Source organism: Neofelis nebulosa, chromosome 7 (assembly GCF_028018385.1).
Source record: "Neofelis nebulosa isolate mNeoNeb1 chromosome 7, mNeoNeb1.pri, whole genome shotgun sequence".
Lineage (NCBI taxonomy): Eukaryota > Metazoa > Chordata > Mammalia > Carnivora > Felidae > Neofelis > Neofelis nebulosa.
In genome coordinates, this window is record NC_080788.1 from 55,802,828 (window position 1) to 56,207,977 (window position 405,150).

The following is a 405,150-nucleotide window of genomic DNA, read 5'->3' on the forward strand; positions in this document are numbered from 1 at the left end:
TCATGATCTCACAGTTGGTGGGACTGAACCCTGCATCGGGCTCTGCACTGACAGCATGGGGCCTGCTTAGGATTCTCTCTCTCTGCCCCTTCCCCTGCTCATATTCCATCTCTCTCTCTCTCTCTCTCTCTCTCTCTCTCTCTTTCTTTCTCTCTCTCTCTCAAATATTTTCAAAAAATAAAATTCTGATGAAAAAGATTTTCAATTCATACTTCAATATTTAGCCTGTTAACATAATGAATAATTCAATATCTTTTAAAATTTACTTTTCTGAAGGAAACTATTATGGAATGTGCTTCACCAAAATAAGATGGCAGGTGAAGAAAGTGGAAGACAAAGGATCCAGAGAAGGAGTCTCCAATGCAATATAGTAGAGAAGGAAGGAAATGCCCAGGATGATTATGAAGGCAAGTGCCAATGGTACAGCGAACCCAGAGTGCACCCAATCTAAAATAATGGGAATGGATGGAAATACCCAGGAGAGGGAATTATTCAAGAAAAATTAAACTTGTAGAATACCTGATGAGTTTGAACTTGAGAGAATATTTTTAGTCCTGTTGAATTGTGGATGAAGTAGTGAGAAGTATATAAAAAATTGAGAAAAAAAGATTAAAAAAATTTTTTTTAGTATTTATTTTTGACAGAGAGACAGAGCATGAGTGGGGGAGGGGCAGAGAGAGAGGGAGACACAGAATCCGAAGCAGGCTCCAGGCTCCGAGCCCGACGCTGGGCTGGAGCTCACAAACCACGAGATCATGACCTGAGCCGAAGTCAGATGCTCAACCGACTGAGCCACCCAGGCGCCCCGAGAAAAATTTTTAAAAAGCATTATTTCCTCTAGAGAAGACAAAATGTAGCATGTGGAAAGAAATGTTATCATTGTATACTAGATGCTCATCCCTAAATAATATTAATTTTGTTATAATGTAAACACTGTATACCAATTTAAGAATGAAAAGCTATATTGAGATTATCAGAAAAGAAAATGTGTGTGCATACACACACACATATATATGTGTGTATATATACACACACATACACACATACATACATAAAGGCAGGTTATATAGGAGCTAAATCTTTTTACTTATTTTTAAGTTTATTTATTTTGAAAGAGAGCAAGAGTAGGGGATGGGCAGAGAGAGGAGAGAGAGAATCCCAAGCAAGCTCTGTGTTGTCAGCATGGAGTCCGACACAGGGCTCAAACCCACAAACCATGAGATCATGACCTGAGCCAAAACCAAAAGTCAGATGGGTAACTGAGCCACCCAGGTGCCCCAATATAGGAGCTAAATCTTTACTTTCGGGGCGCCTACGTGGCTCAGTCGGTTAAGCGTCCGACTTCAGTTCAGGTCATGATCTCGCGGTCCGTGGGTTTGAGCCCTGCCTCGGGCTCTGTGCTGACAGCTTGGAGCCTGGAGCCTGTTTCCAATTCTGTGTCTCCCTGTCTCTCTCTGCCCCTCCCCCGCTCATGCTCTGTCTCTCTCTCTCTCTCTCTCTCTCTCAAAAATAAATAAATGTTATAAAAAAATTTTTAAAAAATCTTTACTTTCTATAGTTGGAAATAAATAGATGAAACATAAAATTTTAAATATTAAGAAAAATTAGTATGAACACATTAATTAGAAATTTGGAGTTACATAGTGGCAGACACAGCTAAAGTAATTGAAAGTTGTCCCTGGAGGACAGGAATTGGGAATAGGAAAAGATGGGGCAGAATTGTGCTGTTTTTCATTATGTGCATTTTTATGTATGTTTTTAAAACTCTTTTTTTTTTTTAATCTTTTAATGTTAATTTTTGAAAGAGAGATACAGAGACAGAGCACAAGTGGGGGAGGGGCAGAGAGAGAAAGAGAGACACAGAATCTGAAGCAGGCCTGACACGGGGCTCATACTCTCGAACTGTGAGATCATGACCTGAGCTGAAGTCAGATGCTTAACTGACTGAGCCACCTAGGCACCCCAGTTTTTAAAACTCTTAATGGGAGATGTATATATATTCTTCTACTCTAAGCTGGGGTACTTCAAGGTTGCAAGGAGCTCTAAGTGGGGCTTATGAAGTCTAATTACAGTATCCTGAAACTCCACATAATTGCCTTTCATGGTTATGTAACCGCTTTTAGTAATCTCTGTCTCCTAGATCTAATATCTGGATTCTAGGTAGAATTTTTTACATTAGCACCAGACCCATCCTATGACACAGACTCTAAGATAATGACTAGTTAGAAGTATGGTTGAATTATTTCTGTGAAAAAATGACTCATTTGCAGGCATGAGAGTTTGTGAAAGGCTGGGTGGGGCTGTACACAATAGGACTTCTCAGGGACTAGCACAGTTTCCCATCATGGAGAAGTTAAACAGAAGCTAGATTAAGGCTTTAGGGGAATGGTGTGGAGTCTTATATTAGGCATAGGGTTGGAATAAATGAAGTCCCTCCATTTTGAGATTGTCTGACAGAGTTTCATTCTTATTTAGAATGGCTACTAGTTAGTATTTAGAGCAAAGATTAGACCCCAGGAAGTGTTAATTATCTCTTTACTTTTTTTTCCTATCAGCATGATTCACACTCAGTGTTTTCCTATTTTTTGTCTTTGTGTATTTTAAAAGAATATATATTATCCATTTTGGAGGTCCACATTCCATATGTGGTCATTTGATTAAACTTGACAAATGTGTGCTTAAATTTTCTGTGTTCTTAACAATTTCTTGTTCACTCAATCTGTCAATTAAGAGGTATGTGAAATCTCTCACTAAAACAGTGAGTTTATCAATTTCTCCTTGTAATCATCTCAATTTTTTAAGTATATTTTGAAGCTGTCTTATTTTTATAGACATTTAGAATTCTTATTCCTTCCTGGTATATTAAAGCTTTTTAAAACTACCTAGTGGCCTTTATTATCTTTAATAATGTTTCCCCCTTCCATTTGAAATTAATATAGCTATTTCAGATTTTTTTCATTAGTATTTGTCTGGTATATCTCTTTCATCCTTCTACTTTCAACCTTTCTTTTTTTTTAATGTTTATTTTTATTTTTGAGAGAGTGTGAGTGGGGGAGGGGCAGATAGAGAGGGAGACAGAGGATCTGAAGCAGATTCTGTGCAGACAGCACAGAGCCTGATGTGGGGCTCAAACTCATGACCTGAGCCAAATTTGGACACTCAACTGACTGAGCCACCCAGGTGCCCCTACTTATGACCTTTCAGTTTTATGCTTTTGGTGTACAGAATTATAAGTCACTTAAATGGTAATCTCACAAGTTATGTTATTATTGTTTATGGAGTTATTTTTGAAATTTATCCATATTCTTATTATTTTTCTCACTAGTATTTCTTTTTGTATTTCAAAACTTCCTTTTCAGATTGTTTTCTTTGCAATTTACTCACTTCTGATTGCCTTTAGTGAAGATATGGTGGAAGTTATTCTTCAGTTTCTTTGAAAATTTCTTCCTTTTATTTTTTATTTCAATATTAAAAGAGAAATTCTATGAATTTAGAAATTGATTAATTTCATTCAATGTTTTGAGACAATATTCCAATGTCTTACTGTTATTGTTGAGAAATCATCTTTTGGTCTAATTGATGTTCTTTTGAAAGTAATCTGTTCTTTTTCCATTCTAGCTGCTCTTTTTTTGGGAGGAGTAATTTTAAAACCACTTTTAAAATTTAATGTTCTACAGTGTCACTACAGTGCATCTAGGTGATTTGTTTGTATTTATTCTGCTTGAGATTCTTTGGAGGTTCCTGAATATGACAATTCATGAGTTTAATAGATTCTGGAAAAGTCTTGGATAAAATCTCTACAAAATATTGCCTCTCCTATTATCTCCTTCTGGAGCTCTGGTTAGGTGTTGTTCAAACTTCTCAAACCATGATCTACGAATCTTGATTTCTTTTTCATATTTTCTATTTCTGTATCCCTTGAGTTGCATTCTAATTAATTCCCTCAGCCCTAGTATTCACTTCACAAAATCTCTTTTCAGCTGTGTTTAATCTGCTGTTTAACCTATCATTGAATTTCTAATTTAAGTTTCTAAATATTTTGTATATTTTTCAAAAAAAATTATTTCTAGGTGTTTTTGATAAACCAATTCCTTGCAATATTTTTGATAGCCTTTGTTTTTCTTTCAGCATATTAAACAAAGTGTTTTTTTATATTAGTTTTTGATTTTTCTATATTAGTTTTGATTTTTTTTTTTTTTTTGGCATCTAATAGGAATTCAACCACAAACCATGCTTTTTGCTTAGAGATTTCAGGAGACAATTTTTATTTTCTATTACCTGAAGCAAGAATGAAATAGTCATGCTCCTTTACGATTTCCCTCTGTGGGGCTTTTGTATTTTCGTTTTCTATTTTGCCCACTAAGAGTGTTACCTTCCAGTAGGCTCACTTTATGTGGGAGAGTCTGATCGGACTCACCTTGCATGGGCCCGGTGCTTTCTCTTCTATGCTCGTTTTCCTGTAGGCTATCACAGATTGGCAGATGTTTTTCTAAATGTTTATTTATTTTTGAGAGAGCATGAGAGAGAAAGCAAGTGGGAAAGAGGCAGAGAGAGAGGAGGACAGAGGATCTGAAGTGGGCTCTGTGCTGACAGCAATGAGCCGATGTGGGCTCCAACTCACAAACTGTGAGATACCGGTCTGGAACAAAGTCAGACGCCCAACCAACTGAGCCATCCAGGAGCCTCTGACAGATGTTTTTCATGCAAACTTTGGTTTCAGTGCTGGCTTACCCTTTCAATTCATCCTTTCTTGTGATTTGGGGCCTTTAAGAATCTTTCTAACTTTGTTGCCATGTCAACTATTCATTTAATGAATTGTGGGTTAAAAATAATAAATAGGGGCAACTGGGTGGCTCAGTTGGTTGAGTGGCCAACTTCAGCTCAGGTCATGATCTCAAGGCTCCTGAGTTCAAGCTTCCCATCTGGCTCACTGCTGACATTGCAGAGCTCGCTTAGGATCCTCTGTCCCCTGCCTCTCTGCCCCTTCCCTACTTGTGCTCTCTCTCAAAAATAAATAAATATTTAAAAATAAATAATCTTTGATTCAATACTTTAAAGTACATTGTACTAAGAAAATTTAGGGCTATATAGTTGTGCATATTGAAGGAAATAGAAACACCTAGTTTCCTTTCACTCTTGATTGCTTTTTTGACTTTTTTCTCCCTCCCTTTCTTCTTTGTTGCCTTTTCTTAGTTTCTAAAATTGCTTTTTCATTATTCTATTTTTTTTGTCATTCTATTTTGCTTTTCACTTGTCCTTGATATTTTCTTATACCCTTTTTGTCTGTTATTATGTTTCTTTTCTTTCTTTGCTATCTTTCTTGCCCCTCCTTTCCTTTCTCTTTCTGTCATTCATGTAATTTTTTAACAAAGGCAAAAAAAATTATTCTTGGCCTACAAATAATATTTTAATCTCCTTTCAGAAAATTAGCTTAGCCATCACTAATTAGAACAATGAGGTTCTAAGTCATTGGAATGAAATCATATTTATAGTGCCTTTCACATAGTAAGCACTCAATAAATGTTTTTGCTTTTGAATGAAACTTCATTAAAGGCTCTAACTCTACTATGGTGAACACATTGTGAGATCAAAATGTTGCCAAGTAGACTGTACCTGTGACTCAGTGAAGCCTAACCCAGACCGACAGAGAAATTGATGGAATGTTAATTGATAGCAGCTGGATGACTGGCATGAGTGCAGCCACAGGAAAGGGCCAAGGATCTCTCAGGGAGTATAAAATTTACATTTACTAAAGACCCCAGAGGCTTTTTAATGAGAATGACCTCTGGTTAAAATTAGAGTGAAGGGGAAATAAAGATAGTAATTTGGGGACTTTGGGTCTTAGCATATTTTCCACTTAATAGCCAGTGACTTAGAAAATGAAACTCACGGAATTCTCATAATAGTAATGACTTGGCCTTAATGATTTCAAAAGCCCCATTAGGTGGGTTCACGACTTGTTGGTTAGCAACACTGGAAAATATACTAGGTGGAGAAAACAGGGATAAGTCCTCAAATTTAAACACTCTTATCAGTGTCTTGGCTGGTAGAAAACAGGCTGTATTGATCAGGCCTTGTAGAGTAGACCTACTCTACAGGGTTTGTTTACTCCTTGGAATTGAGCTTGAGGTAGATAAGATCAGAGTTTCGGATCACTAGCTGGGTGTACATCTATAAAGATCTCCCACTATGTGAAAATTCCTGAGTTGATATCTGAATAAAGTGACAGGGCCAAACCTTACTACAGCTTCTAAGATATGTTTTAGTGGAAACCCCAGATGATCTCCTTTCCTCAAGAGAAATTGGTAATCATCCTGTCTACTAAATGAGGCATTGGTTTGTTAATATAAAGTTGGTTGATGCACCTATACTGAAATATACTAGTTTGACTTTGGGAATGTTTGAAATGTTAAATATGGTTAGTGCCTAAATCTATAGTGATGGGTTCTTTTATTTTGTCCTCCCTGACACATACCTTTATTTCCTAGAGCATTTTAAAGCAAATTCCTGACATTATAGTACTTCATCTGTAAATGCTTTAGAATTCTGGCTACTGCTGAAAAGGGTCAATATTTTACGCAGCTCGTCCAATAAAGGAAGCCACAAGACATGAACCTACTCCATGATAATGCCTCCTCACCTACTGATGGTAACATGTGCATAGTAATTTCTTTGTGTTTGTGTGTGAGTTGACACCAGAGGGCCTCAGGAAGAAAAAGGAGGGAAAATCATATATTCAGCTTACATTGGAGTGTAACTCTGAGGGAGATGAGATTTACAGCAGTGATACCCTTTTTGCACTGTTTTCCTAAATCCGTCTGTGTGGGAAAATTTCTTCTGGAAATCACTGATGCCTACAGATTATTATCTCGGGTGGAGTAGGGCTGAGGGAGGAGATACTGTATATAGAAGGTGAAATTTTCTGTAAACAGGTGGATATCAGATGGTTCTGAAGTGGGAAGGGCCATGTGAGAATTTGGCATGGAGCTGGCAAGAAACCACACAAAAGAAGAGTGGGACTTTTCTAAAAGGTTCAAGAAATATCAAACAGGAGACTGGATCTCTTACAATTACCTGAGATGGAGGTTTGAATTATTTTACTTGCACTTTTCTTTTTTTTATCTTAGGTGCTTATCCACATGCATATGTATTGCAAATATTTTCCTCATTTGTTGTGTACCTTTTTAATATTTATGGTGGCTCTTGCTTTTTGTTCTTTTCTGGCTTCTACCTTTGGGGCATGATTACTATTTATATTTTTTCCAGATAAAATTTTTAATCATTTGGTTAAGTTTTTAAAATGACATTGGAATTCTCTGGCATTTATGATTAATTTAGCTAAAATTGACATTTTTACAGAATTGAGACATACTATATCTGTCCTTTTAATTTTTATGTTTTTCAGAACTGTTTTTGCTTTTGTTTTCTTTATATAGGTCGTGCATATTTAACTTCTAGGTACTTTATTTTTTGTTCCATGCTTTAATTTCCAGTGAACTAATATTGGAATATAAGGGACTTGTTGATTTTTGTGTATTAATTAGTTAAAGGATAATTTCCTATTAGTTTTAGCAGTCTTCCAGTTGTTTCCCTTGGTCTTCCAGAAAGGCAATCATCAGCAGTAAATAATAACAATTTTGCCATTTCCCTTTCCAAATATACATATATATGTATACATATATACATATATGTATATATGCATACATATGTATATATGTACATATGTATACATGTATACATATGTATATATGTACATATATGTATATATGTATACATATATATGTATATATATATATATATTTGGAATGGGAAATGGCAAAATTGTTATTATTTACATAACGTTATTATACATTAATATATAACATGAATATATATATAATAACATTCATATTATACATATATATGTATATATGTATATATATATTTAGAAAAGGAAATGGCAAAACTGTTATTATTTACTGCTGATGGTAACGTATATATACTGTTTTGTTAGCTTCTCTGATTGTGCTGGTTAGTACTTCTAGAGTGATTTTATATCATAATGGTGACAGGATCCATTCTCGCCTTCTATCTACTTGAAAAGAGAATGTTCTTGTTTCAGTGTTTCTCAAAGACCCTTCTGATGTACTTAAAAAAAAGAAAAAAAAAGAGTTCAGTAGTAAAATGTGTTCTGCAAACACATTAGTATATTAAAGGCTCTGAAATATCTGTAGTAAATAGACTTGGTTAAATTTGTTTAATATATGCTTACCATTTCCTAAAAGTATTTAGTAATGAACCATAAACATCTCGTCTCCCCCCTTTTTTGGTAACACAATAACTATAATCTTATCCAACTAGTGCTTTACGTGTTTAAGCATGCTATTGGGTGTTGGCTTGAAATAATTTTTAAGAAGCCTACTTTACATAAATCCTTTGATTTATATTTTACTAGTAATTGAATAATAAATCTTATCAAATACATTTTAGTATTTAATTCAGATGATTGAAATGCATTTTTCCTTTGATCAATGCAATAAATCATATTACTAGATATAAATCTATAGATATTAATGCATACTAAACTATCTAAAATAAACCATTCCATGACCATGGAGTTTCATACTTTGGTGTTCTGTATTTTATTTGCTAATATTTTATTTAATAATTTTTGAGTCTGTCATCACAAATGATATGGATTTCTAGTTTTCTTTGACATGACTAGTAATCAACCTTATGCCAATTTAATAAAATGAATTAAAGTCTTTCCTACTTTCTCTGCACTACAGGCCATAATCGTAGCATAGAAACTCTCTGTTCCTCAAGTATTTGAAAGAACTGCAGGTAGGACACATTGGGTCTGATGCATATTTTGGAAGTAGTTCATTGACAACCTTTTCATTGTCTTTAATGGTATATCCAGATTTTCTCTTTAGTTTTTGTGGTAGGTTGATGGCATCAATTGGCCCAGTTAATGACCCTCTCATATCCATGTTCTTCGCAGTGTGGTTTTGCAGCTCTTCCCATCAAGATGTGGATTCATTTTTTCTGCATCTTGAGTCTGGGCTGCCTTTCTGACTTGCTTTGGCCAATAGAATCTAATAGAAATGACACTGTGTCATTTCTAATCCTGGGCCTTATGTGGACATGTGTAACTCTGCTGGTGATTTTTAGTACCTTCTATGTGAATAAGCCTAAGCTAGCCTGCTTATGAGAGAACATACAGAGGAAACTGCAGTGTCCCATCCAAGATCATCCTAGACAAGCCTGTAGCCAGTCATCTTTTTAAAAAAATTTTTTTAATGTTTATTTTTGAGAGAGAGAGAGAGAGAGAGAGAGCGTGAGCAGGAGAGGGGCACAGAGGGGAGACAGAGAATCTGAAGCAGACTCCAGGCTCTGAGCTGTCAACACAGATCCCGACATGGGGCTCAAACCCATGCAACATGAGATCATGACCTGAGCCGAAGTCAGACACTTAACTGACTGAGCCACCCAGGCACCCCTGTTTTTTTCTGGATTTTGGGATTAAATGCTTCCTTCATTTTTGTTATTCTTTATTTTATGCTATTAAGACTATGAATTTTCCTCTCAGTTTAGCATTGGCAGAATATGTTTTCAGATGTAATTTTGTCCTTGTCAGATCTTATTATATCTAAATTGTTAATTATTACCACTTTTATTTCTTGTTTTACCATAAAATTAAATAGAAAATGAATATTTTATTTTTTAAGTGCCTTTGACTCTTTCTACATATCCTTTAGTTATAAACTTCCAATTTTATGGTACTATGATCAGGGGATATGATCTTTATAATTCTGAGAACTTTGATTTGTGTGTGTGTGTGCGTGTGTGTGTGTATGACCTGAGATAATATTACTTTCTGAAAATAAACACCTTAATTTTTAACTAAAATAAATCCCTTGATTTTGCTTATGGATTAATAAAATGTGAGACTTTATAGGTTGAGTGTTCAACCGTACTTCAGATAGTTAATATTATATAGGAAAATTACAAAACCAGAAAGAGATAATGGGAAATGAGCATAAGAAATGTTGGGGAATTGCCATATAAGCAGAAAGAGAAAAGAAATCCTGGGTAGCTTTAGTCTTGGTTGATAGTATAGTCTTAACTGTTTTCGTTTAGTTAAAGAAGAAAGTGAGAGCAGGCTTTTTGTTTTGTTTTGTTTTGTTTTCTGAGTGGGCTTTTATGCAGAGACCAAAGACTTAAGATTGTGTAAATGAAGACACCCTGAATGTTGTCCCATCCCCCACTCCCACTTCCATTCATTCCTAGTCCATGCACATATAAGGAATATTCTTTTTGTCACTTGGGGAAAGACAGCAATTTTGCCACTAGGTACCAATAGGTATTACAGTCATGGAATCTACCTTCATGTGGGTTCTGTCACCTGGGGAGAAAACTGTGGGGTTCCCCAACTGGGTGGCTAACTGAGAAGTCATGGTTTATAATGAGAACAGCCAGGCACTAATGATCCAGGATGTGTAGGTACAAGTAACCTACCAACCATTTCTAATGGTATTACCAACAATAAACAAGACATCTATGCTTGACTTCAAACTGCTACATTATATTCAAGTTGTGTTCTTGATTTATGCCATGGTCTCAGTTGATATTTTGGCTGCTATTCACATCTTTTTCAGCAACAGCCTGGATATGAATTTGATCCAAAAATCAAAAGGAATTTCAGGTTTCACGATTAAAAATACAATTGCTTCCTTATTTCTGTCTCTGACATTAAAAAAATACATATTTTATCTAGTTTTGTTAGGTTTTTAAATTGAAGATTAGGAGAAGAGACGGGAACTAATTATGGTTTGTTAGTAAGCATGGGAATTAGTTATGGTTTGTCTGATGACTTAAAGAAGGAAAAGTACTTTGGGAGAAATAAGTATTGTGTAACAGTAAATCCTGACTAGACTCTGAAATAGATAAACAGAAATTAAATTATTCAGATTTCTTTTGAGGAGGAAGAAAAGCGTTTTTGAACATTCATGGAGGAAACCACCAGGGGGCCTGGTGGTATACAGGCTTGGTAAATTGGAGTTTGCGGTTAATAAGCCTGCATCCTTCATTCAACCATGTGTTAGGATGCCAAGATCCCTTAACAACTGCAGATGTTAGGGTGTTTTGGTTTTTTTTTATTGTTTTCTTGCTACGTATCTGTGAAAATGAACAACAACAACAAAAGCCAACAAATTTTAACGAATTCCTTTATCTGAGGTAGCAAATCTGAAGTCCAAAGGGCTGGATCTAGGCCTTTGCTTCATAATGATTACATATATGACAGCAACTCTGCAAACAAACCTATTTTACTTGCAGGTTCAACTTTAACAGCATTTTTGCACAAATAATTACAAACTATGTAACAGTGAGTATAAGTGGTTCCCCCACTTTCTATAGGCCTCTGCTTTTAACTACTCATACCACTCCAGAAGACTACCCTCATGTTCCTTTGTCTAGAAGCACAGGACATCCTTGGTACCCCCACGGACTGGCTTATAGCCAGTGATAGACAATATGAGGATTTGAAAGCCCAGATGACTTGCCTTTGCTTGGGTCATCCTCTGTGGTGTGACTTACCCCCTGAACACTTCCATGGGACCTGGCCTAAGACCCTTTCTTAGCTTTTTCCCTTTCCTAGTCCCACTTCCCCTGCCACCTTAATGGTTTCTCCTGGAAGAACTTCCTTAAGTCACTGGCACGTGAATCCTTATCTCTTGGGCCTGCTTCTGGGAAACCTGACCCAAGACACAGCTTAAGTACTTTAAGAAAAAAGAAATTTAGGGGCACCTGGGTGGCTCAGTCGGTTGAGCTTCCGACTTCAGCTCAGGTCATAGTCTCGCAGTTTGTGAGTTCGAGCCCCGTGTCAGGCTCTGTGCTGACAACTCAGAGCCTGGAGCCTGCTTCGGATTCTGTATTTCTCTCTCTCCCCCTCCCCTGCTCATGTTCTGCCTCTCTCTGTCTCTCAAAAATAAATAAATGTTAAAAAAAAAATTAAGGGGCGCCTGGGTGGCGCAGTCGGTTGGGCGTCCAACTTCAGCCAGGTCACGATCTCGCGGTCCGTGAGTTCGAGCCCCGCGTCAGGCTCTGGGCTGATGGCTCGGAGCCTGGAGCCTGTTTCGGAATCTGTGTCTCCCTCTCTCTGCCCCTCCCCCGTTCATGCTCTGTCTCTCTCTGTCCCAAAAATAAATAAAAAATGTTGAAAAAAAAAAAAATTAAAAAAAAAAAAAAATTAAAAAAAAGAAAAAGATTTAATACAGGGAACTAGGCATTCTAAAAATCATTGAAAGGGTGTAGGAATCAGAGGCCACCATTAAGTTTAAAAATATACTGCCATAGTCACAATCTAAGGAAAACTTCTGTCACCACAGGCACAACCACCTCTCAGCAGCCAAAGATAGTGACTAGACAGTAGAACACTGTATCTGGCTACTGTCATGAAGACACCCTGTGTTCAAGACCTTGCATCCAGCTGCAACCATCTGAAACCTATAGCAAGGTAGGTGTGATTCAATTCCAATGTCCTAATCATGATATTGCAACTAACTTGCAGAGCCTATTTCAAATATAGAACCTAGCTGCAAGGGAGTCAGGAAAATTTATTTTTTTATTTCCGAGTTTTTGCAGTACAGGAAGTCACCCTAGAAGGGGTTGGAAATGGAAGCTGGTTGCCAATTGATCATATTCACAACACTAGAGGTTAGAGGAAATGAATTGGTAGGCATTCATTTCAGAGACCTTGTGTATTACATTTTCTTGCCTGGAACATGTGTCTTCTCTGAATCCCTACTCTACCCAGAGCTTGCTAATTGATACTTATTTTTAGTTTTCACTTTAGATCAGTGTTTTCAAACTGTTGATTATCACTAATGAAAGGATCATAAAATCAATTGAGTATGTATTTACCAGCAAGGGGGAAAAGTATAGAATTAAGTGAAATAGAGTAGAATAGGAAAATGTGTTGTTTCATGAAATGTCTGTTTTGGTTTTGCGTACGTGTGTGTGTGTGTGTGTGTGTGTGTGTGTGTGTGTGTTGCTTGCACTGTAAATTTTATTTCTTGGTGTGGGTCATGGTCAAAAGGCTTGAAAAATAATTCCTAAATATAACTCCCTCATTTCCCTGGCATTTTGAGTCTGGGTGTGGTAATTATCCTGTATATTGCAGAGAACTCTGTAATATAATTCACTTATTACAGTTCTTGTTACCCACACATACACACACACACATGCACATTCAATATCTGTACTCCTCATTAGACTTCAGCTCCCAGAGGAGGGGTCAGATACTGTGTTTCCCTTGCTTTCTGTTACCTTGGCATGAGGTTGGTCACATGGTAGTTTTTTACACATCTGTTGAATGAATAAAGAGAAAGGGATTATTATGGACTCTTGTATCACTTAGCTACTCCTAGGTTTAATAGAAGACTCAAGACTCAGAGAAAATTTGAAGAAGTGCATAAGCTAAAATAAGATGAACAGGAGAATTGACGCAAAGTAAAAGATATTCTACCCCAAATCAAACAGTAATATAGAACAAGAGCATCAGGGAACCCACAGAAGAGAAACTCTGGCCAGATCAACATAGAGATTTCTCCTCTAGCCTCACTGCAAAGGCTTGTCACCAGCTCCTTAGTGCAGGGGAATAGGAGACATACAGGAAACATATTCCTAAAGGGTATAAATAGTTTATTGAATAGAGATCTCATCCGAGTGTCGGTTCGTTTATTCTCAATGGGTCTTTATGTACTCCTCAGCAAATCTTGAATTAATGAACCCCTTAATGGTATTATATGTAGATCTCTGTGCTGGGTGTACCTACCTAACCATAGAGTGAAGAATCTTGTGAGTAAAGCCAATAAACAGTCCCTTACCCCTTAGAGAATTCTGCTGGAGGACGTGTATGTGCAACTGCTGTGTTACTTAATGAAATGTATGGTTGATGAGTTGAGTAGTAGTATAATAATGTATTTAAAATAATAAATGAATACAACCAGTATGTATAAAATGCGTATTATGTGCCTGGGAATGTGCTCAGAACATTATGTCATGCAACTTCTACAACTCTGGGAGGTTTTAGACATATTTTATAGATCAGAAAACTCAGACTCAGCGACAGCAACTAACTTGCTCAAGATGGGAGAGCAAGTGCATGGCAGTGAGGACTCAAACCCAGATCTGTCTCCCCGCTGAGCCTATGTTCTCAACCACTCTGGCAAAGCAAGTGGTGACTAATTGTCTAATCCTTTTTTGAGCCCTTAATTATTGCTTTCTGCTTCTTTGTGGCCTGAGATTTATTTTAATTTTTCCTGTGGTTGATGGCCCATGGCATAAGATTCCACATTCATATACTATAATTGCAAAAACCTTCTGTGGATGGCCAAGAAAAACTTCCTCTTCAGATTGCAATCACTTGGAAATATTTGCCTTTACTCTCTAAGCTTGCATTTACAGTTGGAATGCATAAGCATTTCTAGTTATTCTGCTTGTCCATTTAAAAAAAATTGTTAGGTACTTACTATGTGTCAGGCAGAGTTCTACATTGGGGATACTGATAGACATTATCTCACTGGAGGAGATAGACAACTTAAATTTGAGGTATATAATATCAAAAGTGGTAATAAGTACCAGTAAGAGCACGCGGAAGGTAGAGAGTGACAAATGTGTATGCAATGTATTTTTTCTAGGATTCTCAGGGTAGGTTTTTATGATAAGATGACATTTGAGCAAGGATATGTAAAAAATGAGGGAGAGAGTCCTATGGATATGTGGGGTAGCACTTTCTAGGCAGAGGGTCAGCAAGTAGAAAGGCCCTGGGGTAGAAGTGACTTGCCCTGTTTGAGAAATAGCAAGTATGACTTGGGTGTGACAGCAATGGCATGCATGAGGGGGAAATTGTAGAGATAAGAGTAAGATAATATAGAGTCTATTGGGCTCTGCTAAGGACTTTAGCTTTACTTAATAAGAAACATTATAGAGCATTGATCAGTGGAATAATATGACTCAATTACTCTTCAGAAGGATCGCTCCAGCAGCTGGATGAAGTCTTTGATAAAGGGAGGCAACAATGGAGGCTGGAAGTCAGACAAAAAGAGGCAGTACCTGAGGTATGAATTGGATTCACACAGCAATGGTGAGGCTGGAGAAAAGAGGTGGAAACCTTGATACAGTTTGAAGATAAACTTCTAGGATATAGCGTCCAGGTGAATGGAGAGGGCTGGAGATACTTCAAAGGAGTTGTCAGCATAGAGATGGGACTGAATGAGATATCTGAAGAGGGAATGTAGTTAGAGGGAAGAAGAGGTCCTAGGGTTGAACTCTGGGACACCACAGTGTTTAGAGGTTGGGAAGAGGAGGAAGAGCCACCCAAAACAATGGAGAAGAAGTGAACAGTGATGGAAAAGGAAGACCAAGAAGTGTGGCGTCCTGGCCAAAGCCAAGTGAAGGAAGTGTTTCATGAAGGAGTGTAGCATCAACCACATCAAATGCTGTTGAGAGAATGAGTAGCATGGGTCAGATGATTGAGGATTAACCATTGGATTCAACAACATTGCAATTGTTGACAATTTGGCAAGAGTTATTTAGGGGAGTGATGGCAATTAAATGAATGAGAAAAGGGGGTGTGGAGATAGCAGGTAGAACTAACTCTTTCTGGGAGTTTTTCAGAGAAGTGGCCTGGAGAAGGATATTGATAAAGAAATTTTTTATTTTATTGAGACAGAGTGCGTGCATGTGCTTGCGAGTGCATGAGTGGGGAGGGGCACAGAGAGAGAGAGAGAGAGAGAGAGAGAGAGAGAGAGAGAGGAGAGAGAGAGAATCTTTTTTTTTTTTTTTTTTATTTATTTTTTTTTAAATGTTTCTTTTTTTTTTTTTTTTTTTTTAATTTTTTTTTTCAACGTTTATTATTTTATTTTTTTTTGGGACAGAGAGAGACAGAGCATGAACGGGGGAGGGACAGAGAGAGAGGGAGACACAGAATTGGAAACAGGCTCCAGGCTCTGAGCCATCAGCCCAGAGCCTGACGCGGGGCTCGAACTCACGGACCGTGAGATCGTGACCTGGCTGAAGTCGGACGCCCAACCGACTGCGCCACCCAGGCGCCCCGAGAGAGAGAATCTTAAGCAGACTGTATGCCCAGTGCAGAGCCCAAGGTTAGGCTTGATCTCATGACTATGAGATCATGACTTAAGCCAAAATCAAGAGTCAGGTGCTTAACTGACTGAGCTACCTAAGTGCCCCTATTTGGTTTTTAAATATGGAAGAAATGACAGTATGGTTGTTCATGTAAATAATCCAGTAGAGAAGGAAATTAGCCTCGAATAACAGTGTGATTATCCACCTTTGAAATGGGAGGCAAGGCAATGCATAGGGACACAGATGCAGGATAGTGGAGGGGTGCATGTAGATTTACCCATCTGATTGCTTTTATTTTCTGAGTAAAATAATAACCAAGGTTAGCAATTAAGAGTTAGGAGGAGAGCAGAGTATTAGAAGTTTGAGTAAAGAGGAGAAAGGGTGAAACTGAATTGAACAGGAAAATGTAGGAGTTCCAGGCAGTATGGGGGCTCATTTGAGTTTTGTGGCTATGAATTCAAATGGAAACAAGTCAATATGTAGTGGGATTTTCTCCAGCCATCCTCAGCTGCTTGGGTGCAGGCCTGGGGGAGTATATGGAGAGTTGGATTTGCTAGGGTTGTGGGTTAGCCAGGCAAGCACAAGAAATTTTTTCCAGGCAGAAAACTTACAGAGGAACAGAAGGGGAAGGGAGTTGGGTGAATGAAAGGGGAATAGTTACAATGATTATTCAAGGTGTCTAAGCTGGGTAAAAGAGGAAACAAGAGTCAGCAAGATTTATGGACAGTGAAAAGGCGACAAGGTTGGATGTCCTGGTGGGGTCAAAGAACTAACAGTGTTGAGGTGCTAAAGAGAGATATCCGGATATATGGGTATGTGATGGTCACAGGGTGGAATGCTGGACACTGAGTTTATAAAGATAGTCAGGTATTGGCAATGACACATACTTGTGTACATTGCAACTTGGTGGTTCTTGAAAAATGGCTCTGTAATGTACAGAGGGAAATAGGCATTCCTTGGTTGCAGATAACCTACTATTGGTTATTAAAAACTGTTTTTTTAGGGTCACCTGGGTGGTGGCTCAGTGGTTAAGTGTCTGACTCTTGATTTTTGCTCAGGTCATGATCTCATGGTTCGTGACATAGAGCCCCACATCGGTCTCTGCACTGACAGTGCGGAGTCTGCTTGAGATTCTCCCTCTCCTTCTCTCTCTACTCCTCCCTATCTCTTTCAAAAATAAACAAAAAAACTGTTATTTTATGAAATATTGTTAAAATGTTAAAAGAACATGAACTTAATATTATTGTATTATTGAATCATTTTTCCAAAAGAAAAGTATTTGTGTTTTCTTTAGATTTTTTTAAAAGTTTATTTACCTATTTTGAGAGACAGAGGAAGCATGAGTGGGGGAGGGGCAGAGACAAAGGGAGAGAGACAGAATCCCAAGCAGGCTTTGCGCTGTCAATGTAGAGCCTGACGTGGGGCTTAAACTAAAAAATGTGAGATCATGGCCTGAGCCAAAATCAAGAGTCAACATTCAACCAACTAAGCCACCAGTCACCCCTCAGAAAGAATTTTTCTTAAAATAATTAAGAAAATATGAAGACTTACTTCGGGCCTAGGAATTCCACATCTAGAAGTTAATTAGAGATGTATGCTAAGATGTATTTTCACATTGTTCATCACAAAGTTAGATATAATAGCAAAATTGGGGGGGGGGAGTTTATGGGAGCATTTATTGATTAATTGTGGAATATTTATACGGTGGAATACTACACAGACATTGAAATATGACATGGAAAAATATTTTTTGGCATGGAAATATATTCATCACACATTGCTAAGAAAAGTGGTAGATATATTATGATATGTTTTGGTAAATAGCATAGGTGTGTTTGAATGAAGAACGACTGCACAGAAATATAGCAATAGTTAACTTTGGTTGGTGACATTGTAGATGATCTTTTTTCCTCTTTGTGGAAGAGCTTTTCTCTGGTTTTCAAGGTGCTTTAATTGAGCATGCACTGCTCTTGAAAGAAGAAGATAAGACAAAGAATAATTGCTATATTAAAAATTCTACCTTTTGTAGTAACCTATACCTTTTAACAAATATTTCCTGTTTATAACTTGGTTCTTCCCTTAAACATGAGCAGAACAATTCATCCCAAGTTATTCTTAGTTTGATTAGGGCTCCTAGGCTGATAGGTAGCTGAACTTGAAATGCTTAGAATAGTTATCCAACTTCTGTTTCATCTGAGGGATTTTTAATGGCCATAAATTTTTTTTTCACTCTTTCACTGTATCTATTTCCATTTGTCACTTCACATGTAGCCTGAAAAAATAATAAAGCAGTACCAATTTCAAGTAAATTCTGAAGACACATCTAAAGAAAGAAATTCTCTTGCTCCTTTTGTAGTCATAAAAAGCTGTTTTTCTTCTTAAAAAAATCATTTCCCCTATCAACAGACATTTAGCTGATCAGTGGTTCCCGACTGATTTCTCAAATGTGACTACAACTGGCATCCCTTGCCAGCAGTGACTGCAGGTTTCCAGATCACTTCCAAATTGGGTGGGCTGTCCTATTGTCTTTTCTGGAAACAAGCATTTAAAAAGCATGTTTAATCAAAACCAACCATAGTTTTATTTTTCATTAAAGAAAATCTAACAATTTCTTAACATTCTCATTGGGTTGTCATAAGGATTCAGTGTTTTTTGTTAATGGCCTGGTTTGTTTCTGATTTTTCTGTTGCTTAATCTTTGGGGGCATAGAGCCAAGTGCATGTTTTCAACATTCAACTATTTTCTCTACACCCCAGGAAATGTGAAATGTGTGTCACATTCACTGAAAGATTATGCCTCCACAATGGGGTCTTCTTCATTTAAACATCTATTTTTGTTTATCAGTGTTAAAATTCTATTTTCTTGCACAATCTGAAGTGACCAAGTAGTTCTTCTGAGTCCCTTATTCTATTCTTATTCTAATACTGGATTTTTCCAAACTGAACTTTCTCTTACCAATGCATACTTCTAGATTTAAATATGATATACAAACTTTACTATCTTTGTGGCTTGGCTTGATATTTTTTTTCTGTATTATAAGCAAAATTGAAATAGATATGCATATGTCAGAATTTTCTTCATATCAATGGCTCATTGGACAAAGAATAAAACTAAATTTATAGAACATTTACTGGAAAGGCATCTACAATAAGACACTAAATTTTTTATAAAGATGATGTCAGATTAATACTTTGTTTGATTTGGCAATCTAACTTTGACTCTGTGTGTGTGTATGGCTACCTGTGTGTTTCTGTGTGTGTGTGTGTGTGTGTGTGTGTGTGTGTGTGTGTGTATGTGTGAGATCTCTACCACCAGCTGTACGTGCTTCATTTTTTTTTTAACTATAAAAAGGATTACTAAATCAACACCCATTTCATTTCTCTGAATTCCCTTTCAATACTTACCCAGATGGATTAATTTTAGCAGAGCTATAATCATACACATACACCTTTTCGGTTGAATGTACACTATGTCATCACTAAATGAAAACAAACTGTGGAAAACACAATTCGGAATGAATGGAAAGTTTGAATTGCAGGATATTTATGGAACTTGTTTCAGAGGCATTGAATCAAGGCTGCTTAGTGATGCTTCCCAGAGGTTTTGCTTTACTGAACAACCAAGATGGTTATTTATAATCAATTTCTCAAGGACTTATTAACTGGTCTCAAAGTAAGGAAAGGTGATTAAAAAGGCTGTATGTCTTCACTTGGAATCTGCTGGATCTCTGAAGTATTTATTAAAATGCAGCTTCTATTTCCAGTTTTAGCTCTGACATGTAAAGAGCTTGGAAGTTGTCACTCCTGCCTTTACAACAAGAAAAAGCTGAACAAACTGAAAATCAGCCTTATTTCTTGGACCCATCAGAGAATTGAGGTTGCAAAACAAATCACCGCCCTGAAATCTGGAGAGACCAGCAAATCTAGAATCCTAGCCGAGATCTGCTCGCTTGGAAAAGAACTCCCGGAATCATAGTATGAACACTTAAGTGGTTATTTTGATGAATTAGCTGGAAGCTGATTTTGTATTAACTTGAGAGTGAAAACCTCCTTGGGGCTATCGTCTTGGAAGTGTGTGTGTGGGGTGTCTGCATTTCATGGGTTTACCTCCAAGAACCTTACCACAATCTCATGGTGAAGACCAAAGAAATATCCCTGCATAGCTCTGGCAGGGAAAAGGGAAAAGCAACTACTGTGAAATATGACTAAGCATTCTCCATCACAAAAGCCTGTTCTCTGTGGGGGAAACAATACCACTCTTAGCCCACCTAGAGGAAGGGTATTTCTTTGACTATAGCTCCCTCCTCCCTTCCTGTCTCACCTATGTGGGATAGGGGGAGATAGGAAGCAAACACTGGTGAAGGTTGTAGCGCAGGGATGCAGGCCCACTAAAAGACAGATTTAATCACTTGGCCGCCACACAGATGGGGCTCCAGTACCTCCAGCTGGATTACAGCGGAAAGAACTGCAAGATTCAGACTCCCAGTGGGAGTTCTCAGGGAAACCCAAGGGCAACTGGGGAGATATAAACAAGGCAGTAGAGGAATTTGAAGTCATTGGCACCTTTGGCTACAGTAACATTAAACACAGCCCAGCTCTTAGCCAGATAAATATAAAAACCTCACACTAAAGGCTTATTTACCTCAATTCCTATTAACCAATATAGTATACTGTCATCGAAAAATTACAATGCATGGGAAAAGGTAAGAAAAATCACTATCCGAAGAGACAAAGTGGGCGCCAGAACTAGACTCAGATATGACACAGATTTGAAATGATCAGATAGGGTATTTTAAATAACTATGATTAATATGTTAATGACTCCAATGGTAAAAGTAGAAACCAGGCAAGAACAGATGGATAATGTAAGCAGAGAGAAGAAAACTCTAAGAAAGAATCAAAAAGAAATGTTGGAAGTGAAAAATACTGTATCAGAAAAGAAGAATGCCTTTCAGGGGCTTATCAGTACACTAGACACAGCTAAGGAGAGTCAGTGAAAGGAGATAGCAATAGAAATTTCTCAAACTGAAATGCAGAGAGAAAAAAGAATGAAAAAAAAAAAAATCCCCCAAACCAACAAGAATAGAATATCCAAAACCCATGGGACAATTTTGAAACGTATAACATACATGCAACTGGAATATCAGAAAAAAAGCAGAAGGAATATTTGAATTACTAATGGCCAAGAATTTCCCAAAAACTAATTACACCAAACCACAGAATCAGTAACCCAGAGAACAACGGGCAGAATAAGTAACAAATGACCATACTTCTGCATATTATATTCGCACTGCAGACAGAGAAGATTTTGAAAGAAGCCAGAGAAAAAGAACTGCTTCCTATAGAGGGACAAAGATAAGAATTATAACAGACTTCTCGTCAGAAACCATGCAAGAGTGAAGTACTTAAACTGATGACAGAAAATCTATATCCAGTGAAATTACCCTTCAAAAGTGAAAGAGATATCAAGCTTTCTCAGGAAAACAAAAGTGAGGGAATTCTTTGCCAATGGGCCTGTCCTGCAAGAAATATTAAAGGAAATTCTTTAGGGAGAAGGACATTGATAGTGTCAGCCACTGAGATAAATAAAGGCATATTAAAATTAGTTATTTTTCTTATTCGTAATCGATCCAAAATATAGCTGTTGGTTTTAATTAATGACAGTAACAGTGTACTGGGTGATTATATCACATGACAAATGAAATGCAGGACAGTGGTGTCATAAGGTACAGGTGGGAGGCAGTGGGCAGTGGGTGAAAAGGTACCTGTGCTACATGTGACGGGGAATAGTGTTATTTAAAGGTGAATTTAGATTAATTATAAATGTGCACTGCAAACTCTACGTCAAACATAAAAATTGTTTATAAAGGAGGTATAACTGATAAGAAAAGAGATAAGATGGAATTATAAAATCTTCGATTGATACCAGAGAAGGCAGAAAAAAAGGGGGGGAAAAGGAAAAAGAACAAATACAATGAATAGAAAACAGCTACAAATGGTAAATACATTTGCATCGTGTATCTTTGGCTAAAGTAGAATGTCTTGGACTTGTGCATGCCATGACCTGTTGGAGGATGTTTTCACGACTGCTCAGCTCACAGCCCCAACAGGTCAGGCGTGAGGGCACCCACTGCATTTGTGGGACACTGAATGACAGAGTCCTCAGTTTGGCTTCCTTCGCCTATTCCTGGGCCTCTTTCTCCTTTGCTGCCTCCTTCGTGAAAATAACTTGAATGGAACCCATGGAATGTTAGGCCAGAGGAAAACCCAGGACCAGTTTTAGGGAAGAGTTTTTTCTGCCAGAGGGAGCCTGGGCTGATTATTCTTCTCATTTCTCTGCCCCATGGAGCACTCAGGAAAGATCTCTCACACAATTTGTGGATAAGCAAATGCAGGTACCGATGACAATAAACCCTTGGGAGAAATAATCATATAATTTATATTCCAGAATTCCATGACACCATCAAATGATGAGAATAACAAGAAAGTTCTGGCTCCAATTTCGCCCACTGGAATAGTCTCATTTCCAGGTAGATTTATCAAATATTAGTTTTGTAAATAAGGCAAATACCATAAAACTTAAAGACTTGATATTGATCTAATAAGTAGTCATTGGATATAGTCAACTGACATAATTGTTAAAGTTTGGGATTCTATAGAGTAAGAAAAGAGCCCTCACCAGTCTATGGCCTTTAGAAATGTTGCTATGCTTTTTCCTATCATGCATATCCTTCCCATCATGCCTTTCTACCTCATCTTCCTCTGTTCAAATTCTATTTTAATCTTTATTTTTACTGTAAAATTAACATGCTCATTTTGTCACATTAAAAAACGTGCAAGTGATTCACCCTCATGTTTGCCACCAAATTAGGTCCTTTCTGCAGCCCCTACATAGAATTAGCACTTACCTTGATCACAATAAATATGCTTTCTAGCACTGAAAGACAGTTGCCTAGGGTTACAACATTCCTGAGTGACAAATGATCCAGTTTTCATCATTCAGTTTCTCCTAGGGATTCCAAGAGTATCTATTAGGCAAAAAATAGGATCTGCCTTGACTTTCCATACTTCACAAATACTGGTCAGTTTATTTGCCTCAGAGGTTCATCAGATGTTTATCATTGTAAATTATCGTTATAAATTACTGCAGCTTCAAGTTCCCAAGAGGACATTTAAAATATTTTCCATATTTTAGTGTATTGAGATGCTTTCATACAATTAGACTAACATATCCTGAATTGATGTCCCATGGATGTTAATAGCTTGCAACAAAAGTTTCTTGCTGAAATATTTTTGAGAAATTGTGTTAAAGTTACTTTAAAAGATTTTAATTTTTTAATTTTTTTTAATGTTTATTTATTTTTGAGAGAGAGAGAGAGAGAGACAGAGTATGAGCAGGCAAAGGGTAGAGAGAGGAGGAGACACAGAATCTTAAGCAGAGTCCAGGCTCCAAGCCCTCAGCACAGAGCCCGACTTGGAGCAGGAACTCACAAACCGTGAGATCATGACGTGAGCCAAAGTTGTATGCTTAACCGACTGAGCCACCTAGGTGTCCCTACTTTATTTATTTATTTTTGCTCACATATTTATTTATTCATTTGATTTATAAATATTATTTATATTTTATATTAAGACTTTATAAATAGGGGCGCCTGGGTGGCGCAGTCGGTTAAGCGTCCGACTTCAGCCAGGTCACGATCTCGCGGTCCGTGAGTTCGAGCCCCGCGTCAGGCTCTGGGCTGATGGCTCGGAGCCTGGAGCCTGTTTCCGATTCTGTGTCTCCCTCTCTCTCTCTGCCCCTCCCCCGTTCATGCTCTGTCTCTCTCTGTCCCAAAAATAAATAAAAAACGTTGAAAAAAAAATTAAAAAAAAAAAAAAAGACTTTATAAATATATTTAAATTTTTTACTAAATATAATTTATTGTCAAATTGGTTTCCATACAACACCTAGAGCTCATCCCAACAGGTGCCTTCCTCAATGCCCATCACCCACTTTCCCCTCTCCCCCACCCCCCATCAACCCTCAGTTTGTTCTCAGTATTTAAGAGTCTCTTATGGTTTGCCTCTCTCCCTCTCTGTAACTTTTTCCCCCTTTCCCTCCCCCATGGTCTTCTGTTAAGTTTCTCAGGATCCACAAATGAGTGAAAGCATATGGTATCTATCTTTCTCTGTCTGACTTATTTCACTTAGCATAATACCCTCCAGTTCCATCCATGTTGCTGCAGATGGCCAGATTTCATTCTTTCTCATTGCCAAGTAGTATTCCATTGTATATATAAACCACATCTTCTTTCTCCATTCATTACCAACAACCAATCCGACTCCAATTCATCATCAACAAGTTGATGGACATTTAGGCTCCTTCTGTAATTTGGCTATGTAATTTTGTTGAAAGTGCTGCTATAAACATTGGGGGTACCTTTGCCCCTATTCATCAGCACTCTTGTATCCCTTGGGTAAATTCCTAGTAGTGCTATTGCTGGGTCGTAGGGTAGTTCTATTTTTAAATTTTTGATGAACCTCCACACTGTTTTCCAGAGTGGCTGCACCAGTTTGCATTCCCACCAACAGTGCAAGAGGGGTCCTGTTTCTTCACATCCTTGCCAGCATCTATAGTTTCCTGATTTGTTTATTTTAGCAACTCTGACTGGCGTGAGGTGGTTTCTCAGTGTGGTTTTGATTTGTATTTCCCTGATGAGGAGTGATGTTGAGCACCTTTTCATGTGTCTGTTGTAGGTGTCCCTACTTTAAAATGTTTTTAGTACACTAAATCACATTGCTAGAAAGGGGTTTATTGTTAAATATTTGAACAGTGTTCTTTAGAACACTTCTAGAAATCCCTGCATGGTGAATTTAGCAGTTAACAGACAATTTTATTATTTTGAGTAGACATTTTCAAGAGAAACCATGAGAAGTTTGAACACACACACGAAACATACCTTAGCAACCTTTTTCACGTTGATTTGTTTTTGTGCATGAGCCAATCATGTGTAGGCTTGATGATAAGGTGATGTTTATGATGCAACCAATATTCTGGCTTATTAGAAGAGATGAAGAGATTCTTAGGACAGAGTACTTAAATAGGAAGCCAGGGGTGGGGGTGGGGGATTCTTGATAAAGGACTTTGAAACATGTTAAGGAGTTGGTTAAAGAAAGAGAAGAAGAAAAGAGATGACATCCTTGAAGCTATACAAAAGATCAGAGACACTGGATCTATAGAGAGGACATCCAGAAATGAAGCAGTAGCATTCCCTTCTTGCTCCAAAATACTAAGGAGGCTTCCCAGGTGTTGGCAGTTATGCCATTTTATGCCAGCCTGGGGAGGAAGAGACACATCTGTGCTTGTTGGTGCAGACTTCTTGCTGAGAAGAATGGAGGAAGCCCAGAGATAGCTCACACATGGTAAATAGGGAAGAAAGCATTTCTCCTGGAGTATATTTCCCAAACAAGATGGCCAATGCTAGCCCAAGTTGCTGCGATGTACTTCTGCAGGTTCACGTGGAATGAATTACGTTGCCTCAGGAGACATGGACTGTTTATCTAGTGGTTGCATTCCTGAGAAGGAAGCTAAAGGGCATGTAACAAAAAATAATGAGCTTTGGAGTAAAAAATCTGGATCCCGATCCTAAACTGTCGCTCACAAGCAGTGTGATTTGGGACAAGTTAGGCTTCCCTAATCTTAGTTTCTTTTTTCATTTCTAAAACAAGAATGATGTCTGCTTCATTAATATGCCCAGAATAAATTTTGCACATAGAAGCAGAAGCATTTTTTAACATTCCAAATATATTGGTTTGGCGTTGATTGAAATGAAAACTATAGATACACAAGTTATTTCAAATAAGAGACTTTAGAGACCAAGAAGAAATACGTTTTTTTTTAAAATCAAAACAACATTCTGGAAGAGGGAAAACTATGGGGAAAGTTAAAATATCAGTGGTTTCTGGGGGTTAGAGAGGAAAGAGAGGTAAATAGGAGGAGCACAGAGGATTTTTAGGCCAGTGAAAATACTCTGTATGATACCATAATGATGGCTCTATGCCCTTGCATGTTTGTTCAAAAGATGTACAACACCATGAGTGAACTGTAATGTAAACTATAGACTTCTGATGATAGTGTCCAATGTAGGTTCCTTAATTGTAAAAAACATACCACTTGGGGATGGGGGGAATGTTGATGATGGGGAAGGCCACTATGTAGGAAATCTCTGTACCGACCTGTTGATTTTGCCATGAACCTAAAACTGTTCTAAAAAATAGTCTTAATTTAGGGGGGCCTGGGTGGCTCAGTTAGTTGAGTGTCCAACACTTGGTTTTGGCTCAGGCCATGACCTCATGAATCATGAGCTCCAGCCCTGCATCAGGCTCCATACTGACAGCACCGAGCCTGCTTGGGATTCTCTCTCTCCCCCCCTCTCTCTGCTCTTCCCCTGCTTGTTCTCTCTGTCTCTCCCTCAAAATAAATAAATAAACTTAAAAAACAAATAAAAATAATCTTAATTTAAAGAATCAAAGCACTAGGCTAGTCATTAAAGTTTGTTTAGATGGAGAAAATGAACAAATATTTATATACCAGTTACTTTGAAATTCATCTTAAATCTGTATCTTGTCATCATAACATTGAGTTTCCATTTAAATGTTTGCAAAAATAGTATTGTTTTAATAATTTAAAGACTATTAAGTTGTGACTATGGATGCTTGCTCTAGGAAACTACAGCTGTTAAAATGTATAAGTGGAAAACTGTTCCCTTAAAATGTTAGCCATTTCTTAAGAGGTTGATTTCCCCCACCAACCTAGTGAAAATTAATCCCCTAACTATTCTTTGAGTGGTTTATTTTATGAACTAATCACTATAAAAGGATTGTACGACCCTCAAAATTATAAACAGATCTGAAGGGATTTTTTTCTTGAAAAAATATCTTACATATAACAAAAAAGTGGCTAAAATGCATTAACTTTAAAATACAATGCAGAAACTGAATTTTCCTCAACACATATAAATATTTGTCCTAATCAGCAAGGTCTGCAACCTGTTCCCTATTCCTTGAAAGCTCATATTCCACATAGCCCACAGTCTGGCCAAACCTCAAAAATTCTAAATTAAATATTTTAAGTTAGAGAAGGACAACCCCATCTTTCCTCATTAGGACCTTGCTTCCAAGGGGCTAACCCACCTGGAGGCATGTTTGCTCATTTAAGAGCCATTCTAACTTAGCTGGGAGATGAAGGACAAGGGAGATATGCACATCTTGGCAATGACAGCTGTCCTACACTTTCATAAAGTTTTCATTATCTCTGGGTTGGCTGCTGACTGTTTTGATAGCAGCCTTCTATATCAGCTGGCGGGTATGTGAGCAAGAGAGAAAGAGAATGATAAAGAAAATTGGCCAAAATATTAACAATTAGTAAATATAATGTATATAGGTGTTCTTTGTACTACTCTTACAATTTTTTTTAACATGTAAAATGATTTCAAAATAAAAAGTTAAAAATAAAAAAGAGGCATGCCGTGAGTTCCGTGTAAGAATCTCCCCAAACATCTCAAGCTGATTGGGAGGTTGGTTTGTACACAGAAAACCTCTAAACGATGGTGGTGCCTAACTTCCTTTTGTCAGCTCTGACTCAGGTAATATATCATGTTCTATGTGGATGAAAAATTAGTAACCTAAAAGGAAAGATGATTTGTCTGAGAAGACATACTACATCCCTGGTTTTCAAAAAAGTTAGGGACATAATCTAGACTTCCTGACCCTGACTCTATGAACGTATAATACTTGACTAGAAAAGTCTGAGAAAGCCAAATGGGCTTTTGCCATCCAAATTCAAACCCAAGTACAGGTGTCTTACAAGAAAGAGAAAAGTGTGTGTGTGTGCTGGGGTGGAGGGTGGGAACGGGGTGGCCTCGATGGTTTTTCCATACCAAGGCTCATAGTCCCAGTGCTTTCCCCCAGCCTCCTTCATCCCTCCCATATGCCTCTTTTAGGAATGGTTCCTGGCCCTGGAGGATTCCATGCCAACCTGGCTCAGGTCCTTATACTCTGAATAGTTATGAAACTTCATTTAGGAGCAAGAGTAAGCCAAGGCCCAGAAAGGAACATATGTTGCAGCAGCTCTGATGCTGGAGCCTGGGTGCAACACAGGGAGTGAGCCAGTAGCCCAGCAGCAGGTGGCCTCGTGGGCCATATGGGTGTTCTCCATATGCACACCCTTCTCAGCACCCTGCCAGGGGAGCTTTAGGCAGGACGACCTCCTTTCTTTGGACAAGTTCATCGATTGGCAATCAAACTTGGGCTCAACTTTGACCAAAGCTTTAAAATATAGTGTATTAATGGAAAATTGGGGGTATAATAAGACCAATATATCAGGAAGTAATTGCTGTAGAAAAGATCATTTATCACTCACAGTTCCCAGGAGGAGGAAGCAAGCCATGCCACGGGGTGGGGTGGGGGTGAAGATACATGCGGAAGCATCATGGTCATTTAAGAATCAGAGGAAAAGGGAGGAACTGTTGTTGGCAAGAATCTTTATTGTAATTTCTGCAGGGCTGGATTTATAATTTGTATCACAAGCATTGTCACACACTCCATCTAACTGGACGATTTATGTTATACTCCCATTGCATCCACTGGTTTCTTGAGGCACCAAAATATTAAAAATAATGTAAAAGACTCTAATAGAAATAGAGGTAGCAGCAAACCCAGAGGCAAAGGCAACTGTGATATAAAAAGTAGGATGGTTTCAACTGTTCAGAATTGGCATAATGGCTATGCCAGTTGACTATGAAGAGAACTCTGAGCTTTCTGTGAAGTTCCAGGCAGGTAGAGTTCAGACTTAAAATGGCAGACTTGATACATTTGTGGTCCCTAGAGAATAAAGCTAGATGTGAATGAGAGTTTGAACTAAATGAACTCTATACCCTATCCAGCTCTAGTACCATAAAATAACATATGGAACAGTTCAAGGAGAAAAGACAGTAGGCCAGCAGGATCCCCAGTCCAACCAAGTCTTGGTTCCTATCTTCTGAACCCTAGACCACAAAGAGCTAGGCACAACTTCTGGTCACAGTAGAGCCAGAATATTTGCTGTCTCTCTGCAGAGACAAATTTCTCGTGATGTCCCCACTCAACATGTCTTAAATAGGGTGTTCAAAGGCCCCCAGGACAGGGCTAGCTGGGAAACTGCGTGAGGAATGGGGCACACTACGAAGGCAGAGAAGCAATAGAGGAATACTGTAATAGAAAAGAGGATCCACGATGAAGAAGATGGTTATGTTGGTGTCCCTATACACTATGGTTTTCTGTCATTATTTTACTGCTTATAATTCTGTGCCATTTTAGAATGAAGAGAAAGCTGAATGGGATGGTGAGTACCAGTCTAAGTGTTTGCAGGCATGACCTCTTACTTCTGACTTTGTGAATCCTTGCCTTGGATCCTTGCCATTTTGCCTTCCTAGGCTGCCTCCTAATGCTTCCCAGTTCCTCATATTTCCTTAATAATATCTGACTCATAACTGGCTCTCTAGAGAGTTTGAAAAGGCTTTTATATTGAGTGCCTGCATTGGTCACCTCTGTGAAATCAGTTGGGGGCTTTGCTCTATTGGATCATTTGTTTTTATGCTGGGCCACCTAAGAGGGCATTGGCTATAGTGATATCTAAATTTTCCTTTTCCCCTGTGATGTCTGGTTCCAACCTCCTTGTGGCAGTATTTCAGGGTATATCTCCCTTAAATGTGTTTTGACCACCCAACTGCCAGCTAGAACCAGGACTTAGATATCCTGGGTGGTAAGATTTAATGAGTGACTTTTATTAATTCCTAAGTAATAAAATTTAAAAATAAGTCTTCAGATGCATTTAAAAATGTGTCATGTATTATTTTAGGCATGTGAGCTATGAAATAATGGCAATAATGATGTGTTTAAGCCCATTAAATCATGTAGCTGGCTGAAAGTGTTCCATAAAATAGAGTGGGAGTAATAACTGTAGGTCAAATTGAATTTTGAAAGATGACCACACAGGGACCAGGCAGGCTCAAGAACATGAATATACTCTGAGGCAGAAAGCATTTTAATGGAATTTCCTGAGTTTCACAGAGAACACATGTAGTTTATAAGACAAAGATAGTATGAAGGTGTAGATATTCAGTAACTGATTCAGAGATCAAATCGGATGGCCTGCTGGGATAGTCCTTCCGTAAATCGATCCGTGTTTGACAGGTCCTATGTGTAAAGGAGTCTGGCAGGCATGGAGGAACTCAAGGTTGATTTGTTCTAAGGTGCTTTTATGCATCCCATTCAGTGCTCTCATGAACCTTAATGAGGCAGGCAGAGCAAATAGTTGTCTCCCCACCTTACAGATGAAGCAGTTGAACCTGTGGTACCTCTCAAATTCTAATGCACATGTGAAGCAGCTGGAGCTTCTGCTAAAATGTAGATTCTGCTACGGTAAGTCTAGAGTGGAGGCTGAAGTTTTGCATTTCTATCAAATTTTCAGATGTAACTGATGCTGCTATGTGTGGTGAGATCTTATAGGACATGAATGATTCCAAGTGGTCTGGCCGAGAAAAATGAGTTCAAGACATAAATAAACAGGCATCACATGTTTGCTGAACTATTATCCTGATGCTATTGGCTAATTGTTGAAAAAGTATGCAGTGCAGATCTCCATAATAGAACTTACCATAGTGAATTGTATTTTACTGCACCCTGAGCTGCTTCCTCGAGTAGGTTCCTTGAGGAGAAGTAATAGTGGTGGTAGAAGTGGTGGTGGTGGTAAGGGGTAAGGTGGTAGTAAGTAATGACAAAGATGATGATCCTAAAAGTTAATAGCTACAATTTATTGAGCACTTTCCTTGTATCAGGCATTGCACTAAGTCCTTCACATTACTGTCCTTAATCTTTTTTTTTAAATTTTTAATGTTTATTTATTTTTGAGACAGAGACAGAGCATGAGTGGGGGAAGGGCAGAGAGAGAGGGAGACACAGAATCCAAAGCAGGCTCCAGGTTCCGAGCTGTCAGCACAGAGCCCGACACGGGGCTCGAACTCACCAACTGAGAGACCATGACCCGAGCCAAAGTCAGACGTCCAACCAACTGAGCCACCACCCAGGCGCCCCTGTCCTTAATCTTTACCACAATCTTTCCCATGGGAAGTACTGTCATATCCCTAACCTACAAAAGAGGTATTTAAGAGAGAGAAGGTAATAGCTTAGAGCTGGTTTTCTTTCTTTCTTCTTTTTTCTTTTTGTTGTTGTTTTTGTTTTTGTTTTTTTAAATATATGAAATTTATTGGCAAATTGGTTTCCATACAACACCCAGTGCTCATCCCAACAGGTGCCCTCCTTAGAGCTGGTTTTCAAATCCAGGTCTGTCTTAAGATAGGGGCCATATCTTCTTCGTATCATTGTCTTTTGACAGCTGGGGGTGAGGGGTGATTTGTTTCTTTGTAAAATGGATATTTTGGGTCAAGAATAAGTCTGGACTTCCTCCTAAGTGCCACAGTGGCCGAATGGGCTGCCCTGATGGAGTGAGTGCTCTGATTCTAGGGATTTCTTAAAATGAGTGAGCAACTGGACTAACTTAGTAGTTTTCAAACTGTGTTTTACAGAGTTGCTTCAGAAGTGACCTGACTAGGGTGAAATATAGGCCTAAAGGTCAGGCTCTGGACGCTCCTCTGCTTTTACCAGAGAAGCACTGGTTTATCTGATTTATAGGTTCAGGTTCTGTGTGAGGTTGTGTTTGGATAAATGTTTCTAATGCTATAAACATGCCCAAAGTCTTTAGACCAGATGACCTCTAATCTTGTCCAAAATTAACATTGTTTAATTTGGTCGAGATCTCAGGCCAGTGAGTGGCCAAGTTTGGATAGAGTCTGGGTCAACGGGCTCTTTCTTCTACCCCATGCTATCCTGATGCCTAGAGCTAGTACCCTCTTCAGACAATTCACTGACAAAGTTACTTCTCAGAGGCCCAGTAGTTTAGGGAAAAGAACTGAAAGTTGGATGACCTTGGTACAAAACCTGACTTCTCCACTAATTAGCTCTAGAGGCTTGAGCAATCATTTATTTATCCATCAGATATTTATTCTATCTCACTATGGACCAGGTAGTGTTTGGTGCATTGGGAATACAATAGTGAACATGGCAGACAGAGTCCCTGCTCTCATCAAACTCACATTTAAAGTAGTGATACAGAGAATAAAAAGTAGATTGATAAACAAGGTAATTTCTACTCATAAGGATCACTACACATGTGGAAAAATAAAACAGGTAAGGTCAGAGAGTGGAAGTGAGAACCTTACCTTGGGCTCTAGTAGGGGCTCTTGATGAATAGCTCTTTACTTTTTCACCTTACAAAGGAGGAAAAATTCTCTAAAAAACAGAAACATCACCTGAAACAAAACAAGGAGATCCACATTTCTTTCTAGTTGGATCCATCCTTTGGTGTTAGGTGACCTGTACTCAGTGGGAAGGAGCAGACGTACTTCTTTCTTCTGAGACCCCATCTTCAGAAGACTTGCCTGGGACATGTAGGCACTCAGCACATGCTTGAGTAGGAATGAGAAAGGCCCACATGTGACACCAAGATGTTCCAGGTCTCCCCCCGCCACTGCCCCCACCACCCCTTGGTTTTTACAATATGCCCAAGCAGTGAGCAAATGTCATCAGAAGCAAACACTGGTTTCCAGGCGTTTTTGCTGTTTCTTCCTCCTGTCTTGTTTTGGCAGGCAGTTTGCTTTATTCAAAAGAACACTCCACCAGGAGACCTGAGCTCTGGTTAAAGATTTGTCACTAATTGGTCAGGTGACCTTGGGGAGTCCTAGAGTTTTAGAGCACAAAAAGATCTTAGGGAAATTTTTCATTTTACAGAGAAGGAAATGAGATTCCAAGACCTTAATGCAATTCAATTCAACCTTAATTCAAGGTCATTTGGTGTCTATGGACAGGTCTAGAACCTCAGGTCTCATGATTTCCAGTACACTGTTATTTCTGTCACAAAATGTTCTCACCCTACTGGGCCTCCAGTACTTCATCTGTAATATGAAGGGACTGACATGGCTCAGGGGCCTATTCAGTACACAGATGTGCTTTGTCCGGCTGGCATGGAGCCGTAAAGTCCTTCCACATGAGTCCGTGGTGTGGGTCGTCAAGTCTCTGGTTTGGCACAGACCCTGTCACTCCCATTCACCATGCTCTGTCATCTGCTCAGCCCCTGGGATCCTGGACTAGAGGATTTCTTGGATCTCTTCAACCTTGAACACATCTGATATCAAGCCTTCTCCCTTCACACTTTTAGATAGAAGACAGAATTTCTGATGGGAAAGGAGAATCTTTTGGACCAACTTTGTCCCTTTCTGGCAGAAATACCACCCATCAAATCAGAGAGGAATGAGAAATTACAAAAGTTTAGTCATCCCAACCCAGAGAGGCCAAAATCTGACTAAAGGCAGCCTCAGCTTATTATAAATTTAACTCGTAGAAAACCACCTGGCAAGATCAAGAGGTGAACCCCTTTGGGCTTAGGAATAAAAGACCCCTTATAGCTAAAACTCCACCCTTTCAGGGAGACCCCTGCATCACACATGCAGAAAGTATGTGAGGCTGGAACACAGTGTTTTCTGGGATGGCGGTGTCCCAGTGGATCCGGTCTGAAGCTTAGTGCTGGGAGGAGCAATGTTGGCTACAGATATTGGCCTCGAATGAAACAATGACTATGCATGCTTCAGGGAATTTTACTAAGTATGAGATCACCCTGGCTGTACTGGGCTTTCTTCACACAGCCTGTTATCTCTAATTGGGGAGTTAGAAAAGGCAAGGACTTTAAATATCCCAGGGAACCTATCCCCTGCCCCACAGAGTGAAGCTCTTTCTCTAGCCCTGCTATCTATCCCCCGTCAACAGAACACCGGCCTCAGATCCAGGGAGGGTCTTACCTCCTGTCATTCTGCAGTAGAATGCACACTGCTGCATGGTTTGTTCTGTCAAAGGACCTGTGTGGCCCAAGTGACAAAACGTCAATTCCATTATACCTCATCTTTCTGATCTCTTCATTCTCCCATTTGCTCATTTATTCAACAAATAATTATTGAATATTTCCCTACTATGTACCAGATAAATAGTGCTTGAGACCTTCTTAGTTAACTGATATTTTCTTCAATGGCATTTTAAGGGATGCTAAGGGTCTAAGACATGTTTTCTTCATTCACTTTTCTCCTTACACCCACAATGATTGTGGGGAGCAAAAATATGATTTCTCAGATTCTACAGCTCTTTTCTTTCTTCTAATCCTATAGCCATTAGAGAGCCTCAAGGCTTAATTATCGTAGCCTGAACTCTCACTATAGACTTCTGAATGATAAAAATAGGCTTTTAAAACTCCTGGCTTATATCTAGCTTAAACACACTTCTTGGGGTGCCTGGGTGGCTCAGTCAATTGAGCGTCCAACTCTTGTTTTCAGCTCAAGTCATGATCCCAGGGTCATGGGATTGAGCCCTGTGTCAGGCTCTACAATGAGTATAGAGCCTATTTGGGATTCTCTCTCTCCCTTTGTATCTCTTCCCTGCTCTCTTCCTCTCTCTCTAAAATAATTTTTTTTGAAAAAAATTATCTTTATTATAAGGAAAATACATGGCAAAACAGAGATGGAAGGTGGTGGGAGTGGAAGATCTAGAAAAAATCACCAAACAAGCTGGCCAAACGTAGCTTCCTGCTGTGGAAGAGAGTGATTTGGCCCTTATCTTTCCCACATTTCCTGATTCAAAGAAATCTGCTGTTAGCAGGGCTGGGCCCAAGGAGCTCCATTTTCCTATCTGTTCTCTTCCTGGGAGTTTGGGAAAGGTTGTATAGTTCTCGGGCTTTCAAGATAAAGAAGACTATAAGGAGAAGGAAAAGATGTTACAGCCCTTTGTCATCCCCAGCCCCATCCTTCAGGATTTTTGATGCCAAAGAGACAAACCCCATGGGATTGGGATAACTTAGGCAACAATACTCCAAGCAGTGAGGCCGTGTTGATGAGGAAGTGAACAGCATCATACTTGGCATAGAAGCTGGCCAGGAGGTAGAGTACAATAGGAGAGATGCTGAGGAATTTGTGGGAAGAGATAAATTGGATCCCGTAGTCCATCTGTTCCCAGTGTGTCAGCAGCTGAGCCTTTCCTTGGTCAGGGGTCTCAAAGGGTGTCTCTTTCATTGTATGTAAGAAGACATACATAGCCAGGTTATGGATGACGTTGGTCAGGGTCCAGACAACAGGGGTGCTGAAGAAGAAGATGCTGAGTAGAACCACATGCAACAGTCCTGCCAAGATGATGTAGGCCAGCCAGATGCGCTGGCTATTCATCACTTGAGTGTTGGGGTTTACTTCGCTGTGTGCCACCCATACATTCATCCTGCTGGCTTCAGAAGCCTGTCAGGCTCAAGGTGTGGCACTCACTTCCGCCTCTCTAAAATACTTTAAAAAATTTAAAAACATTTCTTGGATTTCCATGTGAAAACTCAAGATGTTTAAAAATGAACTGTCTCTGTACAGCTGGCTATCCATCCTGGTTTTAGTATCTCTGTCATCAACACCAGTCCCCACCCCATCCCCGCCCCCCTGACCTCATTTTCTCGGTTTAAAAACCTTGTCTTCACTCACTTCTGATACCTCTGATACTCAGCTTCTCTACTGACTTCTTTCATCTTGTTCCCTGTGTCTGTTCCTGTCTCTCTGTTGTCACTGCCTTCTCCCCAGCTCATTTTTGGGTGGGTACATCAACCCCTGGCCCAATCTCTCCTGCACATACACACCAGACAAATGTTCCTTAAACAGTGCTTTCATCTTACCACTTCCTACTCCTATGACATCTAAATCCTTTGCCAGGTTTCTGAGGCTCTTCATGGTCTGACTCCCCGCTACTGATCCAACAGCCTTTTCCATTTTCCTCTACATGCTCTCAGGTGGGTCTCTTAATGTTCCTCAAATGCACAAAGCTTATTTATATTTGAACACACTTTTATTCTCAGCCAAGGCAGGCTTCTTTTCTTTCTTCCCTTAGCCTAAATAGATCACACACCTATTATTTGGAATAACTCAAGTGTCATTTCCTCCATGGACCCTTCATTGGCCAACTAAGCACCTCCTTCCTGTGGGCTTCCACAGGTCTATAGTTTACCCATAGTGTTTAGCAATCATTTACATTAGTCATTCATGGTTTGTCCATTGTGTCTCATATTAATCTCATCTCTCCAAGAAATCAGAGCTCGTTGGTGAGGAGCTATAGACTATACTATAACATATATACTCTATTGTACTATGTTATACCACACTACACTATACTATAGAATTTTGTGCCTAAGCTTCCAAGCCTAAGCTTTTTGGTTGATTGTATTTAGGTAGACTCTATCCACATTTCCCCATGAAATAGGATGCTATTGCACTTCACTGTCCCCTTACAACTCTTTGTGTCAAATAACAGTTGATTCTTATTAAGAAAAAATAACTAGCCATGCTTATCCCATCTTTGAGAATCCTTATCTATGCACACCTATCCATTATACATTTTCGGGCACAGAGTTTATTCTGGTGTTCTTGGCCACATCTTTTGTATTAAATTAAATCCCTCACTTTTTTTTTTTAATCGCCTACTCACCTGATGTCAGAGGAGAAAAATAGTTTTAAAAGATATTAGAGAGATTAATTAACCTTCAAGATAGGTGTCTTTTTCTGCCAAAGAGCTAATCATTTACGTAGAAAAGTCAGTTTCTGCCTTTCAACATGAAAAATAATTTGCCTAGAAGAAACAGGAATATGGTTGTTTATCCTCTGGCAATATATTTAACCTTGAACTCAATGAGCTACAGATCTGTTCTTTTCACAATATAAATTGACTGTCAAGGATTTGTGTACCAAATGATTATGTGCTGCATATTTCTCTCTTAATTCATGCACACCATGTATTGTATAACATTACCTCATATGCCGTAACCATCATGTGTCACATGCAAGATACATAAAATACATCATGAATGTCCCACTAGATATCAAAGTCATCCAAGTCTAATTAACTTATTTTACAGACTCTTTCCTGTTCTTGTCCCAGAACATACAAACATCAGAAATCAGAATCCAGTCTAAATGTTTGGATACCTTATTGTAGTAAATCATAATATCTTATTTTTCTATTCTTTTGTTATCTGTACATTTAGTCTGGATTTCTTTCAAGTGCACTTCTTGTTTTTTAATGTCACTTTAAAGCCATTTAAAAAATGATACACACAGGAACTCCTTCTCATATCAAATAGGTTCATGAACTGTGAATTATTGCCTGTGACTCATTTACCATTTTAATCCTCTTTGGTTTTTCAAGAGTCAAAAGATTTTGTCTTGCTTCATGGCAGAGCAAAAGTTATACTCCTTTTTATTCAGAAGAATCCATAGATGATAGGAAAATCTGTAGAAGAACATAAAGAAGATTTTCTTCACAAGCTTCATGGACATATTGAGGTTTCTAGCCATTTGGGATCTGCACTACCTCAAAGGAAGATAATACCCAGAACATGGTGGGCACAGAAGGCAAGTTGATGATATGGCCTGGACTCTGTTGCCTTTTCAGTGCAGGTTATTGTATCCACAGAGCTCAGACAAAAGAGAATAGGAGCTCCAGCCCATGACTCTGTGCGTGTACATTATTCATCAAGGGCACAAGCTTTATAAACACATTCCCCCACCCCACATCCATTCCCCTCTTCTTCTGACATGTGCTTTATGAATCCTCTACTTTTCCCATATGTATCAGGATCTGGAGTAACATAGGGAGAGCATGGGCTGGGCAATTTGGGGAGATCCCGTGTCAAGAACAGTTATGCGCCCCTTATCTTGAAAGAAATAGGAATTTATCCTCTCAAGGAAACTTGTCACATTCAAACAAAAAGAAGTAAAAGTAAGAAGTAACCCTGGGGCGTCTGGATGGTTTAGTCGATTAAGCCTCCAAATCTTGATTTTGGTTCGGGTTATGATCTCATGGTTCATGAGTTTGAGCCCCGCATTGGGCTCCATGCTGACAGTGTGGAGCCTGCTTGGGATTCTCCTCCTCTCCCTCTCTCTGTGTACTTCCCCTGCTCATTCTGTGTCTCGGTCTCTTTCTCAAACTAAATAAATAAACCTTAAAAAAAGGAGTAAGAAGTAATCCTTACGCCTTAGAGGCCTTCAGCCATTAATATTTTAAAAAGCAAGACCTTGTGCTAATTGAAATAGAACCCTCAGGTTATGGGTTAAAACTTGTGGGTTCAAGCAGTCTGAGGTTCTGAAGTTCACTCGGATACCTATTGCCATCAAGGGATCGGTGACTGTGTATCAGGGCTCCCCAACCATCTTGCCTGGAGCAGCTGTGGCTGTTTCCATATTCACCCTGGTCAGGCGGGCTGGTCGGATCCCTAATCTCAGGGTGGAGGAAGCCAGGAGCCTTCCCAGAAGACCACAAAAGACAGGAAAACGCTAAGAAATCTTGCCAACTTGGATTGTAATTTCAGCACTTTTATGACAAATTCTTGTAATGTTTACTCATTTTCCCATTTTTTTTCCCAGAAAAGGGTATATCTCTGCCTCCCAGGGTTTGCTACATTTTTGTAGCAGCTGTCATTGAACAATGCTTACTTTTCTCCTAGTTTTCATCATGAAGTTAGAATTCATTGAAGTGGGACATATGAAGTATTTTTTTTTCCTGTGGTTTTGCGACCATATTGAAGCAACAGCAATAAAGGAAATGGGTGGGGAATTGCTATTAACTCTATTGGACTTGAGTGTTCCCAAACTGAACACATTATCTTTCTAGAAAGGTACTCTCAACTGCCTAAATACTAAATTCCTTTGTTTTTCTCTCCCCAACTTTATCTACTCTCTTTTTAACTAATCTGAAATGTGAATTATTTTTCCTGCTAAATGACATAGAATAACCATGGAACAGTGCTTTGCAAATAATAAGTAGTCAATAAATGTTCCAGAGTGAAAGCAATTCAATTGTGGTTTTAAACTGTCATGCCTGGAAGAGATAAATTCCAACAAATCATTCTTTTCCTACCCTTTAAAATAATGTTTACTTCTTGTCTCTTTTTTTTTATATGTTTATTTTTGAGAGAGAGAGAGAGAGAAAGAAAGAGAGAGAGAGAGAGAGAGAGAGAGAGAGAGAGAGAGAGAGAGAGAGAGAGATCACTAGCGGGGGAGGGCAGAGAGAGAGGGAGACACAGAACCTGAAGCAGGCTCCAGACTCTGAGCTGTCAGCACAGAGCCTGACACAAGGCTCCAACTCACGAACCGTGATATCACGACCTGAGCCAAAGCCAGACACTCAACAGACTGAGCCACCCAGTCTCCCCTACTTCTTCTTTCTAATGCATATTAGTAGTAACCTATATATAGTATATAATTATATAGTATGAGCAAATAAAAAATCACTCAAAATTCTCTTATTGCAATGATAATATTTTGATATGTATTTTCTTTTGGCATATATAATTACATATTTATATTTATACACGCTCATATATTTAACTTTTTATTACATAGTCAATGTTTTCCCAAATTATTAAGGGTGTGATTTTCTTTTCTTTTTTTTCTTTCTTTTTTTTTTTTAATATATGAAATTTATTGTCAAATTGGTTTCCATACAAGGGTTTCCATTGTGATTTTCAATAGAAATGCCATATAATGTATTCATATGACTATCACAAAATGTTTATTGCTTTTTTGTTAGTCAACAAGATTATTTAAAAAAAATTTTTTTTTAACGTTTATTTATTTTTGAGATGAGAGAGACAGAGCATGAACGGGGGAGGGTCAGAGAGAGGGAGACACAGAATCCGAAACAGGCTCCAGGCTCTGAGCTGTCAGCACAGAGCCCGACGCGGGGCTCAAACCCACAGACCGTGAGACCACGACCCGAGCCGAAGTCGGCCGCCTAAATGACTGAGCCACCCAGGCGCCCCAACAAGATTATTTTTAATACAATAAAGCCTTGAATTGCGAGTAACTTGTGTTGTGAGCATTCTACAAATGAGCAAACATTTCTAATAAATTTTAACTTGATAAATGAGTGGTATCTTGCAATATGAGTAGTAGGTGATAGCAAAAGTCACAAAAGCACAACTAAACGAATGATTCTTCTCTCTCACTTCCTCACTGTGGGATTGTGGGTGACCGTCTCCTATGCTCAGATGCTCAGTCTCAGGCCACTGTGTTTGGCAAAAATCAGTGATTTTTAAGAACATTGGAAGGCGCTCACAACTGGAACTAGTGTATTTTTTGTCACTCCAAAACACCTATGGACAGTCCTTTGTCTTCCATACCAGAGTAAGCTTAGGAATGCTTTGCTTCTTTCTAGGTCAGCCTGCCTGCACATATAGGCCCTTTCCTCTGCTGCCTTGTTGCCAGTTACATTTAATTCAGTATATGACAAGAGTTTATTAATACTGTACTATAGTCAACATCTGTATGAGTATACCCAATGGCCCCTGTGCAGAAAAACATTGCATTGAGCCAGTAGATAGCAGTGATTCCCTTAGTGATAGTGAAGGCCATCCTACACAATAACCCTCCTCTCTCTTGTCTCCCTCACACCAGCCATGAAGGTTTCCAAAGGTAAGTGCAGGTTAATTTGTTTATTTTTCTTCATATTTTGTATTTTCTTTATTATTTTGTATTGTATTACAGTATTGTAACCATTTTTATATGAATATTCTTGGGTTGTGGAATGAATCATCTGAGTTTCCATTATTTCTTATGGGGAGATTCACTTTGATATGCAAGTGCTTTGGATTACAAGCATGTTTCAGAATGAATTGTGCCCGCAAACCGAGGTTTTACTGTATTTCAATATTATAAATATTGAAATGAAGATGCTGTGACCATTCAGATATAAAGATCTATTTTTAGTTCTGAGGGTCTCCTTAGGGTTGATTTCTGGCATTGAAATCACTAGGTAAACATGTTTTGGCATGTTAAGACATTTTTATTGTGGATAGTTTAAAGCATAAGGAAAAGGGCCAGAGTTTTTATGTGAAACCCATGCACCCATCACTCAGCTTCCACGATGTTCAGTTTAGGGGCAGTCTTGCTTCTCCACCACTACCCACACTCCTCTCCCCCTCCTGGGGTTATCGTGGAGCAGATACCAGGCATCTGGCCATTTTGCCCTGGAACTCCTCCTTAACTTTTCCCCTGGCCCTGCACAGCCAACCAGCAGCACATCCCACTGGTTTTATCTCCAAAATATACCTTGTGCCCACTCCCCTCCATCTCTGTTGGCATCATTCTAGTTCAGGCCACCACTCTCTCACCCGGACCACTCCAATAGACTCCTAATTGGTTTCCCTGCTTCTAGTCTTGCCCACTTATCTTAAGGTAAAGATCTAATACTTCCAATAACTATTTTAAGACTAATTCCTATAACAACTCATAATAAATTCATCTTGTAGAATTCTTTGAATTTTTCTGTTGAGCATATTCTTTTTTAAAAAGGATTTCAGAGAGTGTTCAACCTGTTTCAAAGAGATCATTCTAGGTGCAACACCAACAAGTAGTCTCTTGACAGAGGAAGTAGGGGTGGGAGGGAGAGTTGTAGGCACAGATATAGATATATTCAGGAATATATAGATGTAATTATAATTACATATATATAGATTATGAAAACAGATACATATTGAAATCAATCACTAAGTGATATCTAAAGTTAGTATATCTATAGGTCTTCTAAAAATATATATGTGTGTGTGTGCATATATGTGGGTATATATATGTATATATGTATATATATAACTACATAGAGATCTAGATTATGGAACCAAATAGAGATATTGCCAAAATCAGCCATTAAATGAAATCTAAAACTGGTATATCTGGACATCTTCTAAAAATCGTATATATTATATATATATATATATATTTATATATATACACATATATACATATATACGTGTATATGTGATGTATATATACACATATATATAAATTATATATATAAATTTATAAATAAATCATTTATATACATATATGAATTTAGATGGTTGAGGGATAGTTCTGCCTAGAGAGAGGAGGTTAAATTAAATGACCCACTGAAGTTTCTTCTAGCTATTAAATTCTGTGAGTCTATGAAATTTCTTGATGTAATATACATTTCCAGGTGAAAATTGAAAAGGAAGAAGCTTATTGCTTTTGAAGACATGATAAAGATGAGCTATCAGGTTAAAGTCAAGAAGGCTTTGATTAAGTAAATGATGGTGATGCTTACCTACTTACTAAATACAATATGTCCATTTATATCTTGTCTGTCCTGTAGTTATTAAGGCCACCGTTGTCATGGAAAGTCTAGGGGGACTGGGCTGTGGTCATCTATAATGGTCTGTGGAAATTTGTGCTGACTCCTTAAGTTAGAAGACTCAGTTTCTAGCACTTCAACATTTAGAGCTCAGACTATGTCAGACAGCTCTTACTGATGTCTCTAGCTCATTTCAGTGGCAACCAACTCCATGAAGAGTCCCTCCAGCTTCATGCACCTGCAGTGCTTCTCCCTCAAGGCAGTCCCATGGCTGCTTCATGCGTCTCTCACCTCCTGCACATACCTTCTTCTCAGGGAAGCCCACCCTAAGCCTGTGCTTGGAGAAATGAAAGAGTTTTTGCTTTGTGGGGGAAAGCTTAGTAGTTAAATGCTCCTTTCTTTCTTTTCCTAGATACTCAGAGTGCTCTGTGTCCACTTGGTAACACACCATGTTCTGACTCTCCCTCTTTCCCTGTGCTGGGCCCCAACTGGTCTTGTGGTAGGCAGCCTCTAAATGGCCCCTGGTGTCCTGCCTGATAGTATTCACACCCTTGGGTAATACTTTCTCTTCGATTGTAGCCTGAACCTAGTGACTATTCTAAAAACAATATAACAATGGGTATAGAATGTCACTTCTGAGATTAGGTTATAAAAAGACTCTAACCTCCATCTTGTTTGCTCTCTTTTGCTCTTTCTCTCTCCCTCTCAGAACCCTGGTTCTGGAGAAAGCAACCCGCCATGTTGTGAGCCTGGTGAAGAGGCTCATATGGCAAAGAACAGTTGTCACTAACCACTAGCCAGTGAGGATGTGAAGAGTGCAAACACCCTCCTGAGTGAACTGGGGGACAGATGGTCCCCCAGTCCACCCTGAGGTACCTTTCTTGCACCTTTTACCACCACTGCTCCAGCAGATGCCTTGTAGCAATCTTACAAGGGCCCCTGAATGAGAGGCCCTGGGGTAAGCTGCTCCTGAGTTCTGATTCATAGAAACTGTGTGATAATATATGTGTTGCTTTAAACGGTGAACTTTTGGGGTGTATTGGAGCATTTGTAACACAGCAGTAGATAACAAACACATCATATACCCTACATCACCCCTCTCTTTCACTTTTCCCTGGGATCACACTTCCAGTAAAGTGCTCACAAACAGGATTTTGTCTCATACGGCTTTCTGGGGAAACTTGGCTAAGATATATTTTCTTTATGTTGTCTGGTAATTATTTGTCCATTTGCTCATTCTCTCTGTGACATGTGATCTCCTTTTATTTATTTGTTTAGCCTAGAATAAGGCAAGGTAAATCCTTTTGATTTGCTCCCTCCTCTCTTTTTCAGCTCAGGACATTTTTCCTCAGTGGTGTTTTGGGCTGTTATTTCTGTACCAGGTTTTCTCATGTCTCTCTCATGTCTCTCTCTCTCTTTAAAAACATTTTCCCTTTGCATTCTGAAGTAGGTTCTCATGTTGATTTTCACATTTCTGATTCAGTTTTCAACTAAGTTATTCTCATTACCAACTCCAAATGATAATGACTTCTCAAATTGATAAAGATAACTTTTATGAAAAACCTTTAGATATTTTAATTAAGTTTTATATTTCCCTTTGTTTGATAAATCTGTTTTTGGGATATAGAAGATTATGGTAATAGCCTGGAACCCTGGGGAACTCAAGAGAGGGATAAATCAGTGCCGAACCAGTGGCACGGTAATGACTTGAGGACGATGTAGAAAGAGTGAAGCGGGGAGAGTATTACCTTGTTTTAACAACAAGCCCAACTGTATTATAATCAGCCTACATGTTTCCCATGAGAAGTTCCAGCCAGACGATACCATGCTCTCATGTGTTCCCCTGAGGCTGTGCATTACCTTTCTCTGATTTTATCTTCTTTAAAGCTACACTGGATACTTGTTTCTATTAGGTTCCATCTACATCAGAATATTTAGGGTGGGACCACTCTACTATGATTTATTCCAGGAACAGCCTTGGCAGTAAGCAAGCAGTGTCTTTATTTCACAGCTGGGAAAAACTGGTTCATAGAGAAATTAAATAATTTATCCAAGATCAGAAATCTGGGGGAATGGCAGAGAACTTTATAACATTCTCTTCTTTGCAGAAATTCTTCATTTTAACAATTACAGTGTTTTGAAATCAGATAATTATGAAAAATTTTTTAAATTAAAAAATATTTGAGAGAGGGGAAGAGTGTGCATGTGAGCAGGGGAGGGTCAGAGGGAGAGGGAGAGAGAGAATCCTAAGCAGGCTCCATGCTCAGCATGAAGCCCCACATGGGGCTCATTCTCATGACCGTGTGATCATGACCTGAGCCAAAGTCAAGAGTCAGATGCCTACCCGACTGAGCCACCCAGGCATCCCTGTTTTTTAATTTAAATTGGGTCTTACTGGGGCGCCTGGGTGGCTCAGTCGGTTAAGCATCTGACTTCGGCTCAGGTCATGATCTCGCTGTCTGTGAGTTCGAGCCTCATGTTGGGCTCTGTGCTGACAGCTCAGAGCCTGGAGCCTGCTTCGGTTTCTGTGTCTCCCTCTCTCTCTGAACCTCCCCCATTCATGCTTTGTCTCTCTCTGTCTCAAAAATAAATAAACGTTAAAAAAAATTTTTAAAAAATTGGGTCTTACTTTTAGTGAAATTCTCAAAATTTATCTTCAGCACCTACACTCTTCTATTTCGTGGTCTTTTCTTCTTCCCTCTTTTTTCCCCTCTCTGCTTATCTGTAATGTTTCAACCAAGGATCCCTTATCAAAACCTGGCCTTAGCAAAGGAGCTGAATCTATACCCTCACACAAGAAAGGTATTTATTAATGTTTAAGATATTACTTCTTTCTAAGAATTACAAATAAATGAGCCTTGTGGAATTTGGAGGACCCGAAAAGTTAGAATGGAGGGTTGAAGGAACTGAGGCGACAAGTGGGAAAGAAGTGTGGGAAGATGTCTGTTCTTGGCTCTTATAGCTCACCATGTGAGTTCTACTTACTTCTGTTGTTGGTCACTTGCAGTGACTAGCTGGATGCGTCAGGCAGAGTACATCAGGATTACATATTAAGAAAAAAAAGACTTTATTTTTGACAGCAGTTTTAGGTTTACAGCAAAACTGAATGGGAAGTCCAGAGAGTTTCCAAGCACCCTCCTAACCCCCGCCCTTCCTCACTTCCTCCCCTCCTATCAATATCCTGTATCAAAGTGGGATGTTTGTTATAACTGATGAACCTCCATTGACATGTCATGATCCTCCAAAGTCCATGGTTTACATGAGGGTTCACTCTTGGTGATGTACATTCTGTGGGATTGGACGAATGCATAATGACATGTATCCATCATTATACCATCACAAAGAATAGTTTCACTGCCTTAAAACTCCTCTATGCTCCACCTAGTCATCTCTCCTTCCTCTCTAAATCCTGGAAGACAGTGATCTTTTTACTGTCTGCATAGTTTTGCCTTTTCCAGAATGCCATAGTTGGAGCCATACAGAATATAGCCTTTTCAGATCGACCTCCTTTCACTTGGTAATAAAATTTAAGATTCCTCCATGTCTTTTGATGGCTTGATAGCTTATTTCTTTTTAGTGATAAATAATATTCCATTGTCTCGTACCACAGTTTATCCATTCCCCTACTGAGGGACATTTGGCCGCTTCCAAGTTTTGGCCATTATGAATAAAGCCACTGTAAACATCCATGTGCAGGTCTTTGTGTGGAGTAAGTTTCCAAGTGGTGCACGATTGCTGGGCTATAAGGTAAGAGTATGTTTAATTTTGTAGAAAACTGAAAAAATGTCTTTCAAAGTAGCTGTATCATTTCACATCCCCACCAGCAGTGAACAAGTATTCTGGTTGCTCCACATCCTTATTAGCATTTGGTGTTGTCAGTGGTTTGGCCATTATGATAGGTGGGTAGTGGTATCTTGTTGTTTTTACTTGCAATTCCCTAATGACATGATGTTCAGCACCTTTTCATATGCTTATTTGCCATCTGTATGTCTTCTTTAGTGAGATGTCTGTTTAGGACTCATCCATTTTTTTTTTTAATTTTTTTATGTTTGTTTATTTTTGACATAGAGACAGAGCATGAGTGTGGGAGGAGCAGAGACAGAGGGAGACACAGAATCCGAAGCAGGCTCCAGGCTCTGAGCTGTCAGCCCGGAACTCATGGACCCTGAGATCATGACCTGAGCTGAAGTCGGACGCTCAACCGACTGAGCCACCCGGGTGCCCCTCATGTCCATTTTTTAATCTAGTTGTATGTTTTCCTACTGTGGAACTTCCGGAGTCCTTTGTGTATTTTGGATTACAATCTTTTATCAGACAGGTCATTTGCAAATATTTTCTTCCTGTTTTGTCTTCTCATTCTTTTGAGGCTCACACTTCTTTTTTTTGTAATTTTTTAAATTTCTTAAATTTATTTTTGAGGGACAGAGAGACACAGAGCACCAGCAGGGGAGGGGCAGAGGGAGAGGGAGACAGAATCTGAAGCAGGCTCCAGGCTCTGAGCTGTCAGCACAGAGCCCGACGCGGGGCTCGAACCCATGAACCGCGAGATCATGACCTGAGCTGAAGTCAGCTGCCTAACTGACTGAGCCACCCAGGTGCCCCACACTTCTTTCACTTCTCGAAAATTTGCATTACCCCATTTCACTTTTATAGAAGTCCTACATTAGTACCTTTTTTTCACTAACTGAAAGAAATCTTAGGATTTTTGCTTTTATGAAAAAAGGCAAAAAGTAAAAATGGTGTTCAGCGTTCGCTTTGCTGTGAGCCATTATAGAGGCAGCACACACCCCCAGCAGGGACATAGGCACCACCCAGCTCCTTCCTCGGGAACTACACTCAGCATCTCAGCGTCAACATGCCATAGCTCTGAAATGTGTATGTGGGCATCTGTGCTTTATCTCAATTTATTTTGTGCATCTGTTAGCAAGATGTGTCCTGAAATATCAGAAAAGCCCAAGAAGTTATTTTTTGGGTCTGGGAATGCTCAAAATTTTTCTATGTAAGTTAATGGTAATTGTTTCTCTGCTTTCCACTATTTCAGCTTTGAAGAAATTTTCATAGGAATGCTCTACTTTCGGATAAGGAGCGTAACCTATATTTTAAAAATAGTTTCTTTTTCATGTTCACTTATTTCTTTGTTTCTGAGAAGCAGCCTACAGAGCTGAGGTGATGAGGAAAGAACATTATGCTCTGGTATCCATGGAGTAGGGAGGGCCAAAAAGGACAGATAATTCCTTGTCTGTTTTTAGCTGCTGGACTGCAGACATCTCATCACTAGAAGCTATACAGAGATTAAGGAATGGAGTATGTGCCGTCTGGAACTGAGTTTGCCCCTAGAAATTTCTGCTATAGTCTTTGGAGCTTTAGGACCTTGTTGTCTTGGAAGTTAAACAGATCCCAAAACTGTTTCAACGTATCATATAGCTGCAGGATCAGCCTAGTGTCGCAGTGCTCCTTATCTATGAAACCAATTAGGTCCTCCAGTGCATAGTGGAGTATCATTGTAATTTGCATTTCCTTGATAACTAATGATGTTGAACATCTTTTCATGTGCTATTTACATAATCTTCTTTTGTGAAATTTTAATATTGTGTTCATTTTTATGGGTTATTTTCTTATTGAGTTATAGAAGTTCACTATATTTTGATATAAGTACAATGTCAGATATCTATTACAACCAGTTCTCCCTTTGCCTTTGCATTTTCTTTTTTTTATAATTTTTAAATGTTTACTTATTATTTTTGAGAGAGAGAGAGAGAGCGAGCAGGGGAGGGTCAGAGAGAGAGGGAGACACAGAATCTGAAGCAGGCTCCAGGCTTTGAGCTGTCCACATTGAGCCTATCGTGGAGCTCAAACCGTGAGATCATAACCTGAGTCGAAGTTGGACGCTTTAACCTACTGAGCCACCCAGGCATTCCTGCCTTTGCATTTTTTTTAACAATGTCTTTGATGTTTTTAGTTTAGATGAAGTTCAACTTATCATGTTTCTTCTTTTGATGAGTATTTTTGTTTTCCCTGTCTAAAAAAATCTTTGCCTACCCAAAGATCACAAAAATATTTCCCTATATTTTTATTTAAAACTTTTTAATTTTTAAAATTTTTTTTTAACATTTATTCACTTTTGAGATACAGAGACAGAGCGCAAACGGGGGAGGGCTAGAGAGAGAGGGAGACACAGAATCCAAAGGAGCTCCAGGCTCTGAGCTGTCAGCACAGAGCCTGACGCAGGGCTTGAACTCACAAACCGTGAGATCATGACCTCAGCTGAAGTTGGCCGCTCAACTGACTGAGCCACCCAAGCGCCCCTAAAACTTTTTAATTTTAATTATTTATTTTTAAGTAGACTTTCTGCCCAATGTGGATTTCAGTGTGGAGCTTGAGCTGCTTGAGCCACCCAGGAACCCCTTAAATTTTTATTTTTTACATATGTTCCTTTTAAGATTTTTATATAGGGTTAGATAAAGGTCAAGAGTTACTTTTGTCCATAGGGTTATCGGTTTTACAGTATCATTTATTTAGAAGACTGTCCTTTCTGTATTGACTTACCTTGGCACTTGTATCAAAAATCAGCAGCTCATATACATGTGGGTCTACTTCTGGACTCTCTTATTTATTTCATTGATCCATGGGCTATCCTGTCACCAGTACCACACTGTCTTGATAACTTAATTATAGTGTAAATGCTCTAACTTTGAGCTGCTTCAAAATTATTTGGGGGGGAACTTCTTGTTCATCCAAATGTATAGCTCCATTCCTCCCAGCTCCTTCTTAAAACCAAAATTTTGTGTATGTAACACAACTATGAGCTGAGAAAGTGTCTGAAAGGTGAAAAAAAGAGGACGAGCTGCCTAGGGACCTCAGGATTTAAGGAAGAATAAGGTGATGAGTTTCTGGGTTTCCCTATAGCCTCTCCTATATCATGAACCATGAGTTGCAGAAATCTCCAACCCAGACTGCCAGCAGGTACAGACATTCTCCCCCTGGCAAATAAATAACAAATAACTCTGTTCTCCCTTGTCAAAGATTGGGAAAAGGATAGCCTAACAACAAAACATTTTAGTTAAGGCCGGCCCCACTCCATCTAAACAGCAATGGAAAAACCACAGCCCCCTCTCCTATCCCACAAAAACAGACTGTGTGTCTTTGTCCCCCCACTGTGTGTCAGCAGGTTCTGAGTGGGAAGCTGATCTTCCATTTCCTGCAGAAGCACATGGTGCTGTCATTTCTATCCCAGGGTAGTGTCTGCAGAGTCCAGTGGTCAGTCGAGCCTCCATACCTATCCCCCCCCCAACCCTCAAGAAGTAAAGAAGTGTTGACTTCTTACCAATGTGGAGTCTTTCAGTAAATAAAATGATATCTTCCCACTTATTTAGGTCTTTTATTTATTTTATCAATGGTTTATAATTTTAGTGTAAGAACTTATACATGTTAAATTTATTCCTATGCATTTCATATTTTTATAGTATTTTAAATGATTTATTTAATAAAAATGTCTTTATTTGGCCTTGGAAGATACTTTTGCTGGATATAGAATTTGGGGCTGACAATTTTTGTTTGTTTGTTTCAACACTCTAAAGATATTATTCCAGATTTTTCTTGCCTTCATTGTTTCTGATAAGAAGTCAATATTTACTTGTGCCATTGTTCCCTGGTACATGATGTGTCATTTCTGTATCTCCTTTCAAGATTGTCTCTTCATCTTTGCTTTGAAGCAGTATCAGCATAGTTTTCTTCATATTTATCCTTCTTAGGGTTTCCTGAACACCTTCAATCTGTAAATATAACTTTCTCCAAACTAGAAAAATTTTTGGTCACTTATTCAAAAATTTTTCTTGTTTCTTCTCTCTCTCTCTCTCTCCTCTCCTTGTATAACTTCAAATATATGCATCTTAGACCTTGATAAAGTAAGTCCTTGAGGCTCTGTTAATTTTTTTCCAGTCTTTTTTCCTGTGCTCCTTATATTGGATAAATTTCTATTGATTAGTGTTCAAGTTTCTTGATTCTTTTCTCTATCTTCTCCATTCTGTTAAACTCATCAAGTATATTTTTAATTTCAGACATCAAATTTAGAATTTTTTTCATTCTTTTTTTTTTTTTTTTGGTTTCTATTTCTCTGCCTTTTCATTATGGTCATATTTTCCTTTACTTCATTGATCAGAATTATAATACCTGCTTTAAAAATTCTTGTCTACTCATTCCAACATCTGGAACATCTCAGGGTTTGTCTCTATTGATTGTCTTTTCACCTGAAAATTTCTTGCCTTTTTCTGTTTCTTTGCATGTTGAATATTCTGGATTGTATCCTGGACATTGTGAATTTTAAGTTGTGATGACTTTCAATTTTGTTATGTTTCTCCAGAGAGAGTTGTGGTTTTGTTTGGTTTAATAGGCAATTAACTTTGCTGGGCTCAAGCTATGAACTCTGTCTCTTGGGCAGTAGTTCAAATTGTAGTTCATTTCTTATATCCTTAACTGGGTTAGTTGCAGTCTGTCCACCTATGCAAATTTAAGGGTTAGGCAGATATTTTGGATAAGTATAGACATACAATTTGTAGCTCCACCTCTCTGGTGTTCTCCTTTTTGGGATTCTACTCTCATGCTTAGCAACTGAATTGCCCCAAACTTTATACTCTGTTTCTTTAGTCTCAACAGATTGTGACTTTTTTGTAAAGGTTTAGTCACCCTGCACAATGCTGGTTGTAGGCTGTCTTCAGACTTAAAGTTGTAGGAAATAGGATACACACCCTGTGCCATTTCCTTCCTTTAGGTGTCATCTCCCCTCCAGAACCTACTTTTGTTCACATTCCCAGTCTTTTAGATAATTTTGTTATTATTATTTGTTTTTATGTTTTCCCCCCAGAGTTTACTATTACAGTAGAAGGGTCTAGTAGGAGGTTGTCCAGCCAAACTAAAGGTATTGTTTAAAAAAAGTTTTTGATCCATTTAACAATACATTTTGCTTGCAAATGGAATATAATGGATTCTTTGTATAATGACCTTGTGTCCTATGTCGTTGCTGAATTTAGTTTACAGTTGTAGTCCCTTTTTTTGTAGATTATTTGTGTATTTTACATACATGATCATTTTGTCTGTGGCAGTTTAAATTTTCCCTCTCCAGTGTATGTCCTTTATTTATTTTTCTTACCTAATAACATTGGTTCCAACTCCCAGCAGTTGAATACAAGTGGTGAGATCAGCTCCCCTCCCCTTTGTTCCTTATCTAAAGGAGACAGCATCTGGTCTTTCACCGTTAAAGGTGATGTTAAGTGTATTTTTTTCATGGATCCCTTTATCAGGACATTTCTTATATTCCTAGTTTGCTGAAAGCTTTTGTTTTAAATTGGTGTTTATTTTGTCAACTGCCTTCTCTGTATCTCTTGAGACAAGCATATGTGTGTTTTAATCTATTAATATGGAGAGTTATATTGATTTAAAAAATTTTTTAATGTTTATTTTTGAGAGACAGAGATAGAGCATGAGTGGGGGAGGAGCAGACAGAGAGAGGGAGACACAGAATCCTAAGCAGGCTCCAGGCTCTGAGCTGTCAACACAGAGCCCGACGTGGGGCTAGAACTCATGAATAGCAAGATCATGACCTGAGCCGAAGTTGGACGCTTAACTGACTGAGCCACTCAGGTGCCCCTATCTCGATTTTTGAATGTCAAACCAACTTTACATTCTTGGGATAAAATCCACTAGTTCATAATACATTTTCCCTTCTATGTATTTCTTGGTTCAATTTGCTAAAGTTTTGTTGAAGATTATTGCCCCATAATTCTTTTTTTTAAATATGAAATTTATTGTCAGATTGGTTTCTATATAACACCCAGTGCTCATCGCAATAGGTGCCCTCCTCACTGCCCATCACCCACTTTCCCCTCCCTCCCACCCCCCCTCAACCCTCAGTTTATTCTCAGTTTTTAAGAGTCTCTTATGGTTTGGCTCTTTCCCTCTCTAATTTTTTTTCCCCCTTCCCCTCCCCATGGTCTTCTGTTAAGTTTCTCAGGATCCACATAAGAGTGAAAACATATGGTATATGTCTTTCTCTGTATGACTTATTTCACTTAGTATAACACTCTCCACTTCCATCCACGTTGCTGCAAATGGACAGATTTCATTCTTTCTCATTGCCAAATAGTATTCCATTGTATATATAAGCCACATCTTCTTTATCCATTCATCAGTTGATGGACATTTAGGCTCTTTCCATAATTTGGCTATTGTTGAAAGTTATTGCCCCATAATTCTAAAGGATATTGACCTGTCCTCTCTTTTCTTTGTAATGTCTTTGGTTCTGGTGTCAGGACAATGATGAACTCATAAAATGAATTGGGAGGTGTTTGCTCCTCTTCTTTTTTCTGAATGAGTTTTTGTGGGATTATTGTTATTTCTTTCATAAATGTTTGATAAAATATACCAGTGAAGCTATTTGTGCTTGGTGTTTTCCTTGTGGGAATATTTAAAATTATGAGTATAATTTCTTGAATCGCTATAAAGTCTCTTCAGCTTTTCTATTATTTGCATGTGAGTTTGGGAATTGATGCTTTTCAAGAAAATTTTCCATTTCATGTAAGTTGCCAAATTCATTGGCACACATTTATTCATGACTACCTTTTAATGTCTGTAGGATTTTTAATAGCATCCCCTCTTTTATTCCTGATAGTGGTAATTTGTGTCTTCTTTTGTTTTATCATGAGGAGTGCTGGATTTATATTATCCATAACAGGCTTTTAGGAATGTTGAAAATATTGGTCTACACCCTGGGAAGGAGGTGTCACCTTGGGCTCCATACTTCCCTGTGGCCAAGGTGATGTTCAGTTAGGGATATGGTTGTGCACTGTTAGCAATTAACATTCCCAGCAACTGGAAGATAGGTGTATCAGCTCAGAAGAAGAGATCTTGGCATAGAATAGCATTATCTACTTTGGAAGAGAAAACACATTGCTTTTTAAGTTTAACTTTTAAATTGTTTTACGTAATCTCTATACCCAATGTAGGGCTCAAACTTATGATCAATCCTGATATCAAGTGTAGTTGCATGCTTTGCTGACAGAGCTAGCCAGGCACCCAGAGAGAACACATTTTAATGTTTATTTATTTTTGAGAGAGACAGAGACAGAATGTGAGTGGGTTAGGGGCAGAGAGATAGGGAAGACATAGAATCCGAAGCAGGCTCCAGGCTCTGAGCTGTCAGCATAGAGCCCAATGCAGGGCTTGAACTCATGATGAGATCATGACCTGAGCTGAAGTTGATGCTTAACCAACTGAGCCACCTAGGCACCCCGATACCACATCTTCTTTATCCATTCATCAATTGATGGACATTTGGCTTCTTTCCATGATTTGGCTGTTGTTGATAATGCTACTATAAATATTGGAGACAGGTTTTAAACAAAGAATTGTCCTCTCTTAAAAGAATAAAAAACATTTTGCAAAGCTTTTTTAAATTAATGTCATTTGAGTATCCACATGCAGTTATAGAATTTATCATTCACAAATCATCCAGAAGTGAATGCGATACATGAATGTAGTTTCTTAATCATTCCCCAAGTTCTGACCCCAAATGGAGATTTGCAGGTCTTTTTTTGCCTGGTATTTGCCAGGAGCAGAGTCTGTTTCCCTTTAGTTACTCAAAATTCCTACCCTTCTTGTCATCAGAATCTGTTTCCCAAAATGTATCTGAAACTCAAAGGACAAATGCTGGTTAATAATAGGGTTAGCCCTTCCAGGTTGATTTGTATGTTTATTAGGAATCAAAACTCTAAACTCTAAACTATAGGAAATGCAATTTTAATTAGCTGGTAAGTATAATTTCTTATAGATGCTCACCAGTGTTAACCTCCAGTCTCCAAAACAACCATCTATATCTCCTTTGCCTACTGGCTACTCCAGCCCAGCTGAGCTGCCTTTAACACTGCCACATACAACCAGTAATAAACATCAAACTCACCATCTTCTCCCTTTCACATTCCCAGATTCTCTCCTCTTCCAGTCCTCATTTCTGTTCATCCCCATCCAACCAGTTTCAAGTCTCACTGTTGTCTTCATCTTCACCTGTCTGTTGTTTTTCATATCCAATCATTTACCCGGCCATGATGGTTCTACCATGAAATCACACAGTAATTTTTCTATTCTGTTTCATGTGTGCTGCCACATCCCTGGAACTCATCCTCGCTACTGAGACCCACAGGCTGCATTAGCTTCCTGACCTCTTTTCTTAAAAGATTTCTGTTCCTCAGTCCCTTCAGCATGGTGACAAAAAATTCATTTTCTAAATCATGTCATTCCCCTGTTTTATGTTCCCTCTCTGTCTCTCTCTCTCCCTTTGTGTGTGTGTGTGTGTGTGTGTGTGTGTGTGTGTTTGTGTGAGACAGAGAGTGTGAGAGTGAGTGAATAGGGGGAGGGGCAGACGGAGGGAGGGAGAGAGAGAGAGAGAGAGAGAGAGAGAGAGAGAGAATTCTTAAGCAGGCTCCCTGCCCAACATGGAGCCAGATGTGGAGCTTGATCTCAGGACATTGAGATCGTGACCTGGGCCAAATGAAATCAAGAGTCAGAAGCTTGACTGACTAAGCCATCCAGGTCCCCCTTATGCTCTATATTCTTTAATGAGGTATATTTCCTGAAGTCCTCAATCTTCTGGTCTCACTTCCTAATCTAGTCTTTCACTCTTTTCCCCCTTTATAGGCCACCTGTTTTTGTCCATTTTCTAAACAGGTTGTATACTTCCCTGTCTTTGGTCCTCCCTGTACAAGAGTTCCTTTTCCCATAGGAGAGAAGAGCTCTACTATTTATCTGTAAAATACTGTCCCAAGTTTTCTACCCTTGGTTTATCTCTTCTTTTCTCCATGGCCTCTCTGGCATAGATCTCTCAATTCCTCCTCTGAATATCTAGAACTCCAATTCTCTACCTACTTAGTACATAAGTATATACTGCTGTATATTGTTAGTTCCATTTTCTTAGTGTACCGAGTTAAAAATATAATATTAGACATAACTATGACCCCGTGTCACCTTTCAGCTGAAGGAGGATCCCAGGCTGGTCCTTTCCTTTTGTGGAACACATGGGAGAAACTGAGAGAAAGGAGAAATAACTCTACCCAACAAAGGGCTTGTGGACAGGGAGATAGGCTGAAGAATTCCAGGAGGAAGAATCCTAGTACTTTAAAAAAATTATTTACTGGGTGCCTGGGTGGCTCAGTCGGTTGAGCGTCCGACTTCAACCCAGGTCATGATCTCGCGGTCCGTGGGTTCGAGCCCCGCATCGGGCTCTGTGCTGACAGCTCGGAGCCCGGAGCCTGTTTCAGATTCTGTGTCTCCCTCTCTCTCTGACCCTCCCCTGTTCATGCTCTGTCTCTCTCTGTCTCAAAAAATAAATAAACATTAAAAAAAAAATTAAAAAATAAAAAAAATGTATTTACTTGTTAAATTCAAGTATAATTAACATATGGTGTTATATTAGTTTCAGGTGTACAATCTAGAGTTAGCACTTCCCTACATCACCCGGTGCTCATCACGGTAAGTATACTCTCATCCCCTCCACCTGTTTCACCCATCCTCGCACCTACCTCCCCTCTGGTTTGTTCTTTACATTTACGAGTCTGGGTGGGTTTTTTTGTTGTTGTTGTTTTTCTTCTTCTTTTTTTCTTTGTTTTTGTTTCTTAAATTCCACATATAAATGAAACCATATGGTATTTGTCTTTCTCTGACTGACTTATTTCATTCAGCATTACACCCTCTAGGTACATGTATGTTGTTGCAAAAGCCAAGATTTCATTCTTTGTTTTTATAGCTGAGTAATATTCTATTGTGTGTGTGCATATATATAATACATAAATATATATGCACACACACAAACATACACCCCCCCCCCCATCTTTATCCATTCATCTATCAATGAAAATAGATACTGGGCTGCTTCCATCATTTGGTTATTTAAAATAATGCTGCAATAAACATAGAGGTGCATGTGTCTTTTTGAGTTAATGTTTTTGTTTTCTTTGGGTAAATACCCAGTAGTGGAATTATTGGATTATATGGTAATTTTATTTTAAATTTTTTGAGGAACCTCCGTACTGTTTTCTACAGTGGCTAATTAGGCTAGCACTTTGATCTTGGACATCCCAGCCTCCAGAACTGTGAGAAAGAAATGCCTATTACCCAAGCCACCCAGTCTATGGTATTTTGTTATGGCAGCCTGAACAGATACAGTGTGACACTGTTGAGATTGGCTTTCAGGTTCAGAGAAGAAGGGCTAACTCTTATGTGCCCCTCCACACACATTCTTATCTAGTCTGTAAATTCTTTTGGGACAATATCTTTTACTTCTCATTATCCCATGCAATACCAAGCAGTATTGTGAATGTAAGAAATCCACCTGCTAACCTGTCTTTGGTATTTCTGGACTTTTGTGCCTCTCTTCACCCAATTCTAATAGACCTGTCATAGTCTTTGGTGGGTATTCCAATGAGGTGGATGTGTCCTAGTGACTATGTAAGAAGATCCATTAGGGTTTTGGAAGAAGATAAAATGGGAAAAATACGTAATATCATGATATATAGGAAATATATATTTTGTCATTCAGGTGACCAAAATATATTTCTCATATATATTTGAGTTTTGTCCACAGTTCCTGGCTCACAACTCCCAAAACTCTTGGAATTTCCTGAGTGATAAGAGCAATGGGAGCACCTTTTGTTATATATGTTGGGCCTCTTTTCCTCAGTTCCTGAAAAGCTTCAGAGCCAAAAAGGTGAAATGGCTGTCTTGTTATTCATAACAAGTCCCTTTCCACCACCATTGGGTTTATGTTAATGAAGTGACTTTGGGAAATCACCTAAGGATGGGGGGCTGGTTGCCAGCAGAACCAACCATGAACAGAGGGGCAGAACTTTCAGTCCCAACCCCTGATTCTTGGGGAGAAGAGATGGGCTGGAAGTTGAATCAAGCACCAATGTCCAGTGAATTAGTCAATCATGCCTATGTAATGAAGCTTCCATAAAAACACAAAAACGAGAGGATTTGGAGAGCTTCCCAATCGGTGAACTTGTTGACATTTAGGGAGGGTGGTGCACTCAGAAATGGCATGGAAGCTCTTCCTCCTGTCCCAGGCATCTCTTCCATCTGGCTGTTCCCAAGTTACCTGCTTTATAATAAACCTGTGATCTGGTATGTAAAGTGTTTCTCTGAGTTGTAAGCTACTTTAGCAGATGAATTAAACCCAAGGAGGGTCATGGGAACATCTGATTTATAGCCATTCAGTCAGAAGTACCGGTGACAACCTGGACTTAGGATTGGCATCTGAAGGTGAGGGGGCAGTCTTGTATGAGTGAGTCCTTAACCTACAACCCAAGAAGGGGGTTGTTGGAACTTACAGTCTGTAGCCGGTTAGTCAGAAACACAGATAACAACATGAGTATGTGATTGGCATCTCAAGTGGAGGGCAGTCTCGTGAGACTGAGTCCTTAACGTGTAGAATCTGATGCTATCTCTGGTAGATAATGTCAGAACTGGGTTGCATTGTAGGATACCTAGCTGGTGTCCAAGAACTGCTCCTTGGTATTGTAAGGGAAGCCCCACCCACATACCTTGGAAATTGTGCACAGAATCCCTTTACATATATATGCATGCATACAAAATAATCCTATACATTTTTAATTTTTTGTATGTTTTAGAAAGTACATACAAAGTAGAATTTGCATACAGTATAAATGGTTAGTAATTATAACATTAGTATTGTAAATTTCCTTTGAGAGGATCAAATTCAGGATTTCTATACCTGGATATACTTCAGTGAGCTGGTCGCTTTAGAAATACAGATACCTAGGCCACATCTCAGACCTACTGAATCAGCATGGTATGAGTATCAGGGACAGGAATCTGAAGTTTGACAAGCTCCTTAGTTCAACTTGAAGCAACCCATCCATAGTTCTGCTCTTCATCGAAATATAACCCCCTCATTTTCTTGAAGAGGAAATTGAGGCTCCTGGAAGGCAAGTGAGTTGCCAAGGACACAGCAGATTAGTAGCATAGACCAGACCAGGACCCACGTCTGTCTTTTAATCCATGCTTGTTCTTTCCCTATTTCTGTGGTTGACTTTCAAGCTACAGGCATTGTTTTCTAGAGTTTCCCAGACTCTCCCTTCTCCCATTCTATCACTCTAGACACTTCCCAGGGGTTGGTTATCTGTGGAAAGTTATCTAGTATGATGTCATTAATATTGTTGCTAGCAGAAAATCACATAGAAATACAGCAAGTTCCTGCTGCAGCATGTTATGTTGCACAAATAGCTTGATTTCCAAATGGAACAGAAGGCAAATTTTCGGCTTACTAAGTCATACCTATTGTGATTGAAAAATATGAAAGCATTTGAGCTTTTGTAGATACAAGAAACACAAATGAAGGGTGTCTGACAAACCTATTGTCAACCTAGGTGAGTGGATGCATGGTGATCTTGGCAACGGAAGCAGAGAATTTAGGGGTAGGAACAGGTTTAGGAAGTTTGCTGATGCATCAGTTATATATTTTTGTGGAATAAATTACCTCAAAACTTAGTGGCTGCAAACACCACACATTTATTATCTCAGTTTCTGTGGCTCACTGTGAGTACTGCCTAGCTGTGTGTCTTGGGATGCATGTCTCTCACAGCTGCAATCAAGTTGTTGGCTGGGGTTGTAGTCTCTGTTGAAGACTTCCAAGGTCTTCATGGTTGTTAGTAGAAGTGGCTTCATCTGGAGCTGTTGTCCTGAGGGCTTTAGGTCTTCCCTTGCTGTCAGCGTCTCTCAGTTCCTTGCCACAGGGTCTCTCCATAGGGCAGCTCAGAACATAACAGCTGGCTTCCAGCAACATGAGCAAGCAGAAGAGCAAGAAAGGGCAAGAAAGATGGAATCCTGAGTCTTTCTGTAACTTAATATCAGAAGTGACATCTCATCAACTCTGCCACCCTGTAGCTGCTAGAAGTGAGTCACTAGGTCTAGCCCATACTCAAGGGAAGGAGATTACCCCAGGGCGTGAGTACCAAGAGGTGGAGATCTTTGGGGGTGATCTTGGAGGCTGCTGCCCAGCCTGTGGGAGGATGAGGTGGAGACACCCAGCAGGAACTTGGACTGCTAAATTTGAACCTCTAGGGAAGTATCTGGGCTGGAGATACAGATCTGGGAATTAGTAGCATTTTATGAGCAGGAGGTGAAATCATGGGAATAGATAAAGTCATCCAGGAAGAACATTTTTTTCAAGGTATCTACCATTTACTAGTATCCATGAATTACTAACTTCTTAGAGAAAATTCAAGTTGCAAGTAGGAACAAAAACATGTAGAAAAAGGTAAATGTCACCAAGGAAAGCTACTTGCCATTCCTAACTTGATTAAAACTTTGAGATTGGCCATGGAAACTTGGGTTAGGCCATGTGGCATTTCCTGGTATGATTAGAATATTGTTAAGATCCTGAGGAAAGCTCGTTGTCCATTGAACTTCCTTAAGATAGGTGACTAATTGAAACCTGGAACTCTCCTGATGAAGAGAAACAAAGCCTTGTGTGTTTGTCCTCTATCAATTTTAAACTACAGATCTGATGGATCTCAGTGTTTCCAACAAGTTTGGGTGATGAATACTGTAAATATTCATATAATATGATTAATCATGGTCATTTAAAGGCCTCCTCCCACAGGCCCATGGGGCCCCTCCCCTTCATAAGCACCCGGCCCAGGGTGTGTCACAGAAGCCTTGGAGAGCTAGAGGTGTGTCACAGTGAAGGATGGGGAAACACCTCACAGGGCTCCTTTGGCCCATGATCTTTCCTCCCTCTGTGCCTTTGCCTCATGCTCATCGGTTCTGCTGGAATGTTCTCCCAGTCTGTTTTATGCAGCCAAATCCTACCCTCCCTTAAAGGCTCTGCTCAAATCCCATCCCTTCCATTAAGTCTTCCTGACTGGACAAGCCCACCCCACCCCACCGCACCTCTCACCTCTCTGGACTTCTGTCTTGGTGTCGTTCATTTTGCAGGCTAATCCCCAGCCATTTTCTGTGCTTGCTTTTGTCTTATTCCTCAGGGGTTGGCAAACTACGGCCCATGGGGCTAATCTGATCCCACTGCCTGTTTTTATGCAGCCTGTAGGCTAAGAATGGTTATTGCATTTTTAGATTGTTGAAAAACTCAAAAGAAGAGTAGTATTTTGTTTCATGTGAATATTACATGAAATTTAAATTCAGTGTCTATAAATATTAACTTTTGTCAGTAAATTTTGTGGAAATTTACTTTCTTTTGCCTCTCTGTCCCACAGAGCCTAAAATGTTTAGTGTCTATCACTTAATGGAAAGTTTGCTGACTTCTGCTATAGGCACTTGATGTCTCCCTCCTGAGGGAGGGTGTAACTTTTCCTGGAGGACACAGTGCTGATACTTTATCGTGGCCTTTGCAGGGTCTACCGTAGTGTGGAGCCCAGAGCTGGTGTTTGGTTAATGCTGTTGGATGTAGCTGAGATAAGGCATTTTTAATTTGTGATGGATACAATGTTATGTCCTTTCTTGCTGTCCAGGCCTTTTCTCTCTTCCCCTCTGTGTTGGGCTGGTATCTGTTATGTCTGGTAGAAAAAAATGACAGGGAATACCAGGGTGGGTCACAGAACTCATGGCAAACACAAATGAAATGAAGTCTGGGAACCAGAGCTTTTGTTTTGGGTGGGGAGGAACTGTTTGCTTTGGGGGATTGAGGTAATGAAAGTTATTTCACTAACATAATTTAACAGTTGCACATGCTTTCTGCCAGAAGTACAACTCGGCAAGCCTCACCCAGGAACCCTGTCTGCAAAATGTGAAGATTAAACACCACAGTGTTGAACAAATTCTCCTCCCTGTTTGGCAGAACAAAAAACAAAAAACTACATATACACCTTGGTTAGACTGTGTGAAATGCACCATATGAACACAGACTAGAGAGGGAAGCAAAAAAAAAAAAAATTGTGTTAGTAGGTGGGATCATAGGAAGATACTTCCAAAGAATACACTTTTCTTTAAGTAGTTAAAATATTGCTACAATAAATAAAACCTCTGAAAATAATTAAAATGAAAAAAATTGTATTCCTTCTCTAGCATACACACATTTTAAGCTTTTTTTTTTTCTTTTTCACTCTCCGCCCCCCTCACAAAGCCAGAATTTTATGTTGAAGCAGTACAGCTTAGGACCCTGAGTATAAATATAGACACAAATATGTACAAATTTTCCTTAAGAGGAATATCTTTGTCATTTTAAACTGCTCTTCCTTAAACCTCACATTCTCTAAAACTGTAAAATGGGAATAACATTACTAACTTCACACTGAACACAGTGCTTGCATACTCCAGGCTTAGTAAATGGTAGTTGTCACCATAAGGGTCTCCAATGCCCTAGACCTTGTGATTCCTACAGGCAGATATGGCATCTTCTTCACAGTTGAATAGTCAGCTTCTGATAGTGGCTGGCACATTGTGCCTGACTTTCAACTGAAATTGGTTAGATGAATAAATGAGCTAAACAATAATAATAATAAAAAGAAATGGGACATACATACAGGTAGTCTGCCAACAAGCAGGCAACTTAACCCTACCTTCATTTCTTTTTCAAAGCCAAGACCCATTCATCCATATTACCTTGCAAGATGGAACAACTAAAGCACAGTCAATGGGACGTGGCAGGGCTCCATCAATAGCTGGAGAGCCTTAAGGCTTTCCTCCATACACAGAGTGATAAGGAAGAATAGGGTGAGGTTTTTAAGTGGCCATCGTATCGCCATCTTGAAAGGAAGTTAATGTATGTATCTGTTCATTTCACAAATATGCAATGAGCACCCGCTATGTACAAGGAATTGTTCCGTGGGACGGGATGTGAGGAGGAGCTAGAAACCAAAGCAGAGAGGCAGGGAGGTTGAGGGAAGAGGCAGGGCAGCTGTTATGATCTTTCCATTTCCTGGGGAGATCTTAGTGACTGCAGCATGGAGTAAACGGTGCTCTCAAATAGGATGCCGTGTAGATTCAGACCACAGTGAAGCGCAGGGAATGAAATGTCAGCTTCCCAGAAGACATGGTATTAGTATGGGTAATACCATGTGTTATGGATACCGGGAGTGGCTCCCATTTACATCAACCCCAGATCTTGACTGAGGTTTCTGTGGGAGGTGGATGAGGCAGCAGTGATGACTTGAAAAGTACCCTTGACTTATTGTCAGAGGCATGGTTCTGAGTCTAGCCCTGCCTCTAAGACTAGTTTTTGGAATGTAAGCCAGTTTCTTAACGTTTCTGAATATGAGCTTATTCATCTATTAACAATGGAGACAGAAGTATTTTCCCTCATAAGTTTGTATTAGTTACCTATTCCTGTATAATAGACCACCCTAAAAATTAAGAGGCTTAAAACTACAATGATGCATTTATTCTGTGAGTTCACTGGGAAATTCTTCTGTTGATCTACTGGGCTCACATTTGTAGCTGCATTTAGCTGGCAGCTTGGTGAGGGTGTTAACTTAGCCAAGACATAGTTTTTCATTCCCTACTCCTTTAAGGTGTGGCCATCTCAGGCCAACGTTTGCACCAACATCTCAAGGCAAAAGAGGGAGCTGCAAGGTCTCTTAAGGTTTAGCCTTGGAAGTCATACAATGTCACTCCTACCATATTTCTATTGGTTAAGGGAAGCCACAGACCAGCTCAGGTTCAAAGGGTTGGGAAATAGTCTTTACTTCTTGATGAAAGATGATAGGAAATATTTTGCAATCTACCATAAAATTGTGGTCAGGATCAAATGAGATTATGTATGAGATTAGGTATTGTTTTCTGATATAAGTAGGTATTATTTCTGCTACTATCATATATGCATTATATTTTTGTAACTTCAAAATTCTACAACACTCAGTATAACACTCAACACTCCAGAGCTAGTTTTTTTTAAAAATTTTAAAAATGTTTATTTTTAAGAGAGAGAGAGTCAGAATATGAGTGGGGAAGGGACAGAGAGAGACACACACAGAATCCGAAGCAGGCTCCAGGCTCTGAGCTGTCAGCACAGAGCCCGACGTGAGGCTCGAACTCATGAACCATGAAATCATGACCTGAGCAGAAGTCAGACGCTTAACTGACTGAGCCACCCCAGTGCCCAAAGATAGTTTTTGATGATATAACTGGTTGTATTATGAAAGATCTATGTGCCACCATCAATGGAAGGAATTAGGGCCACATGAGAGTCTTTAGTTAACTCATTTCATGAAGTAATGATTTAGTTTTCATTAAAAGACCTAGAATTTGATTTTAGAGTATTCTTATTCTCTTAGAAATGGTTTATCTCAGTTTACTCAGAACATCCTTGAAAGCTCTTGAGATTGTGCAGGGACATCTGGACAGTGTGTGTGTGTGTGTGTGTGTGTGTGTGTGTGTGTGTCTGACAAGTATCAGTGCCCCCAGTTTTTGGTAATAGTGTTTTGGTCATGGCATGCATCTTGTTAGGACAATGCATCAAGATGTTCATCATCCCCTGGCCAGGGTTGTGGGCAGGTTCCTTAAACTAGTTAGGCCAATTGGGACCTGGCCTTGAATTTGAACCCTAGGAGGGATGGCAGAAGGATCAAAATGGTTGGAATTTATTCACCCAAACAGTATTACTTTGAATAGGTTCTCCATTTGTTTCTGCTGCATCTACCCAGATCTGCATTGGTTCCCATTTTATTCCAGAGTCAGGTTCAATGAGCCATATCACAATCTGATAATACTTTAAGCAATTTCTTTTTGTTTAAATTGTCCAGAGTTAGTTTTCTTATAGACAGAGACTGCTGACACAGATATTTATTCAGTAGATATAAAGTAATGGGAGTGGTCTGGAAGCAAAAATGCCAGAAGATTCTAACTGATCAAACAAAGCCAACAAAGTAGTTATCTTTTCTAAGTTTTCAGGACAGAAAATACAATAATTATGACAATTGAAGAAAAAAAATTATAGTTCACCAAAACAATATATAAATATTCTAGTTGTCAATGCCTAACATAGTGCTTGACATACGGGTACATACTATAATTATATATTATAATTAATACATTATAAAATGAATGATTAAGTTGGGTGCAATGAAGTTTGAACAAGAGAATCATGAGCAAAAATTCCTCATGAATTTGAGGAATTTGAGCAGGTTCACTTACGATGGGTAGAATTCTTTGAAATGAGGAGGAGGAAGAAGGGAATTCTAGCCTGTTGACTTATTTTACAACCAGTGTTAGAAACTGTGATAAGTTTAATGAGAGGTGGCTCCTGAATCAGCAGGCATTGAGAAAAATCTTATTGCAAAGACATGATTTTCTGTATTTCATACTGAATTTTATTACTGGTAACATGCTGCTCTAATATATGCTGATTGCCTAGATAATGGGACTATCTCTTACCTATTTAAAAGTGCATTTCTCTTTCAATGATCAGGATTTTTTTTTCTCTTAATCTCTATGGTTAAGCCATGAGACCTAGTCCCAAAAAGGGGAGTTTGTGGGGCACAGAGCTCCCAACCAATATAAAAAGGAAGTAGAAAGTCCTTGCTCTACTGAAGGAGGAGTCCAAAAAAAAAAAAAAAATAGGAGGACAAAAAGGGCAAAGGCAAGGGCGCTTGGATGGCTCAGTAGGTTGAGTGTCCGAGTTCGGCTCAGGTCATGATCTCAGTTTGTGGGTTCAAGCCCCATGTCGGGCTCAGTGCTGACAGCTCTGCTTCAGATTCTGTGTCTCCCTCTCTCTCTGCCCCTCCTCTACTCTTCTTTCTCTTTCAAAAATAAACATCTCTCTCTCTCTCTCAATCAATAAACATTAAATTTTTTTTTTTAAAGAAGGGCAAAGGCAAGAAGCAAGCTTTAATGTAAACCTCTCCCTCAGAGGTGAAACTCTGGAAGGCATTTTGGGGTTGAGTTAGGAGTACATAATAGAAATGTTCAGAAATGTTGGAAAGGAGCCTGCAGGGCACCAGGGTTTTCTCTTTGTTTTGTGGGCAAAAGCCTTAGAAAAGCCTGTGTTCAGTTGCTGCTGTACAGCATGTCACTAAGCGGGAGATTGTAAGAGAGATTACAGTGTCTCACATGTTGCTGGAGTGCAGGGAAAGCAGGCAGAGTTTCCAGATTCTCCAGAGGGTGCAAAACAGTTCAGAGCATTGTGGGCCCTTCCTGGATCTCCAACAGCCCTGCTTCTCTGAGCCATGGTTCCTCTGCACAGATGCTTTTCCCAGTCTGAAAAACTCCCCTACCTTTCCCTACCTAGGGAGCTTTTAAAAAATGCCCACGTTAAGTCTCCATTCTCGGCTATTTAGGCAGAACCTCCTGGGGCTGGGTCATGGTGTCAGATTTATTTTAAGGTCTCAGGTCATTCTACTGTATAGCCAGGGTTGAGAGCTACTACCGTAAGTCGAGTTATATGTTTCAACTTAACCTCATTTCCTCAGGAAAGCTTTCCCTGTTCAGTCTCAACCTAGGTGAAGTACCTCTGTTATATATCCTCCAAGCAAGCATCCAGTATTTCATCCTTATTGCATTTAACAATTGGGTCATTATTTTTTCAAGCTAAGTTTCCCTGTAGACTCTGCTTTGTGAGGGAAAACGAAACAAAACAAAACAAACATTCTGCCTTGCTCACCAAGAAGCCAGGTTCAATCATGCACCAATTGGTACATAGCTGGTGCTCAGTAAATACATCTTGGATGAATGATCTCCTCTACTCAATCAAGGATGTGTGACCAAGCCTCCAACTCATTAATCTAAGAGAAGTTTTACAGGTGAGACTTTAAAGTAGACCACATACTTCTAGGACTATGACTTCAGATGGACTCATATTTTTGACAGTTTCACTGTTTTCATCTTTAAGTACACTTGCCATCACCATTATAATTCTGCGTGGTCAACATTATTATTTCCATCTTACAATCGGAAAGTAAATAACTTGCCCAGGTCCTTGTACCCTATTATCTAGGCACAAACAGTTGCGAATAAGCAAAGCCCCCTTCAACAAGGTTCCTGTTTGTGCTGAGTTCTTTTTCTTCTGGCTTGACAGCTGTGGCTGCTACACGGGGATTTTCTGGGGTCTCTAGTTCCAGCCGCCAGGGCCCACGGTGCGATTTCCTGCCTTCCGAAGCCTTTATAATGTACAGGCAACACTGGGCCTTATCTATATAAGGATGCTGTAAATACTGTATTCTCCAAAGTCACTGTGCCTTGCTCGTCCTGGAAAGGCAGCCGTGTGTGTGTGTGTGTGTGTGTGTGTGTGTGTGTGTGTGTGTGTGTTTGGGGAGGTGAGCTAGGATTGTCTAGGAGAAGCCCAATCTTAGCTATGGGCTGGGCAGGAGGACCATTCCTTTACCACCCCCATCCCAAATCTCAGCTTGCAACATTCACAGGCCTCGGAATCAGAGGACTCGCACTCAGACACTTGGAGCATCTTGGATTCATCCTGCGTGCCTTGAAGTGAGCCTCAGAAGAGCTGCCTCGAGTGGGCTCTCGACGTCCAGGGGGCATGTGCCAGCGGCGGCGAAACCTTCCACGCCCGCACACCAGCCCCTGCAGCTCCCTGTGCCGCGGCCCCGCGACGCGCCCTGCCCCAGCCTCCCGGACTCGGGTCTCCGCTGCGCGCCCGGCCAGAGAGGAGCAGTGAGGCGGCGCCGGGGAGGCGCGGGCAGTCAGGACGCGTCTCCTCTCGCGCCGGGGTCGCCGGGGCCTCCGGTGCCGCCGTCTCCAACGCGCGTTCTTGGTGCAGGTGGCACAGCTTTCCGCGCCGGCCGGGCTTCCCAGATCACGGGAGAGGCTAATCTCGGGTCTAGACCTCCCAGCGGCAGAGAGGGCTAAACCGCTACTCCACTTCTTGCCATCCCCCCAGCTCCTCACCCCAAAACGAAAAATCCCAGGCCGGGCAGAACCTGATCACCTCTGTCTCCTCCCAGCTGCGCTAATCCTGCGAGCGAGCGAGGCCCCCGCGCCGAGGCGGTGGCTGGCAAAGGGGAGTGGAAAGGGAGGATGGATGGGGCCGAGGGGTGGGGTGGCGATGAGGGGGATGTAGGAGGGGGTGTCATTTTCTTTTTCTTTCTTTTTTTTAAAAAAGTATTTCTCTCGCGAGAAACCGCTGCGCAGACGATACTTGAAGAGGTGGGGAAAGGAGGGGGCCGCGGGAGCCGCGGCAGAGACTGTGGGTGCCACAGGCGGACAGGCGGCCACAGCTGGGACAGCTGCGGGCGGAGCGGGGCAGCGGCTGCCGCGGGCAGGACCGAGGAACAGCCGCCGCCGCCTCAGGAGCCGGAGCCGCCGCTTCTCCAGTGGGTGCAGCCAGGGTCCCGACAGGGGTCGGGCGGCCACCGGGGGCTGGAGCTGCAGCCACGGAGGCTTTTGCGTTTGCGCCGCGCCGAGGGCAGGGACAGGGACTGGGTGAGGGGCTGTCCCGGAACGTCCACAGCTGGCGCCGGCCCTCCCCTGCCTGACAGCTTCCTGGCCCGGGGCTCCCGGTGCCGGGCTCCGCGTCAGATGCTCGGGGGGCGGTGGCAGCGCCCGGAGCCGGCCGGGGACGGCGCGGCGGGTTTCCAGCCCCGCGGCTTGGCGGAGAGGGCAGTCAGGGAAGTTGGGGCGTTCAAGCGCGCATCGCGCGCCTTTCGTGCCATTAAAAAAAAATAAACCCAGCGAGCCGGCTCCGGGGTTTCGAACCGCTCGGGACATGGGTGCTTTGAGGCGCGCTTTTCAGGCGGCGTCCGGGAGGCCGAGAGGCTGGCTGGAGCCGCGGCCGGCGGGGGCCTGGGCTTGTCGGCCAGCTGTGGACCAAACGGTCTTCACTTACCCAAAGTAACTGCGCCACGCTCAGGCGGCGCGCGGGCTGGGCTCGGGAATGGGGACCCCAAGGCTTCAGCATCCCGATGCCCTGAACGTCTCCCCCGCCTCGGCGATTTGTCTGTTGCAGCTGGCAGGGGCCGCCTGAAGTGGGAGCAGCGCCTGGAGAAGGCGGGAGGAGCCCGGCCCGGGGGACGGGCGGCGGGAGAGCGGGACCCCGGCGGCGCGGCGCGCTTTAGGGCGCAGCGGCGGCCGCGGATCGAGCCCGGGGCGCGGCGAGAGGCTGCGGGAGCCGGCGGCCGCGCGGCATCATGCGGCGAGGAGGGCTGCTGGAGGTCGTCCTGGGATTTACCGTGCTCTTAGCGTCCTACACGAGCCATGGGGCCGACGCCAATTTGGAGGCTGGGAACGTGAAGGAAACCAGAGCCAGCCGGGCCAAGAGAAGAGGCGGCGGAGGACACGACGCGCTTAAAGGGTAATGGAACGGGCCAGCTCCTTTGGCGTGGGTCTCCCCTCCCTCTTCTCCCGAGTATCACGATCCAGAGGGAACGGACAGGGCCGATTCTTGACACCGGAAAGATCCTTGAGAAGATCTCCTGGGGCTACCTTAGAAGTGCAGGGGGTGTCCGGCCCTCGCCCAGTTCGAGGCTAAACCGCTTTGCTGCAACGCTTTAAAGATTGCTGCCCCAGAGGAGATGTCATGGTGAAAAGGAATCTTGGGCCATTGTCGAGGCCGATTTTTGGAGGCGAGAAGGGTTTTTTGAGGAAGAAGGGGAGGAGCTGCCACTGAGAGGCGAGGAGAAGCCCATTCCTTTCCCTTCAGGCCAATTCCGGTTGTGTTCAGGGCAGAGTGCTTGCCTCGTGGGCACCTTTGCAGATGCTCTTTTGGTGAGGGGGTAAGGAGGGGAAGGGATTCTAATGACAGGCAGAGAAGACACAGTCAATGGTTGGCTCTCCACCGAGTTATGCTTATGAAAATTACGGACTGAATTTTCTGGTTGATACTGCCTTTGTGATGTCTGCACTGGAAGCAGAGCAGGGCAACTTTTTGAGAACTTGGGTTCTTTTGGGTTCTCACGGGCTCTTCATTTCATTGGGGGCAGTCATGCTTATGTGGATGGCCTTAAACGGGTGTTTTTAACCGGTGATGTATGTGTGATGTACATGGAATTGAGCATTTCCCAGGCTTCCTAAAGTCCCTATTACAGGAAATGTTTCAGCAGGAAGTATTTACACTAGGCAGGTTGATGGTATAAGGACTGTCAGTTCCCTGAATTGAAGAAGGGTGGGAATATGTTTCCCTTAAAATTGTTCAGATTGAACGAAAAATCTGTCCTTGTGAGATTGTTTAAATTCAAGCCCCCGTAGAAGTAGTAGGATAAACTGTAAATTTTATCTCCTTGGAGGAGTCTGTGAAATCACCCCAGACAGTATGCACATACAGAGGTTCTTTTGATTCTCATTGTTGCTTCTTTTTGAGTAACTCTGTAGCTTGATTATATGATCCCGAGTCATCAGGTGATGGTGTCCAATCTGATATGCGGCTGAACGTTTCCTTTATTCCTTTTTGTTATGGGATATTTTAATGAGATATATGTAATAAAATTTGTGTTTGTATGGCCTAGGTGGAGGAAGAAAAAAATGCAGTAAACTGAATGGACCAGTTTTTGAGTCTTGGTCTAGACCAGGGACAAGGTGATTGCCAGGGCCAAGCACTTCGGCTGCGGTAAAATATGCACGATTTTCTGGCCCCGGGAAATAGTTATGATTAATTTAGTTCCATCTTGGCCTTTGTGGAAAATAAATCCAGGATTCCAACAGTGCAGGAAAGGAAATTTGCTTATCATGTTAAGCCTGATTCTGATTAGACAGCAGACATGCATTGCTGTGCAAGGCCCATGGCAAGTTCAACACATGGACTAAAACTCTGATTTTCATACGTTCTCAAAAGGACCTGATTTAGTCTAGTATTTTTCCTTAAAAAAAAAAATCTCTGCTATATATATTATCATAATAGCTCAGCTCAATGGCATTGCTCCTATAGGAAGAAAGGAAGTGGGGTTTAAATTTGTGGATGAAAGTCTGCAGGGAGACATCAGGCCCAGCCAGACATTTGTCTCATCTCTGTGCTAACACCAACCAGCCTGTTTCCTTGGGAGGCACAAACCCAATGTGAAAACAGAAACTGAGCTTTACTTTGTTGCTTAACAGAATGTCCATAGATTTGCTCATACCACCACTTATTTCTCTTGGGTTTTCCTTTTTTTTTTTTTTTTTTTTTTACGATTACAGGGCAACACCTCTATGTGTTCTTCATAGTATTTGGTTACTAACATAGATGTTACTCTATTGCAAGCTATTCATAGAGCCTTCCTAAAAACGTGTTATTAATAGAACAGTGATTATGAGTGTGCCTCATTCTCATGTTATCTATAAGACTTTACATAAAGATTTGAAAAATAATTATAGTTAACATTTGCTGTGTAATATATCATATACTAATATAAAGGTTTTTATTTTTAGGCTTCTCATGTTATCTATAAGGTTTTATAGGTATATGTAGATATATAGATATAGATATATGGGGAGGTAAAAAAGTAATAATTTAAAAGGATATACAGTTAAAAGTCTTTCCTTCTTACCTCTCAGACACCATTTTTGTAAAACTATTATAGGCATATGTATGCATATTGAGATATATATTTGTATACACGTACATACATATACGTATATGTATACTGTGTATCCTATTTAATACATGCAATATACTGTACATACTGTTCTGAACCTTGCTCACTTCTATATATCTTTAGTGCCTCCATCTGTTAATTCATATGGATCTACCTTGTGCATTCTCTTGGTGCAAAGAATACCATACATGGCTGGAACAGTTCCCTAATGATGGCTCTCTGGATTATATTATTCTTTTTTTTGCTATTTCCAAATTCTCCTACATGCCTATATGTGTACATGTGTAAATTTATATGTGGTATAAGTTAATAAAAGTAGAACTTCTGGAGAAAAGGTTTTCCCGTAGATTTTAAATAAGTACCAATTCTGCTTTTAAATTTGAATAGCATTTAAAAGGTATTTTCTCTGCTTATGGCTCTTAGTCTCCCATGAATAAGTCTTTTAACCATGCCCTGCTGTATAAATCATCAGGAAAAGCATTTGTGGGTAACGTTTTTCCAGTTATTGCTTAAAATTTCTATTTTTTGCTAGTTAAAATATTGCCAGCTTCAAAACTAACCTCTTTGACTGCAGTAAAACCTGTTGACCATTTTGATGGAAATGCACAATTTCTGAAGTGAAAGTGATTTGTAACCCCAAGTCTGCCTGATGCCCAGTTGGTGGCAGCAACTTTCAGCACCTCACTAATATTTCCTCTGGTTAAAATGTGCTTTAAACTCACCACTGTGCACTCATCTCGTCTCTTCCACCAGTACCTCCTTGTCTTTCTTGGATGTGACAGGTGACTACGGAATTTGCCTTGGTCATCTTCTTGGGATATGTATCCCTTTCCTGTTCGCACCCCACCTCACAGACTGGGGATGTGCCTAACTTTTCCCCCTCAGAGACTGTAGTTCTAGCTTGTCTTCTTCTCTTCCATCCTCTTGCAGGTGTTTTGTGTGTGTGTGTGTGTGTATGTGTGTTTTCCCCTTCCCACTGGGCAACAGAAGTTGTTCCACAGTGGAAATTTAAGCATCCTCAAGTTTCTTCCCAGCTTTCGCTGTGTTTTCTTAGACGAAATTGCCAATTTCTGTTTTTACAGGAAATCCTTTTTTTATGGAATGAGTGTGGTCCCCATTCACTCTGCAAAAATCACATTTTTCTCTATTTTGAAAGGAGAATTTTGGAAGCTTCAAAAATGTTTTCAAACAATACATGTATAGTAGTTTTCCTTTGACTGGGGCACTGCTTAACATGTGTGAAGCGACTTTATGAGAAACAATAAAATCCTAGATTTATTGTTCGAATTTCAGTTCACAAGAATGTTTCTCAGCTGAATTCTTAACTTCTGTGATTAGGCCAAATGTGTGGGAGACTATTTGATTTAAAAAAACACACAGCTCTACTTGAATAGCAGTAGTTAGGAACCATTTATCCTAATAAATAAATATTTATGTTATATATAATGCATATATATTGTATATAATATATTATCATATTTATAGATTTATATTATAATATATCATATTATAATATATATTATTATGTTATGTGTTATATATAATAAATATTATTAATATTACCTTTTGCTTTAGCTCTGAAATAGGGAAATATTGCAGTTTCCTGTCAAAGGGGAAAAAAGTCTTTAGAGTGAAACCCATTTTTCCCAAATCTGATAAGACAGATTGAGAATTTCTATCCTTGTTGCCTGGTTTATAAGTGTATGACACTGGATGTATTTCACATAATTTGTCCTCTATTGCGTACTTTTTTTGTCTTTGTTTGTTTATTTTTTCCAGAGGTCTTGTTACCAGAAAAATCCACACGGGACAGTTGGTACACAGGGTAGATTATGTGCTGGCAAACTCCAAGGGATTAATTACACTGAAGTCTGTTATGCAAATAAAGAACTTTAACAGGGGACACAAAGTTCTGTAGACTTTATAAAGTCCATTTACTTTACAAAGAGGACTTTAAGACTTCATCTGAAGTCAGGTAGGCTAATAATATGGGGAAAAGACTCCTGCAGTGGTATGGTTTGTCTTTGTATTTATTGAAAAGGTTAAGCTAAAATATTGCAATACCTTTTAAAAAAAGATATTTTTAAATAGAAGTTTTTAGCAACTCCACATTTTAAATTAGAAGGTGGACACAAAATACTGATTTACGTTATGACTCATTTTGTAGCATTTAAGACATAGAGGTTGTTTACAAAAACGCGTAAGTTGTTGGTATTGCATGTTAACTAAAACATATATCAGCCTACCGTGAGATGAGGTCGAGGCTGATGGAAAAGGAAGTGCAGACATCCCTCCAAGCTTATTAGGAATTCTAAAGATCATTGAAATATTCCTTTGTTGTCTTGTGTGGCTGATGATTAAAAAGATTATATTATTAGGCCAATGATGCTTATCAAGCAAAATACTGAACAGATTATTAGGGTATTTACCCAGACTTTGTTTGCTTTTCCCTTCAATAAAACAAACAACCAATTTGTGAAGTTTAACCTTTGTTTTGATATGAATATAAGATTTCAAATATTTTTTGGAAATAGAAGGAAACTATATTAACAATTTCTTTGCATCTAGAAACCAATCCCACAAATGGGCCCTACTGATGCAACTTAGAATTTTTTTCCATGAAATTTTTTTTTTAATTTTTTTTTTTAACGTTTATTTATTTTTGAGACAGAGAGAGACAGAGCATGAACGGGGGAGGGGCAGAGAGAGAGGGAGACACAGAATCGGAAGCAGGCTCCAGGCTCTGAGCCATCAGCCCAGAGCCCGACGCGGGGCTCGAACTCACGGACTGTGAGATCGTGACCTGAGTTGAAGTCGGATGCTTAACCGACTGAGCCACCCAGGCGCCCCGAAATTTTTTTTTAAGAAGGCTGAAATCAGGCCGGAGTTATATGGCAGCCGTTGTTAAGCTTCATTTTCCCATCAGATTATAAAATCATCAAAGGCAGGACTCCTATCATAAGATTTTAACACTAACTGATCATTAGATGGGATTTCAAAGAGTTCATTAATTCAGGAAGCCTTGATTGAAGGCCAGCCTGAATTTAGCTCTGTGGAATGCAGAGACATCCAGCCTGTAGCCTGCAGGAGCTTCATATTTGGTAGGAAAATTCAAATCCATTATGGGAAGGACCAGGAGTCAGTGGGAAGGTAGCAGAGGGCATGGGGTGTAGGATTAAGTAAAAACAAATAACAGCAGGACGGCTGGGTAGCTCAGTTGGTTAACCATCCAACTCTTGATTTTGGCTCAGGTCATGATCTTATGATCCATAAGATGGAGCCTCGCATCAGGCTCTGTGCTGACAGTGCGGAGCCTGCTTGGGATTCTGTCTCTCCCTCTTTCTGCCACTGCCCCCCACAAAATAAATAAATAAAAAACACCTTAAAAAACCCCAGAAATGACAACAACAATTATAGCACTAGTAGGTGACTTTTAGATGACATTTATGTCCCGGGCGCTACTCTCAGTGTTTTCCATCTGATAACTCATTTGATGCTCACAGCATTTCTGTTGGATGGGTCCTTTTATTAGCTTTTATGGCTGTGAGAGCCGAGGCACAAAGGTTAAATTTTAAGGACAAATTCTTAATATTAAGTTTTCTTTCTCCATTAATTTTAGTTATGGTTTTGGTTTTTTATTCCACTGATCAAAAATGTAGGACTAAGACTTTGGTAAAATTCCACTTAAAATTCCTAATATTCTTTGTGCTAGTTCACACATCCCAAGTATAGTTAATAATACACTAAAATTTGTCAAACAAGAAACTTTCCCTAACATTTCTACAAAGACACTAATAAAATACAGAAGGAATCATAGAATGTCAGAGTTGGTGAGGTCTTTGGATGCACATATATTTTAGTATTATATTAATTTATATTAATATATTATATTATATTATATTATATTATATTATATTATATTATACCTTGAACTTTTACTAAGGGTGGTAGGTAACCATCACAGGTATTGTCCTGCATTGCCCATGGTTCTGAATGGGACACGTTCCTCATGATGTCATTCAGAATCTTTTGTTCTCATGTCCTATGTGAAAAATTTGTCAGAATAGAGTTGGAAGAGATGTTTCTCTTTTCAGTGGAAACTGTAATGCGTGTTAAGTTTTTAACCAACATGATAAATTATTTAATTTTTTATGTTTCGTTTTTTACCATGGTTGCCTTTAAGCTCAAAGCCATTAATATAATGAAATTTTTACATGAGATTGCAGTAATAATGGTAAATATTAGCAAGCTCTGGTATATCACTGAGGTTTGCACTTTACATACATTAATTCATTTAATGTATAACTTCTTTATGAGAAAGATTATACCTGTTTGCCCATTTAATAGATGAGGAGACTGAGGGATACAGAGTTTCAGTAATTCCTCTGGGGACATAAACTAGTAAGAGACAGAGTTGGGAAATCTGGCCTCACAGTCAGTGCTCTTAACCAGTGTATTTTACTGCTTCTCAATTATAATAAATCTTATACCTGGTAAGTTTATTTCTTTCTCCCATACTCTTGATACTTTCCTTTCCCCAGAATCTTCCCTATCATTGCTGTGGGAAAGACTCAACATCTAATGAAGGCAAATGCAGTCATATGCCAAGGGAAGCATCACTGTGGGAATAGGATTCATCAGAAAAGACTTCACGGTGAAAGTTGGTAGGGGTTGGCAAACAGTGACCCAAGCCCTGTTTGTGTAAATGAGATTTTATTGAAACAAAGCCGTGCCCATTTGTTTATATATCATCGACGTCTGCTTTCCTGCTGCAGCTGCAGAGTGGAGTAGTTACGACAATGTGTGGCTGGCAAAACTAAATTATTTGCGACTTGGTCCTTTACAGAAAAAATTTGCCGACCTCTCGTCTATGTGATAAATAAGTGACTATCTACTAGGACTGAGAACTTCTGGAAGGCAGAGTTCTTGTTTGTTTTATTTATCACTAGGGATACTGAGGAGCTGGGTATGTGGTTAGTGTTCAATAGACAATTTTTGACTGACCAGTTTTGATTGACTGGTAAGGTAAATTACATACATTAGAGCTTGGAGGAAATAGAGGAGAGAAATAAGGAAAAAAGTTGAGTGAAAAAGCTATGAAGGGAATGTGTGAAGGGACTGAGGGACATCGAGTATAGTTGGGCAGGGATTGCATTGCACACCTTCGAGGGGAACACTTCATAGTGTAGCCTAGGAACGTAGCGCCCCCTGGATTTGTGCAGTATGCAACTGCCTGTGCTTGTCCGTAGATGGTGACACCGTCAGGAGTGGGAGAGGGACTAAAGGGCACAAAACGTTACTATCTGATTGCTGTGAAAGGTGAGGATGGTGAACTAGTATGGGATTCTAAGATGGGAGCGTGATTAGATCTTTGCCGCTCTGGTGGATGTGTGAAAGGTGTGTGGCTTAGAGGTAGGGAGGCCAGAGTCAGGGGGACTGGGAGGCTAATAGAGGGGTCAGGGTGGGAGTGATTGATGGCCTGAGCAGTGGAGGTGGGGGAAGAGAAGGCTCATGTGACGTTCTAGAAGTAGAATGAGCAGTACTTGGCCACTTGGTTGGTCAGGAGGAGAGGCAAAGGGGAGGACACACCTAGGGTGCCCCCACCTCCATGCGCCTTAAAACTTACTATACATAAAAACGATATAGCACCATTAATAAAAAACTAAAGAGAAACAAAGCATCCCTAGTTCCTCTACTATAAGGAAACAAGCTAGTTTCATTTGTGAGTGTTTTGATTTTCTTATTGCTATGTAACAAGTTACCCCAAACTTAGTGGCTTAAAACAACAACAATTTTATTATTTCTTATGATTCTGCAGGCCAGGAATTTGGACAGGGCACAGTGGGGAATCTTGTTTCTGCTTCCCACAGTGTCTGATGGGGCTGGAGTGAGCGAGATGACTTCTTCACGTGTATTTCTGGTTCTGTAGACTGGAGCCTGCAGTACTGTTTACTTTGGTGTGGTTAATCTAAGGACAGAGGAGGGGAATAAAGGAAGCAAAGAGCCACTTGTCAGGCTCTGCTGGGTGCTTTCCAAGTTTTAAAGCTCTCCTCTGAGGCCTCCTGCCTGGGCCTGTCCCTGGGGATGGAGCCACTGAGTGTGTTTTTTCAAATGGAGAAACTGAGCGCCAGGTGAAGTTATCAGGCCTTGCTCAGGGTTAAGTGTCTATTGCGCCTGGATGTTGAACAATAACCTTTTGACCTCTGGTCACATGCTTTAGCCCCACGAGTTGACTACGGAGCTGACTTCAATGACTGAGGGCTAGCTGGAGGGGCTCAGATGTGTTATCTGTGTTGGCTAGGTTCCTCGGTTCTCTTCCGTATGGTCTCAGATTGTCTCCTTCTCCACGTGGCCTCTCCACATAGACTCTCCAGCAGCACAGCCACACTTTTCACAGTGTACCTCAGGATTCCAAGAGCACAAAAATGGAAGCTACCAGACTTTCTTCAAACTTCGCCTGGACTGGCATGACCTGGAAATCCATGCAAGTCACAGGCCTCATCCAGACTCAAGGGCATGGACTAATAAGCCCTACCTCTTGATGTGTGCACCAGCATGTGTCTGCAGAGGGGGGAGGAATGTGGGGAGACATCTTTGGAGACTAGCTACCACAGTAGGGATTAGGTTTTTGAGAAGGTGATCGGATGTTTTAACTCTAACTTGATCAAGTCCCATTGACTTACTTCTTCATTGGAGATACTGCATTGTATTTTGCTGCTGTAACTTCGAATGAAAAATGCTACATGAACAACGTATCTTCATGATCTGTTAGATTAATGTTAAGGACATTGTTCTTAGCTTGCCCACACTTCTGCATTTAAAGAACTCATGCAACCCAGGAATAAGATTACAGTTCCTCTTCAACTGGCAAATTTTGTTTTTTCAAATATGAGAATTAACAGACTCCTAAAGTTCCCCCCCCCTTTTCCTTTAGCTTTTAAGACAGGGACAAATTTAATGCGTGATCACTTTAATTTATTAACTTAGGTATTTTGTGTATTTTGCCTTCCTTCTGTATGAGAGTTTGCTTTCAGCTTCTGTTAGTAGCTTCCTTTTCTTATATCTGTTGGTGTAATTTGCCTCAGAAACATTTTTGGGGGAATCAGGGATTATAACTGACCAATAAAAATAGATATGCGATTGCCAATAGTTGGTATTATAGCGAACTGAACTCTGTTATTTCTGTCGTAAATGGAGTAGTCACACCGTTAATAAAATAAAATTAACATGAGGAGTACTGTCAAATTTGGATTGTAGCTCTGCTGCTCTATTATATTGAATCCTAGTTTTTATTTCTTGAGACTTTACCACTTTCTCAAGTGGTTTTTTTTTTGTTGTTGTTGTTGAAATTATCGCTGAGTCTATTTATTCAGCCCTTCCGAGCGGAAGGGAGAGAGGAAAATTCCCTATCTCCACCATTCCCAGCCGAAGATGTATTCCAGACGGCAAGCAGGCTCCGAGTTAGGAGAGCTGCTCCCTGAGACAAGTGATTTGGTTCAGTGTTTTGTTGAAGGGTTGTGAATTCCTAGACCATCAGTCATACTTACATTCAAATATAAGTATCCAAACACATCTAAGTCCAAATATAGTACAACCATTTTATGATGTTAGTGTTGGGAGACAGGATTTATGTGGGCCCTATGGACACATTATGTCTGCTGTTAAGTTCGTGGTTTTGAACTGAAGTATAGGAATATCTCTGTTAATCAAGGGAATGTATTCCAGAGACAGGGTTTGTTTTCTTTTGTTTTTCTGTTTCTTCTCCTTTGCCTCCTTCCTCTTTTTTCTTCTTTATCATCAACAGTTTCTCCTTCTTTTCTTCATCCTCCTCCTCCTTCTTCCTTTCTTCCTCCTCCATCATCATCATCATCATCATCATCATCATCACCATCTCATCTCATCTTCCTTTTCTTCTCTTTGCAGGTAACTTCAGAAGCTGAGCTATAAATAAAATAGAGATGATAGAGATATTAAATAAGGGTTAAAACATTAAGAAAAATAAATTCCAAGTAAAATTTAAAATTTTTACTTGGCAGTCTTGGGATGTTTGAAAAGAAAAAGCAGAGATAACAATTTTGTTAGGAGAGGGAAGGAGAAGGATTAAAGGAGGTGGGAGGTGACAATTGGGAGAAAATTCTAGGGTGGAGAGTGCTATCAGCCAGGGATCTGGGCTGGACAGAGCAGGTGCTGCATTCTTACAGGTATGAATGACAGCCCCCTCATTCCAGGTGACCTGTGGCCTTAACTAGCCTCCTCAGGGGACTGAGGGCTTCTGGAGGAGCTAGACCATAAAAAGAAAGACACTTGGATGTCAGAAAAGATCCCTGCAAAAACATTTAGAGGGATTCAGTGGAAAAGCAGGTTAATCCATCTTGTATGATGAACTTCTGTGTATGGTGCCATGTAAAGTTTGGTGCATCCCCCTTTTCCTATGGATAATGGCTTATTGTTCACCATTTCTCCTACCCAATGGTACTAATTTATAAGATTGTATAATCAGAGTCTAACAGGTTGGTGCCTTTTATGGGTAACTTTTAAAGACTGTTCTTATTTGAAAGGTTTTTTTTTTTGGCATAGTTAATTATGACTCAGATCTTCCTTTATAGTCAGACCATCTCTCTTTACAAAAATACTATAACTTAGTGTCATAGTGGGACCAAGTCTAGAAACTTACAGATGCTGAAACCAAAGCCCAGAGAAAGTTCATTAAAAAGTGCTCAAGGTACTTATTTTCTTCCCTACTTCATAGGTGTGGAAGCTGAGCCACACAGTGGCAAGAGACAATTTAAGTAGAAGTATACTGTTGGGTACAAGATTGTACCTCCTCTTTGTCTTCATATCTTAGAAAGGGTGATTGGTGTCTTGGAGTCCTCACCTGTGCTTCAAATAAGCACACTTCCTGCACTATGTAGGCAAGGACATTTGCCTTGTTCTTGTTTATTTGGCCTTAGGCAGTGCCATCAGCCTCTCAGTGGTCAACCCTGATGGGAAGGTGGGCACTAGAAATTTAGCTCTTCAGTGCTACCTTGCAAGTCAACAGAAGCCTCCATACTAGGCGTGGTTGAGTAGGATGGGGCTTTCCATTGGGGTAGTGGCCAGTGAGAGCAGCCAGGTAGGGGGTGGGAGAATAAGAAGGGGGAGGCTTCTCTGGGAATCTGAAGAGCAGCGGCACCTCCTACCACCAGCACCCCACTCACACTTGTAACTGGCAATTAGAATGTCAAATGTCCTGGGACAGGCCATAGCAACTTTAGGTCTGTAAGCTCTGACTCTTATCTTCTAACTTGCCTGACTCAGTTGTCTAAACTGCTCATTTATACTTTAGATTATATTAAGAAACATGCCAATGAAGAAACACAAATCTTAAATTCTTGTTCTTTCTTCCCTATCATCTATCCCAATAATTTTAGAACATCTGCCTAAGCCAAGTGACAACTATTTTTGAGCGTTAACTGCATTTGGACGAGACCTAATGTTTAACTCTCAGAATGAACACCCCATCTCAAGTCTGTTGATATTATAGTCTTTCCAATGGTTCTAGGCAGAACTACATCTGGAGTATCTTTCTCTCCTCTTACTGATGGGGTTAATGTCTAAGGTGATGTGGGCAAGTGCTTTACAAGGAGGGACTTGATATGCAACGTTCAAGTCGACAAATAGTTTTTAATCTATCATGGACTGCTGCTGCTTCACACCCCAGAGTTTAGGCCACTGACCTCAAGTTTGCAAATTTTATATCCCATTACCACCCTGTGAGCTCTATACTCCCTAGGGCCACATCGTTCATGTTTTAGCTGGAATCTGAGAAAGTGTCTGAACATTTCCTGAAGAGTTGGCTAGGAGTGATTTGGCAGCTCAGTCATGAAAACCCGGAGCTAGTGGCTGGGGTATACGTTATAATTACCTCACACTGTTTCCTATTTGAGCCTGGTTGTGGGTAGCTGGGTACAGTGGGATTGCTTGTGAGACTATATTTTAAAGGAGCGCGGAGTCATTTTCAATGAACGCTAATAGCCATTGGCCATGTTTTTAGGGAGGAGTGGAAGTGTGGACATAGACATGCCTGGAGGCAAATCCTGGCTCCACCACCTACTAGGAAGGAACCCCAGACAAGTGGCTTGATCTATTTGACTCTCAATTTCTTCACTTGTAAAATGAGATTATAATGCTCACCTTTCTGGGTTGTTCTAACATTCAGGGAGATGATACCCTTCAAGTTCCTAGTATAGTGTTTTATGTGTTTTGCTATGGTGATGAGGATGATTATAATGCTGTTATGGAGGGGTTGGAGTCATACAAAGAGGCTGGATTTTTATGGCCAAAGCCAAAAGTTAAACAACCATTGGTATCTGGAGACCACAGTTTCAACTTTCTCATTTTGGAACCGATTACTTCAGAAGGAAAGGGGGCAAACTTGAACTTCAAACATTTTGAAAATATCATTTTAATGGAAATTCACTTTGCCTCTGGAGGTCTGGTTATACCTAAAGACAGTGTGCTGATAAAGTTTTGATTTTTAAATTTCCCTTACCCCCAAATTGTGTTACCGTTATTGGGAAATAAACTTAACTGAGTGTGATCTCTTATTCATACGGCCCCCTCAACTCCTCCAGAGAAGTTTGTATTTTTTTATTGGTAGCTCTGGTGAACAGGCCTTGTCTCCTTCCTGCTGGTCATTTCTTTTGGCACCGCTCCTGTCACGTGCCCATCACTGTGGCCAAAGAAATGGGGCACTCGGGGGCCAGGCCTGAGTCATGTGGAATGGGTTCAAAGAAGTAAAGGGGTACTAGGTGGTAAACACAGTATCTGCACCCAAACTGAGAAAGCTCCCTTTCCATACACCCAGAACTCCCTCAACTCACTCTGTCATTACTGTTCCCTCTGGGTGCTTTGTGGGCAGACCATCTTACGTGATTTGGGGCCAGGCTGACTCAGATTGGCCACCTCTGAGAGGAGCCATGGCCTTTGCTGTCCAAGTGAGCATTCCCTTCCCTTGGCTTCAGGCCCTGCAGCAACATAATGCTCATTCAGTACAAAGGATTCTTATTTGTTGTTGTTTTTCTTCTGAGTGCAATTTCTCTTGAGAAACTGAAAATCTTGTTTTTCATTTTCTTTTAATGATTTACACTTTGATTCTAATGAGAGTCGACCTTTAAGAGATATTAAACTACTAAGCATCTGGGAACGTGTAATAAAAACATCCATTATTTTAATTTAGGCAATGCTTTGGTAGAGTTCCTATACTCTGCACCCTAACATACCAACCTCTGGTTAACTGATTGGCAATAAAGCCTAGGAAGTTGTGGTTGCTTCGTTTTCATTCACAGGCTGTAGAAATAAGAGCGCTTTCAATAAGGAATAGTTTAACATTTTTTTTTTTTATTTTTGGGACAGAGAGAGACAGAGCATGAACGGGGGAGGGGCAGAGAGAGAGGGAGACACAGAATCAGAAACAGGCTCCAGGCTCCGAGCCATCAGCCCAGAGCCTGACGCGGGGCTCGAACTCACGGACCGCGAGATCGTGACCTGGCTGAAGTCGGACGCCTAACCGACTGCGCCACCCAGGCGCCCCAACAATAAGGAATAGTTTAAACAGATAACAGTTATTTTTCTGTTTGTCATTAAAAATGCTCAAATTACCTAATATCTCTCATCTCTTTGGGGTAAATCACCCCGTCACCAATGCAATCAAAGTTTATAAGAAAACAAAAATATAAAAACAAACAAACAACCAGGTATCTTCTCTGCTTTACTAACTTCCCAGGAAAAAAATAAACCCCAAATAACAAAATAAATTTTTCTTTTTAACCTTTTGAAAACCTTTCAGGAATCTTACAAGAATATGCAAGCCATTTTTCTTTTTTCTTTTCTTTTCTTTTCTTTTCTTTTCTTTTCTTTTCTTTTCTTTTCTTTTCTTTTCTTTTCTTTCTTTCTTCCTTCCTTCCTTCCTTCCTTCCTTCCTTCCTTCCTTCCTTCCTTCCTTCCTTCCTTCCTTCCTTTCTTTCTTTCTTTCTTTCTTTCTTTCTTTCTTTCTTTTTGTCAGCAGTTCTGACTTCATATAGAAATTTTTGAACATCTGACAGAATTCTAGACAACAGTGTCTAATTAATTTGCCCTTGGATGGATTCGCTCTGCTTGTTTGCATTTGGGCCCTTTCTTGGAAATAGGTTGTTAAACACACATTCTCACATATTGAGGAGTCAGAAAACATACCAGGGTTCCTTGCTAAATGATTTCCTCCTTCTCTTTCATATTTCACATGACTATAAGAATTCTTCCACTTGTGAACAGAGCGCCAAAATTCAGTCCGTTTATGGATGGACCTGATACAAATCAATCCCTTTTCCTTCAAACTCATCTTTTGTTAACTGATGGGTTTATGTTGGTCATAAGGAAAGACAAGGGATCCTTATGAAAATGGATCATGTCAAAAAGTAGTTGTAATGCCTAAGGAAACCCATCCCCTGGGCTAACATGCTTAGTTGTTTGCAAGAGTGTGGTTAAGTCCTTTGTCCTTAGATTCCTCGTCTAATGAACATTAACCTTATTTGGTAGCTGCATACTTGAGATTTAGAGAAAAACTTTGGTTAGTTCTTGCCACTTGTGTAAGATGGTAAAGAGGCTGGGGTTGTACTGTTATTATTTCTAATGTTTTATTTTTTAAGTTTATTTATTTATTTTAAGAGAGACAAAGACAGCGTGAATGGGGAAGCAGCAGAGAGAAAGGGAGAGAGAGAATCCCAAGCAGGCTCTACGCTGGTAGTGCAGAGCCTGGTGCAGGGCTTGAACTCATGAAACTGTGAGATCACAACCTGAGCCGATTCCAAGAGTTGGACAATTAACCTGAGCCACCCAGGCACGCTGGACTGTTGTTATTTCTAAATGGGGATCCCCATCCCACTCAAGAATGTTGAGTTGGATAACAGATAACAGTGGGTCTTTAAGGGGCACCTGACTGTCTCAGTTAGTAGAGCACACGACTCTCGATCTTGGGGTCGTGAGTTTGAGCCCCATGTTGGGTGTAGAGATTACTTAAAAAAGTAAAACTTAAAAAAAAAAAAAAGGAGGTCTTCAAGTGAATGAAAAAGGAAGAACGTGTATTGCCCTGGTGGCATGTAGAGAGGAAGGCTATCAGAATGAACTAGATCACATGCTGCTTCAAAGTTGTTTTTTTTACTTTTTAAGGTGGAGAATTTCAAATATATACAAAACTAGAGAGAATAATGCAATGAAACTCCAGGTTTAGCCCTTATCAGTTAATGGTCAATCTTCTTTTATCCACTTCTTTCCCCTGCCAGAGATTATTTTGAAGTAAACCCATGAAAAACCATTTAATTTGTTGTGACCATTTCAATATGTACCTCTAAAATATACGACTCTTTAAGAAGCATAAATATAGTACCACTATTACATTTAAAATTAGTGGGGCACCTGGGTGGCTTAGTCGGTTGAGTGTCTGACTTCAGCTCAGGTCGTGATCTCGTGGTTCATGGGTTCGAGCCTGTGGTCAGGCTCTGTGCTGACAGCTCAGAGCCCGGAGCCTGCTTCAGATTCTGTGTCTCCCTTGCCCTCTGCCCCTCCCCCGCTCATGCTCTGTCTCTCTCTCTCTCTCTCTCAAAAATAAACATGAAAAAAGTTAAAAAAAATAAAATTAGCATTAACTTTAAAATACCCTCAGCTATCCAGTGAGCATCACTTTCTTCTTAAAGGTTGTTGCTGTGTTGAAGCTTTGCTTTGGTATTTGGCACCCATTCTGCTTAATTATAGCTTGCAACAGGAACCCTATCACACCTTCCCCAGAGCTAAAAAGTGTTGAGAGGACAGTGCTGTTATCACTCAAGCTGAGAGGGAAATCTTCTGGTTTGGATTTCAGGGGAGAGATGTGTTGGCGGTTGAAAGGTGAGTTGCCACGTTCTCCATGTAATGGGCAGCGTGTCGACAGCCTCTGGATTAAGTTCTAGAGACCTGAAACTGGAGAGTTTTTTAGAACATCATCTGGGTCACTCTGGCCTTTGTGTAGCTCATTGTCTTCCTAAGCCAGGTCAGACAGTTGCCTGCATGATCTGCTGGTTTTGCTTGAATTTACTTTTCAAAAGACAAGTCACACCCATATTCAATTACATGCATAAAACACATTCCAATGGCAGCTATGAGTAGGTTTTGAATTATCCACATTTAGAATCTCTACATTGCCTCCGACCCACCCACTCCCCCAAATACTGAACATATTACGAGCTGACTCATATCTTCACTAGAGGGTATGGGATATGATACTCACTACACAGAAGTATCAGCCTATAGGAGTGAGTGTTTCTCAACTGTGTTCCTTTTACCATTGCTTTCCTTTTCCAATACATTTTGTAAGATCTGTCTTAAAATGTTTGTTTTTGCAGACCTAAGAAAAGAAAACAAAAATACAAAAAATTATGCATAATTTCGTTTATATAAAGGCACACATTCTTGTTAGGGTATTTATGGAAACATCATTCTAATCTCTAATCTAAAAATCTCTAGTACTAATGTTGGAATGTCTTATTAATAAATTCTTTTTGTTTTTAATTAGTGATTTATGACATGTTTCCATTGTGTGGCCATTGTACAATTACTTCACTTCTCTGAATTTCAGTTTCCTCATCTGAAAATGAACACAGCAATATATTTTCTTGATAGGATTCAGGAGAAGAGTCACATGATCACTTTGTAAATTATAAAGGTCTCTGAAAATTGCTAATTATTACTTTTATTCTACCGTGTGTCTTCACATGGACTAGATAAATTCCCGAGTTAGCCAAACTTCCTCAAATTTAAATTAGACTATTCTTCTTAAAATTTTTCCAGGTATCTAAATGTTTAGAATTAAATGTTTATAACTTTGCCTCAGTTACAAAGTTAAAAAAGTCATCAAATTTTTTATGCCTAATACTGTGAATTGTTAATTTCAATGAAATAATATTTATAACTACATGGTTTTAGCTAACTTCTGACTGTTTAGAAACTTAAATTCTACCAATGATTTATTTTCTATTTTTTTGTTCCTTGGCAAAAACATTGTTTCTGTTCTGATGAAAGGGATTGGTAGATAAATGTTTTAGAAGACCCATTGGGGGGCGCCTGGGTGGCGCAGTTGGTTAAGCGTCCGACTTCAGCCAGGTCACGATCTCGCGGTCCGTGAGTTCGAGCCCCGCGTCAGGCTCTGGGCTGATGGCTCGGAGCCTGGAGCCTGTTTCCGATTCTGTGTCTCCCTCTCTCTCTGCCCCTCCCCCGTTCATGCTCTGTCTCTCTCTGTCCCAAAAATAAATTAAAAAAAAAAAAAAGAAGACCCATTGGCTCTTGACTCCTAGTAAATAAAGTTTGAGGGGCGCCTGGGTGGCGCAGTCGGTTGGGCGTCCGACTTCAGCCAGGTCACGATCTCGCGGTCCGTGAGTTCGAGCCCCGCGTCGGGCTCTGGGCTGACGGCTCGGAGCCTGGAGCCTGTTTCTGATTCTGTGTCTCCCTCTCTCTCTGCCCCTCCCCCGTTCATGCTCTGTCTCTCTCTGTCCCAAAAATAAATAAAAAACGTTGAAAAAAAAATTAAAAAAAAAAAAAAAAAAAAAGTTTGAGGCACAAGGCCTCTGAAACTTTGGTAGCTGTAAAGTGTTTCTAAGTGGTGCACCTGAAATACGGAAGAATTTTACTTTCCATACCCATGAATTCCATTTATGGGTATCTTATGTATTCAGTTTTCATTGTAAGGTTTTAAAATTTAAAAAAGTAGATGAAATGAAATTGATTTCTTAGTAGTAATTATCTTTTTCATTATTTTAATTTGTTATTTAATTTCTTATAAACATTTGTCTTTTCAATAAATTAAGTGTTCACTACTCTGACAGAATTCTCTCTCACTTTTTGTCTTAGTCAGAGGCACATTTGAAACCCTAACCCTTTGTTTACCATTTAAGACTCAGGTGTTGTCCTAGGTGCTGGGTTGTAAAGATAAATCTGAATTTTCTATCTTAAGAGAACTCCCATTGCAGAAGAGAGGGCAATTATTGGATTCCAAGAGATCTGAAATGCTTGAGTAACTAGAGGATGAGATTGAGGTACCCAGATAGACTTCAAAACTGACCTCCCTTGCTTCATCTGGAAGCCAGTCTTTCTGGAAGCGGCTCACTGAACTTTTGGTCTGTGAACCAGTCCAGGATACTGTTCTCATGTTATAATTGCTGGTGCGGTGGAACCTTCTGCTCTCTAAAGAAAGGTACAGTAAGGATTAGAATAGCCAATTACTCTCAGTTTTTTTGTTTGTTTGAGTATAGTTGACACACAATATTACACTAGTTTCTGATATCTACTCCTCGTTTTTTAAGTCCCTGCTTTATTGACCTATGGCTATCTCCTGTTGGCTCTGACAGTCTCGTGCAGGCGTGGGAGATGGCACTGGGCCTGGGGCTGGGCAAGTTCCGATTCCAGCTGCCGCCTCAAGACTATGGAGTGGCCTGAGATGAAGGTGTTCAGTTCTTACAGCTCACTGGGCAGCTTACTGTAGCTGCAGGGACCACGGGTTTGAGTAGCCAAGTTTCCTTCTGGTTGCCTGCCGTGGAATGTGTTTTCCCATAGAAACAACATTTTAAATTGTGGTCAGGTTCCTAGACCAGCCTACAATAGCCTATTTAGCTGATAGAGACTGCTATTTGACTAGCCCAGGGACCAAACCACCACCTATTAACATTGTTTCTATTGGAAAAGCCGTTCTGAGTTTTAAATACCAATAGAGAAATGACATTTTGGAGCTCTACCTGTTTGTCCAATTGGTCCTCGGAACCAGAGTATCAAATCACTGTGCACTACCAGGTCCTGAAGGACCCCATTCTTTCTCCTAAGCCTGACCTCACTGGCTGGTTTTCCCATCTTTCATGGGGCTGCCAGCGCATTCGGAAGATATTATTATCTCCTTGGACAGAGCTCTTGGTCTGAGAATTTCTGGGAAGTGGTAGGAATCATGGTTTCTTCTGTTGGTGGTAAAGAGGAGAGAAGGGAACTGAAAGGATCAGTGAACTCCCCAGACACCACCCGGGTCTGCCTTTCACTGCGCAGTTCTGGTCCACTCTCTTAGTTTACTTGTGTTTCAGTCATTTCTATAATTTCATCTACCCTTTGGAAAAGTACAACATGGCTTTAGCTTGACTAAATGGAGTAACAGTCAAAAAAGGAGAAGTCACAATAATCCTTAAACTCATAGGTAAGGTCAAGGGGTTGCAGAGTTCTGGGAAGCAGATTTCTCGAAGCACCATGTATGTTCATGGTGTCGTTGGTCAGACCCTCTCAGGTGCCGGCAAGATGTAAATTTGAAACATGCACATTTTTCTATTTTGAGGCAATCCATCCTCATCATTTATGGAATCAAATAGTAAAATTCCAACTTCATAAACAGATACACCTTTCCCTATGTGTAGATGGGAACACCTTTTATATAACCAGCCAGGGGTTCAGTGATGCCAGCTGGCCAGACATAGGCTCCCCCTCCCTTAGAGAACTGTAGTGCAGAACTTCAGTGCAGACCATGACAGGAAGTTAGTCCGGTCATGGCCTTTAGAAGCTTGGGGCCCACTTGGATGATTCAGTAGTTTGTGCAGACTTCTGTGTTCTCAGTGTTGTTTAATCCAGAGGACCAGAAGCAGAAAGTAGGATTAGCACCTACTGTACATAGCCGTGCTTCTGGTCTTCATGGTTCAATGTCTAGTTTCCTGTTATGGTGTACCTTGTGGCTTTAAATTCTTCTTCTTCTTCTTTTTTTTTCCTTCAAAGAAAAGTGTGCTCATGCGTGCCCGCGCACATGCGCGCGCGCACACGTTCTAGTCACCTCTAAAAGATTCCAACAGGGTTTAAATTGACTGTCAGTCTAAAATGACCTCTGGATTTTGGGAACTGTTCTTTGCAGCGTTCTGTTTCTTCAGCTTTCTTAGGCTGTGTATGAGAGAGAGAGAGAGAGTCCCTGATATGGTAACCTAAATTCTTGTACTTTTAAGTTCTTGGACTATTGCTTTTCATCAACACAAAATCCCCGCAAAAACATAGTTTAGGGTGCCGAGCAAATGAAACTGTTGATGTGACAACCTCTCTGCTGCCTGTGCTGTGAGTTACCCCACTGGGTGGTGGGGAAAGTGATCCCGCAAGCAGCACCTCCAGACACACCCTTTTCAAGGCTGCACCATGAATTTTGTGACGGTTGTTTTTAGGAATTGGCCACAAATGGCTGGCTCCATCTTTGGTCTTGATCAGTTGCAACAACCTGCCACAGTGAAATGTGCACCAATTTGTGAGCTGAAAACCTTTGTTTCATTGCTTTGGGATTTTTGTTTCTCTTCTGCTAAATAAATAAATAGAATCAAATGTTCATATATGAGTGTTTTCTCTACACTTATTTTTTTGAAGGAAATACTTTGGTCCCTGAATTAAAAACATTGATAACTTCACTGATCACAATAAATTAATGATTAGTATATCAGCAAAATAACCAAGGTATGAAACCATTATACATTACTGTTTAGCTAACCTTAGCCGTTCAAAATATGTATGAGATATTTTTCTTTTAAAAAAATTTTTTTAATGTTTATTTATTCTTGAGAGAGAGAGAGAGAGAGAGAGAGTTGGGGAGGGGCAGAGAGAGAGGGAGACACAGAATTTGAAGCAGGTTCCAGGTTCCGAGCTGTCAGCACAGAGCCCGACGCGGGGCTCGAACTCAGGAAGCGCCAGACCATCACCTGAGCCGAAGTCGAACACTTAACCAACTGAGCTATCCAGGCATCCCGAAATATTTTTCTTTTAAATAGATTAATTTATAAGAAATAGTTTTCACTATTAGACAGTTTCCATGTTAGTGGCATTTGCAGCTGGCCTATTTATGACACCAAAGACATAGTATTAATCTTTGTTAATTGTACTTTATACGTACTAAGGTATTCCGTCAATGTTATCTTGTGTGCTTCTAAATAGACTCCAGGATATTCTAGGCATTACAGACATTGTTTCTCTGCTTGAAGACCTATTAGTTTTGGAACAGAGTGGGTAGGGACAAGTTTCAGGGGAGAGAATCTAAACATATAATTATTTAAAATATATATTACAGGGGCGCCTGAGTGGCTCAGTCGGTTAAGCGTCCAACTTCAGCTCAGGTCACGATCTCGAGGTCCGTGAGTTCGAGCCCCGCGTCTGAGCCATCAGCCCAGAGCCTGGAGCCTGCTTCTAATTCTGCATCTCCCTCTCTCTCTGCCCCTCCCCCGTTCATGCTCTGTCTCTCTCTGTCTCAAAAATAAATAAACATTAAAAAAAATAAAAAAGTATATACTACAAATACACACATATGGCTCAATACGTTGTGTGTCATACATGTTGCTCTTTGTTTTACCTGTTAAAGAAATTAGCCAAGTAGTCAAGTTAGCGTACTTTTTAAATTTGTTGATTGCTATCAAATGTTTGGAATTAATACATTATTGAGAAAATAAATGTAGTGTTCAAAGAGCCAGAAATAAAATGTAATTATAATATAGCATATGTAGGTTTTGGAGAGGTATGTCTGGTATTGTGTTGGTAGGTTGAAGGGTGGTTGGGATTAATTGGGGAGGAGGATTACCACTGTGGGGGAAGTGAAACTATACATTAAAAAGGAAACATGGGCAGGGGCACCTGAGTGGCTCAGTTGGTTAAGTGTCCTACTTCAGCTCAGGTTGTGATCTCACAGTCTGTGAGTTCAAGCCCCACGTCAGGCTCTGTGCTGACAGCTCAGAGCCTGGAGCCTGCTTCAGATTCTGTGTCTCCCTCTCTCTCTACCTCTTCCCTGCTCATGCTCTGTCTCTCTCTGTCTCAAAAATAAATAAAAACATTTAAAAAATTAAAAAAAAAAAAAAAGGAAACATGGGGGAGGGGCGTCTGAGTGGCTCAATTGGTTAAGTGTCCAACTTTGGCTCAGGTCATGATCTCACAGTTTGTGAGTTTGAGCCCCACGTCAGGCTCCGTGCTGTCAGCTCAGAGCCTGGAGCTCAGAGCCTGGAGCCTGCTTCAGATTCTGTCTCCCTCTCTCTGCCCCTCCCCTACTCGCACTCTGTTTCTGTCTCTCAAAAATGAGTAAACATTAAAGAAAATTTTTAAAAGAGGAAACATGAAAGAGCAAGTATAAAGATGGAAGAAGGGTCTGGATTTAGCATGTATGTCATGGAGGAGAGGCGTGTGCACCAGTGAGGGCTGAGACGATAAAGGGAAGGAGTGGGACAAGAGGGTGGGGCTGAGAGTGGGCAGGTTAGCCTACCTGGCAGAGATCTGAAGCTGATAGTGAAATGTTCCACATCTTAGGGAGGGTGAAGTCTGTGTCTGGAATGTAAGAGAACAGAACTAACCGTCGTGAACACAAAAAGATATTTAGCTATATTGTCCTAATGAAATAGAGAGGAAGGAGGAAGCCAGGAAAAAAGGTGATAATCAGTCTGACAGTGAAACACCAACATGTAAACCAGAGAGTTATTTGCTAATGGAGTTAGAGAATTGAAGAGGAATTTCAGCAGTGGGCTGAAATAAAACTAGTGATTCCTCTTTACAAGTGGGAGACATCAAGTTATAGCTCAGAGAGCTTTCTTCCGAGCCTACCCTGTGTGATGGGGCCAAGTACCCTCTTTACTCCTTTCTGGACTCCCCAGTCTCACCTTGATGTTTGTGTCTTACCTGTTGTGGTGACACTCTTTGCATGCTTGCTTGTCTTCTTCCCAGAGCAAATACTATGTCTTAGTCACTGTGAAAAACTGGGACAGTTTATTTATAATTGCATGGTTACAGTCTTATTATCTTACGTTTTAGCAAACTTTTCACCATAGAACAGTTTGAGATTTACAAACAAACCAGAAAGATAACACTACATGATGTAGGTTGGAGAGGTTGGCAGGCTTATGCCTTCAAAGCAGAAAACCAGAATTGTCTGAGTCCCAGCCAGTGTTGACCCAGACAATCCAGAAATGAGTCCCTGGATCTGAAGAGCCCCCTGAAAGCTTGAGGAGGCCATGGAAGCCATTTTTATTACCAGGATTCCAAGTTTCATTACTTGAGATGTTGTGACTGGCAGATGGGCTGGAATAGTCACATGTGATATTCAAATCACTGCTAGTAGATGTGACCTCTGCCTTTAGCAAAAAGGGCCAGGATAAAGGCACCCAAATAATCGAGGAGAGCTTGCAAAGTTTGTTGGAGTAGTAGTGGATCCCCTTATTAGATAGTGCTCATGGTTTTTCTTTTGTATTTTCTTCTTGATAAAAAAATCTGTCAAAAAACTAATAAAGTCATGATGTGTGGGTCACAATATGTGTAGCTAATTTGTATATTAGAGGTTTTTTTCATGATCTATCACATTTTTGACAGTGAAAATTATTATTTTTAAAAACTGGGACAGTGGGATATTAGGATATTACCTTGAGCCATGTTACATGGACAGTAGGGGGGGGGCATGCCTTTGGGTCCCCTGCACACTTATGCTTGAGAGGAGTAAATCATCATATTTTTCTCCCACAATTCAAAAAAGTAGGTCACTCATGCATGGAGTAGTGTCAGCCTCATTAACCTTCTTGCCCAAGGATTTAAATACATCACATGTATATGAAATAAAAGCCCACTGAACTTTTTTTTTTTTTCCCAGTCTTGTCTGAAAGGGAGTTTGAACTTGGGATAGGAAGCAGAAAGGCTATCTTGCCTGTAAGAGAGGCCAGATTTACAGAAGTGGATTCTGGCTAAGGAATGTGGACACACTGCAGACATCTTGTACACAGGCCAGTTCCTGCAGTGATGTGGTCAGACACGGTAAAGCCCAGCTGTTTGCTCCATTGAGAGGGGCTTTTGCTAGCCCACACAATCTCCAAGTGCCTTGTCTTAACTGGATCTGAGTATTCGGCCTGCTGAGGCTCACCCGCCCCTGGAGAGATTGGAGGTGGGTTGTTGTAAGCATTGTATTCAAAGCAACTGGTAAGAGAAGCTACAGATAAAGACCTAACAATTAAAACAATGTAATAGACAGTGGAAAGTGGACTGTAAATATATTTTTCCTTTTCCCCCTGAACTTTTAGAATACAGGTAAAAACAATTTATGCTTAAATTGGTAGTTTGTTGATGGACCTTTGGTGGGGTTTGTCACTCATTCCCTCATGAAGGCTATTGGGTGAAATACCATCTTGCCCCCAAAGGCATCTCTGCCGTAACATAACAGTTAAGAGAGTGAACTGGCAGCAGGCTTCCTGAGTTCACATCCCCATTCTTTACTTCCAAGCTGTGGGACCCTGGCTGGTTTGTTTAACCTTCCTAAGTCATAGTGTCTTTAATGTTAAAGGCAATAACTTACCTCAAAGGGTTGCCTTGAGGATGAAATAAAGCAGTATGTTTTTAGCACATAGCATAAATTTCTTTTCTCTCTGAATTTTACTTTGAATTTGCCGAATGCTACTGCCACTTGCACTAAGCTTTAACTCTTGACTTTTTTTGGGCAGCAGGTTGGTGGGTGTGGTTGGGGAAATGAAAAGGAAAAGAAAAGTTTGAATGCTAAACTTTCATTTACACAAAAAAGTAACTCGATTAGAGATTTATCTTCTTTGTTAATGCTTTCTGTGTGAAACTTTAGAATAAAATCTTTGATATGGAAGTAATCCAATGTGTCTACTTTAGACTTTACATATCTTAGTGCTTTCCAACTTAAATAAGACATTCATTTATTTCTAGAATTAGAGCTGTTTTTCCTGTGTGTGAGTAGAATAAATACCACCCAGCTTGTTCGAAAGAGTGCTGTTAGTTTGGAGTTCCCAAGGCCAAAATTAGCAGAGGAGAATTCTTACATCTTTCTAATACTTTGCACTAAGCCATTGTAACCTAGCAATATTTAATGTGTTAATGTGTTAAAGATTCAGTCATTGATTGAGGATATTGGTTGCAACAACTTAAACTGAATAATGCAATACTATAAGAGATAAAATTATCAAAATTAAAAAATTATTAAAATAAAAAAAATGTCAGAGCATGTGAACAAAACCACAGTTAGACAATATGTAGAATTTTAAGTAACACAGTGAAATGAAAACGTGATCACTAATGTAACGGAACTGTGAATGAATGAAACAGTTCATGCAATGAAACAAAGTACCCCATTTAGGAGAGAAGATGTTTATACTTTTAAGGTAATTGCTTTAAATAAAAGAGGATGATCAAAGTGTAGCAGCACATGTTTAAAAAAAAATGAACAGTTATTGGGGTGCTGGGTGGCTCATTTGGCTAAGCGTCCGACTCAGTCTTGATCTCGCAGGGTTTTGAGTTTGAGCCCCCTATGGGGTTCTGCGCTGAGAGTGCAGAGCCTGCTTGGGATTCTGTCTCTCTCTGTCCCTCTCCTGCTCAAGCACTCTCACTCTCTCTCTCTCAAAAATAAATAAATAAATGTTTTTTAAAAAATGAGCTGTTATGAATGGGCATTAGGTGTGGATGCAAAAGAATTATCTTCATTTCCCCAGATCCTCATCTCTTGGGGCAACCAATTTTAACCATGTTTGGTTTTAGTTCTTCTCATGTTTCTCTTTATGACACCATGCACTGTGCTTGTACCTCTATTTCTAGATTTAAACAGTATCCATTGGTTCCATGCCATGAAAGATGGGGACGTAGCTCACTTAGATATCTATACCTTTTCTCTCTCTTTTCCTTCCTACTTTTAAAAAAATCATGGTATGACTTTCAGTTATTGGTTATTTTAAAACATTATATAATATACTTAAACCTCTGTCTCTTGGATCAACTACTTTATTTCTCTCCATACCTTTCTTCCTAACTTGATAGCTATACCATTACCTTTACAGGTGCAGGTTTAAAACATTTACATTTTGTTTTGAAATCATTGTAAATTGTAACATCTTCCACGTTTTGTCTGTAGGTTGATTGTAAACATTGAAAAAACAAAGAGGAATGTTTAGATTAGTATGATTTTCAAACACCTTGGAAAATCTTTTTAATATCTTGCTTTGTAGGACTGAAATTACTGATTCTGGACTCTTTTTTCTTAGCCTTTTCACCATGTTATATGTGTTATTACTCCATAAATACACTCATTCTTGTCAGACAATATGTCTTGATTTTTGTTTGAAAACATAGTTACTCCAACCACAGGACACCTATAAAGGCTCAGGGGTCCTCTGAAGCTATTCCAGGATTTGGTTTGGCGTTGGACTGGACCCAGTGGAGTTGTTGTAATGAGCTGTTAGTGGGGAAGGTTTGAGGTGGTTGACTCTGGCTTGAATTATCATTTCTAGTCTAGAGAAATTTGTGGAGTTTGGAAGGTTTGGTTACTCTAACCCTCACCCTAACCCCCTATCCTAACTTCTCATCTTACTCCCCTTTCCAAGATTCTGAGTTGCCCCAGGAAGTTCTGGGTACTCTGAATTGAAGTTTGGGGCACTACTTTGTCACAGAAGGGATACAGGATTGAGAGCCAGTGGCTTAGAATTTGTAATAAACTCTCTCTTAATCTCTTATAGTGCCTTTTGTTGAGTAGTTAATTTAGGTCAGAAAATGATTCTATCATGATAATAATGCTGTATTGCGTTCATGTCCATTATTTCATCTGATACACACACACACACACACACACACACACACACACACACACACGATGTGGCCAAGGCAGACATTTCATTATGCCAATGTGCAGAGACATCAACTAAAGCTCAGAGAGGCTCTAGCATCGGGTGCATAGTAAGGCTTTTTCCATCATTTTATGTCTAGTTTTGGAGGAATAGGGTCCTTTCCCGGGTTCCTCCATCTTTCTTCCTATCTCTCTTTTTGGCCTCAGCATCAGTCAGTCTGAAGTGTGCATTTTGCCCTGCAGTGTTCCGGGTCCCCTGGGGCTGTGAGAGAGGCACAGGATAGAGCAAAGGCTTCACCTTTGTTCCCAATTCTGCTTGTGCTTGAAGCAATGAGTTCAGAGGAGATGAAGGGGGGGTCTGTGCTGTTACACATGGTCTGCATATAGATGGAGAGTTTGTGAATACACCCCAACAAGAAGTACTTTTATTTATTTATTTATTTATTTATTTATTTATTTATTTATTTTAAGTTTATTTATTTGCTTTGAGAGAGAGGGAGAGAGAGAGTGCATGCAGGGAAGGGGGCAGAGGGAGAAGGAGAGAGATAGTATCCTAAGCAGGCTCCACGTTGTCAGCACATAGCCTGACATGGGAGTTGAACCCACAAACCATGACGTCATGGCCTGAGCTGAAATCCAACAGTCAGACCCCTAAACCGACTGAGCCACCCAGGCGCCCCCAGAAGTACATTTTAGTTACACAGTTGGTTTTAAAGGTTTACTCTTATGGGGCTACAGGATTTATACTAGCAAGCCTTGGAATAGCTACTGTTTGTGAAATTGATTACAAAACGTTTGACCTTATTCATCAGCCCCTGAACTTTAGGAAGTAGCATTAATGTTTAGGCCCTCAGATATGGCATAGTGAAATGAATGGTTTCTTTCCTGTCTCTGTGTGTTCAGTCCTCTTAGTTTCTAGTGTAGAGTTAACTAGATCCTTACAACAGTTGCTCCCTTAAGTTGTTAAATATGTATCATCTGGATTCTGAATGGAAGCTTTGCTCCAAGAAACCTGATGGAGCAGAAATGTCTGTAAACAAGAAACCCAAAGTTACGTTGACTTTGTTTTCCTGTAACTTCTGGTAATCAACTGTGTTTCCAAACTTTGGCTAAAGAAATATTTACATTTTTTTGCTTTTATTTTTTCTGACTAATGTCAGCGTTTGCGTTCCTGTAATTCTGGTGAAAGGAAGAATATGGCCACTTTTTAGGAGTGAGCTGGGACACAGAAAAAATATACACAGCTTCAATGAGTAGAAATTTGAAACTTTATATGCAGATTTCATGATGACCTTTCTTAACTAGATTGGTAGGAATTTTATTATTTAAATTAGACTCATATAACTCCATACATTTTTATATCTGTGCGTTGTGATAGAATGCACTACATTTTGCATCTCGTTTTTATTTTTCTGATGTACGCATAGGTGATATTAAGGGATATCCTTATTGGTATCATTATGTTAGAGTCCCAAACTACTAAGCCAGTGTTGGGTCTCATGAATTTACTTTTTTTTTTTTTTTGTCTCAAAAATTCATCCTGTTCTTGTAACTCAGAGACATTTTTTTCCCCCTTGTATGTGGTCACATATTGTTTTTTAAAAAGCGTGGAGTTCTTCTAATTGGATCTTTGTTTGTTTGTTTGTTTGTTTGTTTGTTTTAGACCTAATGTCTGTGGATCACGTTATAATGCTTACTGCTGCCCTGGATGGAAAACCTTACCTGGTGGAAATCAGTGTATTGTCCGTAAGTAAATAGTCTGTCATTCTTCATGTTCTTCTTTTGTTGTTTTGGTTGCATGGTGATTCTTAGTACTTGTTCCTTTGTAACTGCATACCATTAATATGTTTATAGCAGAGCCTTCCAGCTCTAAGATTTTCCTACTTCCTCTGAATCCAGATTGGGAAATACACTAAGTTGGTCAAACCGCTGTTGTACTTTAATTCAGTGACTTCCTTTGGAATATTTCTGACATACAGGGAATAGAGCCACAGGGATAATTTGATCAAGGGTACATGTTGCCTGGCTTCATAGACTTTGTAATCACTTGGATGGGATTTTGAAAAAAGGATACATTGCTGCTTTCCTTATTATAATTTCTAACTTTGTTGGCCACCCACAAGCCTACTCAAACCTTGTACATTGAATTTGGGTGGTTGAGGCCAAAGATAGACCTAACTTTCAGAGAGGAAAGGAAGTGGCTAGAGCATCAGATGAAGATGAGTAGAAAGACTAGGGAAGAGCTCACATGGTGCCAGAGATTCCCCCATTGATTCTGCTGCCACAGCAAACGTCCAGATTCTCATCACATACCAGAAATGTTGAGTGACAAACCACATGCCAGAAAAGATGCTATTTAAAGGAGATGTAAGTCAAATTGGTTATGGCATCTGTCCTTTATGAGCTTTTACTGACATCATACCTATGGAGGAATTTTCAGTTTTCAGAAAATTCTATCAGACGGTGGGAAAAGTTAGAGTTGAAAGGACATTAAGGAATCACTAGATCCACTTTCTGTGTTGGCCTAGAGTGGTCTGTGCAGAAGAACAATATTTCAACCAGTATTCTCTTGGTGACCTGAAAAGTTCACCTCTATCCCAGTTCTTGATTTTGACCAGAAGCATCTTATTCATTTGGCATATTGTGCTTTATTTAAGGATCAAAACTGAATCACTAAGAGAAATATATAATGGTATTTGACATTTTCTAAATCAACTTGACAGTGTGTTTCCCTTGTGTTCTTTTTTTAAATTTTTATTTATTTATTTATTTATTTATTTATTTATTTATTTATTTTGTGAGAGCGTGTGTGCATGCAGGAGCATGTACCAGTGGGGGAGAGGCAGAGAGAGAGGAGAGAGAGAGAGAGAGAGAGAGAGAGAGAGAGAGAGAGAGAGAGAGAGAGATTCCCAAGAAGGCTCCACATTCAGCATGGAGCTGGACTCGGGGCTTGATCTCACAAACTGTGAGATCATGACCTGAGCTAAAATCAAGAGTTGGATGCTTAACTGACTGAGCCACCCAGGCACCCCTTCCTTGTGTTCTGTAGAATCTATAACAAATGCTGTCTTCAATAGCATTTATTTGAATACACAAGTATTCAAATAAATGTTTATAGGATCATTTGACAGCTTATTTCTTAATAGTTTTCAGTCTCCATCCTAAGCTTTTTTGGTGTTTGAATGCATTTTCTATCAAGTATATTATTTTTAGCCTTTCACATCTCATTTGCCTCTTGCAAGGTTATACAGGAATTTGAGGAAGAGATAATGTCTATGAACATAAAAAGTAGTGGCCAAATCTTAGTCTGCTAATAAATATAAATCATTTGCCATTTAGACTTTCCTTCTGGCCATCAGCAGAGCATCTGGTGCCAGCATATTAGTCCCTCAGTATCATGAAAGTGTAAATATTTTTCTAAAAGATGAACAGCTTCTTGACTGCAGAATCAGTGCTATTGTAGTGGATTCCCAACTTCTTCTCTCAGATTGTTGATGTACATCTTCAATGTAAAATCAAAGCTACTCAATGGGCAGGATCCAGTGTAGAGAATTAGTCTTAGCAGGGCATAGTATTTTTATAGAAATTATTAAGCAATAAGCATTTAAAATTAAATAGGCTCCCAAGACTACCTCTGCAACTCTTCTATCATTAAATTGTAAAGCTAATATAAAAACAAAATGCTTGTAGGCATATAAATATGTTTAAATGCAGGACTTTTGTTTGTTCTGTTTTCCCTAAATAAGATATTGGGGACTTTTGATAGATTGGGTGCTGTGTAGAATAAGAGAGAGATTGAGAACCACTGGTATAAATAAGGGAGTTGCAGCATTTTACATCCAGAGCTTGTTTAGTTCAACAGGTTTGTTTTGTAAGTGAATAAACCTGTGGCCTAAGGTCATGAATCGTGAAGGCAAAGTTAACGAGGAACCTGAGAGCCCAGGTTTCCTCATTTGAGGGTTGGGTTCCTATAAAGCACCATGCTCTCAAGCCATGTACTTACAGACCTCTGGTTTTATTGACAGCCATTTGCCGGCATTCCTGTGGGGATGGATTTTGTTCTAGGCCAAATATGTGCACTTGCCCATCTGGTCAGATATCTCCTTCCTGTGGCTCCAGATCCAGTGAGTATAACATGTTATTATATATAATATTATTTTGTGTGGTTATGCCCTATTTTCTCCTAAATTTGCTTTTGGCTTTTCTCTTGCCTGCAATACATTTTTTTCACTAGAACATCTGCCTTCTCTGTTCTGCCCAAAATACTTGGAATGGCTTTCCTCAGTCTGGCCTCCCATTTCCTTCTTCACTCTTTATAAGGAAATTACCTATGGGACTTAGTTACTATGAATACTGTAAAGATTATGTTCTCCTGTGTAGGTATCACCTTATTTATCTTTGTGTCTCCAGTGTAAACACCATAAAAGATGCTCAGTGGATTGGTTGTTCAATGAACATTTTTGGCTCAAGAAAACTAGGCATTTTTCCTAGTGGTACTGAAATATGACTCTGATTAAACACTTTTGTAAAAACTGAAGACCCCTACTTTTGCAAAAAGAAGATGTAAGAAGTCATTATGGAAGTTTTGGGGGCGATTTTTCCTTAAGCACAAATGTATTTTCTCTTTCAGAATTTTATCACTTCATTCTGTGATGCCAAATAATACCCACAGTTCATTTTTCAGAGCCTTTCCTTGCTAGTTCTATTGTTTTCATTAGACTTTTGGGGTGTTTTTTTTTTTGGTTTATTTTTTTAAGTTTATTTATTTATTTTAAGAGAGAGCACTCACTCAAACTCACGAACCGTGAGATCATGAATGACCTGAGCAGAAGTCAAGAGTCAGACGCTTAACCAACTGAGCCACCCCGTGCTCCTTTTTGGTTTTTTATTCTTTAAATGTGGGGTCCTCAGCAATGAATTAACTAGAGGAAATGTAGGGATTGGGAAGGAGGTGAGTCATTATTGGTTATTAAAAAGGTTTAAATTTATGCCTTTATAAACAGCCCCTCAACACCTTGACCATCATCAAAGCAAAAAACTTGGGTTTCTTTCCCATTGCCTATTTTTCCTTAGAAAATTCATCCCCCTTACAGTGTGTTCTGTTTTTGACAAGGTTTTCAGGAAAAAGTATTGTGGAATAAGAGCATTCTCTTTTGTTTATTGCAAGTAGAGACTTTAGTGTGGTCAAGGTTCATTACCTATTAAGACTCCTAATTTTAGCCCTGGCTCTCATGAGCCAATTAACAGGGTAGGGCAGGTAGTCCTAATAGACATTCTTGGTGCCCACTCACATATCTTTGCATTTATGGATGAGCACAGGTAACTCTACCTTATAGCTCTGTAAAATTTTCTGGCAGGGAGCATACCAGGTCCACATGCAGGGCATGCTGGAAGTGCCAGAGGGTTAGTGGCCTTAGAAGCAATTGTTAGCCAGTGACAGACGGAGAGTGTTGGATAAGTGCCCCAGATTCCTTGCCTCTCAATTTGCAGAACTATGAAGTGTGTTCTCCACTGTCTCTTAGAGTTCCCTAGTGGATTAAGCCCCACCTGCCCACAGTGGTAATAGGCTCCATCATGTATTTATTAGCTTCCTTCTTTTCATTGTCTCACTTCCCTACTTCCCTACCAGTGTTTCCTGATGTTACTTATAAAACAGACTACGTGCATTTAAATTATTGTTTTAGAATTTGCTTCTGGTGGAGCATAAACAAAGACAGCCTACTACTAAAGATAGCCAGTTGCAGATTGGGATAGAAACTTCCCATGGGCTGGGAGTTATTTGCTTATTGCATTGAGAACAGCATATTCTTATTTGATCTCAGGTTAGTTTTGAATGTGCATCTTCCAAGCAATAGCAAATTCATTCTACAAATCAAGGGCGCCTGAGCTGAAGGAAATACAGAGAGGTAGACAAGTCAACTGGTGGCATTTACAGGAACATGTTGGACATCCTGATCTCTATCAGGCTGCCACAGAGAATTGCCTAAGGAATGAGGAAGGAGCCTAGATATCAAGTTGGGAACAGACCCAGTTGCTCAGATAGGCCGTGGAACCAACCACCAACAGTGTACCTCTCTGGCAGAGAGAAAATATAGCTGGATGACAAAACTAGGTATCCAGTTGGAAAGGTCTTCAGCATGATCGTGTGAGCTGCTAATAATTTCTCTGTCAAATAAAAATCATGAGATACAGAGATAGGATGTTGACAAGTTGGTAGTAGTCGATTTCAAGCTAGCCTCAAGATAGGAGAAGTATAGTGATAGGTCCTGTGGGCCAGATTTAGGTGAGAGACTGGAGTCCAAGACTTGTGGGTAGTACTCTTTGAAGAAGTTTAGGTCCACCTATGGTACCTGCACATTGCACAAAATCCCTGAGTAGATTGCGGATCAGAGTGGTATGAGGAGGACAGTCTGGTTTCATCAAGATATTTGGAGCTTTAAATCATTGGCTTGGACTCTACCTATGCTAATATTGTCTAAATATCTTGCAAAATTAAACATGGCAGAATGTTTTAAATGAAGGGTAGCTGAGATACTCAGAATTCATTTCTGATCTTTTGAAGTGATATTCTAGGGAATATCTGTGCTATCCTATAGAACTTCTTGGCCGCAGTGTGTTTGACAATAAATGTGGAGAAATCACTTTACTAACTTTCCTACTAGTAGAAGGATAACTCGACAGAGAGAAATGTTTGTATTCCCAAAAGGGCAAACTTAGACCATTTATTTCACCAATATTTCCTGTGAGAAATTTTATACTTGTTATGTGATATGGGTCAAGGAGGCTGGGAAAGTTGTGGGGCACTGAGGCTTTAATTTTCTCATTTGAAAATGAAAGGAGTGTTGTTCTTTCAGGTTGTTTTCTACTTGAGTGTGCTGGGACTCTGAGAATAGGAAATGATCTCTTAGTGGCCTGAAGGAGAGACTGCATTTCCAGAAGGTCCAAACTGCCAGCCAGAAATTCCTTTGGGCACTAGGAAGACAGGGCTTCCCTTAATCTATTGGAACTTTTGCCACTGGCCATAGGGCACCAGGGAAAAAGAGAAGATTGGCCAGCCAGAGTCCGAAAAAATGGGTTTTCTGGACTTCAATTCCAGTTCTATTGGTACTGTTCTTGACTCCATCAGTTTCTGAGGCTGACGATGGACCCTGAGCTATCCTAATTCTCATAATTAGGTCATGGTGGACTGAGCATGAATTTATTCAAGCTCTTCTTTTTCTTTTTAATGCTTACTTATTTTTAGGAGAGTGAGAGAGCGAGAGCACAAGGGGAAGAGGGGCAGAGAGAGAGAGAGAGAGAGAGAGAGAAAGACAGACAATCCTAAGCAGGCTCCACGTTCAGTGTGGGAGCCCCACGTGGGGTTCGATCTCATGAGATCATGAGATCATGACCTGAGCCAAAATCAAGGGTCAGACGCTTAACTGACTGAGCCACCCAGGCGTCCCTCAAGCTCTTCTTTAAATGTATATAATATAGGGACACCTGGCTGGCTCAGTTTGTAGCGCATGTGTCTCTTGATCTCAAGTTTGTGAGTTTGAGCCCTACATGGGGTGTAGAGATTATTTAAAAAAATAAAAAAAACTTGAAAATAGGAATAATATAAAATAGATTATTATCTTCTTCAATAATGTATCTTATTCTAAAAGTTGTTACCTGAATTTTATATTTAAGAATTTGGAGATCACTTTTATACTCCTCCTGTTTTATTATGCTTTTAAAAAGGATTTTAAAAACTAAACTCCTTTTTTGAGGTATAGATTCATATTCAGTTATAAGAAATAATATGGAGATATCCTGGGTACCTTTCATCCAGTCTTCCCAATGTTAACATCCTGTGAAACTATAATATAATATCATGGCCAGGATACTGTCATTGATACAGTGAAGACACGGAAGAGATCTATTAGTGCAAGGATGCCTCATGTTGCCCTTTTCTAGTCCAGTATGGAGCCCAGTGCGGGGCTTGAACTCCCAACCGTGAAATCAAGATCTGAGCTGAGATCAAGAGTCGGGTGCCTAACTGACCGAGCCACCCAAGCTCCCCGAGATACTTTTCTAATGGGGAGTGAAGTTGAAGTCTAGGTTCCTTCGATACCTATAGATGTCCAGTTGCTGCAGTGCCATCTGTTTTTGAAAAGACTCTCCTTCACCCGTTTAATTACTTTTGCACCTTTGTCAAAAATCATATTTGCGTAGGTCTATATCTGGGTCTTTGTTTTATTCTATTTATCCATATATCTATCCCTTCTCCAATACCATACAGTCTTGATTACTGCAGCTATGTGAAAAGTCTTGAAAATGGAGTAGACTAATTCCTTTCACTTTATTTTCCTTTTTCAAAATCATTTTAGCTATTCTAATTCCTTTGCCTTTCCATATAAATTTTAGGTTAATCTTGTCTATACCTACAAAAAAAAATCTTTCTAGGATTTTGATAAAAATTATAGTAAGCCTATAAGTCAGTTTGGAGAGTATTGATATCTTTCTTATGTGGAACCCCTTATACCTTGAAAATTTTTTTATCATTTTCAATTTACTTCAATTTAGGGCTGCTTGTGTTCCCAACAGAAATCCAAGCTCTAAGGGTAGAAGAAAGCCAGGGAAACAATTCTAGAGCAGTGTGTTAGCAAGTTTGAGCAGATATGAGCCAACCACGTGCTGAAAAGTGTGAGGACACTCAGGATAGGAAGGTAGTGCTATAGCTAATCTAGAAGTGACCCTTGGAAAGGTTTTTCAGGGAAGTGAGGAATTTATACGAACAGGGAGGAGAGGAGTGTGTGAAACCCGCTCAGACTTTAGAAATAATTGAGTCCTTTGCTTTCTAGTCCGTCTTTCTAGTAGTCTTTATCACTGCTATTATTTAACCTTTCTCTGAACTTTTCCCAGCTCTGCTAGGGTTGCTTTGTTTTGTTCTGTTTTGTTTTGTTTTGTTTTCGCTCTTGTTTTAGATACCTTGGTGAAGTTGCTCTTCTGAGTGGTATGTCTTTAGGTACCACAGGACATTTATGCACTTAAGGAAAAATGTCAATACTGATATCTCTCTGAATGAAAATTATTTTTGTCCTGCCTTGATTCTGGCTGCCCCTGTGGACCTGTCTCAGGTGGAAAGTCCAGGAGTTAGTCTTGCTCTCTAATTTGTCTGCCTGTGCTTTTCCTAGTACCTAAATTAAAGTCACATACCTGCCATATAGATGCTTATTTGCAGATTGCTCTCCGTGTTCTTTCTGCCTCTGTACCTGCCAAGACAATGGCAGGCCTGTAGCTTCATTCCCAACTAATGCTTCCCAAAGAAAATGGTCACCTCAGTCCTGCATCTGTCATTCCCATAGCATGCTCAAATTGTTCTCTTCTGGTCATGAGCTGATTTGTAGTGGGCTATCACCTAAAAGGAGTTTCTTCAATTCTTCTTGATGCCTGGCAGGTAGAAGACATTCAGCAAGTATTTATTGAGTGACCAAAATGATTGAATCTGGAAAAAACATAAAATTTATTTAGGATACTATATAGCTGCAGGTAAATGTCAACATTTTCTGTTAGCTCTAGGATGTTGAGCCTTAACTGAAACTCTTTGAGGCAGTCTGCTCATTTTCTCTTTTTTAAAAGAGTCTATTTACTTATTTTTAGAGAGAGCACGCACCTGAGAGTGAGCACAAGTGGCGAGAGAGAGGGAGAGAGAGAATCCCAAGCCGGTTCCACACTGTCAGCACAGAGCCCGATGTGAGGCTCAGTTTCAGGAACCATGAGACTGTGACCTGACCCAAAACCAAGAGTCAGACCCTTAATCACCTGAGCTACCCAGGTGCCCCTTGTCTGCTCATTTTCAATGGGAAGTCCTCATTGCGTCTTACGGCTCTGAGGGTTAACTGCATATGGCAGCTTGGACACTGACACTTGAACTCCGTAGTATTTTCAGTTTCTGGTAAAATCTTCACACAGATTGAGTGTAGGAATATATTCTGACTTGAGGTATTTAAAGCATGTAATATTTGAAAACATCCTTATGGATTTATGTGGAACCCTGGCTTTTTCTAGAGATATAAAACTTGGTCTCATAATTGCCAGACATATGGGATGCTTGTTCAAACCAGTATAAACTTAGAATATGCATCAGTGGCAATAAAAAATAAAATTAATTCGTGTATATATACTCCCTAAATTGTTCCTGCTGTAGGGAAGCTGAGTATCTAGATCCTTTATTTCCCCACAGAAATCCTGAATGATTGCTCTCACTTTTAAAGAAATATGCTTTTCCCCTGAAGATCTAAGACTCACAAAGAATCTGAAATTCCTTTGGTAAACATGTTTGTGGCAAAGCAGATGGTGAAGATCCAATTATCTTTTCATAAGCTTGTTCCCCCTGCCCAAAGATTCATAGTTCCTTGGTTTATTGGGACCACTGGACTAACTATGCCTTACTATTTCACAAGTCTGGCCAAGGGGTTTTATTTTTTAAAGGAGACATAATATTTTATGTTGGAAAAGGTTTACCTGAAAGACAGTAGAAAAAATATAAAAGCCTATCGGAGATTTTTATTACATTGCATTTTACTGTAAACTTATCGTTTTTCCTCAAAGAATTCATTCTATTTTTCAATTTGAATAATGTAAAGTCACTATTTGAACTACTTTAGCTTTTTATCTCAAAGTAGCTAAATGGCTTTGTTGCTCATGTGGGAATGGAAATTAGCTCTTGGCATGAACCACTTTAATTGAAATCAGTTTGTGGGTTGAGTTCCTATGCTGCTTGACAAATGACATCATTTCCTGTGCTTTTCCCAATCCTCACTGTTTTTCTAAGATAGGATGAAACTAAGTTTAACTTCAATTTTTAAAGCAACTATACACCTTTTCCTGACCTACTTAGAATGTTATCCAAATTTTCACCAAATCTTTCCTTCTGTATATTTGTAGATACTTCTTTAATTCAAAAGCATTTTGCCTGAGACATTTTAATAGAATCATAGAAGCCTAAAATAACTGTTTTAATCAGTTTCCTGGGTTGCTTGACTTCTATAACAATGCCCCAACACAGGAGTTATTTCTGATTTTATACATGGGGAAATGAAGATAAAGTATTTTTAATAGCAACCTACCTTAGGGCTGTACAATAGCTTGGAACATAATGGACAACTTCTCAGTCTTAGTTTTTAGGAATAGCTTTTAATGTCATTAACAGGTGGTATGAGTTACGTAAATGAAAATTACCTTAGTAAAGTTTTATATCACACCTACGAGTAAGCAAGATACTACTCTAGGCATATAAATGGTATAATTAATAACCATGGTGTTTCCCACTCTAAAGAAGCTTTTAGACAAATGGGTTGGGGATAGGAGAAAACAATTTTTAAATAGATTAGGTTATATAATATACATTTCAGAAGAGAAGCATAAAGTACTCTGGAGTCAGAGAAAAAGGGCTCATATCAAGTGGGAGAAGGAGGAGAGAACAGAAAATCAGAAAAGATCAAAGAAAAGAAGATACATTTACAGTGGGTCTTAGACATAGGTAGGGTTTCAGTATTTGGTAAGAGCTGTGTGAGTTGTATGTTGAGGATTAAGGATTGGGGCAAAGAGACAACGAGACAGGTTAAGGAGGATATTCCACCAAGAGACTAGAACAATGCGTTTGACATTTTGTATGGCATATAGAATGCACTGAGAAATATTTGAGTGAATTAATGAATGATAAGTGGATCAGGGTCTGAGTCATAGGACATGCTAAGAGTATTCAGAGAAGCCCTAGAAGGCTCATGGCTATGCTGAAGAGGACCTTGAATGCTGAGAGACTGAGGAAGTTCTTAGCACACTAGACATAGGGAACCTTTGATGGTGCTTCAGTTAAGTGTGTGACATGTTCTTGAGAAGGTGTATCACTTTCAACTTGACTTCATTAACTCTTTGGTCCTCTGTGAGGGCACGGTAAGTATTCAGTTCTGACATCTTTTTCCCCATTGTCATGCTGAGATTTGTGCAGCTACTTACGAAAATGGCCCTTTCCCCTGAAGTCCATAGCCACTCTTGGATACAGCAATGAGAATCCTAACAAGGGCTACCAAGGAAGCTGGCTGCTGGGAGGCATCTTCTCTCTACTCATAGCAGATTTGGCCCCTATACTCCAGGAAAACTGAGCATAAGAGCAAGGCTGAGCATCTGGTTTCTGCTCTTTGATGGAAGGATGGGTTCTCTTCTCCCTACGTAAAATTATGGAGCTTTTTTCTGTGGGAATTTTCTCCTACAGCTTGGAGGGCAAGGTGGAGTAAGCTGAAGTTCCAGTCCCCAATCCTGGCCTCCTTGTATAGGGATGTGTCAACAAGGATTAATGACACATTCAATCAAGCCTTTAGTCTTCTCCAAGTAGAGTGGATACTGTTTGCAGAGGACTAACTGGAGTCAGCCTAAACACTAGAGAGAGGAGAGCACTCGCCACACTGTCATTTTCCCTCACACGTGTCTTTCGCTTCAGTTTCTTCTAGTGTTTCTTCTCACATCCAAGGCTGCTACCCATGGTCCTTCTGCCCTGAACCCTGAAGTCCTACTTCTGTAGGTGATAATGTGAGGAAGAGTGGATTTCAGACATTGTGGGTCTTATTTAGTTTAAAGTTACAGTTTAAACAAGCAGTTCTTTCTGAGCCAAGGCCAGCCTCCATTATCAGGAAGCCTTGTTATTAAATGCTGTTGTATGTAGTTTTTTCTTCAAAACTTCTTTTAACAAGATTCCTTCAAATTTGTCATTCAGACAATTTTCCTGGCCACCTACATGGAACTCTAAATCTTTGAACAGGAAAATTATTGCCTTTGTAATCACTGCAATCTTGTCTCCTACAGTTACTCAAGGCACTATTTTCTTGTTGATAGAAATTACAGAAATGACACCGAGTGGGAAGTCCTGCTAAATTAGGGGAGTCATTTAGCATTATTAAAGTAAATATCAAAGAAACAATTGCATTGTAACTGATTTTATACACACACAAAATAGCACGCTTAATGTTGTCAATTAGGTTATTTCTGCACAAATATGTGAATCTTGATAAACCATTTTATTTTCTCCCCAAATGACTACAATTCAATTCCTGTGAAGTGTTGCAATATATGTACTTAAACTGCAAAAAGTAAATCATTCTTTTTTTTTTCCTTTTCAAGTCCAACACTGTAATATTCGCTGTATGAATGGAGGTAGCTGTAGCGATGATCACTGTCTGTGCCAGAAAGGATACATAGGGACTCACTGCGGACAACGTAAGTAAACCTTATAAGTATTCTAGATGCTAAACTATGTATATGTGCTGCCGAAGCGAGCCCTAGATGCTAAACTATGTAGACAAATGTGTAGACAGATATGTAGATAAAAAGACTACAGGGATAAGTGCTAATGGATTTGGATTACCTGGGATGTGGCACTTTTATAGATGTCCAGTGAGTCTTAGATATGATCAGATCACTTACCTAGTGCACTTTGCACCAAAATTCTGATTGGAATTTTGGGAATGCCGGTTTGACTTCATTTCTTCTCATTTACCTTCAGCATCCCATTTACCTCATCCCTTTAATGTAGAATCAGCACCCAAGGTGCAGAATTCTTGTTTGTTCCAGATGTATATCTTCTGTTTGATCACTGAACATTTCCACCTCGATTTTCAAGAAGCATCTTAAAAGTATTTCAAAAATCAACCTCGTCTTTCTCCCCAGAACATGTCCTTTCTCTTGATTAATGGTATCTGCATCTCTAGTTTCCCAGTGTAGATTCTGCTACTATAATACTTAGCACATGATGTTCAGCTTGTTGGTTCGTTCATGAACACTGTTGTGTGTGTCTACAGTCAATCAGTCCTTGTACTTTGTGGAAGATAAAAATTACTTTTAAGAAAGCTTATGTTTTTATTACACTGAGATGAATATACATACCCTGCAGAGAATTTGGAAAAGCTTAAAAACACAAAATAATAAAATTCTCTGTAATGTCATCATTCCAGATATTACGTTTTAGTCTTTTAGTGCATATTTAGTACATGAGATCTACTGTATGCATAATTTTCAGACTACTTTTTCACTTAGTATTTTATTAGAAGTATGTTCCATGTTATTAAACATTTAAAAATGTTTTAATGGTTGCAAAATACCCCATTATATAGACATTTACTATTTATTTAATGAATATTTAATGATGAGCATTTATTCATATTGTTTCCAGTTTTGCCATTGTATACATACTTGCTGTGACGAATAATGTTATTATAAATAAAGCAACATTGTGACTATCTATGCACCACAGTGTGGTAAGAATAATGATTGAGTTTTGTGTAGTCCGCAACAGTAGCATGGAGAGAGGAAACACAGGATGACTTCCCCAGTGTGGGGAAACCCTCGTGATGAGTCTCGAGGGATAAGGTAGAGTTCTCTTGTCAGATAATGGAAGATGGGCCTTCTATGCAGCTGGCACAGCATGGGCCAAAGCCTGAGAATGTGACATAGTGTGAGATGTCAGACACAGCACGTGTTTTGGTCTTGCTAGAGCTTAAGTGCTGATGGAGGTGATGGGAAGGGAGATAAAATGAAAGTCATGAGCCAGGGTTTGAGTGCTTTTACACATACCATATCTTCATCCAAAATAGAACCAGGGGAGAAGAGTGAGATAGCAACAACCAAGAACATTCATCTGTTGGATTATTTGCTCTGTGTTTACCATGTGCTAGGCAAATTTTCAAACTCTTCGCATGTATTAACTCATTGGATAAAGCAGCGGCCTCCTGAATTAGAGGCCTCTGTTACCTCTAAAAGATGAGGAAACTGGGGCACAAGGACACCAGTAACTTGTTTAAAGTTATATGAGGAGGAAGTGGCAGAGTTGGGACTTGAACCCAAGCAGTCTGACTTCATGGCCCATGCATTTAATGCTATGAAATGCTGGCCTCATATATATCACATAAATGGTTTACAATGAGAAAGGTCACTGTGGCCACAGTGTAGAGATTAACTGCCGGGGAAAGAAACCAGAAGCGGGAAGATTAGTACCAAGGCTGTGGCTAGAGAGATGGCGTGATGGGGTGCTGTCGAAGGCAGTTTTGGAAAGGGAATCACGGAGACCTGCTGAGTCTTCCTGCTCCCTTTGGACTAAACTGCCTCATGAGCATCAAAGTCTAGCACAAAACAGGCTCTCAGGGAACACGTGCAGAATTAGAAAACCTTTCCTAGACCTCACTTACCTAATCTGTAAAGTGAGATGGTTGGCTGAGGCCACCCCCAAATTTCTTTTCTGCTTAAAATCTTTTCTTTCTGCCCTGATTGTAAATTAAGAGCCAAATATAATTTTATGATGGGAAATGAACTCTTGCCGTAATTTTGGCCATAAGGGGTTGTGTCAGTTCATGTCCTCTGATCTCAAGTGGATGCCAGGACAGAATTGGATAGACAAGGGAGTTATTGTGGAAAAGGGCTGTAAAGAATAAAGAGGGGGAGAAAGCTAGAGTAGGAGGAGAAGGCCTTCAGACCATGATGCAGGTATGACCCTTGTGCAAGGGGAGTGGGATTGTGTAGAAAGTGCCTCAGACTATAATGCAGCTCCAGGAAGCCTGGGCCAGGCTGATGGGAGTCCAAAGCAAAGATTGCCCGTCAGGAGAGTTCCACGATGGGCAGAAATGCCCTGTCTTTGGTACCCCACTGAGTTTGGTCATTGGGTGATAGCAGCCAGGATATATGTGTCCCTTATGTGAACATGAAGCAGATCTGAAGGTGGGGCAGCTGGAGGCGGTCAGCTAGTGAAGCAACGTACAGTAGGATTTCTTGGAGGGAGATCTGAGTGGCTCAACTTGATGACTTCCACAAGGATATAGACATATCGTGCAGGAAATATACGAAGTAGGAATTAATTCGAAAGGAGGTAGTTAGGGAAGCCTCATGGAGGAATGAGATTTGAGCTGGGCTTTGAGGAGTGGGTGGTACTGGCCAATTTGGCTCAGAAGAGCCTACCACCTGTGGATAAAGATGCCTAGAAAGAGGCCATGTGTGGAAGAGTTGCAAGATACTGTACAGAGAAACGTTGTTCAGGGCACGAGCTTTCAGTTCTTACTTTAATGCCTTTTCTGGCAAGTAAAATGTCCCTCCCTCCAGCGTCACTGGACTTATCTCATCAATGGATTCTGTTATAACAGTCAGTTGGGTCTTCATTATGGTGCATAAGTATGGTCAGAATTAACGTTTTGTTGAGCGCAGTTAATTGTGTGATTTAACATGCTGCATTTCTGTAATGGTGACAGAGGCCAATGTTTTCCCTCATGGGTACCCTTTGGAAATTAAGCACAAAATCATAAGCAAAAGAGCTTGCTACAATGCAGTTCTCATCCAGAAACATCTCTTGTAAACCACCATTTTAGAGGCAGAACCGAAAGCATTGCTCAGATACTTCCCAGAACGAAACTGTCAGCATTAACACAGGTACAAACCCACCTATTCCTGGCAGTTTAGCCTGAGATAACTGAGAAACACATACAGAGTTGGAACCGTAGAGTAACTGTTTAAAATGAATCCCGGGATGATTATTTAGTTTTTGTTTTTTGTCTTTTTTTGTTTTTATTATTGTCCTTTCAGGGGATGTTATTACTTGACTAGCACCTACTTTCAGGTAATGCTCTCGGCTTCTCTCTCCTTATCTTACAGCTGTCTGTGAAAGTGGCTGTCTCAATGGAGGCAGGTGTGTGGCCCCAAATCGATGTGCCTGCACTTACGGCTTTACTGGACCCCAGTGTGAAAGAGGTATTTTTTTTTTCCAACAAATTTGTATAAATCTGTTCTGGTAGCTAACACTGTTATTGACTTCAAGCACACATTGGCTTTATACAGCTGCTTCATGAATTTTGCTGAGCTCTAAGGGGGTTTCTGAACTGTCACTGGGAAGGTCCCTATGATGACAAGGCAGTGGCTCTAATTCTATGCATGTCATTCAATAATCTTGTCAGTGGCCTGCAGGACTCACTAGTGAGCATATGCATAAGTACCAGTTGGCGTCAAGGTAAAAAGGGGAGAATTTTCCATATGAATTAGCATTGAGCTCGTTGTTATCCTAGTAAATTAGAGAAGCGACTCCACATAAAACATCTGTATGGAAAGGAAAAAATTTAGAATGAAGAAAAATACTCTTAAAGATCTGTTAGAACCTACTGGGGACTGTAGTGGCACATAGCGTAGCATCCAAAATTCACTAGAAACATCTATTGCCGAGGAACTGGGCTTTCACATACCATGGTATATCCATACTCAGTACAGCCCACTGATGTGTGTGTAGCAGTCCTCACTTTTCACAGGGAAACACCAAGGCTCAGGGAGGTCAAGGATGTGCCTACGTTCACACACGTAATGATATGCTTTAATCTGAATGTGGGTTTTCTGTTTAAGTGTTATGCTTACTGCTGCTCCTAATTAAAAGAAGTGTTCTACTTGATTTGCCTGCCTATAAATGCAAATTTAATATCGAGATATATTTAGATGTGTAATATTCTTGATTTTTTTCCCCCAGCCCCCTGAACTTTGGCTTTGATTGTCTTACCTCTACATTCATAGCCATTTTCTCATCGTTCCTAGTTTTGTGGTGAAGGTTTGGGAGGTTTATTTCATACAACGTTGCAAAAAATATTCATGAAAATACTCATTTAAAATACTAATGAACTTTTTAAACAGCAATCATCACTTTTATCCAAAGTTGTATAAAGATTTTTTTTATTCTGTGTTGGAAAGTAAAGATTCAGTAGCAGATGTTGAATATATAGTGTATAAGAACAAAGAGCAGAGATTGGTATGTGAGAAATTATTTTCTGTTTCTATTTTTGCAAGTTCACCTAAATTCAGTTATTTGCTGATAAAGCAACAATACCTATTTTAGCAAGTAACTCTAGGTCAATTACTATTATTACTGGATAAATTATATTGTATCTTAGTTCAGTACCACGACATGATATTGATGAGTAATGCACAGTGAACTCTTGGCCTTTACATTGCATTTGGCATAATTTGGAGTCCCCTTTTAAAACCGTTTCTCTTCACAACTTGAAGTATTTTTATTGACTTGGAGATATTCAGTATTCAGAATAACAAAGATACCCCTTTCAATTAGGTAGTATCATTCCATGGCCTTATGGAAGATGATGTGGAGTTTAAATTGTTGAGGTTAAAATTGTTAGTGTGTAACATGGAAACTGTTGTGTGAAAATAATTCCTCAGATGATAGTACTACATTTAATTTGTTTTAGAAAAATCACAAATAGGAGGAAGTTAAAGGACATTTTACCTCTAAGAGCGTGATTAATAATTTGCTGCAAAAAATACTGATACCCAGAGTGCAGGCATTGATGATAAAACAGTCTAAAATAAACGGGGCATGATATTTAACCATTCCACAGTTATTTCTTCAAAGACTTCACCTTTTTTAAAATTTTTTAATTTTATTTTTGTTATTTTTTAAAAATATAATTTATTTTCAAGTTGGCTAACATACAGTGTATACAGTGTGCTCTTGGTTTTGGGGGTAGGTTCCCGTGATTCATAGCTTACATACAACACCCAGTGCTCATCCCAACAAGTGCCCTCCTCAATGCCCATCACCCATTTTCCCTTCTCCCCTGCCCCCCCACCCCACCCCATCAACCCTCAGTTTATTCTCTGTATTTAACAGTCTCTTATGGTTTGCCTCCCTCCCTCTCTGTAACTTTTTTTTTCTCCCTTCCCTTCTCCCATGGTCTTCTGTTAAGTTTCTCGAGTTCCATATATGAGTGAAAACATGATATCTATCTTTCTCTGACTGACTTACTTCACTGAACATAATACTCTCCAGTGCCATCCATGTTGCTGCAAATGGCAGGATTTCATTCTTTGTCATTGCCAAGTAGTATTCCATTGTATATATAAAACACATCTTCTTTATCCATTCATCAGTTGATGAACATTTAGGCTCTTTCCATAATTGGGCTATTATTGAAAGCGCTGCTATAAACATTGGGGTACATGTGCCCCTATGAATCAGCACTCCTCTATCCTCTGGATAAATTCACAGTAGTGCTATTGCTGGGTCACATGATAGTTCTATTTTCAATTTTTTGAGGAACCTCTACACTGTTCTCCAGAGTGGCTGCACCAGTTTGCATTCCCACCAACAGTGCAAGAGGGTTCCCCTTTCTTTGCATCCTCCTCAACACCTGCTGTTTGTTGTATTAGCCATTCTGGCAGGTGTGAGATGGTATCTCAATGTGGCTTTGATTTGTATTTCCCTGATGATGAGTGATGTGGAGCATCTTTTCATGTGTCTGTTGGCCATCTAGATGTCTTCTTTGGAAAACTGCAAAGACTTCACATTTTACCAACATTAAGAAATGAAGTGAATGTGTTGAGTTACTACTCTAACCAAAACTGCCATATTACTCAGGGATTTCTCCAAGTCTGGAGTTTCTTTAACTGTTCCTTTCGCGATAAGGCTATCTTGAAATTTGTACTAAGATGTAAATATATTTTGGTCCCATCGAGTCTTCACAGTGGTGATTATCTACATAAAACTAATCCTTAAATGGCAGATTTTCAGGCATGTGCAGTAGTGGAGGTTACAGAGGAAACAGACTCTCTTTAATTGTTACCCTTTGCCTTTTGTACCCATGAATACAGTCCTGACCTTCAATGGGAGAAGGGAAACATGAGTGTAATTTCCCTGAGCACGTGGGAGAGGGGAATCTTTTTGATTCCGGAATTATATTTCTACTTGTAGAGTCTTCCCTGTTTCTGCTCTTATGGAAGACATCTGCTTACCTCTTTAAAGAACTAGGGGCAATATATCCTTTTATCCTCAAATGTATGGTCGTGATTTCAACAATGATTAACAAAAATGTAGGACTGAGTTAGGACAAAACCATCCTGAAGCATGGGGAAGTGTTCAGTGTGACTTCCGATGCTGGGTTAGTATACTGATTAAGTTGTTTATTACCTAGGCTGACTTATTAAGTTGTTCAATTACCTTGGCTAGTTGCATTATGCTTTAATTGGGGTATGGATTTTTATTTTTAAAAATAACTTCCAGGAAGTCTTTACTAATCTCCTTTCTCCTTTCCAGGAGGCTAAGCCAAGTGGTCCTTCTGTACTCTCCCTTAGCACACTCTCCACGCCTGTTTTGATAGCACACATTATATGGAAACAGTGGGTTTCCATGTCTCTCTCCCCAAGTAGGGTATAAACTCTTCAGCAGCAGCTATGGTTTCATCAACTTTTTAATTCGCATACCAAGCTCAATGCCTAATGCAGAGTACATGGCCATTAAATGTTGAACTAGACTTATTTTAAAGCACCAGGAAATCTGGAGATATGAACATATCAGATATGAACAAATGTCTCCTAGAAGTACAATTGATGTTTACCTACTTGTGGATGGTCCTGGATATTTTGCACTGGTATCATTTTAACCAGAGTTTACAGTGTTGAGGACTAACTGAATTTGGCCCCGCCTTTCAGAAGTATGATCTTTCAGGGACACAAGACTGTCATTTTTCAGTTGGCAAGGATGCAGAAAAGAAGGTATATTTTGACTAAAACCAGGTGGAAATAAGCCAAATAAACAACTCCCTCTCATGATATACTGCACACGGAAAGGACCATCTCAAATGTCAGTTACAAGTACTTCTCAGAATAAGTAGCTTTGTCCCTGGCAGATATTGGAACTTCTATACATCTGTAACTACCTCAGAGAGCCAATACAAGTATAGAATACCCTTTGGGGTAGGATCTGGACACTGGCAGGATCTGGACCACTTTGAGCCAAAAAGTGAATCTTAATAATCCATGAATGTAGTGTTTGGATTTGTGATGGTGTCTCTATCACAAGCAGTGGATCCATGCTTGAATTGCAAATCATAATATTCATTTAACAAATGCCATCATAATATGAAGCAAATTTGTCTCACTTGTAGCTTTTAGCCAGTAAAATAGTGCTTCTTTTTTTCAATTTCTTAGCTAGTTAGTTTCATCACACAAGTGGCAATGATCCTGTTGCCTGTTTCTCTGTACTAAGAGAAGGGAAAGTAAAGACCTGTGACTTGTTTGGCCTGCAATGTATACTTCTTAAAAACTGAATGTGAATACCTGTGGTTACATTTTCCAGTTTGCCACAGTCTTTACCACTTCCTATTGTAATGCCTCGTGCTCACTTCATTCATTCAGTTTGCTTTTTAGCTCCTGGGGGCACTTAAGTTTGCCACCTCCTACTACATTCTACATCAAACATTGCATCTCTTGGTGTTTTCTTTTGTACCAAAAGTTTCTTTTATTGTTCTTTCTTTTACTTTTTTTCCCCTATAAATTTACACTTAGGGTTTTCTGGATAACCTCCGGCCCCATTCCCCTTCCTTTTTGCCTTCTGTCTTAGTAAACTTGGGCATTGAGCAACTTAGTCAACTTTATCTTCTTGCCTACCCTCAGTGGTACAGTATGTTAGCATTTCGTAGATGATTGAAATGAGATTGGTACCTATTTTGGCAGTGACAAAACAAGCTAGTTGTGTGTTGCCACAGTTACTGCCAACAAGACTATGTGGAATCACATTTTCTTTTGCCATCTTGCACTAGAATGCTGACTACTTAAAATCTTGTTAAATGCTTTTATATTAAACACAGTGAATCATGTGAGTGGATAAGACTTCTCTAGGTAATGATAATGAGAGAAGAACGATAGGGACAGAGCTGAATTTGTAGATGGGGACGTGGTAATGATGAATAGGCTTAGGGAAGAAGAGAACAAAAGTAGGTACTGAGAAAACCTGAGGTACTGAGGAGAAGGAAGAGAACCAGGAGAACCCTGAGCCAAAGAAACTAAAATCAAGTTCAAGAAATAGCTTGACAATTGTTAGACTCTTCAAAGGGTCAAGAAATAATGAGAGTCACAAAGAAGCCCTCTGATGTAGCAATGGGTGATGTGTAGTGATGTAGAATGTGCCAGGCAGTGTGCTGAACACTGTAAGTGGGCAATTTGCAACAACCTTATTAGGAAAGTCCTATAATGACCCACTTTACAGACGAGTGAACAGAGGCAGAGAGAGGTCAAAGAGTTTGTTCAAGATCAGACAGCTTATAAGGGGTACAATCAAAAAAATGAAACTAGGTAGCCTTTGCACACAACCACTGGGCTATATTTGGGTTTCACTGGAAGAGGTAAATAGTAACCATAGAGAATTTACTGAGGAATTGTAAGAAGAAATCCAGAACTAGGAGTTTTAGTGTAGAAGTAATAGATTTATAAAAAAAAAAAAAAGCACTTTAAGAAATTTGGCTAGGTAAGTAGTTTCCCTCCCTGGTAGAGTTGAGCTAAGTTGCTTTTTTTTTTTTTTAATTTTTTTTTAATTTTTATTTATTTATTTATTTATTTATTTTTTAATATATGAAATTTACTGTCAAATTGGTTTCCATACAACACCCAGTGCTCATCCCAAAAGGTGCCCTCCTCAATACCCATCACCCACCCTGCCCTCCCTCCCACCCCCCATCAACCCTCAGTTTGTTCTCAGTTTTTAACAGTCTCTTATGCTTTGGCTCTCTCCCACTCTAACCTCTTTTTTTTTTTTTTTTTTTTTTTTTTCCCTTCCCCTCCCCCATGGGTTTCTGTTACGTTTCTCAGGATCCACATAAGAGTGAAACCATATGGTATCTGTCTTTCTCTGTATGGCTTATTTCACTTAGCATCACACTCTCCAGTTCCATCCACGTTGCTACAAAAGGCCATATTTCATTCTTTCTCATTGCCACGTAGTATTCCATTGTGTATATAAACCACAATTTCTTTATCCATTCATCAGTTGATGGACATTTAGGCTAAGTTGCTTTTAAATAATTTTAAGAGCCAAGGGAAAGGAGTGTTGAGTATTGCTTGCATGTTTCTACTGTAGGGACTTAGGATATTTCTGTTTGCTTGATTTTGATATTTTAAACATAACAACCCACTCTTAGAAGGTGATTCTTGTGTGTTTGTAGTATATGTAAATTGACTTCAAAGAACTGAACCAACATTCTGAAATGTAGACATACGAAATGAGTATTGTTTACTGTAGTTACCATGGAAGGTATATAGTTTTCCTATGATATTACAATTCTTCAAACCATATTTGGAAACTCTCTTTTGAATTATCTTTAATTTTTTTAAATGTTTGTTTCTTTCTGAGAGAGAGAGAGGGAGAGAGAGGGAGAGAGAGGGAGAGAGAGGGAGAGAGAGGGAGAGAGAGGGAGAGAGAGAACGTACAAGTAGGGGGGTGCAGAGAGAAGGGGAGACACAGAATCTGAAGTAGGCTCCAGGCTCTGAGATGTCAACATAGTGCCCAACGCTGGGCTTGAACCCATCGACTGGGAGATCCTGACCTGAGCCAAAGTTGAATGCTTAACCAACCGACCCACTCAGGTGCCCTTGGAATTATCTTTAAAGAGTCAGAAATACATTCAAATGAGTGTGTGAACATTTTGCCCCCCTTTCTGGGAGGCATTTGAATTTTTAGAAACAGCCTAAAATAGGGTCAATTCTAGTGACTATAGTGGGTAGTCAAACCCTTTAGTTGATTGGGGTTAAAAATTGACTTAGGTTAAAAAGCAGTGAAAAGAATTGTCTTGGATGACTCTTAAGGCACATGGAATTGGATTAATGTTTTAATGTTAAACTTTATGTGAGCCAGTGTAAGATACATACACCTTAATGTTAAACTTTGGAAGCCTAAATGCAAATAACAAGACATTTTCTATCATTACTCAATCTGGAGATCTTCATCGTGTGCTATCTGAGTGTAGGCATGGATATGGATTCCTCTCCATCCCGAATCGTTTGTTCAGTGTTAAAATTCCTACTCAAGTCTAAACTCTAAAGACAATATATGGATTTTTACCAACTCAAGAAAGTCTGCTGGATATTTTGCTGGCTATTAATAGATAAATTATAGGGGAAAGCATTATTGAATTGATAGCTTTAAGAAGAAAGAACAATGGGGGGAAATGAGGAGTAGAATAACAATGAAAATGTGGCAATAATTCACAGTCCATCAGAGAAGCATGACAATGGAAGGTAAACTAATCTTTGTTCATCTTACTTGCATCTTTAGGGAATTCCAGTGTTAATGGAGCTGGAAAAGATGCTTAGTTTTTGTTTGTTTGGGTTTTTTTGTTGTTGTTTTGTTTGTTTTTGCACAGTAATGGAAAAATAGAACAGAGGACAGGTTTGTTGATTGTAATTCTGCTTCATTCTCTGTGCAGTTGGTATTTAAAAAACTCTGTTCCTCATAACATATCATCAGATTCTCTGATGATACAAAAATGATGGTTTTTCACAGAGCTCTTTTTAAATGATTTCATTGAACAATTTTCAAAAAAAAAAAAAATAAAAAGAAAAGAAAAACAAGTATCCTGAAAGCAGTTGAGCCTTTATTTCGTAAATCCAGGGAAACAGTGTCTGCGGTGTGAGTAATGAATGGAAAGGACTAACATATAATGACCCAAATACGTAATAACCAGGTAGTGTATGATGGATACATACACCTTATAAAAAGAAAATAGAAGCATGACCTACTCTCAAACGACTGTCTAGAACGCTTCACAGAATTAAGAGGTGATTTTCTTGGGCTTTTTCTCCTGGAGATTTTCGGGAAAGTACTGATGAAATCTAGATCCTGTTTTTCTTTGAAGCCCCTGTTCTGTCTCTCTGAAGGTGTGGGTAACACTGCACTTCTGATACTAATTGTACATTTTGGGTGGCTATTACTAAAGTCCCCATAATAAATGCCATAAGCTAACTCCATTTCTCAAAGTTTCTTGGAAGGCAGAACCCTGTGAACTACAGTTTTCTTTTGTCTAAAAAGTAACATGCAATAGACTGCTTTCACTGAATATTGAGGCACTTGTGAGCCTTGCTTTTGGTATTTAGTCTAAATGGAAAGCAAATACCAGTGTGTAGATAGCAGAGGCAGAATGCCGTAAATATTACTATGCATCTAAAGTGGTATTGCAATATTTGGCAGTTGGTGGATCATTGGATAAACTTGATTTTCCTAGAACATTTCCAGGAAATACATCTGTTGACATAGACATTGGGTTTTTGTGGTTGAGTGACTGTATGCACATAAGGAACATATGCTATCACGCCTCTGGACACTCGGCAGGCCCATGTGAACTAGCAGGACTGGTGAGATGCCATCATAAAGCAGTTTAATTTTTGTCTCTTACTACCCTTCCCAGCCTGCTCCGTGGGCTAATGGAGCACTCCACACCAGCTTTCTCTTGCAGTAGTCCACAACTACCTGGTGAAAACACTTGTGCATTTTTGCCACAGTACATCTTCAGAGTGCAAACCAACTTCAACACAGTAGCCGCCTCTCCATTGAACCACGTCCAAGCATCTGGCCAGCCAGTTTCCAGGCATTAGACGGTTCCCAGTCTATAGTGTTCTTCAAACTGCAGTGGATACATCTCATGTAGTCTGAGTAATCTCTTTGAAGCCCCTCTTATGATTTATCATAATGTGGTCCTCCCCAGTTTCCTAGAGAGCTCATGAGAGTTCAGCTCTCTCTCAAGGACCCCCTTCCCATCTCTTACTACCTCAGACGTTTATATGTTCCTATTAGGCATGAGGGTTTAAGAGCCCTATGACCAGATTGTCACTACCTCCTTTGCAAATTCTGCATCATACTGTCACACTTGACTTAGAACATAGCATCTTGTTGTCTTGGTGCTTCAACTGAACTGTCCCTTTTAACATCCTCTACTATTATCAAAACAAATAATTTGATGCAGCTATTAAATTTGTTATAAAATTTGGTATCATGGGGGCGCCTGGGTGGCTCAGTCGGTTGAGCGACCGACTTAGGCTCAGGTCATGATCTTGCAGTTTGTGAGTTCAAGCCCCGCGTCGGGCTCTGTGCTGACAGCTTAGAGCCTGGAGCCTGCCTCAGATTCTGTGTCACCCTCTCTCTGCCCTTTCCCCACTCATGCTCTGTTTCTCTCTGTCTCTCAAAAACGAATAAATGTTAAAATTTTTTTTTTAATTTGGTATGATGGTTTCATCTTCAAAGACAATTTGTTTTCAAATTTATTTTTTCTTTCTCTAAGCTCTTACAAACTTTTTAAAAAGATTAAACTAGTTTTTATAAGTTAGTGGCCACACTTTGGATCACTTTGGGTCACTTTTCAGCCTTGGGTACTCAAAACACTATTGTACCACTGACCAACAGAAATATAATGTAACCTATAATTTTAACTTTTCTAGTAGCCATGTGAAAAAGTCAAAAGAAACAGGTAAAAATAATTTTAATAATATATTTAACCCAGTATAGTCCAAAGTTTTATTTTAATATATACTCGGTATTAAAAATTGAGATATTTTGCATTCTTTTTTCCATACTAAGACTTTGAATTCTAATGCATATTATGCCGTATCTCAGTTTAGGCCAGCTAAGAGTCACATGTGGCTACTGGCTGCCATATTAGACAGCACAGCTTTAGAGCTTTGCTTCTAGTATTATATATCAACACCTCACCTAAGGTCTCTGTTAGGTCTCCAGTTTTCCTTCTTCCTGCTGCTGCTTCTTCAACTTAAAAAATTTTTTTAAGTTTATTTATTTTGAGAGTGAGAGAGAGAGCACAAAAGCAGGGAAGGGGCAGAAAGGAGAGACAGAAGCCCAAGCCCAAGCTGATGCGCAGAGCCAGATTCGGGGCTTGAACTCACGAACTGTGAGATCATGACCTGAGCCAAGATCAAGAATCAGATGCTTAACCAACTGTGCTACCCAGGTGCCGCTTCTTCAACTTTTAAGAAAGCAACATGTTAGAAAACCAGAGCCTGTATTGGTATTTAAAAATAAACCAATGTAAAAAAACCAAACAAACAAAATTTGAGGTTTAGGATAGAGTCTAATTTCTCAGGAATTTCTAAGTTGAATTTTGTTTAAATATAAGTGATCAGCAAAATCTTTTGTAGTCATGTCAATTAGATATAACAACTATAGCAAAGGTTTCATAAAGGCTCAGCCCTGAGCTAGGCACTATGATGGAATCAGAAGGAAATTTCTGGTTCTTGTCATCAGGGACTGAAAATCATTTTTTGAAAAGTTAGAAATGCATATGTGAAATACTAAAATAACTATACAGAGTGAAGATTTAGCTAGGCAGAGTAGACGTGGGAAAGTACCACAGACAAAGGGAAGAGACAGTACAAAGATGCAGAGGCTGGAATTGCCAGGGGAAAATGGAGGACAAAGTTGCCCTTAGGAAGTCCTTGCTGTGCTCTCTTTCTCAGTGTTGGAGGCCTCCTATGAGAAAAGAGGAGCCAGCATGATGTCAACTTGCCTAACTCCAAAGAAGTGAAGGCCTATTTCAGATCTCTCTGTGGTGCCCTTCTGTTCTACTGAACTATAGCTTCTGTACCGTTTCTGTCTGAGGCAGAGTATTGGGATTTCAAAAAATTCTTTGCATATATAAATTAGTGGGTGGACTAGTCTATTTCTGAAGCTGTTTTAGCTTAATCCTGTGGATAGCAGCCTGGAGACCCTTACCAATTTTATGTGCTCAATTGAGAGTCCTTGAGAACACTTGGTGTTTACGTTCCTAGTAGTTACGACCTCTAGAGAGTCTGTGCTGGTTTTGGTTTATGAATATATATTGGAAAAAAATGGGACTTCGTGGTCAAGATGATGTGCCAAAGTACTCTTTGTAGAACATTAGTCCCTTGGGGATTCCATGAAATGAGGTTTCCATGGTCAATAGCATTTTGGAAACTCTATACTATGTCCTCTTTTTGGAGAGGCAGTGGGTGTATTAGCATATTAGCTCTTGGGAGTCCTTCAAGAAGGTAATTGTTTTTTACTCAGCACTGCTGAATCCATGAATTTTAGAATCCCCATCCTTCCCCGCTTTTCTCCATTAACACCTTTAACATCTTCATCCTGAAGATCTGGAGTCTGATTTTTTTAACAGTTATTTTGAAAGTCACTTGACATCTCTGTGACAATCCCTTCATGTTCTACATAGATATTTTAAATCCACATATGATCCTTATCTGAAGGTGAATATTTGTCTACTACATGTCTAGAGGTTCTTGGAGACAGATGATGGCTATCATGTAGTAACTCACCTTTTGTGTTCCTATGAGGATTCATTTGGCCATAAATTGAAACACCCATTCCCAGGGGCTTGGCTTTCAAATATTCTAAAGTATCACCTAGGCAAGGTGGACTATCCCATTAAGTAGTGGTAAATAAGAGTTCTGAAATATTTGATATGATTGGCATGCATGCCATCTAGTTTTTATCAGCACTTGAGGGTTCTACTTACCAGCACTGGGACTCTCAGATATTCTTGGAACTAGAGTTTCTTTTTCTAGATTGGCTAAATTCTTTTCTCTCAAGGTCAACCTTAAAGCTTATTCCTCCAGTCCTTTCTTGGCCATAGGGAGCTCCACCTCCCAGCTCCATCAATTTCCTTGTACCTTCACTCCCATCACTCCTCCTGGCTGCCCAGGCCTCCTCTATGTTCTATTTGATGATCAATGCATGTATTAAATGTTTGGTCTTTGTCATTCATTTTAAGCTACATTAGCCATTTTAGTATTTTATTCCTCTGATGAATTCTTATTTTTCTTGTACTTCATTACATTTTTAAATGGGTGACCCAGTCCATGTCTAAGGGGATGTGTGTGTGTGTGTGTGTATGTGTATTATGTGTATCTTTGTGTGTGTGTGTGTGTGTGTGTATAATGATGGTTGTTAATGATTATTAAGAAGTAAGGAATGAGCATGTTCATCTTGTCAAAAACTTTTTTCGATTTACATTTACTGATTCTTGTTTTGAAATACTTATGTTAGCAATAAAAATATCTAGAATCCTATTTCATGGCTTTTAGGAAGCCTTATAAATAAGTTATAATATTTTAAGTTTACTTAAAAATATTTTCTTCTCTAAATGAAGCATAAGTGACATTGATTTAAAAATAAGAATATACACACACAGACACACACACACACACACAGGTATGAATATGGATGTGAACATATAGACACACACATATTTTTTAACTAGTATTTTTTTAAAAATTAAATTTGACCTATCAGAGCCCATGATCTGGGAATTAACAAATTTGCTAATCTAGTTCTAGTTTTGGTGATTTGTATATAGTCTTCCAGCCAGGCTATGATGCTTCCCATAGACCAAAGAACAAAAGCTAGGTCTCATTGAGTACCAAACGCAGTGCTGTGAGGAGAGTGGGTGTTTATTAATTCTCTGTTGATTTACTTAATTTAGCTGTGGGATCTTGAAGTTGATGAGAGATAGCATTTAAATATTAAATGTTTGTCTAATATAGCATTTTTAAACAAGGTAATCTGAACAATAGCACCTACAAATGCATCTGTATTTCATGTGGAAATATGAGTACAGATATTGATGGTTGAAATGTGTGGGAAGTAAATTCTGTGGCACACATAAAAGGAAATGTTCTCCAACTTTCCTACCATATTCCCTCAGCAGCAATCCCTTTTCTCTGAACTGCTTCAGAAGAGCTTTATAAGTAAACAATAGATCGGGATATTTATTTCCTCAGGAAATAAAGAATTTTCTAATGGTGCAAATCATAAAACAGACCCATTTCTATCTCTGTCCCTGGAGAGCCCTCACCCTCCTCCTCAGAGGAGACATTGTTGACCTTTACTGTTGCAGGACACTCAACCAGGTGAAAGAAGAGACTTAGAGGTTTGGGGGCAAATTTTATCCAACCTGAAAATGGTTTTATAAATATGCATTAGCTCTTAATGCATATTTCCTAAAGTCTTAATGGAAAAGTCTTATATTCTGTTAGGGATTCTAGTGATTTATTCTTTAAATGAAAACCCATGAACTTTGAAAGACAAGAAGGCAAAGCCATGGCCCTCCAGAAATAAATTTTGATTCGTTCTTTGCATAATGATATGTACGCTTCATTTGCAAAGTGGGGAATATTTTGGAACTTTCTTCTTGTACCATAGGAAAAAAAAGGCAGAGGCATACATACATTTTAATGATATAAAATTGGCTTTGTATAACAGTGTATAATAGAAGTTTGAATTGCCATCTTTGAGGAAAAGAACACTTAAACATCATAGAAAATTCGTTGATTTAAAAAAAATAGCATAATTTGGAGTTGGATAGAGGTATTTCTTTTCAGACCTTATTTAGACTTCATTTCTTTCTACAGTGTTTTTCCACACTGCCAAGCAGAACAAGCTATCACAAACCCAAACAAAAGGCAATGACTCTGAGAAGTCATTACAGCCCTTTACTGAGCCAAGGTGAAGTGTGCATAGGGGTTGCATGTTCTCATGCCTCTTCAATTGTTATTCTTTATTTTTTATGAATGAGAGGAAGTGACAGGAAAATTATTTTCAAAACTAAATTTTATTCTGGGAAATCCTCATTCCAACTTGTCAATATCACATGACAATAATATCATCATTTTAATTTAAGATGCCTAATTAGGAGACTCTGTGTTTTTTCAATTGCCTGACCATTCCTAGAAAACTGGTTAAGAGCTCAGACTCTGAAAAAAAAAATCCTGTTCTTTATATTTATAGGTCTGATTCTGCTTTTCGTTTGTTTATTCATTTGTTTTGTTCCAAAGTGGAACCATATGGCATCTGTCTTTCTCTGTCTGACTTATTTCACTTAGCATAAAACCCTCTAGGTCCATCCATGTTGTCTCAAATGTGAAGATCTAATCCCTTTTTATGACTAATATTCCATTGTATGTACATACCCCATCTTCTTTATCCACTCATCTACTGATGGACCCTTGTGATGCTTCCATATCTTGGCTATTGTAAATAATGGTTCAATAACATAGGGGTGCATATAACTTTTTGAATTCGTGTTTTCATTTTCTTTATGTAAATATCCAGTAGTGGAATTTTTGGATCCTATGGTATTTCTTTTTTTTTTTTTTTAATTTTTTTTAGTTTATTTATTTTTTGTGAGAGAGAGCAAGCAAGAGAGAGAGAGAGAGAGAGAGAGAGAGAGAGAGAGAGAGAGAATCCCAAGCAGTCTCCCTACTGTCAGTACAGAGCCTGATACAGGGATGGAACTCACAAACTGAGATCATGACCCGAGCCGAAATCAAGATTCAGTTGCTTAACCGACTGAGCCACCCAGGTGCCCCTGGATCATATGGTATTTCTGTTTTTAAATTTTTGAGGAGCCTGTACACTGTTTCCCCCTGTGGCTGTACCAATTTGCATTCCCACCTGCAGGATGGTTCTTTTTCTCCGCATCTTCACCAACACCTGTTGTTTCTTGTGGTTTGATGTTAGCCATTCTGACAGGTGTGAGGTGATATCTCATTGTGGTTTCGATTTGCATTTCCCTGATGATGAATGACACTGAGCATCTTTTCATGTGTCTGTTGGCCATCTGGATGTCTTCTTTGGAAAAATATCTATTCAGGTCATCTTTCCAGTTTTTTTTAATGTTTATTTTTTTTATTTTGAAAGAGAGAGCAAGAACAAGCAGGGGAGGAGCAGAGAGAGAGAAGGGAGAGAGAATTCCAAGTGGGCTCCATGCTCTGTGTGGAGCTCGACATGGGACTCAGTCTCACAACTGTGAGATCATGACCTGAGTCAAGAGTCAGGTGCTTAACTGACAGAGCCACCCAGGTGCCCTGGTCATCTGTCCAGTTTTTATATTTTTTGGGGGGGTTGGATATTGAGTTGTGTAAGTTCTTTATATATTTTGGAACCAACGCTTTATTGGATATGTCATTTGCAAGTATCTCCTCCTATCCAGTAGGTTGCCTTTTTGTTTTGTTGGTGGTTTCTTTCATTGTGCAGAAGCCTTTTGTTTTGATGTGGTCTCAGTACTTTATTTTTGCTTTGTTTTCCTTTTCTGAGAAGACATCTCTAGAAAAATGTTGATTTGGCCAATGTTGGGGTATTTTTAAATCACACATCTCAAACCTCACTTATTAGAGTTTAGTATTGTTAAATGTGTCCATAGAAAAGTATGATATTAAGCTGTAAAGAAAGTGTTCAGGAAGAGACGTGAGTTTACCTATTGTACATCAGTTATTTCCCAGGCACTGTGCTAATCACTGGAGGTGTGTAATAGTACATGAAGCATACTTACCTCTGTCTTCTAGAGTTACCTACTCATGGGGAAAGCAGAGATTGTAAAAGTTTAAATGCAGAAACACCAAAGTAACAATGTGGAGAAAGGTCATGAAGAAAAATAGAGGGTAGGAGGGCAGAGAACAATGATGCATGTGGGCCGACTCTCTGAAGGATGAGAAGTTATCAGCCATGTGAAGAGTGAGCAAAAGCTTTCTAGGTGGGAGGAAGAACATGTGTCAAGGTCCTAAGATGAAAAGCACCTGTGTATTTGTGGAAATAAAAGAAGGCTTTACTGGACAGAGTTCAGACAGTGAAGAAGAGTGCAGGAAGATGACATGGGAACAGTGGTCAAGCGAAGACATGGGCTGCTGTGCTGTGTCATCCACACTTGGGAATAAGAACACTATAGATTTTTCTCTGGCATGTTAGCAACCTGATGGCTCAGGTTGTCTCTGAGAATCTGCCATAAAGAGCCCCCCAATACTGACTCAGTGAAGGTGGGAGAGTTCTTTTTTGAAAGGTTTCCAATGCTCTTTAAAACCAGAGGTATCTTGAGTTTTATGTTACTTGTATTGTTTCTCCTCTCACCTTGTGCTTCTGTTTAGGACTCTGACCCCTGGTTTTCCCCTAGGAAAGTGATTAAACTGGAACTTAAGATGCTTTTAAAATATATCAAACAAGTACGCCATGAAAATGGTTTGTTGAGGTATCAGGCATGTTGAGATAATTCATGCTTTTGAGTAGACTTCTCCCTGGGGAACGCCTTTGGATGTCATAATAGCAATTCTGGTATCAATAAATCACTTACAGTTTGGACAAGCCATGGCCACCACCTCAGTCATTAGACATATTTGTAATGGTTTATGTGAACAATAACAACAACTACCTAGCAACATACTGTTTGGTCATATCGTTTTTATGATACCACATGTGGTTTTGCCACATGCCAAACTCTTGCTTTGTCTAAAATATATATTGCAAATTAAACAGCAATTATTGTTGGAGGCCCACTGTGTATAATACATGAAATCATGATGCATGGTGTATGCCTTTACATAAAAATGACACATTGGTGTTTTTCACTAGTTTTTTAGTACTTTGCTGCCCCATGAGAGAAGGGACTGTGTCTGTCTTGTTTACTGTTTTATCTCTAGTGTTGGGCGCCTAGTAGCTCAGTAAGTATTTGCTGACTGAATGAACGAATAAATGAAGAGTTTTTAGGCACACTTTATTTTTTTCAAGTTTATTTGTTTTGAGAGAGAGAGAGAGAGAGAGAGAGAGAGAGAGCATGAGTCAGGGAGGGGCAGAGAGAGAAGGAGAGAGAGAATCCCAAGCAGACTCCACACTCAGCACATAGCCCAATGCAGGACTCCATCTCATGACTGCAAGATCATGCCCTGAGCCAAAAGCAAGAGTCAGAAACTTAACTGACTGAGCTACCCATGCACCCCAGGCATACTTCATTTCTTCTAACAAAAAAGAAATGAGTGATCTATGTTCAGTGGATAGTTTTCCACTTGACCTTTTAAAACCATGAACAGTGTCATATATAGCTAAATGAATTCTCTGAAGTGTTGATACTTTGGAAAAGCCAAACTTATGTGATCCCTTTCACATATGCAGTTCTTATATGCACAGCCTCACTTGGTCCTTGGTACAGTCTTGTGAGAATACTCATGTTTTATAATCAAGGAAATAGAAAGACCGTCTGTGTCTCACCTAAGGCAGGTATCTAAGAAAGAGATCTCTGTGTTCTACCTTGGCCCAGACTATAGTGCATCCATATGTTCCCACAAATATTTGCCTGGATTTGGAACTACAATCATCTGTAGGATTATTTAATTCATCTATTATTAATTATCTTTATTTTAGCTCTATCTTTCTTTTCTTTTGATCCCATTTACCTCTTTGATTCTCAGTTGGCCTGCTGACACTTGACTATTTCCATTCTCTCTGTCTCTCAGTCTTTAGATCAAGTTTTGAAATACTAAATTTTATGTGACTAGACAAATCTTTGGGAGTGAATTTGTTGGGGAGAGCTTGTCTTTAATTGTAAGTGGATGTTGTATGATGAAATCGTTTTTGCCTAGGCCAAAGACAAATATAGTGATGGATGTGGGAGCTTAGCTGCAATTGAGCTATGAATAGAATAGGAAGAGAACATGGTCCCAGTGGAGCCTGAGAACACACAGATGTAGAGAATCTGGATGTATGAATGAATTGCTCTGCTCTGCTGTAATCTATGTAAAGTGTGAAATTAGACAAGGTGTAATGGAGTATGTGTTCAGGGAAGGGCTGAGAATTGGTTTTCTTTTATGATCAGTTTGTTTTCTTAATGCACACGTCAGGGGATTTACAGCTTTGTTCTTATTAAAATAACTGGGGATTTAGAGTAGAATAGTCTCCTCTATAGCATGAGCTTCACAAGAACAGATATTTTTGCCTGTTTTGTGCCTGGAATAATGACGGACACATAGTAGATGCTCAGTAAATATTTGTTGAGCAGAAGAATGGACTTTTTAACAACAGGACTGAGTTCAAAGTGGACTGAATGATTTGCAAGTGTGTTGTCGTAATACTGTCTGAGCTAAGTTAACTCAGTGAAAGCTCAGGTTGACTCAGGGTTGGTGTTTGATTCTCGTCTGCCCCACTGTACCAGTACATGAAGTTCTTTTCACTATTTCCAGGGGGTAGCTTCCTACCTCTCTGACTCACTATATTTGATTTTGAAATTAAAATTAGCTTTAATTTAAGTTTATAGGAAAGAATAGTAACTTTAGCTAATCTGTGGCTGAAAATGGGACAAGAATGAAAAGAATTAAAATGGATTGCTTTGGATAGTCTAAAGTGACATGGATTAATATGCTATCAGTTTTCTTCCCCTGAGAAACATTCGGTCACAAGGCGATCTGGCTTTCAGAAGAAATTCAAATTTGGGTGTGTGGCTTTTGGCATAGTCTAACATCACTGGAATGGTCTAAGTAGATTTTGTTTCTTTTTTCCCATGCCTTGCCATAGTTGCTCAAAAAGACCCAATCCAATGTCTTGACTGTAAGGTTATCTGTCAGCCATAGGCTGAGCATTATCTTGCCAAGTCTCATTGAAAAGCCAGTTAACGGAGTGCATTTGAGCAGTGTAGAATACCATGGGAAGCCTCTCAGAAAACTTGAAAAGCTAATGTTAGGGGGGGATATAATGTGGAATTTCCTTGGAGAAGCTAAAAGAGCTAAAGATTGATTTATTGATTGATAGTTTGATCTCCAAAGAGCAAGGGTTGTATTTCATGTTTAAATGAAACATGTGCTAGGAAGCTACAGACTTTTAACAGATGCATTTCAGTTGACCCAAGAAATATAAATGTCATGTTGTTAGAGTTTCAAGAACTAATGGTCCAAAGACTCTGTGTTTTTTTTTTTTTTTTTTTTTTTTTTAGCCATGGTGCATTCATAGTGGCTGTATGTTCTTCTTTGATAATGTCACAATGTGGGTAGGTATGAGGGTCTGTTGGCCAAAAGCAACAGGAAAAAATGGAGAGGAAGGAAAAGAAAATTAAAATAAGATGTTCGACTGAGAAATAACAAGAATGGCGGATACCTCAGGCTTTCTTTTCTAACTTCAGTAACTGCAAAAAAGAAATGTCAAAATCTATCTCTTCAATTTCAAAACTAATATTTTGTAGCTATCCACTGATTCCTCTTTCTTCTTCAAACTCTATAAAATATTAAACATGTTTCAGGAACTTCTCCTTCACTACATAAATATAAAATGTTAACATGCGATTATGCTATCAAAACAAGTATTCTCATCCAATATATTTTAAAGAAATTACAGGCAAAGCAATTACTGCCTTGAGAAACAAGGAAGAACTTATTCCTTTATCCATCACAAATTTATCCTTAGATTCTTATTATTTGGGCTCTTTTCTCCTGTTATCTTTTAATTCAGCCCATCTTAGAATAACATTCCTCTTAATATAGAACTGACTTTAGAATAAATAAGTTATTTAATGAACTCCTTTTTAAACTTCAAGAAGTAAATACAAATGATAATTCTTAGTCCTAATGGTTGTTAAGAGATACATGCACCTGGCCACCCTTAGGGCAATTTGGATGAACTGGATCTAAATGTGCATGGGTTTGATTAAGTATGGAAGAGGTGTTCATTGGTCAGGAGCATTTCCTAGGACATGGAGCCTGAAAGGGCCTGATTTATAATTTAATTTTTCTTTCCCTAACAGTTTGTGAAGGGATAGGACAGGAAGTGCTCTTTTCTTACATGGTTCTCTGGATCCATGTGGACTGAGAAAAGACATAGTTAAAAAACTCCACATTTAAGCCAGAAGATTGCTGAAGTAGTCTCCTCATTGTTCTTAGCATCTTGAGCTGTTCCAAACATCCACAGGTTTCAGAAAGCTAGCTCTAGGCAAGTTGAGACTTCATAGAAAAGAAAAAATTAAAAACAAAACAAAACAACACTGATTCTCTTTCTTCTCTGCTTGTTTGAGAGGGTGGTAGAAATATATGTTCAACTGTATGTAGTTGAAACTGCAATATAAAAAGAAAAAAAAGGCCATTGTTTTATTTTTAATTTTCCTTTCTCCAAATTTTTATTTATATTCCAGTTCACTAACATACAGTGTAATAAACATACAGTTTCAGGTGTATAATTTAGTAATTCATCACTTACATGCAACACCCAGTGCTCATCACAAGTGCCCTCCTTAATGCCCATCACTCATTTAGTCCATGCCCCCTCACACATCCCCTCCAGTAACCCATAGTTTGTTCTCTATGGTTAAGAATCGGTTTCTTGGTTAGCCTCTCTTTTTGTTTTGTTTCTTAAATTCCACATGAGTTAAACATGTGGTATTTGTCTTTCTCTGACTGACTTATTTCACCTAGCATAATACTTTCTAGCTCCATCCACATCATTGCAAATGGAAAGATTTCATTCTTTTTTATGGCTGAGTAATACTCCATTGTATATATATACCACTTCTTTATCCATTCATCAGTCAATGGACACTTGGACTGTTTCCATAATTTGGCTATTGTAAATAATGCTGGAATAAACATTGAGGTGCATGTGTCCCTTTGAGTCAGTATTTTTGTATCCTTTGGGTAAATACCTAGTAGTGCAATTACTGGATTGTAGAGTAGTTTTATTTTTAACTTTTTGAGGAACCTCCATACTGTTCTCCAGAGTGGCTGCACCAGTTTGCATTCTCACCAATAGTGCAAGATGGTTCCCCTTTCTCCACATCCTTGCCAACATCTGTTGTTCCCTGTGTTGTTGATTTTAGTCATTTTGACATGAGTGAGGTGGTAATTCATTGTAGTTTTGATTTGTATTTTCCTGATGATATGTGATGTTGAGCATCTTTTCATGCGTCTGTTAGCCATCTGTATATAAAGAAAGATCATTGTTCTTAAAATTAAGCAACAAAGCTAGCAGAATCATGTAACTTGTTTGCTTCAGACATGGAATTAGCCATACATTCAATGAATATGGTATTTCTAAGAATTTATTTTTGCTAGGAACTTATCTATTACAAGCAGGTAAAGAATAACTTCCCATTCTCTGCTATGATTGTTACATTCAGGCACTTATCATGACACCCAAAAAGGTTTTCCAGTGCTCTGAGTGAAATCTCTGGTCCTCACATTGCATTTGTCTTGCCTGCCCTCACTTCGAGCTGTGCTCACCACTCTGGTACATAGTCACTGTAGGTGTTTACAAACCTTAACAAGCTGGAGATTCATTTTTGAAACTGACATTTTTCACTCAATAATAAATCACAGGGGGCGCCTGGGTGGCTCAGTCGGTTAAGCGTCCGACTTCAGCTCAGGTCACAATCTCACAGTCCGCGAGTTCGAGCCTGGCGTCGGGCTCTGGGCTGATGGCTCAGAGCCTGGAGCCTGCTTCCGATTCTGTGTCTCCCTCTCTCTCTGCCCCTCCCCCGTTCATGCTCTGTCTCTCTCTGTCTCAAAGATAAATAAACGTTAAAAAATTTTTTTAAAAAAATAATAAATCACAGGATGCACTTTGGAGAATACAGGTCTAGGAATGGAACATTAACAAAGGATACATCAAACCACAGACACTTTTAGTTGGTCCAATTCACAGTGTTTCCACACAGCCTGAAAAAATAATATTATTACCAGCAAAAGCATTGTTTTGTCCATAATGTTTAGTCATTATTTCTGTGAACATACTTTTTGAACACACATGTGGAGGCAGGTACTCTATGCTTCTTACCTTGGAGATTTGAATTTTCTTCCTTATTTTTCTCTTTTAACAAATGATCTTAACATGAATTTGAACCATTTGCCAACCTTAAAAGGTTTGGTTTTTTAAAATATTTTTTTCTCAAATACTTGAATCAGTAAAGTCCCTCTTGATTTTCTGCTCCATCCCTGGCCAAAAATATGTATTCTAATCTTCAAATTCTTCTTATAAACACTGTGGTCTAAGATTGTTTGTTGGTATAAAAAGCAAGAATATTTTAGTAACAACTACAAAATAACAGCTTAATTTTTTAAAGTTGAATTGTGAAGCTGCCTAAATCAGTCATTTTGGTGCCAAATGAAGATTTCTTTTACAACAAAATATATGTCATAAATATACTAGTCTTAATGACGTATGCCATCTCAGCCCTTATGGGAAGGAGTTGCAAATAGGATGGTCATGCTGTATTAGCCAGCTCACTTCCTAACTTACACTCATTAATTCATGCATTATGGAGAGTCACCAACACATGGAATATTAAAGTAAAAATGACACTGTTGAATAATCAAAACTGTTGGCTATAGAATCTCCAGGGAAGGAGTCACAGTGAGCATTCTTTGGACCACTTAATTCAAGAAAGAACAGGCTTTGTTTATTTAAGAGGCTAGTTCATCTGTTTCCTGGTTGCATTCTAATTGTGAAAATGCCAGAGTGTATTACAATGGATAAAATGGGGGAAAAAATAAAGTATAATTTAAGTGGGCCAGGAAAGAGTGGTGGTAGATGTTTGAATGTTCCCTTGGAATTAATCAGTTGTTCATAAACCTAAAAGATTTTTTTATCTGAAGAACTGAGTTTCTGACTCAAGTTACACAGGAGAAAATACTAGTTGGCTTGAGAATGGAAAAACCTTGGTTCACATAAATTTGTACACAGATTCCTTTATCATGGGAGAATTGTAATTAGGGATTCAGAATCTTGAGAACATGATTGTGACCTAGTTATTCCTGCACTGCAAGTGCTCATAGGAGGTACTGGCTAGACCTGAAAATAATGAATTAAGAGATTCCAGCTGGGATATGATGAAAGCATTTTTGGGAATCTCTGTATCTTGGCTGGACCACATGGGTTATAACTTGGAGAGGCCTAAACTAGTAGTAGTATATGACAGATTTATAGCCCAATTGATGTTGGGCATCAGAAAAAAAGGCTGAGGTTAAAAAAAAAAACGACTTGAAAATTATGAGCTTTAAAAGAATTGACATTGGAAGGGAGGCTGAAGAAGGAAAGCATGCATTCCTTATGAGAAGGAAAATAAAAATAATAAAAGTTGAGGGTGAGGCATTGTATGAGAAGCATGGTGGTGTGTTTTTCATAGTGAACCCCTCTTCTAGGACCCCTTGTCCACCTTTGCTTAATAGTTCTCCATGCTCCCTCTTCTACCTAACACGTTATATAGCTATTTGTGATCTAGCCCTTCCACTATGTTATTGAGATTCATGAGGACGGGGAGTACTTTTCTGCATGACTCCCCCAGCTACTTTGTTTTCCTCAGCTACCAGAGTGGTGTCTGACACGTAGTAGGCTTTCAATAGAAATATATTGAATGGATGAGAGAACAAATGGTATTACTTTAAGCCAAAAATGTATTTTAGTCTGTCTTTCCTTCATTCCTTCCTCCTTCCTTCCTTCTAGCAAGTACTTGTTCCATGTGCTAGTGCACAAAGACTGAGGAAACAAGATTTCTGCACTCCTGGAACTTACAGTCTGTTGGAACAAATCCAGTCATGCAAACGATGGTGTAAATGAGTAAACGAGGGAGTCCAGGACAGGGTAATAGTGTTATGATAGACGTATGCACAAAGTGTGATGGACGTATAGGGGAGAAAAACGCCTGTCAACTGAGAGGTCAAGGGAGATTTTTGGGAGGGGTGGAAAATTAAGGATTTATAGACCTAGAATGATTTGTATGAGTTGACAGGGAGGAAAAAAAAAAAGGCTTGGCCTAGAAGAATAAAACGGGAAAACTGGAGGTAGCTCATTGTGAATGGAGAGATGATACTGGAGCAAATGGAGTGTGGAGGTAAGCAAAATGGGTAGTAATTTAAAAATTATTATCTTTACAAGATGTTTTGGTGTTTTCAGTGAGTCAGATATACTGAGGCTTCATAATACTTCAGACAAATAGGTGAGATCATTCACTCTGATCATCTTAACCTTTTCTGCCTCCCAGCTGTCTATTTATCCTTTCCCAACTTGCTATCCTAGGCTAAGAATTAAGCAGAGCTCTAAAGCAGGGTCAGTATTTCTCTGCCGGCACATTATTTGGAGTCTGAAGACTTTGTTTTAGCGTAATAACTGTTTGCAAGGCTGTAAAGTCCGTGTTAGGACAGTGGCCCTTTCAGGCTAATTTCGTTATCTGTGATTGTGGGCAGGAGTTATTCTGAGAGAATACTCTTGCCTTCCATGTTATTTATACATGTTATTTCTAATTTCTAATCTGCAAGTGTTCTCTTCTGGAACCTGTTGTTATGATTAGCTCTAGGAATGCCTACCTGTTGAGTAAAGTGGGAGTTCTGTGTTAATTTGATCTAATGTAACCTCTAAATTTTAGTAGTTTTAGGCTTAGTATCTTTATATATGATAGGTTTGTCATCCATATTTGTTCATTTAAAATGATACTTAAAATTAAATGGACAAAGCAACAGTGAGTTTTATAAAATTAGATGCTATTTTGTGTCTTACTTGAGTTTCCAAATGGGAGGCTCCTAATTGTTCTGATCTGATGTTACGTGGAAACCATTGCACACTCTTGACCTTTCCCATGTTCTTAATCATGTAAGCATTTCTTGGAGTATTTTCTAGCTCATTACATTTATAGTTTTCTTATTTTATAATAAGAAGAATGGGAGATATTTAGGCTATAGATGTATCTGTAGAGTGAGCCTGCACAAAGTAGATGCTTTGTGCATATTTGCTGAATGGGTGAATAAGAGATAATTTTAAAACATACATCTGATTATTAGCAGCTGTCACTGTCTTTAGGAGAAAGTCCAGACTCCTTTGCAAGAGCAACCAGGCCTTTTACAATCTGGAAATGGTAGACCTTCTGGCTTTATCTCATGCTGTCACAACTAAAGATTCATGTTATACACTTGCATTCACAGCTCTGTGTCTTGACTCATTCTGTCCTTTCTCTCTGACAAATTCTTTACTGATCCACCAGATATGAAACTTTCCCCTAGCCCTACTGCAGAAGAATGACTTCTTCAATATTTCCAAAACATTTCATATGTACTTCACTTTATGTGCTTTTCTCTCCTCTGGGTGGTACACTCAAGACAGAGACTCTATCTTATTTACCCTTGGGTCTAAGAGTCTAATACTGTGTTTCTGACCATAGAAAGGACTCAGTAATTTGTTTTGAATAACTAACTGGAGTGATTGGGTCAGGGCCAGGGCTTGAAGTTCACCTAGGTGTTTTAAATTTAAAAACATTTTTTTTTTAATGTTTATTTTTGAGAGAGAGAGACAGAAAGAGTGTGAGCAGGGGAGGGGCAGAGAGGGAAGGACACACAGAATTGGAAGCAGATTCCAGGCTCTGAAATGTCAGCACAGAGCTGGATGATGGGGCTCGAACTCACAAACCATGAGATCATGACCTGAGCTGAAGTTGGATGCTTAATCAACTGAGCCATCCAGGTGCCCCAGAAGTTCACTTAGTTCTATAGCCCATCTTACACACTATGAAGACAGAGCCCTGAATTTGAGACAAGGCAGACAGGATTAGCAGGCTGAAGAGGCCTAACCCACTGCTGTGCCATCTGTAGGGAGGAGTGACCATTGCCAGCTTCTAGAAAGCTATGGATTCTGGCCTGTCTGCTCAGCTGGCCCTCTTCAGGGAAGAGTCCTTGAATGGTGCTGTCCTTGATGCCTTGCCGGCCAAGACTTTCCCAAGAGATCTGGATCAGTCAGTTCACAGGATTTCTTTAGTTGTTTGCCAGGCATCTGGCTAAAGGAAGTATGACAGACTTCAAGGGACTGATGAGAATTCGAGATCTCCTTGTTGAGCCTCAAGTTGTAATTGAGAGCCATATCTTAGGAGCGTAATAGAGATTAGGTTCCTTAGAACTATGATTTTACATTTGCTGAAGCTTATTTCATAGTTAACTGTCCATCCACTGAGCCTTGTAACAGCTTTCTGTGTTATAGTAATAGATGTTGTGATTTTTATTTTTATTACATACTATCCCACAGTGTTTAATTAATAATTCATTGGATTTGATTACCACATAATAAGTAATAGTGATGTTTAGTACAGAAATGTGATTGTCATTCACTGTGCCATATGAGATAAATGTGCTTCCTCACATGAGCCTCAGATGTGCAGTTCCAACATATAATTTGAATTGTTTTGTGTATTCTGGGCCATGACTCAGACTATATAGATATAAATATAAATATAAATGCAAAACTACAAACTTTCAAAAATCATTGGAGACAGTCCCAAAACATAGGTCCCAAAGGAGATTCCATTCTTAGTTGAAATGCTTTGTTAACTTCTTGTTTTCGGGTAGTATTCAAACTCCTTACCTTGGCACACAAGACCTCTTATGATCTGGTCCTTCCCTACTTCCCCAGCTCTCTCCCCACCGCTTCTGCCAGCAGGTACCTGCCATCTGTCTGTGGAAGCATGCCCACTTCCTCCCTTTGTCCTGTCGTTTCACACTTACAGGGTTTTCCAAGTCAGGTTTTGTCTACTTTCAGTGACCTTTGTCTATTGTTTAAAAATTTTTGAAATGTAGAAAAGTATAGAGAATAATGCAACAGCCATGTGTAAACTTTCCACTTGGGATTAACAAATGGTAGCATCTTATGTATTTTGCCTCTATGGGAAACAAACAAACCATAACATTTCTGATAGGGCTGATGTCTCCTCTTTTTTTTTTTTTTTCTTCCTAGTTCCTTTGCCATTCCTCTCTCCAGTGGCTTCTGTCATTATGAATTTGTCATGTGTTTTTTCATCTCTACACTTCACTGTACAGAAGAGCTCATGGCCATTTGTGAATGTGTAGATTTTGCTGTATACTTTCTCTTCCAGATTTTTTAGGGGATGTTAATTAAGACAATCCCAGTGCTACCCACTGAGAGCTCTGTGATATAGTAATAGACATTGTGCTTTTTGTTTTTATTACACACTATGCCACAGTGTTTAATTAATAATTCATTGGATTCTGTTAGCACATAATGAGCAATAGTGATGGAGCTTCTGGTGGTTTGGAGATTCTTTGTTTTGTTTGTTCTTTAAAATTTATTTATTTAAATTCGTTTGCTAACAAATAGTGTAGTATTGGTTTCAGTAGTAGAAAGTGATGCATCACTTACATAACCCCCAGTGCTCATACCTACAAGTGTCCTCCTTAATGCTAACAAACAAATTCATTTGTTGCTATATTTATTTTTAGAGTTTTCTAAAAATTACTGGCCTGGAGATTTTTGTGAAAGTCTTATAAATTTTAAATTTGATTTGTCACTTTATTGGAAGGTTGGTTGACCTTTCCCCTTACAGTCTTCTTGCCCCCATACCGCAAATATAGATACTAATTATACATAATACATAATTTCTTTTTACAGAAATCATATTACCTTTTCATTAACTTGGTAGCTGTAGCAGTGAGAATCTTTCATTTACAATGTTCAGAATTTTTCTCGGAGACCTTTAAAATTTTAACTCTTTACTTAAAAAATATCCCGGTATCAAAGTAATAAGTGTTCATAATAGACAATGTGAAAAGTATTTTTTATACATGTTCATAATAGACAATGTGAAAAGTATTTTTTTAAGTCAGAAAAGTGCAAAGCTGTTGGAAAAATATACTCATAAGCCTCTGGGAATTACTATTAGCATTTAATATGCTTATTTAAGAAAATTTGGAAAGTGAAGGGAAGTAGGGGCAAAAACTACATACCATACTAATAGAATCACAGTTGATATTTGCTTGATGTTATTTCCTTCTAATTTTATTCATCTGTAGATTGTAATTTACTTCACAATCAGGACATAAATGCAGTTCATATTGTATGTTAATCTATACATAGCCATTTAAAAATATATAACCCTGTGTTCCCATTTTTTTGGACATGTGGGCTCTACCTTTAATTTTTATTTCTTCTGTTGTATCACTGTGTGTAATATTTTGTGCATAAAGATTTTTCTGTATTTAGAATAAAGCAGAATTATTAGAGTATGGCTATGAGAATATTAAAGTTCTCGAAACATATTGCTAGTATGGTCACACGTGCTTCTGAGTATCTAGGTCTTGGCTTCATATTCTTAACACTATTTCTTTCTAACATAATCAAGAAGAAACTACATTTTTGTTCATCCCTATCAATACCCATCAGCTCTCTATAGAATTCAGTTTTTAAATTTTTATCTTATTTACTTTAAATATTTTTTTCAGGGGCACCTGGGAGGCTCAGTCGGTTGAGCATCTGACCTCGGCTTAGGTCATGATCTCATGGTTCATGAGTATGAGCCCCACGTCAGCCTCTGTGCTGACAGCTCAGAGCCTGGAGCCTGCTTCAGATTCTGTGTCTCTCTCTCTCTCTGTCCCTCCCCCACTCACACTGTGTGTGTGTGTGTCTCAAAAATAAACATTAAAAATTTTAAAAAATCTTTTTTTTAGATATTTGTATTGTTTACTAGCATACAGATAGGTTACATGTAAATCTTTTCCTTATGGTTTCATCTATGGGGGTTAAAGAGCCCCTCCACTTTAAAATATTTGATAAATATTTCGATTTATATTCTTTCAGTGTTTTTATGGTTTTATTTTTACATATATTTGATACTTCAATTTGGACTTGCTGTAGGCTTAAAACAGATGCTACTGAAGTACCATTGTTCTGCCATGCCTAGCTTAAACCAGTGATAAATGCAGTGGTAGATAAATAAATTCCAGGATTCATCTGACATCTTTTTGTATCCAATCGATTCTTATTAGGAGTGTTCTTAAAATCAGATTGATGGGTGTTACTAAAATGTTGGCCAACCTTGGACTTCCCCAACTTGTGCTGCCCCTCTGTGGCTCCATGGGGATCTGGCAGTTGTCTCTGATGGATACGTTGCTCTTATTTTCTGATTGTCCTCCAGCTTGTTCATGCTGGGTTTTTTGGCCTTTCTTTTGGGCTTGTGACTCTGCCTTTCAGCATTACTCAACAAACCCATTTTCCTTAGGTCCTGGAAGGTCTAAAACACAGGGTCATTCATCCGTCGGCAGGATCCTTTCCAATCACCTTTCCTTCAGGATCTGCTTGCCCATCTCCTGCAGACTGGCCAGCAAATGCAGGTCGCCTGGGCCGGCTGGCACACTCTTCCTTCTTACTAGCTGAAAGGCTTTCTTTTCTAGTTCCACTGCTTCAGAATAAACAAATATTCTGTTTATAGCAACAACATTGTGTGTGTGTTTTTAAAAGGAATGAGTATGGAGTAAGTGATTCAATAACTGATCAAAAGTGGACTTTAAAGTAAACTAGCCTTTGTGAGTAAGACAGCTTTTGCAACCTCCCAGGGTAAATGTGGTGAGCTCCTTATCACTCAGTGTTCAACAGAGATGGGAAAACATTTAAGAAATTGTATATAGCAGAGTCAAGCAGTTTATGAGGATAAACTCAAAAACCTTCTCACCCTAGGGTTCTAAAGTTATATGAGCAGGGGTACCAGGGTGGCTCAGTCAGTTGAGCATCCAACTTCAGCTCAGGTCATGATCTCACAGTCTGTGAGTTCGAGCCCTGCATTGGGCTCTGTGTTGACAGCTCAGAGCCTGGAACCTGCTTCAGATCCTGTCTCCCTCTCTCTGCCCCTCCCCTGCTGGTGCTTTCTCTCTCTCTCTCTCTCTCTCTCTCTCTCTCTCTCTCTCTCTCTTTCTCTTTCTCTCTGTCTCTCTCAGAAATAAACAAACATTAAAAAGAAATTTGAAAAATTTTTTAGGTTATATGAGCATCTCATGTTCCACCTTTGTTTCTCTCAAAGTTTTTCCACCATTTGTAGTAGCAAAAGCACAAAACAAAAAGCCAAATTCTAGGGTCAGTTTAGAAAAAATGTATTTTCAGAAATACAGGAAAAATATTTAAAAATGGGTTCTCTGCCCCAGGTGGTTAAAGATACAAAGCTTACTCATCTAGTAGGTAAACCAAAGCACACATACACAAAAGGAGTAGCAAGCCTGTATGGCTCAGATAGAACTGGAACATCTAACTGCAGATTTGTAAGGTTTAGTATATGGATGTATCAGTTCATATGTGCGTCTTTTAGGTAAATATAAGAATTGATGAGCCAGTTGGGTTTTTAAAGCAGCTTTATGGAAACATATTTTATATACCATTCACCCATTTTTAAGTGTATGATTCAGTACTTTTTAGTAAGTTTAGAGCTATGCAGCCATTGCCACAATTTGCATTTTAGGACATTTAGAACATTTCCATCACCCCCAATAAGATCTTTTGTGCTTATTTTCAGACAGTCCCTTTCCTGTACCCCAACCCCACCCCAGTAACCACTAATCTATTTTATGTCTGTATAGATTGACCTTTTCTGGACCCTACATAAAAATGGAATCTTATGTATGTAAGACATATATAGTCTGTTTTATCTGGCTTTTATTTTGCATAATATTGTAGTATGTGTAGTATGTATTAGTAGTTTGTTCCTTTATTGCTGAAAAATGTTCCACTGTATGAATATACTACATTTTGTTCATGTAGCTACCAGTTGATGGACATTTGGATTGTTTCCAGTTTGGGCTATGATAATAACTCTGCTGTGAATATTCATGTACAAGTCTTTGTGTCACTGTATGTATTCATTCCTCTTGGGTAGATACCTAGGTATGGAATTGCTGGATTGTACGCTAAGTTTATGTTTAACTTTTTAAGGAACTTAAAAGTTCCTTGCCAAATTGTTTTCCAAGTTGGTTGTACCATTCTACACTGTCCTCAGCAATGTATGAGGGTTCTAGTTTCTCCATATCCTTACCACCACTTTTTATTGTTTTTTTGCATTATAGCCATTCTAGTGGGTGTGAAATGGTGGTGCCTCATTACAGTTTCAATTGATAATTTCCTCATGACTAATGATATTACGCACCTTTTCATGTGCTTATTCATGTATCTTCTCTGATGAAATACCTATTCACATATTTTGCCAATTTTAAAGTTGGGTTATTTTTCTTCTTGTTATTGAGTTATTGAGTTCATTATGTTTTTTGATGAAATCTCTTCATCAGAGATGGTAAATATTTTCTCTGTGACTTGTCTTTACTTTCTTGACAGTGTGTCTTGAAGTATGACAGTTTTTTTTTATTTTGATGATGTCAATTAATCCATCTTTTTCTTTAATGAATTATGCTTTTGGAATTGTAGTTAAAATCTCCTTGATTAACCCAAGAATTTAAAGGGTTTCTTTTATATTTTCTTCTAGCAGCTGCATTGTGTTATAATAAAGTTTTGATCCATTTCAATTAATTTTTGTGAATGGTGTTAAGTAAGGGTCAATTTTGTGGGGGAGTCATGAGGATAGCTAATTTTCTTAGTATCATTTGTTGAAAAACCATCCTTGTTGACTTCCCTTAGCACTTTTTTTTTCTTTTTTATTTATTTATTTATTTTTTTTACAACACCCAGTGCTCATCCCAAAAGGTGCCCTCCTCAATACCCATCACCCACCCTGCCCTCCCTCCCACCCCCCATCAACCCTCAGTTTGTTCTCAGTTTTTAACTCCTTAGCACTTTTGTTGAAAATCAATTGACTCTAATGGGAAGGGTTTGTTTCTGGACTTGCTGTTCTGTTCAATTTGTCTATATCTCTATCTTTACTCTAGTACCATAGTCTATTGATTATTGTAGCTGTATAATATGTTCCATTCATATGTGTCTGTATAATCCATTCATTACTGTAGCTTTGTAGTAAGTTTTTTAGTCCTCCAAGTTTATTCTTTTTCCAAATTATTTTGTCTATTCTGGGTCCTTTGTATTTCCCTATAAATTTTAGCTGCACCTTGTCAATTCCTGCAAAAAGTCCCCCTGGGATAGTGTTTGCATTGAACCTACAGATCAATTTGTGGAGAAATGCCATTTTAATGATGGTAAGTTTTCCATTCCATGAACATGGAATGTCTTCCCACTCTTCAATATCTTTTAGAAATCTTTTGTATTTTTCAGTGTGAAAATTTTGCACTTATGTTCTTAAATTTATTACTATAAATTTTATTGTTTTTGATACAATTTTGAATAGAATTGTTTTTTTTAAGTATTTTTAGATTGTTAATTGTTGGTATATGGAAATATGATTGCTCTTTATAGCTGATTTTGTATTCTGTGACCTTGTTGAACTTGTTTGTTATAGTAATTTTTTTGTAGATCCCTTAGGATTTCCTACATACAAGATTATGTTGTTGATGAATAGAGATAATTTTACTTCTTCCTTTTAAAACTGTATGCTTTTACTTTCTTTTCTTTGCATTACTGGCTAGAACCTCCAACACAGTGTTCAAGAGAAGGACAAAAGCAGACATCCTTGCCTTGTTTCTGATCTTATGAAGAATATTTATTATTTCACTGTTATTTATGATGATAGCTATAGGTTGAAGGAGTTCACTCATATTTATATTATATTTATATTTCATTAAGAGTGTCATCATGAATGGACATAGGACTTTGTCATTTGCTTTTCCTGCACTTATGGAGATGATCACGGTTTTTATCCTTCACTTTATTGTTATGGTATTTATATTAATTGATTTTCAGATGTTATTTTTAATTTTTTTAATGTTTATTTATTTGAGGGGGGGGAGAGAGAGAGAGAGAGAGAGAGAGAGAGAGCAGGGGAGGGGTAGAGAGAAAGAGGAAGACACAGAATCTGAAGGAGGCTCTAGGCTCCGAGCTGTCAGCATAGAGCCTGATGTGGGGCATGAACCCACGAACTGTGAGATCATGACCAGAGCTGAAGTTGGATGCTTAACATGCTGAGCCATCCAGGCGCCCCTGACTTTCAGATGTTTTAAGTCAAACTTGCATTCCTGGGTAAATCCTTCTTGGTCATAGTGGATAATCTTTTTTTATATATAGGTGGATTCAGGTTGTTAGTATTGTGTTGAGGGATTTTGTGTCTCTGTTCATAAGGGATATCGGTCTGTAGTGTTCTTTCCTTGTGATGTCTTTTTTTGGCTTTGGTTATCAGGGCAATACTGGCTCATAGAATAAGTTGAGAAGTGAGCCAAGGGATGTTTATTTTTTAAACTAGTTACAGTCGGGAGGAGGAGAGGATGCTGTAGCAGTGTTTCTTTATGGTAGAATTCCATTTAAATATTATTTTAAATCTGTTATGAACAAATACTTTTATAATATGTAATAAAATATATCACTAGAAAAATTATACAAAAACATATATATACAAGTTTTATTTATAAAATATATTTAGCTTATATGAAACAAGTGTGTCAAATTGATATAACAGTTTCTACAGGCTTATTACTTTTTCAAAATTGCAATATAATGGACATATAACATTATATTGGTTGCAGGTGTACAACATAATGACTTGATATCTGTGTATATTGCAAAAGGATCACCACGAAAAGCCTAGTAAACATCCCTCACCACATATAGTTACAGTGTTTTGTACTTACGATGAGAATTTAAGATTTATTCTCTCAGTAACTTTCAGAGGCTTATTATTACTCTTAGTTTCTGTACTTACTTCATCACAGACTGGATACAAACAGTTCTCCCAAGTCTGTCAGCCACCTTTGAGTAGTACTTGTGCAGGCTTCTCCTTCTCAAACTTTCACATGCATAGATAGACATCACCTGTGGATTCTGTACAAATGCAGATGCTGATTCAATAGGTCTGGGGCAGGGCCTGAGGCTCTGCATTTCCCTGAGCTCCTAGGTAATGCTGATACTGTTGGTCCCCAGACCACACTTTGAATCCTAAAACTATGAAGTATAATGCAGATAGTACGATAGATGTGATTTTTTTTTTTTTTATAACCCTGTAATAGATTGCTTTGGGACATATTTTGGTTTTTCAAAGACAGTTGGATTGTTGTTCGGCGGTCATAGTACTCTAGATTACCAGTTGTTTTTCTTGGCCTCTAACCTTCCAGTGCTCCTCTATAAATTGAGGGGGTTGAACTAGAAGATCTTGGAAGTACCTTCAAGATCTCACAGTCTGTGATTTTAAGCATGCATGTCAAGGGAGAATTATGGCTGCATTTAATTTTCTTTTTATATAAATCTAATACAATAGAAACCCTAAATCTTATGTTATTACCACGGTTCTTAACATGATGTTAAAAACTGATGATAAACATGCTTTCCTAAATTTTGGATGATACAGAAAGATTAGTAACAACATTCAAAGATTTTTCCATGTTGAAGCCTTCAAAAAGTGGGTGGGGGTCTTGTTTAACCATATAGTTGGAAATCCAATTAAAAAAATAATTGACTTGCCTAAACTGTGGAGAGACAAGTAAAATACGTGTTTATATTATGAAATTCAAGTTGACACAAAATAGCTGAAAGGCTTCAATTTCAGCCAAGTTGAAATGATCTCATTTTCCTTTATATTTCATTCTATTTACTAAGATACTTGAAACATTTTCCCCTGTTGCTTAAAAGCAAATGAAAAGGGTGGTAAATCAGTGGTAGAAATGTGTTGTCAAAACCTCCAGGGCCTGTATCCTACGTCTTCAGCACATATTGGTGTGATTCTGCTATTCTTACTACAGATGATTACAGCAAACTCTGCAATGAAGGGTGGAGACACTTGGTCAGCCTCCAAAGAAAGTGACTAATAATTGACCTAATGTACAGAGCACATGAATAACATATTCTTTGGGTAAAAAAAAAATACGGTTTATGGGGTGTACGAGAGTTCACATCCCTCTTTCAGTTCTTCCAAAAGATTTAAGATACTAAGCTGCTTTATTACAGTTTTAATTCCTCGGTCTCAAATGCACATTATGCATAAATGCCACTCTGCAATTTAAGAACACCCTCCTGCCCCCAGATTTTCTTAAAGTAGTTATTTAGAATTTTGAAGAGAAATATTGTCAATTTTGTTACATGTAACTTTGCAGGGGCTTCACATTGTAAAAGGATTTTATTTTAGTTTTATATCCCGTTGAGCAATTGTTTCCCTTGGTGAGATTTGAAGTCTCCAAAATATATAGGAGTTTTGTTTGCTGAGGAGATGAGAGCAAAGTTAGAATTTTCCTTTTCTTTTTTCATCACGTTGAACATCACTTGAAAAATACACTTACTGTATTTCTGTTATGTTTGGCTTGGCTGCAAGATATTTTATTTGGTGGATTTCCTTTTATTCATTTAGTAATAATGGGGTCAGCTCAGCAGACCTTTTTATTTTTAATTAACCAACCCCTGATTGTGTTATGTGCTAAGACACATCCATTAATGTTAGGAAGGACACAGATCAAAACATTTAACAGTACTTCTCCCTGGGGGGTGAGATTATAGTTGAATTTCATTTTCTGCATTCCAAGTTTTTGAATATCTCATGAAAGCCATTTTTCTTCATTAAGAGACCACAAATATAAAATTGAACAAAATGTAGGGATTTCCAGATTTATGTCTTTAGCAAGAGAACTTGTTGGGTATGTGTTTAACATACACTATATACCTACTAGATGCCAGGCACTTGGTGATTCTGGGGCGATAAGGCCAGTGAGACCAGCTGTTATGCTGGAGGACTTCAGGCATAATGTCATCATCTCTCCAAAGTATGCTCGGGGTGGGGGGACCAATAAGTGGCACCACCAATAAATTATTACCACCTGTAAAGTGCTAATAATTCCATACCTCTCCCCTGGGGCTTTAAAGAGGATTAACTGAGATTGTGTATGTCAGGTGCTTGGTCTCGTAGCTGGTGCATAGGAGGCTTTGGTTATGATTATTGTGCTTTGAACATGCACAGTGCTGGGGAACTCATTATCTCTGGAGGCAGCCCAGCCTATGCTTGGACGTGTTGGGGAAAGAGTGAGACCCTACACCCCAATGAAATCAGTCTCTGAAGCTGCTGTTCCACATGGCATCCCTTTAAATATCATAACTAGCATTTTAGGTTATTACATTAGTTTAAGCCAAGCTGTGGTGGTGATTTTCCTGAGAGGGCGTCTCCATTCGTATCAAGGGGGATAGTGAGAAACTGGAGTTTATTTTGTAGTTATGCAAGTATAGAGTTCTTTTGTAGACATGTGAGGACCACCTGGGGCTTTGGCCTTTTACTTAACTAAACTAACTTTTTGTTATTAGTAGAAAATAAGCATTTGAGAAGACAAAGATAGAACTAGAAAAAAAAAATAGGTGCTGGACATCTAAAACAGTTCAGACGAAGACACCAGAAACTTCAACTCAGTTCCCTCCAAAAATATCTTTTCTCTGACCTCACAACAAAACACACATAAAATCTCATTGGCTTTGTATCACAGAAATGTTTCTCTGTCCCTGCAGATGATTCCAGTAAGTTTGCTTTATTGATCTGGTTGCGAGGGGTGCTGCCCAACAAATAATCTTATACAATAAAAAGCCTCTGGGGACCATTTAATAGTCAGGGTGGTGTTAGTATCTGCATGATGAAGAGGATTATGGGTGAGCGAAGTTCAGCTAATCACAGGATTATTCTTCTATAGTTAAGCAGCCACAGTGTCACTCTTGAGCTTTCTGTATGCCTGCCTCCCATACCAAGCATTACAGTCTTCCCCTAAAATTTCCAGACCACCCACTGTAACAATATAGTATATAAAAGGATCCAGATGCTCGGAAAGAGAACGGGTGAAGTGTAGAGCACGCGTGATACCTTCTAGATTTTGAGCACTGTTTTTTTACATAACTGGCTCACTAAAGATATCAAACTTCATCTCCAAGTCTCCTTTCCAGAGCATTTAAAAATATATATCAGTATTGAATTTATCACAAAAATTATGCATTTTAAGATTGTACTTGATTCAGGAGTCGCTGTGTGTTTCCAACTTTGTACCTCTCTTTCAGTATTTCCTAGAGAACAGTGGAGATACAATTTGTAGGGTGTGCACACACACTGAGTTCTAAAGACAGATACAATATGGAGAGTACCATGTAAGGGAGCTATAACCATGAGGAAAATGTACTAGATACCTGTAGAGTGTGCACTTGCAAAATGAGAGAAGAAAACTGGCTGAGTACAGATAACTTACTATAATTTAAAGGCCTAATTGCTTGGAAGTTCTGCAGATGCTTTGTTCTGTATTCATTTTTGGGAAATGAATATACATTTGGAGCTTAGGCAGCTTTGCAGTGGTTCAGTGGTGGTCTGTGGCCTTGCAAACCTGGTTTGTTCAAAAACAGGTTTAATAGATGTGGCTCACCCTGGCCCCCAAACACTCTGTTCAGGACCGATGACTTATACGAAGGAAACTTCTTCATATGAAACTCACGAATTAATTTATTTCAACCCTTTTATTTTCTCCCACCATTCTGTCTAATGTTTCCCCAGTCCCTCTTTATCACATTACCGTATTAAAAAAAAATACTTAACTGGAATTTTAGCTCTTCCCCTAGAAAGGTAGCTTCAGGAAAGCAGGAACTGGCTGCTTATTTTCTGCTGTATCTTTAGAACCTAAAAAAGTGCCTGGCATATAGTAAGTAGGTTCTCAGCAAGGATTGATGACAAAACTTGGTCTGTCCAGGAACTTTTGGTTCACTTGTTCATTCTTTTATTCCTCAAGCATTTATTGAGGACCTCGTGTATCCCAACGACTGTAGTGGTAGTTAACTGGGTAAACCTTGCTCTAAAGGAATTTATGAATAGATTTAAAAAATACATTTCTAATGCAGTAAACCTCTTCATTAAAGAAGGCATAAACTAATGAGATAATGGATTTAAAATATTTCATTAAGAATTCTAGAGTCTTCATGGGGTGCCTGGGTGGCTCAGTTAGTTAAGCATCCGATTTTGGCTGAGGTCATGATCTCGTGGTTTGTGAGTTCGAGCCCCGCGTCGGGCTCTGTGCTGACAGCTCAGAGCCTGGAGCCTGTTTCAGATTCTGTGTCTCTCCCTCTCTCCGCCCCCACCCCTGCTCCTATTCTATCTCTCTCTCTCTCTCTCTCTCTCTCTCTCTCTCTCTCTCAAAAATAAATAAAACATTAAAAAAACTTAAGAAAAAGAATTTTAGAGTCTTCAAAATCCTTATGAAAACAATAAATATAATTTCCCCTTCTAATTTAAATGCTGTAGCCAGATTATGAGCACAGGGCTTGTATGGGCTGCTCTTCACCTGATTTAGACTAGGGGCCCCCACTTGCAGGGAAGATACTTTCCCCAAACCATGGGCAGAGCTTTTCTATCTTTTTGCAAGCTGGCATGTCAGTGTTTGAGTGGTGAGCCACCAGTGGGGCCATCACTAAGTGCCATCTCTAAAAATAGCAGAACTTTATCCTTGAAAATGAAAATGCTTTGGTTTTAAAAATATGTTTCTGTTTCTAATGAACCCAAGGCTTGGATTTGTTTAAAGGCATGCACATTTCCCTTTGCTGATGGCAAAAAACAAAACATTCATGCCCAAGCATGAAGGTCTGTTCCATTTAGAGTCTTCTCACATTGACCCAATTCCCCATTTGTAATATACAACCTGGCCCCCATTTGATGAAATGTGGTATCTGTGGAGAATGTGTTCCGAGACCCCCAGCAGATGCCAGAAACCACAGAGAGTACCAAACCCTATATATACTGTTTTTTCCTATATAGACATACCTATGATAAAGTTTAATTTATAACTTAGAAACAATAAGAGAATAACAATAATAATTAAGAATAAAATAGAGAAATTATAACGATATACTGTAATAAGTTACATGAATGTGGTCTTTCTCTTTTTCAAAATGCCTTGCTGTCCTCACTCTCTTCTTTTGATGATGTGGGATGATAAAATGCTTACATGATGGGATGAAGTGAGATGAGAGATGTGGGCTTTATGATGTAGTGTTAGGTTACTTTTGGCTGAGGAAAATCTGCTTCTGGACCACGCTGACCTTAGGTAAGAGAAACTATGGAAAGTGAAACCACAGATAAGGGGAACTACTGTACATAAAGTTTCTCTGAAATAGATGCATCCCACTAATCCATGGTCTCTTTGTGTCTAACTGTCCATCAAAGTTGCCTAAGATGTCACAGTACCGCAGCGTGGACCACTAGAGAGAAACCCTATGACCATCTGGCTCAGTCTCTACCTTTTGTAGGGAATGTTATGAAGGTCCAGTGAACTGAAGTTACTAACCAGGGGAGCTAATAGATGGGAGTCTAGATGTGTATCCATTCTCCTAATTTCCAGTGTAGTGTTTCTCAGATGTGGTCTGCTGATCACTCACATCAGAATTGCAAGGGTTGCTTAGTAAAAATGTGATTCCTGCTCCCCAAAGGAATCAATATTGTTGGGGCCTTAGTCCAGGAATTTGCATTTTAATAAGTTCATCAGCTATTCTTATATGCACTAAAATTTGGGCTTAATTAAACCAAGCAAACTGCTTGCCCAGGATGACCTGCCTTCATATTTTCCCCTGCTCAGTAGGTTGACTATATCAACCATTTAAATATTAGTTCTGGGGTGTTACGGTGGTTCAGTTAGTTAAGCATTTGACTTCAGTTCAGGTCATGATCTCACAGTTCATGGGTTCGAGCCCTGCGTCAGGCTCTGTGCTGACAGCTCATAGCCTGGAGCCTGCTTCGGATTCTGTGTCTCCCTGTCTCTCTCTGAGCTTCCCCAGCTCACGCTCTGTCCCCCTCTGCCTCTCAAAAATGAATAAACATTAAAAATTAAAAATAAACAAATATTCTGATAACCTAAGGACATTATTCTAGTTTGTGAGGTGAAGCCCCTAACGTAGAGGGAGATTATTTTTCCATTAGCGCAACAGTAAGAATATTTTCATTGGAAGGTTATTGATTCAGTGGCTTAATTGGAAATTCTCAGTGAAGTCTAAAAAGATAAATGCGATGCTTTAAAATTTTTAATTGAATCTAATGAAGTTTGAGTTGTCATTTAATATATTCATATTTGCTTGTGTTTTCATAAAAAACACTTTTTGAATAAATGTTGAGGGCACCAATAAAGTGATTACCTATTTAGTGGGAGGGATTGGGCAGAGGGTGAGTGAAAGGGAAGGAGACGAGAATACTTTCTGTGCTTCTTGAGTTTTGATTTCTGTGAATGTATTGCCTATTCTGAATTTTTAAATTACATAAATCTTTAGAGCATTGACATTTCCTGTGGGACCATAGCAGGTGATTGCTCTGATTCTGCCCAGTCTACATGAACACATGCTCAGGAATCTAGATCTCCCTGTAGCAGGAGGTAATGAACATTGTAAAGGTCAAGGCCAGGAAGGGAAGGACTGCAGATTCAGCTAATTTTAAGGAAATCACTAATTGGCTTGAAAATATAAGTCACTGGAGCGCCTGGGTGGCTTGGTCAGTTAAGCGTCCGACTTTGGCTCAGATCATGATCTCACAGTCCGTGAGTTCGAGCCTCGCGTCGGGCTCTGTGCTGACAGCTCAGAGCCTGGAGCCTGTTTCAGATTCTGTGTCTCCCTCTCTCTCTGCCCCTCCCCGTTCATGCTCTGCCTCTCTCTGTCTCAAAAATAAATAAACGTTAAAAAAAAATTAAAAAAAAAAAAGAAAATATAAGTCACTGAGATTGTTCACCCATACCCATGATCTCAAAACCTCTCCCCCACAGACCATTCATCACTGGGAATTCGGATGACCTTGGGAAAATCACTGACCCCTCTTAGACTTAGTTTTCTAGTCTGTAATGATAGTGATGAAAGTCATTGCTTTTCAATTTACCAGCTGTTTCTGAATGCATTCTTTTATTTAGCCTTCTCAACAACCCTGTGGGGTGGGTGGTATGGTGCCATCTCTGTTGTTTAGTGAGGAAATTATGGCCCAGAGAGGTTAGTTGGTTTAGGAAGGGTAACATAAGGGTGGGGTGTTTAACTTTCATTACCGGAATCTTTTCACTGTAACATGAAGTGGCATGGATTGGACAATTTCTAAGGCCTCTTCTAGCATTATAGTCCTTGAGTATATTAGCTATTCAGGACTCAGTCAACTTTATTGAAGTCCTTCAGAGAAATAAAAAAAAAAAAAAAAACACTGAAGCCATGGGTTCTCAATTTTAGGAGCTCCCATTTGTAATTAGAGTATCAGAACATGCTCATATGAAGAAGACCAAGGAATACTTACAAATCTAGTACATACTAATCATAAATTATAAATATACTTGAATTTCTCATATCATGTACATACACTGTGAATCTAACTACCAAGAGCATGGGAAAATCCAGTTCCCAGGGAATAACATCCAAGTCTCTCATTTCCTCCATTAATAATGATAATAATAATAATAATAACAACAACAACAACAACAACAACTGCTCTTTGATCACCTAATGGGGTAAAAATTTGCTATATGTTATCTCAATTAATCCTTACCACAATATTATTATCCAGCTGCCATAGATACGGAAATCAAGACTTAGAGGTCAAGTGATTTGAGCAGCCATCTTGTAGATGGCATAGTCAGGTCACTAACCAGGATCCTTTATTGGTTTTAGGTATGTGAGCTTCACCTTATGACTGTTTAATCTTAATGTTTGCAAATGAATGTAGGATGGTTTCAGATAAGGACATATGGTAGAGGAAACTTGACTGACCCCTGCCAACACCAAGGGCAAGCGTGGTTTCATGCAATAGCAATTTTAAGTCACGTTTCATGTGTCCATTAGTAGAGAAGAGTCCATGAATTCTGCACTCTAAACCCTTTTTGTACGAGCTCATTTCTTGTGTGCAGCATCTTTTACCTCATTTTGCCTCCTACATATATGAAGTAGGAATAACAAACTTACCCTTACAGATGATAGATGACTGAGAGCAAATGATGAACGTAGTAAACCATTTGATAGGATTTGTCTCTATAAAAGAAGGGTTTTGTGGATATGTTACTTTCAGTCTTTCTCTTGAGTATATTTTCTAAATTATTTTTCTGCTATTAGATATGAACACTTTCCTCTGTCATTCTTACCTTCCTATATGCCATCATCTCTTTCAATCTCCTCTCCTTTGCCAGAGTGAATCCATTCTGTACTTGAATGCTGTGGAAATCTCTTGGCAATTCAAAGTCTTAGCATTTATCCAGTCATTCTGGGAAGCAAGGAGAGTTTACATTGTTTCCTTAGTTCACACAGACGCAGGCAAGGTTCATAGCTTGCCTGGGTTGGCAGACAGTTTTTGAAGATTGTAAAAATTGTGCTTTGCTCTGGACCCTGGCTGCTCACAGAGGTCTGCCTGCCTGTCCTTGGTCTGTGTCCTCGGCAGGCCTTTCACTCAGTCAGACTCCTCTAATGAGAGAGTTCTTGGATTTCAGTCTGGGGGAACCCAGCCTCCACCCACCAGACTTCCTGGAGAGCTCTCTGCCGATGCTGAAAGTGCCTGGGGCCTTGAGGATTGCATCAAGCTCCCTGTTGAAGGGGTCTCAAAATTCCTTAGACATAATTTATTTGTGGCTACAATTTGTTATGAAAGGAACCAGGCTGTTCCAGCCAATAAATTGTCAAAGGAGCACATACCTAAGATAGAGAAAATGGCTTGCAGTACAGAATCCTTATTCCCTTTTCTAGTGCTCTGCAGTCAGTATTTCCAATAACTTTAAATAAAGTGTATTTCTGAGCAGACCCTTGGTTTCTGCTCTTTGCATTTACCAAAACCCTTTGGGTATTTGTTGAGTGGGGGTGGGCCTTTTTATTCACCTGTTTCCTAGTCCGAACTTCAGATAATCAGCGCTTATTTCCAGTGTGAATTCAACGAGCTCTGAAACGACTTTCTTTATGGAAAATCAGACAAGTGGATGTGTATATGCAGTACTGCGTAGCTGGTGGTGTAAGCTTTCACCAGAAAGTCAGAGCCATATAGCACCTGTAGCTACTCCCATATTACATTCAAGATCGTCCTGGCTTTATAAAAATTAGCTATCAGAAAACAGACCCAGCTCACAGGCTTTGCTTCTTTGAAAATGGACTTTATGTCCATGCCTATTTAATCTTCTCTCTGAATATGATCCCTCTACTATTCGTATATCTCTGATTTTGCATCAGTGTATACCGTAGCCAGATATTTTATATGTTTGTTTGTTTTTTGCCTTTTTGTAAAATTTCCTTAGCTACTTCTATGGTATAGAATTAAGTATATAATTTCCAAAGCTAGTTGTCCGTGTGCCAAAATAGCCTTTATTTTAGTAAAACAACTTTATGTTTTGCTTGACTGCGCTATAAAATGACTTAGATAATTTATGTTTCTCTTTACCACACATTAGAGAAAACCTGCTTAGAAAGGGTTTTATATCCTGGCTTGGAGCAGATATAATAGTTAAAACCCTCCCCCTTCTGGAATTATTAAGATATTAAAAAATTAAACCTCACGATAATAATGTTGAAATGATGTTCAAAATGATACTCAAGTATTTATAATTCTTTTTATCCTGGACAACATTATTTAGATAAACTAGATATTCTAGTTTGGAGGAGATATTCTAGAATGGGAAGTAGTTGAAGATGCATAGAAATATATGAAATGTGTTGTAGGATCAAAGCTTCAGCAGTTTGGATAGAGCCAAGAGAATTCCAATAGGGAGGTGAGAAATGGGGTTGGATGCTAGCTTAGCCTGACCAAGAGAGCTTGAGGTGCTAATCATTATTTGTGTTCAGCCTGTTTAAATTTTTCTTTTATAAGAAAAAATATTTTGGGACACCTGGGTGACTCAGCTGATTAAGCATCTGCCTTTGTCTCAGGTCATGATCTCACGGTTTGTGAGTTCAAATCCTGCATCGGGCTCTCTGCTGTCAGTGTGGGGCCCACTTCAGATCCTCTGTACCCCTCTCTCTCTCTCTCTCTTCTCCTTTCCTGCTCTCTCGCTCTTTCTCTCTCTCTCAAAAATAAACTTTAGAAAAAAAAAAGAAGACATATTTGAATGAAGTGATAAAGCTACTCTAAGTTGTAACACAGCCACTAAAAGGGAAGCCTAGTCATTCAGATCTCAAAGCCTTAAAATTGACAAATTCATGTCCAGGTGGTGGCTTAGTTATATTTTAGGCACAGTGTTCAAGGTAAGTGTTACGTTTTCTTTTCAAATGAGAACCTTGCAAATGCAAACATATCAAATGATGGTCAATGTTATAAGGACACTCCACAAGATAGCTAAATATGCTCAGAGCAGCCCCGGTGGAAGGAAGATGCTATAGAGGAAAACCCAGCTGTCTGATACCTTTCCTTAAACCTTCACCTGATTCTTTTCTCTTCCCTTTCCCAATGTAGACCCATCTTGCCTAGCCTTCTCAATGAATACTTGGCTTGAACTTCGTTCACTCAACTTTGTCGCTGACACACCCGTTGTACTGACGGAATCCTGGCTTGAATGGAGCTTGCTCAGCTGTGCGTTAGACAAACCCTTCTGGCTGACCTGGTTTAAACCTGGCTTTCTTGACGCCATCTCTGGCATGTTCCAAGGTGAAAAAGGACTCTGCTGCCCTTTCCATTGCTCCCCTGGAGGGGAAACCAATTGCTACTTGGCACCAGAGTTTATCAGGCCCACATCCAGAGTAGTAACATGATGTAGGGAGAATAGTACCGGGCTAGAAGGAAGGAAACCTGAGTTCTAGTGCTGGCTCTGCTTTGCAGTAGTTGTGTGACCTTGAGCAAATCATTTCCCTGGCCTAGCTCAGTTTTTTTGGTTTTCTTTTCATCTGGAAAGAAAAGTTAGGACCTTTCTGATCCTAAAAAATCAGGGAGGCACGTAATGTTAACAAATTTTTGAATGAATGGAGATTTTGGTTCCACGTGCCAATGAATCTACCTTCCACACTGACACTTTGCCCAAAATATCGGTCCTCTCTATTGTAGTTCAGTAGTATGCACTCAATCCGCCTCTTAGTCTTGGGCTTGGGGCCTCAAACCCTTCCTTCCTAAGATGAAAACTATGAGCTTGGGATACTTCCAGCTATTTTACGTGTAACAGTTTACCTAAACCTTAACAACCATGTAAGGGGCTATTGTTATCTGCACTTGACACGTGCAGGAATTGAGGCTCTCTGAGGTTCCATGACGGCACAGTGCCTGAGCTCACTACCATTACCTGCCATTGACATAAGAAGTACCTGGCATTTTGTGCAAGGGATCTCAGGGAACCCCTCTTGTTAAAGTCTCAAAGAAAATTATTTCTAACTGCATTTCAGATGCTTAGAATTTATGCTTTGCCAAGCACTTTTCCACTTAATTTTAAATCCAAGGGCATTTCAAGGGGAATTTAACCCATATGTTTCTGTTTCCCTTGTACTTAACTCATCAAAGAGGATTGTTTTGTAAACCTTAGCCTCTTCTTATGAGCACTTTTGAGCTCATATTTGGCTGGCATTGGCTGGATTTTGAATCTGCCATGGCTGCAGCTTGATGTTAAATCCTTCTTTCCAACCACTATTTCATGGTGGTTTCATCCTGTGAATGGATAGAAATTGAAGGTGAATTATAAAGACTCTTCCAAAACTGCACCAAGATTCCACTGATATAAAAAGAGATCCACTAACCTTTGAAGTTTGTTGTACTCACCTAAAACCTTACCCCATGAAGCTGTTGAACTTTGCATGAATATGTTCTATGAAGTTAAAAAATTAAATTCATAGATGCTGCATTTTCTCCTGAAATGATGTAGAGCAAAACTGTCTTTGAGAGATAAGGTAGTTGAGATGTTTAGTGTATGACTGCCTTGGAAAAGCCTTTTAGCTTAGAATCTCCTATTTGGGAAATATTTGAGTTACACAGTTAGTAGAAAGTTTCTTTCAGAGACCACCACTAGAAATGTAGAAGGCAAAACCCTGTTTATTATCTTAGCATGTAGATTAGTTGGGTACATTCAGTTCTGATATCCTGCTGAGTTGGAGAATTAATTAACTTCACATGAGCTCATCTAAGGAATGTGTATAATTGTTGGTAGTTGTGCATGACCCAAAGGGAAGCAAGAAAAAATTTTGTACCTGGTTAGAAGTTCAGTTCAACCAACATATATATTGAGTATGTTGTGTCCCTGGCATTTGGGGCTAGAGAATGAGAGGTCAGAGGCAAACAAGAGACTGTCCCTCCTGGGGAATTTACTGTTCAGTAGGCTATGACGTGTACCACAGGCCAGATGGTGCAAGTGCCAAATAGGCAATGTAAAGGTAATGCAGCACAGGAGATGATGATGTTCATTTTGACTGATGAAGTTGGGCAGGCTCCCTCCAATATGAAGTGTTTAAGTTTGGGCTTGAAGGATGAGGCTTTTGAAGGGGGAAAGGCATTCTGGGATGAGATAACCAGACATGTTCTTGGATAATATAGACGATGCCAAATAGTTTTCCCAGATCTCTGCCCTGTGTGTAGATGTGGGGTGAGTCTGTGGAGGTGGATCAGAGCTCTAGAAGCTCAAGCTGGGCTAATGGGGATTGTGCACGGTCCTCAGTAATGAGCAGCTGGGATTAGCATGACAGCCTTTAACTGGGCACAGATTTGCAGTGCTGGAAGCCTTTAGTCTTAGATCAAGGGGAGAACATGGGAAAGTAGGAAGGAAGGAAACAAGACAGTGGAGAAACCGTGTGAAATTTACATAAAAAGTAACACAAATACCATATACACTGAAATTAACATAGCACATTAAATATGTCCTATGTTTGAATAGTGCACAAATGAGAGTCAATTCTTTCAGAGGGAGAAGAAACCAACCAAATGATGCATGCTATGTGAAAAGATCTCTTCTATTCACAGTATCATTATTTAATCCAAGATTAAAGATTTTACATACTTTAGCTCATATCTTTCTTACAAACATCCTGACTGTTATTATCCCTATGTATAATTAAGAAAGCTTAAGATCAGAGAGTAAATAATTTGCCCATGGCCACATAGGTATAGACTTCCATCCCCGTTTGCAGATAGTTACAAAGGTAATAAAAGAATACACACTGCTTACTTACCATAAGCACTAGAACAATGTCAATACCTATTTAGACTTTCCCATCCCGGCTCCTGGAGGTAACTGCCTCTTTTAACACATATATTTTTCAACTGACACCAAAATTGCTTCTGTTTTTTCATGATTTAGGATGGATATATTTATGAAAACAAAATCATATTTCATGCAAACACTCCAACACTGCCCTGAGGGTTTACATATAGCTCCAGATTTAGGAGTAGAAGTAAGATCACTCATGCTGATACAAATAGTGCTTGAATCTTCAGGGTTGTGATTTAATCCTGATGTACAGGAAGACAACAAAAATGATACCTAAAAGGAGGTGTGAGTGCAAGGGCCTGACCCAAGATTTGAGAAGTCTGAGCTCTAATTCTGTCTGCTGTTAATTTGCTTTGTGACATTGAGAAGATTACGTCACCTCTCTGAGTTTTAGTTTACCCTTGTATAAATTGTATGATGTATTTGAGGAAGGCAAAATAGTAAGAGGAAAGTACAGATTTTAGAATCAGAAACACCAAAATCAGAATTTTCATTCTGCTTCTTAGCCTGTATAAGGCCTTGGGCAAGTTTTTTAACTTTACTTTGAGCCTCAGTTTCCTCTTCTGTAAAATGGAAGGAAAAGCCTTCCTCAGAACTGTGAGAATTAGATGAGGCAGCGTGTGAAAGTAGCCAGCCAGCAACAATGTTCTATAAATGTGTGCTTTCTTTCCTCCTTCAATAAGTTTCTTTCCAATTCTAAAATGAGAGAGTCCAAAGCTCATCTTATACATAAACGTTTGAAGCACAAGCAGCTCATAATTATGGAATTTCCTGTATTGAAGGGCTAAGTACTTCTTTCAAATCAGACTTGTCATCAGAAGACTTTCCAAGGTCTGGATGAATCTTTTCAAATTAACAACAACATCTGGGATTTAAAACAAACAAACAAAAACCCAACTCCTCTCACACTCACAAGAATTAGGGGCAGGGGATGGAAAGAGAAGTGTGATAAAATTTCGTTTACCACCCTTTTCCGTCCCCTTCTTTGATCCAGAACAGATTAGAAGACTAAGACTTTGTTTTTCTTGGTTGTATAGACCATCTGTGCCTGCATAGGGTATCAGCACTGCTACCCTATTTAAAGATTGAATAATTCCTCACATTGATGCAAACGCAGTGATTACCTTTCAGTGCCCTTCCAGCCTCTCCCTGCCCACAGGCCTCCTCAGCATTTACATTGGTCTTTGCTTTCTTTTCAGTACATTCTTATTGACACATACTTTGAAATTGCCACTGTTTGGCCATAGCTCCAGGATTCCATCAGTTCCAGATGTCCACTGTATTTGTTTGTATTTTTTATGATTGTTATGGTAACAAACCAAATACATATAACAATTGGGAACCTGGGAGGAAGGGGATACTGTTCTTTATTTTCAGTTAAAGGCAGTATATGGAGCCTATCACATTAAACAAGAGCTCAACTGGTTAGAATAGAATAGGGAAACAAAGGTATTGGTGACCTTATTTTGAAAAAATGGAATGTATTTCACAAATGAGATCTGGCAGTAGCTCCTGGGATGGTGTTGATGCATATGACTATTTCTATGTTAGTTGATTTAAAAATGTGTATGCATTAAGAGCAGAGTGTTAAGGCAGGTTAGCAGAGGCTGGTCATGGCCCAACATTTAGATACCTTATCTAATTGCCAGGAAGAAAAATTAAGTTGATTTTTTAGAGTATAAGTTCATGAAGGAAAAATATCTGGAATTCTCCTTTGAATTTGGGTGGAATTTATTTACGTACTTGATCTGCTTTGCTCAGTCTTTTTGCTCTCAATTTTTAAAATACATGCTACGTAAAAATGACAAAATCCGTGTACTTGGTGTCTTGGTTAGTAGTCAGTTTGGATCAAATGATAGAAGACCCTACCACAGTGGCTTAAGCAAGTAAGTACGGGTTAATTTTTCTTATGCTACAAATGAATTTGGAGGTATCAAAAATGTCATCAAGGACCACTGGCTCTTCTTTCTTTCTACCTGACCATCCTTAGTGCATAGGCTTTTGTTCTCATGATTACAGGTAGGATCATGGACTTTCCAGGCATCACATATCTTTCTAGAAGGACAAAAGGATAAAGGACAACGTGGTAATCCAGATGACTGTGTCTCATTTTATCAGAGAGTGAAAAACTTTACTTGACTCGCCATCTTGTAGGCCTCCACCTGCACCTTATTGACAGACCTGGGCACATGTCTACTACTAACTGGAAGGGGGCTAGGGAGAAAGCGACTCGGGAGGGGGGTGGGTCAGCTGTCCACCTGTGCCTTTCAGCTTGCTCAGAGCAAGAATCCAGGCTTGACTTGATCTTCATGTCAGCCTTTTCTTTGGACCTATTCTGCAAATACCACCTATTATTCACAAGAGGAGGCCAATCAAGAGAGTAGAGCTGATTCAGAACAAATCTATCAGCCCTGCTGAAAGTACATGTCCTGTGGTCTATGGATCAGTGGCATCATCTGTTTTTAAGAATCTCGGAATACCTCAGTAATCTGGAACCGTGCTGTTTGTGGGAGGAAGGGGAAAGTGGAAGAACTAGGAATTCTGGTAGGTATTTTATATACATGCTTTCATTTACTACTTATACTCCCTGACTGAGAATGCAACCCCAGGAGGCAGAAGAAACTGACTCAAAGGGTAATGGCTCTCTGCCACACTGATCATCATAGTTTTAGGATTCAAGTCAAATGAGAGAGATTCAGGGAATCACAAGTAGTTAATTATGGCTTGGACAAAGGGAATGAATAGTGTGTAAGATTATGGGTTTAGACTAACTTAGGAGATGTGTAGTTTTTCATATTCATTCATTCATAAATACTTGAGTACTTATTATGGACCCACAGATTATTCTAGGCCCCGGGGATACAGTCTTAATGAGATAAATTATTTACCCTTAAGGCTCGCAGTCTGGTGAAGAGCAATCATATAAATCAGTGATTATAGTGGAGGTTAATTAGTGCCACAGAGGAAGGAAGAAGAGAGTGCTCAGGGAAGACTTTCAGAGGAAGGGCATTCCAAGCAGAGGGAACATGAGTTGAGGAACTATAGTCCATGCAGTGTCGCTCGACGGGGACCTCTCCAAGGGGAGTGGTGAGAGATGAAGCTGGTAGGGACCATTGCACGGAGTGCCTTAGGTTCTAATTCCCATTAAGTTCACTGCTGTGCGGTTAGAGGAAAAGGGGATCTACAGTAAAGCCGAGACAGTTGGGTTATGGAGGAGGAGCAAATTAAGAGGCTGTCAGGTGATAAATTTGAGAGGGTTTACAGGGATGAACGAGTGGGTGTGTGAAGGCTTCTGTAACACCCCCTCCCAAGTTTGTGGACTGGGTGGTCTGGGCTCTGGTGATGCCCTTTACTAAAGTAACAACAGTGGGAGGGCCAAGTTTCTGGTGGGAAAACGAGCTTCTATCAGACACATGTTTCCACTCACACTGCTTTTCTTAAGTGATGAAAATGACCTTCTCTCCCTAACCTGGCAGCTCTGTCCTGGCTCAGACCAGCTGAGAGACCACCAGGGCATCCGAATGGTTCGTGGCTTGGCCACTTAAAGTCCATCAGACAGGTGGAGTGTCTGTATCAGGCTGCACAGCAAATTAGTTGCTAAGCTGAGACTGAAAACCAGGCCTCTTGACTTTTCCGGCCTACTGCCTTTCATTTCTATGCTTACGGTGTATTCTGCTTAAATAGACGAGGTAAGAGCATCAATAAATACCTGCTGCCATTTGAGGAAAATCAGCTGGAACTTTGTGTGTTACTAAGAATTAGCTACTGACTTCTATCTGGCTGTGATAACTTTTCTGTAAGTTTATTTGTTCCTATGGGGGCCCCTCTTGAGTTACAATTGAAGTAAGAGGGTAGTTGCTAAAGTGGTGGTTGTTTGGTCTTGTGTTACTAACTGGGAAGGGTTTTATATTTTCACTTTTCTTTGAGAATGAAAAGTTCACTTTTCTTTGAGAATGAAAAAGTTAATCTGGACAAGTCACCTAAAATAGTGCCACACTCTTATTAGTTACTTATTAAATGGTACAGAGGTTTATGAATTTTTTGAGGCACAAATATTTTTAAGGATCGGATGAAAACTGTGGACAGTAAAATGTCCTCCAAAAAGGTAAAAATGCACACTGTGTATGGGTCAAATCCAGCTGGTTGCAAGTAACGAAACTAGCTAACGCAGAAAGGGAGGCTTGTTCCTGGGATGTCCCAGGAACTCGAGGACAACAGTGCACCAGGGCTTTATCGAGAGTTGGACCCAGGCTCTCTCAGCCTCTCCCTGAAGCCATGTGGTCTTGTTCTTGCTCCTGTCCGCAGACATTGTCCTTCCTCCATGCAGATAACCTGCTATGTGCTTCTTCAGGTACTTGCTGGCCTAGAACTCTGGAGGTAACATCACCTGAGGTTCCTGCCACCTGCAAAGATGAAAACCAGTACTTCCCAATCCGTGTTCGAAATTTCTTGAAGAGAACATGTGATTGCCCCACTTGGATCAGGCACTTAGAGACTAGGGCCCCTTTGCTGTGTCCAGCTTTGTCAGGCTGGTACGTATGGTTTATGTGCAACTTCTGGGCACTTTTGGACCTCCCGGGTCCCAGGTAACTGTGATCGTTAAGTTAAGAATTATGGACTAGAGAAATTTGAATGCTGATAATCCTGCAGCACTACCTTTTAGCCATAAAACTACTGCCAAAAACAGAACATACATTTGAGTAAATGATGTTTGCATGAGCATAAGACTTAAGAACACTTGTTCCATGCAGGAACTGAGATTTTTGAATATCATTAGTTAAATCCCAGGATGGTGAAAATGATGTAGATTGAATTATGACACTCTCCAAGATCATTGATATTATATTCCTAACTTTTACCCTTAAAGGTTTGGAAATTCAATTTTAATTATTGTTAACATGCTTTGTAAATATCCAAGGGAATACAATATAGACCTGTTCATATATACAGAGAGCCAAAATCTGGCTCAAGTTGTTTTTTCTTCCACAGTTGGAGAAAATTGTGGTGTTTGGCTTGCCTCTTGGGGCATGTTAAACCACTTTTAATGCTGTCTCTTATTATTTTCTAACCATATGCACTTTCCACACATATCTAACCAGCTGCCTCAGATGAAACCCAATGTCTGGCCAAGCTGATGTAAATCTTTAGTAAGTGGTAAGAGAGAACAGAGTAACACAGTGCCCCTTCAGTGTTCAGACAGTATGCGATTTAATAGTTATAGACCTCATAGTTTCAGGAGCAACTTGAGATTCTTTTTCCAGTTCTATAGAATGGAAATTTCTGAGCCCTCCTCCCACTGGCTGCATGAGGTACAATTTAGCTAAAACTAGATTGACCTATTTGCCTGTATGGCATAGTATTAATGCTTACCTCTTTAGATCATTTACCTGAGATGTCTGGGACATAACTATTACTTCGAAAGAAAATGATGTATATTGTGTAATTGCTATTCTATGCTTTAAAACAGTTGTCCCCTATAAAACGTACAAGTGTCCCAGAACATCAAAACCCTTATGTTACCAGTTAAGCTGCCAAGAGGCCAGAAGCTGCCATAATTGTCTAGTTAGTAACATGTTCTCAGTCCTTATAGTAGATCTTAAAAATGGATGACCATGAAATAACAGCAAAAATGCAGTTCTGAGGTTATAATGCTTTTAGTCTTTGGTTTCTCAGAAAATCAGTCTTCTGCCATATTTTGATATCTGAGCAGGCACAGGTTTTTGTCACGAATCTTCTGTTGATTAATGACACCTACATGACCGAGTTTTGGAACCATGGCCTCTCCCATTCCCCCCAGCTTCCATGCCTGTCTTCTGCACAGTTCACTCACGTGTTCTGAGGAATGCTTGTACTTTCTTCCAACTTGTCTTTCTTCAGTTGAGTTCAGTGCCAGACCCGAGCTGGAAACAGTCTCAGGAATTTTTCATTCATCAGAGGTTTTCTTCCAAAGAAAAATTCTGAGAAAAGGAGGGTCACCTTGAAAACTACTTGATAATATATTAGCATGGTTCAGTGCTGTGTGTGTGTGTGTGTGTGTGTGTGAGAGAGAGAGAGAGAGAGAGAGAGAGAGAGACAGAGAGAGAAAGAGACGGAAAAAGAGAGACAGGGGTGGAGGGGATGAACAACATATACCCATAAGCTAATGACTAGTAAAAGGCAATTCTAGAAATGACGCTTCTTAACCAATGTATCTAAACTATTGCACTGTCATCTATCTGTCTTGATATTACAGAAAGCCCATATTTATATGAGGCATTTCTCAGTTGTGGTTAAATAGCTGAATGCTTGTCCTTTGCTTTACGTTTTTCACCAGATCTCTAAGAACTGATAATATCAGTAGAGTGTGGTATGTATCAATTTCCTGTAGAATGAACTTAGGGCTGGCAGCGAGGATGCTAGTGGTCTTGGATTCCCTTGCCCTGTCATTTCATAGAAGCAACAGTGAAGTTCCTCTGGAGGAAATCCCACCCACACGCCAGGATTCCGTCACATATTGTTGGTCTGAGCCATGTGTACTTAATACTCGGGTTTCTGTGAGAACTGGCCAAACGTGTTGAAGTAAGAATTTCAACCATATAGATTAAATATAAATATGTGAATGTGATCCAACTACATGCTTGCTCGCAAAGAGAAAGGGAACAACAAGAAATTTAGTGAAAAAGCTAAAATGCACAGACCAAGATGTCATTTCATTATACATAGGTTTTATGGCATCGAGATGTACAGATAATATTGTTTTATGCAGGACCAGCCTCATCAGTTCAAATCACCTGATACTCAGTACTTGTGAAATTGGAAGAACTTACATGCTGATTATTGGTAGTTAGAGCCTGGTCTTCCTTCTGTTTGCCCATGTCCGTGAGTGGCTGGCCATGTATCCAACTACCTGAGCCGGAAACCCACAAGTCCTCCTTGTCTTTTCAGTTTCCCTCACCCTTCACATGCAAACCATCTTTAAGTGCTGTTGGTTCTCACCTCCCAGAGACATCTGCCCGCTGCTCGCTGCTCCCCACTTCTGCACTACCACCTTTGTCTAGCCACCACCATCTTTCCCTGGATCCTTCAGGAACCTCTCCATTTTCACTCTTGAACCCTCTACGCAGCACACTTAAAAAAATAACATGTTGTGTTTCCAGTGGCTTCCTGTTGAGCTTAAAGCCAAATCCAAACTCCTTACTGTGGCCTGGAATGTGCTGTGTAATTCAGTCCCTGCCCAATGTTCCAGGCTCATGGCGTGTCCCATTCCCCTTGCTCTCTGAGCCCTGGTCTCAGTGGTCTTCTCTCATTACTAGAGAAACCAGGCCCTCTCCCAACTCAGACCCACTGTTCTTGCTGTGTCTTAAACCTCTGAAGCACTTACTCTCCCTTTGCACAGCTGACTTGCTTTCCTCCTTTCGGCCTCAGTATAAATATCACCTTCTCCAAGAAGTCTTCCCTGATAACGTTTCCCACGGTAGCTATCCCCCAATTATTCTCTATTATGGCAGCGTCCTTATTTCATTTGTAGACTAAATCACAGACTCAAATCTAAAATGATTTTAAATGTATTCACGTATCTGCTGACTACTTTTCCTGCCAGCTTGTAAATTCTATGTAGTCAGGGACCTATCTCATGCTGCTCTCTGATACAGCACAGTAGCTCCGTAAATATTTGTTGAATGAAGAAATCCTTGATTACATTTTATAACTGTGAAGTTTACTCATTGAACTTGATCATTGAAGTCAGAATGTCTGATTTTATTTTATGCAGTGGTATTTTTTTATTGTGGTAAAATATACATGACACAAAATTTCTTCATTTTAGCCATTTTTAGAGGTGTATCTCAGTGGCATTAAGTGCATTCACACTGTATGCAACCATCACCACTATCCATCTCCAGAACTTTTTCACCTTCTTGAAAAGAAATTCTGTACCCAATAAACAATAACTCCCCTCTCCTCCCTTCCTCCAGGCCCTGGCAACTACCGTTCTACTGTCTGTCTCTATGAATTTGGCTAGGTATCTCATAGTAGTAGAACTTGCAGTAGAGTAATACCAATCAGTTTATTTTTCTTGCCCCTTTACAAACATAGGCCTTTACACTCTCTATGTGTAAGTCTCTTTACAATAATAATTCTATTAGCATCCTTCAGAAATTTAATTCCATTCATATAGAATTTGTATTTGGAAATTAAGCAATATCACAAGACACTTTTAAGATACATGAGTTGATCTAAGAATATGTTGACCCTGGAAAGTTTTATATTTAATATCACTGATCACAGAGCCCTATACTCTTGTGTTGTTAATCTTGCATTTGGATTGCAGGGATGTTTTATACTTGGTGGCTTTGAAGAAAATATAAAAGAACAGATAAATCAAATTGTTATATAATACTATTGTTTTTGTCTTGCTGTTCCATAGCTGATGCTCTGTGGGGAAGCTGCAGTTTGGTTTCACATGGCACTCATGCAAGCCATTTGAAAACTGCATGAATCAGAGCCAGCTGCTTCTTTAAAGTGCAGTTTGCAGACCATGAAAAATGAAGACACTATGATTTTATTATCTTGATTGTAAATTTGTCACCCAACCCAGAATTTGACTTCTCTCCACCCCACCACCCCATTTTTTTTTCTAGTAAAGGTAGTTTGGAGATAACTTTGGGGCAAAGTGAAAATGAATAATGACTTGTACGATGTACAGGTGTAATGTATATATGTATATGACAAAGAATGTCAGGTAAATGATGATTCAGATAGGAGGCATTCTCTTCCCTGAACAAGATTGCAGTCCATCATAGGACAGAATAAAATGTGTTAACAATATTGAATTGCTGCTGCACGTAATTGGGTTCCACGGAACTATGGGCTGGATTTGGTGAACTGCTTAGTGTGCATGTTAGAATTAAATGGTATATATCACCTTGTTTCTGCAGTTTTGAATGCTATTTACATTAAAATTTATATTGGTAATACTTTTCTGAATTAAAGAAGTTAAAAGTCAGCAGAATGTTAACAGAAATAGTTTTGTGCTTATTCCTATATCCTATTTCTAGAAAAAAAATTTTTAGAAATTAGTTTTAGAGAAGGTGTACAGATACAGTTACTAAAAGATAAACATTTTGCATAACATAGCTTAGTAAATTTTGCCAAAAGCTCATATTCTTTAAGTAATGCTGTAGAGACCATATTCATACTCTTGCATGTAGTATTTTATAAAAATGTATGGATTGGAAAGTATATTTGAAATTTACTGTATAATTAAAAAAAAAAAGCATAGCTTGGATGAAATGGAAGAGACAATAATGTACTATTTTCACTAGAAAGTAGCCCAAGAAGGAATTCTCACCCCTTCAGAATTTTTATTATTAAAAATTTCAAACTTACATTAATGTTGAAATAGTAATATAAAGTATTATACATTAAATATTAAATTTAGATTAAATATTAACATTCTCTCACTTATATACATATAATACTCTCTATGTGCTTATTTGTATATGTGTATATATAAATATATGTGTATATTATATATGTATATTATATATTAAATATTATGTATATATTATATATGTAATATAATTATATAGTATATATTTTATATATATATATTTATATATATATATATAAGTATATATATATATACACACACTCTGTTTTGCTGTATCATTTGAAAATTAAGTTGCATACATCACAACACTTCATCTCTGAACAAGGACATTCTCATAGATAACCACAGTACCATGACCACACCTAAGAGAACAACAATTCCCCAATATTATGTAATATTCAGCCCATATAAAATTTCCCCAGTTGTCTCTTTTTGAAACAGAATCCAAGTAAGGTTGGGTTATTAGGTCTTTTTAATCTAAATAATCTCTCTACCATACTTTTTTTTTTACTCAGATGGGTCATTTGTTTTTGGAAAAGTTCAGAATAGTTGCCTTTGAAAATCACACATTCTGGATTTTCTGACTGTTTCCTTGTGGTTTCATTTGTCTTGTTCTTTACACCTATGTGTCCTCTCAGCTACAAGTTAGATCTGTAGGATTCATTTGATTAAACTTTGACTGTTTTTGGCACAAACTTCATAAATGATGTTTAGTAGTTTGTATTTAGTCAAGTCGGGAGTCATGGAAGTATTTCAAGGTGATGTGTGATAGTGTAATTCTGGAGGAAATTAAAAGTTAACTTTTGCTGTTACTGATTCTAAGTTTGATTACTGTGTTTGGAACCTGGATGGAGAATCCTTCTGGCATTTCACTCACGTATAGCACTGGACTGGGAAGTTGGAAATGGGAGTTCATGGTAGTGGAGTGATGTTATGTGTATAAATGTGCTTTCTAACACTGGGAGGGGAGAGCCTAGAAATGTGAATTCCATTGACTGTTAGGGCAGCAGAGTAGTGGGTGATTAGCCTTCTGAAATTTTGATTTGCTGTTTGGTTTAGTGAGCTTGTGGTTAGTAAAATTAATAAAGAACATAGTAAAGTGCCTCATAATCCGTCAACACTATTGAAAGGAATACTATGGAATTGGGTTATGTTGAGTAGTGGTGATTCCAGTTCATGGGCTTTCTCACATTTCTAAGGTTAGACCTTCAGGTAGGCAGTCAGCTAACTTGAAGATACCTCCAATTAATAATGGTACATAAGCACTTCTCAATAATGGTAAGAGAGAGAGACAGACAGACAGACAGACAGACAGGAAGACAATTTAGAGCCCAAGAAGACAAAGTCGCTTTGGGGAGCTTTTGCAAAACACAGAAGGACACCCTGGCCCCAAGCCGCATCTACTGCATTGGATTCCATGGGGGTGGGAGGCGAGGGGCTGTGGGAGGACAGAGGTCCAGACATTAGTATTTTGCGGAACTTCCCAGGTGATCTGCTTATGTCCCAAAGTTAAGAATAATTGGAGTAAGAAGAAATGGCAGCAATTATGAGACTAATTATCATCATGGAACTTCTTTGCTTTAATTTTCTTTGGACTGAAAGTTCCCTGAACTCCTTCTTGAGGAGGTTGTATTGAAATTCCACACATTAGGAGTCTGATGTGTCTCAGGCCAACCTACCTGGAAGGTAGAAGCATGCTATGACCCTGTCATGGATAAATTGATATCTCATTCTTTTGTTTGTAATTTTTATGGAAAGAAGGATTTAAAATAATTGGAGCCTACTGCCCAAAATTATATCCTTGTGCCTTCCCTGCAGTTTGTGGTTTAGTGACTGGGCAGTAGTGACAAGAATTCAGTGCACCACAATATTCTTTCTTTGTGAATGATGCATTTGCCTCAGGGTGAAGTCTTATTACAAATGAAAGTGAAGTATCACCACAGGTCACAGCATTCTGAGCTGCAGAGCTGGGCAGGGGCCTAGGATCCGAGGCTGCAGATACACATTGGTTAGATCCTAAGTCATGATAAATCTATGGGGATTGAAAACAGTCCTGAAGCCTCACCACTCAGAATGGGAACATGTACATGCAGAATTTCCCAGGAACTAGCCACACTAGAGTAAGCCCATTAAAAACAATTAAAACTGCATTTTAATTTGGTAAAGTCTTGGTCTGTTGCCCTGGTTCATAGAGGTCTTCTAAGGAAGTGATTGTAAATCAATTTGCAAACAGAGAGTATTTTTAATAGTATATTTTAGTTGCATTAGGAATAATGATTTACATTGAGGGAATGAGTCAGACATTACTCAAGCATTGAATTAAGCACATTCCCTGTCTAGTGCTGGGACTATCTGAAAAAAAGAGTATGTAAATTTAGCCTAGTATCACGTAAGTGCTATGGGAATAATTGTAAATAATTGGATTATTAGTAAGGAATTGGGAGTGTGGGCAGATTTTTTTTTTTCTGTGGTTGAAGTATTGGACAGAAAAACAGCATAACTTTGGCAATCTAAGTGAAGCACAGGACAAAAAGCACACACTGCCAAATCAGAATGACATTTGAAAACCACGTTAATAGAGCATTTACCTTCCAAGAGATTTTTAGATCCAATTCTATTTCATCCAAATTATGCGTCTCCCTCTGCACTCAGCAATTTTTATTGAAAATGTGGACCTACAAATACATTTATGTCCACTTACTAATATGCACTGTCCAATGATCTGGTTCTTTGTCCATAGTGATAAGTATTTAGTGTAGAAATGTGTTAAGTCTATAGATTCTGTTATACATACTCAAACTCTTGGCCAAATATCTAGTATATTTAATAAAGATGGGTCCCCTACGGGCTCTAGAGATGCCTAATGAAAATTGTCAGAATTAACAAGTGCCTATTCCATTCCATGTGTTTCATATTGAGATGAGGGTAAGAACTTGACTCTAGAAAAGTATTAAGGATTATTTTCTTTTTATGAAGGTTTTCCAATGAGGAATTCATGTCTGAAGTCATGAGCCAGTGTCAGACAGGACTGAATCAGATTTTCTTTGTATTTTGTAGTATGCCTCAATTTTGCTGGTGTCCCTCTCAAAACATGTGTTTGCATCTACCCTGATTCTTTGCAATCCTCTATATAAGGTCTTTCCATGAGGTATCTTGGCAAAGTGAAAAGCAAAACCAAATCCAAGCAGTGTCGAAGAGAGGATTGTAAATTCAAATTTCTGTTCCATTATGTTTTTTAAAAGATTGAAAATGACATGCCTGCATGAATCTGTTTGATTCAAACATTTGCACTTACCTCAGTAAATGAAGAGGAGAAAAAGAAACAAACTTAAAATCCTTTCCTTGTTACCTAACATAGAAGGTTTTATCTATTTTTTAAATAAGAGATTATGTTGCTGTGATCTTGCTGGTCTCAGAAGCAATATATGTATACGTAGCCATAAAAATAATGATGGCTATTGCCTGAGACTAAACATTTCTCATCCTAAAGCAGTTCATCAGTAATGAACGCTGTTGTATGTAATAATGAAAAATTGGAAGCAATTTAAATGACACGTAATAAGAAAATTATTTAATAAATTATGTTATAACTTGATGGAAAATTATTAGCAATTAAAATAATACTTTGGAATAGTATTTACATGGGAAAGTGCTTTTGGCAATGTTAAGTGAAAAAACCAGGATTAAAAATCGTGTATTTAATACAGTGCTATTTTGTGATCAAGAATAAAACACATGTGAACTTAGGTAATAACCTAATATGTATACCATATATGTAGCAAGGGTTTCTTTAGGTACAATTACATGAGATTTTTATTTTCTTATTTATGTTTCTACCTTTTCCTAATTGTCTGAAATATTATTTATTTAGAATCACAAAAATATATAATAAAGTGTTAAAATAGAAAAGAAATGCCATATATTAGAGAAGTATTTATTAAATACCTATAGGTAACATTTGGAAGAATTGAATGAAACAATGAACGACTACAGCCTTTGAGTTTGCCCATGAGTTTACTGCATTTAAGAGCACTTTTGCTCCAAACTGTTATGGTACCGTCATGGTGCTGTCATTTTTTCTTTATAGACAGACTGAAATGAGGGCAGAGATTTTATTCAATAGCTCAAGCATTTAAGTTTTGTATTCTTGTTTCAATTCAACATCTATGGAAGAAGATAGTGGATTTTGAACAGACCTGGCATATTATAAGAAATATTAAAATATACCTAGAACTTGACTATCTAAAACTAAAAAATAACCAGGGGAGTAAAAAATGCATAAAAAAATTAAAAGACAATAAACTGAGCAAGTGTCAGGAGATAGGGCTGGAAAGATAGATGGGGCTAGAGCATTAGAGATTTGAGGGGAACAAAGGTATAAGGTTAGTCTTTTGGAATGGTAACACTGGTGGTGTTTATGTGCAATCTACACAATTTTTGGGCCCATTTGCATATCTGGTACTAGTGTTCATTAATATTTTCCTTTAAGTTGAGTTAAACTTTTTATTAATCCTCATCATAGCAAACATATTTGTGAAATCAGAGTCTGTTATGTGTATACTCTTTAATAATACAAATTAGAATTAATACATAACGGGGTGCCTGGGTGGCTCAGTTGGTTAAGTGTCTGACTTTGGCTCAAGTCATAATCTCACGGTTCATGAGTATGAACCCCACGTCGGGCTGTGTTCTGACACCTCGGAACCTGGAGCCTGCTTCAGATTTTGTGTCTCCCTCTCTCTGATTCTGTGTTTCCCCCTCTCTCTGCCCCTCCTCTGCTCATGCTCTATCTCTCTCCTTCTCAAAAATAAATAAACATTAAAAAATTTAAAAACAATACATGCCTATTAAAACATGACAATCTAAAGTCATCTTGCATTCCATCAGTGATACACATAGCATATTTTTGCAAGCACTTGCACGGAGAGAGGGAGATGTGAAGATGGGGACTCGACGTTTTGGCCATCTTGTCCATCTCTCAAGTAATACCATAATTTGGGCCTAGTCCTCTTGCTGAACTAGACTGGGTGACGTTTTGTTTTAGGAACTCCTTAGAAGGCTCCTCTTTCCATGTGGATGTTAGGGAGGTGCCATTGACCACAGGTGGCTCATTTTAGCAAGAGAGAAGGGAGAGTGAGGAAGAACATTTAGTGATAAGGAGGAGCTGGAGTCATTACTGCAGCAAAGAAAGCAGGAGAGAGAGAATACGGAGAACAGTGGCATGCCTGCAGGTAAGATTCAGTTATTGTCGAAATGTGGTTATGGTCCACCCTGTTCACTCTTGCTGGTACTGTAAAGGAAGAGTTGCTGTTTGGTAAACTGCATATCTATGTCTCATGAGCTACTTAGAGAAGAAAGAAGCAAAGAAAAGTGAAAACCCAACCCAGCAGTTTCATTAGCACACACAGTGATTTTCATAAAACTGTAGAATTCAGTGGTGAAACTAACTTACTGGGGTTATTCAGTTATTTATTATTTATTTACTCCATCCCTGGACTCATGGGAAACTGTGCATTTCTGAAAATGACATGGGGAAACATGCGATGTTGGGTGGTGGATAGAAGCCTATGGTCTCGCCACAACCCAGCCTCCCTTATCTACCAAGGTCATTGTAGAACAGAAAGGGATATTATGGTCTCGATTTCTATCATGGCTAGGCTGGGGACAGCCTGGCTTTGGTCCTCTTTGCTCACTACATGTTAATCTTTCTTGTTTGTTGGCTGCTGAATCCAGATTGACTTTCTCCGTTTAGCAAACAAAACAACAAAACAAAACAAAAATGAAGGCAGATTTTGCATCTGGTGAGAGTAATTGGAAGTTCTCCTATGGCCTTAGCTTATCTCTGTTTACTTTAAGATGGACTTTTGCCTAAGGGTTACAGTGATTTCAGAGCAGTGTCCTTCCTCTTTATACTAAATGCCTAATGTCCTTGCATGGGTAAATTTTTAAAAATGCCTACTTGTTTGTTTGCTTGCACATTTTTTTTTGTATTTGAAAAAAGATGGACCCAATCCAAAAGAACCGGGTAACCATTTCTTTTGTTCAAAGAACTCTCAGGAAGAAAATGCCATGACTTGCCTCATTGCAAGTTTTGAAATTTTTTCTTTTTCCAGCCTAAATAATAAGACTCTAAGCTCCGTGAGGGCAGGGATGTGGTCTATTTTAATCACCAAAACATCTACATCAAGCACAGGGACTGATTCATAGTGGGCACTGGTACATTTTCTTGAGTAAATGTGTAATAATATGCTATATTTTTATAGGACATCACAACTGTAAAGTGTTTTCCATTTGCTCATTTGATTCTTACAACAGTGTCTTCACAGTGGATAGGAACTGGTGTTTTTATCCCTATGTTGTAGGTGAGGAAGATGGAGGTGAGCAGAATGATCTGCCCAAGGCTTCGCACAGAGTCAGTGATGTGTGGTTCTATCCCTGAAGACTGTTTCCCAGTTTGGAGTCCAGCAAGATGGGGCACAGCTGTTTCTCTGCGTGATGGTTCCTGCTTTCCTGGACCTTCATGGAATTCTCCTTCTTTATTTTCAGATTACAGGACGGGCCCGTGTTTTACCGTGGTCAGCAACCAGATGTGCCAGGGACAGCTCAGCGGGATTGTCTGCACAAAAACACTCTGCTGTGCCACTGTCGGCCGAGCCTGGGGCCACCCCTGTGAGATGTGCCCCGCCCAGCCCCACCCCTGTCGTCGAGGCTTCATTCCAAATATCCGTACGGGAGCCTGTCAAGGTAAACCCCTGGCTGATGGAGCTCTTAATGGATTCATCTTATTTGCTCTGGAGAGCCATTCTCCAGTGAAGTTGGAGAGAATGGAAAAGCGGTGTCAGAGACATAACTTCACGATTTCGCTGACGGCATGATATCCAACTTAGGCATTAGGAGCGTGGATCAAGAGAGAGCAGCTGGTCTCCTTGGAGTTTTCCTTGCCAGCAGCTCCCCCTCCGAACCCAGAGGTGTTTCTGTGGGGTGGTGTGATACTGGTTGCAGTAATGCTGTGCGTTAGAGCAATGCTATGTATAAACACAAAGCAAAATTTGTGAACAAGGTACTTTGTTTTTCTTATTTTTTTCCCTCCATTTGATATTGTTGGAGTTCCTCTCTCTCCTGGGTTGTCCTTAGTTGACCTCAAGAAAATTGTTCCTCTCTCCATTTTACATGCTACATTATGCTTTTTTTTTTTTTTTACAAGTCAGAAATAAATTAAGATTTGTTTCACAGTTTTAAATATCCCCAGATGTCGCCTGCTTGCTTCTTCTCCTGTCTCCCATAGAAGCCCTTACTCTGTTTTTGGCTTTTACTCCTATTCTTCCAGCTGTACAAATTCTTTTATTGTCTGGATGTCTGGCAGGAAACAGGAGGAAGTGAACGGAGGCAGTTCAGCACTAAACTGATGGGATTGAAAACTCCCAGGCTGTATCTGCTTCCTTTAGACATCTTCAGTGCTTTTTTTTTTTTTTTTTTTTTTAACAAGTTGCAATATTTTCAGAAAATTCAGGGTATGGTTTTCTGAGGCAAATAGATACCAGTTTGGTTTGGTTCTGTGTGTTAATTCTAAGGCTGATATGCAGTAAAACAGAATTTGAGATGAATCACACAGTTCTGTGGGTCTCCATTAAATTCTGCTTCCACAAATTCCGCTTGTGATAAACACTGTTGGTCTTGGCTCCTGACTTCTGGGTACAACATACAGCTCCTTTATGTGCCCTTCAACTTGTCCCTCTGAATGTCAGGAGCAGCAAGAAGTCACTTTGGAACAAAGGAATTACAAAGGGGTCTATTGTGTGATTTTATAAAGTAAAGAGTTAGTTTAGTTCCCCCTTTCTTGGGAACCTTAGTTATTTTTCTTACCCTTAGAAGTGAATTTTGAAGAAATTCTTGGTTTTGGTGTTTGGAAGCCAGCTAATACCCGTGAACTCATTGACATAGACCAGAAAGCCAGATTTGGTGTGCCCAACTATCCATCCATGAGTCATTGTCAGAGGTTGAGGCACTGAGACAGTTGGGGAACAGAGAATGATGAGGGAGAGAGAAGAGTGGCTACTCTGTGACTTTGCTGTGCATTTCCTACAATCTAGACCTGTCCACCATTTTCTTTCTGCCCCTTCCTGACTCTGCTATTCAAGAGTCAGGAAAAAGAAAGATTTTTATCAGAAATTTTGTGAAACCCATGAAATCAAAATGGCAGTTATATTGACACTTTGAGAATGAAACTCTTCATGTTTGGGTGTGGGATTTTTTGGAGCAAGTCTGCTATAGGCTTGGGGCTCTGTTATCCTTTCCAGTGTTTTTAGACTTTGGGCCAGATGTGACAGGCTGTGGGCAAATGGGTTCATAAAGGAGCTTATTCTGTCTTCAGTCGTGGAAGGCATGGCCAGCAGAGAAGTGCCCTCCTGTGTATTTCCTCTTGGCCAAAAATTATGACCAACAGGACTATCAAGTTTTGCTTATATGTACAATCAATTTCAAATAACATTTCAATAACATATTCAGCATATCAAGAGAATGGAAACTTCTGGTCTCAGATAAAATTGAGATCAGCTATAAAACATAATCTAATTATACTGCACATATAGTGATTCATTTGTGGGCCAGGACATTCCATTTAAAACAGTGACAGTTTGATAGCAAAATAAATTGTTGCTCCTTTAGTACCCTTTCCCTCATGCCAACTTTTCTGAAGAACATGGGGTAGTAGAGACTTTAAAACTGGTGATCACTCTCTTGTTTCATACAATGAAGGGTAAAACAAGAGAGTACCCTAGGCTTCCAGATTTCTAAAAGAATATGCAAAGTGAGAGAAAGAAAAGTTAGACTGCCACTCTGGGGGTCCTTTATTAAACAAGACTTTTGTGTGTATTTATACACATATATACATACATATGTAATGAAGAGATGGAGAGAATGTACATATATTTTTTACAGTCTTTCCAACTCAACACAATGAGCCTGGAATGATTACTTTTGTTCCTAGAAAGTTCATATGTGGGGCTACATGTGGGACCATAGTTATTGGGTGCCAGGGATATAGCAGTGAACAAAACAGAGGAAGAACCTGCTGTCTGGAACTTGAATTAAAGACAATGGGTTTATAAAACAAAACAAAGCAAACAAGCATTTATTCGGTCAGCTGGTGATTCATCCTAAGGAAAAAAGTAAGCAAAGTAGGAAGGGTGGTGAGTGACAGGGGGCTGGCTGTTGCTGTTTGGCCAGTGAAGGATGTACTGCTATAGTGAACAGAGACCTACCCGATAGATGGGATGGTGTGAACCTTTATGGAAGAAGAATGATCCAGGCAAAGGGGCCACTATTAAAAACCCCGAGGCAAGTGCATCCTTGGTATATTTAAAGAATGGCAAGGAAGCCAGTTTAGAAGGAGAGTGACAGAGAGGGAGAGGAGGTCAGAAGATGAGAGCAGAGAGTAGAGGGGGCAGGTAGAATCTTTTCAGATAGGTGCTTGAGTTTTGAGCTGGGAGGACACACTGACTTACTTTAAAAAGTTTCCCTCTGGTGGCTTCTCTGCCAGCAAAGTAAGACTGCGTATTCATCTCGGGTCTCTCTCACTTCTTAGTCTAATTTCCTGGGTTGTTTAATTTTTACTGCACAAGACAATTCTACAGAATGGAAGGTGAACATTTTTCCATTTCATCTGCATAAAAGCATTCACTGTCTCATATAGTCTCTGTGATCTTACGTAAATTCTGCTTTAACTGAATCATTCAATATAAGTCTTAGAGACAGTTTTATTATAGAAATGTGTTGCTTTTTGATTCTAAGAATTTCTTGAATAACTCTAGTTATTATTGTCAGCCTTTTAATCATTGCATCCTGTAACTTGCAGCCTTCATAATAAAACCCACAAAAATCAGTATAAATATTGCCTTCTACACAAGAGAAGATGGAAGGTGGGAAAATTAACATTTGTGACCTCTTACCAACCGTTACTAACCAACTTATGTTACTCAAAAATTTATTTTACATAAAACAATTGTGAGAAATAGTTTCTCTCATTGTATTCCAAATATTGCAATGGACAAATAACTCGTTGACATAAATAGAGTAATATAGACATAAAAACTGTCACATTTTCTGCAGTAACTTTTATATGAATGTCTCCCTCTCTCCCTTTCTCTCTCTCTGTTTCCTAAAATCTGACAGATGTGGATGAATGCCAGGCCATCCCTGGGCTCTGTCAAGGAGGAAATTGCATTAATACTGTTGGGTCTTTTGAGTGCAAATGCCCTGCTGGACACAAATTTAATGAAGCATCACAAAAATGTGAAGGTAAGAAATACTATGCTTTGCAGTGAAGGGGTGGAGGGGCAGGCAAAACGCAAATCAACGACAAGTTTTATTGTAAATTGTTCCAAAATCCTTCTGTCTTTGTCATTCCTGTGAATGTGTAAATATAATATTCTTACCAGGAATAATATGCCTTTGTGCTAGTGAACCAGAAAAACCCTGCAGCTTTTTCCACTTTTATAGACCCAAAATAAGAGATCCATCTGAATCAAATTAAATATTAAAACATGAAATATTTTTGAACCAATATTTGGGTTAAAATGTTCAAGACACATGTTTTTGCATAGTTCTAGAGACATGAATTTAAATTTAATCATTACGTATCATGCAGAAGGACATATCTTCTGATTTTTTTTTTTTTTTTTTTTTAGTTAAAATGTATGTTTGTTAGTTTTTGGAGAGATTAACTCTTCTATTTATGCTCCGAGTACAAGGTTAGTATTTTCTTTTGTGCCTATCAAATGGAAGCTTTTTTAATGGTAATCAAACAAAAATAACTGGAGGTAAATTTATACATTTGCATTTAGTTTCTAGATTGAGCTCCTAGAATCATAGGGGGACTATGTTCATATGTACCGCTACTGCTGCTTGCCAAAAAGAGGCCTGGCATCCAAGGCCATAAGAAATGCTTTTTCCATGAGAGGGAAACATCTAGGAAATAAGTAGGCGGCATCCAACTCTCTTTTCTTTGATGAGTGCATGCACCTTGCATGTATAATGGCTGACAGTAATAGAGCAAGGTACATCTCTTATCAAATTCAGCAGACAAAACTTCTTCCTTCATTTTTAGCTGTACCTTGTGTGATATAAAGTTGCATTTAGATGCATGGACTCTTGTTAAAAGCAGCTGCTGTTGTGTCTATACTCCTAAACCCCAGCAATGAGGAATAATTCATTCTAAGTCATGGACTTAGTTCATTAATCTTCTTTGTGGATAGCCACAGTATATCATATGTGGGAAAGACAGCTTCAGATTTGAAGAGCAGTTCATAAATGACACATGAGAAGTTTAATATCTACTTGCCCTGAAACTGAGTAATCTGAAATCTGGCACTGATGGAATTATCTTTATGGGTTAGAGTTTTTTTGTTTTTTTTTGTTTTTTTTTTTTTTTAGCGTTCATTCATTTTTGAGAGACACAGAGACACAGAGCGTTAGTGGGGGAGGGAGCAGAGAGAGCAGGACACACAGAATCAGAAGCAGGCTCCAGGCTCTGAGCTGTCAGCACAGATGTGGGGCTCGAACTCATGAACCGTGAGATCATGACCTGAGCCGTAGTCAGACACCCAACCGAGTGAGCCACCCAGGTGCCCCTAGAGTTGTTTTTAAGTTATTAATCACATAGAATTTATAATAATATGTTCTTGAACATGCTATGAACAGTTGAGGTAGCTGTGAAAAATACATTCTTCCTAAGGAATTAGGACTTTGTAAAAACACAGTAAGTTTCAAAGAACGATAAAGTTGACTCTTCCAGGCCAACGTATTTTAGAAGTTCTGTTGTAGATTTAAGTTAGAACCAGAGGATGTTGCTACTGAATGAGGCAAAGAACTTAAGTACCTGTACCCTTTCATGTTATAAATTAAAGAACTGGGTATGGTAAGTGCCCTGTTTGAAGTCATTTAGATGGCACTAGCATTTATTTCTTTTGATTCACACTGTGGTACTTGTGATGTCATATTATATTGCCTTCTTTCCAGGATGTAAGCCATAACCTCCAATATTAATATTTATCTTTCCTAATATTTTGAAAATTTTTAAATATTATAGTATATATTTTCAAGTATTATATACATATATCTTTATGCCACTAATAAGCTGTCAGGTTTATAATAGCATGCAAAATCCACCTCAGCAATGGGTTGTGTCTTATATTTTCAGGTTTTCTCGGCTTGATATAGTCAGCTTAGATACAGTCAGCTTCAAGATTTAGGGCACTATGATCCATATGACTTGTCCAGTCTTCTGGACAAGTTTTGCTTTTTGGAATTAGATAGCTTCCATCTTGGAGTAGAATTGTTTTCCTGTGTCCCTTGCCTTTCACTCACCTGTCAGTTAACAACTGTCAGGATTGATCACCTTGTGTGGTCGTGAACGAGACAGAAGATGTACAGATTTAATACTCAGACTGAAAGAAAAATCATTCAAAATCCTTTTGTTAATACTAAGAAACCTATTATGGTGCTGTATCCAATGGACAAAAAAATTCAGTCTGAAAATTACTTAATCCTTTTTCACAAATATTTTTTTTTTCCGGCTGCATATTGAAATCAGTAGCAAGATAAAAACAGCATACTTTTGGCTAGACCTTTTTTTTTTCCTTAGCCATCTACAGTTACATTAAATTCAGATGATGGGTTTTTTTTCCCTTCTCTTTTATTTTTTTTTATGCAAAATTGATACTGGAAGAGAATGTCCTGTTTGTATTATGTGTACTCTGGCCTGGAAGCTGGTTCGGGCATTATTGCCCTGTCTTACTTGGGTAGGAGAGTAATCAGAAAGTCCTCTGAGAACACTTGGTGAACTGGGTCTCCTTCAACTCCCTTGCTTTTCTCCAGCTTTATGCCTGTCTATGGGAATGGCACAACTCTGGGCATAGGATGATTGATAGGATGGTCAATAGAAGCAATTCCAGAAAAACTGGCCCACACAGTGAAGGGATGAAGAGAACATCTGTGTGCCCTGGGAAGATGGTCAGGCCACAGTGGGATTCTGTGCCCTTGTGAAAATCGTTCTGGCACTTTTCCCATTACTTGGAGTGGCTTTTAAAATGCATCTTCCTCTTGACTTGGAAAGGAAGGAACTGGGTACCTGGAAGCCCACAGTAATTTATTTAAAAAACCAATTCAATAAAAAATTGGCTTTAGCAAATTTACAAGCTGCTAACCTTTACTCCCTCAGGGATGGGGAGAGCAGTTTTTTTTTTTTTTTCAGTGAGATCTGCCTTTTGCAGAATTCTCCCTTCTTAAAATATCCCTTTTCCCCTGAAACTATACCAAATTTTATATCATTACATGCAACTTAGATTCCTTTGAAACGTAAATGATCAAGCAGAAGTGATCAAGTAGCAATTATTAAATTTTCATAAATTTAAGAAGGAATATTGAGATTTATAGCTGTGATTTGGGGGGGGGGGGGAAAGGGAAACAGAGTTCACACCCACCTTCATTGTTGATTTTTCCAATGACTCTCGAGGGTGCACATTGAAAGAACACACGAGCCTTTTCTTTTTGGAAACCGAGTCCATATTTGCATAGGTTACTGTGGGAGGAAATTAAGAAATAAAAAGTGTAATTAAAGGATTAAGTTTTATTTCTGGAAGAAGTCCCTTGGATTCCTAATTAACCACTAATATTTTGGGACTTAGATTACCGCCAGCCCAGCCTTTAGCAATTATACCAGCGCTGCATGATGCAAAGGACTTTTTAAAAATGTAGCCCCTACATCTGTGTCCTCCCTAATACATGGCCAAAAACCTTAAGACTTCCCCTTTCTGAAATAGTGACATATTCATCTGATGGCTACTTGCTATGAGGGGCTCTTATCCTCTCAGGCACCAAGGACAATTCCTGGGGCTTCTTGACCCACTGACTTACTACTCCTGGAGCTACTTGACTTACAGTTGGGGCCCCATGCTCTGCAGCTCATTGTAAACCCTTGACTCCCACTGTTCAGGGTCACCAGCTCCCTACATGTTGCTGAACACAATTTCTGTGGTGCAGGCATAAGAGCCTTAGGAATAAGGTAGACCTGGCCCTACACCTGGTAAGGTCACCCCACCTGTGTGATCTTGGACAAATCAGTTACCAGCTCTGAGTTACTGCAGCTTTCAAATGAGGAGGTTGAACGGGGTCCCTTCCATTTCTGTAATCCAGACTCAGTTGTCACATTTCTCTTTATTTCCCAGTTGTGATCAGATAGCAGGTGCTGTATGCGGGCATATATGGTATGACTATAAAAGAGTAGGGCTGATAATATTTTCAACATGACTTGAAGAATCAGCTTATTTACTTTTTAGCCAGATTTTTTACACTGGATTTTCCTGTGTCCAGGCAGCAAATCTGGACAGAAAGGGCCTACCACTGTGTCCCTTCTTGGACACACAGCAAGAGGCCAGTGAGACCATAAGCATGGCTACTTCCCAGCAGCTTTGCCTCTCCTTTCTGCCCTAAGGAGCCAGGGAGAAGTGTCCAGAGCACAGAAGCATCTCTTCCCAGTCAAGCCTCACTTCCCACCAGGCCCCCACAAACTGATTTACTTTTATGGCTGATATTTAATACAGACTGGCTCACAGAAATGCTAAGAAATCCACTGATCTCCAACTCTCTTATGTGGGATCCCTGAATTCTATTAAAGGGAGGTAAATACAGCATGCTAAGAGCCTGGAAAAAATAATAGATTAGTATGAGTTTCGAAGTATAAGTGATTTCGATTCAGATACTTTATTCCGGCCTTTTACTATTGAGGGGACTTCACCACAGCCTGGCCACAAAATCAGAACTCCTGCCCCTATCACCATGAAGCAACAGGACTGAGAAGCAAGGAGACTCAGGAAAGTAGAAGGGCCTTAGACACATGAAGAAAAATGGGTATGTCACCGAGGAGAGGATACTAAAGGGAATTCAAAACCATTTAAGCTCCTTCAAATGGAATAATTTGGCCTAGTCCAGTTTTATCTTTATCTGGGTGAAAATTAGGGAGGTGTATACTATGATGTATTTCCTGACTTACTGACCTCTGGGGCCATGCGCCTAAGTGGGATCCCTGCCCCTCTCCCTCTTGCCCAGCCCCTGGCAATGGGAGACTTGGGTTTAACATCACTTTATAAATGAACCTCTTTGTTCTTATTTTGAGTGTTACTCATGCTGGTTTTCTGAAGGCCTCAGGAAAATGCAAGAGCTATCCCTGGGATAGCTATCTCTATCCCAGAATTATAGAGATCAGGTCCTATGCCCATATCTATACTGTGAGGAATAGATGAGTTGATACACATAAAGCATTTAATCAATGCCTCACACTCAATACCTGTCAACTCTCATTATTATTATTGTTGTCGTTGCTATTATCTTCAGTAAAGGGGCCAAAGCTAACCTAGCCAGCATGTGAAAGATGTCTGCTCCGTCCTGCCAGTTCATTCTGTTTTTTGAATAACTTTTTCTGATGTGTTTTGTCACTTAAATAACCCCTTCGGCTATTGGTGTATGTTAAGTGGCCTTAAAAAGGATGGTCACGGTCATTTATACTAACAGGTAGAAAAATATTTCTTTTAATAGACACTTGTTGTTCACATGATCTTCAATAGGAGTTTAATGACTCAGACATTTATCTTTAGGGACATTTTGAGGAAGGTATGTTTTCTTCTTGATACCTCTGTGTTACAGGGATACATCCTCTTCTATTCTTAAATAGGGTTATTGAATCCTCTAGGCTGAGCTTGTTTGTTTGTTTGTTTTTTTAAGTAGGAGTGTGGCTGGTAAATACAGGAGGATTGATGGCAAAGAACTGTCTTAAAATGTGCTTTCTGATGTTATGCTAGTTCTAGAACCTTAGGCTCCATCCTTGGTGGTTTCTCAGCCTAACTTTCACTGACTCCAGTAAAATTTCTGCCGGAATAGAAATACACATCTTTACCATTATACAACTTCACAATGACAATGCTGTTTGTGTTAGCATTGACTCTAATATAAGCAGGGAAATATTGTTTGGTTTAGCCTCTAGCCTAGCGTAGAAGAATGGGGATTTTGGTTTTAAAAAGGTTAAACTGCATGTAAACAGTGTCTCTGCTGCCTTTTTGACCAACAGGGTGAACTTGAGTCAGAAGACACTTGAATCTGGTCCACTTAGAACTCTATTTTGTTTTACAAGTGAAGAGCAGTACTTAAACTAGAGAAGAAATACTTTTTTTTTTTTTTTTTTTTTTTTTTTAAATTTAGGGCTTTCTGAGTGCCCACAGTGTAGTCTGGCCATTGCAATACTCCCAGGGCACTTGGGTCAAACCGCACCTCTCCCTAGGTGAGTGCAGAAAGCCCACTCCTCTTGGAGTCAAGGTCATGCGCTCTGAGTTTACTTTTAGCCTAACAGGAAGTTCTCAATTCCTTTTTTTCCCCTCACTGGTGCCACATCTGTTGACAACTGTCAGTGTCTGAATCTGGTTCTTGAAAAGCTCCCCTTGAAGGAAATGGCTGTATTTGTCCTAAAGAACTTTTACTGCTTCCTTGGAAGAGACCATTGGCCTTGGGCCCTGAGAGCTAACTCTAACCATGGCCTCTGCTGACCCCACAGGGTATTCAGTGGTTTTCAGAGCTTTCCCCACTGGTGCAGATGACCAGACCACCATCTTCCTGTTCTCCATGATCAGTCACTGGGTTTGGGCTCATGGGAAGCATGGAGTCCGGGCTGAGATGGCTCTCCACAGCTCAGGCAGGCCTGGAAGGAGCTGAAAACTGAAGGCTGTCTGCTGATAGCACCCCCCAGTACTGGGACAAGTCCTTCCGTGAGAGAGATCTGGGTGAAGCATCCCAGTGCCCCCCACCATTCACTTACCAAACCCGCAGAAAACCATCATCATGGCAGTTTGGGTGCCCCTGAAAACACCAAGATGTCGCTGAGTCTTGGTCAGCGCTCAGACCACATGGTCTCTGTAGGATTTCAGTATCTGCTTTGTGGAAAATCCAATTGTAAAAAAATGCAGGAACTGATGCAGAATACAGAGTAATAAGTATAAAGGGAGATTAACTCAGTGCAAAACATGGAGAGAAGAGGAAAAACAAAATTTTAAACTAAGTGACATTTGGAATCTTAGCATGCTATAGTTAGTTGGTAAAACAGTACATACTTTTAGATTTTACAGGGCAAGTCTCTTTTATTTTGCGCTAATGTCTTGGGTAAGACTGTGTTGAAAGAAGAAGCACCCACTTCTGGGTCAATAGTCAATGAATTGACTATTTCATGTGCTGCTTTTATTCTGTAAAGATTGCTGTTTCTGGGGACATTGTTTGACTGGTGTTACATCTGAACCTCCCTTGGTGATGAACAGTTGTATACTGCGTTCTGTGAATAGTAACCCCTTCTTTACGTTTCAGATATTGATGAATGCACCACCATTCCTGGGATCTGCGATGGGGGCGAATGTACAAACACGGTCAGCAGTTACTTTTGCAAATGTCCTCCTGGTTTTTACACCTCTCCCGATGGTACCAGATGCATAGGTAGGTTTAATTATAAACAGCATAAACAGTGATTTCTACACACCAGTTCCCTAATGAACATCTTTCTAAACACGTTTGTTAAAGGGAACTAATAATTTCTCACTGTATGTAAAATGTACATTTACATTTCATTAAACAGTGGAGCACCGTCTTAAAGAAAAGAGACATCTTGTCCTCTTGTATTAGGATGTTTGCCTCCCAGAAAGAGAGATGATCCAGGAGCCCATACAGATGTCCTCGGTCTATAAATTAACTTTGCAGTTATGTTAACTGTCAAACCTTCAGTCGTTTCCTGGGACCTGTGTTAATTTAGGTCTGAAATTTTGTAATAATCTCTTAATTGGTCTCCCTGCTTCCTGGCTTCTCTACAATCTATCTTGTCAGATTTATCTTCCTAAAATAGTGCTTTGATTAAATAATTCTTTTGCTCACAAACCTCTGGTAGTTTTCCATTAGGATTTGGAAATTAGTGGTTTTCAGTCTGTGCCCCTTGGATCCTTCAGGTATAGAAAAGGTCTCCAGAGCTGCTAGGGTGGGAGAGGGGAACAGTGAGAAGGGGGAGACTAAGGGGACAGGACCCCTCCCCCCCAGTCAGTGCCCCCCACATGCACACACTCTGCTTTTATCTAGTGGGGTGTTAGGCTTCTACATAAAATATCAATTAAAATAAGGGATTTTGTTATTAAAAATAGGTTTGATAACTGTCAGATTTAATGATTATTAAGACTTACCTCAAAGTCTAGTCTGCTAGAGAAAAGTTCAAGTTCCAGGTGTGTAGCCTAATACTTAAAGACACTTTCTGACCTCTCTCAGCCTTGCTGACTTATCAGCACAGTCCCTGCTTCTCACCCTCAAACAGGTCATTTGTTTTGATTCCTTCATGCCTTTAATCATACATGTTGTACCACTTAGCTCAAGCCCCCTTTCCTGCTTCTGCTCAGGCTCTCTGTCTTTGAAGATGTCCCAGATCAGCTTACCTGAAAGCGGTTTCTCCCTTACCTGAGGAAATACTTCTCATAAATGGTCTTCTAGGGACATTTTATGTCTGTATGTTTTTATCTCCCTAGTTAAGTTGTAAGCTCTCCTTAAAGCCTACATAACTGCTATCCTCACATATCCCTGGTGGTTCTTGGCACAATTCCTTGCATGTTGTAGGCACTCAGTAAGTATTTGTTGAATATCAAAATGAGTACTTCCTTATTATTAGGGCACAGCTAGGAAGCCTATGGCAATGGCCTTGGAGAAAAACAAATTCTATCTTTTGATGTTTGTCTCTGGCCCATATTTTCTGAGACACTCAGCTTCGCATCCTCACCACAAGCCATGAATTTCAGACCCAAACAGAGTTGCACTTGAAATTCTGAATTCCTTTTTACTTAATCATGTAATAAAAGCTGAGGGCGGTCTCTTTAGTTGACATTTGAATAAGTACAACCAGTGAGGGAAGCATATCTGGGCTTTTCCTTAGAAACAACGGTGGTGCCCACATTGCCTGATTTTCCAGGATCTCTCCACGTATACTGGAACTGCAGGGAAGGGACAGCGGCTGCAATCCACAGAGCTCCTTCTTCTCCCCAAACTGGCCCAACTAGCACTTGACATCTGAGGGATATGCTTAGCAGAGAGGTAGATCAGAAGTTCTTTCTGGGCCAGAAAATGGGTAGATGTGTTTTTTAACCTTCAAAGAGAGCCCCAAATTATACTAAAATGATTAAAACACATTTACATATCAGATGGTTTACATTTTTAAAATACTTTTACCAAATATACCCATACCATTTACAAAGAAAGTGGGGTATGGGGAGGAGACTAAGATTCATGGGTGACCTCCTAGGTGTGAGCTATTATGGAAATTATCTGACTTAATGTTCACAACCATACTGAACATGAGAAGAAGCTGAGGTTTACAGAGTCCACATAAGTAATTTGGTTCGATTGCTTAAGCAGCTAAGAAGTGAAGTTGCTGAGATCCCAACTTGGGCCCCAGCCCACGGTCCCTAACCCAGTCATTGCTCCCTCCGGAGTGAACACCAGACACAGTAAACTCTAGGCAAGCAAGCTTTCTCCTTCTTTGGTACTTTGTTTGTTGCCATAGTTAGGAACTTGTTACATAAAATGCTCCAAGTGACCTTTCGGCCTTCCCTAATGCTGGTATTTCCTGCCATGGTAAATCACAGAGACACCCTCAACCGCCGCCCCCTCCCCCGCCAAATATCCCTAGTGAAAAGAAAATACATACAGTCTCCAACTTATAAACAAATCCAAGGTTTGCTTTTAGGTTGGCTATTTGGAATTAGTAAATCTAACCAATAGAAAACCCCACACGTGGCTAGTGGTATATCACATCTTCCTTATACTTCTCTTCTAAGCATGAGATTCCACCTGTTACCTTTGGCCCCCACATTCTCAGGCTCTCAAACCTCCCTGTCTCAGCACTCCCTTTGTCCTGCAAGCTTTTGCAGTATTATTTTATTCTTTTGTTCTGTGATCTTGCTTTGGTGCTTTATAATAACTTGTGTAGGGCGGTCTTTTCATCTTAGTGTGTTCTGTCTCATCAATTCCCAGGAATCCTGATGACATCCTGTACCTAGTTTGGGCCTCACAGCTCCTAGCTCCTGGTTGGACACAACGATGTTAGTGATTGGTTATGAGAGGCCTATTGATAGGCTAGGATGACCCGCAAATACCTATTTAATCCATAATATATTTGTTTTGATAGAATGTGACTTCTGCATTCTGAAAGAAAAGGCCAAGTGGTTCAGAAGGAGAAAAAGGAAGAAAGCTTCCTACCCCTTTTTGCCAGATGTCTTGGCCAGAGCAAATTCAAAATAGAAGAAGGCATCTATGCCTCCTCCTGCCCTCCATTTGTCTCCTCCAAATCCTAACATTCTTCCCCCTCAGCTTCCATAGGTCTTCAGATCATCCCAAAGCCACTCCTTAGCCTCTAGGTAGAATGATCCCACATTATACAATGGTTTCTTTCCTGCTTCCTGATGACATGGAAAACTTCAGGCTGGTGTGCCCAGGGGACAGTTCCTCCAAATGCCTCCTGATTTTCACATATTTTCCCTTCCTTTACTTGTCAGCCTATAGGTTTTATTCCGAATTATAAATATTGTAAATATGTGTATTTTTAACCAAAGCCCTCCTTGCAGAACAAGAAATCAGCCAAATGCTTATTGTATGTGCAGGTGCTGTTTGTAAATCAGAGATTGCCAACAACCCAGATATGGCTGGTAATTTTTTTTAGCTGCAACAGTCACCATTTTGATCAAGTCTCTAACCTACTGATATAACATCTAAGTCAGCCAGCGGGGCAGTAAAATAGTATCATAGTTAATGTGCAAACTAATAGACATTAGCCCATTAAGAGTTTGCAATTGGCAACTGTAGGTCCCAGTTTTGCCCCGAAAGATAGCCCACACTGAAAATTATATATACAAATTGTGGTCAAGTATTTATACTGGGTTTTGACCACCAAATTCATTTGAAACTGGGATATAAGCCAGTTTTGAACATTTCTTCCTATTCTTAACAGCATTTGGTTTCCATGCCCCAAAAATTTACTAATCCCTGAGTATATAAATTATCAGTGGCTTTAAAGCAATGAAAAGTAGAAACTAGGAAGTTTTATTGCTCCTTCTTCATAGGGAAGGTGCCACCTGTAGCTTCACAGAGCTTATCTTGTCTGCCCTCCTCTCTCCGGCCATTTACCCTGGATCAGGCTGCAATGAAACTCACTCTGCCTCTCTGTTGAGACTATTAGTCTGACTGCAGGTGTAGGAACTGGGGCCACAATACCTGCTAGTGGTTTTTTTTTTTTTTTTTAAACGTTTATTTTTGAGAGAGAGAGAGAAAGAGGGAGAGAGACAGAGTGTGAGTCTGGGAGGGGCAGAGAGGCAGAGAGAGGGGGAGACACAGAATCTGAAGCAGCCCAGACTCTGAGCTGTCAGCACAGAACCCAACACAGGGCTCAAACTCAAGAACGGCCAGATCGTGACCTGAGCCAAAGACTGATGCCTAACCCACTGAGCCACCCTGGTGCCTCCCTGCTAAGTATTAAGTATTTTTCAGAAATAATCTGTATTCTTTCAAGCTGACCCCTAATTTTATTTGATGGTTTGTCTAGGGTTTTTTTTTTGTAGCCTTCTTCCTATGACGTTAATAATTTATATGTGTCTAAGTTAGCCTTCTTTTTTATTTTATTTTTAATTGATTTCTTGTAACCTTCAAGGTTTGATGGCTTTGTATTCTTAAGAATGATGTAGATGAAGACATTTATAGGTATGACCTTCTCTGATCAAACCTGAAGGTTAATATTTAGACCTACAGGAAACATAGTGGTGAAGTTTTAACTATAAAAAATTCTTCATTTTATAAAAGCATTTACCATTTAATTTCTTCAGATAGCAAGCATATTTAAAATAGTATGTACTTTTTACAACTTTATTGTGTATGGATATCACTGTGCAGTGATTCACTTTTGTTAAAGGGAGGTTCATCCTCAAGGTGTTAGGTGGATCAAGATTTTCTATACTTAGCTAGCTGCCTCTATTTCACGGTGCTTCCTCACCATGAAGCACTTAGCTTTCTAATATGTCACAGGCTCCTTTTTGGTAGCCTAGACTTGTACTTCAGTGTGTCAATGTTGTCATGACAGTCAGACATGATGTAACCCAATAAAAGTGGTATAGAGAAATATGTCTTCCCGTGCTGCTTTGAGAAGATACCTTTCTGCCAAAAAAAAAAAAAAAAAAAAATCTTTCAAGAACCATTACATCTTATGGGACTAACAACTTGGAATCATGTACATTTTGAACTTGTAAATAACCAGTGCCTTATAAAACCTGTTAGGGCCCCAAGACAAAAGGAAATCTTTATTAACAAGCATTGGATCTGACGGCAAAGTGGCTCACTTCTTTAAAAAAAAAATCTTGCAAGTCTGACTCACGGTTTCAGTCTGAAAAATAAGAAAGATCTTTTAGAAATATAGACTATAGTGCAGACTTCATGTTGTTTTAAAATAGATTTATATCAATATTTACCTAAAGTGGCTCAAATTAAGTAGTTTGAAACCAAGGACAACACAGTCTCCCTTCAGTATAGAGACATGTCTTTATAACTAATTAACTGTCACTGCCAGTGATTTTCTTAGTCTCTCTTTTCCTATGGCACATATGGTTGTAATCATTCATTCCCACCTTGGGGATGGAATGTGGGACATTGGCCAAGTGCACCAGCTCGCAGGGGCGAAAGGTGTGAGACGAAGAGAGTTCTGACTGAGTATTGTTCCCAAGCAGGGCTCACCACTTCCCTCCCAGGAGGCGGGAGTGTCAGCGCATCCTGCCTGCCAGAGCCCAAGTGTGAAGCGTAGAGGTGTTGGAGGAGGAGAGGGGTGTTCCGAGTTCCATCCCAGTGATGTGCGCGTGGCTATGCTTCTTTGTTCTCGCAGATGTACGCCCTGGATACTGCTATACGGCTCTGGCAAATGGGCGCTGTTCTAACCAACTGCCGCAGTCCATAACCAAAATGCAGTGCTGCTGTGATGTTGGCCGATGCTGGTCTCCAGGGGTCACTGTCGCCCCTGAGATGTGTCCCATCAGAGCAACAGGTAAGAGCCCTTCCAGTTATCTGCGGAGTATCCCCAGTTCTACCCCCACAAGCCCAGTGACAATGTGCATGATGCAGATCTAGTGGAAATCCAGGTAAGTGAAAAAGATTCCAGAAAATAAAAGAGACGATTCTCAGGGAAATTTCCCCAGACAATGACTTGGGGGGAAAAATCGAGATCCGTACAAATAATAATGTTTTCTGGTACTGCTTCTTCCTTAGCTTGCCTGTTACCGCTAAGTAGCAACCTTTTCAGAAGTACTTGTCCTCTCTTATTCTGTATTTCTTTTGGCTCTCAAATAGTCCTTAAAGCTCACTTGAATAAAACTCACTTCTTTCAGAGTCTTTCGGTGAGTTACTCTGGATACACGTTTCCTCCTTCCCTAACGTTTGACACTTTCCTCTTGCTTGTTGCCAATTCTTGTTGACTTTTTTTTCTCTTTGTAATACCTCTTTCATCTGTCATATTCCTTCCATTTCCACATAAAGCTCATTTTCTCTCATCTGGACTATTGCAGTGGCCTCCTAACTTGTCTCTATGAAATCCACAGCTGCCGTATACATTTCCCAAAGCATAACTCATCTGAAGTTTGGTTAAAAAAATTATGGCTGGGGAAAATGTAGGAAAAGATGTCCAGAAAATTTTTCCCAGGATGAATTCAGGCAGTATCTAGTGGTCCAAATCACTCCATTTTTTAAAAATAAAATTTTACTACTTGGCAGAGAGCATCTCGTGTCCTCAAATCTGACCCCAGTTCATCTTTTAATTCTTATTCTTTATGGTAGCTTTACTTTCTAGTTAAATTATACAATCAAGCTTTCCCTGAAGCCAGTCTGAAGATTTCTAAACTCAAATACTCTTTTTTTCCTAAAACTTCTCCTCAGTTGAGGTTCTTACTCCCTACTTCCTATCTCTACTACTTTGCCTGTTAAATGCCGTCTTGTTTGTTAAGGATCCTAACATGATTCCCAATATGACCTAATTCTTCAATGTCCCAAGATAACAACAGCTGGAAATGCTGCCTTCTGTCTCTGTGTTCCAAGTTTTTACTGTTGCTATGGCACAAATCCCATCTACTCTGCTTTGTGCCAATTTGTATTCATGTATTGCCTTTTTACTAGTTGATAAATCTCATTAGGAGGTCTCATTCATTATCATAGTCCCATATTCTTTATGCTTTCATAACACTTCCACAATTTTTAGCAAAATCTTCCTCATAGGAGGCTTCCACATAGAGTGAACAATTTATTAAGTGACCTCTTTCCCACCAGATTTAAGTAAGAACCGGGGTTATAGCTCCTTCCCAATCTGATTCCTGAATGTTGTGTTTGAATCAGAGTGTTTTAGCAGAGCAAATCAAGGTGGGGAGGATAAACACAGAGTTAACGGATTACTGTAGAATGTTACACACAGAATGTAAATTTCCCATTATCATGGATTCTACACCTGCTCACAGACGTACTCTAAAACTTCTCTTTATTGCTGAGAATTATATGTGTGGATTAAAGAAGCAATAAGAATCTTTCAATACATTTTAATGTATAACAAAAGTCGTATATTTTGTCTGATTTTCATACTGTCTTTGGACTAAAAATATAGCCCATTGTTCTTAGTGCACTAGGGGGAACATTTAGTAAGTTACTGTTTAGAAGAAGTACATGTTGTCCTACTAAGACACATGTCTTGGGTACCAGGAAAATCACTTTTTAAATATATATATGTTAATTTAGGAATCAGCAGTACTGGTGAAGATTCCTTTCTGTGCTGAGGCCTTGAAAAGAGGAGAGAGGGAAGGGCAGGTAGAGGTGCTTAAAAACCTACTTTGGGATACATGAGCAGAAGGTTCTGTTCCCCTGTGTGGCTTTGCAGGGAACTGCTCTCTCATATGTACCACTGAAATACCCCAAATCTAAGATAGGCCCAGGGAAAAGCAGACTGACAGAGAAAAGCTGATTTGCAAATGAGTGTTTTGTTTGCTCAAACATTCTGGTAGCAATGCTATAGAGCTCTAGGCTCTTAACTTAAGGAGAGTGATGATGTGTATATATATATATATATATATATATATATATATATATATATATATATACATACACATGTAGGATTATTTTAGACTGGTCAGCTTTTCACCTTGTTAAAAAAAAATCAGTAGCATCTCCAGGTTACATGGAGATAGGAAAGATGGATATCAGTTGAACAAAACGAGCTGCAGTTCGCTGATCCTGAATGTCAAAGGGGCTCATGGGAAAGTTAGGAAGTTGGACCCACTCGGAGGTTAAGGTGAGTTTTCCTACTCAGGTTAAGATGAATTTCATGGCATGCTTAAAGTCATATACTCACCTAATTAGCAGAGATCCTGATAAGCTATTCAACTTCTTTTATACAAATCCTAAAAGACTAAAGAAAAAGGCTGAATTGAAGCTTGGAAGAAAAATGAGTCCCTTAATATAATTACTATCCAGTTAAATCCAACACATTAACAAGAGTTAATGAATTCCTCTTCTGTGAATTTGCAGGGCTAGATTCAGAGTGGGAATTAGTTATGAGTTAGTTATTATTCTTGACTTCAAAGACTGGGCACAGTCTTAGTGGTAGAAATGTGGGGGGAAGCTGGTAGCTAGGAAATGATACGTGGCGCATCCATAGATCTATGAGAGGGATCACTGTGGTTTGTTAGGAGGGATTGTAGCCTCCTGGTTCAGGGAAGCATAAGCAGTATATAAATCCTTTCCAGATGCAGTCAAGTGCTACAGAATCTGTGGGTTAGTATTACAGATAAACAATAATTAAATGCAGTAATAGAATTCTCTAAAAACGTAAACTTAACCTGAGTTGGAAATATCATATGGGATTGAAGATATTTTAGTAAAGGACCAATAAAGAACAACAGAGTACATGGTAGCTAGGTATATTTAGCCACTTGTAAATTGGCAGATTTTCCCATGAGGTTGAAACAGGAATGTAATTCCATAAGACCTATTACAGTGCCTTAGAATAAGTCAGATTTAGTCCATAAGGAAAAGACTGATATTAACCTAATTTCTGTTACTGGATAAAACTAGTATAGAAAGTATCAATGGGAGTATCCTTGTGTGGCAATGATAATAAAACTGTTAACATTCTGGCAAAAGAGAGAGAAGAAAGAAATTAAAAAATCACGTGGTTAATTTACATATAAAGGCGAACTATAACAAAATATGGCTATTTGTAGGAAACATGAAAATGTGCTAGTAGTTAAGTAAATACATCCCTGGAAACCTGACTACTGTTTTAAAACACCTTTTGGGAAGCTCAGAAAAAACAAAGGGTCACAAATCTAAAGAGGATTTATTCTGATAAAGACCTGGCATTGTGAGAAAGAGGAATCAGTGTATATGTGAAGTCAGAGGAAAATAGTTGATTGACTCAGGTATACTAGTTCAGGGAATCATTATGCAGCATTAACACTGGACACACACACACCCCGCCCCCCTCCCCCCGCCCAGTATCCCTTCTGCCCTGTGGGGTGCTGCTTCTTCAACACTTTGTTGTCTTTTACAAATAGATATTCCTCAGGCCTCTCTGCACACACTTCTCTTCAGTTTCCACATCCATCCCTGGGGCTTTAAATACTACCTATCTACCGATAATTGCAAAACTTCTATCTAGCCCCTACTTCTTCTCTAGGCTTCAAACTCTCTTATACAGCTGCTGTGGGACAAATCTACTTGGATGTCTGACATCTCAAAATTCGTATGTTCAAATGGAACTTGGCCTCTATCCACCAGACCTGTTTCCATTGCAGTTTTCCCCACTTAGGTAAATGTCACCAACATCTACCCGTTTGCTAAACCAGAAGACTATGTCATTCTTGATTTCCTGTTCCCTCCGCTCTAACATTTACTCCTTCATGAAGTACTACCCACTTATTGCTAAAATATGCTTCAAATCTGTTCACTTCTGCCCAGTTCCATCACTGCCTCCCATGTCCAGCCATTGTTTTCTTGCCCTTAGTCTTCTGTAACAGCCTTGCCTCCCTTTAGCACATTCTCCGTGTATCAGCAAGATCAATCTTCTGAAAATGTTCAGTTGATTACATCCCACATTAGTCTGAAGAGTTCCAGTGCCTTCCCATTTCACATAAAATAAAATCCAGGCTTTTTAGCATGCTTTTTAGAGCTCTGTGGGGTCCATAAATGGGATGGAATGGAGAAGGTGGCATTTGATTCTTCCTTGAAGTGAACCGTGACATGGGTAAAGACTCCTTAAATTTTGGGAGAGGCATGTGGTACACACCCTGGGGGGTTTGCTTTTAGTTTTGAATTACTGTTCCTAATAGTGACTATAGCTATTAAGATGGGAATGAAGCCAGTTGGCTTTTTCCCTTTTCTCCAATTGATCTATGTGGTTTCGTGATTGATTTTATTTAAAGCTGCTTTGATACTGGGTGTTGTACGGAAACCAATTTGACAATAAACTTCATATATTGAAAAAAAAAAAAAGCTGCTTTGAAACATAAAGGTGTCTTCTGCGGGCCTATGAGATACACTGCAGCTCAGCTTTTGTGTTCTGTTGTGTCATGCTTTTCCAGAGGATTTCAACAAGCTGTGCTCCATCCCTTTGGTAATTCCTGAGAGACCAGGATATCCTTCCCCACCCCTTGGCCCCATTCCTCCAGTTCACCCTGTTCCTCCTGGCTATCCTCCTGGACCTCCAGTACCAGTCCCTCGACCACCAGTGGAATATCCATACCCATCTCGGGAACCACCAAGTAAGGAGTCAAAAGTCATCTGGTTATTTTTCTTACATTAACCAAGTTAACTTTTTTGTTGTTTTTAATGCTGATTTGGTCATTAAATTAGCAGGTCAATTCTTAGATTAACTGTTTGGTTTACAGAGTGTTGTATGTAAGTTTCTTAATATGCCTATTTCATAGAGAAAAATAGCTTTCATCATCCTGATTAATGTCCTTTTGTTATTGATGTTTTGAGTCAACTGTAGGACAGTTAGTTAGCTAGTTACGGGAGAGATTTAAATCTGATTCACAGGGTGAAGTCATAGAGGAGGTATATACAATGAGTTTTATATAGTGCAAAGCAGCTTTGCAAGTAATTTCCAAGAACTGTTTGCCTTTGTCGTTTACCCAAACTGGAGGCCTGAGAGCGAGGCAGAAAAGAGGTAGAGGTAGGGAGAAGTAGGCTACTGTGAGGCTGCAGGACCTGGCTACAGGTGATCTCTGTAAGCGGGCATAGAAATATGGTTTATTTGCCCCAGATGATCTTTGCCCTTCCTTTATGTTTTAGCATCTTGCTCATCGTTAGTGGGTTAGGTGCTGATTAAAGATGTCCTAGTTAAAAATGATTTCAATAGGGTTTCATGTTATTCCTTTAGGGGTGCTGCCAGTCAATGTCACTGATTACTGCCAGTTGTTTCGCTATCTCTGTCAAAATGGACGCTGCATTCCAACTCCTGGGAGCTACCGGTGTGAGTGCAACAAAGGATTCCAGCTGGACCTCCGTGGGGAGTGCATTGGTATGTGATACATATGGTTAGGTCTGCTCCGAGAGGCTATCACAATTCTGTCCCATGACTATATGGGTTTCCTGTGGCAGCTGTAACAAATCAGCTCCAAGTCAGTGGCTTAAAATGTAGTTCTGTATGTTAGGAGACCAACAGAGGACTAAAATAACTGGGCTAAAATCAAGATGTCGGCAAGGCTGTGTTCCTTTTGGAAAGAATCCATTTCTTGGCCTTTTCCGGCTTCTAGAGGCCATCTGTATTCCTTAGATGATGGTCCCCTCCTCTATAAAGCCAGTGATACAGCATCTTCACATCTTGAATTCTCTTCTAATTCCCTCTTCTGCTTTTAAGGACCTTTGTGATTACACAGGGACCGCCTGTACAACCCAGGAGGCTCCCCCATCTCGAGATCTGCTGATTAGCAACCTTGATTCCCCTTTGCCATGTAGCATATTCAGAGGTCTGGAGATTAGGACATGAACATACTTGGGGAGGGGGTACTATTCCGCCAACTATAGGGACTTTTAACCTTCGTAATAAAATATGTTGAAATCATTGCTGGTAGCTTCATATTAAGCCATCTCATCAAAAGTCTGACCATTAAAATAAAGCATTAAAACTGTCCCCAGATTATAAAATTTTGCACATTTTACTAACTCAAATGGATATAACTCACCGATTGTCTCTAAAACCGAAAAGTCATTAAAACTAAGAAACTTTGAGTTGTTGACAAGTCATTTAAGCCAGCACAAAGGAGGAAATGTAACAAAAGAATAATTCATTTGTTAGATTGGAAAAGAACACCCATCTAATTTTTAAAAATAAGTCCCTTTCTTAGTTCTGTTATAAAGTCTAATTCTATCATTATGAATCAGGCAGAAATAAGGAGTTCTTAGTTTCTCATACTGTGTAGTTTCCTGGTGACATTAATGCCCCTTCTAGCAACACACTAGGAGAGAGTCATTCAGTCCATAGAAGTCATCCAGAACTGGGTGGAAGAGGGGACACGTAGCTCCCCGTGGTGGGGGGGGAGGGGACACACCTGCAGCAAGAAACTTGTGACTCTGGGTGAGTGGGTGGGTTATCTTCCAAAAACCTTAGTTTCCTCATCTTTACAAATAGGGGGATATAAACCAGTTCACTGTTAAATATACTGATAGTTCTCAACAACTGTAAAACCAGTGGGAGCCTCTCTGGGTTGGGAGGTGGACTCTGGTCGGTGAGAATAACTCTTTAAATGATGTGTTTCATGTCTTGTTCTAATGTTCTCAGTGGAATTCAACAAGTGATGCTTAGATAAGGTGAGACCCCCTTTTGACTGAAAAATAGAGCTTCAGGAGATACTCAGAATTCTGCCTAGAAGCCATTTCTGAAATGTTAGTCTGTTTAATTCCCTTAGGCCAAACTCAAGGAAGAGAAAATGTTTATTAGCTTGGAGTGTTGAATTGCTACGTGTTTGGCATTTTCCTCTGAAAAATGACACAGGAAAATAATACACTTTAACTGCTCAACCGGTTTTCAAGTGGCTTGTGACATGATACATTGTAGTAGAAAGAAAAAAGATCCTTTTCATTATGCTATTTATTTCTGAAAAGGAAAGTGTTTTAACATGTAAAGGAAACCAATAAAATGGTCTTAAAGTTGCGAGTTATTGCTCTCTAATTTCTTACTGAAATATACTGTATTTTGCAGATGTTGATGAATGTGAGAAAAACCCTTGTGCTGGTGGAGAGTGTATTAATAACCAGGGCTCATATACCTGTCAGTGCCGGCCTGGCTATCAGAGCACACTCACCCGGACAGAGTGCCGAGGTATGGTCCTAGCTGGGAACATGCGAAGTTAAAGGGACATATATGCTAAATAAAAGGTTTGCTTCGAAGGAGTTTAACAGAGTTTGAATAACCCTGGCCAGGAGAGGCTAATAGGCTTGTTGCCTTTTGCACTCAACTCCAGATATTGTCACTCAGAAGGATAGTGTCATAAAATCTGGCGGAGATCCAAACCATTTTAAAAGATGCATCTGTTCCTATGGGCATATCTTATTTTCACTACTTTTTTGCCTCATCACTATTGCCTCTTAATTTTTAATCTGAGAGCTAGGGAATGGGGTTGTCCTTTGCTGACACAGAAACTGAGGAAAGTTTCAGGTGAAATTGTATGTAACTGATTTCTTAATGGAATGATCTAAAGTATAAGGAAGGAGTCTGTGACTTCTTGCTTCTTATTCATGTGGTCAGCAGCAGCATTGCCTGGAAGCTGATTGGAAATACAGAATCTCAGGTCTGACCTCAGACCTACTAAGTCAGAATCAGTATTTTTAACAAGATCCCCCAGTGATCCATAAGCACTTTAAAGTTTGGGAAGCACTACTATAAGTGTTTGTTCACAAAATTTTCCCTTCAGGTTTGTTAATTTATTATGTCATCCTATATGCCTTTTACTAGATGACTGATAGACTGTTTCTGCAACAGAGACAAGTAAGATGTTCTTTCAATCCTCAGGAAACTCAAATATCTATGTCTCTATAAATTTGGCACTCAATGAGGTATTTCACTGGTCACTAAAGCCAGATAAAAGGAAGAGAATTCTGTGTTAAAATTAAATACAAGGAAAGGTCAGAAGGTTTGTATCACTTAAAAAAAAATGCCAGCCATTAGTAAGAGTTAGTTTTGTCTTCTTTTTTTTTTTTTTTTAAGTAAAATCTCTTCACCTGAGTTGAAGTCATACAGTTTTTATTTTTATCGGTGACTGGTTTCAGGATCTTTGATTGTGATTCAGGCTTAGAGATTTCTTGCCATTGGTATATTTTAATACACTACCTGTAAATGGCAGTTTAGAGCAGAAGAAACCAGAGCACAGCATGTCTACCTGCTAGTATTTCTATTAATGGCCTACTTAATGAATATAGATAAGGATAGTTTGAATATTTAACAGAATATTTAATATGCTAAATAATTAGCATGTACAGTGTACTAGGCATTTTGCAATATAGAGAATAAACTGAAACCAATATCTAGAAGACTGCACTATGAAATAAGCAAAGAGAAAAGATTATTGAGAGCACTCAGCTGGGGCAAAAGCCAGCTGGAGTAGATGAGTGGTGTTATCGCTCTGAGACTTAATTTACTAGAGACTGAGGATTACCTAAAAGCCTCAAACACTGTCTTCCTCAAGAGCCTAGTGCTAAGCTTATCTCAAACATAAGAAGTTGATGACATACTCACATTTTGGGGTAGATGCAAGTTGCCACAAAACAGAAAGACTGTGTACTTAGCTGAGGAGAAGTACATGACAGACTGAAGAGAAGGGGGTGGAAGAGACGGAACTACGGTAGAGAACTTTTAATGGCAAGCTTTCAGTTGATCTTGTGAGGCAGTGGGGAGCCCAGTGGTGTTCTGATAATAGTGAGGAGAGAAAATGCCGAACTCTGTATGCTGTTTATTTTATCCTTGGGCTTCAAAAGATTATAGAACCCTAAAAAAATTCTGCTCAAGAGTATGTGGCTTTTACTATTTTTTGGAGTGCGGAGCAAGTCAGATTTTTGCAAGGATTAAGAAATAAATGAGAGAGAAAAAGAGCGTAGGCTGTTGGCACAAAGATCAGACAGAAGAAAAGCCCAGACTGCCTCAGCTAGTCCAATGACTCGTGTGGAAACCACGGCTGGATCTGCCCAGAAAGAAAGTGCGTCTGAGGGTCAACCACAAGACAGCGTGCAGACGCAGGGTAGACAGAGTAAGCAATATGCCATGAATGCACATTCTTGTCGTCCAGAGGATGTTTAGGGTGCTTATGTGCAGGCACACGTGACCTCAACTCTGCACAGATAGTTCGGCCCCAGTCCTCTATTACACAGTTCCCTGGTATCTGTCTTCTGGGGAATAAGCCTGGCAAAGATTATATGCTCTGGAGACAAGGCAGTGTGTATTCATCCTCCTTGGTGTTCCTCCAGGTATCTAGCCTAGAAACTGAGGGGAACAGATAATCCAGTGTACCGTGTTGTCCAATTTGAGTTAATCATTAATCTTTAAGTGAGCGATCAGATATAGGTTATTCGAGTGACTGTCCTTTTTAACACTTGCATATCAAGCTCCGTTGTTTACTTTGGTGTAATATGAAACACAACACAAAGAAGGAGAGGTGCCCTCATATTTTATTTGCTATAAATGCTTATAAGGTTATAAAAGAAACTAAGAATATATAAATAAGAAAACTATACTTGGACCAGGACTGCCATAAGAAAGGTAAACATTTCAGTCATGTGATTGCTGGTTTTCAGATGGAATGACTTTTTTTTTAATAGGACTTTTGTTTTATTGTTCTGATGTAGCTATGAGATCTGCCTTTTTGAGCATGTGTTGAAAGATGCCAGCCAAAGTTTAATATAAATGATGATATATACTGGCTCATTGAAGTAGCTAGGAAAATGGTGAAGACAAATTTTGTATATACGACTGAGATTTAAGGGGCCTAATTAGAACTTAGAGTTAGATCAAATGCTATTATGTTGGCAGTCTTTCTGTCACGTCTTGCAAACTCTAATTAATCATTTTAATATTGGATATCAAGTTTGGAGATGGGTTTGGAATGGAGGGAGGGAGAAATAAAATAATTTTGAGTCCGCCAAGTGAAGCTGTTTCTTCTGTTTTAACTTTAATCTTAGATATCGATGAATGTTTGCAGAATGGCCGTATCTGTAATAACGGACGTTGCATCAACACAGATGGCAGTTTCCATTGTGTGTGTAATGCGGGCTTTCACGTTACACGTGATGGGAAGAACTGTGAAGGTAATACCAGTATGACAGTAAGAGCGGTGTAATAATATGAATCCCCGTTTTCCATTGCAGTTCCAATCAGAAGTCTCTAACAAGACCAAGCCAAACATTGAGTGAAAGGTCAAAGCAGCAAATATATTTCACAGATCGTTATGGGGGAGACAAGCATAATTTTCAACAATATTCGTACTTTTAATTACATTTCTGTGAGTCAAATAACATTTCAAATATATAAGGAGAGCTTGTCCTTGAGAGATCAATCCCTAGTGATAATAAAACTTCTATAGCATAAATCGTTACTTCCTAACTTTATACAATCAGAATTTGTACATGGGCTTTTTTAATAGGACACAACTAACCTCATATATTTCTTTTTTCTAATTGAAGTATAGTTCATATAGGACATATATTTTTTGTCATTTATAGTCTTTGTGTTTGAAAAGTGTCTGTCTAGTAATAAAATACTATTAAGAACCTGAAAATGTAAAATTTGTTTGAAACATTGACTACTGAAAACCAGCTATATTGCCTCTTGAATTAATCACCTCATTTGAATTGGGCTGTTTCAAACATTTTGTCTTTTTCCCCTGCCACTTTTTTTTGAATTGAAAATATGAACATTATTGATGAGTTTCCACTACTTAGACCTTTAGCAAAAAATGAAGAATGCTTCTTATCGTCTTTCCCAACATCTTTGGGAAAGATCCCAAGAATCTATTCATACATTAAAAGAATTTCAAAATTGTTCTTAGAAACATTTTTGGCAGAATATTATCTCAGTGATTCAACTCAAAGACTTAATGCCAGAATTCTCGGTTGGGATAGAATCCTGTTTAAAAAAAAAGAAAAAAAATCATAAATTACATTGGCCTGACTAAAGCCTGTAAGTGAAAACACACCATGTCTAGAAGAGCAAGTACCTCCCCCCAAGACAGCTGTAGTATTAAATAAAATAACATTTTGATTAATTTAGAGAAATAACCTTATGATCAACAAATCCTAAAGGTTAACTAACATAGCTATACTCCATAGTCGAGTCTTGTATTTTAAAAATATATTTTTTTCCTTCCTCTATTTAAAACTGCTTCAGACTTTAAGCTGTCTTCTGGTTTCTGCTTTATAAGAAATCAGGAGGTGAACAAAATACATTTCAAGTTCCATCATTCTTAGTTTTGCTTTTTGTTTTTATTTTTCAATATATTAGAATTAGTATCTCTGAAGTAAATATAGCCATAAGATTGTTAATACACTTTTCAGTTTGTAAACTGATATTTTTTTTAAAAAGTCCTGGTAGCTTCCATTGAGTCAAATTCATATATATATGTATATGTATATATATGTGTGTGTATATATATACACACATATATATACATATACATATATGTACATATATATATACACACATACATTCATGAAGTTTTATATATGTTATTATATATGAATTTCAAATCTATGTACATGTATATGTGTGTACATTCAGTATATATATAGTATGTCAGAAAATAAATTTAGCCCTATAATTTTCATGAATATGTCAAAAATTGAGAACTTAAGAATACGTATTTTACATGGCCCTTCTTGTACGCCATAAAGAAAATTAGCCTTAGACTACAATAACAAAAAACAAAAGAAATGTGAAGGAAAAGAATTCTATTGACTCAGGTTGGCTTCTGTAAGCTTACTCTTCTGGTCATAAGAAAATGCATCCTCTGTATTTTGTCAGATATGGACGAATGCAGCATAAGGAACATGTGCCTTAATGGAATGTGTATCAATGAAGATGGCAGTTTTAAATGTATTTGCAAACCTGGGTTTCAGCTGGCATCAGATGGGCGTTATTGCAAAGGTTTGTGCTGTAAATCATATCCTTCTCCTGCTTTTTTTCCTTTCTATATTGCTTAGAGGTACCACTTTTCCTTCTTGATTCTTCCCATTTAAAGTATTCCTAACTCTGGCTTGAGAAACCTAAGTGGACATCCTTCTTAAGTCCCGCCATCCAGAGAGCTATAGTTTATGCTTAAGATGGCTGTTCTTATTTCAGAAAGGGTATTTGAGATCTTCCAAAGGAACCTGAAAGGCTACACTGCAAATGAATGAGAAGCTGAATTAACAGTAGGTCCACCAACAAATATGAGCAACCTTGTAAATAAGCTGAGTTATTCTTCTAACTTGGAGTTGGGAAATAAATGGTAATTAGGTTTTTCGATGGCTGTCATTTGCCACCTCTTACACAACTTCACCTGAACACAATAATGTATACTCTTATTGCATTGATCTCTTCTCCATAGTTTCTTTCAGATTATCTTAAGAAACAAAGTTTTTGATGGACGACTTATTTAGGTGTTATCAAGTCACATCCGCATAAAGGGAAATAGGATTAAGCAGAAGAAATAAACTAAAACCAAGAGCCATTGTTTAGCTCTGTAGCTCTTGAAATAATCTCATTGCTCTAGGTATGGAAACAAAAATGAAGATTTTTTAAAGTATTTTTTTTAACGTTTATTCATTTTTGAGAGACAGAGACAGAGCGTGAGTGGGGGAAGGTCAGAGAGAGAGGGAGACACAGAATCCGAAGCAGACTCTAGGCTCTGAGCTGTCAGCACAGAGTCCAATGTGGGGCTCAAACTCACAAACTGCAAGATCATGACTTGAGCTGAAGTCGGATGCTCAACGAACTGAGCCACTCAGGTGCCCCACAAAAATGAAGATTTTTATTTGTACTATTGAAAATTCAGGTTCTAAGAAGAGTCATCAAAATAAATTTGTGCTTAGTGTCTCTTGCCTTACATGGTCAGGGATGAGTGATCATTGCACTTGGGTCCAAGATCCGCATTGAAACCATACTTCTCAAGGAACCTCATATCCAAACATCCAGAAAATCTGTGAACATGCTGCACTCAAAGCCTTCAGCTCATAGTTTCAGGTGGAGAAGTGCTGAGTGTCAAGCTATTCAAGATTGAGAAAGCAGATAAAGTCCTATGATGCCTCTTCTCCAGATCCCTCTGGTAGACAGACAGCTTTGGTAAAGGTGTTATGGAAGAAAGCCTTGTATTAAGTCGTTGGCAAGATGTGCATTTTCCCTAGGCTTAAAAGAGCTTCTATCCCTTGGTTGTTTACCTACATTCTCCATGACCTTCACCTCAGTGGTTCTTAATATTGTGCAAATCTGTCTTCATAGCAAGAGAAAACATCTGAATTTTTAAAATTTGAAATGGGAAATAGGTTTCTGTACTTTTGAGCCTTGTGCTGTGAGGAACATATAGTTTGGAAGACAAGACCAACACATAGAAATATTCTACAATGTAAAACAGAATACAACAAAGTGCCAAATTGTGCAGATTAAGTGCTGTACAAGTGAAAAAGAAAGGGGAAGGGAATGGTTGCTGGAATATTTGGAATTAGGCTTCCAAACAAAATAACAGAAGGACATGTGAAAGCCCCTTTGTGTGAAGACCTTTTACAAGAACACATACTCCTTTTGCTAATCCACAGAGCACACTAAAATGTATTTTCAGTGCCTATAGGCTGCCAGTGACCCCGGCCACAACTTCTCAGTATGAGGTATGGCCAATAGATAATGCTGATGTAATTATTTCAGAAGACACTATGACTTCATAGATGAAACTAGGTTTTGCAAATGTTTGCAACCAGTAAAGTATTTGGAATATTCAAACTAGAAATAGAAACTAGAATAAAGAAAAAAGAAAAATTTCTTGTATGGTGAATTTCTTCTTTTCTGTAGCTTTTCTCTTGACATCGTTGGATAAGATTTTCTCTTAGAGCTGAGTATTTAGTTCTGAGGCCACAAAGATATGACTATCCAAATCTAGAATAAACAATGCTAATTTAATCTCTACAGTTAACTAATCTGATGAACAGCATGTCCTCCCCGATCACTCTCTGAAAGTTTGGGCCACAGACCCTCTCGGTCCGTGTAACATCTGTTGTCCTCATTAAAAAGCCTTTGTGTCACTTTGCAGGCTATAGCTGTCACCGTTTTACTGTAGATCTCAGCTTGAACAAAAAGGTGACCTGAATAACTGAACCAATTCAACTTCATGTATTTAAATATAACTGCTGTTTTAAAATACAATCTGTACACGGAATCTTGGACCATCTGAATATATCTTGTGCCAAATAACACAAGCTAAGTAAAATGTAGAGGTGTTTCAGTCTCAGTTTGCCTTTTTAAGGTCAGAAAAAGGAAATAGCTACATACACTAGCTGTATATTATAAAAGGAGTTGTTATAAAATGACTTGCTTCTACGTGTTACATGTTTTCCAAAACACAATTTTGGTACCACTTCTCCTTCCCCATATTAAAGGGGAAAAATCTTTGCTATTATTAGTATGTGCCCAATAAAGTATTTTACCATACCTCCCTAAATATATACATATGATACTATAAAATATATGTAATACTTAGAAAGATTTTTCTCTGCTGAGCTCCAATGGCTTAGTGCTATTGTTGGCCAGAAATGGCCACCAAAATCTTCTATATTCCTTTTCTGTTTCTTTTCTATAGTGTTCCATCAGGGTTTTAGTTCTGTATCTCTTAATGCCATGCTAGTCATCTCAGAGTGCTAAGATGTGAGTGATACTGGAATGGACGCCAGTCTGAGTGTTGGATGCTAAACAGAGAAGCTTCCCGCCCAGGTCAAAGTTGCAGTCCATTATCAAGCCAGATTTCTGACAGTCCTAGAAGAACTGCCATGTGAAACGTTCCACCAGGACCTTTGTCTTTTAGCTTCACTTTCCTCCTTTCTTCAATTCTGTTTTTGCCTTTGTGATTCTTATTTTGGATTTAAAAAAATCTCAGGAGAGTATTGTTGAAATGGCTTTTCCTGTGGTTAAAAAAAAAAAGCTCACATAGTCGGTGTCAATTTTTGTTACTGTTCTTTCAAAGGGCAATGAAATGCATCTCACTGAGCTTTTATTGTTGGTGCTGCATGTAATTTTCTATCTTCCCCATTTTCAAGTGTTGTAAAAGAATTGTAGACATGTTGTGGTTTCATGTAAATGTCACTCCATTTTTAATAAGTGCTTTTCCCCACCACAGACATTAATGAGTGTGAAACACCTGGCATCTGCATGAATGGACGCTGCGTCAATACTGATGGCTCCTACAGATGTGAATGCTTTCCTGGACTGGCCGTGGGTCTGGATGGTCGTGTGTGTGTTGGTAAGATAATGCCATGACTAGATGGATGGTAGAGATCCACCCTCCGTGGATCAATAAATCCCACCAATGACAAATGCACTCTACTGTAACAGATATGACATAATTAATACTTGTGGGGGAACAAACCAACAATATCAGTTCTCTTCTTGCATAAGCTGGATATTAATTTAGGAGATAGAAAGATGAACTGACATAAATGAAAACCAGGGGAATCCCCACCTCTCCTTCCCCCTTTTCTTTTCTAATCATGTAGATGTCCTCAATTTTCTCCAACCTTCCATTGTTGACAGTGGTCTTTGAAATTGGCCTATATATGCTCATTATCTCATAGTGAACATTTTCAGGTAGAGAATTAAATGTCCAAAGGGAAGTATAGAATACAAAGGAGGATATGGATAATCAGGAAATTTATGTAATATTTTTGTGCGGCTTTATAAAAAGTTTGAAATTTATTGAGAAATGGATATGAATTTTACCCAAATTATTTTTAAGAATGGCAGTCAGTAAACCCTTTGAATTGGGAGAGAATTGGGCATAGCTGGAACCTCCCTCCCTGTTGGTAAAGATGACACTACTTAGTAAGCCAATGTCCAGAGATTTGTATAATGAACCTTCTATAGATTAAAGTTCCTCCGTTTTGAAAGTACATTTAATTCAAATATTCAATAATTGCATGTTTATTTTGAGGTAGACCATACTTCTAATAAAGATCTTATTTATCATAAGGGGAGTCACTGGTCACCCATCATTAACTTAACCTGTATTAAGCTCCTTCTCTGTGCAGGTCTAGGGAAGACAGAAATGAATGAGATATAATCTCAGCACTTAAGAGTCTCACTGTTGGGTACGCCATGATAGTCCCTAGAAAACTGAAAGAGTCTGACAACTGGTTTCCAGTGCTTGGAAGCTGAATGCAGTTTGTGTGGGTTTGTCTCTTTCTGTTGAGACCTAAGAACAGAGGCATTTTCTGTGCGTTAGAACAGGGACAATGGCTAAATAAAGCCAGCTTCAACTTTGACCTGGGGGGTTATTGGAAGCGATAGTGTGATGACAGATGCCTCTTCCTGTTTAGACACACACATGCGGAGCACATGCTACGGTGGATACAAGAGAGGCCAGTGTGTCAAACCCTTGTTTGGTGCCGTTACTAAATCTGAATGCTGCTGTGCCAGCACCGAGTATGCATTTGGGGAACCTTGCCAACCGTGTCCTGCGCAGAATTCAGGTATGTGGTGTCATGGAGATGCCCCCATCCTCCCAGCCTTCTGCCACCATCTGCAATCTTTGCATTTATGGCAAACACGGAGAGAGATTATGTTATGCTCTCCAGATACATCACATACCTTCCTGGGGTCTTGACAGGGCTACTCAGGGTCTGATCACACATTATTCACCCAATCCTAATGGTCATTGGGAACAGGCAGCACGTTTGGAATCCCGATCCCAACCCCTCCACCTTAATAATACTCACGCTCTTTGGAATTCATGCAGCTTGCCTTGTTTTCTTTTTTTTTTTTTTTTTTTTTTTTTTTTTTTTTTTATTTTTTAATATATGAAATTTACTGTCAAATTGGTTTCCATACAACACCCAGTGCTCATCCCAAAAGGTGCCCTCCTCAATACCCATCACCCACCCTGCCCTCCCTCCCACCCCCCATCAACCCTCAGTTTGTTCTCAGTTTTTAACAGTCTCTTATGCTTTGGCTCTCTCCCACTCTAACCTCTTTTTTTTTTTTTTTTTCCCCTTCCCCTCCCCCATGGGTTTCTGTTACGTTTCTCAGGATCCACATAAGAGTGAAACCATATGGTATCTGTCTTTCTCTGTATGGCTTATTTCACTTAGCATCACACTCTCCAGTTCCATCCACGTTGCTACAAAAGGCCATATTTCATTCTTTCTCATTGCCACGTAGTATTCCATTGTGTATATAAACCACAATTTCTTTATCCATTCATCAGTTGATGGACATTTAGGCTCTTTCCATAATTTGGCGATTGTTGAGAGTGCTGCTATAAACATTGGGGTACAAGTGCCCCTATGCATCAGTACTTCTGTATCCCTTGGATAAATTCCTAGCAGTGCTATTGCTGGGTCATAGGGTAGGTCTATTTTTAATTTTTTGAGGAACCTCCACACTGCTTTCCAGAGCGGCTGCACCAATTTGCATTCCCACCAACAGTGCAAGAGGGTGCCCGTCTCTCCACATCCTCTCCAGCATCTATAGTCTCCTGATTTCTTCATTTTGGCCACTCTGACTGGCGTGAGGTGGTATCTGAGTGTGGTTTTGATTTGTATTTCCCTGATGAGGAGCGACGTTGAACATCTTTTCATGTGCCTGTTGGCCATCCGGATGTCTTCTTTAGAGAAGTGTCTATTCATGTTTTCTGCCCATTTCTTCACTGGGTTATTTGTTTTTCGGGTGTGGAGTTTGATGAGCTCTTTATAGATTTTGGATACTAGCCCTTTGTCCGATGTGACATTTGCAAATATCTTTTCCCATTCCATTGGTTGCCTTTTAGTTTTGTTGGTTGTTTCCTTTGCTGTGCAGAAGCTTTTTATCTTCATAAGGTCCCAGTAATTCACTTTTGCTTTTAATTCCCTTGCCTTTGGGGATGTGCCGAGTAAGAGATTGCTACGGCTGAGGTCAGAGAGGTCTTTTCCTGCTTTCTCCTCTAAGGTTTTGATGGTTTCCTGTCTCACATTCAGGTCCTTTATCCATTTTGAGTTTATTTTTGTGAATGGTGTGAGAAAGTGGTCTAGTTTCAACCTTCTGCATGTTGCTGTCCAGTTCTCCCAGCACCATTTGTTAAAGAGACTGTCTTTTTTCCATTGGATGTTCTTTCCTGCTTTGTCAAAAATGAGTTGGCCATACGTTTGTGGGTCTAGTTCTGGGGTTTCTATTCGATTCCATTGGTCTATGTGTCTGTTTTTATGCCAATACCATGCTGTCTTGATGATGACAGCTTTGTAGTAGAGGCTAAAGTCTGGGATTGTGATGCCTCCTGCTTTGGTCTTCTTCTTCAAAATTACTTTGGCTATTCGGGGCCTTTTGTGGTTCCATATGAATTTTAGGATTGCTTGTTCTAGTTTCGAGAAGAATGCTGGTGCAATTTTGATTGGGATTGCATTGAATGTGTAGATAGCTTTGGGTAGTATTGACATTTTGACAATATTTATTCTTCCAATCCATGAGCAGGGAATGTCTTTCCATTTCTTTATATCTTCTTCAATTACCTGCATAAGCTTTCTATAGTTTTCAGCATACAGATCTTTTACATCTTTGGTTAGATTTATTCCTAGGTATTTTATGCTTCTTGGTGCAATTGTGAATGGGATCAGTTTCTTTATTTGTCTTTCTGTTGCTTCATTGTTAGTGTATAAGAATGCAACTGATTTCTGTACATTGATTTTGTATCCGGCAACTTTGCTGAATTCATGTATCAGTTCTAGCAGACTTTTGGTGGAGTCTATCGGATTTTCCATGTATAATATCATGTCATCTGCAAAAAGCGAAAGCTTGACTTCATCTTTGCCAATTTGGATGCCTTTGATTTCCTTTTGTTGTCTGATTGCTGATGCTAGAACTTCCAGCACTATATTAAACAACAGCGGTGAGAGTGGGCATCCCTGTCGTGTTCCTGATCTCAGGGAAAAAGCTCTCAGTTTTTCCCCATTGAGGATGATGTTAGCTGTGGGCTTTTCATAAATGGCTTTTATGATCTTTAAGTATGTTCCTTCTATCCCGACTTTCTCAAGGGTTTTTATTAAGAAAGGGTGCTGGATTTTGTCAAAGGCCTTTTCTGCATCGATTGACAGGATCATATGGTTCTTGTCTTTTTTTTTGTTAATGTGATGTATCACGTTGATCGATTTGCGAATGTTGAACCAGCCCTGCATCCCAGGAATGAATCCCACTTGATCATGGTGAATAATTCTTTTTATATGCTGTTGAATTCGATTTGCTAGTATCTTATTGAGAATTTTTGCATCCATATTCATCAGGGATATTGGCCTGTAGTTCTCTTTTTTTACTGGGTCTCTGTCTGGTTTAGGAATCAAAGTAATACTGGCTTCATAGAATGAGTCTGGAAGTTTTCCTTCCCTTTCTATTTCTTGGAATAGCTTGAGAAGGATAGGTATTATCTCTGCTTTAAATGTCTGGTAGAACTCCCCTGGGAAGCCATCTGGTCCTGGACTCTTATTTGTTGGGAGATTTTTGATAACCGATTCAATTTCTTTGCTGGTTATGGGTCTGTTCAAGCTTTCTATTTCCTCCTGATTGAGTTTTGGAAGAGTGTGGGTGTTTAGGAATTTGTCCATTTCTTCCAGGTTGTCCAATTTGTTGGCATATAATTTTTCATAGTATTCCCTGATAATTGTTTGTATCTCTGAGGGATTGGTTGTAATAATTCCATTTTCATTCATGATTTTATCTATTTGGGTCATCTCCCTTTTCTTTTTGAGAAGCCTGGCTAGAGGTTTGTCAATTTTGTTTATTTTTTCAAAAAACCAACTCTTGGTTTCGTTGATCTGCTCTACAGTTTTTTTAGATTCTATATTGTTTATTTCTGCTCTGATCTTTATGATTTCTCTTCTTCTGCTGGGTTTAGGCTGCCTTTGCTGTTCTGCCTCTATTTCCTTTAGGTGTGCTGTTAGATTTTGTATTTGGGATTTTTCTTGTTTCTTGAGATAGGCCTGGATTGCAATGTATTTTCCTCTCAGGACTGCCTTCGCTGCGTCCCAAAGCGTTTGGATTGTTGTATTTTCATTTTCGTTTGTTTCCATATATTTTTTAATTTCTTCTCTAATTGCCTGGTTGACCCACTCATTCGTTAGTAGGGTGTTCTTTAACCTCCATGCTTTTAGAGGTTTTCCAGACTTTTTCCTGTGGTTGATTTCAAGCTTCATAGCATTGTGGTCTGAAAGTATGCATGGTATAATTTCAATTCTTGTAAACTTATGAAGGGCTGTTTTGTGACCCAGTATATGATCTATCTTGGAGAATGTTCCATGTGCACTCGAGAAGAAAGTATATTCTGTTGCTTTGGGATGCAGAGTTCTAAATATATCTGTCAAGTCCATCTGATCCAATGTATCATTCAGGGCCCTTGTTTCTTTATTGACTGTGTGTCTAGATGATCTATCCATTTCTGTAAGTGGTGTGTTAAAGTCCCCTGCAATGACCACATTCTTATCAATAAGGTTGCTTATGTTTATGAGTAACTGTTTTATATATCTGGGGGCTCCGGTATTTGGCGCATAGACATTTATAATTGTTAGCTCTTCCTGATGGATAGACCCTGTAATTATTATATAATGCCCTTCTTCATCTCTTGTTACAGCCTTTAATTTAAAGTCTAGTTTGTCTGATATAAGTATGGCTACTCCAGCTTTCTTTTGGCTTCCAGTAGCATGATAAATAGTTCTCCATCCCCTCACTCTCAATCTAAAGGTGTCCTCAGATCTAAAATGAGTCTCTTGTAGACAGCAAATAGATGGGTCTTGTTTTTTTATCCATTCTGATACCCTATGTCTTTTGGTTGGCGCATTTAATCCATTTACATTCAGTGTTATTATAGAAAGATATGGGTTTAGAGTCATTGTGATGTCTGTATGTTTTATGCTTGTAGTGATGTCTCTGGTAGTTTGTCTCACAGGATCCCCCTTAGGATCTCTTGTAGGGCTGGTTTCGTGGTGACAAATTCCTTCAGTTTTTGTTTGTTTGGGAAGACCTTTATCTCTCCTTCTATTCTAAATGACAGACTTGCTGGATAAAGGATTCTCGGCTGCATATTTTTTCTGTTTAGCACACTGAAGATATCGTGCCAAGCCTTTCTGGCCTGCCAAGTTTCAAAGGAGAGATCAGTCACGAGTCTTATAGGTCTCCCTTTATATGTGAGGGCATGTTTATCCCTTGCTGCTTTCAGAATTTTCTCTTTATCCTTGTATTTTGCCAGTTTCACTATGATATGTCGTGCAGAAGATCGATTCAAGTTACGTCTGAAGGGAGTTCTCTGTGCCTCTTGGATTTCAATGCCTTTTTCTTTCCCCAGTTCAGGGAAGTTCTCAGCTATAATTTCTTCAAGTACCCCTTCAGCACCTTTCCCTCTCTCTTCCTCCTCTGGAATACCAATTATGCTTATATTATTTCTTTTTAGTGTATCACTTAGTTCTCTAATTTTCCCCTCATACTCCTGGATTTTTTTATCTCTTTCTTTCAGCTTCCTCTTTCTCCATAACTTTATCTTCTAGTTCACCTATTCTCTCCTCTGCCTCTTCAATCCGAGCCGTCGTGGTTTCCATTTTGTTTTGCATTTCGTTTAAAGCGTTTTTCAGCTCCTCGTGACTGTTCCTTAGTCCCTTGATCTCTGTGGCAAGAGATTCTCTGCTGTCCTGTATACTGTTTTCAAGCCCAGCGATTAATTTTATGACTATTATTCTAAATTCACTTTCTGTTATATTATTTAAATCCTTTTTGATCAGTTCATTAGCTGTTGTTATTTCCTGGAGATTCTTCTGAGGGGAATTCTTCCGTTTGGTCATTTTGGACAGTCCCTGGAGTGGTGAGGACCCGCAGGGCACTTCCCCCGTGCTGTGGTGTATAACTGGAGTTGGTGGGCGGGGCCGCAGTCCGACCTGATGTCTGCCCCCAGCCCACCGCTGGGGCCACAGTCAGACTGGTGTGTGCCTTCTCTTCCCCTCTCCTAGGGGCGGGATTCACTGTGGGGTGGTGTGGCCCGTCTGGTCTACTTGCACACTGCCAGGCTTGTGGTGCTGGGGAGCTGGCGTATTAGCTGGGGTGGGTAGGCAAGGTGCACGGGGGCGGGAGGGGCAGGCTTAGCTCGCTTCTCCTTAGGTGATCCACTTCAGGAGGGGCCCTGTGGCAGCGGGAGGGAGTCAGATCCGCTGCCGGAGGTTTGGCTCCGCAGAAGCACAGAGTTGGGTGTTTGCGCGGAGCGAGCAAGTTCCCTGGCAGGAACTGGTTCTCTTTGGGATTTTGGCTGGGGGATGGGTGGGGGAGATGGCGCTGGCGAGCGCCTTTGTTCCCCGCCAAGCTGAGCTCTGCCGTCCGGGGGCTCAGCAGCTCTCCCTCCCTTTGTCCTCCAGCCTTCCCGCTTTCTGAGCAGAGCTGTTAACTTCTGACCTCCCAGACGCTAAGTCGCGCTTGCTGTCGGAACACAGTCCGTCCGGCCCCTCCGCTTTTGCCAGCCCGACTCGGGGGCTCTGCCTGGCCGGCGAGCCGCCCCTCCGCCCCAGCTCCCTCCCGCCAGTCCGTGGAGCGCGCACCGCCTCGCCGCCCTTCCTACCCTCTTCCGTGGGCCTCTTGTCTGCGCTTGGCTCCGGAGACTCCGTTCTGCTAATCCTCTGGCGGTTTTCTGGGTTCTTTAGGCAGGTGTAGGTGGAATCTAAGTGATCAGCAGGACGCGCGGTGAGCCCAGCGTCCTCCTACGCCGCCATCTTCCGGAACCACCCGCTTGCCTTGTTTTCTAAAGTAGTTTCATAATGTTTGCATTTTGCAGGAACTATTATAAAAGCAGAATTTTACAGAGTGTAAAAGTAAATAATTTTCAGATTATCTGAATATTTCCAACTTTTTTCCAAAAGGCCATGTGTGAATTTTGTTCAAATCCCTCATGTTGATTTAGGTGTGCCTTTCCTAAATGATTTTATTCAACCCTAGGGAAAAAAGTATTTTTCTCAATTTGAAGTGACACGGCATAATGAAAAGAAAACTGGTTGGTGACTCAGAATTCTCCCCATCCACAGGCAGACAAATTGCTTAACTGGGGGGTTTAGTTCTTTGTAGATTTTTATTTATTTAGGAATTTTTCTCACCTACTTTCAAAAGGATTTAAGATAGCTTGCAATAGTATGCAGAATTGTAAAATAGAATAATATCGAAATGGATTCTTAGTTTCTTCATCTACAAAATGAATTATTTTAGGTAATCCAGAAGATCCTTTCCGGTTGTAAATTATTTTTATTTATAAGGCAAAAATAGTTTATTGAAACTAAAGCAATAAACTGTCAACATTTGGACACAATTTTAAGGTAGCTTGACATTTACTTTTAATGTCCTAAAATAAAGGTAGATCTAATACTGAAAACAAATAGCTTTGATTGGTTGGTTTACATCTAAGATCCAGTTAGTTCATTTCTGACCTATACATAGTCAATTAAAGATTAACTCACAATATTTAAACATCTGCCATTTTGAAAGTGATATTTGAAATTAGGGATATAGTCAATTAAAGATTAACTCACAATATTTAAACATCTGCCATTTTGAAAGTGATATTTGAAATTAGGGAGTTAGAAGAAATTAAAATATGAGAAGTTAGAGAATGTTAACTGGAAAACTTTAAAAGAAATGGGTAAGGACAGTTAAGAAATAAAGCTTTATTCTGGCCGATTACATCACAGATTACCATTTTATATGTGATTAGCAATTAGTTCAGTTCATGCCTACAATAATAATACTTCAATTATATAGCATAAAATATAATTCTTTTTTTTTATTTATTTTTTATTTATTTTTTATTTATTTTTTATTTTTTATTTTTTAATATATGAAATTTACTGTCAAATTGGTTTCCATACAACACCCAGTGCTCATCCCAAAAGGTGCCCTCCTCAGCATAAAATATAATTCTATCTAACAAACATCCCTGTAACTTTATAGTTGTATATCATTAATACTACCCTGCTTGCTGTATGTTACTTTAACTTTTCGAAGTACTTTTCTTACATACTTGGAATTTACAAGATAGACGAGTGTCATGAAAACTGGTGCACAGGGGTATAGGTGATTTGTTCCTGTCTTCAATATGTGGAAGAACCAAACTTAGAATCTAGGACCCTTGGTGCATACAGTTCTTTGTTTTTACATTTTCCTCTGGACTTAGTACATCTCCAAAGAATTCTTATGATACCCAGGAAAATGAAGTAATCTTATAAAAAGATGACTAAAAGAGACCAGATTTCTTTAAGAAGTAAAGCTTAAGATGAGTTAAACTTGAAGCCCAGCGCCGCTAGCTTCTGTTTTCTATTTCAACACACTTGCACAGAAGAGGTCCACATGTGGAAGTGGTTTCGTTCAGTTTGGTTTCTCCACGTCTTTGGTAGATGAAAATGCCAAATCATGAAGGACCTAAATGGACAGTATCCCTCATTTCAAGAGAGAGGGGAGATTTTAAAAGGTACTGAAAATATTCAGAAGATTCCTTCTTTAGTCAATTTAATGAGAAACTCCAACCTCATCACATCTAACGTCCATCTTTGTGCTCTGGAAGAAAGCCAAGTAAGGCTCTATATTAAGATATTTCTCACTGACTGCTGAATATTTACTCCTCACAGGGATCAGTCAGTTAAACCCAGAGAAGTGGAAGTTTGGGAATTTTCTCATATGTCCCCATACCAGTGCCTCCATAGCACAACACTGAGTTAGCTCTGCAACACCTATCATTTATGAAATGCATGAGCCATGCCAGGAGCTGTGTTCAACACCTTACATGTTCTCCTAGTAAATGCATAGAACTGCCATGTGGCTTTGGTATCCTTATCTCCAATTTGTAGAAGAGGAAACTTATAGAAGAGGAAACTAAGAGGGAAAGGGCTTGCTTCCAAGACCCCCAACAGCAAGCATTGTCATCAGCATTCAAACCTACGTAGACCTGAATTCACTGACTGCAGAGGACAGTGCAAGTACCAGATTCTCCCCAAATGGAAAAGAACAATGAAAAGAATTTGCTTCTATTTAGGCCAAGCATCAGCTAATTTAGCACTAACTGTAAAACTGCTTTTTGTAAAACTGACATGATATTGTTTTTCCTACTTTGTTACTTACAGTTATTTCAAAAGCGTTTTAATTAATTGCTGACATGAGAAGATAATGACAATGCATTTCTTTTTGCTTTCAGTCCCAGGCTTGCAAACACACAACGGCAGCCACTTTCCCAGTTGTTCCTTTTTTGGTCCCATTTAGCATGATTTAAAAATTAAGGGATTTCACCACTTTTCTCAAGTTTACATTTGTAGGAAGGCAGAGGCTCTGAAGGATTCAACCTTCATTTTTAAAATCTGTGTAGTTCATTTGCATCCACTGTCATCAGGAATAGAATTTTCTAGCATGCGGAAGTATAAGAGCTATTTGCATCAGCAGCGAGGTGCTGTAGGCCTGTGTAAAAAGGCCCCTCCCTAATATCCAGTTCTTGTGCCACTTCAGCCCACAAATGATTTGCATTTGGCCTGGAGACTCTGTGTTGCTAGAAACTGTGGGCAGCTAAGGGGACACTTCAGTTTGTTTTCCTTGGATAAAGTACGATTCCAGTTAGGTCTCCATTTTCATCGTTCACTCTCATGCTCCTCTGAATATTATTGGAATTATATGTAAAACATTGCATCAGTTTTAAGTAGAAATCTGATTCCATCACAAATTTGGGTACATATTCTGTATTCTTCAATTTCTTAGTAAGATCTCAGTTTTAACATTATGCAGTACTTTGCCTATAGATTTATCATACAGTATCCTGATGAATATTTACTTTAAAAATACACTTAAATACAAGTGTAGAGGCTTTGTTTTTCTTGTGAGTGCAGACTAGAGAATTTGAAGAGAGAAATGAGAAAATGTTAAGAACTTGATTGTATTAAAAAAAAAAAGTTTGTACTAAGAAACAAAATTATTCCCAAGATGGTGGGAGAAAGTTTTATTAACAGTTAAGAAACCACACTTTAACAGGCACATTTCACTATAAGTGTGAAGTGTTCCCTGGTGGACAAAATCAAATTATAGGAAAAACACCTTTTCCGAAAGCGCTTTGCACAAGGCCTTGCTGTAACTTGCCTATATCCTTAAAACTTGTTTTCCATAGTGATGAGGAGCCTTTAAAATGGGAGCATGGTGTACCAGTGACTCCCTTGGGAGATGCCTCCTTTTCCGGTACCACTTTATTTCAGTTCTACTCACTTAGCAGGAAATGATGTGTGCAAAGCCAAGTGCAGATTGACCTGTTCTGCAAACAAGGGAATCATTTACTATCTGTTAATTTATTGCAGCGGAATATCAGGCACTCTGCAGCAGTGGGCCAGGAATGACATCAGCAGGCAGTGGTAAGGACTTGTTTGAAATTTGCTACCATAAGCATGTGCAGAAGCAGCACTGGGCTTTCCTGTGGGTTTCCAGTTGGTCCCTTTACACCAGACTGGGGAGGTCTGGCCCCCTCTCTGGCCATCACTGTACCTGGGACTCCTGGAAGCCCCCAGTGGCAGAGTAATTATGGCACAGTGGGTCCTGGGATTGTTGGGTTTGGGTGTTGGGCTCAGTACTGAAGACTGGGTGCTCTCTTAGGGTGGTTGATGAGGACTGCAGTTGAGATACAATGACTGTGGTCGCTCATTCATGAGAAGAGGCAGTCTGGTCCTCCTCTGGCTCTTGCATTATCAAGCACAGTTCAGGGTTATGGGCTCAATTTAATCGTTGGCCATTCACATTTTGAACTGTCAAGTGTTCAGTCATTATAAGATGTCAGTAGGGAGCCGTCTTACATTTTGTAGCAAGCAGCGATAGCAATTAACTAAGTTGGAAGAGTATGAAATATTTCATTTAAGTGTGGGAGATAGAACCAGAAAAATATAGATACCGTAAAAGAATTGAAGTTAAAAGGGAGAGTTGGCACAAAGCGCAAAAACAGGTGACAAGAAAGATGAAGGGATTATTTTATTGATATAAAACTAAATGATTTGATTCAGGAAAGTTCTGAAAAAAAGTAGACCGAATTGATTGTCAGTTTATCCTCTTGGTTAATTTCATCATTATGTGTGGATAAAGGTGGGGAGGAGATATTTGGGGGAAAGAGAGTAGTAAAGAAATTTATAATAAATAGTTGGGAATAAAAAAGTTGTGATAGAAACCTGGAGAAAGAAAAAATGTCAACCCTAGCTTATAGAAGAGTTAGGACCAAGATTTGAGACTAGATATTCACTGTCATTGTGCATCACCCTTGATTATAGAGCTCTTCTTAGTCTGTGAGCACACAGAAGATGGAGGACCCAGCCTTATCTGAACAGGGCAGCAGAGGCTTTTCCAGAACAGGTGGCATTTGAATGGGCTTTGCACCAATGAATAGTCCTGGCTCCAGACATTCCTGACACAGAGCAAAAGGGCATTGTATGTTCATGGAAGAAGTAAATAAACAGAGCTCATATTTTAATTTAATCTTGAAGATATTTTTGAACCTACAAAAGCTTGAACCATGAGAATGACACAGTCATCTCATTTTTAAGCTAAGTCTGGTGGCATCGTAGAAGGTACATTGAAGAGGGATGGGCTGGCAGCAGGGAGACCAATTGTAGGGACTTGGGCTGTGTGGCGGATCCACTTTTCCATCTTGATGTTTGAACCAGCAGAAGTCCAGGGGCTCTCCCTTAGCCTGATTAAGGATTGGTAATCTTGTAGTTCCAGCTCAAATGCCAAGTTCCTCACAAGGACTGGTGGAAGGAAGATTTTATTCAGAATATCTTGTAGTGGCAAGAAGTGATCAAGCTTTCTCATCAAAGTGAAACTTGATTTTCACCAGGTCCTAAGGTTTTTACATTTATTGTAATGTTATTTTTTTGACAGTTCTTTGACCTTTGCTTTAGAATGTTATTGATATTGAACTCTTTTTGGTGGTGCAGATATAAATGAATGTGCATTAGATCCAGATATCTGCCCAAATGGAATTTGTGAAAATCTCCGTGGGACCTACAAATGCATATGCAATTCAGGATATGAAGTGGATTCAACTGGGAAAAATTGTGTTGGTAAGAAGATTCACCTGTTTTCTAAGACATTTCATGCATCATGCGTTCCTTTTTTTGTTGCTTGCAGGGAACTGCTTTTGAGTAGCTTTAGGACTGAGCAAATGGGTGATCTTCACTTTGGGTGTCAGCATGACACATACATGTCTCGATTAACTGAAATTTACATAGCTGAATCCTGATAATTTATAAGTAGTCATGTGTCATGTTCACTCCAAAAAAGAGAAGCTCCTTAGATGTAGAAAATACAGATTGTGAGCCGTTCTCTTGTGTCTACAAAGGCATCCCTATTTTTACCAAGAGAAACAACTCTTCTCCCAACCACTTATTAGATTCAATCAAAGAAAATCCAGCTTATTTTCAGTAATAACTGTTCTCTGTTATGTTTAGCAAACACCACTTTTGATGCTTTAACAAATTTTAATGAAGGTACCAGCCAGTAACTAAGAAAACAAAACAAAACAAACAAAAAGAACACCTTTGGTTGGGAAGAAAATGGTCAACATGGGCACCATTATTTTTTCAACTTTCTTCAGTTGCCTAGACTAGTATTTTCTAAAATGTACTGTCCATTCTGTAGTGTAGTGACATAATACTGCAGGTTTCCTGAAGTTGAGCTTCTAACACCAGAGTATTTATTCTCATGGGAATATGCCAGAGTGTACTGAAACCAAAATGTAAGATGGTGCATCCTTTTTATCTGAAAGCAAAACACATTTTACATAAAAAAAAAATACTTCCGTGGAGTAGGATGAAAAGTAATAGGCTTTAATAAGGATAAAAGGGGGGCCTCAATTATATTTTTACTCTCTAAAAGCCATTTGGGTCTTCGGTGTTAGAACTTACTGTCTTCTGCCCTGGTGGTATTTTAGTGGTAGAGTTTGAAAAGTACTGCTCTAAGGTGGTCAGTTAATGGAACATGCAATAATTTCGAGATGCTGCAGATTGAAATAAACAAAAATGACTTTCTTTTCATTCTTTCAACACATGATCAATCAAGTATTAACTACTTGCCAGGTACTGAACTCAGCTGTCTCCCAGACAACCATTAGTTGACCCAAGAAAAGAAAGTTCCTCCTCCTATTTGTCCCTGGGTAACAAGCAATTTTACTTGCCATGGTTCCTTACTTTACCACTGCACATCCTCTTGGTGTTGAGGAGCTTGCTGAAATACTTGGACCCCTACCAAGAAACTTGTTGCCTTTGATTAGACAAACAGTGCCTGAACTTTAAGAGGAATAAATTACATTATATAGAACTGTATTCCCCTGGGCTGAGAAAAATGGCCATGTCAATTAAGTAGTTTTTTAACAGCTTACTATGCTATGTTGAACTATTAAAAATGACCACCTCTGAAATATCCGTAAGTTGTCCCCTGACCTCTTGCCATTGTACACATTCTTTTCAAAGCTCCTCCAACCTAACTGTGTATTTCTGTCTCCTTTCAGGAATCTCTTTACCCCAGTTTGTTTTGATACTGTGAGATCATGGCTCTATCTGTGAGACTAGGGCTCTGTGTACAAAGAAAAGAGAGGGACTCTAGAGATAGAACAGAGAGGAAGGCTAACTCTAAATGTCCCAAAACAAGCCCTCAACCATTTTGCCCCCTCTGGCTCTCTGCAGGTCACCTATTCCCCACACACTCTAGCCTTCTCTTCTTCTTCCCTGTACTTCTATTCAGCATAAATAATGTTTATTTTTGTAAACATTTTGTAACTTCTTAAAGGATGCAACATGGCAAGAGTAGTTTCTGTCATGCAATGTACAGTGTGCAGGTTGAAGCAGAATATCGCATCTAGGGGCGCCTGGGTGGCGCAGTCGGTTAAGCGTCCGACTTCAGCCAGGTCACGATCTCGCGGTCTGTGAGTTCGAGCCCCGCGTCAGGCTCTGGGCTGATGGCTCGGAGCCTGGAGCCTGTTTCTGATTCTGTGTCTCCCTCTCTCTCTGCCCCTCCCCCGTTCATGCTCTGTCTCTCTCTGTCCCAAAAATAAATAAAAAATGTTAAAAAAAAAAAAAAAAAAAAAAAAAAGAATATCGCATCTAATAGATGTCTTTGTTGTTAGGCCTGCCTGTAATGTCATAATGGGCAAAGTAGAGGTAGCAATTATTTTCGAAGAAGGAGAAATCTTACTTGAGTATTTTTCACTTGCTGTCCTTCTTCACTCATGGCTTGCACACTCATAAAAAGAAGTAACAGTAAATAAAAGCTTCTTCTCTGCCCCCCTTTAAATCACCTTTCATCTTAGTTTCAGGCTAAACTAGTACATAAAAAAATGAGGATAGGAGGTCTTCAGGGGAGCTGTATAGTTATCACAAAACCCTCTTCTTTCAACTACGGATTTCTTTTTCTTTCCCTAACTTTTATTGCTGTCCCCAAATTAGCCCTTCCCTCTTTGTGGTCTACAATGACTTTTGAGAAGTGAATTCTTCCTCTCTCACACACTTAATTTTAGGGCTTATTTTCTGGGGTACAGTTGTCATTTGAGTACACATGGTGTTTTCAAACTAGATTTACAATTTAATTTTTCTGTAAAAGCCTCTCTTCATCAGAAGACAGAAATCATTATTTATTTGAGCAGGCCCAGAAAGACACAGAGATGTTTTAGCTTCATCCAAAAAATCACCCCATTGGAAGCAAAAGGGAGAGTTTGGGAGGCCGTAGGGATTCTTCGTCAACAAGTTAAATATATACTCCAAAGTTGAACTGATTATCGTCAGGTCAGAAGTATGTTCATATTTCAGATTATGTTTAGAGATATAAAGTTAAGAATCAAAAATCCACCACAGCCGTCCCCTCCAGGGACTGGCTGGTTTTTATCTTAATCATAAAATCCTCGATATAAGGTTCCAGATTCTTCTGGCATCATCAAAGTTTAAGAATTGCAATACTAACTCTTTGGGGAAGTGTTAGCATTCCCTATATCATTTTGATAGACTTCTCACCATGTTGTTTGCTCATACAATAATATAACTTTATACTTAATTTTTCTATAATTTAAGTACTTTATAAATATATTGCTAATTTACTTATATTTACCACTGTGAACCTATGATGATTTCTAGTACTGAATTGGTGTATCCTTTATGTTAGGGCTACTAGATTGTCAAATGATTATATAAGCAGAATTTGTTGATGTGTAAAAAAAAAATTCCTTGTGAACATATAGCCTATTCTATGTCTGTGTGATATAGTTTAGGCCAACTAAACTATATATAACTATAAACTATATATAACAAACATTTGAAGTTCCACACTTCCTAAATTACCTGAGTAACACATATCAAAAGTTAGATTTTACATGAGACAGACCTATTATTCACCTGAAAGTAAGGAATTTTTCTGAGCTCTCTGAATCTCAAGTCTAAACTCCTCATGAGAATTATAAACTCTATAGATTGATTCACACTCTATAAACACAATCGGAGACCATTTCAGTTGTTCTAAAGAAGAAACAACCATCCTAGAACTAACACATATCAAAGTTGGACCATACTTTCTAAATGTTTATTTAGTCCCTTAAATCAATAGGATTAGTCCTTTTAATTCTGGCACAACGAAACAGTTGTATAAAGATTAATGATTTCCAGCAAATCCAAGTTTCTTCCTGTTAAAGAAAGTAAATTGAACAGTATCTGGTGACTTTAGACTTTGTAGATCCCTACTATAAATAATCAGATGAAACCCCTATTTTCCTCAAATTAGGTAAGTTAGGCAAAAACCTGTGGTAGAGGAGTTTTCCCTCCTTGCTTAAATTAATCATTTCATATGACCTTAAAAATTTAACCTATAAAAAGCAGAGAAATTGCATGCAAAGAATGAGCTCCCTCTAAAAGTTCATGTTCATTGGTTTTGCAGATATTAATGAATGTGTGTTGAACAGTCTGCTTTGTGACAATGGACAGTGTAGAAACACTCCTGGAAGTTTTGTCTGTACCTGCCCCAAGGGATTTATCTACAAACCTGACCTAAAAACCTGTGAAGGTAAACTATGTTTTTATTCTTGTATTAGGTACTTTATTGTCTTTTGGTATGCCACTGGAAAACCATGAAAATCAGTTAGAGTCATATTTATTTATTTATTTATTTATTTATTCATTCATTCATTCATTCATTCAAGCAAGCAAGAAGGGTAGAGGGGCAGAAGGAGAGAGAGAATCCCAAGCAGGTTCCATGCTGAGCCCAACATGGGGCTCAATCCCACAATCCTGGGATTATGACCTGAGGTAAAATCAAGAGTTGGATGCTCAACCAACTAAGCCACCCAGGTGTCCCAGAGTCACCTTTATTTTAGACAATTATATCATTGTAATTGAGATTCTTTGGTCCCAAATGACAGTTGCATATACTTTGTAAGCTACTATGGTACTTACCTGCATTTGGCATTTTATTTGCCATCATTTAAGACATGAAGAAAATATTACATAGCTAGTAATTCAGAGATCACACTTAAAATTTGCTCCAGATTTCCAGAATAAAAACATTCAGCCATGTGCCAGATTCTGTGCTATAGAGATATGCTCAATTACTATTCTTTTTTTTTAATTTCTTTAATGTTTATTTATTATTGAGAGACAGAGAGACACAGAGCATGAGCAGGGGAGGGGTAGAGAGAGGGGGAGACACAGAATCCAAAGCAGTCTCCAGGTTCTGAGCTGTCAGCACAGAGCCTGATGCGCGGCTCAAACCCACAAACTATGAGATCATGACCTGAGCCGAAGTCGGTTGCCTAACCAACTGAGCCACCCAGGCGCCCCTCAGTTATTATTCTTGATTTTCCATCTAGTCTAGAAAAAAAATCTATCTAGGCCAGCTTTACTATCTAATAAAGAATATGTAGTAGCAATTGAGGCCACAGTTTAAATATTCCTTCATGCCCAAGACTAGTTTTTAGCAGTAATGTAGACCTCTTTTTGTTTTAGACATTGATGAATGTGAATCAAGTCCTTGCATTAATGGCGTCTGCAAGAACAGCCCGGGCTCTTTTATTTGTGAATGTTCTTCTGAAAGTACTTTGGATCCAACAAAAACCATCTGCATAGGTATTTATTCTGCTGTATCAGTACTGTATTTAGTGTCTACTTTTGATGCAAAAGACCTTATTGCATAAGAGTTTAAGTACGGATAAACAAAGTTTAGATTATCATTATCCCTTGTTTCATGATGCCCTTCTTGCTGTAATTCCAATGCACATATTTGAATGTTTGATAAAGATTTTATTAAGTATCTAATAAAATCTTCTCCAACCTCCTTACAGAAACTATCAAGGGCACTTGCTGGCAGACTGTCATTGATGGGCGGTGTGAGATCAACATCAATGGAGCCACTTTAAAGTCCCAGTGCTGTTCTTCCCTCGGTGCTGCCTGGGGGAGCCCGTGTACCCTATGCCAACTCGGTAAGAGAGAGACAGGCACTGGCTATGGGGCCCGTCCCACTGGTCTCTTCACTTAGAAAGAGGAAACCCAGTACTTTTTTCATTTAGGTTCACCTGGGAATTTTAGATTTAATTCCACTGACCTCAATGAAACATAGTGCTGAATAGGAAACTAAGAGAAGTGTCAAGGACAGTAATTTCATGTGATTTGGTTATTATTGTCTATCACACACTGTAATGTGGTTTCCTGATGTTGCCTTCCTAGATCAGCAGTTTCTATGGGCTCTCTTAGAACCTCATACTTAGGGCTTTTTGCAGGCATAGATTATCTTCCAAAAACAGACCGACATAAAGGAACCACTATTCATGACCTAACTTCTAAATCTGTTGCAAAGCTGAGGTTTGAGAGCCTTGCTGATGATTTTATTGATTTGGTGTCTGGGTATATAAATGTGTGAATTTATATGTGTGAATGCTGCAGGCTAGGAGATCTTCAAATTTTAGACTTGGTCTTCCATATTCATGTTACAATAATCATATACTGTGATTCCTATTTTAGAGTTGTTAGCAAGAGAGAAATCTAGCCAATTTCCTTCTTAGTGATCACCTTAGCATGATCTTTAGGGGAACTTTGGGTCTTCAGAATCAGAGGAACTGAGCTTAATTCAAAGAGACGTCTCATTCTCCTTCTTCATCTATACAGTCTCAGAAACACCTTGTTATCTTAGACTTATTTATAGCAACGAAATCTAATTCACGTCCAGGTACTCCTTCATGTTTCTTACACTATGTCATACAAAGTCTGGATATTGTTATCTCAAATTTGTTTTTTGGTTTTTATTTATTTGTTTGTTTTTTGCAGATCCTATATGTGGTAAAGGCTATTCAAGAATTAAAGGAACACAGTGTGAAGGTATTTATGATTATTTATAAACCATAAATTTCTGTGTGCAAGAAGAATGCTTATGTTAACTTGGACTGGATAAAGTTGTCATGAAACTTTACAGTAAGAAATATGCAGCAGAGAGAAAAATTAATGAGAGTTGCGGAACATAACACATGTTAATTTCACAAGCATATATATGCTGTCGCCAGTGTTGGATCACTATGGCCACAGGGCAGGGTGACTGAAAATGTTTTAGGCTGACCTAAAAGAGTGACTTTTAGAGTGACTGCACTTTCAAAACACTATCAGGAAGACAAAAGTGGAAGTTTTCAATGAGACTATAAAATTTGCATTTTTTCTTGGTTTGTCCTGGGTTTTGTTTGTTTGTTTGTTTGTTTGTTTGTTTGTTTAACGGTCATGAATGATATAGGAGGACATACTCTGTTGCCTCGTTTTTGAAAGTTTATGTGGATCCTCTCCAGTCTGCTGTGATTCTTTCTCACGGAGTCCCAGATAGATGCAGGTCAGGGTGACTAACACAACCTGACATGACACAGCAGCTGAAAAATTTTAAAAACAGCAATTAGTCCCATATGTGGAATGAAATGAAGTTTTTTCCTTGCTCACATAAAGAGGAACACTACAACCCCCACCCAAGGTCTTGCTTTCCAAATGATGACTGAATCCTTTGGCCTTTCTCTGGTCCAGACTCACGGTTAATAACTTATCTGACCTCAGCAGCACATTTTGATGTACAAGTGGCCAGAACAAAAAACCCAAAAAGGTAAATTTCCCCTCCCCACTTACATGTCTCACAAGGAAAGATTTCAAATAGATTTTTTACCATCACTCACTTGGAAAGTTATTTCTTCTAAATAGACACAGTGTGTGTGTGTGTGTGTGTGTGTGTGTGTGTGTGTGTGTGTTAACTAATGTTCCCCTTTTTTGGCATTGGCAAGTATATTTCTTTGAATTAACTTGATGGTGAATATTTTTCCAAGTTAAGTGCAGAGAACATACTGAGTTCCATTAAGCACTGGGAGGGACTGGTACATTTGAGAGAGACTGGGTGAATGATGAATGAATGAACATGAGCATCTTTTGACTCTCCCTAACTCAAGCTGGGACAGAACAGTCTGAGACCATTGCTGAGTTAGAACTATATGCCTTCTGGGGACATCTCAACAGATGACACTTAAAAAGACACTTTTGACTGACCCCACATATTTCTCAGTGGGATTTTTCTCAATGCTCACCTTCACGCAATCTCTTCTTTGTTCATTTGAAAGACCAGGTTTCTGTCTCTACTTATTTCCAGACATCTGATCTCATAAAGCTAATTATGTGACTCCTGGGAGTCTTACCTGAGATGTCTATAGTACCCAGAGCTGTCACCAAGAACTCACACCAACTCCCAGCCTCTGTAACTCAAAAATTACTGGGTTGCCCAGTGGCTCAGTTGGTTGAGCATCCGACTCTTGGTTTTGACTCAGGCCATGATCTCACAGTTCGTGAGTTCCTGAGTTCGAGCCCCACATCAGGCTCTGCGCTGACAGTGTGGAGCCTGCTTGGGATTCTCTCTCCCTCCCTCTCTCTGACCCTCCTCTATTCACACTGTCTCTGTCTCTCTCAAAATAAATAAATAAAACTTAAAAAAAAAATTACTCGCTAGGACCAATGGAGAAACTCTTATAACTTTGGTAATAGGTGGACTCAGGATGGTTGCTATTCAAAGATCCCAGAAATTCTACATCAACTATTTGGAGGCAAACTAATTTTGTGAATTTGTTTGGTTCAAAATGGCCTTTTCTGTTGTGAGAAGAATTATGACCCCTTGTATGAAATAAAACAGAATGATGTTGTATAGATATTTTAACTTCATGCTTTTTTTTTTCTTCATAGATATAAATGAGTGTGAAGTATTCCCAGGAGTATGCAAAAATGGCTTATGTGTTAACTCTAAGGGATCGTTTAAATGTCAGTGTCCCAGTGGGATGACTTTGGATGCCACAGGGAGGATCTGCCTAGGTAAATCCTGAGCTCATTACTTTTCTTATGACCATCTCCTAAAGATTATTAAAGAGTCAGTTAACAAGACAAAGTTGAATATTTGGTTTCAAGTACAGATACACACACGCCCAATTCAACATTTCCACTAGGATTTATGGTGGTTTCCTTGACAAATAGGCTTCCTCACTCAAGCTCTTTGTTTATCCTTTATACAAAGAGTAGAGAACATGTTAGTGAAGAGAAACTTTAGTTCTATATTGATGTAACTATTCCTTAAATATTACCATCGTGGTTATCATTCCAAAGCTCTTAAATCTGCCCCCATATGCCATGGACTATAGGATACAAGGTGAACAGAGGCAAGAACATTTTTGCTTGATTGAAAACTGTAGCCCATGGCCGCTAGGCATGTGCTGCCATTGGCAAGATGGACAGGTCCTTGCAGGAAACTCTTATGGGTATGAGTGAAGAGTGCCACAGTCCTGAATAGTGAAGGAGCCCAGGGGTACTGTCACTTCTAATCATGGTGGGATTCTCCATGCCAACTGCTCAAGTCCAACTGGCAATGATATGGAAGATGGGACCCTGAGTTCTTAGAAAGCTGCCCTATGGACTTTTAATGACAGCACGTTTGAGATCCCACAATCGTGTGTGGCATCTGGCAGAGTTATTCTGATGCTACTTCTGTGGCTTCTGACTGCCAGGAATATGTCTCTTGGGTCACTCGTTTCTGAGTCCATGACTCTGAAAATGATGCTCAGATACATTGTATATCTGAAACCATATTCCTCTGAGATCATCCTTAACCACTATAGGTGGTTAAAAGAGTGATATGAGGGTAAGGGATTCAGATTGTTTATGAGTTAGAACTAACTAACCTTTAAATATAGAACTGTATGGTTTATAGCATAAGCAATATGGGAGGGAAAAGATGGAATCCCAAGGCTTGAGTCTTGTTGCAACCATGGATGTCAATTACTCTCCTCTGGAGTCAGCTTTTGTTTAGGAGGAATGAGCATTTAATGAAAACCTTCTTCTAGGTTCTTCAGTCAAAAGATGCTTCAGTGTTTAATGTAGAAATCATTTTAAAAGATAGGAGCTATCCATCTGATTAGAGGCAACCTGAATGTAGAGTTGCCCCAAAGACTTCAGAAGCTTTCTGACATTAAAGGAAGTTCAAGCACTTAGGTGAATGGTTAAAGACCACACTGTGAAGGAGAAAGAGAGGGAAGATAATGCCTTAGGTTTTAATTACACTTTACAGTTTCCAGACACACAATCTCATCTGAGCCTCACAGTACCGCCCCCCCCCAAGGATGGGTGCAACATCATTTTACAGATATGGAAAGTCAGGGACAGGGTTCATAATTTGTCTCAGACAAGCAGCTTCTTAGTTGCAAGACTAAACTCCAGGTCTTCTGACATCCACCATGTCACTTCTCCTACTCTCCCTTACGATTCCGTGAATTTGGGGTTGGGGCTAGAGGTACCCACATGTGCCCCAAAGAATGTACACATAAGACCATGTAAAGGTGAAAGAAATACTTGAGAAGAGGAATGGATGGCTTTTCTTTGTATTTTTCCTCTTTAATCCCAAGTAAGGCAGTCTTCATTTTGAAATTTAACATTGCACCTCTCTAAAAATGAGGTATGCTGGAGCTGGCTTAGGTGTTCTCCAGTGATAAAGAGTGCAGCTTCCTTGTAGCCAGAGAGCAGACGTCAAGGCATTATGGAGCGCATGCATTGGTAGTAAGCATGTCTGTACAGGGAGCAGACATCTCCCAAAAGAGCATTGTGGGATTTCCCAGAATACATTTCCTCATGTAGAATTATCAGAAGGTGCCTAAACTTGAAAGGAATGTTTCCAGAAATAGGAGGTCCAAATAAATATGAGCTACCAAAGAAAAGGGAGTCTTTATTAGGTGGGAATACCCATCAGAAAGCCTGAGCTCCTTTTGGAAAAAAAAAAAAAAATCATTCCGGCCAATAAGTACATCACAGATTATGGTGTTTGTTGTACTTCGCCTGTCACAACTGGTCGGCAGCTGGGGCCAGTGAAAACAGAGTAGCTCTCGTCAGCCTCCCTGTGTTCCATCTGGCAGATATCCGCGTGGAAACCTGCTTCCTGAGGTATGAGGATGAGGAGTGCACTCTGCCCATTGCCGGCCGCCACCGCATGGACGCCTGCTGCTGCTCGGTCGGGGCGGCCTGGGGTACCGAGGAATGCGAGGAGTGTCCTGTGAGGAACACGCCTGAGTACGAGGAGCTCTGTCCCAGGGGGCCTGGATTCGCCACCAAAGAAATTACAAATGGAAAACCTTTCTTCAAAGGTACAATGGTTTCAGTGCTTGATTGCTCTTCTTTTTAGACGGACTGGAGGTTCTGCTACCAGGAGAACTACAGTGAACATCACCCATGTGGCCATCCCTCGATGATCTGAGCGTACATCGTTCACCTGCTGGGTTAACAGCAGATGTTCACTCTGCGACGGCTTCTCCTTCCCCACCTCCAGGACTGCCCGAGGTCACTTGCCTCTCCCATTAGCTATTTATTAAGTGTTAACGTAGATTATAGTACTATCCTAAACCAAATAGAAACAAAAAGGCAATCTTCTTGGGGAATTTTAATTCCATCTGCTAATGCTAAATGATTTTCCCTTTTATCTCCTGATTTCATCTGGGTCACTTCAGTTCACCTGAGTATAGATATTGGGGGTGAGTGGCATGAGAGGCCAATGGCAGGTCCTCTTGGTCCAAAATACAGTGAAAGACATTCCTGTGCCAAACACATTCCAGTGCCTTATGATATCTCAAACACTATTTCGGTTTATTGTACTATAACCTAAAATTCATGTAAAAAAAAACGAGAAATTACAGATTTAATCTAATTCCAAAATTGATTTAACTTTTTACGCACAATGATGCATAACTTGTTTACTTTAGCACACGGAAGAAATCATGACTGGTTTCTCAGAATTCCAGTTTTTCAGAGAGTCTCAGCTTATATTCCTGGTATAGATTTTTATCTTGGTTGCCCAGTATGTCTGGGCCTAGTTATTACACTTCATGACTAAATCAACTTATAAAACTGGGAAATGAGTATATGAATATTGCTTAATTATTCTTATATAAAACGTGTAAACTTTTTTTGTACCGAGTGTTCAGTCCAAGAAACCATGGGGATTAAAATTCTGTCTATAGAGACAGTTTCTAGATGGCCTCTTAAATGTCTCCTAAGTAAATTCAAAGGAATTTGAATGATTTGCTTCCAAAGACTGTGGCAATCCATTGCCACAGAAGGACTTATCCTGGAGATTTAATTTGTCTTTCATGACATTTTGTAGAAATGAACTTGTATACTTTGAACTTTAGGTCTTGCTTCAGAAAGACTCCTAAAAGGAGGGGCACCTGGGTGGCTCAGTTTGTTAGGCATCTGACTTTGTCTCAGGTTATGATCTCACCATTTGTGAGCTTGAGCCCTGCATCAGGCTCTGTGCTGACAGCTCAGAGCCTGGAGCCTGCTTCAGATTCTGCATCTCCCGCTTTCTCTGCCCCTCCCCCACTTGCACTCTGTCTCTCTCTGTCTCTGTCTCTGTCTCTCTCTCAAAAATAAATAAGCATTAAAAAAAAAAAAAACCTCCTGAAAGGAGATCACAGGGTACCTATGCAGTCTCCTAGTGTACAAGAAACTCTTTTAATTATATTAATAACACCTTAATATTGAGAAAATATTTTTAAATTTTATACATATTTCAGAAAATATTTTAAATAGTATACAGTATTTACAAATAGTTTAAATTATAAATGGCATCTTTTTTGCCATTCTTATATTTTAGGTGTATCCAAAGAAGCATCAAAAAGAATAGATGAATATCTCATTCCACTATACTCTCAATTGGTTGCTGTGAAGCAATATATGCCAGTCATCTTCTATGTGCTTTTAAGTATGGATGCTAGTGGTTTAGAATATTTAGTCATTCATTCAGCAAATACTTAAGTGTTTGGTATGTATCAGGCAGTGTGCTGGGCTCTAAAAGTCCAAATAAACACCCCCTCTACTTCCCTAATAATGCTTTCTAAAATGTAGAAGTTTAAAAGACTAGAAGCATTTACAAAATCATAGTTCTCATGGATCATCACACATTCTTTAAATTGCATATTGCCAAGGGGCACCTGTGTGGTTCAGCCTGTTGAGCGTCCGACTTTGGCTCAGGTCATGATCTCACAGTTCATGAGTTCAAGCCCCACGTTGGGCTCTGTGCTGTCAGTGCAGAGCCTGCTTTAGATCCTCTGTTCCCTCCGCACCCCCAATACCCCCCCCACACTCTCTGCCCCTCCCCTGCTCGTGCTCGCTGGCACTCTCTCTCTCTCTCCCAAAAATAAATAAACATTAAAAATACAATACAATACAATACAATACAATACAATACAATACAATACAATGCATATTGCCAAGACTTTAAATCAGGACCCTCCTGGGTTTTAAATAAGGGCATTGAGGGGCGCCTGGGTGGCTCAGTCGGTTAATCATCCGACTTTGGCTCAGGTCACCATCTTGAAGTTCATGGGTTTGAGCCCCACGTGGGGCTCTGTGCTGACAGCTCAGAGCCTGGAGCCTGCTTCAGATCCTGTTTCCCTCTCTCTCTGCCTCTCCCCTGCTTGTGCTTTCCCTCTCTCTCTCTCTGTCTCTCTGTCTCTCTCTCTTTCTCAGAAATAAATAAACATTAAAAAATAAAATAGGGGCATAGAAAACTCCTTATAGGATGCTCAGGAACTTTCTGCACATTTTATTTCTCTTGAAGATATCAACGAGTGCAAGATGATTCCCAGCCTCTGCACCCACGGCAAGTGCAGAAACACCATTGGCAGCTTTAAGTGCAGGTGTGACAGTGGCTTTGCTCTTGACTCTGAAGAAAGGAACTGCACAGGTCAGTGACGGGCTCCCCTTCCTGGGACACCCTTTAGAACTCTTCACCTTTAACATATTGCCACAAGAATGAAAGCTGTCCTGATACTCACGTGCTGCCACTTACTGCTTTCATTCAGACATCGACGAATGCCGAATATCCCCTGACCTCTGTGGCCGAGGCCAATGTGTGAACACCCCAGGGGACTTTGAATGCAAGTGTGACGAGGGCTATGAAAGTGGATTCATGATGATGAAGAACTGCATGGGTAAGTGTGTGACCATCTGATCCTCACAGGAAGAGAGGGATTCCCTGAAGCTTTGATAACTCAGAGCCTCCCTCCCAGGATTCCCCAGCTCCCCCAGTGGACTGGTTTCCTGACCAGTGAGTCCAGAATCAGTCTGGGGCAGAGGGAGACTGACATGCAGAAAGCATGAGGCAATTCATGCTGTGAGTTGGCAGGTGGCCTAGGATACCAGTTATGGGTCTAAGAAGTGAGTTTAACACCTGGAAGAGACACCCCATGGAAGAGAGAACAATTCAAACATTAGCTGTCACATTATGGGGCTTCTGTCCAACATCTAGATAAAGAGATTGATTACGCTGGCTGTATTAGATCGGGTTCCCTAGAGAGAGGCCTGAGATGGGGATTTTTGTGAGGTAGTACTCCCAGAAAGAAGCTATAAGGAAGTAAGGGAAGCAAATTAGGGCAGGGAAAGAGGTCTCTTAGCCCTAACCTGATCCTACAGGGGCCTCTGGAATATGAATGGCACCAAAGAGTTGTCCCGCTGTTAGACAAGGAGGCCACATTGTACAGTCCCGTGCCAACCACTGGGAAGCCCCCAACACGGGGGTGGGGTATAATTCTCGCCTCTCAGACATTTCTGGGTGAGAGGGACAGTGGTTCTCCAAGAAGGGAGTCTGTGAGCCATGGGCAGCCAGGACTCTAACCAACTGGGTGCACTGAGGAGGGCACTGGCCTGGGGTCCTGGACTAGGACACCACCACCATCATCAACATGGGCCATCGCCATTTTGCAGATATCGATGAGTGTCAGAGAGATCCTCTCCTGTGCCGAGGAGGTGTTTGCCTAAACACAGAGGGAAGCTTCCGCTGCGAATGTCCTCCTGGTCATCAGCTGTCCCCCAACATCTCAGCATGTATAGGTAAGGAAGAAGACTTTCAGACCACTTATTTGTCCTCAGCTGTTCAACCCACGCTTCTGCCACAGTCAGAAGCTTCGGGTCTGGATGTTAACTATTTTTATTTTCTAAACAGACATCAACGAGTGTGAACTGAGTGCGAACCTCTGCCCCAATGGCCGTTGTGTGAACCTCATAGGGAAGTATCAGTGTGCCTGCAACCCTGGCTATAATCCAACTCCTGACAGGCTGTTCTGTGTCGGTAAGTTCTCTCTTTCATTTTATGTTTTAGTCTCTTCCTAAAACACCCAAACAATGTTCTCTGAGTTTTGTTTTCATCACTAGTTACTTTTACTTTATCTTCCTTATTTTCCTGCAAGTAAAAATTCTTTTCATGGTGGCTCACGATCTTTGGATCTCACCTCCCTTGTCTGTTTAAAGAACCATTTAAATGAAGGATGTTGTATGTTTTAGCTCTAACAAGTATAATTTGAGCCGTGCTGCTTTGAACGGTAGCACATACTTTGTTTATGCACGTGCGTACCCAGGCAAATCAGCAAGTGATTACTAACCACCTGCCATAAACAAAGCCTGGGTTCTGTGACAAAGACAAAAAACATAGGGTACGGTGTCTGCCCTTAGGTGGTTTAGATCAGTTAAGATATTTCAAAGAATAATTATTGGAAAGAAGACTGTGTTCTGTTCATATCTTATGTTGAGATGGAGGCCAGGTCTGGCACTTCTTAAAGACGGGGTTTTGTGGGACAAGCATTTTGCTTTGTGGACGGCCCTCTGTGGGTTTAGTGGGAAGAGTGGCATAGAAAGCCCTCTGGGTTTATTGTGCCCAAAGTCAAAGTGAAACTTTTTAAAAGCTGCCAGTTTTTGCCTGGTTTGGGGTGTACATCATGTGGAACTGCCAAGTCTCACATGGTTTCCACCCAAAGCCATAAATCAGCCCAAATTTTTCTGAAACATGGCCCAGGACAACTGAGAATTCCAACTCAGGTTCTTGAAAAGGATTGGAACCTCAGCCGATCTAACTGATGTCAAGTTTATAATTGAATATGTGACCCAGAGAATTTCATCCACGTGCCCATTATCATATCTGGGATTGTTCTTTTGTCCCTAGCATTTATCCTACACTGCATGTGGCACACCATGTACTGTGTAACTGATTGTTCGTTTAACTCCCGGCTGCAACATAAGCATGATGAAGGTAGGGATAGGATGTGTCTCATTCACTATTAGATTCTTATCTCTAGCACATGGTAGGTTTGTCCTTTATATGTGTTGAAGGAATTGAATGACCCAATGACTTCCAGTTGCCCTAGGATGTTTTTGTCTTGTTTTGTTTTTCTTTGGAAACTTTAATCCCATGCCATGATCTCCAACACAGAGAAAGGTGATGTTGTTCTTATTTTTCTTAGACATCGACGAATGCAGCATAATGAATGGTAATTGTGAGACTTTCTGCACAAACTCGGAAGGCAGCTATGAATGTAGCTGTCAGCCAGGATTCGCACTAATGCCCGACCAGAGGTCATGCACTGGTGAGTAGGGCTTAGCTTCCTATGAAATCTCTCAATAACAGGTCCATACCTAGAGTGGTTCAGGGCCCATATTTTGAAGTCAGACAGTCCTGAGTTGAAAAAATTTTTTGTCACATATTTTAGCTGCGTGTCCTTAATAAAGATCCTTTGCATCGGATTCCTCATCTAAAAGATAGGGTTCAGATTGATTGTGTGGGGGGGTGTATAGAGTGCTTAGCACAGTTCCTGGCATATGGAGTATAAAATTTGGTTTCCTTACTGATCAGAATTTTGAAGAATCTGATCTTTTGGTTTATTCAGTGCTACTCAGGGCCCAGATTCTCTGGACCAGCAGCATCAGCATCACTCGAGAATGTGTTAGAAATGCAAAATCTTGGGCCTTACCCAGATTTACAGAACCAGAAACTTCTGGGGATAGATCTCAAAAATCTGTTTTCACAAGTTCTCCAAGTGCTAACACTTGAGAACTGTTGCTCTAATTTTCATTTCCTGTTGTATCATCCCGGGCTGGAAGAGCCATGTCGTCAGCTAGAGATGAGAAGGGAGGTAGGTAAGACAGGTTTTCACTTTGGTTTCCGTTAAGAAGAGGCCTTGGGTTTAGGAATCAAAATTATTTTATCTTATCTAGAAAAATCTCCTTGAAAAGCTAAAATATAAATTTGACCATAATAGTTAAATGTTGAAAATAAATATTTTTACTAAAAATGCATCAAAGTAGATAAGCTTATTTTAAGCAAACTTCACCTTTAAAATAGCAGTAAACCAGATGATCTTAGGCATTTACATTTGACAATGAGAAAAATAAAATTCATAATCATTGTTGAGTGATAAATTCATAGCAGGAATAAAATTACTAATTAAATGACGGATTTCTAAGAGGGTGCGGATCTTGATCCTGAATAGTGTATTGTAAATCTTGAAAATGGTTTTCTGCTTTTTCACCCAGGATAAATTGATGGTACATTTGGATTTGAGAACTAATTCTCTTATGCAAATAGGCTGAGTTTATTGGACTTTCTCACCCTTTAATAACAGAACTAATATTAACAACACACTATTGTTGGCTTTATTCTCTGCAGACATTGATGAGTGTGAAGATAACCCCAATATCTGTGATGGTGGTCAGTGTACAAACATACCCGGGGAGTACAGGTGCTTGTGTTATGATGGATTCATGGCATCTGAAGACATGAAGACTTGTGTAGGTGAGAAAAGAAAACAGAATTTTCCATTTTGTCTGGGTATTCACAAGCCCTGTTAAATGACATTAGCACTAGTTTGGGTAGTTGATAAATGGATCCTATGGGGAAAGTAAGGATATTTAGGAGCATATTAGTAATATTTCAAAGCCAGTAGTCCAAAGAGCAACTTTCTTGTGACTGTGACATAATGTTCTTGTCAGATATGTTATGTGGACTGAGTTAACCATTGGTCAACTCCACACATACACTTATTTTGTGTCTGTGCATTATTTCTGCCTCCTTAACCCTTCTTCTGTTGTGACTAGAGTCTAGGCCTTTAAAATATTTTTACTAAAGGCAAGCAAAATTTATTTCTGACAAGAATGCGACAAACTCTACAATTGATTGTATTGATGTATTCTATTGCTATGTCTTCAAATTTGTTACAGTTTTCTTCTGTAATATCTAATCTCATTCAGTATTTTTTAAGCTCAGACATTGTAGTTTTCATCTCCAAAAATTTGATTTGGGTCATTTTTCACATCTTCTCTATGTCCAGTCATTCCTCTAGCTTTTTGAGCATATGAAATAGAATTAGAATAACTGCTTCAATGTGCTTGTCTACCAATTCCATCATCTGTGTCGGTTCTGGGTCATTTCAGTAAATTGACTTTCTTCTTCATTATGGGTCATATTTTCCTGCTTCATTGAATGCTTGGTAATTTTTGATTGAATGCCAGACACTATAAATTTTGACTTACTAGGCGCTAGATATTTTTGTATCCCTAGAAATATTCTTGGGCTTTGTTCTGCAACCCAGTTAAGTTATTTGGAAACAGATGGGTCTTTTCAAATGTTTGATGTTATGCTTTGAAGCAGCAGTTGCTGTAAGGCTTATTTTGCCCCATTATTGAAGGAAGACCCTTCTAAATTATGAGATTTTTCAATCTGACTGGTAGGAACAGGCACAATTACAGGCCTTCTGTGAGCCCTGATGATTGTTCCCTCTAATTCTTTTGAGTGATACTTCCCCTAGCTTCGAGTAGTTTCTTTACCTGAATGCACTGATCACTACTCATCTGAATATATGACAGGGACTCTTTGCAGATTCCCAGAGCTCTCTCTCTCCCTTCTTTCTTTTACTCTTCCTTGTGAACTCTGACTACCTTGACCTTCCAGGATGTCCAGCAGTATCCCCTCAACTCTGGGACACTACTTGGCTCCAACGTTCATCCCCTTCCCTATGCCATGGACTTAAAACTGTCCATACGCTGTAATCTAGGGCGTTTATGGAGCTCACCTAGCTTTTCTTTCTCTCAGGCATCACTGTCTTTGTTGCCTCTGTTGTTTTTTTGCTGGTGTTTCCCATGGGAAAGCAAATTCCACCTCTGTTACTCCATCTTGGCCAGAAGTGAGAGTCTAGAATTAAAATTTTAAATTATCTCACATTTGTATCTTCAGAAAACCCTTACTGAATATTTATGAAGCCCTATAAATTAAAGTGAATATCATAGGGGTGACTGGGTGGCTCAGTCGTTTTGGCTCAGGCCATGATCTCGTTTGTGGCTTTGTGGGTTCAAGTCCCGCATCAGGCTCTGTGCTGGCAGTGCAGAGCCTGCTTGGGATTCTCTCTGCTCCTCACCCTCTCGCACTGTGTCTGTCTCTGTCAAATAAATAAACTTAAAAAAAACCCAGTAAAGTGAATGTCATAAAAAACAGAAAATTTTTAATTTGGGCAAGAAGTGAAGTTTGTCACAATCTGAACTAAGACTAATAGTGCATCTATACTTACTTTTAAAATATGGAATCTAACATGTTGGCAGTCTCAGGCTGAATTAAAATTTTTATCTTGCAACAGAATATGTCATTTTAAAAAGTTTTCTAGACTGTCACATAAACAGGCTCTATACACAGCCTAGAGTCAGTCTGTTTATTTGATTACGTGACCTCCTGCTTGTAGCCCAGATAAAGAGCCAGTCTGCTGGGGTGGCCTGCGGTATGAACTGAGTGTGGCAGGTGTGAATTGAGCTCTGTAAATATGGTCCCTTTTTTTGTCTTCTGTCAGGGAGAAAAGTTTTCAATGATATCAAACAGTTATATGTATTAATAATATCTGTATTTTACAGATGTCAATGAATGTGACCTAAATCCAAATATCTGCCTAAGTGGAACCTGTGAAAACACGAAAGGTTCATTCATCTGCCACTGTGATATGGGATATTCAGGCAAAAAAGGAAAAACTGGCTGTACAGGTATGTTTTTTCAATTTGAACGAGAAAATATTTGATGGTTAAGAGACTACTGCCATAATTATCGAGTAACACAAGTTCTAAAACCAGTAACATTTTAATTGCATTATAAAGCATTTTGTATAACATTTTTCATTAGCTTACCCTCCCTTCTTTGAAACTTGTTATACTTTAGATCAGATCTACACTGAAGTTTTTTCCTTTACCTGTGGAAAAAGGCATTTTGAATGAATTACCACTATAACACTATAAATATCAAATTTTTATGAGGTTAAAAATAACATTTTTATATTTTATAGTTAACATGCTAATTACTAAACATTCCTATCCCTTTATTAAAGCAAGCCACCCTTGTCAACATTTCATTTAAGGTTTTATAACTGAAATTTTTTTTAAAGAAACATCCTACAATTCATATATTTCATCAATTCCCATCATCTTCCACTTCATTTAATTAGTGTGCTTTTGATGTGCTTAAGTTGCTTTACCCCAAATAGTTCCTTGGACTTAGCAAATCTTAAGACGTGATAATTAAACCGTTTGTAATTTTTATTTGCCTAATACGAATAGCTCATAAGAAAACCTTTTCAGAACATTTGTAGGAGATTATTTTATTAAACATCAAGTAAAAGAAGTCACTCTGTGTAGATGATATTGTTTTTAAGTGTTTAGTTGGTGTTTTCAAATTAGAGGACATGATGGTAAGTATGTGGAATAATATAATAATGTTTTACTATAGTTACTTATGGTAATATAACAGATTATGGGATATAACATAATTTAAAACATAATGGAGATCATGGTGAGCTTGAATTAGGTAATGGCATAATTTCTTTACAAATAACAGACTTTGATTCCAAAAGCCAGTTTGGCAAGCCCCTGTGACTTGAAACGAACATTAAAATATTTGCACATTGGCAATGTGGTAAATGTCCTTTTCTTAATTATATCAACATTTTCTTAAGAAAGTTTGCAAAGATATTTATTAAAATTCCAAACTGTCCAATAATGCTAAGTTTCAAATTTATAGATATACAAGATAATGCCAATAATATTACTATTGGTTCAAAAATGACAGGTTCTAGCCAAATTATAAAAAGAAGCATGAAACTAGAATGCCTTCATGCTCACTATATTACTCTTCATACGAAGCATGACTATGGGTCCATTCTAGTAAATGGCACAGTGTTTAAAATCTCAACGACTGGTCTCTGGGGTACAGATGATGCTTAGCTCAGTGTGTCTGTGGTTCATGCTTTATTGTTAGCTTTCAGGATAAATATAGGACTTGAGATAAGGGGTGGTGGTCTGGCACTAATGAAGGGGAAGGAAGGTAAGATAGTTCCATACTGCATTTTACCTAATAGAGGCCAATACCATTGTTGGTTCAGTTGAACTCCCTGAAATTCAGCCCAAAGAACTGAGAGGCTAGGAGAAAGTTAATCTAATGGGACAGTCTGCATTCCCTATAAGAAAAGGATCTGTAGAATTTCATGCTCCAAATTCCAGCTAAGATACGCATGGACAGAGGCCGATTATTTCAGGCCTGTCACCATGACGAAAGCTAAAATTTTCATGCACTGTTAATATCAGTTCAGGTAAATGAGATATAATGTATATAATGCCCTTGGCAGAGTGCTTGGCATACAGTAGCTGCTGAATAAATAGTGGCTATTGTTGTCATTGTAAAATGAGACGTACAGACAGTGTCTAGAAGCCATTTTAATTAAACACATAACATGTCTTTAATAACAGTAGTTCAGCAAAGTTCTGTACTACTATTTACTGATACATGCTTGAGACCAGTTTAGAGAAGGGAAATCTTACTCTGTGTATTAAAAGTCTTGTTTTTCATAACTGAGTCTGCACTGTTGTAATGAGAGCCACGTACCCCGTGTTAGATGAGAGGACACCAGTGACACCAGTTTGACATTAAGAACAGCAGTCTTGGGGCACCTGGGTGGCTCAGTCAGTTGGGCGTCCGACTTCGGCTCAGGTCATGATCTCACGGTCCGTGAGTTCGAGCCCCGCGTTGGGCTCTGTGCTGATATCTCAGAGCCCGGAGCCTGCTTCGGATTCTGTGTCTCCCTGTCTCTCTGCCCCTCCCCTGCTCATGCTCTGTCTTTCTCTGTCTCAAAAATAAATAAAACATTAAAAAAATTAAAAAAAGAAAAAAAAAGAACAGCAGTCTTGTAGTAAAATGACATGACCAGAAACCTAGATTTGAAGTTCAAGAAATACTCCATTCTTTTCTAAGGGCCAGCATCACCCTACTTTTAAATTGTAGCCCAAAGGACGTCTCAATTTCATAAAACCCAGCCGGCACCGTAGAGAGAAGATGAGTTTCACAGCCACTTCCGTATCATAGCCTCATGGCACATGATAGCCTCATGTAAAGTAGTACGACTCTGGATTTTACTGGCTAGCTCTTCCGCTGGTGTGTGGGCCTGAACAGCTCAAGGTGCTCTGTAGTTACACAAGCGTTCCTCTTGCATCAGCACCCTTGCAGCGAGGTACAGAAAGAGAGGGTGCATCGGGAAGGGAAGAAAAAGAGGTCCTCTGTAAATACCGTTACTCAGCCAATGGTATCACATTTGATTGGAAATGAATTGCACAAACCGGAATTGGCAGCAAGTTTGCTGCACTTAAACACAAGTCTTAAAAAATCTGAGCCAAAATGTATTTTTAATCCCATGTAACTAGGGCTCTATTAGCCTGCTTTTAGGTTTTTTTTTTTTTAATTTTTTTAACGTTTATTTATTTTTGAGACAGAGAGAGACAGAGCATGAATGGGGGAGGGGCAGAGAGAGGGAGACACAGAATCTGAAGCAGGCTCCAGGCTCTGAGCCATCAGCCCAGAGCCCGATGCGGGGCTCGAACTCATGGACCGCGAGATCGTGACCTGAGCTGAAGTCGGACGCCCAACCAACTGAGCCACCCAGGCGCCCCACTTTTAGTTTAAAATTAGTGTCACTCCCAACTTAGAATACCATCAGGTTACCTTGGTGACAGTCATGTTAAAGACAAGTGTTTATAATGTCCCAGGCAACTAATGTAAATAGAGATATGTATCTTACCTAACGGGATAAGCAAGACACAGCACAACTAACAGTGAAGAACAAACCTGGGACAAGGTTTTTGATAATATGTGTAAATGTATTTTTGTACATATATAATATGTATACATACATACAATGTGTATGCTAATAAGTGTATGTATATGTATATGTATGTGTATATATATGTATGTATGTATATATATGTATATGTATGTATATATGTATGTATGTATATATATGTATATGTATGTGTGTGTGTGTATATATATATATATGTGTGTATATATATATATATATATATATATATATATATATAAATGAGAAATGAGTACCCTGTAAAGGAATTATAAAAATATGTATGCTATTTCATAGGGAAGAACTTTGTTTCATGAGAACTGAAAAAAAAATGTCCTCTGGGTTCCATTACAGCTTTGTCTAAATATTTCAGCTCCCTTGTCGTTACTGATTGTTTCCATTTTAACAAATAAACATGTTTTTTCTCCCAATCACTTTAGCAGTGTTCAGAATCCACCCACTGACTTACATTCCCAGCCCACACAGATGTTAAGGGTTTCTTTTTTCTCCTTAAGCTTTGTTCAAATCATGGGTATCACTGAGGGGAATGTTCTATTTAATGGAGGGAGAATGTACATTTGCTTAAAATCTAGAACATGCTCTTCTGTCCCTAGCTTAAGGGGGCTGGATTATAGTTTTTGTGGCCCACATGCCAGGCTTCTTCTGTTCATTCCATATAACTGTAATTAGACAATAAATTGGAAGAAGAGCTAAGTTGCTGCTAAGTGCCAGCCCTAGTGGGTCCCTGCTTTCAAAAATGAACTTCTGAGAACCTACCTCCCATCCTGTGTTCACTCAGTCAGTGAACAAGCATACCATTAAGATCAGAAGAATTGTTTTCAGTTAAAATAGCAGCATATCTGGGTAATTCCATTTCTCAAACACTCTGCTTCTTTTCACATGAGAAATGTTACTCATGGGTCTTAGTCCATGACAGAGAATCATATTCTTCAAAACCATCAGGACTTGGTGAGAATTTGTGCCCATTTCCTCCCAGCTTCTTCTTATCACTGCTAATTGTCCTCTACTGGCTGTTAGCCTGTGAAAACTCCGTGGGTGTTCAGTTAAATAGTCTTGGCTCAAATTTGGATCCAAATAGAGAAATCCAAGTAGCCTTCATGTTTGGCCTCTCCATTTATTCCAATGTCCTCTTCCCCAATGCCCAGCCAAGGAGATCTCACAGTGTGCCAGCTTCACTGTGAGTGATGGCCAGAAGGCAAGAGGGCAGGTGTATGTGTGGGTGATACAGCGTCTCCTTGTAAGACTGTCAGAAGAGGCCAGAGCAGAGGAGAGCACAAAGCCCTTCTCGAATGTCAGTGGAACACACCCAGAACCTGTGCATGGGGTCTGCTTAGACCACACCCTTGCCTATCAAGACAGCCATGCAAGTAGAACCTTTGAGTCTTTGTGAGGGAACTTTGGTGGGGTTAAGGACATTGCAGTGTCAGCCCTAAATTTGCATTTCCTTGCTTTTCTTGGCTTGTGCTTATTCTTAATCTTAAAAAAGGAATTTTCTGTCTGGAGCAAACTTGTGGGGGAAAGAGAACATTTGTACAGAAAGAGACGTTCTTGGCAAGCATGTGCTATGTTTCCTTACCATTATTGAAGAGTAGATGTTTGAATACAGCATTTTGTTTGTTTGTTTTCCTTATGGGTCAGTTTCTTCTTCTGTTTGCTTTTATAATGAGGTATAGTCTTAGGCACAAGCCTGCCATGGGAATAATTAATAATAGCTGGCAATAGTACACGTGCACATACATACACATGCAAAGACATTTTACTCAAGGATGCCTTTACACTTTATGACCAACTTTTTCTTTTTTTTTTTAAGTTTATTTATTTACTTTGAGAGAGAGCAAGAGCATGCATGTGTGAGTGGGGGAGGGGGAAGGTGAGTGTAGAGAGAGGGAGAGAGAGAGAGAGAGAGAGAGAGAGGGAGAGAGAGAGAGAGAGAGAGAGAGAGAGAGAGAGAGAGAGAATCCCAAGTAGGCTCCTTGCTGTCAGCACAGAGCCTGACCCAGGGCTTGAACTCACAAACTGTGAGATCATGACCTGAGCCAAAGTCAAGAGTCAGATGCTTAACTGACTGAACCAGCGCCCCTGACCAACTCTTTCTAATTCACTTGTTACTTGCTAAGAGTAAGTCGTTGAGATAATGACTTAAACAAATATTCACAAAATGAAGAACTGAATATTGGCTCCTGAGTTATCATTTCTCCTAGTATCCTAAAGCCTATGATACATGGCTTCTTGCAAATAGAATTTCTTTTCACCTTGAAAACATTGCAGTAAAACTGCATGCATTTTCTCGAATTAGAAATTTACAGTAGCATATGGGTGGTTCAGTTGGTTAAGCATCTGACTCTTGATTTCAGCTCAGGTCATGATCTCATGGTTTTGTGGGATTGTGAGCCCCATGTCAGGCTCTGCACTAACAGCACGGAGCCTGCTCGGGATTCTGTATCTCCTTCTGTCTCTACCCCTCCCCTGCTTGCATTCTCTGTCTCTCAAAATAAATAAACACTTAAAGGAAAAAGAAATTTATATTAGCATATTATTAATGATTTAAAAAGGGTGGGAGACTCCTTTTAAAAGAAATGGTAACTTTCTTAATTGCAAGATTAAATAGAGAAAGCAAAAAAATCCATATGGAAACCTTTGGTAATTAGAAAGTTGGAATTTGATAATTAGAAAAAGATTAGAGAATTACTAGATTTACATGCTATGATCATCTCTGAAAATTATACTTAGTAGAAAATATTTGTGAATTTCTGGAAGTCTGTTAATACTCACCAAGATTTTGAAAACTCCATGAAGTGGGACTTAGAATAAAGTCCTTATGTGACCAAATAAATCAGCTCGATTATACTGCTGTGGTCCAGGCGAAAGAGTGCCAAGCAGGAGATAGGAAAATAAGTTCTACGTGGTTCTGGCTCTACCATTTACTGACCTCGGGGCCCTTGAAAGTCCCCATGTTCTTGGGGACCAACTGTACCTCCTCTGAGAAACTGAGAATTCGGAAAGTCAAATTCTGAGTTCTTTCTACTTGGAAAATTCCTTAATTTTATAACATTTAGAAGCTTCCATACTTAGGCAATTGAAACTCATTGTTTCTACCTAACTCAGAAGAGATTATGACAAAGAAGGGAAATGAAGATAGGACTCTGCAAAACTCGTCATTAACGCTGAGGGAAGTGATTTTTACCTGAGGAAGAAAGAAGTGTTAATGGTCCCATTTGGGAGCCCTTAGGTCAGGCTTACTTTCTTGAATTCTCGTGCAAACTTACCAGTATTATCCCTGGGCTGGCCTTCCTCCTCATTTCCTTGGAATGTGCCGTGCTCAATTATTCAGTTGGTTAAAGCTTCCAGTCACAAGTCTAAAGCTCCCTGGTATGTGCCTGCCTTGACCTGCTTTAATAACTCGATAGGTTCATGTGGCTGCCAAGGTTACATTAAAATTCACCCATACAATACATTCTAATTGTCAGAACTTTTTCCAGGCATGTTTTCATTTTATGATCATTAGTGATATCACAAAATATTTTTGTAGGAAAAATGTCACTATTTTATTTTGTGTTTGCTCTAGAAGTTATGAAGAAGCCAAAGATCTTTTCATTGGATCATTTCAGGGCTTCAGAGGGAACATTTGGCAAACAGCATGTTTCCAAACACTTTCAAATCATTTAATTGGGCTTCTTAAGTAAACAAAAGGGTAAACACAAGTTGCTTGCCCGGTTTCTTTTTCATGCCCCTTTTCAAATGATCACTGAAAATTCTTGTAACATTTTACATGCCAAAACTATCCCTCTTGACCTAAGTTAGATGTTGGTTTCCATATAGAGTCGTAGTATCCCTAACTTAGGAATTCTTATTCTTAGTTAACGAAAAAGTTGTTATAAGGTTAAGTACCTGTCCTTCATAATGGATTTAGTTTGGGGAGTAAGGATACTGGTACCAATTTCAATTCTGATCACCAATAGGGTGTCTTAAAATTCAACTCAATTCTGACAATATCTACCTGGAAATAGTGAAAGATGCCACAGTTTAAGGGCTCAGTTACACAAGACTGTCCTCATTTCACATGCCAATCGCATGTCCAGCTTGTTACCTATGCTTTTGAACTACTGGCTATTAGTACTACCAGTTAAAGGCTCCCAACACCCCTCTATCCCATCACAGAACTCCGCTTACTTGCTAGATCACCAGTATGTTATAAAAGAATATAACTCAGGAACAGCCAGAGAGAAGGAATGCATAGAGCTAGGTAGGGGGCAGAGGTGTGGAACTTCGAGGCCCTCTCTGAGCAAGCCATTCTCCTTGAATCTCCACATATTCACCAATCCAGAAGCTTTTTGGGTTTTACTGGAGGCTTTGTTACATAGGCATGATTGATCAAATCGTTGGTCATTGGCCATTGATTCAACCCCAGCCTCTCTCCCATGGAGGTCAGGGGTGAAACTGGAAGTTCTAACCCTCTAATCACATGGTTGATTCTCCTGGCAACAAACTCCATGCTTAGGTGAAGTCCAAAATTTACCTCATAAATGTAACAAAATACACCTTTGTGCTCTCATCACTAGGTAATTCCAAGAGTTTTAGGAGCTCTGTGCCAGAAACAGGGATAAAGACCAAGGTTTATTTCTTATAAATCACAATATCAGAGAAAAATAACATTTCACTTTACATTTTATAGCACTTTTATATTATAGAATCCATCTTGGCTAAATTTGGAAATGGAATTTTGGAGAATGGAGAACTTTCAAGAATTTGGAGTCTTTTAGTCATGTTAAAAAAAAGAAATGCAACTGAATAAAATGTAAAGGTCTTATTGGCTTTGTTCCACGATTTACTCATTCAGCAGCATCCCATCTAGCAAATACAAAGGAGCCCCAAGGAGCTGTACAAAATGGAAGACTTTTTTGGGGGTGTAAAGAGAGATAGAAACAAGGAAGGAGCAGATGGTTTCAGACAAGGTCACCTTTCTATGGGGACAGAAAGAGTTCTATCAGGTAGATTACCTCATTAGTGCTAACCAGGTAACTCCAGGTTGACTGGTTAAAGGTTTCATTCCTGGGAGAGGCTGCAATTAAGTTAGGTATTAAGCCACGGTTTGCTGATATGGGGCTTAGCACAAGTGACTCCATTTTAATCCTGTTGTCTCTTTTTAACAGTAATATGACCTTAATCTGGTACTCCTTTTACAGAAAAATCTGCATTGGATTGATTTGAATTTTACATGAAATATACCAGAAGGCTTGGGTCTCCAACCTGCTAGAACTCTAAGAAGCGAGAGGAAAGATGGTTCACTCACTGCCTTAAGGAAAATTCTCTGCTAATGCTTGAATTAGCAATACCTGAAGTAAAACTTTTATAGAAATAAAGCATAATTAAATAATACAGTAATTCCATTTGAGAATAAAATATATTTAATACATAGTATTTGAGTGAAAAAGTTTTCTAGTATGCCAACAACATTATATTCGTTTGTACAAGATATGAAAACAATGTGCACCATTACTTTATAGTTGATTTAATAAAAATACTGGGAATAGAAACATGTGACCATGAGTGTTGATACCATAGAATGTTAGGCAAACCACTTTTTAAAGTCTTCAACTTGAAAGAGGTTCATTTTGTTTTGCGATGACTGGACACATTAAAATAATGGAAGATACTTAGAATTAAGTATGATGCAAGTAGCATCATATTGTTCTTTCTTTATAAATCGGAATTTAAAGCTGTCCAATATATGCAGTTATATATGTGGATGCTAAACCAATCTATATAATACTGTGGAAAGTGTGAAAGTGAGTCAACTGTTGAAGTTGCTAGTTGCCAATGCCGAGTTATTTAAAAGACCAAGAAGGCATTTGTGCTACTTTTTTTTAAACCACTGGTTATTTTTCCAGACATCAATGAATGTGAAATTGGAGCACACAACTGCGACAGACATGCTGTATGTACCAACACGGCAGGAAGCTTCAAATGTAGCTGCAGCCCCGGGTGGATCGGAGATGGCATTAAGTGCACTGGTGGGTTGGAAAACAGCAGCAATTGCTTCTCATGAGCTGCCTGGACTATAAGCATGAAGATATTTATTCTGTAAAAAATTTGTATACTATTGACTTTAAAGGTCACGCTTTCTGTTCGTAACGATGTGACTTTTTTCCATAAGATCTGGATGAATGCTCCAATGGAACCCACATGTGCAGCCAACATGCAGACTGCAAGAATACCATGGGCTCTTACCGCTGCCTTTGTAAAGAAGGATACACGGGCGATGGCTTCACTTGTACAGGTAGGCTTGTGTGGGGAACAACTGCGGAAATGGAAATCAGAGAAGCCAGGTGTTTCACAGCTTTCAGACCATCAGGTTTTTGCCTGAATTTTGGGTCAGTTATAGACAACTTCTAATAGAAAAGATTAGTTATGTGAAACTACATGCCTGTGGAATGGAAATTTGGAGCCAGGTCCATTAGGGAGACTTCAGAAGCTACTAAAAATACATACACATATACAGTTATATAGTTGATGGGTATCATTGTATGCAATGATAAACTCACCAAACCTGAGTGAGCTTACTGTACGAAGCTATGTTTGAAGGGTTGCAGATGTTCTAGATCTCAATAAGATACTGAGATCCATTTCATATGACTTGAAAGCATTAATATATCCTGAACATTCTGCTCACAGGGCATCACTTAAACATAAAAGAAACTAAGGCCCAGTCAGTGATTTACCTGGAATTTTTCCAACTCATTGAAAATTTTTAGCATATTTGAAATTGTTTATGTCTAACTCAGTGAAATTTTGTCATCATAAACCTTCCATTACTTCTTAGAAAATATTCAAAGTTTCACATATCAGACATACATGGTCCATGTGCTTGATATTTAATGCCTGTGGTTATTAGCAAAACTGAGTCAAAATTAAGCAGACAGGAACGTTTGGCTTCCTTTGTAGTTGCTGTTCCAGGTGTTTTGCTGCCCATCTGAGCTGAGTCTGAAACCTAAGAAATAGGCACAAATCATGGCATGTTATTTCCTGTCATGGATGTGCCCTCATGTGGGTGACCCTGCTTGAAAAAGCCTTAATTTGAATGATTCATTTGACTTATTATTCATTTTACATCACTAGGGACAATTTAGCATTCAGGATTCTGAATCTGAACCCCATGTTCATGGACTATTCAATACTAACATTCAAAGGAGAAAAAAGAATGAGTTTAAATGTATCGCATAGAAATTTGATGAAACACTGCAATACTCAGGAAGTTGATAATGATAAAAAATGTCAGATGTGAGGAACTAGGAACCTCCTGACTAAGGAAGAGTAACTTGTGTTTCTTTCTGGCTGTAGATCTTGATGAGTGCTCTGAGAATCTGAATCTGTGTGGCAATGGCCAGTGCCTAAATGCCCCAGGAGGATACCGCTGTGAATGTGACATGGGCTTTGTGCCCAGTGCTGATGGGAAAGCCTGTGAAGGTAACTGATGGGGAAGCTGCCGGGGCCCTTGTAAAGCCTGACAAGATGAGGTTATTTAAACATTCCTGATTTTTTTTTTTTAACTGAGGTGTGTTTTCGCTTCACATCTAAGCTGGTCAATTCAGTTTGTGGAGATATTAGGTCTCCAGCTGGATGATTTCTCTTTGTACAGAGAAAATCTCAACTTTCTGACCACAAGCTGCACGGCCAACCATGGCCAGATGGTCTACACGAGTACACCCTTTGGCCATAGGAGAGAGACGCTAACCAGGTGTGGTTAACTCATTGCGACTTGTTTATCCCCATTGCTGGGGGAAAGAGCTCAAAGTGCCCTGATAATGTCCTGTTGAAGGATTCTCTTTAAATATGTTTTTAATCTCTGCTATGGTTTGGTTTCTAGAAATAAAAGCTTTAAAATAATAGAGCAGATAATCTTCTCCATATGTAATAATGTACTGGGTTTGTCTCACATGGTCTCTAAATATCTAATACATGTGAATATGGAACAATCCTTTGCAAATCCATTCAGTAAGGGATAATGTTATATGTCATGCTGTCTCCCAGTGCAAGTCTCTGTCTTTCTGAGAAGTGTTGGTCAGACAAGAAGAATCCTGGGAACCTGTTGGCTAAGGCTGGCACCCACTAGGAAACACAAGGTTCTTCTCTTTCCCCACACTTGTCAAATCTAAGTGCATTATCCCTCACTGACAAGAATTAGTGTCTACCATGAACTAAAAAGATTTCAGTAGAAATAAACAAATGATAACCATTGACAGTAGAAGTTTAAACAAGACCCTGATTAATGTCATAACTAATAATTGTTGCTTGGTAATTGGACATTAACTCAAAATCAGTCTTTAGCTATGGCGTGTATACTAATTCCCTCATACAGTTCTATGTAAATACTTTTCTTTGTTATGGAACCATTAGGTGTTCTTTATACAGTTTATATTAAATATGCAGAGTTTGATATAAAATTCTTCTGAAGCAAGAAACCAGATTATGCTCTTGACCATGTGCCTAATACGTTGTTTACTTTTGTTACTCTGAACATCCAAGGAAAACAGGTACTGTGCCACTTCTGGTAACCTAAATAGGCACAAAGTTTTGCTTCTTTTCATGCTATAAGGGAAGGTTGTGTTTGTTTGTTTGTTTGTTCTTAATATAAATCATTGCCTGCAGAGTGGTTATAGCTATTTAAAGCCAGTCTCAAGGCTGATAATGTGCCTGTGTGTCAATTACACACGCAGAACATTAATGTGAGGCGGGGACCAAGGCCTGGAAGAAGTGTCTGCAGTTTTGGATCTCCATCAACAATAGCAAGCACACAACATAGCACTAGGGATACAGAAGATTATAAAACTGATTACAAAAGTTACCACAAAGCCTTTGTGGTCTGTAAAATTTTATAACCCACGATAAAAAACAATGACTGTATAGATAAGAACAACAAAAGAATTTGGTATAAGGTAGCCTTTTTGACTTTTACTTCACAAAAATGACATGGATCTATGTGAAAGGCCAGAAATTATATACATGTAATGCTTAGCCTACTGCTTGGCATGTAATGGAGGCTGAAAAAAGGGAGCTCTCACGTAAGAGGCTTCACTATACTTGGCAAATCATCTAACAGGCTTTAGGAGAAGCATGTGGATTGATGTTAGGTGGTCTTCGTTTTCTTTTTTTTTTTTTAAGTTTATTTATTTATTTTGAGAGAAAGAAAGAGAGCACAAGCAGGTGAGGGGTCAGAGAGGGGGAGAGACAGAATCCCAGGCAGGCTCTACACCATCAGTGCAGAGCCCAATGCGGGGATTGAACTCACAAACCTTGAGATCATGACCTGAGCTGAGACCAAGAGTCAGATGCTTAGCCACCCAGGCGCCCCAGCAGTCTTCATTTTCTTGATAACATGAGGTGCCTAATGACACTGGGCAGTTCCTTTAGCAAAATAATAATAATAATAATAATAATAATAATAATAATTAATAATAATAATAATTTCTCCCCCTTTGTATCCCTCCCCAAGATATCGACGAGTGCTCCCTTCCAAACATCTGTGTTTTTGGAACTTGCCACAACCTTCCCGGCCTGTTCCGCTGTGAGTGCGAGATAGGCTACGAACTGGACAGAAGTGGCGGGAACTGCACAGGTAAGACGTCCATTCCCATCGAAATCTGCTCCCAGGTGTCCTGAGGACCTGGTTCTTGGGGTATCACTGGGACCTCACAAGAATATTCACAGAGTCACAGAATTAATTTCCTGGAACAGGGTACATGTAAGGATGCAGAGGAAAGAGTGGCAGACGATTGAAGGAACAGAGTTTATAGCCTCACAGTCAAGTTCGTGGCTATAGAAGAATGTTCTAGGGGTGCTCTGGCTGAAAGGTCTCCCAGCCATTCCTTTTCTCCTTAGGCACATTTTCAGAAAGGTTCCTTTTGAAGGCCGTGCACTGGGATCATGAGTTTTCTCCTGGCACTTCTCCATTGTAACACCCACTCCTTCCCATCGTGGCCTGTCCGTGGTCACCAGAGAATGTGATACAGAGAGCGCAGCCACCAATTTCTAGTGTGTAGATCATTTTCTTATAGAGCAGGGGACTCTCAGGGAACATAAGAAAAAAAATTAGAAAAGCTATAGGCCCTCTGTGGACCGTCACTTTGTTCCCTTTGGCACTGAGTTAAGACTTTGCAAGACATCTGCATTCTCTTTCCTGGGCCACTGGTCTATTCAAGGATATTGAGGAATCATGTTCCATTCTGGATAGGCCCAGAATTTCAGGGGAAAATTTTTTTTTTCCAGTTACCTAAACAAGCTGTGATTCAGTAGCTCTCCAGTTTATGACCACCACCACCACCACCATGACCACCTCCCTGAAATAAATCTAGACCAGGGTATTCCTCCCAAAGGCATTCTTCTGTCTTTTTTGTTTTGGTTTTTTGTTGTGTTTGTTTTGTTTTGTTTTGATGGAAACTCATGACACCAAGCCAGGCCTCTAGCATGCCTCAGGAAGTTGCCTCTCCAGGGCCCATATGCCTTCCTCAGTGCCCCAGCTTACCATCAGCATCGTTCTGTCTGACCTCATTTCTATTAGTCTTCCCTGTCCCTCCAAGTTCACATGCAATCTGAGCAAATGAATTTTCTGCAGTGGAACTTACAGGAAGGTTACCAGGTCCACAGCAGGCTGGGAGGGAAACCCAAGGAGAAAGGTATCCTCATTTCCCGTTCTCTTCTCTCTGAGTCAGCTTGTCTGTTCTTAAGTATTTCATCAGTGTTCAAAACAGACAAAAGGATTACACAAGGTGGAATTTGCCAAAACCCACATCTTAAATCCGGAAGTCTGTACATATTTTTGGAATAGAAACTGAAAGGGAAATATTCCACACAGCATCAATGATGGGAGAGTGACTCTTAGCAGGCTTGAGGAAGCACACTAAGCCTTGTGCGTGTGTCTGCCTTGTACGCAGCTGCACCGAGGCGAGCGTGCCCGGTTGGGGAAGCAGCAGAAGTTGCCTGCTCCTAAGGGTTCCCTGGGACATCTTGCTCTAATTTGATGAAATAACAAGCCACACATATTAAATATATTTTCTTAAAACCTGTGTCTGAATTTTTGGTTGACCGAGGTCACAGTAGTGTTTTCCTTTCAGTTACCTTGACTGGAATATTTTTCCTAGTTCCAAAGTTATATTTTCTCCTGATGACAAATTTGAATGCTAAATGTGTTCCAGGGGAAAAAGACCAAAGACTATGACATATTTCCTTCCTGAGGGGTTTTTATTTCAGAAGTGGAAGACCGTATTTCTAGGTGTAATGTAACTAGTAACTCTTAAAATTCCTGTTGGGAGCCCCAGATCCACTGCTACCGTTGTATGGTGACGTCTGCCCCACATTGGCTGATAATTGTGCCCCTTGCTGTGTGGTTTTAGACGTTAATGAATGTCTGGATCCAACCACGTGTATCAGTGGGAACTGTGTCAACACTCCAGGCAGCTATACCTGTGACTGTCCACCCGACTTTGAGCTGAATCCAACTCGAGTTGGCTGTGTTGGTAAGATCTTAAAACTTTTTAGAGAGTATACTTTTACTTTGAAAGCAGCATTGAACATTCCATTCTCAAATTTTTAAAAAAGTAATACCATAAAAATTTAAACATTGCCTAAATCTGATTTATACTTTCAGTTATTTTTTATTCTGTAGGTAAACTCCCAGTATATGTGTTTGGGCACTTCTTAGTTTCGTGGTAAAAGTAAATTGCAGTTTTTAAACAGTTTCTGAAATGGATTTCAATATCCAGCCCTCACATAGAGAGAATATTCTTGACACTCTTTTGTTTATACATGGTAAATAGATACCCGCTCTGGAAATTGCTATCTGGATGTTCGACCTCGAGGAGACAATGGAGATACAGCCTGTAGCAATGAAATTGGAGTTGGTGTCTCCAAGGCTTCCTGCTGCTGTTCTTTGGGTAAAGCCTGGGGTACTCCTTGTGAGCTGTGCCCTCCTGTGAACACATGTAAGTGTACATCCTCCTGTTTATTATTATTATTCCTGCTCAGGCCAGTTCTCCTTTCTAGATCCACAGGACAGAAGCTACAGAAAGAGGGAGCTGCCTCCAGTCTCTAGTCTTTAGTCAAACCTCTCAGCCCTATTGAGGGACCCCATTCCCAATTTGGATGTCAGAAGAGTCCCCAGTTGGCTTGTACTAAAAGGGCAGGTGGGGCAGGCAGGTGACATTTCATTTCTATGTGAGTGAAAAGTACATAGCGCAATTTTAAAGAAGATTTTTACAGGCTAGGTTACTTATATAATATTGCTTACCTTCCAGGAACACATCGATAGATGTGTGGGCTAGTTATCAAAAGCTCTAGGATAGGTTAGACACTTGGTCCCTGGTAAAAGAAAAGGGATTAGTTAAGTAAATACAAAAGGGAAGGTTATTTCTATTCTTATGGTATTACTTGAAAGAAAGCTTTAGAATGTGATTTTAAGGACATAAATAAGTCTCCTAAAAATAGAAAAGGCTTCACATTTTTCTAAGTGGGTCCTATTTGAGGATCCAGTCAGATGTGGCTTCTTAGGCAAAGGTTGATGCTGCTGCTAACAGTGTATATTGGGATAGGTACTGATTCTTTCCCTGCGGAAGGCTCATTTATTCACTTTTTCTAAAATTATTTGTTGGGTACCTAGAGTGTGTACTCTGAGTGTGCAAAGATGAATTAGACTAGATTCTGCCCTCCAGAAGTGTACAGCTAGCAAAGTGTGACCCAAACATAAAAGCTGTAATTGAGCGTAGGTCTCAATAAGGGAAGAAAGAACAGAAACAGTGCCATGAGCAGGAGAAGGAGCACTCCTCGCTCCAGTTAGGACTCTATATCACTTGGCACCAATGTAACTTTGGGCAAATTACTTAGCAAGACTTGAACTTCCTCATTCATATAATGCCTCATAGAATTAAAAGAAGTCGTTCATGTCAAGCACTCAGCACAGGGATGAAGGCTTAGCAGGCACCTTCTTTCTTCTCTTCAGAAAGGGAAGTCAGTTCTGAAATGGCAGAGATGGTGATGACCTTGTGCGTTTTTTCCCTGGGCCTTGAAGGCAGGGTGTGACCTGAAAAAGGAGACTTAAAAAGAGTGTATGATTAGAGGAAGAGGAGGAAAGAAAAAAATGAAAGAGGGAGGTAGTTAATTTCATTGACGTTGAAAGAAGCAAACCAAGGTGTTTAAGTAGGGGAGTCAGCTCTATTGATTAATAATGATTAGCAAAGCAGAGTTCCTGGGTGGCTCAGCTGGTTAAGTGGCGAACTCTTGGTTTTGGCTCAGGTCATGGTCTCACAAGTTTACTGAGATCCAACCCTGTGTCAGGCTCCACACGGAGCATGGAGCCTGCCTGGAATTCTCTTTCTTGTACTCATAAACAAACAAACAAACTTAAAAAAAATTATTAGTAACTCAATAGGTCCACACTACCCCAAACTGGATCAGACCTGAACTGAAATATATACATGTGTACATTTAGGGATATACACATAGCATTTCAGAAAGCCAGGAGAGGGATTATCAGATTTGGAAAGATTAGGATGGTTATGAAAGAGCTAATTTTTATCAAAGCTCACCAGGATGACACAGCAGATTAGGTTCATTTTTTTTTTTAAGTTTATTTATTTATTGAGAGAAAGAGCACATGCGCGCACACACGTGCGCGTGGGAGGGGCAAAGAGAGAGAGAATCCCAAGCAGTCTCCGTACTCTGCACTGAGCCTGATGTGGGGCTCTGTCTCACAACCTTGAGATTGTGACCTGAGCTGAAATCAAGAGTCAGATGCTTAACTGACTGAGCCACCCAGAGGCTCCAGTTAGGTTCATTCTTACTCGCATGTTCCTGTAAGTATCACACTGCTGGTGCACGGCACAGAAATAAATGTTTTTGAATGAAATACTTGAATGACAGAATTAATGGAGAAAATGAAAGGACAATGTAGAAAGTTGGTTTGGGAAACCCAAGGGAATCAGTATTGCACTCAGTAAAATAGAGGGGCAAGAAAGATCTCTAGGCATTAAAGACAAAAGTGGGATGGGAACCAGGAAAGAAGAGCTTTCCCTAAGGTTCTGTTTGGAAAGAGTTTTGGAGACAGGCTGATTAACATTATTAAGGGAGGCAGTAATTCCCAGGAAGTAAGGCTGAACAAAATGTAAAAATGGAGGAGTGTGTTAGAAAATAAAAAGGGGAAGAAAATCTTTACAAAGAAGTAGTGATGACAATAACTACTACTTCATTACTACTAGTGATGAACATGAAGAAAACATGTTCACAGGAACATGAGGCCAGGAGGGTAGGTGGTGGGTCCAAAGACTGAGGACAGTGGCCTTCCATCTTTCTGGCACCCTTAGTAAAAGCCATTTGAAAATAACACGCATACACACAGTTGTTAACTTGCTTAAGATGGGCGGGGTAACTGCTAAGGATTCCTGAAAATGAATATTTTCAGTTGGCTATGTCAGTATTTCTCTTGAGGATACTATTTCTAGAAATTTTAGATTCAGAAGAACTCCATTTGATTTTTTGTTTCAATAGCTGAGTACAAAATTCTTTGTCCTGGAGGAGAAGGTTTTCGGCCCAACCCTATCACTGTCATCCTGGAAGGTAATTCTGTATCCTTGATCTTAAAGTATGCGCATTTTGAACTTCCTTGGGTTTATTTACAGTGCTGAAGAAATGCTGTTGTTTTCATTTTGACAGACATTGATGAGTGCCAGGAGCTCCCAGGACTGTGCCAAGGCGGGAAATGTATCAACACCTTCGGCAGTTTCCAGTGCCGCTGTCCAACCGGTTACTACCTGAACGAAGATACCCGAGTGTGTGACGGTAAATGGTCCTTTAGGAGGATCAGTTCTTTCAGCTATTGAGAACTGACCTCAAAAGCCAGTATACAGTCACCAGTAAAACTAAGAATTTAGCTATATAGCGCAATGGTCTAAACATGAACCTAGCCAGGTAAATGTGCCGTACTTGTGGCAGCTTGCATGAATGTTACTGATGGGATATCATTTCTGATACACCCCAAATATTCCTTTTCTTCTGAGACAAGTGGAGTTTTATTATCTTAGGCCATTGTCTCACTTATGCCTGCAGTTTTCTGGGCTCTTTAGAAAAGCCATTTATATTAGAGTAGCTCAGGTCTCATTTCAAGGACTTCTGTATTCTGGGAAGCACTGAGTTCCTCTTCTTCCTGTTCTTTACCACTTATCTGCACTAATGAACCAAAATGAGCTTCTCTTAAAAAGGCAGCCTCTTTGGTCTTATGATGTAAGTGATAATTCCTGTTCATCCTGTGTTACTGGAAAGATGGAGAATATTGACCGCTTCTGGCTTTCAAAGCACTTGGGCCATAGACTGTGGTGGGAAAGATGGTTTTCATCTATATGAGGGAGTCACATGACTAGTTAGGAAGATACTTCCCTGTATCCTGGAGAAGAAATATGCCTCTGGCTCTCCAAAAGGCTTATGAGGTGACTTCGATAAAGGATGACCTCACTGTGTATTAATTGAGTATCACAGTGTATATAACACAGCTCTAAGACCCCTGGAATCAACAAAGATTAGAGTCAACCTCTGTGTTTGAAAATGGGGATAGAGGTGTTAAATACCTACTTCCATTCTACCTTACCAATGCAAATTCATGAAAGTGGTTGTTGAATGGCTTCAGGGTCTATTATATTCTTCCACAGATTTTGTGAACATATGACGTATTAGCGGTCTTTCTGAAGGATTTCTTCATATCTCCATCTCTGCATGCCTTTCAGGATGTTATGGACTCATCTATTAGGAACTCCTATCAGAAGGCAAAACCTTTTTTTCTGGCACTTCCTTTCCTGAAAACATACACATTAGCATAGGCAAAGGGCACCGATTAATTAAACATCTATTTTTGTTATCCAGATTTCAAAGTGCCCTGTGGATTTTCTCCTCCATTGTCGACATTTATGTTGACACTGAGTATCAGGCCATTCCAAAGAGTGAAGCTTTCATATTCGTATACCACTTTCTGTCTGGATTACAGATGTGAATGAATGTGAGACTCCCGGAATCTGTGGTCCGGGGACGTGTTACAACACCGTCGGCAACTACACCTGCATTTGCCCTCCAGACTACATGCAAGTGAATGGGGGGAATAATTGCATGGGTAAGTTCAAGTTTTTATTAATCTTGCATGTCCGATCTTCATCTGTGAAGAAAAAAAGAGCTTGTAAGCCCAGCACTTGGTCCTTAGTGTTATGTTACTCATCAGACCGAGTGCTGCCTGCCACCCTTCCACTGTCTTTGTGAGAGCCTCCTCCCTTGTAAACCATAAGCTTGGCCTTTTTTCCCCACCTTGTGTGGGTGGTGGGAGTTTTCTTTAAAATGTAATGTTGGAAAATCCCAAACAACGGTTTAATAGTACTTCTTTTGTTTGACTTTGGGTGTATCTTTATACAATTATATTTACAGCACTGACTTACAGTATTAAAACATCATGAGTCGGAAATGAGAAAATTACTGCCAAATAGCAGTGGAGAATTGTTACTAAGAGTCTGGGTGGAGAGTCGTGTAAAGTTTATTAATGCTGCGGCTCCATAATGACTTAGTTCTGTGGCCCCAAATCCCAGGGAATGCATTTCTCAAAGTCCCCTTTCTTATAGCAGCAGATGTGGATAGAAAATTGGGTAAGAGCAGGCTGTTCCTGCTCTCATCCAAGTCAAGTTACAATAAAATCCAAAAGAAACATACTCCTTGAGTATCCTCTTAGACATCCATTGTGCTTTCCCCATGGTATCACCATCCCCTTCCCTCTAGATATGAGAAGAAGTTTGTGCTACAGAAACTATTACGCTGACAACCAGACCTGCGACGGAGAACTTTTGTTCAATATGACCAAGAAGATGTGCTGTTGTTCCTACAACATTGGCCGGGCCTGGAATAAGCCCTGTGAACAGTGTCCCATCCCGAGCACAGGTGAGTTGCACCATTACCAAAAACATAGGTTGATAAGTTACCCATGGATTGTTGAGAGAAATGAGTCTCAGCCAGGCAAGAAAAAAGTCCGTCGTTTATCTTCCTAAGCAAAAAATTAGCTCACAGAGGCAACTGTGTAAGTTCACAGTTGATTCTGGTCCTTCCAGCTGAAAATTGAGTCACAGAACACACTGTCTAATTTGTACACTAGTTCACTCGCCAGACTTACAGACTCAGCATAGAGGGGAGAAACAGAAACACTGTTATCGTTATGGAGTTCACCACGTAACTGAAAGACTAGAAACGTTAGGCGAAGCGATATGACAAATAGGTGAACCATATTCCTATTATTCTTACTTATTTATAACTGGTCTTGTTCCAAAAAGAATTTAAGGCAGTCCACAAAGATTTGAATGTAAAATAAGAAGGCCTAAGGCAAATGGCAAACAAGGGTAAGAAACTTGGAGCAAGGAGCGAGGCTAATACGCAAAAATCCAAGCTGGGAATTTCTACACACGTGCCAAAGATGAGCAATAAGTTTGGCTCCAAACTTTCTAGCAGCTCATATAAAAAGGGGGAGATAATCAAGTCTAAGAGTCTCAATGACTATAAAGCAAACTAAACACTAAAGGAAAGTGCAACTCTTCATGGTACTGAGATTGGAGAGAAATTTTTTCTTATATCCTCATAGAGAAAAATCTATGTAATGTTATTTGTTTAAAAACAAAAAAGTCTAGGGGCGCCTGGGTGGCTCAGTCGGTTGGGCGTCCGACTGCAGCTCAGGTCACGATCTCGCGGTCCGTGAGTTCGAGCCCCGCATCGGGCTCTGGGCTGATGGCTCAGAGCCTGGAGCCTGCTTCTGATTCTGTGTCTCCCTCTCTCTCTGCCCCTCCCCCATTCATGCTCTGTCTCTCTCTGTCTCAAAAATAAATAAACGTTAAAAAAAAAAAATTAAAAAAAAAAAAAAAGTCTAACCCATGTCCTTGGAGTAAATGAAGTGAAATGGTGCATGGTTCTTATACGGTAAATGATGACATCATTTACTAATGTTCTTATTTAGAGTTAAATAAACTGCAATGCAGTTATTGATAGTATTCTGTAGTACCTACTCTGTTCCCCACAGTGATCTGTAAGATACTAAATCTCTTGTCTGGTTCTATCTGATTACATGTGAAACAGAATATTCTTTTTTTTAGTAAAATATACCAGTTCCTCCATTGTTTACTCTAGAAATAATGTATTAATCATCACTTAGAATTACCTATGAGTTATCCACAGTCTGCAAGGCATCTCTCGACCAGGGGTTGGCTAGGTACAGCCCCTGGGCCAAATCTAGCCCACACTAATTTTTGTGTGGCCCAAAGCTGAGAATGGTTTTTACGTGTTTTAAAAGGTTGGGGAATATCAAAAGAATAATATGTTATGTCCTGAAAAGTATATGAACTTCAAATTTTCGTGTCTATAAATAAAATTATATTAGAACACAGCCACACAAATTTGATTACATATTTCCTGTGGCTGCTTTCATGGGATAGTTCAGTAGTTTTAATAGAGACTACACAGCCTACAAAACCTAAAATATTTACTCTTTAGTCCGTTAAGAAAGAAACTGCTAACCTCTGATCTTCACCAATGGTTTTCAAATCTTTTGATCACACATACCTATCAGTTAAAAAGCAGGGGGGTTACACCTATTTGATGTGTGCATTTCCATGTAAAAGTATATGTGTATATATCTCTACATATATTTTTCAACTAGATTGAAAAATGCATTTATTATTGCATTTGTTATTTTCATGAACTGTTCTATTAGAAAATATATACAAAATTAATCTTTTAAATTAGATTTTGTGAAGAGAAATGAAAGGCTTAGTAGTTTCTTTTTTATCTTAATGGATCATTGTGTGTTCCCCTAGAGACTGTTTTGAAAACCCTTACTAAAGACTTTCATTCCTTTCAAAAGTATCTGAGTTAAGAACGTGCATATTTTTTATCTAAAATGCAAGATTTCTTATTCATGTTGAATCTTGGCCAAATCTAGTCATGGCTTTTCATTTAGGTATGTAATCTGCACACATTTTAGAAGTTCCTGAAATATGTCTGGATGACCAGTGTCAGCTGGCATTATATTTGTTAAAAGTAGACAGTCAGATATGAAGGAAATAAAGCAGTAGAAGAAGAACATGCTACATTTTGACCAAACTACTTTCAGAGACGTTTTATACTTTTTAGTGGGTTTGACCAATAAGGCAATGACCACCTTGAGCTTAAATTGATACCATGCTATATCAGTTACAGTCATGATCTGGAATTACAGAACCTCTGAGTTAGAAGCACTGCAGATGACATTTAGTTCATCCTCTGTTATCAACTTTGATGAATTCAGACGAGCAAGAGAAAGATAGAAGGTCGGAGGAGGGAGAGAGAAAGAAGGAAAGAGCTGCACCAAACGAAATCCAGCTCCAAAAACTGAAGTAATGACATAAGTTGGTTGTTTGAACTGAATTAGTCATTAATAGACCTGATGTCAAGAACTTGGCTAGATTTGCTACAGTCTCCCCCCAATCTACTGAGGAAATGATTTTTGTAAGCATTCCTAAAATCCCAGATCCCTTCATGTGAGTGGAAAGAGGCCCTCTTGCCAGTCCCTGGGTTCAGAGCTGAACAACATCCTTCTAGAAACCCAAATTCCTACAGGCAAGCTCATATAAATGCGTGGGCTGTGATGTGGAGACCTCTGTTTCTTCCTCAGTGTTACGTCAACATGAGGTCGCTTTTCATTCAGCGTTTGCCTTAAGGACAAGGTTACAACATCTGTGGGGATTCTCAGATTTATTTTTTATTTTAAATTCCTCAAAATACAGATAAATATTTTGCAAGATGTTTCCAAAGTAATTTCTTTCGACCCTGTCATTGCTCTTTGCTGACCCCTATTCTCACTCCTCTCACCCCATCTTTGTTTAATGAATTACTGCAGATGAATTTGCTACACTCTGTGGAAGTCAAAGGCCAGGCTTCGTCATTGACATTTACACCGGCTTACCTGTTGGTGAGTTATGATGCCATTGTTGGAATTTTCTGTGTTTGCCTTTGTGTTTGAAAACAGGAATACACACCCTTATTTTTCTCAGGTTGTTTTTTTTTTTTTTTTCTTAGAAGGAAAAACTAGTGAAACAATGCCATTTAGTTTTATTGAAACACTGATTCTTACTTTGGAACAAACCGCAAACACCCCGTGTCACTCCACCTAATTGGCGGCAGCATTCGTTGCTCATGATTAAGGGGACTGGAAAGCTTTTCACAAAATTACAATCAAGCTTAGTTAAACCAACCCTAGGCATCAACAAAGGGAGAGATTCTGGGAGTAGGGCCAGTTGACGTTTGCTTTGACTATAATTCCCAATCTTTCCTTCTGACTATGACATGAGTTTAATATGACTTTTCATACCAATCTTTATGTGTGGGTTGTACACATAAAGCACTTTAGGGGATCAGTTTTATCTCACATGGATTCTCCTCAGGTTATCTGCTTTGGGAATTTCAGATGTGCAATAAAAAAAAAAAAAAAAAAAAAAAAGAGGCCACTCCACTCGGAGGCCCATCTGGTAACTGGAGCAGAGACCACTGCAGTGCTCGAGATGCTTGTGCAAGATTCAGAAGTCTTGCACAGCATTCGGCCAATGGAGGCAATGCCTTTGTGGTTTAAAAGAAAATAACATAAAAATAGATGGAAAGCTATTGCATTCTCAGAGTTTTTCCCCAGTGTGATTTATATGCATCCTCAGATGCCCGTCTTAAGTCCGAGCAGTTGTGTCTAGTAGCAAACATCACCTCTTGCTTTGTTCCACCTTCTGCCTAGTAAGTAAACTGAAATCCACATCAGCCTTTCCAATGACCTTGTTTAAGAAAACAAGGGTCTGGTCCAGCAATCAGCCTGGTTCTCTTAGTGCCAAATCCATATGGCTCAACAGTCTAGTCAACGTCCAAAGAAACTTCATGGTTTGGAAAGAAAAACTGCTAAATGACATTGGCATGAAACACCTGGCCCTCGCTGCTTTGTTTTTCCCCTTCCCAAAACAGATCTTTTCATCTCCCTAGAATCTCCGATCCAAAGATAAGTGGTCTTTAATAATAATGACTCTCCACGGACAGACCAGGCATGTCCCCCAGCAAGGCCTGCCCTCCGAGGTTGGCAGCAGGCAAAAGACTGGAAACAACACCAACGTCGTCTACTAGTTGAGCTGGAGACATCTCAGACATCATCCAGTTCAAACGCACTGCTTTACAGTTGAGGGGACAGGGGCCCAGAGAGGGGAAGGGACTCGGCCGAGGTCACCTAGCTAATTAATAACAGAGCCGGGACCCAAATCCAGTCCTGACTCACAGCTTGCTTTGCCTCAAGCTCTTGAAAGCTGGAAATGTGATAGTTAGCAATATACTTAATGTTACCAAATTCCACCATGACAAAATATTTAGATGACTGAGAAACTTTGTTTTATTTGAGCTTTATACTCTCCTTCTGAAAGGTCTTAAGATTGTTGGCATATAGAATCCATTCGTATGGGGTTAAAACTATAGCAAGTTTATTAATCTTGTCTTAAAATATAAACTTCTCCAAGTTGAAGTTCAAATGAAATCCAGACAGGAAAAGAAAATACAATTTTTAATATATCCTTTTGCTATTTTATGCCTAACAATGGCTAGAAATTTGACCCAGTCTATTATTGTTAAACTTGATAATACATCACTTATATTTAAAATAAATGAATGTGAACATAATGTCTCACATTTTAAATAATAAAAGAATGTCGTCTGAATTATCTTTTTGTTTGCTGATCATTCACAGTTGTGATGTTACTTTGCATAGCCTTTTAAGAATGTGAATGGCAAATATGTGAAAAATCCAAAAACATAATCACCTGCATTCAAAATAGCAATATACTCTAAGTTGTTTTTTTCCATTAAAGAGATTATTTTTCCTTTGAACAAAATCAAACCCTTTAGAAAAGGATCTAAAATAAACCTGTGGTCTGTCAAACTTCTTCAAAGCAGGTTGGCTTTAGAGTATGATTATTCTGAAATCGCGGTGTCTCTTGTAAACTCCACAACTGTGGCCCTTCTTACGACTTAGGCAAACAGAGTCCTTGCAGAGGCTCTTGACTATCGTATGTATACGGAAGTGTCTCAACGGCGAGGTAACACAAACCTAGTGGGTTGGAAAGACCAAAGCTTTACATCCCTTCCCAGCTTCTGAAGCACTTTGTGAAATTCCACCAAGCAGTGGCGGAAGGGCCCTCCAGGATAACAAGTAATTTGATTGTGGTTTTGTGAAGATTGTTGACTGTGACGTGCAAAAGCCTGAGGGAGATAGGATAGCCTGTTAGCGGATTCCTCGTGTCAAATCCTGACTCTGCCTCTTATTAGCTTTGTGGTCTTTGGCAAGTTTCTTCTGCTGGCTTGGCCTCAGTTCCATCATCTGCATAGTGACAGTTGTCACAGTACCTGGAGACCATCTCGTAGAGTGGCTGTAATGATTCAGTGAGTAAATCCAGGTTGAATGTTGAGAAATATGCCAGGTACATAGCAAGTGAGACACTACTAACACTGTTACTGTTATTATCCTAGAAGACACTGAATGGTTGGGAGTTGAGAGCAGGTCAGAAAGAGATTGGACCACCAGGCTGGTGAGGAGGTGAGACCTGCCCACAAGGCCACCTCACCAGCCGGCCAGCCCTGTTCTCACAGCCTGCATTGTGGCTCTGCTGTCACTCCTGCTTGGATCCTGTCTTAATGCTCACCGGTCCCAACTTCCAGATACTGGTTCTTAATTTACCGAATTTTAATTGGTGCTTAACATTGATCAGATGGCATAGTAGGGGCTGGTAACACCGTGGAGTTGTAGCCAGCCCCAGCCCCTGGCCTTAGGAAACCACAGTCTGTGGCTATAGCCCTTCTCGGTGCTGGCCCCCACAGTCAGCATGGGCCTAGCTCACAGCCCCAGACCTAATGTACCTCCTTTTCAAAACCATGTGAAGGAGGAAGGGGATGTTGAAGGGGAATCTGAAAGATCAGAGCTGGCTATGACCATAAGCTCCTCTGTTCTTCACCAGCTCTCCTTTCCCATTCTAGCCAAACACCACCACACACTTTGGGTAGAGTGGCCGTTTATTCTCACCTGTCACTTTATTCTGTTCACCCAGTGCATAGTGCCCAGGGGATACCAAGATGGCGCCTACCTGGTTTGTTTCAGAACAAAACCAAAAAGATCCTAAATCCAGATAGACACATGAGTGTCTGAAAGCAGTTTAGTTATTTCAGTTTGCTATCAACTGATGTCCCCCCTTTCCACTGTCACCACCCCAACACACACATACCCACCAACACACCCACACACCCACACACCCATGCACTTTCTCTTTTTTCATTGTGGACCTTATGTAGGACATGGAGTTAGAAGCTGCCGACTCTCAGTGCCGTGCTGTCACTCATGTGTGGCTGCTCTGTTTTCAGATATTGATGAATGCCGGGAGATCCCAGGGGTCTGTGAAAACGGAGTGTGTATCAACATGGTTGGCAGCTTCAGATGTGAATGTCCAGTGGGCTTTTTCTATAATGACAAGTTGTTGGTTTGTGAAGGTAAGTGATGTCACTATATCATGTCCAGGAATGAGCCAACTGACAAGCTACTTACGCACACACACTTGGCCAATTTCACAACATTGGAATTTCACAATCCATCAAGCTCTAGCAATAGTGTAGGGCACCATGTGGAACATCATTTTTTCATGGAAAAACTTCCCTAAGTCCCCGTGGAAAAAGCAGGACGTGCACTCCCCAGCCCCATCCTATACACAATATATTAGATTTCCCAGCTGATATAAGAAAGCCTTGAGTTCCTGGGTGTGTCGCATAGATTGCTTTTGTTTCTCATTGCTTAAAAGTGAGCAGGAGTGGTGGGCGGTCATCTTTACTTGAATCTCAAAATTAGTGTTCCCTTCCAAACGGAGCCTGTGCTACTCCCAAGTGAAAACAAGGTTAATGCAAATATTCCAAATGCATGAGAGAATTCCAAATGGCAAGAACAGCAAATTTGATTTTATATGAAGAATGTTGGCATGTGTGCAAGTGGTACTTTTTTCATTTTCACATTACCTCCCCTTGCCATGTGCATGTACTGTGATGCCGTGCATTCCTCACAACACTTCATATTCCCCTACATCTGGGGAAGATAGTGTACTTTCACATTTTAGTAAAAGGGACATTGCTGGTTATTAAATATACCATGTGCCCTAGGGTAGCTGGAATAATTGTCTATTTAATAACTTAAACTTGGGGCCTCTTGCAGAATTTTTGTTCTTGTCAGAAAGGGTTATTACCCCTTAGAGCATGTATGAGAGCACATATGTCAATATTTTAATGTTAAAAAACCTTTTTTTCCCATAGACTAGGGACAACTTACAGACCATGAGTAAAGTTATGGCCCTAAGCACATGCTTGTTAAATTCTCTTCACCAGGCTTTTAGCTACTATGGCCAGGTGGGCACATGTTACTGCCTCCCGGAGAGGGGTAAATGGGGTGATAGCCGTTCAGAACCTTCCTTAGGAAATAGTCATCTCAGACCTTGGCACTAGCCCCTGTGCTTTGGAAGGCCATCAAGGATAAGGTGTTCCGGAGAGGAAGCATGATGCAGGAGAAAAGAAAGGAGCCCACAGCAGAGGAGCTGATGATGGTAAAGTAGCCTGCCTTCCTCATAGCCAGTCTTCCCCCTTTTATAAATGGCTAGGATGCCTGCCACCTCTCTTGTTCTCTTCTATTCAGAGATCCCAAACCCTTAGGCATGGTCACCCATGATGGCCAAGTTAACCCAGACCTTACTGTCCATATGAGATTGAAAGCCTACAGCTGTACCAATGTAAAACACTTTGCTGTCAGGGTAGTACTCAGTGGATATTGAGATTACAAAGCACTCCAACTTTTGGTGTCCATCTCACAGAATATCCATTCTCAGGGTGAATGTTTATTCCGGAGTCAGCTGCTTCCCAGCACACTCTTAGCTCTCAGAATCAGAAAATGAAGATTGATTTAATACATGCCTCCATAACCCTGAAATTGGAATGGATTCCAGAAGTATTTAGGGAATACTCATGCATCTGTTCTCCCCAAATATGCATATAATCCGATGCTCGGCATCTGATGCCTCACAGAAATGCCTGTCTGTGATGCCATTTGGCTTTTCCAATGATGGGCTACCTTCTAGCTTTCTGTACCCTCTTAAGACCAGGGCAGACCTGCTGGGAGAGTGGTGCTGGTCTTGGGTCCATTGGAACCCAAGGCAGGCATACTTCTGCCCTGTATCTGTTACCCAGAGAGGCACACCCCACCCCACCCCACCCCACATTAGGCAGAAACTCCCACTGACTGACAGTAAGTGCTGAGGTTTTCCCGCCACACAAGCATACACCTGTGAGGCACAGGTTGATGCATTTGCCGCCCCCTTGTGGGAACTTCTTGGGCTGAGTCCACTTTTTTGTAAAACCCTAATACTGGTGCTAAGAGCCAGCTCCCGTCTGTGTTCCAGGTTATTCCCTTTATTGGACTTAACCCGAGTTAGATTGTTTCATAGGAGCAGGGGCAGGGAACATGTATTTTGCCCCAAGGCATATCCTGGACTATGGAGAACTTTCATAATGTCATGAATTTGAACTATATTAGCTACCTGATTAAAAAAAAAAAAAAGGCAAACAACCCCCCTGAGTATAGTCAAAGCTCTGAAGCACAGAGTATCCATTTATTCTTTTCTTTGATAGTGAGAGTTGGGTGGTTGTCAGTAGTTTTATGTGCAGCCTCTCATATTAAGTTTCCTTGATTTGACTGCCATGTGGCAGTAATTTAAGCCGGAGCCCCTACAGCCCTGAAGTGCAAGGCACTGCCTGTGAATCAGGAGCACCAGTATCACTTGCGGGCTTATTGGAAATGCAGAATCTCAAGCCATTCTCCAGACATGCTGAATCAGAATCTGCTTTTCAACAAGATCCCAAGTGATCCCTATGTATACGAAGGCGAAGCAACCCAATGAATCGTAAAACCCTGGGGCTTTGAGCAAATGCAACATTTTCTAGGATATTCAGTTTATACTATGCCAAGCGGTGGTCCTAGCAGCTGAGTGTATGACTTTTCTTTTATACACAAGCATCATTAGAATCCACATGTGGTCATAAACCAAGTACTTGCATTTACAAAAAATATCAAAAACGTGGAAAAATTAGAAAAGAAGTCTTAAAAGTCTTCCACTATCTGTTCCATGGAACTGATCAAAATAAGAAAATAGAAATCTATTTTAAGTGAGAGCCTTTGTTGACTTGCCCCATATTCTGTTCTCCTTCTAATTAACTTCTCTTCTGCTTGGAGATATTGACGAGTGTCAGAACGGCCCTGTGTGCCAGCGCAATGCCGAGTGCATCAACACCGCGGGCAGCTACCGCTGTGACTGCAAGCCAGGCTACCGCTTCACCTCCACAGGGCAGTGCAACGGTAAGTGGCTCCCCACTGGCTGGGTGGGCCCGCCAGCGCGCCATCTCCAGCAGGCTTCAGACATCTGGATTTTTTTGAGAAGGTTAACTTGAAGAACACCTGAGTTATGGTTTACACTGCTGAGTTCTAGTCACGAGGCCAGCAAAAAAGGAAAACTTGAAATTTCTAAACCCATAGAGATGTGATGTTTCCAAAACGAGACATATATCATGTGCATACATAGATTTCAGATTGGCTCATCTGCTGCCCTGCTCCAAACACCCCCTCCCTCAAATACACACACACACATGCACACAGTCCCCTAACCAGTCCTCAGGGACAGATACTTGTTTTTTTCCTTTCACATGATCCCCCTTAGGGTGGGAGGTTGCCACCGTTCCAGCCACACACCCCAATTCTATAGCAAACCTCTCCTGAGCTGAGTCAGATTAACCTGCATGAACAAAAAGAACCAACAGCACCACTTATCCTCCTAAACATCTTACAGAACTGAGGGAAGCAAACATTAACAGCCTTTTATTAGCCGTAAGTCACCTACAGTAAAATGAGAAACTGTCCCCTAGAGGTTAGGTTATTTCATGGCTTACTTTTGTCAAGGATGCGGTAAAAGTAAGAAGGATGAGCATGTTAGCACATATGGATGGTCAAGTTTTAAGTATCTGACGGCATCTTCTAGCCAGTGGCACCAAAATTGAAACACCAGTGTTCCAGCCCAGAAGCAAAATTATACCTCAGAATCATTTTCATGTGAGTTTTTGAGTAATTGTAAATCATTGTATATTTAGCATGGAGGTCAGGAAGAATGTGTTGTTTTGCTGTAGTTCATTTCCCAAGAAGTTTCCTGGATATTTTATGCATTTGTGAATGAAACAACACAAGGGAACATGGTCAAATTTTCCTTGGATTTCCTTGCCTACCAGCAATTAAGTGGTAGGAAGTGCACTGCTCTCTGTAGGGTATTTTGCATTGTTTTATTAGACCTTGGTGGGAAGTGGGTGTAATAGCAGAACAAAAACTCACTTTGAGAATCAAGGCTTGTTTTGTTGGGTTTAAAGGAACATGTGCAAGTGTTTAGCATTTTGTCAACAAAGCGGTTGTTACCCATGTATTAAAAAAATAGGACAGGAAAAATGGGGACGTCTCTGATATGAGTCACAATACCCTAGTGTAACTTGGCATTTATAGCATTTCCCTGCATTTTGCTCTTAATTTATATTTCTTTGAAACTGGGCAAAATAATTCCAATCAAAATAAAGAACTGCTGATAATACAGAATGTGTCGTTTCACACCATTTCACGCTCAGGCAAGAAGTGGGACAAGCTATTTATACATCAAGACAGGGCGTCCAACCATGGCCTGCTAGGGCTTAAGCCCTGCCATATTTTCTTGTAGAACATTAGCACAAATAAAACTCATCCAGCGCTAACCAATGATAAGTGCTATGAATGAGTGTCATTTGTAGCCAAGCTCACTTTTCCTCACTCATTGGAATCCTCAGAAGGGAATGTACTTGAGTTTTGCAGTTATTCAGCCTCTAGGGTTGAAGACTTCACTCAGGAATCATCTTCATTTATATCTTTTAAAATCTTTTAAAATGTCTTTTAACAGTTTGCTCATTTTAAGTCTGTTTTCTCCAATGGGAATAATCATAACTTACTAGGTTAACAAGCATTTCTAGATAGGCGAGCAATAGTTCCTAAGCTACGGTATCCCAGTTTCTCCATTAAGATGATATATTCAAGGTCACTTAAGACTTTTAAATTGTATGGTGATTCATCAGCTGTAATGTTCTATAATTGGAAGGAGGTAGTCGTAACAATGGCAGCCTGAGCACAGGAAATAGATGGGATATCTTCTCTTCTGGAATGAGCACAACTGCTCTGTGTGGCAAAAAGTGTCCATTTCTGGTTGCTGTCTTCTCAGTAGGCAAGACAGGCCAACAGCAAGTGTGCATTATTTAACTGGAAGCAGGGTGTCACTGTGCTCTACAGAATCTATACTCTAGTTGACATTCTTGCTGTTTGCTCTCTTTTATGACAGTAGGACAACCAGGATGATACAGGGCTCTTCAGATGACCTGTGCCCTAAACATAGAATTTTGAGAGCTTTAAAAATTAGAGACATAAGTAGGCATGTAATCACGTCATTTGTAGATTCATATAATAAATTCTGCCCCCTTCCCCCCCTCCCCGCCCCAGATCATCAGATTTCAGGAGGGCAACAAAGATTCAGTTGATGAGAAATATAATTCAGGGCTTAAAGACTGGCAGAAGCAAGATGACAGGGCATTCCCTTGAATGAATATGAATAAAAAGAAACATCATTAAGATTGTCAAGTGCTAAAAGGAGCCATGTGTAGACATGAAGACTTGGTTAAGATGGAACAAAAAGTTATAGGAGTAAGACAAAACAATGAACTGAAACCTAAACAAAGGACAGTGTGGGTTGTCCATCAAGAAAACCTATCTTAGCAATGGGATTTGTTTGACTTTGATATATATTTCCAAGGGAAGCTATGAAGGGTCCATGACTTGAGACACCAAATCTTGACTAGACAAAATACTTAATTCATTCCACAGTCTGTGATACTGCGTGGGCAAATTATCAAACAGATTATCTCCCGGCTTGGTTTCTTCTTCCCTATTCTACTTATAATTTTTCTCATCTTTCAGAACATTTTTTTTTCATCGCCTCATGTATTGTTAACATACTCTGAATGTGCCCAGTAAAAGAGCATTAGTTTTAACTGATTTTGAGGAAAAAAAAAAAAAAAAAAAAAAAAAAAAAAAAATATATATATATATATATATATATATATATATATATATATATATATATATATAATGCCAGTATCTGTTTTACTGGCTTGGTTTAGAGCTAGGATTAATCCTGAGCGTGATATCTAGAAGTAAGTTACTTAATGCAGTTTTGTCCCCTAACTCTACCTAAGATATTTACGATGCTTTTTATCTACAGATCGCAATGAATGCCAAGAAATCCCCAACATATGCAGCCATGGACAGTGTATTGACACAGTTGGAAGTTTTTATTGCCTTTGCCACACCGGTTTTAAAACAAATGCTGATCAAACCATGTGTTTGGGTGAGTACGTGATTATCATTTTATTTTTAACTTCTATCCTATCGAAAAATTCATTTGCATCTGAATATATATAAAAATTGATACTAAACCTTCAGTATTAATTTTGCCATTTATAAAATGAAAACACAAGTAGGTGTGTAGCATTAACATCCTTTGGTATTTAATCTTTGGCAATCTGAACACAATAAACCTCTTCCTTGATATTCATTTGGCTGCCAGGTCAGAAAAACTTTTGACTACAGGAAAAACAGAAAGATATTAAGACAAAAATACTTTCTATTAATGTTAATAGCCTATTATTTTATTAAGTCTATGGGTTTGCCTTATTGGAATAGAGTGCAGCTTTCGAGTGTTTGTATATGAGTATTTTTTGAGAAGGGTCCATGGTTTGTACCATATCCTCAGAGGCAAATTTGTAGATCCTATAAAGGCAAAAAAAAGACCCCACATTTTTCTAGGGGAAAAGAACTCAAGATTTTAAATAAATCTCTTCCCCCTTGCTTTCAGTGCTGAGTCAGGATGCTGATTTAGAATAAATTCCAAGTATTAATCAATCACTTTCTCTCTTTTCCTTCCTTTTTATACTTTAAAGCAATATCCATTAAGGATGATTCATGAACATGAATCAGTTTCACAACTGAAAAAAGAAGAATCAATAGAGTAATGTTTAAAGAGCTTACCTTTCACTATAATTGGGTTCATCCATTAGGGAACATTCTTACAAAGTCTTGTCTTCTTCAGAGCAGATGACAAGTTTTATATTAAAGGAGTGTAATCAGCCCTGCTCGTCCCTGGAAAGTTAATCCCTGCATAGCAGTGACACCTGCATCTGATTTATCTGGAACCCTCTACCGAAGAACCTGCCCTACAGAAAAATGTCGCTAGTTTGGCTAAAAATGAATCAAAGCAGCAGCCCTTGATTGCTGGCAGGGTGACTCACGTGGATGCAGTCTTCAACCACAGACACACACATATTGGATCACTTTGGGGTCAGCAATAGCTTTCTGGTTTAGGATCACCGATAACTTATCTTCATGTCCAAAATTTGAAAGGAAAGGAAATTGTAACTCTAAACACTGCCTTTGGCTAACCTGAGGGGTTGTCTTCCAGTCCCAGAGCCTCCTCCCCTTTGCCCTCGCCCCCCTCCTTCTGCCTCACTCCTGCAATACCAGCAATATCAACTCTCTTTTGTTTTAATTCTTTATTTCCTCCTTAATATAATGTACACCTGCTCTATAAGAAAGACGTTAGCTGTTGTGGCACAATGCTCAGACATAAAAGATGCCCAAATAGCTTTACAGAATAGTCAAAGAGAAAAGTCACAGACCAATAAAAAGACAAATAATAACAAAAGAATGTATCAGAAGAGGTATCACATTGGGATACTTTAGAAGAGTGAGTTTAGGCACCAGTAGTGGGAGTGATCATAGGTCTTTAGGAGTGGACTGGGAAGAAGGAAAAGGTGTCTAAAATATCAGGTGAGTTAGAAAGCTCATTTATTTTGTTGCTGATTTCAGGGTAATGTCAGGTGACTCACTGCTTTTTGGTAAACTAGAGTGAGAATCTTAAAGGCTGAAGTTTGCCAACGGTGGCAGCAAATCAAGACCCAGATGCGCTCAGAATTTTCCATTTCCAAGTGAAAATATTTGAGAAAAGTGGCAAGGGTGGAGAATTCTAGAAGTAAATAGAGTAAAATAGTTCTTGTCCAGTTCTCATGTCCTTAGCTTGCCTCCTTTCACATGCCAGCCCAGGAGACGGTTTATTCCCAAGGTTTAGGTCCTCGGCTCTTGCTGGTTGCTCATGGGGAGCGGCGACTGCTGGATCCAATACCAACATCAAGAAGTTCTTAGCCTACACCTGATGCTTTGTGAACCTCACCATGCCCTTTAATCCCAGGCAACCACTCACCTCTTCTGTTAACGACCACGTTTCTCTATGGCCTTTGTTCCTACTAGACATAAATGAGTGTGAGCGAGACGCCTGTGGGAATGGAACTTGCCGCAACACGATCGGTTCCTTCAACTGCCGCTGCAACCATGGTTTCATCCTCTCCCACAACAACGACTGTATAGGTGCGTATGCAAATCAGTGCCTCACATAGGAAGTGCATTTAATATATGCTCTTCGTAATTAGCAGCCTCTCCAGGGTGCGATTTTGTTTTCTGAAATATATGCCCTCTTATGTGGCAACAATTGGTTAAAAGATTTGTCAAAATAAGGTGCTAATTAAATGTCAACTAGAGTAATGACTGCCATGACTTTTATGTAAGTGCTCATCAGCAGCTATAATTTTTATATACACTGTGCTGTGAATTAAATACATTTTTTAATGAATTGATTACATCTTAAAACACATAAAAGTGATACTTTGTATAGAAATTACATAATTCAGGAATAACGTGGACCCATTTGTCTCAATGTTGCGCTATAGACTCTCTTAAAATAAGTCAGTTATTGGGGGGCACGCTTGGATGGCTCAGTCAGAAGACCCTGGGAATCTTGATGGTGGGGTTGTGAGTTCGAGCCTCATGTGGGATGTGGAAATTGCAAAAATAAATAAAACTTTTAAAAAGTCAATTATTAAATCTATAAAATCCTCCTTATAAAACATGCTATGTTATTTATAAGTGAGAATAATGATCCAAATTTTGCATTGTTGCTAGAGGCTAATTTTATATACTTCTAGTTATGAGAATAATTAATAATACCATCAGCTGTATTGTGTGTTAGTAATTCAGTTTTAGCTTTTAAAAATGAAACCTAAAGGAAGATCAAGGTGAAACTCATATAAAGTTCTAATATAAATTATCAATCTGTAATTAATAGAACAGCGTAGTCTTGTTAGGTTTTAATAGGTGAGTAAAGCCAGGTGTATTGTTACAAACTAGATATTTATTGGAATTTTTCATGTTTGGCTGAGCCAGCAAAAGCCTCTGAAATTTCAAATAAGTATTTTCCCTTTAAAGGTTTTGATCATTGCTGGAATTATGACATTTTCTTTGGAATATATCAAAGGGTATTTTTTTGGCAGATGTTGATGAATGTGCAACTGGAAATGGGAACCTTTGCAGAAATGGCCAGTGCATCAATACAGTGGGGTCCTTCCAGTGTCAGTGCAATGAAGGCTATGAGGTGGCTCCAGATGGAAGGACCTGTGTGGGTGAGTGCTGCCTCAGAATTTCAGAAAGAGATTCCGAAGTATGTTCTCCAAGACCAAAGAATCCTGCAGTCTCTGTCAACATCCTTCCTTCAGAAGGCTGGAGAGAAAAAAAAATCAGAGTGGAATTACACCAATCCTACCTGTGGACTGTGTGTGTGTGTGTGTGTGTGTGTGTGTGTGTGTGATATCTATAATACACTTCCCTATTATGTTTTAAAATTAAGTTATTGTAATTACAGAGAATAGTTAAATTGTTAAATTTCACAGAAAGCTAAATTGTTCCATAAACAATTGTAATTTGCTTTCTTATATTTATTTTCTTTAAAACAGCTTTGTAGAAATCTCTTCTATAATCTTTTGGGTGCTCTCAAAAATCTTCATACCCATTAACTTTTCACAAGCTACATTTTTCTGGAAATATTTAATTTGTGATAAGTCACATAAAATATAGTTGTTCTGTACACTTCTGAAAGCTGACAGAGCTTCTTTTTATTGAGTCATTAATTTTTCTCCATATTAGTTTTATGTATTTCTTTGATTTGATTCCAGTTTCTTGGAATTTTAATTGCTTGATGGAAATCATGCCAGTGGGAACCTCTTCTTTCTTTCTCCCTTTTCTTTGCAGATATCAACGAATGTCTTCTAGAACCTGGAAAATGTGCACCAGGCACCTGTCAAAACTTGGATGGGTCCTACAGGTGCATTTGTCCACCTGGGTACAGTCTACAGAATGACAAGTGTGAAGGTAGGAGGGAGAGGGCTATCCATGTTTGGAAGCGAGCAGTATTGGTTACTGCACTGGCATTCTCAAAGTCCATTTTTGTGATGGTGTGCTGGTGTCTTCATTTTGCACTTTATCAGAAAAAACTCCAAGAGCAAAGGGTGTGGCTTATGTTCTCACACTCAGCTGATGAGGCAGGAACATCTAATTCTCACGCTGATATCTGATGACACTGTTTTGCTCTGTGCCTATGAGTGCTCATATGACCCTGACTCTTTTCCAGGGTGCTTTTAGGCATCTTGTAAAAAGCCCTGGTTTTCATGTTTTTAAGTATCAGTAGGTTGCAACTAAAAATAGCTTCATGATTTCAGCTAAAATCTTTAAGTGACCACATTCAAGGTTGAATGATTATGGCTATGTAATTTATCTACGTTGTTTGACCTATACAGCAGTGGAAATGTGTTACTACAAATAAATTCTCAGCAAATTTTATAGTACTGCATTCTTCAATTCATATGTCATTGAATTAAATGAAGGGCATTAATTGCTAGAACTTCATAAATAACTGGGCTAAAAGGATTTTTAAGAAGTCACCTAGTTCATGCTCCCAAGCTTAAATAGGTCTGTATCTCATCCATAATGAGTAAGAATTTTCTCCATTTCTCCACTTTTAATATCATGGAGAAATTTTATCATATACCCAGTTTACATCATAGTCAAGTGATAATATTCTAAATGGAAACAAATTATGCCTAAATGCAAATTATTATGTGTTATTATACTTTCACTAAATAAAGATCAACTACTCCATGATTAATGCAAAACTCCCCTAAGATGAACAGAATGGAAATGTATAGAAAGAAAAATGACTTCCCAAATACTTAGTAATGTACCCATTCCACCATCTTTGTCCCCCTATCCTTATGAAGTCATCACCTACAGGTTAATTTCTACTATAAGAGAAAGAATCCTATTGGCAATGACAAAAACAACAACCAAAAGAAATACTCGAGCATTTTTACAAAAGTTGGCTTTTCTTTTAAGAAATGGTTAGATGTGAGAGTAGTGGGAACATGGGAATGGAGTCATTCAGTCAGCAGCATCTCAGAATCGTTGATATACCACAAGCAATGTGATGTAATTAATTATGAAGACAACGTAATAACATAGAGTGATGAAGAGACTGGTTTTTCACTGAACAGGAAGATCATGACTTTGAGCTGCACATTTTGAGAGTACCTATTGTGTAGTATTTACAATATTAAGTCAAGATGATGGAATTAATTTCCCAACTTCCCCTTAGTGGGACCTCATGGGAAGGAACTTGTATAATAGGAATACATTCTGATGTAGGTGTAGAACTCTTTGCACAAATGCAAAAATAAAGAGCGCTATGATATAAAAGATACATGTTTTGTTGGGAAAAAAGGTATCAATAAAAACAGCATGGCTCAGAATCAAGACTTACCTCTATTTTACTACAAATTCCAGCTGAAAGTCAGGGGAAAAGATGGGTAAGTCTGTTGGAAAGAGTGACCACACTTTTCCCAAACATGGGATGATCATGTAATTCACTGACCAAACCAAGACAGTTTTAAGGAGGGGTCTGTTAATAACAAGGCTAGGACAACAGGCATAACTAGGACTTTCCTAGGAAAACCAGAGCATATAGTTACCCAAGCTATTCAAACATCACTGTAGACCACCTTTAATCAACCCTTCCTAGTGCTAAGGTATGTTAATACGCTAAAGGAAGTATATCACAATTATAAGTGCATCAACTTCCTGTTATCTATATGACAAAAGAAAAACTACAGCCTATACAAGAAAGACATTTGTGTTTTAAGAAAAATTAATCTGCAAATGAAAGTTAGGGACCTCATCTTCTGCGGTATCTTTAGCTTATACTTTACATAATTATTGTCATGAGTGTTAGTATTCTTGTTAAATTCATAGTTTTCCTAATAGCATGGAGTATTGGGAAAAGCACTGTGAATGGATGGAGGGAATAAGTGTTTCGTTCAAAGGTCTAGATCTCTCACTGACTCATTGTCAACACAATTAAAATTGTGTTGTGGTGACTCTGGAGTTTCTTGCTTCTTTTCTAGCTTAGGGTGGTAGGAAATTACCTTTTCTAATTGGCCAGGAAACTCAGTCTGGGTAAGGGATATTTCTTAATGTATCCCTTAGAAGGCACTTGCAGGGGCGCCTGGGTGGCGCAGTCGGTTAAGCGTCCGACTTCAGCCAGGTCACGATCTCGCGGTCCGTGAGTTCGAGCCCCGCGTCAGGCTCTGGGCTGATGGCTCGGAGCCTGGAGCCTGTTTCCGATTCTGTGTCTCCCTCTCTCTCTGCCCCTCCCCCGTTCATGCTCTGTCTCTCTCTGTCCCAAAAATAAATTAAAAAACGTTGAAAAAAAAATTAAAAAAAAAAAAAAGGCACTTGCAGATTCCATTTTTACAATAAGAACTTTCAAGATTATTTTTTTTTAACGTTTATTTATTTTTGAGACAGAGAGAGACACAGCATGAACGGGGGAGGGGCAGAGAGAGAGGGAGACACAGAATGGGAAGCAGGCTCCAGGCTCTGAGCCATCAGCCCAGAGCCCGACGCGGGGCTCGAACTCGCGGACCGCGAGATCGTGACCTGAGCTAAAGTCGGACGCCCAACCGACTGAGCCACCCAGGCGCCCCTCAAGATTAATTTTTAAAAAGATATCACAGCCTAGAGGTCCACTCAGCATGACGATACAGGAAAAATCCTTATTGGAAGAGTTGTACTTTGTACTTCCACACTTTGCATTTGGTATCTGATGATGTCTCCATTGTGTTTTGGCTTTGACACATGTTAATTCTTTTAGATATTGATGAGTGTGTTGAAGAGCCAGAAATTTGTGCCTTGGGCACATGCAGTAACACTGAAGGCAGCTTCAAATGTCTGTGTCCAGATGGATTCTCCTTGTCCTCCACTGGAAGAAGGTGCCAAGGTAACTGCCTTTGAAGGCTTTAGACTTTCATTACTCTGTGTTTATTTGTTGTGGTTTCACTTTCTTAAACATGGCAAAGCTTTGATTCTTTGTGAAAGAGAAGATGGAGAGCTTTCATTCACTCAGAGGTCTAATGATTACCATATGTCAGAAAGTTCATTTTTACTTTTAAAGTTGAAAACTCATCCATCAAGTTAGGGTTGCTTGTACAACAACTGCCCTGGCACTTGAACCTGTCTCTCCCTCTAAGAACACGGATGCTGATAGGTCACTCAGTGGGGGATCAGCCATGAGCCACTGAATACTGCAAAGCCTGGGGGAAGTTCAGCTACATGGTCTCTGCCTCTGAAGAGGTGACTTTGCATAAATGTGGCCCAGACTCTAGACTTTCAGTCCAAAAAATGCAGATTAATCCACGTGCTTTCAGGATATAGTGCCCATCCCTCATATCACACGTTTTCTAAGAAAACAAACTTGAACTGACCAGGATTCTTGCTGGGACGTCATCTGTTTTCAGGAGTAATATTTGTGAACTTAAAAAAAGGAAGCCTGAATTTAAGCATAACACAGGATATTATATTATATCTCAGAAAACTGTTTAGCTCGTAGTAAACAATGCAATGGTGTGTGTCTATCCATTTATACATACTAGTTTAATGAATTTAGAACAAAAAGCCCCATGCACACTTATTTCTCCCCTCCACCTCAGGGTTTTGTTGTTTGTTCTTTTATTGTTCAGGTTTTTCTTCTTGGTTATTTTGTTATGTTTTGCTTCCATATTACTAAATAAGAGGCAAGGGATATCATTTCAGATTCCAAAAATTGGGGTTTGGTCTCAGCTTCACCCTCTGTAGCCTAAACAAGTCATTGGATCTTTGGGACGCTCAATTTCCTCATTTTAAACAACCATAATAATACCCGGCCAACCAATCGTACTAAATACGTAACAAAACTTTGTTAGTTTCTGAGTCTTTCATAGAGTCTTGATGAACTTTTCACCTTTCAACTAGCCCTTTTGTTAGCCAATATTTAGAAGTGTGAAGGGGGAATTGAGACTTCTCTGATTGATTTGATCTCATAGGTGGCTGTCAGAAGCCCACATGGATTTCAGGCTTGTGGGTGGATAGTTGATTCAAGCAGATATTCTGTTATGGTACAGACCAGCCAGATAAATTCTAAGTCCTACTCCCTTGTTTTTGTGTGCCTTTGGCTTGGCCCAAGTTTGGAAAGAAAGCAGTGAGAAACCAGGTGTGAATCTGCCGATGTGGCAGGCCAGAGGAAACTCATAGGCTATTAATTCAATTTGCACTGGCCTGTCACAGAGGAGGCTAACGCTGCAGGAAGAATCAGCCCAGCTGTGAGCAGCCTTGCCACATGCTCAGCTCCAAGAGGCAGAGCCAGACTTGAGGAATGCAAGCAGGGAAAGTGACTTTAGGAGTTCTGATGAAATTTCAAAGGTCATTAAGGGCTCTTTGCAGATGGACTGGTAAACAGGCATCCTAGTGAGTCCTAGTTAAAGTGTGTGGGCAAGCATAGCTCTCTTTCCCAATGCAAGGCACCTTTGATTAATAAACCAAATCTAGAGAATCACCAAAAGCAGATGTAAATCTCCCACAGGACACAAATTTTGCTGAAGCCGGGGAGTGAAGAGCTGGGTTTTACTTATAAGATGACAAATTAGGAGTCAGGCTTCTATTGCCCATGAAATGAGAAAATTCCACAGAGCAACAGATAATGTTTTTGAAGGAACAATTGTGGTAAGACTCAGGTCAACAGATCTTGGCACCTGAAGGCCACAGATATAAAGGGACCACTCCCACTTAACAAAGTTCACTTTACAGTTTACACTTCGTGTGTTTGAGCCTGCGTAATGGCGAGGTTTTTCTCTTTTTCTGGAGGTGGGATGGTAAAGTGATGCTGGCGAGACAGGGCTGATTTATGGAGCAGGGTTAATGATAAATGAAAAGGAATATCTAGGTTTAACAGAAACATTTTAAGGTGGAAGACAACAGAGACAATTAAGTTTTAATATATTCATTGAGACATTTTTGTGAGTAGTCACTAAATGATACCTTAAGACAGTTGTAGGTATAAATAATAAACACGAAACATTGTATGTGACAATGAACTTAAAGAATAAAGCGAATGAAAAGGTGTCATTAGAGAAACTATATTTGTTAAATCTTGAAACTTCTCAGCAAAGCGAATATTTGGAGGGCAGGCATGTCACAGGGCAAAGACTGGCTTTTAGTGCTCTTGATCTTCAGAAGATTCACTGAAAGGTACCTCTTAGGTCTAGCTGTAACCAATCTGGAGGTGGAGTAAAAATTAGCGAGAAAATGTATCTGGAAGAGTTGGTTGAAGAAGTTGAAGAAGTTCATTGGGGAGGCCAACTGAATTAGACTTACCAAAGCCTGGTATATATGTTTGATTGGTTGATATTTTTACTTTAATTCATGAAAATTTTTCTGATACGATCTTTGGCAACTCAATTATTCTTACACTGTCTCCTTTGTCATGAAATAAAAGCTGAGAAATTGTCTTCACAGAAATGCATAGGTGGCTGTTATTAATATGCTGCCTAGGGTTGAAAAACAGTGACAGGAGAGAGCATACCTGATCATACATAAAGAAGGGGCAATTCCTCAAAATGGATATGAAAGCATTTCCTTAAAACATGCGGATTTTAGCCTCCATGTAACTAGAGGGGAGTCTATAAGGCTTTGGATGTCAAATTTGAGGGGATACACTCCAGGCTTCTGGATGAGCTTACTTTTTAGAGCCACCCAATTTGCTCTATAAGAAATGGAAAAGTCAGTTTCCAAAATTATGTCAAGCAATGCTGGAGAAGTTTGTAGCAACTAGATCCCATCTTCCATGTTGGAGTCACCAAAAAATAACTGATATTAAAGAAATGTATTCTTTGAAAGAAAAATTATTCTCCCTCCTATCTACCCATCTCCCTGCCCTCCTCTTTACCTTCCCTCTCTGTTGAGCTAAACAACCTTCTGTATCGTGTGTGTGTGTGTTTGTGTGTGTGTGTGTGTGTGTATAAAATCTGCAGAAAGCCCCAAATGGCGTTTTGTAAATAGCAACTACATCAATAGCTGCTTCAGTGAATGACCATTATTGTCGTATTTTTGCCAGTCCACAAAATTGCCACATCTTTATTTGTTCTGTGCTTGGAATCAGGGGTTTTATTTTGGTTTATTTGGTTGTATTTTGGCTGAGGAGACCCAGAATAAACAACCTGGTGTGAGAGCATAGTAAGTACCAGAACTGGGAGGCCTACCTTAATTTAGTATGCTCACTAAATATTACCCAAAACACATGTAAGCACATCTGTCAATGGAGGGGTCTTGTGAATTATTCCACTTCTTAATGTCCCCACCCGGAAGTCACTGATGATGTCAGCTTTGAAATGTGATAGTGTTGGAGTTTGTTATTCACATCAAGTTATTTTGGAAAATTGGCTAAAATGAGAAATAATAAAGTGAAAGTCGCATGGATGTACTCATCAGATCTCACTACGAAGGTTACCTATGTCTTTAAAGATCTGAGCTCAATTACTGTTATAGTCACTTACGTTATGGAGTATTACTATTGTAATGAAAAGAACGATTTAACAAGATGGATTGTTTCTCATTCACTATTATACAGTAACGATGTAGTAGGAAAGCATCTAAAGGGTCTCCTGGATTTATGCTGCAGATTTGCGAATGAGCTACTGTTACGCGAAGTTTGAAGGAGGAAAATGTTCATCACCCAAATCCAGAAATCACTCCAAACAGGAATGCTGCTGTGCCTTGAAGGGAGAAGGTTGGGGTGATCCCTGTGAGCTGTGCCCCACTGAACCTGATGGTATGTCTACCATCTGCACTTCTCTTTTGGCTATTCATACGGCAGCCTGGCTGTGAAATGAGAAATACTGGGTGTAGCCCTTCAGGAAAATAAGACAATTTAACTTAACTGTAAGTCTACCCACAATATTCATTAAGATGATTTTAACTCAAGAGCTGGGTAGTTGTTTCCTTCTGAAATGTGCTATGAATCAGGGCAAGTGGTAGGCACTGGGAGCCTTGTTCACTTGCTCTGATATCTGGGCTCTTCTCGTTCGGTTGTTTCCTGATACGTGCAGCCTGTGGCAATCTGGCCATCACTCACTGCTTCGGGAACAGCCTGTAGCTAGTTGCAATTAGTCTGTCTACTAACAAGCGTTCATCTCTACCACAGAGGCCTTCCGCCAGATCTGTCCCTATGGAAGCGGCATCATCGTGGGGCCTGATGATTCAGCAGTTGGTAAGTGGCCTGCACTGGATTCTCAGCATTTTTTAATATTCTTAACCAGCCTCTTCCCTGCCCTTTCTCCAGCTGTTCTTTTTTCTCCACATTTATCTTGGGAAATAAAGCTCTAATTTTTGTCTTTTGATTTAGATACCAATTGTATTATTGTATTATATGGTAACATGATATTGCAATATTAGATATTTCATTGGTTAGACAGTGAAATGATTATAATTTACCTTTGTGTTCAGAGAAAGGTACCTTGGGGGTGCCTGGGTGGCTCAGTCAGTTAGGCCTCCAACTCTTGATTTCAGCTCAGGTCATGATCTCATGGTTTGTGAGTTAGCCTTGCATCGGGCTCTGTGCTGATAGCACGGAGCCTGCTTGGGATTCTCTGTCTCCCTCTCTCTCTGCCCCTTCCCTGATCTTGCGCTGTCTCTCAAAAATAAAATAAACAAACATTAAAAGAAAAAAAAGAAAAAGGTACCTTGTTATTCACTTTTTTTTAATCCTTTACTTAAGATATGGATGAGTGCAAAGAACCAGATGTCTGTAAACATGGGCAGTGCATCAATACGGATGGCTCCTATCGCTGCGAGTGTCCCTTTGGTTACATCCTGGAAGGGAATGAATGTGTAGGTGAGTAATAAATCGGTTTCTTCCATAAGGATTTTACAAATTAGAAATTACGCCAGTTAGCATTCCTGCTAGGAAGAATAAGTACCAAGATTGGGGCAGAAATAGGTTTTGTCCATTCATTCATGCGGCATTCATCTAGCAATACTAGCTGAGTACCCCATGTGTCCAGCACTGTGCTAGGCTCTATGGCTACAGCAGTGACCCAAGCCAACATGGTCCTTCCTTATAGTCTAATGGGGAAGACACTGGACACATCTGAAGAGATAGTTGGAAAGGAAAACATTTTAACGTATTCTTTTAATTTAAAAAAGATTGTTGATGATCATAATTGTATTCTCTCAATATGTAAAATACAAAATTTATCCAGATTTTATTACATTTAGTAACGTGAAAGGCTATGTACACAGCGTAAACTCCTCTTGTTTTTACTCTGTTATTAAAATTTCAGAGAATGGCTCCTATGTCTGACCTTTGAGCTCTTAATCCATACCAACTCAAAATTGAATCCAAGTATGATGTCTAGGTCTCTAAAAAATCCAAAGCAGTTCAATTTAATCTGAACTAATAACAGCATAAATGCTGAATGTTTGTGTACATTAGAAAGCGTTCTTTCCATACAAGAATCAGGGCATGAGGACTTCCCCCAAAGCTGTGGCCTCGGAAGCGTAAACAAGTTCCTTAGTCTTCCTAGGCCTTAGAATGTAATGTTATGCAGATAGACTAACTTATTTCCATTTACCCTGCAGCTCTAAAAATCTATGATACTGTGATTTTTATTCACTTGAAAGAGATGTAATATTCTGGACAGTGAAATGCAATTTCATAGCAGAACAAAAGCAAAGTTGTCAATGTTTTCTCTTTGGAATCTTCAGTTAGTGCTTCTCTGTGCGTGACAGATGAGCCTGCTCACCCAGGTCTCTCTTCTACACCTTCTTGCCTTTGCTTTTTGACTCAGAACCCAACATGAAATGTAACCCTGATGGCAGTCCATTACTATTCCATGTCCTAGATAGCTAAAATAACAATGTTATTTCTCAACAAGTTCCCTTTCCCAGAGGAAGACATTCTCCTCAAGAGATGTGTCAGAAGAACAGCCAGTATTGTAGGTGGATGGGTTGGGAAGCATATATATTTTTTAGAGCTCCTTGGTAAGACTTGTTCTCTCTCCACAGTTGTTTACAGAGATCATACCCTAAACATATTTCTTTGTAGCTTTTCTTCTGCCTAACGTAAACCATCTGGTTTCAACAGAATCAACAAAAAATCTGTGTGAATCTTGATTTTATCCAGTGTATTAATTTTGCTTAACCTCTGGTCTCTTGCTTTGTGTAAGCGGAGTCTTCTATTTTATATCTGGCAAAACTCCATCATGTTTAAGGCTTCTTAGAGAATGATGTAATGTGAGGCCAAACTGGAGATATATTTCTAGGTTTATATAAGTGAAAACTTTTGACTTGTGAGAGAAGCCTCGTTTTAACCCTTTGAGCATCTATTCCCGGTAGGTTTACCTCTTCATAATACAGGAAGCTGGAGAAGCTCACAGAGAAAAGCACTATGAGGGCTGGAAGCCCAGATACTGTCACTGTTAGTGCCACTGTTACTTAGCAGGTGAAATTTCACAACTATAAATCTGAGGAGATAAGACATGTGCACTCCTTTCTTGCAAAGACAGAATGAGAATAAAACAAGATGCTACAGATCAAAGTACTCTGATAGGGTGAAACGTATCATTTGAGTCCAAGCCCATTTTTTTCTTCATTTGTCGTATTTTGAATACACTCTTGGTCACTTGCAGATACTGATGAATGTTCTGTGGGCAACCCCTGTGGAAATGGCACCTGCAAGAATGTGATTGGTGGTTTTGAATGCACCTGTGAGGAGGGATTTGAGCCTGGTCCAATGATGACTTGCGAAGGTAAACCTCTTTGCAGAATAGTTGGTTACATCTTTTGATCATGGAGACAATAGCTGGCTGATTACGGTCCTTGATATTAAATCCCACCCAGGGTGTGCAGAATAAAGAACATCTGGCCTGATGGGCCAAACCGTCACTTCTCCTGAAAAAGGTGGAGGTGGTTCGTGGCACCAGTTATGCTGCCTATCATGCAGAGCTCCTGTTGGTGTCTCCCCACTGCTAGTATTTGGATATAACTCCTGTCTTGTTTGCTACCTTCTATTTTCCATTTTCCCCTTCCTTTTTTTCCTTTATCTCCCATGCTCCCTTTCTTTTTTCTTTTTTCCTTTCTACTCATATCTGCACACTGACATAGCCACCAACATCCTGTGGCCATCTGGGGGCAATCACAGCAAAAGAGGTTGCCGATACCCTGTAAGCATCTTCCAGTGTCTAGTAGGATAGATGCATGGAGAGAAGGGAAAGAGAGGGAGTGTCTAGCACAGTGGGTCTCAAAGGGTGATCCCTGGATCAGCCACATCAGCATCACCTGGGAACTTGTCAGAAATACAGTTTCTCAGGCCTCCTCCCAGACCTCTTGAATCAGAAACTTGAAGAGTGAAGACTCGCAGCCTTCCAGGTAATTTCTGATACACTCTCAAGTCAAGAACCACTGGTCACAGAAGTGAATGAAGGTGAAGGTAGACAGTAAAAATGGTATGAAAGTGAGCTCTTCATCAGAGATGTGACCTGTCAATACCACTGTCATAGTAGTTGGTCAATCTTTAAAGGCTATGACTAAATATGATCTGGGGTCTCACTGATGTTCTCAGTATCATTAGACTTAGAAAGAAACATGATAATCAAGATGGTCTGTTTTGACCTGCTTTTGCAAAACACATTCTGATGGTTACAAACAATGAAATCTGTAAAAACCACTTTTATCTATTAAGAGTAAAGCCTATTTAAGGCTGTCACAGCCATCAGTGTAAACTTAGCATCTCCATAAGTGTAAAATTATTCAGAACACCATTTGCTTGGGCACAAGAATCACTGTTACTTCACAGGAGCCTCTTTTATATGGGGAAGGGGAGGTGGTTAATGATATTGGATGGGTCTGCTTTTGTTCTGACTGCAGTTGACTTGACAGCTGTTTTGACTGAATGGAGTAAAGCTGATCCCCATCTTATGTGACTTTAGGGAATGGCAAATGGTCAACTTAAGGCTTCAAAACCAGCATTTCAGAAAAGCTCCCTCTATGTATAATTTCTTAATCTAAATAACACTGGTAATTATACCAGGACAATAAGCCTGAACTGGGACTGTGCTAGGAGCACCAGGATACATGATCACCCTGCCTATACCAATTATAAAATAACCAACTCATTTTATGATTCTCTGAAAACAAAAGATTGCTTGGTGCATCCACGTTGATGACAATGCAACATTTCAACTTTTGATAAAAATAGATTTTGGTTTTTTGGTTGATGCCATTGACCCATTATTTTCATGCTACCTTCTGCTGCAGATATAAATGAGTGTGCCCAGAATCCTCTCCTCTGTGCTTTCCGGTGTGTAAACACTTATGGATCATATGAATGCAAATGTCCTGCTGGATATGTTCTTAGAGAAGACAGAAGGATGTGCAAAGGTAAGACATCCACATTAAAGGTCATCTAAGCTGAGGGGGTCTAACTCTTATCTATAAGGAAAATGTCTCTGCAAAGCTTCTATTGGTAGAGGAAGACTTTGAATCAGGAAACCCTCCTGTAGTCCATGGACAATATGGGGGTCGTCATCACCTCCTTTCCTCCCAAACTGTAGCTTCAAGCATCATCAAACTGAATCAAGGGCCACCCTGCAGATCTTTTTGAGCTCACTATGCATTGCATGCCTATGACATGGCAGACACTCTGTAGGATGCAAAGATATAAAGAAAAAAAGACATTTACTCACAATCAAGAAGCTCAACATGAAGAGGTTGAGACAGAGATATAAATAATTGTATCATGGTGTGATAAGTGAGAACTGAGAACACGAAGGAGTATGATAATATTAATTAAATAATTTTTAAAAGCCCCCATCACTAAGGGATGGCATATTCCAAGAATGGGGATAGCATATGGAATCTACTTTAGCTAAAGATTTCCATGAATAATGCTTACTGAACCCATGTAATTACTGGGGCACTGGAGTAGGCTCTGCAATATGAAGTTGGGTAAATCATGGGGCTCCCTGAAGAGCACTGATTTGCTCCTTCAAAGTCTTAAGTGAGAAGATCCTTGTTCCCTTCAGATGGGTTAAATAGGATTTTTTCTTGAAGAGATTTCCTAACAAAAAGCTCTACATCACATTCAGGATAAGTCCAAATTTCTCAGCTCAGACCACATAAAGGAGGAAGATAAAGAGAGGGAAATGCAAGAGGACAATAAGGAATGAGGAAGACCCCTCCACACCAGGAAAAAGGAAATGAAGGAGGGAAGAACCAGTAGAGAATTTGATTTTTGTGAATGTTTGTCTTTTCCTCAAAGTGTAAAAACCAAAGCTTTAATTATACAATGACTCTTCTAATATTACATCACACTAATTAATATTATATAAAAATATATATTATGCTTTCAGTATAGTTATCATACAATGGAAGCTTTGGCTTCTTAAAACATATTGTAATTATAATGACGTTGTGATAGCTGTCATTCTATCTTGAAAGATTTAGAGAAGACCTTTTTGAGTTGAATTCATCAAAAAGAATTAGCCATGCTTCCTGCCTTTGAAGAAATTATCCATTAGGGAATAATTTCTTCATCAAGTTCAAAGGTGGTTAGAAGACTCCTTTCCAATCTTAGGGGGCCAGCACCCACAGTACAAAAGGAAGTAGGTTAACACTGAAGTAGCGTAAATGAAACCTGATTGCTTGAGACCATCTCATGCTTAAAAGGCAAGAAGTTAATGAAGCTTATTTTATAATTTGCGGTTGTACGTTCTTTCCAGATGAGGATGAATGTGAGGAGGGAAAACATGACTGTGCCGAGAAGCAAATGGAGTGCAAGAACCTCATTGGCACATACATCTGCATCTGCGGGCCTGGGTACCAGAGGAGGCCTGACGGAGAGGGCTGCATAGGTAAGGGAGTCACTGCCAAAGGAGCTTTGCAGGAGTCAGAAATGACAGAGGACAGAAGGGACTTGGGGTCTGAGTCCCTGTGGGCAATGTGTTCTTCGTGGCCAGACCCATCTTGCCTCTCTTACCTTGTGTCATGATTTTCCTTGGAGACCCCCTTGGCTCTCGATTATCAAGGGATTCCATGAGCACTGCCATTCTCTGAGCTGGCCTTTGCCAACTTTCTCAGCTCATTTTGCTGCCATGATTTGGCACCAGGTGTTTCCTCTAATTCTTTGCTTTTTATTTTATTTATTTTAATTTTTGAGAGAGAGAGAGTGCAAGAGCAGGGGAGAGGCCAAGGGAGAAAGAGAGATCTTAAGCAGGCTCCACACTCAGCTCAGAGCCTGACGCTGGACTCAATCCCATGACCCTGGGATCATGACCTGAGCCGTCAGACCTCTGGAATCATGACCTGAGATGTCAGACGCTCAAATTACTAAGCCACCCAGGTGCCCCTCCTTTACTTTTTATACTTTTTTTTTTGTTGTTTTAGGGTCATTTGTCTTTACGACATTAGAATGTCTTTCTATTGATCCAACTTTGCTATTAGCACCCTGATGTTGAATTACAGATGCCAGGTCCCTCTGAACCAGGAATATCACTAAACCAGTGGGATCTTCCACCAGAGAATCTGTTCTTGTCTAGAGTGAGGTCCAGGCACTGGTAGTTCTGAAAGTTTCCTAGGTGATTGTAATATGGATCCTGCATTGAAAACCACAGCTTCAGATCAGGGATTGGCAAACTATAGCTAGAGGGTCAAATCCAGCCTGCCAGCCTACCTCCTATTTTTGTAAATAAAGTCATATTGCAACATAGCTATAACCATACATTTGTATATTATCCATGGCTGCTTCCATGCCACAAAGGCAAAGCAGAATAGAGTGAATGCAACAGAGACCATATGGCCTGCAAAACCTACAAGATTACTATGTATGATATAGTAATGCTAAGTATTACTATAACTTAGAGAAAAAGTTTCTGACCTCTGCTTTAGACCATCAATATAGGAGAAAACTATGAGAAAATTCCCATGTGTCCTTTTTAATTTTAATAATCAGTGACACCAGAACAATAAATTTTATGTTGTCAGTCAAGAAGCTCAAGAACCTCATTGTCCCCTTACCCTGTAAGGTACAGAATTAAACAATAATTGAAGAGCAGACTTTAAAGATTTTTTTTAATGTTTATTTCTGAGACAGAGAGAGAGCATGAGTCAGGGAGGGGTGGAGAGAGAGGGAGACACAGAATCAGAAGCAGGCTCCAGGCTCTGAGCTGTCAGCACAGAGCCTGATGCGGGGCTCGAACCCACAGACTGCGAGATAATGACCTGAGCTGAAGTCGGATGCTCAACCGACTGAGCCACCCAGGTGCCCCTGAAGAGCAGACTTTAAAAGCACAGAAAAAGTATTTGGACTATGATCATGCACTAGATCTTCCAGGTTCAGTGGTTCACCTCAGTTGCACATTGGAATCACTTAGAGAACTCAGCTCCCACCCCAGACATTCTAATTGGTCGGGGGGTGACATGGGCATTGGGATTTTTAGCCTGTTTCAACACTACCCTAAATGTCACCTTTGAACTTTCTGCCTCTCATAATGAGATGCCTGCCTTGGGGGCTCAGAACTATTCTCCATGAGATGCACTTAAGCAAATAACTTGACGATTTTTCTAAAAAATCATCAGATAATTCTAAGAATCTCCGGCTTGTTTTAATGCCTTTTTTTTTTAACCTGGGAGCCTGGTTTATGATTTATTATTCCTCAATATTGTTGAAGTATTATAATAAACATAACCTATATTGAATTGGAAGATTATGTGTAGACAAGTCTGAGGTCAAAACTGACTCATTACAGACATTATTCTGAGGAAGTATTATATTTCTTCAGCATGTTGATCTTAAGTATTTATGTTTTTCCCTTCACTTGAAATCATCCTTTTTAGGGACAGATATGGAAAGTTTTAAATTTTATTAAGTGAAATATGTGTATGTACATAAAATGCTGTTACCTACCTTTAAGCACATCAAAATGCCATCAAGTATGGTTTTTAAAGGATGGAAGTAGACACACACATTGTGTATTTGCTCACATGTGCAAACTCCATTTCTAGAAGGTTACATGAGAAACCAGCTGTAGCACTGGTCACCTCCCAGGAGGGGTGTTTGGTGGCTGAGGAATAAGGGAGGAAGGGGCACTTTTGCTCAATACTCTTTTGTACCTTTTGAATTGAGAGCCGTGTGAGAAGGATATCTATTCACAAATTTCGAAAGAAAGAAAGAAAGAAAGAAAGAAAGAAAGAAAGAAAGAAAGAAAGGAAAGGAAAGGAAAGGAAAGGAAAGGAAAGGAAAGGAAAGGAAAGGAAAGGAAAGGAAAGGAAAGGAAAGGAAAGGAAAGAAAGAAAGAAAGAATCCCTGTACAATGTAGTCAGGTGACTGCTTTTGTTTCTGATCTTTCGATCACACCACACAGATGAGAACGAGTGCCAGACCAAGCCGGGGATCTGTGAGAACGGGCGCTGCCTCAACACCCGGGGGAGCTACACTTGCGAGTGCAATGACGGGTTCACGGCCAGCCCTACTCAGGACGAGTGTCTTGGTGAGCACAAACAGGATGATTTCGTAACCCCGAACTTCATGCTGGGATGCTTGTCACCCACATCGCTTATTTGAAATAATAGAAATTGTTAACATTTGAGGCAGGTTCATATTTTGGAAATGACTTAATGACTGTGATTGTCCATGGGGCTTAGCACCACCCTGAAGCTAAATTCTTCCTTCACTAATTGTATCAATGAATCACTTGTTTGGAATGTCTTTCTCCGCTGCCTTTTTAAAGCCCTTGGTGCTCAGGGTCCGATTCCATGTGTTTTTCTGCCCCTGTCTCTGCAGCATGACTATCCCTCCATATTTCTGAGAGCAGATAGAGATATAACCTTGTGCACGCTAATGCCTTCCTGCCCACTTACTGAATTTCTTGTCTTGTTTCCCTCAGATGTCATCCTTTCTCTCTTACTGCTGTTTCCAGCTTTCCTTTATTGCTTCTTCTCACCCAGGGTAAAGTGTTATATCCTTTTTGGGTTTTATGTTTGACCAAATTCTTAATACATTGTTATGCTCATAAAGCTCCATAAAAACCCTCTGTGCAATGTAACGTCCCTTCCAGACAACCGGGAAGGGTACTGCTTCACGGAAGTGCTCCAGAACATGTGTCAGATCGGCTCGAGCAACAGGAACCCTGTCACCAAGTCTGAGTGCTGCTGTGATGGCGGGAGAGGCTGGGGCCCCCACTGTGAGATCTGCCCTTTCCAGGGTACTGTGGCCTTCAAAAAACTCTGCCCCCATGGCCGAGGATTTATGACCAATGGAGCAGGTACTTCACTTATGGTCCAAAAATACTTGCAGGGAATCTGTTTGTTTTCTGAAAAACAGTTGAGAATATGGAATCTACAGTATGGGCTTAGGCTGAGTTGCATGGTTTATACATCAACAAAAACCCTTTATTGTATCTTTGTACAATTATCTATTGTAATCTTTTAGACAGTCAAGGCCAGGCTGCTAAAGTGTCCTTGATCCATCTGATTAAGTTGTATGTGCTTGGGTCCCTGCCCCTGCAATACAAGGAGTCCTCAACTTTTAAACAGAGGTTTGTTGTAAGTCAGTTACTGGTTACTCGGAATGTAATTTTTTAGATAAACCTTGGAATAAACGATCACTAAATTCCTAGACTAGTCCACCCGTATGTATTTGCACTCGTAAAATTGGCCAAAATAGACTGCATGAAAGAAGTATGAACGATGCTGATATACTGGCAATTAAAACACAGTTGCCTCTGGAATAGCGCAAGCTGCTTTCAGTTGGGAAACATGGGGAGGCTGTCCACGTCTCTGAGGTCGCCCTGAGGTAGCCCCAAAGACAACTTCCAGGCCTGGGCTTGTCACCAGTAACTGCAATTGTTTTCAGTCTCATGAAATAGAATGGAGAGAGACTCTTAGAGCTCCTTGGGAAGGCATTGGAAGTGAGAGGAGAAGAAGGAGAGTAAGCAGGATTTGTGTTGATGGTTGAAAGATGTGGCCAAAGGTGGAATAATAGAACTGGATGTGTGGAGGCACACAGCCGGATAGATTAGGCAGGGTAACCAAAAGCAATTTATGATTCTTCTGAGGATGTGAAAATCAGACGGTGGAGAAGATTCACTTCTTGAAACCAGTCAGGGTAGGCACATTGCATTTCAGAGTAAACTTGAAAGAATTCGGAAAAGTAACATCTGTTGGAATAAAATGGTTGTTTGGCAATTAAAGGCTAAGAACTCATTTAGTCTTGGCACCCCACCAATCACTAAGGAGACAGGTGGGTCACAATGTGGAAGGACAGCGGGTTTCACGCTCCACAGTACATGTCGACCAAGTCTTTCTCCCTGTGGTGGAGCTGGGATTAAGATCTCTGTTCCTTATCAGGCTGCAAAACCCAGCCCAGCGACCCACCCCAGAGCCTTAGTGCTTCCCTTACCAAGGGATGTTTGGTCCCATTTCCCCAATATTATGCAATGTGATATTTTGGGGGATTAACTGTAAATACAACAAAGAGAAAAGAACCTTCCTCCTTATTCTGGACAGGCAATATTAGAAAAAAAATGGATTTTTTTTTTTTTTTTTTTGGTCAAAAGAATCTACTGCTATGATCCATTTATGGATCAAGCTTGCTTGATGGCATGAGATAGAGCAAGGGGCTAAATATGTCTGGATGAGATGGTTGTTCTATAGACCCAGAGGGGAAAACTGTAAATTTAGAAAACCAATTCTTTTTTAAAAATATTTTTAATGTTTGTTTATTTTTGAGAGAGAAAGAGAGAGATCATGCACATGTGCAGGAGTGGGGAGGGGCAGACACAGAGGGAGACACAGAATCTGAAGCAGGCTCCAGGCTCCAGCTAACAGCATACAGCCTGATGCGGGGCTCGAACCCATGAGCTGCAAGATCATGACCTGAGCCAAAGTCAGAAGCTTAACCAACCAAGCCACCCAGGTGCCCCCCAATTCTTTTTAAAGAATTGATTAGTTACTAGCCTGATTAGTTATTATACTCTCATCCAATGCAGTTATTCATTTGCCTTTTGTTATAGTTACCATTACGTATGAAATTCATGCTGTCATCTCTTTGGCTTAATTTCTTAGGTCTATAATACAGTAACAGTTTATTAATATTTACAGTGACATCACCTCTACATATTAATGTTGTCCGTTTTATAATGTCTTTCTTATTTTAACTTCTGACTGTTAAATTAACAGATATTGATGAATGCAAGGTTATTCATGATGTTTGCCGAAATGGGGAATGCATCAATGACAGAGGATCATATCATTGCATATGTAAAAATGGCTACACTACAGATATAACTGGAACTTCCTGCATAGGTAAGTGCTGTATTTTTGATGTTCAGATAATTATTCTGAGTGGAAATTACATATTATGGGAAAAAAATATAAATCCTCAAACTGAAACACTAAAAAGCCTATGTAATTTCATAGGAAAACATAAGACAATGATCAAAGACAACACAGAGTTTACCTTTTCTTTTCTCAAAGGTAAAATTCTCTGTTAGACCCTGTGGGTACTGACCATCATTTTAGGGTGGATGGTCACACTGTCTCTTTTTGATCATAGATCTGAATGAGTGTAACCAGGCTCCCAAACCCTGCAATTTTATCTGCAAAAATACAGAAGGGAGTTTCCAGTGTTCTTGCCCAAAAGGCTACATTCTGCAGGAGGATGGAAGGAGCTGCAAAGGTAAAGTATAATTTGCCTGCACCCACTCACCTGCTTTCTGGGCACATGGTTGTATTCCTTGTGCATTTGAGGAATCCACAGGCAAGCTGAAAAATCCCCCCACTGGCAAGAGGTGCTTGCCTGGAGTTAGTTCCTCCCTGGGACCTCCCTGCCACCCACTCCTATGCTGGCTGGCTGGAGGTTGAGGCCAGGGAGATTGCTGGGGACCGCTGGCAACAGCCATCCTCACTGCCTGCCCCTTGGGCATCCATGGGAGTGGCCCATGAGGGTGTCGGAGACAGCAGAGCCAGCTCTGTAAGGCCCAGGTGGGGCAGATTCCTACTTGATCATTTCCTTTCTGCTTTCTGTTTATCATATTTAGATAGCCAATCTATCCAACAACTAGAGCCCAAGCCTCCAGCATTGTCCATCCTCAGATTAATCGGTGACTAGAAGACATTGTGCCTACCTAAGTAAACACTTTGTCTAGGTTTTTGTTCTGCCAAATAGGGCCATTCCTGCCCTCCAAGAGCTTATCTAAGCCATAAATATCATAAAGAATTAAGAAACAGCAGAACTTTATGTGGAAATCCCTCCTCAACCAGAAGTTACCCTTTGGAAAATTTTGTTGGTGTAAATTTACTCCAAGAAACATCTTCCTCAACAATACGAACTTCACATATTGAGTGAATAATAGCACAAGTGAATCAGACTTAAGGGTAATTTTAAAAGTGAGGGATTTGGAACAGGAAAGGTAGACCAGATGGTAGAATAAGAGCTAGAGAGTTCTGCCACGAAACCTTGATGGAGCAAAAAGCAAATAAGGGAAGTTAAATGGTGGGGTGGAATGGAAGTGGAGAGCAAAGAGAATTAGGACCCTCAATCCCTTTCTTGTGTCTGCTTAGAGAGAATTAAGAGGCTTATAATATAGGATGACATAATGAACAATGCATGAGGTTTCCCTATGCAGCACAAATCCTATATAATCCTGTAATTTGGGGAGAGGAAGTTGAGAGACGTAGTTAAAAATTCTGACTCTCTTAATATAAGAGTTGTTTACAGCTTTGTTCTTCTCAAGCATAGAACTTCTCAATCTGTGGATCACAATGAGCTCTGGGCAAGGTAAGGCTAGAGCTCAGAGCAATAAACTTATTCATGGAAATAGAGAACCAAATTAAAGAGAAAACACCTCTCAGCGTGGATACTATCTGTACCAAGCAGAACAAATTTACAGCATTTTTTCTAGCCTGTGGGAGCAGAAAACCCTTAAAAATGTCTAAAAAGAGAAAAAATGGAAATTAAATGTACTGTAGTAACTGTGTTTTTTCACAATGTATAAAAAGCACAAGTAACACTTTCTTTGTGGTTTTAGGAGTGGGAAGAGCAGGGACATGATTTTTACAGATCCTCTTACAACATAAGTCCCTTTCTCCTATTGTTCTCATGAGGTCTAGATTCTTCCACATACTTGGCACATAGGACTAAAGATCAAACCGTGTGGTGCAGATACATGTACTACTGAAACTGACAGAAAAGAGCCTCAAAGGGGAGCCCAGGGGAGATGTGGGACCAGCACTTCCCCCCATGAGAGCTGGGTAGGATCCAGATAAGAGGAGAGAAGGGGAGCCAAGATGTTCTTGGAGGTGAGAACAGCAAGTGTTGCTGTTCTTAATATGTTGTAGTTAGAAAATAGTGTCAGAAATCACTGAGCTGTCTCCCTCACCTGTGTGCAGGTAAGCTTCAGCAAATGTGTGACAGTGCTCTAGCAAGGCTCGTTGAGTCATAGAAAGGGGAGGCCCCACAGCTATGTAAAGAGCATGGGACTGGCTCCATTTTGAGAGAAGTCAGCACTGGGAGAAATATGGGGGCTCGGGGGTTCTTTTGGTTTAGGTCTCCTCCAGATGTTACTCTAGGCAGGAACTGGCACTTATCTTCAGCTGCAAGCACAGCTCTGTGTGCAGTGACCAAACAAGGTAGGAAGGTAGATTGGTTCCTGAATACACCATGATTTTTTTTATATTAATATTCAGCTAAAAGCTGGAACATAGTTTGTATCTCTTGATGTCTTTAAACAGTAGTGGCGTTGAGAATGAGCCTAGAAATTCCGGCAATGAGGAAAGAAGCCTGGTCAAAGCGGAGGATTTTATTGAAATATGGAAAATAATGTTGCATAAATACTGTAGGCAGTTTTTAAATGTGCTATTAGCTTATCAGAGTGAGTTTTTCTTACCTTTGCTTCCTTCTTGATTGCTCAATTTTGTTTTACCAAAGGAGAATCTCTAAAAAAAAAAAAAAAAAAGTCAATTTGGTTTGATTTGCTTTGGTTGAACACCTCATTTGAGCAGATTCAAAACAGCAAACAGAAAAGACCTAAGCAAACAATTTAATTTCCAGCCTCAACATTTCTTTCTGTAATTCAACTTGAATAGATCTTTTCAGCACTCTGGAAAATTTTGAGAATCCCTAATCTTTTACTTCATTGTGTAATTTATTTAAAATGTCACAATTTATTTGAAATTCCTTTGTTGATAAATTCCTACATTCCTCTCACGGAAGGGAATTGGGATTTCCTTGGATCCCCCAAAGAGCTACATTTTTTGGTCTAAATGGAGACCACATTTTATCTTTCAAACCTTTATTTGCTTGATTCCTCCCAGCCATTTACTGCATCTCTATTCTGGCCACAGTCATTGGAGACATACAAGTCAGAACTCAGAACTCCTTCCTAAGGCAGTTGCTAGGTACCTGTGCTCTCAGTTTGACTCCAATACTCATCTTACATATTTTTTAATAGATCTTGATGAGTGTGCAACTAAGCAGCACAACTGCCAGTTCCTGTGTGTTAACACCATCGGCAGCTTCACATGTAAATGTCCTCCTGGATTTACCCAACACCATACCGCCTGCATTGGTAAGTGGAGAGGAAAATCCCTATAGGAAACGTAGCTGTTCCTTTAAGGAATTGTTTTCTAGTTCCTCTGTTGGGATAAGAAGGCAAAAACTCAAAAAATAAAAAAAATAAAAAAAATAAACAACAGAAAGTGAGTTCAGTCCATTTTAATTCCCACTTTTCCCCAACTGCTTCTTATAGATAACAATGAATGCACTTCTGACATCAACTTGTGTGGGTCTAAGGGTATTTGCCAGAATACTCCTGGGAGCTTCACCTGCGAATGCCAGCGAGGATTCTCTCTTGATCAGAGTGGTGCCAGCTGTGAAGGTGGGTAGGGGCCTCAGCTTGATGCAGCTGGTAATTCCTGGTGGAGATAATCTGTGTGGCTGTCAAAATCTTCATTATCACCCTCTGTGAGATAGCAGAACAGAGCACAGGACTATCACCCAACTGAAGATGGGGAATATTTTTCCTGGTTGGCACAGGTATCATATCTTAGAGATCCATCTTTTGTCTCATGCTTGATCATGTCTAAACCTGTGCCTTTCCTCAATATGTGAAGACTTTATCTGCTCAGTTATTAATGTAATCTAATAGGGCATGAACTAGTCAAGAAAAAAAGCTAGGTTCCTGAATTTGATTCATTAATATTCTAGTCATTGGATCCAGAGTCATAAAAGAATTCCCCTAATGTGGATTAAATATATGAAGAATGACTCTTCTGATAATAATATAATTAAAATTTTGAAATTTTTTGTAGGATTTTATTTTTGTACTGACATCTTTTGGTTTCTAACTCTAGCATGAATAAAAAAATACAAATAATTTACACAGCTATCCCATAGAGTACTCTTGTGCCTTACATTAGTTTCTTCATCATTTTTACTTGTCGACTTTACCAGGGATATCTAAATGTCTTTTTCCTTGGACTTATCAAAAGCTCCAGAGCACATATTCTTGAAGTTTTGGTGGAAGAATACTTTTTTAGGGGTCAGATTTCTTATTAAAATTGCCTTTTTATATATGCCTTTATATTTATATAATTTATATAAACTATATAATTGCCTTTATATATATGCCTATATATTGCCTTATATGCCTTTACCATGCATATAAATGTTGCTTCAGAGACCAACTCTGAAACAAATGTTGATGTGGCTTAAAGCTGGCTCTACTTTTTTTTTTTTTTTTTAAGTTTATTTATTTTGGGAGAGAGAGGGAGAGTGAACAAGAGCACAACTTTGGGAGGGACAGAGAGATAGAGGGAGAGAGAGAGAATCCCAAGCAGGCTCCGTACTGTTAGTGCAAGGCCCAATGCAGGGCTCAGTCGTATGAACCAGGAGATCGTGACCTGAGCCGAAATCAAGAGTCAGATGCTGAACTGACTGAAACGGCTCTTCTGTCCTTCTCAGATGTGGATGAGTGCGAAGGAAACCATCGCTGTCAGCACGGCTGCCAGAACATCATTGGGGGCTACAGATGCAGCTGCCCCCAGGGCTATCTCCAGCACTACCAGTGGAACCAGTGTGTTGGTACGTAGTTTTTCCTTGTTACTATGGTGAATCACTACTGGCTCCTGTGAATCAAAATACTGCTTTCTTTCTGAAAACTTTAAACATGTCATTCACTTAAAATTGCCCTCACCTGGTTGGAACCAGAGGAAAGTTGTAGCCTTTGCAAAATAGCAAACGAAGAAAAAAGGTAATGATAAAGGTACTTGGAGAGCATCGGAAATGAAATGCCCCTAGAATCCCTTCACTCTCAGTGTCCCCCTGCTCTTCTGCTGCATGGAGTCACTGGCCCACACTGCAGGTACACCTGAGGGCCAATAGAATCCTACCTCAGCCTGAAAAATATCAGCCAGCCAGAGGCTATTTTCAGTGACTCTCTGCCTGAAGACACAGAAGTGGTCCCATTCAGCTCTACACATCTTTTGGGCAGAGTGTGAGCAGCAGACACAGCAAATTTTTTCATCATCACTAAATTCTTTTGAAAATTAAGGGAGACTCATGAACTTATTAAATTGAAATTATGTAATTTTTGATTTCATAATGTCATGGGAAAATAATCTCAATGCACACCAGAGAATCCAAACACTGTGAGTTTAGAGGGACCCCGGATCCATTTATCCCAAACTCTTGATTTTACTATAAAGACCTCAAAGCCCAAGGAAGAAGTCTGTCCTTAACCTGGTTCCTTTGTGACATGCTTACAGCTGGAGCCCCAGGCCCCTAACTTCCTGACTTAGGGCTGCCTTTCAAGTGTCATGTTCACTTGTTTTTTTGTTTTGTTTTGTTTTTCATTCATCAAGCCTGTACACAGCACCACTGCAAGCTTGGTGCTCAGGTGAGCTGTTCTAGCTACCACACTCTTGGGAAGAGAGCCTTCCTTAGCAAAGAGGCAAGGATTACTGCTTCGTGGGTGGCTGCTCCACATCTCAATGCTTTGCTTTATTCCAAATGAAGATACGTTTGGTGTGTTTTAACTTATCAGAACTGGATCGCTCTCATTTGGTTTGATTCTTTTCAAGGCACGGTTTTGCAGAAGTGAGTAGGGTTGGCTAAAAGGACACCAGTGCTGGAAGAGTTTAGACTACACAACTTACTGACAGCCTTCCTCTCCTCTTCCTACCTTTAGTCCAGGAATAGTGGAGATGGACAGGTCATGTCTTCGTTGCCTGGAGGCTCTCCTTTGGCCCCATGAAGATCATCTCTGGCTGGGAGTTCTAGAATAAATAGATTAAGAAGCAGTAAGAGGTTTGGGATTTTTTGATGTCCAAAAGATACTAGCCCAAACTGGGCTCATAATTCTTGAGAATGAGCATTGCCTTGGGCCAGAATGGCTTCCCCAGAGCTGTGCAGAGCAGATCTTTTGAACCAGCCCTCTCTGGATCCTCACTCATAGGCAGCCAGAATTTCACTCTTAGAAGATGGATGGGTTTAGGGTCAGGGGCCACTGCATCTCATTGTTTTCTAGAAAATATCAAACTCCCAGGTGGAGTTGGAGTTGAGCCATGTTGACCCAGAGAAAATTTGTAAAAGAAAGTCCCTCCTACATTTTCGAATTCTCTTATTGGTTCTCCCTTAACACCACAGCTAACAAACACTATACAAGCCTAATGCTCAAAAATTTGATTTTACAGGACAGAGTGGGTAGGTTTCAGTCTGCTTTCAAGGAGGGTGTTTGGAGAATCTAATGCTGTTTCGATAAAATTAAAATGTCTCTTTTTCTAAAAAAGGATAAAACTCTTACCAATTTTAAGTATTAACTGATAGTAAAACAAAGATTTTGGAGTACAGAAAAACTGCTCCTGGAGCCTTTTGCTCCAGGGTGCACAGGATGGAAATGGTCAGAAGAGTGCAAAGCATGTTAAACAAATCGTGTTTGTATATTGATGAAAAGGGTGAGTACACAAACAGACTATTTTCAAGCAATAAACACTGAACATTTGCCAATTTCTTATCTTCATTCCTGCTCTGCTCCATCCCAGTTCTCTAATGCAGATAAGCAAGTTTAATTTAAACTTTATTAGACTTTCAAGGAATAAAAAAAGGTATAGTAAAATAGAAAAGAATGTGAAAGAGGAGGAGGAGAGTTCTTGGCTGGGATAGATACTAACACAGATAGATCCTCAAGGCTAGAAAGACCCTTACAGATTATCTAGTCTGGCCTCATTCCCAAAACACAAATCCTTCCTCAAACTCCCTTGGTTGTCCTAGTTTGACTCAAATACCATCTTGAAGGGCATTCACTTTCTCCCAAGATAGCCCAATTTAGGTATAGAAAACTTTAATTCTTAGAAATGTTTTTGTTTTCATAGAAAATGAACTATTCCTCCCTCTACTTCTAACCATTGGTCCTATTTCTGTCCTTTGGAACAATACAGAATAAATCTAAGTTTTATTTTGATGGGTCTTGTCATACATATACAGACATGGGCCTTAGAGATTTTATCAGAGTCCCAGCAGGAAATGGATGGCTGAGCCCAACCAAATCACGGGACAAAGGAGAGGAGGCTGTTGATGCTCCATGCAGCTCAGCCTCCAGGGTCTGGAGATAGACATGAGGGACAAGGAGAAGACATCCAGCCCAGGGATATTCTTTCCACCAATGTAAATCCCCTAATTTCCTCATTCATTCCTTGGTGCCCATAGTCTCCACTGGTATCTGTCACACACTTCATCTCTGATTTAAACTAAGGGGAAAAGAACAAAGACAATGGCATATTTATTTCTGTTCTAGGAACCTTGGAGCCTAAATGATCTTAAGTGTATACTTGAGAGTCCTTGGACATAAAGGTTCCCAAACAGACCTGTAGCTAGGCACTGAGCCATAGCAGGCAGCTCAACAAATGGCTTTCTTATTGTATATCTATTCCTTCCACACAGGGAAGAAGGAGAGAAGGGAGAGGAGGAAGGAAGGGATATATAAGGAATAATATAAATATTATACATATGCAATCACCCTGTGCCCACCATTTTTATGCACCTGTTTCTCTAACTTAAAAACAGATTTTTCTTAGAAACAATTTTGTTCTGTATAAAGGAATCTACCTTAGCAAATAAGGTAAAACCAATTAAAGGGCAAAGGAAGTACCAGTTTAAATGGTGATTAGTCTCTTGAGAGATACTGTGGTCTAAATAAAAGCACGTGACTGCTGTGGTCAGACAGACCTGGGTGTACATCTCGGTCCTGCTGCTGCTGTCAGGAGACCTCAGATGGGCTTTGTGAGCCTCACTTTCTTTATCGGTAAAACAGGGATTATAATACCTTCTGCCCATAATTTTCAGGAAGGTTAAGTAAATGAACGTGAGGCACCTCATATTCTGTCATGCAATAGGCATCTAATAAATGTTAGCTACGTTTCCCCTCCTCCCTTTCACTGGAAGTATTTGCTGAGTGAGGTGCAGGCCAATCTCCCTGTGTTCAAATGAACATATGCCTGAAAATGGGCCACAGCAATTAAGAAATGTCTTACCAGCAAGCTTGCAACCTGCCCTTATGAAGACAGGCCTACAAAAATCTATTTGAGATTTCAAAAAAGTATAAATTAGAAATAGAGAGATACTCAAGGTTTTTCCCCTCAAGTTGATTTTTCAAGTCAGATTTCTTTTTCCTGCTTTTTACCATCAGACTTGGCAGGTCCCCGTGGGTAGCAGTCCTGCAGCATCTGTCTCTATTGTGGGTTTTTTCCAATTATTGCTCGTGAAGTCTGCACTGAATCTCTTCCAGCCATACTTTGCTTTAGACACGGCCCAGACACTCTGGGCAGGAGGCTGGTTTGGATAAGGGGGGGGGGGGCCCGTTCAGAGATGGGAGCAGACATACCAGAAGGCACTATTCATCCCCAGGACAAGCACCTGGGGGCTTTTGCAGATTTTTGAAAAGGAAGTACAAGCAGGGCAGACACTTCCTGCAGGATGTCAGCCCTTGCCAGCCCTGCACATCCTGAAAACTGAGGACTGGAAAAGCAGCCTCCAGGAGGATGGCTGGTCTCTGCTTCGGAGACTGTGGTCCCGTTCATGGAGAACTACAGGACTCCTTCCCTCCCACCCTGAACCTTGAACCAGCCCCACATTCTTCACAGGAGGCTCGTGTGGTGCAGAACGCACTAGTGTTGGCTTCAGATGAGAACTGGAATCTGTCGGCCCTCGGAATGCCATCCCCTAATGCGCTCCACGTGGCACATTTGACCTCAGCGACCACATTTGCCTACTGCATGGCAAGAGGCCACGTCCACGTCCGCATCCCTCTCTCCCCACTCCAACCACCTCTGCCCGCCCTACCTTCCTGAGTGCTGGCTGAGAGCCAGCTGGCCAGCGGTCCCCGGTAGAGATGTCTGGCCGGTGTCACACACACAGTGTCTTCTGGTTTTCCCTGCAGATGAGAACGAGTGCCTCAGTGCACACATTTGTGGAGGAGCCTCCTGTCACAACACTCTGGGCAGCTACAAGTGCATGTGCCCCGCCGGCTTCCAGTACGAACAGTTCAGCGGAGGGTGCCAAGACATCAATGAATGTGGCTCTTCGCAGGCCCCCTGCAGTTACGGCTGCTCCAACACTGAGGGTGGCTACCTGTGTGGCTGCCCACCTGGTTACTTCCGGATAGGCCAAGGGTAAGCACTGGTTTTCTGGGCCGTGGCCGGAGGCTCTCTTGTTCCTAATATCATTAAGTATATTTAACTCACAGTGACCCATCCTAGTCGAGAAGAACCATACTTTTCATAATCCTGGAGTTAATTCTGGTTAGCTCTGCAAAGGTTTTAGGCTATATTATTTGAAAGGAGACATCAAAATTTCTAGAAATTCATAGACTCTGAAACCAATTGTAAATACCTTGATATGTGGTGTCTCTATCTCATTCTCTTGATCTTCGCATCTTGTTGGGAAGTGATTCATTTCTCTAGAAATGCAGGGGCTGACCCATGACAGAACTGGACTCACACTGCATATTGCTGATCTCCCCTTCTCCTGAGGCAAGCAGGATTCTCTCTTGACTTAAAATGCCTTCTCCTCTAGCTACCGTTAGGAGAAATCACAAAGATACCTGGCTTTAAAATATATTTTACATCTCAGACTTAAGTTTACATAAAGAATTACCAAAAGAGCATAAAATACGAGAGCTAAAATAATTATTGTATCCTCCTGGTAGAATACTTTACCACATTGTATGTGTGACTGTTGGGGAAGAAAAGACATATTTTTTTTTTACCCAGTAATTTAAAAGTTTAGTGGTAAGTTTTCACAGTGTAGGCCTTTTTTCCTGCTGAATTAATCTAGAGTTGGATGTCCATGTAGTGTTGTCTATGCTGTTAAGGAACTCAAATTTTAACATTTTCATTAGGAACACATAGACATGAAATATACATACACACATGTACAGCCACACATACACATCCCACAAAATCACATATTCCATAATACACATATATGTATATATCAAATTAGTGTAATGTACTGGCCTTTGATTTCTTGACACACAAACATCAAGCGATTCATTTTGGGTCTGTGTAGACTTGAAGGTGAAAGAATGTTTCATGGGAAGCACACAGAATGCCAGCAATAGGACACAAATTCCCAGATGTTTGTGTCTGGCTCTCAGTAGTCTCATTCTTTATAAGTTGAATGCCAGAACCATTTTCCCAGCAAAAATTGTGACACTCCAAACTGGCTTCTAGCCAGTGGGACTTTGTAGTCACACTTCTTGTAAGTGGTGTTCCAGGGATATGAAAATACTGGAAAGGAGTTCTGAGAAAAGAACCAAAGCCTGCAAATTTGGGATTTTTCTTCCAATAACTTAATCATTATGTGAATAGACACACACACACACACACACACACACGATGAGCAGTCATCATTTCATCCATTTTGTTTCTGCACATTTCATGCAGCAAGATAAAGGAAGAACAAAGGAAAAGTACTGGGCTCTGGCAGGATTGCAAAACCTAGTATGAACCCATACATTGCTGCAAAACACAAAAAGTAGTCTGCTTATTGGCATTATATTTTGAATCTCAAGAGCATCAAGAAAAATGGGTATAAAAATAGGCCAATTACTACAGAAAAAGTGATAAATATTTGGTCTTCATTATGACCCATTAGTGGAAATCTACCCACTTCTAATAGTTTGCGCTTCTCCATGAATCACTAGAGTGGACCCTGCCTCAAAATAAAGACTCCTAGGATCATTCAGATATTTCAACACATTTTGAAAAAGGAGCCTGGTAAATACATTCCAAGAGGCCTATGAAATAGTAAGCAGAATAACAAAACAAGGTACTTGTGAAACATGCAAGCCTCCCTTCGTAACTTGGCTTTGATAACTGAAAGGCAAAGAAAAACAGCTGAACTAGTTCTCTCTTGGGCATGGGTTTGTTTATCCAGCCTCACATGAGTCAGAGCCAATGGCCCTAGTGGTTTTGAATGACTTGAAACAATTTCCCATAGTTGGGCAAGCTCTAATACATGCATTTTATACATTGCACATCTTTACAGTTTATTTCTAAGTCAACTTCAGTTCTACCTAGAACTTTCTTTATACCTTCAGTAGCTTCAGCCAAAATGAGTGGTCAAACAATAGAAAGTGCTCAGAAGCTGAAGTGATGAGGGCTGGTGAGTGTGGTAGTGGTGGAAGTGGTGGTGATGGGGTCAGTGAAACAGGAAGAGGACAAGGAACTGAACACAGACATCTCCTACTTTTCTCACTTTCTGTTTCATAAATAGAGGACATTTTTCTTTACCCTCCCAAGTCACATGATCTCCCTCATCCCCCACTCTTCCCCTCTTTCTACTCCATGTGCCCTCCTCAGCAGCATAAGGACAGCAAAACACCTGGTACAGTGGGGGAGAGGGGGCAGAAATGAAGAGGCAAATAAACATGCAAAACAGGACCTTGAGAGATAGTAGAAAGGAATCCACTCCAGGAACTGGGACTCAGAGCCTAAACACAGAGGACTTCAGTGTGGCTCTCAGAACCAGCCAGTCACCTAATGGATGAATAACCAGTGTCTCAGTGTCACCAGGTGGGGTCCACACTTCACCAGAACTCTTGCACCACCTCCCTCATCTCCCAGTTCTAATGAAAAAGGGCTGTGCTTCCCTTCTTCCACAGGCACTGTGTTTCTGGAATCGGCATGGGCCGAGGAGGCCCAGAGCCACCTGCCAGCGGTGAAATGGATGACAATTCTCTCTCCCCGGAGGCTTGTTATGAGTGTAAGATCAATGGCTACCCCAAACGGGGCAGGAAGCGGAGAAGTGCAAACGGAACAGATGCCTCCAACATTGAGGTAGGTCAGAAGGTAGTTTCTCCTCATGTCTCTTGTTGCAGAAGGGCCTTCCAGATGCCTGTGGTTTCCTCCAAGGATGTTCCAAAGTGTGAAAAAGCTCCCTGGGGAGAAAATCCAGACATTCCCTGAGCTCTAGGCTGCATTTTACAAGAGTCTGTGGGACTCTCTGGAGTTTCTTGCTGCTTTTAGGGAGTGGCCATTCGAAGGTTTTCACATACTTGCTCATTTCCTCTGTCTCGCCAAAAAGAAAGTCAAACACCCACCCAAAGTCTGCTGAAAAGCAAGGTCTGAGATCCAGGACAGCAAGTGGGCAGAATCGTGAAGTGACATAGTGCTCTCTCCACGGGGACGCCAAGTTCGGAAAGCTAGAGGCTCCTCTACTGAAAAGAGCCATGTGGAGTGTGAGGGAACTTGGATTCTAGACAAAAACAACATGGAGCTCAAGCAGCCTGGTTTTCTTCGCCTACGGCTGCTGCAGCCTTTCAGTCAACTCAGAAATGCACAGATATTCACCCAGACCTCTGGCTCCAGGCCCAGAGAATCCAACACATGTGGTCCCAGAGAGGCAAGCAAGAAGCCAGGTGAAAAGCATTGAATATTAGCAGATCATCAGAGTCAGGAAGTAGGTTCCTAGGCGTGTCCTTCAGAGGAGATGATTTTACATCAGTGAACAAAATGGAAATAGGCTGGTTCTTTCTTAGCACTGGTGCTCCAACTCATCCGTTGTGGTTTGGGAAAGGAGATAAGTCTACAGAAAGAAAATAGTCTATTGAAACAGTGGTTTCCAACCTCGAGCATGCGTCTGCATCATCTGGAAGCCTTGTTAACATGGAGTTCGGGGAGACACCCCCAGGGTTTCTGATTCAGTAGGTCTCAGGTGGCACGGAGAATTTGCGTTTCTCAGATTCCCCGGTGATGCTGATGCTGCTGGTCCAGGGAGTACACTTTGGGACACCTGCATTAGAAGACCACCAAGTCATTTCAACTTGACTTTCCTCTTGACATCAGTTTAATGTTTTTTATTATTATAAATATGTGCCAGTTTAACACATTTGTGATTTAAACAAAGTGTTTTATGAAAATACGCATTTTCGACATGGTATATACAACATGAGAAGGCTGTATTAGTGGGAGATTCGAGTCACTTTTTCCTTAACATGAGAAATGAGTGGCATATTTTCAATTAATTTAACACACTGCCATGTGTCTTTCCAGGACCAGCCTGAGATAGAAACCAACGTGAGTCTCGCAAGTTGGGATGTTGAGAAGACGGCCATGTTTGCTTTCAATATTTCCCACATCAGCAACAAGGTCCGAATCCTGGAACTCCTTCCGGCCCTGACGACTCTGACGAATCACAACAAATACTTGATCGAATCTGGAAACGAAAATGGCTTCTTCAAAATCAACCAAAAGGAAGGGATCAGCTACCTCCACTTCACCAAGAAGAAGCCAGTGGCTGGAACCTATTCATTACAAATCAGTAGTACTCCACTTTATAAAAAGAAAGAACTTAATCAGCTAGAAGATAAATATGACAAAGACTACCTCAGTGGTGAACTGGGTGATAATCTGAAGATGAAAATTCAGATTTTGCTTCATTAATTCACCATACAGAGACCAAATAATTAAAAAAAGAAAAACAACCAACGATAGATAGGTAGAACTGAATTTTTCCCCCAATCAGAATCTTCATATCATAGGTACAATCTTTCACCACGTAAATTTCTATAAATAAGCACTATTCTTATATTACAAAAAGTGAGGTACAGGTGACTACCCTAGTTCAAAACAACCACTTTCTCAGGCTTCTCATGTGTGTAGCTGAGCTACCTTGTCATATGTGTTGACTCTTGAAAACTGGGACACGTATTTTATTGGGGGTCTGCCATTCCTGCTGACGTGTCATCCTTCTAGCCGATGTACAGGAATGTGCTTTCAATCGATGGACTGCTCTGTATTTTTCCAAATTTTTAAACTTTGCTTCTCCAAATACAAGTACTAGGTTGGCCAATTATAATATCTATTTGGTGCTAGTAAATTCTCAAACTAGATCTATAAATGCACTGTACTATTTACACAACTTAGAAACCAAATTACAAATATTCAGTTCAAATACTTCATTAATTTCAATCAACCAAAGTTAGTTCAGTAGCTTATCTCAGTTATGAGCATAATACATTACATGTAAATTAAGTGTGTGTATACTGTAATCGTGCTATTTTTTATCATTGAAACATTTATAAACTAGAATAATAATGCCCTTAATGTGAGGGTTTGTAATGGTGCTTATTAAGACCAAAGACTTGTTAATTGTATACACCAAGTGGTAAGGAAATTTCTGTGACTGGCCCATGCGTGCATGGAGGTCTGGGAGGACCAAGCAGCAGCCTCAGCAGCCAGAGGATCACCAGTGCATCCTTCATCACACCTGTGCAATATGCCAAGATTACCCTCGGTCATTCCTGTCAACAAGGGGTCCATGTCATAAATGTCACAATAAAACAGTCTCTCTTTTTTTAGTGTACCCTTGGCTTTGTGTTCTTGCATGGACGCGGGATTTGAGGGGGCTTTTCAGAGGCTAAAGTTTCCTGAATTTAAATTATCCTGGGTGTGGTAGTGACAGCTCCAAAAGGTGCCAAATGTATAACCACTAGCAGAAAAATTAACGTATTTGAGTTAGTCCCTTGTTTTTATTCATTAAAGACAGCAGAGTTCTTTCTCGCCAATGAGAAATTTAGACTGTAGCATCATTTCTAAAACATGACCTAATTAATCCTGTGACTTTTAAACCACTAGATTTAAGTATTTTAGGATATCAAGCTCAGTCATTGTCTTAGAGCACATGTGTTTCATTATAAAAGATTTATCATGCCCTCTCCCCTCAAATAGTGTTGGCAAGCCTTAGATGCTTCATCCTTTCCCCCCCAAACATCTGTTGTTAGTCATCGCTAGTCTAATTACAAAAGGATAATCCCAAATTGATTCCAATTGAATGCTATATCGCTCTTGTTTTTTGACTGTCATAATTTGAAGATGCTGTTTTATTTTAAGTGCGATATTGAATATTTAACAGTTAAGCTCACTGAATTGATATGAAATAATTCTTAAAATCCCCAAGGACAGTAAAGGGTGGTAAATTTAAAGGTGAAGTAAAATTGCTACATGAAGGAGACAGAACCCTTACAAGACATAGGAAATTCCTCTCAAAATCTTCAAAATGCTACACTAAAGAAGATGGATTAGGTATGTTCCATCTTATTTCAGAAGACAAAATTAAGGTTAGTTACCATGAAGTTAGGTGTAACATGCACCTTCCTAATTACTGAGCTGCCCACTGAGGGATGGATTTCCTTGCAATGTAGTGAGCTGTCACTCTTCAGAGGCATAATGGTGGCCAGGGGACAAGGATACTTTCTTCTACCTAACAGGCCATGAACATCTTGGAATATTTTTTGTATCTCTTATTTTGCCATCCAAAAAAATCTTGCTTGTAATAGGTGCTAAATAGAAATGAATCAAATGACTATTTTGGAAGCAATTTGTACCTTGGTTAGGAAGTTAAAATATTACTCCAAATTTCCTTCTAACTCTATGCCTGTGGGTCTACGATGGAAGTGTACTAAAATTGTGAGAGAAGAATATACAGCATGCAGTAAGCTACAGTTTGCATACAGAAAATGTCTCTGATAATTTAACCAGAACTGCATTATATTCAATAATGGATTTTCTTTATAACAAACAACAGAAGAATATAGAGTTGGCACATGGTAGATCACTTTGATATTTTTAATAGTCTCAGTCTGGATTGTATTTATTTCAGAGCCAACAATTTTCAACAGCATATTTTCCATGTTTCTGTCTGTAACAAAACATTTTCCTCATTGTTCCATTGTAAATATTCCTCTTGTTGGAACCTTTTTAATCCTGAGATTGAAACCTGTACCTTTTAATTGTCTGTGACCTTTCAATTTTACTTTCAGTGGTTGACAAACTTGGTTTTGTAAATCTCTCAGAAGCTTGAAAACGTCTTGTCTCTACCCCCCAGCCCATTTCATTTGCCAATAACTATTTTGTAAGTAGGGTTGAAATGAACTCAGCTGGCCTTGTGAAATGTTTAAACTTGCACAAACAACTACATTTTTGTTCAACAAATAGCACTTTACTCAGCCAAAATTGCTTTGGACATTGCCATTACAAATACTGTTAAACTTCAGAGATCATGTTTGTAAATTAGATGAGCCAAAATAAAGGACAATTAGGTTGATACTATATTAGTATACTTAAATGTTATATATGTGTAAACTGTTAGAGATGTTTAGATCACAGTTTTGTCCACGGAATGTACTTTATTCTTATTTTAACTGTAGTTCTTGGAGATATACTGGAAATGTAATTATTGCATGGTTTGAGGACCTTGGTTTTTTTATTTTGAGAGAGAGAGAAAGCATGAGTCAGGGAGGGGGAGAGAAAATCCCAAGCAGGCTCCGCACTGTCAGCACGGTGCCCAATGCAGGGCTCAAACTCATGAACCACGAGATCATGACATGAACCAAAGTCAGACGCTTACCCAACTGAGCCACCCAGGCACCCCAAGGGCCTTGTTTTTAAATGCTAGAAGATTATTGATGTGAGAAGAATTAGTTTTCACATACAGAGCTGAAGGCAAAGCTATTTCCCCCTTGCCAATTTTAAGTAACACATTGTTAAAAAAAAAAAAAAAAAAAAAAGCAGCAGCAAACCAACTTTTGAAACCCTAATGTGAGCCTGACTTCTAACATTACGTATTGTTAGGAATTGATTCTCAGTACTGTAAGTTTAGGGTTAGAGAGAAACAAAAAGGCTGTGAATTTGATTTTGCAAATTTCCATGTGTATCTATGACTGGGCTCACTTATAGGACTGAGTCTCAATGAAAGGTTCTGACATTCTCACAAATGTCTGTATAAACATGAGGGTCTTGTATATTTGACATTCGACATACATCTGACAGGACCTGGCAATGTCACAAAATCTGTTATTTCAGCTAACTGCTAATGAATCCAAAATGGTTTTTCTGGCACACACAGTCATAAACCTCTTTTTAGGACATGGGCTGTTTTGCATCCTTGAGCCAAGCCTGAATTATGACCTCTACAAACTGATGTTAGCCTCATTTTTTACTATTTGATGGTGGAAGGTGCATCATTTTTAAATGGATGAAGTCATAGCAGGTAAGTGGGTCTGATTTCCTGCTAACTCCACTCTCTGCTCTCTGTCCACTCTTATTTTCTTCCACATAAAGGAATATCCATTGTTATTTTTAATCCCCATGACTCTTCCCATTTCATAAATAAAAGCATCATTACCCTCTCTATGCTCCCTTTTTCTCCTTGAGGGTTGGTTGTAGTGTCATTTAGAAGGCATCATGCTCGCTATTTCTAGAACCTTTAGCTCGGGTGGAAGTGAAGCAGCATACAGGTCGAAGGGCTTAGGAGAAAGCCACAGCTCCATTAAACGGTTGCTGGGAACCTTCCATAGCCCACCTGAGGTGTTCCTTGCAGCTGTGCTGGGAATTGCAGAAATTAGAAGAGTTCTGTTTCCTTTTTAACACAAAATTCTCTCTGGGGGGAAATTAAATGAAGCCTAAGTGATTCGCTTTTTCTTCTGGAAGTGGAAACACTGAAAACATCCTGATGGTGAGGGGAGACCTGGGGGGATGCAGTTGGTTAAGCCTCTGACTCTTGATTTCAGCTCAGGTCACAATGTCACGGTTCATGAGTTCTATCCCTGCGTGGGGCTCTGCACTGACAGTGTGGAGCCTACTTGGGATTCTCTCTCTGCCCCTCCCCCCTCCTCAAAATGGATAAATAAACTTTAAAAAAAGAAGAAGGAAACATCCTGGGATAATCACATATCCCATCGATCCCACCAGACCTCTGTCAGAGGTCGTGGTTCTGTGTTTCTCTCTGCATGGTGACCTCTGCTTTGGGTGTCCCCTGTGGCTCTGCTAGGTAGAAGGCCAGAGCTCTCAGGAAAGATTAATGGGAACTTGATATATCAGAATTCCAAAGCTTAGAAGGCTGGATATTTTTGTCACAACATGAAATCAGCATGATGTGCTGTTTAGCCTTCCTTGTCTTTGGTCGCACCAAAATTATCCACCTTCAGTGTCTTCTCCGCACCTTTCTAGGCCAGTCTCGTGATTCAACTACAGTGATTCTGTGTTTCAGGCAGGATGAGGCCTGCTTGCTACACGTTTGTAGGTTGACTATAGCAGACTCTCTTGTGGATCATTCATGGTAAGCACTGTGCCCCCGCCTCTGTCTGCCCCAGAACCAGCTCCCCATCCTGCCTGTCCAGTCCACACCCACACCCACCTCACTCCCACTGGGAAGCCACAGGGAAGACAGGGGCACTATTCTTGCAGGCTGAGCTCTCAGTCTCAAGTTTTTCTCCCAGGGTCTACGATTCTTGGTTCAGAGTTCTGACTTTTCTTTGGTTTATGAAGAAAGTTCACTGAGAGCTCAGTTCAGACCCAAGGTCCTAAGGAGTGCCTGGTCCAGAGTTTTGACACTACAGGAAATCTGAGGTCAGAAAGCTGTGTTCAAATCTTAGTTCCCTTTCTACATCATTTAGCCAGGGCAACTCCTTGATGTCTCTAAGGCCCGTTTTCATCATCTGTATCTATCTATATCCATATCCATATCCTTATCTATATCTATATATCTAACACCGCTAGTTTAAACACTTGTGAGGGCACCTGGGTGGCTCAGTTGGTTGAGCATCTGACTTCCGCACAGGTCATGATCTCACAGTTCAGTCTAAGAGTTTAAGCCCCGAATGGGGCTCAGTGCTATTCGGGGCAGAGCCCACTTTGGATCCTCTGTTTCCCTGTCTCTGTGTCCTTCCCCAGCTCATGTTTGCTCTCTCTCAAAAATAAATAAATAAACATTAAAAAAATAATTAAAAAAAAGCACTTGTGAGCAATGCCCTTCTGAACCTTGCCTCAATGCTAGGTAATTATCCTTGTGCACAAGTTCAAGTATCTTACCAAAAGCCTCTCACCTTACAGAGGTGGAACTGAGACTACAATCCCCAGACCTTCTGACAACATAGCACGACCCACTTGCCAGATGAAGAATGAATCAAATACAATATATGAAATCACAATAGCAATCTGCAAAACTGCAAAACTACAAATTATATTTGTGATTCAAGATCCAGGCTCCCCTCTGCTTTTCCAGCAACCAAATGAGGACAAGAAAGGTGAGCAACACCTGGCACAGCCCTCCTTCTTCCCCTCTGCCTCACCTCCCTCCACCCTCATGAATACTCATCATGACCCTGTGACCCATTGCTTCCTCCCCCATGTCATGGGAGACCTCTGATGGCAAAGATTCTGTTTTGTCCTCATAGCTCCGTTTCCCAGATTGATGCCTGGCACACAGTAGACACTAAATATGTGTTGAATGGATCAAAGACTGAGGTTGGAGGAAGTAAAAATACAGGTGAAAATAGGAAAAACCCATGCAAAATAGCAACCCATTTCCTCTCTCTCCTCCTCTTCCACTCCTTCTTTTTCTCTGCTTTTCTCAACAAATATTTTTTGAACACTTGCCTCTTGCATGAAGCACTATAGACAAAGGATGAAGGGCGCAGGGTTCCTAGTCTACTGAAACTTTGAAATAAGGGACAACAGGGCAGCTCTCTCCCCATTGTATCTATGGTGAGGACATGGTTAGACTTTGCAGGTGCCTGAAGGAAGTTGCAGGTGGAGGGGTCCTCACCCCCCACAGTCCTAGGAGGCAGGAGGCAAGGTAAAAAGTTCACTAGTAAATTCACCTTTGACATCTGCAAGGCCCCAGTTCTGGATCTTTATGAATCACCAAAATTAGAAGCACCATTCTAGCATATCTCCCCCAACATAATGCTGAAAAGTGGTGATTTTCAGTAGGGGGTTTATGGTTAGAGTTAGATTCCCAAGTTTAAATGAAACTTACCCTGAAACCTAACACTGAAAAGCAGGCAGAGTTGTTTGGGTTAAAGCAGATTTAGGTAGCCTGAGGTCTCTCCACTCATTCCCTTCTAGACAATTCTTATGGAAAATGTAACTGAAAGGTCAGTTACGGTCTGACTGATTCTACAAATATAAGAAAATATCATTTATAAACTTAATTTTAAATGTTGACAAAAACTCAAAGCCCATTAAATAAATAAGTATAGAGAGATAGATGGATAGAGACAGATAGAAAGAAAGAAAGAAAGAAAGAAAGAAAGAAAGAAAGAAAGAAAGAAAGAAAGAAAAAGAAAGAAAGAAAAGGGCATTATAGACAATGTGTCAGGTAAGGAAGTTATACACATTTTCACAGTTATTTCTATGTAGCAGAAACTGACTAGATGCTCACCAACCATTTGTTCCTCCCGGGCCCACAAAAAGACTGTGTCTCCTAATTTCCTCTGTAGTTTTGTGCTGTGTGATAGAGTCTAACCATTGGGATGTTGGGAGAAGTGATATATGCCATCTCCAAGTCTAGCAAAAAAATACATATGCAAGAAAGTACATATCCATACTCCCAAGAAATAAACTTGACTTCACTAAAGCCACTGATATTTTGGGATTATTTGTTATAGCAGCAACCACTAATTACCCTGACTAGTATAAATATGCATACATAAAAATATATGCATATGTGTATAATTATAATATTTATATTATGTATAATTATATATTATATTACATTATTAGTCAGGGTAATTAATAGACATATGAATTTATATTATGATAATTTTTTAATTACTTTTTTTAATGTTTATTTTTGAGAGAGAGAGACACAGAGCATGAGCAGGGGAGGGGCAGAGACAGAGGGAGGACACAGAATCTGAAGCAGGCTCCAGGCTCTGAGTTATCAGCATAGAGCCTGGTGTGGGGCTGGAACTCATGAACCATGAAATCATGACCTGAGCTAAAGTTGGACACTTAACCAACTGAGCCACCCAGGTGTCCCTATTATGGTAATTCTTTATGTATACACACACACACACACACACACACACACACACACATATCAATGGCTGTCAACCTCAGTTGCAACATTATTAGAATGACTCAGGGAGCTTTTTAAAAAAAATCTCACTGTCCAGGCTACACTCCAGATCCATCAATTCAGAATCTCTGGAGTTGGGGTCAGATAGTATCAGTTCTAGAAGCTCTCCAGGTGATTCCAATTGGCAACTGAGGTAGAGAACCACTGTTCTAAATGTTCAAGGCCATTGTAAAATTCAGACTTGGGAAAATTTTGAACTTGGGAAAATCTACCAGGTAATTCTGATATGCATCCCATCCACTACTGACACTGCTAGTCTATAGGACGTTGTATTATCACGAAAGAACATTAACCATGGCATTTTCTAACTCTGCAAACTGTATCTTTTCAATGGATTTTGGGGTGCAGCATAAGTAGGGAACAATCAAGCAGCAATGCAGTGTGTATGTCGCAAGGTAGTTGCTTAGACTCATTAACCAGCTATTTGATTGTCACTCACACTAGCCTTGAGACAAGATTGCAGCTCTTGCCTCCATACTGGATATTTCCCAGAGAGTCCACATCTCCAATGTGAAGTCAACAAAATGTTGAGGAAATCTAAAAATATTTAAATCAGAAATATGGCTCAGTGAACTCAAGTGTCCTCATACTGCTCTTCACATTATATAACAGGAAAATGTTAATTAGTTCTTTTGAAGGAGACAGTTCTATGGAATGAAAATAGAAACTGACTTTTCAAGAAGTGATCAGCTTCTGCTAAGAGTGTGCACATTATATGGTGGGGTACAGGGTCAGGTCACCAACGAAACCACGTACTGCCTCCAGGCTCACATCACTCAACCTTGAAATGCTGAAATGAAGGCATGGGGCTATTTGCCAGGAATGGGTGAATGCATTCTGTCACCTAAATTTAAACCTTTACTGGGTCGCCTGGGTGGCTCAGTAGGTTGAGCATCCGACTTCAGCTCAAGTCATGATCTCACAGTTCGTGGGTTTGAGCCCCACATCAGGCTCTGTACTGACAGCTCAGAGCCTAGAGCCTGATTCAGATTCTGCATCTCCCTCTCTCTCTGACCCTCCCCTACTCATGCGTTCACTTGCACTCTCTCTCTCTCAAAAATAAATTAAAATAAATAAATAAACTTTAAATGTAAACCTTTACTATGCTTCCCACAAACTTTTGGTTCAGAAAACCACAAAAGAAAAACCAAAGACAAAATGAGAATTACAGAAAAGTAGAATGCTGTTGCCAATACAAGAGTCAGAAAAAGTAACTTCAAAATATATTTCAAATAAGAATGCTGAATTTTATTGCCATGCACTTCATGTGCAAGGGAAGATCCAATTTCTCAGATAATGAGAAAAATGTGAAATAAGGAATCATTTCAAATAAGTTTAAATATTATGATACATTCAATGCGTGTAATAAATTCCCTATGTTGAATATGAAGAAAGAAATCCATTTTAATTAAGAAAAGAAAAGCAATCAGGGAGGAGCCAAGATGGTGGAACAGCATGGAAGTGTTTTGTGTGTCTCGCATCCATGAAATACAGCCAGACCAACACTAAACCATCCTGCACACCTAGAAAACTGATTGGAGGATTAACACAACAATCTGCACAACCTGAACCACAGAATTTAGCAGGTACGTGGCATGGAGAGGTGAACTTGGAGAGCAAGAAGGAGCAGGAAGGAAGGTGCTTATGTGAGCAGAGAGAGGATGGAGACTGGGATGGGGGGCAGAATATGGGAAAAGCACCCCTCCCCAAAAGCAGCTGGAGAGAAAGTGGAAAATTGAAAACAGCCCTAAGAACTGAATTAAAAAGGGAGAAAGGAGAGGGTTTAAATTCCATTAAGACTGTAAACAAAGGGAGCGCAGTCTGCAACTCCTCAGCTCAATACCTGGCAGTGCTCTGGTGGGAAGGGCGAATCTCCAGGAGCAGAGTGGGGTCCGGGAGGTTCTCGGGCCACACGGGGAAAAGCTGTTCCACTGCTGGGAGGACATTTGGTAGAGACTGTTGAAGCCACTAGGTCCCAGCAGATCCCAGAAAACAGCCACATTCGCTCGTGTTGGGACAAGGTCATTATGGGTGAAGCCTGCTGCCAGATGTGTGTTGTGATTTTCCATAATCCCTGAAAAGCTGCTGCTACACTATCCCGCAAACTTTTTCTGGGGCAGGCTGGCAGATGGCCACAGTCTTGGAGCACCAGCAGCAGCAGGGTCCAGCAAGTGTTCCTGGGTGAAACCGACATTTGGCTATTGCTCAGTGAGACCCTCCCGCAGAGGGCCGGGATGGGTCAAAGCCGCAGTCCTTCAGAAGTAAGGGACAGGGGAAAACAGCCACATCTAACACAAAACTCAGGAGAGAGGTACTGCCTGGGGCCTGGTCACAGAGAGTGAAAAAGCTGGGAACCGACAAGAGCTGAAGACAGAGGACAGGTGCGCGATTGCTGATCCTGGAGAACAGACTGGGTGGCGCCATTTTCACCGCGCATGCGCAGACGCACCTAGGAGCTCTGCAACAATCCACCCCAGTAGGCTAGCAGCACCATCTAGTGGAGAACGGAGCCATTACACTGAGCCCCACCCAACTGGGCCAACTTCTCTCTTCCAGAACACAAATCTCACTGCCTGCTTAGTTTATGGACTATAAAGTGCTACATAGTCTGACTTCTAGGGGAAAACGAAGTAATTTCAGTCCTACTTCAAACTGTTAGCAGATCCATCTATTCAATTTTCTTTCTTTTTTTTTCTCTTTTACACTATTTTTCTTGAATACAGAAAGAAAAAATTCATTTTCATTTAAAATTTTTATTAAAAATATTATTCTTTAATTTTTTTACTATATTTTTTACTTTTGTGTAAATTTTTTCAAATTCCATTTTACTTCCATCATTTTAGTTTAGTCTACTTCAGTGTATTCACCTTTTCAAATTTTCAAGCAATTTCTTTTTGTTTCTTTTTCTTTCTCTCTTTTTCATTTCTTTTTTTTTCTTGAATGCAGAAAGATAAAAACTTCATTTTTACTTTCAATTTCTATTAAAAATATTTTCCATTAATTTTTTTACTATATTCTTTGTTTTATGTAAATTATTTCAAATTCTATTTTATTTCCATCATTTTATTTTAGTCTATTACAGTGTATTCACTTTTTCAAATTTTCAAATGATTTCCTTTTTTTTCTTTTTTTTCTCTTTTCATTTCTTTTCTCTTTCTTGAATACAGAAAAACAAAAAATTCATTTTTATTTTTAATTTTTATTAAAAATATTTTTAATTTTTTTCTACTATATTCTTTAATTTTGTGTATATTTTTTGAAATTCTATTTTACTCCCATCATCTCATTTTAGTCTACTTCAGTGTATTCATTTTTTTCAAATCTCAAATGATTTCTTTTTCTTTTCTCCCCCCCCCCACTTTTTTTTCTCTAATCTGTCAAACCACTTTAAACACCCAGACCAAAACACATCTAGATCTAGCATCACTTAGTAAATTTTTGTGTGTGTGTGTTTTTAATTTTTTAATTTTAATATTTTTTTTAATTTTAATTTTTCTACCTCATTAATTCCTTTTCTCCCTTCAAAATGACAAAACGAAGGAATTCATCCAAAAAGAAAGAGCACGAAGAAATGACAGCCAGGGATTTTAACCAACACAGATAAAGCAAGATATCTGAACCAGAATTTAGAATCACAATAATAAGACTACTAGCTGGAGTCGAAAACAGATTAGAATCCTTTTCTGCAGAGATAAAAGAAGTAAAAAAATGGCCAGAATGAAATTAAAAATGCTATAACTGAGCTGCAATCACGGATGGATGCAGTGATGGCAAGGATGGACAAGGCAGAACAGAGAATCAGCGATATAGAGAACAAACTTACAGAGACCAACAAAGCAGAAAAAAAGAGGGAGATTAAGGCAAAAGATCATGATTTAAGAAGTAGAGAAATCAGTGACTCATTAAAAAGGAACAATACCAGAATCATAGGGTTCCCAGATGAGGAAAAGAGAGAAATAGGAGTAGAAGGGTTATGTTAGCAAATCATAGTGGAAAACTTTCTAACCTGAGGAGAGACACAGGCATCAAAGTCCAGGAAGCACAGAGGACTCCCATTAGATTCAACAAAAACCGACCATCAACAAGGCATGTCATAATCAAATTCACAAAATATTCAGGCAAGGAGAAAATCATGAAAGCAGCAAGGAAAAGCCCCTAACCTACAAGGGAAGACAGATCAGGTTTGCAGCAGACCTATCCACAGAAACTTGGCAGGCCAGAAAGGAGTGGCAGGATATAGTCAATGTGCTGAATCAGAAAAATATGCAGCCAGGAATTCTTTATCCAGCAAGGCTGTCATTCAAAATAGAAAGAGAGATAAAAAGTTTCCCAGACAAACAAAAATTAAAGGAGTTTGTGACCAGTAAACCAGCCCTGCAAGAAATTTTAAGGGGGACTCTCTGAGGGGAGAAAAGATGAATATATATCAAAAGGAACAAAGATTAGAAAGGACCAGAGAACACCACCAGAAACTCCAACTCTACAAGCATCATAATGGCAATAAATTCGTATCTTTCAGCACTCACTCTAAATGTCAATGGACTCAACACTCCAATCAAAAGACATAGGGTAACAGAATGGATAAGAAAACAAGATTCATCTATATGCTGTTTACAAGAGACCCACATTAGACCTAAAGATACCTTTATATTGAAAATAAGGGGATGGAGAACCATTTATCATGCTAATGGTCAACAAAAGAAAGCCAGAGTAGCCATACTTATATCAGACAATCTAGACTTTAAAATAAAGAGTGTATCAAGAGATGCAGAAGGGCATTATATCATAATCAAGGGGTGTATCCACCAGGAAGACCTAACAATTGTAAACATTTATGTGCCAAATGTGGAAGCAACTAAATATATGAATCAATTAATCACAAGCATAAAGAAACTCATTGATAGTAATACCATCATAGTAGGAGACTTCAACACCCCACTCACAACAATGGACAGATCATCTAATCAAAAAACCAACAAGGAACCAATGGCTTTGAATGACACACTGGACCAGATGGACCTAACAGATATATTCAGAACATTTCATCCTAAAGCAGCAGAATATACATTCTTCTCCAGTGCACATGGAACGTTCTCCAGAACAGACCACATACTGGGACACAAATCAGCCTTCAACAAACACAAAAAGATTGAGATCATACCATGCATATTTTCAGACCACAACTCTATGAATCTTGAAATCACCACAAGAAAAAACTTAGAAAGGTAACATATACCTGGAGACTGAAGAACATCCCACTAAAGAATGAATGGGCTAACCGAGAAGTTAAAGAGGAAATTAAAAAGTATATGGAACTCAATGAAAATGGTAACACCACAACCCAAACCTCTGGGATGCAGCAAAGGCGGTCATAAGAGGAAAGTATATAGCAATCCAGGCCTTCATAAAGAAGGAAGAAAGATCTCAGATACACAACCTAACCTTAAACCTTAAGGAGCTAGAAAAAGAACAGCAAATAAAACCTAAAACCAGCAGAAGAAAGGAAAAAGTAAAGATTAGAGCAGAAATTAATGTTATCAAAACCAAAAACACAGTAGAACAGGTCAATGAAACCAGAAGCTGATTCTTTGAAAGAATTAACAAAATTGATAAACCACTAGCCAGTTTGATCAAAAAGAAAAAGGAAAAGACTCAAATAAATAAAATCAAGAATGAAAGAGGAAAGATCACAACCAACACAGCAGACATACAAGCAATAATAAGAGAATATTATGAGCAATTATATGTCAATAAAATGGGCAATCTGGAAAAAATGGACAAATTCCTAGAAACATATAAACTACCGAAACTGAAACAGGAAGAAATAGAAAATTTGAACAGACCCATAACCAGTAAGGAAATTGAATTAGTAATCAAAATCTCCCAAAAAACAAGAGTCCAGAGCCAGATGGCTTTCCAGGGGAATTCTACCAAACATTTAAGGAAGAGTTAACACTTATTCTCTTGAAACTGTTCCAAAAAATAGAAATGGAAGAAAAACTTCAAAACTCTTTCTATGAAGCCAGTATTACCTTGATTCCAAAACCAAACACCCTACTAAAAAGGAGAACTACAGACCAATTTCCCTGATGAACATAGATGCAAAAATCCTCAGCAAGATATTAGCCAACTGGATCCAACAATACACTAAAGAAATTATTCACCACGACCAAGTGGGATTTATACCTGGGATGCAGGGCTGGTTCAATATCCACAAAACAATCAATATGATTCATCACATCAATAAAAGAAAGGACTAGAACCACATGATCCTCTCAATAGATTCAGAGAAAGCATCTAACAAAATACAACATCCCTTCTTGATAAAAACCCTCCAGAAAGTAGGTATAGAAGGATCATACCTCAAGATCTTAAAAGCCATGTAGGAAAGACCCAACACTAATAACATCCTCATTGGGGAAAAACTGAGAGCTTTCCCCCTAAGGTCAGCAACAACACAGGGATGCCCACTCTCACCACTGTTATCTAACATAGTACTGGAAGTCTTAGCCTCAGCAATCAGACAACACAAAGAAATAGAACGCATCCAAATCAGCCAGGAGGAGGTCAAACTTTCACTCTTCACAGATGACATGATACTCTATATGGAAAATCCAAAATATTCCACCAAAAAACTGCTAGAACTGATCCATGAGTTCAGCAAAGTTGCAGGATATAAAATCAATGTACAGAAATCGGTTGCATTCCTATGCACCAATAATGAAGCAACAGAAAGAGAAATCAAGGAACAGATCCCATTTACAATTGCACCAAAAACCATAAAATACCTAGGAATAAATCTAACGAAAGAGGTAAAAAATCTATACGCTGAAAACTATAGAAAGCTTATGAAAGAACTTGAAGAAGACACACACACACACAAATGGAAAAATATTCCATGCTCCGGGGTAGGAATAACAAATATTGTTAAAATGTTGGTACTACCCAAAGCAATCTACATATTCAATGCAATCCCTATCACAATAACACCAGCATTCTTCACAGAGCTAGAACAAACAATCCTAAAATTTGTATGGAACAAGAAAAGACCCCAAATAGCCACAGCAATCTTGAAAAAGAAAACCAAAGCTGGAAGCATCACAATCCCAGACTTCAAGCTATCCTACAAAGCTGTAATCATCAAGACAGTATGTACTGGCACAAGAACAGACACTCAGATCAATGGAACAAAACAGAGAACCCAGAAATGGACCCACAAACATATGGGCAACTAATCTTTGACAAAACAGGAAAGAATATCCAATGGAATAAAGACAGTCTCTTCAGCAAGTGGTGCTGAGAAAACTGGACAGTGACATGCAGAAGAATGAACCTGGACCACTTTCTCACACCATACACAAAAATAAACTCAAAATGGATGAAAAGACCTCAATGTAAGACAGGAAGCCATCAAAATCCTCGAAGAGAAAAGAGGTTAGAGTGGGAGAGAGCCAAAGCATAAGAGACTGTTAAAAACTGAGAACAAACTGAGGATTGATGGGGGGTGGGAGGGAGGGCAAGGTGGGTGATGGGTATTGAGGAGGGCACCTTTTGGGATGAGCACTGGGTGTTGTATGGAAACCAATTTGACAGTAAATTTCATATATTAAAAAATAAATAAATAAAATAAAATAAAATAAAATAAAATCTTTCAACTAATATTGAAAAAAAAAAAAGAAACCAATTTGACAATAAATTTCATATATTGAAAAAAAATCCTCAAAGAGAAAGAAGGCAAAAACCTCTTTGATCTTGTCCACAGCAACTTCTTACTCAACACATCTCCGGAGGCAAGGGAAACAAAAGCAAAAATGAACTACTGCACAGCTTCTGCACACTGAGGGAAACAATCAGCAAAACTAAAAGGCAACTGACAAAATGGGAGAAGATATTCACAAATGACATATCAGATAAAAGGTTAATATCCAAAATCTATACAGGACTTGTCAAACTCAACACCTAAAACAAATAATCCAGTGAAGAAATGGGCAAACAACATGAATAGACACTTCTTCAAGGAAGATATCCAGATGGCCAACCGACACATGAAAAAATGCTCAACATCACTCCTCATCAGGGAAATACAAATCAAAACCACAATGAGCTAACACCTCACACCTGTCAGAATGGCTAACATTAACAACTCAGGCAACAACAGATGTTGGCGAGGATGTGGAGAAAGAGGATCTCTTTTGCATTGTTGGTGGGAATGCAAGCTGATGAAGCCACTCTGGAAAATGGTATGGAGATTCCTCAAAAAACTAAAAATAGAACTACCCTACGACCCAGCAATTGCACTACTAGGCATTTATCCATGGGATACAGGTGTGCTGTTTCAAAGGGACACATGCACCCCCATGTTTATAGCAGCACTATCAACAATAGCCAAAGTATGGAAAGAGCCCAAATGTCCATTGATGGATGAATGGATAAAGAAGATGTGGTATATATATACAATGGAGTATTGCTCGGCAATCAAAAAGAATGAAATCTTGCAATTTGCAACTACGTGGATGGAACTGGAGGGTATTATGCTAAGTGAAACTAGTCAGTCATAGAAAGACAAAAATCATATGACTTCACTCATATAAGGGATGAACATAAGGGAAGGGAAACAAAAATGATATAAAATGCTCTGTCATAAATATGGAGAACGAACTGAGGGTTGCCAGAGGGGTTGTGGGAGGGGGGATGGGCTAAATGGGTAAGGGGCACTAAGGAATATACTCCTGAAATCATTGTTGCACTATATGCTAAGTAATTTGGATGTAAATTTTAAAAAATAAAAAATAAAATTAAAAAATAAAGAAAAGCAATCAACTTTTTCCAATCTGCTAACTAAATGTTAAATAATATTTAAGCAATGTCTACCTGAAGACACCAAATTAGTCTGCCTGGAGCAGTCAGGTGTCAGTCCGACCACCCCTAAATTTTCCTAGAGCAGCAGTGCTTCTCAGACTAGAATAGACACATTCATCAATGGCAGATCTTGTTAAAATGCACATTATGAGTTTGGAGGTCTGGGATGAGGCCTGAGATTCTGGATTGCTAACAAATGCTCACATAGCACCCACACTTCTCCAATACAACCTCGCTTACAAAAGCAGGTGAATGGTTCACAGTTTGTTGTTTGCAATTTGAACTGTTTCAACATTATTTATCTCAGTTAATGAGTGCTCTTGGTGCATGCAAGAAGAGTGCCTCACTCAGCTGGTCTAGTCCCAGCCCTTTCGTGCAGCCTGCAGACCATGCTTGCTGTAGTGACATCCTGGTACACTGCCTCACGGTTTACCGTTCCTGGTCTGTGACTGATCCACGCTTCACATTCAAGTCCATAGCTATGCCTCCCAGCCTGCCTCCACTCAACAGTACCAATTCTCATCTCACACAGAATGTCTTTCAAGAAGATATTTGAATGTGGAATTTGTGTCTAAAAATTTTAGCTCTCCCTAAATGAAATTCCTATATCAGGGAAATAATTTTTAAATTGTTTTGCTATAGTTTTAGATGTTACATTTCTTAATGGTGTGTGTGTGTATGCACACATGTGTGTTTATGTGCCCCTTTTTAAAATGAAGACCTTACATTTTAAATTTTTTCTTGGGGCGCCTGGGTGGCTCAGTCGGTTAAGCGTCCAACTTCAGCTCAGGTCACGATCTCGCGGTCCGTGAGTTTGAGCCCCGCGTCGGGCTCTGGGCTGATGGCTCAGAGCCTGGAGCCTGCTTCCGATTCTGTGTCTCCCTCTCACTCTGCCCCTCCCCCGTTCATGCTCTGTCTCTCTCTGTCTCAAAAATAAATAAACGTTAAAAAATTTTTTTAAAAAAATAAATTTTTTCTTGAATGAGATACATGAAAAAAGTTCGCCTCCTACTGACTGGACATTATTCTCTATCAGCTATTGTCAGAATACACTGGTGTAACTTACTTTACTTTTCTTGGGGAACCTCTGTCAGAAGAAGTTAGGAAAATATTCATATGTAAAAAGCATGTCAAACACTGTCATTTAAAAAGCGCTTCAACTGCCTTTTTAAAAGTGAGGATAGAGTCTGATTTATTTTTTTAAGATATGCTAAACTGTGTTGGCTCAAATTGACTTCAGATAATCCATCATTCCTTCATTGCTCTTGTCCTCCTTTTAAAAACACATTGACACAATTCCCAAAGTCTCAACATACCAATATGATGAGATGGTTGACCCTCATCAACTTGATATTTTATGCCAGGCAGAAGTGCTTAGCAACATCTTCCAACTTAGAGATTTCATCATGCAACTCATGTCTATTGCTCGTTTATAAAAATATGAAACAAGGTCACCTCCAGCGTGGTTTCTTCGCTATCTGTTTCCAAAGAGCTTAATAATTGGCACCCTCCCTTCCTTGTCTGGCCTCCACTCCATTGGTCACAAACCACAAAAGTACTTTCATCCAAACAGATACACCCATTTACTCACATACTAAGCAACAAGTATACACAAAAATACACTTTAAAGGGTGGATCCGTGGGAAGCCGAGGAAACTGGACCTGTGGGGGAGGGTCATACACAGAAGAGAATGAAAGAGGTGTGTGATGGGGAGGGTAATGGGCGGCCTATGGAGGAGATCATCAAGGATGTAGCACAAGAAATTAGTTTCGCTTATGTTTTAACCCAAGATGGTTTTTGCCTCTTATAAAATATTTATTGAGATTTGCTATGTGCTTTGCACTGTGCTAGGCTTTATGGTGAATATAGACAGGGTATACAATATTGAACTCGAGGGATTTACAATCTACTGACAAAACTAACACAAATGAAGCCACTGCATGGGAGAGCTTATACACATACATACACACACACACACATGCACAGAAATACAGAAAATGTTTGGTTTCTACAATGTCCTGAGCATTTCAGAAATATCTCAATTATGCCTCACAACCATCCAGCAAAGTTAAGTACTACTGATTCCTTCTGATTGATGGAGATCTGGGGCCTGGGAAGCATAAGTGATCTTCCCAACATCACACAGCTAACAAGTAGCAGAAATGGAATTTGGTCCTGAATTTATGTAACTCTGTTTTGGTCCAAAAAAACCCTCAGTATTTTAACCCAATAAAAGCTGCTTTCTTGCCCCAAATCGGCAAATGTTCTTGGTTGTCTGGGCTTTCCTGGGAGGTTAATTTCCAGGTGGTGACTCAGGAATCCAGGCCCCTTTCATCCTGAAGCTCTGCTATTTCCAATATCTGGCATCCAAAAGTATCAATGAAGGGGAAGAGTGAGTGATGATGACACATGGGATATTATAACGGTCTCCACCCGAAAGCAATATAAATCACTTTTACCTCATTGACCATAATTGGTTTCATAGCCCTAGTAAGATGCAAAGGGAGCGAAAAATGGACTTGCTGGATACTTGTGTCCCAGAGACAACATGACCTAATGGGAGGAGAGCAGGTATTTTTGGCAGCTGGCTAGGAATTGCTGCTACAAACTCCAAAGTCACTAAACATCATGCTTCTGAACCATACAAGGAAGAGTTAAATTATGTGGTGCTAAGTTACAATTCCTGAAAGAAGTTCAAAGAAGTGGGAAGTCATAAGCCTGGAGCAGAAAGAAGGGAACCTGAGTAAGATGCTGAAAAGTGGGTATGAGGAAGACATTTCTGGCTGAGAAGAACCAGAGTGAACATGCAAAGTCGAGAAGATAATGATGTGCTCACAGTCATGTTATAAGACGTATTTATCAGTGCATCACATACAGGGACATGCATCACAGGCTGAGTTCCCAGAGCTTAGTAAGTGCTTTTCAGACAATACAGACTATAACCTTCCCAGGGACTTCTCAAAATGTAAAGTCACAGAGGCCAGAAACCATGTTATGCATGCTGCATTTTGCTCTTCAGTGCCCAGAACTTAGCAATGGCTCAGAAAAGATAAATTGTGAATGTTCTATGAACAAGGGTGGGCTTTCAAAAAATGTGAAGGGTAGATAATCTTAGGTCTTCCATTTCCCTTGTCTCCTATTGGGCTTTTCATTGCCTAAAAGGAGTTATAAATTCCTTGAATCTTGTGACATTCATCTTTCCCACAAAGGAAGTCCTAAAATTTGGTAAAGGAGTAAAATAGTGGAAGTGGTGAAAGATCATTTCCATCAGAGATGTTGGAGAAAGCTTCTTGGAGATGTGGTGGTCACAATAGGCCTTTACATCAAGAATATATCCCAAGTGGGGGCCCTGAGTTGGGCAAGAATGGAGTGGGCAGCAGTACTAGCTAGAAGGCACAGTGCAGAACGGGAGTAAAGTCATGAGATCATGGTCATGGAGGGGTTAGAATGCCTGCCTAGAGTGCAATACAGTGGGTTGCTTTGGGAATATTAGGAATGTTCATCCAGGAGTGTATAGAATTGCCTGAGAAGTTGGGAACCTGACACAGTAGAACAAATCCAGAAGACTCTTTCATTTTTTTTTATTGCTCATCCCTGATCACGTGACCAGTGCCCATTTATCTCATCTGGCATTTAGGCATGAAGGCAAGAGCTGTTTGTGCCTCAATCATTCACTGAAAGCATGAAATCCTGCACAAGTCCAGGCAGGAGACCTCAGCAAGGTGGTGGTTTGAGAAATGGGAGGGAGGGAGTAGAGTCAAGACCACACATAAGGTGAAATATTCTCTTTCCTGCTCGGCTGCTCTATTGAGTGACCTAGGGAAAGTCTCTTGTCTCCTTGTCTCATTGTCTCACCTTTACCTGGTCCTCTGTGTGTGAATACCAAGGAGACATGATTATAGAAGAGGTTATAGAAGACTAAGAGTAAAGGGGCTTGTATAAGACCTTGTTAACAGAAAACAAAGGTGAAGCAAGTGTGACCAGGACAAGTGTGACCTCCAAGTCTCTAGAATGACTGACACCTCAGGCAGTGGGTGCCTTAGTGGCTGTGGAATCAAGGACCCATGGGAAGATGGAAAAAATGAAAACAAACAACTGAGTTCATCATGTGTAAGTAAAATTAGCAGCCATAGAATGTGATTTTGCTCCAGAGGCTGGAAAAGAATAGTAACATATAAGAAATAAAACTCTTAAGCTTGTCAAAGGCCACTAGAACAGGAGGGGATCTAGTGTGGCAGGAAGAGGCAGCAGTTTGGGTGGTGGATCTGAGCAAGAAGGTAAGTCTATGTTTCAGTTCTCACCTTTATAAGAAGACATGGTGGTGCCTAAAAGCTGTCCTGGGTGACCTCCTGAGTTCCCTTGCTCCCTTATCTCCCTCTTCTGAGCCCACCCTCTGTGCTCCCAGCTCTCAGATTCTATGAGAATTAATGCTTGGGATGACCTGGTTCAAGTCACTCTCCATTCTTCTGGCTCCTGTACAGATACAGAAAGATTCCTGGCAAGAATGTGGAGCCCAGGGGCGCCTGGGTGGTTCTGTTGGTTAAACGTCTGACTCTCGGTTTTGGCTCGGGTCATGATCTCACCATTCATGGGTTCGAGACCCACATCGAGCTCTGTGCTGATGACATAGATCCTGCATGGGATTGTCTCCCTCTCTCTCTGCCCCTCCCCTGCTCTCTCTCTCTCTCTCTCTCTCTCTCTCTCAAAAATAAACATTTAAAAAAAAAAAAAACAGAATGTGGAGCCCAAGACTAGCAAATCACACTGGCTAATGTGGCATCTCCACCCCAGTGTGACTTAAGTGATGTGAATCCCCTTTTGAGAGAATTGACAGAGGATCCTGTGCTCCAAGGGTTGAATCCCAGGCTGAAGTCTTGTACGTTTGGAAAGTACTTTCCAACTTGCAAAGTGCTGTCATGTGGGTATGTTCTCTCTGAGACTGAGGATGATAAACAACCTGATGAGCCCAGGATCTGGCTGCTGTGTGTTCCAAGGGAAGGGAGGCCTTCCTGACCACATGAGGTGCCCCACACCCTCTTCCCTCCCTTTCTCACAGCCTTCCAACCCCCAGAGAGTGTTGGAGGAGATGAGCTAGTGCTCAAGGCTCCCAAACCTGGGTGAGCTCCGGCCACCACCTCTGTCTCTCAAACACAGCCAGCTAAGAGGAAGGATGCTCCGGGCTCAGATCTGTGGCTGGAACCAGAAAACCTCCGGAGAAGGGCCGAGCAAATTGGGTCAGACTTCTGTGCCGGGATAGGAGATTCCTTGGAGTGACCGGGTGTGTGTCAGCTGCTAAATGATTCCACTCTCTTCCCCCAGCTCCTAAGCCTCCGCCCTCCCCTTAGGGACCTCCAGCTGCCAAGGAGTGCTCCGCTGCCCTCTGGCTGCTGTGGCACGTGTGCTCAATAATAATGAGCATTGTTTATGGAGCCCTTAAAATGTGCCCGGCAGTGTGCTAACCACTTTACAAATGTAACCGACTCACCAGCTTGGAACAGAAAATGAGGTCACATTCTCTAAAATGTGAGCATTAAATGCCTTTGCATCCATGTTATGTCTGTGTAAAAGTTCCAAGACCCCAGGAAGTCTTCCCTCCAAAGGGTCATTGCAGACCAGTACTGCCTTAAAGCGTTAAACCCAAAACCTTGCCTAGTCTGCCAAGGAACCTCATTCTTTCTGGCTGTGTTTGCCACTGCCAGCAGTCACTGTTGAGATTCCACAAAGCCCCCACTAGAGACAGCTGCTCAGTGAAATTGATGACCTGGCACATGAGCTGACCCCTGCCCATTCCAAGAGTCCAACCCCTTCAGGCAAGCATTTCCAGAAATGGGAGCAAGTCCAAAGGCACTGTGGATGTCAGAACATGCACCTGCCGTGTTCCACTGTCCTTTGTCAATGTCACCTCAACTCAGGACCCTCAGACATCAAACACCAAGAGCCAGGGCACAGCTCTGCTCTTCCTACACAGTGCTCAGAGTTCACACACAAAGTTATTTTTCCTGACTCAGCTACCCATTGTATTTTCTACTGAGCTATGGATTTCGTTCCTGAAATGGTGAAGAAGGGATCACCCCTCCATATGTAACATCAATCCTATTTCCTGTCTCAATATGACTGGCATGTTTTTCAGGGAATCACCCATCTTATTATTTGCAGATTATATTTTTAATTTTTCACACCCTTTTGCATTATTAGCTCCATTTTACAAACGAGGAAAGGCAGACTAATGTACTAATGTTAAGGGAATTGCTCATGGTCACACAGCTAAAAACTGGCAGAGCTAGGATTTGAACACAAACCCTGATTAACAGAACTGTTCCACCTCCCTAAAATGTTCCTGGTTGGTACATCCATCTAAGTCAAAGTCAAGGAAAGAGGTTCCTTAAATAGGTAAGTGTGTTTCTTTGTGGAGCTCATGAACCCGGGGAAAATCATGTGGAGGCAGCCAAGCTGAAAGCCCTTATCTGAACTCCATTGGAGGAGACAAACACTCGGGTAGTTTGTGAGTGGCCAGGACATGGTGTGCCACATGTGGGGTGTGGTCATTTAGCACACGTGTTGGCGTTGGACTGTGGCCTGGCCTGGCACTCTTACTAGGCCAACAGCCTGGGTTAAGAAGACCCAGGAGACAAAATATGAGAGAATCTAAAGGCATGTGTGCCAGCTCTGAGCCTCTGTCCATTCCTAGGCTGGTTTTTGGCCTCAAACTCAGCACCAGCCTCTCTGGCCATAATCACCTCTGCACTGAGCCTAAGGCTTTTTGGGCAGAAGCCCATGGGAAGAAGGGCTTTATCAGGTCTCACTTCAAAGTCATCTGGAAATATGAACTTGACTTTTCCAGCACCATCCCTGATCACCCTCTTCTATCCCAATAAAGGCCTACCACGGCGAAACACTATCTGCTCCAAACAAGAAGTTCAGATGGAAAATATTTGAACAGAAGTTAGATTTGAGTCCCAGGCAAGTGCCAAGTAGCTGATGGAGAAATCAGAAAGCGGGAGTCTATGGGTACACAGAAGAGAAGGAGCAGGTGGCTCTGAAAGAGACCCATATTCTGGGGTAAGGGTAGAGGAATGTTAACAGGAAGTAAGTGGTAAACCACCAAGCCAAAGCAAATACAGAATCCAAAGCTGCCCATATGGCTTATCCATAAGGAATGTTGCCAAGAAAGAACACAGCAGGGAGGAGAAGCAAAGTGGAAGATTCACAGCACATTGTTTAACAGCCAACCACAGTGAAGGTGAGCCAGCAATGCATTCTGGGCTCTACCTCTTAAGTAACTCAGGTGGGGTGTTTCTGCCCCTTAGACCTGGGTATAAGAGGCTTGAATCCTATCCCTATTACCCACCCCCACCTAGATTTTTCTCTGAATTCCTGAGGGCTTATATTACGGCTGTCTCCTCTACCACTCAAGCTTCTACTTTCCAGTATGCTTTGTCTGTTGTGCACCATATTGACCCAGATATCAAACACAAAGACCCACCCCCAATTTCTACACATTTCTGCCCTGCCCCCTTCCAAATAGACTTTAAAGGATTTGGGTTTGAGGGGAGATGGAGGAGAGGATTCATCATGGTGATGTAAAGCAAATATTATAGATGGCAATGTTTTATTCTTATCATATCTGCTTGTTTTGGACTTTTTTAAGGAGTGAGTGAACACTTTGCTACTACAGGTGCCTCAATGATATCTCTTTCATGACAGTGTGTGGATGGATTTTTTTTAAATATAAACATCAGATAATAACTATAAATATGGCTAACATTGGGAATATACCATGTACTAGGCACTATTATGTATAATATATGTATAACCAAATACATATTTTATAATATATATATCACCAAATACATATATTGCCAAATACTTAACTATTTCCTTATTGAAAACATCAAGGTTTTATCAATACTCTCTCATTTATGACACTTCTTGTGTGCCTGGCTGGGTCATTTGGTTAAGTGTCCGACTCTTGATTTCGCTCAGGTCATGATCTCAAGTTTCGTGAGTTTGAGGCCCGCTCAGGTTCTACACTGACAGTGTGGAACCTGCTTGGGATTCTCTCTCCCTCTCTCTGCCCCTCCTCTGTGTGTGCTCTCTCTCTCTCTCTCCATCTCTCTCTCTCTCTCAAAAACAAATACATAAACTTAAAAAAAAAAAAAAAAAGAAATTCTAACCCATACTTTCATTCCCAGGCTTCTTCATATGGGTGATAGGAAAAAAATTAAAAATCTCAGTTAAAAGTTCCAACTGACCCTCAGTATAGGTTCTATATCCCTATGAACAGTCCTTGCTGCCATTTTCACTTGTCCTTGATGTCATTTTTCATCATTGTAAGTAGTGTAATTAGTTATCCATACACTTACTTGTCTAATGTCTATCTACCCTACTAGGTGCTTGATGAGGACAGAGACCACATCTACTTGGCTGACTGTCCTCAGAACCAACACAAGGCCTGCCTGGTGTGAAAAAGATGACTTTTTATTTAGTCTGTCTGTCTCACCCATCTTTGAAAATGAGTCCATCCCCTACAGAAAGTGGCCTCACAAAATAGAGACACCACTGGATATCCATATAAGCAGAGGACTCATGACCAAATTGGGAGGGATGGGGGTGAGGATGGGATCCCTACACCAGTTGTGATTTGGAATAGTCTCTAAGGTCCTTTCCACTCCCCAAATCCTGGAATTCAGTCACACGGCCAGAGCTAGGATGAAAGGCAGGAGGAGTGGAACCGCATATCTGAACAGAAAGGATTTAGGCGACTGAAGAGTTCTTGGAAGCCATTTTCTTTCTTACTGAAAAAAATTTTTCTTAAAAAAGGTAATTTTTTTGAAACTCATTTCTCTGGTTGCACAGGTAAATGAGATTCAAGGGAGTAACAAAAAAGTAGAACCTAAACTTTTTTTTCATTTTTTTAAATGTTTATTTATTTTTGAGAGAGAGACAGAGACAGAGAGGGAGTGGGGAGGAACAGAGAAAGAGGGAGACACAGAATCCAAAAATAGAGGATCCAGGCTCCGAGCTTTCAGTACAGAGCCCAACATGGAGCTCAAACTCACAAACCGCGAGATCATGACCTGAGCTGAAGTTGGACACTTAAACAACTGAGCCACTCATGTGCCCCTAGAACCTACATTCTTAAGTGCAAAAAAAAAAAAAAAAAAAAAAAAAAAAGTATTACCAAAATTCTCAAGGCTTAAATAAAAGATGCATTTTTCAGTAGTCTCAAAACACTAGGCCACTAATTTTCCATGGTTCATGCCTTTTTACATTCTGAACTGAGAAGCATTAAAAGAACTGTGAATTTCCCCTTTATTGGAATTAGGAATAAGATTTCTTGTTAGAATATAAAACAGTGAAACATAGTTTACATATATTACATAAAATTATTTTTTTAAAGACTTCTCTGGAAAGAGACAGAAATGTATACAATGGAAAGTTGAAAATTCTCCAATTTCAAGATGAATCAGCAAATAACTTCTCCATGACAGCGACCTGGGAACCCCACTGAACAGGTAGACCTACTTTTAATGGGAAATCAGCTCTATTTCCTGGCTTGCAGGAACAATTATCATGTGAAGACCTTTTCTAGGTGATATGTCTATGTCTGTGCCTGTTGAAATTTATTAGGAACAGAGCATGATATCCCAGGACAGTATTTACCCACAGGAAAGGATATGTGTCCAATGGAATGTGATTGCATCAGGCCTCCTCATCCCACCCAACCTTTCAGTCCTGGCTTTCCCATAGGGTGCAAGATGTTTTGTGTAGCTGCCAGCTGTTAATTAGAAATTTTCTTTCTTGAGATTTGTTTTTAAGTAATCTCTACACCCAACCTGGGTCTCAAACTTACAGCCCTGAGATCAACAGTCACACACTCTACCAACTGAGCCAGCCAGGCACCATATTTCTAGGAAAATCAAACCCTTGGCTTCATGCTTACACATCCCCAACCTCCCCACCCTCAAAATATTAATTTTCCCTTTCTCCAAAGGAAAATGCTTTTGCCAAGCATTCCTATTCCTTAGCAACTTGTTCATTCAAAGAAGGAAGTTGGGGAAGGCAAAGAGGAAATAAAAGAAGAGATGAGATGGTAATTTCTCTCCTTCCCTGCTCTCCAGGAAAAGGGTTGTGTTACACAGAACTGTCTTAGAACTACTGAGATGCATATTGGTCATCCAAATTATTCTGGCATTTCCTGGTGCTCTCTTTGGTGCCCTCTTATTTCTGAGATGACACTGCCCAATGTGTAAATTACCTGTATGTTCTTAATTAATGGAATCGATGCATTGTAGTCCCAGTGGAATTGGGCATAGAGCTTGAGTATTTAAGGGTTTGAGATACTGAGGCAATGGCACCAATCTTTGTTTAGTGATTCCTTTATCTTCCTCCTAACTCTGAGTCCACATAGTTGTTGCAAATTTTTATTCAACTCAAAATTAATTTTCTACAGTAGTGACATAAATGATGGGCAATATCTTTTTTTTCAATATATGAAGTTTATTGTCAAATTGGTTTCCATACAACACCCAGTGCTCATCCCAAAAGGTGCCCTCCTCAATACCCAATGATGGACAATATCTTGTTTCCTTCAGTGAAAACAGGACCACCTAGAGTTGAAAAGATATCTTCTTCCTCCTCTCACAAACCCAGAGTTAAACAGCCCAGACATACTTTTATATGTATTGGTCACCTTTCATCTGTCTGTCCAGCAACTCTCTCTCTTTCTGGAAATAGCCATGCCCTCTCTCTGGGGAACTGCCTCTAACCAGGTAGATCTTATTGGGGTAGAAAGGCTGGACCCACCTGGGAGTCTGCCTAAGTTTCTGATACCCTGAGAAGTTGTCATATTTCTCTAGCAAGAAGTCCAATGAAGCATAACTTGAATATGCTTTTAGAAAATATACTGCCAACAGCTTTTATACCTATGTAGATGCAGAAAGTCACCCTGGGATGGACTATCCTTGATGTTTCCTTGTAACACCTGAATGGTCTCAATTAAGCAGACTTGGCTGCTCTCCAGGGAAAAGGGTGTGTTACACAGAACTGTCTAAAAACTATTGAGATGCATGTAGGGTTCAGCAGGATTAAAGCCTCTCCTATGGATTGAGATGGTCCTAACAGAGGTTCACTGAGACATCAGGTGCCCCAAAGCAGAACCCCTTGTGCAGGGAGTCTGGATCAGTAAACAGAGCTACTATTTTGTGGGGAAAACTAATTCCAGAAGTATAGCTGAAGTTACAATCTTACTGACTCATCTAGACCAGCCACCTTGGGGTGGTAGCTATGTTTGGGAAGCAATAGCTGATCCTTTACATAGAGCCAAAGACAGCCTAAACCTTGAACTCCAAGGGTGAGGTGTATCCAGAGCCAGGGCAGGACCTGGGAGGGGACGTCTCATCACCACAGTGGACAAGAACACAATGGAATCCTGCTAACATGGGTAGGTAGAGAAGGTTGTCAAATAATTGGAACAAATAAAAATGTAAGGCCCAGGTATCTATCGAAATCAGCAAAATGGGTTGTACTAGTGACACTTTCCATACTCACCTCTATACCTAAATATTCACTCAAAAGTTCCTTTTTTTAAAAAAAAAATCACTTTTCTGTCAATGGTGCAAGAATTGGAAAAGAGAGGGTGATTTTGTATGAATGGTTTATAAGTCAGGAGGCACTTGCAGTAGATCACTGAATGCACATGACTAAACAGCGTTTATACATTCCCCCCTCCACATCCCATGATCAAGTATTTCACTATGTGTGTCTATTACTTCAGGGTCAAGGCTGAGTCAGCTTCATTTCAATTTCAGTGGAGAAATATTTTATAAATGAAAAATTGAGACCTAAAAGGACCCCCAAAATCAAAACTCAAGAAGGTTGTGATACTTTGTGGTACTGGTGTCTAGCACAGTGCTTAATGAGCTTGAATCCTACAACTAAACTGTCTTGGTTCCAATCCCAGCTTGACCACTTCCTGGCTGTGTAACTTTGGCAAAGTTATTCAAGCTTTCTGTGCCTCTCTTCATACAGAGATACTAATAGTGCCTATTTCACAGGCTTGTAGCAAGGATTAAGTGGGTGAAACATATACAATTCGCAGAACTGTGCCTAACACACAGCAAGCACTCAATAAAGGTCAGCCAATATTATTACTACCAAACATAGTTGCCTACGCAAGACAAATAACCCACTGAAACTGTGGCATCCGTGGTGCAGATCCAACAAAGAGCAGAGGCCAACCAGTCATCCATCACCAACCCAAAAGGTGTCTTCAGTTTCTCATCCCAGTAATTGAGGACATATGTTACTCTACAGAGTCCTGATGGGAAATGGTTGATGGTTCTTCTCCTCTGAAGCTCGGGAAATGAGAAGGAAGAGGAGATGGGAAAGGGGAGGAGGCTGAACATTTTTATTTTCTTATGTTAACAACTCTAACTGACAAAGGGTATGAAGGGAATGGCAGTAGAATATAAAAATGCTTTGTGGAAGGTTCACATTTACTCGTATTTTTAACTCCACTGTGGCTGATTAGTTCATGGGAAAAAATTACAAAAAAGGAATAAAAACCTGACTATGAATCCAGTATCAACAATTTGCAGCCATAGTAACCAAGAAAGTGCAACTCATGAATTGAAACAAGAAGAAAAAAGTGTGTGTGTGTGAGTGTGTGTCATCAGGAAGATGTCAGGAAATGATTACTGAGTGAAGAATGTAGTTAACCCCTGGTGGCTCAGCAGGGCAGTTCTGGATAGTCAACATGCACACCCTGGCTAACATGTACGTCAAAGGTTGTCAAAGAAGTTCTAATATCTATTTGATAGAGTTTCCAACTGAGCTGTAAAAATTCACTCAAGGATAAAATGACATACAAATTCTCTAACAAGAATTTCTTGATTTTATTTTTGGTTTAAATCAAATTTGGTTTGCATTAGTTCAGCCCAGCTTCATTGCAGAAAGACAATAGGGTATGTGGCTTCTCATATGTTTCCATAACTAGCTCTGGAATGACTTGGAGCTGCCTTATGAATACAATTCTGGATAAAATACAGCAACCCAGGGCTCAGAACCACACCCCATCTTCTTTACCTTTGGCATAGAAGTCATCAGTTTCTTATTTGTGTAGCCAGGCACCAGCAATATATGGTCCAGGACTCTGGAAGGAAGCCCAAGCAAGTGCCAGTGGGTTTGGGAAGTCCTGGGGTAATCACCCAGATGGGAGTGATAGGCGATTTAAGAACCATCTGATTATCAAATGTGGGCCTGTCAGCATCTTTAAGGGCTATCTAGTCCAATGAGCCATATGATGCTTGGATTTTCCTTTTCTTTCAAACTTTGTTCCAAAGAGGAGATTCATCCTATGCTCAGACTCCACCCTTGAGAAGGAACTCTCCTCCCCCATGGGGCAATCCATGTAGTTTTGACTGAAAAAGACTCAAATTGAACAGAAATATTCCTCCCTGTAAATTACCACTCACAGCCCAGTAAAGCAAATCAAATATTAATATATTTGAGGATAGATGGCTAACTGTCCTCAGAAGACGTCTCCAGTGTAAACATAAAGAGCTGTTGACCATTCTGCATTTAGCTCCTCTCCTCTCACACCCCCAGAGGACCTCTTATAGTCCCTTGAGTGAGCACAACACTCAATGAACATTCTGTCCAGAGTAGGGAAGTAAACTCATTATTAGCTCTATTATTCTGAGATTTTACTACAATCAATGTAGCCTCACATTTACATAGATTCTAACAGCCTAATGGTATTTTGGACTCATAATGAACTTCCCACTAAAATTTGTGTGACAGACAAATTAATGATGCTTCTGGTCATCACTGGCTTATTCTGCTCTATTCCCCAGGCACTTGAGAGGAATACATGTCTCCAACCCTTGAAGTTAGCTGACTATGTGACCATCTCTGGTCAATGAAAAAAAAAAAAATCAGAGGTCCCATATGTCAATTCAAAGTTGAGACATTTAAGTACTCATTCTCAACTTTCCAGCCCGCTTTTTCCCATCATAGCAATTGTCAACTCATGTGTTGATTAGGAAGCGTCATGGATTGAATCAAGCTGGAATGCTCAGCCAACACACGGAGGACAGATGCCCTGGCATATTGCCTGGACATGTGGCACACTTTGACTAAAAAATAAACTTTTGTTGCATTATGCACATGATTTGGGGGTTATTTGTTACTGCAATATAAACTAACTTTCCTGACTCAATGTATAAGTTATTTTTCATAAGTAGAATGAGATTTCCTACCTCACACATACCCCTACACTACCTTTTCATATTTTAATAATTGCTTTTGAGGTCTGATTAAGGAACTTCTATTTGCTTTTTCTCATGAAAATTAGTTTTAATTCTCTTAGTCCAATGGCCAGTTCTATTACAATCTTTAAGATTTTGATTCCATCAAATAAAGGTATTCACTCTTCCTACTACCTCCTTTACATTTGAAAGTATTACAAATATATTTAAAGACTGGAAAGAGGACATTTCTGATGACATGCTTTTCTTAGTTCTCCACCCTCTATTCTCACAATAATGTTCAAGCCTAATGAAGTTTGTTCTGGGCTTTCTTAACTCAGTATAGAGGTTTTAAAAAAAAAAAAAGCCAATGGGGTCCAGTAACCACTGGAGATCTTGTTTTTAGCTTGATGAAATCTCAGTTCTCATAATAAAAACAAGACATAACTACAGAAAAAATATATATGATTGCTACACTTTATTCAGCTCCAAAATCATTCCATTTTGATTCTTACTATTCTCAAGGAGTGGAAAACATAGAATTGTGGAAAATTCAGGCTGCAATCAGGTTGCTTACATTGAGAGACAGCTCCAGCAACATCATTGTGGCTAATCCTGCTGGTTATGCACCTAATGGCCATCTTCCAATTCTTTTCATGCTAATCAAACCCTGACATTGTTCAAGAGTGCATAGACTTTAGAAAGTACAGGCCACTTCCCCTCACACCAGTTATGGGGATTATATTTCCCTTGGCCAGTCATTGCTTTGGGAATGGCCATGTGACACAATTCTGGCTACTGAGATGAAGGTAAAGTCTGCAGAGAAATTTCTGGGAAATTTTTTCTCACTCTTAAAAAGAGCTGCAGTGAAGTAGGGTTCTCTTTCCCAGCCTTCAATATGGATGTATGAGAATATGATAGAGATGCCTCCACCATCTCTCACCACTGGAGGATAAGCATGAGAATAAAAACTAGCACAGTTAACCTGGCAGGTCAAAGATGGAAAGAACTAGGTACTCTACTCCATAGCTGGGTGCTGAATTAACTGGTTTAGGAACTGCCTCATGACTGGACTTCTTACAGGAAATAATAAATCTCTTTACACTTAAACCATGTTGAGTTGGGTAGGTCTTTTGTTACTTGCCATCAAAAGAAACCTGACTGATGTTATCATCAAGAAGTATTTCATTATAAACATCATTATGCTGTTTTATAAAAAGTACAACCAGTATAATAGATAGAGGAGGAGGAAGAAGAGAAGGGGGAAGGGTAGCAATTGCAGCAGCAGCAGCAGTAGTAACAGTACTGGTGGTAGTAGTAGCAGTAATGATAATACCGGCTTACAATTATGTGAACCTGCTTAGTGTGAGGCACTATGAGACGCATTTTAGAGAGCTTAATCTAAAATTCAAGACCATACTTTTACTCTTCCAATCTAAGACCATATTTCATCCATTCTGGGCTCACCACATCATTCTGTTCTCTTTTATACCTGGACCCTGACATTCAGAGAAACCAAGAAATTGGGTCACCATTGATGCAACATGCCACTAGTCTCCGTCCATTCACAGAGCCCGTTCGGCAGTCCACTGGGGCTGTCACTGGTCGTTGTTACACCAGGATCTGCTACTTAGGTGCCAGATGGAAGAAGAGGGGATACAATGGCAGTACAGCTTTTCATGGTCACTTAACATGTCCCAGTTGCTCACTGAGCTATTAGTTGGGAAGAGTCTCAGAGGAGGGCAGGGCCAACAAGGGACTCAGTCAGTGGATATCCCACTCTAAAATGGTCATTCCTGCCATTAACAGACTTTAGTGAGGCTATGAAGATGGGTAGGACACAACAGTGAATTTGTTGAAAAGAGCACAATTGTGTAAAACATGAATTCAGAAGTTAGACAACTACAGTATCAGGTTTCATTATCAGCCCTCCCACTTGCTTGGTCTGTCAGAAGGATTGCATTATCTCCCTAAAGTATGCTTGATTTCCTCATCTATAAAATAAATGTGCCTGACACCTAGTAAAGATTCAATAAATCATAGTTATTATTATTCAGTAGCCCATCTGCAAAGAAAATGTACTAACATGCTGCCTTGGGCATGTTGAGAAAACCCTTCACTAGTCTACCTTTGTCTAAACACAAAGCAACAGTGAAGACTAAATTCTGATGACTGCATCTAGCTATGCCTGAAGACAGATGAACTCTGGATGTACGGTTCCTTCTCTAAGGGAATTTGAATTGGGTTCCTGTCACTGACAGCCAAGATCAGTTAGGATCAAACTCAAATCTTTCCTCTACGAGCTTTCTCAGCACTTCAGTACGTGACACAAGATGATTCACAATCTTCTAATTTCTGTATTGCACATTTCAATAATCACTTGTATTTCACTTGATTTTGCTACTTAACCGGTTATTTTAGGAGCATATCTTGTTTTCCCAACATGTTTTTAGGTTTCTCAAGACAAAAGCAATGCACTCCACTTATTTTCTGCCACAAAACAAGGTACAGTTCTGGGTAGATACCAGATTCAAAAAAAAACCACAATCAGCAAGGTGGTTTTCACTGGAACCTAAGTCAGGTTCCCTGCTGAATTTAGGCATTTCTGAGCATGTCTGGTAACCTGGCATGATAAATATTCCAGGAAAGAACCATCCTAAAAGAGAACAGAGTCAGGCACACAAGCTCTGTCCAGCAAAAATGCTTCAGTCAACCTAGATACAAGGGAACTCTAAACATTATCTGTAATATGCTGAGAACATCAGGAAGTGCTGTAAGGGGGCCACTGTAGGACACTGTGGATTTGAGCACAGTGTAGCCTTGGAACAGTGATGGGGAGTGGTGACATTAAAGGCACTATAGACTAAATGTTTGTATCCTCCTCCAATCCATATGTTGAAACCTAATCCCCAATATGATGATATGTGGAGGTGGGGGCTTTGGGTGAGGCCTCTCCTCATGAATGAGATTAGTGCCCTTATAAGGGAGACCTCAGAGAGCTTCCTTGCCCCATCGGCCATATGAGAACACAGTGAGAAGATGGCCACGCAGGAAGCAGGAAGCAAGTCCTCACCAAACTGTGAATCTGCCAGTGCCTTGATCTTGGACTTCCCAGCCTCCAGAACCTTGAAGAAACAAGCGTTTGTTGTTTGTAAACCACTCTGTCTATGGTATTCCATTATAGCAACCAAAGGGATGAAGACACAAGGCCAGCTTCAACACCGGTGGTGGCAAAGAATAAGATCAACAGCAATTCTGATAACATGAGGCACAGAGATTGTGGTGGTGTAGTGGGAGCTTATAAGCCCCATGGTGGTGGGACACAGCTGGAAGAGAAGTCCTGGCATCTAGTCAGTGATAAAAATCTTGTTACTCAGTGGGAGCCTTCTAGACATTCTCTGAGGTTTCCCAGAAATGCTGGGGAGACTTTGTTGGGAGTCTGAACACTGTACATGGCACGGTGTCTTGTGGTACCCTAGAGTGGCATTCTCTAGGGAAACATGAATTACACTTGCAAATTAAATTCTCAAGGACAAGTACTCCAGTGCCATGGCCACACCACCATTTGGCTGTGAAGGAGTTGAAACAGACCTGACCTCCTCTTGCTACTGTGGCATGTCCCGCTCTCTGGTCAGCCTCTCACCCCAGCTGCTTTTCCTCTGAGTGGCCCCTGGATCAGCAGGAGTTCAATCACACTGGGATTCAACCTGCCCAGTTTCCCCTGTCCCTAGGAGGTCCCACAGTCATACACTACTTTTGGGCTCCAATTCTACTTAATTTTTAAAAACTGGATTCCTATTTGTGTCTGTGTCTCTATAGTTTTTCTTAGAATTTTTTTTTCCATCAGACTCTTAATTATCTTATTTCTCATTTCTCCTTCCTCTAAGAATGGGTTTAACTCTCAAGGTGGTCTGAAGGCATTTGATATAAAATGCAGTCTGTGGTATTCTAAGTTCTTCGCCCAACAAGTATCCATCAACAGGAGGTGACCCAGAAGTTTGTGATGGCACCAAAGGATAGAAGATTGGTTTACTCAATCCCATATGTTTCATTCTGTGATTTGTGAAGTACTGAACTAAGTGCAGAACCAATTCCCTTAGAGGAAGTTATGGATTTGTGGAAGCAATGTTAACACTTTAGAGCTACTAGGGTACTAGTGACTAAATCTCTGTTTCAGAGTTTTGGAAAGTGCCTGCCTGTCCTCTAACTTCCTAAGGCTGTGCCAATGCCCACAATCCGCCTTACTTCTTCAGTTAAGTGGGCCTAGGTGGCCGTCAGTACTTGGGTTGTGGATATACCCAGTGCGTAAATGTTATGTGGTGTGGTCACATATGAACTTCAGAAGCCAAAGGGGGTCTCCAGGCTCTCTGATGCTCCTTGATAGTTACTGGGCACCCGAACTGAGGCCAGCACTTCCTGGCTAGTGTGAGAGCCTCACCTTATGCCCTTCCAAGTTGGTCCTTCAGAGTGAGAAGAGGGAAGCCATTACCACATGCATTCTTCTCTAGGCAGACACAGCTGCAAGGGTACTATGGCATAGGAGAACGTGGGTAAACAGGTTGCAAACTGCTGTTTACAGTTTTCTTTTCATGTTTCAAAAGGAGGCCATCTGTGAGAACAGAATGTTCTCAGTGTCATCACCCACAAAGAGAAAATGCAGGCATGTGGGCATTTGGGACAATGCTTCCTGGTAACTTGTCCAATTTTAGCTGCACTGAACTCAGTGAATAAACTTACTTTCCAAGGATAACAAAAGCAAAAATAAACAACGGGTACTCCATCAAAAACTTTTGCACAGTGAAGGAAACCATCAGCAAAACAAAAAGACAGCCTACTTAATGGGAGAAGATATTTGCAAATGATAAAACCCATAAGACATTAATATCTGCAATATATAAGGAATTCAATATCCAAATTCAATATCCAAAAAAAAAAAAATCCTATTTCAAATGGGTAGAGAACCTGAATAGACATTTCTCCACAGAGACATATAGATGGCCATCAGACATGTGAAAAGATTCTGAACATCACTCAGCATCAGGGAAATGCAAATCAAAACCACAATGAGGGGAGGGGCCAAGATGGCAGAACAGCTTGGAAGTTTTTTTTGCATCTCCCATCCATGAAATACAGCCAGAACAACACTAAATCATCCTGCACATCTAGAAAACTGATTTGAGGATTAACACAACAATCTACACAACCTGAACCACAAAACTCAGCAGGTACCCTGCACGGAGAAGTGAACTGGGGGAGATAGAAGCCACGGAGGGCCGGGAGTTGTTTTTGTTTGCAGATAGGGGATAGAGATGGGGGGAGAGTTTGGGAAAAGCACCCCCCCACCCCACCCCCGCCACTAAAAGCAGCCGGAGAGAAAGCGGAAAAGTGGAAACAGCCACAGGGACTGAACAAAAAAGGGAGAAAGGAGAGGGTTTAAATTCCATTAAGACTCTATGAACAGGGGGAGCACAAAGTCTCAAACTCCGTAGTTCGATACCTGGTGGTGCTCTGGTGGGAAGGGTGAATCCCCAGGAGCAGAGTGAGCTCTGGGGGGTCCTTGGCCCATGCCCCCTGCTCGGAGGACATTTGGTAGAGGCAAAGGCCCCAGCAGACCCCAGAGAACAACCACATTAGCTGGTGCTGGAACAAGGACCTTAAGGGTGAAGATTGGTGCCAAATGCGTGTTGTTACTTACCATAATCCCTGAAACGTTGCTGCTACACGACTGCTTGAACTTATTCTGGGTGGGGCTGGCACCCAGCCGCAGTCTCTGGGCATCAGCAGCAGCGAGGTTTCCCGAACGTTCCTGGGTGCAGCCAGCACCAGCCATTGCTCGGTGAGACCCTCTGCAAGAAGGTCTGAGCGGGTCAAACCGCAGTCCCTCAGAGGTGAGGGGTTGGGAAACACAGTCTCATTGGAGATAAAACTCAGGAAGGAGGTGCTGCCTGGCAACCTGACGGCTTGGTCACGGACAGCGTAAAGGCAGGGAATGGAGGGAAGCTGGAGACAACGGACAGGTGCATGATTGCTGAGCGGGGAGAACAGAGACTGGGTAGCTGGGTGACGCCATAGCTTCCTGAGCATGCGCATACACACCTACAAGCGCCAAAACAATCTACCCCAGTACACCAAGCAGCGCCTTCTAGTGGAGAACAGAGCCATTACAGTAAGCCCGCCCAGCTGAGCCAACCTCACTCTTCAGGATCACAAGTGTCTCCACCTGCTTAGTTTACGGCCTGTAAAGTGCTTCATAGTTTGACTTCTAGGGGAAAACGAGGTAATTTCAATCTTATTTCAGTCTGTTCATTGATCCATCTTTTTAATTTTTTCTTTCATTTCTTTTCTTTTTCTTGAACAAAGAAAGAAAAGTTTTATTTTTACTTTCAATTTTTATTAAAAATATTTTTCTTTAATGTTTTTCACTATATTCTTTACTATTTTGTAATTTTTTTCAAATTCTATTTTACTTCCATCAATTCATTTTATTCTATTTCATTGTATTCATTTTTTCAAATTTTCAAACGTTTTCCTTTTTTTTTCTCCCTTTTTTCTCTAATCTATCAAGCTCCTTTCAACAACCAGAACAAAACACACGTAGGATTTAGCATCATTTATTTGATATTGTGTGTGTGTGTTGTTTTTAATTTTAATTTTTTTTTACCTTATTAATTCCTTTTCTCCTTCAAAATAATCAAATAAAGGAATTCACCCCAAAAGAAAGAGCAGGAAGAAATGACATCCAGGGACTTAATCCACACAGATACAAGCAAGATGTCTCAACCAGAATTTAGAATCATGATAAAAAGAATATTAGTTGGGATTGAAAATAGACTAGAATCCCTTTCTGCAGAGATAAAAGAAGTAAAAGCTAGTCAGGATGAAATAAAAAATGCTATAACTGAGCTGCAATCTTGAATAAATGCCACGGTGGCAAGGATGGATAAGACAGAGCAGTGAATCAATGATATAGAGGACAAACTTATGGACAATAATGGAGCAGAAAAAAAGAGGCAGACTAAGGCAAAAAAGAACAATTTAAGAATTAGAGAAATCAGTGACTCACTAAAAAGGAACAACATCAGAATCATAGTGGTCCCAGAAAGGAGGGAGAGAGAGAAAGAAGTGTAGAAGGGTTGTGTGAGCAAATCATAGTGGAAAACTTTCCTAACCTGGGGAAAGACACAGACATAAAAATCCAGGAAGCACAAAGTACTCCCACTAGATTCAACAAAAACCGACCATCATCAAGGCATATCAGTCAAATTCACAAAACACTCAGGCAAGGAAACAATCATGAAAGCAGCAAGGGAAAAAAGCCCTTAACCTACAAGGGAAGAAAGATCAGGTTTGCAGCAGGCCCATCCACAAAAACTTGGCAGGCCAGAAAGGAGTGGCAGGATAGAATCAATGTGCTGAATCAGAAAAATATGCAGGCAAGAATTCATTATCCAGAAAAGCTGTCATTCAAAATAGAAGGAGAGATAAAAAGTTTCCCAGACAAACAAAAATTAAAGGAGTTCGTGACCACTAAACCAGCCCTCAAGAAATTTTAAGGGGGACTCTCTGAGGGGAGAAAAGATGGAAACAAAAACAAAACAAAAAAAAGACCAAAAGCAACAAAGACTAGAAAGTACCAGAGAACACCACCAGAAACTCCAACTCTACAAGCAACACGATGGCAATAAATTCATATCTTTCAGTACTCACTCTAAACGTCAATGGACTAAATGCTCCAATCAAAAGACAGGGTAACAGAATGGATAAGAAAACAAGATCCATCTATATGCTGTTTACAAGAGACCCACGTTTGACCTAAAGACATCTTCAGATTCAATGTAAGGGTATGGAGAACCATCTATCATGCTAATGGTTGCCAAAAGAAAGCCAGAGTAGCCAAACTTATATCAGACAATCTAGACTTTAAAATAAAGACTAACAAAAAATGAAGAAAGGCATTATATCATAATTAAGGTGATATATATCACCACCAAGAAGACCTGACAATTATAAATATTTATGCTCCAAATTTGAAGGACCCAAATATATAAATCAATTAATCACAAACATAAAGAAATTCACTGATAATAATACCATCATGGTAGGGGGCTTCAACACCCCACTTACAGCAATGGAAAGATCATCTAAACAGAAAATCAACAAGGAAACAATGGCTTTGAATTACACCTGGACCAGATGGACTTAACAGATATATTCAGAACATTTTATCCTAAAGCAGTGGAATACACATTCTTCTCCAGGGCACATGGAACAATCTCCAGAATAGATCACACACTAGGACACAAATCAGCCCTCAACAAGTACAAAAAGATCAAGATCATGCCATGCATATTTTCAGACCACAACACTATGAAACTCAAAATCAACCACAAGAAAAAATTTGGAAAGATAACAAATACTTGGAGACTAAAGAACTCCTATGAAATAATGAATGGGCTAACCAAGAAGTTAAAGAGGAAATTAAAAAGTTCATGGAGACCAACGAAAATGATAACACCACAGACCCAAACCTCTGGGACATAGCAAAGGTGGCCAAAAACAGGGAAGTATATAGCAATCCAGGCCTTCCTAAAGAAGGAAGAAAGGTCTCAGATACACAACCTAACCTTATACCTTAAAGGGCTGGAAAAAGGACAGCAAATAAAACCTAAAACCAGCAGAATACAGGAAATAAAGATTAGAGCAGAAATTAATGCTATCGAAACCAAAAAACAGTAGAACAGATCAATGAAACCAGAAGCTGGTTCTTTGAAGGAATTAACAAAATTGATACATCACTAGCCAGTTTGATGAAAAAGAAAAAGGAAAAGACTCAAATAAAATCAAGAATGAAAGAGGGGAGATCACAACCAACACAGCAGACATACAAGCAATAATAAGAGAATATTATGAGCAATTATACGCCAATAAAATGGGCAGTCTGAAAAAAATGGACAAAGTCCTAGAAACATATAAACTACTGAAACTGAAACAGGAAGAAATAGAAAAATTGAACAGACCCATAACCAGTAAGGAAATTGAATTAGTAATCAAAATCTCCCAAAAAACAAGAGTCCAGGCCAGATGGTTGCCAGGGAAATTCTACCAAACATTTAAGAAAGAGTTAACACTTATTCTCTTGAAGCTGTTCCGAAAAATAGAAATGGAAGGGAAACTTCCAAGCTCTTTCTATGAAGCCAGTATTACCTTGAACCAAACACCCTACTAAAAAGGAGAACTACAGACCAATTTCCCTGATGAACATAGATGCAAAAATCCTCAGCAAGATATTAGCCAACTGGATCCAACAATACACTAAAGAAATTATTCACCACGACCAAGTGGGATTTATACCTGGGATGCAGGGCTGGTTCAATATCCACAAAACAATCAATATGATTCATCACATCAATAAAAGAAAGGACTAGAACCACATGATCCTCTCAATAGATTCAGAGAAAGCATCTAACAAAATACAACATCCTTTCTTAATAAAAACCCTCCAGAAAGTAGGTATAGAAGGATCATACCTCAAGATCTTAAAAGCCATATATGAAAGACCCAACACTAATAACATCCTCAATGGGGAAAAACTGAGAGCTTTCCCCCTAAGGTCAGCAACAACACAGGGAAGTCCTCTCTCACCACTGTTATCCAACATAGTACTGGAAGTCTTAGCCTCAGCAATCAGACAACACAAAGAAATAGAATGCATCCAAATCAGCCAGGAGGAGGTCAAACTTTCACTCTTCACAGATGACATGATACTCTATACGGAAAATCCAAAATATTCCACCAAAAAACTGCTAGAACTGATCCATGAGTTCAGCAAAGTTGCAGGATATAAAATCAATGTACAGAAATCGGTTGCATTCCTATGCACCAATAATGAAGCAACAGAAAGAGAAATCAAGGAACAGATCCCATTTACAATTGCACCAAAAACCATAAAATACCTAGGAATAAATCTAACGAAAGAGGTAAAAAATCTATACGCTGAAAACTATAGAAAGCTTGTGAAAGAACTTGAAGAAGACACACACACACAAAAATGGAAAAATATTCCATGCTCCGGGGTAGGAATAACAAATATTGTTAAAATGTTGGTACTACCCAAAGCAATCTACATATTCGATGCAATCCCTATCACAATAACACCAGCATTCTTCACAGAGCTAGAACAAACAATCCTAAAATTTGTATGGAACAAGAAAAGACCCCAGCAATCTTGAAAAAGAAAACCAAAACTGGAAGCATCACAATCCCAGACTTCAAGCTATCCTACAAAGCTGTAATCATCAAGACAGTATGTACTGGCACAAGAACAGACACTCAGATCAATGGAACAAAACAGAGAACCCAGAAATGGACCCACAAACATATGGGCAACTAATCTTTGACAAAACAGGAAAGAATATCCAATGGAATAAAGACAGTCTCTTCAGCAAGTGGTGCTGGGAAAACTGGACAGTGGCATGCAGAAAAATTAACCTGGACCCCTTTCTTCACCATACACAAAAATAAACTCAAAATGGATGAGAGACCTCAATGTAAGACAGGAAGCCATCAAAATCCTCGAGCAGAAAGCAGGCAAAAACCTCTTTGACTTGGTCACGGCAACTTCATACTCAACATGTCTCCGGAAGCAGGAGAAACAAAAGCAAAAATGAACTATTGGGACCTCATCAAAATAAAAAGCTTCTGCACGGAGCAGGAAACAATCAGCAAAACTAAAAGGCAACCAATGGAATAGGAGACAATATTTGCAAACAACAAATCAGATAAAGATAGATTAGTATCCAAAATCTATAAAGAATTTATCAAACTCACCACCCAGAAAAAGCAAATAATCCAGTGAAGAAATGGGCAAAAGACATGAATATAGACACTTCTCCAAAGAAGACATCCAGATGGCCAACCAACACATGAAAAAATGTTCAACATCACTCATCATCAGGGAAATACAAATCAAAACCACAATGAGATACCACCTCACACCTGTCAGAATGGCTAACGTTAACAACTCAGGCAACAACAGACAGCCAGACCAACACTAAACCATCCTGCACACCTAGAAAACCGATCTGAGGATTAACACAACAATCTGCACAACCTGAACCACAGAATTCAGCAGGTACACAGTGTGGAGAGGTGACTGGAGGAGAGAGAAGCCGTGGAGGGCAGGGAGCCACTTTTGCATGTGGAGAGAGGACAGAGACAGGGCGGTAGAATACAGGAAAAGCACCACCACCCCCCCAAAGCAACTAGAGAGAAAGTGGAAAAGTGGAAAAGTGGAAACAGGCAACAACAGATGTTGGTGAAGATGCAGAGACAGAGGATCTCTTTTGCACTGCTGGTGGGAATGCAAACTGGTGCAGCCACTCTGGAAAACAGTATGGAGGTTCCTCAAAAAATTAAAAATAAAACTTCCCTACAACCCAACAATTGCACTACTAGGTATTTGTCCCAGGGATACAGGTATGTTGTTTCAAAGGGACATATGCACCCCAATATTCATAGCAGCACTATCGATAATAGTCAAAGTATGGAACAAGCCCAAATGTCCATTGATGGAGGAATGGATAAAGAAGATGTGGTATATACATATATATATACATATATACACATACATACATACACACACACACAATGGAGTATTACTCGGCAATCAAAAAGAATGAAATCTTGCCATTTTCAACTACGTGGATGGAACTAGAGGGTATTATGTTAAGCGAAATTTGTCAGTCAGAGTAAGACAAATATATGACTTCACTTGTATGAGGACTTTAAGATACAAAACAGATGGACATAAGAGAAGGGAAGCAAAAATAATATAAAAACAGGGAGGGGGACAAAACATTAAGAGACTCTTAAATATGGAGAACAAACAGAGGGTTACTGGAGGGGTTGTGGGAGGGAGGAAGGGCTAAATGGGTAAGGGGCATTAAGGAATCTACTCCAGAAATCATTGTTTACTATATGCTAAATAACTTGGATGTAAATTTAAAAAATAAAAAAAATTTAAAAACACTCCACAATGAGATATCACCTGGCACCTGTCAGAATGGCTAGAATAAAAAAAAAAAAAAAAAAAAGAAAAAGAAAAGAAATAACAAGTGTTGGAGAGGATACGGAGAAAAGGTAACCCTCGTGCATGTTGATGGGAATGCAAAATGTTACAGCCACTATGGAAAACATTATGGAGGTTCCTCAAGAAACTAAAAATAGAGCTATCATTTGATCCAGCAATTCTACTTCTGGGTGTTTAGCCTAAGAAAATGAAAACACTAATTCGAACAGATAAATGTACCTCCATGCTCTTTGCAGCTTTATATATGAGGCCAAGACACAGAAACAGCCCAAGTGTCCATCAATTGATAAGTGGATAAAGAAGATGTACACACACACACACACACACACACACACACAATGGACTATTACTCTGCTGTAAAACAGATTGAAATCTTGCTATTTGCAACAGCATGGATGGACCTAGAGGGTATTATGCTAAGTGAAGTCAGTTGGACAGAGAAAGACAAATATGGTGTGATTTCACTTTTATGTATCTAAAAAAACGAAACAAATGAACAAACAAAACAAAACGGAAACAGACGGAGAACCAAAACGGAAATAGATACGGAGAACCATCTGGTGGGTGCCAGGTGGGAGGGGAGGTTGAGGGATGGGGGAAGTGAGGAAGGGGATTAAAAAGTATAAACTTCCAGGTATAAAATGAATAAGACAGGGTTATAAAGTACAGAGTAGGTAATATAGCTAATAATAAGTAACAACTTTGTATGGTGACAGAAAGTACAGAATAGGTAATATAGCTAATAATAAGTAACAACTTTGTATGGTGACAGATGGTAGCTAGATTTATTGTGATGATCACTTCATAATGTCTATAAATGTTGAATCACCTGAAACGAATACACTATTGTATGCCAAGTACACTTCAATTTAAAAAATATACATAAGTACAAAAATAAATAAAACTGCTCTTCTAGTTGGTCATAAAATCCCAGCTTGGAAGCAGTCCTGTCTGTTTTCTAAAAAATGACATTCTAGTGCCAGAAATTACCACCTCAGTCATTTTATTCTGAGGGAAATAGGGGTAAGAAAAAGAAAAATGAACATGTAGCATGTGGTAAATGTAAATGAAAAAATTAATTCCTGGTGGTGGCTGAGTACTTTCTGTCCCGAATAGGGACACAATTTAATTTTTATTTCAGGTTTAATTAAAATAAGAATGAGCATAGTTTAAAAAAAAAGAGAGAGAGAGAGAGAGATGAGTTTTAAAGTGGTTCTCTCTTGACGCCCTCCCCAGTCTATGTCCACACAATGCCCTGGAGGCAATCACACCGCCATGCATAATCCTGGATCATGAGCATAGATATCTATTTCTCCATCTATCAGCTTTAAATGGTACCAATTACTCTTAAAATAACAATTTAGCTTTTTTATATTATCCTTCACCTTCCTTCCCCCTTATCCTCCTATTCTTTTATATTACTACTTTCAATTCTTCCCCTGGTTACTTTCGTGACTGTAAGTAACACATTTACATCACTATTTCATCCTCCATCAACCTTGGTCCACATCTCAATTCCTTTTTTTTTTTTTTTTTTTTTGTGGAATAAACTACAACTATAGACATGGTCTTTGCATTACCAAAGCTGTTAACATTTACATATGCTCTGGTGCCGGGCATGTGTGTGTGTCTCGTCTCTTGATTAATTTAAAAGGTAAAAGTGAATTTGCGGAATTTCTATTGTTGAGTGAGTAAATATGGCTCACTGCTGAACCAAGTAGGGTACTAGGATTGTATTTTCTTCCCAACAGATCATTGGGGCTGTGTAGGGGGAAGTATTTTTAGCATCAAGGCCAAAAGGATTCTCTTTTGTTATACATTATCAGTTGCTTAAACTCACACCTCTTTATTGTTTTCATCATGTTTGGACAAGTCTATCTTGTCAAGATTTTTGTTTTTCCTGAAATTTCAAATGGCTGTTGCCTTTTTTCTTATGGACAAAAGAATAATGTGCTTTTACGATTTCCTACAATTTTTTCATCCCTCAGTCAATGCTGTCGATTAAGCTTGGCTGCCTCTTCAAGAAGTGTATCGTCTGGTTTCATGACTGACATCTCAGACTTCCCTTTCACTGCATTCTTGGGTTGGAGCCTCTATTTCCCGAACATCATGTTTACTCTTTCTTGGTTTTCTTTCTTATTTTTTTCTAACATGCATCCTTAAATGACTTTAAGCAAGGATGCCCTTGTCTGGAAAGATCTTTATTTTGACCTCACACTTACTGGGTCGTTGGTCTGGATTCAAGATTCAAAATCGTCAGCCTCAAAATAATATTCATAAGTAGAGTTAGGAGTACACTTTCATAAACATGCTTCCTCAAAATTTCATCAAAAATGAAAAAGGGCAACTTCAAAAACAACCTCTTTGTGATTCTGACTTCCGCCTCGACCCTCCGTAGAGTCAGATTGCTCAAAGATCACAGATAACTGCCTCATCCAAAAACTCATTTTCAACTGGGGCCGACAGTGGACCATCCATGAAACTGCTCCACTGACTGGTAACACAAAGGAACTTCCCAACACATAGGAGTTTCAAGCACTCAGGAATTGAGCATTGTGACTGGGACAGGAAGGAAGAGGAAGAGCCAGAGAACAGACACCAAGTGGGGGCCAGAAGAAGAGCAGTGGCACTAGGAATGTGAGAGGGGAGAGGGAGGAACTGAGGGGAAGGAGAGGGGAAATATAAAGAAAGAGTATTTTCTTTCCCTCCCCTTATCCTCCAGATATTTAATAGTTATTACTATTTTTGTTTCTTCTATTGGTTACCTTTGTCACTTTAAGTAACACATTTATATCACAGTTCAGAGAGAATTATATCAATATTAAAAAAGAAAAGCAGAGGGTTGATTGGGCTACTATTTTTTATATCATTTTATTGAAATATTACTGATATATAAAAAGCTGGACATATTTAATGTGCACAGCACAATGCATTACGTGACAAATATACACTCCTGAGACCACGAGCACCATCGAGGCCATGTGCTGATTTTCAGAGCGCATGTGTGTAAGACTGCCTGTGGCAGGGGTGGGGGCAGGAAAGGGAACTGAGGTCCTAAGGCACTCACTTCCTTCTCCATGTCCACGGAGAGGCCATGGACAGAGAGACTTCAGAGCCGGATGACAAACATGCCAGATACCAGGGCCTTCTACCCAACCAGACCCAGGAGCACAAAATGCCACAGCGCAGCCAAGATCCAATGGAACCTGCTGCCATATTAGCACCTCCAGGGGTCTAGCCTTGGAAGCACCAGGAAATGGCACCTGGGAAGGGAACTGGCACCTACAGAGAGAGTCTCACAGGGGCAGAGACCTTGACAAAATAATGCATTCAGTGGCAAATATCTATGAGGGCTTGGAATGGACAACCATCAGAACTAGGTATAAGTAGGGGCGCCTGGGTGGCTCAGTTAGTTAAGCGTCCAACTTTGGCTCAGGTCATGATCTCGCCAGTCGTGAGTTCGAGCCCTGTGTCAGGCTCTATGCTGATAACTCAGAGCCTGGAGCCTTCTGTGTCTCCCTCTCTCTCTGCCCCTCTCCCACTTGCACGCACGCATGCTCTCTCGCTCTCTCTCTCTCTCTCTCTCTCTCTCAAAAATAAATAAATAAATAAATAAATAAATAAATAAACATTAAAAAAAAAAAAAGAACTAGGTGTAAGAACATGTGAGGTATCCCTAGAGATGCCCAGAAATACCTGGGGGAGGCAGAAGGTCCCTCTTCACACACATGGACCCTTGAAATATGAATCATGACCATTAGCTCAGCTTTGAACCTGCAGCTTGGGGAGACTTATGGATCTATGAGGTCAGGTTGATAAGGCAGAGAAAACAAACTGTCATTTTACAATCTTTAAAGGGCCCTCCCTGGTAACAAGCTATATGCCACCAAGAGACACAATTCAACTCAATCTTTGGAAACCCAATTAAGGTGGCCCAACCTCCATAGTTCAGCTTCCAATGAGTAATTTTGCAAATTGATAGAAGAGACAGGGAGAGCCCAGTGGGGGGCGGGAGGGGAGAGAAGAGAGAGAGAAAGAGATTCTACTTTTTCCACTCCTTTTTTTCTCTATCCCTTTACTTCTCTTCACTTAATACATACATAGTAACTTGCCCAATATTTTTGTTGGGGAAACTACCCTCTCCCTACTCCAAACCAAGTTTTCCATGCATAAAGGAGTCAGTATATTCTTAGAAAGAATGTGGAGAGATTCGAATTCAAACGAAGTAAAATGCCACTTCCAGAATTGTAGAGCTTGTGAGGTGGATAGACATCATCCAGTAAAACACTTTGCAGATTCACGTGCTCATCGTCCACTGTCCCCTCCAGTAAAAGAAAAAGAAAACAATAGATTGGACTTACAGCCATATGATATTGAAGGAAGTCTATCAGTGGACAAGAGAGAATGAGTAGTTTGAATGTAGATCACAATGAGAAGCTCCAACCCCTTGAGAAGATTTGCTCTGGGGATTTGTCTGAGAGACGCTTTCTTCTGAATTTAAGTCTTAGGGTTGTGATACTTAAAAAGGGCAAACTGGCTAGGGGAAGAAATATAAAAGATGACAACTGGGGTGAATAAGGAAGGGCAGAACTCGGGAAGGGAACAAATGGAAGGAGACAGATTAGGACAGAGAGGGGGAGTGAGAGCAGAGAGGGGGCGGTTCAAAGAGAAAAGCTCTGCTGGGTGAGGAGGGAGGTGCCCAATGGGCAGATCAAGGCTGCACCCAGAGCCCGGGGAAGGGGAGGCAATCACAGGAGTGTGGACAGGTAGGGGGCCGGCCAGTGAAGGGACCTAAGAATCCATCTGAGCAGAGGCTGAGGGAGGAGAAATGGACAGAGTCCAGAGGGCCTCACAGCGGGGACCTTGCAGCAGTGACTCTTGGAAACTTGCTGTACAGCCCTGGACCATGCAACTGCTTCCAATCACCAAGAAGTTTAGCAAATTAAGAAGTTATCAAAAATATTAGGGGTAGAGCCAGCTGTTGTCAACTTTATCCAAACTGTGTCATAATGGTCACTGTTCAGTGCCCCGTCCCACCACCCCCGAGTCCATCACGTCACTGACAATTCTGTCTGTTAAGTTTCTCTGTTTTCCTTCCCCTACAAAGGCCTGTGGTTTCCTTTCCTTGACATTGCCTTCTGAGGAACTGGGGCCTCCCTGCACCTCGCCTGATGGTCATTTGACTGCACGCAGTGACTTCAGCATGGGTAGAGTGAATGTACCTAGATCTTAGCATCTCTGCCTCTGAAGGAAGATTTAAAAGGAAGGTGAGATGCTATAGAGGAACACTCCAAAAAGTAGATGTGTGGATGGGTTTCCAGCCAAGATGAGTCTTCAAAGGCAATGCAGCTCGGGGGACAGGAAACCTCTTTTTGTCCCTCAGTTTCAGTTTCCTTAGTCACAGAATGATGGTGGGGCAAGGGTTGGGGAGCAGGGGTAGAACTAGGTCGAAAAGAGCTCCTAAGTTTCTTCCCACTTCTAGAAACCAGTGTCCTATAATGCTGTGGGGAAAGAGAGTCTGAGGCTGCCTCACAGCTACATGGGACAGTGGGATTGATACCTGCCTCGGATTAGTGTCCTAACGGGTGTCCCTTTCTGCCACTGCCAATCCTCACCACCCTTCTCTCCAGGATCCTAAGAACTCCTGCTTAAATTCATTGATGCCATCAAGGGCTCTGTGTCAACTTTCACACTGATGACCCAGACGAGATGTTGAAACTTGCCTCACTCTGTCTGCAGCCTCACGTATGTGATTGGTCAAACATGCCACCCTGGTTGTCTAGAAATTCTGTTTTCCCAGTGCTGTCAGACACCTGAGTTTGGTGACCATTCTCTGCTCTGCAGCACTGTACCAGAGAAGATGTCCATCTTTCTTTCTTTCTTTTTTTAGTGTTTTCTTTATTTACTTTGGAGAGGGAGGGGCAAAGAGAGAGGAGAGAGAGAATCCCTAGCAGGCTCTACCTGTCAGCATGGAGCCAGATACAGGGCTTGAACCCACAAACCGTGAAACCATGACCTGAGCCCAAACAAAGAATTGGACATTTAACCAATTCTGGGCACCACCAGGTGCCCCCGATGTCCATTTTTCTTGAATTTCCTTCTGGCATATGCTAAGATCTGTGACTGTAGTTTATAGGTCAATTCTGCATCTCTAGCACTAGAGGATGCTGAAAAGAAAAAGGTCATTTCTTCCTAAATTTGTATCCTATATGTGTACCTCCAGAACTATTAAGGTTTTAAGAATGATAATTAAAGTCCAACCAAGCTTCTTTGGTGAGACATCTCTTCTCTCCAGTACTATATGTGTATGTATTAGTAATAGCTTAAAAAGCATATAAGAAGCATAATTCACCAAAGTCTTTCATACAATTAGCTTTGATTTTCATCCTTACAATAGGAAAAGTAGGCATTATTATCTCTATCAAGCAGGCAGAACTCAAGTCCTGGGAGTTCAAATGATCCTGACACACAGCTGAGAGCAGCAGAACTGGAAACGGAATCTAGATCCTTTGACTAGAGGCCCACAGAATTGACAAGAGCAGGAAGTTGGGGGAAAAACTTGGAGAAGAAATTGAGTGAGGGGATGTGCAGCCAGCTTTACAATAGGTCACCCCCATCCCTTGCTCTGAACAGGATCCAGGAAGCTTGGGTTCAGAGGCAGGTCATGGGAATAACGTTATAATTACTGAGTGAAACAGCTGTTGAAATGAGCCGCAAACATTTTGGCTCCCTCCTCCCTTTAAGAATCCTGTATGCTAGTGGTTTCCAGTCCATGTTTCTAGGAGCCTTTGAGTTTGTGAAGCTTCCTGAGGGCTAACACGACAGCATGGTGGACACATCTCCACAGTGCCACGTTCATCTGCTTTAGATATTGGGCATCTGCATAAGATTTAATTTGAAGAAAGAACATTCTGCTACTTAGGAAAAGTTTTTGAAAATCATTATACAGGACTATTTAACCTCTTGCCCATTGAGTTCTCCAGGACATCTGGATAATTTTCAGCCAAGGAATTTGCCATTAAAAGAGGTAAACCGTGACCTGTACTGACACAGAGGGAGCTAGGAGCTGGGGGAATGATCAGGCTTAAGACATAGGATGTAGACACCACAGAGACATGGTCATCCAGGGTCAAAGGAGGTGGCCCACCAAGGTTGAGAGGGTGGGAACTCGGGACTGAGCAGGACCACATCAGGGAATGCGTGGGGTGCAGAAAGAAACTGAGAAATAGACGTCAAGGATTGAAATTCCAGGTTTTTCTCACATGTACACCAGAATTCTGGTAGTTTCTGATGGTCCAGATTGGGCATCACTTCCAGGAGCCTCAATGCACCAAGTTCAACTGAAAACAACACCAGCCACATTAAAGAGCATTGAGTCCTGTTTCTACCTGTTGCTCTCATAAATGTGTGAAATCAGCATTCAACCCTGTCTTACTTACTGTGAGGCTTCCTGAACTCTAGAGATTCTACTGGTGAGCCTGGCTCATTTCAGGTCGGGATCTGGGGACTAGGTAAAGAGTTAGGAACAAGAATGGACACAGGTTCAAACTGGATATGAAGATGACTAAATTTAATCATAAGCCATCATCATCACTATCCTGAACCTGTTATAGAAAATCAACCTTTTTTTTTTTTTTCACCACAAAAGAAAAATCAGAGATCTTGTCAGAAATCACTTTGGGGATTCTGAAATAAAGACATTTCGGAAGCATGAAAACATGATCATGTAGCAAGACCAGCAATGTAATTGAATACTATCCTTTCCTTGACCTTTGAATCATAGAAACAGCAGCTAATATGCAATATTACCTTGGAGAGGAGGGTAGGACCTTGGGAAGTTGAATCCTGGATATCCAAGGGTTTGAAGATTGAGGTGGAGCACTGGTCTGCCCATAAGTTGTGCACATTAATTCCTGAGCACTGCAACCACTCGGCCTGAGCCATCCCCCTGGTAATTACACCTCCCCGCGGCAGCGCCCCGAACTCAATGTTACATTAGGCAATTGTGGTGAGCCTGTAACCTGATAGCAGCACATTATGTAGTTATGTGGGAACTCTGGTTTCTGGAACAGATTGAGGTTCCCAAGCTCTGGTCTTGTGCTGTTTGGGCGTGTCTTTCACGAAACACTCCTTATGTAGAAAACAGACTAAAACACCAACACAGTCTTTGGGATGTTTCTCAACAGCAGCATGAAACTGACCCGTTTCTTCCAAAGGATTCTTGCGAAAAGGAGAAAAGTTGCTAAAAACAATAAATAATCCTCTTCTCTGACATTTGCCACCTAACTTGCTTAAATACTGTGCTTTTGAGTAACTTTTTTTTAATAAAATGTAGTAAAATAGTTATTCATCACTAATGCTAGAGGTACTTTAAATTCTTGTTTCCTAAAGAACCCATTGAACCTGATAGGGAAGCCTAAATGTAATGTTACAGATTTAATAAATGAAAATGGGTGCGGAAAGGTACTGAGGGTTGAAGTACCAGTTTTCACACTGCCCGTGCCTAGTTATCCACCCTTGATAGAAGCTGGCTTCCAGAAAAGAGGAACAAACGGAAAAGCAGCAGATTAGAGAACCCACTCTATCCTTCAAACTGAGGGACTTGTCATTAGGCACTTACAGAAGAAAACTGAGAAATTGGGGGTCCCATCCAGTGGCAGCAACCTTATCAGTCTGGACTTTGCGAGCTGTGCTCCCATGTTCTCAGCTTGAGGATTCAGATGATTTATGGGGACTTGGCTCCACCCATCAGATATCCTTGCAGGTTACTTCTAAAGCCACACCGGGTAAGTTGGAGAACATGGATTTACCATAGACCAGGTGGAAGTGGGAGCCTGGGGCAAGGAGAAAGGAGAGTGGACAGATGAAGAAGGAGAGGGTCATTGGCCGAACTAGGAAGGGAGGGCAAGGACTCAGAAAAGCACGTGAGGTTTTACCTATCTCTCCTGGGCATACATAGGATAATTTTAGGCCTGATGTGACACATGAGATACAAAATCTGAGAAAAGAGAATTTTGGACAATATATCTAACGCCTGTATCAATGATTTGGCTTGGTCACATGAATGAGTAAGTACCAGGTCCCCAGCATAGCGAGCAAGACCCCTCTTGGCCCAATGCCCTCGGAGCTCCCTTGTCAAGCATGACTGTGCCAGTGTGGGATGTGTGCAGGTGACACACCTGAAGGCCTGTTTCCCATCAAAGTTTAGGGGCAGGTATGCTGGCTTAGTTCCACCACATGCCCGTTGGCCACTCCCTCTTGAAAGGGCTAGGGAACAACCTGTGATGCCATATCTTAGGAGTTTCCAGAGGGGAGATTTTTAAAGTCTGGGATGATGTTGCTTCAGAATTATGGGCCAAGAGCTTTCCCATAAAAGAATATTTCCAAAGAAAGGAGAGTGATGACTCAGGTATGCAAATTCTCACTAGAGAAAATTTCCGAGAATACCTCAGATCATAGACTATTATGTTTTTCTGACCTATAGGTTGTATTTTTTTAATTTTTCATTTCAAATTAACATCTCAGTATTTATGTTTTTATCAAATCCAGTGCAATACTATAGCCCCACTGTTTGCTAAGAGACTTCAGCTGGAAGGAGCGGACCCAGGAAGCCACAAAAGTACCCAGTGGAGCCACACTCCCTCACAATGTGCAGTGGGACCAGAATGGGCTCAGAAGAAGAAGGTAGGCCAGTGACCTAGAGTCTAGTGAGAAAAGAAGAATGGTCTAATTAGATCCCCTTCCTAAAATTTTGGGGCATGGGCAACTGAGATATTGACTTAGCTGTGAGAAGTTCAGGGAGGCGGGGGGTTGGGATGGCCATCTTGAGACATGCACGAAATGAGAAGATGACAGAACAGATGTGGAGAAAGGGAAGGGGAAGGGAAAGAGGAGAGGAGAATACCCTTCTAAAAAGTGTGGCTTGGGTTCCTGGCAACATTCCAAGTTCCATGAGTTCTTGTGGTGCCTCATTTCGTGTTTTGGAATTTCTGTGACTCTTTGCTTCCTAACCCTCACAACTCCCTACCACCACTCCCAGAAACTCCCCTTCCAGACTACCACCTCCCGGAGGGGGCAGGCTTTTCTGACTCTCTGTCCTTCCAACCATGAGCAGGAATGCCTGAAGAAAACGTCTCTCAAACTCCACCTGGAGTTACCTCTAAAGCCACCAAATCAAGAGAAATACAAACTATCAAAAAAAGAAGAAAGAAAATATAAGTGAAAAAGGAATAATCATAAATTAGATGTAAAAGATCTGATCACTATGGAATAAATGTTAAATTTAAACTTTGAAGTTACAGTTTCAACTACAAAGTGTTCATACTGAAGAAAAAAAAGAAGAACAAAAGAGGGCAACCGGTGAGCAGAAGAGGAAAAGGCTGAAAAAAATTTTTAAGAAAGAGTGAACAGAAGAAAAAAACGAGAGACAACTCAGACATTCTTTCCACAAGAAGAAGTGCCAAAAAGGGATACCTACTGTGTGCTCCTTGCTTTACACATGTTATCTTGTTGGATTCTCACAAGCAGCCCTATTTTTACGGGAGTGCAAACATGAATGCAAAATAGGTAAGTTGCCAAGAGAGCTCGAAAGCAAAAAAGAACAAAATCCCTTGTCTGGCTGGCTGCAGAGCTGATGTTCTGAAGGAAGAACACGTTTGTCTGAAGAGTCTCCAGTCAGGCAGGCCTCTAAGAAAAAGCTCATAGGTGTCAAGGCTAAGTGCCGGAGAGGCGGCCAATCTTTAACAAGTTTTCTCACCTGAAAGTCTCAACAACAAAACGTTGAGGATCCTATTCTGTTGAGCGTGTGCAATTGTTGGGACTTTCCATGCAGCTGGATCTTATACAAAACAAATCCTGGCCTGAGACATGATTACCACGAGAGACAGCTGTGGGGTGGGACTCGTGTGTAGCCTCATCCGAGGTCAGTATTGAGCAAACAAGATCAGGGAAAGAGGGCACATCTTGTAAAAAACCCTGGGTGATACTTGCCAGAGGAGGAAACTGCCAGTGAGAACAGCACAGCCTCACTGTGGCTACGATAGTAGGTAGCCTATAGTGCCCGGATGTAGGACATTCACCGGTGGGGGGAGTCCTTGCTTTCCTTGCATTTGGAAGGAAGACTTTATACCCAGCACAATTAGGAAAACAGCTACAGAGTTTGAAACAGAGTTGCCAGTGACTTTGTTATAGATGGCCCAACAGCTTTGAAGCTCAAAGCAGTTTCTTAACCCTTCTCCAGAAAGTGATGACATTCTGGAAGATATCCCTGCTCTATAAGGGAGCACATCTGAAAGCTGAAAGACCAGAGCAAGTTATGCTAGATTATATACTGCAAGCTCAAGGCGGGCAAAAATTAGGACTTGGAAATCCTGACTCCCAGGTGAAGGTTTTGTGCTTTGGTGCCCTTGTTTTATAACACCCAAGGGGTCTTGTATTATCTCTTCCTTATTCACTCATTGGTTATATATATCTATATCTATATCTATATCTATATCTATATCTATATATATTGAGATATAGATGCCTGAGATGTGGAAAATACTGTCAAGTGCTAGAAAATTCAAAGAAGAAGACAATCTTAGCCCCTGAGGGCTAATGTTATGTACAGCAGCCTTCCATTGTGGGACTGGGAAATACTACATCTAAATTCTCCATTGTAAAGTTGGGAAAATAGAAATTATTCTATGTAAGTAAAGTAAGTGTTTTGTGAACATAGAAAGAAAATTACTTTGGTCAGGAGCAAAGAATGCTTCATGAGGGGAGGCAAAGAATAAGTAGATCTTTCATAGGAGAAAGAAAAGTAGATTCCAAGTAATAGAAATTGTCTATGCATGGCTTTGAAAACAAGAAAGAGAAGACATGTTTGAAAAATAGCATCTAACCCCCTATGCTTGATTGTTGTTCCAATCTTAATTGGAAAAGTTACCAAGAGTCAAATCATGAAAAATTTTGTGTGCTAACAGGTTAGAATTAAAGTTGGAGGTATTACAGTTCTAAGAAAAATTTTAGAAAGGGGAGTGATATGGTTATGTTTTAGCCTTTTAAAATAAAATAATTATGATTCAAAATAAACGTGGAATGGGACGCCTGGGTGGCTCAGTCGGTTGAGTGACCGACTTCGGCTCAGGTCATGATCTCATGGTTTGCAAGTTCGAGCCCCGCATCGGACTCTGTGCTGACAGCTCAGAGCCTGGAGCCTGCTTCTGATTCTGTGTCTCCCTCTCTCTCTGCCCCCCTCCCCCCATGCTCTGTGTCTCTCTGTCTCAGAAATAAATAAAAACATTTTAAAAAATTAAATAAATAAATAAATAAACATGGAAAATTAAAAGGAAGCATTTATAAAACTCCCTCTACAACCTACTGAAAATGGCAGTGAGGGAATTAAGGAAGACGTAATCTCCAAAGACAAAAAAAAAAAAAAAAAAGCTGTCGAGGAGAAATCAGACAAGACTCTCCAACTGCATTTTGAAAGATGGAAAGCCAAAAGAAGAGGAGTAGCTGACTGAGCAGAGAGAAACCTAGTAACATCTAAACACCTAATAAAATCTAAGAGGAAGCCAAGAAGAAGCAAGATGTGTTGCTTCAAAAAATTTTTGAAGAGGTCAGTGATTGATGGTCCCTGATATTTATGAAGATGAAGGGAATGGAGAGGGGCCAAAAACAAAAACTTTTCAAAATCTGCGTAAGTTACAGATCCTTCCCTATGCCTCACAGCTAGGTGAGTATCTCTCTCCTGCCCTAGTAAAAAGCAAGATATTTGCTCTCTAGAGATGCTGAACCAACATGATTCTGGACTCAGTGATAGCTGGGAGCTAGACAGAAATAGGATGAAGTGAAGTCCATCATTCTGAAGCGTAACACTTCCCCAAGTTTCATGGACTTAGCTTCTTAAGTATCCTTCCCTTAGCTCCATGAATGTTGACATTCAAGTTTATGCTCCCCATGGACGAGACTGGCAAGATCCTCTTAGAGAAACTGACCAGCCCCAAAAGAAAACTGACATGGTGATCACCAAACAAAATGCCTGGGTCCCACCTCATCCCTCTACAAGAAAGCCCACCAGTCAGTATGTCCTACAAAGGGCTTCCAATAAATGTTTTATTCCTTGATATCTCAATGTAAACAGGCAGCCAAAGATCTCCAGATGTATGAGGACATTCTCTAGTATGAAAGATAGATTTAAAAACCCAAAGCAACTACAAAAAAATGGGAAAAAAATAAAACATGGAGGAAAAAAAGAGGCAATCCAAGAGAAGAATCCTTCAAAAAACTCTTACCAATTAACAGTTATTGCATCCATAAAACAAGGTACAATAAAAAGGAGATAATAAGTGAACAAGAAAAATCTCTAAACATTACAAATATAAAAGTAGAAATATTTTTAAATCAATAAAAGACTTGGCATGTAAAGTTGAGAAAGGCTTGCAGAAAGTAGTACAAAAACATAGCGATGAAATATAACAAAGTAAAATACCCACACCAAGCATATCATTATGGAATGTCCATATACTAGGGATATAGAGAAAATCCTAAATATGTCTAAAGAGAAAAACCGTTCACAATGGTGCTGGATTTCTTAACAGTAACACTAGAAGCTAAAAGAAAAGAGAAATGACTTCACACTTCCAAGGAAAATAAGTTCTTTCTCCCTAGGATTTAAATACCTGGCCAAACTTTCATTTCAGTATGACATTAGAACAGAAGTATTGATAGATACGGGAAGTGTGGTAGACATTACTTATGTTCACCAGTATTTGTTTCTCCTTTCCTTCCTGGTACCTGGAACACTGTACTTCCCGGACCTCTCCAAGTTAGGTGGGGTCATGTGTTCTAATCAAGTAGGTATATGCAGAAGTAATGTGTCATTTCCTGGCCAAAGCCTTGAAGAGGGACCTATGAGCTCCATGTTTTCTGAAGAGGCCTCCCGTTTAAATAGTGGAGCCACAAGACTGAAGCATTTTGGATCACTGAACCACCACATGAAAGACAACTGCCCTGGAGGGTTGCCTGACCTCCAGCAGACTTGTCTGAGCCAGAAGAGACTTGATATATTAAACCATAAAGATGTGAGGCTTATTGTTGCTGTAGTGTAGTCTAGGCTAACCTAACACAAAACCTATCATAAATATTTCCAACTGCACCATTTCTCAAGAAGTTAATGACTATCTGATAGCCCAGCAATTCCACTCATGGGTCATATACCTAAAAGAAATGAGTGCATGTGTCCAACAAAAAGATGGAACGGGACTATTTATAGTAGCTGTATTTATAACATCCAGATACTTTAAATTCATACCACATACCACAGCAAAACACAAGCAAAAGAACAAATTACTGGTATATGCAACAACATAAATGACTCTCCCAAGCATAATAAGGAGTAAAATTGAGCCAAATATAAGAGTACATACTTTTTGTTTATTTACATAAAGTTCAACAACAGGCAGAACTAATTGATGGTGATAGAAGTTGCAATAGTGGTTACCTCACTGGAGGTGGTGTGATGGTGGAGGACATTGACTGGGAAGAGGCATGAGCGAGGTCTGTAGAGTACTGGAGATAGTCAGTATCTTTATGGTGCTTATATGAATAAATATTCAAAAATTAAGCAGGCAGGACACAAGTTGAGTATACTCTACTATATGTTTGTTGTACCCTAACTGGAAAAAAAAAAAAAAAATTAAGAAACTACTGGAGACTGTGATTCATCAAAATGAGGACATAAACCAAAAGTAGAAAATCATGGGATCCAGACATAGGAAATCCCCAGAGTACAGAGATGAAGGGAATTGCTAAGAAGATGGTCAGTCCCAGGATGGCAGCTGTACAGCAGGCTGGAGAGCAGTCAGCCATGACTGGAGCCAGCCAGAGCCAGAGGGATAAAAGATAGAAGCATCTAGAAAAAAGGAAAAAGAAAAAGAAATGGATAGATTATCTTAGTGTTTGATTCCATTTAAGGGAGTGTTACTGTTCTATCAAAGAATTGGCTGGGGCGCCTGGGTGGCGCAGTCGGTTAAGTGTCCGACTTCAGCCAGGTCACGATCTCGCGGTCCGTGAGTTCGAGCCCCGCGTCAGGCTCTGGGCTGATGGCTCGGAGCCTGGAGCCTGTTTCCGATTCTGTGTCTCCCTCTCTCTCTGCCCCTCCCCCGTTCATGCTCTGTCTCTCTCTGTCCCAAAAATAAATTTAAAAAAAACGTTGAAAAAAAATTAAAAAAATAATAAAATAAAAAGAATTGGTGATAAATTAATGATAAACATACAAAAAAAATAAGCAACAACAAAAAAAGACGCTATTCTTAATGAAGTTAGATAAACATGCTACCATAGTACACTGTGTGGCTGAGCTATAATTTAGCAAAATATTGCTTTAGAATTGCATTGGGAGGCTAGGAAAAAGGAAAACAAGCTGGGAGGAGTGTGCAAAAACTGAGTATGCTAAGAAAGCTGAATTCTCTTCAGCTGCAGAAAACCAGTCGAATGCCTACATTTGAAAAAAAAAAAAAAAAAGGAAATAGCCACATGCATATTATTTAGAAACAGGAAAGTAAAGAAAATAAGCCCTTGCAAGTGTTTCATTCGACTTAAGATGGAGAAGCATAGGCAGAGGACTGCTATTTTACATTGTACACCTTGTTGTATCATTGACTTCTAAAGCTACATGCATGAAATATTTCACCACCATGCTGAAGCAATTAGAAGACATTTCAGAAAACTCCGAGATCTAACATAAAATTAAATAACTTATTTCAAAGCACATTTTGATTCCAATTAATTTTTTAAGGACAGATTTATAGTACCTAGTAATTTTCATTGGTAGAGGAGCGGTTTGTGAGAGGTTGTAAAATCATGCTGTAATCCTTTCAGGGATCCAAAAAGCTGGGACGTCAAACTCTGTCAGCCCCAGGTGTTTGCTTCAAAGAAAATAGGAGTCATAAGAAAAATACGTTCTATCAGCTTATCAGCTCTTTCACAGTTAATAGCAATGATAATACTGGACAGTGGTTTAGAATTTTTAGATGTAAGCACTTTGGGTCACTATTTTAAATCCTGGCTGTGCAATTTAAATGTGCTTTAAAAAAAAAAAATCAGGTTCTGTTAAAGGGAGCATGGTCCCATTAAAACAAGGCAACCTGTGCCTAGCAGAGGTATGTCCTGCCACTTCTGCAGGGTTATTAGAGCCACCAATGTGGGGAAAAACAGGTAGTGTTGTGTACGTTAAGATGGCTAAGAGTAGCAAGTAGCCAAAAAAATTCAACTCAAAATGGGTTAAACCATAAAAAGGAAATATATTCACTCATCTAAAATGCTCAGAGGTAGAGATACCAGAGAAGTCCGCATCAGGATGCAACAAGGATGCAGTTCTCTTCTGTTGTTTTGGGCTTTAAGAGACATTGGTTTTAAGAGACTCTTGGTTTTAGGAGACATTCTGCCAGCACTAATGCTTCCTCTTTCACGCCTGCTGGGAAAGAGTGAGCCTCTTTGATAATTCCCACCAAAAGTCTCGAATCTGCTTGCACTGGGTAGGCTTGGGTCCCATGCTTACCATTGAACCAAACATTGGCCAGAAGATGAGATGCAAACAAGCACCAGGTTAGCTCAACCTCCCTGGACCCACACTGATGCTAAGTGGAGGAGGGGAAATGGATGGAGACCAACCATAAATGTCTCCAAAGATACTTAAAAAGGAAGAAAGCTCAGAATGTGTTGGCAGTTGTACATGGACTATCTTAAGATTATCGTGCAGCCCATATATTGTCACCTCCAAATTCTTATTTTTAAAATTTTTGTTGAAACTTGAGAGAAAGCCAACAAGAGCAGGATATATGCAAAAGCAAATGGGGACTTTTCCATGATAAGTCGTCCGCAGGGAAAGCATTTTTCTCCTACTAGAATAAAGATTAGGAAAAGACAATTCTATGGTGATATAAAGGCTTTAGATTTTTTGACTAGACCTAGTGATCTCAGAACAATAGTTGAACCCTAAGAAAGTGCCTAAATCAGGGGTGCCTGGGTGGCTCAGTTGGTTGAGGGTCCAACTCTTGGTTTCTGGTCAGGTCATGATCTCACAGTTTGTGGGTATGAGCCCTCTATCAGGCTCTGTGTTGACTGCTTGAAGCCTGCTTGGGATTCTCTCTTCCTCTGTCTCTGTCTCTGTCTCTGTCTCTCTCTCTCACAGTAAATAAATAAACATTAAAAAGGTGGGGGTGCCTAGGTGGTACAGTCAGTTAAGTATCTGACTCTTGATCTCGGCTCAGGTCATGATCTCACAGTTTGTGAGTTCAAGCCCCACATCTGGCTCTGTGCTGATGGCACAGAGCCTGCAGAGTCTGTCTCTCCTTCTCTCTGCCCCTTACCTGCTTGTGCTGTCTCTCCAAATAAATAAATATATAAATATATATATAAATAAATAAATATATATATATTTATTTATTTATATATATATATTATATATATATATATATATATATATATATATAATATATATATATTTCCTGGGGGAAAATCATAGTATAGCAAGCTAAAATTGAAGAGTAGTTGTGGTACATCTGAAAGGATTTGTGCAAAACATCAAAATATGTAGGATTGGATTCTCCCAAGATTCCTAGATGGAGTTATTTATATTCAAAAAAGGATAATAATGTCCATCTTACATGGTGTTCATGAAGATTAAAACAGACTATTTGTTTTAAGTATGTTTGAGGAGTTAAGCATGAAGCAGTGAGGAGAATATGAATAACTGTTGAAGATTGAAAAAGCTACCAAAGTTCATAATTTAAGATCTTTCTCAATTTTTGACATAGCAGTAAGTCTGAGAAGTGTTACACTTAGCTGTAAGTAAAAGGCACTTAAAATGTAAAGATGTGTAATTGAGTGTAAAATTACACTACCTTTGACTCCTTTTATTACAACAGAGACAGGCCTGCATGTATAGATACTGACATGCTGTTTCACCATTGCACCTATTGGAGGTCCATTAAAATTGCAGCCCTAGTCCCAGGAGGGAATAAATTGCGTCTGTAATGCTGGCCTTGCAAACTCAAGTCAATGGGTGATGGAAAATGCCACTCAGTGGAAGAAAAAACACATAAGGATTCCATAATTTCAACAAATGTGAAAAAAACAGTATTCTGGTGTGCATATGTGTTCGAGAGAGATTGAGTGATCATTTTAAGATGTCTGAATTTTGTCCTTCTCATTCTGTTTGCATTCCTTTGGTCAATGTTTGTTGTAAATACTGTAGCTGAGTATTTGATCAGCATTCTTATTTAGGCTGGACTGCTGCCACAATAGAACCATAGTCCTCAATTTGCTCTACTATTAATCAGATTATTTATATTAATCATATGACCTTTTAGCTCATTGGCATTATGAATGCCAAACAATCTCGGGTGCCTGGGTGGCTCAGTAAGTTAGGTATTTCACTCATGATTTTGGCTCGGGTCATGATCTCACAGTTTGTGGGTTCAAGCCCCAAGTCTAGCTCTGTGCTGACAAGGTAGAACCTGCTTGGGATTCTCTCTCTTTCTCTCTCACAAATAAATAAACAGGTTTTTTGTTTTTTAAATTGCTAAACAACCTCAAATATGGTGGGAGTGAACAAGACTACTCTGTGAGCATGGATTGCATTCATCACTGGTCAGTACTTTACAGAACACTAGGTGTATTTTAGGTGAATTTTTAGTTAGATTTATTTATTTATTTATTTATTTTTTATTTTATTTTATTTTTTATTTATTTTTGAGAGAGACAGAGTATGAGCCAGGGAGGGGCAGAGAGAGGAGACACAGAATCTGAAGCAGGCTCCAGGCTCTGAGCTGTCAGCACAGAGCCCAACGCTGGGCTGGAACCCATGAACTGCGAGATCATGACCGGAGCTGAAGTCAGATGCTCAACCGACTAAGTCACCCAGGTGCTTCATAGACTAATTTTTAAAAAGGAGAGAATAAAGTGTCAAGTGAATATATTTCATGTTGCCTAATATCTCATTGTATTCTCTCTTAAATGGGTACTTAACAATCGTTTTGCAAAATATTCTCTAGATTAATAAACGCCCTAAAGCAAGTTTTAAGTATATTTGTAGCTATTACAAATATGAAGAATTTGTAACAGCAAGTTCATGAATTCTTGTGTATTAAGGTGGTAAAACTAATCACAAACTAAATTCAAGATGTATTTCCGGTGCTTCCGTGACATAGCAAATCTGACCCCAATCCCTCAATTCTCTGCAAAGTTTCTCGTCAGACAAATGTGACGGATGATATAAAAATGGCCAAAGTTTGTAAAGACATTACCGTCTAGCTTCATAATAATAATTATGATAGTAGATCCCATTAAACACTGATCAGGGACCAAGCCCTGTGCTAAGCATTGTGCAAAGCAAGTTTATTTACTCTTCAAAAACAGTAACATGAGCAGTATAATTTCTCCCATTTTACCATAAGAGGAGATTGCAGCTTGGAGAGGATAATTAACTAGCCCAAATATACAGGTGGTAGGGGGTGGAGCTATGGTTTGCTTCCAGGCAGTCTGAATTCAAAGTCCATACCCACAGCTACTCTACAATAGAGCTAAGACTGCCAACACTTTATGGGTTTTATTCTGGGCTTCCATCTTTTTCACTTGAAGGGTGTTTCTTTAAAACATGCCAGTTTTTAACTTTTAAATACTTTTCCTGTTATTATGCCATATTATAGCTTTCTATTCAAAAGTGGAAAAGGTAGGGGCGCCTGGGTGGCTCAGTCGGTTAAGTGTCTGACTTCGGCTCAGGTCATGATCTCACAATCTGAGTTTGAGCCCCGCGTCGGGCTCTGTGCTGACAGATCAGAGCCTGGAGCCTGTCTCAGATTCCGTGTCTCCCTCTCTCTCTGCCCCTCCCCTGTTCATGCTCTGTCTCTCTCTGTCTCAAAATTAAATAAACGTTAAAAAAAATTTTTTTTTTTAAAAGTGGAAAAGGTAGGGACACCTGGGTGGCTCAGTCGGTTAGTCTGACTTCAGCTCAGGTCATGATCTCGCGGTCCGTGAGTTCGAGCCCCACGTCAGGCTCTGTGCTGACAGCTCAGAGCCTGGAGCCTGTTTTGGATTCTGTATCTCCCTCTCTCTCTGACCCTCCCCCATTCATGCTCTGTCTCTGTCTCAAAAATAAATAAACATTAAAAAAAATTTAAAAAGTGGAAAAGGTAATAAATTGATTGTATAGATGGCTCTGACTTACGATGGTTTGACATAGAATTTTTCAACTTTTCAATGGTGTGAGACAATACAAATTCAGTGAACTTTGAATTTCAATCTTTTTCCAAGGTAGCGATATGTAGCCTGATACTCCCTTGTGATGCTGAGCAGAGTCAGTGAGCCACAGCTCCCAGGCAGCCACAGCATCAGGAGGGTGAACAACTGCTATACTTGCAACCATTCTGTTTTTCACTTTTAATACAGCATTCAATAACCTATACGAGATATTCAACACTTCATTATAGAATAGGCTCTGAGTTCATGCTTTTGCCCAACTGTAAGCTAATGTAAGTGCTCCGAGTATGTCTAAGGTAGGCTAGGCTAAGCGCTGATGTTTGGTAGTTGAGGTGAATTGAATGCCTTTTCACCTTATGACAGGTGTTTCAGGAAGTAAACAGCATCATTAGTTGAGGCAGATCTGAATTTCATTTTTATATCTATAAAAGGAAGACAATAAAATAGTGTTTTGGTCTACAGTGGAAGAAAGCATACATGTGTGGGATAAATGCAATACATTTTGATGATATTATTTAAATCTCTTTAGATTCTCTTGAACTGAGTTTATAGCTCTGTGTTTCAGACCTTTACAGAAAAAGTTACCCAGACCAGGATGATGAATGTGTCTTCAATCCTGAATTACTAACCTGTTACTGCCTATCATGGGCTCTTTATGAGAATGGTATTTCTAAACTAAAGATAAAAAACTGCTTGATAATAATATTTTTTTAAGTTTATTTATTTTGAGAGAGACAGCGCAAGTGGGGGAGGGGCAGAGAGCAAGGGAGAGAGAGAGAATCCCAAGCAGGATCCGTGCTGCCAGTGCAGAGCCCGTTGTGGGACTCAAACTCACAATCCGTGAACCCATAACCTGAGCTGAAACCAAGAGTCCAACACGTAACCAGCTGAGCCGTCCAGGCACCTCTTGATAATAATATTTTAATCAAATACCACCTACTTCAGATATTTGGAAAATTGTTGTTAGTCGAGATGTGCAGAAAATTACCAGAATTATTCCTACATGATTATAAAAATTTATTCTATGACCTCTTCAAATCAACCCAACCCACTTTCTTCATGTTCCAACTTCAATGTTTCAAGATAAATATTTAGCAGTCGCCAATTTTTAAAAGCAAGAGGTGTTCATCACAGTTTTAATTGTCATAATTAAAAATATTGAAAAACAGAAAATAAACCAAAAGACAGAAAAAAAATGCTATCAAATAATCACCCTTTAAAAAAAAAAAGTGCTCCTTGGCTGGTACTTGATTTCAGTGGTTCTTATGTTATAGAATCCTCCTGACAAGCATTTAGATCTGGATTTGTAAAGATTAGGCCATAAAGATGTTTCTGCTCTTCATTTACTTGGAATAGCAAAACCACTTCTGGCACATAATGTGTGCTGGTTTGAAACTGTTTTGTTGCTTTTTTTTTTTTTTTTTTTTTTTTTAAATATGAGTTATTTAGACAGAACACAGTAAATAAAAGCACTACATCTTTGTATAGCTAGGTCAATTTGAGGAATTATGTAGGGCTAGCAGCAACAAAATGTTCAAGTATTCACTAGTTTCATAATTTCAGTAACTTAGTAAAAAAAAATCTGTTCCTATTAATTATTTGTGGTGTTTGGGGAATAAATATGCTGATCATTCTTTTGCAACTCTAGCATGTATGCAACAGGACCCTTTTTAAGATTGGGACCCTATGAGGTACTAAAGCAAGCATTCACTTCTCTCACGCTTGAGGTCACAAGTTTTTGCAAGTCAAAAAGGTTGAGCATGCCAAAAACATCATGCCGCACACTACCAAATAAAAGAACACTGTTATTCTTACAAGGAAAGGTTTGACAAGACAGGAAATAGGCAGGGTAAGAGAAGTTTACTTAATACTGAGACTTATTTAACCATCGTGAAGCCAAAATACAATGACAGTTAAAAAAAATAAACAAATAGTTGTTACACAAAACAAAACCCCAGGATACATGGTCTCTAGTGGAACTGATTATTAGATTTTTAGCAAGTACAGGAAGCGGATAACCCCAGAGAACCCTCGCAAAATTTCTAGACATCTTCCCTGTTTACTTTGGTCACATACCTTTCCCTCAGATAATGTAGATTAAAACAGTTTTAATTGGTGGGTTGAAATTTGAACAAGAAAAAAAAATCAGTCTTAAAATGCTGCAAAAGAACTTCATTAAAGGGAATCATTTTAAAAGTTGCATTCTCCTAAAAATGAAGAGGGAGGAGAAAGAAAAAAGAAAATGGAAGATAGGAAAAATCTAGCTGTTCATTACAATTTTCCATTTTTTGTTTAAACACAGCAGGAGGGCAAAGCTGCTGGCTTTGCTTCATCCTTGCAAATGCCAGGAGGGATTATGCAAACCCCACAACCACCCAAATCTTATTTAAAGTTATAATCATTGTTCTCATTTAATGACTTTTGCCTGCTTTCACTCAAATATTGCTGCATCTTGTTTTCTGCCAGTTTGGACCCACTGGGAGTTGTCAATTCATAATTGCAGATAAACCTTTAAAACAAAAAAAAAAAAAAAAAAAAAAAAAGAAAGAAAGAAATACTACTTTCACAAAAAAAGCAAACATCAAGTGACATCTAGTGGATGTCTGCATATTATTTTCTAAGGCCTCTGAGTAGCAATATATTCAACAATATGTTGTCTTAACATTGCTTACAGTTTTTGTTTCTAAGGTAAAGCCTCTGTCTTTTTCTAAGACCGAAAGACAAGTTATTAAATAGGAAAGTTGCCATTTTCTCTTTTTTCTCATGGTTTTCTCAAAGAAAAAATAATTCTTTTCATTAGTATGTGAATAACAATTCTCAAGATAAAACATCATGGACATATAACTCATCTGTAACTCACACCATAAGCGTGCAAAAAAAGTCATGGTATATCCAACATTGGACAAGTATTTGGGCAATTATCCACTTTGCAGATGGTTCTTAAGATGACATTTCAAGTCCCCAATTCCCGTTTATCTATAATCTTAAAGAACCTTATTAACTTAACAAATCTATATTTAGTTCAACTATGATCCCCATTTCTCTTAAAAAATTTTTTTTTAGGGGCGCCTGGGTGGCTCAGTCGGTTGGGCATCCAACTTCAGCTCAGGTCACGATCTCGCAGTCCGTGAGTTCGAGCCCCGCGTCGGGCTCTGGGCTGATGGCTCAGAGCCTGGAGCCTGCTTCCAATTCTGTGTCTCCCTCTCTCTCTGCCCCTCCCCTGTTCATGCTCTGTCTCAAAAATAAATAAACGTTAAAAAAAAAATTTTTAAAAAAAATTTTTTTTTTAATGTTTATTTACTTTTGAGAGAAAAACAGAGTGTGAGAAGGCCGGGGGCGGGGGGGGGGGGGGGTAAAGAGAGACACACACAGAATCTGAAAGCAGCCTCCAGGCTCTGAGCTGTAAGCACAGAGCTGGACGCGGGGCTCGAACCCATGAGCCTTGAGATCATGACCTGAGCCCATGCTTAACTGACTGAGCCACCCAGGCACCCCCCCACACCCATTTTTTTTTTTTTTCCTTTAAGAATGCTGCAGGAGAATTGTGCAGGTATCTAGGTGCACTGTCCTTAGATGGGTAATTTTTTCTTGTTCATCACAAATTATTAAAGAACAGTGATTTAGCCAGCGCTACACAGGGAGCAGTTGAAAACTTAACTGGGATTGGGATTGCCTAACAACTCCTCCCTAGTGATGTCATGTGTCTGAAAGGGTCGTGGAGAATAAATGCTTCGCATTGGTTGTCTAAAGACTGCATTTGTTAAAGAGACAGAAAGGGAAATGATTGAGGAATTAAAAGATGGTGTTTAAATTTAGTATTTTCTTTCCTTTCAAGGAAAGGAAACTTGGAATACGCAACTGTAACCCAAAAGCCAGCTGTCTGGCTGTCCCGAAGATTTCCAGTCTTTTAGAGTCACTCTTCATTTTAATAATAAAACACACTCACTCACACCCACACCCACAGAGTCCTGCATGAAGGCCTCCTCTGACTTCCTGTAGAAAATCTAGCATCCCCTCCATCCCTTCCAGTCCTCCAATCGTTTCAAGAATTCTTGAGAGTCCTGCTCATTCTTAACCTCATCTCTGCATCAAACCTCATATTGCTGTCTCGTTCTTTACCTACTGTGGCCCAGATGCAAACTTTTCCGTATTTTGTGCTCCCCCAAAGCACCCACCAACACTAAAGCGGTGTGTGCAGTCAACTTTAATGAAGTTTGGGTAAGAGGAGGGAAGCTGTGGCCCTACAGATGGCTCAACAAACAGATTAAAGTAATCTGTGCAGTGATACAATGTCTGGGGTTTGTTTCAAAATAATTCATTGGGGTTGGGGATGGGGGTTATAGAAGAAACAAAATCAGCTATGAATTGATCATTGTTGAAGGGGGGTGAGGAGTACCTGGGGTTCATGCATTTTACTTATGCATATGATTGAAATTTGCATAATATATATTTAAAGGAGCAAGTTCCTAGGCAATCTCTGATGCAAGAAGTTTCTTACCAGCTCTGGTCCCTTCTTCAGCTAGCCTTCTGCATGAGCTTCAATGCCTCTCACTTCTCAAGCTGCCCAAGCAAGCCTTGAGCTCTGGGACCCACTCTAACACCTAGGGAGCCCATTAGAATGATGCTGACTCCTGAAAACTTAAGAAACCAGTTTTCACCCCAAGAGGAATTCTGCTCAGGTTTTACAAAATACCCAGCTCAGGTAAAAGTGACACAACTGGCATTGTGCCTGGAGTATACAGCATTTCGAAAGGTTAGTTCTCTTCCTTCTACGATTTATATTCTAATCGGAGTTCTCACAACTGATTCTAACAAAAGTTGACACAGATAATTATGTCAGGACAAAGCAGTTTAAAAGATGATACTCGGTGCCTACAAATAAGTTTTGGAAAGAAAGCACAAGGAAAATGTGGCAAATGGGTAATTATATTTGGCTTCTAACCAAAAGATGTTCAGTGTATACATTGTGTCACATAGAAATAAAACTATCTTTAGAAATAAACACTGTCAGGGGTGCCTAAGTGGTTCAGTCATTAAGGGTCTGACTTCAGCTCAGATCATGATCTCATGGCTCATGGGTTTGAACCCCAAGTCAGGTTCTGTGTGGACAGCTCAGAGCCTGGAAACTGGTTTGGATTCTGTGTTTAAGTCACGTCTCACTCCGCCTCCCCCGCTCAGGCTGTCTGTCTGTCTCTCTCTCTCTCTCAAAAATAAATAAACATTAAAAAAATGAAAAAAAAAAAAAAAAAGAAAGAAACACTATATTTCTATTACTCAGCCATACTGCAGTAGCCAAGGGCTAGGCAGCTATGCCTGAGTCTCATCAGGGATGCACTGGAAGCCTGAGAGGTCTAAACATACCTTCCTCTCCCCAATACCATGAACTTGGTGGGAGGGGAGGGAGGCACATTGGCATGGAGCCCACGTGGTTAACCAGCTTCTCTCTTACCTTAATCAGCATCAACTGGGTCCTTTCACTTAATTTTGTCTGCTTTAGCCTAGAAAATGCAGGCTTTGCTTAGTGCAGCTCTGAAGTCACCTGAGATTAATGTTCAAACCCCCAAAAGGTGTGCTTATAAAGAGAGGACGTGAAGTTATGTAAGGAAAAAGAGTTTGCACTTCACAATGCATGTGCAGGAAGAATAAGAGAATTCACTCCGGGTGATGACGCTAATGATACAAAGTGGAAACTGTTGTGCCCAAAAGAGAGGAAAGGGGTTCAGAAATTTGAGGATGGGGAGGGAGAAGTAGCTGTGGCTTCTGCAGCCACTTGCCAAATGCCTTTGAGCAAGGGACTCGGAAAAGTGAACGTGTTAGCATTGGCATGTGCCATTGTCCCCAAACACATGTGAGACGATGTCAGCACTTACTTCTGGCACTAAATTGAAAAAAACACTTCCTCTCTTGCTGCCAGCACCATTTTTTCTTGCACTCACCCCTGGAGTTTGTCAGTTTCCATTCCAAGGAGACCCGACAATGATTCCAGGGAGACTGGCTAACATATTCCAGTGAAATTGCTGGCGGACAGCGTGAGACGGGCATGGGGATAAGTTTAGGCTGAAATGAATTAGGAAACATTTTTAAGTTACCCTTTGAAGTTTTTATTGCCTTATCATCAAACAGCGTCTCTTCTTTTGCTGTATATTGATTTTTCTGAGTATGAAAAAGTGTTTCATCCCTTCTATCATAATCAAACACAGTCTCAGTTCAACGGGCACCCTCTTTTTTTTTTTCTGAACCATGTTATTCCACATATTATGGAATTATCCCACACTCTCCCCTCTACAGGACCTTCAGACAGCATTAGTCTTCTTCTAATATGATTTTTCCTATCATTCCCAACAATATAACTTTTCCATGCCAAACATAGCTGCAGGGGATTATATCATTATTTGCCTTTGTTCTAGTCAAAGTAAATTTTATGGGAGCTTCCTGTCGTGGGTGCTGAGCTATGCTACTATTTGTATGCTACTATTGCCTGCCTCTCTAAGATGGCAGAAAAAAAAAATCCATGTCAACTAAAATTTAAGCCATTATATTGCCTTGGGTGGCTCAGTCGGTTAGGCATCTGACTTCAGCTCAGGTCATGATCTCACAGTTTGTGGGTTCAAGCCTCGGGTTGGGCTCTGTGCTGACAGCTCGGAGCCTGGAGCCTGGTTCGGATTCTGTATCTCCCTCTCTCTCTGCTCTTCCCCCACTCTCTCTCTCTGTCTCTCTCTGTCTCTCCAAAAATAAAATAAAACATTAAAATATAAATAAGTAAATAAATAAAGTTAAGCCATTATAAATCCCATGGGGGTTTCAAACTGGAACACACTTGGGATTTTATTTCCCTCTAAGTATAATGCCCTTTCTAATACTCAGAGTGAACAGACTTGCCGAAGACTATTTTGTCACAATACTTCCCCCCTAGCCCCTGGCACGTTGACGAAAAGTTTATTACTTTCCCACACACTTGTATATATATATATTGGTTTAGTGTTCACACCTGAGGGGAAAGTTGGCTTAACTCATTCCTAGGTGGAGAAGGGGTATTAGATCCCAAGTCAGGAACCCTGGAGTCTACTCCTACAACTGCCAGTTTGGTTGGTTTCGTGACCCCAAGCACATGATAGCCTCCCTCAGTCTCAGTAGTTCATTTGTGATCCAACAATGTCTCTAGTCTCAACAAGTTTCATTCTCAACTTTGTTTTTATAGTTTCTTAGTGCCGTTTTTCTCCATCCTTTGTTGTCCTCTGTGTTTATTGCCTGGCTATTCTGGCAATGGCCTCTTAACCTCATTGTCACAGACATTAAATTAATATCAATCTTCCTGAGGTTCAGCTCTGGGGTTGTTACTCTTTGACCCAACTCTTCCACGGCTGGCCATTGCTTCCCTGGCATTTAGGACCCCCCAGAGCAGACTAGCAACCTCCCATTCCAGAACAGTCACCAGCAATTCCTACCAGTCCTTTGTACTCCACTCTGTTTCCATTTAGGTTTTGCCATTTTACTGAATGTGCCTTGTGCCTCTTTGTATTTTCAAAGCATATCACATATTGCACTGATTTCTGTATTCATCTTACTTCCTTTACTAGATGTTAACTTCCTGAGGATAATCACTACCATTTATTGGCCAAATATTCTTTGCTATGGACTGTGAGATACTTTACATCCATGATTTTTAGATTTTCTAATAATGTAAGGTGGATATTATTATCTTTATGTTTCAGATTTTGAAGACAGAGACTCAAAAGTGGTTAAATAATGTCAAGGTCACACAGCTAGCATGTGACAGCTCATGTCTAGAAAGTGTCATCTAGAAAAACACTAAATTGAATGAACCATGATGCTCACACTTGCCCAGCACATGGATGGTAGGCAAATACTGTATACACATGAATTAATGAGTGAATGATGGTGATTTTGTACCTTAAATACAGCCCCTTCACTTTAGATAACTGCCACCAGGTGGCAGTAGTTTGACACAGCCATACAGTCTGGTCTCAAAATTCACTAAATACAATAGGAGAGCCCAAAGGGACCCTGCGGATTATCTAATGACTCTCCTTACTTTATGCTAAAAAAAAATTGACCAGCTATAGGTCACTTTATTTGCTCAAGATAATTTGGTTAGTAAAACAGCAGAACTTAAACTCGAGTTTAAAATTCCCAAAGCTAGTACTTTTCTATTATACTAACTTGTATGTTTTTTCTTCAAAATTTGTAATTTATAGTCATAATATTCCCACATACTTTCAACATTAAAAATATTCATTAAAATAGTAAATATAACCAAAATTAAACAAAGATATTTTTATCATAAAATTTTAAGATTTTTTCTTAAGGAAATACTATAGTTTCCATGTTTAAAAATGTCAAAATACAAATAATGCAAAAAGGGAACAATTACTAGCAATCCCAACAGCCAGAGATAATCATTATTTCGGTACTTTTCTACCAGAGGTTTTTAACTCATCTGTAAAATCCATTGTTGAAAACTAGGAGTGAACCAAGACATAATTTAGTAACTTGTTAATCTTTAATTTTCTCTAATATCTTACTTTCATAAAAAGCTATTACATGTTTTCCTTAGGAGATGTCTTGGATCCTTTTAAAATTCTCCCAACTTAACCATGTTTAGTTGCTCATAAAGGGAGACCATTTTTAATTTCTTTCTCTCTTTTTCCTTATCCTTCAGTGAGAATTACAGTTTCATTTATGTTTCCTTTTTCTCATTCTCTTTTCAGTAAGGAAAAGAAAAAGCACTGTCAAAACAGTGTCTATAATCCATCTCCAAATAGAGAGGTGTCTTCAGCAAAAGTGATTTTATTTTCACTTTTGAGAAATGATTTCCCCCCACCTCTTCTCTCTTCTTAGAATGATGATACTAGAGGGTATTTCTCAGCTAAAAGGATTGGGTCAGTTACATAAAATAGTATATTTTACACTAATGAGCAGAGGTAAGGTGGCTTTAAATGCCTGATCAAAGATTCCACTATTGTCTTTATTAGAATGATTACATGCCAGGGTGCCTGGGTGGCTCAGTGGGTTAAGCAACCGGCTTTGGCTCAGGTCATGATCTCTTGGTTCTTGGGATTGAGCCCTGCCATCAGGTTCTGCACTGACAGTGTGGAGCCTGCTTGGGATTCTCCCTCTCCCTCTGTCTCTGTCTCCACCTTCTACTCCTGCTTGCTCTCTCTCAAAATAAACTTAAAAAAAAAAGAATGATTACATGCCTCTTAGCATGGGTTTTGCATGTAAGCTCTTTCTATATTTAAGGATGCTCTGAATCTATAAATATTACTACTAATATTATCATTGAACATTGGCCCATGGCTTCTATCATTCTCTGTAATCTGCAGTTCACATGATCGACAGTCTATTACTGCTACTTTAAGGGCATGCGGTAGAGGTTATCAATAGAGACAAGAAGTTGGGGAGCAGAGTGAAGTATAAACTATTAGTACTCTCCTAACAGGGATCACTATTGGAGTTGAAGATGTGGGGAAAAGTAGAGAAATGAGAAATAGAGCCAAGAGTGACTTGGTTAAAGTGAATGGTTAAAGCAAGATGCTTCCGGAAGCTCTACTGAGAATGCTCTAAATAACAACTTGGACTCACTACTCATGTAACTAAGCCAACATATCTGAGGTCCACTAACCTCAAACTCTGATATATACACTTTACAAAACTCCAGGTGCCTATATGTTAGCCCTCTAGCCTTCCATCATTCCTCCATTGATAAGATGGAAAATGAACATGAGTTAATAATCATTTGGTATCTCCTTCTGGGTGGGATGAAGAGGGTCCTGTAGCAGGAAGTACTGTGTAGGGAAGGTGCTCTGAAATCCAAATCTTGGGCCTTGGCCTCCCTATCCACCGAAGCCATTTGCTTAAGTACTAGCTTGTGGCTTCCATTGCAACTGGCCACCATGGTAATTTAACTAACGGAGCATCAGATGTTTGTAGGAGTCTCTCTGATTATTTCTCTTCTGATGTATAAAGTACCAAGGACAGGAGTGGATAGTGGGCATCATTAGTGAGTGAGAAAAACCTGTCAAGGAAGAAGAAAACTACCTGGTCTCTGCCTGAGAAGTTACTAAACTGATAGTATGGTAATTATTAGTCAACTTGTAGTTAATCTAAAAATCACAAGGTGCAGTCCTACATGTGAAAATGATGCTTCTCTTTGGCCACCAGTAAAAACCTTCGGTTTCCTTTCTGCTGGGAGGGGAAGAACTGGCCCTTATAAATGGACCCTTTTGTTTTCCTTTTCCTACCAACTAAATCCATGTGGTTGGGATAAAACCAAACTGATAATGAGCTCAAGAACCAGCACAGTGCTTTTTTTCAGACCACCATTTGGGTGTTCTATGTTGTAGTTATTCATTATACTGTACACTTTTGTTTTATACACTTTTCTAAATGTTATATTTCACATAAAACAAAGTAAAAATTGTATAAAATACGCGAACTCTGCATATGTAACACAGAATATTTGTCTCCAGTGAGCCCAACCCAACTGACTGGTAGGATATGGCTCTTTCACATGGCATATTCTTTGCTTTTTCATTAAATTTGCTGTCTTAGGGAAGTTCCATGAGTCTGCCCTTATGCCACTGTAAAGAAAAAACTCAGCTTGTTTCCTTCCTATGTAGGAAAAAACCGGGTCTGCCCTCGTTTCTTCCCTGTTTGTCTTCTTTACTACTCAACTAAAACACTTCACTTCTGGTCACCAGTTGTGCAGAGGCTTCTCCCTACACCAAGCAATTCTTTGTAATACCAACAGGGTGTCCTACAATTTAACTCAGCTCTGACACTAGCTACCCAGAGAGGGTCAGATCTCACAGGTTAAGGGCTCAGTTCCACAAGAATGCCCCCCGCCCCCAATACACACTTCAGATTGCCAGTTACAAGCTAAGGTTGTCACCTCTGCTGCTCACCAAATGGCTATAGATTGGAGGTTCCAGGGACCCCCCCTCCTTCAGTTCAATTTCCTAGACATCTCACAGAATTGAGGGACACACCTTGGTTCACCAGTTTATTAAATGACATGGTAAAAGATCCAGATGGAAGAGGTGAGTAGGGCAACGTATGTGGGGTCACAGAGCTTCTACACCCTCTCCAGGTGTGCCACTCTCCCAGCACCTCCAGTGTGCACCAACCCAGAAACTCTCCCAATCTCCTATTTTTGGGATTTTATGGGGGCTTCATTATTTAGGCATGATCCATCATTAACTCCATTTTTAGCCCTTCCTCCCCTCTCAAGAGATAGGGGTCAGGACTAAAAGTTCTAAACTTCTCACCATGACTTGGTCTTTTTAGTGACCAGCCTCCACCCAGGAGCAATCCAGGAAGCCACCCAGAGTCACTTCATTTGAACAACAGTCATCACCCAGTAGATTACAAGGGTTTCAGGAGCTCTGTGTGAGCAACCGGAATCAATGACCAATATTAGAACAAGAGATGCACCTAGTGCTCTTATCACTTAGGAAATGACAACAGTTTAGGAACTACATGCCAGGAATCGGGGGCAGAGACCAATATGTATTTTCTCTTATCTCACAGCTCCCATCTGCTATAGATTAAATGCACTGATCCTACCTAGTTCCGGTCGATCAGGTCACATATGACAAACCTAATTAGTTCCCTTTCTGAGTCTTTAACATCTAAGATCTGTCATACCACTAGAGACCTTCTATAGCCACCCCTCCTCCCACATTCTCCCACCCCAACACACACTTTGTCTACAAACAACATCCCACCCCGGAGATCTTCCATTTATCCCTCATGAACACGGTTCCAAGTCTCTAACTTTCAGAGTAGATTCAGATGTAAACAACTTTCCATAAGTCTGGTGCCCAGATGGAAAGACACCAGGAATGAATACACTAGAGGACTTTCATTCACCATCTCTTCCATTCTGTATTCTGTCTACCACTTGCAAGACTGAAGGTTGCACAGAACATGGGCTTCAAAGCCATAGGACCTGAGTTTTAAGAGTGGTCTTTCAGCTGAAATGTTAAGCAAGCTACTAAACATCTCTGTGCCTATATCTGTCATCTATAAAGAATGTTTTCTCGGTGTGCCTGGGTAGCTCAGTTGGTTAAGCATCTGACTTTGGCTCAGATCATGATCTCACGGTTTGTGGGTGTGAGCCCCATATTGGGCTCTGTGGTGACAGCTCAGAGCCTGGGGCCTGCTTTGGATTCTGTGTCTGCCTCTCTCTCTGCCCCTCCTGCTCACAAACACACACTCTCTCAAAAATAAGTAAACTTTAAAAAACATTTTTTTAAGTGTTTTATCTACTCTCCCACAGGTATGCCATGAGGGAAAAAAAAACAAAAAAAAACCAAGCAGTTTCTAAAAGTGCTTAATACACTGAATTTTCAGTAAGTGGGAACTAACATTAACAGTGTAACTAAGACCGAATCTCTTGGCAGTCACATCATACCATTTGTTCTTACTCAACTGTTACTACGTATTGGTCAGTGTTCAGAGGACAGAATCCACTAGTTTAGCAGAATGGGATTTATTTAAATTTTATTGACTGCAGAAATAATTTATATCATGATCCAGTATACACATGAACATATGAATATGTAATTCAAACAATGTTCACAATATTTACCCAGTTGACATGTGTTGTCCTCTGCTGTTTCTCTATTTAATTTTTAAAAATGCATTAGAGGAGTTGATTTCATGACTCACTAGTGAATTGTGACCCTCAGATGGAAAATACTACATTACAGGTTACGAAATGGTCTAAAGAATCACTGGAAGGACGGAAGACACACACTCTAGCCTGTGCTTCCAAGAACGGGTCGCTGAGAAGCTGCCAGCTCCAGAAGCACTCCATCTACATGACCCACACTCACAAAATGACGTCTCACGAGCTTCCCACTAGTGCATCTGACCAGCAAAGCTGAAGTGACCCCGACAGCCCTTGTGCAAAGAAGCCTGGGCAATACAGTGCAGGCAATACAGTGCACGCCTTCAAGGTTGCAAATGATGTTAAATCAAGCAAATCCACAGAATCAGCCCCCTACCTGTGATGAAATACTGCTTACTCGTATTAACTCAAAAGTACTTGGGATGGGCAAACCCAATGGCCTAAACACACACCATTACTCTACTTTTTCCCTATTAAATTGCCTATTTTCTTGGCTATACCCTATCACAGTGAGAGAAAGGTACACAACTTGTACAATTTATTTGATGGAACGAAATCAGGAAGATGAACCAACTGGAAATCCCCAGGTTGCATCTCCTTTCACAAACATAGTTCTATCCAGCCAACCGGGGCCTACCAAAAGGATGATAGGATGATTAAAAATAAAACTAAAAAATAACCTGAGGATTCTCTTCTTCCCAATGTCACAAAGAATCTTAAGATCAAAATCACTTTTGAGAGCAATGGAGAGAAGGGATGGACAAGGAGTAACTTCAACTTCTTATTATCTTTTTAGTTCACTTTGTGCGATAATTTGTATCTGTGAAAGAAGTCAAATTTATGGAATGAAAGGTACTACTTATGATTTACAAAGCAATTTAATAAGCTGAGAAGCAGCATTTAGTGAATTAAATAATACAGGGAGTTTTGGATCTGTAATTGATATACATTCCATTAAAAAAAAGAAACACTTTGTATTAGGTCACCACACAGATTTATACAACATTCAAATGTATAAAAACACAAGCAAGTAAGTTCCTTTGTGACCCCAACTGAGGTATCTTTTCCTTAATTAATCCTAAGACAACCAGTTTTAGTAGGTAACACTAGTAAGTTTACAAAAGTATAAAACACCAAAACACCTTAAGCAAAGACTCTTTATTTTTAAGAAAAGTATGTTTTCTCATTTTCTATTCTTGGCATAAGTTTTAATTCTTCCCAGTAGAACCAAAACCTCCTGAACCCCTTTCAGTGTCATCCAAAACCTGAAAAGACATAAAGGTGGTGTTCAGGTGGTTAATTTCAGACCCTCTTTCGGTTCTCTCTAGCTCCTAATCTGTAAAAATTTTTTATTCCAGCTGTATCATCCTTTCAAAAAGGAGATTACAGAAAGAAAATTAAATTTTAAAAAAGCTCCATAAATAAAATATTGGGCAATTTTCAAAATAGCTAGAGAAATAGAATTTTAGAGTATATTTAAATGATGTATTATCCAAAGTAATGCTACATAACAGCCACGAAAAACATTTCAAGAAATTCTACGATTTTAATTTTGCTTAAAATAGGACTATTGTATGTGCTATTATTTAGTTTCAAATAGCATATGAAATGCTTGAAATTGTAGTTTTCCCTTCACTGAAGACGGTACATCAGTTATTCCCAACTCGGCTTTTATGACACTTACCTGAACTTCCTCTATTTCTGGATAAAAAATCCGTTCACAAATGAGCTGTGCAATTCGATCACCCTTTTTGACTTCAAAAGAAGAAAGAGTTTATTACTGATATTTTATTGACACATTCTCTCTATCTTGCCTTAGAGGAGTAAGCATGTGTTATTTAGACACTCCTAACTCTGAAAACTCACATTCATGTGATTGTATGTAGTTAACGTACCTTCAAACTTTTCTTTGCCAAAATTAAATAGTACAACACCCACATTTCCTCTATAATCTTCATCTATGACGCCAGCTAAGGAAAAGAAAAACAGCATTAGCATGGTTTTTATGCTACCAAAACACTGAGGGCGTACGATGACCTCAAAATCACTTTTCTGCAGCTGTGAGGTCTTTAGCCTTGCAAATGGGTAAGTGACTCTTGCTCTGGAACTATGTAAAGTCTCAAAACTAAAAAATGATATTACTAAAATGCAAATACATAGAATTCATAAAACGGGCCTGATTTTCCAACCTGTCACCCTTACAAGTGGTGACCGTTTCCTATTCTAAACTGGGAATAGGGACTTAGCATCTCAGATAGGTCATCCTGAATTGCTCACTCCAAAACCACTGTTCTTCTGCTGCACGCCTGCTAAAAAGACTAGGAGAAAATAATGATTGGGTTGCAAAGGCTTCTCCTGGTAGCAGCTTCCCACTAATATCCAGATTGAAATGTGATTGAGTCATAAATAAAAAATGTCAAGAAGTCGGAAGATCTGCTGTGGAAGAAGTCAAGGCTGACACACTGTTAAGTGGCAGTCTAGCAAATATCAGAACAGTCATTTGTGCAATAAAAATGGAGCTGAACCTTTCAGTTCATATTCTTCCTTTCCTTTTAATGTGAGCTACCATCCTTTCTTAGAGCATGATCTCTCAGAAGACATTAGCACATAAGCTTAATAACAAGTACACTTTTATGTGAAACCATGTGTCATCAGTACCTGTTTGAGATTATAAACACGAGGACAGCAAATCTTCGCAGGAGAGAAACTTGCATCAGGGCCCTGCCTTGGCCCAGAGAGGTACATTTCTCAAGCTTGTTAGCATTTCAGTTTGGGTCAAGAATTTAAAACATTTCCATAAACACAAGCACAGATAATACAGGTGCACCAGGACTTCCCATTTCCTCTTTTAATATTAAGACAGAATTCACAACTCAACGGTTTTCAGTGTATTCAGAATTGTGCAACCATCACCACAATCAATTTTGGGGACTGTTTTCTTTACCCCAAAATAAAATCCCCTACCTTTTAGAAGTCACTTCTCTTCCTCTTACCTCTACCCACCCTCCCACACCACCCCCCGCCAATTTCCTTTTATATATGTTCATTCTTTCCCCTCTGTTTGGAAAATGATAGGATTCATGTGATCCTAATTAAATCCTAATTACTAGTAACACCCTCCTCCTAAACAAACAAACAAACAAAATCCTCAAAGGAAAAAAAAATCAGGAATGTACCTCAATGGGTATTAATACTGGTTGGCCAGACTCATAATTATTTGAAAGTAAACTGAAAAAAAAATTTTTTTTAAGAACAAGGTTAAGCATTCCCTTTCAATTTTCTCAAAGAGTTGGGGGGGGGGGGGGAGTGGGAAGAAAATTTTTAAAAAAGTTCCAGAACGGGGAAAACTACTCAGATTTTTCCAGTGGATTACCGTTGAAGTTTAAATGAATCCCTGTGTTTTATGAATGAAAGTGAATTTAAGCATTCTTAAAAGTTCCTGACACAACACTTTTAAGAGTTTGAATTAAAGTAAATTTTTAACAATGGGAAGAGTGAGTATGAAAGTAGCAGAAAGGCAGCAGAAGTGGTTCATATCATGTCTAGACTGAAGAAACAGTCTATTCTTTTCTAGTTGTACAGAAACAAATTCAAAGACCAATTCAAAGAATACTGAAGCCTGTCTTCTTTCCCCACTGCCACCTGACCATTAAATTAGTCCTTAATATGTACTGAAAGAATGACAGAAAGATGGGACCAGCTGTTTTCTATATTATTAATATGCGGAAAGTTCTGGCTGTAGAGAACAACGTGGATCAGATTCAGTGTAGAAACCCCTGCAGAGACCATGCTGTTCCATGCTGGAACAGATGACTCCAGAAGGCCATGTAATCTCCAAGTTGGAGATCTGAAGTGCAGTCTAGTGCTCACTTACCTAGAAAGGGTTCAAGGAAGACAATGTGGACCAATTTCTGAACTCTTGGTTTCTACTTTATAAGAAAAATTTTACATTACCCAAATAGTACACGTACATAGAAAGTAAAAGCTAATAATGTTCCTCTACCCTCCTTCAGGGAGCCAATGTTACAGTAAGAGATTCTACGTATTACTTTCTTTTTTCCACTTAAAATATCAGACATCCTTTGCAATTAATATATAAATAGGAATCTTAGTTGTTCTTGAAAAAAATTTTTTAATCTTTATTTATTTTTGAGAGAGAGAGACAGAGTGTGAGCAGGGGAAGAGCAGAGAGAGAGGGAGACACAGAATCCGAAGCAGGTTCCAGACTCTGAGCTGTCAGCATAGAGCCCGACGTGGGGCCCGAACCCACGAACGATAAGATCATGACCTGAGCCGAAATCAGATGTTCAACAGACTCAGCCACCTAGCTGAGCCACCCAGACTGAGCACCCCTTAGTCATTCTTTTTAAATCCGAGATATGGAAATACAGTACCATTATCCCTGTGTAACTATTCTCTTACATGCTATCACTCAGGTTGCCTTTGCATTTTTGCTATAATATACAAAGCAGTCCTTTACAGATGTCCCTGTGTATTCGTGATTTTCAATCTCATCAAAAAGTTTCCGAAAAGCACTTTCCTGATCAAAGGGTGTGTACACTTTAAATTTTAGTGGATATTTCTGGATAACTTTGTGAAAAAGGTGTAGCAATTCAAACTTCTATCAGCAATATTTAAGAATGCCCATTTCCAAAGTCCTTGGTAGTACCAGATGGCAACAATCTTAAAAAAAAAAAAAAATTCTGGCCAATGTGATGAGTGAAAAACAGTATCTCCTGGCTTTACTGTGCATTTCCCTGATGACTAGTGAGGCTAGAATTTTTTTCTCTGCATATTTGTTGCACATATGTATGTCCTCTTCTATATTTTGTTTACGATTTTTTTCCTTATTTGTTTGGGCATTTAAATTCTTTTTCCTGTGGCCTGCAAGCATTTGTTTTTACTTTCTGGTATCTTCTACCATACAAAAACCCTCCCTTTTTGGAAAGGCCTTTGCCATATATCTATAAAGTAGTCCAAATCAGACTCATATGGTTGAATGTCTTGAATTCTGCAAAGCCAGATATCTACCAAGGTTTTATGCTTGGCACAAAAAATGTGAAAAGCCTTTTAACTCACTAAAAGAAATGAAGTCGTTTGAAGTCAATTAAAATGTATGGCAGGAAAAAAAAGTGCCCTCAATTAATACTTTTTTGTTTTTTAGCATGAATGCTAACAGTACGAAAAATCCAATAGTTCCAAGTTTATGTATTACTCAAAGACAATTTGACCTTCAAGAAAAACCCAAGACATTCTTTTTCTACATAAGGAACATAAGCATCAGGGATATTTCTCTTCATGAGAAAGCAAAAAGTATTTTGAAGTTATCACTGGAAAAATCATACATTGGAACTGGCAGGGTAATTAACTGACTTCAGGCAAAAGTTTTACTGTGTCAAGACTTTGGCATGTCATTTGTTGGAAACCTTTAGTGAAAACTACCCACACCTACCAGATGTGGATTCTGAACAGAATCCTGCATACTCAACTTTTCCCTTTGACCCTTATTTACAGCCTGGGATTTCTAACAACATCTCTCTTTTGAAACAAAAGTGGTGGCCAACGATGATAAACCTGTGCCTAAGAGACATTTTTAAGACACTCTGCATCCAAGAACACACCACAATGTGATTTTAGGAATAATACCACACCAACCACCAGGCAAACTAACTTTCCGTTTCTTTTACATGAATTTTTTTTCAGGAGGTTGTTTTAAACAGCAAAAATGAGTAACAAAGTCAGAAAGAAAAAAAATAGCTGCCCCATTTAAAAAAAAAAAATCCGTGAATTCTCTAAGGGACAAGAAATATAGCTTCTGGGATCTAATACGTGCCAAGCAGTGTTAGATGCTTTACATGTATTCTCCTTTAATCCTCCCATCCTTCTGAGGCAGGCACACTAATTTCCATTTTATGGAAGAGGAAACTGAGGCTCAGAAAAGTAATAACTAGCCAGTTAATGACAAAGCTGGGACCCAAATCAAGTTGTTACTCCAAAGCCCATGTTCCTTTCACAACCCTTTGAAATTTCTTTAAAAATATATCCAATCTTTTATATCCTGAAGTTATAGTCCTCAATTACCATACTTGATGTTATAAAAGTATTTTTGGAAAGCAAGCATAACTGAGTCCAGGCAATTCTCAACCCGAGTGGGCTGTCCATTCTTGCTGTCTGCGCCAAACTTGGCTCCTTTTCAGTCGCTAAGAAAGGACTACTTTGAGGATTCTGTCTTGCCTCACAGCACCACCTAGTGACACCAAGGGCAGAAAGAGAGCCGGCCCAGGGACAGTACTCATTCCCTACTTAAGGCCTGCAGTGCAGGTAACAGTGACTTTATTTAGCATAGTGCTTGGTTGGTGCAGGGATGGGGTGAGGTGAAACCCAGCATTGAATTGCAGTGTAAAGAACAGAGGGACTGTAGGGGCGCCTGGGTGGTTCAGTCACCCAGTGGAGTGTCCACCCAGTGGAGTGTCCACCCAGTGGAGTGTCCCACTCCTGATTTTGGCTCAAGTCTCAGGTGGTGACCTCAGGGCCATGGAGGTGGAGGGTGGCATGGAGCCTGCTTAAGATTCTTTTACTTTCTCCCTCTCTCAAAAAAAAAAAAAAAGAAAAAGAAAAGAACAGACGGATTAAAGGATTAGAACCATGGATGAAGATTCCAGTGTTCAACATGTCAACTTGGACTCATCTCTGAGACAGTTCTTCATCTGTTAAAAAGTAGCTTTGTAAAAATGGAGGTGTTTAGAGAATGAGGCATATCCACTTCTTGGAGGGAGAAGACGTCTAGTTAGGTGAAGCACTTGGCTCATAATGATGGGAATTAAAGTCAGAACAAAGGTCAGAATTTCCCTACAGTGAGGGGTGGTTAGGGAACCTACAGCAAGAGGACAGCACAGACTGCGGGCTCTTCATGAAAGGGGCTCCATGATGAAGTTGTTGGCTTTGGGAGACCTGAGTAAGGCTTGATTGTAAGGGAAATCAGAGCCACTGAGGACTTGTTTGACAAGAAACATAGAAAGGGAAGCATAGTGAGAAGTTTTCTCTTCTCACTCAGGGAAAGATTTTCTTTTTATATTTTGCCAAACAGGGATGGTTCTCTCATGCAGGTTAAAAAATTTCTTACAAGATTGACCTGCATTTTCTATAACTTTGGCTTAAAGAATTTCCTTCTTTTTTTAAATTTTTTTAAGTATTTATTTTTGAGAGACAGAGAGAGAGAGTATGTGTGTACAAGCAGAGGAGGGGCAGAGAGGGAAAGACAGAGAATCCAAAGTGGGCTCTGTGCTGACAGCAGAGAGCCCTATGTGGGGCTGGAACTCTTGAACTGCAAGGTCATGTCCCAAGTCAGATGCTTAACCGACTGAGCCACCCAGGCGCCCCTTGCTTAAAGAATTTAGTAATTACTGCTTAAGTGATTTTTTAATTATTTAAGCAAAACATAATTGCTTTAAAATGACATAAAAGCTTTTCCTACCTTTCTAAAACTAACTTTCTTCTAAGAATGGAGTCATTTTTGGACTAAATGCAGATTATCACTAAGCCAAGGCAAAAATCCTATCCATCAGATAATGTCTAGTTAGCCTATTAGTAAAATAACATGTATTTCACATACTGATCATTTAAAATTAGATATAATCAAATAATACTTGAAACTACCTCATAATTTGAGAGACGGAAATTTCTAAAAAGGCAAAACACAACAAAAATCATTTCCTATTGTTGAAGATAAAAATAAGACCTGTCTTTTGATTACTACCTCTTAAGCAAAGGCAAAGTGAATACATACACATATTTACAGAAGGAAAACGTAAACACATTACCTCCTACATCTATGAAGTGTTTCGCAGCCAAGCCAGAACGGGGAGCTAAAAAAGAAAAAGAAAAACAAAGAAAAGGAGAAGTTGGCTACTTTAAGGCATGTCACTCTCCTCCCCTAGAACATCTACATCTTAACTTTAGCAGGTGGTCCTGGATTAAAGAATATATTTATTATACTGTGTTAAAGGAGGAAAGAGTGTAGAGAAACCTGACACAGTTTAATTCAAAAGCTGCTTAAACCACTCCCACAGGACTTGGGGCCAAGGAGGATGTGGAGAAGGTGTGGCAGTGAAGCCTTGGGCTGCTGGGGTAGACTGAGAGGTGAGCAAGCCAAGGCGACTCTTTTAAGAAGTCTGGCCACAAAGGGAGGACTGTGGCTGGCAGGGACACAGGACTGAGGAAGGAGACTTGTTTTCAGATGGGAGGTCTGGGCATAGCAGTAGAGATGGGAAGAGGGCAAAGGAGGGGGCAGGGTGAAACAGGCATCAACTTAACCAACCAGTGGCAAAGCCTAGCCTAGAACTTAGGAATCCCACTCATGATGCAAATGCCAAACGACCCATCTGTATAAACAAATGAACCAGAGGAAGAGAAAAGGCTTGGTATCAGTCAAGCAAACTGTCAAAAAAACAAACCTTAAAAACTCATTCCCACTATGCTTTTTATTCTTAAAATGAAAACATGAAAAGCTAACATTATACCTTATACTTGCTGACTTGAGCAACAGGCCTATCATTAATTATTCTAGCTTCTAGTTTTCTGTTCCAGAATACTTCAATCAAGCACTTTGTCAATAAATGCTGCCTCTTCCTGCTTTTCCTTTTATTTCATTCCATCTCCCTGATCTCCCCTCTCCCCACCACAAATATTCTCAAAATGCAGTCAAATACTGCCAAAAGGAGATGAAAAAAGAACCCATCTCGTGATTCTTTTAAAGGTGGAAGTATTAGCAGTTCTCACACTCATGGCTAACAAGATGGTGGTAGTCCAGCCCCTTCCCCACCACAGTTTCATTTGTGCCTTTAGGTTTACTCTGAAGTTAAGTTACTCTTGAAGAAAGTTTTGAACTCTCCAGTGACGGGTGATTTGCTTTCCATTTTGTCATAGCTCCTCCTGCTATAAGGCATACCCTCTAGTGCCCTGAAGGGTATCTTGACAGTAATACACCCCATGGGAGGACACCCAAAGGGGGAAAAGGCTAAATAAATGGTCTCACAGACTCTGGAGTGAGGAGAAGCCAAAAGTTTTACTTAGCCTTATAATGCCATGTGCCATTAACCCCAGCCTGCCTCTTTCCTTACGTAACAAATATTAGCCATTCTCATTACCGTCTTCACATGTGACCTCATATACAATCTGATCCTTGGTGGGGGAGCTCCAGTTAAAAATCACCTGTATTTTGTTTCTCATTGAGGAGCTGAGAGAACACACTCCTGGGCCAATGTGAGCCTCCTAAAAGCTCAAGAAATCAGAAAAAGAGGGAGGCAAAAAGCAGATAATTACATGAAATCTAAAGTTTCCAAACGGCTGCACTTGCCATCATAGTTGGCACTTCTTTATTTTAGGACACATGCCAAACAGTATCCATTCCCTCACTTATACCCTAAATGGAACTAAGATAAAGGAACGGATCATAAAGGAAGAGCTTGACAAATAGTTACCCATGTCTTAAATCACTTACCTACTCTTCCATAGCACCCAGAAGGAAGAGCTATCTGAATGTCCGTTTTCACAAGGACTTTTTCCATAGGTGGTACTGTATAATCATAGGCACTAGGAAAATAATGAAAGAAAGTAACCAGTATTTATTCATAAAAGTGTTTCTATACGCTCTTCCTTGTGACTAAGTATACAGAATTGCTTTAAATATATTTCATAAAATGATCACAAAATTCATGCAATCTTACATTTCAGTAACCAGTCTAAGAGTTCAGTACTCGAAGTTTCCAGTTCATATAAAAAAAAGCTTATGAAGAAGATAGTGGTAGATATTCTCTTTTAGTCCATCATGAAAATTGTGCTACCTTTAGATATAGTCATTCTGGCAAATATTTTGGTTTAAGAGGTATCAACATGTAATTTTTTCTCCCCTGAACAAAATTTTGCTGGGAAACTGAAATATGTATTAGCAGGAGGGGGTGGAAAGGCACACTTTTAAAAGTTGTATGCTTCACTAATGCGATATAAAAAGAGGAAGATAGGGGTGTTTACGTGGCTCAGTCAGTTAAGCATTGAACTCTTGATTTCAGCTTGGGTCATGATCTCACAGTTCCTGAGTTCGAGCTCCACATCAGGCTCTGAACTGACAGCTTAAGGCCTGCTTGGGGTTCTCTCTCTCCCTCTCTCTCTCTCTGCACCTTCCTGCCCCCCCCCCCCAATCATGCTTGAGCACTCACGCTCTCTCTCTCTCTCAAAACTAAATAAACAGGGACGCCTGGGTGGCTCAGTCGGTTAAGCATCCGACTTCGGCTCAGGTCACTGTCTCATGGTCCGTGAGTTCGAGCCCCGCGTCGGGCTCTGTGCTGACAGATCAGAGCCTGGAGCCTGCTTCAGATTCTGTGTCTCCCTCTCTCTCTCTGCTCCTCCCCCGTTCATGCTCTGTCTCTGTCTCAAAAATTAAAAAAAAACATTTAAAAATAAATAAATAAATAAATAAACTTAAAAAAAAAGCTGTGTTGCATCTGTATTGCTAGCCTTGGTAGTTAACCAAGCTTACCAAGCTGAAGCCTTGAACCTCACAGGTGGGGACAGAGCTGATCACTGTCAATAGGCCCTGGAGAAGGACACTGCTGAGAACCCAATATTCTAAGATCCACCCATCAAATGCTGCTACTATTGCTCTTACTGTAGCCCCCTTCTTGATAGAAATTTAAGAGATTTTACAATGAGCAGAACTGTTAAGTTACTTTGGAGACCTTAGTGAAAACTAGTAAAGCAGTATTAACATTTTCACTTCTTTCATTGGAATTTCCTCTTTCCATAGTTAAGCCCTAATTTATTTATTTATTTATTTATTTATTTATTATTTTTTTTTTTTTTTGGGACAGAGAGAGACAGAGCACGAACGGGGGAGGGGCAGAGAGAGAGGGAGACACAGAATCGGAAACAGGCTCCAGGCTCCGAGCCATCAGCCCAGAGCCCGACGCGGGGCTCGAACTCACAGACCGCGAGATCGTGACCTGGCTGAAGTCGGACGCTTAACCGACTGCGCCACCCAGGCGCCCCAAGCCCTAATTTATTAAAGAGGGAAGTTATTTCCATGTCTATCTCAGTATACAGTCATCTCTATTCATTAGGAGGATGTTAAAGTATCTTAAATCAACATCTCTCATTTGACTCACAACAGTGCCCAGACATGATGCAGTCAAACTACATCAGTCCACGTTTAGCCAAGAAAACTAAGGGACTGACCACATCCCTTTCTGCTCTAACAGTCTATACCTCACTTTCCTTTTTCTTTCGTCACACACTCCTTTCTCCCCTCCTCCTGTGCTTATGACTGAGACCAGTAGTTCTCACATTAGAATTACCCGGCATGCTTTAAAGTAAATCCTAAGGATTTAATCCTGTATTAAACACCCATAACCCCCAGTATCACTTTTCACCTACCTTAATGGTCCTAAGAACTGGGCACAGTAGTCAAGGGAAAAAAGCACTGAATTAAGGGTCAAAAATTTTATTACATTCAAGCCCTTGAGCAATCAGTTCAGCTCTTCACAAACTCCCTCATCTGTAAAAAAAGTAACACTTATCTACTTCAGTAGTGCCCGGAGGATTCAATAAAAGTGCCCACATGTAAAGGCTTTAGTAGAGGGAAAAGGTGCTGAACAAAGCAAAGGGTGGTAGGTAGTATTACTGACATTTCCACTGCTTTTCTGATTTGTACCCTTTTGACATTCCCAGTCCTTGGGCAGAACTTAAATATGGACATACAGAAAAATTTTACAAATCCTTTAAGGCAGAAGCATCGTTCAAGAATCCTCATGGGGTTGATGGGGGGTGGGAGGGAGGGCAGGGTGGGTGATGGGTATTGAGGAGGGCACCTTTTGGGATGAGCACTGAGTGTTGTATGGAAACCAATTTGACAGTAAATTTCATATATTAAAAAATAAAAAAATAAATAAATAAAAAAATAAAAGAATCCTCCTCATGTATTTTCATACTCAGCACCTATACTTCCACCTTAGCTTCCCTCTTCCTGTTGCCCACTGCATCACCCTCAGGCCACTCCTTAAAGGCCAAGGTGGGCCTTATTCATTTCTACCTTCCACCTGGAAAGGGTAAAATAAATGTTGCAAAACAAATAATGCCTTGGTGGACATTTACATGTAGTTACCATTCTGCATGCTTATCCCAAATCCTTATTGAATTTATGCTAAAGAGGAAAACTAACATTTTCAACAGTAAAAAAAAAAAAAAAAAAAAAGACTGAAATCCTACATAAATGCAAAAGGAGTTTGTTTTTGTAATCTGTTAAGTGAAAGTTTCAAGCTGTAGCAGCAGATGGCAAGAATATAAGCTAACCTGAGAACTCTGCAACTCCAGGCCTGCACCTTCTCTGCGTGGGGTAGGGATGCCACGAGCAGAAGGCGGCGGGAAATCCCCACTCACCTGTACAGGTCGTAGCCCGCGGCCCGCGCGGACCCCTTGCTCGGGGCGGTGGCGTGCTCCGAGAGCCGGACAAAGCGGAGCCGCATGGCGTCCTCCGCAGGCCGAGCCCGCTTGCTGGGGGAGATGGTGGGTGTCGCTTCAGAGCAAGGCATGGCAGAGCAGAACGAGAGAAAAGAGGGAACAAGTGAACTCAGAATGAGTCCAGCCGCCAAAAATTTAAATCTCCCGCCAACAACTCCTCGCCCCGCCCACCGACCGCCGGACGAGCCCACAGTTCTGGCTGAGAGGGGAGGCGAGATTTAAACCCTTCTTGGAAAGAGGATTTGGGAAACTACTGCGCCTTTTCAAGCTTTTCCAACTCAGCGCACGGGTCCAACCTGCGCGGGGACGGCCTCGGTGGCTTCCCGCACACACAACAGGAAGGAAGCATTTCCCTAGGGGCTGCTCAGGCTCCCACACCGCTCAGACCACCGCGGCTTGCTCGGGGCCCGCCCGCTGGTCTCCTCATCACCCTCCTCCTCCTGCTCCTCCTCCTCCTCCTCCCCCAACCTGGGCGGCCCTGGGGAGGGGCGGCCGGGCTCCCAGCCTCCCCACTCCCTGCAAGGGGTGTCCTATCAGTCTGGGCCCCGACATTACTGGCGCCGCGGCAGCCCCGACTCAGGCTGCGAGTGCTGGACAGCGGCCGGGGCGGCCCCGCGGCCTCTGCTCTCGGCGCTGCGCTGCGCGTGTCTTTAAACACTGAGCGGAGCAAACACGGAAAGAAATGGTAGCCGAGAGCCGGGCGAGGGCAGACGGGAGTCATTTGCCCCGAAGTTTGGGCGCTGGTTGGCTGGCCCGCTCCCGCAGGCGCTCTCCGGGTCTGCACCCTAAAGATACGTCCGGGTAAAATGACCTCGGAAGCAGTAACCGCCGCCGCCGTCTGACGAAGAGCGCAAGGAGGCGGCGCATGGACCGCCCTTGGGCTGGCGCAGGCTCTGGGCCCCCGGGAACGAGGTCTCCGCCTGCCTCCTTGGACCCTCATCTTTTTTGTGGTGTCTGTTTTCCAAGGCTAAACGCGAGGCTCGGGGCCTGGGCCCTGCGCGCAGTTGAGTTACCTGGGGTGGCGCCCCCCGCGGCCATGGCACCACAGGTTCTAATCTCAGGGGTCCCCAAAGTAACGGAACCGCACCACCATGCAGATGACGGTCGCTGAGCTCAGTGCTACGTCCCAGGCCGTAGGCCAGGCAGCGTGTTCCATTCCTTACAGTACCCACAGTGCATGGCGTGTTGTTTACCCTTCAAGGGGGCGGGGGCAAGCATCTCAGGATGATCTCAAGGATAACTCAGTTGAAATCCTAGCACTGTTTCATATGACCCCACAGAAACACAGAGGGGGGACTCCAGTGCCTGGGATTCGAACGAAGATCCTGGGCTACCCTGGAATAATTTACAATGGGGATGAGGAAATAACTTTCTAGATAATTGTAAATTGACTTTTCTAGGATATAAATATCTCTAGTTATTTCCAGAACTGATGCAAAAATCTGAAAACTAAAATGAAATGCACCTTGTCAAGATAAACGCAAACAATAGGTCAGTTTTAGAAAAATGACAGAAACGTTAGGGTATTGTTGAGGAAGTTTCCAGACTTACCTGCTGTGCCTTTCCTTATTGGCCCCACCTCTGCAGTCTCTTACTGGTTCCATTTAAATGTTGGAATTCCTCCAGATGACGTTATGGATTATACTCTACACTCTCTTCTCTTGCCTTTAAACATCTACCACTTAAAGACTCCCCAAACTGATATCTATAGCAACATGATATGGGTCCTGCTACTTCTCTAACCTCATCTAGAGCCATCATCCTGCTCACCTCTGGTGCTTCTGGCCACAGTGGCTTTCTAACCGTTTCTAGACCCATCAGACTTACTGCCTGGGAGTCTAGACACACCCGTCCTTAGTTAATGTTTCATGTGTTTCCAGTCTCAGCTCATCTCAGAAGGGCTATTTCTGTTAAGGGAAGTCCTCACCACCATTTTCTATCACAATAATTTTTTCTAGTCACATCACTTATTACTACAATCTGTATTTCATTCATGTCTTATGTATGTATGTATGTATGTATGTATGTATGTATTTTTGCTTGTTGTCTATATGTTCTAGTAGACATAAGCTCCAGAGGACAGGGACCACATATGTTTTCATTCACTAATGTATTCCTGGGGCCTAGCTTAGTTCTTGGATCAGAACAGTGCTTGATAAATATTTGTTGTATGAATGAAAGAGATCTCCTTGCTTGTTCTGTCAGGCCCCTGTATAGGATCACTTCTCAAAATCTTTTGATTTTCCTGTCTACCCCTTTAATTTTTAATCAATGTGTTTTGTTTTGTTTTTCCATGTAATGTTTTTTCAAGGCCCGCAATGAAAAACTGGCCTACCCCTCCACCAAAACACTCCCCCAAAGTTCACTCCTCAGAGGCAATGCTTCCAACTTTTTTGGCTCTTTCTTCTGGAATGTAACCCCCTGTTTCTAAATCGCATGTTGCTATTTTTTTTTAGTGGCATAGAAATTATCTTTAAAATTAGGGTAGTTGAGGATTAAGTCTTTTACTCCTCTTTCTACCCCATTCTGCAAATAGTTCTGTAGCAATATTTGGATAAGTCAGTAGTATTTATCATGACTGTGTAAATATCATTCACTGTTGAGATGAGTAATGTGATATTATTTTTTTTTTACACCTGTCCCCCTCAAGTTAATAAATATGTTGTTCTTCCATTTGTCTTTGGTGGTGGTGTTTTTGATTCACCTAATGCTTTTTTCCAAATGCTCCAGGGGATCTAGTACCTTACACCTATCATATCAAATGAAACACTGAAACACATCAAATCACCTATCCGTTTCAATTTCCCCCTCCCTCACCCCTCCATTCTCTTGCTCCAAAATGTGCATGTGACTCTCTAGTCCTGCTGAATAGCTGTCATCCTGACACTTCTCTTTGCCCTTTTCTTATATTGGAGACTTGGTTTTAGGAATCTAGTATCTTCTTTTTAGTTTACTCCTTTATTTTGCTGAAGCCCTTTCTCTAGTAATTTCCTAAGGAAGTTCACATTAGAGATTCAGTCCTTGCATATCCTAAAATGTAATAACTGTAATGACTCCCTTTACCCAGACTCAAATAAAAGTCTCACTTCACTTATGAAACTTACAACCAGCAGTGAGCTCTGCCTTGTCTTATCTCTTACAATATTACCTTATCATTGATTAGCCATATACAGCCATTGTGTAATTGCCTTGTGATATGCATTTTATCTTTCACTTTAATAAGAGTTATTAATTTGTATGAAACCTTCAAAGCATCTACTTCAGCGTTTTATACAAAAGTGACTTGTTTGGCTCTTTGTAATCCCTAGTCCCAGGAAAGGATTCTATTTCTTCTCTTAATGTGGTTAAAATGTTTATTATTTTCACTTTGCATCTGAGGACATTTTAGATTAGAAAGAGAAAGGGGTATAATCCAACTGCAAAAGGTTAGGGCTCTGAACCAATAAGCATATCATAGGACATTCCTTAGGACAATTGAAATAGAACTTGATATGAAAATACATCTTTAATTCCATACACTACAGCAAAGAACTAGACATGTTCCAACCATAGTGTATTCCCTGCTGTTTTTTTAATCACAATATAATTATCCTATCAGTCATGCTGATTAATTCAATTACATACGTCCAGTGCCAACTTGAACTTGTTGAGAATGTAAGTCAGTACTTTATAAGCCACGTTGTCCTTCCTATCTTGACCATTGTTAAGATTTTTCTATTTTTAACAAGGACTTAATGTGATGGTTACTTTATGCCAAGTATATTTTAAGTGTTTTATGAATACTAACTCATTTAATCAGGACAACCAGAGGAAACAAGTGTTATTATACCCATATTACAGGTGAGGAAACCAAATCACAAAGGATTTGCCTATGATCACACAGCTCACAAGTAGAAAGAGATGGAACCAAGATTCATCTCGAGGTCATCTGACTTTAGAGTCCCTGCACTTAGCCACCGTGCTCTGTAGGTTTACATGTGCCTACTGGGACTGTGGTGAACTCTTCTTGATGCTAAGCCTGCTACTGACTATGTTCCCCAGGTCTGGGAAAGATGTGTGTAGTAAATTAACCAGGCATTCTTAGCTTCACAGTTGTTCACGCTCTTCTGGTTGAGACACCAGGCCATACTCTGGGTTTTTCTAACATCACTGGCTGCCTCTTCTCAACCTCTCTTCCTGTTCAAGATAAAAAGCCTTGGAGTCCTGCTTCCTTTTTCTCTTTCTGTCAGATCTTCCCTTATCTAAAAATAGTTTCCTCCTAGGGTAACATGTAGTGCTTTACCCTATTTGGTTTTTCTTCACAGCATGTACTACTATATGATATAACATATTTATTCATTTCACCTGTATGTTGTATGTTTTCTCCTCTAACATATAAGCTCCATGATGGACTTGAATCTATCTTAATTTGGGTTCTTTTCAGATGTTCTGCTTCTTTTTCAAATTGTATTATTATTAATATTATTTTAATTAATTTAATTATTTTACTATTTCATGTTTCCCTTTAGTTATTTAGAGATTTCGCTCTCTGATTTATAATTTTAGATAAAACATGCATGCTTAATTCATCAGTGTCTAAAATCTGAAACAAAGTTATTGTCTTTCTTCTGGATAACACAAGGATCTTCGAATGCTTTAATTTCATCACTCATTCTTCCAACATATATAAAATTATTTTCTAGTATTTTAGGTGTATCTTTTCTTTGAATCTCAATAAACATTATTAGTATCACTACTTTTTAGAATTATTTTTAAAAATGTTTACCCAGACTTTTATCACTTTCTTTGCTTTTCCTTCTGCATCTCTGATCTCCATCTGGGATCACTGTCCTTTTGCCCAAACTTTCTGTGGACTTTTTCAGTTTTTGTCAGTTTGAACTGACAAAACTCTTGAACACTTCCTTAGGGTTCTTTGACAATCATTCAGGAATGGAAGATGTGGGAATATTAAAAGAAAATTATCATAATTCCCCATAACCGCATAGCTCTGCTTATCTGAATTCAGAACATTCCACCGTGGGAAAAAATACTTCATTTACCATGCCACGGTTCACCTTTACCAGAAATATGTGTAAGCCAAGAAAAGACAGAAGCCACACTTTGGGTTCTGGTACCAAAAGATAGAAGTTCTTTGTTTCAAGCCCAGAGTTTTTTACACCATGGGCAAAACACCAGAGTAATGCTGAGGATAGGTGTGATGTATACCTATCTTTTGGGGAAGGGCAATTGAAATAAGGGAGATAGGAAAGAAGAACTCGTATACAGGTAAATAAATTTCAGTAAAAAGTACATATGTTTGTTGACTGTCTGAAAGTTTGTCCTTTGGTCCAGAATACCATCAGCCTCCAGAATAGCACAATACCTCCTAGAATACCTTGTGCTTCCTTAGGAGTATCTATAGCCCAATTTGAAAACACTAGACTAGCATATAACTTGCGAATTCACAAGAATGTTTCTGCCAGGCTCTTAAGAAGAACACAAAAATCAAATATATGTAGCCTTTCAATTTCATAAGAGCAGCACATGGATCGTAAGAATAGAAGTAGCTCAGGAGCTCGACATTATGTTGAGTGGCAGTTAAATAAAGCAGGTAAGGAGGAAGCAAATCATTAACAAAATAAGCATTTATTACTAGAAACTACTTTGGACTAATTCACAAATGACTGCCACATGGTACTACAAAATTCAAGGGGATCGGAATAGTTAACATACAAACTCAGAACTGCAGTTTTCATGAATACACTGAATACCCAATCTGTTAACATGATCACCATGAAAAGCTGACTCTGAATTATGCCAGTGTGTAGGAGTACCAGGAGGTGAAATTTCTGTATTTACAGCCCATAGAAGGACATTTTATTTCCTTTTAAAAGCATCACTGAGTTTTTAGGAAGTAAAGAAAATAAAAACAGGTAGCTTGAGAGCCAGGATACACATGAAAATCACCTAGAAAGCTCGGTCAAATGCCCATGTCCAAACCCTACTGCAAACCGACTACTCAGAATCTCCAGGGTGATTCTTATTGGCCACCTCTGGTTAAGGACCATTGCTTTAGGGAATTTATTTCTAGAGAATCTGCTGGGGTCGATGCAGAGGGAGAGAGAGAATCTTAAGCAGGCTCCACAAGTAGGGCTTGATCCCACTACCCTGGGATCATGACCTAAACCAAAATCAAGAGTCAGACTCTCAACCAATGGAGCCACCCAGGTGCCCCAATTTTACACCTTTTTAACCATTCTAAGACATGTGAAGGTCTGTCTGCCTGCTGCCTTTAACAGCACAAACTGGTAGTCACAAAAGCATGCGTCTCTTGGGGAAGCTTCTAGATCTGGGATCAAGAAGACTCACAAAAGCAGGCCAGGTCTGTTCCTAAGTGTTCCCAGGGATGGGCTTATCTTCTCACCTTCCCTGAGAGCACAGGTGCCTTTCCTCTTGGCTCCATCTGTTGGGGACCATCTACTTCCTTCTGCTCCTCTTCCCCAACGTGGGCCCCATCTCGGTCAGGTCCGTTTCCTGGATGAAACAAATGGGTCCAGGGAGCAGGTATGGAGAATGAATGTGGAAAAAGAAGATGATGTTAGGGCCACACTGGACAGTTTCAGTGTGAGTGGAAACCCACTGGTTGGTTGGTTTGGGGCAAGTGAATATATGACAATCATTCCGAGCAGAACATGAGCATGAGAGTTTATTATATCATTGAGGGTAGCTCCAGGGGAAAGGATGCCCAGTTAAAACACTACCTCAGACAGTTTTGATCTCTCTATTTCTCAGGTCTCATTGGTTGCACCTGATTTCCTCCACGACATTAAACAACCGTTGTATGATTTTTCTGTTGGTAGCACACAGTTTTTCCAAATTAAAAAAAAAAAAAGACAGGAACAAAAAGGTTATGCTTTTCATCTATGTCTGTGTAAACAAACCCAGTAATTACCATAACTCAAATTGCTGCTGAAATTCTCCATATTTTAATGTGCACACTGTCGCTCTTGCTACTAAATCTCTGCATATATCCTGGGAAGTTAATCCTGAATTAGGAAACAGAAAAACTGATTAAAATAAAATTGGGCCAAGTCCATGATTTTTATATTCATAAGATTCAAAATTTCTGTGAGGAAATGTGCAATGCAAATTGAATTATCTTCCAGAATAATAACAAAAAAAGAGAAACAATGGTAAAATATGGGTATCCATGCAGAGAGATGTATGAATTAGGCTTGCTAAGGTTTCAGTTGATTGTGATTCAATATTCTGCTGCTCTGAAACAACCTTTACTTACTAGGCTGCACAAACTCAATTCTCTTCAGTCGGTAGTGGATATTATCCAGTTTTCATGTAGCAACATTTCATCAAATTTTACACCTGTATCAATAGAGGTTTGTTGCTGAACTTTGAAGAAAGCATTATCAGTCCTTATAAGCGTTTTAATCACTGTCATTCCTGATTGCCTTTAGGACAAAAGTGCAGTTGTAAATGTTCAAAGAAAAGTCAGGAAGGTATAAGAGCATTCTTTGGGCATCTATTGGCCTGGGCTAAGTGAAACGGACTACTAAGGAAATAATGCAGAAAATTCGAGTCTCCACATTTTCTTTTAATAAATTGGAACTAATCTGAATGTTTTCACTACATATCTTCCTTATATTCCCCCAACCCCCAGACCCCCTTTCCATCCCTCTCTGCTCTCTGTCCCAGGAGGCTGACCTGTTTGGACCTCACCAATGAGCTCTCTTGTCCTCTGGCTTGCCTTGAGGTTTGACAATACAGAGCTCCAGCAGGAGGTCAGTGGGGTAGGGGAGGGTAAGTTCTGGGTCCTCTTTTGATGGCTGTGTCCCTCCACTGAAGACCCCTGCTCTTGCCAAGGTTGCCCTTTCTTCTAGGCTCTAGAAGCTACATGCTCCCCTTTCCCTTCACGCCTTCTACTTCAGGGCACTACTTTCTCCTCTGTGGTTTTGATTTCCCACATCTTGGCCCTCACCTTTATAAATAGCACCTTTAGTAAACTCTCCTTAAATTATCCTGATTTGAATGCTCTGTTTCCCATTACAACCCTTACAGAGACAGACTCTGTTTTATCCAGTCCTATATCTAAATTCTCTTCACATTCTGGGGCCACCAATATCTCTTACCAGGACTACCGAGAGATGTCTCTACTTCCACCTTTTATGCCTCAAAATCTTCTGAAGTTTTCCCATCACAAATATAAAATCCAAATTCCTTCCCACGGCGCAAGGCCAGTTATACTCATCTCCTTGGTTCTAGAGCATACTGATTTCTCTTTTGCCTGAGGACCTTTGTCCCTATTATTCACTCTGCCTAGATTGTTCTGTTCCCTGCTTTTCATGTAGTTCACACAATCCAAGACAAAAATTGAGTAAGGAGATGGATTTTATTCAGTCTATTGCAATAGGAAACACCACAGATCTAAAGATTAGAGTGCATATTCGTTTCTTATGGTTGCTGTAACAAATTACCACAAAATTAGTGGCTTAAAATGATAGAAAGTTATTAGTCTTATAGTTTTGGAGGTCAGAAGTCCAAAATGCGTCTTATTGGCTAAAAAGGGCTGTACTCTGGAAAGTCTAGGGGAGAATCTGTTTCCTTGCTTTTTCCCACATCTAGGGCTGAATTCCTTGGCTCATGGTCCCTTCTTCTGTCTTCACAACCAGCGGTGTAGCATCTTCTCTCTGACTCTGCTCCTCTCTGCTTCCATCACACGGCCACCTTCTGTCTATGGTCACGTCTCCGTTTCCCTCTTACAGGAATATTTGTGATTATATACAGGGTTGACCCAGATAATCTGGAATAATTGTCCCATCTCAGGCTCCTTAATCACATCTGCAAACACCCCTTTTTCATAAAAGGTAACTTTTATAGATTTTAGCAATTAAGACTTAGATCTCTTTTATGAGGCATCATTAGCCTACTACACTATATCCTAGAACAGTAGTTTTGCCTTAGATCTTTATAGGGAGTAGAAATAGTGGAAGAGGAAATATTTATTCCTGTGTCTAGCTAGTTTTAGAGGGACAAACAATTCTAACATCAGCTAATTATTCATGAGACAAGGAACAGAGTCTATGGCTGACTTTGTCAGCTGATGTAGGAAAAAGGGGAATGGTTTAGGTTTGCTCTTGTCACAGGTAAATACAGCAGTCACATCCATAAGTCTTGAGAGAACTATGAGAAAGAGTGGACAGCAAGTCTTATCTAAGCCTGTGGGGAATGGTGGTTCATTGCAGTTTGCCATTTTCTAGAACACAAAAGGGTGGGCGATTTGAGGGGGAGGGATGTTTGGGGATATTTCTTAACCATCATTGTTTTCCAGGAGCATAGAGTTCAGGTAACATTAAACATTGTCAGCAACTTCTCTTCCATAAATAATTT

The 405,150-nt window shown here is 39.8% G+C and overlaps 3 protein-coding genes and 3 long non-coding RNA genes across 12 annotated transcripts; 1 reads left to right on the top strand and 5 right to left on the bottom strand.

The window, feature by feature from the left end:
* Nucleotides 1-34,835: 34,835 nt before the first annotated feature.
* Nucleotides 34,836-35,535, bottom strand: LOC131518154 (ORM1-like protein 2). The gene has a single exon (XM_058740753.1). It carries the CDS (start codon nucleotides 35,510-35,512, stop codon nucleotides 35,033-35,035), a length of 480 nt encoding a protein of 159 aa, XP_058596736.1. The 5' UTR covers nucleotides 35,513-35,535; the 3' UTR covers nucleotides 34,836-35,032.
* A 22,513-nt stretch (nucleotides 35,536-58,048) lies between these two features.
* On the bottom strand, nucleotides 58,049-68,335 carry LOC131516603 (uncharacterized). Its single transcript, XR_009264171.1, has 2 exons — nucleotides 68,209-68,335; nucleotides 58,049-60,991 (listed from the first exon to the last, which is right to left on the bottom strand). It is a non-coding gene; the product is annotated as an uncharacterized LOC131516603 (long non-coding RNA).
* Nucleotides 68,336-68,509: 174 nt separating this feature from the next.
* On the top strand, nucleotides 68,510-308,605 carry FBN1 (fibrillin 1). Of its 2 annotated transcripts, XM_058737818.1 has the most exons (65): nucleotides 68,510-68,673; nucleotides 97,177-97,259; nucleotides 99,539-99,637; nucleotides 108,654-108,749; nucleotides 112,164-112,259; nucleotides 174,913-175,110; nucleotides 178,537-178,662; nucleotides 185,764-185,889; nucleotides 191,342-191,500; nucleotides 196,071-196,250; nucleotides 196,871-197,011; nucleotides 198,692-198,811; nucleotides 201,661-201,786; nucleotides 203,498-203,620; nucleotides 206,835-206,957; nucleotides 208,030-208,182; nucleotides 218,017-218,070; nucleotides 219,637-219,762; nucleotides 223,616-223,741; nucleotides 224,680-224,799; nucleotides 225,015-225,152; nucleotides 225,994-226,044; nucleotides 227,920-228,045; nucleotides 230,130-230,357; nucleotides 232,829-232,954; nucleotides 233,073-233,201; nucleotides 233,974-234,099; nucleotides 234,212-234,337; nucleotides 235,503-235,625; nucleotides 236,705-236,830; nucleotides 238,933-239,058; nucleotides 248,099-248,221; nucleotides 248,365-248,487; nucleotides 249,549-249,674; nucleotides 251,701-251,823; nucleotides 253,598-253,720; nucleotides 254,021-254,185; nucleotides 256,743-256,811; nucleotides 256,908-257,033; nucleotides 258,229-258,351; nucleotides 259,002-259,160; nucleotides 262,138-262,209; nucleotides 265,671-265,796; nucleotides 268,570-268,692; nucleotides 271,670-271,795; nucleotides 273,751-273,867; nucleotides 274,827-274,955; nucleotides 275,581-275,700; nucleotides 278,534-278,659; nucleotides 282,371-282,520; nucleotides 282,893-282,958; nucleotides 283,466-283,582; nucleotides 285,378-285,497; nucleotides 287,005-287,127; nucleotides 288,468-288,599; nucleotides 291,108-291,233; nucleotides 291,801-292,007; nucleotides 293,923-294,048; nucleotides 294,299-294,421; nucleotides 297,195-297,311; nucleotides 297,492-297,620; nucleotides 298,706-298,825; nucleotides 303,177-303,408; nucleotides 305,904-306,078; nucleotides 307,294-308,605. In XM_058737818.1, exons 1-65 carry the CDS (start codon nucleotides 68,510-68,512, stop codon nucleotides 307,681-307,683), a joined length of 8,616 nt encoding a protein of 2,871 aa, XP_058593801.1. In that variant the 3' UTR covers nucleotides 307,684-308,605. The 2 variants fall into 2 exon arrangements, with proteins under 2 accessions (XP_058593801.1, XP_058593804.1); XM_058737821.1 differs by lacking the exons at nucleotides 248,099-248,221; nucleotides 248,365-248,487; nucleotides 249,549-249,674; ... (29 more) ...; nucleotides 305,904-306,078; nucleotides 307,294-308,605 and adding an exon at nucleotides 247,394-247,625.
* On the bottom strand, nucleotides 78,475-97,900 carry LOC131516602 (uncharacterized). Of its 2 annotated transcripts, XR_009264170.1 has the most exons (6): nucleotides 97,236-97,900; nucleotides 91,170-91,231; nucleotides 86,994-87,115; nucleotides 85,167-85,283; nucleotides 81,751-81,894; nucleotides 78,475-78,829 (listed from the first exon to the last, which is right to left on the bottom strand). It is a non-coding gene; the product is annotated as an uncharacterized LOC131516602 (long non-coding RNA). The 2 variants fall into 2 exon arrangements; XR_009264169.1 differs by lacking the exon at nucleotides 81,751-81,894.
* Nucleotides 297,589-365,254, bottom strand: LOC131516601 (uncharacterized). 3 transcript variants are annotated; one of them, XR_009264166.1, is made up of 8 exons: nucleotides 364,846-365,254; nucleotides 358,981-359,194; nucleotides 354,057-354,682; nucleotides 343,968-344,272; nucleotides 303,629-307,033; nucleotides 303,080-303,170; nucleotides 299,925-300,018; nucleotides 297,589-297,704 (listed from the first exon to the last, which is right to left on the bottom strand). It is a non-coding gene; the product is annotated as an uncharacterized LOC131516601 (long non-coding RNA). The 3 variants fall into 3 exon arrangements; XR_009264167.1 differs by lacking the exons at nucleotides 358,981-359,194; nucleotides 364,846-365,254 and adding an exon at nucleotides 358,170-358,450; XR_009264168.1 differs by lacking the exons at nucleotides 343,968-344,272; nucleotides 354,057-354,682; nucleotides 358,981-359,194; nucleotides 364,846-365,254 and adding an exon at nucleotides 317,007-317,692.
* Nucleotides 365,255-384,118: 18,864 nt separating this feature from the next.
* DUT (deoxyuridine triphosphatase) lies at nucleotides 384,119-396,911 on the bottom strand. 3 transcript variants are annotated; one of them, XM_058737824.1, is made up of 7 exons: nucleotides 396,783-396,911; nucleotides 395,689-395,824; nucleotides 392,759-392,850; nucleotides 391,080-391,124; nucleotides 385,155-385,229; nucleotides 384,944-385,014; nucleotides 384,119-384,524 (listed from the first exon to the last, which is right to left on the bottom strand). In XM_058737824.1, the coding sequence occupies exons 1-7, from the start codon at nucleotides 396,805-396,807 to the stop codon at nucleotides 384,468-384,470; spliced, it is 501 nt and encodes a 166-aa protein (XP_058593807.1). In that variant the 5' UTR covers nucleotides 396,808-396,911; the 3' UTR covers nucleotides 384,119-384,467. The 3 variants fall into 3 exon arrangements, with proteins under 3 accessions (XP_058593807.1, XP_058593805.1, XP_058593806.1); XM_058737822.1 differs by lacking the exon at nucleotides 396,783-396,911 and adding an exon at nucleotides 396,238-396,724; XM_058737823.1 differs by lacking the exon at nucleotides 396,783-396,911 and adding an exon at nucleotides 396,325-396,577.
* Nucleotides 396,912-405,150: the final 8,239 nt, after the last annotated feature.

Coding starts and splice junctions, on each gene's coding strand:
- LOC131518154 (XM_058740753.1), bottom strand. CDS start 35,512: ATGAATGTATGGGTGGCACACAGCGAAGTAAACCCCAACACTCAAGTG.
- FBN1 (XM_058737818.1), top strand. CDS start 68,510: ATGCGGCGAGGAGGGCTGCTGGAGGTCGTCCTGGGATTTACCGTGCTC. Junction 108,750..112,163: donor AGGGACTCACTGCGGACAAC/GTAAGTAAACCT, acceptor CTTATCTTACAG/CTGTCTGTGAAAGTGGCTGT. Junction 228,046..230,129: donor CACAGGGAGGATCTGCCTAG/GTAAATCCTGAG, acceptor TCCATCTGGCAG/ATATCCGCGTGGAAACCTGC.
- DUT (XM_058737822.1), bottom strand. CDS start 396,709: ATGAGGGTCCAAGGAGGCAGGCGGAGACCTCGTTCCCGGGGGCCCAGA. Junction 395,825..396,237: donor CCCTCCCCAGGGCCGCCCAG/GTTGGGGGAGGA, acceptor CTTGCTCTGAAG/CGACACCCACCATCTCCCCC. Junction 391,125..392,758: donor TGGGTGCTATGGAAGAGTAG/GTAAGTGATTTA, acceptor TTTCTTTTTTAG/CTCCCCGTTCTGGCTTGGCT.